Below are 576,716 nucleotides of genomic sequence, written 5' to 3'. Positions count from 1 at the left end.
TTAGTGGAAAAGAACTCATAGAATCCTTTAGTATTTCAACATAAAATTTCCTAAGCAGTTCTAACGGGAAAATTATAAGAGATTTCGGAAAATTTAATATCCATAAATCTAATCTTCTAGAGTGGTTTTCTAATAATTCCAATCTATGGTAAATAGCTTCTTGTCCCTTAATCTTAGCCACATCACATTTTCCCAAAGAATTATATTGCTTTTCTAAAGAAATGTTCTCAGTATTACTCTTAATTTGTTATTACCCACAATCGGATTTTGCACTTCACCAATAACTGACATAACATTATCGGTCCTAGATACCAAAGACCTTTACAACTCTTTAAAGCTGTCCATAGTGTTCCCAGTGTCATAAGCACGGGTCTCTCGAGGCTAGGAGCACTAGAAGCAATCTCTGTGCAAATTCTCATTGGTGTTCAGCACCATACCAATGCTCTTAATTGAAACAACTTCCCCTTCTTTGGAAGGGGAAAACCAAAACACTTTGGGGTTCAAGAGAACCCTCCTGAGAAGTTGCTGATGTGTCTAGGTTCAAATTGGGTGGGCAGCCAGTATCGGGACCGAGGGAGAAGGAGTTCCCTGAAGAAGCAGCATGAGTATTCATGTCAAGCTTACTAAGTCCTGATAGCATGGTTGTGCAAATTGGGTGGGATAAAGAAGAGGAGGTTGTAGGTTTTGACAGAAGACGACGCAAAGACACTTTCCACTTCTTCCCCATACGGCTGAAGGGAATATAATAAAAGAAGTAGCAGAGAGAGAGAGTGAGTACTTACGATCCAGCAGATCTTCAGCAGAGAGAAACATTTTCTCAAAGGGGCACGCCTCTTTAGCACATGGCTTCGGCAGTGGCTGCTGCATGCCACTGCTGGCTCAAATTTTTAGTCGTCTCCTGCCATCCTGGGTCAATGGTGTCAGACTCCTGGGTCTCGGGCAGGGCACAGGAACAGCCCGATGGAAGAAGAAACCACCGCAGGCAACTCAGGGGAAGCTCTCTGCAGCAGATGGGATGTGGTGTCGCCCTCTCTGCAGTCCCCAGTGTATGATAAATCTTAGCAATTTCTTTGATTGTAATAACAAAGAATTAGATTAAGTGTGTTTGGATATGATCTACTTGGATTTCAGTAAAGCTTTTAATATTGACCCACACAGGAGCCTAACTGTAGCCCAAGGTGGTAGACTGGATTATAAGATGATTGAGTGATAGATGACAGAGGGTAGCGGTGAAGGAATTTTTTTTTTTCTGAAGAGAGAAAGGTGATAAGTGATTTGTATTTGTTTGAAATGAAATAGGAACTGTCATTTTGTCTTCAATACAACATAAAATAAATGTCATTTTGAAAGGAAAAGTTGCTCAATTAAAAAAAAAAAAAAAAGTAAAAATCCACCTGTCCATAGCTCCTTGGGACCTTCCCCCCAAAAAGCTGCCAGGGCCTAAGGCATCTCTGGGACCCTCTTACCCACCCACCCTAACCATTGCTGGGACCAGGGACCCCAGCGCCCACATACCTCTTACTCACTTAAACGTTTTAAAATTTAAGCTCACGTTAATTCTGCGCTAAAACTGACACCAACTAACGCATTTTAGTGCATTGGCTTCTCGATGCCTAACTCTTTAATCTCAATGGATTCTCCCAGGGTGCTCTTATTTTTTTTCATTCTGGATTGGGGTGTGGGAGGTGCCAGGAGAAGGAATGTGTGCTGTCTTGACATAATCTAAAAAAAAAAAAAAATAACAGAATAGATCTTTTTCATAAGAAAATTAATCTCTAGATATTTGGGGGCACAAATTAGTTAATATAGATTTTAATGATCTCTAAACTTTATAACTACTTTACTTGTCATTGTTATTTATGTTAGAAGATGTAAATTTATTTGGATTAACTATAGGTTAATGTTAGTAATATACTCAATAGGGTTCCCAAGACCCCCCTTGTTAAATTATTTTATGAAAAGTAAACATTTCCAACTGAGAAAAGAAGAGCTGGTGAGAGTTGCTTGATAAACTAATATATTGTTGGTTAACAATGTACTGGGTTATATTAACTGTATCACATGTAACACATGAAATAATTTTTCTTTTTAAGTTTGGTAGGGCCTTCTTTCAAGAAGAATATGGAATTATTGAATAAATTCCAGAGGACAGCAGAAAAATGACTCGCGAGCAGAGCCAAGGCCAAGGGTGCAGTTGCCCCAGGTGTCGAACCCAAGGGGGCGTAATCAGCAAGGCTGCTTTTACCTACTTGAATGGCCATAAGCACACCAGGCTGTTCCCCGATGACTCTATTAGCCAGTGCCCAAAATCTCAGGCAGCAGAGATCAGCCCTCTGTTACCTGCTCAATCCTCTCCCCTCCCTAGCAGCATGCAAGGAACGGGATGGGGGATAGATGTGAGCTTGGAGTAGACAGAGCACATTGCAAAGCAAAGAGCCCTCCCTAATCCAGCCCCTTCTCCTCTCTTGTTTCCCCTCCCCCTCATCTGCAGGGAACAGAAAGGAAGGGGGGTGCGGGGACTGGAGAGGATAGCACAACAAAGAATTTGTTTTTTATCTGCATATTTATTTTTCTAATTTGTGACCCCTCTTCTGTATTTGGTGAGGATCTATGTTCTGTATGTGTGACAGGTGAAGAATTCTGCCAGCATGTACATTCTGTGTAGGGATCTGTAGTAATCCAGCTTGTTCTGTTTTACCACTGGAAGGTGTATTGGTGTTTTAGGCCCAATTTGCAGTGTTGCCTTTTCATGCAGGATTATTGCCGTTAATGCTGTTTTGATATAGCAGGTTTGCTATATAGTTTGAGTAACTTTTTGCAGGGTTTTGTGTTACTTCACAAAGTGCCTGGTAATGGAGCGACTTTGTGTCAATATCTGAAGTGATAGCATAATTTCAATGTTTTTCCAATGATGAGTAGGAAAAGCATTCAGAGATTACATTCAACCAATGTAATATGAATATCTTTTAAATGAAAAATGTAGGTATTTTTTGGGATCTTTTTTTTTTTTTTTTGTAGTATATTTCCAAAAATCACAGAACACATAGAGGCAGATTTTATAACCTGCGCATGTAGCCTACATTGTGCGCGCTACCTGGCGCACACAAATGTACACCAGATTTTATAACATGCGCGCACAGCCACGCGCATGTTATAAAATCCGGGGTCGGCGTACGCAAGGGGGTGCACACTTGTGCACCTTGCGCGCGCTGAGCCCTAGGGGAGCCCCAATGGCTTTCCCCATTCCCTCCGAGGCCGCTTCGAAATCAGAACTTTCCTTTTGCCCCCCCCCCCACCTTCCCCTCCTTTCCCCTATCTAACCCGCCCCCCAGCCCTACCTAAATCCCCCCCTACCTTTATTTCAGCTTCCAGCGCGCCATCCCCCAGCACGGCCGCTGTGCCGGATGATTTGGGACCGGCGCCCCGGCCCTACCCCCTTCCTGCCTCATTTTCAAAGCCCCGAGACATACGTACGTCCCGGGGCTTGTGTGCGTCGCCGAACCTATGCAAAATAGGCTCGGTGCGCGCAGGAGCAGGTTTTCGGGGTTACGCACGTAACCCTTTGAAAATCTGCCCCATATTCTTCAGACACTGATGGGATTTCTGAAACATATATTTTGCAAAACAAAGTTTAATATTTAAAAGTATGATGTCCAGTTATGTGATTTTTACAGGATTTGTTCCATGAAGGGTTGAGGAGGGGAAGTCATGATAGTTTAATTATAAAAACTCAGGGAGAGCCTACAAACCTGAAAATTAATTGAGGAGAGAGTGCAAGGCTGAAGGACCAAGGGAAGAGGTACCTTAATCTCTTCTATGGGATATCCAGCCACTCAAGTTTTCAGGATACTGCAATGAATAAGCTTGTGTAGGAGAAAGACAGAGGGGCCGATGCAATTTGTGTGTGCTGAAATTGGGCGCTGAACACTCAGTGCCCCCTTTCCTAAGGCACCCCCAGGCACCCCTCCTGGAGGTGCCATGCAATATTTAAATTAGCATCTGTTTCCTGAACCTGACCGCCAACACATTTTTTTTAACTTTTTTTTTTTTTTTAAGATTTTTAAAATTTTGTTTCTCCTACTTGATATCGCAATGTTTTTTTCTGCTTTTCTGTTCAACTTTTGGGATCACTCGGCAATTAACGCCTGCTCTGCATTCATTTCTGAGTGCAAAAATGTGTGTCTTAAATGCACATTTTATTTTTTTTTTGCATTCGGAGTGAATAGGTAATAGCCTCATTCACGCGCATTTGCATGTGATGAGCGCTATTGGTTTCGCCCCGCGTTGGATACGCGTCGTTGAGGCACTAATCCCCTTATTGCATAAGGGGATAAGGTAGCGCCTACACAATCCGTGTCCAACTGCAGGTTAAACAGTGAATGAGCGCACTGTATTGCATTGGTCCCTGAGGTTGCATCATAGCTCACTAGCCCTGGGTTTATTTAAAGTTTCTTCAGCTATTGTAGCTGCCACTGCAGAAAGATCTTTAGCATTGCAGACTGAAGAGCATAGGAAGGAGGAGAGACAGAAGGAGGGAGAGGGCAAGGGGGCTGCCGCTTGGCAGGGTTAAAGAGAGCCAAAGAAGGGATTGGTGCTGTGCAGTAGATTAGGGGTGCAAAAAGAGAAAGGGGACTGCTGCTGCCGGGCAGGGGTGGGTGGGGAGAGGGGAATCTCACTGTTGGGTTTGGGGTGGGGGAGAGTGAAATGAGGGATGTAAGACAAGTAATAGAGAGGTAGAGAACGAGGAAGACCTAGGTCGAGTGATAGGGCAAATGCAGGACAAGGTGTCAGGAAGAAATAGGAGGATTCAGGGCATGGAACATAAGAAAATGCCATACTGGGTCAGACCAAGGGTCCATCAAGCCCAGCATCCTGTTTCCAACAGTGGCCAATCCAGGCCATAAGAACCTGGCAAGTACCCAAAAACTAAGTCTATTCCATGTAACCATTGCTAATGGCAGTGGCTATTCTCTAAGTGAACTTAATAGCAGGTAATGGACTTCTCCTCCAAGAACTTATCCAATCCTTTTTTAAACACAGCTATACTAACTGCACGAACCACATTCTCTGGCAACAAATTCCAGAGTTTAATTGTGCGTTGAGTAAAAAAGAACTTTCTCCGATTAGTTTTAAATGTGCCCCATGCTAACTTCATGGAGTGCCCCCTAGTCTTTCTACTATCCGAAAGAGTAAATAACCGATTCACATCTACCCGTTCTAGACCTCTCATGATTTTAAACACCTCTATCATATCCCCCCTCAGTCGTCTCTTCTCCAAGCTGAAAAGTCCTAACCTCTTTAGTCTTTCCTCATAGGGGAGTTGTCCATTCCCCTTATCATTTTGGTAGCCCTTCTCTGTACCTTCTCCATTGCAATTATATCTTTTTTGAGATGCGGCGACCAGAATTGTACACAGTATTCAAGGTGCGGTCTCACCATGGAGCGATACAGAGGCATTATGACATTTTCCGTTTTATTCATCATTCCTTTTCTAATAATTCCCAACATTCTGTTTGCTTTTTTGACTGCCGCAGCACACTGAACCGACGATTTCAATGTGTTATCCACTATGACACCTGGATCTCTTTCTTGGGTTGTAGCACCTAATATGGAACCCAACATCGTGTAATTATAGCATGGGTTATTTTTCCCTATATGCATCACCTTGCACTTATCCACATTAAATTTCATCTGCCATTTGGATGCCCAATTTTCCAGTCTCACAAGGTCTTCCTGCAATTTATCACAATCTGCTTGTGATTTAACTACTCTGAACAATTTTGTGTCCTCTGCAAATTTGATTATCTCACTCGTCGTATTTCTTTCCAGATCATTTATAAATATATTGAACAGTAAGGGTCCCAATACAGATCCCTGAGGCACTCCACTGTCCACTCCCTTCCACTGAGAAAATTGCCCATTTAATCCTACTCTCTGTTTCCTGTCTTTTAGCCAGTTTGCAATCCACGAAAGGACATCGTGGGAGGAAAGGGGGGGGGGGGGTGTACAGGAGAAGGAGGGGCCGAGAAGAGAAAGTGATAGCTGGATATGGGATGGGGGAAGAGAGCGAGGGGGATGCTGAGTAGGAGAGGGGAGAGAGAGAAGGGTCTTTTGCTGAAGCTGCCACCACTGTAAGGGCAGCTAAGCCTCTGCTGCTACAGGAGAAAATGCTGCATCAGAGCAGACACTAGTAAGTGAGGGGGGGGGGGGGCATAATTCTGTATATCTGCTGACCCTGGCTCTGCTCACAAGGATACAACACACCGAAAGAGACTGAGGGGTGCTTTCATATCAGACCTCAAACACTTATATAGAGTTAAAATGAGGACAGCATTTGATTGTAATCATCTCCACTGAGGAAAGGACAGGAAACAGTACAGGGAAGAAGATGGAGGTTGAGTATTAGGAAGAGCTTCGTAGATATACAGGTAGTCAAACCCACTATAAAAAGTTATTTATGGACAAGGTGCAATCGCTATTATGGGAAGTTTTCAAGAAAAAAAAAAACACCATTTGTCTGGAATAAAAGCCAAATGTCTTCCAGCATGGCTAAATGCTGCTATGAACGAGGCTATTAAAGACAAAAAGACATCTTTTAAAAATGGAAAATAGGATCTAATGAGAAGAAAGCTTAAGAACCGGCACATTTGATATAAAATATTAATAAGGCAGATCAAGAATGAATTTGAGGAGATATTTTCCAAAAAAATAAAAAGTTTTTTCAAGTGCATCAGAAAAAAAAAAAAAAAGCCCACAAGGAAGTCAGCTGCAGCATTGGACAACAAAGGGTAAAAGGAGCATTCAGGGGAGGATAAGGCAGTCACAGAAAAACTAAATGCATTCTTTGCTTTGGTCTTCACTGCAGGAGGATATTTGGAAAATAACCACCCTAGTACAATACTTTGTGGGTGATATTTCAGGGGAATGTAAGCAAAACACTGTGGGGTAGATTTTAAAAAAGAGCGTGATCGCGTACTTTTGTTCGCGCAGCAGGCGCAAACAAAAGTACGCTGGATTTTATAAGATACGCGCATAGCCGCGCGTATCTTATAAAATCCTGAATCGGCGCGCGCAAGGCTGCCGATTTTGGGCAGCCTGCGCATGCTGAGCCGCGCAGCCTGCCTCTGTTCCCTCCCCTCACTTTCCCCTCCCTTCCCCGGCCCTATCTAAACCCCCCCCTTTACCTTTGTCCCTCGATTTACGCCTGCTAGAAGCAGATGTAAATCTACGCGCGCCAGCAGACTGCTGGCGCGCCGTCATCCAACCCGGGGGCTCGTCCGGAGGCCTCGACCACGCCGCCGGGCCGGCACCATGCCCCCGGTCCTGCCCCCGAAACGCGGCGTCATTCGGCCCCGCCCCCGACACGCCCCCTTAAAAAAACCCCGGGACTTACGCGCATCCCGGGGTTCTGTGTGCGCCGGCGGCCTATGCAAAATAGGCGCGCCGGCATGCAAGGGCTCTGTTCGCGTAAATCCGGGCGGATTTACGCGAGCAGGGCATTTAAAATCCGCCCGTGTGAATCTGGAAGAGTTGCTAGAGCAAATTGATAAATTAAATAGTATCAAATCACCAGGACTTGGTATTCATCACCACAGAATTCTTAAGGAATTCAAATATGAAATAACAGACTTGCTATAATTGTAATCTGTAGTAAAAATCTGCCACTGTATCTGTAGAATGAAGAGTAATCAATATTTTTAAAAGGGCTCCAGAAACTGAAAATAGCCTCCTACAAAAATACCCCAAAATGTTTGTATATTTTCATATTTGTTGCTTTTTTTAAAAAAAGATAGGCCTCCCCCAGTGCAAGGGCCTAGGCCAGAGCTGAGGCCTAGCTTTGGCTAGGTGCTGAGGCTTGGCCCCAGCACCAAGACCTGGCCCTAGGGTCGAGGCCAAGGCCCAGCCTCAGGGCCTGACCCTGAGGCCTGGATCCAGTGCGGAAGCCTAGGCCCTGTCCTAGCCCTGAGGCCTAGGTTGGTTCCAGGGTCCAATCCAAAAGCCTGAACCTGGTCCAGTGCCTAGGCCTGCTGCCAGAACCTGGCTCTGATGCCTGGTCTTGACACTGAGGCCTGGGACCCGACATTTAGACCTGGTCCCAGTGCCAAAGCCTAAGTGTGAGAATGGTTGGGGTTTTGAAAGGCTGAGCCTGGGGGTGGTGGGCTCAGGCCCAGTGCCCTCAAATGTGCAATTGCACAAGTGACCACACCCGGTGGGGCGGTGTCGGGAGCAGGGAAAGGCTCAACAGGCCGTCGGTGGACCTGATCTGACTGGCAGCAGAAGGAGGAGGCTAATGTGTGTCACTGGTGGACCCAATCCCACCAGCAGCAAAAGGAGGAGACCACAGCAGAGGAAGACCATCCTTCAACTCCTTCTCCAGTGCTGGCCCTGCAATATTGAACACTCGCAGTGCTAAAACTTTCTGAATTCTCGCGAGAGGAGAAAACTGTGCATTCCATTCCCACTATCCACAATAATCCCAGAGTGACTGGAAACCAAAAGTTCCCAGGTATGAAGAGCATGAATCTTTAAAATCCTTTTTAGTTTTATTTTTCAGGTGTTATTTGCTATGTCTGCTGTTTTGAAATATTTTGAGTGTTTGGGAAATATAAAATCCTTGTATATGGGTTTTTAATTATTTGATCTTTTATTTATCAGCTTTTTTTGAAATAACAACAGTATGTTTTCAGAATTATGATTATGTATTTATTAAATGTCTTGATTTTATTGTTTGAGGAATGGTGATGGTTCTATTTTTTCATTATTGCATTGCATAGAGAGTTTGGCTTCTTGTGGTTTCCAGTTCAATTTTTGTCTGCGCATTTGTAGTTCTATTTTATGGTTGCTCTATTCTCTATTTGGTGAGGGTCTGATTAAATTCCTCATAGGTGACTAAGGCAAGGCATTTTCCTAATAGGAAGTGTATTAGTGTATTCGGGCTTTCAGAGGATCAAGCCACACCCAACATACGTCACAATAAGCCTAATACCATATGAGTTCCAAATATCTTTTTTGCAGGGATTTCTGATTTGCATCACAGCAGTGCATGTAAATATAATGTAAGTGATATTTTTACCGCAGAATACTGTACTTTGATATTTTTCATGTAAAATATAAATGCATAATTCTTAACTGTGACAGTGGAATGGGGCGGGGGAGGGGCCTGAGGCACCTAATAACCTTGCACCAGCCATTGGTACCGGGAGGTGGGGGGGGGTCAGTTTTTAAAGTTTGTATCACTGAAGGGAGCTTGGCTTTTTTTTTTGGTGGGCCCGGGACAGAGAATGAATGAACGTGGGGGAGGGAGGGAGGGCAGCAAATAACCCAGCACCTGCCCTGGGTGGGCTGGAGTTCCCCAGAGAGCCATTCTGCCTATGGAGAATTGGGGAAGCAGTAGCCTTGTTTTCCCAGGTATTGTGAACTGAGTTATGCCCAGTCAGGATCTCATTGGGTATAAGGTAGACCCACCCTGTTTACCCAGCTGTTTTAAGTTCTATTCACAGAGGGTTCTCTATTGGTATAACATCTCTCAAGGGTTGCGTGACCCGTCCGCGGCTGGGCCCGCGACCGGGCCTACTCACTTCCGGCGCCCAGCTCCCGGTCCTGGCCCGTCCTCCTTCGCAGCTGTGGGCAGCCACCTGCGCTCCCGAGCCTCCTCGACTGTTCCTGGCTCTTCTGCAGACCCACCCCCCGAGCTCCCAGCGGGTCTCCCACGTGTTCCTCTGCTCTCTAGGCGCACCCACCTTGCTGTCCTTTAAAGGGGCCACGGCGGGAAACCATCCTGCGGTCCCGGATGATGACATCATCGGGCCCTGCAACTTAAGGTAGGGCCCATGACTAGTTCCTTGCCTTGGCAACAGGTCTCCACACTTGTTGTGTGCTTGTTGCTTGTCCTGCCTTCGTTCCTGGTTCCTGCTCCTGCCTCCGGTCCCTGTTCCTGACTTTGTTCCTGGTCTCTTCCTAGCTTTGTTTGGACTAATCTCTGGCTTTGACCCTTGCTACATTTGGACCACGCTCAGGACTGACCTCTGGTTTGACCCTTGCCACGCTTTGGGCCACGCTCAGGACTGACCTCTGGCTATGACCCTTGCCACATCTGGATCACGCTCAGGATTGACCTCTGGCTTTGACCCTTGCTACATTTGGACCACGCTCAGGACTGACCTCTGGCTTTGACCCTTGCCACGCTTTGGGCCACGCTCAGGACTGACGTCTGGCTATGACCCTTGCCACGTCTGGATCACGCTCAGGATTGACCTCTGGCTTTGACCCTTGCTATGCCTGGACCACGCTCAGGATTGACCTCTGGCTTTGACCCTTGCTATGCCTGGACCATGCTCAGGATTGACCTCCAGCTTTGACCTTTGCTACGCTTTGGACTGACTCCTGGCTTTGACCTTCGCTCCGTTGAACTCATACCTTGTCTAGCTCAGCCACCTGCCCTGACACCAGCCTGCTCATTACCTCGCTATTGGTATCGCCCTGGACTTGGCCCTCTCAGACTCTGGCCTACTATTACCCAGGCGTCTTCTGTTCTCGTTCCTGGCCCTCCTTGGCGCTCGGGTCTCTGGATCCCTGCCTCGGTCTTCCTGATACCTCTGCTGGCCCCTGGCTACCTACCACTTCACCTACTGGGAGTCATCTGAAGGAGGCCTGCCTAGGACCAGTCGGCCCCGGCACCCAAGGGCTCAACCTGCAGGGAACGTGGGCTGGTATTGACGAAGCTCCAGTCAGCCTCCGTCTCCCAGCCAGCTCCGCCTCCTGATGGTGGGGACCCGTAGGGCCTGCCCTGCGGGCTAAGAGTCCACCTCCAACGCAACATCAAGTGTAAGGCTAGGTCGGAGCAGGACCATACAACTATGTTGAATCTCTTCTCCGTTTATCCAGTAAAGGAAATCACATTTTTTTACTACTTTGGTTGTTCTCCTGCAGTTTGTTAGTCAGGGAACTTATGTTTTGACTTCTGTTTTCTTTTATGAAACATCAATGAAAAGTGTGACTGCTCTGTTACACTTTATTAGACCCTGACAGATTGTGCCAACCCACCTTATAGATCCAACAGTTTGAGTTTTGTTTTTTGTTTGTTTTTTTACACAGGCAGAAAGGGAATAATGTCATAAGTAAGAGCTTGACTGTGCTAGGGGGTTTTTTTTTCCTTGGTTTATTTTTGATTATGTAGCCAACTATAATACTGCTAGGGAGTGGACCACACCGTTAGTCAGCTGTTTCCAGAGTTTTTCTAGTGTTAAGAAAAAGATTTTAAAACCTTTGGGGAGTTACTGCAGTTAAAGGCTGTAGTCGTGTTTTTTTTTTCTTTTCCCTTCAGGATTTTGACAATAACTACATTAGAGAATCAAGAGCAGATTCGAAATCTGTTACAACAGGGGCAGATACTCCTAGCACAATCAGAAGAGCTTACTATACCGTGGCAATAGAAGTGACAACTACAGGCTATGAGAACAAGGAATTGTCCAGCTCCTAACCCGTTGCCCCAGAGTAATTTAATGGGAATAGGGGGTGTTACCGAGGGTTCCTGCATCAGTGTGACTTATATTTAAAGCTTTGCCAAGAATACTTTACTGATGAAGTAAAGAAACTATGCTGGGTAATAACTCGACTTACCAGATACCTTGAAATGGGCCTTACCAGATGCCTTTGATGGAGTGGGAACCAGGCACGATGTGAAATACTTCTCTTCAGCAGTTTACAAAGATGTTTTCCAATCCACACCAGAAACATATTTTGTAGAGGGGCTTAACACGACTATGACAAGGGTCAGGCTCTGTCCTATTTTCTGTTGCCCACTTCCTCCATTTACAAGCAGACGTGGTATGGAGTGAGGAACCCCTAGGGCATCAACTCCATCTGGGATTAAGACAAGAAATCAAGCATCACTTGGCCCAGTTTGAACCTCCCTGGAAGAGTTAATAAATACCTGCATCTGGATCGACACACATCTGGAGGAGCATCAAAAAGAAAAAAGAGGAATCCTCGAATGATCACATTCCCCACTATAGATTTCCTCGGTGGCCAAAGAACAAGACACCCAGAGGCAATGCAAATTTATACTGCCCCCTTTTGGGAACTAGTTTCAGGGGTGACACCCGACAATCACGACCCCATTTCCGCATCCTGTAGTGTGGGGGTTTGGGATACTTTATGGCCAAGTGACCCACTGGGAAGTTACCCCAAGGGCAGAGACCTCAAACAACTGGGGAAATGAAGAACCTGGTGTACTTTCAAAACAACAGGCAAGGGACAGAACAAAATGGATTGCTTGTGCGGTTCAATATCAGGTGGCAAAAGCCAGGCAAAAGAATTATGTCAAGACGACTAAATTAATGGATCAACCTCAGAAGGCTTGTATCAGTGAAATGGGGGAGGTGCTGGCCCTTCTCATCTCACAGTTAAATAAGTTAAACACCTTAGTTCTTCCCACCATAACCAATTTGGATGGGGCAGTCTGATATATCCAGAAAGATCTGTGGGCAGTGACTCAAGGTCTCCAAGAGGAGCCTCTAACAGTGCCTGAGGAGAATAGGGCAAAGGCCGGGGCACCTTCAGGCTATTCTTAAAACCCAGTATTTGCAGGAGGGGCTTTCATGATTAAAAAAAAAGAAAGACTACTGGCAAAGGGCTAGCCATGCTGGAGGGAAAGACATTGTCATGGAAAAGCAGACCCCCTAGTATGGAGACACTTTGGAATTCTTGTGACTAAAAAGTCAGTGAAGAAGAACTGAGGTACATCAATACTGGGTCAGAAGGTATCTTACAAGAGTCCATTCCGCTGTTTATTAACTGTGCCATACGAAAAGCAGGGCAGCCTTTGCACCCCTCTAGGATGATGGCTGCCAAAAAGTGACTCGTGACAAGAAAAGACTGACTGATTTTTCAGTCTTTCTTTTTTTCTTGTTTCAACCAATGTTTGCAAATAACGTGTGCCTCAAAGCCCATGAGAGTTATTTTGATTATGATTTTACCACCACAGAATCCCCACCCCCTCCCCCTCCCCCCAGTATAGCCCTGCAAGGCCCAGGAACACTCACTCTTTCCCCCCAGTATGTCCCAGTAACCACCCGAGTAGGGTCATAACGCCATAACACATTTTGATAAATGACCCTGTTAGCCAGATAAATGCTAATATTTGGACTTATCTGATTACATTAATTGGATAAGTTTAGACCTGCTGTAGAGTAAGTTTAACTTAGCCAGATATCTTATTTGGCTAAATAGTACCAAATAAGGGGATTTTCAGCAGCATAGTCGTGCTGCTGGATATCCCACATAAGTTAGCTGGATAAGTGTTATCAAATTCATTTACATAGACTGTTTCTTTTGAATATTGGCAATTAGTGAATGGTCAGTTTTCCAAATGAACAGATGAATACATTTATTTTGTTCTTACATTTGCTTGACTATCCCTCAGATGCAAAGTGATGTATAAGACCACCCAAATGATAACTTCATACAGTTTATGGATTTATTACCTTCCTTTTTGAATAAGAAATTCACCCAAGGCCAGGGTACAACAGTGAGATGGCTACATGAGAGCAGAGTGATATGTAGCTTGACTTTGAAAAGGTGCATAACAGTTTTATGTTTAAATTTCTTGTATTAAATCTTCAACAAGCCAACGTGCTCAGTAAAAGAAAAACAAAAGCATAGGATCAGGTCTCCTGGTTGACTCTTCCCAGGGACCTGTATGCATAACAATTAGCAATCCTGCCTCCTCTCCCTCCCTCTTTCTCTACCCCCTCCCCCATTGGGGTATCACCCGTTCCTGTTGGGGGGGGGGGGGTGCATGATGCATGAGATCAGCATGGAGGAAGTGCCAGTCGCACCAATTTTTAATATCGCAGGGCCAGCACAGAGGAGAAGGCAGCAGAACGAGCTTCAGTTCCAGAAGCAGTGACGAGCAATCAACTCCTCCCCAACAGCCACGCTGCGGTGGTGACAGCGGTAGCTGGAATGAGGCTCCGAGGTTGCCGACAAAACAAAGAGGGGGCCTGCCTTAAGTGTGTACACGTGTATGAATGGGAGCTTGTGTGTGTGTGTGTGTGTGTGTGTGAGAGAGAGAGCGTATGAGTGCCTGCCTGAAGGTCTATCTATGTATATGAGAGAGAATGAGTGCTTGCCTGTGTGTGCGTGTGAGAGAGAGAGAGAGCGTATGAGTGCCGGCCTGAAGGTCTATCTATGTATATGAGAGAGAATGAGTGCTTGCCTGTGTGTGTGTGAGAGAGAGAGAGCTTTTGAGTGCCGGCCTGAAGGTCTATCTATGTATATGAGAGAGAATGAGTGCTTGCCTGTGTGTGTGTGTGTGTGTGTGTGTGAAGGAATGGGTGACTGCCTGGGGGTTGGTCTGTGTGTGTGTGTGACAGAATGGGTGTCTGCCTGGGGGTTGGTCTGTGTGTGTGTGTGACAGAATGGGTGTCTGCCTGGGGGTTGGTCTGTGTGTGTGTATGAGAGAATGGATGCCTGCCTGGGGTCGGTCTGAGTGTGTGTGTATGTGTGCTTGCCTTGGGGTCTTTGGGGGAATTTGAGGGAGTAAGAGCTTTTGTGTGCATGGGGGGGGGGGGGGGGAGAGGAACTTAGAGTCTGTGTATGAGCGTATGTGGGTATGAATGAGAGCATATATATATGTGAATGTGTGAGAGAAAATGAATATGCAAGTGTGTGTTGAAGTGAGAGAGAATAGTGTTTAGGTGTCCCTCTAATCCCTAATCCTTGACAATCTCAGAGTGACTGGAAATCAAGTTCCCAGATATGGACAGCAGGGGCTTTTTTATCCGAATTAATTTTAATTATTGGGTGTATTTGATATATGTGCTGTTTTGAAATATTTTATTGGTGCTTGGGAAATTTTTAAAAAAAATGTATATCATTTTAATAGATGTTCTATTTGTCAGTAGTTTTGAAATATGTATTCTTTTCTTAGTATGATTCTGCTATTATAATTGATGTTCGTTTCTTGATTGTATTGTTTTATGAGGAATGGTGGCTCTGTCATTGTTAAACTATAGACAGAGTCTGGCGTCTTGGGGTTTCCATTTCAGTTTTTGTCTGCATAGTGCTGGTTCTAATTTATGATCCTTTATTCTGTATTTGATGAGGATCTGTCTCTGCTCTGTGCATGTGACCAAGGGGAGAGATTTTACTAGTGTGTAGTGTCTTTAAGCAACTGGGGTTGTTTTGTTTCCCCAGTAGGTGGTGTATTGGTATTCTGGGACTCTGTAATGTTTACAGTGCTGCTTTTTCACAGGTAGGTTTCTTGTTTGAGTTCTTGATGTTACTACTGTAAAGTTACAATAAAGTTTGCAGTATAGATTTTGAGTGTCTCTTTAACAATGTGTCTGGCAGTGGAAGGAGTTTGTGCTGTGTTACTGTGAGATGCCTGTCTGTATGTGGTGTTGTATCTGCCTCTCTTTGTGTTTGTGTGTATCTAATTGCTCCTATCAGCAACCTGAAGAGATTCAAACTGGAATTTTGAGCTTCTGGCTGGCAGCCTGATTATCTGCTATTTGGCAAATGGTTCAACAGCTGATTTGTTGATAAGCTTTGCCTTACATGCAGATATATATAGATAGAAAAATATATATTACAATGTAACCTACCTTTGGTGGTTGAGGGGCTCAACAAATTGTATGGATGAAAGGGGGGGGGGGGGGGCGAGGCTGAAAAGCTTTGCTCACCCCTGAACTAGACGACCTCCTGAGGTCCTGACTGGCCTTTTTCTCCTATGCCACTCTCATTCTGTTTTGAAGAGATGAATAGGTGCATTTTGCCTCCTTATAGAAGCATTCCTACTGGATGCCATGTCTCCAGGGCTCCACAATAAAGACATTTGGAAGAATTGAATAATATGACTGGTGGCTGACTGGCAAAGATATGATTTGCTTTTTTACTTGCCTAAAATATCTGAACTGAAGGAAATGAAAAGTGACTTACTGACACAACTGAACAGTATGAGTCTTGCCTCAGAGCCTGGCTTGACTAAATGGCATGCTTTCTACTGGCTTTATTTGACTTGAATAGTATGAATTTACTTCGTGCTCAAGAAAATTTCACAGCATGGTAGCACATCAGTTCAGGGGTCAATTGTGTATAATTAGGCTTCACATGTTGCCAGAATTAAATAATATGAATTTTAATATAATATGGTCACAGCCCTGTTTTCTGCTATAAGTCTTTCAAAATTCTGTAGCAATTGTGGCAGATGTTCACAAGTTTGCATAAAGTTTCACATCTCACTTTGCAATAGTCAACTTTTATAATGAAAACCTTTCAAATTTCTAAAATATTTAAATCACATATAAAATACAAATACAAAATTTACTGTGAACAAATATTAATTAAAGTAATATATCAACGTATCAAAAATCAGCTCATGTAAAGACATATAAAATGCAAACTTTCAACTGTGAAATATCCCTTTTGTTTTGGATTGAAATACAATCAGCCATGTTTTTTATATTTGTTTTTGAGAAAGTCCTTATATCTTTCTGATTATATGAGTTTATGTATGTCGCAGCTGCGTTCAGCAATTTGTCATACTATTAACTGAAATTAATGCCATCTCTGCCTACTGTGGGTCAGGAGCAGCTGCAGATTCCTGATATTGATCTTCGTCCTGTCGACGAGTTATTATCATCATTATTATTATTGTTTATGTAATATTCAAGTTGTATTTATATTTAAGTTAAGTTGTATTTATACTTATATTTAAGTTGTATTTATAGTTATATTTATATGTGATATGTTAAGAAAATATATGTTAAGAAACGCTGTTTAATGTAACGCCTTTATTGCGACAGTTATTGTTCTATGTAAATCGACCTGATTCGATACTTGTATTGAGAATGTCGGTATATAAAAATCCGAAATAAATAAATAAATAAAATACATCTGTCTTTGTCAACTGTCAAATATTCAGGTGTGGGAACCTTTGCAAAAAGATTAAATTCTTCTAAAGGGACATCGCTCCATTCAGAAATTACATCATAATCATCTTTGGTTTGAATATTTTTTTTTATAGAGATCTTCAAGGGATCAAACATTGACTTCTTGCTCTGTCCACTCCAGCTTCAGCCTCCCCCCCCCCCCCCCTACTACTGTTCTTTTAAGGACAGGAGGGGAGCAATGGATCAGGAAGCAGAGAGGCTTGGCTCTTGTCTGCACCAGCCTCAGCCTCACCCATTTCTCCTCCTGTTCCCTGCAAGCTCCCTGGGAGTGGAGTTTGCTGGATCAGGAAGCAGAGATGTCAGTTACAGACAGGAGCATGAGACAGGAGGCTGTTAAATCAACCCTGCACTGTAGCTTCATGGAGAAGCTTCAGATTTGTTGCTTGTGCATCAAGTTGTAAATTATGCTGCAACAGGCTAACTATTTATTTTTTCCTGAGGCTGAACCCATAGAATTGTGGGAGCCTGGGGGTACTGACTATGGTTCATAGACATTTAACTTTCTTACAAATAAGTTTAGACTACATTGTATGGGTAGAGATGTTTGAAAAGCAAGTAGAATGTAGTTTTAAATAATTTTATGAAACATTAAATGAAGCTTGTGCTATAGTAGGTAGGGATGTGCAGACCCAAAATATTCATTTCTTTTCATTTTTTTGTTTGGGATGTCTTTTTAAATTTGGGTTTAGGTTTGTTTAATGATTTTTGTTCAGTTCATTTGCCAAACCAAAATAAACATAAAAATACAAACCCCAAAACAAAAAATGAATTCTAATGGGGACTCTCCCATCACTGCCTCAGGACCTGAGGTCTCCTGGCATCTCTCAGGCCTTTCCCAACCCCTTTGCCCCTCCCTAACCTCTTTGCCCCTCCTTCACTTCCCACCAATAAGCTGAGGCAAAGGCCTACCCAGCCGGGCTGAGCCAAGTTCAGTCAGGGCCTCCTTCCACCCTAAACCCTGCAAATAAGCTGGGGCTAGTGACCTCCCTGGCCCCCACTTATCCCATCAAGTTCTGCAAGAAGGAAAGAGGCAGGAATGATCCCCAGTCACTCCTGGCCTATCGGTGTCCCTTTACAAATAGCACAGACAACCTTGAGACCAGCTCCAATGTTTAATGTCAAATAAAATGGTGCCAATCTCAGGGCTGGCTGGCACAATTTTGTTGTAAGACCATCAACAAAATGGCATGGTCCTCAGGGCTGGTCAACACCAATTTTTAAAGGGATGGCAGAAGCCCCTGGGGTTTGCTCTTGCTCCTTTCCTTGCTGTAGGCTCCTATGGAAGGGGTAAATGGCAGCATGAGAGGTCACTGGCCGCAGCTTATTTGTGGAGAGGGGTTGGAGGGGCTCATGGATGTCCCTGCTGGGCTTAGTTTAGCCCAGCTGGGTCAGCCCTGGCTTATTGGTGGAGGGATTGGGTAGAACCTGGGAGACCCCAGGACTTGAGGCAGCTATGGGGGAGGTCCATTTTATTCATGTATGTTTGGGATATTTTTGGGCGTCTATTTTCAGTTTATTCCATTTGGCTTGAACCAAAAACTGACTTAATCATTCCTTACAACTACTGGGCCTGATTTTCAAAATCATTTACATGTGTAAATGCACTTTACCTGTGTAAGTGGGCTTTTGAAAATTGCTACAATATATGCCATTGAATTGTCATTAGGTTTTACCAGCTTTAAGTGCACTTATTGAGAGGTAGATGGTTTTTGAAAATTGCTGCAATAGTAAGTTACATTTACATGTGTAACTCCTTTGAAAATTTACTTGGTTAGTTTTAAAACAAATGCACATCCCTATTAGTGGGCAGAAATTAAAAGTATAAATTATGATTCATGATGTCCTTTTGCATGGTTATCAGTTTTATTTGACCTTGTATTCTAGAAAATAAATAGTATGTGAGTGTGTGTCCAGCACTGTTCAAAGAGCTAAGCAATATTTTTTTTTTTTAAACAAAAGTAAATATGCCTAAATGGATAGTAAAAACCTAGTTGATAAAACTCAATGGAATATATTTGGCTAAATTAGATTATTAAATTGGGTTTATTGTTTGACATACTTAAATAGTATGGATTATTGTTCATTGCTTGGCCGAATATATTGGCACAGATTATAAGTGATGTCTTAAATCATATAACATTTTTAAAAATTTTAAATTACTCTGATTTCTTATTTTTGTCTCTAATGTATTTGTATCATTACAAAAAGAAAGAAAAAAAAAGGAAAGAATAGGAGAGAGTCTGATTCTCCCCATACTCAGAGGAGTAACTAGGGCAGTACAGCATATGTAGTGACACAGGGTAAATCTCTGAGGGGCAGAGTTTGGGGTGTCCAACGTGGAATGTGATGGCAGAGCTGTTGGTATGGAGAAGAGGGGCTGGTGCTGCTTGTTCTTCGAGCACAGGGTGCTCAGCTCTCCAGCTCCAGCACTGCCTATAATAGTAAAACAGTTCCAACTAAATTGCATGAGAGTTCCTGTTAATAATAATTAACAAAAAGAAGCATACTAAAGGACCTGAGGAGTTACTGGTACTTGCCAAGTCTCAGGCTGGTGAAATGTTTCCCAGGAATCGTGCCCAATCAAAGCAGATTTTGAATTATGGACAAAGTCATGATGCAATATCTTTATTTGTGTGTGTGTTGGTTTTTTTTTTGTTTTTTTTTTTTTTTTTTAAATATCCAAACTAGCATTGATAGTTCCCATGACAGTAGGGTAAACATCACATGCACAGAGGAATGTATGTACCTCAGAGTAAATAGTTATATTTATAAGATATAGCAAACATTTTATTAAACAATTTTTACAAAGTGCCACTACACATCTGTCATCATTAGAATGTTTTGGGGATTTTTTTTAACCTGGCAATTTCCTCCTGCTCTTATGGGCTTCATTCTCAATTCCCTAGGGATTATTTTTCCCCTGTTATATTACCCCAGCCCCCACCTAGTCTAGTTTCTGGACTAACTTTCACCAGGGCTCCTCCCAGAACCCTTCAGTCATGGATCCAAAGTGTCACCCTATAAGCAATCCTTCCCCCCACCTCCCATGGGACTGACTGCTGCCTCTGAAGCAATGGAAACTCAACTTAAGGATCAAACTGGGGGCTTTCCACATGGCAACCTATAACATCACTGCCACTGAGCCAACTGTTAGAATTTTTTTTCTTGCAATGAATCTTTTTTTTTTGGCCGTATGACATTTGCATGAGTTTGAGTAGTGTACAAAAGACTCAAATTGTTTTGACCAGGTAGTAGGAGGTCGAACCATGATAGGAAGAGTCACATGTTCTGCTGCTTGTTTCCTTACATTAGCTGGAGGTATTTTTTATTAGTTGTACACTGAAGATATTTTCTGCTTAACCACCAGATGGAGCCCTTACAATTCTCTATATATTATTATACCTTCAGAAAGTATTGACATATTTTTAGATAAATTCAGTTAATTTGGATAATGTTAACAAACAAAACAGTGTATTTGTTTTTATTCTGATTTGTAATGTATTATGGAAGAGAAAAAACGTGAATGTGTGAATTTACCTTTGAATTAGCAGATTTCAGTCAGCCACAGATCCAATATAAGTACAAGTTGTCATTGTACGGATTATCACAATTTGTAATCTGTGATATGCTATCCATGTATACAGGTAATACAAAACGTTCTGTAAAAACTTGTCTTATCGAGCATCATAGCTGTGACACAACTAAGGAACTTTCTGCTCCCCTTGTCATCTGCTATGTGCCTTGTCTTTGAAGATCCTCACTGGTTCAACATTGATCAAGTGCAACAGTTATGGTATGGTGGTGAGATTTTACAAATTTTATCTGAAATGGAATTGCATTGGATACACGGATTTAATACGTGTACTTTTGTTCATGCATCAGGCGCGAACAAAAGTACGCTGGATTTTATAAGATACACGCGTAGCCGCGCGTATCTTATAAAATCCGGGGTCGGCGCATGCAAGGGGGTGCACATTTGTGCAACTTGCGCGTGCCGAGCCCTGCGCCCGCTGCCCTTTCCCTCCACCCCCCCCCCCCCCCCCCCCCCGCACCTTCCCCTCCCTTCCCCTACCTAACCCACCCTCCCGGCCCTATCTAGAGCCCCCCCCCCACCTTTATCTGAAAAGTTACTACTGCCTCCGGACAGTAGTAACTTACACGCGCCGGCGCGGCAGGCCCCGACACAGGCCGCTGTGTCGGGGCACTCGGCCACGCCTCCGGACCGCCCACACACCCCCCCGAACACACCCCCAATCCTAAACCACGCACCCTTGCCACGCCCCCGACCGCCCCTTTTTGCAAACCCGGGACTTACGCGCGCCCCGGGGCTTGCTCGCGCCGCCGAGCCTATGCAAAATAGGCTCGGCGCGCGCAGGAGTTTTTTAAAAGGGTTACACGCGTACCTTATGCGCGTAACCCTTTTAAAATCCGGCCCTGAGACCTTATGGTGCTGAATTGGAGTGGATTTAAGTATTTGAGTATTACCCCTTTAATTCCTGAACACAAAATGGCGACATATGTTTGTGTGATTTTATTGGCTCTTGCGATTCGTGTGACTATGGCTGGACTTGCACAAAAACTCATGAAATGAATCTGCAAATGTGGTAGTGAACATTCAGGGCTGGTGTCTGAGTTTGAGACTGCACATCCTTAAAGTCCTTGAAGATATTGGAGGAAAACCAAAACCCAACCGTATCAGATGAAGAAGTTGGAAATGGCAAAGCTCATGGGGACACTTACTTGATATATGAACTAAGGGGGTCATTTATTAAATCGCGTTAAGGCGTTTTCGCATGCGTTAAGCGCCTTTAATGCCTATGATAGCACCATAATGCACGGTGCGATGCAAATCTGAAAAAGAGGAAGAGTTAAGGGTGGGAGTGGGGGAGAGAGAGAGAGCACCTAGCCATAATGCCCTCACACTAGATAGGTATTTATATCTCTATGGGAAGCAATGTTCTCTCAACCTAGCTTGATGTTACCTATGTGTCAGGCCGATACAGTACAGTGCGCTCCGACTGTTAGCCGGCATTTGGACGCTCGTTTTTGACACACTAGCTTTACCCCTTATTCAGTAAGGGGTAATAGTGCATTGAAAACGCGCGTCCAACCCCCCCCCCCCCCCCCCCCCCGAACATAATAGCGCCCGCACATGCAAATGCATGTTGATGGCCCTATTAAGTATTCTCGTGCGATTCAGTAAGTAAAATGTGCAGCCAAGCCGCACATTTTACTTTAAGAAATTAGCGCCTACCCAAAGATAGGCATTAATTTCTCCGGGCACCGGGAAAGTGCACAGAAAAGCAGTAAAAACTGCTTTTCTGTACACCATCCGACTTAATATCATGGCAATATTAAGTCAGAGGTCCCAAAAGTTTAAAAAAAAAAAAAAAAAGTAAAAAAAAAAAAATTTTGAAATAGGCCCGCGGCTCATGGGTTGGAAACCGGACGCTCAATTTTGCCAGTGTCCGGTTTCCAACCCGTGGCTGTCAGCGGGCTCAAGAACCGATGCCAGCAAAATTGAGCGTCGGCTGTCAAACCCGCTGACAGCCGCCGCTCCTGTCCGAAAAGAGGCGCTAGGGATGCGCTAGTGTCCCTAGCGCCTCTTTTTACTGCGGACCCTAATTTAAATTACTGTATCACGCGCACAGGAGAGTGTCCTGTGCGCGCTCTGGGAGAACGGGTGCTCGCCCACTCTCCCGCGTTTTGTACTGTAACGGCCCTTGTGTGTGGTGAACTCTCCCCAGGTTGGTGCCAAGGGGTATCAGGCCACCCTGGGTAAATCTTACAATCTTGTGCCCTTTCCCTCTTGTGTCCTAGCCCTCTTGGTCTAGAATGAACAATTATGCATTTATAACAGATTTCACATGAGAGAGGATATTTGTAGATTTCTGAGATAAAACTATCACAAGAACTTGTATATTATTTTTACATGTACTACTGTGGTGTCAAGCAGAAAACCCTGCAAAAAAAATAAAATAAAAAAAAGCTAAATGGTATTAAGCTCATTTTAAAGTGTATTTGATGTGGGCTTGACCCTAAGAAAGCCATGAGTAAAGTGAACTAGAACTGCAATATAGTAAACCTCCTAAAGTAGGGCTTCCCAAACTTTTATCCAGTGTGACTCCATTTTAGTACTCAAAAGTTATGTCTTCAGAGGATGGCAAAAACAAATTAGCAGGGTGAACTTTTCCAACAATCACTCCACTTTCACCCTCCCCACACTCCAGCTGATCCTCTCTCAATGTTCACCCTCTCCAGAGAACCTCCTCTTTCAACCTCTCCCCTTCCTGCCAATGCCCTGGTTCATCACCCATCCCACTCTCTTACCCTCCCAGCCCTCTTTGCATTCCTCCAGCTGATTATCTCTCATTTCAAGCCCTTCTTATGTACCCCAACTGATCCTCTGCATTCCCCTCCCATCTCCTATTCCCTCCTCACTGTCATCCCCATCCCCTGTCACTCAATTCCCAGCCTCATTGCCTCCCTTCCAAACCTTTTCTCACATCCACAACAGCTGATCCCCTCTCACCCTCAGCTCCTTTCTTACATCTCCCAGTTGTTTTTCTGTCATTCCCTGTCTCTCACCCTCCACAGCCAGTCCCTCTCCATCTGATTCAATCCTCAAACTCCTCCGGCATTTGATCCTTTTCTTCAAATAGCTTCTCCAAACATACCCTTAACCCATTCTTGTGTGCTTTCTAGACTTGACTATTGCAATGCTCTGCTACATGGTCTTTCCATCACTCAACTCCAATGATTTCAACTAGCCCACGATATTGTTGTTAAGGTCATTTTCAGGTATTCCTAATTTGACCATGTAACTCCTCTTTTGGTTGAGCTTCACTAGTTTCTGGTGTCACTTCATATTCAATTGAAAATAGGATGCCCTACCTTCAAAGCCTTGTGTTGAGGCTCTCCATCTTATCTTTCTTCTGTAGTTTCCCGTATCTACTTTCTCGTCCATTGCGGTCTTTACAGCAAGAGCTTTTAGTGTTGCCCTCTATTAGAAATATATGTTTCAAGAGTTCTAGAGAAATTTGTTTTTCTTATTTATTACCTTGCCTTTGGAAATCTTTATCACTTAATATTCACCTTGAGAAAGAGTCCTTGAAACTCCAGAAAAGCACTTAAGTGTCACCTGTTTTCATCTGAATTCTACTTGATTTTAGTTTATTTTTTAAATTAGATTCTTCTCCATATTATTGCACTTCATTGTTATATCCATTTTAATTTGGATTTTATTTATATTTCTCTTGATGTTTTATTATTTTATTTGTTTTGTTGTATAATGATTTACATATTCATTAATTTTATTTTGATTTGTTTTATGCTATATTTTTGCTAGCTTAACATGTTAGCTTGTTTGAATTTTATTTGTACATCACTTTGTTTTATCAATGTAATTAATTGTGATTAATCAAGTAATAATAAACATAAATAAACCCTTGGTCAGGGTCGCCAGCAAAAGTTTCTTTTGGGCCTCAGGCCAAAGGTAGATGAAAACTGGTGGGAAAAGGGGGCAGGTTGACAGGGAAACCTTTTCTTCATAGGTAGGTTCAGTGGATGAGGAGAGAGGAGCAGTGGCAAGTTCATGGCCCACGCACACTCAACCCTCCCCTCCCCTTATGGCTGGACTCAAGCCAGATGATGACTGTAAGTGGCAGCCACATTACTACTGAAAATCAGCATGGAGCCTGTGAGCTAATACAAGCTCGCTGGCCCTACAACAGATCCAATCTATCCTCATCTGTTACTACAGAAACTCATGAAAAGGCAGTGGCACTGCAAGGCCTGTGAGTATGTGCTGGCTCACATTTTTCATGCTGACTTGCACTACTAATGCTGCTGAAGAGCACTGCCATATATGAGGCACTTGAGACCCCAGTTGAAGATTTTGTGACCCCCGTTTGGGAAGCCTTGTCCTATACCAAAACAACAATAAGTGCCAACAAATGAACAGTAACAATCAAACAATCCAGTAGGAGCCCTGAGAGGAGAGGCTCACCTTGCTGCTGGTTGAAAAGAATCGGTAAGTTCCTCTTGGGGAAATTTTTAAAAAAACTTAAAAGTATTGGGGAAAAGTAAACTATTGGGGTATATAATTTAGTGTGTTTGTGTGTCTGTATTGACTAGCTAGTCAGAGGGCAGGCAAAAACCAGGAATTTGTGTGTTTTGTATTAAATAGGTAGTCAGAAAGACAGGCAAAAACAGAAGTTTGGTGTTTGTATTTCCAAACCCTCCCACCCTTCTCCCACTCACTTGTAGCTCATCCTTTAATTTATAGGTAGGTGACACTTTCACACTAAAAAAAAAAATTAATCGGCCTTTTAACTTAAATTCAGAAATTCTCCACACCTTATCAAGAGTTTAATCATCACTGGACTATTGTAACTCACTTCTTCTGGGTCTTCCACAAACCACATTGCGTCCTTTACAGGTCCTTCAAAACTCAGTGGCAAGAGTGCTAACAAACTGTAAAAAACGAGATCATATTACTCCTGTTCTGATTAATTTACACTGGTTACCGATCTTACAGAGAATACAGTATAAGGCATGTTGCATTGTACACAAAGCGATACATGGTCAAAAAACAGATTGGCTGAATTTTTTAATTCGGCTCCACACCCCACAAAGATCATTAAGATCAGCCAATAAGGGACTATTGCAAATCCCGTCAGTAAATTCAGCCCACCTCATACTAGTACAGGACAGATCCATCTCTATTGCTGGCCCCTGTATTTGGAATACAATGCCCATTGAACTACATCTGGAAACTGAGTTTAAGAAAGCACTGAAGACTTGGCTCTTCGAGCAGGCCTACTCATACCATTTAGAGGAAAGAAGTAGTTAGAACAAATAAGCGATTATTCTTAAGTTTTTTTTTACCCATCCTTTTATTAATAATTTTATTTTGTTTAAATATCTTATTGTATTTTAACTACCAGAATTTATTGTTGATTATATGATTTTATGATGTGAACTGTTGTGATGGTATACAAAATTTTTAAATAAATAAATAAATAATAAATAAATAATCATTCCCTTGTAGGTCACTACCAGATAAATAGTGAATATACGAATTCATTTAAAGGACCCTAATTGTACGCAGTCCTACTCCCATAGCAACCTAACACTTAACTAGGAACTGAACAAATTTAAGATTGACAGCAGTCCAGCAGAAGGAGGGGGGCCTCCCAGTCTTTTGCATCGAGTGTCACATGTATGATTTTTTTCAGCTACCGGTGAGAAGTTTTACTTATGTACCCAGTGCAAAGAGCTCTTGCTTTTAGAGAACGAGTCCAAGGCTACAGTGGCAGACCTGGAGGAGCTGAGGCAGACAGAGATATATAGATGAGATCTTCAGGGACATAGTAGCCAGGTCCCAACTTCAGTCTGGCAGCCCTGGTGCTACCTTGGAGGAGGAAGGTTTCATGATCTGAGAGCATCAACTTGGTGCAGCAGGAAATGATCCTGTAGCAAGGACCTGCTCTCCAAGTGGTGCATTGTCCTCTCGCACCGAGGATGTGTTTCCTAGGACTATTGCCCAGGAGGGAAGGGTTAGGTTGGCCGTCATAGTTGATGATTCAATTATTAGGGATGTAGAGACAGCTGGGTGGCTGGTGGGCGTGAGGATCGCCTGGTAACATGCCTACCTGGTGCAAAGATGGTGGACCTCATGCATCACCCAGATAGGATTTTAGACAGTGCTGGGGAGGAGCCGGCTGTAATGGTACATGTGGGCACCAACAACATAGGAAAATGTGGGAGGGAGTTTCTGGAAGCGAAATATAGACTCTTAGGTAGGAAGCTGAAATCCAGATCCTCCAGGGTAGAAATGCTCCCTGTTCCACGCGCAGGTCCCCAGAGGCAGGCAGAGCTCCAGAGTCTCAATGTGTGGATGAGATGATGGTGCAAGGAAGAGGGATTCAGTTTTGTAACAAACTGGGGAGCCTTTTGGGGAAGGGGGTGAATAAATATGTTGACAAAGGTGAACCGGTAGATGGACTTTTGGCAAGTCTTGTGGGGGTCAGGAGGCCCCCCCAAGCTGGCCAAAAGTCCCTGGGAGTCCGGGAGCGATCTCCTGCACTCGTGCCGTCGGGTGCCAGGAACCAAAATGGCGCCGATAGCCTTGCCCTTACTATGTCACAGGGGCTACCAGTGCCATTGGTCAGCCCCTGTCACATGGCAGGAGCACAAGATGGCGCCAGCCATCCAGTGCTCCTACCATGTGACAGGATCCAGCCAATGGCACGGATACCCTGTCACAAGGTAAGGGCAAAGGACGGCCCTGTAACCGGAGGATGGCCCGGAGCGGGAGATTGCTCCCGAGACCCCCACTGGACCACCAGGTACCAGTAAAAAGGTTTTGGGGGGGTCGGGAGGGTAGGGGAAGCTAAGGGGTTACTTTTAAAGGGTCGGGGTGGGTTTTTTGTTTATCGGCTGGGCAGCCGATAAACGCGAACGGGCCCGATGGGAAAAAACCCACATGTGAATCTGAACCGGAATCCGAACTGATTCCGGTTCCGATTCACATATCTACTGTTAACCAGCCCATGGGTCTCAGCCGCCACGGGAAGACTTTACATGGGCATCGCTCCACCCCAACTCCCAGCAAAGCACCGTGATGAAAGTGAAAGACAGAGCCCTGCTCCCTCCTCCCTCTCAAGGTGATGCATATAGGGAAAAATAACTCATGCTATAATTACACAATGTTGGGTTCCATATTAGGTGCTACAACCCAAGAAGGAGATCTAGGCGTCATGGTGGATAACACATTGAAGTCGTCGGTTCAGTGTGCTGCGGCAGTCAAAAAAGCAAACAGAATGTTGGGAATTATTAGAAAGGGAATGGTGAATAAAACGGAAAATATCATAATGCCTCTGTATCGCTCCAAGGTAAGACCACACCTTGAATACTGTGTACAATTCTGGTCGCCGCATCTCAAAAAAGATATAATTGCGATGGAGAAGGTACAGAGGAGGGCTATCAAAATGATAAGGGGAATGGAACAGCTCCCCTATGAGGAAAGATTAAAGAGGTTAGGACTTTTCAGCTTGGAGAAGAGACTGCTGAGGGGAGATATGATAGAGGCGTTTAAAATCATGAGAGGTCTAGAACGGGTAGATGTGAATCAGTTATTTACTCTTTTGGATAATAGAAAGTCTAGGGGGCACTCCATGAAGTTAGCATGTGGCACATTTAAAACTAATCGGAGAAAGTTCTTTTTTACTCAACGCACAATTAAACTCTGGAATTTGTTGCCAGAGGATGTGGTTAGTGCAGTTAGTATAGCTGTGTTTAAAAAAGGATTGGATAAGTTCTTGGAGGAGAAGTCCATTACCTGCTATTAAGTTCACTTAGAGAATAGCCACTGCCATTAGCAATGGTAACATGGAATAGACTTAGTTTTTGGGTACTTGCCAGGTTCTTATGGCCTGGATTGGCCACTGTTGGAAACAGGATGCTGGGCTTGATGGACCCTTGGTCTGACCCAATATGGCATTTTCTTATGTTCTTATGATCGGATTTCTTAAAGGCACAGGTCTCCCAGAAAGAGCAAAGTAAGCTAGGCAACGTGTCCCAAATCTGTTGCAGTGCCTGCCGCCTGCTCTTTGCGAGGGGGGGGACGGGGGACGGAGTGTTTTCCTCACTCTCCCAGACACAACTGGCGTGGGAACTTTGCAAGCTCTTGTGAGTGCAGAGCAAAGACTTAGGTGGGGAGGGGACAAAAATCCCACCCGTTTTAACTGTGTGAGAGAGAAGTGTGGTAATGTGCACTGAAGGCGAGTGTGAGTGCCAGAGAGAGAGAGGGAGACTACACGAGGGATTGTGTATGTGTGAGAGAGGGATTGGGCGTGCATGTGTGAGGGACAGAGGGAGAGTGTATGTGCAAGAGAGAGAGAGAGGAAGCCTATGTAGGGGGCTGTATGAGAGAGTCTCTCCCCCCCTCCCCCCCAGCTCTCCACTTATAGGTTACAGTGGAAGGGGTTCAGTGTAGAGGGGAATGGGAGAGCAAAGGAGTTGGGGCCTGTAAGGATAGAGAGAAAGGGGCCTGAGCCTGTCCCTCCGCCACCGGGGAAGGGAGTTGGGATGGCAGGACCATTACCCCTCGCGAGATCCCCCTCGGCCACCGCTGCAGCTCCTACCACCACGCCACCTCTGGCTCTTCATGGTGCTGGGGGGGGAGGAGCGGAGCAGAGCAAAGACGTAGGAGGAGAGGGGACAAAAATCTCACCCATTTTAATGGGCTTAACGGCTTGGATTACATATTTTACGATTCCATTTCAATGTTTCCGATTGCATTGTTAAAGTGAATTTTCACAGATTTCGATTTATTTTCATTTTGATTTAATTATTTCGTGTGACATTGCGTTGGAATTGAGCGGTGTCATTTACCATACCATTCATTTATTAAGTATAGTTTGTTTTTTCTTTTTTCATTCTTTTTCATTTCTAGAATTATGCGGTTTACATCTAGACACGGATTGCTTCTCACATGGACAATTATATGTTGCGTGTTCTAGAGTCGGCACACCAGACAATCTCTATATCTGCACAGACAATGGAACAACAAAAAATATTGTATACCCACAAGCATTGTGAAATTAAACATATTCGAAACGTGCACTTTCTCTTTTCTTTCTTTTCCATTTAACCAGACTGAACCACAGCAACGCGTGGCCGGGTACACCTAGTAAGAATATAAAATTCTTTGCTCTTTCCATACTTGGGATTTTTTGCTTTCCAGTCTCCCTGTGATTGTTAGATTGAGGGAGAGGGGTCACACAAACTTTATCCTTTTATGCAAACACTTACACACCCTTTTCATACACATACCTATGCTCTCACATACACTAAGGATCTCTCTCTCTCACACATACACATGTATACAGGCTTTCTCTCACACACATGTACACAGGAACTCATGCACACAGGTTCTCATACTCCGTCATATATACACACATATACACACACACTCACATGCATATAGGCTTTCTCACACTTGCACACATACATATACAAACTCTCCCACACATATCCTCTCACTCTCTCTTACACACACACACACACACACACACACACACACACACACACTAGCTCTCATTCTCTCTTACATGCAAACTCTCAAGGCCTTTCCCTTTCTTCTTCTTCAGCCACTGCAGGATGGGCTCTTCCACAGCCTCACTGGACCTCTTTTTGGACCATGGGAGTGGGAGAGCCCTAAGCGGTGGATTAAGTATAGGAATGTGCTTTTGTTTGAAACAAAATGGGAAATTTGATTGACATTCTGGGGCAGATTTTAAAAGGGTTACGCGCATAACCCTTAAAAACCCCACCTGCATACGCCGAGCCTATTTTGCATAGGCTCAGCGGCGCGCGCAAGCCCTGGGACACATGTAAGTCCCGGGGCTTTGCTAGGGGGTGTGTCGGGTGGGGCGGTGCGACATTCGGGGTGTTCCGGGGGGGGGGGGGGGGGCGCATGGTGCTGGCCCCGGGGCATGGCAGAGGCCTCCAGATCAGCCCCTGGGTCAGGTGAAGTCGCGTGCGAGATACGCCTGCCTCAAGCAGGCGTAACTTTTGCGATAGAGGTAGGGGGGTTAGATAGGGCTGGGGGGGGTGGGTTAGGGAGGGAAAGGTGGGGGGAGGCGGAAGGAAAGTTCCCTCCGAGGCCCCTCCGATTTCGGAGCGGTCTCAGAGGGAACGGGCAGCGCGCGCATGGCTCGGCGCGCCCCCCTTGCATGCGCCGACCCCAGATTTTAAAAGATACGTGCAGCTACGCGCGTATCTATTGAAATCCGGCGTACTTTTGTTTTCACCTGGTGCGCGAACAAAAGTACGCGCTCGCGCTTTTTTAAAAAATGTACCCCTTTATATTTAATTTTTAAAACAAAAACAAAAAAAACCAAACAAAATTGCATTTGCTTGTTTCCTTTTGTTTTCAAGCCCTGTAGCTAGCAGTCAGCCCCAGCTCCCCACCAGAAAACCATATGCCACTAAAAACCACAAATCAACTTCCCTTGGGCTTGTTCTGTTCCTTCCATCCCTACCATGCCCCTTGCCTGCATCTTAGCCCATCATCTGTGAAGTTTCTAAAGTCCAAATGGGGACAAAAGTGATCCTCCATTGGTCCTGTACAATATAGATATTGTCTCTGCTTTATTTGGAGAGACTATGGATGGGCTATGTGGTGGAAAGGGTGATTGGGGATGCTTAGAACACAGTTTGGGTGGAAGTGGGTCCCTGGATCTCACAAAATTTTCATTCTTTTTGTAGTTTAGTTCATTTCAAATAAATGAAACAAACCCCTCCCCCCCCCCCCCCAAAAAAAATAAATAAAAATTGAAGAACACCCCCCTAATGAGTATATGGCTATCTACTTTAAATGCAGCAAACAGTAAAGGCAAACCCACCTTGCTGAATGGATAGGGCGAGAAATCCTGCAAGCAATCCAGATTGCATGGCTGGTAATGGCCTTAGCTCGGGCAGTGTAAATAGAAACAGCTGAGCTAATCGGCCCTTAATTCCTATGTTACTATGCATTACTGCTTTAATGTCAGCAAAGCCACTTCCAAAGCTGGCTACGTTGAAAAACTTCAGTCTGTAGATGTAAAATACTTTGCCCCCGAGAGACAGAGAGTCAACAACACTTTCAAAATGAAGAGGGCACACCAGAGACTCTGTCCTCTTCTGTAGTTTCCATTCCTGGCTTTTGCCTGACCTTCCTCAATGTAGTTAAGAAAAAGCTCACACAAAATGAATTCACTGACTGAGCTTGGTGGAAATGTTATTGATTAGGGATGTGCTTTTGTTTTGAAAAACTTCATTTCAGAAAGGAAACAAATGGAAAACAAAATTGTTTTTGTATTTTGTTTCCAGTCCCGTTCCCCCCCCCCCCCCCCCCCCCCCCCCCCCCCCCCCCCCACAAGCTTACAAAATGTGCTGCCAAGCAAAAAGCATCCTGGGCTTTCTCCCATTTATAGAAACATGAAGACAGAAAATGACCATATGGCCTATCTAGTTTGCGCATCCACGCTTAAAGGTGAATTTTAAGAGAGATTTTCTTTTTGAAAACTTACTGACTTGCGCGTGTAAAAGTTGACAAGAGCTAAGGGTAATACATTTGTGAAATCTCCATGTATGTTTAAAATAAGGAGCACAAATTAATGCACATAGGAGAGATGCACTCCACTTATCCAGATAACTTTCAACTTCTCCCGCTGTCTTAAAAAGCGTTACTTATCCGGCTAAGTAGCATTTTATTTTACTTATCTGGCTATCTTACTTAGCCGGATAAGTCTTAAACAGCACCAGTTAGCTGGATAACTAACAGTTTTTTAGACTTATCTAAGTGGCAGCTTTGCACCACTTAGCCGGATAAGTTAACATGTATCCGGCTATGTGAAAATGCATGCCACGTATCTTTGATATACAAGCATGTTGTAAGGTAGATTTACACACATTTTAAAATTGTGTGTGCGCGCATTTGTGCACACGATATGAATACATGCACATGAGCACACACACCCCCTATATATATGTATATGGGTGAACATGTGCATGTTTTAAAGTTATCTTCTACTGTATTTAGTTTTACAATCCCTACCACTTCTTGTGTTTAATCCATGCTTTCTCAAATTCAGATATTGTCCTCGACTCCAGCACCTCCACAAGAAGCTGTTCATCCACTACTCTCTATAAAATAGATTAGTCTTGTCTACTCTTTCACCCTTATCTCATGACCTCTTCTTTCCTTAGAAAGAGGCACCTTGGAGGTAATTAAATGTCTCCACCTTTTCTCTAGGGTCTGCATGTTTAGATATGTCTGTCCACATATGTTTTAGAGCAAACACCACTAACCATTTTAGTAGTCCCCCCTCTGGACTTACTCCAATCGGTTTATATCCTTTTGAAGATGTGGTGTCCAGAACTGCATAATAAATAAACTATATACCAAATGAGGTCTTGCTAGGGACATATGAAGAGGTGAGATTGCCTCGTTTATCTGCTATTCCTCTCCTTATGCAGCCAAGCTTATGGCTTTTACCATCACCTTATCCTCCCTGACCCCTCCCGAAGCATAGTTGTGATGTTCAGGTTCCAAAAAGGTAGAAGCAATCCCCATGCCATGTCAGTAGGTAAACTGAGGTGGATGCTATTTTGGAGCATGGCAGTATTCCAAAATGATGCCAGCCTTAGAATGACCAGTGCCATTTTGGATTACTGTACCAGCAATACAGAATTAACTGTGGATAGCTCTTTCCCTATGAACACCCACAGAATAGGGTGAGACTTGGTGGAGAGATGGGAGAAAGCCTGGGAAGTTTTTGTTTTTTTATTTCATTTTAAATAAACAAAACCTAAAATTTAAAAAAGGCAAAATAAAGTTCTGTGCACACACCTACCATTTATATAATCAGATGCTTCAAGTAAAATCATGAGCATGTTTATTTTTTATTTGAAAATTACCTTGCATGCTGTAGAATTTAAAATCACATATGTAATCTTTCATATTAACAAATCCAAGGAAGACCTTGTGAGACTGGAAAATTGGGCATCCCAATGGCAGATGAAATTTAATGTGTATAAGTGCAAGGTGATGCATATAGGGAAAAATAACCTATGCTATAATTACACAATGTTGGGTTCCATATTAGGTACTACAACCCAAGAAAGAGATCTAAGCGTCATAGTGGATAACACATTGAAATCGTCGGTTCAGTGTGCTTCGGCAGTCAAAAAAGCAAACAATGTTGGGAATTATTAGAAAGGGAATGGTGAATAAAACGGAAAAGGTCATAATGCCTCTGTATTGCTCCATGGTAAGACTGCACCTTGAATACTGTGTACAATTCTGGTCGCCGAAGGTACAGAGAAGGGCTACCAAAATGATAAGGGAATGGAACAACTCCCCTATGAGGAAAGACTAAAGAGGTTAGGACTTTTCAGCTTGGAGAAGAGACGACTGAGGGGGAATATGATAGAGGTGTTTAAAATCATGAGAGGTCTAGAACGGGTAGATGTGAATCGGTTATTTACTCTTTCGGATAGTAGCAAGACTAGGGGGCACTCCATGAAGTTAGTATGGGGCACATTTAAAACTAATCGGAGAAAGTTCTTTTTCACTCAACGCATAATTAAACTCTGGAATTTGTTGCCAGAGGATGTGGTTAGTGCAGTTAGTATAGCTGTGTTTACAAAAGGATTGGATAAGTTCTTGGAGGAGAAGTCCATTACCTGCGATAGTGTACTTTTGTTCGCGCAGCAGGCACAAACAAAAGTACGCTGGATTTTATAAGATACGCGTGTAGCCGCGCATATCTTATAAAATCCTTGGTCTGCGCGCGCAAGGGGGTGCACATTTGTGCAAACTGCGCGCGCCGAGCCCAGCGCGCCTGCCTGTTCCCTCCAAGGCCGCTCCGATTTCGGAGCGGCCTCGGAGGGAACTTTCCTTCGCCCTCCCCCCACCTTACCTTTGTTCCACGATTTACGCCTGCTAAAAGCAGATGTAAATCTGCGCGCGCCATTACCCGACCCGGGGGCTGGAACGGAGGCCTCGACCACACCCCCGGGCTGGCACCATGCCCCCGGCCCCGCAATGCCACGTCATGCCCCCGAAACGCTGTGTCATTTTAGACGTGCCCCTGACACGCCCCTTTTAGAAAGCCCTGGGACTTACGCACATCCCGGGGCTCTGTGCGCGCGCCGGCGACCTATGCAAAATAGGTGCGCCTGCGCGGGAGGGCCCTGCCCGCGTAAATCCAGCTGGATTTACGCGCGCAGGGCATTTAAAATCCGCCCCTTAGAGAATAGCCACTGCCATTAGCAATGGGAACATGGAATACACTTAGTTTTTGGGTACTTTCCAGGTTTTTATGGCCTGGATTGGCCACTGTTGGAAACAGGATGCTGGGCTTGATGGACCCTTGGTCTGACCCAGTATGGCATTTTCTTATGTTCTTAATCATACTGAAGACAATTTAATACATTTATTTTATATTTGATGTACCTTTTTACTCAGCAGCATCTTCCTGCTCCATTGGACCTCTAGCATGTGTTGGTTTATGTTGCCCAGCCATGAGCCTGCCCTACAGATATTTATTTTAGTTTTGTAATGGAGTGAGAGTAAAGATATGCTCTTTCAACTCCATCAGCAAAAAGTGGTCCTGTTATGGATGGATTAACCTCACCAATTACTGCTGGCCTCATCTGAGGTTTTAGAAAGCTAATTTATTGTTGCTCACCTATTTAAGATGCTAAGGCAGTTTGCCATCCTTTTTAAACACAAGGCACACCTAGATTAACAAAAATGTTGTGTGGTGCGTGCTACTCGACAGGGCAGGCCAGATAGACATGGAGGGAACTTTTGATATGGTCAAAAGCAGAGCTAGGGAAGCACTGAAATCGCAACTAGCCTATTCCAATTTTATTTTATTTTTTTAAAGGATAGAGGGGGCAGAGACCTATATATACTTGCACAATAAGCCAGTTCTCTCTCAAAAAAGTGCAGAGGGGGAAGTCATGATGATGCAGGCAGCTGGCTTGGTTGCCTACCTTGGCTGTCAAAGCTACTTTACTGCTTGCTACTTCCAATGAGTCACATCTACTGCTTAGTACACATTCTCCCTGTGTCATTTAGTCTGGAAATAAGATGAAGGCAGGAAGCTCAAGAGGGGGGAAAATGAGGTGTGCCAAACAAAACAGAGCTCAGTTATCCAGTCCCTATGTACTGCTCATGAATTACCACATTCTGGGGCTTATGCTCTATCTAGGAAGACATGCATGATTACACATTTTCTCACAACGGCCTTCCTACATGTTCAAAACCACTATTGGTGACTCCTTGGTGCTGAGAGCAGAGTCCAGTTGCTGTTCTATGTGTGAGAATAAGAGAGGCATAACTTTTTTCCATGGCACACCTGATCTGGTCTGATGGTATACTAGTTGGGAAACACTGTGCTAAAGAAATGCTACATTCCCTGGCCATAGATATTGCTGTTGGTGTTTGTGCAGGTGCTGCAGTTCTTATTAGGATTCGTGCCTGCACGTGCACATTTATGAAACACACCTTAATGAACATAGCTTTCACCAATCTCATACCACCTCCTTTCAACATATTAGATAAACGAGGCAATTCAGGCATAAAATTGTGTATAAAACCTTCAATTCTTATCAAATTCCAATTGAAACTTCACTGGAAAAGTGTGTAATAAATAAACGATAATGATACCAAACACTGAAATTAAAAAAAAATAATTGTTTTCAAGTTGCACATCTGCAGTTCTTTTCTAATGAGGTACAGTCTTAGAAATTGGCTAAGAAATGTCTAGGGAGGGGGGGGGGGGAGTTGACTGGAAAGACTGAAAAACAAAATGAGGTTAGTAAATCCTCTGCTCATATTTGCAAATTTTGCTTAACACATTTTTTTCATACAAACTTCAAAATTCACACAGTGTTGACAGTATTTTTCCAGAATTTTCCACACTGTAGATACAAAATCTTTTCATCATGACACAAGTTTTGTTGATGATTTCAATGTATATTTGGAGTAGAGTTTTTCTCTTATAGTTTGAAGACTTGACAAAGAATTAAGAAAAATACAGATTACTGATTTGAAGTTCTGAATAGCACATGAAACTTTAAGAGGGTAAATTTCTAACTGCACGAATTGATGGAAAGTCCACAGGTATTTTTTTTGGTGGGGACGTTCCCTAATTTTCAAAGTGAAAGTACTAGCATAGTTTCATTTTGAAAATTCTAAGAAAATCTACCTACACATTTACACCTGCTATTTTGTGCAGGTAGTTTCCCTAGAAAAAAAAAGTATGCATATGCTTTTCAAAATTCAAAAGTTTACATGGAAGTGTAAACCCTTCCCCCACCATCCCTCTGGCACCGCCTATTCTCGCTGCTGGTAAATTTACGTATGGAATGGCACTACATGCATACTTTTACCCACACCTACAGGCAATTTCACAAACAAATGGCTTTTCAGACTTTGCTACCTTTAATGCCCAAGACAAATCTGTCTTTGCCTGTGGAGATAAAGGGCCCTGATTTCAGAAACTGACAGTACTTTATTAAGTAAAATAACATCTCATAATAAAAGTACACATGAAAATTTACCAAATTTCAAAAATGCACACAAAAGTAGATGTTTCTGCCTCATGTCAATATTTGGTTGTAGTTGTGGGGAGCAGAACTGATGCAATACCTGCCAAACTAACTTGCCATTTAGCAAACATACATCTTTTTGTCTTTTGAAAATAGACTCCTGGCTGAGATCAAATTTTCTAAACCTAGCTCCTGGATCAAATATTTTTTACTTTATTTTCAAAATGTTTTTCTATTGGCACAAAGTAGTTGTGTACCTTTTTTGGTAAATAGGGCCACATTGTATTTAAGGTAGAAGATCATTCTCATAGTTGCTTGTTCAAACATGTCTTTTAGTTGATAACACCACACTTTCTCAGTTCATGGTTCAGTTACGCGTTGACATTTGACACCAGTATCTTAATCACTGCTTATACTCTACTCACACATACAAATCTAGTCAGAGGCCCTTATGTGCACCATTGCTTTCCCTTCCAACATGGGCTCCAGTGCTCTCCCATTTGTTGATCGAGTTAGTCCAAACAGCTTGCCTGGAAGTTAAGACATCTAAAATTGTCCCTTCAAACATCTATGTTGCAATCTAAGCCTTCAGCGCAATAAATTAGATACCTAAGGAGTGTTAGATGGCTAAATGTAGATATCCACAAAAATGAGTAGCCTAGAGCTGTAGGCTTGCAGTAGAATGCACAGAGTTAATTTTCAGTATGTTAATTTGTAAATCACAAAACAAACAGTACAATGATTTGTGTATCTATAAAGACCTGTATAAATTCCATAACACTCAGAAGCAGGAGATATGTTCCCCTTTTCTTTTGCTGAAGATTGTAATCATTTGTCCCAAGTATTTTTTTTTTTTTTAATAAATATGCTCTTAAAATACGTGCAGCTTAACTTCAATAGAGAATTATTTTACTTCACCAGGTTTTTAGATGGAGTTCTACATATGTAGTATTGATTGAAAATCTGCATTTTTTAAATGCAGAAACTCCCACTCCTAAATTTCAACATAGAGACAGCTGCTAAAATGTGAAAATGTAGTCTTAAAAGATCCCATCTCAATTTTAACAAGTGTAGGGGATGCCAGTCTTGGTGTCAAGGCTAAATTCAAGCACAGGTTTGTACCATCTGGCCTGCTAGATAGCACACAGTAGAGGAAATGAGTTTAAAATAACTGTCTCAATTTCTAATTTGTATCCATTAAAAAACTGTAGTTCTTTTTATTAAAAACATGATATATTATGATATATGCACCAATAGTAACACTTCTTAAAACACCTACATGATGGAAAATAAGGTATTTTTATCTGTTATTCCATATGTAGTAATAATTATAATGGGGGGTTTTTTTTAGAAATGTGGAGAAGAAAATATTTTTGGAAATGTTAAATTCACCCACTTGGGGTTTAGAAAAATGTATTTATTATGATTTGTTGCCCTTTTTAAAAGAGATTCACCCAAAACAATGTACAGCATATTAAACTGGTAATAACAAAAAAAAAGGTATAACACTGAGATGAACCATGATAGCACACGCCTTGCAGATGTAGACAAAACTTATTCCCCATTGTGGAAAATAAATGTAGTTGTGAGGGTGCCTGAAAGATCCCATGAATCTCAGAAAGGCTGAAGGACCCTCTTACTTGGGGTTTCAGACTGACCCGTATCAGCTTCATTACAATGTATATGAGACACTTGCCCTTTTCAGATATCCAAAAGTTGTTCTGTTGACATAAGCAACAGCTCAAACTGAACTAAAAAGTAATGGCAAGCAAAAAAAAAAAAAAATGTTCACGTTTCAGTCGCCTCACTCAGCAGCTTATTTATTAAATGTTTTTCCTCATTTTGTGTCTATGGGAAAAATGCTTAGTAAATAATCCCCCCAGTCTCATTTAAATCTGCTTTCAAGCACATGCTAAACTGGTATGGCTTTTCAAAGTTAATTTTCCTATATTTGCCTTAAAATTAAGGTCAAAACATATTTTCCTCTGATCTCACCTACTCTAAAGGGAAGCTATGTGGCTGCAGCAGTGCCTCACTCTGAAGAAAGTCCAGCCTTATGCAGGAGGTTAGGGCTGAGCTCTCACAGAAGCAAATAAAACTGCACAATTGTATGTATGAAGGAGAGAAAAATCCATTGTGGGTGGCGGGTCGTGATGATAATGGGTCATCTAGGACAACTCCTCTTCCTGTATGCCTTGAATATATATATATTTTTTTTTCTGCAGACATGTTGAATGTCTTTTGAAACATAATTATCTTTCAACTATTCCCTTTTATGTCAGTTGCCACTTGGGAGAATCCAAAATAGTCTGAGACTCTTACTCAGTTCTAAAACAGGTGTGAACTGAGCATCTATCATTTATCATCATTCAAAATATATAATGATCTGTTGCTTCAGATTAAAATTCATGACTGCCTTCTGCAAGTATTAAGCCATAATAGATTTGTAAAAGGCTCAGGTTGTTACTACATTTTGGGAAAAGAAATGGCTAAGTTTCAATTCTTCATATTCTTGACTCTTGGAATGAATTGACTAATACAAGTCTTATATCACTTAAAAATAACATAGAGCTGGCTCCATACCTAGTGGCGACACCTCAGATTCAGGTCTACCTGGCAAGGTTAAAGTATGATGTAGGCATGATGAGCTTTGGCCCAACAGCTATCTTTGCAGGGGGAACCCCTTGCTTCCTGTCCAGCCCTCAGGCAACAGGGTATATGGGTGTTTAGTAAATGCAGCAAATGGGAAGGCAGGAGGAGAAACTGAAGATTCCTGCTATCCATTCCCCACAGAAAAATATAGATCCCAAATGCCTAGTCATTAAGTCAAGCACAGGTTTGTCTCGTGAAACAGCTTTCTATTTTGTTTCTGATTTATGACCAGAGATGAGACATGTTTATTCATATATTTAATAATTTAGGGATTTTCATACAATTGATTCACATTGCAATGTAATGAAATTATTTTTAAACAGCTATTTATCTGAATATCATTTCCACAGTTTCAGAGATCCTGCACAGTAAGAGCTAGTTCCGTTCTTCTCAGTTCTGCATTTTGAACACTCTTAGTGCAACTAGAGATTACTGGTTTTACCATGGTGCATGACATCCCTTGCTATCACGCATTGTTAGGAAGAACAGAAAGCACCAGAAACCCACCACCAAATGTTTTCACAGAGAGATTTTTCTTGCTTTTTAAAGGTATGGCAACATGAAAATTTAAAAAGGATGCTTTTCTACTCAAGAATCACACACAAAACTATTATATACATGTACTGACTGCACAAAATCTTAAACAGAAGCTAACACTCTTCAAACTGCTAAAACTGTTACTATAAAATATTGCTCATTGTTTTATTCAGATTTTTCATTACCATTTCATTTGTTAAATCATTTTCATTTGTCCAAAAAGACACAAATTGAAGGCCTTGTTGACATTAGCATTCCAGTTTTACAATAATATTTTCTTAATATGCTGTAAAGGACCTATTGCCAAATTTGGAAAACTAGTTATACTGCCTTTTACGTGTTTCCTGATGAAGTATTCTAGAGCTCTTCTTCACTAAACTGTATTCCCCTTGAAATGAGACAAGCTCCAGACGTGGGCAGATTTAAGTGCACAATTTAAAAAGCCTTTTTAATCAAAAACAGATCGATTAGGCTCTTGCTCCCCCCCCCCCCCCCCCCCCCCCATTTCTTGCACATGTTAGGCAGTGCTTCTAAGCATTAGAACAAAAGAATAAATTTTAAAAAAATCAACATTTTATCTTTCAGACAGTGAACAGTGATTATATTATCAAAAAGTGCTCAATGATTGCCAACTTTGGTGTACTTCTCATGCAAACTGAATTGGTCAATTAGACTGGGCAATTCAGGCTTTTTTGGAGAATAAAGTTCTGAAATACAGACACATAGTGATGACGTAAAACACTTTTGGGGATTCTGTGTCATCAAGACAATACTCACACAAAGTAGTCTTTGCAACCACATAGACCCAAGGGCATGGGTTCTACACAGTATCATCTGATTTACTAGGAAACTGTCAGATAAAGAGAGAGTTGCTTACCAGGACAGCAGGATGTAATCCACACATATGGGTGATGTCATCAGGCCCAGCATGCCATGAACCCTGTGTCCACAGGGGCCTCCCTTCAGTCTCATTTGTAGCAAAAAAGCGTGAATGAAAAAATAAAATAAACATAAGCGGACCCAATTCCATGGGGTGGCGGGTGGGTTTCGTGAGGACTGTATCCTGCTGTCCTGGGAGAACACCTGTTACAGGCTAATGTTGAGATTACTACCTGATAATCTCTTTTTCCTTAGTGTAGACAGATGCACTCAGAACGAATGGGATAGTATCCGCGTGCTAGCAGTTGGAGACGGATCTGACGTCAGCAAGGGGGTATATATATCCCCACAGGAAGCGTAGCAACTCAGTAATCTTCCTTGCAAACGCTGTTATGGATATGTGTACTGACGCTCAGTGAAAAGTGAAAACAGGATTCCCCTGACCGATTGATAGTAGCTGGAGACCGCCAGCCTTCACAACCGGAAGGCGTTGACACCAGGTAGAGTGCACGCTCTTATGGAACAGAAGACATGGCTTACCTTGAATCGGTGAAATCCATGTACACAGGCAGCTGGGCGGGATGCTGAGTCCATCTGTCTACACTAAGGAAAAGGAGATTATCAGGTAGTAATCTCAACATTTCCTGGCGTGTACATCCCATTCAGAACGAATGGGATGTACAAAAGCTTTACTCCCAGCCTGGGCGGGAGGCTGCTTGAGGACCATGTAGTACCGCCCTCGCAAATGCGGAGTCCTCCCTGGCCTGGACATCCAGACGGTAGAATCTGGAGAAGGTATGGAGGGAGGACCACGTCGCCGCTTTACAAACTTCTGCAGGTGACAGCATCCTGGATTCAGCCCAGGATGTCGCTTGTGCTCTAGTAGAATGAGCCTTGACTTGTAGAGGTGGAGACTTTCCGACTTCTACGTAAGCTGCTCTGATAACTTCTTTAATCCAGCGGGCGATGGTGGGCCGCGAGGCCGCTTCACCTTGCTTCTTCCCGCTGTGCAGGACGAACAGATGGTCCGTCTTTCGTAGGTGTTGTGTCACTTCCAAATATGTGGGCAGCTATCTGCCAATGTCGAGATGGCGTAATAAATGCCTTTCTTCAGATTTCTTCAGACCTGCCGTGGTCGGCAGGGATATGGTTTGGTTAAGATGAAACTGTGAAACCACTTTCGGTAGAAAGGAAGGAACCGTACGAAGATGGATAGCCTCTGGAGTGAGTCTGAGAAATGGATCACGGCAGGACAGTGCTTGCAGCTCTGAGATGCGGCGGGCTGAACATACAGCCAGCAAGAACACCATCTTCAAGGTTAGAGAACGGAGAGATAGGCCCCGAAGGGGTCTGAAGGTGGACCCCGCGAGGAAATCCAAAACAAGGTTGAGGTTCCACAAAGGCACAGGCCACTTCAGTGGCGGACGAATATGCTTGACTCCTTGCAGGAAGCGAGAAACATCTGGGTGCTTGGCGATGGTCTTGCCATCCCTCCTGAGACCATAGCAAGACAGCGCAGCCACCTGAACTTTGATGGAGCTGAGGGAGTGAGACCCTTCTGAAGTCCATCCTGCAGGAAATCCAACACAATAGGGATTGTGGTCGCATGGGGATTGGTGCCATGAGTGTCGCAACATGCTTCGAATACTCTCCAGATGCGAATGTAGGTGAGGGATGTGGAAAACTTGCGAGCTCGGAGGAGTGTATCAATCACGGGTTCCGAGTAACCTCGTTTCTTCAGTCTAGCCCTCTCAAGGGCCAGACTGTAAGAGAGAATTGAGCTGGATCCTCGTGGAGGATGGGACCTTGACGTAGAAGGTCCCGGAGAGGAGGCAGGGGGAGAGGCTCCCCTGCCAGTAGTCTTCTCATGTCTGCGTACCAGGGTCTTCTTGGCCAGTCTGGTGCCACTAGAAGAACTAGGCCCCGGTGTGTCTGAATCTTGTGGATGATGGCGCCTAGCAGAGGCCACGGAGGAAAGGCGTATAGCAGAGTCCCCGGAGGCCACGGCTGAACCAGGGCATCGATTCCGTGTGAGAACGGGTTGCGCTTGAGGCTGAAGTATCTGGGTACTTGAGCATTGGACTTGTCCGCCAGTAAATCCATGTCCGGAATCCCCCAGTGATCCACAATCATCTGGAAGGCTGTAGGTGACAGCTGCCACTCTCCCGGATTTAGGCTTTCTCTGCTGAGGAAGTCTGCTGTGGTATTGTCCTTCCCAGCAATGTGGACGGCGGAGATGTCCTGCAGATTTGCCTCTGCCCAAGCCATCAGTGGGGCGATCTCCAGAGATACTTGTCTGCTTCTGGTTCTGCCCTGACGGTTGATGTATGCCACCGTGATGGCGTTGTCTGACATCACTCTGACTGCTCTGTTCTTCAGTCTGTGAGCAAATCGAAGGCATGCCAATCGGACTGCCCGGGCCTCTAGACGGTTGATGTTCCACGCTGATTCCTCTCTGTTCCACCGCCCTTGTGCGGTGAGTTCTTCGCAGTGTGCTCCCCAGCCGCTCAGGCTGGCATCTGTGGTGAGCAAGGTCCACGAGGGTGAGGACATCTTCAACCCCCTGCTCATGTGGTTGGACCGCAACCACCACCGCAACTGGGTCCGCACCCTGACTGGCAGAGGAAGGTGCGTGGAATAGTTCCGTAGACGGGGGCTCCAGCGAGAGAGCAGGGAGTGTTGTAGAGGTCTCATATGGGCCCTCGCCCAAGGCACCACTTCCAGGGTGGATGCCATGAGACCAAGAACCTGCAGATAATCCCAGGCTACGGGCCGACTGGCTCCCATCAAATACTGGATACGCTGCTGAAGTTTCAACTTTCTCTTGGTAGTGAGACTGACTGTGTCCGCCCGGGTGTCGAACTGTACTCCCAGGTATTCCAGAAACTGGGAAGGCTGTAGGCAGCTCTTGCTGAGGTTGATTACCCAGCCCAAGCTTTCCAGAAGGGCGATCACTCTGTCAGTCGCCCGAAGGCTCTCCTCTCGAGATTTTGCCCGGATCAGCCAGTCGTCTAGGTAGGGATGGACTAGAATTCCTTCCCTCCTGAGTGCCGCTGCTACCACTACGACCACCTTGGTGAATGTCCGTGGTGACGTGGCCAAGCCAAAGGGCAGAGCCCGGAATTGGAAGTGGCGTCCCAGAACCTTGAAGCGTAGGTAGCGCTGATGATCCGGATGGATCGGAATATGCAGGTATGCCTCTGACAGGTCTAATGCCGTGAGGAATTCCCCTGGCTGTACTGCAGCCTTGACGGAGTGCAGAGTCTCCATGCGAAACCTCGGTACCCGCAAGTATCAATTGACTGACGTGAGGTCCAGCACAGGCTGAAAGGTGCCCCCTTTCTTGGGTACCATGAAATAAATGGAATAGTGTCCAGAATTCACTTCCCAGGCAGGTACTAGGATGATGGCTTTCAAGGACAGGAGCCTCGCCAGGGTAGCTTCCAATGCTGCCGCCTTGTGTATGGGACAGGACGATTCCACAAACTTGTCCGGGGGGAGATGATGAAAGTCCAGATGATATCCCTCCCGGATAATGGCGAGGACCCACTGGTCCGACGTAATTTCGACCCATCTGGGGTAGAAGAGGGTTAACCTGCCCCCTATGGCTCCGTCCCCCAGATGAATCGGCGGATTCTCATTGGGAGGCGTGGCCGGGACCCGTTCAGTAACCGGCGGTTAGCAATACACGCCCAGTGGAAATGCGCACAACAATAAGGCCATATACGCACAAGGAGGAATAAACCTGCGCCTATTACCGGCGCCCTACCTGAACGAGGCCCACAAAATAGCACCCTCCTTGGCGTGCCACGCCGCCAATCTTCTGCTCCTTCGGAGACACGAAATACGAGATGTACGCCTCACCTGAATCTCGGCGCTTCTCGGCTGGAACCCAGGCGGTCTCCGGCTGCGGGGAGAGTGGGCAACTACCTTCACCACCGGGTTTGAGGATATGCACCCGCTGCCTCGTCCACGCCGGGACCGAGGCGCCTCGTAAGCCTCACCCGAACCTCGCCCGGGGACTGTGTCCCTGCCGCGATTCGGCCGGACCGAGGACTTAACCTCCGGGGGGACCACGGAAATCACTCTGGGCAGCTCAACTGGGGGAGTGACCTTTGGGTATCACCGCAGGAGCGCGGGGCTCGAAAGTTTTACAGAAAGTAGAAAGTAGAATCTAGAATGATAAGAAAAGAGAAAAAATTAAAGTAGTCTTGGAAAGCACACTCAACTAGCGTGCAGGCACTCCAAACTGCTTTGGAGACGGAAATTACTGAGTTGCTACGCTTCCTGTGGGGATATATATACCCCCGTGCTGACGTCAGATCCGTCTCCAACTGCTAGCACGCGGATACTATCCCATTCGTTCTGAGTCCATCTGGCTACACGCCAGGAAACTCATATTACAACAGGCCAATAGCAGACAACTCGTCCAACAGGCACAATAATTGGGGGTGCAATTGGCAATGATGAGGCTGCCTGAAATCACAGCAGGTGCTTGTGGAAGGAGTTGGGGATTATACCCGAACAACATTTTTCAAGACAGATTTCCTTATCTAAGCAGTAGAGGGCTGCGAATGTGTGAAGAGAGCTCCATATCGCAGCCTAGCAGATGTCTGCAATTGGTACTGAACGATAGTGTGCTACTGATGTTGCCATGGCCCTTACAAAATGTGCCTGCACTCACCCCTGGAGAGGAAGGCCTGCTTCCTCATAGCAGAATTAGATACAGTCTGCTAGCCAGTTGGAGAGAGTTTGTTTGCCCATTGGAACTCGCAGCTTGTCTTTGTCAAAGAAGCAAAGAGTTGTGTGGATTTCCTATGGAGTGCAGTGCAGTCTAGATAGAATGCAATTGCTCGCTTACAGTCCAAGGTGCGCAAAACCCTCTCGCCCTGGTGAAAGTGAGGCTTTGGGAAAGAGTGGGCAGACTATAGACTGAGTAAAGTGAGAGGCTGTGCCCACTTTAAGAAGAAATTTAGGGTGAGTACGGAGGACCACTCTGTCACGGAGGAACCTCGTGTCAGGTGAGTATGCAACAAGGGCTTGTAACTCACGGACCCTTTTAGCAGAGATGAAGGCTACGAGGAAAATAATTTTCCATGTTAGAATTTTGATGTTATAGGAATGCAAAGGCTCGAACGGGGAACACATGAGCCTTGTAAGCACTACATTTAGGCCCCATTCCGTAACCGGTAATTGTAGAGGAGGCTTAAGTTGTAGAAAACCCATGATAAGCCGACTCATAAGGGGTTGAGCCGTTAACAGGGCATCCCCTACTCCCTGGTGGTACACTAATATGGAACTGAGGTGTACCCATGCGAAGGATGTCTGGGAACCAGAATCCGAAAAGGTATCCTAGATAGCCTAATAGAGATGGAGTGGGGCAGGAAAAAGGGGCCAATACCTTTTTGTGCATGCCCTTTGGTAAATCTTGCCCATTTCGAATGGTAAGATTTACGTGTGGAAGGTTTTCATGAAGCTACAAGTACCTGAGAATATCAGTGACTCTGTGTTATGAGGTTGACCTGTGGGCAGGCGAAGTGGTTCCTGGAGTGAAAGGTTGAGAAGTATGGGGAAGCATATTTGTCGAGGCCAGTACGGGGTTATGAGAATCATTGAAAACCTGTCCTGCTGTAGCTTCACGAGAGTTTTGGCTATGAGCGGTTTTGTAAGAGAGGCATATAGGAGGCCTTTGTTGCAGGGGCGAGCAAAGGCGTCCATGGCTAACGCATTTCGAAGCCTGTGTAGGGAGCAGAATCTGTCCACTCTGTGGTTCGATTCAGATGCAAGAGGTCAATGGTTGGTTGACTTCAGCGCTAGAAGATTTTGCTTGCTACACATGGATTCAGAGACTACTTGTGAGGATGGAGAATCGATTGAGATGGTCTGTTAGTATGTTAGGTATGCCTGTTAGATAAGTGGCCTGGAGATGCATGGAGTGTGCAAGGGCCCAGGCCCAGAGCTGCGTGGCTTCCTGGCAGAGCAGATAAGAGCCTGTGCGCTCCTGTTTGTTCGAGTACCACATTGCCACTATTTTGTCTGTCTGTATCCACAAAGTTTTGTGCGAGAGGCAGTGTTTGAAGGCATAAAGAGCATAATGCATGGGTCGAAGCTCCAGGAAGTTGATCTGAGACTTTTCATGGAGCGGAGTCGACAGATTTTGGGTTTGGAGGGTGTTGATATGAGCTCTCCAACCCAAGTTGGATGTGACCATGGCCAAGATTATCTGAGGATTTGGTTACTGGATCTGTGATATGGATCAGGGACGAAAGCGATTGAATGGCTTATAGCCACTGAAATTTTAAAGCCACTGAGTTTTTCTTATGGCTAGTCTGGCCATAGGAATGACATGGATCATGGAAACCATGTGGCCCAGCAATGGAAGAATTGATGGCTGAGGCTATGTTGCATGCGTTCAGAGATGTGGACAATTTGATAGGATGTCTGTGTGGTTGTTGGGCAGGAAGGCTGTTTCGAATGTAGTGCCCAGATCTGCTCCATATGGGATTTATGGTAGTTGATCAGAATTCCCAGCCAAATGTAGAGGATTTATAGTGAGTCTTAGAGAATTTAGAGCTCCTTGTTTGGATTGACTCCTTATTAGGCAGTGTTCCAGGTAAGGAAACATGTAAATACTGTTATTTGTAGATGAGCGGCAGTTACTGCTAGGCATTTGGTGAAATACACAAGTTGTTGAAGCTAGTTCGAATGGCAGAACTTGGTATTGAAAATGTTGACTCACTATGAAGCATATAGAAAGTCCAGAGAATAGAGGCAACCCCCTTGTTGTAGTAAGGGAAGAAAGGTGCCGAGAGACACCATTCTGAACTTTTCTTTAAGAAATTTAAGATTTGAGGTCCAGGATGGGTGGAGGTCGCCTGTTTTCTTTGAAAGTAGGAAATAGAGGGATTAAAATCCTCTGCCAGGGAACGGTATCCCGAGCCCTGATCCTCAATGGGATGGACTGTTCTGTTCTCTGGCAAGGTTGAAAAAATCCAGGAGCCTGCCCGACTGGCGGAGTTGGTGTGATCTGGATAACAGTTGGTCTCACGTGAGAGTGTAAACGGTAAAAGGTCCTTCTAGCATCCCTCTTTGCTGTGCAAGAAACGTAGAGAGCTGTCGCAGGGTCTCACTGTGGTCTTGCAATTGAGCCACTGTCTGCTGAAACTTGGGCATGAAGAGATTATCTGTAGTGCATGGCAGATCAGCTAAGAGTTGGGTGGATTTCCTATGGAGTGCAGTCTAGATAGAATGCTCTAGCTAATTTATCTTGGACTTTGGGCTGTAAATCAGGAGCCATAAGCCAGGTTACCATCTAGTTCGGATTCTTGTTGCTGGCAACCGGAGGATGTTTCGAAGCAATCACATGTTGATCGAATTTCATGTGGATGGCAGAGAGGTTCCCTTGGTGTTGTGTCAAATATAGCTGGTAAATAGCAGTATGTGACACCAATATGGTTCTTGGAAGAAATTACGACCTAGACCCTCCCGAAAACTTCTGGTCCTTTTTAGTGACCAGATTGAAAGGGATGGTTTCAGACATGTCCTTTACTTAGGTCTTGATGGGATCAGTGCCGAAGTGGGATTAGAGTGCTCATCGCCCTTCAAGGATCCCGGGATAGACTTAGGCTGTCGTTGGTAGGTGCCACAACGAGGCGAATATTGAATAGGGATGTGAATCGTTTTTTAACGATTTAAATTATCGTTCAATATTTTTAATATCGTCATTAATTGTTAAAGAGTGCGATACAATAGAAATTCCATCGATTTATCGTAAAAAAAAAATCGTTAATCGGGTCAGTTAGGAATGAATATGTATTCCTATTGGCTGCCCTCTTATTTATTGATGGTACCAAGGTTCCCACTGAGGTGATGGTTTAATATATGGGGGATGGGAAATGGAAACGGTTGGTAGCTTGACAAAGGGAAGGGAAAGGGGGAGATGAAGGGCCAAGCAGTCCCACTCCCTGGTCTCTGAAGGACAGATCTCTTCAGAAAATCAGAGCTGCTGAATGCAGGGGCTGACTCCCCCTTCACATCCCTCTCCCCCCCCCCCCATTCACTGTGCTCAAGTTTGCAGTTCCTGTGTTAAACTAAACTTCTTTATTTTCACTAGAGTAGAATAAAATAAAATGAAGTACTTTGTGTATTAAACTAAAGAAACATTACATAACATGAAATTAAGTACTTCTCTATATTCTACTTTAGTGAAACAAAACATTTAATAAAGAAACTTGCAACCTGAGCTTCAAAACATTAACATACTATAGAAAAACTAAACAAAAAACTTTATTATTAATTTATTATATTTACAGTGGTTAAATTTAAAGAGCAGGCTGAGGCTAGACTGGCTACTGCTGGCACTGTCACTGCTGCAGCCTGCTGGCACTTTTTTTCTCTTTCTGGCTAGTGCGTGCTATATCTGGTAGCAAAATGGCCACGGGGGACAGCACCAAGCATGCGTGGCTTAGTGTGCACCTCTAGCTAACGAACATTTCCTCAAATGTTACTTTTAAACCATTAAGTAACAATTTTTGATAGTGCGCACTAACTCGCGTTAGTGTGCACTATTCAGAAAAACAATTAAAAAAAAAAAATCATGCCGATCCGATTTTTTTCTCCCCCCAGCCGATCCAGATCGTTAAAACGATCGGGCACACGATTCACATCCCTAATATTGAAGGCTCCGGTGTTAGTAGATTCCAGAAGTCAGAGGACAGTCTGATGGATGAGGCCGTCCAGCTCCTTGCTGGAAGCTGGTATAGGTAGCGCAGCTACAGGGGGAGACCAGCTAGGCGTTACTGGCACTTCCACATGAATCTGTGGTGGCTCAGTACCCAGCACCGGTGTCTGTGGAGAATGCCTCGGAGCATGGAGTCTCTTGTACCCAGGCCCGCTTCGCAATTGGCTCAATGGTCATTGATGCAGGTGCGGTATCAGTGCCGGCGACGATGTTTCCCTTGGTGCTCGGCCTGGTCATTCTCCAGCACCGAGGAAGCTGCCACTGATGTCCAGAATGGCATCAGCGATGGACGGTTACCGTGCCGGTGACTGATTCCCACAGTGCTCGGCCCAATCATTCTCCAGCACCGAGGAAGATGTCCTCGCTGTCCCAGATGGCACTGGTGACAGACGGTCACTGTGCCTCTACTGCTCCTGGCATTGTTTCTCACCCAAGGATTGCACGAGCTCTGGTTGAGAACCCGAAGTATGGAGCATTTTCTTTAGTCGAGGGCATCGATGGTGGCTTCGACAGTATCGACGGCATCAATGTGGCATCGACGACGGCTGGAACAGTGGACATCCCAATCCCTCTAGCCCTGATGGACCCAGTGGAAGATTGCAGCAAGGACACTCACAGGCATTGTGGGGCGGACAGAGGGTGATTGACATAGGGAGAAAAGAGGGCTGCAATTCTGTTGGTAACCCGGAGGAATCGATAGTGAGGTGACAGGAACTGACCGGAGAACAGGGCATAGTACTCACAGAGTGTCGATGAAATGTACACGAAGGGAGACCCATGTAGGGAAATTATTTGTGAAGTAAAATTTCAAGTGTTTCCGTAAGGAAAAGTTGTGAGAAAAATCTCACAGAGCTCCAAAACCGAGGCAAACTGCAGCATGGAAAAAAAGAGACTGAAGGGAGACCCCTGAGGACACAGGGATCATGGCATGCTCAGTGTGCCAGTCAAAGTTTCTAGAAACTTTGACAAAAGGGTTCCGTAATAGGGCTCCGCCTGATGATGTCACCCATATGTGAGGACTACTTCCTGCTTGTCCTGGGAGAAAAGAAAAAACCTGCTGCATAATTGTGGGTAACAGATAATGATGGCAGCAATCTATCTTCTTTACTTCTCCTTACCGTGATTCCTCTAGATCCATTTTCCCAACCTCAGACTGTACAGGAAGTGGAGAGTTAATATAGCAGTAATGCCAAGATTACTTACAGCTATCATTTTGTTTAGTGTCAAAATTTCTTTAGCCACTGCTCCTTCAATAAACTGCTAATGTTTTAATGCCATAAATGCTTTAGAACAAAGATAGCAATATAAAAAGATATACTGTGCTACACGTATCTGACAGAAATGGGCTCATCAAGCTCACCAACCTCTCCTGCCTTCCCCAGATCAACTACTTTGTATGTAATGACATCTCAATTAGACTAACTCACCTAGATTTAGCTAGGACTTTTAACAGGCTTTACTGATTTGTTTACTTAATACAAACACTAACAACATTTTTGGTTCTCTTCTGATAAATTAATGTGCCTGACATTACTGCACAGCTAAGATTCAGTTGTTGATACTGATGGGGGTGATGTTTGAGCCTGCAAAGAATATGATTTGCTTGTCAAGTGAGAAACAACCTTATCATATTCTCTTTCTTAAAGTTGACTGGATGACAGGACCTGGGGTGATTAGGAAGGTCTGTGGCTCTTAAAGATGCAAGATAGTAATACTTTCAGGTAGAAAAGCTTACACTCTCCCCTTGCCAGGTCTCCAAATTTCTAGTACATAAGAAGATAGAAAGGAATTTAACATTGACCAGCGTAGAAAATATAGTATATTCTCCCTTTGTGTCAATGTTTGTTTTGTGCTCTTGAATCAAAAGCAGAATTGGCTTACAAGCAGTCAAAATTTAAGAAGCTTCCACTAATCAATATCTTGTGAACTCAACCTACTGCTGACCAGGGCCCAAAGATTTTTTCAGAGGTCTAAAACAAGATAAATATCTGTTATAATGCAGCACTAATTTTAGACAGAATGTTTCACATGCATGTAGCTTATGCTGTGAGTAAATCCAGATGCCTCATTTGTATCTTAGGCATGTGCATAGTGCACTGCATGAGCCAATATTTATTGATGGGCTTTGATAAAAAAGAGATTTAACTCTGATTATAATTAAAATGAATGTATTTATATATAAATGAAGAACTTAAATTTGAGAATTAAGATATTTTAAAATAAAAATCTTTAGTAGGTAGGGAGCCTGCTTTACTTTTTTAACAGCCACCACCCTGAAATGGTTACATTGCCTATAAGGCAAGTAGGAATACTGTTTTCTCTCTTTCCTGCAGTGCTTCACTATTACAGCAGGTGATGGATTCTGAAATGATGAACAGAATCTCTCCATTGATTAAAGTGCAAGGACCAACTTTTGGCATCTAAGAATTAATCTTTAGCTGTAAACACTATTAGGCGAGAGAGAAAATTTAAATAAGGAAGAAAATGTTAAAGGCCTACTTCTCACATTAAAACTTTAAAAAAAGGTATCTGTTTGACATTTGCCATCCTATTGTTTTGTATATTGAAAAATAAAGATACTGGTGGCTTTCAGAAGTTACACAATTGCTTAAAAAAATATGTAGCTAAGGCCATGTCTACTATCCCACAGTCAGCCCCTTCCCTCAAACTATTTGTTTTCTATTCCTCTTTTCCCATGCTGCATAGAGAGAAACAAGGTGGCTTAGACGAGTTCAGAAATTCTTGGATTTTATTCAAAATCCATTGTAGAAGACTGTTTCTTTAATGCCTAGACTGAGTACTGATCATTTTCAAAGAAAATTCACCAACAGGTTCTGTAGTTTGTCTCAGCTCTGAAATATGCCCCCAAAATTGATGGTGTTACCTTGATTTTAGTTAGTAATGAACTAATTACAGGACATTTACAGAGCAAACAAGCAGATCACGCAGCTGTCACAGCATCAGAAGCTTTGTTTTTTTTGACATGCCCACTTGTAGATTCATGCTGCTTTTGAAAGCTGGGTTTCAAAATAATTTCAAAAGGTGCCTGTTGAGGTTGTCAGACGTCTCCCAATATAAATCCTAGGTGGGAAAAGGATTGAAATAAGTGACCATCATAATAAAAGCAATTGATAAAGCTGTCTTAACTTCATTGGTTACAATAAAGCATGTCTCTCCCATTTCTTTTGTCTTAAAGAGAAACTATTGGACATGAAAGCAGGTCAGTGTTGACAGAGAGCTCTGTAATAAGTACTAGAACCCCTCATATGCCTCCTATCCCCTTGCTCCCTCTGGCCTGTCTTTTGATCCTTACCCTCCCTCCCTCTGACTACAGCAGTGCTGTTATCAGAAAGTGGTGACCGAGTCAGTCTGTGCCCCTGAGCTCAAAGACCCCATGGTGTCTGCTCCCCACATCCACAGGCTTCCCTAGACGAGGCAGGGTCTGTGACCATGGAACAGCAGGATGCCTCAGTCTATGTGCTTACTGCTGCAGCCAGAAGGAAGAAGCCCTGAGGGAGCAGAAGGGTAAGGATCAGAGGACAAGCTGGAGGGAGAGAGTGGGAGGAAATTAAGTCCACTGAAGAAGGGAGATGGGTAGAAGGTATGTATATATATATATATATATATATATATATGTGTGTATGTGTGTGGAGGGGGCACAAAGAAATGAGGACTGAGGTGGGCATAGAAGAGAAAAGGTAACTGGGTATTGAGCACACACACACTGAATACAATACTCCTAGAAATTTGTGTCCTCTGTACTGTAACCTTTCCAATCTTGTCTAATATGAAGTCTTACAGTTTTCATAACTGTCCTGTAACCTCTGCTACTCCTGATTTACTTACAAAGGATAGACACATGCGACATATCCTACTGGAGCGGGTAATTGGCTTAGCATCAGAAGGATAGAACTCCATAGCCATCTGCAGGGCCAATACAACAGGTTGGTGAGAGCAGAGTACCAATACAGAGCCTGACCAGAACAAGTTAATTTGGATATGCAGCCACTCTTTCATATTTTTGGCAAAGAAGGAAGCTATAAAGAGGAGAGGGGGAGGTCACTTACAAGTAGCACCAAAAAGGATGGGAATATATGGAATGAGAGGGGATCAATGAAAACCAACATTAATGCTTGAGAGGAGAACACCACCATGCTACATCTCATTATAATTCATCAAGGAAGCAAAGAGCTCATCCCTCTGTAAGGCAGTCAAACTCATAGTAAGAATTAGAGATGTGAATTGTGTGATCGATCGTCTTAACGATCGATTTCGGCTGGGGGGGGGGGGGAGGGAATCGGATCGTCAGAGTTTTGTTTTTTTAAATATCGTGTAAATCGTAAATCGGGGGAGGGCAGGAAAACTGGCACACTAAAACATCCCTAAAACCCACTCCGACCCTTTAAAATAAATCCCCCACCCTCCCAAACCCCCCCAAAATGTCTTAAATTACCTGGGGTCCAGTGGGGGAGTCCCGGTGTGATGTTCCACTCTCGGGCCACGGGTTGATAGAAATGGCGCCGGCGCTACCTTTGCCCTGTCATATGACAGGGCAAAGGTAGTGCCGGTGCCATTTTGGTTCCTGTCCCCCGACGTCATGAGCATAGGAGATCGCTCCCGGACCCCCAGGGACATTTGGCCAGCTTGGGGGGGCTTCCTGACCCCCACAAGACTTGCCAAAAGTCCAGCGGGGGTCCGGGAACGACCTGCTGCACTCGAATCGTGTTGCCGTAATGCAAAATGGCCATACGGCCGGTGCCATTTTGCATTACGGCAACACGATTCGAGTGCAGGAGGTCGTTCCCGGACCCCCGCTGGACTTTTGGCAAGTCTTGTGGGGGTCAGGAGGCCCCCCCAAGCTGGCCAAAAGTCCCTGGGGGTCCAGCGGGGGTCCGGGAGCGATCTCCTACGCTCGTGACATCGGGGGACAGGAACCAAAATGGTGCCGGCGCTACCTTTGCCCTGTCATATGACAGGGCAAAGGTAGCGCCGGCGCCATTTCTATCAACGCGTGGCCCGAGAATGGAACATCACACCGGGACCCCCCCCACTGGACCCCAGGTAATTTAAGACATTTGGGGGGGGGGGGGGTTCGGGAGGGTGGGGGATTTATTTTAAAGGGTCGGGGTGGGTTTTAGGGTTGTTTTAGTGTGCCGGTTTTCCCGCCCTCCCCCTTCCCCCGATTTACGATTTTTGACGATATATAATAGGAATTCCCCCGATTTATCGCCTTTAACGATTTTTGACGATTTAAAATATATCGGACGATATTTTAAATCGTCAAAAAACGATTCACATCCCTAGTAAGAATGGTAAGATTTAAGTAACAGCTTTATTCCCTCAAGCTAGGATTATCTGGTTGGATATCATCCTGCGGAGAGAAAAACAAAATGGGAATGGAAGTAAATTGGGAGGTATCTAAAACTGTTTAGGGAGAAGAGCATGGGATGCAACTACTACTACTAGTATTTACTATTTCTAAAGACATATTCAGTGCTGTACATATACACATACGAGGCTGTAAGTTTCATGGACAAAGGACTAATATCCATGACAAACGAGAGTCTTCAGGAAGTGTACAATTAGAGACTAAGTTCTATAGCTAGATCTAATTGTTGCAGCAAAATTTGTCAACCATTAGTCGGGTGAAGAAGGACTGTACCCCTACAGGACCTGGCAGAACCAGAGGGGCAAAGGACAGAAGTATCAGAATATGGTATCATTCAGGAAGGTTTCACCGGGAGAGATAGGAAAGAATTTGTTCTATGAATCTAAAGGCCAATTTGTCCTTTAGATTTCATTCCCTCTAAAGCAGTGGTTCTCTTCTTTTTTTCTATCAGGACCCACCTGAGAGATGATGCTCACAGCCATGACACACTGAACAGATGCCCATCATGGGTCTTAATAAAAGCATATGCTCTGTGTCCACAAGGGACCCCCTGCTTCCTAACAATGGGTGCAGAGCAGAACTAGGCCATTTCTCTGTACAACTCACCATACAGAAAAAATATTCTGATTCTGGTGTCATCTTAATAACAGCATCACAAACTCCCTCTACTACCAGGTGCATTATAGAATAATACAAACAAACCCCACTCTGTACATGTCTATTAAACCTGCCATACTAAAGCAGCACTAACGCCAAGAAATGAAACAGTAATAGCCTTACCCATGAAAAGGCAGCAGCTCACCACCAGTGCATTATCATAGTGAGAAAATACAGCAAATAAGGCTGATACAAAACTCTGGTAAAGTACCGCATCTCAGAACAAAGACAGACCTGCCTTCACCAAATATAGAATAAAAGACCACAAGTTACAAACATGGAAACAAAACTAGGAATGGAAATCCCAGGACCACCTTCTGCATGCAGTGCAAAACTGGAGTCTAGAAACAAAAATATATTTCCGTCTACACAAAGCAAAGTTCAGAGACAAGAAATGCATATTCTTAAAACTGGCATAATATGGCCCTTCTATCCAGTCACTCCCCCTCCATGCCCCTATCACCTCTCCCAACTACTCAATCATCCCTTCACATGTTCATAACCCTGTTCAACATTCCCGACACACCCCACCCCACATCCTCTTCCCTGTGCTCCCCTCTCTCCCCGTTCAACCTTTTGTCCTTCCCTCTCCCGTTCCCTACCTAGAATACTTCTGCCCACCTCTTTCCTACCCTTTCCTGCTCAGTATTCCCCCAACCTAGCAATCCCACACCTCCATCTTTCCATTTACATTTCCCTTCCCTGCCCAGCAACCCCAACCCCTCCCTCCTCCACCTCTCCCTACCCAGCAACCCAAACCTCCTTTCCCCATGCCTTCCTGTCCAGCAGACTCCTGCCTCCCTATTTCCACATGCTTTCCTGTCCAGCAGGCTCAAACTCCTACCTTCGCAAGCCTTCCTCGCCAGTACATTTCCCCCTCCTCCTGGTCCCCAGCCAACAGAAAAGACTTCACTCCAATCCAGAGTCTCCCTCCCTCTTTATCAGCAGCAGATGAGGGCAAGAAGCACCGAGGAAAGGAAGATGAGGAGGCAGCAGCAGAGGATCTACAACGCATGCATCTTTTTCCCTTATGCTCTTGCTTTCACATCCAGGCCCCATGGGGTGAAGAGAGCCTCAGCAGCATCATTACCAGGCCAGGCAGAGAAAGATAAAGTTGGTGTCCTGCCGGGCCCATATGAACAGGAGTTGGTGATATTGTGCTCTGATCTGGGTGAAGGAGGAGGGAACAACCTCCCATTGCCCAGGAAGAGGAGAAGGAAGCAAGAGCAGCTTCCTGTCATACCCAATAAAAGAGAAGTCAGCCAATTCCTGCCCAGACTGATGAGGAAAGATCAGTCTTCTGCTGGCTCTGCGACACACCTCCTGGGACTTCACGACACACTAGTGTGTCCCGACACACCTGTTGAGAACCAACTGCTCTAAAGTAGTGCAAGGAATGGGTGAGGAGATTGAACATTGGCCAACACTGAATGCAAATAAGAATTTATAGGAGGGAAGATTGCCTTCAATACCTAGGCAAGCCAATATTAGGCTGACCCTCAAGAAGGAGGTGGGCTGGACCCAGGAATACTAGAAAATTTTCAGCTGCTGTTTAATCTCCCTTTCTTGGGTAAGGATGTTGAAAAGGCAGTTTTCTGTCAGTTGAAGAGTTTCTTGGCCAATTCAGCAATACTTCATTCACAGCAGTGAGGATTTCAACAAGAACATAGTACAGAAGCAGTAATGCTCTCACTGGTCAATAACATAGGAATAATTCAGTGACTGCTTGTTAGGATCTGGCCTATAGAATACCATAAGCCTCTTTCTTCCACTTTGTGTCATGATAGGTGGTATATAAATAAATAAAATAATAAATCTTGTTCCCATTATTATTCATGTGGTCTTTTATTCTATATTCAATATGTATATAGAGAGGCCTTAGTTTCCTGCAGCAGATTTTTCAAGATTCTTTGACAATTATGTAATTTGCATAATATTGCTTATATTTGCAATTAAAATAATGTAGATTGTTTCTATTTATAAAACAATTTTTTATATTGCTGTGTTCACTTAATTTATGTGGCTCTTTATTAGAAGAAAAGGAATCTGTGTTTGGTGCTGGAGGGAAAAAGGAAGAGAGGGGATCTCAGGCAGGAGAGTTAGATGGAGAAGGATGGAAACACAGAAGGAGGAAAGGATGGGGGATTCAGAGAGGAGAGATCAGGGAGGGGGAGGAGAAAGAGGGGATCTAGAGTCAGAAGAGAAAGGAATGATCCACCAGACATCAATGCTCTCACTCACATCCCCTCCAGTCCTCTCACTCTCACTGCAAACCTCTCTCTCTAATCTCCTCATTCCCACAGCACAGCCCTGGATTCTTTCACTCGCACCCCACAGCTCCTCCGATCCCCTCACTCACTAACCCACCGCATCCCCTCTGATCCTCTTACTCACTCTCTCTCCCTCCCTCCATGTTCCCCTCATTCCCTCTTTGCATACCTTGCTCATGGCTCCCTCTCCCTGCCACCCCTTGGATCCTTCACTCTCTCTCTCTCCCTCCCTCCATGTTCCCCTCATTCCCTCTTTGCATACCTTGCTCATAGCTCCCTCTCCCTGCCACCCCTTGGATCCTTCACTCACTCTTGCCCCCCCCCCCCCCTAACACCTCACTCTCTTTCCCTCCCTCCCTCCATGTTCCCCTCATTCCCTCTTTGCATACCTTGCTCATGGCTCCCTCTCCCTGCCACCCCTTGGATCCTTCACTCACTCTTGCCCCCCCTGCACCTCACTCTCCTCTTTGCAATCCCTCAGATCCCCTCACTCACTCCGGCCACACTGCCCCCTCACTCCCTACCTCCCATCCAATTCCCTCTGCATCCCTCACTCACTCTCCCCACAACACCTGAGATCCCTTTGCTCTTACTCCATTTCCACCTACAGCCACACTCACTCACTCTTGCCCTCCACTCTCTCTACCCATCCCAAATGGCTTCTTTTATCCCCTGCATCCCAAGAGCAAATATACATCCAGACACCCACACCCACCCTCTTTCATTTAACAGACCCCCTCCCCCCCCCCCCCCCCCCCTTTTCCTCAGCCCGTTTCGCACTCCATCTCTTCTTCCACACGAACCTCCATGCCCTGGACACTTTCACAGTCACCCCTAGCCCCTCAGCTCGACTTTATAGCCCAAGTCCCTACTTTCACAAACTGTCAGCTCCTCTTTCACATTCCATCCCCTGGCTCCAGCTACTCTCTCACCCCTCCCTCCCCCAAAAAAAAAAACAACCCTCCATCTTCTATTTCTCTTTTACACCTGCCCCCCCCCAAAAAAAAAGCATCCACCAGATTCTCTTTTAGAAACTCCCCTCTACCCAAAAACAAATCATCCTCCACCCCCACTTTCCTCCAGGATTCTTGTGGAATGTTTTATTTCCTCCACCCTTTGTTTTCCCTCCCCCCACCCAGCAGATCAGGCAGCAGTAAGAGGAAAGCATCAGCATCAGCTCTGAAACTGCACGGAAACACAGCCTTGCGGTTCAAAGCAGCAGCTGGAGCCCAGGACCGAGAAAGATGATGTGGCCCAACCTGCTACCACTGCTCTCTGCTTCCTGATCTGTAAGGGAGGGGAGAGGGCATTAAACACACTACTCCTCTCTCTCCCCATCCAGCTCAGCCCCCCCCTCCCCCCTGGGTCTCCTGCAGCAATTCCACAGAAGGTATCTGCCGCCCTTCCTGCGGCCACAAATGCAAGAGATCGGGGACCCTATATATAGGGCACCAATGGTGATCATTCTAGGATACGGTGTGCAGTGTTATCTATTTATGGATGACATATGGCAAAAGATCAGACTGAAGTTATAGCTCATATAGATAAATATTTTCCTGAAGTTGTTGGCTGGCTAAAAAGAAGTATGCTGAAGCTGAAATCCAATAAATCAGTTGTTATGGAAAATAGGTGAAGTAGAAAATGAGTAAATCATATTCTTATTGCTGGCTCAGAATTGATTCCAGAGGAGGTGGTTAGAAATCTACCATGGAACCTTAGATTTCTGCAACAGTCTGGCTCCCTTTTAAATGCCTGCAGAAGATCAAGGTCAAACAGTTGTGGCCATATTTACCTCAGACAGAGTTGGCAACTGTGATTCATGCCCTGGTGACTTTTACAATGCTGTTCATCAGGGGTTATCACAGGGTTCAGTAGGATGCCTGCAGCTCCTTCAGAATAACACAGTCAAGATTCAGGTAGGTGTGAAGGCCAGGGATCGTGGGATGCCAATTCTAAAGGAGTTGCATTGGCTTCTGGTATTGTGGAGAATTACATTTCAGATCTTTCAGGTTGTTTATAAGTGTTTGAAGCAAACCCAGCCAGTTTATCTCTAAGGGCTGTTTCCTTTGTAATATCTCACACTTTGTGGTCATCACAGCAAGTCTGGCTTCAAGTTTTCTCACTTTTACAGATCAATTTGGAAACTACTCACTGCAGCCCATTTGTTTATACAGCCCTGGTGTTATAAAATAATGTCTCAAAGAATTCAGTTAGAACTTCGTTAGAGATTTGTCTTTGTGCCGATGAAACCAAACTACGAAACAGGGCAGACACTCAGGAAGGTGTGAAACCATAAGAAAGGATCAAGCAAAGAGTTTAACAGTTATGATTTAATGCTAACAAAATGCAGATTCATGCATTTGGGCTGCATAAACTCAATGGAGCTGTACAGTACAGGGGCTGAAAATTTTTTAAGCATGAAACAAGAGTGAGATCCGGGGGTGATTGCATCTGATGATCTTAAGATGGCAAAATAGGTGAATAGGACAATGGCAAAAGCCAGAAAATGCTTGGGTGCATAAGGAGAGAATAGTCGGCAGAAAATGAAGTGATACTGTCCCTATTGAGACCTCAATTCATATACTGTATACAACTCTGGAGACCACATCTTCAAAATGATGTAAGCTGCTTGGATTCAGTCCAGACAGCGGCTACTAAAATGGGCAGTGGTCTTTATTGTAAAGCATATGAGGACAGACTTAAATCTGCACATGTATACTCTAGAGGAAAGGCAGGATAGGGGATATTTAAATACCTCCAATTTATGAATGCATAGGAGGTAGGCCTCATTCAGTGGAAACAGAAACAATGGCAGAAAAGGACCAAATGGTCCATCCAGTCAGCTTATGATAGTATCTACTGTGCTGTTTCCTAGACCACAAAAGTCAGGGCCCTCTTTTGCTGTTTGAATCCAATTCCCCATTACTCCCGTACTTATCAGTTTCCTACACTAGCCATCATTGATTGTGGTTATGCCTTGCTGTTGAAGCAGAGAGCAATGGTTGAGTTGCATTAACAGTATCAAGGCTTACTGGTTAAGAGTAATAACCACTGCACCATACACTCTTTTTTTCATTTTCATCTTTTAGCCTTTAGGGATCCATATAGTTTTTATCCTATGCCCTTTTGAATTCTCTCACTGTTTTGGTTTTCACCACCTCCTCCAGAAGGGCATTCCAGGTATCCACTACCCTCTCTGTGAAGAAATATTTTCTGACATTGGTTCTGAGGCGTCCTCCTTGGAGTTTAATTTTGTGACCCCTAATTCTACTGATTTCTAAAAGGCTTGGACATTTGCACATCATTAAAACCTTTTAGGTATCTGAAGATCTGTATTATATCTCCCCTGCACCTCCTCTCTTCCAGGGTACACATAATCATATCCTTCAGTCTCTCCTCATAGGTTTTCTGATACTGAACCCGCACCATTGTGGTAGCCCTTCTCTCTGAACTGCCTCCATCCTGTCTCTATCCCTTTTGAGATAAGGGCCCAGAACTGAACACAGTACTCCAGATGAGGCCTCACCAAGGACCTGTACAAGGGCATTATCATCTCCTTTTTCTTACTGGTTATTCCTCTCTCTATGCGGCCTAGCATTCTTCTGGCTTTAGCTATCACCTTGTCACATTGCATCGCCATCTTCAGATCGCCAGGAACTATCACCCCAAAATCCTGCTCTTGGTCCGTGCACATCAGCCCCCCCCCCAATCTCATACAGCTCTTTTGGATAACCGAATCTGAGATGCACGACTCTGTACTTCTTGGCATTGAATGCCAGCTGACAAATCTTTGACCATTCTTCAAGCCTATGTAAGCTACTTTGCATTCTCTCTATTCCTTCAGGCATGTCCACTCTGTTGCAGATCTTGGTATCATCTGCTAATAGACAAACTTCTATCCTTTCTGCAATGTCGCTCACAAAGATATTGAACAGAACCATTACACACTGTCTTCTTTTTTTTTTTTTAATTTGCACTTTATTAGAATTTTCACAAAGTATACATGAAATATACTCTCAAGATAAAGAAAATAAAGAGATACATAAAAAAGTAAAAGGATAACATCTCAAGCAAAATTCAATCTTAACCAATATATGTTCTCCTAGGCAACATGGGTGAGTGAGACCAGTAATCCATAGGGGAGATAATAAAGAAATAATTTAAAGTAACTAGCTTAACGATTTTTGAATGTTACCAATTGGTTACTGATTACCAAACATTATTGTGGGGCTATGGTCACCATTCTTGCATTCAAAAAAGATTTCAGCTGCTCAATAACAGTAAATGCAAAGCTTTCACCTTTACCCTTAATAAGACATCTACACGGATATCTTAATAAGAAAGTGTAGCCAAGGGCTACTACCTGAGGTCTCAATTTTAAAAACTCCTGTCTTCTTAATTGGGTGGGTCTGGCAAAGTCAGGAAAAATCTTAACCAATTGGCCAAAAAAAGGTTTCAGAAGAATTTTGAAAGAATGCTTTCATCACATTGCTGACATCTCTTTCTATGACAAAAGATACTAATAACGTACCCCTGCCCAATATCTCTACAGCAGAACTTTCAATAAACTGAGTTAAATTCTCAAAAATTGCCAACTGGTCTCCTTCGGTTTTTCTTCCAATCTTAGTCAGGAAGTAGGCCTTATTTATGATGGGCAATTTAGATTCTTCAAATTTTAAAATTTCTAGGAAAGATTTTTTCAATGTGCTTTGAACATCCTCTCCTAAAGCACTAGGAAAATTTAAGAATCGTAAGTTCAAGTGTCTGTTGTAATTTTCCAATGCTTCCAATCTTTTGGACTGGTATGCCAAGTCTTTTAACATCGACCATTTGAACTTGTAAAGTTTTTTTTCTCCACCTCTTTCAGCCTACTTCCAAGATCTCTCATTTGATCCTCAGTCTTAAGTTTCAGGTTTTGCATATCGATATCCATTTTGCTATATCTAGCATCAGCTTCTTTCACAAATTGTCCAATACTGGCCATTAACTCCCACAATAGGTCCAATGTTACCGTGGCTGGTTTAGGGAGGATAGTGAACTCACCCCTTCCCTGTTCCCTCGGCAGCATAGGAACTCTCCCCGTTGCAATCTCCTTGACTCCTCATTCGGGTGAACTGGAGATATCGATATCTCCCGATCTTCCTGACCCGGCATAGCTGCTGTTTCCAGCAGACTCGAGGAGAACCTCGGGCTAGCCGCCTCTGCTCCCTCTCGGCGTCCCCCCTCCAACGAGGGGGTGATGTCATCAGAAGGCGTCTGCTGCCGGAGAGCCGCCTGTTGCCCAGGCGCCGGTGGAGGTCGGTAATCCGGGGGACTCAAGCTGACCTCCCCAGGCAGCGCTGAAGCTCCCTCTTCAATCGCTGCAGCAGGGACTTCATCCCCCGTTTTTACCATCAATACGGACGTGTACTCTGTAATCCGTTTCTGAAGTTCAGGCAGCGGCGGGTCGGTGGGGAAAATCCGCATTTTGCCCTTTCTTTTAGCAGGCATCTTTGTTAAGGTAACAATCTTTCAGGAGCGTCTTAATGAGCGACCGCTCTCGCCGCCATCTTGATCTCCTGAGCCTCCCCCTACACACTGTCTTCTATCAGTCAACCAGCTTGTAATCCTCTCCACCAGCTTGGTGCTTACTCTGAAGTTTCTCATTTTGTTCACAAGTCTCCTATGTGGAACGGTATTCAAAAAGCTTTGCTGAAATCCAAATAGATAGCATCGAGTGCTCTTCCTCGATCCAATTCTCTAATTACCCAATTAAAAAAAAAGCAATCATATTTGTCTGACAGTACCTTCCTCTGGTGAATATATGCTGCTTCGGGTCCAGCAACTTACCAGGTTGTAGATAGTGCAGCATCTCCATTAATTTTCCCACCACTGAAGTGAGGCTAATCTGCCTATAGTTTCCAGCCTCCTCTCTGCTACCACTCTTATGAAGCGAGACCACAACCGTTCTCCAATCTCACAGTACCACACCCATTTCCAGGAATCTACTGAATAGGTACTTTAGTGGACCCACCAGGACATCTGTTTTCTCATAGTATCCTGGGATGTACCTCAGCTGGCCCCATGGACTTGTCCACATTCAGTTTTCCTAGCTCTTTCCATACATACTCTTCTGTAAAAGGAATTGTGTCTAGTCCATTCACTTCTATGATCTTGTCAACCAACAACTGTCCTTCTCCAGGATCTTCTTTAGTGAACACAGAACTGAAGTATTTGTTTAATATTTCCACCATTTCCTTGTTTGTCTCGGCATATTGCTCCTTGCCACCTTTCAATTTCACTATACCACTTTGGGCTTTCCTTCTCTCTCTCTTATATATCTGAAAAATGTTTTGTTACCTCTCTTTCGGGCCGATACAGTACAGTGGTTTGCAATAGCTGTGGAATGCTGTGACATCGATTCAGGAATAGTATGCTAGATGGTTCATATATTCTTGTTAAAATGACTGGCTTTAAATGAAAGGAGGGATATTTACAGGGAAGGGCAGGAAAAATGAAGAAATATGTATGGAATAAATGAAATGGTGAAAATGGAAGTAAATGAGAGGAACAGAAAAAGAATGGGATTTTTATTTATTTATTTAGCATTTTTTATATACCGAGGTATAGCAGAGTTGCCTTCACTCCGGTTTACATTTATAACAACCTGTTAAAATTAAATTTTATATTTTTAAATGTAACAGTAAACTGAGAACTGGCATATAATAGTAGTATAAACAAAACAAGATATACAATGGATAGGTACACTGAAATATCTGAGTTCAAATCATAAAAGGAGACATCTGTAGCTTGAAAGCAGGAGAGTTTGTCAAAGGGGGGAGATTGAATGTTAGAAGGCTATGGGATTATATTTTAAGATCATTGTGTGTGCTGTCATTAAGTTTGGCTGAGTTTCCAGGGTTTTAGGTCTTTTAAAAAAGATTTTGTGTTTTCTTGAACGGTTAGGTGATGAGGTAACGAATTCCATAACTTTGGGCCAATAATGGAGATGGCTCTGTTTCTGGTGGAAAACAGTTTGGCATGTGGAAGTGGAGGAATCACTAGTTGAAGTTTACTAGTAGTTCTTGTTGTGCGTTGAGAACAATGTATATGTATGATTTTTCATTTTTCTGTGCAAATTTGATGCGCCTAATGGTCCTTTTCTGCCTTTCTAGTCTGTTTCTATGTTTAAGGATTACTTGCACTATACAGGACCTGATTCTTTGGGGTCTTTTCCCGTAGACACAGAAGGAGAGATGAGCCCTGATGAATCAGGTCCAAACTGCTACACTGCCACTTTTAAACCTATTGGGAGAATTAGATCTATCACAGGAAATGCAAGATGCTGGAAGAAAAGCTTGAATAGCTGACTCATTTTCCAGGTCTTCTGAATGCAACTCATGGGGCCAAATTTAGTTTCAGGATAATTTTATAGTTTGCTTTGAGAGGACTCACAAAAATTGAAAAAAAAAAAAAAAAAGGGTTCCTGTATGTTGGTCACAGATACTAAAATGATGTTGTATAGAGAAACTGTTGCATAATATGGTGGAGGTATCTTCCTAGACGAGCTAATGTTCGGTTATTACTGAAATAATATATGAAGAACCATTTTGTAATACAAAAGTTTTCACTTACACATTCTAGTGTGATCACTTCAAATCTCCTGTTGCTAAAGGGGCTTGCATTTCCCTGCTTAGCATCATGAAATCTCAGCTCCTTGAAACATTACATTAAACAAGTCTAGTGCCCCTAGCCCTTGTATTTGCATACATCTGACCTTTACTGGATGTATCAGCTTATGTAAATCAGACAATTAAAAAATGCATTTACAAGTCTAAATGGGACCTCTGAGAGCTACCACCTTTTTCCTATCCTCCTGGCTTTAAAACTGAACACACTACACTAATTCGGATGCAAGATGCTAGTATGAATATTTTTTACATGCTAAACAATTCAGAAAGATGATGTGTGATGATACAGCAGAGGATAAATTTCTATATAAAATAATTTTCTGTATGTTATGACACAGAACAGAATGTTTTAGAGTACAAGTCTCCAAGTGATTTTTCACTTGCTACATCTCCTTTCTAGCTATATCATGTATTTAATAGGAACCAATTTTCTGTCTGTTCATCTGTGCTACCATCTACTCTTCTTCCTTTGGTAAACCTTCATCTGGTTATTGGCCAAAACATGTGCCACACAAGATGAGTAAAGAGCCTGCTATTCGGGTACCTGTAACTTCTTAGCACGGTTTTCCTTTTACTTACCCCCAATCCAATAGCAAGCAGGTGAGAAAGAAGCAGAGACGGCAGGAAAACCTTTAAAAACTCTGCAGAGAATATGCCCCCTTTCTTCATGACACTCGTGTTTCGCATGCTGAGAGTGGCAGAGCGCTTTGGATGTTTAAAAAGAAATTCCCTGTTAAAAAACAAAACAAAAAAAAGGAAAGAAAGAAAGATTTTACATTAAACCCAGATCAAAAAATACTGTGAAAACTTTCAGCAGGGTTACTGGAAACCTCTGTAGACCTACTTTGGGGGTATGTTCTCAGCCGGCTAGACCAATCCCATATCCAGTCAGAATTTTTCTTTAAGATGTTTTCTAGCTCTTGTCTTCTTTCGATATAATCTCCTCAGACTAATACCAAAAACAAGTGCAATATTACTCCATACTGTTTTCACAAGCATGAAGTCATCTTCTGAAAGGCAGAGTACATCATATCTCTTTAGGAGTTTCTGGCTCGCCAAGAAAATTAGATGGCAACGTGCAAACACGAGGCTGACCAAGGCCAAGCTGGAAACTTGTGAGCAGTGCACCAGTCGTCAAGGCTTCACACTCTGAGCTACTGACCATTCGAGCATTTTTCATAGACATTCAGAATTCAGTCTGTTTTTTAATTATTCACCTCCTTCATGTTTACAGTTGGGCTTGGTTTCTGCATGCATGAGGAGAAAATACAGTAACTTAGTTTTTAAAAAGGTGAATGAATTATGAATGTTTATAAAAGCTATGCAAAACCTTGTCAATTAGCACTTGTGCTAATTCAATCTTTTGTTGGCACTTTGTTCTCCAACAGGGGCAACCTGTGATGATGAAGCCTTCCCGATAAAAATGCATGTCCAAAACATGTTCTGTTATTGCCTCAAGTTATACTGACAGCTTCTTTCTCTTTACTATGGAAGGCTATTTACCAGCTCTGGGCCACTTAAACTCAATAGAAAGATACAAGCATGGGAAGGACCACGCTTATTACACCAAAGTTCTAATCTACTTAGAACCACACAAGTCTTACTATTCTTTTCCAGCTGCAGTAAAAACAGGCACAGTCTTAGCTATCTATTAATTTTTTTGTATTTGGAAAAAAAAAAAAGACAAAAACAAAATTTGGTATTGTGGCCTAGGAAACAAGATAGTAAGCACGAGATGATTTGCCCCCAAAATGTCCTTTATGCCATTGGCAAAGTGTTGTTTTTGCAACTGGAAGAATCCAGTTACATAGCAATGAATTTCACTTTGATTTCTGATTGTGAAAAACAGTCCATTAGGTCTGAATGTTGTCCAAACTCATTAGGAAATCCTTGAATTTGCTTTTTAATGCTTTAGTAGAATACCTCTTAGAATGCTCCTATTTTTCAAGCAAAGAGAAATAATCACTGTGTTAAGTAAACCATTAATTGGCATCTGAACCAGGAGAAAAGAAGTATTACATATACATATTACAAGGCAAAAAAAATATATGTCGGAACATCAAAGTATCTATTTTTTTCATATATACAGATCTCTTGGGATTTTGTCACCAGGTACAATGCACACTTGTGTGTTTTGAGTCTCCAAGAAGGGCATTCTTATTCATATAATACAGGCCAATAATCAAATATTTAAAGACGTGCTTTTAAACTTGGAAATCATTACCCACTTTAATTTAGTTCATCTAATTGTATGGTTAGACAAACTGCATGAAACAGGCAGATATGAATATGCTACTGGTATATGTAACTATTTCAGAGGCCACTTGAAAGCTGACTGGCCAGACGTGATCAGGTTTTAAAAATCACACTTATTTCAAAAAGTGAAAAAGGTAATATTCAACAGCATTTGTAAAATATAAAACCTCTGTCTTTAAGGTCACCATTCTCATTTCTATACCACTCTGATCCTCAGTCATGTCATAGGCGTACCATCCCATCAAAACAACTAGATGCATGCAATGACTTCTGTTTCCCTCCCCGGTCTCCTCTGCACCGCGTTTCTCTGTGTATTTGCTGTGCACTGGGCAAAGCTGGCAGATTTTCTGTATTCTTGAAGGATATTACGAGAATGTGTAAATATTGCTGGGGCATCAGAGCAGGTCAGAGGCGGCAGTGGGGGAGGTAGGGAGTGGAAGCTCAGGTGGGGTCGGTTAGGTTAAGCAGCTACAGCAGTGGAAAGGCTGTCCCATATGGGGGAGAAGGGGGTGCAGAAATAGGTGGGGACAGTCTATTGCAATTCCATGGGAAAAGGCAGATCGTGGCAGTCAGTCTAGCAACAGAATTGCTACAAACTGAGAGACCTTCATATTGGTATGAAACCAGAACTTCAAAAAATCAATTTCTTACCTTTTTCCTCACTCTTTATTTTCTTCTTATGTCTTATTTACGGTCTCCCAGTTGTTTTAATATATTCAAAGGATTTTACACCTTTTTAAAAATAAATGATGTGCACCTTCTACTGAGCCTCTCTTAATGCTGGAAGTAGGTGAATTTGGGGCGCTTCCAAAAGCTTTCTCATCACAAATAAACAAGAGCAAACCATTTTGTTGGATTTTTTTTTTCCCTTCGTTATTACCCAGCTTCTTTTTTTGGCAAGCGATGTTGCATTAAATAACTGTTTTTCATTACAACATCCCCTCCTCCCACCCCCGTTTAAAATAAAATTACAAAAATATAGACAGTATCATATGGCTTCTACGGACACGTGACACCATTTCCACAATATACTGCAATACTTCATAGAATAGAATGCCACAGATTCTGAGAAGGCAAAAGTTGCTTGGAGGTTTATTGCATGATGGCACAGCATTTGTTATAATGCCTTTCCAATATCCTGGTGTACAAACTGAAAGAATCCTAAACTAGTCCAGCTGTTACAATGCATGTCTTACCTGCGAGCTGTCTTTTCTTTGCTGCATCGCTTCCAGTGGATCTCTGAATGCTCTGAGGCGGTCTGAGAGCGAGGAGGACTTGAAAAAAACCCAAAAAAACAAGAAAAAGTTGAAAGCAGCAGGATGACATTTCTTCCAGTGCAAATGCAGGTCTCGGGACCAAGACTAACCTGAAAAGTTGCAATGCGGATGTGCCACCTCTCATTTCTATCCTGTAGGTTGTAATGAGTTATCTCTGTGTTATCTGTACTAAAACTTGTTTTCAAATGATACAGCAAGAAATAACTTCAAGGTGCTATGACTTATTTGAAGGAAAATATGTAACGCATTTGATTGGTACATTAAAACCTGAAAATAATTTCTAGGTCACTATCCAAACAGGCTCTACTCTTGAATTTCAGAGTTGCTGGGCAGCATGTATCACGAATTGCCATATTAGTGACATCTGCACAACAGAGAAAAGAGCACAAAAGAAGCCTTGGAGGGTCCGCTCAGCCACAAGATATTCCTAGTGGGGCGGATTTTAAGAGCCCTGCTCGCGTAAATCCGCCCGGATTTACGCGAGCAGGGTCTTGCGCGCCGGCGCGCGCAGAGCCCCGGGACTCGCGTAAGTCCTGGGGTTTTCGAGGGGGGGGCGTGTCGGGGGCGGGGTCTGATCGGTGCGGCGTTTTGGGGGTGGGCCCGGGGGGCGTGGTTTTCGGCCTGGGGCGGTCCGGGGGCATGGCCGCGCCCTCCGGAACCGCCCCAGGTCGCGTCTCGGCGCGCTAGCGGCCCGCTGGCGCGCAGGGATTTACGTCTCCCTCCGGGAGCGTAAATCCCCGGACAAAGGTAGGGGGGGGGGGGGGGGTTTTAGATAGGGCCGGGGGGGTGGGTTAGATAGAGGAAGGGAGGGGAAGGGGAGGGGGAGGGGCGATAAGCGAGTTCCCTCCGAGACCACTCCGATTCAGAGCGGCCTTGGAGGGAACGGAGGCAGGCTTGCGCAGCTTTGGCGCGCGCCGGCTGCACAAAATCGGCAGCCTTGCGCGCGCCGATCCTGGATTTTAGCAGATACCGCGTATCTACTAAAATCCAGCGTACTTTTGTTTGCGGACTGGTGCGCCCAACAAAAGTACGCGAACGCGCATTTTTTGTAAATCTACCCCAGTGTGCCCAGCTGCTAGGAGTAGGAAGAGGAGAGAGATTCTAGGGAGGAAATGTTCTTAAAACAGAATGCTCTATAGCAGCGATTCTCAACCAGTGTGTCGCCAAGCACCGGCTGGTGTGTTGCGTTGCTCCCGGTCTCTCCCGCTGCTCTCTTTCTTCCCTGCTGCCGTTGCCGCCGGGCTATCAGCACGTTCAAGCCCAGTGGGAACGGCAGCGATGGTAGAAGAAGCAGTGGCACTTGTAGTTGGCCTTTTCTTCTTCCCGCCCCCCCCCCCCGTGACCCGGAACAGGAAGTGATACGTGGTGCGCGGGAAGGAGAAAGACCGTGCCGCGTGATAAAGTAGCAGCGGCGGCTGCAGCATCGGCCCCCGAGCAATTGAAGCAGCCGGTAATCGAGAAAGGAGACAGCAGCCTGAGCCTCCTGCGGCCAATGGGATTCTTCTTTCTTGGCCCAAGAGAAAAAAGGTTGAGAACCACTGCTCTATAGTGATGAGAGAAAAATGTCAAGGAGGTTAGGCCAGGATAGAAAAACTATGATCCCCACACTCGCCCAACCCATTAGCTGTATTTTTTTAATATACACTATTATGAGGCCTCAATCCTTGCAACTTTACTCAATTAAAATTGCCCTTCCTCAATTAACCCCACCTGATGTAGTTCTCTCCCAATCACGGTTCTGACTTATTTTGCCTGTGTTTTATCAGTCTGTCTTGACTAGACTGTGAGATCCATGGAGCAAGGAAACATGTTTGCTTACCGTAAATGGTGTTCTCTGTAGAGAACAGGATAACTTAGCCATGACATGAGGGTGATGTTATCTGGCACAATTGAACGCATTTTTCTCTTAGCTGGTAGAGCTTTTCCACGACTGAGCATGTGCGAGGATTTACACACGGGCATTGCCTTGTGAGCTCCCCAGTCAATATTAGAGCTAACTCTAGCTAGAAGTTGACTCTCCAGGGAGGCAAGTGGGTATTTAGCATAGCTAATTCATACTGCTGTTTATGAAAAACAACGTTTATGGTAAGCAAACTTGCTTTCTCCATTGATAAGCAGGGCTGAATTAGCTATGACATATAAGGAGTCCCAAGCTGAGGGTTGTAGTGGAGCTTTTACTAAATAAGCAACCCAGACCCCACCATGAAGAGTAGACCACTGGGTGAACAGGCTATGAAAAACTGCTTTTGTCCTTACGCAGATTAACGCAGAGTGCTTTTCTTAATTTGTTCAGAAATCTGGAATAGAAAAGGTCCTCCAGTGGAGGAGAGTGTTCTGGAGGATCCAGGAGGGGGGTCGGAAGGTATACCCATCAATCCCGCTTCAGAGCCTAGAAGTGAGAGGACACTAATTCAGAACCCTAATGATGAAGAATATTAACTGAGGAGGCATCCTTGGTCACCTCAGAGGAGTATACTCCTCGAGCACATCCTCTGACTGGAGGGCCTCTCCTGCAAGAGAATGTCATGAAATAGAACCACCTCATGGGAGGTCTAGTGGTGTGTCCATGAGAACTGGGGATATTGGGACTCCTTCTCAAGGAAGTAAATCTGATATCCTGGAAAGGAGAGGTTGGAAGGTACCAGTCTTATTCTTAGCCACTAAAACAGTAAAGAAATCCATTACAACTCTGCTACTTGGTCGAGAGAATGACATTCCCACTGTCTGGCGTGAGTGGGGAAAACTTTTTCTGATACATGAATAGAATCCTACACATCTTCTTGCTTTGCAAAATTTGAATAGGGAGCCAATTAGATGTGAAAGGTACAAGAGAGCAAATGGAATCTAGCGTTTCCAAATGTAGACGTTGTTCCATTCATTTGTTGGGTGTAACAGTTCTGGTAATTGGCAAGGGTGGGAGTATCATATTCCCTTCTACCCCTGACAAAATTCTCGATAGTGTAGCATACAATTGTGTTGGAAGAACTGCAGCACGATTCATGGATGAAGAAGGAACCTTCTCTGATGGCAAGGATGTTGAGGATTCATAACTTTCTCATTCCAGGGCTTGATGCATCAAGGATTTATGCGTTAATGGTCTGGGGCATTGTGCTTTGAAGGCACAGAGACCCGGGTTGTGTGACAGAGCTGGGGTTGTTGTATGACGGTTGCCATGGTCTTGTATGTCAACAGCTCCAGAGCTTTATGCATTGGCAGCATCAATACACCCATTTATCGACTGTGCTGATGCACCGTGCGTTGAGGTCAATGCATTGAGGTTTGCATCAACAGTGGCAAGACTCGTTTATTTGGCGCTGGCTTCTCCAGTGGCTCCGCAGAGTGGCAACTCTTTTTCTTTGACATACTCCACTTATGTTTACTTGACTGAGTATCTGGTCTGTTCTGCTGAAGGGGGAAACATTTTGGAGGAGTTCCTGCTCAACTCCATTCCCGGAGTGGCAGATGAGGCTGCACTTCAAGAAGAGGACAGATTGTAGCTTCTCTGAGATTTACACAGTTACTCCATTTTCCAGGATATTGACTTTTGGAAACAAGAGGACATCCAGCCAGAATCTTAACAGTTGGCTTGATTGTGATCTGGTTCCAGGCAGTGGTAGCACAGGTTATGTCCATCAATGAACATTTTCCTACATCAAACACAATTCTTAAAGCTATTCAAAATGGCTTTGTTCTTGGACATACTGAAGAAAATGTTCTTCTTTCTTCTCTTTTTATTTTTTTGAAAAGTAGCACTGAAAAGTACTGTTTGGGGGCTGCTGAGGCAGCGAGGAAACTTTTAAGAGAAAAAATATGAAGAATTTATAGAAAAATTGAAGAGAGACAGAGGAACACATCCATGCTGGTGCTTGACAACAAAAAAAAAAAAAAGACTGAAGGGGCTCACAAAACAATGCCTATGTGGTGATTCCCGCACATGCTCAGTTGAGCAAAAGCTGTACCAGCTAAGAGAAAGGAGTCAGTTTGGTGCTGCCTGATGACATTATCCACATGTCAAGGCTAATTCAGCCCTGCTTGTTAACAGAGAACTGTCTTTACAATGCTAATATGTTTGTGAATTAAAAAAGCGAAATGGGTTTATCAGGAACAGAGGAAATGGTAACAAAAAAACAAAACAAAACAGTTATTCATAAAGCAATATAGGATAACCTAGCACCAAACACCTTCTGTCCAAATTAAATATTTCTGACCAGTATATATTTTAGTTTGATTTTGAAACAGACTTAACACAGTGCTGGAAATATTTGGGCCTTCTTTCAAAAGTGTTTCTCCCATGTTGAGTTGAAGTCAAAACACTTGCAGATGCAGCCCTTCACATTTGCCTTCTGCTTTTCCCACCTGCTCCCTGACCCTGTCAGAATCCAAATGTGGCTCCTGCTCATGTAAGTCAAACTCTAGCTTATGATTAAATACTGCTGGTGCAAGACAAGAGTGCAGGCAGGACAAATGATGATATGACCCAAATCCAAAGAAACTATTTTAAATATATAAACTTTCTCAAAATGATGAATAGGCTTACTATTCTTACACATTATGTTTCAGCAGGGTTTAAGAAGGCTGAAAATCTTCCAAGGCTCTTTCCTGCTCCTCATGATTCAATTTTGTTTCTGATAAGACTGCATATGTAATTTTAAAAATGGTTGCTAGCGGTGCTGTAATACTGTGAAGGCTTGGTGCTGTTCATTTGAACCTTTTGGTTACTTGGAAATGTGACATTATTGCATTTAAGTAAGTAGAAGTTAAACATCACCTGGGCTAAAGATGAATCTAAACCTTACCAACTGAAAAGTCAGCTAAGCTGAAATGCCCTGCCTGAGTGTACGGTGCTAAAATCTAGTGGAATAACTTACCGACTCATCCCCTTCCCAAAATAATTAGAAAAACCACTCAATTATAATTTTGTATTCAAAGTGAAAGACTTGTTCTTGGTGTGTGGTCCCTGGGCACCCTCTAATCCCACATTGTCTATCAAACAATGAAACATACATGGGAACTCATTCAATTTGACCCTGAGACTCCAGGTCCAGAGACCCAATTCCAATTCTTTGGGAGAGCTTCCGGGGTTCTCCAGGTTTGCAACGAGTCATACGATACTACTGGCATATGCTTGCCTGCCACTGTGATGCTGGCATTACCATAAAACCTCAGATCCAGGATCAGGCAGGAAGCTCTTACATGCTGCTGTTCCCACTTCCTCTACAGCCTACTGGTTCTAGGCACTCATTCTCACTAACTGGCTGTAAGAGGGGGCAAGAGCAGCATGAAGGAGACATAAGCACTCCCTATCTTTCCTCTTTCACAATCCCTTGCACTGATCAAACACCATAGTATAGTGGTGGTTTGACTGCAGAGGGGCTGAGAGGATGCGTCAGACAGTACCACTGAGCAGAGGAGGGGGCTATGGCCCTGCACCAATACGGAGAGAAGGGCCGAGGGTTGTGAGCTGAAAAAGCCAAGACCCTGTACAGAGGCAGGAAGAAGAAAAGCAGAACCTGACCTGAGAGAGTGCAGAAAAACTGCAGAGAAGATGAAGGAAAAGATGAGGAGAGAAGGTGCAGGGTAGTGTCTTTCCTGCAGGCAGATGCCACCAACAAGGTGAATTTTTCTGGGATTTTTTGTATATCTTGTTGGGGCCACCTGCTTGGAAGAAAAGTGTGTCTGTAATGTTCTTCTTAGCCTTTGAGCTAAAATCAAAAGTGAGCCATAAACTGAGGATGGTCCTTCTTATCTAAGAGCCTGTACAATATAAGGAACTAGCATCCTGTCACCCAACAACTTTGAGAACATGAAAATGCTACGAACATGGAGAAAGTAGAAGGATTAAACCTCCTGCTACATACTAACCACCAAGGGCCATTTTAACTTACCCAACTATTGAGCCACTCTAGCTGAAAATGCCTGATCGTATTAAAACACAACATAGGCTTCATGTTGAATTCTTTCAAGTTAGGCAAAATGTTACTAAATTATTTGAAATGGCATTCTTCGCTTTTCTCTACCTGTCACAGTGTGAGCTCTCTCTTGAACTGCTTCTCCCAGATTCATGCTGGGCATCTAGAAGGATTTTTTCCATATCTCCATTGTAAATGGAAGCGGAAGCTGGCACCTGCTCCTGTCCCGTGGGCTGTGCACTGGTCCCATTGCCATTGGTGCTGAAATGCAGTTCCACCCATGAGCCTGCGAGGCATATTCAGACAAGAAAACACAGACATATGAACACGTTAAATGGCTTGCTTTCTCTTTAGTGTGTGTTGTGAAATTGGGAGTAGAGGAGTTCAAATTTGTTTTAAAGTATTGGCCCCCACAAAATGCATTTAAATGACTGTGAATAATCAATACAAAATCAAACATCCATCTTTTACATGGCTCCATGTAGGATTTTGCTATATTTTATTTTTAAATAAATGGAGCCATTAATTTAATTTGTATTATCATCCATAATTATATGGATAAAGCTTGACAATTTGCAGCAAAATTCCAGTATAACTTTTGTGTTATAAAAAAAGCAAAACATCTAACATTAGGTCCATCGAGCTAAATGCCCTGAAATATCTCAGCCAGGTTAAAATAACAGAAGTACAAACCATCTGCTCTGTTGGATAAAATCCCCATCTCCGTGAGGAGGAATAGATGACGTATGGACTCAGAAAAGAATTGAATAAACAAGAATGTGGTGCTGAATGCCATTATCTGATCTGAACTTCACCCTGAGTCATTCACACATGGCATGCCATCTGAGAACCAGACAGAAGTAAACAGTGAGCTGGGCAGATAAACATTTGCAGGTTTTTATGTGCTTACCACGGAGCAGGCTGGGTTAAAAATAGAGGTGTGCTACTCCCAAGTGAACCTCTGGTCAGCTGGCAGGGGAAAGGCTTAATGACATTTCTGTCTTGCTCAAGACAAGCATTTGATCACAGATGCAAATTTTACTTTCAAGTTCCAAACCGCATCAGATAATGGCACTGCCATGAGAAACGTTGGTTTGGCGAAGAAGAAATAATCTGAACCTTTTGTGTGCTCTGCTTCACCATAAATGACATATAAACACGCTAAGAGAAAAAAAAAATCAGAGCACTGACTGAAAATCTGTTCTAACAAAGTTTGACAAGTAGAAAATTGATGCTACTGTGCCAAGAAATATGATTTTATTTTCACAATAGTCTGAAAATACACTCCCAAGGAGGCCCAAGAGTTTGGCAGTTTCACTTCTATTTACAGCTAAAGTAATTTCATTGAAGATAAGGGATTAAAAAAAATAAATAAATACAAAATATCTACTCTTTGGGATTTGCTGTGTAGTTGCAACCCAGGCTGGCCACTGTTGGAGACAGGACGCTGGGCTCAATGGACCTTTTGGTATAACTCAACATGGCATATTTTATGTTCTTATGTTAAATTAATATGAGCACAATAGGGCTGACTAGAGCCAGAGGCAGCATAGCAAAGGCCAAGGCTTGTAAAAACTTTCCCCTTACAGCTTCACAACATGTTCTGTTTTTACCTTATTTCCTCTTTTTAAGATGACTCCTATTAAGATTGCCAAACAGGAAAACGTCATAGCCGCCTGGAGTGGAGAGTCAAGTCTCTGGTGGCAAGTGGGACGGCAAAGTGGTCCTCCTCTGTCAATAATTATTATGTTTCTATGGGACTTTTCCCCATTCTGTGCTTATCATTATGTTACATTTGTGGACCCGTGTAGTGGTGTGGTTGACTCAGACGCACAGGCGAATCCGTGTGGCCCATACCGATCGCAGGTAGAAGGGCTTGAATGGGACTAGTAGGAGCTTTATCTATACCAACCGTTGATCCCGCAGGTTGAGCCCTTGGTGCAGACAGCCGGCAGGACTTAGGCAGGTCCCAGGGGCAAGGCAAGGAAGAATGTCCAGGTCTAAGCAAAAGTCAAGGCAGGTGGCAAACAAGGAAGTTCAGGGAACAAAGCAAGGTCAGGGCTGGAAGCAGAAGGCAGAATCCAAGAGACGAGCCAGGCAAGCAGTAGTCAGGTCCCAAAGCGTCAATAAGAAGAAGCAGGGAAGGCAGGAGAAGAAATAAGAGTCAGAACACACAAGAAGACAAGAGATGGAGGAAGGGGCAGACACCAGACAAGCCAAAAGCTGGAATTCAGGAGCAGGAATAGGAAGCACAAGGCAGGGACACAAATTAGCAACACACACTGAGAAGAAGGCTACTTAGGAGACCTGTTGCCAAGGCACTGGTCAGTTGCAAAAGACGTCCTTATATACTCCAGGAAGATGTGACATCATCCAGCACAACAGGAAGTCCAAGCTAGGGGGCTTATAACAGCTGTCCAAGTTTATAGGAAGCTCTATCCCAGGTCCTTGGAACAGGATGCTGCCAGAGGCTATGCCCCAGTTGCTTCAGATCAGAGGTGAGGGGGGTTACATGGGGGAGATGGTTGGAACCTAACAGTACCTTCCCTCCAAAGTCCTCTCCCCAGTCTCTTGGGCCAGGGTCTTGTGGGGAACTGGTGGTGGAATTCTCCGATTAACTGAGGAGCCTGTAGGTTGGAGGCTGGTTCCCAGGAGTTCTCATCTGGTCCATAGCTCTTCCAGGCTATGCAGTCTTGAAGTTTGTTCCTTACTCTTCTCAAATCTGGGATCTCAGCTACCTCAGATTGAGTGTCATCCTCTACTGTGATATCCATGGGTAGTGGTGGGGGTCTTGAAGGCCAGGACAAGATAGATGGTTTCAGAAAGGAGACATGGAATATATCACAGATCTGAAGTGTAATTTTAGTTTATAAGCCATGCTTCCCACTTGACGTATCACTGGAAAGGGTCCTACAAAGCATGGAGCAAATATGAGCAAGGGCATCTGGAGCTTTAGATTTTGGGTTTAGCCAAACTAGGTCCCCAGGTTGTAGCTGGGGTGCTGGCGTTAGTCTTTTGTCTGCTTGGATTTTGGCCGGGTAGTGGCTTGCTCTAGAAGTTGGTGAGTGGTTTGTCACAAGTTGAGTAGTTGCTGACCTTTCACATTGGCCGTGGGACAGGCCAGAGAAGTGGACAAAGGAATAGGTATCTGGGGATGCCTGCTAAAGACTAAGTAGAAAGGTGAAGATCCAGTGGCTTGACTGACACAACTATGACAGGTCCAGTCGTCTTGTCATTGATTGATGTAGGAACGGAGAAATACCTTTGCCCGTTCAGTTTGTCCATTGGTCTGGAGCTGGTAGGCAGACAATATCAGCTTGATTCCAAATTTTTGCATAGGGACCGCTAGTACCGTGCAGAAAACTGTACCCAGAGGTCTGAAAAAATGTGATGAGGAAGCCTGTGTAGACAAAACTCATGTTGGATAACAATTCAGCCAGCTTGGGGGCTGAGGGTAATCCTGGTAGGGGAACAAAGTGGGCCATCTTAGAAATTGGTCCATTATGACCCAGATGGTAGTATTGTGGGCAGAAGGTGGGAGGTCAGTGATGAAGTCCATTGCCAGATGTGTTGAAGGTTCTTTATGTAAGGGAAGAGGGTGAAGTAAGACTGAGGGCTGGACTCGGGAGCTTTTATTTATGGTACAGACTGGATAAGACTCTACATAATTCTTGACATCCTTTCAAATTTGGGACCACCAGTAATAGTGGTTAATTAGTTCCAGTGTTTGGCTGGCTCCTTGGTGTCCTGCCTGTCATGAGTCAAGGGCCCATTTTAGAACACATTCCCAGAGTCGTTGAGAAACCATGGTTTTCCCTCAGGGTACCATTACTTGCCAGGTACTTGTAGCCTGGATTGGCCACTGTTGGAGACAGGATGCTGGGCTTGATGGACCCTTGGTCTGACCCAGTATTGCAATTTTTTTTGTTCTTATGAGCTATTTTCCCCAATGTGCCGCAAGAATCTTTCCGCCAAAGATTAATAAAAACTTCATAAAACCGCCTGGCAGACCAAATGTGTCTGCCAATGATTCAATTTTAGTACCACTGTCTGTTTATGTACATACTTTTTTTTTTTTTTTTTTTTTTTTTTTTTAACCATTTGTGGTACACATGCCTTCTTATATTCAGGACACAAAACATTTTTTAATTTATTGAATACAATTGATAGAACAAACATTGGGCCAGGATGTTAATGGTCACCTTAGATGTTAATTCGCTATACACAAGCATCCCGCAGGATGAGGCTTTGGAAATTATATCAATACATTTCAAGCACAGGGACCATCTGCACAATGTACCTTCTTTCAACTCCAGTCCTATTGCTCATTGCACTGAAAGAAAATTTGTTCTTGTTTCAACAGCAATTATATTTACAGGTAGGTGGTACAGGAATGGGCTCAACGATGGCACCATCATTAGCCAATTTATATATGGCCGAGTTTAAAAGAATTTAGATAGATCAATCTCCATTCAAACATAAAATCTTTATGTGGAAAAGAAAGACTGATGACATCTTTATGTTGTGGGATGGCTCAGTTCAAGTGATTAAATAGTTGCAATGAAGCGATACAATTTACAATGAGTCACAGTTACACAAGAATCAATTATTTTGGATGTTCTCAATGAATCATTTGAGATTGCTACTACTGTCCATCAAAAGATTACTGACCGCAACAAATTTTTACGTTTTTCAAGCACACATCCTTATGCTCTCCTTGCCAATTTACTGAATGCGCAATTTTTAAGGATCAAGAAGATTTGTTCCAATGTTAAGACACAATAAAAATGTTATCAAAAATGTTTTTGGGAGGGGTTACCCATTGTCTGTCAAATGGAAAGCATACAAACGGGCCTTATATTATCCTAGAGAGAGGAACTATTACATAGCACGAAAAGAATAAGGGGTAGATTGTAAAACATGTGCGCGTTTGTGTTTGCGGTTCCCGGCACGCGCACATGGATGAGACAATTTTATAACATGCGCGTGCTGCCGCACGCATGTTATTAAATGATACCTGCACACACATGCGCGCCCGATTTTAATATTGATGCGGTGAGTCGCGACTCGCTTACAGGAGGAGAATATTTTAAAAATATGTGCGGCGATGCAATCGGACCTTTGCCCAGTTCCCTCCCAGTCCGCTCCAATTAAGGAGCGGACTGGGAGGGAACTTCCCTAACCCCCTAACTACCTTTCCTCCCTTTTCCCCTCTCCACCCTGACCCCTAATCCCCACCTAACTACTCTATTTTTTTTTTTTTTAAACTTACTTCTGCTCAAAGAGCAGGTAAGTTGTGCATGTCGGCCGGCTGCTGGCGTGCACTTTACCAGGACAGGGTCTAATGGCTGCTGTCCCGGTCGGCCCCAGCCCACCCCTTTCAAGGAGCCTGGCACTTTGGCACCTATCGGGAGATACATGCATTGCCGGGCTGTTTTTAAAATGCGCTCGGCCATACACGTATTCCCCAGTTTTTGCACGCATCAGGTTTGAAAATGTTGGCTTTAATAAGCAAGAAGATATTTTCACGTGTACTAGAATATACGGCAGGTTCGAGACATGCAAGTCGGATCATCAGGAATAATTGGGATATTCTGAATTTAAATCATACATTTGAAGATAAGAAATTGTGTTTTAAGTACACCTGAGGTAAAAATTTGAAGAAGTCCTACGTTTCTTTCTGTGCCAAGGACTCCTGGAAGATCAACCAATCACAGGCTATTTCAAATGTGGCTCGTGTTTCTTTTGTGAAGTCAATTCTAATATTTAAAAATGTGTCCATCCTTATTCTAAAAAAGTATATTGGTTGAAACTTTTCACAAATTGCACATCCACTTATGTGGTATATGTGGCCATATGCCCCAGTAAAAAAATATATGTAGGGAAAACAAAAAGAAGTTTAAGGACACGTATTTCAGAGCATAAATGTTGCCTTAAGCATAAACATTTAGAAGCACCTTTGGTGGCACATTCAGCTGAGGCATCTTACAAGTTTAGGACTATAGGTGTTTTGTGATCGATACCATTTTTAAACATCCACATGACGGGGAAAGAGATAACATATAAATCAAAGAGAACAAAAATGGATCTAAGAGTTCAACAATTTACAACCTATTGGGCTGAATTTTAACATTGAATGGGGACATTTTTTCTGATTTTTCAAAAGGTCATGCTATAAAACTCAAGGAAAATTATTTTTCTAAGTGTGGATTAATCTAATTAGGTGACATGTATGATCAGCTAAGACATGTATCTCAGAGCATAATAGTCTTTTATATATATACACCCATTGAGAAGCTCCTTCTGTGGTGCATTTGGTAGATGCATCCACGAGTATTTTTTCACTTAAAGAATTATGTTGTGAGATCAATGCCATCCTCATACATGTAAGTGAAGGAGTTAGCAATCAGCATTTAAAATTCCATGGAAAATTAATTTGTGCCCAAAGAATGAGTTAAATTATTGGTTTGACTTTTATATCCAATGGTGGAATACTTTTTAGTTCAACATTTGAAACGGGTTTGTAAATCTCTCTCGGTGTGCACTGCTCAGGATGGGTCATATGTGTGATCAGTGATTGGTCAACGATTTTTTTTTTTTTTTTTAAATATCAGCAGAAAAAAAGGTATTGTCTAGCCACAGACTTCTTTGAAAACTCAAACAGAGCATGTGTGAAACAGAGAAAGAAATAGAGTGATTCTTTTAAGGCTGGTGAGTTTGTTTTTTGCCTTTTCTTTCTCAATTTAAATAATAAAGAAAACTCTCACAACCATTCTTTTATTTTTAATAGAATTACCAAAAGGTTTTGCTACATCATCCTTGACACAGCCATTGTGGGGTGAAACGCTGACAGTGTAGGACTGATGGATTCTTTGAATGCAGGCTGAACACTACATTTGAGATAAGCTGAGAGTAAGTTCCTCCTTTTAAAACAAGTTTTTGCAGCAATTTTAATGGTTTGGGGATTATCACAAATCTAATTCATAAGACAAAGACATTTTCCACAATATAAAATTTTACAAAAAAAAATATATAAATGTACATTTAATGGTTATCTTTAAGACCAGAAAGGAGATTTTTACTAATAATGGTGCTTTTGTTTTTCATATCAAAGGCATGCGCTGCCTGGAATGTACATCTGAAGTTTTTTTCCTCCAAACTAAACAAGTGATTTAAAATTTAAAGCTAAGTTCTGGGTGCAGTTGTTTCTATTGTTTGGCTGGATTGGCATGGAGGGCAGCAACATCTGCCAGGTCCATGGGCTCAGCAAACTTATGGTTTTGGACCCTTGTGCAGTGGTGTGGTTGACACAGCCACACGGGCAAACGCATGTGGCCCAGACTAACCACAGGTGAAAGAGCCTGGATGGGACTAGCAGGAGCTTCACCTATACCAATCGTCATTCCCAGAGGTTGAGCCCCTGCTGCAGACAGACAGCAGGACCTAGACAGGTCCCAGGGTCAAGACAAGAGAGAGAGTGTCCAGGTCCAAGCAAAGGTCAAGGTGGGTGGCAAACAAGGAGGTCCAGAGAACAAAGCAAGGTGGCAGCAGAAGGCAGAATCCAAGATAAACCAGGGTCAGGGCAGGCAGCAGGCAAGCAGTAGTCAGATCCAAAGCAGAGGTCAGGTTCAAGAAGTAAATCTGAAGAAGCAGGGTAGGCAGAAGAAACAGAGGCAGAACATACAAGACGACAAGAAAAAGGGGAATGGGCAGACACCAGGCAAGCCAAGAGCTGGAACACAGTAGGCAGGGCCACAAACTAGCACCACACACTGAGAAGCAGTCTACTCAGGAGACCTGTTGCCAAGGCACTGGCTGGTTGCAAGAGACAGCCTATAAACGCCATCCAACTTTACAGGAAGTTCTATCCTGCGTCCTTGGAATAGGATGCTGCCAGAGTCACTTTGGATCAGAGGTGAGGGGGTTACACAGGAGAGATGGCTGGAGCCTAACAGGTGGAAAAACATCTCTTTTGAAGAAGCTGGCTCTATGGTACTAGAGCATGATACTGGGGCAGAAGTATCTAACTACAATCCCCAGGGGTCTAGTTTTCAGAATATGCCTAATAAATCTGAATGAGATGTATTTCCAAATTTAAGAAACTGTTTCCCCGAAAATAAACCCTACCTTGAAAATAAGCCCTAGCTTCATTTTCAGGATTTTTTTGTTGTAGGGCTTGAAATATAAGCCCTACATCAAAAGGGACTGAAAGTCCCTGGGGGGGGGGCCTTAAAAAAAAAACAAACAAATAAACCCCAAACCCACCCCAACCCTTCAAATTTAATTAATTGCAACCCCCCCAAAAAACTTGCCAGAATTCCCCTGGTGGTCCAGCGGGGGTCCCGGGAGCGATCTCCCGCTCTTGGGCCATGGGCTGCCGGTAATCAACATGGCGCCAATGGCCCTTTGCCCATACCATGTGACAGGCTATCGGTGCCATTGGCCGGCCTCTGTCACATGGTAGGAGCGATGGCAAGTTTTGTTTTGTTTTTTTTTTTGGGGGGGGGGGGTTGCAATTAATTTTGAAGGATTGGGGTGGGTTTTGGGGTTTTTTTGTGTTTGTTTTTTTTAATTTTTACAACCCCTTGTCTGCCCCCCCCCCCAGGTTTCGGGCTTTGTTTCATGGAAAAAGCCTGAACTCCAAGTCACATGGGTTCCTAGCAATTGCAGTTAGACCTGGATGGGAGAGCTGCTGGGCCACAGAGAACACACGTGGTGGGAAGAGGAGAGCAAAAATGGTAAAACAGAGGCAAAACAAGTTAAAAAAATAAGGGTCCAAATTACACAAGGCAAATTTTGTTTTCTTTTTTTAATTATTACTTCTACCTGGTTTTGGGCAGAGACGAAATAGACTTTATAGTGCCACCTTTTAAAGAATGCCAACATTTTCCTATGTTATTGCTTACACAAGAAACCCCCCTGCCTCTATTTATGATAATCCATACAAAAGTGAAAATTCACAACCCAACTGTATTTAACCATAAGTCATATAAAAACAAAATTCCTTTGCAACACAAAATATAATTGGTTTAAGTTCCTGAATCACCGCTGTCTAATAGTCAAATACTGGGCTTCCCAAGCTTTTAGCTAATGTGGCCCTATTTTAGCACTTAAATTTATGACACCCAGACAGCAACCAAAATAAATAAGGAGGATAGTGGCCCCCTCGTACTATCACGCCACTCCTGCATGTTAGGTATCCCTCTCTCAACCTCCACCCGATTCTTTTTCAACATCCATCCTCTGCAGAGAGTTCCCTCTTAACCTCCTCCCCTCTTACAATCCTATCCACTGCCACGCCTTCCAGCCCTTTTTGCATTCCACTGTTCCCTCTCACACCAAGCCATTTTTATAAGCCCATCTGATCCTTTGTGATCCCCTCCCTCTCATCCCATCCAACATTTCTCTCACCCCAGATCCCCCTCACTCCCAAGCTCCTCTTTTACATTCCCCAGTTGATCTTCTGTCATTCCCCTTCTCTCTCCTTCCACAGTCAATCCACTCCCCACCCCCACCTCTCCAGCAGAACCCCCTTCTGAAACCTCCTGCCATTCAATCCAACCCTCAAACCCCTTCTGCATCTGATCCCTCCCTTCGAACATCCGCCTCCTCCGGATATCCCTTGGGCCATGGCCAACAATAACATTTTCCTTGGGCCCCAGGTCAACAGCGGATGACAACTGGTGGTTAGAGTGGGCAGGCCGATGACAGGGGTAACATTTTTTCTTGGATAGGTTCAGTGGTAGGCGAGGAGAGAAGTGCAGTGGCACTCTACCAGCCCGTAAACACTCATCCCTTCTCTCCTCTCCCCTCATGGCTGGTTCAGAGCAGACTGTGATCTACATTAGTAATGAAAGTCAGCAGGGAGTCTCTGAGCCAGTGGAAGATCATAGGTCCTGCGGTGGCCCATGATCCCTCCCAATGCAGAGCTATTACTACAGAAACGCATGCTACAGGGGGGCCACTGCAGGGCCTATAAACATGCGCTAGATCACAGGCCCCATGATGACGGTGCTTAAAAAGCGCTGCCAGTTAAGGTACTTGTGACCCCCATCCCTACCAATCCTTTTTCTTCGAAAAGCTTGTAAACTTTTTTTCTGAAAGTATTTACTATTGTCATCCAAAAACTTGCATTAGCAAGTATGGCCTCATAAAGTCTATTGTTCTTGCACTTAAAAATCCACTGAAGGGGAAAAACAACTTCTCTGGCCCAGGCTCAGCTCTGTTACCATGTCATATTTTTAAGTTATTACTGTTAATATGTCCAATATACAACAATAATAATCTGCTATTCTTCAGAATTGATGAGGCCAATGCAGAAAAATGTTTTAAATAAATACATACAATCATTACTTTTGTTAAACTGTTTATTCATTTTGTAACTGCTACATCAGAAGTATTCTGAAAAGCCAGACAAAGACATGACAAAGGAATAGGTTAATGCAAGCAAGGCATGTCAGGACATAGTTTCATAAAAACACTCATTCCCTGCCTCTCAAACATTCACTTCATATATACACATTTATTGAGCTATCAGAACTCACCCTGCTCTAAATGTGCCCAAGACTGGGTATAATAAGAGCGAGCATTCCAGAGAAAGGAATGCTCTAGAACAAAATGTTATATGCATTCCTTCCCCTGGAAAAAGGTTTGGTCCTTGGGCATTATTTATTCCTTTCAGAAATGTAAAGGTCTGTCATATCTCCCCTTTAGGGTATACATATTTAAGTTCTTAAAACTCATCACATAGGGCTTTTTGGTTCAGACCTGCACCATTTTGGTAGCCTTTTTCTGACCCGCTTCTTGTGGAGATATGGCCTCCACAAATAAATTCAATATTCTAGATGAGGTCTAACCAACGGCATTATTTGGTTAATGCCTTTCCCTTATGCTTCCTAACATCCCTCTGGCTTTAGACACCTGCCTTCTCATAGTTTTGCTACCTTAAGGTCATCCGAATGATCATTCCACGGCATCTCTCCAGATTATTGCACATCAGTACCTCACTCACCATTAAGTACTGTTCTCTCAGATTTCTGCACCCCAAATGCATGACTGCACTTTTTTGCACTGAATCTTAACTGGCAAGCACTTGGTCATGCCTCAAGCTTTCTTAGATCACTGCTGATTCTGTCTCTGTCTCAGGAATGTCCACTCTGCTGCAGATCTTGGTGTCATCTGCAAAAAAATATACTTTTTCTCTCCTCTGCATGCAATATTATTCAGCTACTGTACAGAACTGGCACCAAGACAGATCCCTGAAGCACTCCTCTAATCACTTCTTTCCTCAGAGTGAATTCCATTTACCATTTTCTACTGCCCTCATATCCTGGAAATTTGGTGTGGATCGGATACAAAACAAAAAAACTTATTCAGTGGTGTTAACTGTGCACACATCTCTGTGGAATATGTGGATCCCCCAAATAATTCCCTTGTCCTGATTCTCCTAGAACCCTCAAATCAGATAAGAATTTGGTGTGGAATGCATGTAAAATCCAAAAGTTATTAGGTGGCTATAATTATATGTAGTCGAGGAAAATGTGGATACTCCAAATATACCTGTCATGATCCTTGTGGTCCCACAGTATGTCCTGAAATTCGATGTGGATCAGATGCAAAACAAAAAAAACAAAAAAAAAAAAAACGATGTAAGGGGGTGTATGCAGAGCAAAAAAAAAAATCCTACCCCGTCCGAATGTTTATGCCCCCTGACATGTCCTGAAAACTTGCTGTGGATCAGATGAAAAACCCCAAAGTTATTTGGTGGTATAATTGTCTGCATGGACTCGTGGAATGCATGGATCCTCCCAAACAATATCCCTTCATGACCTGACATGTACAAACAATTTGCTGTGGATTGGATACAAAATAAACAAAGTTATTTGTTATAATTACACACACAAATTTGTGGAATACATGAATCCAAAGAAGAACCCCTGTCCTCATGTCCTCTCTGTCCTGAAAATCTGCTGTGGATCGATGGATAACAAAAATGTTGTTAGGTGGTAGAATTTGTTTTAGTTTGACTGTCTGTTTTATTTGTATTGATGGATGTTCTTTTTATTGTACGCTGCTTTGGGCGGCCTGCATTGGCCAGGTATGTGGTTTAAAAAATGATTTCAATAGATAGATAAAATGTATGGATTTGTGCAATATTCAGATTCCCCCTCCAAAAAAAACCACTACACCATGATCCCTGTGGACCACCTGACATGGTAACATAGTAATGATGGCAGAAAAAGACCAAATGCTCCATCAATCTGCCCAGCAATTTGCTTATGGTAGTATCTGCCGCTCCGTGCAGGTTATTATCCCCTTATGTTCTGTTAAGGGTAGTAACTACCATTCCGTGCAGGTTACCCTCATGCATTCTGTTAAGGGTAGTAACTACCATTCCGTGCAGGTTACCCTCATGCATTCTGTTAAGGGTAGTAACTGCCATTCCATGCAAGTTACCCCATGCATACATGTTATATCATCTCTTTCTTTAAGTCTTTAGGGATCCACAATGTTTGTCCCATGCCCTTTTGAAAAAACTGGATGCAAAACAATCAAGTTATTAGGGGGATGACAAGTGTTTGTCCAATTTTTCTTGCCCCCTCCCTTGCCTGATATACCCTGAAAATTTAGTGTCAGTAGGACATCAATTGTAAAAACTATTAGTAGAATGCACACAGTGATCACATAAACCTTCCTTCCTTGAATGTTGATTACAAATTATTTTTCTTAAGGACCACTCCTATTGAGGTAGAATTGGGAAAAGGCCATGATACACTAGCTGGCAGATCACTAGGACTTTATTGGAACCTCTCTGATTTCTTTATACTGGACTGTTGTCATGCAGGCAACAATAGGCCAGGGACCGACATATAGGAAAGAAGGAAAAGAAACATGAAAACAGCAGGAACAAAAATAACTTAAATCTGAAAACTACCACCTCTTTTCCTCTCAAGTTTCTTAACACCTTTCAACTCACTTAAAAAAATGTTCTCAACATTTCTAGCAAATCTGACATTATCTTTCACCTCTGCAGTGATAAAAACAAACAAACAAAACACAAGAAACAGTTGCCCAGATGGCACAAGATTCCCTTCCTCAAAGAGATAAACACAGCTCATAATTCAGTGAAAAATCAGACTACAATCTGAGCTGAATCAATCTTAGCTAAGTCAGAGCACAACCTATGATATAATGGAAGATAGAGTGAATTGCCCAAGGTCACATGGAGTATTAGTGGGAGAAATGGGATTTGAATGTTGGCTTCTCTGGCTCTTAGCCCATTGATCTAATCTTTAGGCCAGGCTTCTAGCTCCCTAACATGCCAGGTTCATACATTAATCAATTTTCTTACAAAATCAATTCAAGTCAATGCCAAGACAGCAAAGCACTTAGAACTCTTGGTAGGTATTCTGAGTATCTAGGTGCCATTCTGGGTGATCAGATTCCTGTTCCAAGGATGAGAAATAAAACGATGTTAAAACTATTTCTGAACATTTAAGCCTGGACTTGTAATGTAGTAAACAATATATTAAACAAGGAAGTGAAACATGCTTATGCATGGATTTTTTTTTTTTTAGTGCTTTTCAGCCTTGACTCTATTGTAAATCTCACCCTGATCTAACAAGGTCATTTTCAATAGGGTAAGCACCAGGCCCATGTTCCACTTATCCCCCAAGTTTGGATCTGATCAGTGAATTGTTACACAAGTCACTGAATGGAATAAACCAGAATATAAGCTTAAGAATGCTGAAAGAATATCTCCAAAGATGTATATGAACAGTAAGATGTCAAAGCATTAATGTACATAAACATTATCAATGCTCTACATTAGTTATTAAAACTTCTGTAATTTTATATCAGCTAATGTTCAACACTAAAGTTTGTCAGCATAATTTGCTGAAATTAAAAAAGTTATTTCTAATTCCTCAACATACTCAGTACTATTTATCATATATATAGATAATTGATAGCCTCTTCGACTGTCCGATATTTGTGTCAATGAAATCGCAGTGCAGCTATACCTACAGCAAAAACAAAACAACACCACAACACGGTTTACGTGGAAAGATCATTGCTAGTGAGACCAGGCATTCCAACACCTCTTGACGCAAGAAAACAAAACCCTCCACTACTTTTCAGATCCAGTAGTTGATAAAATTGCTATAATTGGCACACAAACGGTGAAATATTTTAAAGGTTATTTTTATGATTCTAGGTGCTGTGCTGTGCCCCCCGCCCCACTGTTAGCTCTTCAAGCTGCAGCTTATTAGCAGGTTTCCCACGCTATGACATTAACACATGAGAAACACCAGGAAAGGAACCTCCCGTGCCCCGCAGCTCTCGCTAGCAGCAGCGCCCGAGCCGAAAACTTTGGAGAACCTGGACGGCCGTTCCTGTCTGGGTTAGGTTTCGTTGCTTACCCTGTAAATTTTCCTCCTGCACATTTAGCCCTTCGCTGTGTGCCATGCTGCCCCTCTCTCCGTTTGGATCCAGGGCCCTTTATCCTCCAACCTTTCCTCCTTCCTTCGCGGACTCGCTCACAGTCGCTCCGGCCGGGGGATCCCACAAGGCAGCTCCGAGCCCTTCACACGACGATGCTGTTGATGTTATTGTTTTGGAACGGAGGAGAGGGGCAGACTTGCTGCAGCTAGCGGATCATGACGTATGAGCAGTGAGCGAGCTGATTGGCTCCCTGCGCGCTACGCCCGCTGTGCAGGGCCACACAAACACCATGCATTTCCTTTCTTTTATAGGACATGTCAAGTTTTGGCCCTTTTTTTTTTTTTTTTGCTACAGTCCCGATGTAAGCCGGCTCCTGATTGGTCTTACCTTGCTCCCTGTCTACATGACTTTACGTGAAGGTGATTGGTTATAAGTCGCCCGCTGCCTATGCACATGATCATATTTCTATTTCCTTCCTTTTAAGGTGGTCTAGCCGGTAAGGCCATGGGCTGCATTACTGGGCAGGAGAACTGGAGCCAGCCATGGGAAAGGAATCGGGGAGGAGAGATAACAACAATAATAATTAGGGATTTCAAAATTCCCTCACGGGGAGGGAAAACTTTAGGGCACCCAACCAGAGAAAGGCAGCAGCAGGAGTAATTAAAAAAGGTGGAGCTCGGTATGGGGCGGGGAGCAAGCAAACCCAAAACAGGCAGGGAGCCAGCAGAAAACTTTGATTTTCGGCTGTATAGCTGAGAATCTCGGTTTTATTTAGTATAAGGGCTACTCAGGCATTGTTTATAAGGAACGAGAAGTGTGGGACTCCCAGTCTGGTGCCACCAAAGGACAGTGTGCAAAACAGCGGAAACAGGAAAGGAGATTGGTTCACAGTGTAAAAGAAGCATAGCAGCTGGATATCCAGTACAGGGTGTGGCCTATAAAGTAATCCTCATTAAAAGCAAACTAACAGTATCTGGAAGAAGGTGCATTTTTATATGTAGCAAGAAAATTTATGGAACTAGAATATAGACCAGATAAAGTGTGTGGGTTTTTGTTTGTTTTTTTTTGCACCTGAAGCTCAGTTCCAGTATATGGCAGCAGTGGGGAAGAGTGAGATGGGAATAAAGATGAAACAGAAAGACAGGCACAGGACAGCGAGAGAGAGAGATCAGAAAGGATGACACAGGACAGAGAGGGACCAGATAAAGATACGGACAGAAAAGGAACAGTAGGGACCTGAGAGAAATTCAGACGAATGGCTGATCTGCGAGGGACCAGATAAGAGAGGCAGAATGACGAGGAGCGGCGATGGTCCAAAGAGAGGCAGAGACAGTGGAGATCAGAGATAGATAACAATATTCTGCATGAACGCAATGCAGAGATTGAAACCTGCTAGGTGGTGGTGGCGCCGCAGAGAGACCCCACAGGCTCGAAGATCATGTAGACTATAGGAACAGAGAAGGTCGTTATGGTTTGTGTATGCATATATAGGCACATAGGCTGGGGTGAGGGGAGTGAGAGAGGGTTACTTAAGATTGTTGCCATGTTTTTTTGAAAGAAAATGCAAGAGAACCCTGTTAATGCCAAGTCTTATAAACAAGATAATTATAGCAATTTGTTTAATGTATGAGCAAAGACTTGCAGGAATTAGTAGTGAATTGTGGAATGAACAATAACAACTAGCCAGAAGCAGTAAAGCAGATAATTTTAATTCAATAATAGTAATAATGCATTGTATAAGAAGCTATTATAGATAAGATGTGCAAAGTGGTGGACTCCCCAGAAATTAAGAAAAAAGGACTCTCTTTCTGTAAAAGAATCTGTCTAGTAGCAATTTCACCAGCCAGGGGTTGCTGGAAGATGCGGAAAACTCTAAGCAGCATATATGAGTGTGTACCGTCAGATATACAGCTATATAATGTTTTATGCTGCACACTAACCTTGCCTACAAATGGTGCTTTCAAGGACTTAACCTAAATGGCAAGAACATACAATACAAGAAAATAATAGTTCAATTTAGTTTGCTCAACTTGCAGAGAAGGTTAATTTGATATTAAATAATGACTTAAAGGGGAATGTAAGACAACAGATAGCTCTAAACTTTCTGAAAGATTGATTTAATTTATAATACCAATATTCTTTAAATGAGTTAATTCAAGGATGGTTTCCTGCAAGAAAACATTTGTGCCTCAGTTTTATAGATTGGGAGGCAGACATTTACAGAGCTAGCTACTGCCTTTCTGTAACAGACAAGCATAATATGGGCATCCAGGACCTCACTCATTCTCCGCCGCCCTTTCACATTCCAAGAACCACAAACACATCGCTTTGGGTAAATAAGGCCGCAGCTTTATTAACTTGAAGGCCCGAGCCCAGGCATAAACCATTAACAATACAGTTTCAGCTTCCAACCCCTCTGACCATCCGCCGCTCCCCCCGGCAGGATAGTCGCTACCAGCCACCCGGCTCGACGTTCCGGCACGCCCCCACCGGGTTCAGACTCCTGCCGCCTGCCTGCAAGGAGCCAACCTGGGTGGACTCCCGCCACCAACCTGCAAGGAGTCCGGCCGGCCATCTCCCGCCGCTTTCCAGCAAGGAGCTCCTCATCGACAACAGCCCCCCAGTTGTCACCACCATCCACTTTCGCTGAAACCCCGTTTAACAATTAACCAAATACATAACTATTATGGCTTGGGCCATCCGCCAAGACCCCAACCCCCCCCAATAGCTGCGACAACGAAACATATTGTACAATCAACCGAAACATAAGGGCGGGTGGGAGGGGATCCGAAGCCGATGCCTGCCGCCGCGCCACTGCCCGGAGTTCTCCCCCTTGTGCGCGTACGCTCCCCGGGTAGCCCTCCCTACCCCTGCTCGTGCCGGCCTGCCGACCAATCGGGGCCGTCGTTGCCCTAGCAACGCGCCCTATCCTATCCTTGTCTTCCTATTCCAATCCCTTTCCTCTCCGACCCCCTCCCTTCCCTTGGCCTCCCTGTGACCTGCACTCCACGCTCCTGCTCTTCCCCCCCCCCCCCCCCACCCCACCCCCCCCCCCCCCCCCCCCCCCCCCCCCCCCCCCCCGGGCCGCTAGATCCCCGAGTGGGCCTGGGCCCACATTATCCTGCCCGAACGGACACTGGGTCCGCTCGGGCTTCCAAGAAGTCAGGGCCTATGAAAACAAAAGATTGACATTAAACAATTCTCTGTTTTGTGTGAAGCAGGAATGTTAAAGTTAGGGACTAGCACATGAGGTTGGAAATGACTGCATACAACTGTGGGACCAGAGTAATGCAGTAGGCCAATATATGCACACTAGCAACTGTACCCATTCTACGCCCGGGCAGCGAGCCTTTTTATTGGCACATCTGCTCTTGTTTTGAGCAGAATTTCCCTAGAAATTCACTGTAAGAGTGTCCCTTCCACATACACACACCCTCATACAGGCTCCCTCACTCTCTGGCACACACACACATCCCCTCATATAGGCTCCTTCTCTGAAACCCACACTCAAGCATCCTGTGCACTCCCCCTCTTACCAACCAAGCTGTCTCTCACACTCCCCCACACCCTCTCTCCTCTCTCACACACATTCTCTCTCACCAGCATCCCCCTCCCCTCATATAGGCTCCCTCTCTCTGAAACCCACACTCAAGCATCCCCCCACCCACCCTCTCTTACCTCCCATGCTCTCTGTCATACCCTCTCACCAACCATGCCCTCTGTCACCCCCCTCTCTCACACACACATTCTCTCTCGCTGGCACCCCCCCCCCCCCCCCCATGTTTTTATTAGCACATGTATGTATGCTCTTGTATAAGCATCCCCCGCACTCCCCCTCTTACTAACCAAGCTGTCTCTTGCACTCCCCCACACCCCCTCTCCTCTCTCACACACACATTCTCTCTCACCGGCATCCCCCCCCCCATGTTTTTATTGGCACATGTATGTATGCTCTTGTATAAGCATCCCCCGCACTCCCCCTCTTACCAACCAAGCTGTCTCTCTCACTCTCCCACACCCCCTCTCCTCTCTCACACACATTCTCTCTCACCGGCATCCCCCTCCCCTCATATAGGCTCCCTCTCTCTGAAACCCACACTCAAGCATCCCCCCACCCACCCTCTCTTACCTCCCATGCTTTCTCTCACACTCTCCCCACCTCCTCTCACCAACCATGCTCTCTGTCACCCCCCCCCACACACACACACACACACACACATTCTCTCTCACCGGCATCCCCCCCCCCATGTTCTCTCTCACACCCTCCTGCTCTCTCTCACCCTCCCCTCCCCAACACACATTCTCTCTCACTGGCATGCCGCGGGACCCGCACCGTCCGCGGCGAAGATGCAGGCCTGGTGCGCCAATCGCGGCGAAGATGAAGGCCCGGTGCACTGTTCGCGGCACACGGGGACCTTCCATTTTTGCCTTGAGCAGAAAATAGCAGTGGAGACCCCGGCATGCCGCGAACAGAGCGCATCCTGTGGCACATGCTCCGCAGTGAAGATGAAGGCCCGGGCACGCCAATCGCGGCACACAGGGGCCTTCTCTTTTCACGGCGAACAGCACGCCGGGCCTTCATCCTCGCCACAAACGAAGTGTGTGCCGCAGGACGTGCTCCGTTCGTGGCAGCCAGGGTCTCCTCTGCTATTTTCTGCCTGTCCCGCGATGGCCGCTGTCCTTCGTACCTCTGGCGTGTTTGAGCCCCCAAGGCAGCCAGGGAGCTGCCTGCGCCATCTATCGGCGGGCTGGGGAACATGTGCGAGCCCTGATGGACACACTACCAAGCCCGATATATTATGGATTATTACTAGATTTTGCTAAGATGGCTTGAAAATTGCATTGGTGCTTGCTGAAAGGAACCAAGAATCAGAAACCAATGGCAGTGTAAAAAAAGTTTAAATGAAAATAAGATAATTTGGGCTGAACATGTTGGGGATATGAAAACAAGAGGATCCCTTGGAATTTATCTGCTGAATGGTTGGGGATCAGATAGTAGATCTGTAGAGCCCTTTTGAACTGAAAGGGTTCAAACAAAAGCAATTAACAGCTACTTGTGAGGTAACAAAACTGGAGCCAAGAGGATCACATTCTAGCAAAGTCCAGGGATGGTATGTGAATAGTTGGAGACACTGGAGGAGATAAGAATAGAATTTTAAGATTAGCAACTATTTATCATGTAATAGGGAAAGCCAATTGGCTTGGGAATTTTGGAAGAGATCAATCCATTCTGATTGGCTACTTTTTAGGACTCAATTCAGTCTTTTAGTCTTAAAGTAGGCAGGTAATCAAGTTGTGCTAATGGTTAATCAGTACTTTCTCAAAGAATTGGGACACACTTGGAATATAAGATCTAGAGTTCAGTAAGATTTACAGTGAGGGGGCACCACCCCTCCCACCTTTGGTGAACTTTACCGTGTGGAGCCTTCTCTCTTGCAAAAGGAAGCCTCACAAGATTGTCGGAAGAACTCCTGCTAGTGGACAATAGTATATTTTATACAAAATATATCAACATATCTATTGGTAGTAAATAAATTTGCAAACTTGTACAAAGAGTAGGGGTGGATTTGAGATTTTGGCACCCATACACAGTGCCATGACTGTGCCCCTTTGAATCTGTGCCAGCACATGGTCCTAATACAAGCAGAAACAGGTTCCACTATAGTTTGAATACTTGGCGCCTTCATAATTTGGCACCTTAGGCAGTTGTCTGTGTTGCCTAAACTCAATCCAGACCTGTCAAAGAGGGAGGTGAAGGCATTGTGTGTGCATGCATTCATATGTACAGTATATAATGCACGCATTCCTGCTTGGTTACCATAATCATTCTACAAGGGTTTAATCAATCTTTTTCAGAGGTGGGGTTGCAGGTTAGCTACAGTGGGAGAATGGGAAAATAACGCAGTCTTTTTCAGCCAGGCACAAACATAGGGGCTGGGCTCAAGTTGAAGGCCTTTTGTGGCAGTATACAGTCGTAAGCTGCATTCTACATGTGAGATAAAGAAAGGTACATAAATCTCCTTCCCCACATTCTGGCATGCTGCTCCAGTTGCTCTGAGAAATGGGCTTCTCATGCTTTAAAATAACTGCATTGTTTGCAGCAAAATGTTATATGCTGACATATTTCCAGTTGTGTTATTGCAGGTTACTGAAATCTGAGGCAGACGGGTAAGCCATGAGGATCCCAGCATGGTGATGGGGCTCTTGGAATACTAACACTGAGAATAGGAGAAAGTTTCTGGAAGAGCTACTGGGAAGTCTAACAGATAATTCAATTATTTGGCTATATACATGTAGAGCATTATATCTACCCAAGGGGTTCATTCTTTTTTTTTTTTAATTCTTTATTTATTCATTTTAATACATAAACAAAACAATTTTGCTTATAAAGAAATATTGCGGTTCCATTAATAAACACAAGCATAGTTATTTTTTGCCACCATCATTATTAAATAAAGTAAAACCCTCTATAGTCTAACTGTTTGAAAATTATATAAGCCCTGGTGTGCAAAATATTTTTATAATTCTTTTACATTATTCAATATATTAAGTCCCGCTCCTAGCAGAATACTATTTATAGATCCAGAAATCTTTTAAGGAACAAAATAGTAGGAATATATCATAATTAACAATCTGCTCGTAACAACACCTCCATTTTTTTCTATTAGGTTAAGATGTTAATTTTCCTGGCCTCGATATACTCCCTTAACTGCTCAGGGATAAAAAAAAACATAACGTTCATTTCCTTTCATGAGAAAGCATTTACAAGGAAACTGAATTTTAACAATATAGCCCAGCCCTATAGCCTCTTGTCTAAGGGTTATAAAACCCCGACGCCTGGCCTGAGTAGCTGGAGCTAAGTCAGGAAAAATTTTTACAACAGCCTCATGAAAGTTAAGCGGATATTTCCTAAAATACGGTTTCATAACTAGGCGGATATCTTTAACTGTTATAAATGACACCAAGAGTGTTCCCCTGCTTATAACATCTAGTGTAGAGTCCTCAAGGAACCCAGTTAAGTTCCCTGCGAAGGGAACACTAGTAGGGTTTCCTGAACGCGTCGATGTAGGAAGAAAAAAGCAGGAGTTAATGGATGGTAGGTTTGCTTCAGTTATTTCCAGATTTGCATGTAGAAATCTCTTCAGAGTTGTGTATGGGATTTCCCCCACAACTTTGGGAAAATTAATGAAACGTAAATTCAAATGTCTGGATTTATTCTCAATAAATTCCATACGTTTGGAAATGGCTTGACTATCTTTAATCGCTGCGGTCTTAACCTGTTGGAGTTGTTTATTTTCCTCTTCCAAACCATTCATTTTCTCTTTTAAACCGTCTAGTTGTGTTTGCATAACAACTGACTTGTGAACGCTCTGTAAATTAGAAGTTTCCATTTTTTCATTCATGGAGTTTATTGCCGAGGCCATGCCAGCCATAAACTCCCAGAGGGAGTCTAAAGTCACCTGTGCGGGTCTCACAGGGATAGCGATTAGATCTTTCTTTGTGCTATTTTCTGGAGACATACCTTCTCCCAGGGTTATACTGGTTACGGTTAGCCCCTCAGACCTCAGCTTTTCCACCGGGCTAGATGTAAAAGGGCCCGCGGCTATCCCGTCGGAAATCAGTGAGGTGACCTCTGGAATTAGGCCGGCTTGAATCGCTGCCGCGCCTCCACGCCTCGTCTCCTCAGCTAAGCTCTGCGTAGGTGGCTCCCTCTGTTCCGGGCTTAGAGAGACCTCCCCCGTCGGCAAGATCAGCTGTTCCACGCTCTCCTGCACATCGGCTTCCTCGGTTCTCTGTTGAGGTGTTGGACTCACAAAGCGAGTGATCTCTGTCTGAATCGTCGTGGAGGGGTTCGTTTCGGTCGGGTAGGTCCGAACTTTACCCTTCCTCTTAGCGGGCATTTTTCAGAAAAAGAAAGCAGCAAAGGCAGAGCGCTCCCGCTTAGGTCTCAATACGAGCAGCCATCCCAAGGGGTTCATTCTGATCAGTGTTTTAGCTGTTGGTCTATGTTGCTACACCCAGAAAAGCTGGGAGAAGTTTCCATTTACTTGCCCATACTTACTCTGGAAATATCAGAAAGCAAAGGTGCTTTGGGGGTCCAGAATATTTTTAATTCCCATTCTTCAAAACTTGGGTAGCATTATTAGCATGTTGGGGGGGAGGGGGAACGTTAGAAATGGGAGTGTTAGAGTTGTCTAAATCCAGCTGTCCATAAACAGCAAATACTGATACTGACTTTCACATTTATTCTTTTAAAACAGGAGCAGCAGAAGACATGAGCAGTAGAAGCACCGATCTTATCAGAGGGACCAAAGTTTTAACAATTGTTTACATAGGTTATGATGGAGTGGCCTGGGGAGATGGGGAAATATATAAGATAGATTACCCAGACGATGGTAGGAGTCATCTGGTTCTTTGGGGTATTTAAGGTTAGAGAGACAATGCCAGAAACCAGGAACACAACTCTTGACCCAGTGCTATCAGAAGGGGATGTGCTTGTGTTGAACAATCATACTGAGGTATGAATAAGACATCTCAAGTTTAGTTTAACACATTGTTATACCACCTTGCAAAATAAAATCAAGGCGTTTTACAATAAAATACATATTTAAAATCCAGTAAGATGCATGACTTCAATATAACATAAATACAATGATGAAATTCATACATAGGTGAGAATTTGAAAAAAGTAAAAGCCTAAAAAGAGGATTCCAGAAATGCAACCATAGTTGGTCAAAAACATTAGCAAATGCTGAATGGGACCATATTCAGTTCATGAGGTAAATTATATAAAGACTTATTTAAAAATCAAGTCTTAAGTGCTTTTCAAAGACACTTAGGAGAGGACGGGGGCAAAGTGGGGAGGAGTAACCTAGTGGTTAGAGCAGTGGGCTATCAACCAGCAAAAACCAGGGTTCAAATCCCACTGTTGCTCCTTGTGACCTTGGGCAAGTTACTTTACCCAAAAAGCAGAATATAAAAATCTAAATAAAATAAATATTCAGGGCATGAGACAAAAATTAATACCCCATTAAGCCAGGCCCTGGGACATAGCAGTGTAGTTACACAGTCAGCAAAGGCCACAGGGACAGGGCTCATTAAAACAATACGAGCAATGACTGTATATTCTTTTATTAGGGCAGGAAAAAGGACAGCGTGGGAATATCAACAAAGATGGTGTGAATTGTAATTCACTCCTTGGTTGGGCCAGGAAAAGAGTGGCAATGAGGTGGTAGTGAAGCATGGGTTATTTAATGGCTGCAGAAAGGAATGAAGAACAGAGATAACAAGTGGTACTTTTGTATGGAGTAACTTGCAGCCATGGACGGAGGGCCCGGTGGTAGCCTGCATGGAGTAGCAGTTACAACCATAAACACCTTACTGGGCAGACTGGATGGACCCCCACCCTTTTTTTTGGCTTTCACCTGCTGTCATTTACTCTGTTACCTTAGGACAGAGCTTTCCAAACTTTTCATGTTGGTGACACACTTTTTAGACAAACATAATTTCACGACACGGTAATTCAGTCTACTAGTAAACCAGAGGTTAAAGGTTAAACGAATGAAACATATTTTGACAATTTATGTATGTTTCCTTAAATATATACATAAATAAAATGTTTCATGACACAACCTATCTCATGAAAACCTTAAATTTATATTAAAAATATATATTCCAAGATTCATGTTATTGTTATAATTTATGAGAAACAATAATAAAACAAATTGTCTGTCCCCCACACACTCATCTCTCTCCTCCCCCCAGCACATGTCTGGCCCCCACACACTCATATCTCTCCCCCCTCAAGCACATGTCTGTCCCCCCAGCACGTTTGCCCCCCACTCACTCATCTCTCTCTCCCCAGCACATGTCTGGCCCCCACACTCATGTACCTCGTCTTTTTGATTGTTGCCAGTTAAGTGCTTCACTCCCTTCCATGATCACCAGACACTGCTGCTTGCAGTCAGTACTCCTCATGGCCAGGCCTCATCCGCAGCAGCAGCCAATGCAAGGATGGCTGGGCTCGTTCCACCCACCAAGCCCCCCAAAAAAATGCGATTGACAGCAAAAATCACCCAATAATAAGCAACCCATAAACTGAAAAAAAAAAGTGAATCTCTAGAAAAAAAAAAAGCCCAAACTCGCATCAGAGTTGACTGGGCTTGCGTGACACACCTGCACACTGCAGGCGACACACTAACGTGTCCCGACACACAGTTTGGAAAGCTCTGCCTTAGGAGGAAGCAGGTGTAGGGAAAGATAGGTGTGAAATAGGACCAGCAGATTTTCATATTTTTGGCATAATGCAGGACACAGGTGAGTATGCTGGGAGGTGCACAGATGCAAATACAGAAATATCAACCCAGTGCAAATGTTTGTTTATTTTGGAAGGGGGCTTGGGTCATTGTCAATTTAGAGCTACAATCAGCAAGTTAAGCAGATATAGAATCCTAGATGTGGTGGCGGGGTCAATCCCCCCCTACTGATCCCCTCTAGGGCAGCAGCCTAGCTAGAAAAGATGATTAAAATGGGGGTGCTCTGGTGGCATTAAATGGAGGGTACACCTGGGCTGGTGGGGGGCTTAAGTCAAAAAGCTGCCAAGTACCCAAACCACAATTAGGTGGCTGGGAAAGGTGTGAACACAATATGAAGATGAATAAAGGACTCGGGCCGATATCTAGCTGGCCTGGGGATGTAGTGAAATAATAATGGTAGGGATAGCACGGCGCATCTTGCACAGTGTGGCCTGATGAGAGGCAAAAGGTGGATATCAATAATAATGAAAACAAAATATAAAGATAACGAGGGAAGGCCTCGCTGTGGTGAGTGATGTATAAACATAACTTGGGGTTTACTTCAAATAAAACTGTTCCAAGGGGTACACTTGTCAGATGTAGGTAGGAACTTGTTTATCCTGTCTCTGAAAAACAGCCACAGACTTATTGGGGGTGAGTGAGGGGTAGGCATCAAGTAAGGAGTTACTGGTCCCTGCGAGGATGGATCCTCACTGGCACGAAGGGGGAAGATTTTCAGTAATGGGGGCCTGGGTGCCAGTGAAAAAGGGCATTTCTGGGTCTGTGCTGCCATTAGTTGGCAGATTTCATCAGCCTGTGGGAAAGGTGGGCTGGGTGAGGGAAGGCCATAAAAGGAGCCTGGCGTGGAGGCTTGGGTACCAGTGAAAAAGGGGTACCTGGGTCTGGTGGTGCCCATTGGTTGGCAGGTTTCATCATCACATAGAAAAGGTCGGGGGGCAGGTCATAAAAGGGGCCTGGCGTGAAAATAGGTCGTCCCCCAGACCATGGCAGTGATGGGCTAGGGAGGCCTAAAGAACTGAGATGTTACACAGTTGCCGCATGCCTGTCCCGACAGCAGAAAGCTGAAAGGCAGCTGCCTCACCTGCTATCATTAGTAGCTGGGTTTTGTATTTAAACTTTGGCTAGGTGGTTCTGGTGCAGGTGCGGGTTAACATTACTCTGTTATGCACTTGAGACACTTATGTTTTACAAATGGTATGTTTAAGTTGTTAAGGCGGTGACTGCTTTCATTAACTCAATAAAGGTGCATTTCTGGAGAAAGAAAAAGATATTTTCATTGGTAAATTCAGGAAAGATTGCGGGGGAGGGGGGGAGGGAGGCGGGAAAAGGGGAAGCGATGATAATGGCGAGAAGGTAAGGCATGCTTCAGTTATGTTGGTAGCTGTTAGAGCGGCTATTACTGCAAGTAGGATAGGTGGCATTAGCAAGGTGGGATTTGTTGCTTCTTTTTCATAAGAACATGCCATACTGGGTCAGACCAAGGGTCCATCAAGCCCAGCATCCTGTTTCCAACAGTGGCCAATCCAGGCCATAAGAACCTGGCAAGTACCTAAAAACTAAGTCTATTCCATGTTACCGTTATTAGTTATTAGTAATCCACATGTTTATTAACTCCTTCAAAAAAGTGAAGCAGATTTGTGAGGCAAGACTTGCCCTGGGTAAAGCCATGCTGATTTTGTTTCATTAAACCATGTCTTTCTATATGTTCTGTGATTTTGATGTTTAGTCCAGTATTTTTCCTGGCACTGAAGTCAGGCTAACTGGTCTGTAGTTTCCCGGATCGCCCCTGGAGCCCTTTTTAAATATTGGGGTTACATTAGCTATCCTCCAATCTTCAGGTACAATGGATGATTTTAATGATAGGTTACAAATTTTTACTAATAGGTCTGAAATTTCATTTTTTAGTTCCTTCAGAACTCTGGGGTGTATTCCATCCGGTCCAGGTAATTTACTACTCTTCAGTTTGTCAATCAGGTCTACCACATCTTCTAGGTTCAACGTGATTTGATTCAGTCCATCTGAATCATTACCCATGAAAACCTTCTCCATTACGGGTACCTCCCCAACATCCTCTTCAGTAAACACCGAAGCAAAGAAATCATTTAATCTTTCCGCGATGGCCTTATCGTCTCTAAGTGCCCCTTTAACCCCTCGATCATCTAACGGTCCAACTGACTCCCTCACAGACTTTCTGCTATGGATATATTTTAAAAAGTTTTTACTGTGAGTTTTTGCCTCTACAGCCAACTTCTTTTCAAATTCTTTCTTAGCCTGTCTTATCAATGGCTTACATTTAACTTGCCAACGTTTATGCATTATCCTATTTTCTTCTGTTGGATCTTTCTTCCAATTTTTGAATGAAGATCTTTTGGCTAAAATAGCTTCTTTCACCTCCCCTTTTAACCATGCCGGTAATCGTTTTGCCTTTTTCCACCTTTCTTAATGTATGGAATACATCTCGACTGTGCTTCTAGAATGGTATTTTTTAACAATGACCATGCCTCTTGTACATTTTTCACTTTTGTAGCTGCTCCTTTCAGTTTTTTTCTAACAATTTTTCTCATTTTATCAACGTTTCCCTTTTGAAAGTTTAGCACGAGAGCCGTGGATTTGCATACTGTTCCTCTTCCAGTCATTAATTCAAATTTGATCATATTATGATCACTATTGCCAAGCGGCGCCACCACCGTTACCTCTCTCACCAAGTCCTGTGCTCCACTGAGAATTAGATCTAAAATTGCTCCCTCTCTCGTCGGTTCCTGAACTAATTGCTCCATAAAGCTATCATTTATTCCATCCAGGAACATTATCTCTCTAGTGTGTCCCGATGATACATTTACCCAGTCAATATTGGGGTAATTGGAGTCTCCCATTATTACCACACTACCAATTTGGTCAGCTTCCCTAATTTCTCTTAGCATTTCACTGTCCGTCTCACCATCTTGACCAGGTGGACGGTAGTATACCCCTATCACTGTAGTCTTCCCTGACACACAAGGGATTTCTACCCATAAAGATTCAATTTTGCATTTAGTCTCATGCAGGATGTTTATCCTGTTGGACTCTATGCCATCCCGGACATAAAGCGACACACAGCCTCCCGGGTGCTCCTGTCTGTCATTGCGATATAATTTGTACCCCGGCATTGCACTGTCCCATTGGTTATCCTCCTTCCACCATGTCTCTGAGATGCCAATTAAGTCTATGTCATTATTCACTGCTATACATTCTAATTCTCCCATCTTACTTCTTAGACTTCTGGCATTAGCATACAAACATTTCAAAGTTTTTTTTGTGTTTGTATTTTCATTCTGCTTTTTAATTGATAGGGATAAGTTAGAATTTTTTAGCTCAGGTGAGTTTTTAGTTACAGGCACTTGGACTACTTTTCTTATTATTGGAACCTCACTGTCGGGATGCCCTAATTCTAATGCATCATTAGTATCCTTTGAAGATACCTCTCTCCGAACCATGCGCTGCTGAGTGACTGTCGGCGTTCCCCTTTGTTCTAGTTTAAAAGCTGCTCTATCTCCTTTTTAAGGTTAGCGCCAGCAGTCTGGTTCCACCCTGGTTAAGGTGGAGCCCATCCCTTCGGAAGAAACTCCCCCTTCCCCAAAAGGTTCCCCAGTTCCTAACAAAACTGAATCCCTCTTCCTTGCACCATCGTCTCATCCATGCATTGAGACTCCGGAGCTCTGCCTGCCTCTGGTGACCTGCGCGTGGAACAGGGAGCATTTCAGAGAATGCTACCTTGGAGGTTCTGGATTTCAGCTTTCTACCTAAAAGCCTAAATTTGGCTTCCAGAACCTCCCTCCCACATTTTCCTATGTCGGTGCCCTCATGTACCTCGACAGCCAGCTCCTCCCCAGCACTGTCTAAAATCCTATCTAGCTGACGCGTGAGGTCCACCACCTTGACACCAGGTAGGCATGTTACCAGGTGATCCTCACGCCCACCAGCCACCCAGCTATCTACATTTCTAATAATTGAATCACCAACTATGACGGCCGACCTAACCCTTCCCTCCTGGGCAGTAGGCCTTGGGGAGATATCCTCAGTGCGAAAGGACAATGCATCACCTGGAGAGCAGGTCCTTGCTATAGGATCCTTTCCTGCTGCACCCGGTTGATGCTCTCCAATCATGAGACCTTCTTCCTCCAAGGCAACACCAGGGCTGCCAGTCTGAAGTTGGGACTTGGCTACTATGTCCCTGAAGGTCTCATACAACATAAAATGTTTAGATAGCAGCTATTACTGCTACTGCAAACTTTTCCAATGTGTTAAAAGTTGCATTATAAAAACATTTGTGGTTACTACTTTATCTGCCACGGAATGTAATTAACTATAGTTGCAGGTGTTGAATTGTAAGAAACACGCAGTTTATTTTGGAACAAAGCACAACATTTTAAAATGGCTTTATCTTGAATATATTATAAATTAGTAGAGATGTGAATCATGTCCTCGATCGTCTTAACGATCGATTTCGGCTGGGAGGGGGAGGGAATCGTATTGTTGCCATTTGGGTTTTAAAAATATCGTGAAAAATCGTTAAAATCGTGAGCCAACCCCCTAAAACCCACCCCCGACCCTTTAAATTAAATCCCCCCCCCCCCCCCGAACCCCCCCCATGCTTTAAATTACCTGGGGATCCAGCGGTGGTCCAGAACGGCGGCGGTCTGGAACGGCCCCCTCAATTGAATCCTTTTGTCTTCAGCCGGCGCCATTTTGCAAAATGGCCACCGCAAAATGGCGGCGGCCATAGACAAAAACGATTCGACGCAGGAGGTCGTTCCGGACCCCTGCTGGACTTTTGGCAAGTCTTGTGGGGGTCAGGAGGCCCCCCCAAGCTGGCCAAAAGTTTCTGGGAGTCCAGCGGTGTTCAGGAAGCGATTTCTTGCCGCGAATCGTTTTCCGTACGGAAAATGGTGCCGGCAGGAGATCAACTGCAGGAGGTCGTTCAGCGGGGGTTCCGGACCGCCGCTGAACGACCTCCTGCAGTCGATCTCCTGCCGGCGCCATTTTCCGTATGGAAAACGATTCGCGGCAAGAAATCGCTTCCTGAACCCCGCTGGACTCCCAGAAACTTTTGGCCAGCTTGGGGGGGCCTCCTGACCCCCACAAGACTTGCCAAAAGTCCAGCGGGGGTCCGGAACGACCTCCTGCGTCGAATCGTTTTTGTCTATGGCCGCCGCCATTTTGCGGCGGCCATTTTGCAAAATGGCGCCGGCTGAAGACAAAAGGATTCAATTGAGGGGGCCGTTCCGGACCGCCGCCGTTCTGGACCACCGCTGGATCCCCAGGTAATTTAAAGCATTTGGGGGGGGGTTCGGGAGGGTGGGGGATTTAATTTAAAGGGTTGGGGGTGGGTTTTAGGGGGTTTTTAGTGTGCCGGTTTTCCTGCCCTCCCCCTTCCCCCGATTTACGATTTTTTAACGATAAATCGGGGGAATTGGTATTGTATCGTGGCCCTAACGATTTTTGACGATTTAAAATATATCGGACGATATTTTAAATCGTCAAAAAACGATTCACATCCCTATAAATTAGTAGCAAATGACAGGCAAAAAGAATAATAAAAGAAATTAGTAAATGGGCATACAAAGCCAGGACCAGTGCTAGCTTTTTTTGCTGCCCTATACAAACAATTGCAATGCTGCTCTTCCCCCTCCCCCGCTCCAAGTCATTCAGTCTCTTGTCCTGAGCCTGTCAAAAAAAAAAAAGAAAACCCAGCTCCCTCCAGCAGTCTATATTTTTAATAACTGATACTTGCTGCCGCCCCTCCAAGGAACTCATGGTCCCTAGAAGGGTATTAGGTACCCCAGGCAAACCTTACAGCCTTGCATGCCCCCCCCCCCCCCCCACACACACACACACTAAGACACAAATTGTGCATTTATAACATGAAAAGGAACATTCCAGTCTTCTGAGACAAAAATATTACACCATGCATATTTTATTTACTTGCCAACCAGAAAACTGCAAAAAAAAAAAAAGAAACTCTGAACTTCTATAGAATTAGATTTTTTGTAATGCATGTTGGGTGGGGTCTTAGCCCTCAGAAAGCCATGAATAAACGGAATTACCATTACAATATAGTAAGTCTCCCATACCAAAACAACCCTAACTGCCAACACTGAACACCAATATACCTCCTATTAGGAAAACAAAACAAATCAGACTACTATAAATCCTTATACAGAAACTACATGGCAGCAAAATGCCTCTGCTAGGTCGCATATGCAAAACGCAGACAGAACCTCAACAAATACAGAATAAAGAGACCAGAAAGCATAAACTTAAATGTGCTGAGAATAACTAACTGGAATCCACTCCTAGCCAGCCCCTATATACAGACCAACAATAGAAGAATAGAAACATTACCATTCTTAGTAAAATCTTAAACAATACAATCAAGAAATAAAACAGTCATAATAGTAAAATCATATTCATAAAAATATTTCAAACCAGTTAAATAGAATATCCAAAATTTCCTAAACACCAATTAGATAGATATTTCACCAAAGCAAGCACATCAAACACTAAGAAATAAGTAAAAGAAATGAGGATAAAAGTCCTTCTCTCCATACCTGGAGACTTTTCTGAAATTGTCATGGGTTAATGGGGGGAGAGGGGGAGAAGGCTCTCACACATGCGCGCTCACAGGCACCCATATATACACATATACGTACACAACCCAGGCAGGCACCCATATATACATGCGCATACACAAAACCCAGGCAGGCACTCAATATATTCATGCACGCAGGCACCCATATATACATGCGCACATACAAATACAGCAGCTGGTCAGCCTCTTCTCTTTGGCTACCATTGGGTTGGGCTGTGCTGGCGGCCACACAGTATCTCTTCTTTGACTGCTAGTGGGTTGGACTCTGCCAGCGGAGCAGCAGCCTCTACCGTCTCCCCAGGATTGGGCTCTGCCATTGGAGCAGCAACCTCTACCTTCTACCCAGTGGTGCCACAGCCTTTCCTCTTCTTCGCAAGCAGATTGAACTCCGCCAGAGAGTTGGACCCTGTGCCCTCTGCTGTTGCTGCCCTGTGCAAATGCACAGTATGCACTCCCAGGCATGCTGGGCCTGAATGAAGTATACAGCTGGTGTAAGGGGAATGAAAAAGAAGGGATTTCAAAATTGGCTCAAGGGATAGGAATGACAGCAGGGCACCCAATCAGTGAAAGGAAGCAGCTTCAGTATTAAGGATAATTGAAAAAAGGAAGGAAGAAGCAGGAAGAACTCAGTATTGGGCAACCCCTTTTTCACTGGCATCTAGGCCCCCATTGCTGCGACTTTTGTGCTGGTGAGGACCCACTATGGCTATGACAAACGCCCCCACCTCACCACTATCAAACTTTTATAAGGTCGGGCAGGCTTCATGCCTGCCTGGCCGCTGTAATATGGTGCCAGACTTGCTTATGCAAGCCTGGCATATCAAGTCTGAGGGATAGGGGAGGGTAGTTGTTGCAGGCCCGTGCGCGCAGTGGCAAGGCCGTGTCAGGCAGGAAGAGGGTAAGCTCTCCTGCTGCCTCTCTGCTCCCAGACACGCGGTCGTGCTCTGGCCCTCCCCCTCTGTCTCACGAAGCTCCTGTGCCTGCTTTGCACACGGAGCTGTCCGGTGCTGAAATTGGGAGACCTGCAGCCTCTGAAGCTATGTTTGTTCTCCCTGAGCCTAGGTCAAGTTCTGAGGCCGATCCTGCTGGTGTTGGACAAACGCCTGCCTATTACCCATGACATTCTGAGCCAATTGGGGGAGTCGTTGTCCAGTATTTGTGACAGCGATTATGAATGTTGTCTGTCTTGCCTTTGTTTGGGCTTTTTTCGGCGCTTTTTGCATTAGTGAGTTGGTTGCCTAGGCAACTAAGGGGTCCGAGGCTTCTGGCCTTTTATTTCAGCATGTGCGTATTATCACAGATTCGGTGGTTCTTTTCATTCACAGATCCAAGACGGATCAGATGAGTAGAGGGTCATCCGTGGTATTCCGTTCTGGGTTTGCCGACCTGCCCTGTGGCTAACGCTGTTGCCTTTGGGCGGATTCGCATGGCGGGGGGTTCTCACTTTCTTGTTCATCGAAACTTGAGGCCCTTGACGAAGTACCAGTTTGAGGTAGTTCTACGGTCCTGCTTGTCTGCCTTAGGACTGGATACCTCGAGGTTTGGGACTCACTCATTTCGAATTGAGGCAGCAACATCTGCGGTGACATCCGGCCTGTTGGGTAGAGTGATTCAAAGAATAGGGAGGTGGAAGTCGGATGCTTTTTCTGGGTATATGTGCACAGGTTCTCCTTAGTCACATATGATATTAATTGTTCTCTCCTTGCAGGTGCTGTCTGCCAAGAGATAATTGTATGGATCATGGGACACTCCTATGTGGCCTGGGCCCATTTGCACACTCAAGGGCGCCCTTATGGGACACACTTGGACTTGGGGGGGTTGGGGAGTGTCCGTTTGTTGGTTGGGCCGGAGGGGGATGTGTTGGGGGGAGTTGTTAGTGTCTGCGATGGGGGGCTTGATTGGCTCAGCCCCCCCCCCCCCCCCGCATATTTTAATCATTCATCTCGGTGGGAATGACTGGGGTAGGATGTCTTGCCACAGGTTCGTTAGTATGGTGCGCAGGGATTTAATGTGCATTTCTTTCCTGCTGCCTGCTACCGTTCTCTGTTGGTCCGACATAATTCCATGACCTGCAGTGATCAGGAATAAGATTTGGCGTCTCTGTCATGCCAAGTCCAATCAGCAGATTGGTTCTTGGCTGACCGCGATGGGGGGTTTTCATATTCGACATGATTGGTCCTGGGACCTGGAGGCTGATCTGTTCCGTGGGGATGGGGGTCCATTTATCCTTTATTGTTTTGGACCTATTCTTGAATTTGCTGCAGGATGCTGTGGAATGTATTCTTCGTGGGGGTCCTCGCCGCATCTTTGGGGGTCACAGGTAATTCTTACCTGCACCTGTGGTGGGTAGCTCGAGCCGATTGGGGGGTTATGCCTTGGTTAACAGTTGTCTGACTTGACAGGGGTCATGTCAGGGATTCCTAGCAGAACAACTGGGTGCAGTTTTTGCTGGTATGACTCCTTGCTGGGCAGTGGCGGTGGTCGATCTGATCGGCTCCTTGCTGGGTGGTGACGGGGGTCATGGGATACGATACAATATGGTCACTTCATACAGGCTGGGATAGCCTGGGTGTGCCCATCTTGCTCATCGGTGGTGGATGGGCGGTGATGGGGGATTTATTGTTATGGTTGCATGGCTCGGGCTCTGGGGGTGTTTGTAATAAAGCTGCAGCCTGTTTGACTCCCAATTTCATTGTGTGTGTATTTATTCTATTGTGAAGGGGCGGGCGCGGGCAGAAGTGTCAGTCCTGGCTACCCATATTATATTAGCTGTGGGTTCGCGGGAGGGGTGCTTGCTTGCTCTCTGCCCAATACTGAGCTTCCCTGCTTCCCCTTTCCTTTTTGAATTACCCTTAGTACCCATGCTGTTAACTTTCTCTGATTGAGTGCCCTGCTTTCCTTCCAGAGGCATAGCAACTGGATATCCGATACATGGTATGGCCTATAATGTAATCCTCATTATAAACAAACTAGCAGGACCTAGAAGAAGGTGAATTTTTATATGTAATACACAAATTTATGGAACTAGAGTATACAGCGGGCAGAGTATTTTTTTTGTTATCCCCTGAAGTTCCGTTCCAGTACATGGCAGCAGTGGGGAAAGTCTTTGATGGGAATGAAGATGAAGCATAGAAAGACAGGTATGGGACTGGAGGTGGGGAGAAAGATCAGAAAGGGTGACACAGGATGGCAAGGGACCAGATATAGATACAGACAGAAAAGGAACAGTGGGGGTCCTGAGAGAGATTAAAGCAGATGCTGAGTGGCAAGGGACCAGAGAGATGCAGATGGATGAGGAGTGGGAGGAACCAGAGAGAAATGCAGACCAATGCACAGCGGCGAGGGGCAAGAGAGATGCAGACAAATGAAGAGTGGAGAGGGACATGGAGCAGCGTTGGTCAAAAGAGAAAAGTAGACATGCAGAATGGTAGGGACCAGAAAAATGAGTAGGATGCAGCATGCATGAAATACAGTAATTGAAACCTGGTAGATGGTGGTGCAGAGGGGACCCCAGATGGCCCAGAGATCAGGTGGACTGCAGGAACAGAAAACATTACACATGCATTTTCTGGTGATTTTCAGCCTTAGCTCTATTGCAAACAAGGTTATTGTCAATAGTGTAAACACAAGGCCCATGTTTGGATCTGATCAGTGAATTTTCATGCAAGTCACTGAATGGAATAAACCAGACCCTGAGCTAAGAGTGCTACATACTAGAGAGGTATGGATCCAAGAATTGTGGTCCTTAGCGGCAAGTCATATACAAATCAACCATCTGGAGCTGCAAACCATATGTATCTTATGTGAGCCACTCAGAACTATTGTGGTGGTGGCATACAGGAATTTTAAATAAATAAATAAATAAATAAATAAATAAATAAATAAAAATATTTATTTTATTTATTTTTCCAAATTTTTCTATACCGGTATATGGACCAAGCCTTCAAATCGGTTTACAATCTCATAACATATACAATATCAGCAATAAAATAACAATGGATACATACTATCAGCATTCAAATAGCATAATAAATACAACGTTAAATAAACTCTAAAAACATATTACAACTAAAATACCTAAAAATTCCTTAAAACTATATACTGCCTTCATCATTTGCATTTGCATCATCCTGAGCCTTGCATAAATCAGATGTTATTCTCGTTCTCAGAGAAAGCCAGTTTGAAAAGCCATGTCTTCAAAAGTTTTTTAAATTCGTGCTGTCTTGTTTCTAGCCTTACTTCAACGGGCAAGGTATTCCAATGGCTTTCCCTCATCTTTTGGGAAAGAGAATCTTGATCCAGACAGACAATCAAGTGACTATGTTCTATACAAACAAGCTGGGATGTATAGACTGCTATACTCTTTGCTCAGAGGCCCTATGAATCATCATAATGTCTATCTGCAAGCAACCTACCATCTGGGAAACCAGAGCAATTGCTGGAATGCCTCAGCAGTTTTTTTTTTAAAGTGCATGAGTGATCCCTATCTCTATGGATCATGGACATAAGAACATAACATAAGAACATAAATGCCATACTGGGTCAGAGCAAGGGTCGATCAAGCCCAGTATCCTGTTTCCAAAAGTGGCCAATCCAAGTCATATGTACCTGGCAAGTACCCAAACATTAAATAGATCACAAGCTACTATTGCTTGTTAATTACCGTAATAGCAGTTTATGGATTTAATCATTAGGAACTTATCCAAACCTTTTTTAAACCCAGTAATACCAACTGCTGAAAGCACATTCCCTGGCAATGAATTCCAGAGTTTAACTATGTACTGAGTGAAAAAGAATTTTCTTTGATTTGTTTTAAATGAGCTACTTGCTAACTTCATGACAACTTGTTCAATTGCAGGGGAAAGCCAGTAATCGATCTGTTCACCTCAGTAGGCAACAAAAACTTGAGAAGCTCTGTATACATCCGAGCAGCTACAGTTCAGCTGCTGATTTTTTTTGTGCTAGTCTGGACTATCTGCCTATTCAATGTGTACGCACCAATTTATCTTATTGCCAGAACCATCCAAAAGGTCCTTTGGGATAAGGCAAGGAAAATCCTCAAAGCATCAGCGTAGCCATGGCAAGTATGGTGTTCATATCTCATCCATCAGTTCAATCTGGTTCTGTTGTGTACTTCTCCAACTCATCACACAGAAGGAAGGTGCTGCTTACTGTGGATCTGAATTGTTTAGATCAGATAAAATATGTGTCCATTTAAAAAGACCAGAATTATACACTATTTGAGGTAGATAATAGGATTTTTATTGTAGCAACAGCTTAAAAAATACAGTGATGAGATACGGTAGACAATATTTCATTCTCGTGGTTTAGAATAATTGGTTATTCTTGTTACAATGCTTTGAAATCCCATTTGCTTGCTTAATCTCAACTTGCACTTTAAAGACATGCTGCTTAGACCTGCTACTACGATCAAATATTTGCTACATATACCTATTTCTGGAATTAAATTGCCAGTATTTTCACTATATGTATAAACTAAATCAGTAAAATGTAATCAGCATTTGTTTTAGCACCTTTTAATACAAAAATGAAATGTGAAATTGATGCTACCTTAAAATTGTTTAAACTATCTATTGTAAAGCTGTAACTGGCCTTTACGCATCTGTTGCCATTACAATGTACTGAAAACCGCATTCAGTGAATTTTGTATTCAAAAAAGGTGGGTAATAAATCAAAATTAAGGGCCTGATTTTAAAAAGCATTTACTCGAGTAAAAACCAGGTTTACTGGAGTAAATTCACTTTACTTGAGTAAGTGGGTTTTTGAAAATTGCTACAATTTATGCCATTGACTTGTCTATAGGATTTATTCACATAAGTGCAATTTACTTGAGTAAATGGCTTTTGAAAATTGCTACAATAGTAGCTACATTTACGCATGTAACTCCTTTTGAAAATTACCCCCTAAATAAAGACACTCTAAATATCCAGTATAAGAGTAGTAACTAGCTAATATTAGGTATATCAGGAGTGCTGACAGTCTGTCTCATCCTCTGTTATAATCCTGGTCATCTATCTCAAGGATGTGGTCAGGATCCCATCCAGCATGAAGGGGCAGTCAGCTGTATCCCTAGCTACAAGCTCTCCCTAGCTACACTATCACAGTCCCAGGGCAGCAATCTAGAAGCACTTACAGATGGCTCTGCAAGTTGTAGGCAGACAGGAGGCAGGAATAAACATTAACGCTGCCAGGAAAGGCATATGCAAACATAACTATCAAGCAGGAAAAGAGAAAAGTCTCCATTCTTTGACTTCAGTTCCTTTATAAGACTTTCTTCTGAGCTTATCTACCCTTCATTTATTTATTTAATCTGATTTATATTCATGCACATGCATAGGATGCAGAAATAGATGTGTTGATTAGATAGATGTACCATAATTCATTGGGTGTAAGATTGATGGCATTCAGAAACAGTTATCTGTCCTAGCTGGAAAATTCCCACAGGTTTAATGTATTCTAGACAATGACATATGCTGGAAGACACCTGGTTAACCAAAAATGGGCCTCTTAATTAGAAATAAGGACTCAGAACTTCGGACCTCTGGCAGTACCAGCTAATTATAAAGGAATGTTCAGTTTATCCAGCACCTTGGCATCTGTTTCAGAAATGCAGGGGCTATCACATGTTACTTGCCTTCCATTTTAGTTTGGTTCATAGTTGCGCCCACTCCTTTTAGGGTGACTGGCTTGTCCCTAAAGAACGTTTCAACACTGGCCCTCATGGCATGAATGTTGAATGTGCAGTAATCTTGTTACTTCCCAAAGAGGTGGAGGATGTTTTGATTTCCACCAGGAAACCTTATAAGACTTCAAATGGGAGAGGTTTTTTTTATTTGGTGTAAGGCCAGCCAGCTGGTCCCCTTTTCATGTGGCCCAAGGAACTTGCTTCAATAACAGTTCTTCCTTTCGCCCTCAGGTCTTAGCATCTCTTCAGTTAAAGTTCATCTCAATGACCTTATGGTGTATCTCCAGCAGGTGGAAGGGGCTCTGATTTCTCCCTACCTCCTGGTATCAAGCTTCATGAAAGGTCCATGTTTATTTCAAGAGGTATATACCTGCACTTTTTTTCTCCACCTGCTTGATTTGTCCTGTGGTACCTAAAAAAAAAAAATCCTGCATAAGAAATTTTTTGCTAGAAAGACTGCGCTGGAAAGTACCTCCAGTACCTTGGGACCTCAGTCCTCGCCCAACTCATGTAACCTTTTGACCCTCTCGAGTCAGTGAAGTTGAAGTTGCTCACCTGGAAAGTGTTGTTTCTTGTGGCCATAACTTTAGTATGAAGAGTAAATGAACTACAGGTTCAGGTTTCATGTTCCCCATACCTGCAATTTTTTCACTACGAGCTCATCCTAAGTTCTTTCTGAAAGTGGTACCTGCATTTCACATCAAACCAGGGGCAGACTGGCCTATCGGGGGATCGGGCATCCCCCGGTGGGCCGATCGCTCCAGTCACGTGGTCTGCCGTGCATGGCCGTGACAGAGCCGCGCTCGGCAGACCACGTGACGTGTCCTGGGTGGTGAATACTCAGGCCGGTCCGACGTCATAAGTCTGCCGCTGCATCAAACCATTGTGCTATCTGCATTCTTGATCTATAAGAGAGCCCTGGCATATTACTTAAAGAGGAGTCAATTTCACTGTCAAGTTTCTCAACTGTTCATGTCCTTTGATCCCAATAAAATGGGAAGAGCAGTTGTGCCAAACGAACTAATCAATTGGCAAGTGGACTGTATAGAGCACTGTTATGTGCTGGCTGGCTTACCCGATTACAGACTCTGTCAAGACTTATCCAGGGAGAGCCATTGAAGACATCTGCAAAGCTACTACTTGGTCATCAGTTCACACCTTTGTCCCCCCCCCTGCTGTCTAGACAGCAGGTCCCAAGGTGACAGTAAATTTGGACAAGCACTTCTGCATAATCTGTTCTCCAAGTAGTCCACTCTACTTGGTGGGGGTCGTGTTGTCTATAAATAAGTGCTTCTGCTGTGCAATCCTCAGCTTCCTATGTGTAATGGCTAATTCATGCCTGCTTGTTGACAGAGAAAGCATGATACAGCATGCACGTACAGGAACTCCCATATATGCTGTCAGAAGATGTCACCCACGTGTTATGGCTAATTCATCTTGTTGTCTATGGAGATCTCCGTTTACAAGTGAGTAAACTTGCTTTTCTTTCTTGTTGTATTTCTGCTATTCCAGAAGAGATCAGTGAAAATATTTTGACAAGGTTAGAGACATAGTTAATGTCGGCAGATAAAGACCTAACTGGTCCATCCAGTCTGCCCAGCAAGTTGTTTAGGGTTGTAACTGCCGTTCTGTGCAGGTTTTATTTTATTTTTTATTTATTTCGGATTTTTATATACCGGCATTCGAGATAGCAATCACATCATGCTGGTTCACATAGAACATGGGTGCAAAGTAAAACATTAACTATAACAATGGTGCGGAAAAATGCAGTTACATTTAACAGGGAGACTAGAACTTGGCGAAGAAGGAAGAGAAAGGACAGATTATTAATTCAAAAAAGGCTAACGATAGTGGATGGAGTTGAGGGATGACGTTGAGTTGTTAAATCAATTGGAGTCCGGGAATGCTTGTAAGAATATTACCCTATGTAAAAATTTTACATCAAAAGTTACCACAGATTACTAGGTTTCCTCATGTCCTCTGTGTCTCTCCCATGCTCTTTTGAAGTCTGTCAGGTTTTGTCTTCACCACCTCTTCCAGAAGGGCATTTCATGCATCCACCACCCTTTCCATGAAGATATATTTCCTGACATTGTTCCTGAGTCTTCCTTCTTGGAGTTTCATATCATAGCCTCTAGTTCTACAGCTTCTTTTCCATCAGAAAAGATTTTATTTATTTTAATAATTTATAGACCACCTAGCACCATTTCTAGGCAGTTTACAATTTATATTCATAAAAAACATGGAACATAAAATAACAATAGTAAGCAAATTAAATCATAAATATTAAAACTTGTGAAAAATAAAATCAATAAAACAGTATAATAAAACCAAATAAATCAAATCACTATAGAACATAATTCATGTACATCATATACAATACAATTCAAGTATTTAAAAGACCGTATCATATATCCCCTGTCTCTTCTCTCCTCCAGAGTATACATATTTTGGTGATTCATGCTCATCTCATTTGGCTTTTGGTGAAGACCCCATATCATTTTGATTGTCTCTCTGGAACACTTCCACCCTTGGTCCATATTACAAGCAGGTCAGGTGGGTTTGGTAACCCATCACTATGGGCCTCCCCACCCGACGGCACAATGTGATCAAGGCCCACTGAGGACTGTCCTCCTTGATTGATGGTCACACCAGGAGTGGGGAGCCCCATCTCCCTTTCTCTCTGGCTCATCCTCTTTGCAAGGGAAGGAGAGGTTTTATAGGGTACAGTGGCGATCATGTCCTTTGGCCCCAGGGAAACAGTGATGCTGCTATGGGGAGGGGGGGGGGGCTATAATGTGCCACTGGAGTGGCAAGCCTTCTGTCCCCTAATCTGAATCTGCTCACTGATCCCTATCCATAGTATTAAAATTGAAGAGGAAAGAAACAAATGAATTGGTGTGTGAATTTAATGGTAATTTTATTGCACTATCCTTCAACTGAGAACTCATTATGTGTCTCATTATGCAAGAATAAAATTAACCTTAAATTACCATAGTTGCTGATAAAATGAGAAAATAATCATTTCTGTTATCTTTCTTTACTTAAATAGATTAGGAGTATGCAAAAAGAGTGAACATGAAATGCTGTGAAATTTTGGAAGAAACTATGCCTGCTTTCATGATTTATCAGTTTATGAGCATTCAATTATGTCTAGGGCAAGGGTGGTCAAGTCTGGTCCTCAAGAGCCACAAATAGGCCAGTTTTACAAGATTTCCACAATGAATATGCATGAGAGAGATTTGCATACGATGGAGGCATGCATGCAAATCTCTCTCATGCATATTCATTGTGGATATCCTGAAAACCTTGCCTGTTTGTAGCTCTTGAGGATTGGAGTTGGCCACCCTTGATCTAGGAGGCAATCTTCCGGCTGTCCATGTGAAGACAGTCCATGGGTACTTTTCACCTCTGGACTTTTCACCACTTTTTTTCTTTCATGGAAAACAATGCACCATAGATTTTTAAATACAATCTATGAATGGTCTCTTCCTCCCCACCCTAACTGCACCCCTGGAAATGCTGTCTCGAAATGTGGCTAAAAGCATGTGCATCATGGAACAACATGCAGACTTTTAGATGCATCCAGGCTGGGTAATTTTCAGACTGCTGTTTAACATGGGTGAAAAGCTATAGGAGTCACAGCATCTCCTACAACATGAATAAAAAATAATAACTGAATGTGCTCTTTGCACAGCTGACATGTAGCTCAAATGCAGATCCATGTTGGTTAGTCCAAGTGGAAAGGAAAGCACTACCTTTTATCATTCCAATGTTTCGAAGGAATAGTTGTGAGAAATTAACACAGCGTAAAGTTCATCTTTTACCATGGAAACCCAAGTGATGGGCGGGCCCACTGCAGTGCTTGTGAGCACCAGCTTGCAGGCCCTGCACTGAGTTTTCTTGGCTCTGCTTAAAAGAGAGCAGTATGGCAGCAGGGCCAGATGGTGGCATAATGGCAGCAGCCTGGCAGCTAAGAAAATGTGGCATCAGTCTATGTCACTTGTACCTAAATCTAGGCCTGATTCTATTACTTGAACTACAAGATAAGACAACAGACCTTTATGACAAGCACTTAGCTCAAGAACAGAAAAACAAGCTCTTTCAGCATATACTTCTTACTTTCATATATTCTTCTTGATTTTGGGACAGGCCTGGATTTAGGCAAAGGCGACACAGGCAACTGCCTAGGGCACCAGATTTTGAAGTTGCCAAATATCCCAGCCAAAGAGGAGTTTGCTTCTGCTTGCTTTAGGGCCATGTGCTTCAAAAGGATGCTGCCATGCAATGTTGCACCAAAATCTTGAATCCGGCCCTTCTTTGGAGGTGCCATTTGTAGGTAAAATAGATTTAAAAGAACTTTTAAATGCAAGAACTTGAATTTAGAGTCACATCAGCAATATCTGTCACTCAGATGGGATTAGTAAGATATATCACTAAAGGTAGTAATTCTGCTGTGTGTTAATGGAGAAACTTTATTGACCTCCATGATATTAATGACTATTCTTTTTCTTTCCATCCTTAACCACCACTATGATGATTGTCTGTTTTTGGTCATGATGACTCTGGCTTTTCCTCCTCCCAGTTCAAGTGCCCCTGTTTAATTGTAACTTTCATTCACTTTTTCTCTCTTCGCCTATTGTTCACGTTGATGTTAATGTTATTGCACAGATGTTTATTGTAAACCGATACGATATGATTGGTATCATGAGTGTCAGTATAAAAAAGCCCTAAATAAATAAATAACATTTCTGCTTTGTATTGGTATAAGTAACTGGAAGGACAAATTATGTTAAAATTGCACTGTGGGCACAGAAGTGAGAGTATAATATCTTAACTGCATGCTGCTTCATTGATTTAGTAATCTCAAGCTGCGTGAGAGTTGGCCACTGGTCAAGACAAAGGTCAGTAAAATAGTCATCTAGGCATGGGTCCTGTTAATAAAATGAATCAGCAGCACCTCTATCTATCCCACACTATTCAGAAATCAGAGCATGCTTTCATTTCATTTTGAAACAAAAGCAAAGTTTTGTTTGGTTTTGTTTCATATTCAAAATATGCGGCCTGTCAAACCACTTACCCCATCCATAGACCTAAGGGGCATGATCGAGCCCCAGTTGCTCCTGTCCTGAGGCCAGCACACTCTTGTTGCAGAGATAGATAGGGAGGTGCAGAGATATCTCCATATAACATAATGGTACCAGCTTCAGGGCTAGCCAGGGCCATTTTGAGATGGAGACCCAGTGGGGCAGGAGCGACTGCCCCTTAGACCCATGGATAGGGTAAGTGATTGAAGGGGGTGCAGGAGAGTCTGGGGAATTCTGGGGGGAGGGGGAGGGGGGGTTTGGTGGTGCTGGCGGCAGCAATGACAGAGGGAAGATAGGTGGGGCAGACCTGACATTTTTTTCTATTTGCTTTGTTTTATTTTTTTGGAGGGGGGTTTGTTTGTTTTGTTTTAAATAAATGAACCAAAAAATATTCAGTGCACATTCTAGTCACAAATAATCTGGAGATTCCTGTTTCTTCATGTAATACAGGAAATCTTCACACTTCAGTCACAATTCATTCCTGAAAACTATGTCTTAAGTCAAGACCAGTTTTCTCATAGAAATCAATGTTATACATAGGAGATTAGTTTGAATACCCTGGCTGTGACCCCACTTTCATCTAAAAAAAGAATGTATTACTGAACATAACATAAAGAACACAAGTTAAAAGCATGACATTTTATGGCATAACTTGCCTACCCCTACCCTTGTGATGGTGGTTGCAGGTTTTCCTTGAATGATTTCTTAAAGATGGTAACTGGTGAAGTTCGGAATGCTGTTTAATTTTTTTCATCTTAAAGTCCTCTCTAGCAACTGTAAATATGCTGGAGATGTCCCTATTTATTATTGCTCCGCATTTACCGATACTGGCATTTCACATTTCACAGGCGAGGTGGCTTGGAGAACCTCAGAAAATTTCACAGGACAGAGACTGACCATTGGCTTCCGACCTTTCCTAGCTTCCCCACCCCTCCCCAAAGAACTGGCTTTTTAAAGAGCCTAGGCTTGAAGGACTGATATCAGCGCCGTTTGCGGCGTTTGGTGCCTTCTGCACACCGAGCAGCAGGCATCATCTGAAGTCAGCACCCAGCACCATGCTCCACATTAGAAACTGAAACAGTTATAGGTCCAGAACAGGGTGCAAAATCTGGAAAGACACAAGTGAAGGGACATCACGAGTCAGGTGACATAAGAGTACGGACTTGCTGTATTGCATGTTTGCAAAATAGGAAGCCTAATCAGTTCACAAAAGCTGACTTCCGATTCGTTATCTTACAAAGGGAGGGAAGTCATTTGCCAATTTCAGCATCGGTTATCTTATAGTGCTCAAACTGGCAGGTGAATACCTTCCCTTTCCTGGAATTCACGATATTTTAGTCTCTGCATGACTGACATATTCAGTCAGTTAGGGAGCAGATTCAGCCAGTTGCTTAGGATACTATTACAAAACAACTTCCAGGTGAATGAGAGTTTGTGCGACAGTGTGTGTGCACCTCCAAAGAGAGAAAAACAACATGCCTATTTCTTAATAGCAAGGTAACATCTGATGCCAGGCCTATTTGTATAGTCTAATTTCAGAGCCTATGAAAGTTTCTCAAAGGTCTGTATTCAAAAGGGTTTATCTGGCTAAATTTGGGACTTAGCCGAACAAACCTTGAGATTTAAATACCCCCCCCCCCTCCTGACTGGATAATTTTTAGCTGGGTAAGTCATTATCCAGCTAAAATTTAACTTGCTAAAAAAAAGGGCAAGGCAGGGCTTAAATTTACCTAGCTAGAACAAATATTCAGTGCTAGCTCGGTAAAGTTATCGAGCTAACTCCGATCAAAAAATTTACAGACCTAAAGTTAGATGGATGATATTTAAAAAAAAAAAATAAAAACAAGTAGTAGCCATGCAGAGACCAAATGCCTCCCCTTGCCCCTGAAGAATAAAAAAACATTGTAACCTGCGGGACCGGCAGGAGCTCCCATCCTGCCCCATAGAAGCAGCAAAATTCTAACCCGCAGAGTTGTCTTGGATCCCCCACTTCCGCCCAGAAAGAAGAATACAAAATGGTAGCGGCAGAGCCTGAGCCTGAGTTCTCCACTCCCTTCCCATCCAATCTCCCAAATTGCTGAAAAGGTCCTGTGGGAGAAGTGGCGCATACCTTCTGCTGCACTGAATACTAAATGCCTGTGCAGGATTGGCTGATCGGGCATTTTACTATTCATTTATTCACCCCACGTAGCTGTACAGAGCTGTGATTGGTCTGTCTATCACTGACCAAACCAATCCCCATTCAGCATTCAGACCTCAATGGGGATTGGTCTGATCTAAAAAAAAACCTAAAAAAACCAACAACTTCTCTTCCTTACTCTTCTCTTGGTGGGCAGGAAGGATGAATACAAGCTTCTCAAACCAAACTCCACACAGAAAAATACAAAACTCATTCAAGATTATCACCAGCCACTAGGTTGTGAATTACTCTTTTACTCACTAAGACTCCACAACCAAGTCTTTGGACCTTTGAATAATTAAAAGAACTGAAACACCTTTCTCTTGAAATCCAAACTAAAACCCCCCAGACACTATTCATGGCTTGCTTTTCTGCAAGAAGGAACAAGCCAACACAGCAGCCTCTAGTAGGGGTGCTGAGAGATAGGTGGTACATTCCTCTGCTCTGCACTGCCCTGACCTAACTACTAGGCCATACTCCTTTAGAAGGGATCCCAGTGGGGCCTACATCATCCCTTTTTGAACCCGGTTATAGTATTTGCCTCTGCAACATCTTCTGAGAAGGAGTTCTGCAGCTTAGATGAGAGTTGGGCAAAGAAATGGCTCTTTTTTTTTCTTTAAAACCTATAGTCTGACAGTTTCATCTAGTTTTTGTATTATGAAACCACACACCTTTCAGAATTTTTTACCCCACTGTTATAGTTTCCCCTCAGCTTTCTCAAGATTCCTCAAACTTGTTGTTCACTATTTCTGGATTGTAAACTTCCAGGAAAGAGGAAGAATGCATATGAGAGTGAATGACTCATGCCCCACCCCTTTTTGTGGCAGGGAGAGGTCTGCAGCTTCCTCCACCTTTGTGCTTTCAGCTCAGTCAAAAACATAACTGGGATCTGATACCATGAACCTTCATTCACAACTACCTGGGAATTTTTTCCCCCCTATTTTATATACACTTCCCTACTTCTTATCCTTGTGTAGCAATTGTCCTGGGCTGAGGGTCATGTATCAGGGCTCCTTCAGGAACCTGCAATCATGGGCCCTACATCCAGCCACAAGCTATTGATGTTGCATAATGATTCCCTCTCCGCTGAGGGCTATGAATGCTGCCTGCATTCCATCCCTAGGCAGTCCAGACAGAGAGTGTGAATCAAACTCAGGTTCTCTGCATGGCAGAAAATGGAACTGCCTCTGAGCCTCCAGGCTGGCCCAGCCTATCTCCTTTTTTTTATAGATCAGAGCACAGAAAAACTGTCAGATGCAATCAGGCTATTGCATAGAAATGGCCCTTCTATCATGTTTTAGGAACTTTGTAGTTGAAAACAAGACAAAGGGAAAATTTAACGGAGTTATGAAGCAGAAAGTCAAGAGAAAAGTATTAGCAGTATATAAGAAGTGTCATGCTGGGTCAGACCCAAGATCCATTGAGCCCAGCATTATCTCCAACAGTGGCCAATACGGATCTCAAGTACCCATCAGATCCCTAATAGTTGATCTATTTCTTGTCTCTCACTCGCAGGTATAAAAAGTTCTGGCTTTTCCAGGTCTACCTGGCTAATAACTGTTTATAGACTTTTTCTTCAGAAACTTGTCCAATCTTCTTTTAGGCCCCACTATATTAGTTTCCATGACCACATCCTCTGGCAACAGATTCTATAGCTTGATTGTGCACTGAGTGAAAAAATGCTTCCTACCATTTGTTTTAAATCTGCCGGTCACTAGTGTCCCCTAGTCCTAGTGTTTGAAAGAGTAAATAACTGTTCCCTATTTTCCCGTTTCATCCCACTCATGATTTTATAAATATCAGTCATGTCCCCTCTCAATCATCTCTTTTCCAAACTAAAGAGCCCTAATCTGTTTAGCCTTTCTCCACAAATGAGCTTTTCCATCCCCTTTATCATTTTTGTTGCCCTTCTCTGAACCTTTACTTTGTCCGCTATGTCTTTTTTTCAGATGGGGCTACCAGAATTGCACACAATACTCAAGGTGCAGTCACGAGGGTTGCTAACTGGCTCCAGATTTTCAGGACAGGTTGATCCATCCCTGGTTTTACTCCCCTGCATGCAGTTACTTATAGTCTTGCTTTTCTTAAGGATTGCAAAAGGGAAATTAGAATAAGTCCCAGCATGCAATGGGGTAAAACCAGGGCTGGATCAACTTGTCCTGAAAATCTGGAGCCAGTTAGCAGCTCTAGCAGTCACACTATGGATTTATTCAAAGGCATTATGATATGCTCAGTTTTGTTCTCTATTTCTTTCCAAATAATTCCTAGCATTCTATTTGCCGTTATGACCGCTGCCGCAGACTAAGCTGAATATTTCAAGGTGTTGCACACAGGGACTCTAAGGTCCTTTCCTGGGTGGTGACTCCTAACATGAAACCCAACATCATGTATCTCTAGTTGGGATTATTTTTCACTACATGCATCATTTTGTACTTCTGTACATTAAATTGGATCTGCCATTTAGAAACCGTCTCCTAAGATCCTTCTGCAGTTTTTCACAATCCTCTGCTCTATTAATAGCTCGAAACAATATTGTATCATCTGCAAATCAGGTCACCTCACCTATCATTCCTTTCTCCAGATCATTGTTGAATATGCTAAATTCCCCAGGTCCCAATACAGACCCTTGGGATATTCCACCTTTCTCCATTTGGAAAACTTGACCATTTAGTCCTACCCACTGTTTCCTGATTTTATCCAGTTACCAGTCCACAATAGGACACTAACTATCTCCAGTCCTATAATCTTCCAATTTCCTGAGGAGTCTTTCATAAGGGACTTTGTCTAATGCCTTCTGAAAATCCAAATGTACTATATCAACTGGCTCCCCTTTGTACACATGTTTATTTATAGCCTCAAAAAACATCTGTTAAATTGGTAAGGAAACACTTCCCTTTGCAAAACCCATATTGACTCTCCTCCATTAAACCATGGCTATTTATGTGTCCAGTAATTTTGTTTATTAGAATAACTTCAACCATTTTGCTTGGCACCAGTGTCAGGCTCATCAGTCTATAGTTTTCCAGATTACACCTGGAGCCCTTTTTAAAAAATTGGTGTCACATTGACCACGCTCTAGTGTTCTGGAACCGTGGCTGCTTTAAATGATAGGTTGCAAATCACCAGAAAGAGATATGCAATATGCAACTGTCAGCATTTCCCCATGTTCGAGTTTGAAATCTGCTCTAGTTTGAGAACAAGGAGGAAAGAATAGAAGTCATTTTAAGGAATGGAAGAGGTAACATGCAGGATAGAGGTAAAGGGGAGCTTAGTATTTAATATTCATTGAAACAGTTTTGCCATCTGTTCTGCGGTACAGAGTTCTAGTAGCAGTATTAGTCCCAGAGAAAACTGGTTACACAGCCTTCAAAGAATCCAGCCATCTGTTCTGAAAGTTACTATTATCTCTATGTTTTGTGGCTCATTGAAAGGCATTAATTTATTAAATTATTTTAATTGTCAGGTTTTTACTGGCATGTACAACTAAAATCAATATAATTATTCCTGTGGGTACATGCACACTGAGACAGTATTTTCTCATTAACTGTCAAAATATTCCTTGGTTTCTCCTAGTTTGGTTATTTATTGCAGAATTAATCATGCATATGTATTATGCATTTTATCTGGTTAACAGCTTTGCATCATGCCCATATATTTGTCTACTTTACGTCTAATCTCTTTCTACACTTGTTTTATACCTGCAATTAAAAAGAGAGCAAAAAACCACTGGTATTTATATGCCTCTGTTTTACAAAATTCCTGAGCTGTATAAATGGCCAAATATCTAAAGATATTTAGCCCATGGCATTGTTTTTAACTCTTTAAAAATAATATTCAGACCTATTGGTGACTCTTCAATTCTGTGCCATGGAGATTTATTCTCGTGCATAATATTTTTGCATATCTCTGAAATTCACATTGGAAAAGCCATAATTCTTATGCTTGCTGAAAAGGTATATGCATTTACAGTTAATATAGCATTGCAGTAGTTCTGGCAAAACATTGTAAAACTCCATCTATCCTTAGATGGTAACTTTTAAACAGATGTGCCAGGGCACATATGCTCACGTTCGTCGGCCCATGCCCAGGGACACGGCCATTTTATAACACATGTGCTATAAAATGGCACATGTGGGACATGTTATAAAACAGGCTGACCCCGCATACTTGTGCGTGGAATTGTAAGAGGGCGTGCACCTGTGTGCACAAATGCCGCTTCCACTGTGTAAGTGGGTGGATTGTAATAGATGTGTGCCGACGCCATTACCAGTTTTCCCAGTTCGTTCCCTGTTTGCTCAGGTAAAGGATTGGGCTGCTTAACCTCCCTAGTTAAATAGCCTCCCTTCTCCCCTGTTAGCATTGACTTTTAAAACCCTGCTGATCTGTTTAGTATTTTTGATTTATGACTCACACGCCATCCATAGCAGAAGTAAAGTTATGCAGCAGGGGGGGACCCCAGCACGCGCTTATGTACATAAGTTATTTACACGCTGGTTTCAATGTGAACTCCATGAATGCCCGTGCTCCTGCCAAGACCACGGCCATGCCCTGTCCCTTTTTTGTAAAAAAAAACTTTTTGTCTGCACAGTGGGAGATATGCACGTATCTGGGGTGGCTTTTAAAATCCGCTCAGTATCATGCTGGCCTGACATATCTCCCGGTTTTGGCACTGTTATTGAGCAACGTTGACTGAGTAAGGTGTGGGAGATGGCAGTAGTACGAGTGCATCAGCATTAGGATAAATATATTACTACTTGGGTTACTTTCCTAGCGTCTACATAAAACAAAAATAAGAAGTTCCACCCAAGCAGAAGCAGCTTACTTACCAACATGCGTGGGTCTGAAAAAGCACATCCCTATCAGCGTTCTCCTGACAGGTTCTGAAATCTGGGTGTGGATAGGTCACCAAACAAAAAAGTTATTAAAAGCAGACACACCCACAGTTAGAGTGATCTCATAAACCTCCTTTTTCTTCAGAAAGTAGACTAATAATAACACAGGATGAAGGAGATTATATTATTCTGCATACTTTTATTGGCAGCGTTCAGCCCATAAAAGATGAGTGAAGGTTTATTTGAAAATATATAATTAAAGTAATGGGAAATGTCTTGTAAACAACAATAAACATTTCTATATGGTCCACTGACAATATTGATCCACAGATTCAACAGAATTTGATTTCCTATTTCTAAGAAATACTGAGAGAGTAGGTGGTATCCTCATTTCACAATGTATGTTAGCTATTCTGGCCCTCATTATTCCTTTTGCAGCATTTGCATTTTGTTTCTGTATTTGAAAAGATAAAAATTAGATGCCTAATCTGTTGCAAAAAATAAGGACTATTTTTCTGTCACTATAAAGTCTTGCATTTTGTATAATGAAGACATAATACATAAAACAATATTACACTACAGAATTACAAGCTAGCCATCTAAAAGTAGGCTAGGTTGAATTGCAAATCCATAAGTACAGAACATAATTATAGAGCTTTACTCACTTTGGTAGGGAACAAAAAGAAAGCTAGTTTTCTTCACATAGAGGGCCTGAATATTAAGGCTTTTTTATTCCATTTTTTGTGTATGGGGAAAAGCCTCACCCCAATTTTATATATGTTTCATAGTATCATGCTACAGCAGTGTAGTGCCTGGGGATGCAGAGCCGTCGAATCCTCAGTCCTCAGGTTATCCTGCACTTCGATTCTTGATCACCGGCGAAGTTCTCTGTGGTGCAATGAGGCCCTGTTCTGTAAAAGAGCAAGAGATATTCATTTAGCATGCCAACATAATTTTAGGATGATACACAGGCCAATCCCAAGATATGATATTGCTTTCATTCAAAATGCTGGGACCTGCTGTATATTGCTACGTGCCTGTGCAAGCCCTGTCCCAAAACTCAAGGGGTGTATTATGCAGGATGTGCTGAATGCAGTAATAATCAAAGGGGAATATGGTATCCTTGAATTGCCTGACCCCTAAGGTATCCAATAAGCACATTTCCACCAATTTAGCTGAATAGCACATGTCCCTAAAGGGCGAAAGTGAACTGCAGAAGACCTCAAAGTGAAACAGATAATGATGGGTCCCTCTCTGAGTGCAAGTTTTGCCAAAGGTGCAGGGGATGAGCTCTGATATCCTTGGCAGAGAACAGACATGCATGGTGGAAAGCCAAGTTCAGCGAAGAGGATGCCATAGCCCCATCTGAGATGCACTAGAACTCCTGTAAGGAGAAGCAATGGGAACATAAACAAAGTGGTTAAGAAGGTATGAAATACCCATACAAATTATGTAATTTGCAAGAATATACCTGCTGAATTGCATATTGGAGGGTCTGCAGACCTTGCAGTAAAGAAATAATAGCTATGATAAAGGCAACATTGGAAAAGCCATGGGGACTTGAAGTCATATGAGTTAGCTCAGGGAGATTATGTGCTCACCATATTACATGGTAGCTTTTAGGTGACCTCTACAGCATACCTATATTACAGACTGGAACAGGGGTGCCCACAATTCATACTTCTACATGCCTACTAGAACAAGGTGATTGTTGTGATGGCCAGCTGCAGGACCATGCGGCCAGCCACACTTACTCCCCCGAGCCAGCCCCATTCTCCTCGCGGCGTTCCGGAGCCGCCTCCATCGCTTCTTCCCCGCGCGGCAGGGAGGCAGGACTGCTGCCACCCTTCTACCTGCTCCGCTCCCTCTAGCACACACATGCGGCTTGCCACGGGACTTAAAGGGGTCGCGGCGGGAAAGCATCCCACTGCCCCGGATGCTCATGTCAGCAGCAAGCCCTTCTGAAGGCAGCCTCTGCTGCCCAAACCTTGCCTCAGCAACAGGTCATGCTACTTCAGCCTGTTAGTTGCTTCTCCATGTTCCTGCTTCTCCATGTTCCAGCGCCCCTGCCTTCCTCTGCCCGGCTCCCGGACCCGCTTTCCCTGTTCCTTGGATGGTTCTTCTGGCTTTGACCCTGGTACGTTCTTCTGGATTTTGTCTGTCTGCTGCCTGCCCGCCCCAACTTTGGCCTGTCTTCTGGATTCCGTCTGTTTGCTGCCTGCCCCAACTTCGGTCCATCTGGATTTCATCTGTCTGCTGCCTGCCCCGACCTTGGCCTGTCCTCTGGATTCATCTGTTTGCTGATTGCCCCTGACCTGGCCCATCTGATTCTGCTTTCGCCTGTCCTCCTGGATTCATCGCCCTGAGACTCGTGCCTAAGTCCAGCCGGCCCCTGTACCCAAGGGCTCAACCTGCGGGGAATGAGGGTTGGTAGTGTTGAAGGTCCAGTTGGGTCTCTGCACTGCTCTGCCTGTCAATGGCAGGGACCCACGGAGGGGATCCCCCTCTGCTGGTAGCATCAACCACGCCTCGGTTCAAGGGTCCACATCGCAACAATGATTACCCACAAGAGAGCACCAATGCTCCACCATCCATGTTTACTCCTGAATGAACACTTGAAGAAGTGCCATGTCTAGCACACAAGGTCATTATCTGTAGCACATGCTTGTGGGAAAGAAAATAAAATTGGTGTGAAAAGAGATACTACGATTAGAGGCTGTCCGAGAACATCTATAATGACACTTGACTACTTAGTGCTACGCTGACCTCATACTTAAGAATAGCTGCCTAATACCAGGGTGGGGGGAGGGGCAACTATATGCAGTTATCTTATTCTATGATAGGATTGATACCCTAGTCAATTCACTTGGGGGTAGATTTTACAAATTTGTGCACATGCGTACTTTTGTTCGCGCACCAGACGCAAACAAGAGTACGTGGGATTTTAATAGATACATGTGTAGCTGCACGTATCTGTTAAAATACGGGATCGGCGCGCACAAGGCTGTGCAAAAAATCGGCAGCCTGCCTCCGTTCCCTCCACCCCCCGCACCTTCCCCTCCCTTCCCCTACCTAACCTACTCCCCCAGCCCTCCCTACTCCCCCCTACCTTTGTTGCACAAGTTACACCTGCCCGAGGCTAGCATTCCCAGGCCCGGGAGCCATTTTGGAGGCCTTGGCCACGCCCCCGAAATGCCCCTGGGCTGGAACCATGCCCACGGCCCCTCCCCCAAATGATGCGCCACCACGACATGCCCCCAACACGCCCCCCCCCAGGAAAGCCCCGGGACTTACGAGCGTCCCACTGAGCCTACTCAAGATAGGCTCGGCGCACGCAGGGGGAACTTCGGGCAGGTTTTTGGGGGGTACGCGCGTATCTTACGCGCGTACCCCTTTGAAAATGTGGCCCTTGGGAAATAGCGACAGGAATAGTAGGTGCACAAGAAGATCGAATGCCCCAAATACAATGAATAATCTGCATACCAGAAGCTGACTGCGATTTTCATAATATTACCACTGTAAGACTGGACATGTGTGTGTGCTATCTGAAGACCATGGGACACCTGCCCTCCTGCCACAGGTGAATCACATCAACTGGACAGTCCCTGAATGTCAGCAATGATCTACTAAAGGAAAACAAGAACGACCTGCAGAAGATGCAGACATGTGAGTGTTGGAGGTGTATCCTCTGAATTATCCGACCCAGAAGTCCAATACTGATTGGACATTAGCTGAAGAAATCAAGACGAAAAGCAATAATTGTTCAAGGAAATGCAGATGGTTTGACCTGGGAAATATAGTTGCAGTGGAGTGGTATTTTGCAATCCTGTGAAGATAATTGCAATCGACACAGGAAACAAGGAGCCACCAAACGAGGCAAGCACTTCAATAGCTGCATGAAAATATTAAAGCTGTATTAGACAACTTTCAGGTTAGAGTGTGCTAACTCCTGATAGTGCGCACTAACCCGAAAAATGAATTTTTCTGAAATTTCAGAAAAACTTCATTCGTTTTTTGGTTCTCCCGAACCATACCGAATTAGGCAATTTTGTTGAAATTGCCTAATTTGGGAAAAACGAATGCACATCCCTATCAGTGATGTGGAAACAAAGACTTATCAGGTTATTTCTGGGTCTGTACTGATGAGCCACGAACCATAGTTGAACAAGTTGCCATCTGTCTGTGACCCAATGGACAAGAAAGAGTTGCTGACCTCCTCCACTACTGTACCACACAGCTCAAACAGATAAAGGACAAAAAGCCAAAGGATGATTTAGTATTTTACAAAATTGAGAGCATAACTACTTGCCTGCATCACTCCTAGTGCCAGATACAAGTTGCTGCATGTAATTACTGCCAGTAGGTCCGAAGGATGTGCAGGACGAAAACGAAGCTGTCAAGCAGGAAAATGTGAATGGAAAGAGAAAGGATGACAAAGAAATGCTGCCCTGCAAGTGCTTGCAGTGGGATCCTTGGTACTACCCGACCCAGATGTCTGATAAGGATCGGTCATTAGCTGGGCATATAGATCCAATTATCAAAGAATTTTTCTAGAAACTGCATGAGACCTTTTGTTGTCGAGTGGCAGGACTCATCTTTCGTCGGCTGCCATATGAAATGAAGAAAATTGCTTTTGCTGTTCTCTGCTGCCAAGAGACATGCTATTTAAATACTAAGCCAGCATATACATTAACTGAAGAACTTAAAATCCAAGATATGCAAACAAAATTGGCTCCAAACTGCCTATACTATCAGATAATAAGCAGGTCGTGGATTCAATTTAAAATAGGAAAAGAAATGAAATGTAAATGATTGCCAATGCTAAAATCTTGAAAATAAAACTGGGAGTCAGTTTTATTGCATGGCACTGTGTAGCCATGGATCTTACTGGTTAATGCTGTCGCTATGTTATTTCCCTTAATGGAAAGGTATGGGAGGTAATGTACACAAGGCAGCAGATGACATCAATGACAGCATGGGGTAACTAGCACAGAGTGGCAGCCATTTCCCCCAAGAAAAAGCATGGTGATAATCTGCAAAGAGTGGCAGCCATCGCCCCAATGGAAGACTTGGGGATAACCTGTATGGAGAGGCAGCTACTACCCTCAACAGAGGCTCGGGAGGGGGGGGGGGGGGGGGCAACCTGCACGCTTCTCCCTCAAAGAAAAGGCATGGTGATAAATTGCACAGAGCGGCAGCTACTACTCTTACCAGGAGGCATAGGGATAACCTGTACAGAGCAGCAGTTACTCTCATCCATAATAGAACTGGAGGCAGTCACCCTTTTAATAGAAGGCATGGGGGTGACATGCATGGAGCGGCAGTTATGCCCCTTACAGGAGGCATGCTTCTAAGGTTCATTGGGTATGAATACCCAGTGCAGCTGAAGGGACATTTTGTGTTTCACCTGGCACTTGTGCCATTTCTCTGAAGGATTTGCCTTCAGCCTTAATGCAATGGCTGCTGACATGCAAGCACAAGTGACCTCCCTCTTCCAGACAGTCATACAAGCAGCCTAGGACTGGACATGCAACGGAACTATTGCAGCTGTAAGACTTCCTGGAGAGTCATGGCTTCCCCTGGAAAGCAACCTTGCTGGAGTAGGCAAAGAAAGCTAAGAATTTGAACCCACATCCCTGCAATGCAAAAGCAAGCTCTTTTCTCACTGAGTCCCCACTCGGCTGGTAAAGAAATGAAATCTTGCCACTAGGAATATGAAGCAAGAGGCATAAAGCTGTAGCAACTGTGAGCGGCCACCATGAGGGCTCCCCCATGCTGCTGCATACATCAAAAGGCCACTAAAGGCCCTCCCCAACCCATGGTATGATCTTGTTCCCTGTCAAAGTTCAGGCCCCCCCTCCTGCCAGGCCAGCAGCGATCATGTCGATAGGGGAAGGAAGGCTCATGTGCCAGAGCCAGCAGCACAACCCTGGCTGCCCAAATGAAGGCCCTCTACTCACTGCCACACACATCAACACTGCGACCTGCACTGCAACCACTCGTCTGCCACCTGCACCACAACTAACACCAGGCAGCTGAGGAACATAGACCCCCCTTGGCTCCACCTGTGCCTTTGACCACCAGAAACGATGGGGTGGGGAGGCAATCATGGGTCTAGGTTGCAGTGTCGATCTGGGGGGAAACCTCACATCCTTCCTGGATGAGGGGTCGAAATCGGCACCAACTCTGATCTCACCCCACCAATTGGGCCACAGAAACCACCAGGCCTGCTTTCCTGCTGCTTCTGCCAGGGCCCGGAAACACTGCCAACCCTGCTAGCCTCCGGCGTCGGCCCCTCCTGACACAGCAGCAAGGACAGGCACCAGAAAAGCAGCCTGAATCAGGCACCAAAAATCCTCCCAGCCAGGACAATGCAGTCCCTACAGCATCCCCACTGCCACACTGTCCAAATACTTGGGAGCCTGCTCCACACCTCAAGCCATCAAGCCTCTTCCTACACCGGCCCCCGGAAAACATTGCAAAGAAGACCCAGCAGTCACGATTGTTTTTTTTAATACCATTGCCGACCACATTAGGCCAATTGCCAGCGACCTCCTTTCCAAGCAAGGGCTCCTCTCAGAGTGGGCCGCGTGCTCCCTTGCGCTCCTCCTTCCCCTGACGCACACCCGTTGTGCCAGAAAGTACAGCAAAGCTCACCTCTCCCCCCATTCCCAGTGTTGCACTGATGTGGGAGTCCACCCCTGCATGGCCCAAAATCAGGTCAGCTACAGGCTGCGATCGAGACGTGGGCCAGAAGCCAGGCAGAGACCAAGATAGTGCAGGCGTGTGCACCAACCGGACAGCGATTTCACCCAAAGGGAAGCACTGCAGGGCGCCTGGAGCTGCTGCGGGGGTGGGGGTGGGGGTGGAGGGTGGAGCATGCTGCCCACAGTAGCTCTGCTCAGTTAAAGGGACAGAAACCCTCCCAGTGGCCGCAGGATCCATAGGCAAAGCATGCTCAAGAGAAGAGGGGGACCGCCAGAGAATCTAAACAATTGCTCTGTTCACCACATGGTCCTCTGGAGCAAGGCCCTGTAGTCTGCGGATGGCCGTCCCGACAGAGAGTGATTGCCAGGTAGGGGGAGAATGGGTGTATGGAAAGAAAGACTGAATCCACAAGAAAAAACACCGAAAGAAGAGTCTGGGTGGGCCAACACTCCTTAAATCTTGCTTGCTAGCACGCCTCCTAGCCTCTGCCCCTTCCCTTGCTCCGGAGGCGATTGTGGCCTCTCCCCTCCCAAGCTGGGGGGGGGGGGGGGGTTGGCTCCTTTCTTTCTCTCTCACACTTCTGCCCTCTGCCCATTTCTTAGCTTTTCTTTCCCTCCCCCACCCAATTATTATTTCCCCTTCATCCTTTCCTCACACATACTATTCCCCATCTTAACCTGTCTCCTTCATTCCTCCCAAACCTAATATATACCACTTTTCTACTATATGTGTAATTTCTCCTTCTTTCACTCTTTCTCTCAGTCTTTTCCTTTCCATATCCCCCAGTCTCCTTATCCCAAAGTAGAGAACGAACAGCTTTCTTTAAAAGTGTAACTGTGTCTAAACATCTATGTTGTGAAGCTTAGTTTTCTAAGTTTGATTCAATGTGGATTCCCACAAATCTGGTTTATTATTTGATTGATTGGTTTTATATAATAAAATCAAGGTGGTTTACAAAAAAAAAAAGGTACATAAAACTCAGTACAATTTGTAAACTTAATGTAAAAAACAAAACAATGCAAAATATAAAGAAAAAAAAAACACAAAACAAATAATGCAGTAAAACAATCAGACAAAAGTATTATAAAAAAAAAACACTTGGTCAGGAAAAACTCTGGAGGAAGCAAAGCTCACAAGATTTAGGATAAACAAAAGAAGAACCTAGCATAGATGAGAAATAAAAATCCAAGTCTTCATACTTTTTCTAAATCTCAGATAGTTATTCTCCTAACTTCTAATGAAAGGACATTCCAAAGGAGAGGCAGTTGGCAGCTAAAGATGGTACGAGAGTAGTTTCCAGAATAATAGAAGGAGAAGGAATAGTGAGTAGATTCAATTGAGAAGACTGCAAAGCTTATTAGGCTTGTGGTCAAGCAGGCGGTCTGATAGATATTTAGGACTCTCCCTCTCTAAACATTTAGAAACCATAATCAGGATGTTAAACTTAACTTTTCTCACTAAAAGGTGAATTTTAAAAGCCTGATACATGCCCAAACTGGGAGATTCACAAATATGTCAGGCCGGTGCGCACCGAGTGGATTTTAAAAGCTGCCTGAGTACGTGCATATTTCCCATTGCATGAACAAATGAAAAGTTCCAGAAAAGGGGGCATGGCATGGGCATACCTGGTTTTCAACTTCAAATTAGCATGTAAATACTTACACGCACCAGTGCACATCGGGGTCCCCTGACGCATAACTTTTCTTTTGCTATGGAGGAGGGGTAAGGAATAAAATAAAGATAGATAGATAGATCAGCGGGGTTTCAAGGGTCAGACTAACTGGGGAGAAGGGAGACTATTAAACTAGGCGGGGGGGGGGGGGGGGGTTTGGAAGTCCTATCCCTTAACTGGGCGAACAGGAAGCAAACTGGGAAAATGGGCAATGGTGTAGACTCACTTGGCTTTTAAAATCTCCCCACCTACGTAGTAGAAGCAACATTTGCGCATATAGGCGCTCAGCCATTTAAAATTGCACGCACACGCGTGCATGCTCAGTCTATTTTATAACACGAGCACATATACATGCATATGCTATAAAATAGCCGCTTTCCTGGACGTGAGCTCGCAAAAATGCGCACATATGCGCCTTTTAACCTGTTTAGGTTATCGGCTCTGAGAGTCGATGCAGTTGAATCAGTATATGAGATACATGGTCGTACTTCTTTACTCCACAAATAACTTCAGTCGCAGTATTTTGAAGAAGTTGAATATGTTTAAATGACCTGACTGACAAACCTTGATAGAATGTGTTACAACCGTATACATGGCTTAGAATAAAAGAGTGGATAGTTGCTCCAAGATCTTTTTTCTCAAGGAATGGCTTAAGTCGGTTATACACAATGAAGATAAAAAATGAGGAGTGGGTCATGGAAAATATTTGGTCGTGCATGTAACATTTCAAGTCTAACTTAATCCCCAGGCTCAAGACCACATCTTTAGGATGAATATCTGCACCTGTGATTTGTGGAAGAATTTTAAGTGCTTCCGATTTTTGTGGGTTAAGCTTAAATTTATATTGTAAGAGCCAAGAGGAAATGGCATCCAATCATAAACTGAAGTTGTTACGAGCGCGCGCGGGCGCGGTCGTCTCGGGCGGGTGGTGAGCCCTTGGGCCACGGCAGGACTCAAGGAGGAGCCCCAAGCCACACCGTGGGAGGTGAGCTGAGCAGGCATGGTGAGCCAGGCAGGCAGGAACAGAAGCAGGGAGTCCGACCCTCAGCCGGACCTGCATGCCCATGGTAGCCAACACGGGGAAGTTGACTAATGAACGGTCCTCCGACTGTTCCCGGCCCTTTCGGACCCACCGCAGGGAACGGCAATGGGCAGCAGGCCGGACAGAGGCGAGGGCAGACAGAGTCCTTATACAGAAGACGTCAGACGGGGGCTGAAGCAGACATCCAAGACAGGCTGAAGCAAGACACTGAAGACATCAGGGCAAGGGCTGAAGCAAGAAGGAAAGGTCCAGGCGAGCAGGAACTCCGATGCTGGGATACTCACATCCGAAGCCCCTTCGGCTGGCAGAAGCTCAAGAGCCCGTGGGACGAATCCCTCCTGTTGGCCACTCCAGGGCCCAACAGGACAGAAGGCTCAGGATCCAGACGAGGACGAAGGTCAAGGCAGAGACACGAAGACATCAGGAACATCAGGCAGAGACAGGACAAGGCGCCATCAAGACATGGAGGACCTGGATCAGCTAGGTTACAGGCGACTGTAATGCTCAGATCCAAGGCCGAGACACGAAGACATCAGGAACATCAGGCAGAGAAAGGACAAGGCGCCATCAAGACATGGAGGACCTGGATCAGCTAGGTTACAGGCGACTGTAATGCTCAGATCCAAGGCCGAGACACGAAGACATCAGGAACATCAGGCAGAGACAGGACAAGGCGCCATCAAGACACGGAGGACCTGGATCAGCTAGGTTACAGGCGACTGTAATGCTCAGATCCAAGGCCCTTTGCAAGTGAACAGAAAGTCCGTAAATACTGGAAGTAGAGAGCTGCGGGCCAGCCCCTAGGGAAACGGGCGTGGCTGGAAACCAGGAAGTCCAAACGCAGAGGCATGTAAGCCACAGGCACAGCTAGGCCTCTCAGGCCCTGGAGCAAGTCCCGGATGGAATATAGGCGAGGCCCAGGCTTCAGAGCGGCCTCTGGAGGAAGGTAAGAGACCTCCTGTAGCACAGCAACAGGGGGGATCGCAACAGTACCCCCCCCTCAAAGAATCCCCCCCCTCTCAGAGGGACCAAAACAAAAGCCAAGCAAGAAAAGCGCACAACCACACACCACAGGCAAGCAAACAACAACCACACACCGCAAGCAAGCAAGCAAACAACAACCACACACCGCAAACAAGCAAGCAAACACACACCACAAACAAGCAGGCAAACACACACCACAAACAAGCAAGCAAACGACGAGAGACCAAGAGCAGGAGACCGGGAGCAAACAAAACCAAGGAAACACGAGACCGGGCGAACACGAGACCGAGGGAGCAGCGACCGAACGAATGGAGACCGCGCGAGCAGCGACCGAGCGAACGGAGACCGCGCAAGCAGCGACCGAGCGAACGGAGACCGCGCGACCGACACACACAAATACAAAAGAGGGAGCAAGGGAACGGGGAGCGAGGGAGCGGAGAGCAAGGGAACAGAGAGAGAGAGAGCAGCGAGCAAGGGAACAGAGAGAGAGAGAGCAGCGAGCAAGGGAGCAGAGAGGGAGAGAGCAGCGAGCAAGGGAACAGAGAGCGAAGAGCGAGAGACAGGAAGCGGGGAAGAAAACGCGGGAACGAGGAGGACGGGAGCCCACAAGCAGGAAACAACAAGCGGGAAAACAGCACAAACAAGCAACACAGGGCCAACAGTACAAACAAGCAACACAGGGCCAACAGCACAGACAAGCAACCACACAGCGCACACAGCACAAACAAGCACCCACGCAGCACACAGCACAAACGAGCACCCACAGCAGAAGCAAGAGCAAGAACAAGAGGGGGGGAGGGCGGGCAGAAACTACAGCAACATCAGGAGGAGCGCAGGCGCCTCCTGCCGGTCGTGGAACTCCATCCTGGGAACAAGTGAACGATGGTTTGGGCGCAGGCGCCTCCTGCAGGTCGTGGGAACCCAAACAGCTGGCGCCTCCAGCAGGTCGTAAGCAAAAGCAGAAGCTGGCGCCTCCAGCAGGTCGTGAAACAAAAGCAGACGAAGGAAAAAAATCCTGGAACCAGACAAGTCCATCACGAGCACAGCTCACTGAGCTCATGGCCTTGGATTCTGTTACGAGTGCGCGCGGGTGCGGTCGTCTCGGGCGGGTGGTGAGCCCTTGGGCCATGGCAGGACTCAAGGAGGAGCCCCAAGCCACACTGTGGGAGGTGAGCTGAGCAGGCATGGTGAGCCAGGCAGGCAGGAACAGAAGCAGGGAGTCCGACCCTCAGCCGGACCTGCATGCCCATGGTAGCCAACACGGGGAAGTTGACTAATGAACGGTCCTCCGACTGTTCCCGGCCCTTTCGGACCTGCCGCAGGGAACGGCAATGGGCAGCAGGCCGGACAGAGGCGAGGGCAGACAGAGTCCTTATACAGAAGACGTCAGACGGGGGCTGAAGCAGACATCCAAGACAGGCTGAAGCAAGACACTGAAGACATCAGGGCAAGGGCTGAAGCAAGAAGGAAAGGTCCAGGCGAGCAGGAACTCCGATGCTGGGATACTCACATCCGAAGCCCCTTCGGCTGGCAGAAGCTCAAGAGCCCGTGGGACGAATCCCTCCTGTTGGCCACTCCAGGGCCCAACAGGACAGAAGGCTCAGGAACCAGACGAGGACGAAGGTCAAGGCAGAGACACGAAGACATCAGGAACATCAGGCAGAGACAGGACAAGGCGCCATCAAGACATGGAGGACCTGGATCAGCTAGGTTACAGGCGACTGTAATGCTCAGATCCAAGGCGAGACACGAAGACATCAGGAACATCAGGCAGAGACAGGACAAGTCGCCATCAAGACATGGAGGACCTGGATCAGCTAGGTTACAGGCGACTGTAATGCTCAGATCCAAGGCCGAGACACGAAGACATCAGGAACATCAGGCAGAGACAGGACAAGGCGCCATCAAGACATGGAGGACCTGGATCAGCTAGGTTACAGGCGACTGTAATGCTCAGATCCAAGGCCCTTTGCAAGTGAACAGAAAGTCCTTAAATACTGGAGGTAGAGAGCTGCGGGCCAGCCCCTAGGGAAACGGGCGTGGCTGGAAACCAGGAAGTCCAAACGCAGAGGCATGTAAGCCACAGGCACAGCTAGGCCTCTCAGGCCCTGGAGCAAGTCCCGGATGGAACACAGGCGAGGCCCAGGCTTCAGAGCGGCCTCTGGAGGAAGGTAAGAGACCTCCTGTAGCGCAGCAACAGGGGGGATCGCAACAGAAGTTATTAATATCTTAAGTTTGTATTGTGTCAACAGAAGCTGCTAGTTGGATATTGTCTGCAGAATATTAACAACTAAATCCATAACTTTGAATCACAGTTACCAGGGATGCCCAAAGCATTAGTTGAGTTTTTCCAAAAATAACTAAGCAATTAAAAAAAATGGCTCCAACATATCTGTGGAAAGTTGGAAAATTCCTTCAAGTTTAAACCAAGGCTGGAGTATACCTGGTTCAAGTTTGACTGAATTTTCCCCATACTTCTACTGTTAAGCTACTAGCAGTTCAGGGCCCAAACATCATAATTTAAGCCTCCCACATGGAAGCCCAGAGGAATTAGGGAAACTGCAGTACATGTGAGTATAGTGCCATGGGCTGACTCAGTCTTTGTGCTTATTATCTTCTGATAGAAATAGCAAAGTAGCCAAAACCCTGAAGTCTTCTGGGGGATGGAGAAGGCAGTGATGGAAAGTAGTTAATTGAATGCCCAACTGGAGGGAGTAGGTGGGAATTGAATTAGATTGTAAGTCTGTGGAAGGAATGGAAATGAAGGCCTGTAATGGTGGGGTTGTAGTCTGAAGGTGTGGGGGAGACATGGGTAAATTGAAGGTCTGTGGGAATGGAAGTGGGGGAGGAATTCAGAGGTATGCATATTTTAATGCGTACACACTAATATCTTCTGAACCTGGTTTACGGTGCAGTTAGGCCTTTAGCGCATTGCAATCGATTTAGTTTGTACACTAAATGGCCTTAGTGTGCATGCTACATTTTAGTGTATAGACCCATTAGCTGTGACACAATGAGGTCTATATTCAGCCGCTATGCAGCTGTGCTAATTAGCCGGATACATTTATCCGGCTAACTAGCATTGTATATTCAGCAGTGCAGTTGTGCTGCTGAATATACCTGGTTATCAAAGTTAAACTGGTTAACTTTAGGATAGCCCTATGGCCCGACGAGAGTAGGCCGAATAATTCAGCTGGCTTACTCTGAATATCGAGGTTAGCTGGCTAACTTATCTGGCCAACTCGACTCCTCCTTGATCCATCCATTCCCCACCCCTGACTTAGCCAGCTAAAATCATAGCCGGATAAGTCACTTATCTGGCCAAGTGCTGCCTTCTGATTCTGCCAGCTATTCAGCTGCATCACTTCTGGGGATAAGTATTACTTATTCAAAAGGGCACTCAGCAGGAGATTAGACTGTTTGATTCATTCACTCTCCTAAGGCCAGCTTCCACAGCTCTTCACTCTGTCAGTTGTCCCATTAGAAGTTCTTGGAAACATTCTTTTGCTCCCTCGAGGCCTCTCTATATCCCTGGCTGGTGTATTCTATATTGCACACATACACAGAGGTCTATAAAATAAGGGCAATACCATTTCTGATTGCTGGAGATCACTTAGCGCTGGTCCCAAGAACCCATGACAAGCACAATGTGATAGGACTTGCAACAGAGGTTCCAGTCAGGAAAATCTTGGCACTGCCAATATTGCAGCTTTTCAGTAAAATTCATCCCCCTCCGAGGACACTGTCCTCGGTTTCACAAACTAAAAATACACGAAAAAGCTCTGTTTTTGCTATGGAAAGATGCTAGTGCCATTGTATTCACAACAAGGAGGTACAGGTGCTCACAGCGCCCTCCATTATTTGCCATGGTGCATCTTGTAAGTTGCCAGAAGCATCCGTACATTGTCAGAAAAGCCACATAGAAATCTGCAGCATTTTGACAGTCTGGACCATACTGCCTTAGTGCACGCTCGGCAGATGTTGCTACAATTCAGTGAATGATGCACTTCTCTGAGGAAAAGAAAATGAAGATCCTCGCTGCTCAGAGCTCTCAGTGCTGAAAAGCATTCAGCCTTAAGAGATATTCTACAGTTAATTCATGCAAGATATTTTAATATCCTCACTTTCTATTCAGTAGAAATGAAAACATGGGGATATATTCAGTCTCTGCAGTTGCAAACCACACAGGCAGTTTTAATGTGCATATTTTCTCATCTCTCTCTCTCTGAAAATTAGTAAGTACAAAGTATGTGTGTTAAAAGCATGTGCACCCTTTGTACCTGCGGAGGGGGAACAATATAGGATGTGTACATATAGAAGACAAAAATATGGGTGCTCATTTCCTTCCTCAGCCTCGGGAATGCCTCTTTTTCCATGGCTAAAAGCGGGCCCAGAATGACTGGGTGTGCACCCAGGGGGGCGGCAGGGCGGCAGCAGGAGAGGCTGCGGGGCCACCAGCGCAGTTCAACCCATCGGTGGCTGAAGAAGGAGAGAGGCCGCTGCTGCTTTGTAAGGGGTTAAAAATATTTTGACTACTTCTAGTTGAGCTCCGCCGGCGGCCTCCCTCGCTGCCGGCGGGGCGTAACCCATTGGCGGGCCGTAACCTCGGTGGTGAGGAAGGAGAGAGGCCACAGGCTGCCAGCGGCTAAAGAAGAAGAGAGGCCGCTGGCAGATCTCAACCCACTGATAGCTGGAAAAGGTCGCCGGCAACCCAAGAAAGAGATCTAGGTGTCATAGTGCATAACACATTGAAATCGTCGGTTCAGGGTGCTGCGGCAGTCAAAAAAGCAAACAGAATGTTGGGAATGATTAGAAAGGGAATGGTGAATAAAACGGAAAATGTCATAATGCCTTTGTATTGCTCCATGGTGAGAGCGCACCTTGAATACTGTGTACAATTCTGGTCGCCACATCTCAAAAAATATATAATTGCGATGGAGAAGGTACAGAGAAGGGCTACCAAAATGATAAGGGGAATGGAACAGCTCCCCTATGAGGAAAGACTAAAGAGGTTAGGACTTTTCAGCTTGGAGAAGAGACGGCTGAGGGGGGATATGATAGAGGTGTTTAAAATCATGAGAGGTCTAGAACGGGTAGATGTGAATCGTTTTTTTACTCTTTCAGATAATAGAAAGACTAGGGGGCACTCCATGAAGTTAGCATGGGGCACATTTAAAACTAATCAGAGAAAGTTCTTTTTTACTCAACGCACAATTAAACTCTGGAATTTGTTGCCAGAGGATGTGGTTAGTGCAGTTAGTATAGCTGTGTTTAAAAAGGATTGGATAAGTTCTTGGAGGAGAAATCCATTACCTGCTATTAAGTTCACTTAGAGAATAGCCACTGCCATTAGCAATGGTTACATGGAATAGACTTAGTTTTTGGGTACTTGCCAGGTTCTTATGGCCTGGATTGGCCACTGTTGGAAACAGGATGCTGGGCTTGATGGACCCTTGGTCTGACCCAGTATGGCATTTTCTTATGTTCTTAGAGGCTGTTGGCAGAGTTCAAACCTCCAGCGGCTGAAGAAGGAGCCGCCGGCGGCAGAAGGAGGAGAGAAGGCCATCGGCGGAGCTGAACCCGCCATTGGCAGAAGGAAGAGAGAGGACGCCAGCGGAGCTCAACCCGCTGGCGGCTGAAGAAGAAGAGAGGCCGCCGGCGACTGAAGGAGAGACTCGTGTTTTTGTGCATGTGCACGTTCCCGCGCACAACTTCCACTTCTTCCCAAGCAGGAAGCCCATTGGGCCCTGGTGAAGCTCATCCCACCCTGGCCCAATGACAATAAGAGGCAAGGTATGTATTTTTATGAGCTTATTATATGTGTGTGTGTGTGTGAGTGAGAGCCTATGTGTGTGTGTATGTGTGTGTGTCTATATGAGAGCCTGTGTGTGTGTGTGAGCACATATGTGTGTGTGAGAGCCTATGAGTGTGTGTGTGTGTGTCTGTGTGAGAGCCTATGTTCTATGGGGCAGATTTTTTAAAAATACGCGTGCGCGTACTTTTGTTCGCGCAACCGGCGCAAACAAAAGTACGCCGGATTTTAAAAGATAAGCGCGTAGCCATGCGTATCTTTTAAAATCCGGGGTCGACGCGCAGCCTGCCTCCATTCCCTCCGAGGCTACTCCGAAATTGGAGCGGCCTCGGAGGGAACTTTCTTTCCAGCGCCCCCCATCTTCCCTTTCCTTCCCCTAACTAACCCGCCCCCCGGCCCTAATTCCCCTCCTACCTTTATTTCAAAAGTTACGCCTGCCTCAACTTGCGCGCGCTGGCGCGTCATGTTCCGGTCTGGGTGCTGGTCCGGAGGCCGCAGACATACTCCAGAATGCCCTGGGCAGGAACCATGCCCGTGGCCCCGCCCCCAGAACATCCCCCGATGACGCGCCGACCACGACACACCCCCAACATGCCCCCTGACACGCCCCCAACACGCCTCCCAGGAAAGCCCCGGGACTTCGTGCGTCCCGGGGCTTGTGCAGGGGGTGGAAGGGGCAGCTTTTCAGGGGTTACGCACGTATCTTACGCGTGTACCTCTTTGAAAATCTGCCCCATGTGAGCACATATGTATGTGAGAGCCTATTTGTGTGTTTGTGTGTGTCTGTATGAGAGCCTATGTGTGTGTGTGAGCACATATGTGTGTTTGAGAGCCTATATGTGCGTGTGTCTGTGTGAGAGCCTATGTTCTATGTGAGCACATATGTGTGTGAGTGAGCCTATGTGTGTGTTTGTGTGTGTCTGTATGAGAGCCTATGTGTGTGTGTGAGCACATATGTGTGTGTGAGAGCCTATATGTGCGTGTGTCAGTATGAGAGCCTATGTGTCTGTGTGAGCACATATGTGTCTGAGAGCTTGTGTAGTTGTGTGTGAGTGTGTCACACATTGGCTCTCACAGGCACACACACACACACACACACACACACACATACATACATAATGTACATATGAAGGAGAAGGAGCCTGTGAATTTGTGGGAGAATGTGTGAGAATGACTGTGTTATTGTGCATGTGTGTGAGAGGGAAGATAAAATTTGTACAGCCTTAATTCCCCCAATCCATGATGATCTCAGGGTGACTAGAAATCAAAAGATACCAGATATGGAGAGCAGGAGATTTTTATAGCCTTATTAGTTTAATTATTGGGTGTAATTTGATGTTTATGCTCTTTTGAAATATTACATGTTTGGGGGGAAATAGGACATTTTTTAATTACCATCAGATGTTTTGAAATACTTTATTGGTGTTTGGGAGATTTGGGATACTCTTATTCATTAACAGGTTTGAAATATTTATTATTTTTATGAATATGATTTTACTATTATGATTGATGTTTTATATTGCTTGATTTTATTTAATGTTTTATGAAGAATGGTAATATTCCTGTTTTTCCATTGTTGCTCTGCATATAGAGGTTGGCTTGTTGTGGGTTCCAGATCAGTTCTTCTCAGCAGGTTTCTGTTTATACTTTCTGATCTCTTCATTCTGTATTTGGTGAGGGTTTGTCTGTGTTCTGCTTATGTGACTGAGGTGAGGGGGTGGGGGCGTATCAGTTTTTAAAAATACAGGGGTTACGCGCGTATCCGGGCCTTTCATGCGCCATGTGCATTTTAGAACAGGCCCGGCCACAGGCATAACCCCGTTATGCATAGAAGTTCCGGGCCCTGCTAAAAGGGCGGGCCGGGGAGGTGGTCTGGGTGGGGTAGGGGGCAGACTGAGACAGTGCCATTAATTTACTTCTGCTCCCGAGGAGCAGTAAGTATGAAAATTTAACAAAAAGGGGATAGGTAGGGTTAGTTTAGAGGTTGGGGAAGAGAGGGGAAAAGGGAGGAAGGGTAGGTAGGGCTAAAGGAAAGTTCCCTCCCAGTCCGCTCCTTAATTGTGTTATAAAATAGCTGCGTCCAATTGCGTGCGCCGGAAACCGTGCACGGGTCTTAAAATCGACCCTTTGGATAGCAGGAGGGAGCTGGGCTTTATTTGATGGGCTGGAACAGAGATTGAATGAATCGGGGGGGGGGGGGGGGGGGGGGGGGGCAGCAGAGTAATTGTTTGCACAGGGCAGCAAAAAAACTAGCAATGGCCCTGCCTAAAAGTGTGCACATCTGGCAGAAGGGCCGGTGCAAAGGGATTAGGCACCTTCTGCCTCGTGCCGCCCTCCCCGATTGGGCCACCTCCCCCTAATGGTCAGTGCCCTAGGCCCAGGCCTAGTTCGCCTAGTGGTTCCGCCGGCCCTGTCTGGCAGCCATGTGCACCTTTAGCTGTATTTGAGAAGAGCAATTTTCAGTCAGGCTATCCATGTAAATATCTTTGAAAATTGCTCTCTGTACAATTTATTCTCAAAGAAATTAATTTCTCAAACGTTATCAACCTTGTGAATAATATATTCTGCTTTGGAAGGGGGTTAAAAACATTTTGACTACCGCTAGTGAGTCACTCATCAAATAATACCCTACAGAGGCTGGAGAAAACACACAAGCATATTATATCAATTTTATATAATTACTGTACAGGGTGAAGAAATCCAGTAATTATATTCTTATCAAGGGTAGCCAAGCTTCGGTCTCTCATCACTATTGACAGGGCTTTTCAAATCAATGTATTTAGTGTATATTCCACCAGAATTGCCAGTCAGTACTGTAAGTATGTTTTAATGATCTCAGTGTTGCAAATGTGCTTAAACGCCTATTAAAATCTGATCACAGAACTGAAAATAAGCAGCAGCATAGCAACAGTTAAATTCCCACGCCTACAGTTTCCATTGCAAGAGGAAAATGAATGCTAAACTCTGGAGAGGGGGCGTTGGTCAGAGAGACGAGACTTCATTCCTTCAGGCATAAAATGGGAGGAAGCCTTTACTGTCCTTGGCCATGAGCGTGGGCACTGGCTCGCAGGTGCTCTGCTCCTGTCACTGGGTTTCTAAAAGGGAGGGTTTTCTCAGCTTTATAAGTGAGCTCCTCTGTGACGCGCTCGCACTCGGCTGCTAGCTGCAGTGACACTGCAATGGCTGAGGGGCGGCTGTTGGATGCTAGGAATGAGCTCATTCTCCCAGGAGGGAGCAGGACTCACAGTGCATCACTGGGAAACTGCAGCCTTGGTGTGAAATCCATCCTTAGCCTCTCCTCAGTTAGGCTGACCTGATTCTTCACTTTGTGGGTGTGTACATGGTGAGTACATTTTGCTGTTTGGTTGATTTTTTTTTTTTTTTTTTGTTAATGCTTCCCTGGATTGGTTTGATGAATCATTTCTCAGCATTTCCACCATGCAAAGGATAGGGTTAGAAGAAAAATAATTTGATGCAGCAAAGATGGATTGGATTATTTTGAGATTATTTTGCAGAGTGAATAGTAAAATCCTTTTAAGTCTGTTTGATAGAAAAAGCCTACAGGTTTTAGAATGAATTGCAGTGCAAAGAACAAATGGTACTGCTCTCAGGTAATGCAGACAGGCAGAGTGCATCCCGATGGATCCTTTCTGTAAGGTTAGTTTTTGGATATGTATAAATATATGTAGATTTATTGCTATATAGGTAACAGTTGCAAATGTGCTTTTTTTTTGCATGCTGTGTTATGTTTTATTTCCTAAATAACTATGTCTTTGGTGTGACTGGTTAATGTAAGTATGATTTTCTGCAGCATGCATTTAGAAAGCATGCAGGCCCTTCTGATATTCTTTCATTCCATTTCAGCAAATATACTGTTGCAACGCCCTACTGCAGCTATTTACTCTGTACAGATTTCTTGATAAAACTGTTATCTAGCTGGTCTATATGTCCCTTTATTAGAATACTTCTGACATAGAATGCTGTGGTTTTCATGCTTGTTTTGCACCTTCCAGGTACAACATAAGTTTCCACGGCAAAGCATTCAGGTGGCATTATAACACACAATTTGATATTTTGCAGAATCAAAACTGTTTATCTGATGCATGCATTCACCTTTGGGATAAATGACTGTTTTATGATTTTAACCTGTTAGATTTAAAGAGTGCATTATTACATCAGTCTGCTCCCTTGCTGGCTATATGTGTTGTGTATTGCATTAAGCTGATTTTGATGCTAATTAATGTAGGTGCCTTCGGTGTATGGACACTATTTGAAATGCAGACAGAGTTCAGAGATAGGGAGACGTTAAAGCTGCAGCCAGAATGTTTCTGACTGTCATTGCTCACATCAGAATACTTTCATGTAATATTAATAAAAGTACTGTGTACAATATGTTTTTTTCTGAAGGGTTGCTCTGTTCATCACTCATTCATCCACTGAAAATAGCTGTTTGCTGTTCAAATTTTTGATGCACTAGTCTTGGCCTGGGAAAGTCTTATATGCATCTTTCATAAATCCTTGCCTAGCACTTAGGCTAATGTGAAAGGAGTGTTGCATAATTGTTTGCAATCCAGAAAAATAATGAAAAAAAGGGATTTAAGGGCTATGGACATAACTGAAAATTACAAGAAATGCTATTTTATTCTGTTCTTTCTGGCTTGAACTAATAATGGCCAGTGTCTATGAATATGAAATGTGATTAATGCTTACAATTTCAAAATGACTGTGCTAGGAAGAGTTGTTTGGAACTATTTTCAATGTGCATTCTAATGGCGCTACCAAACGATGGGAAAGTGACTAGAAGAGGGAATAGAGTATGCTATGTATCTGTATTTCATAGTAAGAGAGGATACTAGGTGATGGCCGAGAAGGATGAATTGATCCACCCAGTCTGCTAAGTTGTCTTCCTTTCCGGTTTTCTACCACTTTGGACTGATGATAAGCACATAATTTCCCATACTCAGATCAACATTGGTTTCCCTCACCATGTCTTTTACTCAACTTTTCTACCCTGTTCTTGCCACTGCCTTCTATATCTGTCACAAGCACATGTATATTCTGTTGCAGTGCTGTGTGAATTCATGCTGGTTTGATTGTTTTTTGTTTTGTTTTTTTGTGAATGCGGATAAGTTATCTTTTTGTTCTCTTTTGCTATTGCATTTTTCTGTTAGTATTTCTTTTGTAATTTTGTTTTTAACTTATTGTATATTTCACCTTGAGCTTTCAGAAAGCGGTTGACAAATCTAATAAATTGAAATGAACTAATCTGGCCTCCACCACTTCTGCTGGTTAAGGCTGTTCTAGGCCTTGTCATCTTCCCCTTTGGCTCATGCAGTTCTTCATCTCGCACTCCAGCCTCCATTTCATGTTTTAACCACCACATTTTTCAATAATTCACAATGCCACTAAAACTAGAGACGTGGTTGTCCAACATTTCTTATCAAGTATTTATTTTGAAAATGGTTCCTGCATAAGAAACATTCAGTCTATGATACATGCAATGATCAGGTTTTATGAATGAGCATACAGTTCTCGGCTTATCATACCTGCAGTTTTAGATGAGTTAACTGAGTTGCAAACTTGCTGAATTTCAAATCTAGTAGTTTTGAATATAAATTTTAATGTTTTCAACTAAATTTTTCATACTAATACAAAATACTGTAGAAAATTTGCCCTTTTCATTCTAATATCCTATTTCAATTCAATAAAAATGATAAACTTAATAGAATACAAATCCTTTTCAGCACATTTGCCTGAATATCATATAAACCGACTTTTCAAAAGGTTTTCAAATTGTGGGATTATGGTTGATGCGACATATATTGCGCTATATAATAATTAAGAACCTCCAGTTTCCAAAGGGTGGTTGTGAGCAAAGGAGTGGAGGGGGTAAGCAAAGCTTGTTGGGGGTCGGTTGACTTGAATTTAATGAAAATACAAAACATGTTGCATAAATATCAAGTACGATGACAGTGCTTGCCTCCATTAATGGATGAAAAGCGTGAGGTCAATGATCAGTGGGCTGGTGAGTAGGAGAACGCTCCAGGTAATTTATCTGGATACTCAATGGAACATACCTGAAAATAAGCTTTTTCTCTGACTATACTTAGCTGACTAATTTTAGGCAGGTAGTACTCACCATCTAAGGTTTTTAGCCACGCGCTGGATGGCCTCCAGCACCACTTCTTTTTACCATGCTAACGTTTGTGTCGAGAATGAGTTCCCTGGACAAAATTTAGCCAGGGAGCAGGGGAAAATGGCAAAATCTTTGTATTGTTTGGGTAAGTCCAAAGTTTATCTGGGCAAAACCCTTGAATATCAACCTCTAAATATTTTGTTTCTTGTATTTTGTGAGAATACCATTTTTCACCTTTTTGAAAAAAACAAACAAACCCCTTTTCCCACAGGATATAATTGCAAACCTTTCGCACAAAGGGATATCATTTTGGGATATTTTTCACAAAGAAGGAGGTAGTGATTTGGGAAATGGAAAAATTTCACACTTTTTAAAAATAAAATAAAATTCTAAATCGGTGGATTATTAATCTTATGGCTCCAAGACTTTGAGACAAAAATATATTAAGACAAAAAGTGAGGTTTTTCGCAAATGATTCACAAGAATGAAAACTTCACATTTGCTTACATTTGGTGCAAAACATTTTCCTTGCCTCTAGCCACTTATATTTTTGAGAAAGTTGGGAGGCATATATCTTTCCTTAATGCTCGTTATAATTTCAGTAGTTTCAGATTAGGTAATGTATGCAGCATATTTTGGGCCAAATTAAAAGGTTTGTTACGCATAATTAGTTCCAAACGGTCTTGTGCTAAATGCAATATTGTACTAGAAAAAATGTAAACCTCTGTCATTGTGTAAGATTACACTGTACTTTGCTGAACAGCACTGAGACTCAGATACATTGCAAGGAAGTTGGGAGCTCTTTCCCAGCAAAAGAACGCTTTGTTATGGAGACCTTGTTAATGGAAAACAAGAGAGGATGTTGCAATCACGCTTATGCATAGATTTTCTATTGCTTTTCAAATTTAGGGCCTTATTTTCCAATATCGCATTGGTAACGCATTAGGGGGCGTTACCAATGCAAATGAGGCTTCTTTCGTGCAGTGGGGAAACATCGTGTGCGGCGATGTTTTCGCCATTCGCGAAAACATTAGCGCCACACGCGATGGTTTCCCACTGCACGATGATTCTTTCAGGGTTTTATCGCAGTGCACGATATCATGTATCGCGGTGCACGATATTTGGCACTTTTTGGAGATAGTCCCAGACAGCCTGTTGAGAGAGAGAGAGAGAGAGAGAGAGAGAGAGAGAGAGAGAGAGAGAGAGAGAGAGAGAGAGAGAGAGAGAGAGAGAGAGAGAGAGAGAGAGAGAGAGAGAGAGAGAGAGAGAGAGAGAGAGAGAGAGAGAGCGCCTTACTATAGTGCCTATGCCCTACATAGGTATTTGAATCCCTATGGGAGGGCTACCTACTAACTCGGGGTGGGGATTAGGTATGAGTGTCGGGGGTTGGGGCCACTTTTGCATTCCACATGAGACCTACTGACAGAACAGTGGTCTCTAGTGCAGATTTGCTGGCCGTCGGAGTGAGGACGCTCACTCCAAGCGGAGATTTGGCCAACATTTTCTCCACCTAGCATGTTGTTGCCCAGGTAGAGTGTCCATCAAGCTAGGTGGAGAGAACGTTGCCCAAACCACTTCTTGGTGTGAGCGTCCTCACTCCGACGGCCAGCAAATCTGCACTAGAGACCACTGTTCTGTCAGTAGGTCTCATGTGGAATGCAAAAGTGGCCCCCAACCCCCGACACTCATACCTAATCCCCACCCCGAGTTAGTAGGTAGCCCTCCCATAGGGATTCAAATACCTATGTAGGGCATAGGCACTATAGTAAGTCTCTCTCTCTCTCTCTCTCTCTCTCTCTCTCTCTCTCTCTCTCTCTCTCTCTCTCTCTCTCTCTCTCTCTCTCTCTCTCTGGAACTACCGTGGATGGCGATAATCCTTTTCTGGCCCGTAGCGCAGTCCATAACGCGAAGTTGGAGTTGTAGTTAAAATCCGCGATAGCAGCCGCGCTACCTCCTCATCCTTATCAGATCAAGGTAATTTTCAATACGATAGGCCTAGCTCCTATGTTCCACCTTTACCTCACGTTTGGACCCGAATGGTAGAATTTCACAGAAGTTATTGTGTCCTCAGAGTGATGGATTGAATCACTGCTATAGTGCTTTCAACTCTGGTTGAAAAGCACTAGGCGTTTTTTTAAGTTAAAGAGGATATTTTAATACTACTCGAAGTACCACGTTCTTGATCCTTGCATAGGCCAATATAATTATACAATCTAAATCCAAAAATGAGGTTGGGGGAATACTTCCATGTATAAAAATGTATCCTCAGCTATTTTGCTTACAGTGGTCATGCAAAATTGATAACATAAAATATATGCAATGATACAAACCCCTTTGTGCATGGTTAAGGTTTTGTGACCCTATATATTTAAAGGACACCTTTCATTGTAAAGCCCAGTCAAAGGGCAATGCAATGTATGGCATCATTGTATGTAATAGGTCATATACAGAGGTTGCTTTCTCTCATGTAATCTACAGTCACAATGAGCCCATGTGCATATTGTATGCTTAAGTGAAAATGAAGGGATATGCTGTGGAGACACATGTGGTCATGAGCACCACAGAAGCATAGTAGCAAGATAAACACAGCTTGAACTTACATAAATCCTCAGGGGGTAATTTTCAAAAGGAGTTACATGCGTAAATGTAGCTACTATTGTAGCAATTTTCAAAAGCCATTTACTCAAGTAAAGTGCACTTATGTGAGTAAATCCTATAGACAAGTCAATGGCATATATTGTAGCAATTTTCAAAAACCCACTTACTCAAGTAAAGTGAATTTACTCCAGTAAACCTGGTTTTTACTCGAGTAAATGCTTTTTAAAATCAGGCCCTCAGTGAATAAAGTATTAATAGGGGCATCCGGGAACTCTTCGCCAATCTCCAATTAACTTCTTTTGGACCAGCACCCATCCAGAAATGGATACCTCAAAAAGTTTTATTTATTTATTTAAGAACATTCATGAATCGCCTTACAGATTACAATAACCCTCTCAAAGCAATGTACATCTCAAACTTGTGGGTGTCTCGGAAATCTCCTGCACGCGTAAAATCCGGGGCTTATGTGAGCGGACAGGCCTTGCGGGCACTGTGTGCATTTTAGAAGGGGCCCAGCCACGTGTGTAACACCCGTTACTCACAGAAGTGCCGGGCCCAAGAAAAGGGGCGGTCCGGGGGATGGGGAGAGGCGGGGCTGGAGGTGGCCGGTACAGCGGCCATTTGCCGCTGTACCGGGGAAGGGACTGCCGGCACGTGCAAGTTGTTACTGCTCCATTGGAGCTCCAAGCAACAAAATAAAAAAAACTAAAAGTAGGAGAAAGGGTTTAGGGGGTGGGAAGGAGAGGGGAAGGGAAGGGAAGGGAAAGAGAGATTAGGTAGGGGGAAGGGAACTGGGAGAGGCCCAATCTCGTCGCCACGTGTATGTTTGTAATATTAGGCACCCCTGCACACGCCGCCCGCACATGAGCACGCGGACTATAAAATCCGGCGCGCATCTGCACGCGGCCCCTGGAGTTTATAAAATGTGCGTGCCGGTGCGTGTATGTTATAAAATCATCATCTATGTGTGCGCGCCGGGAACTGCATGCACATGGACGCGCGCTTCTTTTTGATTCTCTATTTATATACTTGGCCGCAGTTTTACTAGATGATTAACAATGAATCTAATATGGGTATACAGGTGCTGAGCCTCTTGACCTTAGTCCCTCTCTTCCCCCTCCCTTTATCTTTGGGGGAGGGATGCTAGCTGTTACTTCCAGAGCTGCTGAAGCTACATGCCCTACCTGGCAGCCTTAGCAGCACTGGACCCAGGTACTACATCAGGGCTGGCCTTTGTGTAGGGTGAGCTGGCAATCACCTGGGGCACATGAGATGAGAGGCATTTTGGGTGCTGACAGAATCACATGTTGGGCTGTTCAGCTGCTGGGCCAGGCAGCAGTGATGATCATACGTGCCCAGTACAAGACAAGACTTGAGGAAACAAAGCTTTCCCGAAGCTTGGTGGATTGAGTTAGAATGTTGGTTTTTTTTTAGAAATGTTTTATTTATTTTAAAAATTTTTATTTTGTTATTTTAATGTATGTTTGATTATTTTGTTATACACTGCTATGGGTAGGTATTATATCTGGGACTGTGGTTTATAAGTAATAAATGAAATACCACCCCTATCATCAACACAGCTGGCAGGAGGAATCGTGCTTAATAGTGTATTGGATTATGGGATCTTATAGAACAAACTGTGAGACTGGCCCTGTACAGCAGAAGAAGCACTAGTAAGTGTTCCTCCTACCGGCCATAGGAAACCCAAAAAAGCACTAGGGATACAGCCACGTAAAGCTGGGAGGAGGGGGAGATTGAAAGTATTGGAAATCAGGGCACAGAGCAGAAGACCTACAACATATAGGTTAATGGGGGGAGATGGGAGATTGTACATGGGGTGGGGGGGGGGGGGGGGCAAAGAGAGGAAGTCCGTACATGGCTGAGGGATTCTGTAAATGGGGTGGGGGCAGGAAGAAGAAGGAAGGAGGAGGACTTGAGACGGGGCCATGAATTGAGAGAGAGGATCCAGGATAAAGTGATAGGACCCAAGATGGGGAGGGAGGGAAGGAAAGCGAGAGTGAGGAACATAGCTAGAGGAAAAGAAGACCGTATTTGGGTACTGGGATGACTGAGAGTGTTGGGGCAGACCAAATCTGGGAAGGAAAAGGGGTCAGCTCCCGCCAAATCCATGTCTTTTCTCTCTGCCCCCTTTCCTTCCCAGATTTGGTCTGCCCCAGCCCCTGAATAGAGAAAGAATGTCTGGAGGGAGGGGAAGTGTGGGAAGGAGGAGAGAGTATCTGGAGGGAGGGGGAAGAAGGAGGGAATGCCTGGAGGAAGAGAGGAGAAATGGGAGAGAATGCTTGGAGGGGAGGGGGAAGAGGGGAAAGCGCACCTGGAAATTTTTGTAAGTGAGAACCAGTTATTAAATGCGAATCAATTCGGGTTCCTCAAGAATCATAACACAGAGCATTTACTTTTCATGGATAGTCTGTTGAGTAGTCTGGATCAGGGACATGCAGGTATTCTGATCCAATTAGGTCTGTCTGCAGTGTTTGACACAATACATCATGAATCATTTCCTGGGTATCTCTTTAAATATGGGTTGGGAGGTTCAGTGCTGAACTGGTTTCAATCCTCTCTAACTAATTGGATGCAGAGGGTTCAGATAGGTGGCTTACATTGTACATGGCACCATAACCGAAGGGTATACCACAGGGGTCAGCACTTTCCTCAGAACTGTTCAATATTTATCTTTCCCCCTTGGTCTCACTCGTATAGTCTTTAAATGTGAAGTTTTTTTATGTATGTGGATGACGTGCAGTTTTTTTTATCATGTGGCCCTGACGGGGAGCTTCCAGAGATTGAATTGCAAACTATAATTAGGGAAGTAAGGGCCTGGCTGACAAATCATGATCTGTTTTTAAATATCAAAAAAAATAACGATCCTTTGGGTAGAGAAAGGATTTGAAAGGAGGGATTCTGCAGGAAGTTAAAAGTATGCAAATCTTTGTAGACTCCCAGTTGACAATGAAACAGCAAATTTGTCACGTTTCAAAAGTGTTTTTTTACAAATTAAAAATGGTTAGGCCACTGAAGTTCATACTACCCATGATTTTTTTCGTTCGGTGATACAGGCCTTAGTGCTCTGCCTTCTGGATTATTGTGGTGTTCTGTACATCGGCCTAGCCGAGAAGCAAACTCGTATGCTACAACTGGTCCAGAATGCAGCCGCTCGAGTTCTTACTGGTCTCTCAGAGACAGAGCATGTCACCCCAGCAGTGCCTCCACTGGCTTCTGGTTAACTGGAGGATAAGATTCAGGTTGTTGAACATATTGTTTAAACTGTTGGTAATTAGTCACCCATGTATCATGAGAAGTCTCATTGACTGGTATATTCCAAAATAGTCCCTAAGATCAGAAGGTACCCACTTGCTGGCTATTCCTTCTGCCAACAAGAATAGATGGGTCCAGACAAGAGCACGAGATTTTTCTTTTGTATCCGTTGCCGAGTGGAATTGGTTACCAGTAGAGCTCCATCAGCAGCAGGATATAAAATTGTTCAGAAAAGGCTTGAAGACACTGTTTTTTGAACAGGCATTTGGATGGGGCTGAAATATATTAGTCTGTATTTAATGTTTTAGTTTGTTTATTTTGTGTTTTATAGATGACATGTTGTATTATGTTTTTTGAGTGTCTTTTGGTATTCATTTATTTATTTATTTTATTTATTTATGCTTTTTATATACCGTTGTTCTAACAGAAGATCAATATTATACAATGTAATCGAATGCAATTTATGTGAACAGTTCACATAAATTGCATTCGATTACATTGTATAATATTGTATTAACAGGTTCTTATTTAAAGTAATTGTATCTGTTTTAATACTATTGACTAATCAAAACATTCAAAGTTAACAATCTAATATTGATATTTACTGTTCAGTTTTGAATAGATTTTAGTCAAATTATTTGCTGTGCTGAGAAGAAATAATATTTCTGGAAAAATAATGTTCATTAAGTGGCTTGTTTGATATTTCTTTACATTAGTTTGTAGGCTTTTCTGAAGAGCCAGGTTTTAAGTTCTTGTTTGAATTTCTTTTTTTCCGTTAACTATCTTATTGATCCGGGTAGATCGTTCCATAGTTTGGGTCCTGCTCTTGTGAACATTCGTTCTCTTATTTGGGTTAGATGAGTGTTCAGATTTGAAGGAACTATAAGAAGATTTTTGTTTTGAGATCTGAGATCTCTTTGCAGGCTGTAGCTTTATATTGTTATTCCTGGAGGAGATGGATCATAGTTGCTTATAATATTAAAGATGAGGGTTAAATCTTTGTAATAGATTCTGAACTTTATTGGAAGCCAATGAATGTTGATTATAGAAGGGATAATATGATCAAATTTTCTAGTTCCTATAAGGAGTCTTGTTGAAGCATTTTGGAGAAGTTGTAGTAGTTTAATTGTGCTTGCGGGAAGGCCCAACAGAAGTGAATTGCAATTGTTCAGGTTCGAAAATATTAATGTTTGTAGGACTGTGTGGAAATCTTGGAAGGTAAGGAATGGTTTTAGACAGTGTAAGATTCTGAGTTTAGAATACCCAGATTTCATTATTTTACTTATATGTTTTTTCATGTTGATGTTTTTATCAATCTGTATTCCAAGGTCACGGACTTCATCTGAGGGTGTAATATTGGCTATTCCAAGGTTGAGGGTGGGTTGTTTGAGATTTTTGTTGTCTCTTCTTAGCCATATTATTTCAGTTTTATTGGTGTTAAGTGTAAGTTTTAGAAGAGAAAGTTCTTGTTGGATTGATCTCATGATTGTTGTTAAGGTTGCGGTAGGTGTTTCAAAAATTTTATCGAATGGAATGTAAAATTGAATATCATCGGCGTATATGAAAAATTTAATGTTCAAATTTTCTAAGAGAGTGCATATTGGTAGGAGGTAGATGTTGAATAGGGTTGCCGAGAGTGCTGAGCCTTGTGGAACTCCTGTGTCTATTGTAAATATGTCTGATAATTGGTTGTTTAATTTTACTTGAAAAGTTCTATTCTTAAGGAAGGAGGAAAACCATTTGTGAACTTTTCCGTCAATTCCAATTTTTTTTAGTTGTTGGAAGAGTAGATGATAGTCCACAGTGTCAAAAGCTACTTTTAAGTCTAGTAGAACCAGTAAATATGATTCATTATGATCAAATCTTTTTAGTATGTTGTTTGTTAGGGATATGAGTAAAGTTTCAGTTGAATGGAATTTTCTAAATCCAAATGGATTTGGGAATAGAATATTGTTGTCAACCAGGCGATCTTCTACTTGAAATAAAACTGCTCTTTCTAATGCTTTTGAGATGAAAGGTAAGTTTGAGATTGGTCTATAGTTATTTTTATTATTTATTTATTTTATTTGCGGGTTTTTCTATACCGACATTCATTTAGTGAAAAATATCACATCGGTTTACATTTAACAAGAAAGATGGCAACGGCACATTAAAAATACAATTATAGAGGATACAAGGAAATATTAAAACAGACTAGTAATTAAGGTAGTCAAGTATATTAAATAACTAATAATTGTAGCACTCTGAAGGGTATGATAGTTATGGTAATCAAGGTTATTAAACATACAAGTAATTAAAGGAATTTAAGCAAGTTAAACAAGTTAAAACAAAAAGTCAATTAGCTGAGAAAAATTCCAAAAAGTCAAAATTGGCTGAAAGAGATAGTTGAGCAGGGGAAAGGAAAGGGATCATGGCAAGAGATAATTATAAATGTAAAGAAAGGCATCCATAATGGTTGGCGATTGGTTGTCCCAGTCATCTAATTTTCCAGTTTTATTTTTCAAAGTTGGTTTCACAATAACTTGTTTTGCCATCTTAAGGATTATTCCTTGTGATAGAGAATGATTTATTTTTGTTGTGATTATTGGTGTGATTACAGTGTTTACTTTTTTTAAGGGTATTAGCTGGGATAGGATCTAGTGGGTGGGACGCGGGTTTCATTTTATTGATTATCTGATTCACTTCTAGTTTTGATATTGTGTTGAAAGAAGTCCATTTTGGTTTGGTAGGATGAGTTTCTGAGATATCTGCTTGATGGTTGTTGGAGAATTGTGACTTGAGAGTATTTATTTTATATAGAAGATGGTTTCCATAGTCATTGCAGGAGGTTTTTGTGAAGTCATAGTTGTTTGTTATCTGCACTGAACAGACAGGAACTTGCGGAATAAAATATTTTTTAAATAAAGAAAGAAAGAATGGAGAGAAGGAGGGGAAAAAAGGAGATAATGTCTGGAGGGAGAAGGGCAGAATGTATGGAGGATGGGGGACACCACTGTCAGTTTTCACCCAGAGTATCATTTGATGTAGATCCAGCCCTAAGAAGTTAACCAGCTAAGTAGTGGCCACTCACTACAAATGAATATTTAAACTGCAACACTTAGCTGGATAAGTTGGAAATTATTCAGCTAAATGGCACTGAATATCGGCATCTAAGTTTCTAAATGAGAAGGGTCAAGAAATGTATGCTTGTTCTCTTGATAATATAAGATACACTTGCATGGGAACTTAAAAAAGGAAGAACGCCCCAAAGCAGTGACCTCTCATATGAAGGAAAACGTTTCTCCTGAGTTGAGTCAAATGGACAACAGCTGGGAACACTTGCACTTTCTGATCAAAAAGAAAATCTCTTTTTTGTTGAAATGTCATTTAAGCACTAAAGGGTAGATTTTAAAAAAAATACATGTGCTGGTGTAAGTTGCGAGCACCTGCAGGTTGCCGGCGCCTGATCCCTCAACACAACGACAAATGGCCACTGTACCGGTGGCCTCCAGCTCCACCCCATCCCACCCCCTGGACCACCCCTCCTCGCCCCCGGGATCGCCCCTTGATAGAGACCTGGCTCTTGTGCACGTAACAGGGGTTACACATGCGGCCGGCCCTTTTCTAAAATGCGTGTAGCATGCCCAAGGCCCAGCCATGCGCATAACCCCCGTCTTGCCCATGCGCAGGGGATTTCAAATTTAGCTGTAAGTCTTTGTCCATTTCTGAACTAAAGGAGACCAACAATGTGGTTCTTGTTGGAATATCATCTTGAGATGTCTCCAAGCAGGCAGATTGGTATTCCAAGCTCCTTCCACTTTATTCACTCCTCTTTCATGATGGATTATAATACATTTTTGAAAGAGCAATTGGAGATTTTCAATACATCTCTAAGATATTTCTTGAATTGTTCCTTTGGAGACAAGAGCCTAGACTTTGGGAAATTAAGCCACTGCAGATTTTTTGCTCTGACTGCATTCTCCAATGATTCCATCTTGTTGTGCAAAACCAAATTGTCCTTAATATGAACCATACCAGATGCTTATAATGTAGAGATCTGAGTTTCCATAGAAATTACTAAACTCTCCACTTCACTTGGCCTCGTGTTGTGATCTCCTAACCAGTGTTGCCAGTTCAGCGGATTTCATGCCCAATTGGGCTAGTTTTGGAGATTGGCTGTGGGAAATCTGGTGTTCTTTTGTGCTACTTTTAAGGGTGTGTGTGGTTTTAATGGGCTATATATCATTGCATCGCTGCCCTTGCCACTTATTGAAAACTCCAGCGTCAGTTCAAAAAATTAACGGAGTTGGGAAAGGACTGACAGAATATATATTGGCTTTGTTTTTTACTTTCAGGCAGTTTTGATGCTTTTTTTTCCTATATTGTATTTTTGACTTTAGTGAATAAGACCTCCCAATTCTGCAGAAATTCCTGAGTATATCTGGAGAAATTGAGCCCACCTTTTTTTTAATGCTGCAAAAAAGATGTATTTGATCCAGGTTGAGCAAATCTTCCATATCTGATACTCTCCTGCACAGTTGCATACCTGTGCATTGTGTTCTTTGTTTTGTTTTTGTGGGGTAGGGTGGGTTAATGCCTGACTCTGAAATTCACAGCCCAGGAAAAAAGCAATAATCTAAAGCTGCCAGAAGATTCACACTACATGGAAATGCCTCTCAAAAGCCCTCTTTTCCTCCGGTGTGTGCTTTATCTCCATTGCACACTTTTAGAGGACTGTTTTCAAATTACAAAAATGTGCCCTCAGCAGAAAATCCTGTATGACTCTCTGTTTAAAATATACACAGTTTAATCAACTGTGTCAACCTTATTTCCAGATAACAGGCCATCAAGGTTAAAATTAGACAACATAAAGGCTACAGATATATCTTGCTACTATCAACAAAATTAATTAGTTTGAATTGCATTCTCTTCTATGAGACTTGGGATGGGCTAGCACAAGCACATATATTGGGAGACTTTGGACCCAATTTTAAAAATAATAATGTTTTCATAGACACAAAATGGGATACGCCCATTTGAAAATGGATCCCCGTTCGTGTAAACATGAGCAAGGCACTTTAGTCTTGTTGGCGAAAACAGCTCTAAGGAAGCGGGCCCTATCGGCAGCAGGTCCCCATCACTGGAATTCATTCCCCCCGGACCTACGACTTGAACCATGCCCCTCGGCTTTCAAAAAAACCCTAAAAACTTGACTTTTCATTCAAGCTTTCCCGGACACCTAACCTTGGCCTAGGTTTATTTTCAGTCCGGTGGCCTGGGTCTAATATCAGTCCTGTCCGGCCCACATTGTTCTCTCATTTATCATCGTCCTGGGTTTAACAAAAGTCTTATTAGCTCCTCATAATGTGCAAAACAAATGGAAACCAATGCATATAATTGCATCAGTGCATTATAATAGATGTTATTTTATAAACACAAAAGTTATGCAAAATTGCTGAGATGATGAATCATGCAAATCGGCTAATTAGCAATTTTCAGATCAGTTAAATTTCAGGTAGAAAATAGCACAAATGGGTGATTTTCCATGAATCTTAACTAAACCTCCAGGAGGTATAGTTAAGGTTTTGCACTATAGTTCAAATGGAATTAACCACCAAAAAATTGGTTTGAAACTCATTTGAATATTATGTAAAATGCCTGGTATTGTGATAAAAAAACTTTTTCATCATAGCTGGAGATATTCAGCCGTTGGCATTTTTCTGTCATGCTACAAAAATATATACTTTGGGTCAGAATGTGGGAGAGTATCTCTTTCCTGGGGGATTTACTCCTGCTCATATATTTTTGTATACTTTCAAAATTTAAGTTATGGCTATCATAGAAACTTGTAAAAATAACTCAGTAAATCAATCACAGAAAGCAAGTCTTTTTCACAGGAAATAATATTCTAAAACAAGGAGTCACAGTATGAAAATCTAGCAGGATAGATTTAGGAGTACTATCAGAAGATTTCCTCACAGACATGTCCCTCCCATGCCCCACCCAGACCCCACCTCTTGTCCACCCCTGCGGTGGATGCATGAAAAGCCTCCTCATTGAGGTAAAGGAATGAAAAAGGTAATGAAATTCAAGAATACATGGGATAAACACAGAGGATCCCTAGTTGCAAAGAAGTGAAGGGAAAGCTAAAAGTCAGCTGGGGTCCATGTCATTGTTTTTGTGTTTTGAAGAAGAGGGGTCTATATGTTAAACCAAAGGATTTTGTCAAAATATTGTGTAGTATGACCATGGGGTGAGATGCTTTCTCTGTGTTACTCGGCAGAAATAAGGCACATATATGGAGAGATACTTCTCTATGGATGGCGTGTAAGTAGTAAAACAAAAAAATCTAGGCTAGTCAACGGAGTTTTAAGAGTAGAGGCTAACAGGGGGAAGAGAGGCTATTAAACTGGGGGGGGGGGGGGGTTGGAAGTCCTATCCTTTAACTAGGGGAACTGGGAACAAACTGGGAAAACTTGTAAAATTCCCCTATTTACGTGGTAGAAACTGCATTTGCGCGCATATGCGTGCATCCATTTAAAATTGTGCGCACATGTACACGTGTACAGACTATTTTATAACATACATGCACAGACATGTGTATGTTATAAAATGACAACAAAACAAAGAACTGCGGCACTAGTCTTATAAATCAAACCCAAAACAAAAAAAGACCAAGTCAAATAGTATTGTAGAGCTGTGCCGACCACAGATACTTGTCAGAACGTGGTGTCCTTAAATAATTTAGATATTGTTCATTTGAAAAGATACCGCATCAGCAAGCCAGTCACAGCAGTGAGAAACACTTGCCGTCTGGACTTCTCGTCACTTGTGGTGTAGATGTTTGCAAGAATATTATAATGAAATTGTAATCCAAACAAACATCTACACCGCAAGTGACGAGAAGTCCAGACGGCAAGTGTTTCTCACTGCCATGACTGGCTTGCTGATGCTCTATGTTATAAAATGGCCATGCCTGTGGGTGTGGTTTGATGAATGAATGCACATGTGTACCCGCGCACCAGTTTAAAAGTTATTGTCTTTGTGAATAAACAATACTTTAAAAAAAAATTCCCTTCTTTCCAGGCAGCCACAGAGCTACAGTTGTTTTGTTATTTTACCTATTGTTTGGAGATTTGAAATACTATACTCATTTGTATGCAGCAGATTTTCTCTAAGGAGCCCAAGGTTTCTTCCCATTTTCTATCTATCCCACTAAATATACTACACATAGCTGGATAACTTTAACCCTAACTGGCCATTGGTTCAATATTGCTGGTTAGACTTACCTGGTTAGGCTACTTACCTGGATATTTTCAGTTATATCTGGGTAAGTAGTGCACCTTCAAAACAAAACAAAAAAAAACAAGTTGAAGGCCTCTTGGCCCAATGCCTGCCTCACCACCACCACCACCTCCATGTCTCTAACCTTCCCTCCTTTGCTGACTGATAAAAAGGTAGGCAAAACAACAACAACAAAAAAAACATTTTAAACTACCGTGACACCGATCGATGCTGACCCCGGCCTCCCCCCACCTAAAATCTTACAGTTTGCCTCCTCTGCTTCCCCCTACAGCCACTTTCCCTCCCCCTCCCCAGGATGACCATTACCTTTAAACAGCGGGCCCGGCTGCCTCTAGTCTTACATAGGTAATAATGCTGGAAGCATACTCTTGGTGTAAAAGTATACACCATTAATTCTGCATGGAACGTCTTCTTTTAATATAGAAGCCAGGATTACTTCCTCAAGGTAGTATTGCAGTGCTTTTTGTACATAATCTCATTTGCAATCTTTCATCCTTACTGTTGCAATAAAAAAACAACAACCCACAAGTAATTTAAAAATAGTTGACGATAACATTTTGGCATTCATTAAGGCTGTAAGCTAATACTCTGTTGTATAATATTATAGAAGTGCGGAATGTGAAAATGCTTAGCAAGAATAAGAATGACAGCTTGTGCAGTCATTGTAAATATGGTTGTTAATCCAGGATGGCTAGGGAAAGAGAAATTTAAAAAAGAGCTATTGCTGTAATTTCAATGCTGGGATAAAATAATGGATTCAGATATTCTATGTTTAAATATCCCAACTCTGAGAGCTCCTAAGAGGAGGATTTGGTGGTGGAAAGAGGAAGATATTTTAGTCTCCAGTTGACATTCATTGGAGTTTGTGAACTTTTAAGCATGAAAAAGTGAAAATTTCTTGACATTTTTTGACCAAATAAGAGCCTTTATCCTAAACATGCGCTATGCTTAGCAAATGCACTTGGGGATGGAGGGGTTAATGTATAAATTTACAAAGGCCCGATTGTAAGCCAGAACCAGCTTTTTGTAATGCATATGGGGGTGCTTTAAAAGTTAATGCAAATCCTGTGTAAAGCATGGGAATGACCTCCTTTGTTGTTACCCGTATTATAATGTACGCTAAGAGCCCCAGATCCAGGAGCTGAAATTTAACACCGTCTCTTACCATGCTAAATTTAGCTCCCGGTCTGGGGCTGTAGGAAGCTACTAGCATGCCATGTCTTGGACCTTTCCTCCAACAGCAAGGACCTCCCATGAAACAATCCCCTGAGCCCCATCCTGATTCCAATTCACCCTGCCCCTGCAGCATGCAACCCGCTAGGTCCTCCATATTCCAATCCCCCACTCCAAACCGCCTGTTGTTCCAATGCCCATCCAAGACCCTCTTCCAATTCCCCTTCCCTCACAGGAATTAAAAATACCTCGGGCTCCCCTTTATCCTCACTTTTCTGCCCGCAGGCTGAACCAGCAGCAGAAGAGTCTCTTTTATCTCCTACCGACTTGGCTTCCAGCAGCAATCTGACACTACGTAACAGCCAGGCTGCAAAATGTGAAACACATGCACATTCTGTCTCCTTCCAGCTCGCTCTTTGTATTTTCCTTCCAACTATTGCTGCTAACATTGTCCTCCACTGCAGTTTTCTAGTTTTTCTTTACATTCTTGCCTAGCCCTCTCTCTTCTTTCAGTCTCTCTGAAACAAAAATATCACATTTATACTTACAAAAGAGATTTTATTTAATTTAGTACACACTCTCTAAATATGTTAGGAAACTGAGAGAATTGATAGCTGTAGTGAAGTCACAGATTGTCATAGATTGAACATCGATTGTCATAGATTGCATAGGCTCGGGGGCGCGCGCAAACCCCGGGACGAGCGTATGTCCCGGGGCTTCGAAAAAGGGGCGGGGAGGGGGCGGGGCCATGGGCGTGGCACGGGTCTGGGGCGGGCCAGGGGCGGGACCGAGGCCTCCGGCACAGAGGCTGTGCCAGGGGATGGTGCACTGGCAGGTGCCCAGGCAGGTGTAACTCCTGAAACAAAGGTGGGGGGGGGGATTTAGGTAGGGCTGGAGGGTGGGTTAGATAGGGGAAGGAAGTGTGCACCCCCTTGCGTGCGCCGGCCCCGGATTTTATAACATGCCCGCAGCAGCGCGCATGTTATAAAATCGGGTGTAGATTTGTACGCGCCGTGTAGTGCGCACAAATGTACCCTGCGCGCGCTTCTTGAAAAATCTACCCCATAGTCTTTTATTTCTAGGTTCCACAGGTTCAGAAGCTTCTACTGTTACTAATTTCCAGTTCCTATTTCCTGTCTAATCTCTGAGAAATTATTCTATGCTGATTAAGAACACATCACATGCTGTATCATGTGATGATTTTTAAAAAATAAATATTATGTAGCCATACAGAAAGCACAAAGTTAAAAATGACTCACAGTACCATAGACTACACTGTTTTGTGTTAATTGTTTTCATTACGATTATATTTTATCAGGTTAGTTTTCAAAGGAGTTATGCATGTAAATATAACATACTATCGTAACAATTTTCAAAAGCCATTTATCTGCGTTGAGTGCACGTAACATAGCTAAAATCTATTGGCAATTCAATGGCATATATTGTAACTATTTTCAAAAGCCCACTTATGGGGTGAAGTGCATTTACACATATAAAATCCAGTTTTAAGCTTGTAAATGCGTTTGAAAATCAGGCCTAGTATTTGCAAAAATGTAAATTTTCTTGAAGAAACTGATCATTTAACTGAAAAAGGAAATATTGGAACAGTTATAAAGATGCCTAGATACTTTGTAAGTTTGTAAGTCACACATGCAACAACTATAAGTACTATGGGTATATTTACACTAAAGTATCACACTGCTAGTATTCAACAAAAATATTAGAAACGATAAAATATAATGCTTACTGAATGAAGCAATATAAAGTACTGCAATAAAAATGTAGCGAAAATGAGCATAACTCTAGGTCCAAATGGATTACATTTCAGGATATTGAACTGGTCATTCACATGATAAAGAGCTCTTGTCTCCTTTGCAGTCAATGATGATTACCAAGAAACTATGGAAGCATAGCACATTTTTTCTGAAAGAAGATAACTGTTTTTTGTAGGTTGTGATACCCTTAATTGGACCAATGTAAACTAATCCAAAGATGTGTACATGAAATTTTTTTATTGCAATTTTTATTAAAAATGGTACATTAAAAATTACAGGATTGACAGATTAGCTCATATTTACAATTCAACAATTACAAAATCATAAACAACATAGCAGAAGAACTCTTAACCTTTCTTCCACCATATTATAACCTTCACATTACTCTTTTTAAAGTCAAACTCATTGTCAAGTACACATTGACACAGAGCTAGCTGAAGGTACAAATCTAATAATAACCATAAATAAATGAAATATTAGCCGGAGTCCTTAACCACACACTACATTAAATTCTGCTGGTTCAGATATTAAGAAACTTATTCTATGCATATCTTTATGGAGCAAGTCTACCTTAAGCAAAAAGGGTTCCCAGATTTTGGGTTCATTTGAATAGAAATCTCATTATTGAAAAGTAATAGATTTCATAGTGAATAGACCAGTAGTGCCTAAAATGTTATACCAAGAAGTTAAAATAGGTCCAATAAAGAAGGTGGAACCCTCATGTTTGTGACCTTAGAAGCAATGATAGCTGTGAAGGGACTGTGGTCTTGTATAAGAACATATTGGAATCAACCTAGCATCACAACCTACAAAGAACAGTTTTCTCTAGGACTAAAATGTTTTCTAGGACTTTGTAGGGAGATAAGTGATACATAGGAAATTACAAGTCTGACACTACAATGCTGATAAAGTGCTGAAAGGTTAATGATACCCATCAGGGATATGATTATACACAACATGTTGTTAAACATACCTTCATAAATGGGATTCAGCATGGTTTTTCCAAGAGACAAAATTAATGCCATTTTGTGAGAAAATAATAGAATATGGATAGAGAGATTACTATGGATATTATAGAGCTGGACTTCAGAAAATGTATTGGTTCATTTCTGCCTCACTCATTCAAGAAAGGCTTTATTGCAAATAAGGCATACTGTTAGAAAAATTGCAGGCTAGATAATAAAATAGCTAGAAATTTAGATTGCAATAACAACAATTGAGCATTTAATGGAAAATATGTGATCTGTGGTTTACTGCCAATTTTATCTTCATACATAGTAACATGGTATTGATGGCAAAAAAAAGACCAAATGGTCCATCCAGTCTTCCCAGCAAGCTCCTTATGATAGTAACTGCTGCTCCGTGTAGGTTATCCCCAAGATTTATGTTAAGGGTAGCAATATTAATCATCAAAACCAAGAACTGTCAAACTCATATCAAAATTACTGCTAACAACATTTTTACAGGGTGAGTAATGACCTTGATTATTCAGACAATGCTGCTTAAATGTGCTAAGCTTTTGAACTTGGCTGTCCTGCACTTGTTCCCTAATGTCTGAGTATTTTTATGTGTTTGAGAATTCTCAGACCCATTTTCCCTCTATTCCCTCCACTAGGAGGCTGTTCCGGGCATTCACCACGTTTTCAGTGGAAGAAATGACTCCATTCAGTATTCCTGAGTCTACTCCCTCTGGCCCTTCTACGTACTTACAAAGGATGCTCTGTATATAGATACTGATATGCAAATTCCAACCAAGTTTTAGATCAGGGAGGAAGCTTAAACTTTGCACATTAAGGGGTAGATTTTAAAAGGAGCGTGCGGGTGTGCATGTGCACCCCCAACTGGCATGCACACATGTACGCCTGATTTTATAACTTGCGCGCGCAGGCGCGTGCAATTATAAAATCAGGGGTCAGCACACACAAGGGGGTGCACAATTGTGCACCTTGCGTGCGCCGCGCCGTGCTGCCCTCCCCCGTTCGCTCCCAGGCCGCTCTGAAATCGGAGCAACCTGGAAGGGAACTTCCCTTCCCCCTAACCTAACCTTCTTACCCCTTCCCCTAACCTTCCCCCCCCCCCCAGCACTACTCTAACCCCACCTGACCTTTGTCTTACCTTTTGCGCCTGCCTCTGGGCAAGTTGTGCACGCACCGGCATGTGATCCTCCGACACAACAGCAAATGGCCGCTGTGTCAGAGGCCTCTAGCCCCACCCCTCCCCCCCCCCCTTTAGTAAAGCCCCGGGACTTACACACGTTCTGGGGCTTTATGCGTGTCGTCGGGCCTTTTGAAAATAGTCCCGGCGCGCGTAAGACCGGTTACACGTGTAACCTTTTTAAAATCTGGCCCTAAGGATCCAGTTACCTAAGGCGCAAATCTCTGTGAGTAATTTTTCATTAGGCAATAATCAAAGCAAAACTACTAGCATGGTTTTGCTGTAATTAGTGGTACAAATCCTGTGGGTAAAAGAATCTGCAGAGTCTGCACTAACATGGATACTATTGATTATTGCTCCCAGAATGGGAAAAAATCCTTAGTAAATCAGGCCCTAAGGGTTAAAGTTTCAGAGGTGCACCTCACTGCCAAATTACACACAGGGAGCCTAACTTTCAAACTGATCCACTGTACAGCATTTGTGCATGTAAGTGGATGCACGAATATTAATGTTAGCATTTCATAAACTATGCAGCAGGAACTGCAAAGTTTATAAAATACCACCAGTCTGTGTGCATATTTCAGCTTGCAGGTATATTTCCAATGTAAGAAAATACATACTTTCTCTACCCATTTTATAAACACACACACATATTTTATGCATGAAATAATTCTGACACTGTGCCAGTAAACACCCAGAATTACACGCGGAGGCAGGTATTTTCTAAAATAAGACAGTAATTTTACGCATGTATGCCGGCTCGCCCCAAAGGACGCGGCCATATTATAAGATATGTACATATATGCACACATGGTGTATAAAATAGGCTATATGCATGTACATGTGCGCACAATTTTATATGGACGTGCGCATGTGCACGCAAGTTCCTCCTTTACCATGTAAGTGGGGGGATTTTAGTAGACATGCGCATCAATGCAATTATCAGTTTCCCCTGTTCATTCCCAGTCAGGGGCGGATTGGCCTATCGGGGCTTCGGGCACGCCCTGGTGGGCCAGTCCAGCAAATCACGTGGTTAGTGATGGTGGCGGCGGCCCCATGCCTGCGGGGCCACTGTGACCAACCCCGGGCCTCGGCCGCACTTCTCTCGTGCTGGAAGCCCCTTCCATCATTGAAGTGTGGTGGTGGTGGTGGTGCCTTCGCGCTCTTTTTCCTGCTGCTTTTTTGGACCCGCCCACCCCTCCCCCCCATTCACTGTGGAGGGAAGGAAACAGTGAAGCCGCTTCCTCTTACGGCTCATGTTCTCTCTCCCTTCGGGAGGCGGGTGGTAGGCTTCCCACTGCTGACTCACCCTGGGTCCATGTTGCATGCCTTAGGCTCCTCTGCCGTGGGTCCCCTAGTCCTTGGGCTGCGGCAAAAAAATAAAACGGTATCGAGGCTTACAGCCTTCCCCTTCCTAAGGCAAAGAATGCCTCCTTCCGCAGCAACAGGCAGCCAGCTCACTGGGACTCTGTTAACACGGGGCTTTGCCTGCATCCCCCTAACCACCAATGTGAGTAAAAAATATTAAAAAAAAAAATTGACTGCTGTTACTGCTCCTGCATTTTTTGGGTAGAGTGTGTGTGTGTGAGTGATCCGGTCAGAGTGTGCGCAACTATATGTGAGTACTCATGTGTGACTCTGCGTGTGACAAAATGTGTGTGAGACTGAGTATTTGTGTGTCAGCATGTGAGAAAGTGTATGTGAGTCTGAGCATTTGTGTCGGTGAGCATCTGAAAAAGTGAGACAACGTTTGTGTGTGTCAGTGAGTTTGAGAGTGTCAGTGAGCATGTATGACTGTTTTTGTGTCAGTGAGCATGTGTGTGTAACGGTGTGTGTGTGTCCATGATTGCTTGTGACTGTGTGAGAGTGTTGTGTGTGAATGAACATGGAAGTGTGTGTCAGTGAGTATGTGAGAGTGTATATGTGTTGTGTGTGTATGAGAGCAAGAGGAGAAAGTCTGTGCACATCCCTCAGATCCAACCATCTCAGGGTTTTTGGAGTCAAATGTTCTGACATATTGTATTTATTTATTTATTTTGATGTAAGAGTATGGGACCTTTTATCTTTATTGGTTTTAATTGTTTTGAAATATTTTATTGATGTTTTGGAAATTTTTTAAACATTTTATATACAATTGTAATTATTTGATATTTTATTCATTAACTGTTTTCAAATATGTATTCTTTTTATTAGCATGGGAGAGAAGGGGAGAAGAAAAAAGGATTCACACTCACAAAGCGGGGAGTAGCTGGCTTGTCACGGCGGTTACTACCCCAAACCAAATGTGCCTGATACTTCACTTTCGATGCATATCCAGCATAGCTCTCTGCTTCAACGGCAGGGGAGAAGAAAAAAACTGATACCTCACGCATATCCAGCATAGCTCCCTGCTTCAACGGCAGGGGAGAAGATAAACAACCAATAAGGGCTGTATAACATAATCTGGGTAAAAACAAATAAGCATGGGTGTAGCTTGCTTATTGCGGCGGTTACTACTCCTACTACCTCTAACTAATCAAGCTAGATATTTCACTTGGATGCAGCTCCTCCACCGCTCTCTACATTAATGGCGGGGGTGGAAGGGAATTAGAACCAAGAGCTAAGAGAAACAGATAAGTATGGGAGAAGAAATGAGGGAAGCTTGCTGGGCAGACTGGATGGGCCATTTGGTCTTCTTCTGCCGTCATTTCTATGTTTCTATGTTTCTATGATTGATGCTTTATGATTTTGTTTATTTTATGAAACATGATGATGTTTCTGTTTTTCCATTGTTGTACTGCATACAGACACTGGCTTGTTGTAGTTTCCGGTTCTGTTTTATCTGCATATTTCTATTTATACTTTATAGTTTCTTTATTCTATATTTGGTGAGGGTCTTTCTGTGTTCTGCACATATAACTGAGGTGAGGGATTCTGCTAGTGTGGGGATCAGTAGCATCCTCAATTCCTTTGTTTTCCTAATAGGAGGTATATCGGTGATTTAGGGCCTGGTGTAATATTCATAATGTTACATTTTCATAGGTGGGATTATTACTCTTTGAGTGCTGGCTGGTAGTTCTATTTTGGTATGGGAGGTTTACTATAATGTAATTCAGTTTTCACAAAACTTTCCAAGGGCCAAGTCCAAGCCTAACAATAGGCCTAACACCATATGGGTGCCAAATGTCTTTTGCAGGGTTTTGTGGTTGGCACCCCAGCAGTGCATGTAAATAAATAATGTTTTAGTTTAGAAGACTATACTTTGAATGTCCTTTTTCATGTACATTCATTATAAATGCATCATTTTTAATTGTGAGTGGGGAGGATAGGGGGTGCCTAATACCCATGCACTGGCCCTGATTGCACTGGTTCCATATGGGAAAGCAGGAATCCATCTCGAGCTTTGTGTCAGTGGCTGTCCCCAGTCTTGACTGCAGCAGTGATATGTGCAGTCTTGGCTATGGCTACATTTTCTTTTTTATAATCCATGAGAAATCCAGCAGCATGAATGATTTCTGGTCCTTCCTACCCTGGAGTAAGTAGGCAGCGCAGAACCTGAAAAACCATAACTATAAAATCAGCAGAATGTGCAGCACACAGTCAATGGGAAGGGACTGGAGTAGCAGGTGGAGGCAAGCTACAGTCACAGAAAGCAGGGGGGGGGGGGGGGGGGTGAGCCAGGAGGAAATGCCTGTGCATTGTTAGTGAGGCTTCTGTCTGAGATGGCTAGACTGAGCTCTGAGAGGGGCAGGTAGCTGTGGAGCCAATTAATTTCCTGGAGAGTGGGGCTGCTGAGAAGGGGTGGGAAAGGGAGGGGGTGCAGCAAGCTGGGATAGGGCTGGCAGCAAGAACTTTAAATAATGATGCAGGGGGCACTCACTGGGGGGGGGGGCTAATTTTCAAAAGGATTTCCATGCTTAAAACTGGGTTTTACACATGTAAATGCACTTTACGCATGTAAGTGGGCTTTTGAAAATTGCTAAAATATATGCCATTGAATTGCCAATAGGTCTGAGATGCATAAGTGTACTGTAAGTGAGTAAATGGGCTTTTAAAATTGATGATAGTATGTTACGTTTACATGTTAACTCCATTGAAAATTACCTCCTGAATGAGCACATGAGCAGCAGCACAATAGCAGAATATGTGTCTGAGCCACTGGTTGGCAGTGGGATTGCCTCATCACTTGGCAACTTTTCAAGAGCTGATTGGTTGGCAAGAGACTTTAACAGGTCAGGAATCCAGGATCTATATATACATGAGAGAGACCGTATCTCAAAAGAGACAGAGACAGGATGGAAGCAGCCCAGAGAAAGGCAGAGGGGTCTGCATCGAAAGTCATATGAAGTGAGACTGAAGGACCTGGATATGTATTCCCTGGAGGACTGGAGAGATATGATGCAGACTTTTAAATTCCTGAAAGGCATTAATGATGCACAAGAATAAAACCTTTTCCACTGGAAAGAAATCTGTAGAACTAGGGTCACAATATGAAACTTTGAGGGGATAGGAACAGTTAGGAAATATTTCTCCAAGGGGGGTGGATGCATGGAATGCCTTTCTGGAAGAGGTGATGAAGTTCAAAAGGGTGTGGGATAAACACAGAGGATCCATAGCAGCTAAAGGATGGAAATGAAGAAAAGCAGAGCAGCAGTTATTACCCTAAACGAAATAAAAAACTTGCTGGGCAGACTGGATGGACTACTTGGGTCTTTTTCTGCTGTTACTTAATGTGTTAATCAGACTTGAGGTGGGCACAGGGCCAGCCAGTTGACTGGATGGAAGGGGGACAGCATTTCAGTTTGATCATTCATGGTCTAGGGATCTTCTTAGTTACTTAGGAAAAATGTGGAATTCGGGTTTTTCGATATTTTGGCTGCAGGTCACATGGTACTCTCAAGGGTCAGCTTCCTGTGCTTTTGGGAGCTGTTGAAACATGTGCTGCACAGACAGCACACAAGGGTGTTGGGCATAATACCCTTGGGTCTATTTTGAAATAATGCCCCGGACTGATGTTTTCTTACAATCTGCCCCTGTTCTCAGTTCACCCAGGTAAAGGATAGGGCTTCCTAACTCTTAGTTAATTAGCCTCCGTTTTATCCTGTTAACCCCTACCCTTAAAATCCCATTGACTAGCCTAGTTTTTTTTTTTTTTTTGTTTGTTTCAGGTCTTACACGCCATCCATAGCAGAAGCAAAGTTACACCGTAGGGGACCCCTGTGTGTGCTTGTGCACTAATGGGCGAATTTTAAATCGCCCGCATGCGTAAAATACGGGGGTTATGTTCAGACTGCTAAGTTCGTAAACAAAGAAAAAAAAAAAGGTAGGAGCAGACTGGGAGGGATCTGGGGAAGGCCACGATGTGTCACTGCTCAAAAATTGCAATATTCCACCCCCCCCCCCCTTGCGCACACATGTTATAAAATTGTGCATCTGTTTAAAAATCTACCCCTAGGTATTTACGTGCTGGTTTCATTCATAAATCCTGGCGCGCCCATGCCCTGCCCAAACCACGCCAACACCCTGCCCCTTTTTGTGAAAATATTTTTGTGCACTTTACGGGAGATATGCGCATACGTGGGCGCCTTTTAAAATCCAGGCAGCATGCTCCCGTCCGACTTCTGCATGTCTCCCAGCTTTGGCGCATGCCAGCTTTGTAAAGTTCACCCCATGCACTTATACCGTTTTGGAAATACTTGCGCTCATACTTGGAGTCACCGGTTCACTGATAACTCTTCCAGTTCACTCACTCCTTCTCGAGTTCATCTAGATCTCTAGTACGTCATCCTGAAAGCCCACCAGTTCACCCAGACCTTTCATCCAAAAACTGTAGACCATGGACAAGTCCGATTGCACTTGCACGAGTCAGCAGGTGAAAAGGTGTAGGAATAAGTTGAGTTATGTTATATGCACGGTATATACCTCCTACAAAATAGCAGCTACTAGTGCACATACTTCCGAATCCCACCCCAGAACGCCCCTTCACCGCCACTTTTTCCCCAGTAAAACTGAAAATAAGCACATGCTCTTGACAATTATAAAATAGCACGTACATGCTACATGCTAGTTTTACACTCAGAACCCCTTGGTAAATTTACTCCACCATTTTAAACACGCACAAAACAACCTGATTCTTAAATACATGGTACCAGCATAAATTGAATTTGAATATCGAGTTCTTTTGCAGCTAGAAATAAGTGCATAAATTTACTTGATGCAAAATGACACAAAAAAGATTGCATGCACACCAGTAGTGTGCCTAATTTTAGAAAATTTTGTTGCATGGATAAATTCTCTGCATGCCCTCTGAAATACCGCATTTTTATGATTGACTTATGCATGTTAGGAACTTGCATGTTACATTTCAAAGTGACTGAAAATCCACTTGAGGGAAGAAAAGGCAACGTGGGGGTAATTTTATAACAACTCGTGGGATGTGGTCTGGGCAGGACATAGACATTTTAGGGGTTGGCAAATACTTACACACCTGGGTGTGTGCCCAGATCCCCTGCCACGCAAGTTTACTTCTGCTAGGGATGAGGTGTAAGTTAAAAAAAATAAAAAAGACTACCCATACCTGAGGGGATCTAAGTGTCTGGGGTAACTGGGAAGAGTGTAAGCTATTCAAGCAGGGGAGTTTGGAGGGCCTAGCTGTTAACTGGGCAAACTGCTGGATGAACTGGTGAAACTGGCAATGGCATGGACACGACCCTTTTAAAATCCCCCAGTTTACACAGCAGACATGGGATTTGTGTGCCTAGACGCACGCCTATTTACCTAATAACAAAACAAAAATAGTCTGTTGCGAATGACAGTCTGTATCCAGCAGTCTTTTGCATGCAAACTGCTCCCTCTAATGCAGAGGAGTGTTTTTTCCATGATCCAGGCAAACTATGGTGATAGTGGTTGGGGAAAATTTTCCCAGCTGCTTTTAGGGCTGAATAGTTAATTCTGTGTCCTTGATGGTACATAAAAACATAAGAAATTGCCATGCTGAGTCAGACCAAGGGTCCATCAAGCCCAGCATCCTGTTTCCAACAGAAGCCAATCCAGGCCACAAGAACCTGGCAATTACCGTAATAGCAGTGGCTATTTCCTAAGTAAACTTGATTAATAGCCATTAATGGACTTCTCCTCCAAGAACTTATCCAAACCTTTTTTGAACCCAGCTACACTAACTGCACTAACCACATCCTCTAGCAACAAATTCCAGAGCTTAATTATGCGTTGAGTGAAAAATAATTTTCTCCGATTAGTCTTAAATGTGCTACTTGCTAACTTCATGGAATGCTCCCTAGTCCTTCTGTTATCTGAAAATGTAAATAGCCGATTCACATCTACTCGTTCAAGACCTCTCATGATCTTAAAGACCTCTATCATATCCCCCCTCAGCCGTCTCTTCTCCAAGCTGAACAGCCCTAACCTCTTCAGCCTTTCCTCACAGGGGAGCTGTTCCATCCCCTTTATCATTTTGGTTGCCATTCTCTGAACCTTCTCCATCGCAACTATATCTTTTTTTGAGATGTGGTGACCAGAATTGTACACACCCAGAAACTGCTGGGACCACTTAATTTTCAGTCCTTCCTCATGAGGCACTGTTATCACCAACTCTACGATTTAGTCTTACTGAGCCCAAGCAAACCTATTTCTTACTGCAGAAAGTTATTGGACCAGGAGGGTAAACAGCAGGAGGAGATAGGGTCACTAAACTCCAATAATACTGAGCACATTTTGATCTTCTGTTACCTCCAAAATGCCACCACCTAAGTGAGAAAAACTAGGATCACTTAGTAAGTTCCCCAAAATATGCGATGAACACACTTCCCAGTTATTGAATAAATGTGCTGCTGAAAACTGTTATTTATAAACCATTCTAAAAGATATGAGGTAGTATAGGGTTCCTTAAAAGAAGTACCTCCAATCCAGTGCCATCCTCTCTTTCAGTTGCTTGGGCTGTAATGCCTTGACAGCAGGAACTTTTCTGCTAACCAGCAGGCAAGCAGATTGTGGTGCAGGGGATAAAAGCAATCTCAGTGCTTTATCTTTCATGCAGCAGACTGTCAAAAGATTCCTCCTGGCTGTAGCTCTGTGATGTCAAGCATGGCTTTTTCTCCATTCCTATGTGTCTCTCTCGTCCTCCTCTGTGACTCCTCCTGATGCAGTGATGCAGTCACTTACCAGCTCCACTACTACTGGCTTCTCATCTCCAGCTGCTTCTCCAGCAACTGCTACTGAATTCTGGTACCAAGAAACAGATTTATAGAGAATCCAAACAGTATAAGGAGCCTGTCTTGATTGGGTCCTCTCTCTCTCTCTCTCTTCTAGCTTGGGACAGGAGGAAAGAATGGCTTTCTGCACAAACTCCATCATTTTTCAGGAAACCCCGCTCTCACTGATTCTTCACTAGGCAAAATGGCTGACACTCTGACTAGCTGGAGGACCACATCTATGGTCCCATAAAGAAATATGCAGCTTGAGTTTCTGCATTCAGAAAGGGAGTTTTTTTTCCCTTTACTTTTTTTCTAATTGGTTAAGGGGCTGCTTTACAAGGCAGCCCACTTGTGCCTGGGAAAATCACTGTCCAACAGACATTTGTTCCCCATACTCTGTCCTTGCAGCCAGTGCAGAAGAACCATTGTAATGTATGCTCTTGGGAGGGGACTTCATGTTTTTCTTTCTGAAGGCTACTTACTTACACATATGCCTGCTGTAAAGCAACAGCAACCTTCTGAGCATGCTCTATGACCTTCTCTCTCAAGGCTTGTTAAAAAGAAACTCACTGTGAAAATACAGTACTTGGAGCTTACATGTGCACATACCTGGAAAATCTGATCCCCTCCCGTCTGCTCTGGAGCAGTGGCATGTCTAGGCAGAAGTATTTGGGGGTAACAGGGAGGCTTGCCAAAATGGAGGGAGCAAGCCAAAGTGACATTTATACACATTGGGGTAGATTTTCAAATGTGTACGCACGCATGGATGCGCCAATTTTATAACATGCACGCGCGAGTCAATGGCGCTGTCACCTCAGTCAGACCAGTATATGCACCTTCCACTGCCAGAAACTAAAAGCCCGACACGTGCATCAATTAGGGGATGTGCGAATATATCGGACTGGCGTGCACTGAGTGGATTTTAAATGTCACCTGGCTACACGTGTAGATGTCGCTGCACGCCCAAATGAAGTTTCCAAAAAGGGGTGGGGAATGAGTGTTCTGGGTGGGTCATGGGTGTTCCTGGGATTTCAACCTGAACTTTGCATGTAAACAGTTACAGGATCCGATGTGCATCAAGGTCCCTGCCATGTAATTTTACTTCTGATATGGATGATGTGAAAGTTATAAAACAAAAAAATCTAGGCAGATCAGCGGAGTTTTAAAGGTCGGGGCTAACAGGAGGGAAGGAAGGCTATTAAACCAGGAGGGGTTGGAAGTCTTATCCCTTAACTGGGCAAACTGGAATGAACTGGGAACATGATAATGGTGTCAGCACAAATGCCTTTCAAAATCCTCCTTATGCAGTAGAAGCGGCACTTGCATGCACAGGCCCGTGCCCACTTAAAATTCAGTGCATATATGCGCGTATATATGCACATATGTTATAAAAAAGCCGCGTCCCTGGACACAGGCTGATGAATGTGCGCACGTGTGCACCTGCATGCCACTTTGAAAGTTACTATCTTTGTAAAGTAACAAAATACTCTTAGAACCTATATAGCAAACTTGTCATACCGTAACAGCACTACATCCAAGGACTCAAAACAATAGCAACCCTATCTATGAAGAGGCAGCACTGGAAATATTACACCAGGCTCTAACACACCAATACATCTATTATTAAAACAGAAGAAGTCAGGCTGCTATAGATTCCTCCACATAAACTACATGCTAGCAGAATATCTCACCTTAATTACACTTGCATAATACAGATAGATCCTCACCAAATAGAACTAACAGACCATAAGTTATAAATAGAAACATAAAGACAAAAACTCAACAGGAAATTGCAAGAAGCCAGACTCTGTATGCAGTGCAACAGTGGAAAAACAGAAACATCACAGAAACATCACGGTGCAAGGTTCTGTACGGTGCAAGGTTCTGTAGACTCTTGTAATCCCCCCCCCCCCAAAAAAAAAAACCCATCCTGTGTTGAAAGTGCTTCTCTTACACAGTGAGAGATATATAGAGTATCCATCTGTCTGTCGCTCTCTCTTCCTCATTCAGGATCTCTCTGGCTCAGAATCTCCAGATGCAAAATTCAGGGATTACATGCATATGTCTTGGCCCCACCCTGGAATGACCATGCCCTGCCCCTTTTCTGCCTCCTTGCTCTTGATGCATGCACACGTATGTACGTGCGTACTTCCTGGCTTCTTAACATTTATGTTGCCCGTGCGTGGCTCACATATGTGTGAAGGGGGCTATTTTTGCACGAGCAACACTTATAAAATCTACCTATTAGGCCATCTCCTCCTCTGAGACTTTGATAATTAAACCCCACCAGCACGTCTCCCAGAGAGATCCTGTAAAAGCACATAATTGGACATAGGGAGGATATGTTTCACAAGCCTGTACATGGGCAAATTCTGAGTTACTTAGGTAAAAGGGCTTTTTGAAAATTGCCCACTGTAAAAGCGCTTAAAGGCATGCAGAGTTCAACTTTGAACCAAATTGCTTAAGTTTGCCATTTATACTTTTAAATATTGACTTTTGTTTTGTATAAGGATTTTATTCAGGGGGTATACTTTCTGGTATTGAGTTCCAGCATTTTTTCCCTTCACCTGCTTGATTTGCCCTATTGTCCCTCAACCCCCCAGTCCCCCCAAAAAAATCCATGTGTCTTGCACATGAGGTCTGGCATCTTTTAACTCAGAGAGAAAACATTGATTTTGTATATATGCATAATACAAACATGTTTCAGAAATCATGTCATAGTGCCTCATGTATGTGTCATATGTGATTTTTCGGAATGGATTACAAAAGATATCAAGAACATAAGAAATTGCCATGCTGGATCAGACCAAGGGTCCATCAAGCCCAGCATCCTATTTCCAAGCGTGGCCAAACCTATGATTAGTGAGGTTATCAAGTTTGCGGATGATATAAAATTATTCAGAGTAGTTAAATCACAAGCGGATTGTGACACATTACAGGAGGACCTTGCAAGACTGGAAGATTGGGCATCCAAATGGCAGATGAGGTTTAATGTGGACAAGTGCAAGGTGTTGAATATAGGGAAAGATTACCCTTGCTCTAGTTACACGATGTTAGGTTCCATATTAGAAGCTACCAACCAGGAAAGGGTTCTAGGCATCATAGTGGATAATACTTTAGAATTGTCGGCTCAGTGTGCTGCAGCAGTCAGAAAAGCAAACAGAATGTTAGGAATTATTAGGAAGGGAATGGTTAATAAAATGGAAAATATCAAAATGCTTCTGTATCACTCCATGGTGAGACCGCACCTTGAATACTGTGTACAGCTCTAGCCACTGCATCTCAAAAAATATATAGTTGCGATGGAGAAGGTGTGGAGAAGAGCAACCAGAATGATAGGGGGGATGGAACAAGTCCCCTGTGGGGAAAGGCTGAAGAGTTTGGGGCTGTTCAGTTTGAAGAAGGGACAACTGAGGAGGGATATGATAAGATCATGAGAGGTCTTGAACGAGTAGATGTGAATTGGTTATTTATACTTTTGGATAATAGAAGGACTAGTTATCACTCTATGCAGTTAGTAGCTAGCACATTTAAGACTAATCGGAGAAAATGTTTTTTCACTCAATGCGCAATTAAGCTCTGGAATTTGTTGCCAGAGGATGTGGTTAGTGCAGTTAGTGTTGCTGGGTTCAAAAAAAGGTTTGGTTAAGTTCTTGGAGGAGAAGTTCATTAGCTGCTATTAATCAAAATGACTTAGGGATTGGCCTCTGCTATTACTGGCATCAGAAGCATGGGATCTTTTTGGTGTTTGTGTACTTGCCAGGTTCTTGTTGCCTGGTTTGGCCTTTGTTGGAAACAGGATGCTGGGCTTGATGGACCCTTGGTCTGACCCAGCATGGCAATTTCTTATGTTCTTATTTTCTTATGTTCTTTACCTTAACACTTCAGTTAGCCTGAGTGACTCACTACTCTCTTGATTAACAAATGTTGGTACCTAATCAAATCACACTATCTTAACACCTTTCCAAGGTTAGTAACTGAACTTTTGAACCGCTTTACTTAGGTATACACTGCTCCTAGCTTATTTCTAGCTTCTGGCTATCTTTTTTTTTTTTCTCTAATATACAAACATACTTACTACTGCTCATTAGCTGCCTTACTGACTGACTATTTAAAAATAAAGCACTCTAACTTCTGTTTATTCGCTGCCTTACTAGCAAAAGCACAAACACCCTAAATAATATACCCCAATAGTTTACTTCGCCCCAATTAAAAAAAAAAAAATTCCCAAGCAAAATTTACTGATTCCTTTTAGCCACCAACAAGTTGATCCTCTCCTCTCAGTGCTCCCACTGGACCTTGTTATAGAGAAGCCTCACTTTTCTTGAAAGCAGCAAAAGGGTTTGCTCCAACATGTATCTTTCTTTTGAGGCAGCAAGTTACAATCTCTGTCAAGGTTATTGGGTTCTTACTGAGCTGTGGGTGATCAGAAACAATAGTGGACCAGCTGAAGTGAAACTTTCACTGAATAGGGCTGACTAGAACTCTCTGTGGTGAAACAGCTCCTTCTTTTTTAGATTGTTATGCAGGATTAACCATCGAAGTTTGGTTGTTCAATCTGAGAACAGAGTTGGTTCCAAAAGTGTCTGTGTTTACTCACAGAAGTAGAAGTATTTATAACGTCCATATTCACAGGTAATGCACAGTGAAGACAGTACATTCAGGAGTACTATAAGACAGCAGCAAGATTTTCCTTCTCATACTATACTTAGAGGACAATATGCCAAAGAGGAGAATAGCTCCCAACAATAGTTAAAAGATTTCACAATTCAAGGGTAGATGTCCCTACCACCCTCAACACAAGAAACAATCTCTTCTCCTAAATTCTTTACTCCACTTCTCTACATCTAATTATAATAAGAAGTTTCAACTTACTCAGTCTTGCTTGTGGTGTTTCTGGTGAAACCTCCGAAAAGACCAAGAAAATGTCTCTGATGGTGTTCTGCATTATCCTCCAAGTGGCTTTTGGTCGTAGTGCAGAACCTAGGAGCTGGAATGTAGACTGAAACTATCCGTGCTGGAAATGCCAGGAGCACAGCAAAACAGGTGCTGACTCTTCAGCTTCCTCCAGCAGAGCTCTTCCACTAATACAATGTGGTTCGGATGCCTGTTCTTTCTGGGTTCTTTGAGGCCTTAAGCATATATTTTTAGAAGGTGTTACCAAACTTATTAATAAATCTGTCCAGGAAGGCATTATGCCTTGTGCTTTGGTTTGACCTATATTTAAAAAAAATGTACAACTAATTATGGTCCTATTTCAGTTTTTCCAATCTTGGGCAAATTGTTGGAAAAAGTTGTGATGTCCCAGGTAAATTAATTTTTAGAGGATTGTCAGGTATTAAAGCCCTAGCAATGTGGGTTTAGATGTCTCAGCCACTTATGATTCAGCAAATCATTTTACTTTGACTGAACGATTGTATTCATTTAGGTTGAGAGAAAAGGTTTTGGCCTGGTTTACATCTTTTCTTATGAATAGACAATAACAATTTAAGTTGGGGGATCAAAACTTTTCTTGGCAGCCCATAAAGGCTGGAGTACCCCATGGTTCATCATTGTGACCTGTTCTGTTTCATATTTATTGCAGCCATTGAGTAATGATATTTCTGTGATTCTGTAGAATATAAAATCTACCCAATGACATTCAATTGCTGTGCCCAGTTCAGAAGGACTTCACATCTGTGACTGAGTCCCTATCATACTTCCATAGAGATATTAAGTCATGGTTTAAGCAAAACAAATTGATGTTGAATGCTGCTAAAACAGAAGAACTATGGATGAGTTTGGCCCCTTTTGCTGATAGGCCAAGTAATTTGCAAATTATGGCACCCTGCTCCCTGTGTCTACCACTGTGCATGATTTCATAGTTCTTTTTGACTCTCATTTATCCTTAAATCCTGTTGTAAACTGTGAGGTTTGGGTGGAAACTTGGACACTGTGGCAGCTGACCACACCCACTGGGGGAAGTCCCGTGAGGGGCCACAGGTCAGGCTCAGCTTAGGACACACAAACACAGAGTTTGATCTTTTATTAGACTGTGTAAGGAAACCACCAGAGGTGACAGTAGTGAGTAGCTGGAATAGCCCGGCAGGGCTGGTTTCCCTCAGGCGCTGGAACAGCGACTCCTCCGGTAGCAGTGCTGTAGTGGAAAGAACTGAGAGAATGAGTACAGTGCAGAAAATACAAGACCCCAGTAAGGAGATCCCCAGGGTAGGGAGAGCAGACCCTCGAGAAGCGAGTATCTGAACCCTGAGAGCTGTGAGGCTTGCAGATGATGTACTCATGCAGCGGTTCCATGGAGATGGCACTGGGGCTGGAACGGAGGCAGGCCCTTGAGGAGCGAGTGCCTAGTTCCAGGGAATAGCTCTGAGGTGAAGATGGTAGTACTCACTGTTGTTGAAGATTAGCGAATCCTTCCAGGCAGAAGAGAAGGTAGGAGTAGGCAGCGAGTCAGGGAACATGGGCCCTCGAGGAGCGAGTACCGGTTTCCTGATAGCGACCTGGAAAGCAAGTGAGGCCCCCGAGGAGCGGGTACCCTGTTAGCGTTAGAGAGTCCAATAGAGATTGGAGAGGCAGAGTAGCTGGGTATGGAGAGCGAATCCCATCCGTAGGATTCCCGTAGGATAACCCCCTTGCTAACTCAAAGGCTAGCAAACATTGTAGGCCTTAAATATCCGGGCATCATGACGTCATCACGGGGGGACGCCCCGGAGGTTTGCGCCAAGTAGGAAATAAGAAGAAGGGCTGCGTGGCATGCACGCGCGCACCCTATGGTACAAGCGGAGCATGGTGGGAGACAGCGCCCAAGCCGGACCGGAGACACCGGAGAGGACGGCAGGCAGACGCCGCGGTAGCCAGGCGTCCATCCGCAGCATGAGGAGGAGCAAACAAAGAGAGGTAGGCAGAGTGAAGCCGTCAGAAAGGGACGATTGCAACAAATCCTCAATCGAAGGCAGTGTGGCAGTGTTAAAAGAATATTTTTTAAGCTATGAATGGCATGATATCTGAGGTACTTCTTACCAATGGACAATTTCGTGCCGTCGTCCATGCTTATATATTAACCTCAGTTGGTTATTGTAACTCTATGTTTGCTGGGCTCCTTAAGTGACATCTATGGGTTCTTCAGATGTTGCAAAATGCAGCTCCTTAACAATGATATTGTGCCAATTGTACTGGTGGCCAGTGGTTCAGTTAATTCAATTCAAAATTCTTATTTTGATTTTCAAACTTCTGAAGGGTGATGCTCCACAGTACTTGAGAGCTTTGTTTTCTTTCTATGAACTGAGTCACTTTTTAAGCTGTAATTAGCTCCTGCTGGCTGTGCCTTCCTTTAGAGAGAGATATTTGCAGAGAACATGCTGACGAACATTTTCTGCTGTGGGGCCCACCTCATGGAATGCTAATCCAGCGGAACTACCTAGTATTGGTGATGTCAAATGTTTCTGCAAGATCTTAAACGCGTATTTATTTCAGCAAACCTTTGGCTAGCTGTGTTATTTGAGTTTCCTGCTGATTTTATTAAGGTTGTTTTAAGATCATCAATGTTTTATGTTTGTAATCTGCTTAATATGGTTTTGATTTGGAATAAGCGGAATATAAAAGAATTTTAAATAAATAAAAATATATAATAAATGCATAAGTCCAAATTTAGCTGGACAAATGACACTGAATACGGACTCTAATATTTCTAGGAAGCGGACACCCGTGCCATGCTCTTGGGAATCCTACCATCTGCCTTCTACCCTTTCCTCAAATTCTTCAAACAACCCACACATAAGAATAATTGTATTTTTTAATTTTAATTTTAAATGTATTTTTTGTTTATTTCTATTTATTTCACCTTAGTGTCCCACTTTTACCCAATGTTATGTCCAAGCTCTTCAAAACCTGTATGTTAAAAATATTTAATGAGTGCAAAGTGATGCTTCATACAATGCAAGGACACCAGACCTTGGTGTCTCGCTCAGTTTCTGTTGTGTAATCATGAGAACCACCATCCACCACATAACCCTTTAATCAATGGATAGATAGTGGATTGTGGATAGATAGTGTTAGGTTCTACCCTTTCCTAGCATCTGCCCTCTGGGGGAGTGGGAGATGGGTGAATGGTGTGAGTGTGTGTGTGGGGGGGCATACTCCCACTCACACCACCCCATACAATCTCGTTCTCTCTCTATTTCCCTCCCCTTTCCCTATTCCTCTCTTTTCCTCTCCCTCTTCTCTCCCACCCCACTCACACCTTCCTTCCTCTTTTCTTCCCTCTCTCTCTTCTCATACCCTCTTCCCATTTCCTTCCCTCCTTTTTCACGCATAACCCTCTGCTCTTCCCCTTTTATTTCCTCCACCCCCTCTCATTTATACCTCCCCCTTAACCTTCTCCTTTCCTCCCCTCCCCTATTCTCACATCACTTACCCTTCAGTCTCTTCTTACCTGAATGAATCTTCATCCTGCCAGCAGGGGGTGGGGAACTGGCTGACTCTTCAGTCACTGTGCCGCCATGCAGGTCCTTCTTCCTGCCAGCAGGAGGTGGAAACCCCCACATGTCACTCACCATGCCACACCAGCGGGGGATGGGAACTCCTCTGGCTTATTATTCACTGTGCCAATGCACATGCCTTCTTCTTGCTGGAACCCTATCAGCATATTACTCTCCTCACCACCGGTTATGTATTCTTCCTGTTGACAGGAGGTGAGAATCCTGCTGGCATATCGCTCACCTCGCCACCTCAGGTCTTATCCCTGTTGGCGTGTCACTCGCCATGCAGGTCTTCTTCTTCATCCGTCACTGTGCCACCATGCTGAAATGGTTCTTTGCTTCTGCCCCAAAAATGTGCCACCTCAGGTGATCGCCTCACCTTGCCCCTTCATCCCTTTAAATAATTTTTGGTGAAGGAAAGGAGCCATTTGCCTGTCTGGAATCACAGGTACAAAAATGATACACAATATACACCGCAGCAAGTTAAACATAGATATTGCTAATGTCCTTCAGAGACCTGAGATTTGAATAATAAATAGATGTGTATCTGAAAACAGCTGTGTAGTCTTTCTGTTCTAGTTCATGATAGTCAAATTTTGTGCTGTTGTCCCTTGAGCCCCAGAAAGCTTTGTTAGGAAAAATGTGTGAAGTAAAACCAGATTGTCTAACAACCATAGAAGCTGGGTAGCTGCCAGGATAATAAGAAAACTCTCAACTGGCTGCTATTAAAAAAACAACAGAACTGGAAAGAAATAAATTCCTTTATGTGAAAAAAATATGATCTGCCTACATCTATCTATCCACCTATATTTATCCATATAACCGTACTGTATATGTTCCTGACAATTCTTTGAAACATACTGGGGCTCATTTATCATACTGCCACATCACAATGCTGGTCAATTGCTAAACTGTATTACACCAGGCTGGGAAAAAATCTTTACTGTCAAAGACATTTATGTACTAGCTGTAAGATGCTGCTGCTATTTAAAGTCATTATCACGCCCATAGTACCGGCTGTACCAGTGCTAGGGAGTCTGCAGCCACCGCATCAGAGAGAGGGAAATTTTCGCAGACTGCCCAACAGAAGTTCAGGCCTCAGAGGTAAAGATCCCAGAAAATCAGAAGGCCTCAAGGAAGACTGTGTGAGGAAGAAAAAGCAGAAGTTAAAGTAAGCAGGTGCTCTAGATTTTGGTATAGAACATGCCCGGTCATGAAGTTAAAGCAGTGTGGAGGTGGAAAAGCAGGCTGTGGTAGAAAGTTGACCTGTGAAAGAATCAATGGTGTAGGTATCAGTAAATGTAGCATCTTTGGTCTTTGCAAGTGCTACAGGGGTAACCCAAGAACGAAAGACATCCCTGGCAACAGATACGGGACAGTTGAATCAAGAGGAACCAGCCCACAAGAAGGAGCAGGTTTGGACAGCATTTATTTCAGAACAGAAGCATGGAGCTGAGGCCCATGATACTCCCGAGGAGGATATTTCATCATAAATGAGTAAGTACATGGGAAGTTCATTTTCAAAGCAATTTACCTAGATAAAACATGTTTTACCCACATTAATCTGCTGTCTGAAAATGCAGCTAAAACCCTGTGCATTGTTCCACAGCCGCACCGTGAGGAGGCATTCCTGGGTTAAGGTTGAGAGAGGAAAAGTACACACATAGGGCCTAATTTTCAAAAGCATTTACGTGCTTACAGATGAATTTTCATAAGAACATAAGAACATAAGAAAATGCCATACTGGGTCAGACCAAGGGTCCATCAAGCCCAGCATCCTGTTTCCAACAGTGGCCAATCCAGGCCATAAGAACCTGGCAAGTACCCAAAAACTAAGTCTATTCCATGTAACCATTGCTAATGGCAGTGGCTATTCTCTACGTGAACTTAATAGCAGGTAATGGACTTCTCCTCCAAGAACTTATCCAATCCTTTTTTAAACACAGCTATACTAACTGCACGAACCACATTCTCTGGCAACAAATTCCAGAGTTTAATTGCGCATGTAAATGTAACAGCAATTTTCAAAATCCATTTACACACATAAAGAGCACTTACACAGATAAATCCTATGGACAATTCAATGGCATGTATTGTAGCAATTTTCAAAATCCCACTTACATGGGTAAAGTGCATTTACACATGTAAAACCCAATTTTAAGAACATAAATGCTTTTGGAAATCAGGACCTAAACTGGGTTTTACCCATGTAAGTGGAATTTTGAAAATTGCTGCAATAGGTTTTAGCAGTATTAAGTGCACTTCACAGGGGTAAATGGCTTTTGAAATTTGCTACGACAGTGTGTTACATTTACACGCATAAGACTGCATTTCAAATCTCCACATGTGCTTTTCCAGCAAAATTCTACCCATAGGAAAAGTAGGTACCAGTGGTGGTGAGTACTTTGTGCCCACAGCAGTTTTTAAAGGGCATACTTTTGTTTTGAGAAGTGGGGCAAAGCCCATGAAAGGTCTTTGTTCCAATGTGAACAGTTTTAAAATTGCCCTTCTATGGGGTAATTTTGTAACATTGCATGTAGGTTAGCTGGCAGATATGTGCAAAATGCGCACCGGTTTTCAAGGAGGAATTGTGTACATCAGTACGCTTTAAAAAATTATCCCAGCAAATCGACGCCCACATATTTATACCTGCTGTTTGGTGCATGAGGTTTTGCTGACTAAATTTAAAACAAAATAGTATAAGCCAAATTTTTAAATGGCTGCGCATGTAAAAATTAGCACTTATGGGCCTGATTTTAAAAAGCATTTATTCGAGCAAAACTGGCTTTTGCTCGAGTAAATACACTTTACTCAAGTAAGTGGGCTTTTCAAAATTGCTACAATATATGCCATTGAATTGTCCATAGGATTTACTCAAGTAAGTGCACTTTACTCGAGTAAATAGCTTTTGAAAATTGCTACGATAGTATGTCACATTTACATGCGTAACTCCTTTGAAAATGACCCCCATTGCGCGTGGCCGGGCCCTGCGCGCTCCACGTGCAATTTCAAAAGGGCCCGGCCACATGCGTAAGTGCCAATACACGCACAAGTGCCAGCCCCTGAAAAAGGGGTGGGCCGGGGGGCATGGTCTGGGCAGGGAGGGGCGGGGTGGGGTGTGATGGAGGCCATCCGGGACAGCAGCCATTAGCCGCTGTCCCAGGGAAGCGCGCGCTGGCTCCAGCTGAAGGGTTTAGGGGGTGGGGAGGAGAGGGGAAGAGGGAGGGAGTTTAGGTAGGGGGGTAGGGAAGTTCCCTCCCGGTCCGCTCCTTAATTGGAGAGGACCGGGAGGGAACTGGGGAAGACCCGATTGTGCCGCTGCGTGTAATTTACTAAATTTCCCCCCTGTGCGCGCGGCCCGCACACGCGCGTGTGGATTTTAAAATCCGGCACACGTGCGCGCGGCCCAAGGATTATTTGACATGCATGGGCCGGGAGATCATTCAAGGAGGAGTTTCAGCTAAAGGATTCCGGGAGGCTTCTTGTCCTGAAATTCACCGGGAAAAGTGTTTTGCTGGGAGAACGCAGTGCACCACCAGATAATTTTTTTTACCGTTTCCATTGGGAAGAGGACTCCCTGAATCCTGAAGGATTTTTGAGGCAGGGGAGACCTTTGGAAGTTAAGGAAAGATTCATTTTCTTGACACTGTAATTTCTCATGGTAGATGAGAAATTTGTATTTTAAGACTGCGAGCTGGAAAAGGAATATGTCTGCAGTTTTCTAAGAGCTCATTTATGTGCTTAACACTGGCTTTTATGCACGTAATTGCTTTTGAAAATCATGTCCAAAAAGTGCACATCAATGAATTTTAGTGAGCGGAAAGAAAGAAATCACTCGTAAGTAATATGAGAAAATGCATGTCTTAGCAATTAGAATGTAAGAGAAGCATGACTGATTCAGGGGACATTAGAGGGTCTGTTGCTAAGCTCATAAGTAATTGCTAGAGGAAGACTTGTAATAATTAATTCCAAGTAATAATTAACAACCAGTGTGTCAGGTGGTCAGAAATGAAAATATCAGAATCACATACTATTTTTAAAATGTAAACATGCTTGCCAGTTTGAGTTTTTTTTACCTCCTCACTATACTTGTTATTTTTTTCTATTTCTCATTTTGCACTGCTAAATAATAATAAGAGCCAATAAAAATTAACTGGAAAACAAAATCTCTCATCTCCTTGTATAGTCCTGGTGTTACAGATGAAGACAACTGATGTTTCCTCAGGAACGTAGGACAATATAGCAAGGGAAGGGAAGAATGAGGAAAGGTAAAGGTAGGAGACATTCAGAAGGCAAGGACCCTCCTCAGAACCCCCCCATACTTTTGAAGACTCATTGGTGGTGCAATAGTGGCCCAGAGCGCCCCCTAGCTCCGGCCTGGTTGACCCCATTTTCTATAATGGCATTGACTGGCCATTTTCCCTATCTCATCGACTAGCCCAGAGCTAGGGGGCGCTCTGGATCACCATTGCACCACCAATATGTCTTCAAAAAGTATGGGAGATCCACTAGGTCACCAGGGTTTATTTTGGATGTAAGGGGGTGGGCCCAGTAGACCCCAGGGATGATGTATTTTGGGGAGAGAGCCAGGGGTATCTGCTGCTGGAGGGCATTGATAGGGGGCCTATGGGGGTATTTTATAGAAAAGGGAGAGCTTGGAAATGGGTAGGGCATCGCCATGCACCACTGATTTATTTTTTTAAAACCTTTTGTGCTCATGTCGCCTCTATAGGCGACGGGGGGGGGGGGGGGGGGAGGAGAGGGTAGGCAGGAATCTACCAACACAATTTGGAGGGGCTTTTTCAGGTCACATGGCCCTTTAAGTTCAGTGTTGGAGCATCAAGAGACACGTTACCATCCCAATACTCCTGCCAAAAAATTTGCTCAAATTTTAAAAACCCTGCATGCATAAAATTCAGGGTCACGCGCATGGCCGCATTTTCAAAAGCGAATTTTTTGGGAAATAAAAAGGTTCTGGCAAGGCACATTATTTTATTAGCTTAGAATTATCTATGTATTAGCTGCTTTGCGTGCATTAATACATTTTATGCATGCAAATACATTGTAAAGCAGCTAATTTGAATAGGGGCATATTTTAGGGCAGAAAAAGACCAAATAGTCCATCCTGACTGCCCAACAAGTTTCTTATGGTAGTGACTGCTTCTCTGTGCATCTTTAAAACCTTTCAGATATCTGAAAGTTTGCATCATTGTTTTAGGTTATCACAGCTTAGTAAATGACCCCCTTTGTTTGCAAATACTTTTAAAGAAAATAATTTTGCTTATAAAGATCTAATCTATTGTATAGAGAGAGACCAGCAACTGGGCTATATGCTTTAGAGTGGTAGTGCCCCATCAGGTGTAGCCCACCTTCTACTATTTCCTGAAGCCAGCTTAGCTAAGAACTGCTTTTGTATTCATTGTAGCTCACCTCTCCACCAGCTGCTTTGTCTACATATTGCACTAGGAAATTGGGGATAATGGGAACGGATTGCAGTAAATGTACTACTCAATGTAGAGGTCCAGGCATGTTCTGACATCCATGGAAAGAGGGTCTACACCTGTGCTCAACCATATAGGTAGGTCAAGTATCAGAGAAGCAGAGGTAGGGCATGAGAAGATTCAGATAAGCAGACTTTTACAGTATGTAATGTTATAATTTATCATTAATAACACTATCAAGTTGCTAGAGCTGCAGCTACTACGGATTCTGGTCACAAGCAAGGACACAGTTCAAATTATTTGAATACAATGAGTTCATTTATTATGGACACTATCTTCTTTGTTTAGTCTTAAATCAATTAGCAAAGCAAATAATGTTGCTTTGTTTTTCTTTTGGGGATAACAGTTAAATCAAAATGCTAATCAATAATGTGTACATCATATATTCATCATATATTCATCACCATATAATCTAGTAGTTTGTGATGTTCAAATTGTCAGCAGAAATGAAACAGTTGTGATAAAAATACAATGTATATGGAAATACCAAAAACTGATTAATATCAAATAAATAAAATAAATATATTAAAAATCATAAATGCAAAACATACCTTTGAAGAAAATATCATAACTTTAAAAATTAACTCTACATTTAGGAAAGATCTGAAACATGGTTATTCCAGCGAGCATTTGATGCGGAATAAATGGCAGGGTTCCCACGAAAGCAAGTAGAATCTCTTGAAGGGCAGCACCTTTATTTTATTTTATTCTACTTTTGATTTTACTTTTAATTATCTTAACCATATCTGTAAGTTATAATTTTAGACTCCTAGGTTTTATAATTCATATTTAGATGGCATTTTAGAAGTTTTAATTAATTTACTGTCTTTTAGTGAATTTTATATTTATGAGAAATTGTAATTTTTCCTTTCTCTCTATGTTAATGTAATGTAGAAATTGTGAACCGTAGAGATGGACTCTGTCTAATCAACGGTATATAAAATAAATAAATAACGGTATATAAAATAAATAAATAAATAAATAAATACATGGCCATGATTCAACCAATTGCCTGCTTCAGGGGATTTCCTACTAAAAATGTTTTACAAATATAGGGGCAGATTTTCAAAGGTTTACGCGCATAACCCCCGAAAAGCTGCCCCTTCCACCCCCTGCGTGCGCTGAGCCTATCTTGCATAGGCTAAGCGGCGCGCGCAAGCCCGGGACGTGCGTAAGTCCCGGGGCTTTCCTGCGGGGGCATGTCGAGGGGCCTGTCATGGCCAGTGCATCATCGGGGAGTGTTCCGGGGGCGGGGGCCGTGGGCGTGTTTCCGGCCCAGGGGCGTTCTGGGGGCATGGCCGTGGCCTCCAGACTAGCCCCCGGACCGGAACATGGCGCCGGCAGCCAGCTGGTGCGTGCAAGTTACGCCTGCCTTGGGCAGGCGTAACTTGTAAAATAAAGGTTGGAGGGTAATTAGTTAGGGTTGGGGGGTTGGTTAGATAGGAAGGGAGGGGAAGGTGGGGGGGGCCGGAGGGAACAGAGGATGGCTGCTCAGCTCGGTGCGCAGGCTGCCGATTTTGCACAGCCTTGCGCGCACCGACCTTGTATTTTATAACATGCGCGTGGCAGCGCACGCATGTTATAAAATCGGGAGTAGATTTGTTCGTGCCGGGTTGCGTGAACAAATCTACTCCCGCGCGCACCTTTTAAAATCTACCCCATACTGTATTTTGTTTTTAAATATAAGGTCCGAAGTATTTTAACTGTACTTGCAAAATAATGTCTCTACACATGGCTTCCAACATTTTCTGTCACCAGATAAAATGCTCCAAACATTCTGCTTGAACTAGAGACCAACTTTCGGGCCGATACAGTACAGTGCGTTCCGGTGGAGCACATTGTTAGCCCGCGTTTGGACATGTGTTTTTGACGCGCTAGCTTTACCCCTTATACAGTAAGGGGTGATAGCGCGTCGAAAACGCGCGTCCAATCCCCGCGAAACTAATAGCACCCGCAACATGCAAATGCATGTTGATGGGCCTATTAGGTATTCCTGCGCGATCCAGAAAGCAAAATGTGCAGCAAAGCCGCACATTATACTTTCAGAAATTAACGCCTGCCAAAGGCTGGCGTTAATTTCTGCCGGCGCCAGGAAGTGTACAGAAAAGCAGAAAAAACTGCTTTTCTGTACACCCTCCGACTTAATATCATAGCGATATTAAGTCGGAGGCCCCAAAAATAAAAAAAATAAAAAAATAAAATTTAAAATTGGCCTGCCTCTCTTGGGGGAGAGGGATTAGGCATTTTGCCTTTTGTCCCCCTGGGCCTCCCTTTTGGCATAGTAATGGCTTTTTGTCTTTCTGCTCCAGAAAATGAAAAAGCAGAATAAAGGGGAGAGACAAAAAGATAAGAAAGGGGGTTGGCGGGGGTTGCAGGTTCTGCCTTCCTTCAGCTGCTAAGCCCCCACCCTCACCTCCCAGCGCCCCGGACAGTGCAAGCGCAGAAGGAAAGCACAATATCCTTAGGTCTTTGAGCAGTGGTGTTGGGAGTGAGAGAGTAAGGTACTCTGACACAATATCTATGACATCATTTATTAATGTGACATCATGGTAATATACGTTATTTACAGAAAGTTATTTACATACCACATGATTGTGTAACCCCTGAAGTTCAAATCTCTTTATGACTCCTTGTATCTGAAACCTGCACTTTGATTCCCAGCCCAGTATCAGAAATGAGTCCACACGCTCTTTAGTGGGTAACAGTTTTATCTTTACTGGGATGAATGAGTGAAATAAATCTGTTCACTTCCTAACCATCTGCATTTTTCATATAAACACATATATATAGTACAAGAGAAAACTTAACTTTATCATAAACTCATGTTAAGTATTTCAACCAGAATCAGCATGTGATAATAGCACCCAACCTTAAGCAGTCTCTAAACAAGCAAAGTTCCAGATTGTACCCTACTATGTGTCCATTTGAATTTAGAGCTGAAGATGATGTCAGTACTGCTCTTTGCTTCAACCGTCAAATCCACAATACAGCAGCCTCTGTCCGAAAGAAAAGCTTCAAATCCTGACAGGGCACAGTTCAATTGCTCTCAAATCCTATTAACCACAGGATCCTCTATAAAGTGCTCACAAATCCTATTAACCACAGGATCTTCTATAAAGTGCTCACAATTATTCACAAAGCAACATATAATCTTGCTCCGATCATGTTAAGCACCCAACTCCAACCTCATACTTCATCCAGACCAATTAGAAGCGCATACAAAGGCACATTGCAAGCCCCACAGGTAAAATCATCACTGAGCAAAAGAGCACTATCTTCAGGAGGCCCCCACCAATGGAATGTGCTCCCCCCAGATCTAAGACTAGAACCAAGTCATCAGGAGTTCAAAAAAAAGCTAAAAACATGGCTTTTCCGTCAAGCCTTCCCAGACATCTAATGCTACCTAATCAAGTCTTTTAACCCAAATCATGGGTTATCTCACTGTTTTTCCTATTACGATTTTTTTCAACTGTACCTTAATTTTTGAGCTCTTTCATCTTTTGTATTTATACTGTACTCACACTCCATTTACTCTATCTCTTTTATATTTATTTTCTATATAATATTTATTACTATATTACTATGTTTAATTGGTTATCTATTCTATTTGTTCCATCATTATTGTTCTATTGTTACCTGTTTTATTGTTCAACTGTTCTATGTAAAGCCCACTACTCTTTTTGGGCATTTAAAAGTTGTATGTAAACTGGATTGATTTGTAGTTCCTACAAGAACTTCGGTCTATAAAAATTAAAAAATAAAATAAATAAATCGTCCACAGCAGGGTTCCAGAAAAGAAAACCTTAATCAGCAACAGACAGCATTTATTAGTTCAGAGCAGGGCAGGAAAACTCTGTTCAGGCTGTAGCAGTGATCTGCTGCACATGCCCAATACAATCCAATCTTTTTTTTTAGGTAAAGTAAAAAACAACTTCAATACATCTCAAAACAATGTTAACTAACATAAATACATTATACATGAATACAATTATAGAGGGCTGCTCACCTTAATCAGCAACAGACAGCATTTATTAGTTCACAGGTGGGCAGGAAAACTCTGTTCAGCCTGTAGCAGTGATCTGCTGCACATGCCCAATACAATCCAATTTTGAATCTCTTTCCCCCCCCCCCCCCCGCTCTTAAAGAGACAGCACTCTATTGTCAGTCTTCTAATGTCACAATGATAATTCAACATTTCTCTGCCCTAGTTCCTAGAGGTATGTTACAATTGCATATGCCATCCAGCACCCTTTATGTCATCAGCCTTGTATCGAGGAGTCGTCAGGTCAGCAAAGGCGAGAAGGGGGTTTTCAGTGTCCAGCACTCTATACGTCTATAGAGGCAATATCTCCTACTCCCGCCGGACACTGGAAAGTCCTGCTCTTTTATACCGTGCCGAAAACAAGTGTGCATGCGAGAGAGAAATGATTGATCACTAACCCCCCATGTTATGTATCAACAGTTGCTACTGCCCACTTGGACTCATCCTGTCCCTGGCATGTAGGCGGTTGATCAGATCGCCATATTCCTGACAGGGAGCCAGAAAGCTGAGCTGCACAACCTGTTAACAAGAACATGTTTACCCTACAAGTGGTGAGGCAGCTTCTGAAGGGGGAGCAGGGGCACTGGTGGTAGCACCTGCAAGGATTGAGAAAGGGAGCTGGGGAAAATCTGGTACTGGCTGGCACCAGAGGAGGAGAGCGACTGAGCAGTCATCTCTGGGCTAGAGAACTCTCTGAAAAGAAAAAACCCTCCCAGCTGCTTCTCTCCCCTAATGAGCCGGGAAGAGAAGAGAGCCTCTGACCAATTAGGGAGAAGAGAGCCTGAAAATGTGGAACTTTTAGCTGGTTTTTATTTATTTATTTATTTTTAGTGCTGAGAGGAGTAGTAGGGCTGGGTCCTGCATTGCCTGGAAAGAGAGAAACGGCTTAGCAGGAAGGGAGAAGCAGATGTGCCTGAGAGCCTGCAAGAGTCCAGCAGATAGTACACTCTTTCTCCAACTGGACTCAGAGAAGTGAACTGATTTTCCTAAAAGTGTTTGTGGCAGGGACAGTAGACGCTTCCAATAACTGTAGTGCTCTTCCACTTGCAGCATGGGAACATGGACTCTTACAGCTTGGAGCACCCAGCTGCAGAGTGTAAATCTCTGCCCAGGAAGCACAGTAATTTAATCAAAGAAAGACTAAAGCACATCTGTGTGTGCTGCCTGCTTGGGTGCTGGAGGGATGCAGAGGGGAGCTGATGGAGAGCTGGCAGACCAGAGGGAAGGAAAAGGGTTTGAGAGTGAGAACAGGATTTCTCTTCAGCTGTGGACAAGTTAAGTGATAAAAATATTCAAGGAGTTTGCTCTGTTAGAGAACCTTGCAGACAATATCCTCTTTGCAGGCAGACAAGATTCTCTCAGCAAGGCTGAAGGATCATAGTAATCTGGGGCCTGCAACTCAGAACTGCTGCTCTTTAGAGTGTACATAAGAGGGGAGAGACACATTCAATAAAGGAAACACACACAGAGAGAGAAAAGAAATTTATCTGTGGGACTGTGTAGTTTTTCTTGAACTATAGAGGTTACCAGTTATTTTTCCTACCATCTCGGTGCCACAAGTGTTTTTTTGTTCTCGTAGGGGTGCTAGTGTACATATTGACCAAAGGACAAACCCCTAATAATAAATATTGAACAGATTTTTTTTTTCTGGGTCCAATATTTAAACTTAAGTTTAGAATCTATAAATTAAGTTTTTTTCTTTGTTGCAACTTTTATTTATTGCATGACTACCTGAAATTACATGGTTCATAGTAATTTTGCTCTAATGCTGAATACACTGTTTATTTCTGTCAACCTGTGCTGTAATTTGTGGCCTATTATTAAAATCATCCATTGTACCTGAAGACTGGAAGATGGACAATGTAACTCCGATATATAAAAAAGGCTCCAGAGATAATCTGGGAAACTATAGACTGGTGAGCCTGACTACAGTGCCGAGAAAAATCGTGGAAACTATTACAAGAATAAAACCACAGAACATATAGATAGACATGATTTAATGGGACACAGCCAGCATGGATTTACACAAGAGATGTTGTGCCCCACAAATCTGCTACAAATTGGAGCGGCCTTGGAGGGAACTTTTTTTTCAGCCCCCCCCCCCCACCTTCTCCTCCCTTCCCCTATCTAACCCACCCCCCCAGCCTTAATTAAATCCCCCCCTACCTTTGTTCCAAAAGTTCCGCCTGCCCAAGGCAGGCGTAACTTGCGCGCACCAGCCAGCTGCCGGCGCACCATGCCCTGGCACAGGCCGCTGTGCCGGAGCACTCGGCCCTGCCCCTGGACCACCCCCGGACCGCCATCACGCCCCGGCCCTGCCCCCGGCCCACCGTCCTGGCCCCACCCCCGGACCGCCCATTTTGGAAAGCCCCGGGACATACGCACATCCTGGGGCTTGCGCACACCGCTGAGCCTATGCAAAATAGGCTCGGCGCGCACAGGGGTAGGTTTTCGGGGCTTACGCGCATATCTTTGAAAATCTACCTCTAAGTCTTTGGGTATTGTGTTAGACTCACATTTGAAGTTAGACAGTCACATCTGTCAAATAGGTCAAAATATCTATTTGAAGGTAAAATTGGTGCGACAACTTTGATTGTATCTGGATTTGTGTATGTTGAAATCAGGGGCTTGTGTATGTTGAAATCAGTGGCTTGTACTATCTCACATCAAGTATTATAATGTGTTGTTTATGGGTCAACTAATTTTGGTCTGCTGGGTGAATTGTTTTATGATATATTATTTTAATGTATTCAATTGTTGCTTATGATATATTGTTTTCATTTTTGTTGTAAATCACTTTCTGAGATTGTAATCAGGGAGGTGATTAAGAAGTATTTTTAAATAAATATAGAAAGAATAAAAAGAATGAAAATGCATGTCAGTATAGCAAGTCCTAAAATAAGTGATGCAATCAAGATAAAATATAGAGGCGACAAGAAATATGTTAATTTATAGGGATGTGCATTAGTTTCAAATGAATGGGGAAAATAAATGAATAGGGTCCAAATTGTTTCTTTCTGGGAACCCCAAAATGAATTGAGAGATACCTCTAAATTAAATGAATCATATTAGTTTCATTCATTTTGAATAGAATAATTTCTATAAGCCATTAAAGTCAATGGATTCATATAAATCAATAGGAGAGCGACAGGTGTATAGTTAGAAATTGATACAAAGTATTGAGCAGTCAGCTAGTAGTGAATGGGTATAATGGAAATGTTATCAAGGAGACAACAGGGATGATGCATTGCAGTGAAACATTTTTCCTATTCAACCTATCGCTGTGCACCGGCTACATTGACGCTGATCTTGAAGACCGAGCATGCCAGGGAATTGCTGTGCATTCCTTCTGAAGGCATTGTCTTTGAGCTTTCTCTGAGTTCCTAGTTAATTTTTCCCAAACAACATTTTGGCTGCTGCCCATTTTAAACCGTCATGCAATAGATGAAAGCATCCAGGCACAGGCAGCATTGCATCAGTGAAGCTCTATAACAGAGTAGCCAGCATTCAGGCTCAGAATATGGACATTTTCTTTTTCTATAAAAAGCAACCCTCACAACTTTCTCTAGATCCCCCATCACTGTGAAACCTTTTCCTCGCACTGAAAGTGAAATCAGACTCTTTGGAAAGCCCATTTCACAAGAAAATCCACATTCCACCCTGCACCTTTGCCACTCAACCTTGTCTCCATGCTTAGACCTTAAACCTTGCCGTTCTCTTTGCCACTGTGCTTTGCTGTCAAACTTTTCAGTGTCTGGACTTGATTTACATGTGGACAGCAATTGATCCAGGTATTTGGGTTCAAAAAACATATGCTATGTTGCTCTTAATAGAATAATGCTAAGAAAAAGAAGCACACAAATATGATATCCGAATGCTTTGCCAGAAATGCTTTCTTTCTGATTTATGTCACCCAAGCCACATTTGGAATTATTTGAATATGAAGAGTGAAATATTGTCTGTTTCAGTGTGAAAAATATAACTGAGAGGCTTATTTTTATCCTCCCCTCCCCCCCATAGCTTGCACACCTGTAGGTAGTTTGTACCTGAGGGCCTATAAGCCAATTTTCAAAGGAAAACTTGTTGTGGTGTTCCTCTTTGAAAATCCTGTGGCATCCAGTGCCACTGGGATATCTTTATCCCGCTGACTTCGCGTGTGCCAGGTATAGCAAGTAAACAATGTGCAGGGTTTCAACATGAATTTCCCACATGTACTTCAGCCACACCAGCAGGGTTAGCTTTTGGCTCCAACTCTTCACCCTGAGGAGAAAAGTATGCACACTGAAAACCAATCATATTGCTATTCCCCCATGTAGAAGAAGGGGGATGGATTTTCAAAGATTTTCCTCAGTTAATCACCTGTTTACTTTCAGATATCCCTTGAAAATTGCCCATGTGGAGGGCAATTTTCAGAGCAATTTCTGTGGGTAATAGTGTTTTGCCCATGTATATTGGTGGCCTGAAAACTGCCTACCCTGTATCCCCCCTCTACTTCGCTGATTCCCATCATTAAAATCTTTAACAATTTGAGCCAACTTCTTGGGTCTACTCGCATTCACTTCTAATGTTTAGTAATAAAATCCTGCTTAGCCTCCTTAATGGTTTGCTTATAGATCTTAGCATGTAGCTTTATCTTTGTCAATTTTTTGCATTTTTTCTCCTTTTTCTAAATTGACTTCAAATGGCAGACTTGTTCTTTCAACAACCACATCCCTAGGTAATACCATCCTGCCTTCTTAGTTGGTTTTATAACTAGTGTTCATTCAGGTACCACCTTATTCAATCCCTCCTGCAATTTACTGTTCCTTACTTTAGTCTGTTCATGTAAAGTTTTTAACTGAAGGTCTTCTACAGTGAAATTATTAATACAATCTTCCTCAGTAAGGGCTGCCCAGTTTCTACATGTAACTGAAATAACTTGATCTCGCTCTTCCCCCATAGTATCCCCAATTGAACTCAGCTGTTGCGCTCGGGGTGGACCCTTGTCCTGGGGCAGAGATGGAATGCATCCTGAAAGGGAACAGGAGGTAACTGCCCCCAGGGGGCGGAGCACTGGAGGAGACAGAGGCTAGGAAGAGCTTCACCACTGGAAGTCCGAGGTCCCCCCGGGAGGAGCTCGTAGGGACCCAGGCCGCTTGGACTTAGGTGGGTCTCACAGGGTCTCCTGGGAGAGTGGAAGTCCATTGTGCCCAGAGACAGGGGGAGCGCGATTGGGTTCAAAGGTGTCTGCTGGTTGGAACAAGGAGAACCAGAACAGAGTTGGTGATGACAAGGTGAGGAACAGAGCCAGAATCTGGAGACGAGGTCAAACAGGCAAAGGTCAAGATCCAGAAGCCAGCCCACTTGGCCAGAAATCCCACCTCAATCTCCTCCCCTTTTTCTAATTTGCATCACACCATGTGTTATGGTGCTTTTGCATGCAAAAACACCTGTTACTACGCAATAGTTTGGCAGTGAATCCTTGAGTAGAACAACAGTCTTACCTTAGGCCATGACTGCCGCTGGAGGGATGCAGCTGAACCCACAACAAGCAGGTGAACCCAAGACACAGTTCAGGGTTAGGACTGGTGATGGGTAGAAGAGGAGACAAATTCAATCCGGGTCGTGGGTAGGCAGGAAACAGGCAGATCCAAGGCACAGTCCAGAGTCAGGGCAGGCAGCAAGCAGAAGAAGGGTCAAATCCAATCCGGGTACAGCAAAGCACGAACAACTACACGAATCCAACCAGAGCACCAGCACAAGCAAGTCTGTAGCCGAGGCAGTGCTGTGCTGGGCTATGGGCTTTAAATATCAAAAGTTCCCGCGCAATGCGGGCAGTTTCGGGAAGGGCAATGACGCGTGCTAGTGGGCGAAGCCTGGGTGCGAGTCATGTTGGGCCGTGCTACCGCCGGAAGACGTCACTGAACAGCGATCCTCCCGAAAGTTCTCTGTCTCGTGGGTTGCTGAACGGTAACAACGCCATAAAGCACTTTGATAAATGACCCCCTTAGCTACATTAAAATCATTAAAATAAGTATATCCTGCCAGATAACATTAGATCTATGTAACTAAATCCTCTTCCCCCACCCATGTTTCTGTCAAACACAGAATTTTACATTTGTAATCCTCAATCAAATCCCTGATTAAATGAGTTTTAGGCACATCACATCTCACATTCAGTAATCCTACCTAACTCAGTCTAGAATATTAATCCTAATAGGGATTTAATATTTTTATTATTGTATGATTACAATGATCTACTTTACATCTGCCCCAAATCCCTTCAGTCATTTTATGTAATCAATTGGATGACTACTGTAATGCGATCTACTGTGGACTTCCTGAGACTTCCTTAAGGTGTTTGAAGTCATTCAAAATATGGCCACAAGGGTAGTGTTGGGACACACGAGGCGAGATTCAGCAGCACCTCTTTTGAAAAAATTACATTGACTCTCAATAAGATCTCATTGTAAATGTAAAGTGCTATCATTAGCCTTTAAAACTTTGAAGGGAAGGGGTCCACTACAGTTAAAAATAGTCTGTTTTTGAAAAACTCAAGCAGGTTACAGAGATTGCAACACCAATTTCAATTGCAGTTACCACCAATCAAGGCATTTCACTGTATCAGACTTCAGAATAGAGCATTCTCAGAAATAGTTCCAAAATTATGAAATGATTTGCCCCTAATGATCGGGGATGAACAAGAACTAATGAAATTCTGTAAGAAATTAAAGACATGGTTGATCATCAATGATCCAATATGAGGAATGTGTTATATATGTATCTATGACTGTACAACTCTTTGAGCGATTTGTTTAAATCAGGAAAGTGGTCTATAAATTTTATTAAATAATAATACATTTTCCCATAATTATTATCATAGCAAAAAATGTCCTAGTTTAGATAACAAAAGCCACATCCCACTTACAGCATTAACTGCCAGTCCCACCCAGTCCCGCAAATGGGCTCACTAAAGGGACGTGCACCTTACGCTCAAGCCATTAGCGAGCTGCTTCTGGAGCCTGCCTCACTTATCATGGAACTGAAGTCACTGTGCGGGGGTGGAACTTCCCAAACTGACTGCATTTTTAGGCTCAGATGCTCTCACATTAACAAACTAGGGCAGGTGCTGCAGGAGAAAAGTAAGAGACAGTCCCAATGAGCTCTCCCATAAGAACAGAAAGCAGGGGATCAGGGGGTTTTCAATCTGCCTCCAGAGCCCGCTGCTGTTATCACTGTGCTTGAAGCTGATGTCACTGTGGGAGCAGGGCTTTTACCCCAATGGCAATGCTGGAGTCAGTTGTCACCATAACAAACCCAGGCTGGCAATGCAGGAGAAAATTAAGAGACAATCCAAATGAGAGCAGTAAGCACTGAGCAGGGAGTTAAAAGTAGTAGTGGGAGAAACATCTGCCATAACCATGGATTGAGCTTTATCCTCCAAATTCCTCACACCTGATGTTCTTTAAAAATGGTTGGTTATGAGCTTTTTGATTTTTTAACACTTCAATCATGCATCTATGAAATAATTCTCATGGCTCAACAATCTGTTTTAAAGGAAAATTAATGTCTAACATTACTGTTTTAATAAAGTTTTCTACATTTTGTGGTGTAGCCATGGGTGGGCTAGGGCCCACCTACTTTGCACTCAGGCCCACCCACTCAGAGTTACCCAGTGCCTGAGAAGAGAGGCCCGATACAGGGCCATCACGAAACTCATCCCGCACGGCCTGAGGCCTGACCTGACTGTCGCAGGACTGTCATGGAGCTCATCCCGTGCAGCCTGAGAAGAGAGGCCCGACCGTCGAAGGGCTTTCGCGGAGCTCATCCCATGTGGTCCAATGCCTGAGAAGAGGCCCACCCGTCACAGGTCCATCATGGAGCTCATCCTGTGCAGCCCAAGAAGAGAGGTCTGTGCATCTCAGTGCCATCATGGAGCTCAACATGCAAGGCCAGAGAAGAGGCCTTGCAACAAGGAGGCCCAGAAGAGAGGGAGAGGCCCTGATAGTGTATGTGTGTGTGTGTGTTTTTGTATGTATGAGAGAGAGAGAGACAGAATGAGACTGAAGCATCTGTGTGTGCATATGTGTGAAAGAGCATGTGAGTGAGAAGCCAGGGTATGTGTGTGTGTATGTGATGAGAGAGAACATGAGAGTGAGAAGCCTGTATGTGTATGAAAGAGAGCAAGGGAGTGAGAAGCCAGGATGTGTGGGTATATAACAGAGAGCATGGGAGTGAGAAGCCTGTCTGTGTATATATGAGTGAGAAGTCTGTGTGTGTGTGTGTGTGTATGAGTGAGTGCCTGGGAGTGAGAAACCTATCTGTGTATGTATGAGAGCATGGGAGTGTAATGAAAGAAAGCATGTGGGTGTAAAAGACAGTTGGTGTAAGAGAGAACATTTGGGAATGGGAGCTTGCATGTGGGAGAAAGCATGTAAGAGAGCCTGTGTGTGTGTGGGAGTAGAAACCTGCAGTGAGAGTGGGAACCTGTGTGTGCGAGTGGGAGCATGGGTAAAAGAGAATGTGTGGGAGTGGGAACCTGCAAGTGAGAGCCTGCATGTGAGAGTGAGAGCCTGCATATGAGAGAGAGCATATGAGAGTGGGAGCATGAGTGGGAGCTTGTGTGTATGTGTGAGAGAAAGCATATGTTTAAGAGAGTGCATGTGAGAGAGAATATGTGTGTGAGTGTATGAAGGAGGAAGGAAAGAAGACAAGAGGAGAGAGAAGAAACAGAAAGAATAAAGGAGACCCTGAAAAAGAATTTAGGAAAAGACAGACAAGAGGAACAAAGAGACTGGGACCAACCGATTAGAAAAGTAAGATCATACAACAAAGGTAAAAAAAATTATTTTGACTTTCAGCAATTGGAATATGCCATCTTTGGGAATGTGCATTTCTTATATATTTTTATTTTGCAGTTTCTTCAGTATTCCACTGTTCACAGAGGCTGAAGCTAGTTTCTCAGGTTTCCCATTTCAGTTTTGTCTGCATATTTGTTTCTAATTTGTAGTCCCTTATTCTGTATTAGGTAAGGCTCTATCTGTGTTGCACATGTATAACAGATGTGCAGTATTTTGGCTAATGTGTAATTTCTCTGTAAGGATTTGTAGCAGTTTGCTTGTTCTGTTTGCCCACTATGTAGTGAATTAGTGTTCTAGGACTTGGTGTAATGTTTGCCTTTGCTGCCTTTTTATTAGATAAGAGATTGTTGCTGTTTGAGTCCTGAGAGTTACTGCTGTTATGGTATGGCATGGGAAGGTTTTAGGTGTTTTGGTTTTTTTTTGTAGGGATTTGTTTTATTTCACAAAGTGTTTAGCATTGGAGGGAGTTTGTTTTACCGTCACTGAGGTGGCACCATCATTTGAATATATTTTGTTTTGCATGTCCTAGTTCTGTTATGTACCTGTTGCAAATCTTAAGTTTTTATGATGATTATTATGATTATTGCTGTTTTATTGTAGTTATTATATTCTCCTCATTTTTGGAAAGAGGATTCATAAATAATACATTTATATTTGCTTTTTTACATAATTAGATCTTATGTTTCTGTTAAACTTGTTACTTTTTACATGCTAAATATTTATAAACTGCAATAAATATAAAATAAATTCATATAGATTAATAAAGTATTTTTAATGCTGGTAAGTGCTTAAAATAATAGAATTCAAATATTTTAAAGCATCACTCATGTTGAAACTACTTAGAAATCCATTGTCAAATGCACTCAAAGGCATTATTTATTGATAAGAGTACAAATAGTAGGACCTAGACTTGTATGTCAACTGCCCACCCATGTTAACCTTGGGTCTCTGACGTGATACATTATGGGGCGGATTTTCAGAGCCCTGCTCGCGTAAATCCGCCCAAAACCGGGCGGATTTACGCGAGCAGGGCCCTGCGCGCCGGGAAGCCTATTTTACATAGGCCTCCCGGCGCGCGCAGAGCCCCGGGACTCGCGTAAGTCCCGGGGTTCTCCGAGGGGGGCGTGTCGGGGGCGGGCCCGGTCGTCGCGGCATTTCGGGGGCGTGTCGGCAGCGTTTTGGGGGCGGGTACGGGGGCGTGGCTACGGCCCGGGGCGGTCCGGGGGCATGGCCGCGCCCTCCGTACCCGCCCCCAGGTCATGGCCCGGCACGCAGGAGGCCCGCTGGCGCGCGGGGATTTACGCCTCCCTCCGGGAGGCGTAAATCCCCCAACAAAGGTAAGGGGGGGTATAGACAGGGCCGGGCGGGTGGGTTAGGTAGAGGAAGGGAGGGGAAGGTGAGGGGAGGGTGTTAGAGGATTCCCTCCGAGGCCGCTCCGATTTCGGAGCGGCCTCGGAGGGAACGGGGGTAGGCTGCGCAGCTCGGCGCGCGCCGGCTATACAAAATCGATAGCCTTGCGCGCGCCGATCCAGGTTTTTTAGTAGATACGCGTGGCTCCGCGCGTATCTACTAAAATCCAGCGTACTTTTGTTTGCGCCTGAGCGCAAACAAAAGTAGGCCTATTCGCGCTCCTTTTAAAATCCGCCCCTATCTTTTCTAGATGTGTAATTGCAAACCATGAAGTTTGTAGAGGATTTTTTTTTAGGAGTTTGCCTTCCCCATCAGATGTCTTAGCCAATGAAGAACACACATAATCTCCAACTAAAGAAACAGTATGTAAAGAGAAATCATGGGGACAAGATGGCCGCAAGCCATTAGATGCCATGCTGCTGAGCCCTTCTCCATTTTCCCCAGATTTCTGTTCTCCTTCATTACTATGCCACCGAAGAGGAAATGAAAAGTGTGGGTCTTCCCCACTGACCCACCCTTACCCTCTGGCCAGCAGACTATTCTCACCTTTGTGTCTACCGTGGACCCTCAGATTGGCTCCGGAGGTGTGTTCCCTGATGAGGCACTTGGCAAGGAAGTGTTGCATTCTGATGATGCTGCCGATGCAACAGTCGATGTTTCGTCACTTGAATTAGTGCAGGTGGGAGCCAAAGACACCGCTCTGTCTGCTTCAACATCTTCAATGGTACCTGAGAGTGCTGCAGTTTTTGGAGCCTAATTTTCTCTGCCCTCTTCAGACCAAGTTGGCTCATCTGGAGACCAGGCTTTTTTTTCCCATCTGTACCTGCTGCTTCGGTTGCTCCTTTTCTGCAGAATTCTCTTCATTTACCAGTTACGCCTGTGGTAATAACTTTGGATTTGTTATGTAGGGGCCTCGAAAGGCCTTGCATTCTGTTAGAAACGGGGGGTGTTTAGTGTGCCCTTGGGCCACAGCCCGACCCCAGATGGATCCAGGGCTGAACTGAGGGTTGACGGTGTGTCCTAGCATGACAGAACACGGTCTTACCCTCTGCCAGGTCTGCAAGCTCCCAGAGCCAACAACAGATGATGTTGGTAGGGGAACGGTCCTCCGACTGTTCCGAGCCCTTTCGGACCTGCCGCTTGAATCGACATGGAGCCGCAGGCCGGCCTGAGGATGAGGGCAGAGAGAGGCCTTGACACGAAGAGATGACACCAAGGTTGATGCGACGGCATCACAGACAAGGGTTGAAGCAAAGACATGACACCAGGGCGGATGCAACGGAATCAGAGATGAGGAACTTGACGAAGTCCAGACGAGACGAGAAACTGGGAAGAAAGACATTGGCACTGTCTCTCAGGGCGCCCTACACAACCCACCTTCACGGGCGGACCCATTGGGCTGGTCGCGGACCACCCTGTCCCACTGCGCGCCCTACACAGCCTAAGGAGACTGGTCACGGACCACGCGGAGAGCGGGACAAGCGCAGGGAAGAATCCAGCCGAGGCAGAACTTAGACAACGGAGCCAGAAGTCATCCAGAGCTCCACAAGGGCTGGCAGGACAAGACGGCTCAGGAGCACAGGACAGCAGTCCACTGCCGGCATCACCCGGAGATCCACGGCCGGCAGAACAGAAGGCTCCGGAGCAAGCACGAACACCAAGGAGGGCTAGGACATCAGGAAGCGAGACATCAAGAGCTGAAACACCAGGACACCTGGATGGGGACCTCAGGCAATGAAGACATGATTCAAGACATACATGAGACAAGGAGCTCCACGAAGAAGACAAAGGTCTGTCGGAGCGCTGGACAGCAGGAGCTTCCAGAGATGAAGTAACCCTGATGCAAGGCAAGGCTGACTGGAAGTTGAAGTCCTTTTATAGGGCTGCAGACCGGCGACTCCCTGGGAGGAGTTTGGATGGCCCACACCTAGCTGGCCCTATAACTAAGGAGGAGTGCTGCTGGCCGGCCCCTAGGGAGAAGGGCATGGCTCAAACTAGGAAGTCCATGCAGACACAAGCAAGCCTCAGGCAGGCCCCAAGAACATTGAGGCCGCCCAGGCCCTGGAGAAAATCCTGGATAGTTTGTAGGCGAGACCCCGGCTTCGGAGCGGCCTCCAGGAAGAAGTAAGGAGCCTCCCGTAGCACCGCTACAGGAGGGTTCATAACAGGATTCATTATGGGAATTAATGGAGAATTTACTAAAATGTAATTTTCTGTTTCCAAAGTTGATTCAGTTATCTCTAAATTGGATCCTCTGGTTGTGCAGCATGAAAGTATAATTCAAGATCATTCCAGGCAACTTGCTGATATTCAACAAGATATTGGTAAAATTCAGGCAGTTCAATCCACTATAATTTGAGATATGGGGGTTCTATCTCGTCGGCTTGAACTGATGGAAAATTCTTCCTCCTGTATGAATCTTAGAATTTTTGAACTTTCTGGGGGAACTTGCATTGATTACTGATACTTTACTTCAGTTCTGGGTATTCCAGAAGAACTATCCCCTATAAATAAGTTAACTTTTTTACCATCACCCATCTCTGCGAATCCTCTGTCTGGGAATAAATTTCCTCCTTTGTATCTTACTGATTTGAGTCATCTGATTAGGAAATATGAGACTGAGCCAGTATGTTTCTTTTGTATCTGAATCTGATCTTTCCAAAGTTATGTCTTTATATTTTAGAAAGTATAAACTGCCGCCCCTGCAGGGTTGAAGATTGCTGTCGTGACCGAGGTTGATGGTATCAGTAATGTAGTCGTGAAATATGTACTAGGCAGCAAGCTCTCAGGTGTTGCCCTACAGGGGTGCTGTTTAAGGCCTTCCTCCCTACTGGGTCTCTTTTCAGAAGGGGGTTCAGTAGGGATTCTAATTGCTACTACCCACCCAGTGCAGTCTCTTGCCGGTTAAGAGGGGAGGCAAGGATAAATAAGATATTGTATATATTTTTTTAAATAATTTTATTTAAAAATACTCTTTTAATGAAATTGTACTATTTCTTAATACTACTGTGAATATTAAATAACAATTCTCTTAACAAACCTTAAAATATATTTCTTTTTCTTTTCCCTATCACAGATTAATAGCTGTAAACAAACAAGCAATAATAAAATAATATATTCCAGCTACTTTCAACTCATCTATTTCTCAGATAAATATTTCAGTCCTTATTCTTTCTTGAATATTAACTTTAATATTTCTTATATCATTTCGTTTAAATAAAAGAAAATTGATTCTTTGTATTCTCTTTTCTTTCTCTTATTTAAGTCCAGAATATCTTCTCCTTGTTGTATTCAGATAAGTAAACTTTATTTTTTTTTCTTATAGTCTTTTACTTTCCTTTTGTATTTAATGTCTTTTCTTACTTATTGTTTGTAATTGTTCTCAAGTGCACATGTAAAACAATATGCTCAGGCCTGGCAATAGAAGTTTTAAGTTCTATTATTAAACTTATCTGTTTTTTTCTTCTTCTTTTCGTTGCTGGCCAGATGATAATCTTGTCCTTTTCTCGTCCTTTAGTCTTCTTTTTCTCCGTATGCTGTTTCTTCTTTCTTGTACCTACTAACTTATACTTTAAATAAACTAATAACAAATACTAACTCCCTGATACTGCTCCGGGATCTTCCGTAAATAAATATATATATATGTATATGTCAACCTGTGTATTCTGTCTTTGACATAGCTACTTGTTACTGTTTATCTATCTAAATTAAATCAAAAGATAATTGGTATTCCCTATCTTTTCTTCTTCTTCTTCTTTCTCTTTTATAATTAAAAGAACAATTCCACTATAAATACTTTCATACAACTCTGTTTTTTATATTCTTCCACACTTATGAGTTCCTTCTTAAATTATTCATTGAATATAGATACATCTTCTTTGGATACAATTTTACTTCGCCATACAATATTTCCATATGTAATTTGTATCCTCTGTTTAATAGCATGTATGGAATTGAGCTATTATAGTGATATCTTCTTTATAGTGACTGTTGCTACAGTTTTTGTCACTAAAATGTTATACACTTTATAATGCTCAATTTTATTGCCATTCCATCTCTTAAAAAAAAATAAAAAAATTCTATTCACTCAAACAGTATATTTAACCTATTAAATGCTGTTTTAGAACGCGATACAGCAATTTTTAATTACTTAATAATAGTTTATTTTGCCTACCTTATCTTAACAGGAACCCTCATACAAACACATACATACTTTCATTCATTCTATTTATCGTGCATGTTCTTTCATTATTTCACAATGTTTTATACTGAAAACTAGGCCTAAAGTACAGAGAATCATGACAGCACCTCTGTACTATTACACTTCTACCTCTCAACTAACTGTTTCTCTAACTGTCTCTTTCTTTTCTTAGATCCTAAGATTCATTCTCCTGCTGATGTCATTGCTCTAAATAGTGCACAGCACTGCTCACTATATATGTTCTGTCTTTCCCCTCATGTTCATTTCTACTTGGGTTTATTAATTTCAATATCAGAAACATTTTAATAGATTGTTTATTAATAAAATCCCTTCTTATTTGCTACTTTAATTCAGTGCTAAGGCTCAAACTAGTGTGCACACCTTGTTACTTGTAACCAAGGAAGCTACTGACATCACTACTTAGTTACCCCCTTATTTTTCAAAGTTGTTTTAGATGATACTATCCTACATAGGGGTGTTCAGACTATTCCAATTAGACTATTAATTTATTCATTTTACTTTATCAGACTATTATGACTTTCCTAACTGTAATAAAAATATTTTACATATTTTCTCTTTACCTCCCTAGTATTTTAATTCCTTCTTACACTTTCACTCTTCACCCAAACATTATAAGTATACATATTTCTTTTATCCATGTTTCTGTTATCCTGGACTTATCTCTTTCAAGTGGCTTAAACCTCTATTTCAGGCTACCAGTATCATTTATTTTAATAAATTCTTAATTTTCTTTCTTTTACTTAAAATTAATATGCTCTCCCCACTTAAGATCGGGTCCCTGATGACATCATTAATGACATCACGTAAACTGTCTTTTCTTCGGCCTTCATCAGAACTTCAGCCCACCTAAGCTGGACAGAATTCCTCCCTTCATTAAAAAAAAACCCCACTCACCTAAGAGCTCCCTGATCCTCCTGACTCCAGAAGCTGGTCTTTCCTGTCATCTCTGATGCTTCTCACACAGAAGGGAAAGGCCATGGGCAGAGACAGTGACCCTGCTCAGCCGATCCCTCCTGTGCCGGTCTCTGTCAACTTTCTTTTGCTCCTGAGCTATCTTGAAGGCTGTCAGCAGCAGCAGCCTCCCTGAATTGCCCACAATCTCTCTCTCTTCACTCCTCCTATTTTCTGTCCTGGCAGCCTGCTCTGGGCTTGACTATGCTCCCTGCCCCCACTCTCATCAGGCCTGAGGCAGTGACAAACGTAAACAAACCAGAAAAGAAAATCTCTGTTGTCTGCACTAATGCAGATGCCACCCTGCTGAAAAAAACAAACAAACAATCCAAACATGTCTCAGTTTAAACTGAGACCAGCACTGCTCTCCTGTTTTGTTTAGTTTTGTTTCTTTTTTTTTTTTTATTAACAAGTGCAACAGCCACTGTAAGCAAGACACAGCTCTATTCTTTTCCCTAAAAGAAAACTTAACACCTCTGAAGTTCTGCTCCATTTTCAGACACAGGTAAACTTTTGTATTTAATTTATTTATATATGCTATTTTAGATCTTATCTACAAAAGTTAAACTTCTCTTTTCATGGACAAACTTTATGTATTTTTTCCCAATATTTCCAGGTCCACTCAGCATAGGAGGAAAGGCTTTATAGCTCTTAGGAAAGATAGTTTGGATTCCGGAGCTTCCTTTATATTACGATATCCCTGTAAATGCATTGTTAAGTTTCATTCTGATACTTTTGTTTTCTTTGCTCCTGAACAGTTACAGTCTTTCCTTAATGCTAGGAAAATGATTACTGTTGCACTCAGGGGTGGACCCTTGTCCTGTGGCAGTGGAGACAAGCCTCCTGGTAGGGACCAGGAGGCAACTGCCCCCAGGGGGCAGAGCACGGAAGGAGACAGAGGCTAGGAAGAGCTTCACCACTGGAAGCCCGAGGTCCCCCCGGGAGGAGCCCGTAGGGACCAGGGACTCTTGGACTTAGGTGGGCCTCGCAGGGTCTCCTGGGAGAGTGGAAGTCCGGTGTGCCCACAGACAGAAGGGGAGCACGGTCAGGTTCGAGACTGGAGGTCGGGTGGAACAAGGAGGACCAGAAGAGTGTAGGTGACAAGGCTAGCAACAGAGCCAGAATCTGAAGACGAAGTCAAGCAGGCGGAGGTCAGAGTCCAGGAGTCAGTCCGAGGGATGGTCAACAAAGCAGAGGTCAGGACCCGGAGGTCAGACGAGGTCACAGGCAAGCTGAGGTCAGAAGGCAGGCAGCAGACAGACAAGTCAAGTAGCAGGCTAGAGTCAGGAGGCAGGTAGCAGGCAGGCAGGTTGAGTAACAGACGGGAGGCAGGCGGCAGGCAGGCAAGTCGAGGAACAGGCCAGGTTCAGAAGGCAGGCAGATGAACAGGCAGGTCAAGTAGCAAACCGAGGTCAGTACCAGAGAGACAGTCCGGAGGTAGTACCTGGGAGACGAACAGACAAACAGGAACAGGAGGACGCTGGAACAAGAAAGCAGGAACAAGGCAGGAACAGAACTGGAACAGAAGGATCCTGGAACGAGACTTGGAACAAGACAGGAACAAGTACAAGCGCGGAGACAATCTAGCATAAGCCGACATGATTGCCAAAGCAAGGAAGTGCTGGCAGGGACTTCCTTATAACAGAGACTCAATCAGGACGCGCCGCAGAGCTAAGACCCACCCTTGGCCCTACAAGAGGCCGGGCGGTCCGCGTGCACATGCGTAGGGGAGTGGCCAACAGCACCGAAGACGCCGTGCTCCAGCATGAGGCCTTGTGCGCAGTAGAAGGCCCGGCGACTGCCGCCGCAGGACTCTGGGGCCTGGAAGTGCTAACAGCTGCTGCTAGGTAGGCTGACCCAGGACCTGCCGTGGAACCATGAAAGTGAGCAGGCCCATGAACAGGTCGGGCGCGGACGGGGCGCGTAACTACCCCACCTTCTAGGCCTCCCCTTACGCGGCCGTGGCTTGTCAGGATGAGCCCTATGAAAGGCTTTCAAGAGCTCCTTATCAAGGATATTATGGGAAGGTTCCCACGAATTCTCCTCAGCCCCATAACCCTCCCATGCTAAAAGGTATTCCCATTTTCCTCAACGCCGCTGAACGTCAAGGACCTCTCTTACCTGGAGGGAGGAGTCAGGTTCAGCAGAGACCTGTGGAGGAGTGGGGACTCTGCTTGAGGGCCAGGAGAGGACCAATGGCTTCAACAAGGACACATGAAACATGTTATAGATACCCATGGCACAAAGTAGCTGAAGTTGGTATGATACCACTCCCACTCTTTGGATTACAGGAAATGGCCCTATATACTTCGGAGCCAAGGGATGAGAGGGAAGTCTCAGTCGTATGTGTCGAGCACTTAGCCGCACCTTTTGGCTGGGTCGGAAGAGTGAAGCAGGACATCTCTGGATATCAGAGTTTCGCTTGGAGCGTTCAGCGGCTTGAGAAAGATGCTCTTTTACTCGGTTCCATACCTGACGAATGGTGTGAGCCATGGATTGTGCAGCTGGAGATGGAACTGTCAAGGGAACAGGTAGAGGCAGGCGGGGCTGCCGTCCGAATACCACAGAAAACGGGAAACGTCGGTGGCTGCAGCAACATGCGTGTTGTGCGACAGCTTGGCCCAAGGAAGAAGATCAGACCAATTATCTTGCTGATCATTTACATAGGAGCGGAGGAACGTCTTCAGGGTCCTTTCCACTTGGCCATTGGCCTGTGGATGATAGGCCGATGTATAGCTTAAAGAGACGTTGAACTTCTTATATACAGAACGCCAATATTTGGCGGCAAACTGTGGTCCCTGATCAGAGATGATCTCCTTGGAGAGTCCATGAAGATGGACGATGTTCTTTAAGTACAGTTTCGTGAGTTCCAGGGCTGAATGGAGGCCCAGCAGGGGAATAAAGTGACCCATTTTCGAAAAACGGTTGATGATGACCCAAATCACCGTGTTGTTCTGGGAAGGAGGTAGGTCCGTAATAAAGTCCGTCGAGATGCTCGACCATGGTTTGGTAGGTGCAGGGAGTGGTTGCAGTAAGCCCCAGGGTTTTCCAGTAGGTGGCTTCTGCTGAGCATAGACGGGACACAAGTCCACATAATTTTGGGAGTCTTGCACCATATTGGGCCACCAATAGTGTCTTCGTAACATCTCTAAGGTTCTGGCATGGCCTGGATGGCCTGCCAACTTGGAGTCGTGAGCCCATTTCAGAACTCATTCACTTAGTCTCTTAGGAATTACAGTTTTTCCAGTAGGAACTGTAGTAGTCACGGCAAGGGAAATGCAAGCAGGATCATTAATGAAACTGGGAACTTCAGGGACGTCTTCAGGCTCGAATGATCTGGATAGCGCATCAATGCGAAGGTTCTTAGAATCAGGACGGAAACACAGGGTGAAGTTGAATTGTTCGAAGAAAAGTGCCCATCGGGCTTGACAAGGGTAAAGGAGTTGAGCCTCTTTCAGACGCTCAAGGTTCTTATGGTCAGTGAGGATGGTAAACTTGTGTTGCCCCCCTTCCAACCAGGGGTGCCACTCTTGGACTACCAATTTGACTGCGAGGAGTTCACAGTCACCAACGGTGTAACGCTGTTCCATGGGGAAAACTTGTATGAATAGAAGGAGCAGGGAATCAGTTTGCCCTAAGGGGAAAACTGGCTTAAGATGGCTCCTGCGCCAATTGCTGAGGCGTCGACCTCCACAACGAAGGGACGTGTGGGGTCCGGGTGGTGCAAGCAGGGGCCGGAGCAGTATGCTTCCTTGATGGTCTGGAAGGCGGCAAGTGCTTTAGTTGTCCATACCCGGGTGTTGGCCCCTTTCCTAGTCATAGCAGTAAGTGGGGCAACTGGGGAGCAGTAATTAGCAATGAAACTCCGGTAATAATTGGTAAAACTAAGAAAACGTTGCAAGGCTCGGAGGCCTACTGGCTGTGGTCAGTCATGGATCCCCTGGACTTTCTCTGGGTCCATGGAGAATCCTCAGTCAGAAATAATGTACTCTAAGAAGGGTAAGCGATAACGCTCAAACAGGCATTTTTCCAGCTTGGCGTACAAGTGGTTCTCTCGTAGACGTTGCAGCACGATTCTGACATTCTCTCTATAAGAGTCAAGGTCTTTAGAGAAGATCAAGATGTCGTCAAGGTATACGACTATGAAGGAGTACAGAAAGTCTCGGAAGACTTCGTTCATAAGACGTTGAAAGACCGCTGGGGCATTACATAGCCCAAAGGGCATCACAGTGTATTCATAGTGACCATCCCTCATGTTAAATGCGGTTTTCCATATATCATCAGGTTGGATGCATACCAAATTGTAGGCATCCCTCAGGTCCAGTTTGGAGAAGATTCGTGCCCCTTCAAAGCGATCGAACAGTTCACTAATGAGGGGCACCGGGTATCGGTCTTTGTGGGTTATGGCGTTGAGCCCCCTGTAATCAATACAGGGGCATAGACTGCCATCCTTCTTCTTGGCGAAGAAGAAATCCGCACCAGCAGGGGAGTCAGATGGACGGATGAAACCTTTCTCTAGGTTCTCCTTAATATACTCAGACATAGCCCGGGTCTCAGGTTGAGACAATGGATAAGTTATGCCTTTGGGAGGCGTAGTGCCCGGCAAGAGTTCAATAGGACAGTTCAACTTGCTTAGCAGAGGCAAGGTGTCCACTTTCTGCTTCGAGAAAACATCATTGAAGTCAGAATACTGTGGAGGCAAACCATGTAAAGTGACAGACTTCAGGACAGGAAGTACTGAAGATAAGGAACACAAACAAGTCTTCTGGCATTTGGAGCCCCATTGTACCAACTGCAGAGTTTGCCAGTCGAAATGGGTTTTGTGAGCCTGGAGCCAGGACAGGAGCCAGGATAATCGGGTGTGTTGATCGCTTAAATACGTAGAAAGACATCTCTTCCTCGTGGAGGGTACCCATAGTAAGATGGACAGCAACTGTCCAGTGAGTAATAAGTCCTGGAAGATGATCCCCCTGAATGGAGGCAATGCGGAGACTCACCTCCAATGGCTGAAGAGGGATGTTCAAGAGCTTAACGATATCGTCCATAATGAAGCTGCCACCAGCTCCGGTATCAACAAGAGTGGTGGTAGAAAGGTGTGGGCCTTGATGCCCAGGGAGACCGGAAGCAAAAGTTGAGGGCCAATAACAGTTGCGTTCAAGCTCGGGACCCCTTCTGGGCTCAGGCATTGCAGTTTCCCGGTTGCACCGGGCAGAACTGCAAACGATGTCCAGAAGTGCCACAGCAAAGGCAAAGACCCTCCTTCCACCGACGTAGCTGTTTGGTCAGAGACAAACGCCCACGATTCACCTCCATAGGTTCCACCACAAAGGAAGGTGGTGGTGCAGAATTCTTCACCAGAGAATTGGAGGCACTTGTGGGGCATGCTATAGGAGAGCATGGAGCCTTTACTTCTAGGCGTCTTTGCCGGAGACGATGATCAATCCTCCCGGCCAGGGAAATCAGGTCCTCTAGAGACGTGGGAGTCTTACGGACAGAGAGCTCATCTTTGAGAGCACAGGAGACTCCATGTAGGAAGAAGACTTGCAAACAATCTTCTTGCCACCCAAGCTCTGTGGCCAGAGTTCGAAACTCCACCGTATACTCGGAGAGGGTCCTTGCCCTTTGATGGAGGTGGAGCAAATTATGGCTGGCAGCCTGGGTCTCCGAAGGTCTGCTTGAAAAGAGCAATGAAGTCAGTTAATTTAGAAAGAATGGGATCAGAACGTTCCCATAAGGGAGAGGCCCATGCAAGGGCCTTCCCTTCCAAATGAGACAGAATGAAGGTCATTTTAGTGATTTCCTTCAAAAACAGCGAGGGTTGCAGTGCAAACTGCATAAAGCGCTAATTAAGGAAACCCCGACAGGAGCGTGGGTCCCCATTATATCGAGGAGGTACAGGAAGTGCCAAAGATGCTTTGGGAAGCATGGTGGCCGAGAGGCCCACAGGATTGGCCAAAGCTGTATCTTGTAGCTGGGAACGAAGTTCTTCCACCAAAGAGGCCAGCATTTCCAATACTTGATAATGTTGTTTAACTGTGGCGGCCAAACCCAGTAGGGCCCTGGAGGCGGGAGACTCCGTCGAGTCCATAGCCTTCGCAACCTGTTGCACTCGGGGGTGGACTCTTGTCCTGTGGCAGTGGAGAAGCACCTCCTGGTAGGGACCAGGAGGCAACTGCCTCCAGGGGGCGGAGCACAGAAGGAGACAGAGGCTAGGAAGAGCTTCACCACTGGAAACCCGAGGTCCCCCCAGGAGGAGCCCGTAGGGACCTGGGCCGCTTGGACTTAGGTGGGCCTCACAGGGTCTCCTGGGAGAGTGAAAGTCCAGCATGCCCACAGACAGAAGGGGACCGTGGTCAGGTTCAAGACTGGAGGTCAGGTGGAACAAGGAGGACCAGAAGAGTGTAGGTGACAACAAGGCTAGGAACAGAGCCAGAATCCGAAGATGAGGTCAAGCAGGCGGAGGTCAGAGTCCAGGAGTCAGTTCGAGGGATGTTCAACAAAGCAGAGGTCAGGTACCGGAGGTCAGATGAGGTCAAAGGTGAGCTGAGGTCAGAAGGCAGGCAGCAGATAGACGAATCGAATAGCAGGCTGGAGTCAGGAGGCAGGCAGCAGGCAGGCAAGTCAAGGAACAGGCCGGGTTCAGAAGGCAGGCAGACGAACAGGCAGGTCAAGTAGCAAACCGAGGTCAGTACCAGAGAGACAGCCCAGAGGTACTACCTGGGTGACGAACAGATGAACAGGAGGACACTGGAACTAGGAAGCAGGAACTAGGTAGGAACAGAACTGGAACAGAAGGATCCTGGAACGAGACTTGGAACAAGACAGGAACAAGCAAATAGAATGTTAGGAATTATTAGGAAGAGAATGGTTAATAGAACGGAAAATGTCATAATGCCTCTGTATCGCTCCATGGTGAGACCGCACCTTGAATACTGTGTACAATTCTGGTCGCCGCATCTCAAAAAAGATATAGTTGCGATGGAGAAGGTACAGAGAAGGGATGGAACAGCTCCCCTATGAGGAAAGGCTGAAGAGGTTAGGGCTGTTCAGCTTGGAGAAGAGACGGCTGAGGGGGATATGATAGAGGTCTTTAAGATCATGAGAGCTCTTGAACGAGTAGATGTGACTCGGTTATTTACACTTTCGAATAATAGAAGGACTAGGGGGCATTCTATGAAGTTAGCAAGTAACACATTTAAGACTAATCGGAGAAAATTATTTTTCACTCAACGCACAATAAAGCTCTGGAATTTGTTGCCAGAGAAGGTAGTTAGTGCAGTTAGTGTAGCTGGGTTCAAAAAAGGTTTGGATAAGTTCTTGGAGGAGAAGTCCATTAATGGCTATTAATCAATTATACTTAGGGAATAGCCACTGCTATTAATTGCATCAGTAGCATGGGTTCTTCTTAGTGTTTGGGTAATTGCCAGGTTCTTGTGGCCTGGTTTTTGGCCTCTGTTGGAAACAGGATGCTGGGCTTGATGGACCCTTGGTCTGTCCCAGCATGGCAATTTCTTATGTTCTTATGTTCTTAAGTACAAGCGCGGAGACAATCTAGCATAAGCCGACCCGATTGCCAAGGCAAGGAAGTGCTGGCAGGGACTTCCTTATAACAGAGTCTCAATCAGGATGCGGCACAGAGCTAAGACCCACCCTTGGCCCTTCAAGAGGCCAGGCGGTCTGCGCTTGCGTAGGGGCGTGGCCAACATTGCCGAAGACGCTGAGCTCCAGCGTGAGGCCTGGTGTGCAGTAGAAGGCCCGGCGACCGCCAGTTCGGGACGCCGGGGCCTGGAAGTGCTAGCAGCTGCCGCTAGGGAGGCCGACCCGGGAACTGCCGTGGAACCATGAAGGTGAGCAGGCCCGTGCGCAGGACGGTCGCGGATGGGGCGTGTAACAATTACTTCTTCTCCCACCCCACTTGATCCTTAGTTAGTTATTTGAGCCTTTAGTTATTTATATGGGGTTTTTTTACTCACTAGAAGCCTTTCCTCATTTTTCTTTTATTATTGATACAATTGCTACTTTGTTTGCTTTGTTTGCCTTGAATGATTTAAGGACTTTAAAGTATTCGTCATATTGCCATTTATGATAATTTTTCTCTCTAATGAAATTGTCTTCCCTAATTCTGATTGTACAAAGATAGCTGATGCTTTGTGTATTTAAACTTGCATAAATAAAAAGTTAAAAAAAAAAAAAGAGAAATCATCAAACTTGTCAGCATCCTGATAGGGAAGGGAAGAGTCACCATCATGCTCACTTCTAAAGAAGCTCATCAATGACACCACTTGTTGCCTGCAATTGCCTCCATCATTGTCCCTCTGAGATTCAACAGAAGCCCAGGTCTTCTCTCCAAATTCTCCTCAGTCATGGTTTGATGACTGACAGTGCAGGTGGCACTCCTGTCTTAACTGCAGCACTTCCAAGTACCCAATCGGCCAACGCTGCTGCCATCAGAGGTCCAGGACAACATCTACCACAGCGGAGCAAAGGATCATTGTTGGGGGTACTTGGGATGGACTCTGGTTCAGAGACATCTTTTGCTCAGATCAAGGCAGCTGTCAGGCCTACTCTACTACCACTATAGATGACAAAACTATCCATTGGTCTGGCAGCAGGGGAAAGCACCTGTAGGTAGAGTGCATTCTCATTCTTTTGCTTTACCCAATTCCCACAGGTAAATTCCTCAAGAAAAAAGGAGACAGGATAGTTAACTACCCTGCCAGCATTTAGCATGCTCCTGCCAAATATATATTCTGTTTGTTGGTGCCTACTTCAAGAAGAATTATTGGAGCAATTTATCCAGTGTCACTTAGCACATACTGAAAGCCATATGTTGGTTCTCAGGAGGCTGTTACACAGTTGACAAGTTCTTACATTTATGAGGACTCTGCAATACACCCCAGGGATATTATTTTGCAAGTACAGGTAAAATTTTCTTCTAACCTTCAAGGGCTTACTTACCTTTAAACAACAAAATATTTAATTTAAACATTTTCATTAAGAAATTTCCCCAAAGTAGAGAATTTTCAGAAACATGGACATGTAAGGTTCTTTGTAAAATTGTATTTTTCAAGAGTTCCTTATTGTTTATTATTAGTTTTATATATATATATATATATATATATATATATATATATATATATATATACTTTTAATAAAATGTTTGTACTTGATTTTTATTGACAATAATCGATTCTTAGTGTTTCCACATATATTATATTGTGTATTTTTTATCACCACTCTGTATTATGCTTCTGCTTGCCTTGTGGTGTGTTGCCTCTTTGTTTTATTATATTCATATTGTCAACAATTTTCATAAAAATTAATCAGACAATCCAAATGAATCCAAATGTATTATATTCAGACCTAAGAAATAGCTGTCCTAAACAGGGTCCTCATCAGTTTGTACTTTCATACATGAGAGCCAGCCGCTTCAGGTCAGATGTTCTGATACAGGACAATTTTGGAGCCCAGACTGGATAAAAGCTTACAGAAAGACGAGGAGAGGAGGAACAATGATATTGATATGGCAGGCTATTTTCAATTAGGCAGAGTAAAATTATTTAAAGGGACTGATTCACTAAATTAGTCTACCATGCACACAGAATGGGAAAAAAGCCATATAGATGAATTTTCAAAGGAGCTACACATGTAATTGTAACATAATGTTATAGGAAAAACCATTTGCCTGGATTATGTGCACTTATGGCAGGCAAAACCAATGGACAATTCAATACCATATATGGTAGCAATTTTCAAAAGCCACAATGCAGGTAAAGTGCATTTACATAAGTAAAATCCAGTTTTAAGCATGTAAATGCTTTTGAAATCATGCCCTAATGAATGAATTTCCAAATGAGTTATACATATAAAATTAGCATATACATGCATAATTAGCTTGTAGACATGTACATGCTATTTTATAATCATAAAAATATGCAAGTATTTTCAGTTTCATGCACACATTTACCTGCACAAAAATGGGGCAGTCTAGAGTCGTTCTAGGGTGGGGGCCAATACACGGTAAGTTGTTATTTTAGAATAAATTTACACAAATACATTAGGTAATTTTACACCTGCTAATTATTGAGTGCAATTGATACCAGACTTGTCTATTGACTGCTATTGATTGGGTGGGAGGTTTGAGTGAACTGGAGGAGTTCAGGGTGAAAAACTAGGAGGGTCTTGATGATTTGGAGAAAGATTGGATAAACTGATGGAGTTTTCAGCAAACTGGCGATATCAGTTACACATATACTTTTCTGCTTTTTTGCTTCCTCTAATTATAAAAAGTTGTTCCTTTTTATATTTATCTACCCCCTGTTCGATGTAAACCGACCTGATATGGTATTCAACCTTGAAGGTCGGTATAGAAAAATGTTAAATAAATAAATATTTTAAAATATACCTATTTCCGTGTATAATCAGGGTTTTATGCACTTTCAATACATTATGGGTATTCATGCACAACCAAACATAAGTGCATATGTTGGGGGTTGAAATACGCATATTTTATAATGTGCATGCACCTGATGTGAGTAGGCTATAAAATACTGTACTAGATCTCCACACAGCTATATACGCGCATATATGGGGTCACGATGAGTTTCTGAAAGTTATCCGCTCATTGAATAAGGCCACTAGTGATATCCCAGGTTTACAGAGTCACTGTGTTACAGTCAAAACTTGAATTTACATCTAGAACCTATAGAAAATTAGACACAATGAAAATAAAAAATCCTTATTTTTCAGATTTCTCAGGATGTTTGTTTGTTATGGACTCGATATAGACCATGCATCCTCAATAACGCTGAATAGACAAATGAGGATACATGTGCCACTGGTATGAGAAGGATGGGAAGAGGGCTTTTTCTATTAATCTCTCAGAATATCCCAGTTTAAGGCTTTAACCAATAGACCATATCTCCCTCCAACATTTAGCTAGCTCAGAGATGCTAAGCAGCTCTTCTGCATGCTACTTAGATGTAAGTCTCATCTGCAAAGGCACTGTATCATGTTAGCATGGTATGAGAATGAAAGCTTAACTGCAGCAGTGTCTAAGAGTATAAGAAGACCTTTGAAATTCATTACTGTGAGTAAGATTTTGTCAGGAAAATGTTGTTGGACTAACAATACATTTCTTGACTAGCTTTCCAGACTCCGTTCATCAGGTCACCTTATAATTTTTTTTGTTGACGTTTATTTCCGAGCATCCTATTACACAGTTAACACAATAGAGTTTAAGAAAGTCCTTCAATATGGATGTTTTGTTCTTTTCATTCCAAGCATTGTGTAAATGATCTAATGGAGACAGAAAAAAGCAGAGGCCCCTCTTTGACCAGCACACATGTAGATTAGTAACTTGACAATATTTTTTCTTTGTGAAAGCCTAAATGGGAGCAGCGTGATAGCAACCTCAGATTGTTTAGAATGGCATATGCTAACCCAACTACAAATCTGCTTTTCACAATTTGCAGTCTGTTTATGTCCAAAGAATAAAAACTTATATCTGTAGATTGTGATTTTTCAATTTCTGTTTCTCATGCTGCCATGCTTCCGATTTTGATTTTTCAATTTCTGTTTCTCATGCTGCCATGCTTCCCATAGCAAAAAAAGAGAAGGCAAGACTGAAGCTACCTTGTCTCTTCCCTTCTACTCCCATCCCCCTCAGGCAGATTATACAGAATATGAGGTATAACAACAATAGTCTCATATCAGTGTGTTGCTGGTTTTGCAGCTTTAAGTTCTTGTCAAGAAATCTTCCTTGGACATAAAAAGAATATATGATATAATTTGAACTTTCTTGGGAAACCACATCTCCTTTTCCTATAAGTCTCGTTCTTCTAAAAGGTCACAATGTAGAAAATATTTCAGTATCTTATCCTCTCTTACTTTGCTGTCTAACTAATCCAGAATGCTGCAGCTGTCTATCGCTTCCTACTTGGCTCATATTCCTCCTCAGCTCAAAAACGCCTCTCTCCTCTCTTAAAGCCCATTCTAAATGCGCATTCCCAATGATGCTTCCATCTTCCAAACCTTTGTGTCTCAAACTTTCTTTTTCACCATTGCACGACCACTCCAGTCCTCCTCCAGACTGTGATTCTGTTTCTTTTATTTGTAGCACTTATTTTCATAAGAACATAAGATCATAAGACATGCAGACTGGGTCAGCCCAAGGGTCCATCGAGCCCAGTATCCTATCTCCAACAGTGGCCAGTCTAAGTCACAAGTACCTGCATATACCCAAACATTAAATAAATCCTATTCTACTAGTGCTATTTCCTATTGATTAATAGCAGTTTATGGACTTCTTCTCCAGGAACTTATCCAAATCTTTTTTTAAACCCGGCTACACTAGCTGTTTTAACCACATTCTCTGGCAAAGAATTCCAGAGCTTAATTGTACGTTGAATGAAAAAGAATATTCTCCGATTTGTTTTAAATGTGCCACTTGCTAAATTCATGGAGTGCCTCCTAGTCCTTGTATTTTCCAAAAGAGTAAATAACCATTTCACATTCACCCTTTCAAGTCCTTTTATGATTTAGTAGACCTCTATCATATCCCCATTCTAGCCATCTCTTCTTCAAGTTGAACAGCCCTAACCTCTTTATCCTTTCTTCATAGGGGAGCCATTCCATGCCCTATATTATTTTGGTTGCCCCTCTCTGTACTTTCTCGGGTGCAATTATATCTTTTTTGAGATGCGGTGATCAGAATTGCACACAGTATTCAAGGTGTGGTCTAACCATGGAGCAAGCCAGAGGCATTATGACATTCTCTGTTTTATTTACCAGTCCCTTTCTAATAATTCCTAACATTCTGTTTGTTTTTTTGACCGCCACAGCACACTAAGCTGATGATTTCAATTTAATATCAACTATGATGGCCAGATCTTTTCCGGGTTGGTAACTCCAAATATGGAACCTAACATTATGTAACTATAGCATGGATTATTTTTCCCTCATGCATTATCCTTGCACTTGTCCATATTATATTTCATCTGCCATATAGACACCCAATCCTCCAGTTTCACAAGTTCCTCCTGTTGCGCTGGAGGTGGACCCTTGGCCTGGTACAGGATTGGTAGGGCCCTCTGGTTGGACCCAGAGTGCGCCTGCCACCAGAAGGCGGAGCACACAAGGAGACAGAGACTAACTGGAGCTTCACCAATAACAGTCCGGGGTTTCTGCAGGTTAAGCCCTAGGGTACCCAGATTGCCTGGACTTAGGTGGGCCTCTGGTGGTCTCCCAGAGAGGTAGCGAAGGGATGTGCCTACCACGAGTAAGGGTGTGTGGCTGATGCAGAGAGGATGGACTAGACCCGAGCTGAAAGCTCCGGAGACCTCAAGGAGGCAACAGTTCAGGAAGGTTCTTCGGGCGAGACAGGCAGTGCCTGTGGGTCTAGCCAAGTGGAGGCCGTGGTTGGTTTCCAAGCAGGTAGGTCCAATGGTCACAGTAGGCTGGAAGAGAGTGAGTGAAGCGCAAGGGTCAGAGCCAGAGTATCAGTCCAAGAGAGGTCAACCAAAGCAGGGGTCGGTTCCAGGCAGCAGACAAGAGAATGGTCAGGCAGGCAGTGGTCAGTTCCAGGCAGCAGACAAGAGAATGGTCAGGCAGGCAGAGGTCAATACAAAGGTCAGTCAGGAGAGGTACTACCTGAAGGACATGGGAACACAGAGACACTGGAACAGGAGATGCTGGAACAGGAGACACTGGAATGCAAGGCAAACTAAATACACCAACGATGTCGACCCGATTGCCAAGGCGAGGTCCTGGGGACAGGGCTTTGCCTTAAGTAAGGAAACTAAGTGACGTCATCGGGAGGTGCCCCAATGGGTTTTCCCACCTTTGGCCCTTTAAAGGGCTGCACATCAGCCGTGCACGCACCTAGGGATATGGCCGAGGACGTGGAGCCCCAACGGGAGCTCCGCTGTGAGGCCTGTGAGGAAGATGGTGAGAGGGGAGCCCGAGGATGCCATGAATTGGCTGAGGTCATAAGTGAGGGGTGCCCGGAGCTGGTTGAAGAAAGCGTGAGGTGAGCAGGGCTGGCTGCGGTGCCAACGTGGCCGGGAAGCACAACACCTCCTGCAATTTATTACAATCCGCTTGTGCCTTAACTATTCTGAATAATTTTTTGTCATCTGCAATTTTGATCATCTCACTCGTCTTTCCCTTTTCCATATCATTTATAAATACATTAAAAAGCACCAGTCCAAGTTCAGATCCCTGAGTCATTCCACTGTGAAAACAGACCATTTAATCCTACTCTCTGTTTTCTGTCTTTTCTGTCTTTTAACCAGTTTGTAGTTCAAGGAAGAACATCTTCTCCTATCTCATGAGTTTTTAGTTTTCTTAGAAACCTTTCATGAGGAACTTTGTCAAATGACTTCTGAAAATCCAGATACACCACATCTACCAGGTCACCCTTATCCACATGCTTATTCACCCCTTCAAAAAGATTTAGCAGATTTGTGAGGTAAGACTTCCCTTGTGTAAATCCAAGCTATGTCCCATTGAACCATGTATATCTATATGTTCTGTGATTTTATTCTTTATAATAGTTTCCATGGTTTTTCCTGGCACTGAAGTTAGGCTTACCAGTCTATAGTTTCCTGGATCACCTCTGGAGCACTTTTTATATATCGCGGTATATCGCGATAAGATTTGCCACCTTCCAGTCTTCAGGTACAAAGGATGATTTTAATGATAGATTACAAATTACTTGAAATAGGTCATTTTTGAGTTCTTTCAGAACCCTGGGATGTAAACCATCCAGTCCAGGTGATTTGCTACTCTTCAGTTTGTCAATTTGGACTAGTACATCTTCCAGGTTCACCGTGATCTGGATCAGTTCATCTGAATCGTCACCCTTGAAAACTGACTCTAGAAAGGTATCTCCCCAACATCCTCCTCAGTAAACACTGAAGCAAATAATTCAGTTAGTCATTCTGCGGTGGCCTTACCTAACTAAGTGCTCTTTTAATCTTTCCTACTTGCTTTCTTTACCATTGGCTTTTCCCTTTGACTAAACCAATTTATTCATCTCTGTTTGTGCTTTTCCTTTACTTCAAAAACATTCAAAAACACTTCTTTCTTGTTCTTCCCTTCTCTGACTTTGCTTTTCATCATGCATCTCTGTACTTGGACCGGTGTTTTTCAATTTATTTATAAATGATCTGGAAAGGAATATGACGAGTAAGGTTATCAAATTAGCGGATGATACAAAATTATTCAGAGTAGTTAAATCACAAGCGGATTGTGATACATTACAAGAGGACCTTGCAAGACTGGAAGATTGGGCATCCAAATGGCAGATGAAATTTAATGTGGACAAGTGCAAGGTGTTGCATATAGCAAATGTTGCTTACCTGATGTAACAGGTGTTCTCACAGGACAGCAGGATGTTAGTCCTCACAAATGGGTGACATCGAGGATGGAGCCCTGTACGGAAAACTTTTCTGTCAAAGTTTCAACAAGCTTTGACTGACACTGGCACACTGGGTGCACTGAGCATGCCCAGCCTGCAATTATCCCTGTGAGCCACAGGTGTCTCCCTCAGTCTCGTCTTATAGCTAAAAAGCGCAAGCGAAACTAAAATAAAAGTATACAGACCCAACTCCGCGGGGTGGCGGGCGGGTTTCGTGAGGACTAACATCCTGCTGTCCTGTGAGAACACCTGTTACATCAGGTAAGCAACATTTGCTTTCTCACAGGACAAGCAGGATGGTAGTCCTCACAAATGGGTGAGTACCGAGCTGAGGATGCCCGGGAATGCACCAGATACACCGCAGATGCGCAAAGGCGTAACGACTGAGGTGGAAATGGGAACGGAGGGCATCCGCAACACCATAATGGGTTCGTGGAAGGATGTTGGGTAGTGAATTGAAAAAGGTAAGAGTAGTCGGACTGGCCAAACATGGAGCATGCCGGCTAGTCAAATGTAAGCAATAATAGGCTGCGAAGGTATGGAGAGGACTCCAGGCTGCAACCTGATAAAAAAGTACAAGCAGCAGTAACCAAAGGGAAGCTGTTAAGGCTAAGACGGACACAACAGTATGTGGATACCCACAGTGTTGTAGTGAAATGTCTGCTTGTTGGTAGGAAAGGAAATATAGACCACTTAATCAGAAGGATTAGGTCTGTGTGGCCACTGGAAGTAGCAGCTTGACCCTTGCATGAAGGAAAGAGTCAAGTGGAATTCACATGGAATGCAGTGCAATGTAGATAGAATGTAAGCGCAGCATTACTGTCCAGGAATGTGGAAAACCCAGTCTCTCCCTAGGGCGAGAGAGAGAGGTTAGGAAAAATTAATAGAGTATTTCCTGAGGAAAGGAGATACAACATCTACCTGAAAAGGATAGAAAGTTGAATGCGTAGAACTACTCAGTGGCAGAGGAACGGAGTCAGGTGAGTATGGAAAGAGTGCATAACTCACGGACCCTGCTGGCAGGAATGACATTAAGAGGGAAAGAAGTTCCCTTGCCAAACTGTGGAAGAGAGGAATGGAAAGGCTCAAACGTAGAATGTATGAGACTTATAAGGAGAATATATATGTTCATTCCGTGATTAGAGAAATAGAGGCGGCTTGATCAGTGGATAATCCATGGTAAGCCGACTCAGAGAGGATTACCGAAAACGGGAACCCAACTCCCAAAACGATACACCTCCTAAGAGAAAGGTGTATCTATGTGGAGGATGTCTGGAGAACAGAATCCGAGGGAGTAAGAAAAAATGGTGGAAAAGTAAAAGGGGTAATACCTCTTTTTTTTTTTTTTTTTAGCGTCAGGAGGTAAAGCCTGCCATATTAAACGGCAAGATTTATGTTTAGAAGGTTTTGTGACGCTACCAGAACCTAAGAACATCAGTAAGTCTATGATTTGGGACTGACTGGTGAGGGAATAAAAGGTTACTGATATGATGGATTGAGAAGTATGGGAAGCATACTGATCTCAGTCAGGGAGTGGGGAAAAGAATACTGAACCCCATCCCAGTTCAACATTAGAAGAATGCTGGCTACGAGAGGCCGCAGAAGAGATATATTGAAGAGGCCTTTGATGGAAGAAAAGGCATCTAAGGGAACGCATAGGAAACATGTGTAGGGAGCAGAACCTGTGCATCGTATGGAATGATGCAGACGCAGAGGAAAGTTTAGTTAAACTCAGCGTTAAAAGATTTGCCCTGTACACATGTAATTGAGACCATTCGAGAGGATAGAACCTACGTGGAGAAGGTCAGATAGAGCGTTCATTAAATCTCTTAGATATGTGGCCCAAGGACGCATGAAGTGAACAAGGGCCAAGGGTAGAGCTGCGCAGCTGTCTAGCAGAGCAGCTAAGAGGTTGTGCGTGCTTATGAGTTGGAAAGCACATTGTCCCTATGCTGTCTGTCTGTATGCACAAAGAATTGTTGCAAAAGCAGTATTGGAAGGCATAAGGGCATAACTCATGGGTGCAACGTCCAGGAAGTTTATGAGAAACTATGCTGGAGTGCAATAGATGCATAATGGGTTGACAGCTTTCAGGAGAAACTTTATAACCCTAAGGAATTGCGAGCATGAGTCGAAGGAGACTAGGTCCTAGTTCGAACTGGGATAAGAATCAGGGACGAAAGCAATGAAACCACTTAGGTCCATTGAGTATAGAATGTCACTGAATATAACCCATAGCAGTTTTGAATTATGAGAAAAATGCATAGTGGGAAGAAACCCCATAACCCAACCATGAAAAGTTGAAAGGTTGAGGTTATGGAAAATATGCGCAGGGACATATAACAATGTATCAGAATGTCTGTGCGCATGCTGGACAAGAGGGTCTTAAGACTGTGGTGTCCAGAAGTGTTACAGAAGGGATTTATGGCAGTGACAGTAATCCCAGTTAGTAAATGTATAGTGAGTCCTGAAAAAAGTGAGAGCTCCTTGCATGTACTGAAAGGAAAGTGAATGATGTTACACTCCGCAGAGAAAACAGCATTCACCAACAGTGATGCAAGAGACAGTTCACTTACCGAAGCTGGTGCCGGCGGCAGAGCTTGGGGTTGTAATGTTGACTCACCATAAAGCACATAGAAACATTAAAATAATGTACTTACTGCAGTATGGAGTGATGGTAACCAAAGATACCATTGTACCTGTGACGTCTAAAGAAAGTTGGATTTTCTTAGGTCCAGGATGTGCGGAGAGTAACTATTTTCTGTTAAAAGAAAGAATAGTGCAATTAAAACTCCCCAACCCCCCTCCCTTCTCCCCTCTGCACTTCGTAGCGCCTGGGGGAGTGTACCGGGACTTTGGTACAAGGTGGGGTGGCCCGCTCTGATATCTGACCAGATGGGAGACCAGGAGGTGTCCCAATGGAGGATATCATGTAGGCTCCTGCAGGTGTGTGAGCGGTAAGTGGTACCCGCATTTCTGTATGCTGTACAAGGAGACACTGAGACCTGTGGCCAGGCCTCAAGGTGGACTTGTACATGGGCAATGGTTGCTGAATCTCATGTTTAGCAGATCAGCCAATGCAGCTGGACCTTGGTTGGGAGGGAACCAAGAGTCAGAGCATTGGTCGGCACAGGGACTTGTTACTGACAAGAGAAGAAGCCCTGCTGCAATCCCAAGAAGATAGAGGGGTTCTCCTGATATTGTGGCTAACATAGCTAACATAGCGATATGTGACACTAATACAGTTCTAAAATGCACATGACCCAGAACTTTTCGAACCACGGTCCGAATGGGAGAACACAACTCTATGGGAATGCATCCGACGTGGATCGCCGCAAGACGAGCCGGTGAAGATTGTTGACTCCGACGGTCTCCGGAGTCCTCGAGGGTAAGGCCGGGGACGTAAACGTCCATCTCGCTCTGAAACCCGGTATGGTGGCACAGGTACAGAGGAGACAGGCCAGGCGTGAGTGGCGTTTAGACTGCTAAGTGTAACAGATGGCCATAGTCCCACACCACTTGACGGTGGGGCACGCCAGGAACAGAGGAGCCCTAACGGAACTCATGTTCCCTTCCCTCGTCCCAGCGGCTCGATGTGTCGTGACGCCAATGCAGAAGCTGTCGGACCTGGATCCGGAAGTTCTGGATCACCAAGGACTGCCAAAACTGTAGGAACAGTGCTGATGGCAGTGGTGATGTCGCTCTGCCCGAGCGTTGTCCAGCCTGGAGAAGGATGGCACCGATGTGCTGGATGGCGTCAGCGGCGGACGATCACGATGTCGGCGATGATGGGTGCCACGGTGCTCAGCCCGGTCTTTCCCCAGCGCCGAGATGGAAGCCCTCGTCGTCCTGGAAGGCGATCGATGACGAACTGTCAGCACGCCTGCTCTGCTCCTGACACAATGGAGTGTCTTAAGCTAATACGGGGCTTAAAAAAGAACCCAAAGCGTGGAGCAATGTGAGGAGGCGAGGGTATTATGTGGCGGTGCTATGTCAGTATTGACGATATTGAAGGCAACCTAAGGGGCTTCGAGGATATCATCAAAATGGGTATGAAAAATCGTCGATGACTGGCCAGGAGAATGATGACAGTGACGGGCACTGACAGCAGTGGCATAGGTATCTTTGAAACGATGTGGAATCGAATAATCGAAAAACATTGCCGTTATTGAAAAAGATACCGGCATCGACTGAGTCGAAGTCGAATCAATAGGGCGTCAAGGACACCGAAGGAAAACGGAGGTGTCGAGGGCATCGATGCATGGAGGCGGGCATTTATGCCGTTTGTGGCATGGCCACGGGCATCAACTATAGGGCCACAGACGTTGACGGTATCGATTTGGACAGACTCAGATTTCCAAGTGTACATGGCATCGGTGCCCCAGACACGTGTGTCGGTGGCATCGATATGGACACGTATGGAATCGATGGCATGGATCTCCCAGTCGATGAATTCCATCCCGGCATCAACGCCAGTCCTGGAATCGGCATGGGCATCGATGCCAGCCATAAGGCTGGCATTGGCATCAACGCCCATCCACGGAATCGAGCCGGCATGGATACCCACCGATGGGACCCACCTGGGCATCGAATTTCACCGATGGGAGCAGCCTGGCATCGACTGCCCTCGATGGATGCATTCTAACATAGATGCCCATGGATGAAACACCTGGGCATCGGTGTCCATCGATGCAAAAGGACCTGGCACCAATGCCATCGACGGACGGCCATCCGGCACCAATGCCATCGACGGACAAGCCATCCGGCACCGATGTCCATCGATGGGGACCATCCGGTACCAATGTCCACTGATGGGGACCATCCGGCATCGATGCCCACCGACGAATCGATGTGGCACCGATGCCCACCGATGGAAAAGGGCTGGACATCGGTGGGGAGGATGGGGCATCGATGGCATCCCCAAAAGGGGGGGTGGCATCGATGAAGTGACCCTGGGATCGTTAAAAAGTGTCTCGGGCAGCGGTGGCGGCGACCCGAGTATGCATGGCAGTGACTAACAGCGTGTGCGTCAATGGCATGCATCCGGGTAGGGCCGGCACCGAGGAAGCCCAAGGAAAAAAACAGTGCGTAGGAGGAAAAAGCCTGGTAGCACTGAAAAGCAAAAAACATGGATAAAGGCATCAGGGCACCGTGGGGGGAGGGGCGCTGATGACATATAAAAGCCCAGGGCGGTTTAGGAGGGTCCCGGTGTAGCGATAGGGTATCGACTGCGTGAGGGTACCAGGGAACGAAGGACTTGAAGCTACAGAAGTCCTAAAGTTAAGGAAAAAATCCCTACCCCACTAGCATAAGCAAGCAGAGTGTCACAGAGATACTCGCAAGCTGTTTAAAGCTAACTGAAAAATGGGGGAAGGGAAGGCTTCAGTCAGTTAACAGCCTTAAGATAGTGACAGAAACCGACCGAAAAATAAGAATTAGTACTCACCGAGCGTCGTAAAAACGTACGCGGAGGGAGACCTGTGCAGGGAAAAGTGTTTTTTGAAGTGAAAAGTTAAGTGTTTCCATGAGGTAATTAGTTAAAAAATCCTCACAGAGCTCCAACCGCTATGCTTACTGCAGAGCGGAAAAAAGAAGACTGAGGGAGACACCTGTGGCTCACAGGGATAATTGCAGGCTGGGCATGCTCAGTGCACCCAGTGTGCCAGTGTCAGTCAAAGCTTGTTGAAACTTTGACAGAAAAGTTTTCCGTACAGGGCTCCATCCTCGATGTCACCCATTTGTGAGGACTACCATCCTGCTTGTCCTGTGAGAAAGGGAAAAATAACCCTTGCTGTAGTTACACAATGTTAGGTTCCATCCGCTAGATTAAACCGAGCTTAATCTAGCGGATTTTGCATCGCTGTCTTTTGTTTTCATGGTTTTCAATGACTATTTTAGTACTCTTCAGTTATTATTGTTTTTAAAATATCTTTCCTGTCCTCCAGCTCCCATGTTTTTCGCTCCCTGTTTGATGTAACTTTTTTACCTTCTATATAGTTGTTAATTGGTTTCCCCTGTTCTATTGTAAACCGGTACGATAAGACCGCGTCTTGAGTATCGGTATAGTAAAAGAATTTAAATAAATAAATAAATATTAGGAGCTACCACCCGGAAAAAGATCTAGGCATCGTAGTAGATAATACCTTGAAATCATCAGCTCACTGTGCTGCAGCAGTCAAAAAAGCAAACAGAATGTTAGGAATTATTAGGAAGGGAATGGTTAATAAAATAGAAAAAGTCATAATGCCTCTGTATTGCTCCTTGAATACAGTGTACAATTCTGGTCGCCGCATCTCAAAAAATATATAGTTCCGATGGAGAAGGTACAGAGAAGGGCAGCCAAAATGATAAAGGGGATGGAACAGCTCCCATATTAGAAAAGGCTAAAGAGATTAGGGCTGTTCAGCTTGGAGAAGAGATGGCTGAGGGGGGGATATTATAGAGGTCTTTAAGATCATGCAAGGTCTTGAACGAGTAGATGTGAATTGGTTATTTACACTTTCGGATAATAGTAGGTCTAGGGGTCATTCCATGAAGTTAGCAAGTAGCACATTTAAGACTAATTGGAGAAAATTATTTTTCACTCAACGCACAATTAAGCTCTGGAATTTGTTGCCAGAGGATGTGGTTAGTGAAGTTAGTGTAGCTGGGTTCAAAAAAGGTTTGGATAAGTTCTTGGAGGAGAAGTTCATTAACTTCTATTAATCAAGTTTACTTAGGGAATAGCCACTGCTATTAATTGCACCAGTAGGATGGGATCTTCTTAGTGTTTGGGTAATTGCCAGGTTCTTGTGGATGGGTTTGGCCTCTGTTGGAAACAGGATGCTGGGCTTGATGGATTCTTGGTCTGACCCAGCATGGCAATTTCTTATGTTCTTAGGCCTTAATTATTACACCTGAACACCCTGCTGTACTTCATCTGCCTAGTAGGTTGGTTTCATTTTGGAACCAAGTGCTTTGGGTAAACATGTCTTACCAATGAAATAGTAATCATCACAACAGAAAAATAAAAGGCATCATCTTATTTATTTTTTTTGTTGACCTTTATTTCTGCACATTCAGGTGGATCAATAGGGCAGTGCTTCTTAGCCCATTCCTCAGGGCATTTCTAACCAATCAGGTTTTTAGGATATTCACGATGAATATGCATGGGATAGAATTTTTAGGGTTGTAACTGCTTGTCTATGTAAGCTACTCCCAAGGCTTCTTTTAAGGAATATATCTGCTGCGCTGTGCAGAAATGTTACACTTAAAGTTGCCACAGGTTACCCTGTTTCTTCATGTTCATCCTTCAAGTACTAGGAATCCTCCATGTTTATCTTATGCCCTTTTGAATTCCATTACTGTACCTCTTCTGAGAGGGCATTCCATGCATCCACCACCGTTTCCATGAAGTAATATTGTCTGATGTTTGTCCTAAGCCTACTTCCGTGGCGTTTCATATCATGACCCCTAGTTCTACAGCTTCCTTTTCAGTGGGAAAGATTGGATGCTTGAGAGCTGCTGGGGGAGGGCTGTAGAGGTTGATGGCAGTGCTGAATTCAATGCGTTGCTATGCTGAATTCTAGGCTAATTATCTGCCTTTCGGGCCACAGTAGGAAGAGCCCTGCTTATTTAGTGACTCATTGTAGTCCAACATAATACTTCATCAGCCAGACTGACAAGAATAGCCACTGTACTGAAAATCAAAGAGAAAAGAAAGCTCATATTTAACAAGCCATCAAGTTCCCGCAGCTCATTTGTGATACTATGCTATAGTTCAGTCTATCATTTTGCTCCCTCATATTGTTAGCACTGACACTGTTAAAAAAAAAGAAAGAAAGAAAAACCTAACTCTTAAATATTTTGATTATAAACAAGAGGTCCTTGAATTTAGGTACAGTAAATGCCACATTTGCTTAATAATTAAGCTTGCTTGTGGGATTACAACATTAAATTCTAGGATGTGTGAATAGACCATTGTAAAAGAAGCTGAAACAAGAAAAAAAAAAATGGATCCTTTATTTTGATGATTTGGAATTAACATTGAAATAATGACTTCAAGCTGTTCAGTCCAATTTAGAACAAGAACAGCAAAAAGGTCTTGCTCGTTATTAACCTTTATACTTTTGTTCTTTTTTGAAAGTTCATGTACAGTTAAGTTATTTGATGTTAATAAAGATCATCGTTGTGATACATATCCTATTTGTTTAGGTCAGAAGCCATTATGCAGTTCCTTCAAATGTACTGTATAAAACAGGAGCCAAGAAACATTAGTACATACACATTGGCTCCTCTACTATAAAAATCAATCAGGATGCCAAGAATTTTGACTAGATTAAAAGCATTTGTTAGGAGCAGGGTCCACTGTGCTGCAGTTTAATTTAACAGTGAGGTAGCCAGTCCTGAAACTGAAAGAAAAATTAAAACTAAGTGAGATGTTGATTGAGCATAAGAGCTTAAGAAGTTGCCATACTGGGTCAAACAGAGGGTCCATCAAACCCAGCATCCTGTTTCCAACAGTGGCCAATCCAGGATCCAAGTACCTGACAAGTAGCCAAACATTAAATAGATCCCATTTTACTAATGCCAGTAATAAGCAGTGGTTATTCCCTAAGTCAACTTGTCCAAACCTTTTTTAAACCCAGCTAAGCTAATTGCCCTAACCACATCCTCTGGCAATGAATTCCAGAATTTAATTGTGCATTGAGTGAAAAAGAATTTCCTCCAATTTATTTTAAATGTGCTACTTGCTAACTTTGTAGCAACAGGACTCCACTTGGGGTTAATGGGGTCCACTTTGGTGAAGAGAAAGTGATCAGTGGAGCATCACAAGGATCAGTGCAAGGCTCTGTATCGCTCCATGGTGAGACCGCACCTTGAATACTGTGTACAATTCTGGTCGCCGCATCTCAAAAAAGATATAATTGCGATGGAGAAGGTACAGAGAAGGGCTACCAAAATGACAAGGGGTATGGAACAGCTCCCCTATGAGGAAAGACTAAAGAGGTTAGGACTTTTCAGCTTGGAGAAGAGACGGCTGAGGGGGGATATGATAGAGGGGTTTAAAATCATGAGAGGTCTAGAATGGGTAGATGTGAATTGGTTATTTACTCTTTCAGATAATAGAAAGACTAGGAGGCACTCCATGAAGTTAGCATGTGGCACATTTAAAACTAATCGGAGAAAGTTCTTTTTCACTCAACGCACAATTAAACTCTGGAATTTGTTGCCAGAGGATGTGATTAGTGCAGTTAGTATAGCTGTGTTTAAAAAAGGATTGGATAAGTTCTTGGAGGAGAAGTCCATTACCTGCTATTAATTGAGTTGACTTAGAAAATAGCCACTGCTATTACTAGCATCGGTAACATGGAATAGACTTAGTTTTTGGGTACTTTCCAGGTTCTTATGGCCTGGATTGGCCACTGTTGGAAACAGGATGCTGGGCTTGATGGACCCTTGGTCTGACCCAGTATGGCATGTTCTTATGTTCTCATAGGAAGCACTGGAGAAGGGTTAAAAAGGAAAGTGTGTCTGAAGATAATATGAAAATGTGCAATAGGAGGTCCACTGAAATGGTATATGACCTGCACTATAAGTCATATAGAGAGAGATAATGAAGGCATTAAGCATGTACTCTCTAGATCAGGGGTCCCGAAACTCAGTTATTGAAGTCTGTCTCCCAGTCAGGTTTGCAGGATTTCCACAATGAATATGCAATGCCTACATTGTGTGCAGAATGATCTCTTGCATATTCACTGTGGAAATCCTGAAAATCCAGTTGGGTTTCAGCACTCAAGGACTGTGTTTCGGGTCCCTGTTCTAGAATAAAGAAGGGAAAGGAAAGATCTGATACAAACATTTAAATATTTAGCAGGCTTCAATAAAATACCAGAAGCTATCATTTTCCTTAAACTGATAACCTCAAAAATAAGGGGGTCCTCATACGAAGCTGAAAAGACAAAATCTCAAAAGGAATATAAGAAAATAATTTTCACTGAGATAATGATGGTCATCTGGAACAGACTTCCAAAAGAGATTGAGGGATCCAAAGCAGTAGCAGAATTCAAGCATGGATGTGATAGTCAGACACAAAGGGACCAGAGTGGCAGAGGTTAGAAGACCAAAGATCAAGTAAGGCCTGTGACAGCACAGCAGGCACATCCAAAAAGATAGACTGGGAGATTCAACCTTTTCTGCTCACATCCATGTTTCTCTTTCAGTGACTGCAAATTTGATCAGACGATATTTTCTGAGAGCTGGCCAAGTGGCTTAGTTGCAGTCCTTTGCACTGCCGCGTGTAGGATCTGGGTTCAGTTCTTGGGTCAGGTCTTCTGCTCCCTGGGCCAGTCAAAGCTGGAGGTGCAAGTCTTGCACAGTCCCTAGCAAGACTTAATTACTGGACATAGGATTCACATTAGTTAGGTTCATTTGCCCCAGCTGAGGACAATCGCTGCAATAGCTGGATTGAGTTGGGGAGAAATATAAAAGAGGACAAAAAACCCTGGGTAGTTGCCAAAGAAGACTCATGGTACTATAGCACAAAAGAGGCTAGTTCCAATTGAACTGGAAGCTCAAAGGAGCAGGAGGAAACTGACCTGACACTCCCTAAAAAGAAAGTAGCTGTTAATGGAGGATTTGCATATTACTCTTTTCTAACTTCCAGGACCACGCCAGAGCACCTCCAAAGCCTTTCCTCCCCTCCATAACCACCTCAGGGCAAATCCAGGCCCAAATAAACATTCTTAGCTGGAACTCCAAATTCTCTAATTCATACATGCTCTTGCAACTAAAGTACTCAGTGGGCAACCACACCTCTGCTGGCAGTTAGTTGCATAACTGGGCAGCACTGCAACTTAAAGCCAGTTGTCAAATACTAAATGGAACTCCTTCCGTGTTGGTTCCCTTAACAAGGCCTGGGGTATACCAATTTAGTCTTTCCTGCAAGTAGCTTGCCCCAGTGATTTGTCCGACAGGCAGAAGATCTTAAAGTAAATTTGATGTTCCTCTGGTAACCAATTCGTGACTTCCAGCACCAGCGTCATCCCTTCTTCCATCTTATAATTCATAATTCTTTGGGCCCCTAAATTTTGCTCTAGCAGGAGAGTATATGCATATTTCTTCAGAACACCCACCAGCAAAGCTTTATAGTTAGAGAGAAATTGGTTTGGGAACTTGCACAAAGAACATTTACAAAGTATAGTAACACTGAAAAATAGACTTCCATTAGGAGGCACATTAAGTAAAGAAAAAAAATCTTTTCCTCAGAAATCATGTAGCATCCTGGATCTTACTGCCCTTAGTCATTCTTTTTTTTCTGGGTCAGTAGTTTCTAACATACATATACTGCTTGGTTGTAGTCTGGGGAGCCATGTTTCATGGACAGGATGGTCAGGTGAAAACACATTTTTTTGAACTGGGACAATACCGGTCCCCCCATCCCCCGCAGTAGCATCCTTTTCACCCTAAAAGAAGCAGAAATGGGCAGCATCTAGGGCCACAGGGCACCCTGAGATTATATTTGGTGCTCGCTCTCACAGAAGGCTGCATCATAGTGACACTGAAGGATTCAGAGTCATATCATGAGTGTAAAAGACGAAAACATGCCAAAAATATAATTAGGCAGAACAGGGGCAGACTGACCATTTGCACAATAGTAGGGCAATGCCCAAGGGCCCACAGCACTCTCCTTTAGCCTTGGATGGGTGGTTAGAGGCCAATGACCCTTATTGCCCGGGGGCCCAGATCACTGTCAGTCCGCTCAGACGCAGAATCTGGCTAATATCAACATTTGCTTGTCTTTCATTTAGCAAAACACTTGTACTATATAAGGTAAGCTACTGTGTTCCCTAATCCATCCCTTCCCTTCCTATTATTCTACCCAACTGAATGTGCTGTTCTTTTGTCCCCCAGGAAACATGGGAGGGGATGGAAGGGATCTCAGCAACAAGATAAAGAGACCAGGTCCAATGTGATTAGAAAACTGCCCCCCTCCCCATTCCCAAACAACAAAGGTAGAGAAAAGCAATTTACTGATTGGAATAATTCAGTGAATTGGTAGCTTTATGGCTCCTGGAGTAAACTAGATTATCTGCAGGTTGTGATAACTTTATTGGATCAAAATAAAAAAATATATTGTATATGAGCAATCCAGACCACAGAGGTCCCTTCTTCAGATGTGAATAATGTTTCTGATGTGACATCTAACTAATAAGTGATCTCTTTTCTTTGAAAAGCTCATATACACTATTTTTAGAAACCTCTTTTTTTATGTTTTATTTTTTATACATTTTTAAAGTTACATAATAAATACCTCATGCATTGGAAATCCATCACCATAGACAAAAGGAAATACAAAAGGTAAATAAATAAATCACAAAAAGAATTCAAAATTATTTACATATGTGAATCCATTACACGGAAGGTCCAAGATGAAAAAGAAAAGTACAACTCAAAAAGAAAAAGATTCAACATTAATATTAAATGCAGGCAGACAACATTCAGTGCACAGTTAACATCTAGATCTTAACTCTTAATTGGAAGGAGCTGAAGCACTCTTTCTAGGTTTACTTCTAAGAATGGAAATAAGATGGTAAGGATCTACAATTGTTGATTTCGTGGACCCTTAGGCCGAGGTGGAATTGACGTAACCTGCAGGAAGGAGGTCTGCAGGTCCCCACTGTCGGAAGGCGGATTCGGATAAAGCAGTTGCTCAATTGGAGCTTTGCCTTTAACAAGCCATATTTCCCTCGGGTTGAGTCTTTGTGTGCCAGGGCTGGCAGGTCTTAGGTGGGGGCCCTCTGCTGATGGGATAGAAATTCGTCGAGGTTGCTGTTGGAGTAGAGGTTGCAGAGGTGAATCCAGAAGCAGGCCAGGGTCAGAAGAAGAAAGCGTTTTCAGAAGAGTATCCTGGAGTTAGGCTGTGGTCAATATTGGGTATCTGTCCAAAAGTTAGGGGTGTGCATTCGTTTTGAACTTAAATGTAAAACGCTACTTTTTTTTTTTTTTTAACTTAAAAAAGTGATGAGGCGAAAACGATCGGATTTCCAACTTATTCAACATAGCTATGTTGAATACATTGGAAATCGCGATTGTTGATCCAAAATAAAAATTTAAACCCCTCACCTTCCTTAATCCCCCCCCAAAGACTTACCACAACTCCCTGGTGGTCCAGCGAGGAGTCAGGACGCCATTTCTGAACTCCTTTGTGAGGAGCACGTGATGTCGGCGCCACGTCGGAGTGACGCGGCGTCACGTGATTCCCCACGGGTTCGCTCCGGGACCCTCGTTCGACCCAAAAGGAACTTTTGGCCAGCTTGGGGGTGTCAGGAGGCCCCCCCAAGCTGGCCAAACCCTAACCCTAACCCTGGCGCCGACGTCACGTGATTCCCCGCGGGTTCGCTCTGGTACCCTCGTTCGACCCAAAAGGAACTTTTGGCCAGCTTGGGGGGGCCTCCTGACACCCCCAAGCTGGCCAAAAGTTCCTTTTGGGTCGAACGAGGGTCCCGGAGCGAACCCGCGGGGAATCACGTGACGCCGCGTCACTCCGACGTGACACCGACGTCACGTGCTCCTTGCAAAGGAGTTCAGAAATGGCGTCCTGACCCCGCTGGACCACCAGGGAGTTTTGGTAAGTCTTGGGGGGGGGATTAAGGAGGGTGAGGGGTTTAAATTTTTATTTGCACATATGGACATAGACTCAACTTATGGAATTCTCCATTTGTCCATATTGACCGCAAATGACCCCCCCTTTCGACTTATGGACTTATGAACATAAACTTTTGGTCTGCACATCCCTACCAAAAGTAGAGGCGAGATGGATTGGCAGGTCAGGGAGGCAAGAAGCAGAACAAGCAAGTAGACAAGAAGATGAGGATGAATTGAAGAACTGAAGGACTGAACATAGGAACTGGTGATGATGACGAGGATCACTGGAACTGAAGCTGAAGATGAGAACGACTGAAATTGCAGACATGGAAAGCAGACACTGGAAACAAAGTCAAGGAATGCTGAAGCAACTCACACTACAAGTTTGTAGGAAGACTTGTTGCCGAGGCACTGCAGGGGCCTTATATAGGCCAGGAAGAGTGATGTCATCAAGAGGTGGCCCCTGGTCATCAGCCACAGGCCCTTTAAATCTGATCATGTCAGGCGCGCACGCGCCCTAGGAGGAGTGAGGCCCGGCGGTGTCAGCAGTGTCTTGCTGTGGGAGTTCTTGATGGCGTCCTGCCACTTTGGGGCACAGTGTCCTTGCTTGCTGGGAAGGATGTGCTATTAATTAGTGAGGTTTGGGTGGACCCTTGGACACTGTGGCAGCTGACCACGCTTATGGGGGAAAGTTCCGTGAGGGGCCATAGGTCAGGCTCAGCTTAGGACATACAAACACAGAGATTGATCTTTTAATAGACAATGTGATGAAGCCACCAGAGGTGGCAGTTGAGAGCAGTTGAAGTAGCCCGGCTGGGCTAGTATCCCTCAGGCGTTGGAACAGCGACTCCTCCGGTAGCAGTGCTGTAGTGGAAAGAACTGAGAATAATGAATACAGTGGAATATGCACAAGCCCCAGTATGGAGAACCCTAGGATAGGGAGAGCAGGCCCTCGAAAAGCGAGTACCTGGTTCCAGGGAACAGCTCTGAGGTAAAGATGGTAGTACTCACTGGTGTTGAAGATAGCGAATCCTTCCAGGCAGAAGAGAAGGTAGGAGCAGGCAGCGAGTCAGGGAACGTGGGCCCTCGAGGAGCGAGTTCCGGTTTCCTGATAGCAACCTGAAAAGCAAGTGAGGCCCCCGAGAAGTGGGTACCCCGTTAGCATTAAGAGTCCAATGGAATTGGAAGCAGAGTAGCTGTGTATGGAGAGTGAATCCCATCCGTAAGAAATTCCCCTTGCTAACTCAAAGGCTAGAAAACATTGTAGGCTTTAAATATCAGGGCAGCGTGACGTCATCAAAGGGGGACGCCCCTGAGGTTCGCGCCAATTAGGAAATAAGAGAGAGGGCCGCGCGGTGCGCGTGCCCTAAGGTACTAATGGAGCATGGTGGGAGGCAGCGCCCAAGCCGGTCCGGGGACGCCGGAGAGAGCAGCAAGCAGACACCGCGGCAGCCAGGCATTCATCCACAGCAAGAGGAAGAGTAAAGAAAGAAAGGTAGGCGGAGTGAAGCCGTCGGGAAGGGACGGTTGCAACAGGATTTTAGTCCGGCGGTGTCTGGGAGCGATGGGAGAGGGCCCGCCTGAGGGGTAATTGTGGCGGTTTGTGGGAGGGGGCCCCTCAGACCGCCAATCACAACAACAACAACAACAATATATCTATACCCAAATTCTCCACATTACATTTGCAGGGAAATTTAAGGAAATACTTCCAACATCCAGAACCTGTTGATTCAGAGCAATAAATCTTTTCCTAGTGATTTGTGTATCTTTAAATAAAATATCCTACCCAGTTGTCCCAAAAAAAGCACAATCCAAATCTATAGCGAGAGAGAAAACAAGAGTTGTTCTAGTTTTCACCTCATCCATTGAAATCTCAAAGTTTGAAGTAATAGCAGTCAGGGCATCAACATCCTCCTCCCCTTCCTGTGACACTATCTTTTTGAACACAGGAACATAAAACACATGAGAAACAGGTGGTATTAAATCAGGGGGAAACTTCAAAATCTCAAGAAAATATTTCTTCAGCAGCTCATATGGAGGCATCAACTTAAATTAAGGAAAATTAATTATATTTTTGAGAAGCAAGGTGGACTCTTCTAAAGAGTCTACCTTGCTTCTCAAAAATCCAACATCTTTCGTCAAATTAACTTTAATATTTTGCAATAAGAAAATATGGTTTTGTGAATCTTCAATAACAGACTCGCATTCTACCAAGGTACTGTCAATCGCAGCAAACTTACACTCCACATCCACTGTAAACTGGCAGAGCTGAGTTCCTACTAGGACATTATTTTTCAGTCCTGATCATCATACTCCACAAATCTTGCAAAGAGAATTTCTCAGGGGGTTGAGAGTTAACTTGAAGAGGGGAGAATCTATTGAGGGGGAGTTACAGCTTTCAGGATCCTTGGAGAAGAGGAAACCCTATTAGCTCCATCAGGGTTCCATACTCTGCTCAACTCACTGGCCAACCTCCATAAGTAAACTCACTGCACTCCCAGACTCTCGTTCAAACTGCTCCCCTTCAAGGAATGAATAGTTCTGCTGCAAATCTTCAACAGAGGATCCCTTCCAAGTGCACCCATCTTGTCACACTTCTATTCCAGCACTGTTTAACAGGATCACTGAGAGGAAGCCAGAGATACTTCTCTTGAAGTGATGGCTGCTCAGAATCACCAGGGCTAAGGGAAATCAAATACACCAATCTCTCATCCTCCTGTAGCGCTTCTCCAGTCCACATGGCAGAATCAACAGCTGCTCAGGAGACAACATAACTGTCAATTGATCCAGTAAGAGGGGACGGGGACTTGGAGAGATGAGTACCTACCTTGCTTTTTCTCTTCCTTACTATTGTACCCCCAAAAAGAGCAACCAGGCCAAACAAAATTAAGAAAATGTGGAGCTCCTCTCAGCCAATGCAGCCAGCTAAATCACCATCCTGTCAACCTTTAGAAAATTCTTATGCTGGTCCAATAAAATGTTTCAACATGCCAAGAATCCTGTGATTGGAATATAATTTTCAGTATTAAGTTAATGTATGTTATGTATTTTTTGTTATATGGAGCTAGGTAGTGAGAACAAGGAATAGCTCATCAAGTGGAACAGAGCTTGTGAGTCCCTTGATAAGAAACCGGCAACTGACCGTTTATTATGCGTTTGCCTGCATGATTAGTGCACACAGGTAGGGTAATTTTATCAGCTATTTCTGCTGGTAAAATAGTGCTTTACCTATTCAAATATATTTTTTTTTAAATTGCCTGCCCTATATGCAGAACAAGAGGCATTCCTGAAGACGGAGAGGAGGAGGACTATGTAATTATACACATACTTTTGCATTTTCAAAAGTATGCATCTAGCTTTTCTCCACAAAACTACCCACATAACTTAGCAGGTGGAAATGTGTGCAGCTAGTTTTCCTGGGATAATTTTAAAAGTGAAAGTGCAGGCCGAGGTGGAGTTGACGTAACCTGCAGGTAGGAGGTCTGCAGGTCCCTACCGCTGGAAGGCGGATTCGGATAAAGCAGATACTCAATTGGAGCTTTGCCTTTAACAAGCCATGTTCCCCTCGGGTTGAAGACAACCACATGCAGTTATTATTAAGTGGCCTAACTCTGCAATCAATTAATGTATCCTGGAGAAAAGAAGGGAAAGGGAAGACATGATAGAAACATGTGTATCCTTAGCAAGGGTCACTAACCGGCTCAAAAGGTTCTAATACTTTCCGCAAGGTTCCTGCTGTCCAGGGTTCACCCAAAGTTCAGAGAGTTCTGTGTAAGTGCAGAACTATTGCCCTCTGTAAGCATCTTCTGTAAGGAGGTGTACCAAGGGGCATGAGGTAATACTTGTTTGAAAAGTGAGAGATGCATGGAGAACATTAGGATGATGTCAAGGGGAGATAGTATTGGGGAAAAAGTATTTAAGATCAGGGGTGTGCAGGAATGAAAATGTGTTTTTTATTTTCGTTTTGTTTTCAGGAGGGTTTTTCCCCATGACTTTCGGTTCATGAAATGTTTGATTCCTTTCATTTGTGTGAAAAACACAAATCAAACATAAAAAACCCAAACAACCCCAAAAATGAACAAAAAAAAGAAAATGGGGCCTCCCATGGCCTCTTATCCCCACCGCCCATCCCTCCCACCCAGAAGAATGTCGGGGCCAGGATCCCACAACCCCCACTTATCCGATCCAATGGGGATCCACCAGCAAGGCCTAGGTCCAGGACAAAGCCTCGGCAGTGCATGGGCCAAGGCTGTGGTAGGTCACCATGACATTGGCCTCAGCCTATGCAAGGCCGACGTCTCTAGCCTCAGCCTAGGCTGGAGCTTGGACCCAGGCCTACGCCACAGCCTGGCCTGGAGGCCCAGGTTCTGACATTGGGGCCTCAACCCTGACCCATGCCCAATTACCAGAAGCTGGGTCCCGATGCCAAGGCCGTTCCTGGACCCAGGCCAAATACTGAGGCCTGGCCTCAGCCTAGACCACCATTATGATGCTATACATCGAAATTACACTATCTGCTTGGGTGAATGCACCAGAGTTAATAAAGTCTGGCAGAATCCCAGCAGACAGTGTCAGTCAGTTTATGAAGAAAGAAGACACCGTCATTGCTGCTCCAAGACCTGGGCCCAGGTGTCGGGACCAGGTCTTGGACCTGGGCCCAGGTGTCGGGACCAGGGCCCAGGTGTCGGGACCTGGGCCCAGGTGTTGGGACCAGATCTGGCAGCTTCTTCGGATATCCAATGGATCAGGTAAGTGAAATGTTTTGGAGGTCTTGTGTCTTGGCTGAGGTCCCGGCATTGCCCCAGGCCTAGGCTGAGACTCCAGCGTTGCACTCAGGCCTAGGCCATGGCCCCTGCTTTGGGTCTCGGCCTATGCTCTAGGCGAGGCCTCGACCTTGGGCCTAAGCCTAGGCCCAATGCATTCTTTTTAAATTAATGCAGTGAATAAGGGTCATTTCAATTGGGGGTCCTCATTTCGTTTCAAAGCCCCCCAAATGAAATATTGGCCTTATTTATTGCATTTTGCACATTAGTTTAAAATGAATGCACATCCCTATTTAAGATGCTGTAAAAGGCATCTTAGAGAGAGAGGCGTAAAGGAGTACTCACTAACTCTCTAATTCTCACTAACCTTAAGCTAAGACATTACCTATACGCGGATGATATTCAAATCCTCATCCCTATAGAAGATTCCATATACAAAGCCATATCATTCTGGAATAAATGTCTGTCAGCTATCAACAATCTACTCACCAGCCTCAACTTGGTTCTAAATAAAAACAAAACTGAAATCCTCATTATAACTCCGGAAAACTATACCCCTTCCTCACATTCTAACACTAATCAACATCCAGTCACCACAGGGCTCTCCACCACACAACAAGTTAGAGATCTGGGAGTCATCATAGACAACAGACTCAGTCTCAACAAATTCGTCAACAACACAACAAAAGAATGTTTCTTTAAACTTCAAACATTAAAGAAACTCAAACCTCTCCTCCTATACAGAGACTTCCGCATGGTTTTACAAGCCATCATACTCCCAAAGCTGGATTATTGTAACTCTCTCCTCCTAGGCCTTCCAGCATGCACCATCAAACCACTTCAGATGGTCCTGAACGCCTCTGCAAGAATTCTATCAAATGCCAAAAAGAGAGATCATATCACCCCAATTCTCCACCATCTCCACTGGCTTCCAATTAAATACAGGATCCAGTTCAAGTCTTTAATGATGATACATAAGGCCTTACACAACATCGCACCTCTCAACCTAACATTCCAAATTCAATTACACACATCTGTGAAACCAACCAGAAGCGCCTATCAGAACAGACTAATCACACAACCTGTGAAATCCGTTCTGAGGAAACGTGCATTATCCACAGCAGGCCCTTCACTTTGGAACTCGCTCCCTCCAGACCTTCGTTTAGAACCATGCCACTCTACATTTAAAGGGAAACTTAAGACTTGGCTTTTCAAACAAGCTTTCCCCTAGAGCCAAGAACACGAAGAAAAGTCTTTTCAAGCCCACAACGAGTTATTCAGATCTATTTTTTTCTTCCTTTGTTAATCAGAAATTTACACATGCTGACTTCAATGTAAAACTTATTACTTTGTTTTTGTTCAATGTAAAACTTCTTTTATTCTGTTCTATGTAAACCGCTATTTGTAGCGATAGTTACTGTTCTTTGTGAACCGGGGTGATATGTATATTATACAGGAACCTCCGGTATATAAATTAATTTAAATAAATAAATAAATACTCTGGAGTGTAAGGGCTCCTGAGCTGTTCGAATTCTGAAATCTGAAGCTATTAAATATTCCTCTTAGCCATTCAAAGAGAGGTAACCCTAGGAGAAAGGATGGAATTACTGCCGGAGAAGCTCCAGGAAAGAAAAGATTTTTATTGATTTTGATCTTGAAAGAGTGTTGCCCTGAAGGCCTTTGGACTGAAGTCTGAACTGGAGCCTCATCTTCAAAGAAATATTTGAAGACAGGGGAGTAATTTATTTGAGTTACTAATCTGTAACCTAACACTACAAATTTAAGAAGCCTTTTTTTCTGAAGGAATTATCTGCTTTGATTTGGATTTACAAAACAAAATCTTACCGAGATCATCAGGCACCTCCATTACTAATAATAGGAACAGTTGCATATACAATGTACTATATGTGCCTATATGTGAACCGTTGTGACGGTATTCTACTAAACGACGGTATAGAAAAGATTTTAAATAAATAAAATAAATTCTATTTTGGAATCAACTAGAAATGTGGAATTGGACTTTTTTGTTTTGGTAAGCCAGAGGCAGTTTGGTCCCCAATTGGCAATCCCTGCTGGACTTTTACTGTTCCTGGGGCTGCAGGAGTGTAACTGATCACCTCTGCAACTCCCAAAAGTGACCCCCCCCCCCCAGGAAAAGGGGGCTTATTTATTTATTTATTTATTTATTTATTTATTTAGTTTTATATACCGTCATTCGGTGTAGCCATCATAACGGTTTACAAGATTCAAACAGAATACTGATAATTAAACATAGTTGATCATTGCAAAAATAACAGTGGGAGGGATGGAGGGAAGGGGGAGAGGTCAGGGGGGAAAAGGAAGAGATGGAAAGAAAGGGAAAGGAGGATGAACATATACATATACATGTGTACCCTAGAGGGAAGGCGGAAAAGAGGCGATATGATAGAATACCTCCAAGGAATAAGTTCATAGGAATTGGGCCTCTTTCAATAGAAAGTAAGCTCTAGAACAAGGGGTCACGGGGATGAGAATGAAAGAGGGTAAACTCAATCTAAGGGGTACATGGGGACTTCCAGTTATGCCTTGAAGGAGATGGTGGTGCTCTGACTCTGCTCCCGCTAAGACAGCAATTTCATCCTGCTTAAACATTATAAAAAGGACCTGAGAGACTTTAAAATCTCATTCAAAGGAGGCAAGTAAAGGTAAAATCTCTTCTATGTGGGCAGTTCGGTCGTCTAAAGGTAGAAAAGATGAATAAAAAAGCTGCAACTGCCATCAAGGCCAGGATAGACAACTCTGCCTCTGATTATGAGGCAGATGATGAGTCCTGTGACGTGCCTGAAAATCTGACATATATATAAACACACCGATGGAAATGTTTCCACTAAAATTTCAGATAGATTGGACTCCAGATTGGGGACTATAGTGGACAAAGTGCCAGGTCTGGTCAAATATGTGCAGGAAAACTCCAGCCAAATTGAGGAGCAAGAGACTAAAATGACGGAACTAGAAATGACCATTGCTACCGCTAGCACCAAAATCGAGAAGCTTGGTTGCAAATATGGATTGCTACTTGATAAGGTGGATGAGCTTGAAAACAGGAAGCAAAGATGTAATATTCAGGAACCTGGTGCTCTGGAGCAAGTGGAAGGCAGTGACACTGTACAATTCATCTCAAAATGGCTGTCCGACCTGCAGCTAGAATGCAATAAAAGCACCATTAAGATTGATCAAGCATATCACGCCTTAGTGCCTGCTCTTGCTCAAGGAGGACAACCACATGCAGTTATTATTAAGCGGCATAACTTTGCAGACAAGCAGAAAATACTTGATGTGGTTTGAGAACTAAAAGCCCTTGATTTTAAAGGGCAACGTGTTGTGATTTTTTAGGACTTCTTGAAGCTGCAGAGAAAGAGCTACAAAACTTGAATGTGCATTATGCCATGATGTATCCTGCAAAATTAAAAGTAATATACAATGGCACAACCACCATGTTAAACACTGTTATTGAAGCCAAGGAATGGGTACCTGGAGTTGCTGCCTCTAAAGATTAGTGAGTTTTCTCCTGCAACCTACATACATTGTATAACCCCCATCCTGGTGTGCCTATCTTGCATGGAAGGGGCCATAGAATATTTAATTTTTTTGGGGGGTGGAACCACTCGCTGGCTAGCTCTTTGACAAATCCAGGGCCAGATACTTTATAGACGGGGAAAAGATTTTACTTTCGGGGCCCAATGTTTACATATTTCCTTTTCCTTTGTGTTCCCTTGGGAGAGGGTACTTATCCTCATGGTGGGTGCAGTGAACGCAAAAGAAATACTCTGCAGTCAATGACTTAGTGTCCAAAATTGTAGTATTTACTGTTCACTGATGATGAATGGAACAAATACTCAAACTGCAACACCACAGAACTCTCTAGTTTTCTTCTCTTACAGTCTCTTTCCCTCTGTCTGTGCAGGACTCACATACCAGGGCCAGGGAAAAATCCACTCTCCAGGGCTTGATTAAGTGGAGTTCCCAGGTGGGCAGCGTCTCTTTAGCTTGGTCAAAATTCCCTTCCAATCTGGTAAAAATGGTAAAGAGTCTATGACACAGACAATAAATTTTCTCTCTTACCCCAGGGTGGTGATAACACCAGAGAGGTGTCCCCAGTGATTTGTGATTTCCCTTACAGTTATCAGATCTTCTGGATCTCTTTGGTTCTTATACAGTCTCTTTATTTCTTCTTTCTGGATCCCTGATGGGAGGAAGCCTTTTGAAGCAAGCAGCTCTCTTTGCGTCAAACAGGAAGGAAGGGCAACCAAAACTTCCTCCTGGATCTTGAAATCAAAGTCTTTTCCATCAACAGAATTTAACACTGTAGTTCCTCCTCACAGCAGGTTGCTGACACCTCCTTCCTCATGGAGGGTATGGAGGGCAGGTCTTCCCTAACCTGCAAAGCCCCAGACACAGGGTTCCCCGTGCCCTGAGCCCAGGTGGTATGCAGGATCTCACAAGGCTCCTACCATTTAAAAGCTTAAACCCGAAAAATATACCCAAAGGGAAAATCCTAAACAGCCAGGGAGTGGACTGGATAAGGAAACCCCTCCCGATCCTGGTCAAGACCACCAGGCAGGGTTTGCTCGGCTCCTCTGACTGGGCCTGAAAAAAAAACTCAAGCAAAACTCCTCTTTACCTTCTAACTCTCAACAAACCTAAAGGGACTGCCTCCCGAGCTCTCTATAGGGAGCTGCTATATAGACTCACCAGGGGGGTGGCCATTTCAGACCCCTCAAAAGTAACCTCCCCCTTACATTAACCTGCATTCTTACTAACTGAACTAAACTAGAGGTTCACCCAGGTCTTAATGGTGATGTAACCGAAGGTCCGTCACACTTGTACTGCTTTCCTTGGGTCTAAAATACATGGCGGGAATTCGAGTCAGGGTGAAGCTTCTTTTTTTTTCTTTTCTCTTGGAGTTGGAAGCGGGACAATTTTGCTCTTATCAGTTAACAACTGATTTATTAAGCCTGTGGCAGTTTACACTGAGCTCATGGTCGATCTTCAGTTTTTTTACTTTTAGCAACATCTTTGTGCTCTGCTATTGCGGATATATTGTGTACTGCTTGGCCATTGTTTTTACTGGCACATATTAGCCAAATGCTTCATGGTGCTGATGCTTCTTTGTTTGGCTTGCACATTCAAAGTGATAAGGCATGCACACATAATGACTATGCTTACCTCTTCGCCTGTGGGTGGTTTATTGAATCTGGGGCTGAACCTGGAGGACTCGATATATTCTACAGCTTGAATCAATGACTGCTTTTTTACAGCTTGCAATGGACATGTAGTACTTTTATTCTTAGTTCCTTATTCATTTTTATCTTGGGTTTCCTCCTTGGCCTTCTTGGTATCTTTCTTTCTTCTTTTGGTTTTTTCTCCTGGAACTGTCTATAGGGATGTGAATCGTTTTTCAACGATTAAAATTATCGTCCGATAATTTTAATATCGTCTTAAATCGTTATAGAACACAATACAATAGAAATTCTAACGATTTATCGTTAAAAATTGTTAAATCGTGTTAGTGCGCACTAACTCCCGTTAGTGCGCACTAACAGAAAATGATACAAATTGACACTTTCCAGGTCAGTGAAGGTCAGTTAGGAATGAATATGTATTCCTATTGGCTGGCTGCCCTCTTATCTATTGATGTTACCAAGGTTCCCACTGAGGTGATGGTTGGGGGGGATGGGAAATGGAACTGGAAACTCACGAACACCAACAGAAAATGATACAAATTGTTGACACTTCCCAGGTCAGTAAAGGTCACTTAGGAATGAATATGTATTCCTATTGGCTGGCTGTGCTCTTATCTAGTGATGTTACCAAGGTTCCCACTGAGGTAATGGTTGGGGGGATGTGAAATGGAAACAGTTGGAAGCTTGACAAAAAAAAGCAATGTGATGATCATCACTCATGTGACTAGAACTTGTTTGTTTATTATTTTTGTTAGCAGGCACGTGAAATGCTAGTGCATGTTGAATTTGCCAATCACTGTGCATTTTAGAAAGGTGGTCCTGGCTGGAACTATTATACACAGTTCAAATATATGTGGTAATTGATTGTTGGTAAGTGTATTTTTTAAGTAGCCACACTGGCCACCAGTATGTTTACTTTTCCTCCTACTTAACTCACTAGCTCAACTTTATAAGAAGGGCTTCTCTGCTTGTGTGTTGCTTTTGTTTGGTGTGAGGAGAGCAGAAACATCAGATCTTTATTCAATCTACTACAGTCATCTATTATATTAACCTACTCAATTTTTTTAAAATGATTTATTATATCACTGAATTAATAATTAATTATTACTAGGTGGTGGTGAATGACTGACTAGGCTACTAGCCTAGTGTTACTGGTGAGGCTAGTGGCATTTTAGCAGAATTATAATTTATTTTTATTAGTACTGCAGCATTAATATATTCAAGCCTAGGTAGGTAGCTGTCTGTGAAGCCAGCCTCTCACTAGTAATGCAGGGAAGGAGCTGTTTCAGCCTCACCATCCTCCCCCACCCCTCACCCACACACCATTCACTGGCTGGGACATGGGGGGAGGGGAGGAGTGAGGGTCAGGAAGCTCCCCCCTGTCTGTGAAGCCAGCCTCTCACTAGTAATGCAGGCGGGATAGGGCACTGCATGCAGGAAGATCACAACACCCCTGGTGTCAGGGTTAGGGCACTGTGTGCAGGAAGATCACAACACTCCTGGTGTCAGGGTTAGGGCACTGTGTGCAGGAAGATCACAACACTCCTGGTATTAATAGGGATAGGGCACTGTGTGCAGGAAGATCACAACACCCTTGGTGCCAGGGTTAGGGCACTGTGTGCAAGAAGATCACAACACCCCTGGTATCAGGGTTAGGGCACTGTGTGCAGGAAGATCACAACACTCCTGGTATTAATAGGGATAGGGCACTGTGTGCATGAAGATCACAACACCCCTGGTGCCAGGGTTAGGGCACTGTGTGCAGGAAGATCACAACACTCCTGGTATTAATAGGGATAGGGCACTGTGTGCATGAAGATCACAACACCCCTGGTGCCAGGGTTAGGGCACTGTGTGCAGGAAGATCACAACACTCCTGGTATTAATAGGGATAGGGCACTGTGTGCAAGAAGATCACAACACCCCTGGTATCAGGGTTAGGGCACTGTGTGCAGGAAGATCACAACACTCCTGGTATTAATAGGGATAGGGCACTGTGTGCAGGAAGATCACAACACCCCTGGTGCCAGGGTTAGGGCAATGTGTGCAAGAAGATCACAACACCCCTGGTATCAGGGTTAGGGCACTGTGTGCAGGAAGATCGCAACACTCCTGGTATTAATAGGGATAGGGCACTGTGTGCATGAAGATCACAACACCCCTGGTATCAGGGTTAGGGCAGTGTGTGCAGGAAGATCACAACACTCCTGGTATTAATAGGGATAGGGCACTGTGTGCAGGAAGATCACAACACCCCTGGTGCCAGGGTTAGGGCACTGTGTGCAAGAAGATCACAACACCCCTGGTATCAGGGTTAGGGCACTGTGTGCAGGAAGATCACAACACTCCTGGTATTAATAGGGATAGGGCACTGTGTGCAAGAAGATCACAACACCCCTGGTATCAGGGTTAGGGCACTATGTGCAGGAAGATCACAACACTCCTGGTATTAATAGGGATAGGGCACTGTGTGCAGGAAGATCACAACACCCCTGGTGCCAGGGTTAGGGCACTGTGTGCAAGAAGATCACAACACCCCTGGTATCAGGGTTAGGGCACTGTGTGCAGGAAGATCACAACACTCCTGGTATTAATAGGGATAGGGCACTGTGTGCATGAAGATCACAACACTCCTGGTGCCAGGGTTAGGGCACTGTGTGCAGGAAGATCACAACACTCCTGGTATTAATAGGGATAGGGCACTGTGTGCAAGAAGATCACAACACCCCTGGTATCAGGGTTAGGGCACTGTGTGCAGGAAGATCACAACACTCCTGGTATTAATAGGGATAGGGCACTGTGTACATGAAGATCACAACACCCCTGGCGCCAGGGTTAGGGCACTGTGTGCAGGAAGATCACAACACCCCTGGTATCAGGGTTAGGGCACAAGTTCTAGTCACATTGACTGATCACATTACTTTTTTTGTCAAGCTACCAACTGTTTCCATTTCCCATCCCCCATATACTGTCAGTGGGAACCTTGGTAACATGAATAAATAAGAGAGCAGCCAATAGGAATACATATTCATTCCTAAACTGACCTTAACTGACCTGAAAAGTGTCAAATTGTATCATTTTCTGTTAGTGCGCACTAACGGGAGTTAGTGCGCACTAATCGGAAAAAACGATTTTTAACGATTTTTTAACTAAAAAATCGTTCCAAACACGATTTTCTTCTCCTGCCAGACGATTTCGATTGTTAAGACGATATGGCACACGATTCACATCCCTACTGTCTAAGTGAATTTTTCTGATCTGAGCAGAGGAGCAGGATTGGGCCTTTTTTGTTATTTTTGCTTTATGGTTGCTTTAGACTGACAATTTTTTACTTTAGCCAAATGACTTTATTTGAACTTCATGATATAGTTTGCTTACCACGTGGTTATGGGGGATGGAGAAATACTCGGGAGGGGTGGTGGTGGGGGAGTTGGGAGGCAAAGAGAAGGGCAGGGAAGTAGTTTTTCTGGGTTTGGTTTAGTGAGTGACCCGTCCTTTAGGTCCCGAGAATGTTCCTACCAAAGGCTTCTCGGGTTGTTTTAGGTATTGGTAAGATTTTGGATGTGGATAGAGGAGAGGATTGTTTTGTAGTTTAATGCACTTTTTTTGAAGTTAAAGTTTCAGTTTCTAACTTTAATAGGGCCCATGTTGGGGTTGTGGCCTGAAATAGCAAATGTTGCTTACCCGATGTAACAGGTGTTCTCACAGGACAGCAGGATGTTAGTCCTCACAAATGGGTGACATCGAGGATGGAGCCCTGTACGGAAAACTTTTCTGTCAAAGTTTCAACAAGCTTTGACTGACACTGGCACACTGGGTGCACTGAGCATGCCCAGCCTGCAATTATCCCTGTGAGCCACAGGTGTCTCCCTCAGTCTCGTCTTATAGCTAAAAAGCGCAAGCGAAACTAAAATAAAAGTATACAGACCCAACTCCGCGGGGTGGCGGGCGGGTTTCGTGAGGACTAACATCCTGCTGTCCTGTGAGAACACCTGTTACATCAGGTAAGCAACATTTGCTTTCTCACAGGACAAGCAGGATGGTAGTCCTCACAAATGGGTGAGTACCGAGCTGAGGATGCCCGGGAATGCACCAGATACACCGCAGATGCGCAAAGGCGTAACAACTGAGGTGGAAATGGGAACGGAGGGCATCCGCAACACCATAATGGGTTCGTGGAAGGATGTTGGGTAGTGAATTGAAAAAAGTAAGAGTAGGCGGACTGGCCAAACATGGAGCATGCCGGCTAGTCAAATGTAAGCAATAATAGGCTGCGAAGGTATGGAGAGGACTCCAGGCTGCAACCTGATAAAAAAGTACAAGCAGCAGTAACCAAAGGGAAGCTGTTAAGGCTAAGACGGACACAACAGTATGTGGATACCCACAGTGTTGTAGTGAAATGTCTGCTTGTTGGTAGGAAAGGAAATATAGACCACTTAATCAGAAGGATTAGGTCTGTGTGGCCACTGGAAGTAGCAGCTTGACCCTTGCATGAAGGAAAGAGTCAAGTGGAATTCACATGGAATGCAGTGCAATGTAGATAGAATGTAAGCGCAGCATTACTGTCCATGAATGTGGAAAACCCAGTCTCTCCCTAGGGCGAGAGAGAGAGGTTAGGAAAAATTAATAGAGTATTTCCTGAGGAACGGAGATACAACATCTACCTGAAAAGGATAGAAAGTTGAATGCGTAGAACTACTCAGTGGCAGAGGAACGGAGTCAGGTGAGTATGGAAAGAGTGCATAACTCACGGACCCTGCTGGCAGGAATGACATTAAGAGGGAAAGAAGTTCCCTTGCCAAACTGTGGAAGAGAGGAATGGAAAGGCTCAAACGTAGAATGTATGAGACTTATAAGGAGAATATATATGTTCATTCCGTGATTAGAGAAATAGAGGCGGCTTGATCAGTGGATAATCCATGGTAAGCCGACTCAGAGAGGATTACCGAAAACGGGAACCCAACTCCCAAAACGATACACCTCCTAAGAGAAAGGTGTATCTATGTGGAGGATGTCTGGAGAACAGAATCCGAGGGAGTAAGAAAAAATGGTGGAAAAGTAAAAGGGGTAATACCTCTTTTTTTTTTTTTTTTTTTAGCGTCAGGAGGTAAAGCCTGCCATATTAAACGGCAAGATTTATGTTTAGAAGGTTTTGTGACGCTACCAGAACCTAAGAACATCAGTAAGTCTATGATTTGGGACTGACTGGTGAGGGAATAAAAGGTTACTGATATGATGGATTGAGAAGTATGGGAAGCATACTGATCTCAGTCAGGGAGTGGGGAAAAGAATACTGAACCCCATCCCAGTTCAACATTAGAAGAATGCTGGCTACGAGAGGCAGCAGAAGAGATATATTGAAGAGGCCTTTGATGGAAGAAAAGGCATCTAAGGGAACGCATAGGAAACATGTGTAGGGAGCAGAACCTGTGCATCGTATGGAATGATGCAGACGCAGAGGAAAGTTTAGTTAAACTCAGCGTTAAAAGATTTGCCCTGTACACATGTAATTGAGACCATTCGAGAGGATAGAACCTACGTGGAGAAGGTCAGATAGAGCGTTCATTAAATCTCTTAGATATGCGGCCCAAAGACGCATGAAGTGAACAAGGGCCAAGGGTAGAGCTGCGCAGCTGTCTAGCAGAGCAGCTAAGAGGTTGTGCGTGCTTATGAGTTGGAAAGCACATTGTCCCTATGCTGTCTGTCTGTATGCACAAAGAATTGTTGCAAAAGCAGTATTGGAAGGCATAAGGGCATAACTCATGGGTGCAACGTCCAGGAAGTTTATGAGAAACTATGCTGGAGTGCAATAGATGCATAATGGGTTGACAGCTTTCAGGAGAAACTTTATAACCCTAAGGAATTGCGAGCATGAGTCGAAGGAGACTAGGTCCTAGTTCGAACTGGGATAAGAATCAGGGACGAAAGCAATGAAACCACTTAGGTCCATTGAGTATAGAATGTCACTGAATATAACCCATAGCAGTTTTGAATTATGAGAAAAAATGCATAGTGGGAAGAAACCCCATAGCCCAACCATGAAAAGTTGAAAGGTTGAGGTTATGGAAAATATGCGCAGGGACATATAACAATGTATCAGAATGTCTGTGCGCATGCTGGACAAGAGGGTCTTAAGACTGTGGTGTCCAGAAGTGTTACAGAAGGGATTTATGGCAGGACAGTAATCCCAGTTAGTAAATGTATAGTGAGTCCTGAAAAAAGTGAGAGCTCTTTGCATGTACTGAAAGGAAAGTGAATGATGTTACACTCCGCAGAGAAAACAGCATTCACCAACAGTGATGCAAGAGACAGTTCACTTACCGAAGCTGGTGCCGGCGGCAGAGCTTGGGGTTGTAATGTTGACTCACCATAAAGCACATAGAAACATTAAAATAATGTACTTACTGCAGTATGGAGTGATGGTAACCAAAGATACCATTGTACCTGTGACGTCTAAAGAAAGTTGGATTTTCTTAGGTCCAGGATGTGCGGAGAGTAACTATTTTCTGTTAAAAGAAAGAATAGTGCAATTAAAACTCCCCAACCCCCCTCCCTTCTCCCCTCTGCACTTCGTAGCGCCTGGGGGAGTGTACCGGGACTTTGGTACAAGGTGGGGTGGCCGCTCTGATATCTGACCAGATGGGAGACCAAGAGGTGTCCCAATGGAGGATATCATGTAGGCTCCTGCAGGTGTGTGAGCGGTAAGTGGTACCCGCATTTCTGTATGCTGTACAAGGAGACACTGAGACCTGTGGCCAGGCCTCAAGGTGGACTTGTACATGGGGCAATGGTTGCTGAATCTCATGTTTAGCAGATCAGCCAATGCAGCTGGACCTTGGTTGGGAGGGAACCAAGAGTCAGAGCATTGGTCGGCACAGGGACTTGTTACTGACAAGAGAAGAAGCCCTGCTGCAATCCCAAGAAGATAGAGGGGTTCTCCTGATATTGTGGCTAACATAGCTAACATAGTGATATGTGACACTAATACAGTTCTAAAAGGCACATGACCCAGAACTTTTCGAACCACGGTCTGAATGGGAGAACACAACTCTATGGGAATGCCGCCGCAGCGGGTACTTACCATCCGACGTGGATCGCCGCAAGACGAGCCGGTGAAGATTGTTGACCCCGACGGTCTCCGGAGTCCTCGAGGGTAAGGCCGGGGACGTAAACGTCCATCTCGCTCTGAAACCCGGTATGGTGGCACAGGTACAGAGGAGACAGGCCAGGCGTGAGTGGCGTTTAGACTGCTAAGTGTAACAGATGGCCATAGTCCCACACCACTTGACGGTGGGGGCACGCCAGGAACAGAGGAGCCCTAACGGAACTCATGTTCCCTCCCTCGTCACAGCGGCTCGATGTGTCGTGACGCCAATGCAGAAGCTGTCGGACCTGGATCCGGAAGTTCTGGATCACCAAGGACTGCCAAAACTGTAGGAACAGTGCTGATGGCAGTGGTGATGTCGCTCTGCCCGAGCGTTGTCCAGCCTGGAGAAGGATGGCACCGATGTGCTGGATGGCGTCAGCGGCGGACGATCACGATGTCGGCGATGATGGGTGCCACGGTGCTCGGCCCGGTCTTTCCCCAGCGCCGAGATGGAAGCCCTCGTCGTCCTGGAAGGCGATCGATGACGAACTGTCAGCACGCCTGCTCTGCTCCTGACACAATGGAGTGTCTTAAGCTAATACGGGGCTTAAAAAAGAACCCAAAGCGTGGAGCAATGTGAGGAGGCGAGGGTATTATGTGGCGGTGCTATGTCGGTATTGACGATATTGAAGGCAACCTAAGGGGCTTCGAGGATATCATCAAAATGGGTATGAAAAATCGTCGATGACTGGCCAGGAGAATGATGACAGTGACGGGCACTGACAGCAGTGGCATAGGTATCTTTGAAACGATGTGGAATCGAATAATCGAAAAACATTGCCGTTATTGAAAAAGATACCGGCATCGACTGAGTCGAATCAATAGGGCGTCAAGGACACCGAAGGAAAACGGAGGTGTCGAGGGCATCGATGCATGGAGGCGGGCATTTATGCCGTTTGTGGCATGGCCACGGGCATCAACTATAGGGCCACAGACGTTGACGGTATCGATTTGGACAGACTCAGATTTCCAAGTGTACATGGCATCGGTGCCCCAGACACGTGTGTCGGTGGCATCGATATGGACACGTATGGAATCGATGGCATGGATCTCCCAGTCGATGAATTCCATCCCGGCATCAACGCCAGTCCTGGAATCGGCATGGGCATCGATGCCAGCCATAAGGCTGGCATTGGCATCAACGCCCATCCACGGAATCGAGCCGGCATGGATACCCACCGATGGGACCCACCTGGGCATCGAATTTCACCGATGGGAGCAGCCTGGCATCGACTGCCCTCGATGGATGCATTCTAACATAGATGCCCATGGATGAAACACCTGGGCATCGGTGTCCATCGATGCAAAAGGACCCGGCACCGATGCCATCGACGGACGGCCATCCGGCACCAATGCCATCGACGGACAAGCCATCCGGCACCGATGTCCATCGATGGGGACCATCCGGCACCGATGTCCACCGATGGGGACCATCCGGCATCGATGCCCACCGACGAATCGATGTGGCACCGATGCCCCCCGATGGAAAGGGCTGGACATCGGTGGGGAGGATGGGGCATCGATGGCATCCCCAAAAGGGGGGGGTGGCATCGATGAAGTGACCCTGGGATCGTTAAAAAGTGTCTCGGGCAGCGGTGGCGGCGACCCGAGTATGCATGGCAGTGACTAACAGCGTGTGCGTCAATGGCATGCATCCGGGTAGGGACGGCACCGAGGAAGCCCAAGGAAAAAAACAGTGCGTAGGAGGAAAAAGCCTGGTAGCACTGAAAAGCAAAAAACATGGATAAAGGCATCAGGGCACCGTGGGGGGAGGGGCGCTGATGACATATAAAAGCCCAGGGCGGTTTAGGCGGGTCCCGGTGTAGCGATAGGGTATCGACTGCGTGAGGGTACCAGGGAACGAAGGACTTGAAGCTACAGAGGTCCTAAGTTAAGGAAAAAATCCCTACCCCACTAGCATAAGCAAGCAGAGTGTCACAGAGATACTCGCAAGCTGTTTAAAGCTAACTGAAAAATGGGGGAAGGGAAGGCTTCAGTCAGTTAACAGCCTTAAGATAGTGACAGGAACCGACCGAAAAATAAGAATTAGTACTCACCGAGCGTCGTAAAAACGTACGCGGAGGGAGACCTGTGCAGGGAAAAGTGTTTTTTGAAGTGAAAAGTTAAGTGTTTCCATGAGGTAATTAGTTAAAAAATCCTCACAGAGCTCCAACCGCTATGCTGACTGCAGAGCGGAAAAAAGAAGACTGAGGGAGACACCTGTGGCTCACAGGGATAATTGCAGGCTGGGCATGCTCAGTGCACCCAGTGTGCCAGTGTCAGTCAAAGCTTGTTGAAACTTTGACAGAAAAGTTTTCCGTACAGGGCTCCATCCTCGATGTCACCCATTTGTGAGGACTACCATCCTGCTTGTCCTGTGAGAAAAATGGAAAACCCAGTGGCTGGTTTCTATTTTTCAGAGTGGTACATGCATAATTGGGTTTTTTTTTCCAGACCCTTATTATATTCTCCACATTACCATGGTTGGTATGGATTGAATTATATATTGGTTGGTCTTTATAAATACTAAACTGTATTTGTGTGATTGATCTTTCATGGTGCCTTGCTATTTGCCTTACAGTTAAATGTATGTAAGGAGCCTTGAATGGCTTCTAACTGCTTATAAATGTATGTCCCTGAACTTAAGGGGCATTTCTACTCCTATTAAGCGTAAAAGTACATTGCAGTTGGTCTGCAGGCACCATGTGCAGATTCTGATGCATGAAACACATTTCACTGGTAGAGCACAAAAAGTTAAAGTGGGCTGTGTTGGGCAACTTTATTCTTCTTCTAGTAACGCTGAAAGCAGAGGTGTGAGTATCCTGATAGATGAGAACTTACCTCTTTGAGTGGTGCATAATTCTGTGACCAATAAGGATGGTAGATATGTTATGCTTGAATATTCTTTACATTCCCTCAAGTTCGCCCTTGTTAATATCTATGGTCCTAATACAGAACAAAAACATTTATACAAAGGATTTACTGAACAGTTGGTTCAACTTACTTCCAATACTCTTTGTATTGAAGGTGATTGAAATGTCTGTTTAGACCCCAGATCCCTGTGGTCACTAACAAACATAGGACAGAGGTAGTATTAACAGATGATTAAGGCATTAAATCTATCAGATGTCTAACATACCCTGGAGAAAAAGACTATATCTTTTATTTGCCTAGACATAAAATATATAGTAGAATAGATTATTTTCTGTTCTCCAGGGCTGGTTTCTAAAGTTGGTGTTATGATTTCACCTGCTATGCAGCCTCATTGTATCCTTACTGTGACGTCTTCCTGCCAGCAGATGGCTCCTCAGAGCTCCATTCCATGCTAACCACATCAGCTCCTCACAGCTCATCATACTCAGCCTGTGATGCAGCATACTAGCCACCAGGAGTCCTCAGTGAATCCATTCTCCAGCCTTGCCAAGCTCCTCCTCCTTGCCTGCACCATACCCAAGCCACAGCTCTACATAATCCACTCTTGCCAAATACTTCTTGCATTCGCATTGAGTTGTCCTTGGCTCCTTGCCCCAGTCACTGTTGCCGTGAAGCCTCCCAAGCCTATCTTTGCCTTGTCTTGTAGCCTCTGGGCCTTCTTGTTTCTTGCCTTGCCTTGAGGCCTAAAGCCTTCTCGCTTCTTGCCTTTCCTTATGGCCTCAAGGTCTTCTTGCTCCTTTCCATGCCTTGTGACCTATCTGGCATTTCCTTGACCTCTAGCCTATCTAGACCTTGCCTTGTTCTGTGGCCTATCTAGGCCTCTACTTGCCTTTCCCCTCGGGGCCTTATCTTGCCTAGCACCTACTGTCTTCAGGCCAATATGTTCCTTGTTCCATGTTGTCCTTCTCTCACCCTGTCCTGTCTTGTATCAGTTCCAGTCCTTGCCTGCACTCAAGCCTCAGTTCCAGTCCTTGCTTGCATTCAAAATCCATTTCCATTCCTTGCCTGCACTCAAGCCTCAGTTCCAGTCCTTGCCTGCATTCAAGATCTAGATCCAGGCTTTGCCTACATTCAAACCCAGTTTCCGTCTTTACCTGCACTCTGTTCCAGTATGAACTCCTTCTCTTGCCAGCACTCACCAAGATGTACCGGTACTGCAGCAAAGCCATACTGGCCCCCAGATTCCAAGGACTCAACCCATGGGGGAAGGGGCTTAATAGGCAGAAGACCGGCCCTAGTCCTGACCTGCCATCTTGTAGCACTCCTCGGATGGTGTTCTCTCAATCCAGACCAGCCAAGTGTAATAGTTGGGAGCTGTGTTATTTTGATCTCCTCAATATTGGATCAATACCCAGTAATTATCACTTTGGATTGTGGGACCAAGTCATTAGCAAGTGGTACCTGGAAATTAAACACATCATTGTTGGGGGATATGAATTTAATTGAATTAATACAAACGTCTATAAGAGATTTTAATTTAGATAATCCAGAGCAAAATTACACACTGATATTGCACTGGGAGATATTTAAAGTTTACCTCAAAGGGAAAATAATTTCTTATGTGAGTCTTAAGAAAAAGGGGAGAAGTAAAAAATGTAAAAGGTTTCTAACTGATCTAAAAATCCTGGAAACACATCATAAGCGAACTTGCTCCAGTAGGGTTTTAAGGTGTTGGAGTCTGCTAGGGGGAATTGGGTTCCCTTGACGTGGAGGGGATTGAGAAGGCTTTAAAATACATGAAACAAATTCTATGAGCACAGTAATAAGGTTGGAGTGCTTTTAGCTAGAATGGTTAAAACGAAAAGGGCTAGAGACCATATTGTGCAAATACAATTGAATGCTGGTTGGAATCTTATGTCTCCTAAGCATATTCAGGAAAGGTTTTTGCAACACTTTACCAGCTTATATGAAGAAAGGTAATCAGTGAGTTTGGGGAAGATACAAGCATATTTGGGATCCTTACATTTGCCTAAACATACTGAGCAGCAACAAGAGATACTCTTGGTGCCTATGGAGTCGAATGAGAGTTACTCTTCCATAACGGCTTTGGCAAATGGAAAGTGTCTGGGTCCTGATGGGTACCAGTTGGATTTATTTATAAAGCATCCCTTTCTGCTAGCCTCTTATCTTCTGGCTGTTTTTAATGGAACAGGGTTTTCATTGGCTTCAATGGGTGATTTGGCTGATGTTTACATCTCATTAATACCTAAATCTGGCAAAGATGTGTTGGAATGTAGTACTTTTCACTCATTTCACTGTTGAACTCTGACATCAAAATTTATGCTAAGATACTGCAAAGGTGGTTAGAGAATGTTCTGCCTTCTTTGTTGCATGCTGACCAAACTGGCTTTGTTAAGGGGAGAGTTTCCACTTGTAATACTAGTAAGCTTCTTAATATTATACATCTTGCAAGGATGCAGGGTATACCTGGTGTGGTCCTTTCTTTCGACACAGACAAAGCCTTTGAGCGGATATCATGGAAATTTTTGTTTGAAGTGGTGTCCGAGTTTGGAATCCCTATTAGGTTCCTACAAATTGTTCAGGCCATGTATGGAAGGCCTTGAGCTAATTTGCTGATTAATAGATCTCATACCCCTTTCTTTCCTATTGCTAAAGGTACAAGGCATGGTTGTCCTTTATCCCCACTTATATTTGATCTTGTGATTGAGCCCCTTGCTTTGGCTATATGGTTTGGAATGATGTATCTTTGAACAAAACAGGGAATTTAGGGCATCCTGATAGAGAAGTTACAATAAATGCTAAAATAGCCCAGCTGCCATTAAGTAAAGAGCAAACAAAGCAGAAAGATTCCAAATTACCCTTATCAACTGATAAGTAGGTCGTTAATGCAAACAAAATATATACTTGGAAATGTCTGTATACAAATGCTAGAAGTCTAAAAAAATTAGAATGTATAACACTGCATGAACTGGCATCTCAGACACCTGGTGGAAGGAGGGTAACCAATGGAACACTGTGATAATGGGATACAAATTATATTGCAATGATAGGATGGATCAAATTGGTGGAGGGGTGGTGCTATATGTTAAAGAAGGCATAGAGTCAAGCAGGATAAAAGTTCTGCAAGAAACAAAATGCACTGTAGAATCTATGGATAGCAATTCCATGTGAGAAGGGGCATAGAAGAGCAGTGGATGTGTGTACCATCCACCTGGCCAAAATGAACAGACAGATGATGAAATGCTAACTGAAATTAGGAAGCTAAAATAATTAGCAGTACAGTAATAATTACCCCAATGTTGTTTGGGTAAATGTCACATCAAGACATGGTAGAGAGGTAAAGTTCCTAGATGAAATAAAAGCCTCCTACAAGGCTATTGGGTTAAGTCATCCAACCTGCTTAAATTCAGGAAGAGAAGGGAGTAGGTGTGGCAATTTTGTTTTGGATTCTAGAGTAGAAGGAGTGTGTGACAGTAGCTCTCAATTTCAGGCCTCACAACTTGATACCAGAGAGGCAGAGGCAAAGAGACAGATTCCTGGCCTTGTATTCTCTAGTTCAGGCAGTTTTGGGAGAGTTTTCTTTTACTGGTTGTAGAGGCATCCTGTTTATGCCTTCGTGAGGACTTTACTCCCTGCCTGGAGAAGGGCAGGAGAAGGAGAATTAGTGATGCAAATCCTCCTACAGAGGATTTTCCAGAGAGTTTTGTGAAGCTTTGGGTTCTTATTTTGTTTTGGGAGGAAGTTTGTGTCATGTAGAGAGGTTGAAGTGAACATTGTTTTCTTTGTGTTGGAACTATCTACCTGAGAGGTCCCAGGGAACATCAGAAGAGCACAGGAACACCCACCCAGTACCAATCACTAGAGGCCCATCTTCCACCACCTGGAAGGAAGGATTATTCCCTGGTGCCTGCCCTCTAAAGAGTATTTATTCAGAGGAGCAGGCCTAAGACAAAAAGGACATTTGGATTTTTGGGAAGATCAATTGGAAATTATCTGCTGATTTGAAGACTTTTTGTTACAGTAAATTTTTATGTTGAAACAGCCCATTAGAGTGTTCAGTGTGTTAATATGTGCTGAACGTGATCTTGAAGTCAGGTCATCTGACCAAGATCAGTGAGAGAAGAAGAATGAAAAGTACTTTTTCCCTGTGTGTTTTGGGTCTTGGAGTTTTATCCTCCCCCCCTGCCAGAAGGAACCCAGCACCCTGAGGCTTGTGGGCTGAGAGAGAGTTTATGGCCCTGGAGCACCATGAACCTCTGCATTCCAGGCACTCACCTAAGAGGTTCTCTGGCTACACCTGCTAATTTTTTTAGTTTCTGCAATCTGAATATTCCTTACCTTATAGGTAAGAGCAAGGATAAAGCCAAGTTATTTCTTCTTATGCATGGTGCTTCAGCTATTCCAAGGACCATGGACAATTTTGTGCTAACGTGCCAACAAGTGGAGAATTTTCCCCAGTAGAATACTTAGGATTTCTATCAGACTAGTTTAGGTCAAATTTAACTCTGGATGACACATCCCTTATTCTCAGGATTCATGATCCATGCATTCTCATGGCATCTTTGTGACTGCAGATGTCATTGATAACCACATGTTATTGTTTGTAAGGTTTTGGGTGGACCCTTGGACACTGTGGCAGATGACCACACCCACAGGGGGAAGTCCAATGAGGGGCCACAGGTCAGGCTCAACTTAGGACACACAACACAGAATTGTCTTTTATTAAACAGAGTTGTGAAGCCACCAGAGGTGGCAGTAGTGAGTAGAGGTGAAGCCCGGCTGGGCTTGTAGTCCCTCAGGACACTGGAACAGTGATCCCTCAATGGCTGTGCTGTAGAGGAGAGAAACTGAGATAGTGAGTACAGTGGAGCATACACAGGATTCTGGTATAGAGCCTTGTAGGTTGATTACTCACACAGCGGTTTCTCCCGGAAGGTATCACAGAAGCTGGAATAGAGGCAGGCCCTCGAGGAGTGAGTACCTGGTTCCAGAGAACAGCTCTGAGAGAGTCGAGATGATAACTCACTGATGGTGTAGGCAGCGGGTTCTTCCAAGCAGAAGTGAGCTCAGGCAGCGAGTCTGGGAACATGGGCCCTCGAAGAGCAAGTACTGGTTCCAGACAGCGACCTGAAAGAAAAGAGAGAGGCCCCCAAGGAGTGGGTACCCCAATAGAGTAAGTCCAATAAGGAGAGGCAGAGTAGCTAGGTACAGAGAGCAAATCCCATCCGTAAGGAGTTCCCTTGCTAACTCGATTAGCTAGCAAATAGACAGGCCGATACAGTAAGGAGCTGAACTTGAAACCACAACAATGTAAAAACAAATATCATTTCTCACTAAACATCAAGCAATAACATCAAGAAATATAAAGCATCAATCATAATAGTAAAACTAAACTCATAAACAGAATAAATGTTTCAAAACAGCTGATGAAAAGATCATCCAATGATTACAAACATATAACATAATGGTGTGATTTGTATTCTATACAGGAACGTTGGTATAGAAAAGTTTAAAATAAATAAATAAACATTGTTTTTTTAAATTTCCCAAACATTGATAAAATGTTTCAAAATGGCAGACACAGCAAACATCCCCAATAATTAAAATAAAGCCAAAATAAATCCCCTGCTCTCCGTATCTGGGAACTTTAGATTCCAGTCACCCTGAGATTGTCATGGATTAGTAAGGGGTGGGAGATATGCACAACTTTCTTCTCTCTCTAACACATGTTCATTCTCACACAAACTCCTTTATATTCTCTCTCACACGTGCTTACTAGATCACACGCTGTCTCTCGTACATGCTCACTGGCTCACATGCTCTCTCTCACAGACATGCTCACTGTGTCACATACTCATGCTCTTGTTCACACACATGCTCACTGGTTCATTTGCTCTCTCATATACATACTCACACACACATGTTCACTGACTCGTTCTTACTCACACATATGTTCACTGGCTCACTCGCTCTATTTTATACTCACACACAGGCCCACTGGCTTAAATAGTCCTCTTGCTCAAACATATGCTCGTTGGCTCACTCGTTCTCTCTCTCGCTCACAAACATGCTCTGTTAACCACAACAAGCCCGACTGTATTATGTAGTGCAACAATGGAAAAACAGAAACATAATCACAACTCACAAAACATCAAGCAATAAAATCAAGAGATGTAAGACATTATTCATAATATTAAAACCATGAAAAAACTGAATATATGAAAGCAGCCGACAAACATAGGGGTCCCAATATTCAAAGGGGTAGATTTTTAAACTTGCACAAGTGCATCCATATGCGCACGCTACCTCGCATGCACATATGGACACGCAATTTTATAACATGCGCCTGCAGGCGCTCGCATGTTATAAAACCCTGGGTCGGCGCGCGCAAGGGGGTGCACAATTGTGCACCTTGCGTGCACTGAGCCGCTCTGCCTTCCCCCGTTCCCTACCCCCACCCCACCTTCCCTTCCCTTCCCCTACCTCCCACGCCCTTTCCCCCCTACCTTTTTCTTGTTTTCTTTTGTGTTTTAAAACTTACTTCAGCCCTGGGGAGGAGTGTGAAGGGGGATGTAATGGGAGAATAAGGAAGGGGGAAGGTAATGAGAGAAGAAAAGAGAAAGGGGCAAGAGCAGTGGGAGAGGGGGAGGGGAGAGGGAGGGGGAGAAGGTTGGGGACAGAGTTAGGGGAGGAGGCGGGGATGTGGGAAGATGAAGGAAGGAGAGGGGGACTGGGGTCAGGGAGGAAGGAGTGGAAGGCCAGGAGCACTGGGGAGAAAGGAGAAGAAGGACAGGGAAAAGTGATGGGGAAGAAGAGGTCACATCCCCCTATAACATCTCAACTGTCCCCCATGCATACACCCCCTACTCTCTTGCATCCCTCCACCCCTCCACCTCTCCCCCACACTCCTCACACACACACAAGCACCCATATCCTCATTTGCATGTGCACCCACATACATACATGCTACTCCATACATGCGTGCGCTTTCACCCCACAACACACATGCACACCTACATATGCATGCCTCCTTCACACACGCATACCCCCACCAAATATACATGCATACCACACCACACAAACATACATACTTGCACCCCATATACCATTACATGCGACGGGTTGCGCGAACAAATCTACGCCCGCCCATAACTTTAAAAATCTACCCCATACTGTCCACTCTCCTCCCAATACTGCTGACACATCCACCACTCTCAATCACAAGACATATATATACCATTCCAGATAGGTAAGGAGGAGGAGAATAGGGGGAGTACGTGGAGAGTGCAAGGAGGAAAAATGCCCATGCACCACACACCACTAACATCCTCAAACCAATTCAACAATATATACATGCACCCCAGCCATCATTATATATCCCACACCCTCTGCAAGCCTTCTGATCTGCACTCGTCCCCACTGAACTCTCCCCCCCCCCACACACAGGCACCCTCCCCCATTCCTCCACCCCCTACTGAGCAAGTGCAAGACAATGATAAAATACACATCCCGTTAATAATCTACAATCAATAAAACTTGATTTTTGAAATTGCCATTCAATTATTGCTCTCTCTTTTTTGTAGGTTCCCTTAACATCCAAGTACACTCAGTCAAGGGAGGTGGGGGGCAGGAGAGGCAATGGAGAATTCTACAGCCCTCTTCCTGCCCTTCCTTTCATTAAAGTCACTTGCCCTACCCAGCTTGCATTTTCCATCTAGACACAAACATGGAATCTAGAGGAGAAAACCTGTTGGCAAAGCTGGTGAGCAAAGTGAGCAGGGGCGCGGCCTCTAGTTTATTACATTATATGTGAACATAAGAACATAAGAAATGCCATGCCGAGCCAGACTGAAGTCCATCAAGTTCAGCATCCTGTCTCTGACAGTGGCAACTCTAGGCTGCAAGTACCCAGCAAATCTCATGAAGAAGAATTATTATTTCCATTTACTCTCTCCTGGGGATAGCAACAGCGTTCTTTAGTCTACCTGGCTGATAACGTTTTATGGACTTTTCCTCCAGGAACTTGTACAAACATCTTTACAATCCCGCTAGGCTGCTCTCCTGCTCACATCTTCTGGTAACAGATTCCACAATTTGTTTGTGCACTGAGTTAAAAACTACTTTCTCTGATTTTTCGTAAATCTGCGGGTTATTATTTTCATGGCATGTCCCCTTGTTTTAGTATTATTTGAAAGAGTAAATAACTGTCCTTTATTTACTCATTCCACCCCACTCATGATTTTATAAACTTCTATCATGTCCCCTCTCAGCCTTCCCTTTACCAAGTGGAAGGGATCTAACCTGCATCGCCTCGCCTCATTTATCATTTTTGTTGTCCATCCTGATACAAAGCTTCTTCAAAGGTTTGCAAATAAGGATGCAACAGGCTCCAATATAATGTTTTAGTTATTTAAAAGTATTTATTACCTGCCTCTTCTAAAGGTTTGGGACGGGGTACAATAAAACATACATAATTGTTAAAACACAATCACATGGAACATATAAAATCTAATGTCTATATGAGGTGGTCTTGGAGCCCGATAAGTTGATTTGAAGTACAGCGTCCAGGCCTCCTCAGGTTTTGATGTAGTCCCATTCCACCCGACTCATGTGTTGCGTCAGCCGGCCACGATACCCGTAACCGGCCTTCCTTACACTTCGCCGCCTTCCCGGGAACAAGTCCTGGCCCCTGTGACTGTTTCAAATGATAGGTTACAGATTACTAGTAATTTCTTGTTTCAGTTCTTTCAAAACTCTGTGTCATGTGGTTTGGGAGGGAGTATACATTTTGATAATTTGCTTTCAGTTTTTAATGAAGTCTGTACCAGCTAGTTAGAGAGGGGTTAGAGCCAACTTGTAGTAGGGAATCATATTCATGTATTCTGTATTTAAATTCTGGGAGGAAGTAAAATTTGGATATTATTATTTTAGTCTGTAATGCAGACTGTTCCAGCTCCCTACAAAGATTGGAGGAGGATCAGGCTATATTAGCAATTTATATTGTATTTTAATTTATGATACTGCTGTATGCAATGATTTGTATAATTATTTTTTGTGAGTAATATTAGGCCTACAGTAGTGTGTTTTGGGTGTGGGTTTGCTTTTGAGGAAGGCGAGAATAAGCTGAATTACAATTCTGAATTACACTAACACTGTATGTGGAAGGCTTCTGATCTTTGCCAGGGGTGGGGTGGGAAGGGTCAGATAACTGTGCATGGAGATTCTGATCTTTGCCAGAGCTGGTGGTGGAAAACAGATAACTGTATGCTGGGAACAATCATGGGGTCTGGGAGAATGTGATGGAAGGGGGAGAAGGGAGGAATGCTGGGAGCTAGCCTACTAATGCAATTTGTGTGCTTGGGGCTGAATTTAGCCAGCTACCCCTGAATTTTAGAGAATGCACAATAATGTTACATGTATACAGTATATACATTGAACAGTATGAAGTAAATAAAATAAGCCAACAGTTATAAATGCAGCATTCAGTGATATTTCTTAAGGTAATTATAACCTTTCATGTCCTAGAGTTGCCTCATTTACCAAATATTTAACTACTGGTGGTTCAATAAACTGATGGGAGGAGAATTTATACTCCAGATATTGAAGATTTTTTTTTATTACAGTCTGTATATTGCAGTATTGATTTCCAAGATCTTCAGGTAGCAAACACATTTTCCAATTAGGACTCGTCTTGAATTACAAGCTAAAAGGTAGGTAGATTGCATGATGAGTCCAAGAACTGTCATCTAAGGATGGTTTATGATGTAATTAATTACCAACTTGCTAACACAGGACATGCCAGGCATAATTTCAATCCTTCTGTTCCAAGGTTAACCTTAATCTTATGAAGTTAGAATCTTTTATTTCTGTTCTCATTAACATCATGGAACATAATTATTTAATATCAGCTTTTTTGTCTATTTAGATGAAATATAAGGTAAACTAAGTTTCTTATTAACAAAATTTATTGTGGAACTCTACAACTATGTGAGGACTCATTTGAAATGAAGAAAACAACATAGTCTGTTGTGGAGCGCTAGGAGAGCGATCCCACTCCTGGGAGATGTGTGTCCATGGGCCACGGCTCGACCCCAGAGGAACACTGAAGAGGTGCCGCGAGAGGCGTGGCATGCCCGAGCATGGGCTGGACGGGAGCCAGGCTGGAGTGATGACGGGAGACAGGCCCTCCTCCGGACCTGCACGCTTTGGAAGACCCAGCAACGCAATGTTGGTCTTGTGAACAGTCCTCCGACCGTTCCCAGCCCTTTCGGACCTGCCGCAGGGTACGGCACGAAGCGGCAGGCCGGATGGAGGCCAGGGCAGCGAAGACTGGAACATGGATTCAGACGAGACTCAGGAACAACGTAGACTCAGGCTTAGACGTGGACTCAGGAACGAGGTGCAGGATGCATAGACGTGGACTTAGGCACAGACGTGGACTCAGGACGAGGTACTGGATGCACAGACGTAGATTCAGAAGCAAGGTACTGTAGATGCAGAGGTAGATTCAGAAGCAAGGTACTGAAGGTGTAGATGTAGACTCAGGAATAAGGGCTGAAGGAAGACATGGGCATTGTCCCTCAGGGCGCCCTACTCAGACCACCCGCGGGACTGAGTCGCAGACCACCCTGTCTCATGAGCGCCCTACTCAGCCCAGGAAGGCCTGTCGCGGACCACTCTGAGAACGGGAGAATGCAGGAGAGATCCAGGCGAAGCGAACTCCGATGCTGGGATACTGACATCCGAAGCGCCGTCGGCTGGCAGGAACGGAAGCTCCAGAGCACAGGGACGAATCCCACCTGTTGGCCACTCCAGGGCCCAACAGGCCAGAAGGCTCAGGAGCCAGACAAGACGAAGGGCAGAACATATGGACTGGATCAGGAACTGGATCTGGCACCGACATCTAGGTAACAGGGAAGAAGCTGGTTGCTGCACACCGGCAGCCAAAGCAGGATTGCTGCACACCGGCAGCCAAAGCAGGATTGCTGCACTCCTGGCAGCTCAAGGCAGGTTAAAGCATCAGGATCAGGAACAAGGATAAGACAGACCTCAGGGCTGGAACAAGGACATCTGGAACAGAAGGAACAGAAGGAACATCAGGACTGGAACACGGATACTGGAACAGGAGACACACCTCAGGGCAGGAACATGGACAACAGGAACAGCTGATAACATCAGGACTGGAACACAGGTACTGGATCAAGAGACAGACCTTGGGACTGGAACGGCAGACAGACATCAGGACTGGACGAGGAGCTCCAACAGGTAACAAGAAACACAGGACCTTGCAGAAGGCTGGAACACGGGCAACTTCCTGGAGCGAAGGTTCTCAGGAGTGACCAACTCCTTGCGAAGGCAAAGATAGACTGAACGCTGAGCCCTTTAGTAGAGCTGAGGTGGACAACGCCCAGGGAGGGGTCAGCAGGGGGCCACACCTGGCTGGCCCTTGAAGAGGAGCAGAGAGGCACGCGCCCTAGGGAGCTGGAGAGAAGAGCTGGAAGCTGGTGGCGTCCTCAGCCACGTGGAAGGCCCAGGGAAGCCGTGGAGCAGCCCTGGACTGGAGCTGGGTGAAGGCAGGTCACTGGAGCAGCTCCCAGCCGCAAGAACTGAAGCAGGAAGAAGCAGAGAGAGGTAAGGCTGGCTGCAGGCACCGGCAGAGAGAACAGAGAGCTGCAAGGACTGAAGCAGGAGAAGGGCTGACTGCAGGAACGGCTCCATGCCGTGAAGACAGCCCCAGGAGGAGAGGTAAGACTGCAGGCAGAGTAGAGAGCTGTAGCAGGCTGCAGGCACAGTAGAGCGCTGCAGGCACCGGCAGGGACGGCTCCCTACTGGTCGAGGACCCGGGCTGAAGGTCCCGGGATTGCAGCAGCATGTCGGGGGAAGGCAGAAACAGGAGCAGAGGAGCCGACCGCATGGCAACAGCTGTGGGGACGGCCCCAGCTGATTCAGGGAGAAAGAAGCAGCAGCGTCAGCAGTCCGACTGGCTGCGAGAAGGTAAGAACCTGCCCATGCTCCTCACGGGCAGGATCGCAACATAGTCAAATGCCTTGGACCCTGAAGCATAGGCTTACTTTCCTACTATCAGAAAAACTCTGGGGTTTAGTGAGTGTGTGAGTCATTAGATACCTCAAAGAGAACTACTCTAGTCAAGAAAAAAGTCAGAAGAAGGACGAATCTATTCAATTTCTTTGATTGGGTAACCAGAGAGTTGAATTAAGGGAGAGTGCTAGAAGTAGTGGATTTCAGTAAGGACACAGTTCCACACAGAAGTCTTATATATAAATTAAGTGCCCTTGATATGAAACCTATAGTGGCAGACTGGATTAAAAACTGGCTGAGTGGGAGGTAATACAGGGTAGTGGTAAATGGCGTTTATTGAGAGGATGGGGTGTTACTAATGGTGTGCTTCAGGGATCAGTCCTGGGACTGATTCTTTTCAACAATTTTGTGAGCAACATAGCGGAAGGATTGTCAGGAAAGGTTTGCCATTTTGCTGATGATACCAAAATCTGCAACAGGTTAGTCAGCCAGGAAGGTATAGAACATGATCTAGAGAAGCTTGAGGAATGGTCTAGAGACTGGCAGCAAAGATTTAATGCCAGGATTAGAGGTGAAATTTTTCTAAGCCCAAAAGAACTGGTAGTGCTTGTATCTGATGATCTTAAGGTGACCAAACAGATGGATAAAGTAACAGCAAAAGCAGGAAAGATGCTTGGTGCCGCAGAGAGAAGAATGGTCAGCTGAAAAAGGGAGGTAATATTGTCCCTGTATAGGTCCCTGGTGAGACCTCATTTGGAATACTGTGTATAAATCTAGAGGCCACACCTTCAAAAGGATATTAACTGGTTGGAGTCAGTTCAGAAAGTGGCTATTAAAATGATTAGTGGTCTTTGTTCTAAAGCATATGGTGATAGACTTAAAGGTCTAAACATGTATACCCTAGAAGAAAGGCAAGACAGGGGAGATGTTATAGAGACATTTAAATATCTTAAAGGTTTCCATGCAAAGGAAGACGGCCTCTTTCAATATAAAGAATGCTCTGAATGAGGGGTCATGGGATAAGAGTGAAAGGGAGCAGACTCAGGAGTAATCCTAGGAAATATTTCTTTACAGAGAGGGTAGTAGATGCATGGAATGGCTTCCCAATGGAGGTGTTGGAGACAAAAACAGCATCTGAATTCAAGAAACCATGGGATAAATATAAGGGATTTCTGAGGAAGTGATAGGAATTGTAAGGCTAGATTACATGGACAGATGGGAAGACTAAATGAGTCATATGGGCTTTTTCTGATGTCATATTTCTATGGACTCTCAGAAGACAGAGAATTTACTCTGTTGGTTGTTATCCTCTAAAGCTTGTTAATTGTAATCCACGTCTCTTATTTGATTGTTTGTCTTGACTAGTTTGTAAGCTCCATTAATTAGGGGCTGTCTATGGATGAAAGACCCCTTTCATAGCTCTTATATGTATAACCCCTCTGATACTGGAACCCAGACAACAGTTCCAGAGGCCATATCTCACACTTATATTTACATGGATACTATTGTTCTGTCATGAAATACATTTCCAAGGTTTCCTGTGTGGTGGGGATGCGGGGGGGGGGGGGGGGGTAGGGTAGGGGGAAGTTTCCTTTCAAGGTCCTCACATTACTTTTCCTATAATTAAGTCTCTTGAAGGCTAAAGAAGTTAGGGCTGTTCAGCTTGGAGAAGAGACGACTGAGGGGGGATATGATAGAGGTCTAGAATGGGTAAATATAAATTGGTTATTTACTCTTTCGGATAATAGAAAGACTAGGGGGCACTCTATGAAGTTAACAAGAAGTATATTTAAAACTAATTGAAGAAAATTATTTTTCACTCAACGCACAATTAAGTTCTGGAATTTGTTGCCAGAGGATGTGGTTAGTGCAGTTAGTGTAGCTGGGTTTAAAAAAGGTTTGGATAAGCTCATGGAGGTCCATTAACTGGTATTAATCAAGTTGTCTTAGAGAATATCCACTGCTATTACTGGCATCAGTAGCATGGGATCTGCTTAGTGTTTGGGTACTTGCCAGGTACTTGTAGCTTGGATTGGCCACTGTTGGAAACAGGATGCTGGGCTTGATGGACCCTTGGTCTGGTTCAGTATGGCAATTTCTTATGTTCTTATGCTCTAATGACACTATCATTGCCAGCTACCACATGGGGGAGCTGCAGGTGCAAAAGGTAAGACAGAGGCCGGGGGGGGGGGGGGGGTTAGAGTAGGGCTAGGGGGGAAAAGGTTAGGGGAAGGGGTGGGAAGGTTAGTTTAGATGGAATGGAAGTTCTTTCACAGACGGCTCCGATTTCGGAGTGACCTGGGAGGGAATGGGGGAAGGCCGTGGGTGTTGGTGCACAAGATGCACTAGTATTCACCCCCTTGTGCGCATCAACCCCTGATTTTCAAGTCTTTTCAAGCCCACGAGTTATTCAGATCTATTTTTTTTTTTCTTCCTTTGTTAATCAGAAATTTACACATGCTGACTTCAATGTAAAAACTTGTTACTTAGTTTTTGTTCAATGTAAAACTTCTTTTATTCTGTTCTATGTAAACCGCTATTTGTAGCGATAGTTACTGTTCTTTGTGAACCGGGGTGATATGTATATTATACAGGAACCTCCGGTATATAAATTATTTTAAATAAATAAATAAATAAATTTTATAACATGCGCACACCTACCATTAGCCACAACATTCTAATTGAACGGCTATCTGAACTAGGCATCTCTGGAATTCCATTGCTCTAGTTTAAATCCTTCCTACGCAACAGGAACTACAAAGTCAAAATAGGCACCAGTGAATCCAAGGCAATTAACATAACTCGAGGTGTACCTCAAGGTTCCTCCCTCTCCTCTACTCTCTTCAATATTTACCTTCTGCCCCTCTGCCACCTCCTCTCAGAGCTCTCTCTCCCACATTTCATATATGCTGATGATGTGCAAATAATCATCCCCATCAAAGATTCCTTACATAAAGCCCTCGAGACTTGGGATTCCACCGTCGGCCATCATCAACCTCCTTACTAAACTTCATCTTGCCCTCAACACTAACAAGACAGATATTATGATCATTGCCTCCCAACACAAATTTTATAATACCACCCCCACTAACACTCACCTGCCCACTGTCAACTTCTCCCCTCACTTGCATGACCTATTTGTAACCCTGAACACCCATCTCAACCTGAAAAAAGTATCAATTGCACTCTAAAAGAATGTTATTTCAAGCTGAACACTCTAAAAAAGATAAAACCCCTTCTGCACCCAAATGACTTCCACTCTGTACTTCAATCCATCATTCTATCCAAAATCGACTACTCCAACAGCATCCTCCTAGGCCTCCCTAAATGCACTCTATCCCCTCTACAAATGCTCCAAAACACTGCCGCATGCATCCTGATCGGTATACACAAAAAAGAACATATCACCCTTATCCTCAAACAACTCCACTGGCTCCCGATTTCCGCCAGAATTAAATACCAGACACTCTCCCTCATTCACAAAGTGCTTCACAACCCCAACATACACTGGTTTAATGACTCACTCCTATTCCGCCCCTCCACTAGACCCACTAGATCGCAACACTTAGCAACATTACAGACGCAATCACCCAAACTCACCCACCTTAACACTAAAAAGAACGCTCCATATTTATTGCTGGACCCATTCTGTGGAATACCATGCCCCCTGATCTACAACAAGAAGCATGCCCCAAAAAATTCAAACAAAGACTCAAAACATGGCTGCTCATACAAGCCTACAGAAACAACATGTAACCCACTTCCTCCCTCCCTCTTCGATCATAATCTTAAGTAGACTCTTCCCCTTGCTTTCAGTGACCTCCTGACCCTATGGAAGATATTTACCCTACCCTCCTTATCCCAAATCTAACTTTTTACCTTCCACTATACTGTAATTTGTGATCCTCCATAATGTAAATTCTCTCAGCACCTGCAATCAATGATTTTATTATATTACTGCAACCTTTATGATCTTTGAAATTTGTTACAACTTGCTAATCCCTTTATCTTCACATGATTGATTGGTGAGACCGTCCCGAATCGACTTTTATTACCAATTTACTATAATTTGCTATCTTTCTTCCATAATCCCCTCCCATATAGTTTCAACAACTTGTTGTTCGCCTGTTATAATTCCCATGTCATAGTTTAAATACCTCTCCCCTCCCCCCGTTCCAAATGTGTTCATTGTAAAGCTCTGTTACGCTGCATTACTAACGAATGTTGGAATATAAAAATGTTAAATAAAATAAATAAATAAATAAATAAATGTTATAAAATTGGGCATACATGTGTGCACGCTGGGTGGCTCTCGCACATGTATGCCTGCACATAAGTATGAAAATTTATCCCAATCTGTCTTTCCCCATTCCTAAATGGTATAATCCTTATCTAGTCTTTGGAACTAACAGGATCCCTACATATGTTTAGTATTTTTTTCAAGGTTGGTACTACTGTCCATTCTTCTTCTTCTGACTAGAATTGTTAGGCTGCTTCATCTATTGGTCTCTAACTATATCTTACTATTCTAATATGCCGTACCCCATCTTGGGTTAATTTCTTATTCAAAAAGCCAAGACAAAATTCCAAATTAATAAATAATTTGTATATGTGTCTGTGTATATACATACATCTTATAGCAGTATATAACTGTTTTATAATATTATTAATAGTCTATTTCTTTCAACCTCACATCTCAAAATGCATGTTTTAGTTAACGAGAAATCCTTCTATGAGGAACATTTATTGTTAGTACCCTGTCTAGTGAAGCTCCAAGCCTAAAGCGAGACCTTTAATCTGGCCATTATCCTAGACTAGACTAGGAATTCAGTGGTGTTTCTTTAAAGTCAGGAGAGTTCTGGAGGACTGGAGTGAGTCAGATGTGGCTCATCTTCACAAAAATGGAAGGAAGGAAGATGCTGGGAACTACAGGCCAGTTAGTCTCACCCAATGATAAGCAACTCTGGTCCTAGAGTGTCACAAGCTGGTCAGGTTTTCAGGATAGCCGCAATGAATTTGCATGCAATGGAGGTAGTACATTCAAATGCATCTTCTGAATATTTAGTGTGGCTATCTTGAATATTTATTTATTTACAATCACTTATACACTACAGTATCATAGTACAGCAATCAGAAATATCTGATTGGCCTGCAGAACTGAAGGACTGGAGTTGCCTGTTCCTGGTCTGACCTCTTTGGTGAGCAAATTTAATAAAATTGCTTCTAAAACAAAGGATAGTGTAGTTTCTGAAATCCAGTAGATTACAAGATCTGAGGCAGCACGGTTTCACTAGAGATAGGTCTTAGATGAATCTGATCAATTTGTTGACTGGATGACCAAAGAGTTGATCAAGAAAGAGCATTAGGTGTAATTACTTGGATTTCAGTAAGGTCTTTGACACTATTTCACATATATGACTGATAAATAAACTGAGTTCCCTTGGTATGGGCTCTAAAGTGAATGACTGAATGGGTTAGAAGCTGGTTGAGTTAGAGGTGATTAATGGTAATGGTAAATGGAATACATTCCAAGCAGAGGACCACGTTACTAATGATGTGCTGCAGGGATTGGTCTTTTTTTGTTTTAATGCAACATTTTTGTTAGCAAGAATGCTGATGGACTATCAGGAAAGGTTTGTTTGTGGAAGATTTAAAAATCTGCAACAAAGTAGGTAGGATAGTATAGAAAACATAAGGAGGTGTATAGAAAAACTTGAGGAATGATCTAGAGTTTGGCAGCTAAGAGCTAATTTCTAAAAAATTCGGGGTCATATATTTGAGCTGCAAAAACTCAAGGGAATGGTACAGAATAGGGACTGAAATTTTTCTAAGCATGAAACAAGAGCAGGATCTGGGAATGGTCATATCTGATGATCTCATGGTAACCAAACAGGTGGATAAGGCAATGGCAAAAACCATAAAAATCCTTGGGTGTATAGGGAGAGGAATGGTCAAAAAAAAGAAGGAAATGATATTGCCCCTGTATAAGTCCTTGGTGAGACCTCATTTGGAATGCTGTGTATAATTCTGGAGACTTCACCTTCAAAAGGATATAAACTGGTTGGATTTGGTCCTGGAAGTGGCTACTAAAATGGTCGATGGTCTTCATTATAAAGCAAATATGGACAGATTTAAAGATTTAAACATGTATACCCTAGAGGCAAGGTAGGATTGGGGAGATATGATAGAGGCATTTAAATAATTCCAAGGTATCAAACAGGAGATAGCTCTCTTTCAACATGGGGCTCTGGATGAGGTGTCATGGGATGTGGATGAAAGGGAATAGTCTTGGGAGTAATCTAATAAATATTTCTTTATAGGAAGGATGGTGGATGCATGGAACAGCCTTTCAGTGGAGGTGGTGGAGGCAAGATTGGAATCTAAATTCAAGAAAGCATGATCCGAGCACAGAATGGGGTAGATTTTAATAAAGTACGCCCACACATACTTTTGTTCGCACACCAGGCGTGAACAAGAGTACGCCGGATTTTAATAGATACGCGCGTAGCCACACGTATCCTTTAAAATCCAGGGTCAGCGCGCGCAAGACTGTGCAAAATCAGCAGCCTGTGTGCGTCGAGCCGCGCAGCCTGCCTCCGTTCCCTCCGAGGCCGATCCGAAATTGGACAGGCCTCGGAGGGAACTTTCCTTCCACCCCCCCCCGCACCTTCCCCTCCCTTCCCCTCCCTTCCCCTACCTAACCCACTCCCCCAGCCCTATTTAAACCCCTTTACCTTTGTTTGAAGAGTTACGCCTGCCTTGGGCAGGCGTAACTTGCGCGCGCCGGCTGCGTGATTCCCCGGCCCGGGAGCAGTTTCGGAGGCCTCGACCACGACCCCGAAATGCACCCAGGCCGGAACCACGCCTGCGGCCCCGCCCCCGGATGACGCACCGCCGCAACATGCCCCCCCGACATGCCCCCGACACGCATCTCCAGGAAAGCCCCGGGACTTACGTGCGTCCCGGGGCTTGTGCGCGCCGCCGAGCCTATTCAACATAGGCTCGGCGCACGCAGGGAAAACTTGGGGCAGGTTTTTGGGGGGTACACGTGTATCTTTTGCTCGTACCCCTTTGAAAATCTGCCCCAATATCTCTAAAGGAGTGATAGGCATTGCAGATCTGAGCAGTTGGTGTGGATAGGCAGAGAAGTTTGGCTGTCTGGTCTTTGATAGTTCAGGAGAGAATTACTGCCATTAAAAGATAGAAAGGGTTTATTTTAGAGTTTCTCCTCCTGTACGGCTCCAAGATATTAAAACATTGCAGATCTAACTCTTCTTTTATGCACCAGATCAGCATAAAGGAAGTGCTAGCTCCACGAGTTTTGAATAACAAGGGCTAGCACAGGAGGAGGAGAAGCAGCTGAACGGGCTCCATCCTGCTCCCGCTTCTTTTCTTTTCCGCTGTTGGGATTGGGTCCACCGGCTGCCACCTGGGCCACTTCTTTTCTTCTTGTATATTCATTGAGGAGGCACTGGCAACAGTGGAAGAGTAAGACAGGCACCGGTGAGGCTGCTGATGTGAGTGTGTGCATGTGAGTGTGTGTGCGTGTAAGAGAGCATGGGAGCCTGCCTGAGTTTTGTGTGTGTGTGAGCAAGAAAGTCTACCTGGGTTTTGTGTGTGTGTGTGTGTGAGAAAGAGAAAGAGAGAGAAAAAGAGGGCATAGGAGCCTGCCTGGGTTGTGTATGTGTGTGTGTGTGTGTGTGTGTGTGAGAGAGAGAGAGAGAGATTGGAAGCCTGCCTAGGTTGTGTGTTTGTTTATTAGAAAGCATTGGAGTCTGCCTGGGTTAAGTATGAGAGAGCATAGGAACCTGCCTGGGGGGTGTATGAGGGAGAGAGAATGGGAGCCTGCTTAGGTTGTGTATGTATGTGTGTCAGAGAGCATTGGAGCCTGACTGGGTTATGTGGGGGTGCGAGCATGGGAGCTTGCTTGGGTTATGTGTGCATGTGAGTGTAACTCCACCCCAGTGTACTTGTCCTGCATGGGTGGGGCAATAAAAGTATTTATAAGTTCTTTGAGGCAGGAACCCTGATTAGCTCTTTTCTTTTTCCGTTTCCCCAGAGTGTGGGTCCTTTGGCTCGGGGGGAAAGAGTGCCTTTCATGTCCCAGTGCAGGGAAGACTAATTTCCTCTTGGTTATCACTGGGAGAGGGGTCATTTCTCTTCCTGTGTGTTGCGTGTCCAAATAAAGATGCTAGACACACTGGATTAGAGTCCAAATTTAAATTTACTGAATAAGATAGTTGCAGGTGGCACAATAAATATGGTTCCAGCACCACAGTCTTTTCTCTTCTCAATTAAAACTTTTTTCTGCTCTGTGCAGGAATGTTTCACAGGGCAAGGGATCCTATCACCCTCCTGAGTTGGGTGAGATGAAAGTCTAGATGGGCAGGGCATCCTTTAAGCTGGGCAGGAAAATCCTTTCCATGGATGTCCAAAAATCCTGGCCTTGCACAGAGAGTACTGTCTTGTCTCTCCCCAGCTGCTGAAGATTCTGAATTGGTGTCCTCTGACTTCTTTACATTTCTTGTACTTATGGTTAGCAGGTTCTTTCACTTCTTTAGATTTATCTCAGACTCTCACTTTCTTCTGGGTTCCTTATGGGAGGGATCCCTGGAAACAGGTTATCTTGCCCTGTACTACTGCAGGAAGGAAGAGGCAGCCAAACAATCTACCTTCCTGGATGTCTAATTTAATATTCTCTTCCCTTAAACAAGGATAACACCTGAGTCACCCCCTTGCAGTGGGTCACCACCTCAGATGGGCAGGTCTTCCCTAACCCTGGGCATCCCCAACACAGGGTTTCCCATTCCCTGAGTCCAGGAAAGGTCCAGGTGTCCAGCAGCGCTCCTACCAAGAAAATCTCAAATCCCAAAAACATCCTGGTGGAGTATCCAAACCAGCTAGAGAGTAGACTGGCAGGAACGCCCTCTTGATCCTAGTCAGGAATCCCAGGCTGGGTTAGCCTGCTCCCTCCAACTGGGCCTGAAAGTAGAAGAAAAAAGTAAGTGCCTACCACTTCCTAACTTCAAAAAATTATACATGACTGTTTCCAGACCCTCAGGAGAGAGCTTCTATAAATCCTCCTAGGGGGATGGCCATTCTCAGGTCCTTAAAGGGAGGGATTGGATTTGAATGGGTCCTCCCCCCATCCACAAACCTATTCTATCTAGTGCTTCCCTCGGCATACTGGTAACCAAAGAATAGCTCTTCAGTACATGTGTGAGAGAGTTTTGGAGCCTGCCTGGGTTATGTGTGTGAGAGCATAGGAGTTTGCTTGGGTTATGTATGTATGTGTGTGAGAGAGCATGGGAACCTGCCTGTGTGTGTGTGAGAAAGAGAGAGAGAGAGAATGGAAGCCTGCCTAGGTTGTGCATATATGTGTGAGAGCATTACAGCCTGCCTGGGTTATGTGTGTGAGAGCGTGGGAGCTTGCCTGGGTTGTGTGTGCATGTGTGATAGAGGGCAGGAGCGCCTGCCTGAGTGTGTGTTTGTGTGTGTGAGAATAAGAATGCATCTACTAGTGGATCCCAACCTGCCAGCAGTCAAAGTGAAGAGGAAAACCCAGGCTACTGGTGGATCCCAACCACAGAAAAACTGGAGATGCCCAGGTATGTGTGAGAGAGGAAGCATATGTGTGAACATATAGCATACATTTGTGTGTGTGTGTAGATATATACGAAAGACAGGAGAAAGTTTGTGCATCCCAATCCCACTAATCCAGGACAATCTTAGGGGGACTAGAAATCAAAAGTTCCCAGGTATGGAAAGCAGAGATTTTTTTTATCCTTATTAGTTTTAATTATTGGGTGTTATTTGATGTCTGCTATTTTGATTTATTATTGATGTTTGGGAAATAATATAATTTTTATGAATTTTTAATTATTGGCTGTTATGCTAGTCATCCACTGTTTTGAAATATTCTTTTTATTAGTATGTTTTTACTATTATGATTGATTGTTTTGTATTCTTTGATTTTATTGTTTGAGGAATGGCGTTTCTATTTTTCCACTATTACTCTGCATACAGTCTGGTTTGTTGAGGTTTCTAGTTCATTTCTGTTTATACTTTATGGTCTTTATATTTGGTGAGAGTCTGTGTTCTGCATATGAGACTCAGGTTAGATATTCTGCTGCCATGTAGTTTATTTTTAAGGATGTCTAGAAGGCTGGCTTGTTCTGTTTTCCTAATAGCAGGTGTCTTGGTGCTTAGGGCCTGGAGTAATATTTGCAATATTGCCTTATCATAGTTAGGGATTTACTATTTCTGGCTGGCAGTTAGTACTCTTTTAGTATGGGAGGTTTACAAATATTGTAATTGTAATTCAGTTTATTCTTGGCTTTCTGAGGGCAGAGCCCATAGCCAACATGCATTACTATAGACCTAATACCATATGCATTCCAAGTGTGGTTTTTTTCAAGGTTGTGATAGTTGATGATATTTTTACCTCAGAGAACTGCACTCTTAATGACCTTTTTCATGTAAAATATTTTATTTTAAATGCATGATTTTTAATTTTGTATGAGGAGTGCAGGGGTGCACAGGCATGAGGTCGTAAAGTTTGCCCAGGGTGTCTAAATCCCTTGCACCGCTCTGGAGAGAGTTTGTCAAAGACCCCCACCATTCATTCATCTCCCACTTCTCCAAAGGAAAATGTTGGGGGGAAAGCTGGGAGGCAGGTCTTGGGGTTCTTGGGAGTGTGGCAGGTTTGCCAGCTTCCTCGCACCATTATCACTGGCTCTGTCTGCCACCCCTCTGGGAACGCTTTCCCTCTTCCGCAGCATTTGAAATCACCAGGGCCAGGGTACAAAGAGACCCCATCCTTGCCCTTCTTGATGATTTGACCTGTACTGTACCTTGAGGGGGAGGGGAAGGGGGGCACACTCTCATCCCTCACCTCAGGCAGCAGATTGCCTCGAGCTGCCCCTGTTTCAGAGGATACTGGCATGACAGGAAAGTTAGAATATCCTGATAGAAAGGCTGCAGTAAAGGTTGAAATAGCCCAGGCCCAGCTAGATTTAAATAAAGACAAAACAGGTATGAATGCTTTAAAGCTGTCTGTTTCAGCTGCTAATAATTAGGCTGTGAATACAAACAAAAATAGAAATGCAAATAAAAAAATGTTATTTAAAATGCCTGTATGCTAATGCCAGAAATCTGAAAAATAAGATTGGGAGTTAGAATGCATAGACATAATAGGCTTCTCAGAGACCTGGTAGAAGAAGGATAACCAATGGGACATGGTGATACCAGAGAACAAATAAAATCAACATGGCAGAGCAGATGAAATTGGTGGATGGCTGGCACTATATGATAAGAATGGCATATAGTCAAGCAGGATAAAAGGTCTTGTGGATAAAATTCCAAGGATGAGGACATGGACTGCTAACAGATTAGACAAGCTAATAAAATTGGCAACACAATTATAACGAGAGACTTCAATTACCCCACTATTAGAGATGTGTACATCTAAATTTTTTTTTGTTTCATTTTTTTTGGGAGGAAGGGTAGTTTCTTGTTTTTTTTTAATGTTTTTTTCAGTTTGGTTTGCTTCACAGACTAAAAAATAAACTAAATATCAAAAAAAGCCAAAACAATAAAAAAAAGTCTCTCCGAAATCTACAACCGTCCTCCTGTCCCTCCAAATCAATCGATTCCCCATCTTACCCCTCAATACACCTCAGGTCAAGCCAGAAGAAGGTACAGGTCGAGGATTATCATTCTCCCAGTTTGATGCCTGGTCCTTAGTTAGCTGACTAGATCCCTTTGAATATTTTCCTCATTCTTATTAAGCATCTTTCTGTCACTTTCATGTTTTTTTATTACATTTTATATAGTAAGATAGTTGATCTGCCCTATCTTTGATAGGGAGTAATATATGCACAGTTACTAGATTGTTAATTGCTTACTACATAGTCATGATATTAATGTACAATATGTTACTTTTCCTTCTTTCTTTCTTTTTTTTTAAACACAGGTAAAGCCAGCATCTTCATGTTGCTGTAGAGAATTAATGGAGGCTCTTTCCCTCTCCATTATAGGAAGAGCTACTGAAGGATAGCAGGGTTCTTCTTCATTGCCTGTATGAGTGATCAGGATATCACAAGGTGGATAAATGTGCCATGTCCTCTACACCCTCCCTGTGAGTAATGTTTGTATTGTCGATAGTTTGCATGGCTGTATGTGTTCGGATGTTACTTTATTTTCATGTTGTATTTCTTTTCTAAGGTAAGCGTCCATGAGTGTGTGAACAGTTTCTATGCATGATTCAGTTTGACTTTTATGGTGAGAACCATAATTTTGAGTTGTTGTTTGTGAAAGGTCTTTCTTGCACTTGAATTTGGTGTGGTGATGATGAGGTCCAAATTTAGCACATTATTTCCCAGCTAAGTTTGCCATGTAGCTGAAGAAACACAGGACCTGAATATCCTACTTATGTGACTACCCCTGACATAACCAGATAAGTTTTTAGTGTCCACACTACTGAATATCCCAACTAAGGGGGTCATTTTCTATCCCTATCACGCACGAAAAGGGACTTTTCGCGTGCGATAGCTAGATAGGGGTGGAGTCGAAGCGGCGTCGGGACTGGAAGAGGAGGAGTCGGGGCTTCGGAACTGGAAGAGAAGGAGTCGGTGGCACTATTGGGTGAGAAAGCCAGCAGCGATAACACCGCAGTGGTGCGATCGCTGCTGACTTTCCCAGGCCCGCCACCCCTGCTTCGCCCCCCCCCCCCCCCCCCCCCGGTCCCTCTTACCGCGTGATTCAGAAAGCCCTGAGATTTTAGAAAATCCAGGCCTAAGTTAGCCAAATACTATGGGGTACATATTCAAAAGCTATATAAACAGATAACGGGAAAGTTATCCGTCTAAATAGCTTAGCCGCATATATAAAAGGTTTATCTGGCTAGAATTTAGCTGGGTAAGCTGGGGGCGTTCCTGGTGCAGGAAGTAGGCATTCCGAGGAGGAGCAGAGTTAGCCGGTTAACTTAATATGTGAGTGATATCATCCGATGGCACCAACACAGACCCAGTTCTCAGAGCTCAGTAAGTCTTCCTGAGTGTGATTGTGAGTTGCCAGATGTGGTTGCTGCCTTGTGAGCCCCTCAGTCTTTCTTTGTCCAATCGACTAAATGAATGTGTTTCTCTCTCTCTAACAATTTTGACAATTTTGAACTTGTTATTTTTGGCCTTGTTTTTTCCTCAAATTTGAGATTGCAATACTGTTTTGCTTATCACTGCTTCATGAGCCCCTCAGTCTTTCTATAACATTTGTAGTCTGTGGGTTGCCCCAGAAGTGAGCAGCCTAGTCAGAGGCGGATTGTGGGAAAATAGTGGCCCGGGGGATTTTTCTCCATACTGGCCCATGGGTACCCATTTACACATACAATTTGCTGAGTCACCAAATACAGAATAAAGGGACCATAAAATATACACAGAAATGCACAGACAAACTGAATTGGAAATCACAACAAGTTACACTGTATGTAATGCAGCAATGGAAAAACAGAAAATACCATCATTCCTCATAAAACATCAAACAATAAAATCAAGAACTATAAAACATCACAATAGGAAAATCATACTAAAAATATATATTCAAAACTGCTGATGAATAGAACCTCCAGTAATTTAACTCACGGAAATTTTCAAAAATTTGTATATAACACCAATAAAATATTTCAAAAAGAACAGACATCAAATAAAGATTTTATTACATTTTATACAGTTAGATAGTTGATCTGTCCTATCTTTGATAGGGAGTAACGTATGCACAGTTTCTAGATTGTTCATTGTTCATTGTCCCCTTCTGTGGGAGCTCTTGATTTCCAGTCACCCTGATATTGTCGAGGATTGGGAGGTTATCCTCTCTCTCTCACACATACTCACATATCCATTCTCTCTCACACATACACTGTCACATACATACACATTCATGCTCTTATATCCACCATAACCTCTCACTCTCACTGACATTGACACAGTCTCAGGCTCTAAGACATTCTCTCCCCCTCCACACACAAACTCTTACTCCCTTGGATTTTCTCATACACACTCATGCTCTCACACTCACTGGCTCCCTCACATACACACAAATACACACACCCAGGCAAGCTCCCAGTCATTCTCACACGCACACATTGACCCCCAGGCAGGCTCCCATTCATTTTCACACCACTCCCTCCCCATTCCCCAGGCATGCACACATTCATTCTCACACACACAGACCCCCAGGCAGGCACCCATGCATTCACACACATACACCCCCTGTCAGAGTCCCATTCATACACATGCACACACTAAAGGCAGACCCCCCTCTCTTTTGCCAGCAACCTCGGAACCTCTCTCATTCCTCTGCTGCCACTGTCACTGCTGCCGCATGGCTATTGGGGATGCGCCGATTGCTGCTACTGACACTGAAACCCATCCTGCTGCCTCCTCTGTGCAGGCCCGGTGGGCTTCCACTTTCTCCATGCTGATCTCGTACATTGTGTGATCCGCATAGAGAAAGTGCTGTTCTTGCACATTCCCAAAGATTACATGTGCCAATCACTAAAAAGTATTTTTTTTTTTTTTACCTTTGCTGTCTGATCTTAGTTTTCTAATTGGTTGGTCACAGGCTTTTTTTTCCCACCTTCCCTTTCTTATTTATTTTGCCAATTCCTTTTATATTGTCTTTTTTTCTGTTTCTTTTCTCTCCATCTTCTTCCCTCAAACACACAGTCAGGTTCTCATTCTCACATGCATTTCTCTCTCTCACACACACACAGGCTCTCACTGTCACATGCTCTCTCATCTAAAATCATTCATACACACAGTCTCTCACTGGCACATGCTGCCTGACTCTCACACACACAGGCTCTCTCTCACTCCCACATGCTGTCTTGCTCAAGCACAGGCTCTTACTGTCACATGCTGTCTATCTCATACACACAGAGGCTCTCACATGCTGTCTCTGCAAACATTCAGGTCCTCACTCTCACACACAATCTCTCAACTCATCTCATACATGCACACATACACACACACACACACACACACACTCTACAGACCCTCAGCCTCTCTTTCACCTCTGGGCCTCATCTTCGCGGGTCGCCGCAGGATGGGCTCTGCAGCGGCCCTGATCTTCTCGGGCCGCAGCGGCCCTGATACTGGGCCTCTTCCTTTTCTCGGGCTGCTGCGACTTGGGATTTGCGGCGGCCCATAAGTGTTGCTCCTCTTCTGCACGCACTGATGCTCCTCCTCCTTCCTGCCCACGTGGCTCCGGCAACGTTTACTTCCGGGGCCGCACAGGCAGGAAGGAGGAGGAGCATCAGTGCGTTTAAACACGATCTTTTTCTTCGGGCCGTGGTGACGTGAGCCTCACCACGGCCCTGCCGATCTGCCTGTCGCAGCCCCGCATGAGCCTCTCTGCGCCCGGGGGCATTGGCTCCCCTCGGGATACCACTGCTCACGGCGCCCCAGGCTCAGGCCTAGTGCTTCCACCGGCCCTGCCAGCAGGTTTCTCTTCGGGCCACAGCGCCAGCAGACCCTCTTCTTGTCTTTGGCCAGGAAGTTTTAAAAAAAAAAATCACGTGATGGGAGCGACCGGCCCACCGGGGGAAGCCCGATCCCCCGATAGGCCAATCCGCCCCTGAGCCTAGTCCCAAGAGAGTCGAATCCCTACAGCTGTCAGTAGATAGACTTCAGCCTAGGCCAGCCACCTCCCCTTCAGGTTGAACCCTCCGGTGCTGGTGCCCAGCGAAGCACAAAAATTGGAGTAGCCCCGAAATGAGCAAGAAGTGAGAGGCTTATCACAGGATAAAGAACAGAAGGGGGAGGAGTCAAGATGGTGGCGCACTAGCTGCAAGGCTCGGAATGCTGTCCGAGTTTTCTTCTGATATTTTTCACCTTTTGTAAGAAATGGCTCCGAAGCAAAAAGGCAGGGTCAGGGTGTACCCCGCGATCTCCCCTTACCTCCAGGACAGCGGATCATCACTGAACTTGCAGCAGGCTATCCAAAAGTGGAGGAGCGTTGCCCCGCTGAGTCGTCCGCAGCAGGAGCAGTGGCCTATTCTAGGGAGACCACCTTAAGCCCTCCAGATTCGCAAACACCCCCAGCGCCGATACCCAAGAAGTTCTCGAGTCCAGTGAGTGCTGAATTAGACCTGATGAGTTCAATTCAAGCATGTGCGGGAGTCGCCGTAGGAACCAGGAGTGGAGAGCAAGGCCTGGATGGAGGAGGAGTGGCTGAAAGGCAAACTGTTGGCGAACCTGTAGGAGAGATTGTTTCCCCTAATGTCTTGTTGGGTACTATGTCTGAGCAGAATTCACTAGAGCCAGGAACCTTGAGTGCCATCTTCATTAAACCAACAACAGTGACATTGGACTCACTGTGGGATTTGGTAGCCAAACTGGGCATGGTACTGCAAAATTATTCCCAGCAACAAAATGTAATTTCCACTAAGATTGATACTACAACCCAGGATTTAAACTCCAAGTTTATGGAACAGCAACAGAGAATTCAAGCACTTGAGGATAAAGACAAGAAGATACAAGAAATGCAGTCAGCTTTGATACAAGAGAGACAAATAATGAGCAGGAAAATGGAACAAATAGAGAATAAGCTGAGACACCTAAATTTAAGTTTCCTAAATTTTCCTAAGGTGTTAGAAGAGCAGCCAAGATTAACACTCCGCAAGTACTTAACTGATGTGCTGCACATTGCCCCAGAAAATATTCCTGTGTTTAATTGAGTGTATTTCTTACCTTATGCAAGAACCAGAGAAAATGCTGCTTCTCAATCTATTGATATGGAAAATCTAACCATATTTTTAGAAACCTCAACACCTGAAATAATAGAAAGATCATCTTTTCTTGTCTCCTTTATATATGAGCAGGATGTAACTCTGATAATGAGAAATTATTTTCAGAATATGGGAGTAGAATTCCTGGGGAAAGCAGTTCAGATTTTCCCAGATTTGGCAAAAGTGACCCAGGAGAGGAGGAGAGGGTTCCTAGCATTGAGACAGGAAGCCTGCTCTTTGGGCACTAATTTAATGCTTAGATATCCCTGTAGATGTTTTTTCAGATTGGAAAATATTACCTATGTGTTTTTTGTTCCAGAACAGTTGAAATTATTGCTAGAAAATAGGAAGAGATTACTGCCCATTCCCTCTGTCCAAGATAGTCCTATTAGCGAGTAAAGACGTGGGATAGCTTAGAGGTACACTATGGCTTTCCTCTGATTTTATTTCTTCTTTTTGTTCTCCTCTAATTTGTGTACTCCTCCCTTCAAATTTTGGGGACTAATTATAAATATTGTTTCCTGTTAAACAGAAGCTATTAAAGCAGAAATGTTACTAATTTAAATTTCTTGTTTATGTACAAAGTGTATCTCCTTTGTAATTTCTATTAAAGTCAATAAAGAGGAAAACAAAAAAAGAACAGAAATAACCAGAAATCCAGGAAGCCAGGAAGGTGCACAACTGGAGTGCTGGATATAGAAGCTGAATGTAGATGCTGATGAAATTGAAGTCTTCTGGAATCAGAAGTGGAGCCAGAGTACGAAGACCAAAAGGTAGGACCAAGCTCTGGCAACTGACTGTTGAGAGTGCCTCAGTATAAGCACAGGCCTATACAGGAAATAAGATGGCTGCCATGAGGAAGTGAGGAGCACAGAGCTGGGAGGACTAGACAGACAGTTCCAGTGGCTTACAGCACCATCTTTAGGCCAGAGAAGCACTTGGCAATGGATCCTCATACTTTCTTTGTCCGTGCTACTGAATGAACATGTTTCTCATTCTCTCTCTCTAAAAATTTGGACCTTGTTATTTTTGGCCTTATTTTTGCCTCAAATTTGAGATTGCAATTATTTTTTCTTTATCATTGCCTCTGCAGCCCCTCAACATAACTTGTCAGTTCTACAAAAAATTTATAAAGCGATTCGTGAAAAAATAAAATAAAGAAACTAGCTGCAGTTAAAGGGTTTAAGGCCTGCAGGTGTGGGTGTCATATGTCCATAACAGACACTCGTTCTGTCTGCTATCACTGCCTGGGCCCAGATCATGATGTCACAGTTATGACTGGATGTCCCCATGGGGGCATCAGTACCATACCTTGAACATGAAGGCCCTAAAGTAGATGCCGTCAGGTAAGATCTGAAGCCTCAGCGCAAGGGCAGACAGTGGAGATGTTCCTCCTCCTGGAGTAGGCATCTTCAGACTCTTGGCTGCAGAAGAAACATCAGTTGAGTTTGGATTTGACTTCTTCTTTCTCTCACAAGTCAGGAAAGGCTTTCCCCAACCTGTGACACCAGTTCTCGGATCCTCCACAGTTCCAAGGCATGGAAGTAAATGGCACTGGATGTGGTGCTGAGAAGAGCACCTAAACAGCATGATGGATCCCTCCAGGGTTGCCTCCCTTAGTACTGAAGAAGCCAGTACCATCAGTAGAGCTGGGGCAGAGCTCTCCTTGACATTGAGATGATAAATAGATTCCTTGGTGCAAGTATCCTCATCTTTTCTGGCATGGAAGATCCCTGTCATGCAAGCCATTTTTTTTAACTGAACCTGGTGCTGTCCAGGGCACAATCCATCTCATCAGTATACAGCATACTGGCACACCCCAGACGTAATTAGCCCACCTTGGTATATGATGCCATGGTGCCTTCAATCTACTTGGAGTGGAGTGCCTTGTTGAGAAGGGACAGGCATTTTTTGAATTTGAAAGGTAGGGCCTTGGTGCAGAGAATGGCCTTACCAATGCTGATGGTTAATCGTGATGCCGGTCAACTGGAGACATCAGTGCTACTGGCGTGGAGTATATAAGAATCCACTGTTTCTGCAGTTGCAACCCACGCATCCCCAAGTTCCTATTCAGTGCTACCTGTGGCAACAGCCCCTCAGTGAAGATACAATGATATGGGTATCTGAAGATGTCTTTCCTCCATCTCCAGTGCAAATGGTTCCTCAGTCAGTTGGAGCCAACTCATCAGAGCTGGTGAAAACATTTTGCCTCCTTAAGTCTTGAAGTCTAGCGAGGGAAGTTGGAGCCTCTCCTATCCAGGATGGAGGAAGTTTTACTGCTCAGTGAAGCCCCACAGAATCTGCAGGAGGTTCAGTCCTTGCCTCAGTGACTGCTGGTTGTAGGAATGAATCCCTATACTCAGGTGGTAGATTCTTTTCCTCCATAGTAGTCTCTTCATGGATTGAGAGGGAAAGAAATGGGTTCATATCAATCTGAGCTCCTACTGGTTCTTTCTTGCTTGGATCAGCAGAGGTCTTCTCTTTGATCCCTCTCCTCCGGGTCCTGGTTGAGCGTCTCTCCATAGTCAAGTGAGGAGCATTCTACGGGGATTCCTTTAGGTCCCCTGCTGAATTTGCCTCAGAATATATCTCCTCAATAAGATCTCAGTTGTTCTAATTTTCTGGACTAGTTAGTGTAGACATTGTCCATCAATGTGGGGAAGGTACAAGAATCAAGAATAGGTATTATCAACTTGTTGCATTTTCTGCATCTTCTGGCAAACTCCACACATATCCCAATACATAGCTTCCTCAAAGATCAGTAAGTAGGGATGTGGCAGACTCTGATAATTTCTGGGAACCCCAAAAATTAATTTAAAGTACTGAGTTCAGGCCTCTTCCATTTTTTATGTAGTCCAGCTATCCCACCATTCTATTGTAGTGGAGTAGGCCTTGAAGTTTACTCTAACACACCTCCTGGAAAGGATCCAAAAGCATTGGATAAGACCATAAACACCTTGTTGGAATAGACCAAAGTTCATTTAGCCCAGCATTGTTACTATCTGAAGAGCCCTAACCTACATAGCCTCTCATTATAGGAGAGATATTCATCCCCTTTATCATTTTTGTCACCTCCCCTGCACCTTTTTTCATTCTACTATGTTTTTATTTTAGATGGGTGACCAGAACTGACTATGCACAATACTCAAGATGCGGTCCCACAATTGTTTGATATAACAACAATATAATATGTTTTATTCTCCATTTCTTTTCGGATCATTCCTATTTGGTTTTAGACATACTGAGCTGAGGATATCAATGTATTGTCCAAAATGACTCAAGGTCCTGTTCCTGAGTGGTGACCCTTAATATAGAACTCAGCATTGTGTACCTATGTGTATTCCTTTGCACTTTTTCACATTAAATTTAATCTGCCATTCAGATACCCAATCTCCTACTCTCACAAGATCCTTCTGCATTTATTTACAATCTGCTGCTATTTTAACAACTTTGAACAATTTCATGTCATCTGCAAATTTGATCACCTTGCTTGTTCCCTTTTTCAGATCATTTATGAATCTGTTAAACAGCACAGGTCTCAGTACCAATCCCTGTGGTGCTCTACTAATGACTTTTTTCTATTAGGAACACTGACCCATTTAGTCTTGCTCTCCTGCTCTCTGTTTCCTGTCTTAACCAGTTTGCAATCCACAGTAAGACTCTGCCTCCTATCCCATGTCTTTTCAATTTCCTGAAGAGTCTCCAATGGGGAACTTTGTCAAATGTCTTCTGAAAATCCAAATACACTATATAAACTGGCTCATCTTTATCTACATGTTATTTACACCTTCAAAAAAATCTAAAAGATTCCCCTTAGCTAAAACCATGTTGGCTCTTTCCCATTTAGCCATGTCTATCTATATGGCCCAGTGATTTTGTTTTTAAGATAAATACTTCTGTTTTGTCCAGCACTGACATTAAGCTCACCAGGCTATAATTTCCCAGATCACCCCTGGAATCCTTTATAAAAATTGGCACCACATTGCCCAGTCTCCAGTCTTAGGGTATTGTGGCTATTTTCAACGATAAGTCACAGATTACTAGCAACAGGTTTATAATTTCATGTTTGAGTTCTTTCAGGACTCTGTGGTGGATGCCATCTGATCTTAGTGATTTGTTACTCTTTAGTTTGTCAATGTGATCTATTACATCCTTCATTATTACTAGGGATGTGAATCGTTTTTTGACGATTTAAAATATCGTCCAGTATATTTTAAATCATCAAAAATCGTTAGAGGCGCGATACAATAGGAATTCCCCCGATTTATCGTCAAAAATCGTAAATCAGGGGAGGGGGGAGGGGAAGGGGGAGGGCGGGAAAACCGGCACACTAAAACAACCCTAAAACCCACCCCGACCCTTTAAAATAAATCCCCCACCCTCCCGAACCCCCCCAAAATGTTTTAAATTACCTGGGTCCAGTGGGGGGGGTCCCGGTGTGATCTTCCACTCTCGGGCCACGGCTGCGTTAATAGAAATGGCGCCGGCGCCATTTTGGTTCCTGTCCCCCAACGTCACGAGCGCAGGAGATCGCTCCCGGACCCCCACTGGACCCCCAGGGACATTTGGCCAGCTTGGGGGGGCCTCCTGACCCCCACAAGACTTGCCAAAAGTCCAGCGGGGGTCCGGGAGCGACCTCATGCACTAGGGCCGTATTGCAAAATGGCGCCGGTCGTATGACCGTATTGCCGTATTGCAAAATGGCGCCGGCCATACGGAATTTGTTGCCAGAGGATGTGGTTAGTGCAGTTAGTATAGCGGTGTTTACAAAGGATTGGATAAGTTCTTGGAGGAGAAGTTCATTACCTGCTATTTAATTCACTTAGAGAATAGCCACTGCCATTAGCAATGGTAACATGGAATAGACTTAGTTTTTGGGTACTTGCCAGGTTCTTATGGCCTGGATTGGCCACTGTTGGAAACAGGATGCTGGGCTTGATGGACCCTTGGTCTGACCCAGTATGGCATTTTCTTATGTTCTTATGTTCTTATTGTACCTAATCAAACCAAATCACACTACCTCAACACCTTTCCAAGGTGAGTAACTGAACTGAACTTTTCAACCTTTTTACTTAGGTATACACTGCTCCTAGCTTCTGGCTACTTTTTCTTTTTTTTTTTTTTTTTTAATATACAAACACTCTAACTTCTGCTTACTAGCTGCTTTACAGACTGACTATTTAAAAAATACAAAAAGTCTAATTTCTGTCTATTCGCTGCCTTACTGACTATTAAAAGCACAAACACACTAAATAATATTCCCAAATAGTTAACTTTTCCCCAATACTTTTAAAAAAGATAATGTCCCAAGCAAAAACGTACTGATTCCTTTCAGCCACCAGCAAGATGATCCTCTCCTCTCAGTGCTCTGCACTTTGATATTATAGTGTTTTTAGTTAGTAAATTTTGTTTTTCAATTTCTTATAATGCTACACTGTTTTTACATGTCATTTTCTGCCCCTCATTCTGTCCTTTTCTGTTTGCAATAGAAGACTTCATATAGCCAGTGTCCATACTGTCACTACTATAGGTTGTTGTGTGAAGGTTTAATTTTCTTCTTTAGTATCTAATTTTTTTTTCTCCCCTACAGAATGACATCCTTGTGCTCTGTGCTCTGGATGGAGTAAGCAAAAGAAGAGCAGAAGTCCCCCACACAAGATATAATTGGCTGGGTGCCCTCCCGATTTTCCCATCAGAGTCACTGGAATTAAAAGAAAACAACATTTAGCTATTTTTGTCAGGTGTTTTCTGTTTAGTTCTATAGAATAATAGATAGTGATAGCAGTGAGCGGAATGAGTGATTATTTATATGTTTTGCCTTTCAGCCTCTTCAAAGCAGATTACATTCTGATACTGTAGATATTTCCTTGTCCCCAGAGACTTCACAATCAGAGGCAATGGAGGGTGGGGAGACTCGCCCAAGGTCACATGAAGTAGCAGTGGGATTTGAACTCTGGTATCCATGGCTCATAGCCCACTAGGCTACTCCTCCACAGTAGCAAATGCATCATTAGGCAAAGGCACATGGGCCTGGACCCCTATTGTATTTGAAAATGCCTCAAAATAGCAAGCCTTCGAGTCAGACATTGGTCATTGAAGCAGTCCATGCTCACTGTCCCCATAATGATCCCGGCACCTCTTCTACTTGCATCACTGGCTTCTGAAAGCTGGCATAGGAATTGCAAGTGGAGGAGGCAGGGATGGCAGTTCACCTGAAGGGTCAGTTGAGTGTGCATAGAACTGCTTCAGTGGCTTTGCATTACACATTGCATCTCACTGTAGATGGTGAACACTGGTAGAGGATTTTTGGGGCTGGGGAAAATGACTAGAAGATTATTGAGGCTGGGAGGAGCAGACAGCAGGGAAGAATTATTGAGGATGGTATCGGAGCACTGGGGAAGGGTTTTTGAGGCTAGGGAGCACTGGAGGATAATTATTGACAGTGAGAGGAGAACTGGGAGAGGACTGATGCTAGGGAAACCTGTGGGAAGATTATTGCATGTGGGATGGTGGAACACAGGGAAAAAATGAGTGAGATAGGGGGGACTATGGAAGGAGCTGGGTGAGCACTAGGGAGAATGAGAGAAGCTGATGAAGGGAGTGATTGGGAAGATGAGTGAGGCTGGGAGATGACATTGATGGGGAGATGAAGAAAGCCTGAGAAGGGGGAAACAGAGATGGGGAAGATGGAGAGAGAATGAAAGGAGAAGATGGTTTATTGAGAGGGAGAGACAGACTTTAGACTTGAGAGACAGAGAGATAAGAAAGACAAGCAAGAGGTTGAGAATGAAAGAAAGTGAAAGAGAAGAGAAGGTGCAAGCAAGGTGGAGGTTAGAGACTAGAAGATAGGTGGAAGAATATGAGATGAAGGTTAGAGACTGGAAGATAGGTGGAAGAATATGAGATGAAGATGCAAAATGGGTGAAGTGGGGAGAGGAGAAAAAGCATTGGACATCAGAAGATCAGAAGAAAAGAGCAGAATGAGGAGATGAAAGATGTGGATGGGAAGGGAGCGATGGAGAAAGGAGACACGAAAGTACAATGGAAAGAAAACCAAGAAAAGGCTTCAGAAGTTAGAGAAGAGGAAAGATTGCCAAACCTTATGGAAAAAAAAATCCTTGGACAACAAAGGCAAAAAATAGTTTGCATTTTTGGTACTTATTGGAATATGTAACATTTCATATTAAACTATTTCATTTTCTGTAAAATATTTACTTGTTTAAAATTTTTGGGCAAATGCTGAAACTGCCCAGCGAGTATGCAAAGTACCCATGCACCTCTCTATGTGGTTTCCCTTGGAAAATGTGATGATGGCAGGGGCTAGTTCCAATGCACTTTGCACCTGCTTTACAGAAGCATCAAAGTATGCTCATTAAAGGAATCCCTGCTTGTGCTTTACTTTTCCCATCCTAACCCTTCCTCCAGTCCTACTCCTTTTCACCATGGGCAAAAATATGGGCATTTTGAAACAACATGCACTCATTAAAGAGGCAACTTTCAAATGGAGCAATGTAACCATGTCAGTCATTATTAACATAGCTGGATTGCTTTAAGACTTTTTCTCTGTGGGAGTAATTTTCAGCCGGTGCAGACTCCACACTAATTTTCATAGCAAAAGCATGTGCATACTTTCACTTTGAAAATTGCCTCATGAAAACTGCCTGTCCACATTTACACCTGCTAATGTGTGTGCCTGTAGATTGTCTGGTAGAATTTACTTACATCCTTTTAAAAATTCTAGGAAAAGTAAAAAGTCATGGGATAGGTGGTGCTGTCCTTTCGTGGATTGCAAACTGGCTAAAAGACAGGAAACATAGAGTAGGATTAAATGGACAATTTTCTCAGTGGAAAGGAGTGTACAGTGGAGTGCCTCAGGGATCTGTATTGGGACCCTTACTTTTCAATATATTTATAAATGATCTGGAAAGAAATACGACAAGTGAGATAATCAAATTTGCAGATGACACAAAATTGTTCAGAGTAGTTAAATCACAAGCAGATTGTGATAAATTGCAGGAAGACCTTGTGAGACTGGAAAATTGGGCATCTAAATGGCAGATGAAATTTAATGTGGATAAGTGCAAGGTGATGCATATAGGGAAAAATAACCCATGCTATAATTACACAATTTTGGGTTCCATATTAGGTGCTACTACCCAAGAAATAGATCTAGGTGTCATAGTGGATAACTCATTTAAATTGTCGGTTCAGTGTGCTGCGGCAGTCAAAAAAGCAAACAGAATGTTTTATAAGATACGCGTAGCCGTATCTGGGATGTAAACGTGTATCCTGGGATGCATTCAGCCAGTCCGTCTTTCTCATTGTTGAGTGTTTTGTGGATGAGAGTTAGGGCTTTGTATTGGATTCTGAAAGAGATGGGTAGCCAGTGTAGGTCTTTGAGGATTGGTGTGATATGGTCAGATCTTTTGCTGTTTGTGAGTGATCTTGCTGCTGCGTTCTGTAACAGCTGCATTGGTCTGAGATTGGCAGCAGGGAAGCCGAGGAGGAGGGTGTTGCAGTAGTCGAGTTTTGAGAAGAGTAGTGTTTGAAGAACTGTTCGATCGTCTTGGGTATAGAGAAGCAGTTTGAGTTTTTTTAGGACCTGGAGTTTGAAGTATTTATGTCTGTAAAACACTGCTTTACCCATGGAAATGTCTTTTAAAATAGCCCTCCCTCTAGATCATAACTGACACATCTCTTGCTCTTCTCCTTAAATGAGGCAGTCTTGGATACCTTGTTTTGGCTGCTGCCCAGATAATCTTGCTGGCTACCAATATTTTTTTTTAACATTTTTGAGCCTTTCTTGAACACTATGCAGCAGTGCTAGGCTAACACAATAATAGTGAGGAAGACACTACTAAAATTATTATTTGTAGAGAGTATGAAGCCAGCACAGGGTGTTTCTAGGCCAGAAATGTGTTGCCTCCCACATTCTTGTGCATGCACTGCCGCCGGGCTGCCCCAGTGGTGAGAAGACAGAGAAGTTCATGCACAGAGAGGTACAAGCATACAAGCTTCCTGTTAACCTAAGGAGCTGCAGTCCCCCTCCCCCCACCCCCCACAAAAGGCATCCTGGATAGTAGAGTTAATAGAAAATAAATGGCTATGGTATTATGGATTTGTATTTGTATGTATAAAGTGTATAAAGTGCAGGTGTAAGTGTGTGAAGTGTGACAGAATGAGTGGGTATGAAAGAAAGGATGTAAAGATATTAATATAAGGAGAATTATATGCATACTCTGTACAAGAGATTCTAAAGGACATAAGGGGGAGAGAATAATTATTAGATGGGGGTCAGGCCTGGAGGATCCCATCCCACCATAACTGAAGAGAAGCCTGGTGGCCATGGCAGACACCATCTTGCCGTGGCCAAAGAGAAACCCAGTGGCCACGGAGGACGCCATAGCACTGTGGCTGGAGAGAGGTCTGGGAGGGGGGAGCACCATTGGATGTGGGAGGGGGTGCTTTTTGCTCAGGGTGCATTTGCCAAAAATATGGCCCTATATGGGGAAAATGTTTCTCAGCAAGTCTTGCTGAGTACTTGTGGTGACTTCAGTATGTCACATCTAGACCAGATCTCAGTCAGGTGACTACTACTACCGAAATATAAATGGAAGAACAAAAGAAAAAGTTATACTGGACACATGTCACCCGGATAAAAAGGTGCCCATCCTTAGCCTAAGCACTATGAATAATGATAGTAATAGTGATAGTGCTGAATAAGAACATCAGAACATAAGAATTGCCATCAAGCCCAGTATCCTGTTTCCAATAGTGGTCAATCCAGGTCACAAATACCTGGCAGGAATAGCAGTAGATAAATTGTATACTGCTAACACCCAGAGATAAATAATGGCACTCCCACACACACATCTCATACACGCCCACATACACATTCTACAGACCCTCAGCCTCTCTCTCACCTCTGGGCCGCCTCTTCGCGGGTTGCCGCAGGATGGGCTCTGCAGCGGCCCTGCTACCGGGCCTCTTCCTCTTCTCGGGCCGCAGCGGCCCTGCTACCGGGCCTCTTCCTCTTCTCGGGCCTCAGCGGCCCTGCTACCGGGCCTCTTCCTCTTCTCGGGCCGCGGCGGCCCTGCTTCCGGGCCTCTTCCTCTTCTCGCGCCGCGGCGGCCCTGCTACCGGGCCTCTTCTTCTTCTCGGCCCGTAAGCGCTGCTCGTCTTCTGCACGCGCTGATGCTCCTCCTCCTTCCTGCCCACGCGGCTCCAGCAACGTTTACTTCCGGAGCCGCGCAGGCAGAAAGGAGGAGGAGCATCAGCGCGTTTAAATGCGATCTTTTTCTTCGGGCCATGGTGACGTGAGCTCCACCACGGCCCTGCTGATCTGCCTGCTACATGCGTGTCACTGGCGGCTGCATGAGCCTCCCTGCGCCCGGGGGCATTGGCTCTCCTCGGGATACCACTGCTCGCGGCGCCCCCTAATACTTTGGCTGGAAACTTTATAATTTAAAAAAAAAAAAATCACATGACAGGAGTGACTGGCCCACCGGGGGAAGCCCGATCCCCAGATAGGTCAATCCGCCCCTGCGCACACATGACGCGCAGCGACAGAGGAGCGGGAACCCAGCCGTTGGAGAGAGGGGGAGGGGAATTCGAGCTCCCTTCTCTCCCAGGCTCAATATTCTCCATTGAGTCCTGCAGAGAGGACCCCACCGCTTAATCCAGCTGCCACAAGAACAACATTACAACCGGGGGAGGAACTCCGAGACCGAAGAGTGAAGGAGCTCAGCCCCGCGGGGTCGGGAGGAGTATTGGTGGCAACTTCAAGCCCAAGAAAAACGCTAGGGCAAAGCGGCAGCAAAAGAGGAGAATCAAGGAAAGAAGCCTTGGGAGTGGTTGGGGGAATCCCTGCAACAGAAATACCATCAATGGTAAGACCACAAGTTTTCTCATTTGAGATGCTGTGGGAAGCCATAAATGAGATGAGACTGCCTATTTTGCAACAGTTGAATCCAGTAATGGATCAAGTAAGGCAACAAGATGAAAAAATAGAAATCATTTCGAATACAAATTTGGAATTGGAACAACAGGTTTCATCTATCAGGACTGAGATAAAAACAATCCAATAGATTCAATTAACTTTGATGAAAGATAAAAATAATACCGCTTTAAAAATAGAAAACCTTGAGAATATGTCTAAAAGTAGAAACCTAAGGTTTATAAATTTCCCCCCGTTACCTTTAAGATCTCCAAGAGAGGTCTTTAAGAAGTACCTGTCTACCTGATTGAAATACTAAAGGTTTCAGAGACAATGATACCACTGACAATAAAGATATTTTATCTACCTAAGTCCAGAAGAGTGCCTGCTGACCAAGAAGGTGAAATAGAACCCTTAAGATCAATTCGTGACCAATCTCTTGATTTGTTAGCAATTCTGGAATCATCAGATTCGGAGTTAGCAGTACCTGCAACATTAATAGTGACTTTGGCACTAGAGACTGACAGGGATTGGTTATTGAAATTATGTTTAAGACACAGGAATGAGAGATTTATGGGAAGTATTTTAAGAACTCTCCCAGATGTCTCTCGTGAGACCCAGAAGAGGAGAAAAGCATTCCTCTTGCTGAGACCTCAGGTCTTGTTAATTGGGGGGAGATATTTCCTCAAATTTCCATGCAAATGCATGGTTAAGTATCTACAGAATACCTATGTTTTTTTCGATCCTCCCCAGTTAACCCAATTCTTAGTGGGGAAAACCCCCATAACTCCTCAGGTACCCCAATTGGATCCACCTGGTCCCCCATAGAATGAAAAAGGTCGCTGTTATGTATCTGTCTATTTCCTAAACGATAAATGAGAAAAATTTCTTAAGGTTGTGAAGGATCTATCCCTCCTTATTGAGGACTTTAAATAGAGAGATTGAAATTATTATGATTTCCTAGACTAATAATATAATTTTATTTCTATTGTATAAGTTAAATCTCTTTTTTTTCCCGATCAAGAATTGTTCTTGTAATCATTGTAAATTGGCATAAAAAAAAAAAAAGCACATACAATATAAAAAAAAAAATATAAAAAATCTCACTTTGCATATACACTATTCAATTTCCACAGCGTCTGTATTACAGAGATCTTAATCTCACAGCCAACATCAAATGTAAATGATCAACAAGAGTTGGCTGTGGCATTAAGATCTCTGTAAGACAGATGCTGTAGAAATTGATTTGATGTAACATAGACCCCTTGATGAAGCCTCATCGGGTGAAACAAAAAGGCCTTTGTCGGGGAATTTTTTGAACAATTGCATTTCAACACTCAACAGTGCACTTTTGGGTTCAACACTGTGCTGATGTCAGAGGATCTTCCTCTGGTTTGAACTGGACATTCAGTTGTGCTTGCAGTGGCTATCACTTGCAATACAAATTAGCATTACCTATGTAAATGGTAGAGGATTTTTTTCCTCATTTTGTATATGACATTTAATAGTGGTTGTTGTAGCTAGTGTCATGATAACTGTTATTTAAGTATAGCACCTGCAGTCAATTTTTTGAATAGTGTATATGCAAAGTAAGATTTTTGATATATATATTTTTGATATTGTGTGACTGTGTGCTTTTGTTGTAAAAAATTATTTTAAATTTTGTTCTAATAATTTTAATTAAGTGGGATATAAAATGATGCATTAGTGTTCATTTTTTGTAATTAGATATTGTTTAATTTATTGAACACTTTATATGGTTTTACATTGCCTTTTCTTCTTTTTTCACTATATATATATTCCTAGACAAGAACAAGATGCCACCACCAGGAAGTGTGAGTCGTAGATTTGGAAGGACTGGACAGACAGTCTAAGGGGCTCATAAAGGCCTTCTGCTAGCTGGAGACAAAAACTGCCTGTCAGGTGTCTCACAAAATTAACCAGACAAATCTTTTAAATATCAATCTCTGTGGCTCCTAGGGTTGTGTAAGGTTGCCAACTAGCTCCAGATTATCAAGACAGGCTGATCCAGTCCTGATTTTATCCCATTGCATGCAGGGACTTGTAGGCTTGATCTTCTAAGGACATGTATTAGGGAAGTCAGAAGTCTTGACCTTCTAAGGACAAGCAATAGGGAAGTCAGAACTTTAAGGCCCTTCATGCAATGGGATAAAACCAGGACTGGTTCAATCCATCCTGAAAATCTAGAATCTGTTGGCAATCCTAGGGATGTGCCTTTGTTTTATAATGAATGGCAATCCCAACCAAATCAGGCATTTTTCTTTCAATTTATTTTATCCTAAAACAAATGCACCATTTACCCCCCAATCCCCCAAATTTTAGGGTTTATTTATTTTGAAAAATAGTACACACTGTTCACAAATATGGCTGGATTTTCTATCTTCGCAAAGTTTTCTGAATTGCCTGGTAATGGGGGGTGGGATGGGGCGAAGCAGGGGGCAGGCCTGCGAAAGCCAGCAGCGATCGCACCACTGTGGTATCGCTGCCGGCTTTTGCACCTAATAGCACCACCGTGAAAGGTGGCGCTATTGAGCATGCTACTGGCGGCGATATGAGGTCTTACCTTTTCGCCGCCAGTGATGTTTCCTTGGCGTCTACCCTGATGCCGCCCCAACTCCTCCTCTTCCAGTCCCGATGCCGCCCTGACTCTTCCCCTATCTAGCTATCTCACGCGAAAAGGGATAGAATAGGGATAGAAAATGACCCCCATAGGTTGCTATTTACTAATAGCAAGCATTATTTTCTGAAATTAATAAAAATGAAAACCAAAGAAAAAAAGCCCACAGAACCAAAACAATGAATAAAATATGATCTAAAAATGATTAAAATAAACCAAATTAAAAAAAATTTCCCTGCACATCCCAAATGGTTCCTAAATTCAGATTTGCATGCAATTCATCTGCCTAGTTCCCAAAGTTAGGCACCTAAGTCTTTTGAAAATTGACTCCCATGTACTTAGCTGTAAATGTTATTAGAAAAGTATTCTGTTTTAATATAATCTTAATCTGTATTTAGCATAGTAACATAGTAACATAGTAATGATGGCAGAAAAAGACCAAAATGGTCCATCTAGTCTGCCCAGCACGCTTCCCAAGGTAGTAATTGCCGCTCCGTGCCAGTTAAGCTAATCTACACTACATCAGAGTCAAGGAAGTTAACTGCAGCAATCAGCTATATAGTGCATTGTACTTATTTCAAGAAAATTAAACTATCCAGCTCCTTCAGAATTAAGTCAATGTACTTATTTCCTAACATATTTTCTAAAATGTGTCTGCTACTGCATGGAGAAGAGGTGTTTTGAATCAATGAAAGGATGTATTAGATGCCTGAACATTCTTATTTGGAAGTTTAATGAGTCTATAGAGGTTTGTTATAAAAGACCTAATTCAATGTGCATTCTCGTAGTGTACTCTGTCTTGATGGTATTTGATTTGGTAGATGAGTTTTTGCAGGCAGGTTTTGGGTCAGGTTTCCCACAGTAAGCTCCTATTTTGCTATAATGATATCATACAGCACAACTATTAGTTTTTCAAGATCAAAGTAGTTTGATAAGGTTGATATAAATTTGTAAAAGGGCACGCTAGCTGGAGGCCAAAGTTATGCATTAAATAGTAAGTTTTTCAAATCATGAAATCATTTGTATTCATGAACCATGATTGGATTGAAGTTAATATGCTGAATAGCCTTGCCTTATGTTTCTGTAAAATGAAAGTCTCTCAAGCTGTTGAAAAATGCAACTGTGATTAACTTCACGGGAAGAAATCATGTCAGTGGAATACATTAAAATGTTTTGTTCATTTTTTTTAAATACCAAGGTCAAAAAGTCAAGTTTTTTTCACCCTACATATTGCTTCAGATTATATTGTCATTGGAAACTATCAGTTACTTAAAATAGTGTTGAACAAAATGTGAATATATAGTATAGTACATCTTGATTTCCATTCTGCATATGAGGCATATAACAGAATCATATTTCTAAATAGTTTTGTATCATTTTTTCCATGTATTAGGAATAATGAATTACTCTAATGGCTAGTGCATCTAGCATTCATATCTGAGTTCATGCATATTTCCCAGGGTTTCATGAATAATGAATTTAGTTCTTAGAAGATTACCTAATTAATACAAGTTGAAAACCAAAATTGTCCTAACATGAAGTGTGTATCAGAGCTGGGACTGGATCAAAATAGCAGGGCTTGACAGGGACAGGTTATTTCCTGTTAGGTTCCATATTAGGAGCTACTACCCAGGAAAAAGATCTAGGCATCATAGTGGATAATACTTTAAAATTGTCGGCTCAGTGTGCTGCAGTAGTCAAAAAAGCAAATAGAATGTTAGGAATTATTAGGAAGGGAATGGTTAATAAAATGGAAAATGTCATAATGCCTCTGTATCGCTCCATGGTGAGACCGCACCTTGAATACTGTGTATAATTCTGGTCGCCGCATCTCAAAATGTTGTGATGGAGAAGGTACAGAGAAGGGCAACCAAAATGATAAAGGGGATGGAACAGCTCCCCTATGAGGAAAGGCTGAAGAGGTTAGGACTGTTCAGCTTGGAGAAGAGACGGCTGAGGGGGGATATGATAGAGGTCTTTAAAATCATGAGAGGCCTTGAAAGAGTAGATGTGAATCAGTTATTTACACTTTCGAATAATAGAAGGACTAGGGGGCATTCCATGAAGTTAGCAAGTAGCACATTTAAGACTAATCAGAGAAAATTCTTTTTCACTCAATGCACAATAAAGCTCTGGAATTTGTTGCCAGAGGATGTGGTTAGTGTAGTTAGTGTAGCTGGGTTCAAAAAAGGTTTGGATAAGTTCTTGGAGGAGAAGTCCATTAATGGCTATTAATCAATTATACTTAGGGAATAGCCACTGCTATTAATTGCATCAGTAGCATGGGTTCTTCTTAGTGTTTGGGTAATTGCCAGGTTCTTGTGGCCTGGTTTTGGCCTCTGTTGGAAACAGGATGCTGGGCTTGATGGACCCTTGGTCTGACCCAGCATGGCAATTTCTTATGTTCTTATATGTTCTTAGATTGGTTCCTATTTGCAGGTAATAATCCATGGTTAGAATTTTACAATCCAGGTACAAAATTGTGATTGGAGATCACAGTCTAGTAATAGGAGCCTGCCTGAAAATACTCTGATCAAGACTGGCACTCCTTAATAGTACAGACACCATGACTCTTGCTAAAATCATGATGTTGTATTTAGTAACCAAGTATAACCAAAAAATGGATATTGCTTGTGTTGTTGAAAGGATTGAAAACCATGCATCTTTTGTACTGGGCACTGAGCAGACTCTGCCATAACGTCTCTACAAAGTTTGGCTTTCTTCATACCTGCAATGAAAGAATATGGAAAACTAGCCCAGCTTTCTGACAACAATCAGCACAAATTGCATTCATGCAGCTACTTCTGTGATGGAAACTGTGTCGTATTTTTGTATGGAAGAACATTACATAGTCCCATTCAGAAAAGAAGAGGAAAGAAGGAATAAACTGTCATAAGAGGAATTTCTGAGTTTGCACAGAACCCTATTTCACAAATGATGCCCAATAAGAACTTTTTGTCCTAATACACATGAAAAATTAATTTCAAAAGTGCACAAAAATCTTAGGAAAAGTAGAGGTCCCTTTGGGAAAATGGATGGATTTTGTCACATTTAAAGGTTAAATATACATAATGGAGGCAATTCTGAATTTTCGAATGGCTTACATTGGGCCTGGCTTACTAAAACGTTCTTCTGTAGATACAGAATGGGAGAAAAGCCTTAATAAATCAGGCACTTTTTGCTGTTTACATTGCAGCCAGTTTTCAAAGGGAAACCAGCCACATTGTTTTCCTGTGAAAATTAGCAAGGGTACCTATTTGTTTTGGGCAGACAAGTGGGGCCAAAATATCTGGGAACAACTTGATGGAACAAAAGTAAGAAAGATTATGCATAGTTGTGAAAGTCAAATCTCATAACAGTGTTTTTATCAACATCTAAGACAAAGATAATTGAAGGAGTTCCCTTCTTGGCCCAGTTCGGACTTTGATTGTTCCAGCTTCTGTTTTAGAGGAAGTACATCCTGAGAGAGAAAGGATGATCTAGAAATATAGATAGCCTTCAATGTGGGCTATCTATATTTAATAAATCACAATCAATCATACTTTTTTTTTTTTTTTTTTTAGAAGTTCCACATCAGAAAAAGAATAATTTTGAAGAAAGCTAATAGCTACAGGATCCCAGGTGGCTAGAGGGGTGGCAGAGTCTGAGAATGTTAATTTGGCAATGGTATGGCAAGCTGTTGCTGAGTTATACAGAGACATGGTACCAGAGTCATAAATGCTTAAATTTAAGCTGGAGTAGTTGGAGAATAAAATGGACTCTTAGCAATCTGTGGTACCAACTTTAATGCAATCTATACAATCAGATGGAACAGAAAATGGACTGTCTGGAGGGTTTTAACATTTCTGTGTTCAAAGATAGCTTGATTGTTGGTAGGAAGACTGAAATAGGACAGAATTATGTTGATCAGAAAAATGTTCATTCTATAACTTATTGTAAACCATTTGATTCATGGCAGCTGCTGCTCCTTGTGACCTTGGAGAAGTCACTTTATCCTTCATTGCCTCAGGTATAAACAGATTAGAAATGTTCTGAGGACAAGAACATATCTGTAGTACCTGAAAGTAATCCTTTTTGAATTGGCTGAGAAGTCATGAAAGGTAGAATATAAATACAAATAAATAAACTATGTAGAAATAATTGTGGTTCAGTCTTGTGGTGTGGTACAATTCTATGACAGATTTCTTATCATTTGCTTGCTAGTTTTGGAACTCTGCGGAGCATTAAAATGAACTCCTGGTAGTTCTTTTTTGTTATAAAGTAAACATCTGGATAAGGACAAAGTCAGCAGGATGTTAATGAGTACCAGTGCTGATCTCTCACTAGGAGAGCCTCATCAGCCTGATAACAAGGTCACTAGGCAAAGATGCCCATCATTTCTGGACAAAGACTGCGGGCAAAACTAATTAATAAGGATGTTCACAGCTATTAATGATTAACTTGTGGGCAATCTTGTTTTTTATTAGTATTTTTCTGCCACAATAAATAACTGCAATATGCAAACAATTCAAGGTTGAGCTCAAATCAGGTAAATTTCAGCCTGGCTCAAAATCATCAGGAAAATCATAATTTTACCCCAGAGCTGCTGGGAAATATAATTTTATGTTTTTAATCTTGAAGTTACTCAGAGTTTTCCAGAAGTTAGGGAACAGATAAAATAAAATATAAAATAAACTGTCATATTTTGAGTGTGTATGTGATGGTGCCTGGGGAAGATGCAAAGTGTAGCAGCAAAAAAACCCAAAAAACTGAAGCAGATCTGAAATATCAGATGAAATCCACTTCAGATTTTCCAGCAATCCTAAACATATTTCCAAAGATTAGACATAAAATCCGAAAACTCATTGAAATTTACCATTTCTTAACTTAGTGCTTCCTATTTTGTCTTCTCCTTAGACCTCATCTTGTTTTTGTCCTATTGGTATCATCAGCAGAAAGTCAAACCTTTCCTGAAAGAATGGGTCCAAGGACCGATCCCTAAGGCACACCACTAGTAATACACCCCCACCTCCTGGAGTGAACTCCATTTACCACTACCCTTTCTCACCTCCCACTCAACCAGTTTCGAACCCAGTCAGTCACTCTAGCGCCGCTACCAAAAAAGTCTCAAACCATTACTTATCCAGATAAGTGATATTGCCGGATAAGTGTTAAAATGCTACTTATCCAGCTATGTTGAAAATACATGCTGTGTATATTTTTGATACGTGAGCATCTTGTTGGGTAGAATGAAGTGTATTGTATATAGTATGCACACATTTGTACATACAATATAAAATACATGAGCATGACCACGTGTGCTCCTATACATGCACATACTGGCATGCAAGTGCATGTTTTAAAGTTATCTTTCCTGTTAGCACCTCATGAAAATACATCACTGAAAACTTACTTGAGGTTTACCTTACTTTCAATTTTATTTAAGTTCGTTTTATGTGGTCCTGTTCCTGGTCCTTCCACAGTGACTGGACCGCAGACTATTGTCCATAAGAGTGTGTTTTATTTTATTTTTTCTTGTGTTGTTTTCATTTTGGGTCATTATCTGTTTGATTTTATTTTTAAAATAGTTTGGGGGTGTTTATTTCAGGTTTCCCTAATTTTGGAGTTAGTGCGTACTAACGGGACTTAGTGCTCAGTAACCAGATGTTAGCACCTACTACCTGAAAATGTTGCTGATATGTTAAAAAATGTCAATTGGGGGAGAGGTTCGTTAGCTAGAGTTATGGTTCTGCACTCCCATTGGCTTTTTCCTTAGTTACTTGGTTGTGTTGCCAAGGTTGCAAGGTGGTGTGTATGGTGATGTCGGGGCCTGGTAACAAGTGTAAACAAACAAGTGATGTATTAATAGCATTGAGTTCTCCAAAAGCATATAAAGCAAGTGCATATTTTGAAATTGTGAATCCCTTTGTATTTTAGGAAAAGTGCCCTGGCATTTTGGGATATGCAAACTTTTTATTCCCCTGGTATTTGTGTGTGCATTTGGTGGGGGTGGGGGGATGGGAAGGGTGTGACTGGTGAGAGGGATAGTGACTGGTGTGACTGTATGGGGTAACAGGTAGGAGAGATACTGGTTGGGATGGTGACTGGTGAAAGAGAGGCAGCCTTTTCTGTATGTGTGGGGGGGAGGTGACTGGCAAAGGGGAAGTGAATGGGTGACTATATGGGGTGACAGATGGGGAGAGAGACTGGCTGGGGTGGTAACTGGTGAGAGAGAGGCAGCCTGCTGTGTGTGTAGTCACCTCAGTCACCCACATAGACACTAGGCTGCCTCTCTCTTCCACCTGTCACCCCAGTCACATCCCCTCTCACCAGCCACCCCCCCCCCCCCACACACACACACACCAGGCTGCTTCTCTCTCACCAGTCATCACTCCAACCAGTTAATCTCCTACCTGTCACCCCATACAGTCACCTCAGTCACTTTCCCTCTCAACAGTCATCTCCCCTCACACACCAGGCTGCCTCTCTTTCACCAGTTACCACCCCAACCAGTCTCTCTCCCCATCTGTCACCCCATATAGTCACCCATTCACTTCCCCTTTGCCAGTTACCTCCCCCCCCCCCCCCCCAAACAACAGGCTGCCTCTTTTGGTACATGGTTAAGTCTCCTGCCGATGTTGACAATGACAGGCTGAACACAAGAAATGGGCTATCTTACATTTGCTTTTACACAAGGCATTGAACAAACTGGAATGTATTAAGAATCATGCTTATTTGCCAGCTTGAGAATTCGAATAAATAACTTAACACATGCGGGATTGACTTACTAACAACACTGAGATTGATATTGGCAATCGGTGATGACTTTCCACTGAATTTTTCAAAATCAACAGGATAGAAATAGCCCCTGAGGCAACTCCTGCGAGAGCGAAACTCGGCCAGAGTCGGGCAACTCTTTAATAAAGGCATTTTTTACACCGATCTTCTTTTTCTCCCTTCCTTCCTACACGGTCCTTCCTAAATAGATTGTAGCTCAGTATAATTATATCCTAGTCATGGTTTTCTGTGTACCATGTCTCTTTGATAACCACTATATCCAAGTTAGCTTCTTCCATGGCGCTTTATTTCCCATACTACGTGCATTTGTGTACATAGCTTTCCAGATGTTGCCCTTTTTCCCTTTTCTACACAAGTACTTGTTTTACTTACCTTTGTGTTTTGTTCACTCATCCTCTACAATCATAGTTAAAGATTTCCTCAGCAGATTTGCCAGTCTGTGTTGGAAGATAATATGCCCCCTTCTTTGACAGGTGTCTCCCATCTTTGCTCAACAGTCCTTGAAACATCATCCCATGTCTAGGAAGCCGAAACACTTTTGTCAATATGGCTATTGCTCAGTATAACTCCTTTATGTTCTCCCAACCACGAATTTCAGCTCTCAGTGACTCACCATAGGGCAGAAGGATCTGAACTCTGCCCTGTTAGAGGCCCTGTTGGAGGACCACATCTATGATCCTACAGGGAGGCGCTAACTAGATAAAACAATGGGCCAGATGGGATATATCCAAAGGTACTAAGGGAACTTAGAGATGTTCTGGCAGCTCCGCAGGATGACCATTTCAATGCTTTTTTAGAGTATGGAGTATTCTGGGGAACTGGAGATGGGCAGATGTAGTTCCTTTTCTTAAAACTGGAAGTAAGAAGGATGCTGGGAACTACAGGCTGGTTAGTCTGATCTCTGTGATAAGCAAATGAATAGACTCGCTTCTAAAACAGAAGATAGTACAGTTTCTGGAATCCAATGGATTGCAAGATCTGAAGCAGCATGGTTTTACCAGAGGCAAATAAAGTAAGAAGAATCTAATCAATTTATTTGATTGTGTGACAGAAAGTTGGATCAAGGGAGAACACCAGATATAGTATACTTGGATTTCAGTAAGACCTTTGACTTGGTTCCACATAGGCGACATAAAAAAATTGAGTATCTTTGGTATGGGCCCTAGAGTGAATGCCTGGGTTAAAAAGTGGTTGAGCGGAAGGTGACAAAAGATAGAGGTAAATTGAGCTCACTCTGGGGAGGGGGGCATTTCTAGTGGTGTGCCTCAGGGATCTGTTCTTTTCGACATTTTCTTCAGCAGCATTGTGGAAGGATATTTGGGAAAGATTTGTCTTTTGCTGATGATATCAAAATCTGCAACAGGGAAGATAGCCAGGAAGGTGCAGAAAATATGAGGCAGAATCTAGCAAAGCTCGAAGAAAGGTCTAGGGTCTGGCTGCTAAGATTTAATGCTAAAAAATGCAGTTATACATTTAGGATGCAAACGCTCAAGGGAGAATTACAGTATTAGGGATGAAAGATTGGGATCTGGGGTGATTGTTTCTGATGATCTTTAGATGGCCAAATAGGTGGAGAAAGCAATGGCAAAAGCCAGAAAGATGCTGATTGCATAGGGAGAGGAATGGTCAGCAGAAAAAGGGAGGTGATATTTCCCCTTTTTAGGTCCCTAGTGAGACCTCATTTGGAATATAGCGTACAATTTTGGAGACTGCAACTTCAAAAGGATATAAATGGGTTGGAGTCAGTCCAAAGGGTAGTTATTAAAATGATCAGTGGTCTTCATTCTAAAATATGTGGAGACAGTCATATATATTGACATGTATACCCTAGATGAAAGGTGAGATAGGGAAGATATGATAGAGGGATTTAAATACCTTCAAGATTCACATGCATAGGAGGCAGGCCTCTTTCAAAAGAAAGGAGGCTCTTGAATGAAGGGTCATGGGATGAGTCTGAAAGGGATACACTCAGGAGTAATCTTAGGCAATATTTCTTTACAGAGAGGGTGCTGGATGCATGGAACAGCCTCCCCGTGGAGGCTGTGGAGACAAAAACAGTAGCTGAATTCAAGAATGCATGGGATAAACATAGGGGATCTCTGAAGGCATGATAGAACCTATAAAGCTAAAATAGTTGGGTGGATGGGCAGAATAGACAGGTTATATGGTCTTTTTCTGCCATTACATTGTTATGTTTCAATGAATAAATTCAGCCAAAATCCATAGAATGCAGAAAGGTTAGAGTTCCTCCCCTCTTGTTTGAAATTGGTAAAGAGACTGTTTTATAAAACAATCCAGTAGTACCTGAAGAAATCACTGTCTAGCAGGCACTTATGCCCTTTAAGCTCATGCAGGAAGAGAGGTCCAATGCTTCCTTCCAGTAGATTTCTCATGTTCCTGTTAGGGAGAATGGGCATTTCCTTCGAGGGATGGATAATGCTATTTTCAAGAGGTGGGCTGAGTCAGTTCCATAGCGCAGTTAATACAGTGATAGGAAGGTAAAATCTTATCAAGAGTTGCAAAGATAAATTATTTCAAGACAGTGTATAACTTTATTCAGGTGAAACATATTTTAATGCTTAAGAAGAATAATTTGAAAGCATCAGTAACTGAAACTATGGAGAATTCTTTGGCCCTGGATGAATATAATAGACTATTCATCTCTGAATTTAGGGAAATTTTGGAGCAAGGAGAAGTGAATTCAGAATTAATAGAGAAAATAAGGAAATGGAAACAGGAATTGTTGCGTGATATAAAGATTGCCAAATAGGGATACCACCATATGTACCAATTAAAAACATCAAATTATATTCAGTACTGATATTTTAAACAGTTTGTTCCTATTTGAAATGCACACTAAGTCGAATAGCTATGTTACTTGTTCCAAATTATATTTTTACAAGTTTTTTTTTTGCAATTTTTTTTATAATATTAAAAATGGAGGAAAAAGACATGTGAATTCACAGGCAGATGATGCCTTGTGAATTGGTTGCAGGGGGCAAAATCATTAATCATAAAAAAGCCTCCAAAATTAATAGTAACATTGATTTAATGCATATCCATACATTTTTAATTTTTTTAATTTTTTCTTTTAGACAGCTGCTTCAATGACACTAAAATAGTGGTAACACAAATACTGCACAGCAAATGGACTTTCAAAACCTAAGTGGAATTTTTGAGATAGTACACTTAGCTTAATATGTGAAGTACAGTCTTGGAAAGACTGATATTCTGATGCTTAGCATTTCACCCAAACGAGCTGTCTCAGGGAATAGTCTTCACTGCTTGTGTGCTCAAATTTTATGAGAGATTACAGTGACTAATAAATTTCTAAGCAAATTGGCTATATTATCTCATAAATATTATCACAAATTTGCAAAATAACTTGTAAAAATGTTTTGAATATACAATTTGGAACATATAACTACAGTATTCACCTTGGTGTGCATTTCAGATAGGAGCAAATTAATATAAAGACTGGACGCTTTATTAGTAGTTTTAAACAAATAATTATAACAAAGTTAATAGCATTGTGGGAAACCTTCTAAAATTCTGGAAGAGGATTTATTATTCTCATAGAAGGGCATTTCTTGCAAAACATAAACAGTCAGACAAATGTAACAAGTGTCAGGCTGTGGACATGGAAAGTCACTTGTTTTGGGATTGTAACAGAATTCAGAAACATTGGAAAGAAATGACTAGATTCCTATGCTTAGCTGTGGGAACGAGGATTCCTCTGCACCCTGAGTTGGTTCTTTTTGATGTTTTAACTTCAGATTTTGATGGAAATAAAAATATAAGTTTATTTTTTGAGAATAGCACTTTTTATAGTGAAGAAATGCATTTTGACTAAATAGTGTATTCAGATAAGCCTTCATACGAATAGTGGAGAAATGCTCTGCACTTGTTAATGGAACTGGAAAAAATGTCTGTAAGGGACAGTATATTTCAGAGTAAAAAAGTATTTCTACAGAAATGGGAAACTTATTATCAATCGTTTTCTTCTAGGGCTTTTTGTAGCCTTATTATAAATTAGTTCTTATCATGTGAAAGGACGGCACTGGATTTATGAAGAGGAGTTTAACCTGCTTTGAAGACATCTGAGGGTGCAGAGGAATGGTGGGAGGGAGGGGTAATAATAAAAATCCAAAAATGTTTACTAGAAAAGTAACTTTTGCTTCTTCATCATCCTCTAGTGACTCAGATGATGATAACGGTGCTGCAGCTAACAGCACCGAATTGTGATTTACGTGTAATAAAATGTCTGATATGAGCTGGTATGTAACAGAGATAATTGCACACGTAGCTTTTTGTGTTATTGTTCATTGCCAATAACAAGATTTACAAATAAATTGAAAGACATTTTTGAAGAAACAAAAATCTATATGCGTAATCTTGATTTGAAGGTGCCCTTCCTGGCACCACGCTGCCCTCATAACAGAAGGGAAAACAAAATGTCAGCACTCCTAGCCATCACAGCTTCATGGGACAGCTACGTACTAATAAGATAAGTCAAGACAAAAAGGCTCTGCTTTAACTCTCTTCAGGCTTTGTTATTTAAAATGTTGTCATTGTTTGTTAGGTAGAAGAACAAGGAGCTCAATGCAGAGTAAGCTCCTTCTGCTCATATTCCTGTTTCCTCACAATGATACTACTATTTGTTTGGGAAAGAAACTCTTCTGTTTGGGGGGGGGGGGGGGGTCTGGTATCTTCTTCTTCTTGCTTCTTGAGGTACCAGCTCAGTCATGACAGGGCTGGGATCTTGTGCCATAAACCTTCATTCATACCTACCCAGGGATTTTTCCCCCTGTTTTATAGCAGCTCCCAATCACTTAGCCCAGTCATCGCGGTGACAGTCCTTGGCCGTGCATCTGAGTTTCTTCCAGAACCCTACAATCATAGGCCTTCAATTCGACCACTAGGTGCCATTGTTGCACAATGACTGGGACTCCCTCCTACCTACTCCCCAAGGGCTAGGAATGCTGCCTCCATGATATCCCCATTCCCTGCTAGCCCTGGGAGCAGAAGACCTGATGCAGGAATCAAAATACAGGTTTTCTGCACAGCTACTCAGCCACTGGACCAGCCCTGCTGGGAGATCTCCTGCTCTTCTTCCTCTCCTGTGAGCCCCAAAATTAACAGAGAAAATGGAGGGGAAAACAGGGTGGATTAACAGAAGAATAACTATTCCCCCGCCAAAACAAAATCAACGTGAGCCCAGAACATAGCGAAGTCTACTGAAAAGAATTCTTTAGTTAACCCTCCCCTCCACCTACCTTCCTACAGATGTAATGCTCTGCTTCTATGCTATCAATTTTATTCTATGAGAAAGAAGCAAAATAATTATTGTCTACTTTAGGTTTAATGACTTTCCTTCTGATTTGCTTTTGAGAGCAATCTGGTTGATTTTGTAGGTAATAAAATTAAGCACAGACAGAGTGTGTCATTGAGCTGTTATTGTCACCCAGTTGGTAAATGGTGGAGGTGGGGAGCAGAATGGTTCACTCAGTTTCAGCACAGGATACTAAATTCTCTGCTTATGCCACTGGCTGTTGAGCACAAAATATTTTGAATTGCATTCTGGAATTGTATTTAGACCTTGCCAGTTTCCCAGCTGAATAAATAATGACTGTGGGTTTTTAAACCTTGACGTACTGTTTACAAAGAAAATACAATATCCTTCATGGGTTGTGTTTTGTTTTTTTTTCCCCCTTTTTAGGTGAGTAAGAAAATGTAGTGCAAAGGAACCTGGAACGAGGAGCCCCAAGCCTAGGACTGGGAGGTTCTCTCTGCTTGGGACTTCATCCTCCCAGTCGCACCATCTCACAATGTCAAAGAAGAGTACCAGCAACCGAGCTAAGGGAGAAAAGCCTGATGCCTTAGCTATTTTGCAAGCTGCCAATGAAGAGCTCAGGGCCAAACTGACAGATATTCAAATAGAGCTCCAGCAAGAAAAGAGTAAGGTGTGCATCTTGTTTCCAGTTTATTTCACTCATTTTAAAATAGTTACTTGTGCTGTTTTTCCATGTTGCCATGACTTGCTGGGAAGAACAGAAGAGAATTGAGCCAAATAAACCTTGTCGTTTTTATCTGAATTTTGGTTTGCTGGGGATGTACTGTATATTTATTTTTATTTAACATTTTTATATACCGACCTTCATGAAAGAAATTCATATCAGATCGGTTTACAAATAACATGAGGGGAATAACAAAGTCAACCATATAACAAGAAATGAAAGTTACATATAACAAGGGGTATTAACCTGGAGGGCTAGGATAGCCGGAGCGATAGAAGGCATAACTGAACAAATTAGATAATACAATAATATGATGAGAAGAGGCATAAGTGTATAGGCTACACTTGTCAGAGAGTTTAGGTAGGAGTCAGTGTCTGAATTAGTGAGGAATTGCTGGAACTGTAGGTTAAGTGAAGGCCTGGATGAAGAGCCATGTCTTAAGTTTTTTGCGGAAGGTAGACGGGCATGGTTCTAATCTGAGTTCTGTGGGCATCTTGTTCCAGATGGCTGGGCCAGCTGTAGAGAAGGTTCGTTCTTTGGTAGATGATAGGCGGGTAGATTTCGTTGTAGGGGGTTGCAGGGTGCCTTTATATGCTTCTCGAATCGGTCTGTCTGATGAGTATAATTTGAGGGGAATCTGGAGGTCTAGTTGTTGTTGGTTGTGAATGACTTTGTGGATTATAGTGAGAGCCTTGTGTAATATTCTATATTTGATTGGCAGCCATTGCAGGTTCTGTAGTATGGGGGTGATGTGTGTTCCTCTGTTGGTATTAGTCAGGATTCTTGCCGCAGCATTTATATATGCAGGTTTCCATAAAGGACAGTCAAAAGCATAAGCCGGCAGCCATTAATATAAGCATACGCTACTATTTAAGAGTGGCCCTGAATATTCTGTATATTCCTCATGTTTTTTTCCTGTGTTGTAATACAGACTGTTTTGGCATTTTGTCATTTTGAAGTCTACTGAAACAGCAAATATTGTAAATCAAATTCTGCACACAGCTGAGATTAAAAAGGACACCCTCAAGGTTAGTAAAATGGGAATGGCTGGCATTCCTTTAGAACTCTGATGCAGCATCAAAGCTATAGCAGAACAAAGCAAGCAAGGCTTATTAGGAATTGGCTCAGCAGGATATGCCAAGCCTGTCACCTCAATTTGCATATCACTGCTGTTGCACCACAGGGAAAAGAAAAATAAGATTCAAGCATAGGCATACAATGGCTTTTTTTATTTTTCCAGTGTGCAAAGAAATTGCACTGAAACTTCATTACATTTAATTTGCAATTCAGAGCATCTTTAATGGTTAGATCACTATTGTGAGCTTTTAAATTTTACAATTATTTAGACATGGATATAGGAAAAGATGCTAGAAAACCAATTTCTACCATCTGTGTTGTTATAGGATTTCAGACTTATACACCCTAAGTATTATTGATTGTTGCACTCACTCATCCCTTCTACTCCTTATTCAGAAACCTGGACGTCAGTGGTTATTCATCTCATCTGAACTGGAACACCACATGATGAAAGACACCTAATAACAAAGTCTATAATTTTCAATAAGTGATCCCAGGTGCAGCAATCCATTGCACTTAGAAGTTCCATTACACATTTTTTCATGGCTACAGAAAGATGTTAATTTTTCAATATATTATAGTATATTATGTTTGCATTCATGCCGGTGGGATTTCTGCAGATAGGAAATGGTTAAAATATTGATCTGATTGAATGAAGAGGTACTCTGATTATTATTGTTACCAGTCTCTCGTTATTAGAATTTCAAAAAGGAAGGAAGCTTGCTATGGTTGGATCAACAAGGGCTGGACCTTTGATCCCTCCTTGTCTGCGGACACTGTGGTCATTTGCTGGATGGTGGGTCAGTATGTGCTTCCTTTCTGATGCACCAGCTGGAGCGGGTGGATGGAAGTAGGGAGAGATTATTAAAGAATTTGTATTTCTTGATCTCCTGTGTGTCCTGCATGATGAGGACTGTGGGGGAAGCCTGCCTACCTGAGCAGTGTGAAGAGCCATCTGATAACTTGAGCATCTTGAGATGTGGCATCTTGGGAAGGGTTACTTGCATTTCTTGTTCTGTATGGGAAAACAGAACGTGAGAAGGAAATATCTTGTCTGGGAGAAGAGGTGGTGAAGCTCCTTGACTGTAATCTTTGTATTTGCTTGTCTGAGAAAGGAGAAGAAAAGCTGCAGAAGAGTTCTTCCTTTCCCCCAGACAAGAAATATGTAAAATTAAAGAGAGAAAAGCAGTTCAGAGTATTGTTTTATGTTTTTCGTCAACTGAGAATATAACTATGTTTGCTGAACACTGGACAGAATGATGATCTTGGAGGGGATAAGGTAACAGCTAACACAATTGCTAGAGTCAAGCTTTGGTGAATGCGCTTGGAGCCTTTACCTATTGGTAAATGCCGTTTTATAAAGATCTGTCCAGGAAAACAATGTGCACCCCTGGTGCCCTGTCCTCTGTTTCGCTGGTGGCCAGAATAGGATCTTCTGTCTTCCAATAAAATAAATTTTAGTCAAGGGAAAATTAGGGTGTCTCGTTCAGTTTGCCTTGCTGTGATTATCATAGAAACATAGAAATGACGGCAGAAAAAGACCAGACCGCCCATCCAGTCTGACCAGCAAGCTCCCACACTTATTTTCCCATACTTATCTGTCTCACCGATCACCAAGTTCAGGGCCCTTGTTGGCAACTGTCTGACTCGAACTTCCCACCACCCCCTGCTGCCGATGCAGAGAGCAATGTTGGAGCTGCATCAAAGGTGAATCATAAGGCTTAATGGTTAAGGGTAGTAACTGTCCATTCAAGCAAGTTACCCTGATGCTTGTTTACTCAGCCTGCACAGATCAATGCCTTGTTGGATGTTGTCTGAATGTAAATCCTCTTTTCCACATTTCCCCCTGCCATTGAATCAGAGAGCAATGCTGTATATGCATTCAAAGTGAAGTATCAGGCTTAATTGGTTTAGGGTAGTAACTGCTGTAATAAGCAAACTACTCCCACGCTTATCTTTCTACCCAGACTGTGTAATTCAGTCCTTGTTGGTTGTTGTCTGAATGCAAATCCTCATTTCCACATTTCCCCTTGCTGTTGAAACAGAGAGCAATGTTGGAGTTGCATTAACCGTGTGAAGGCTTAGGGGTAGATTTTCAAAGAAGCGCGTGCGACCTATATGTGCACGCACTGCCCGGCGCGTGCACATGTACGCCCGATTTTATAATATGTGCGCACAGGCGCACGCATGTTATAAAATCGGGGGTCGGTGCACGCAAGGGGGTGCACAATTATGCACCTTGCGCATGCTGCCTTTCCCCGTTCCCCCGTTCCCTCCCCCCTAACTTCCCACCCCTTCTCCTAACCTTTCCTCCCCCTAGCCTTACTCTAACCCCCCCAAAATTTTAAATTTACCTTTTGCGCGCTGGCAGTCGGCAAATGGCCGTTGTGCCTGGAGCCTCTGACCCTGCCCATGCCCTGCCTCCACCATGTCCCGCCCCTTCCTGCCCCTTTAGTAAAACCCTGGGACTTACACGCTTCCCAGGGCTTTACGCATGTCGCCGGGCCTTTTGAAAATAGGCCTGGCGCATGTAACCTTTTTAAAATCCGGCCCTTATTGAGTAAGGGTAGTAATCATCAGATAGTAGCCACCATTCCAGCAAGCCACCCCAATGGCTCTTCTCTTCATTCCCATCCTCTAGCCTTTATAGATCCACAGTGTTTATCCCATGCCCCTTTGAAATCCTTCACAGTTTTAGTCTTCACCACTTCCTCCAGAAGGGCATTCCAGGCATCCACCACCCTTCCATGAAGAAATACTTCCTGACATTGGTTCTGAGTCTTCCTCCCTGGAGTTTCAAATCATGACCCCTAGTTTTACTGATTTTTTTCCAACGGAAAAGGTTTGTTGTTGACCATGGATCAAGTGCAATATATTTCATAATATCAGCATACTCTTGAATAGGATTCAATCATTTACTTTTATTGTGGCAACAAAACATTTATGAAAATTACAGTCAAACCTGGAGCAATTGCATGATGTTCAACATGGATAATTCTTCTGTGTTATGTTTATGTATGGATGTGAACCCTTGGCTGAGATGAGAGGTGTCTCCGCCCACAGGGAGGAGCCCTGTGAGCCTCACCATTGGGAGGTGCGGTCTCGGTGGCGTAGGACACAGCTAAATGATAGAGACTATATTATGAAGGAAGGAAAATCAGAGCCTGCAGTGTGGGCGATGCAAATAAGTACAGTTGAGAGCAGTGGGGTATACCCAGGATGGCACTACTGATGTGAAGATCCGGTAGTGGCCCGCAGAGCGGGGTATGCCTGAAGTCCCTTCAGACGAGTATGGATTACGTCAGAAGTCCAGATCTGGTAGTGGCCCACAGAGCGGGGTATGCTGAGGATGTCTGTACAGTAGATGATGTAGAGATGGTCTGAGGTGCAAGAACCCAGAAGTGGATCCTGTAGCTGATGCGGCAATACCCTGCAGCACAGGGTATACTGGAACAACTTCCACTGAAGAGGAACAGTAGTGGCCCAAGGCACGAGATACACTGCAGAGATCCTTCAGTGAAGCAAGTATCGTTAATGTCTGTGGAAAGTAATCACAAGCAGAAGTTCCAGGAAACTGGCCCTATAAGCGGGTCAGGTAGAATTCCAAGGCAGGAAGGCCCTCCAAGGAGCAAATAGTCAGAAACGTGGAAAGGCCCCTGAGGAGCAGGTACCCAGTGTCCACGTCCTGAGAGAGGAATCTGGAACAGAAGTCCAAGTATGGATCGGATTCAGCAATGAGGGAACTCCTTGCTAACTCGTTAAAGTAAAGGGCTGGTCAGCTTAAGTACAGCAGTGAGTTGACGTCATCCGGAGGGGACGCCCCCTTGTGCATGTTGCTTGCAGGCTCCCAACTATTCTCCTCGGGACAAAATCCTTCCCAGGATATGAGGTACTCCCAGCATCTTCCATGTTTCCTTACATCAGGAATATTTATTTTTATTTATTTATTTCGGGTTTTTATATACCGGCATTCGAGAACGCAGTCCCATCATGCTGGTTCACATAAAACAAGGGTGTATCGTAAACATAAACTAAAACAATGGTGCAGAAAAAGGCAGTTACATATAACAGGGTGATTAGAACTTGGCAGAGGAAGAAGAGAAAGGACAGGTCATTAATTCAAACATATAAACGATAGCGGATATCAAACATATAAACGATAGCGGATATCTTCCACCTGATAAGTGATGTCCTCTTCTTAGAAGGGAGATATGGAAGGCGTTGTGGATTTTAAGAGAAGATGGTGACTGCAAGCTGTTCGTGACTGGACCCAGGCAGCGGAGTATTGCAAAAGGCCCTATGTATCTGGGCGCAAATCGAGCAGAAGGCAGCTTTAGGTGGATGAAGTGGGTACTGAGCCATACCTTGTCTCTGGGTTGTAACTGCAGAGCTGCTCTGTGATGGACATCATAGAACTTCTTAGCCTGTTGCCCTGCTTTCTGGAGAAGCTCTTTAGTGTGTTCCCAAAGTTGATGCAGTTCTTGCGCTGATGCCTGGGCTGCAGGAGATGGTACTGACAATGGCATTGGTAGAGGAGGTAGAGGTTAACACCCATAGACGAGTTGAAAAGGCGACGATCCTGTTGAAGCTGATTGGTGTGAAATCAGCATGAATTTGGCCCAGGGAAGCAACTCGGACCAGTCGCTTTGTCTGGAATTAACATAGGCCCGGAGAAATAGTTTTAGCATACGGTTCATCCTCTCTGTCTGTCTGTTGGCTTGCGGATGGTAAGCTGGTGTAAGATCCAGGGATATGTCAAACTTTTTGCATAGGGATCTCCAGAATTTTGCTGTAAATTGAACCCCTCAGTCAGAGAGGATGTGCTTTGGCATGCCATGCAGACGGAAAACGTGACGGATGAATAACTTCACTAGTTCTGGAGCTGATGGTAATCCGGGTAATGCCACAAAATGAGCCATTTTAGAAAAGCGGTCAACAGTGACCCAGATGGTGTTGGTGCCATTGGACACAGGTAAATCGACAATAAAGTCCGTGGCTATATGTGTCCACGCTTCGCTAGGAGCGGGTAGTGGCTGAAAAAGTCCCCAGGGATGACCGGACGGAGGTTTCTGTCTTACGTAGGTAGGACATGACTCCACGTAGGCCTGTTCGTCTTCTTTCATGGAGGGCCACCAGTAGTATCTTTGCAAGGTGGTCAGCATTCTAGATTGTCCAGGATGACCAGCAAGCATATAGTCATTGGCCCATCTGAGGATCTTCTTCCTGAGTGTCTGGGGAACCACTGTCTTCCCGGCTGGAACCGTGTGGGTAGCTGAGAGAAGTACCCTAGTAGGGTTAATGATATGACACGGGGTATCAGGGACGTCCTCCGGTGAAAAGGAATGGGAGAGAGCGTCTGTGCGGGTATTCTTGTCCGCTGGGCAATACCTCAAGAGGAAATCAAATTGGTTAAAAAATAGGGACCAGCAGGCTTGCCTGTGGTTCAAGCATTGCGCATGACGAAAGTATTCAAGGTTTTTGTGATCGGTGTAAACCGTTATCTGATGTTGTGCACGCTCGAGCCATGGGTGCCATTCCTCAAATGCCAATTTGATTGCTAGTAGCTTCTTGTCTCCTATCCTGTAGTTTCGCTCAGCAGGTGAGAAGTGCCAAGAGAAAAAGGAGTCGGGATGTAAGGTGTGGGTGTCACTATGTTGACTAAGGACAGCACCAACTCCGACGTCCAAAGCATCCACCTCGACGATGAAAGGTCGTCAGGGATCAGGGTGGCGTAGACATGGCTCTTGAAGCAACACCTTCTTGAGTTCCTGGAAGGCGATCACAGCTTCTGGCAACCACTGAGAGGGGTTGGCTCCCTTTTGTGTCATGGCGGTGAGAGGCGTGGTCAAGGTAGAATAGTGATGACTGAATGATCTGTAGTAGTTAGTGAATCTGAGGAATCTTTGCAAGGCTTTAAGACCAGTAGGTTGGGGCCAGTCCTGAATATTCTTGGTTTTTTGCGGAACCTCTGGCTGGATACCACATAGCCTAAGAAGGGAATGGATTCCTGGTGAAAAGAGCATTTCTCTAATTTGGCATACAGGTGGTTATCTCTCAGTCACTGTAGAACATGAGCAACGTCCAATTGATGGCTCTGGAGGTTTTGAGAAAAAAACAGTATGTCGTCTAGATACACTACTACACAGGTGTACAACATGTCCCTGAAGATTTCATTCATCATGTTTTGAAATACGGCCGGGGCGTTGCATAGGCCAAAGGGCTTGACTAAATATTCAAAATGGCCATCGCGGGTATTAACTGCTGTCTTCCATTCATCGCCCTGGCGTATTCTGACCAAATTATATGCCCCTCTGAGGTCCAGCTTCATGAATATTTTGGCTCCTTGGAGCCTATCAAAGAGTCCAGAGATCAATGGCAATGGGTAGCGGTCCTTCATGGTGATCTCATTTAAGCCGCGGTAGTCTATACATGGGCGAAAGGATCCGTCCTTCTTACCCACAAAAAAGAATCCAACACCGGCAGGAGACTTAGAAGGCCAAATGAAGCCCTTCGCCAAGTTCTCTTGAATATAGGCTGACATAGCCTTGGTCTCTGACAGAGAAAGTGGATACACTCTTCCTCTGGGTGGCTTGGAATTGGGTAATAGGTTTATGGCACAGTCAAAGGATCGGTGAGGTGGTAGGGTGTCTGCCGCTTTCTTAGAGAATACATCTTGATAGGAAGAGTACTACTGATGTAGGCCCAGAAGGAAGGTGGTAGTGGTCAGGCATGGCATCGGAGTTACCACCTCTAAGCATTTCCCATGGCAAGCTTTTCCCCATTGGGACAGTTCTAGGATGCTCCAATCGAATTGGGGTGAGTGCATTTGTAACCATGGTATTCCGAGTACCACCGGATGTATTGCCTTATCTAGGACTAGGAAAGAAATGGTCTCCGAATGTAGAGACCCGGTGTGGAGATGAATAGGTTGAGTAGTATATGAGACCTCACCAGGTAATGGCTTGCCATGTATAGATAACAATAGCAGTGGTGTAGGTGTTTAAGAACATAAGAACATAAGAAAATGCCATACTGGGTCAGACCAAGGGTCCATCAAGCCCAGCATCCTGTTTCCAACAGTGGCCAATCCAGGCCATAAGAACCTGGCAAGTACCCAAAAACTAAGTCTATTCCATGTAACCATTGCTAATGGCAGTGGCTATTCTCTAAGTGAACTTAATAGCAGGTAATGGACTTCTCCTCCAAGAACTTATCCAATCCTTTTTTAAACACAGCTATACTAACTGCATGAACCACATTCTCTGGCAACAAATTCCAGAGTGTAATTGTGCGTTGAGTAAAAAAGAACTTTCTCCGATTAGTTTTAAATGTGCCCCATGCTAACTTCATGGAGTGTCCCCTAGTCTTTCTACTATCCGAAAGAGTAAATAACCGATTCACATCTACCCGTTCTAGACCTCTCATGATTTTAAACATCTCTATCATATCCCCCCTCAGTCGTCTCTTCTCCAAGCTGAAAAGTCCTAACCTCTTTAGTCTTTCCTCATAGGGGAGTTGTTCCATTCCCCTTATCATTTTGGTAGCCCTTCTCTGTACCTTCTCCATCGCAATTATATCTTTTTTGAGATGCGGCGACCAGAATTGTACACAGTATTCAAGGTGCGGTCTCACCATGGAGCGATACAGAGGCATTATGACATTTTCCGTTTTATTCATCATTCCTTTTCTAATAATTCCCAACATTCTGTTTGCTTTTTTGACTGCCGCAGCACACTGAACCGACGATTTCAATGTGTTATCCACTATGACACCTAGATCTCTTTCTTGGGTTGTAGCACCTAATATGGAACCCAACATCGTGTAATTATAGCATGGGTTATTTTTCCCTATATGCATCACCTTGCACTTATCCACATTAAATTTCATCTGTCATTTGGATGCCCAATTTTCCAGTCTCACAAGGTCTTCCTGCAATTTATCACAATCTGCTTGTGATTTAACTACTCTGAACAATTTTGTGTCATCTGCAAATTTGATTATCTCACTCGTCGTATTTCTTTCCAGATCATTTATAAATATATTGAACAGTAAGGGTCCCAATACAGATCCCTGAGGCACTCCACTGTCCACTCCCTTCCACTGAGAAAATTGCCCATTTAATCCTACTCTCTGTTTCCTGTCTTTTAGCCAGTTTGCAATCCACGAAAGGACATCGCCACCTATCCCATGACTTTTTACTTTTCCTAGAAGCCTCTCATGAGGAACTTTGTCAAACGCCTTCTGAAAATCCAAGTATACTATATCTACCGGTTCACCTTTATCCACATGTTTATTAACTCCTTCAAAAAAGTGAAGCAGATTTGTGAGGCAAGACTTGCCCTGGGTAAAGCCATGCTGACTTTGTTCCATTAAACCATGTCTTTCTATATGTTCTGTGATTTTGATGTTTAGAACACTTTCCACTATTTTTCCTGGCACTGAACAGTGGGGATTCATAGGTGCTCTATGAGTTGTCTGAGTATGAAGTTCCCACCGGCACCGGAGTCCACTAGAGCTAGTGAAATTCGAGGGCATGATAATGGAAACTGGAAGAGTCAATGGAGGACATGGAGAAGTTAGACCTAGGTGGAGTCCTCTGGCGGATCCTAAGTCTGCAAGTTTCCCGGACAGATAGGACAGGAGGGAACAGCGTGGCCAGGCTGTCCGCAGTACATGCAGAGGCCTAATCTCTTTCGGTAACGCCTCTCCATAGCTGAAAGGTGGCTGCGACCTAGTTGCATGGGTTCTTCCTCCTCGATACTGGGTGCTGGAGTAGTCTGGGTAACAGGCGCTGGACGAGAGCGTGGAACCCCTGGTGGCATCCTTTTAGGTCCCTTTACCTCCAGTGATCGCTCACGTAGATGATAATCAATTCATCCCGCAAGGTCAATGAGAGAGTCCAGAGTATCAGGGAGCTCACATGCTGCTAATTCATCTTTGATGCGGGAGTTAAGGCCTTCCAGGAAAATAGCCCGCAGGCAACCCAGGTTCCAAAGTAGCTCCAAAGACAAGGTTTTAAACTTGATAACATAATCAGACAAAGGTTTGATACCTTGTTGTAGATGCAGGAATGCAGATCCAGCGACAGTCTTGCGAGCGGGGTCGTCAAATACAGAACAAAAGAGAACAAGTAAGCCTGTCAAATCATTTAGAATTGGATCATTACGCTCCTAGAGAGGTGAGGCCCAGGCCAGGGCCTTCCCGTCTAAAAGAGACAGTATGTACGTAGTTTTCGACACTATGTCTGGAAAATAGGTAGGTTGTAGTGAAAAGTGTACACAGCACTGATTCAGAAAGCCCCTACATAAGAGGGGATCACCTGTAAAACAAGTGAGTGCTGGCAAGGGCATGGAGTGTCGTACAGGCAACACATGTGGAGAAGGAGTGGCCTTGTCAGGCGTCGATGTAGAATTCAGCCGAGAGTTTAGCTGATTGAAGGCATTAGCCAAAGTCTCTAATGTCCTTTGTTGTTTGGCAAGCTGTTGGGCCAGGCCAGGGATGGCTTGAATGGCTGAGACCTGAGCCGGGTCCATGGAGTTACGAATCTGTTATGTTTTTGTATGGATGTGAACCCTTGGCTGAGATGAGAGGTGTCTCCGCCCACAGGGAGGAGCCCTGTGAGCCTTATCGTCGGTAGGCGTGGTCTCGGTGGCGTAGGACACAGCTAAATTATAGAGACTTTATTATGAAGGAAGGAAAAGCAGAGCCCGCAGTGCGGGAGATGCAAATAAGTACAGTTGAGAGCAGTGGGGTATACCCAGGGTGATACTACTGATGTGAAGATCTGGTAGTGGCCCACAGAGCGGGGATGCCAGGAAGACCCTTCAGATGAGTATGGATTACCTCAGAAGTGCAGATCTGGTAGTGGCCCGTAGAGCGGTCTACGCCGAGGATGTCTGTACAGTAGATGATGAAGAGATGGTCTGAGGTGCAGGAACCCGGAAGTGGATTCTGTAGCTGATGCGGCAATACCCTGCAGCTGATGCGGCAATACCCTGCAGCACAGGATATACTGGAACAACTTCCATTGAAGAGGAACAGTAGTGACCCAAGGCATGCGGTAAACCGCAGAGATCCTTCAGTGAAGCAAGTATTGTTGAAGTCTGTGGAAAGTACTCAAAAGCGGAAGTTCTAGGAGAGTGGCCCGAGAAGGGGGTCAGGTAGAATTCCAAGGCAGGAAGGCCCTCCGAGGAGCAGATAGTCAGGAACGCGGAAAAGCCCCCAAGGAGTGGGTACTCAGAGCGTCCACACGCTGAGAGAGGAATCTGGAACAGAAGTCCAAATATGGAGCGGATTCAGCAATGAGGGAACTCCTTGCTAACTTGTTGAAGCAAAGAGCCGGTCAGCTTAAGTACAGCAGTGAGTTGATGTCACCCAGAGGATGCCCCCGAGGTTCCCGCCATGACGTGTACAAACGAGGCCCTTGTGAGCGCGTCGTGCCTTAGGTGATTCCGGAGACAAGATGGCGGTCGGCAGCGCCCAAGCCATCCCGGGAACGCCGGGGAGGCCGGTGGTGGTTTGCAGATGCTGCCATTCTTCCTAGGATTGATGGTGCAGGGAAAGAAGAGGTGAGCATGAGAAGTCGCAGTCGTCTGCAACCGACGGGCTTAACATTCTGAATCAGTCAGCATGAGTTAATATAGTTATGTTTCATTTCCTTAGCATCTGATCTCCCCAAGCAGTAATCTTAGTCTCATTTATCATATCAGCTGTGATAAATTCCATAATACTCACAACTAGTTTTAGAACTGGTCCTTTCAATGCAGCAAGAAGTTTGCAAGCATCAGCAAAATCCTCCCTAGGAACTGTCAGAGCTCAACTAATTTGTGGTGCAGGCTGAAGGATTAACAGTATCTTGATTTAATTGAGCAAAATCTCTTCAAAAACTGTTGAAACTTGGCAAAAACTTATCCAGTCAGGCCTCAACCTCTTTTCTGCTGCAGCAGTAACTCAACACAGGAGAATGCTCTGATCACCTAGGCCCTACCAAATACAACTGAGAGCAGGTTGACCAGAACATACCACTTCAGTAACCATTGGTTACAAATGTATTGCTAAACTTTTTATTTTAAATAGTTTAGTTTATAAGTACTGCTCATTACTGGCTATTGCGCAAATGTATTGGTTATACCATCTGTTAGACAGGTCCGCTCAAAAAATCGAGGAAGAGATGTGTGGATGGACCTTGCCTTTTGAATGGTTTACATGATGAGCTCAAGGTTAAGGAGTCAGCTATTAGGTTTTGAAAAATGCTTAAAACACACTTATTTGAATAGGTCTTTGAGGACCTGATTTCAGTTTGTGTACATTTAAAATGGCAATCTTCAGCTGAGGCATGGTTGACACTTTTATGTATAGGTGTTAGTCACTATGAGGTTGATGTTGAAAAGCCTTTTAGATGGATAACTGAAAAGTTATCCGTCTAAGGGGGTCATTTATCAAAGTGCTATATGGCGTTTTCGCATGCGTTAAGGCGTTTTCGCATGCAAAAAACACCATTAACGCGTGTGATGCAAATGAGAAAAAGGAGAGAATACTGGGGCAGGAATTTTGGCCAAGTGGGCTGGGCTCACAGTTTTGCAAAGCCATATTGCATGGCTTGAACACTAATTTTAACTACACCTTTTCCATTTGCGTAAAGCTGTGTGATAGAGTTTTATCACAGTTGTGATGTTTTGTGCACATGCCATTTTGAGTGGTTTTAAGCTCCTGGAGAGCCAGCCAAGCTATCAGGGCCCTCCTGGGGGGGGAGAGGGAGAGAGAGAGAGTACCTAGCCATAATGCCCTCAAACTAGATTTGTGCAATGTTCTCTCAACCTAGCTTGATGAACTCTCTACCTGGGTAACATCAAGCTAGGTTGAGAGAACATTGCACAAATGTCATCTTTGGGTGAGTTTCCGCACTCCGAAGGTCATCAAATCTTTACAAGAGAGCACTGTTCTGTCCGTACGACTCACCTTGAATGTCAAAGTGGCTCCTAACCCCTACACTAATACCTAAACCTAACCTCAAGTGACTAGGTGGGCCTCCCATAGAGAGATAAATACCAATCTAGTGTGAGGGCATTATGGTTAGTCTCTCTCTCTCTCTCTCTCACTCTCACACTCTCTCCCCCCCCCCCCCCCCCCCCCCAGTGGTTGCATGTAGGCAATACATCACTTCTGGCACTTATTGCAATTTGTGCTAAGATAGTGTTTCACATAGGTATTAGCACAAATTGCAATAAACTGCCTATTACCATAAAATACACCCCTTTTCCTATTACATGCAATATTTAGTGCATTTTGATAAATCCAGGCCTAAATGACTACCCAGCAATATTCATTGCCAAATGTGGCTAAATGTAGCCGCATAAGTCGGGGGGATTCCAGGGGTGGGCATTTCTGGGCAGAGCAGAGTTATCCACATAAACTATGTGCCTATATCTGGTCTGCCAAGAAATGCCCGCCCCTGGAATCCCCCCAACTTATGCGGCTACATTTAGCCACATTCGGCAATGAATATTGCTGAGTAGTCATTTAGGCCTGGATTTATCAAAATGCATAGTTTGTGAATGACATCTGGATGACATAAGTGTAGTAACATAACAAAAAGAACAAATTATACATATAGGAGTCCATTTCAGCTGCTGTGCCATACGCCGTATGCGGCTAAATTTAACTGCATAAGTAGGGGATATTCCAGGGCAGGCAGGCGGCATTTCTGGGCAGACCAGGTATAGGCACATAGTTTATGTGGATAACTCTGCTCTGCCCAGAAATGCCGCCTGCCTGCCCTGGAACATCCCCTACTTATGCAGTTAAATTTAGCCGCATACGGCGTACGGCACAGCAGCTGAAAATGGACTCCTGTATGTTTAATTTGTTCTTTTTGTTATGTTACTGCACTTATGTCATCCAGTTGTCATTCACAAACTACGTCTACTCCATCACATTAAACCTCTTCTCGAACACTCTGACTTTCGCTCTGTTCTCCAATCAATTTTATTTTCTTACACAGATTACTGTAATTCCCTTTTAACAGGCCTCCCAATGTATGTTACTCTTTATTTACAGATTATATAGAACTCCGCAGCAAGACTCCTAACCAGTACTCCCATTCATGATCATCTTACCCCTATTCTTGAATCATTACATTGGCTCCCACTATCATACTGCAGACAATATAAACTTGCCATGATTATACATTCAACCATTCATTCTATAGATTTCCCCTGGATCTCCTCTGTACTGAAAATCCACACCCTGTCCCGGACTCATAGGTTGGCAAGCCAAATGTTGCTCAGTGTTCCTTCCCCAAAATTAACCTACCTAGATGAAACTAGAGATTGTGCTTTCTTCTCAGGAGGTCCTCATCTATGGAATAGCCTACCAAAAAAGGTAAGATGCCTTCGTGATAGAAATTTTGGGAAAAAAAAGCATTAAAGACCCACCTTTGTAAGAAAGCTTTCCCAAACTTCTCCAACAATTTATAGTCCCCTGTCGTCCCTATCCTCTAATGATATTCTCACAGTCCCCCTCGATTCCTCCATGGGTCCTCCTTGTGGCAGAGGTATTAGTGATGTCTTTATTTGTTTTGATTCATTTTGTTTTCCAATGTGTCTAAATCTGTTATTTTAACTTTTTGATTTTGTTATGTATTTTTCTCAATTTATTATGTGTATTTTATTGTACCCCGCCCTGAACGTAGGAAGGGCAGGTAACAAATGTTTTAAAATAAATAAATAGTCTAGAATACTTCTGCCTGGTTATTGTGTACTGTGTGCCCATGGATCTATATTTCTCCATTGTTGTAGTCTTTACCTTTCTACTGGCTTTCTAGAGTTTAGAAGCAAATTAAGAATTATCCCATTTTTTTTTCAAGATACTAAACATCCAAGCACCTAATGCTATTAATATTACGTGCCCTTTACTGTTTTCCAATTGGTCCCTCCACTGTCAGCTGTCAGTAAAAGGACCAGTCCCCTTTCTGAAGGGGGATTGGTCCTTTCACTGACATGTGACAGTGGAGGGACCTGTCAGCTGCCAGAAAGGGAACACCTCAGCTGAAGGAGGTAAAGTCTTCTCTGAGAGGGATTTCCTGGGTGGGGGGGGCGTTCTAGAGATGGGATTGAGAGAGAAGGAGGGACCCTGTAACTCTTTGGTTAAGGTAAGAGAGAGGTTTCTGCATGCTTGGGAGGGGAGGGAGGGAGGGAGGGCGGGAGAGAGCATTTGCTGGCTTTGCCGGCCATGCTATAATCCATTCGCTTTGATGCTCTCCAGTTTATCATGGGGTTTAAATCTTGCCTCTGACCAGGAGTTAAATTTTTGGTTCAGGCTTCGTTTTCGGCCTGCCGTGGGAAATTTCATATTTCCCGCAGTTCGGGCCTCTGAAATTCGGGGGGACCCGAATTTCGGGTTAGCGCGCACTAACCATTCTCCTAATTTGTCCTGAACGAATGCATATCCCTAATCTCCAGTCCTTTTTTGGATCATTCCTAGTGTTCTATTTGCTTTTTAGAATGCCGCGCACCCTGAGCTAGGAATTTCAGTTTCTTGTCCAGAAGAAGTTAAGGTCCTTTTGTTGGGTGATGACTCCTAATACAGAGCCCAGCATTGTGTACCTGTAGTTGGGATTATTTTTCCCAGTGTGCATTATTTTGCACTTTTCCACATTCATTTTTTTCTGTCATTCAGATATTCAGACTAGAAACACAGAGCCATGATGACAACAAAAAACTATATAGCCTATATAGTCTGCCATTTATTTATTTTATTTTTTTCTATACCGACATTCCTGTAAAAAAAAAATAAATTTGTTGAGTGCCATCCACTCAACTAATTCAGCTTTACAAATGCCATTACTCCCTGAGAGATTGCCTGTGTTTATCCAATGCTTATTTTGCTTGTCTCTATTTATAGCAAAGTTTTATAGCCCACATCTTCTAATTTTCCAGTGCAGGTAACAAAGATTCACATACATATTATTACAAAAAAGACACTATGCCATCCTTTGCATATAGTGCTACCTCTCTTCCAAAATGATGTGCTCGCTTGTGTTGATATAATTTTTAATTGTGATGTCACAGTGTCCCATTGGTTATCTTCCTTCCATCATATCACTGAGATGTCTATTATGCCACACATTCTAGCTCTCCAATCTTATTTCTCAGATATTTATTTTTATTTTATTTATTTAACTTCTTTTACTATACCGATACTCAAGACCAGGTCTTATCGTACCGGTTTACAATAGAACTGAGGGGAAACCAATTAACATTTAGGTAGAAAGTAAAGTTACATTAAACAGGGAGCGTAAAACATGGGAAATGGAAGACAGGACAGATTTTAAACTATAACAACTGGAGAGTGATAAATATAATCAACAAAAACAATATGTTAGTGATACATAAACAGAGATTTATCCTAGGCGATTATTAACATGGTAAGTCCAGTGGGAGAAGGAGAGGAGGGGAGGTGAGTGGGGGGGGGGGGGGGGGGGGGGGGGGGAGAGGGAAATGATGGGGGGGGAGGGATTAGGGAGGGGTGGAAGGGTGAGAGTCAGTGATGGTTGAGGTGTTCCTTCAACGGTAGGCTTCTGCGAACAGCCAGGTTTTCAGTTTCTTTCTGAATGTTAGATGGCATTGTTCCTGGCGTAAGTCTTGGGGAAGCGAATTCCAATGTAGCGGACCTGCTGTCGAAAGTGCTCGCTTGTGAATAGAGTTGTGGACCGAGGATTTGTTGGGGGGAGCCTTGAGCGAACCTTTGTAGGCAGTTCTGATCGGCCTTGCGGAGGTATGTAATTCGAGTGGGAAGGTGAGTTGGAGTGTGGATTGCTGGTAGACGGATTTGTGGATGATAGTGAGAGCCTTGAAAAGTATTCTATATTGGATGGGAAGCCAGTGTAGGATTTTTAGGATTGGTGTGATATGGTCCTTGCGACGTGTGTTTGTAAGGATCCTGGCCGCTGCGTTTTGCAGCATCTGTAGAGGTTTGGTAGAAGAAGCGGGGAGACCGAGTAGTAGAGCGTTACAATAGTCGATCTTTGAAAACGATATGGCTTGAAGCACTGAACGGAAATCCTTGAAGTGTAAGAGCGGTCTTAGTTGCTTCAGGACCTGTAGCTTGAAGAAGCATTCTTTGGTTGTAGCGTTAATGAATTTTTTGAAATTCATTCTAGAATCAAGGGTGGCCCCAAGGTCTCTGACCTGGTTTGCTAATGGGATGAATGCATTATTGGCGAAGGGGTTGTTATCACTAGGGGAGATAACCAGGAGTTCCGTTTTGGACATATTTAGGACCAGGTTGAGACTCGAGAGAAGAAGGTTGATGGCGTGTAAGCAGTTGTTCCAAAAATTTAGAGTAGAGGAGATGGGGTCCGAGATGGGAATTATGATTTGCACATCGTCCGCGTATATAAAATGGGTGAGGTTGAGGCTATGGGGTGGGATTCTTTGTCATTTATTTTAACTTTGTAGTGCCTGTTGTTCAGAAGGATATGAACCAGAGCAGTGCAGAACCAGATATGCCTATTTCCATTAGACGGTTGATGAGGATAGAATGGTTTACCGTGTCGAACGCCGCAGAAATGTCGAGTAGGGCTAGAAGGTATGATTGTCCCTTGTCAAGGCCCATCAGGATGTTGTCCGTTAGAGAAAGAAGGAGGGATTCTGTGTTTAGGCGTTTCCTGAATCCGAATTGAGAAGGGTAGAGAATATTGTGGGAGTCAAGGTAGTCTGTGAGTCAGATGTTGACAAGCTTTTCCATTAGCTTGGCTATAAAAGGTAGGTTTGCAATGGGGCGGAAATTTACAGGGTTGGCTGGATCCAGGTTGGGTTTTTTTAGTAAGGGTTTCAGTGAAGCAATTTTTAAGGAGTCAGGGACAGATCCTTGATTGAGGGAGCAATTTATGATGTCTGCCAGCGGTTTAGCAATGGTGTTAGGGATGGTGAGAAGGAGTTTGGTCGGTATTTGGTCCAATGGATGTGAAGAAGGTTTCATTTTCTTGATTATTGATTCTATTTCCAGGGAAGATGTCGGTTCAAGAGATTCTAGCGTCTGTTTGTGGATAGTTGGAGGAGGGTTAGTGGTTGCGAGGCTTAGTGGTTGCGAGGGATTTGGAGAAGTGTTAGATGATGCCAGGGGGGCAAGTAGGTTTTTGATTTTGTTATCAAAGAAGATAGCCAACTCTGTGGATTTGTTCTGGGCTTCTTCTTCTGGGATGGTAAGGGGCATAGGTGTGGTAAGGGCAGCAACATATGAGAACAGAGTTTTTGGGTCATATAAGAAGCCGTGTATTTTTTTGGCATAGAAATCTCGTTTGGTGCGGGTAATGGATGTCCTATAGTAGCTCATTGCTGTTTTGTAAGAAGCCAGTGAGGAAGGGGAGGGATCTTTCTGCCAGCGTTGTTCTTTGTGTTGTAGATCTTGTTTGAGTTTTCTTAATTCAGTTGAGAACCAGGGTTTTTTTTTTCGTGCGGGCCGGGTTGATAACTTTTGAAGATACGGGGCAGATTCTGTTTGCTACTGAGTGTGTAATAGTTTGCCAGGAGTTAATAGCGGTATCAGCATCGGAGAGGTCCAGTTTAATTAGGTCTTTGGCCAGGCTGTTGTTGAGTGTCCATGGAACAAGGTTTCCTGAACTGGATAGAGGATTTAGTAGCAATAGGGGTCAGTTTTTGTTTTATAGATAATTTTGTAGTTATTATCGAGTGATCTGACCAGGGGATGGGGGTGCAAGAAGGTGGGGAGATGGGCGAGATGGTTTCGTTCGTGAATATCAGGTCAAGCGTGTGGCCTGCCTTGTGTGTGGGATTGTTTATAATTTGTTTGAATCCCATAGCCTGGAGGGATGAGAGAAGGGCTTCGCAATTAGATGATAGGGTGGGGGAGTCAACATGGAGGTTGAAATCTCCTAAAATGATAGCAGGTGAGTTAGTGTTGATGTGTTTGGCTATGATTTCGATGAGGGGAGAAGGGTCGGATTCTAGGAGCCCCGGGGGGGCGTAAATAAGGCAGAATTGAAGCTGGGGGGATTTGAATAGTCCGATTTCTAATTTGGTCGTCGATTTGAAGGCTTGCTGGGATAGTCTCAGTTCTTTTTTTGCTATTAACATTATTCCACCCCCTCTTTTTTTAGGTCTGGGGATAGAGAAGATGTCATATTGTTGTGTTGGCAGTTGGTTAATTATGGCGGTGTCTGTGTTTTTCAGCCATGTTTCGGTAATGGCACAAATGTCCGGTTGGGTGTCCAGGAGATGGTCGTTGAGCATGTGGGATTTTTTCGAGAGCGACTGCGAGTTGAAAAGGGTTAAGGTGATTAAAGATAAGCCTAGGAATTGTGTTAGGGGAGAGATCATGATTGGAATCAGGGATCTCTTTCAGCATAGATTGAGCAAGGGTGTATTAGCTCTGTTGGGGAGTAAGCAAGGGATAATCGGTATGGGGAAAGTTTGTAGCATGTTGTCTTTTTGGAAGAAGTTGCTGGCAGAGATGATTGTTGGATGACTACTGGGTGTTGGAGTGGCTTGATGAGTGCTGGAAACTGGAGTGACTGGACGATTGCTGGAAGGATGCTGGATGCTGGAGTGACTGGACGATTGCTGGAAGAATCCCCAGAGTGTGGGGATTGGCTGGACGATTGCTGGAAGAATGCTGAATGTGGGAGTGGCTGGACGATTGCTGGAAGGATGCTGGATGCTGGAGTGACTGGACGATTGCTGGAAGAATGCTGAATGTGGGAGTGGCTGGACGATTGCTGGAAGAATGCTGAATGTGGGAGTGGCTGGACGATTGCTGGAAGAATGCTGGATGCTGGAGTGGCTGGACGATTGCTGGAAGAATGCTGAATGTGGGAGTGGCTGGACGATTGCTGGAAAAATGCTGGATGTGGGAGTGACTGGACGAATGCTTGAGGAGAGCTGAGGTAGAGCGCTTGGGTAAAAGAACGGGTGGAGTAATAGAAGGAGATAGCGAGGGTGTCTTCTAGTACAGTGTGCTGGAGCGCACGAAGGAGTGCACAAAGGGGCAGGCCCCTTTGTCGCGCTCCTTAGGCTGCGCGACGCCTAGAGCAGTTTCAGCCCTTTAAAGGGCTCTGGGGAGGCGTTGTGGCTTCCGGGGAGGGCTTACCGGTTCCTGCTTCCTTCTGCCATCCGCTTTGAAGCCGCTGGTTTTTTTTTATTTTTTTCTTTAAATTTGTGGTTGCCTCGGAGGCCTCGCGAGAGGCTTGTCACCGGTCCACCTCCCCTGGCCCCGATGGGCCGACGCAGACCGCGCGGGGAGGGCCGACCGAGCCGAGGGGGAAGAGCAGGGCGGCGAAGCAGGAGGTTTGGAGAAGTGTTAGATGATGCCAGGGGGGCAAGTAGGTTTTTGATTTTGTTATCAAAGAAGATAGCCAACTCTGTGGATTTGTTCTGGGCTTTTTCTTCTGGGATGGTAAGGGGCATAGGTGTGGTAAGGGCAGCAACATATGAGAACAGAGTTTTTGGGTCATATAAGAAGCCGTGTATTTTTTAATTTTTTTCTTTAAATTTGGAGGTAAAAATCAGGAGGTAAAAAAAATCAGGAGGTAAAAATCAGGAGGTATAAAAGGATATCTGGCATTCACATGCAGACATTTTAAAGTATTTTTTTGTTTTGATTTCTAATTTGATTTATAACCAAATCCTGCATATTAGCAGACAACACAGGCACTTTGGAGAAATTCATATCTGTGTGCTCTTTCTTTAAATCCATCTGGGCTACTTCAGCCTTTACCACAGCCTCTCTATTTGAATATTCTAACTTCCCTACTTTTGAAGAAACCTCCCTCTGAACCAGATGCTTCTGTGTGACTATCGGAGGTCCCCAATGGTCTGCGTTAAAAGCTGCTCTCTTTCTTAAGTATTAGCACCAGTAAGAAGGTTCCACTCTAATTAAGGTGGAGCCCATCCCATGAAAACAGGCTCCCTTCTGGTGGGCCTGCAGCTTTTCCCGATCCACATAGGTGTGGGTAGCAGATGTGTGCACAGGGCTCCTTTAGTTCTGAGGGGAATGTTTTCCTCTCTCTTTCTCTGCTCTCTTGACATCTGCTTTGTTTTTTTTAATTCTAATTTCCTTTTTCCTTTTATTTCTTTTTTTATTTACCCTTTGTCACTTCCTGTTGCTCTCTCTTCTAGCATTTACATTTCATTTCCTCTTATCTTTACCTATAATTTTGATTTCCCATGTTTCTTTTTCTAATTCTAATCTCTGATAGCCTGTCTGCCCTCTCCACTCTTCTTTCCTTCCGCTGCCTCCTCTCTGCACTTTCTTGCCCTTCCCCTTGTTCTTCTATAACTTCCTTTACTCTCCCCCTTCCCTAACTTTCTTTATCTCTTTTCCCTTCTTATCCTGTTAATTCATTTTATTTTGTTTTTATTGTTCTTTAGTACCCTTAAGCTTAGCTTATGCTTCCTGAAAAGGTTCTTCTTCTGACCCCCTCCCCCTGCATGGTTATGATCGTCCCTCCCTCTTCCTCCTTTTCTCAGTGTCTTCCTCATTGTTCAGTGCCCTAGGACTCCACGTGCCACCAATCAATGATTTTTACCTCAAAGCATGCTGGAGGCTCCATTTACTCTTAGTCAGAGACTGAGGACTTTGAAGAGGCCTCTAGAGTGACAATAGAGGCAGAGCTCCTGTGAGCTCACGTCCACCTGCAAACGTATCTCTAAGCATACCAAGTACATCCATGGGTACAGAATGGGTTAAGCTACAGAACAAGAGTTTTGCTGTCATTATCCATCTACTGGAAAAAATTCTCAGTGCATCCAGACTCAAGATTATGCATTTCTTGTTATTACAGTCTGACATATTGTAAATAGTTGAGCTGTACAGAATATAACTTAGTTTTCCATGAAACTTTTTAAGTACCAATTGTCTCTGCTCAATTAAAAATTCTGTGAACCAATTCTGTGACCAGAAAGATTGCATATCCCTATTTGTGAGATTTGTTGTTCTTTTCTAACATTGCAAATGAATATGATTGTTTCCCTTAAATGAGTATTGAATTTAAAGCACCAACTATTAACTAATGTTTCATATATCATTGCATGTCTAATAGAGTCAGTAAGTAGCCAGTAAATGTCAGACAACATGTATTTATACATGTAATGGATCGCTAGAGTCTGCGTCTAAGTACTGCTGGTGATTGCATTTTAACTTTACAGCACTAGAATACCTGATGAAGTGACTCTGCAAATAGTCTACAGAACTTTAGCAGAATGTGTAAAAAGGTTTGCCAGAGAATTTAAAATAATAATAATTGCATTCCATCTTGAGCTTCTAAATGTCTAACACTGTATTGTATTCCCATGCACTATATTGCAAAGCCTTTCTCCGTTACTCAAGAAAGAAGCATTGTGCAAACATACTATATGAAATGATGTATTAAAATAGTCCACTTGGCAGTCAGTTTGCAGCTGCATATACATGTGTATATGGCTGAGTTGAGATCTATGACTGTATTTTATTACTCGCACTTATCAGATACATACATATTATAAAGTACATGTATTTCTACCCCACAACATATGTACATATGTGTGCTTACACATGAATATTTATTTTTTTTAACTGTTTTAGATACCATCATTCCATGTGAGAATCACTAGTTCATAACGGTTTACAGGTAAAACATTCATAAATATAATGAGTGTTACAAGGTGGATAAACATTCATAATAAACGGAACTAATACAATGGTAGACTTCCATCAAAGAAACAGAGCTAGATTAAAGGGGTTTGCGAGGGGAGCTGTTATTGTTCAAGAATTATTCATGTTATCTGAGTCATGGGGAACTGGGTGTTTTTGTCAAGTAGAAGGCATTTTTGAATAGCCAAGTTTTTAAGTCACTTTTGAATTTCTTTAAATCTGTTAATGTTCGAAGTTCTTCTGCCATAGAATTCCAAAGTTTTGGGCGAGCAATTGAGATCACTCTATCTCTAGTTAGAGTTAGATGCGAACCTCTTAAGTTTGGAATTTCTAGGAGGCCTTTGTTCTGTGATCTGAGAGTTCGTGGGGAAGATGTGAGGTTCCTAGCAGATTGTTGTTGTTCTTCAGGTTAATGTTGTTGTATATTATAGTTAAAACTTTATAAAGTATTCTTGACTGTACAGGAAGCCAATGTAGAGCCATCAGAATTGGAGTGATGTGGTCAACATTTCTTGCTCCAGATAATAGTCGAGCAGCAGTGTTTTGCAGTAGTGGCAGGGGTTTTAAGTGACTAGTCGGAAGACCTAGAAGTAATGAATTACAGTAATCGAGGTTTGAGAAATGAAAGATTATAAAACTGTTTTGAAATCTGTTGTGCTTTGTAGAGGTTTCAATTGGCTCAAAATCTGCAGCTTGTGGAAACCAATCTAGTCAGTTGGCTTATGTGGACTTCCATTGTTAAATTTTCATCGATTTGGACCCCTAGATCTCTCACTTGGGTTGCAGGGGTTACTTGGCAACTTCCGAGATCTATCCCTGGGGGTATAGTTTTTTATGAATACATGCAATGTCTTGAAAGCTAGTATTTTAATGCACTGAATGCATGTATTTTTCCTACGAATTTAAAAAAATATATGCACATATATTTTATATGTGAAAAATAAACCAGATTTATGTGCGGAAGTTGGTATTACCAATTTTCCAATTCTTCCACCACTTTGCCCAGTCCTTTTCCAAGTCATTAAGACCATCCTGGTTCTTCAGCCTGAACCTCCAGTTCACCCGGACCTCCTTCTTAGATGAAAGTGTACAATAATTAAGTCTGATATCAATTACACAAGATAATTATCAGGTGTAAAATTATGCAAGTAAATTGCCAAATGTACGTGCGAGTCTTTTAAAATAGCAACGTACACGTGTAACAGTTGGCCCCACCTTGGAATGCCCTTGGACTGCTTCTCTTTTTCCTACACATATATATGTGTGCATGAAATGTAAAGTACACGTGTACTTTCGTTGTTTATAAAATAACCATTATAGGGTAGATTTTAAACAAATACACGTGTGCCTCTATGTGCGCACACTACCCGGCGCGTGCACATGGACTCGCGATTTTATAACATGCACGCGCCGGTGCACACATGTTTTAAAATTGGCGGGCCGCACGCACATGCGTGCCGGATTTTGTAATCCATGCGCACGTGCAAGGGGGGGGGGGTACATTTTATTTATTTAAAAACTTTTCTATACCGTCGTTTAGTGATGCACCATCACAACGGTTTACAAATAGGCATGTAAATAAGTTTGGTTAGTTTATAAATTATCTAGTAGGTGCCAGTAAATGTTTTGGTTACATGATTTAAATAATATAAGCTATATGGAATGTGGAATGGAAATTCCATTTATATGATTAATAGAATATACATACTTGTTCTTATGTTCTTATGAGATATACTGTACTTTTTTAAATTAATACTTAGTTATGAGAACAAAAAATAAAGTAAGCATATATGTTAATTGGTGACTTTTTACTGTGTATAAGTTCTTTTTCTTGTTCATTAGTAATTCTTACTTACCGTTCTCGCTGTGGAAAGCTTTTTTGAAGAGCAGTGTTTTTAGACTTTTTTTGAAGAGTTTTAGATCTCTCATTAATCTTATTTCGAGTGGCATTGTGTTCCATAATATTGGACCGGCTAAGGATAGTGCTCTCTCTCTAACTTGGGTCAGTTTAGCTGTTTTTACAGAGGGTATGGTTAGTAGAGCTTTATTGGCAGATCTGAGATTTCTCTGGGGGATATGTGGTCGTAGTGCAGTATTTAGCCAATCAGCATTTTCATCATTGATTAGTTTGTGAATTGTGCATAGCGTTTTAAATTGTACTTTTTGTTCTATTGGTAGCCAGTGTAATTCGGCGAGTGTTTGAGTGATGTGGTCCCTTCTGCTTTTTCCAGTTAGTATTCTGGCTGCGGACTTCTGTAAGATTTGTAGTGGTCTTAGTGATGTATATGGTAATCCAAGGAAGAGTGTGTTACAATAGTCTGTGCTAGCGAATATAAGCGCTTGCAGAACAGTTCAAAAGTGTGCTTGGGTTAATAAGGGTTTTAGCCTCCTAAGGACCATTAGTTTGGTGTAGCCTTCTCTAACTTTCAATGATATGTGTTGCTTGAGGTTGAGTTCCAAGTCAATTATAAATCCTAGGTTTCGAGCTTTTTCAGTTAGTTCCACTATCTGATCGTTTTTAAGTTTGATGGGATTCTGGATTAATTCAATGTTTTTTCATTCAAGGTGTATAAATTCTGTTTTTTCAATATTAATTACTAGTTCCCCACTGCTTTCCCCACTTCCCTCCCAGTCCGCTCCAATTAAGAAACGGACTGGGAGGGTACTTTCCTACCCCCTACCCTAACCTCCCTTCCCCTTCCCCTTCCCCTTCCCCTCTCCTCCCCACTCTCTAAATCCCTTTTTCTTTAGTTTACCTGTTTTCCATCGAGTTACTTCAGGGCCCGACCTGAAGTAATATGCGCACACCAGCAGGCTGCCAGCATACGTTCCCCTGGCAGAATGGCAAATGGCTGCTGTACCGGCGGCCTCCTGCTCCGCCCCGCTCCTTGGACCACCCCTCCCCGCCCCTCCCCACCCCCAGGACTGCTCCTTGATAGAGGCCTGGCTCTTGTGCGCATAGCGGGGGTTACCCACGCAGCTGGGCCTCTTCTAAAATGCACGCAGTGTGCACAAGACCCGGCCACGCGCGTAACCCCCCTTTTTTACACATGGGATTTTTTTTAATCAGCCTGTATATGAGTACAAGCTACTTACATGCGCATATGCTAATTTTTACATGTGTAACTCTTTTGAAAATTCACTACTAGGTTTTTACTGTGGCAAGTCTGTAGAAAAGTGCAGGATTTCAGTTTCCACTGGTTAGTCCAGAACTATTTTAAGTAAGGATAATTTTTTTCAAAGTCATTTCCATGGGTTAAACAGTACTTTACCCTCCTAAATGGGCTTTTGCAAAATTGTCTGCCCGATATGCAGGTAAAAGTATACGCATAGGGCCTGTATGCACAGCCGTCTATCTGCCGTTTGAAGAGGCCATCTTTTGGGCGGACTTGTGGTGGTGGAGTTTGCAATTACACAAATACTTTTGCACTTTCAAAAGTGTGTGTATATTTTTTCCCCTCATAAAAATTTGCATATAAATTAGCAGGGGTAATTGGGTGTGGGTAGTTTTGATTAGATAATTTTCAAAAGGAATCAATGCACTTTCTTTCCCTTTGAAAACTGGTGTCATGTCTTGAACTAACCCCCACCACCCTTGTAGATTTTTCACAAATGTGGACACTTACACTTACAAAATTACCTTTTAAATTTACTTTAAAAATAAAAACAGGGAACTATCTACAGTACCTGAATGTAATCTGCTATGAAGTGCCTGAAAGGCAGAATGTAAATTAGATTAATAATAATGATAGTAATGTGTTTGCTCAGTTCAGCATAAGGATATATCTGCCAGTATACTGTAGAAGTGCAATACATTACAAGCCTAATCCCAACATCAATCTTTGGCCAAAGAAGGCGGCACATGTGACCACCAGTCCCAAATCGAATAAATAATTCATCCTAGTACAGCCTAAGATTTATGCTTGGACTGATCCCATAATCATTTGTTGAAGTTAAAAGTTTCCTTCTCTTCTGAAAAGTTCCCTCCTCTTCTAAACTCTTTTAAAGAACATTTGAAAAGATGGTCTAATGTTGTAACTGATACTAAATATATAGGAAGAAATGCTTTAGCTGAATTACGGGAAGTAAGTAACACGTCTCGTTGATCATTTTTGATAAAAATGCAAATTCTGTATTAGTTTTGACCATAGCTCTCACCTTATCTTGGGTATGTATACTGCTTTCTTATTTGTGGTCTTCTCATACCATTTCAGTGGTTTAGTTTCCTACTTATAGAATACATTTTGTCAACTTTTAATTCAAAATGATTGTATATCTGTCTTTCAGCTCTGTGCATCTTCACAGCTGTCGCAGCAATGCATTTCTAACTCTCAGTAATAATTCTTGCTGTAATTTATATGGTATTTTGCATGTGCTGGATATTTCTTAAGCTTTGTATGGCAGTATGAGTCAGAGAAACATAAACCACTTTTACAGTTTTTTTCATTGTAAGAAGGCACTGGAAATATTTTACACGACAAACACTAATGATGCTGCAAAATAACATACGCATTTCTTCAAGGTATAAATAATCCCTGCAAATAATCCATCTACTATTTATGAGACAATTACAGTAATTACAAGAGTTGCTGAATAAGTTGCCTCTTTATAACTCATTTGTAATTGAGTTAAAAACCATTATCTGTTTTCCGCCTTTAACCTAAAACTTCCTTCTAAATTAGGAATTAAAGAACTGGCTCAGCATATTTCTGTACTTGGTTTTGTTATATGCTATACTAGGGATGTGAATCGTGTCCTCGATCGTCTTAACGATCGATTTCGGCTGGGAGGGGGAGGGAATCGTATTGTTGCCGTTTGGGGGGGTAAAATATCGTGAAAAATCATTAAAAATCGTTAAAAATCGAAAAATCGAAAAACCGGCACATTAAAACCCCCTAAAACCCACCCCCGACCCTTTAAATTAAATCCCCCACCCTCCCGAACCCCCCCCCCCAAATAACTTAAATAACCTGCGGGTCCAGCGGCGGTCCGGAACGGCAGCGGTCCGGAACGGGCTCCTGCTCTGAATCTTGTCGTCTTCAGCCGGCGCCATTTTCCAAAATGGCGCCGAAAAATGGCGGCGGCCATAGACGAAAAAGATTGGACGGCAGGAGGTCCTTCCGGACCCCCGCTGGACTTTTGGCTGCCTGAACTCGGTTTACAGTTTAAACATCTTAATACATAAAACATATACATATAACACATATTAAACCGTGTACAAACAACTAGTTACATTTAGGCATAGAGCAATATTGTATAAACAGGTATAATAGAGTACGACCTAAAAACCGGCCTTACTGTGTGTGAACAGAGTTAAAAAAAACATATAAAGCTAAGCATATAATGTCATAACCTAAGTGTATATCGAGCAGTTGGTGTGTAAATGATACTCTTTCATAGGTGAGATGGGGTTGAGGGAAGGAAGGGTTCTCAGGAATCAGAGGGGGACAAAATAAATTACAGGATACAAATTAAAGGAAGAGGGTTAATGAGAAATGTCTCATTAATTTAGATATTTATTAATTTATTTATTAATTTATTAATATTTATTAATTTAGATATTTAGAAATTTAGATAGACATGGTTTGAAAGGACACAACCAACATGGATTTACCCAAGGGAAGTTTTGCCTCACAAATCTCCTACATTTTTTTGAAGGGGTGAATAAACCTGTGGACAAAGGTGAACCGGTAGATGTGGTGTATTTGGATTTCCAGAAGGCGTTCAACAAAGTCCCACATGAGAGGCTTCTAAGAAAACTAAAAAGTCATGGGATAGGAGGTGATGTTCTTTTGTGGATTGCAAGTTGGTTAAAAGACAGGAAACAGAGAGTAGGATTAAATTGTCTGTATTCACAGTGGAAAAAGATAAACAGTGGAGTGCTTCAGGGATATGTACTTGGACTGGTGCTTTTTAATATATTAATATATGATCTGGAAAGGGGTACAACGAGTGAGGTGATCAAATTTGCAGACGGCACAAAATTATGCAGAGTAATTAAATCTCAAGCAGATAGTGATGAATTTCAGGAGGACCTTGTGAGACTGGGAGATTGAGCTTCCAAATGGCAGATGAAGTTTAATGTGGACAAGTGCAAAGTGATGCATATAGGGAAAAATAACCATTGCTGTAGTTACACATAGGTTCTGTCTTAGGAGTTACCACCCAGGAAAGAATCTAGGCGTCATAGTGAATAATACATTGAAATCATCAGCCCAATGTGCTGTGGCGATCAAAAAAGCTAACAGAATGTTAGGTATTATTCGGAAGGAAATGGAAAATAAAATGAAGGATGTCATAATGCCTTTGTATCACTCCATGATGAGACCGCATCTTGAATACTGTGCGCAATTCTGGTCACCATATCTCAAAAAGGACATAGCTGCACTGGAGAAAGTGCAGAGAAGGGCGACCAAAATGATATGGAGCATGGAACCTCTGCCCTATGAGGAAAGGCTAAAGAAGTTAGGGCTGTTCAGTTTGGAGAAGAGACGACTGAGGGGGATATGATAGAATCTACAAAATCATGAAAGGACTTGAAAGAGTATGTAAATCAGTTATTTACTCTCTCAGATAATAGAAAGAGCAGGGGGCACTCCATGAAGTTAGCAAGTAGCTCATTTAAAACTAATTGAAGAAAATTCTTTTTCACTCAGTTCATAGCTAAACTCTGAAATTCATTACCAGGGGATGTGGTTTCAGCAGTTAGTGTTACTGAGTTTAAAAAAGGTTTGGATAAGTTCCTAGAGGTTATTATGGTAATTAATAAGCAATAGAAGCTTGTAATCTTTCTAATGTTTAGGTACTTGTCAGGTACATGTGACTTGGATTGGCCATTGTTGGAAACAGGATACTGGGCTTGATAGACCCTTGGTGTGACCCGGTATGGCATTTCTTATGTTCTTATGATCTTTAAGTCTCCCCATATGCTTTAGGATGAAGGCTGTTGACCATTTTAGGTGCCTCCTTCTGAACCAATTCCATCTGGTTTATATACTTATGAATTCAGTTTCCAAAATTGTACAGAGTAGTCAAAATTAGGGATATGCATTTGTTGATAAACAAAATGAAAAATGTGAGGAAACAGCCTTGTTTTGTTTAAAAACAAAACTCCCACTATCCTGAAATGTGATTTTTTTTCAGTGACTTTTGTTTAGTAAAGTAAAAAAAAAAAAAAAAAGATCTAGTAAAACATTTAAATTAACCCCATCTCCCTAGAGGTATTTTACCCCTTCTTGGGATCTACATAAACCAAGCAAATATAAAGTATCAGGAGCAATCCTCAGGCATTCCTGCCCCACTGAGTTCCAGTTCCAAAATGTGCCAGTCAACCCTGAGGCCAATGCCATTTTGTTGTACATCCATACAGCTATGCAATCATACAACAAAATGGTGCTGGCCTCACGGCTGGCCAATGCCATTTTAGAACCAGGAATCAGTGGAGCAGGAACAACTGTGGAGCATAGGGATGTGAATCGTGTCCTCGATCGTCTTAACGATCGATTTCGGCTGGGAGGGGGAGGGAATCGTATTGTTGCCGTTTGGGGGGGTAAAATATCGTGAAAAATCGTGAAAAATCGTTAAAAAATCGAAAAATCGAAAAACCGGCACATTAAAACCCCCTAAAACCCACCCCCGACCCTTTAAATTAAATCCCCCACCCCCAAATAACTTAAATAACCTGCGGGTCCAGCGGCGGTCCGGAACGGCAGCGGTCCGGAACGGGCTCCTGCTCCTGCATCTTGTCGTCTTCGGCCGGCGCCATTTTCCAAAATGGCGCCGAAAAATGGCGGCGGCCATAGACGAAAAAGATTGGACGGCAGGAGGTCCTTCCGGACCCCCGCTGGACTTTTGGCAAGTCTCGTGGGGGTCAGGAGGCCCCCCACAAGCTGGCCAAAAGTTCCTGGAGGTCCAGCGGGGGTCAGGGAGCGATTTCCCGCCGCGAATCGTTTTCGTACGGAAAATGGCGCCGGCAGGAGATCGACTGCAGGAGGTCGTTCAGCGAGGCGCCGGAACCCTCGCTGAACGACCTCCTGCAGTCGATCTCCTGCCGGCGCCATTTTCCGTACGAAAACGATTCGCGGCGGGAAATCGCTCCCTGACCCCCGCTGGACCTCCAGGAACTTTTGGCCAGCTTGTGGGGGGCCTCCTGACCCCCACGAGACTTGCCAAAAGTCCAGCGGGGGTCCGGAAGGACCTCCTGCCGTCCAATCTTTTTCGTCTATGGCCGCCGCCATTTTTCAGCGCCATTTTGGAAAATGGCGCCGGCTGAAGACGACAAGTTTCAGAGCAGGAGCCCGTTCCGGACCGCTGCCGTTCCGGACCGCCGCTGGACCCGCAGGTTATTTAAGTTATTTGGGGGGGGGTTCGGGAGGGTGGGGGATTTAATTTAAAGGGTCGGGGGTGGGTTTTAGGGGGTTTTAGTGTGCCGGCTCACGATTCTAACGATTTATAACGATAAATCGTTAGAATCTGTATTGTATTGTGTTCCATAACGGTTTAAGACGATATTAAAATTATCGGACGATAATTTTAATCGTCCTAAAACGATTCACATCCCTATGCTATACAATTCTTCCTTATTGCTATTCTGAACCACCAGCCATGGTTGCATTTTTAAGAAATATTTACAGTGTGGATGCCAAATTAATTGTGCCTTTTTTTTTTTTCAACCCAGAGGGGGCAAGAAACATTTTTATTGTTTGTATATTTCTGTTTTGTCTTAGAAACATTTTTTAAAAATGAGGTAGATAATTAGAATGGGTTTTAGGTGAAATATCTCAGAGAAATGCACATGTAGATTGAAAAGGTGACATCTCAACTCTCTATCTAGCTGTTTTAAGAAGTTTCGATCTCAGTAAGCCTCTGTAGAAAGAAACAGATCAAGTCATGCTGGAAGTAGAGCAAACTCCAAAACTCTTTGGAGCTGGGGGAGAAATAAATATGCAGGCAGATTGGAAGTCATTTTGTTTTACTTTTCTAAATATTCCAGGCCCCGTTTGAAAAATGCATCAAGAAAAGAAATATTTATTGCCAGATGTTTTACTTCTGAGACTATTGCAATCCGGAATTCAGTGTTATTTAATGCCCTTGCCGTCTTGAGCTAACCATTTAGTAAGCCTAAGAAGACTATCCCATGCATAGGAAAATGTGAAAGAACAATGAATAATGACTGCCATTGATTTTCCTAGATGAAACGGATAAGATCAATATTTCATTTGCTTCTAATCTAAAAAAAAATAGAAAGTGTTCATGGGCACACTGGAAAGCAGCAGGGCAACCAGGCAATATTTCTCAGCAAATGAAAATATTTAAACTTCTGAATGATTCTTGAATTGATTGTATTCCTTCTCCCTTTGGTTTGCTTTATTGTTTATCTCTTTGCTTATCTTTTTAAGTACATTAATTAATGATTATATAAATTTGGGTGGTCATTTACGAAGTTGTGGCATTTTCCTAGAGAGGAGATTACTACAGGGGTTTTCTATGCTAAGGAAACCGTGCAGTATTTCACCCATGGAAAAGTACCATGTGAAATGAATATCACGGGTTAAAAGGCCCCAAAAACTGCACTTTACCTGGGGCCAATCTTGTTAAAGGGCCATAGCAGCCCAATCAACACCCCCCTCCATGTGCAAACCTCTCCAGGGTCTTGTGAGACCTCTCCTGCCTCTAGAGGTGGCTTAATGTAAATAACCCCCCCCCAAAAAAAAATGTAATGCCACATAGTAAATGGCTCTCCCACCTTTCCAACCTCCCCCATTTTCAATAAAATACTCCCTTGGCTCCAATTTCCTCTGACCCCAGCCTCAGGTGTACATTTAAGACCTAGTGGCTTAGTGCGGCCTGGAATTATGCAGCTCCTGTGCATCTGTTGCAGATGGCTGGTGCCATTTTGCTTTGAGAAGGTGCTGGGCCTGAAGCCTAGAAGGCACTCAGGAGCCCATTGGGCCACTAGGTCTTGGAGATATGCCAGGGGGTGGGGTGGGATTTAGAGGGGTATTTTATTGAAACTCTTTGGTTTTGTTTTTTTACATTACAGCCATCTTTAGAGGCAGTGAGAGGTTATACAGAGGGGGTAACAAATCAGACCACTATGGCCCTTTGAGAAACTTCCTGGGAGCATCGGGATACATGTTAGCATCCCAGTGCTCCCACTAAAAGTTAGCTACCACTCCTGAATTGTAGCTAACTTTCAGAAATATAATGCAGCTTGCGATTTATCAGGCAAGCTGAGTTTTTATGTCTACAAATTTACTAGTAAGTTGTTGCTTTGCATGCGTTAGCAAAGCATTTGCATACAAAGCATCTTATTACCATTTTTGCAATATTTAAGGTAAAATAATGTGTGTTATCACTCTTGCAATGTATTTACTATGTAGTAAATGCTGATTACCACATGGTAACTGCCTAAAGTAGCTTAGTAGATATACCCCTTAATTTTAGCAAAGGAAAAAGAATATTAGTCTGGTCTGTCCATCTTGACTAGACTGTAAACTCTGTAAAACTGGTGCTGTCTCAAATGTGTATCAGAAGAACAGCACTGGGTACACCTTATAGTGCTATTTGAAAGTTTTGTCATATAAAAAGCAAAAGTGATCGTAATATGCTGGAGAGAGTAGAATGAGTTAATCATTACTGCTGCTTCTGGTGTTCATAAAGGAGTAGATTTTAAAAGAAGCTCACGCAGGCCTACCTGTGCGTGTGCTACCCGGCACGCGCACATGTATGCCCGATTTTATAACATGCAGGCGCGTGCATATTATAAAATCTGCGGTCGGCGCGCGCAAGGGGGTACACAATTGTGCACCTTGCTCGCGCCGAGCCCGCTCCGAGCCACGCTGCCTTCCCCTGTTCCCTACCCCCCACCCCACCTTCCCTTCCCCTACCTCCCCCGCCCTTTCCCCCTCCCTTTGATGACTTCTTTTTTTTTATTTCAAAACTTACTTCAGCCCTGGGCCCGCCCCTGCCCCCACCCCAGAGCGGCCTGGGAGGGAACGGGGGAAGGCAGCACGGCCTGGCGCGGGCTCGGCGCGCGCAATGTGCACAATTGTGCACCCCCTTGCGCATGCGCTCGCATGTTATAAAATCGCGTGTCCATGTGTGCGCGCCGGGTAGCCCGCGTACATGGACGCGCTCACTCAGGATTAAAAATCTACCCCATTAGCTCCATTAATGAAATGACATCTTTAAATAATTCATATTATGTGACTGAATCAGTGATGTAAAGTTATTCTCATTCTTTCACAGTGGGGAGAGCCCTAGGGCCAGATTTTAACATACAAGAATTGCTTAAAACTGCTCCTTTTGTTGTGGGCCCCTATCATTAATACATTTCCTGGTTTATGTGACTCAGGGGACCTTACAACACTATTTATTTGATTGTAAATTATGGGGACAGTTTAAAAACTTTGCAGGTCTGTGGGTGAGCTGCGAGGGAACTTTTAAAGAGAAACTCCCTGCAGGGTTTCCCCTTGAAAATTGAACCCAGTGGGAACCACATGAACTTCGCACCTGCTTCATAGTAGTAAGTGTGTTGTGTTCCATGCCTGTGGATAGCCACGGGCGCGGCCCCCTACCTCACCCGCAGTGGCGACTCGCCGCAGCAGCTCCTAGTAATACCCCTGGGCCGGTGCCCATCGCTGCGGCGCAGGTCCCCTGTCTGGCCGCCGGGTGGGGAGCCATCCCTGCTCCTCCCTGCAGTCTTTCCTCCGTGGAGGAAATCCAAGATGGCCGCCGCCATCTTTAAGTGCAAGGCCACGCCTCCTCCATAGATTTAAAGGGTCCAGGCCCCTTAACTACTCACAGCTGTCTCTAATGGGCCTGAGTAGAGGAAGTATAAAGGGAAGCTTCCTCTGCCCATTCCTTGACTTGGCAAGTCCCACGTAGTCAGGTCTGCTTGCTTCAGTGAGTTCTTGTACACTGGATTCTTGTTCCTGTCTTGTTTTGGTGTTCCTGGTTCCTGACTTCGGATCGGCTAGCGGTGATTCCTGGTGTGTGACTTTGGATCGGCTAGTGGTGATTCCTGGTGTGTGACTTCGGACTGGCAAGTGGCAATCCCTTGATATACGACCTCGGACTGGTAAGCGACGACCTTCTGGCCTGTGACCTTGGACTTCTTCTGGACCATCGTCTTCAAGGGCCCACCTAAGTTCCAGTGGCCCGGGTCCCTACGGGCTCCTCCCAGGGGGACCGCGGGCTTCCAGGGGTGAAGCTCCAGTTAGCCCTTGCACCGGTCTCGACTCCTTGACCTCTCAAAGGTCCACCTAAGTCCCAGTGGTCCGAGTCCCTAAGGGCTCCTCCTGGGGGGACCGTGGACTTCTACTGGCGAAGACTCCGTTCTTCTCCTTGTCGTCACGACTCTTCATCTGCTTCCACAGTCTCCAGTACCGAGGGTCAGCTGGTCGCATCTTCAGTTCTGCCTCGCCACCCAATGAGAGAACCTACGGATCTTCCTCCTAAGGTACACCATCCTCCCATCAGCTCAAGGGTTCACAAGCCTGAGCATAACAAAGTGCAAAGTATCTACAGTAACGTACACACAGAGATTTGAAAATGAAATCCCTATGCATGCTTTGACTCTCCTAATTTCTTCCTGATCCAGCCCTTTTTCTCATGGTTAAATTTCGCCTATTTATGGAATTCAGTGACTAAATTTAGCAGCTGAGGGGAGGGCAACGATCAGCCTTGGAAATTTACTTAGATAATTACTGAGTTACCTGTGCAAATTCCTTTAAAACTGTCCTCCCCATGACTATCATCAAATAAAATGATTAATCCCTTTCGAAAGTTGCAGCAATATATGTAATTGAATTGTCAGTAGGTATTCCCTGCATTAAGTGCACTTAATGCGAGTAAATGGACTTTTCAAAATTGCTACAATAATATGTTACATTTACATTTTCCTTTGAAAATTACTCTGGTAGTAAATTTGTTTTAAAAATAGTTAATTGTAGGGTGTGGCTGAATGAATAGAAAACAGCTGACATTAAAAGTTAATTCAATGTATTAATGGAACATTATATAGCACAAGGTTGGACAAACTATAGTCTGTAGGTCAGAGGTGGCCCATCTGCGGCCCATCTGAGGCTCAGTTAATTGCCGGTTGAAAGCGCTTTGACCATATCACTCCGGTGCTGATGGACTTGCACTGGCTCTCTATCAATGAAAGAGTTAAATATAAAATTGGCATGACAATCTTCAAACTAACTAATGATCAGTCCTGTCCTTGGTCTAATGCTATCTTAAAGTTCTACCAACCCTCCATAAATTTGCGATCTTCCCAGATCTTCTAGTCATTTCATTTCCTAAACTGGCTCGACTACTTATTACTGGGGAGTGCACCTTTTCTGTTGCTGGTCCAATCCTCTGGAACTCCTTTCCCTAAGAACTCCAGCTTTCAGAGTCAGGAAAGGGGGCTTCTTGAAGTGCCTTCAATAAAAACAGCTAGATTAGCTTCCACAAGAGACTGTGCTTGCTCTGGTGCTTCTCCTATTTTATGGAATTCAATACCTGCATCCTTTAGACTTCAAAATCTCCGAAAAAATTTAAAACAGTTTTAAAGGTATTCTTGCTGAATCAAGCATACAATTAAGTAGAACCTATATACATTCAATAGCATCTCCTGCATTATGAAGTCCCATTCCTTTTCTATGTAGCTGCAGAGAGTACTCAGGCACAGTCTAACAGTCCTATAGGCTTTTATGATCTGCCAAGCAATTTGTTTGCTCAGGATTGTCAATTTGTGATTCTGATTGTTGTTTTATGTTTATATTTTTATGTTAATTTTATTTGTTAATTATTATGTATGTTATTATGTAAATCGCTTAGAGCTCATGCTCAAAGCGATTAGGAAATTTTAATAAACAAACAAACAAAACATTCAGAGATTTGTTAAAGACCATTCTTTTTAAATTGGCTTACATGTAATGTCATACAGCTGTTTTTATTATTTTAATATGTATTATTTTATTTTACTGTAATGTTTTACACTTTGTTGTATTGTTTTAATTTTAAGCATGTTTGATTGTAAATCACCTAGACCTATTTATAGTGTTAGGCGATTAACAAATTTTAATAAATGTAAATGTAAATGTAAATATATCTCTTTCATCTTCTGGCCTGCCTACCTGCAACTCACTTGCTATATGATCTGCCTCAATGCCATCTTCCAGCAGCGTGCCCGAGCAGCCTAACATAACCGTCAGTGGCCTGCAATGATATGCAGATGAACATGAGAGGTCTTGAACGAGTAGATGTGAATCGGTTATTTACACTTTTGAATAATAGAAGGACCAGGGGGCATTCCATGAAGTTAGCAAGTAGCACATTTAAGACTAATCATAGAAAATTCTTTTTCACTCAACACACAATAAAGTTCTGGAATTTGTTGTCAGAGGATGTGGTTAGTGCAGTTAGTATAGCTGGGTTCAAAAAAGGTTTGGATAAGTTCTTGAAGGAGAAGTCCATTAACTGCTATTAATCAAGTTTACTTAGGGAATAGCCACTGCTATTAATTGCATCAGTAGATTGGGTTCTTCTTAGTGTTTGGGCACTTGCCAGGTTCTTGTGGCTGGTTTGGCCTCTGTTGGAAACAGGATGCTGGGCTTGATGGACCCTTGGTCTGACCCAGCATGGCAATTTCTTATGTTCTTGTGTTCTTAACACGATGTGGGCCATCTCTGATGGTGTCAGGCTGCATCTCAGGCACTCTGCACAGTAGAAAATGATATAATTTAGATGTACCAACTCCTCTTCTTTCTCCATGCCTGTCAGCATTTGGGGTATGGCATGACTGATAGATTGCTATTCGTGCAAGTCAGGTAAATCCTGCCAGCAGAAAATGGGTAATGGTTTGGATGCATCCAGCACCCATGACTGAAAAGACAATTTATTCAATAAACCCATCCGATCTTTAAATATAAAAACTGTCCCAGATAGCCATCTCATGGATAAATCTGTGATACTCCCTACTTTCCTGAAATTGTACCGTCTGCTCAAGGAGCCACAAGGAGGATTCTCCCTCTCCCACTCGAGGAGCTCCAAGGAGTACTCCCCTCCCCCCACCCCCCGCACCTGTTACAAATGGGAGCCATTAATGTGGCCCCTGTTTAAAAAACGATTGCCCACCTCTGATATAGCAGTTCATTTCAGTTCATTTATTAGATAAACACCAGCAAAACAGCAGTTCCCCTAGAACTCTTTTACCCTTCCTTTCCTATTCTGGATCCTCCGCTTTGTTTTTGTTACCTTTTCCATGCTAATGACGCCCGAGCCACACAAATGTATGTATTTGATTCACCGGAAAAAGTACCCAAAAATAGTACCCGTGCCATGAAAATATGGATAAACATCAATTTCTGGTACACCCAAAGAACCCCCAATTAGTTGTAAAATAAATGCATGCATTTACAGTTTATAAATATCTAAAATCAGATGCCCTAATTATAGCATCCTTGTAAGTAAGTCTTTGTGCAATGCAGGACATCTACAGTTCGATTAGTAGATTCCTTAATTTATTTCAGTTGTCTGATTGCAGAATACCTACAGCATCTACAGCAATTAACACTGGAGTCATTATAATACATTGCACAAGAAGGCCCCATACTGAGTGTGTGCATGCATGAGTTTGCTTTAATGATCAGTTTCTGTATTGCTGTACATATCAGTAAACAATTTAATTGGCAGTTGATTACATACTACAAATTCAAACCCTATTCTTAATAAATGCCAGCAAATATTGTACACAGAAGACTATTTTATATGTCCACTATTTCCTATATTTACTTATTAGGGGGTAAATTTGCAGCTCGATTTTCCTCATTGGTATAGACAATCAGATTATTGCAAATAAAGTTGAGATGCATGATCAGCTGCACAGATAACCTGAGTCAGACTGTGCATACATGCTGCTGTACAACTATTTAATTTCACTGTAAATTCAAGCATATTTTTTTACAGATGACTTTTCTTCAACAAAAACGCTGTTTACAGCAATTATTGATCAAAATGCAGTTTAGACCAGTTAGATAAAATAAATTGAAAGATTTATCACTGAAGCAACAAATTTAGAATATTTTGTGAAACAAATTTTGGGAGTTTTACAGCACTGTACAATCAATCAGCAATTAGAATAGCAATATCTGTAAGCAGCAATGCCAAAGAAAACCAAGCTTCTAGTGCCCTGCTGGACAGATGGAATACTTCCTTGGGGCTTAGGGGCCAATGCAATTAAAATGCACCGAAAGCGGACGCTGAGTTTTCAGCACCCGCTTTCCTAAAGTGCCCCCAGGCACTCCTCAAGGGGACGCCACGCAATATTTAAATTAGGGGTTGTGTTGTCAAGGAGGCACTAGAGTCGCTTGCATGCCCCTAGCACATCCTTGACTGCGGGAGCCAGTTAGCTGACCACCGGTTTAGAACACGGATGCCAAATTTATCGGCGTCCGTTTTCCTAATCAGCACACAGCCAGGGGTTTGGGAAACAAACGCTTGTTAGCTGAGCATCCATTTCCCGAACCTGACCGCCGGCCCATTTTTTTAAACTTTTTTAAAATTTTGTTTCTGCTTTTCTGTACAACCTTTGGGAGTGCTCAGCAATTAATGCCTGCTCGGCTGAGCACACTGTATTGCATTGGCCCCTTAGTGTGGAAGAGTTCTGTCCTCCTCCCTGAGAGGAAAGTTGTTGCTATGTTATTTTACTAATCTACCCACCCTGAGCATCAGCATACTGGAATAAATGTTGCAGTTGGGTTTTGCCCATTTTACATGGCAAGATCTTAATCTTGGGTAAAACTAGAAGAAATGTTTTTACCATAGCAGACAAATTGTTCAAAATGTAATGGTGATATAAGTGTTAGAAAATACATTTTCATTGCAAGCCTGGCTACATGCCAGCACAATTGGCATTTGGGGAAGTCAGAAAGGATTCTGCATGAACTATGAACATCTATCAGTTGTGAGCACCAGGAAACTGCAGGTTCCTGTGATGTAATATAAAAACCCTTTACCTTATAGTTAACTAAATCTATTCCAGTCTAAACCATAGAAATGGTATGATCTAGTCTTTAGGGAGTGTTGACAGCAGAAGCTGCATCTATTGGTGGATAAAATGTTTAAATCCTTCAAAGGAATTTGTTGGAGGGTTGAACTACTTACTGTGTGCGTATATTTGTGTGCTGGGAAGTAGTATGTAAGAACATAAGAACATGCCATACTGGTCAGACCAAGGGCCCTTCAAGCCCAGCATCCTGTCTCCAACAGTGGCCAATTCAGGCTATAAGTACCTGGCAAGTACCCAAAAACTAAGTCTATCCCACACTGAGCCGACAATTTCAATGTATTATCCACTATGATGCCTAGATCTCTTTCCTGGGAGGTAGCTCCTAATATGGAACCTAACATTGTGTAACTATGGTATGGGGTTTTTTTCCCCTATATGTATCACCTTGCACTTATCCACATTAAATTTCATCTGCCATTTGGATGTCAAATTTTTCCTGTCTCACAAGATCCTCCTGCAATTTATTACAATCCGCTTGTGATTTAACTACTCCGAATAATTTTGTATCATCTGCAAATTTGATTACCTCACTCGTCATATTCATTTCTAGATCATTTATAAATATATTGAAAAGCACGGATCCCAGTACAGATCCCTGAGGCACTGCACTGCTCATCCCCATCCACTGAGAAAATTGTCCATTTAATCCTACTCTCTGTTTCCTGTCCTTTAACCAATTTGTAATCCATGAAAGGACATCGCCACCTATCCCATGACTTTTTACTTTTCTTAAAAACCTCATGAGGATCTTTGTTAAATGTCTTCTGAAAATCCAAATACACTATATCTACCTGTTCACCTTTAGCCACATGATTACTAACCCCTTCAAAAAAAATGAAGCATATTTGTGAGGCAAGACTTGCCTTGGGTAAAGCCATGCTGACTTTGTTCCATTAAATCATGCCTTTCTATATGTTCTGTGATTTTGAACTTTAAAACACTTTTCACTATTTTTCCTGGCATTGAAGTCAGGCTAACAGGTCTGTAGTTTCCGGATTGCCCCTGGAGCCCTTTGTAAATATTGGGGTTACATTAGCCACCCTCCAGTCTTCAGGTACAATGGATGATTTTAATAATAGGTTACAAAGTTTTACTAATAGATATGAAATTTCATTTTTTAGTTCCTTCAGAGCCCTAGGGTGTATACCATCCAGTCCAGGTGATTTACTACTCTTCAGTTTTTCAGTCAGGCCTGCCACATCTTCTAGGTTTCCCGTAATTTGGTTCAGTCCATCTGAATCATATTTATTTATTTACATTTATATTCCACGTTTCACAATTTTTTCAGCACTTCAAAGTGGATTACATTCAGGTAGGTATTTCCCTATCCCCAGAGGGCTTGCAGACCCTTCTGCAGTAGCACCCACTGGTAGCTTATTTTTTTCACCACCTGGACAGTCTGCAGTGTGACTGGCAGCTGTTTGTCATCGACACAAGAGGGATCACCCATAGCCACTTTTTGCAGCTACTGGTCTTCTACTAGGATGTTTTGAAGGGCTGGAGAATCCTGGGCATAACCAAGGGACTGGCTAACTTGGACTGGGACTTCCTGGGTAAACGCCTCTTCCATAACCCCACTCTGGGTTTAGAGGGGCAAGAAGAACTTTCTGTGAGATGCCAGCTAGTCGCAGTCTGGGTGACTATGGTCACTGACCTACTAGAGATGTCAATTGCCACTGTGGAATGCTTCATTGACTGGGTTCCAAGTGAAATAAGGAAAATCATGTCTGTTTTGCTGGATGGAGTTGCACGGGCCAAGGGTCGCTGTCCATCGGTCCCCTCAGGCCCACCAGACTTGCTTATAGGTCTAGGATGCTGCATGGTGGACCCTCAGGCCCAGTTATCCCAGGCCCTGCAATCTTAGTTGACTGCGGGACATGCCTCTGATGTTCTTCTGCACCATATCCTGGAAGAGCCTCCAACTGCTGGTGGACCACACAGTGCACCACTTACCCTTGCCTTCTGTACTAACATGCCCTGGAGAGACGAATTGGGTCATGGAGACTGGGGAGGTCCCTGCTGGGAATTATTCTATACAGGATTGACTCCAAGGGACCATAGCTGTATGCTGGTACATGGAGCTGTGATCTCTAGCAGGCTTTTAGCCCATTTTACCTGGGCAGAATTCTCCTGTCTCTTTAATGGACAGCAGGAGGATCTATCCCTCCTGGGACTGAAATTCTGGACTTTTTTGTGTTGGCTATTTTGGTGTTTTTTGTTATGTTTCACTCCCACCTCCTTTTGTATGGGTGCACAACAGAAAGTGCCCCCACAGGAAAGAGATATCCTGCTCAACTTTCTTCTGTCCACCACAATATAAGTGGTATTGCAGACAAGGTAGGAGAAGCTGGCTAGAAACAAACCTCTAGAGTGCAGGGCTCTGTTAAGATAATGTATTACCATATGGAATTGTTTGTTTTTTTTAAGTTATTAGTATAACTCAGTCCTGACATTCTATTTATAATTTATTTGTTGTAACTATGTGAAATGATAAATAAAGAATTAAAAAAAAAAAGAACCTTGATGTGCAGCACTTTTGTGCAGTGTTCTCCAGCTGGATGGAGGAATTCACCTGCTGGCAGGCAGGGGGCAGAGTACTCTACTTCCCTTCCTCTCCTCCTGATTTCACTTTGGCTCTTCATATTTTAGTTTCATATTTTAGGGTGGCCCCACCTGTTTATTTTCCCTTCTCTGCCCTTTTTCATTAATTCTCGCCCTCTCCCTTTTCTCTTTTTCTTTGGTTGGGTTTCATTTGGTTGGGCAGCGGGCAGGTCCCACCTATCTGACCATGAGTCTTGGGATCACGCCTTGGTCAAGTGAAAGCAACCCCGAAGCCTCCCTTGCCAGGGATATGCCCTCCCCCACACACATGTTGGGGGTACTCCTTTTCAACATGCATTGAAGATCTTTGTCTCCTCCCCTCTCCATGCTCTGGAAATCTCTTCCATTTCTCCCTCCTATTTATTCCCTCCCCCCACTTTGTTGCAGCATTACCAATAGCCACCCTAGGAAAAGGAGGAAGCAATAACAGTCTCAGCAGTGGTTAGGTTCTATTTTATGTCTTTGGTTTCACGTTTAAGAGCTGTGCATGTTAGATGCTCAGCTTAGTTCAGACTAATTCGAGTGGCTCAAACAGGGCCTAGGTATTGTTTTTATTTTTTGCTAGTCTCTGGTGCCTCCAACAGGGGGTGCTGGAGAAATGTTAAAGAGTTATTCGAGGGGCGGGCTCCACCCCTAAGCTTATTACTAGAAATAGCTTAGGGGTGGATCCCCCTAATAATTATTTGCTTGTTATTTACAGAGGAGTCTGGTTGTTTTAGAGTCCCCATGGCTCTACCACTAGATCCCCTGGTCCTGAACACCTGAGACCATGGGTTTAAATTCCACTGTCTCAAACACTCTGTGTGGCACTGTCAAAAAAGCAAATAGAATGTTAGGAATGATGTGGAAAGAAATGAAGAATAAAACAAAGAATATCATATTACCTTTGTATTGATCTATTGTGCAAATACAACATTGAGAATTGTGTACAATTCTGGTCACCCCCATCTCAAGAAAAGATAAAGTGGAACTGGAAAAGATGAAGAGAAAGGCAATAAAGAGGATGAATCAGCTCCTCTTTGAAGAAACTGTGCAGGTTAGGGTTCTTGTGCTGTAAAAGAGAAGACTGAGAGGGAATATGATAGAAGTTTATAAACTCATGAGCGGGGTAAAATGGGTAACAAAGGTTACTTATTTACCCTTATTTACCTTTTCAAATAATGCTAGGGGACACTCTATAAAATGTAACCAGCAGATTTCAACATACAATCAAGCTGTGAAATCTGTTGCATAATGGTGGTTTGCATAAAGGAGTTTAAAAGAGGTTTGGACACGTTCCTGGAGGAAAAGTCCATAAACTATTATTAGCCAGTAGGCTAAGGAAAGCCATTGCTATTCCAGGGAGTGAATGACAAGAAATAGATGCACTTGTCGGGATCTGCTGGGTATTTGTGATCCAGACTGGCCACTGTCACTGTCACTGTCTTGGTCTGACTTAGTGCGGCATTTCTTATGTTGTTAGGTTTTCAACCCTGTCTCGGAAGAAGTGAATTTGTCCAGTAGGGAGCGCTTATTAGGATCCCTGAGAGAATTTGAGAGACTTCATCAGGGGAGGGGGAGTAAGAGCTGCTGCTAGTGGCTCTGTGGAGAGTCTGAGGGCCTTGGGGGAGTAAGGGTTATTCACCACAAACCCGTAGCCCCCTTTTTATGCAGGACCCTCTTGCTACCAGTAGCCCTGAGCAACAGGACTGACACTGGAAAAGGCTGCCTGTAATCCAATGGATCTTTCTTACTAGTACCTAGGACCACATGTCTTGGGATTTATAAGTAGGCTAGATCGGGGGAATGACATCCCTTGGCCAACCTTTAATCATGCTGCAGTGGAAGAGGAGTGAGAAACCCCCATCTTTTGGCATGATGGCAGACTTGTAGCACACTGTGATGGAATATTTTCTGACCACAAGAAAAATATATCCCCTGGACCCTGCTGTCCAAAACTAGAATGAAATTCATTGGGAAGAAGTACATCTAGCACAGAGTGGCAGAGGAAGTGTCCAAAAGGGAATCACTGGAAGAAGTCCTCTCTCCTATTGAGTTTTTATAAAAAGGGGTCTTGGGGAGAGAAAAGGTGTGCAGCTGCTGCCGTGGCCTGACGCCGCTTCTCTTTCCTTTGCAGCTCTGCCATGCTTGTTGTGAACTGTATCACTGGAGAGGTGGACCCTTGGGCCGGCCGTGAAGATGAAGGAATGGCAGTGGGCGGACCACCGCCATGAGGACTGGCCATGAGGCGGTTCAGGGCCGGGAGACCGGGCAAGAGTTTCACCCTGGGAAGCCCGTGGTCCCCCCAGGAGGAGCCTGGGAGGACCCGGGCCTCTGGGGCTTAGGAGAGGTCTCCCGGAGAAGAAGTCCGTAGAATGGTCCAAGGTCGAGGCAGGCAGCAGAACAGCAGAATGAGGACGTACCAAAGACGAGGCCAGGAAGACAGTCCGAAAATCAGGAACCAGGTACTGAAGCTGAAGAACCGACCCAGAAGCAGGAACTCAGGAACTGAAGCAAGGAAACAGGAACGGAAGCAGGAACACTGGAACTGAAGCTGGAACACAGGAATCAAGGCAGGAACTAAAGCAGGAACACAGGAACTGAAGCTGGAACACAGGAATCAAGGCAGGAACACAGGAACTAAAGCAGGAACACAGGAACTGAAGCTGGAACACAAGAATCAGGCAGGAACACAGGAACGCGAGGCAACTAGTGACTCCAAGGCAATTTCCCTAGTTGCAAGGCAATTTCCCTAGTCAGACGCCGGGTTTAAATACCCTGCTGGCGTCTGACGTCATCTAGGGGGCTGGCCGGGACTCTGTGCAGCTGGGTCTTTAAAAGTCTTCCTCTTGCACGCGCGTGCGCGTGCCTAGGGGGGGGCGGAGTCAGGATTGGAGCTCGGCGGCATCTCCCTTGTGGAGACGCCGCCGCAGAGAGGCCTGGCAGGCCCAAAGAATGCTGGACCCTGTCGCAGCCTCAGCGCGGGTAAAAGGTAAGGACCCGGTCGCGAGTCTAGCAACCGGGACCGCAACAATGCTGCTGCAGCCCATCTGTCACTGTTGGCGACAGCCTCTCACTTGCCTCCCCTACCGTCTTTTTCGTGATCAGGCCTTTCCTCTCTCAGTCACCAGCGCTCACCGCAGTGGTCTCTCCAGGTTCCCTCCTCCTGTCGACTCAGCTGGAATCCAGTTAATACATTTTTGGGGTACCCTATGTACAAGGGTAAAGAGTAAATGTTTCCCCTCCCCACCCTAGATCTGGTTCTGCATCTTTATGGCCTGTTATGGAAATAAAGATATAGGGTATCACCAATATTTATCGGACTAACGTAATATATTGCTTGACCAGCTTTCAGACGCTGATATTCCCTCCCTCAGGTAATGTCGTCTTTTACTCATTCTGGTTTGACCTGATGGGAGTATTAGCTTCTAAGAGCTAGTCAAGAAGAGATAATTATTCAAAAGCATTTAGCTGGATAATTTAAAAGTTACCCAGTTAAATGAAGATTTGGTAATTTATCCAACTAAATTCTAGCTGGCTAATTAGTTATCCGACTAAAATTTTACCAGATAAATTAGGAGCATTCTGGGGGCATAACTGGAAGGAGTTGAGTTAGTTGGATATATTATCCTACTAAGTATGGTTGGTCCAAAGAGGTGTCCTAATGTTAGCCAGATAAAGTAATCTGGCTAACTTAAGATAACCGGCTATGCACTATTGAATAATAAATATACTACCTCCAAAGTTAGTCGGATAAGTTTATCTGTCTAACTTTGCTATCCAGATAGTGACTGAATATGGACCTCGAAGTGTATTAAGCTAATCCAATTAAAAGGATCACCTTATATAGATTTTTTTGTTTTTGCTTTTGTACTTTTCTTTCCATGGATTCAAGTGGACTAACACAACAACAACAACATTACCTGTTATGTAAGAAGTTCATGTACCTGTGTTCACGCTAATTACTGAAAGCCGGTTACAATCAGAACATTTTGTTATTGTAGCTATAGTGGAGCCCAATTCTTCTCTATAAAAACTGCTTTCTTTTTTTCTTGCTCTCTCTTTTTTTTTTTTTGCTTGTACACAGCACAGCTTGCATGTGTCATCTTTGGAGGGTGAGAATGTCACCTCTGTGAAGATTTTAATGTTGGCTGCCCAGTGTGCTAGTTATGAGGATAGCTTGCAAACCAGATTTTCCATCTGTTGCACTGTGATTACCATGCAGTGAAAGCCTTAGTCCATTTAAATAATTATTTCCCCTGTTTTTCATGCTTATCTGTCTCCGCTTGCTTCCTTCTTCCAAGCCTGGTCATGTACAAAAAAGTAAGTTCTCAGTCTCTGTGAGCACACTATGATAAATGATAGAATTCAAAGGTAGAAATCAAAATACAGTTTATAGTTTATTAAAATGTATATACCACAATATCATAAAATTTCAAAGTGGTTTACAAAATAGCACAAACATATATCATCAAAAGTAATCACTTGAAAAAATAAAATCAGATAACAATTAGAAGTCAACATCTACTCAATCAAAAAAGGCTTTCTTGAAAATAAATGTATTCAGAGCCCCTTTGAAAGTTTTAAAAAATGCTCAGTCTTGATCTCATCAGGGAGAGAATTTTACAATAATGGACACAAATAAAAAAACATCTTTCTCCTGAATAATGTTAAAATGAGCTAACTTCATGGTTGGAACCTAAAGTAGAAACTTATGACCAGATCTCAGATAACGTGGTGGCCTGTAAACGTTTAGCATGGAGCTCACCCAATTCAGATGGTCAGCATGCAAGAGCTTAAAGATACAATGGTAGCAAGTTTATACATTATCCTCCACTTAATTGGAAGCCAATGTAGTTCTACCGATACAGGGGTGAGGTGATGACAGACTTTGACCCCCAGATAAAACACAAGCCGTCAAACTTTGAGCCAGATAGGGTGGACGTAGGGCAGAGTCAGAAGTCCAGCATACAAAGCATTGCAATAAATTGCTGAGAACAAGTACCTGGAGAATAATTCCAAAATCATTGGGATTAAGCAGTGGATGCAATTTTTTTAACCAAATTTAGTTCAAATAAATAACTCTTGGCCATGGACTTACTATGACAGCACCCCAAGGTTGTGCATATGTCTGCAAATTGGAATGTTATAATTCAAATGCCAAATATGAAGGAAGATTCGCTAAAGAAAATTTGCTCAAAACCAGAATTTGTCTTCTCAGTATTAAGTAATAGTTTATTATGAAATAGCCATTTATTTATATACTGCAAACAGAGGGAAACATGTTTAAAGGTATCTGACCAAGAAAGGGAATATGGTACAAAAAATTGACCATCATCAGTGTAAATCTATTAATTTATGCCCAACTTACTGAAAAGCTTACAGATAAGAGCAATCAGTGGCATGCAGTCAGGGCCTTCAAGGGATTCAGTGAATCTCCAGCCCATAGGAGTCGCTACAGGGTGGCAAGTGCCACCCCAAATTTATACATCATATCGGGCAGGGATAGACTAAAACTCTGCTTGATCTGATCAATGGCATCACACTTTTCTACACCTGCCCCTCCCCGGGCAGCAGGAGCTGTGTTCATCTGAATGTCATCTCCTGCTGCCGCGGGGCCAGGCTCTCAGCTCTTATCGTGAGCCTAGCCCTGTGGCAGCAGAACATGATGTTTGAATAAACGCGACTCCTGCTGCTGCCCACCATACAACTCAGTAGACCACCATGCACCATGTCCTGTGACACCTGAAGAGAGAGATTGGATATGGTGGTCCCCAGCAGACTTCATCCCGCTGGTGGCAAAAGAGAAAAGAAGGATGCACTGGCAGCCAGTGGATCCCATCCCTCTGGCAGTTAAAGAGAGAGATTAGATGCAGTGGCTGCTTGTGGACCCCATCCCTCTGGTAGCTAAAGAGAGCAGAAGGATGCAGTGGCCACCAACAGATTTCATCCCCTGGCAGCCAAGGAGAAAAGGAGGACATAATGGCCAATGGTCCCCATCTCGCTGGTGGCTGAAGAAGAAGCCCAGGCCCTGTGTGTGTATGTGTGGCTGGCTGGGTGACTGATTGTGTGTGTGTGTAGATGATTAATTGTGTGTGTGTAGAGGGGTGACAGCTTGTATGGGTGGATGCAGGTGGGTGGGTTAGTGTGGCTGGGTGAGAGCCTGTGTGTGGGGGTGGGAATGGAGTGTATGTGTATGTGTATATCTTGCTGTCTGTATCTGTGTAGATGGCTTCCTATGGGTATGTGTTTGTGGGTGGATAAGATCTGTGTATGTGTGGGTGAGAGGCTGTGTGGTTGTGTGTGTGAGAGAGGCTCTGTGTGGGGGAATGACTGCTTGTGTGGGTGACTGCCTGTGCGTGTGTGTGTGTGTGTGAGACTGCTTTCGAGTGGGTGGGGGTTGAGAGCCTGGGTAGGTGAGAGGCTGTGTGTGTTTGTGTGTGTCTGGGTGAATCCTGTGTATGTGTGACTGTGTGGTTATGGGTGCGTGACTACCTGGGTGTGTATAGATGAATAACTGGGTGGGTGGGTATGAGCCTGGGTGCATGGTTTTATGAGGTTTTAATTATTGGATGATCTATTTATCAGTTTTAAAATATGTATTCTTTTTATTAGTATGGTTTTACTTTTATGATTAATGTTTTATATTTCTTTATTTTAGTGTTTGTTATTTTCTTATTTTGCCTTTGGTAAGGATCTATTTGTGCTCTGTATGTTTGAGTGAAATGAGGGATTCACTAGTTTATAATTTCTAGAGGTTGATAGCAGTCCATCTTGTTCTATTTTCAGTAGGAGGTGTATTGGTCTTCTAGGGCCTGATATAATATTTGTAATGCGCTCTTTTCTGGGTAGAGTTGTTGCTATTGAGTCCTGGGAGTTAGTGTCATGTTGAAATGGCAGATTTGTCTCTTGGGATAAACTGTATTCTTAGCAGGTTGTAATAGCTTTTATTGGAGCTATGTAAGTATTATCCAGAAATACATGTATTTTTTTATTTTACAGGTATTTTAGGTAGCCTGTGTTGTGTTGTTTTCTAAATAAGAGGTATATTGGTGTTTTAGAGTCTGATATAATATCTGCAGTGTTACCTTCATAGGTTAGGTTGTAGTTTGAATGCTGGCAGTTAGTGCAGTTTTGGTATGGGAGGTTTACTATATTGTAGTTGTTTATTCATGTCTTTCTAAAGGCCAAGCCCACACCCATTACATATTACAACAGGCCTAATGCCATATGGTTCCATGGATCTTTTTAATCTAGGGGAGAGGGGGTTGAGGGAGTGAGACTGCTGTAGTCTGGGGGGGCTGGGAGGGTGGATGGGCAGCACATATGGGAGGGGAAAGGGAACTGAAGGAACAAGACTGACTCCCCTGCTATAAATGTCACTGCATACCACTGGAGTAATGTATATATTGAATTGAGTTGCAGACAGTGTGGAACCTTGAGGTACTCCTTTTGAGACTGATTTCACTGAGTAATACGCTTTACCCAAGAATATGTAATGTGATCTGTCCTGAAGGAAGGAAATGAACCGCTTAAGAACGACACCGGCAATATGTGATTTTAACCTTGAAATAAGAATGTTGTGGTTTATAGTATCAAAGGCAGTGGAGATGTCAAGAAAAATCATGACATACTCCGCTGTGCCACTATCAAAACCTCTGATGATGGTATCAGTACTGGATAATAACAGGGTTACCATGCTATGTTGCTTTCTAAATTCAAATTGCAATGTGTTCTTGAATGCATGTTCCTCAATGAAATCAGAAAGTTGAGGGCGTACAATGGATTCAGTGAGTTTAAATGAAAAAGTTAAAGATGAGTTTGATCTGTAATTTGCAAGAACACTGGAATCTAGGCCAGGCTTCTTTAGAATTTGTCTTACTGTGGCTTTTTTTTAGAGACATAGGAAGGAAGTGATCCTATCACGAAAAACAAATTAATAGTATCGGTTAATACTTCACTGGAGTCCTTTGTGAGCACTTTCAGTAATGCAGTAGAACAAGGACTTAAAGGAATTGTTGAGGAATTCATTTTAGCTATTTTATAGACAATCTTATCTTTAGAAACTAATGTAAATTGGTCCCATTGAGCATCAGCCTTTATATCAATTGTGGGAGCAACAGCCGAACCTGGCCTGAAGTTCTTACAAATATTTGATATTTTATCAGAAAAGAATTTAATGAAATTATCGCAGTGAGATTGTAACTCTTCTGTTTGGAAGCCTTGGATGTTACATTTTTTAACTATATAAAACAGTTCAGCAGACTTATTACCAGCAGCTTGAATTTTCATAGAGAAATACTGGTTTTTATCCTCATTGATCTTATTCCTGTAAAAAGCCAAATGCTTAAAATAGAACAATTTGGATGTCTGAGACGGGTGTTTCCGCCAGGCTCGCTCAAGGCACCTTAGCTGTTGCTTCAGCCTTTGTACAACTGGAGAAAACCATGGAGCAGATTTTGCTCTCTTAATAATACTTTAAGAGGCTCATTTTTATTCATGTTTTGTACACTACAGTATAATTTAAATCGGATCGCATTGCAGCTGAACATAAGCTGTTTCATTTACAATGATATTACATGCCCCTCCTTAGTCTTTTTTTGCAAGTTAGCATTAATGCATTATTCAAACAAAGGGCAACCCTTTGAATTAGGGGATAATCTCTATTGATTCCAGTCCTTAGAAACTTATTATATTAACTTCTGCAACGAATCTTCTTATGTACTGTAGAAATCAACAAGCAGCATGAATATAGCTACTTGCAACATTTGTGTTCATAGGCCACCTAGCTTACTAGAATTGTTTTAAGCTGCATTGAACTTTTTTTTTTTTTAACAATTACATTTATAATTTGTTTCTGAATAGCATTTTTTCTCAGAACTTTCACCCTGCATTACTTTCTTCTTACATAGAAACAAAATTTGACAGCAGATAAAGCCCATGAGGTTCATATTCAGGACTATTTCTCGGGCTAAGTTTGGACTTAGTGGAAAATATTCTTTCTTCAATTTTTTTTAAATCCCATCTAAAAAAATTTTTGGAGTAGGTAGAAGGTTTCATACATATGTGTAGGCGTCCCTACTCAAAAAAATCTTTAGATGGGATTTAAAAAAAATTGAAGAAAGAATATTTTCCACTAATTGTGTAGGCATTGAAAACAAACGTGAAATGCACAAAATATTAAGCATGGTTAAAAAATAGCCTTAAATTACAGTGATAGAACAGTACATCTGTTCTCTAGATGATTATATAATTAGTAGATCACTGTTTAGGTGGTGTTGATATATACATAAGTTCGGACTTAGCCAGAGAAATGGCGGGATTTGAAAATCCCACCAGGCTGATCTGCCCCATGATACCCAGATAGCTGTTTATCTGGCTAGCTTGGGGGCAGAGCCTGCTATCTGGCTAAATTAGCCAGATAAACACCGATAAATTGACCCAGCTAACTTTGCTAACCAGCCAGCAGCTGAATACGGGCCCCCATATGGCCCATCCATTCTGCCTTTCCATACCTCCTGCTTCCCTTTCTTTCCCTCAAAAGATCCTCTGTACTTGTCCCATGCTTTCTTGAATTCTGATCCTCACCAAGCCTTCGCTATCTTCAATCAAAGGCCATTCCAAATGTCCACCACCCATCCTATAAAGAAATATTTCCTTATATTATTTCTTTCCCCCTTATGCCCTCATCCCATGACTCCTCATTCTAGAGCTTCCTTTCTTTTGAAAGAGAGCTCCCTTCGGTCCATTTAATCATTGGAGATATTTGAATATCTCTATTATATCTCTCCTTTCCTCCATGATATACATGGTTATATTTAAAAATGGGTCCAGGAGTGATCCGGGAAACTATAGACTGGTAAGCCTGACTTCAGTGCAAGAAAAATCATGGAAACTATTATAAAGAATAAGATCACAAAACATTTATTTATTTATTTATTTATTTAGTTGGGCTCTTTTATATACCGAAGTATAACAGGCTGCCTGCACTCGGTTTACAGTTTAAACATCTTAATACATAAAACATATACATATAACACATATTAAACCGTGTACAAACAACTAGTTACATTTAGGCATAGAGCAATATTGTATAAACAGGTATAATAGAGTACGACCTAAAAATCGGCCTTACTGTGTGTGAACAGAGTTAAAAAAAACATATAAAGCTAAGCATATAATGTCATAACCTAAGTGTATATCGAGCAGTTGGTGTGTAAATGATACTCTTTCATAGGTGAGATGGGGTTGAGGGAAGGAAGGGTTCTCAGGAATCAGAGGGGGACAAAATAAATTACAGGATACAAATTAAAGGAAGAGGGTTAATGAGAAATGTCTCATTAATTTAGATATTTATTAATTTATTTATTAATTTATTAATATTTATTAATTTAGATATTTAGAAATTTAGATAGACATGGTTTGAAAGGACACAACCAACATGGATTTACCCAAGGGAAGTTTTGCCTCACAAATCTCCTACATTTTTTTGAAGGGGTGAATAAACCTGTGGACAAAGGTGAACCGGTAGATGTGGTGTATTTGGATTTCCAGAAGGCGTTCAACAAAGTCCCACATGAGAGGCTTCTAAGAAAACTAAAAAGTCATGGGATAGGAGGTGATGTTCTTTTGTGGATTGCAAGTTGTTTAAAAGACAGGAAACAGAGAGTAGGATTAAATTGTCTGTATTCACAGTGGAAAAAGGTAAACAGTGGAGTGCCTCAGGGATCTGTACTTGGACTGGTGCTTTTTAATATATTAATATATGATCTGGAAAGGGGTACAACGAGTGAGGTGATCAAATTTGCAGACGGCACAAAATTATGCAGAGTAATTAAATCTCAAGCAGATAGTGATGAATTTCAGGAGGACCTTGTGAGACTGGGAGATTGAGCTTCCAAATGGCAGATGAAGTTTAATGTGGACAAGTGCAAAGTGATGCATATAGGGAAAAATAACCATTGCTGTAGTTACACATAGGTTCTGTCTTAGGAGTTACCACCCAGGAAAGAATCTAGGCGTCATAGTGAATAATACATTGAAATCATCAGCCCAATGTGCTGTGGCGATCAAAAAAGCTAACAGAATGTTAGGTATTATTCGGAAGGAAATGGAAAATAAAATGAAGGATGTCATAATGCCTTTGTATCACTCCATGATGAGACCGCACCTTGAATACTGTGCGCAATTCTGGTCACCATATCTCAAAAAGGACATAGCTGCACTGGAGAAAGTGCAGAGAAGGGCGACCAAAATGATATGGAGCATGGAACCTCTGCCCTATGAGGAAAGGCTAAAGAAGTTAGGGCTGTTCAGTTTGGAGAAGAGACGACTGAGGGGGATATGATAGAATCTACAAAATCATGAAAGGACTTGAAAGAGTATGTAAATCAGTTATTTACTCTCTCAGATAATAGAAAGAGCAGGGGGCACTCCATGAAGTTAGCAAGTAGCTCATTTAAAACTAATTGAAGAAAATTCTTTTTCACTCAGTTCATAGCTAAACTCTGAAATTCATTACCAGGGGATGTGGTTTCAGCAGTTAGTGTTACTGAGTTTAAAAAAGGTTTGGATAAGTTCCTAGAGGTTATTATGGTAATTAATAAGCAATAGAAGCTTGTAATCTTTCTAATGTTTAGGTACTTGTCAGGTACATGTGACTTGGATTGGCCATTGTTGGAAACAGGATACTGGGCTTGATAGACCCTTGGTGTGACCCGGTATGGCATTTCTTATGTTCTTATGATCTTTAAGTCTCCCCATATGCTTTAGGATGAAGGCTGTTGACCATTTTAGGTGCCTCCTTCTGAACCAATTCCATCTGGTTTATATACTTATGAATTCAGTTTCCAAAATTGTACAGAGTAGTCAAAATTAGGGATATGCATTTGTTGATAAACAAAATGAAAAATGTGAGGAAACAGCCTTGTTTTGTTTAAAAACAAAACTCCCACTATCCTGAAATGTGATTTTTTTTCAGTGACTTTTGTTTAGTAAAGTAAAAAAAAAAAAAAAAGATCTAGTAAAACATTTAAATTAACCCCATCTCCCTAGAGGTATTTTACCCCTTCTTGTGATCTTCATAAACCAAGCAAATATAAAGTATCAGGAGCAATCCTCAGGCATTCCTGCCCCACTGAGTTCCAGTTCCAAAATGTGCCAGTCAACCCTGAGGCCAATGCCATTTTGTTGTACATCCATACAGCTATGCAATCATACAACAAAATGGTGCTGGCCTCACGGCTGGCCAATGCCATTTTAGAACCAGGAATCAGTGGAGCAGGAACAACTGTGGAGCACCCCTGCCTGTTCTTCTTGGCAAGTTTGGGCAGAACCCATGACGGGATAAAATATCTCCGGGAGGATGGGGATTAGTGTAATGTTTTGGCACCAAGTAGAGGTGGGGGATCATTTTCTTTGTGTTTTTTTGTTTCAGGGTTTTTAAACATGTAATGTTTGTTTTAGCTCAGAAGATAAAGTAAACTGAAATGCAAACTCCCCTCTCCTGAAACAAAAAATTGAATTGAAATACATTTTTTTCCCTGCACGCTCTATTGACCAGAAACTTATACAAAGGCATCATCTCCTTTTCCTTTCTCTATGAACCCAAGCATCCTTCTGGCTTTTGCTGTTACCTTGTCTGTTTGGCCACTTCAAGATCATCAAATATGATATCTCCAAGTCCACGGAAGATCTTCTTATCCTATTCTGACCCTGCATTTTTTGGCATTAAATCTTATCTTACAAACTCTAGAATATTCCTCAAGCTTCACTAGATCCATTCAAATGTTTTCCAATACATTCCAGGGAGTCTACTCTTTTGCAGATTTTGGTATCATCCACAAAAAAGGCAGACCTTCTCAATAGCCATTCCTCAGTATAACTTACGAAAATGTTGAACACAACCAGACTGAGGACCAATCCCTGAGGCACAACAGTGGTGACCCTCTTTTCCTCAGATTGAACTCTATTTACCACTACGCTTTCTAATCTCCCACTCAGTTTCTAACCTAGTTTGTCACTTTAGAGCCCATACCTACATCACTCAGTTTATTTACAAGTTGCCTCTGCAAAACTGCCAAAGACCTTGATGAAATCCAAGTACATTTCTCCTAGTACTTTCCCTTGATCTAGTTCTCTGGTCACCAAGTCAAAGAAAATTGATTAGCTTCATCTGATAAGACCTACTCCTGGTAAAACCATGCTGCCTTGGATCCTGTACTGCAAAAGTGGCCAACTCCGCTCCTCAAGAGCCAAAAACAAGCCAGGTTTTCAGGATATCCACAATACATATACATGAGATAGGTTTGCATATGTAAGCCTGGTAAATGTACTTCTGTTAGAAGACTACTGTGGTCGAGTAGTGTAGTCGTGTGGCAGCAAGGTAGTCAGATGTTAAATACAGAAATACTATTTACCGCTTAAAAATAATTGGAATAACCAATTCAAAACAATTCAAACTCTCAATTTTATTTATATTTCTCATAAAAAAATAAATTATTAGTTTTATATATGATTAATATATATTATTTCCTTATAAGATTAGAATTTCATGAACTATTAAAATACAATCACAAATAAGAATTGTTTTATTATTACTCCATATATATATTTATCACTTTACTTATATATTTCTTTTAATTAACCCAAGTATGAAATTACTATTAAATGTGAGAGTTCATCAGAGTTCATCAATGCAACAGTCACTTATCTGTTTTTCTTCCTTCTTTTCTTTTATCTTTATTGTTGCTTTTTTTCGTTGCTGGCCAGTTCTTCTTTCTTTTCTTTTATCTTGAAATCTTCCTCCTAAACTTAATCTTAAACAACTTAAAGGGAAGCAAAACTGACTCCCTTCACTGTTCCAGGATCTTCTGCATACTACAAGTATGTTACTTGTTGTTTTATTTCAACTTTATATTCTAACTAATAATAAAAAAATATATAATTCATAACCCTAGCACTACTGTTTCAGAACAGACAATATATATCATACACACCTTTACACTTAATATCAATCATACATTCACTATAACTGTACTGTAACTGCACTTATTTGCATTAGTTAGGCCTTGATTTGAGAGGACTGGCTTAACAGATCCTTCTCCATCAATGATCAGGCACTAACTGCTCTGATTCTGTAACTGTCTTTTTTTTTTTTCTGCTTGGTCTCAATACTTGATGACATCATAGCGCCAAATAATCCTCAGAGCTGATTATTTTTGTCTTTATACTATGCTTATTCTTTCTCTTTTTATTTTTCCCTGCAGTATCTGATTTCAGTTGATTTTTGTGTAATCTGAATGTGTTTTAAATCTCTGTGAAATTTAAATTCCTACACTGTGCTTTGTCTAACTTCTGTACACTTTTGCCAGCCTACTCACTGGTAACCAGGGAAGCCAGTGATGCGTCTCCTAGGATACGCTATCTCTGCCTAACCTGATTATCCAGTGCGCATGCAACCTTGTTGATGATGGGCTGGGTGATTCCAATCAACTTTCTAATGTTTTAAAATAGTGTAGTTTAATGAGGAACCTAAAATTCCTTCCTGAGAAGTTTCATTGTTTTTAATTATATAGGTATCCTTTTTTTTATCCTGAATATTATTTCCTGTTTGTGCTTATTAGCTTCTATTTTTCTTCTTTTTACTTAAACTTGTTAACCTTCCCCCCAACAGTACTTGCAGTACATGTTTCAGTGATGATGTCACTGAAGTTCCTGCACTCTCCTTTCTAACATGCCTTCCCCTGTCCAGCAGCTCCACGCCAGTTTCCAGAACAAACTAAAAGATACAAAATACCAAAATCAGCCTTAAGACACCCTCAGCAATGACAGCAGCAGGAGGTCAGCAACTTCTTCTCTTTTTATTTTTATATACAGCTCTCATCTCAAGAGAAGATCTCTGTCAGCAGTGTCAGTCTCTCTCTTTCTCAATCATTTAAGCTGACCATTGATAGTGTAACCGTCTCTTTTTAGTCAGTAAGGAGGTCCAGACAACTGATCCGTAAAGATAGACTTTTATTGCCAGCAAGATGCAGCTAAGACAAAGGCTCAATACAACTGCATGCCACGCCCCCTTAGGAGCAAACTTTTATGCACTTTACAACTCTTATCTTTCACACATGCGTTCTGGTTTTTGCTGAACAAACATTTCACAAACTGCTGAACAAGCATTAGCTAGCGTGGTCCTCTAGTAGGTGTAGCTTACGATCAGACTATCGTTTCGTCATTTAATTGACGTGTTAGACATTTTACAGCGGCGTTCGTATTAATACAATACAAATTATTATTCCAAAATGGAGTTACGTTACGCTAAAGGTTAGTGCGCAACTGCGTCACTACGCATTACGTGTCATTTGCGTTGCAAACATTAGTACGTTCAAAATGGCTGTGCGTTTCACTGCTGGCATGGTTAGTCGGAAGACGTTCAGGTGTTTCATTCTTCAGGGGGTCACGAAATTGAACCCCTTCATTCCCCCCTTTGATACTTCAACTTCGGGTAGAAGGCAGAAGTATCACTCTTTATCTGTGAAGTAACTGAAACGACAAACAAGAATTAAAAGCTGTGTCATTTAACATGAGCCCTAAGGTGTTGCTAGGTCGTTGGTTGCTTCACGGGTTTGAGACGGGTGTACCCTATTGGTGTCACCCCCCTTTGTAGCCCGACTTACCCTAGCTAACAAGTGGCTCTGTGAAGTTAGTTGCATAGAATCCATGAGAAATTACAAGTTAGTGGTTAGGTACTCATTATCAGAATCAGCATCAGAATCATCGGTAGTGTCGTAGTCAGATGAATCAGAGGAAGGGAAAGTGGAGACAGACACATACTTATTTATCATCATGACGTGAGCTGCTGCTCGTCGATCAGCAATCTTTTCAATCATGGAATGGAGATTTCTGAAAATAAGAGGTAGACACAAAGGAAATAGAGTACAGGTCAAAAGAAGAAATATCAAAGGAAGGAAAAGCTCTTTAAGCCCCGGTATGGAGGTCAGCCAGTTGGGCAAGGAGGCTGTCCAATCAAGTATTCCAGTCCACGTCTGTACGGGAACATGTGCAAGTCATATCATTCGATCAGTGATCTCCTCAATGACCTTACTCTTGTCATCGACCTGTAAACAGCAATTAGAAAGATTAAATTTCCCACACACACCCCCTTCCTGTGCCAGGAGGTAGTCCAAAGCCAATCGATTTTGGTAAACAGCTGTTATGATTTTGGTGTTCTGCTTGGCTAGGATGTTGAGAGCCAAGGCAGAATCATTTGTCAGGAGTTCTAGTACTGCTTGTAGTCGGATAATACGATTTAGCATATAAATAGGGGTTCTATACCCATAAGAACCATCCTCAGCCCATGTGGCAGGGCCGTAATATTGTACAATTCTTTCAGGAGGCCACTCCTGATCTTTCCAGTCTCCAATGGATACTTTAGAATTTCTGCGACGTTTGTTGGATCTCATGGGACTGTACACTGGGACTCCCAAGGTTTCTCCAGCAGTAATGGGGAGTAGGAAGAAACTGGGTCGTATTGTAGCCAAGAAGCAAGTACCATACCAGTGTGTGGGCAATTGTTCATAGGCTCGTCGTCCGCATACAAAATAGTAGCCGTCTGGGGCGTTGAAGATGGTAGTGGACACGCCCGCTGCAGTCCATGTCTTGTTTAAAGTTGGTTCAGTCCAGATGGGTGTTGGCATGGTAGAATTTTCAGTTTGCCACCATGTATGGTTAGTTAGATTGGCAGTAAGAACCCCTGTACATGGAGAATTTCCAACAGGTATAGTATAGATACGGGAATGTTGCCGAGATATACTTTGTCTGCCAATCACATCAGTCTGGAGTGCCCACTCATATGGATGAGTTTTTCGGTTGCAGGTTACAGTTGTATTTAACGTATTAAGATCAGATTGGAATGTCTCTTTGGCTTCCCAAGGCCATTGCTCTCCTGTATTTGTACCTCCACATACAAAACAGTTTTTAACTTCGAGAGAGAGAGCTATATTCTCAGCCAAATTAATGAACATGTTCTTTGCTTGCTGGGAAATTGTATGTTTCTTCAATTCCTCAGTCACATGAGATATTTCATCGAAGAAAGACTGATAGCCCACTACAGTGGTCTGGTGAATAATTGGACGAGGTTTGTCTCTCCGCTGTGTGATAGTAATGTAAGTCATGGGGTCTTTTCCAGTTCCGTCGATACCAAATCCCCAAGTCTCTTGCCAGGGGGATCCTTCACTTCTTATAGGCCATTGTATAGAGACAGTGTTACCAGTTATTTCAGTTAGCCGGCCTATTCCGTGGCAGCCATGGTAACCTCCTCCAGTATAGTCGCAGACTAGAGCCCAGCCTGACAGCGTCAGGTCCCCTCCACATGGTATCCAACTGGATGGATTAGCGGCTCGGTTGTATGGACAGAGGTATTTGTGGTTGTAGACATAGGAATTTTTCCAGGCTTGAGACCCACAATGGAGTGCATTTGGGTGTTTATCAATGGCCTCACAGGCATCGAAGGTTATTGTGACGGTAGTCTCTCCTCCCATAAGAACTTTAGTGGAGTTGATGTAGTACAAGATGCCCTTTCCTTCTGGGATAATGCTTGATGTATAGCTCTTTGGTAGACCTGCTGTGAGGGTAATATTGTAGTAGTTAGGAGTGGTTGGGGTATGACAAATGACTTTACTACCCTCTAGACATCGATGGAAAGATTGATAGCCTTGAGTGGTATTTAAGGCACAAGCAGGTAGTGTGGCACAGGAAGCAGGAGGCTGAGATTGGTGGATGATCGTTGATACAACTTGAAATCCATCTTGAGTTGTAGTACGGATCTGCTTGATACATTCTGTACAATTCTTGCTCAGGGGCAGGAAAATAGAGGTAGTTGGCGTGCAGAAGAGTAGTAATGAAATCTGTAGAATGCTTGACAACTGAAGGTAGAAGGCAGATGCTGCGTAGACCTTTGAAGTCAGTATCTGTGACATTGCTTTATGATGTAGAGAGTTGCATTCGTAAGTTATGGAGTCTGAAAGGAAGGAAAGAAATGGACACGTTAATATTCTTTAGTATTTACTGAAGTCTTTTACTCAGGACTAGCATTCTCCCTGCCTTGGGTGAATCTTAACTTGTGGTCCCCAATCCTGGAGACTTGCCAGTTGGATGCAGCTGGTTTAAGTCGGGTCCAATGAATCCATGAAGGGCATCCAAAGACTTTAACTGCCGTTGGAGTGGTTAGTAACACAGTGTACGGCCCTTTCCATCGTGGTTGGAGGAAATCGGACTCATCCCAGTCTTTTACCCACACTGAATTCCCGACCTGGAATGGGTGGATCAGGGTTAGCAGGACTAATGGCTCAGTATCACAGGTGTAATTTTGAATTGCAATGACTGTCTTATGTAGTCCTTTGAGTTGGTTACTGAGAGACATTTCCCCTTGTATCTGCAACGATTCAGGAAAAGATGGAAGGGGTGGAGGTCTTGCATACATCATTTCATAAGGTGTTAGACCAGACTTTCTTGGAGTACATCGGACATGTAGTAAAGCTAATGGCAGGATATCTGGCCATTTGGTTTTCGTTTCTTGACACAATTTAGCTAGTTGATTTTTTAGAGTCCTGTTAGCTCATTCAACTGCTCCGCTGCTCTGAGGTCTCCAAGCGCAGTGCAGGTGCCATCGGACACCCAAAATTTGACTCAGTCGTCGTGTGACTTCACTGGTGAAAGCTGGTCTATTGTCGGAATTTATTTGCCGTGGTAATCCGTATCGTGGTAAGATTTTATGGAGAAGCAGAGACACTACCTCCTTGGCAGTCTCAGTTCGTGTGGGTATGGCTTCGATCCATCCAATATAAGTACAGACAGCTACCAGCATTGCTTTGTATCCTTTTGAAGGAGTCATGTGGGTGAAGTCGATTTGGCAAACTTGGAACGGAGTAGTCCCTCGTAGTATGTGTCCAGGTGCTGGACCAGGTCCATTTCTTGGATTGTTTCTTGCACAGGTGACACATTGATTGACAGCATATTTGGTTAGCTGAATGAGTCTGTTAATGTAGTAAGTTTTTGCCAATAGGGTTGCTAATGCATCTCGACCAAGATGAGTTTTGCTGTGGGCTTCCTTGACAATGGTCCAAGCCAATGCGTCGGGTATCCACACCCTATCTCCTTGCACTATCCACCAACCATTCTGCTGGTGGAATTGTTCAGTTTGTGCCCAGTCATTTTCTTCCACTGAATAAACAGGGACTTCAACCGGAAATTGTAGAAGTGGGCAAGTTTTAGTTGGGGTGCGTGATTGATGTGCACGTGCTGCTTCTTTTGCTGTCTTATCTGCCCATTGGTTTCCTTTTGCGATGGGATCTGATTTCCCTGTGTGGGCTTTACAATGCATGACAGCTACCTTCTTTGGTGCCCACACGGCTTCTAGCAATTGATATATTTCAGATGCATTAGCTAGTTGTTTCCCTTCAGCTGTTAGGAATCCTCGTTCTTTGTATAAAGCTCCATGTACTTGGATAGTAAGGAAAGCGTACTTTGAGTCAGTATAGATGTTAACAGTTCTGCCCTCTGCCAACTGTAGAGCCCTGGTGAGCGCAATTAGTTCTGCTTTTTGCGCCGATGTCCCTGGGGGTAGGGGCTCGGCTTCGATGATGTCATCTTCGGAGACCACAGCATACCCAGCAACCCGGACTCCATTAATAACCTGGCTGCTTCCATCAGTGAACAAAGTCCAAGCTCCCTGCCAGGGTTGATCGCGTAGATCGGGTCGGCTGGAATGTACGGTGGCCATGATTTCCTCACACTTATGAGTAACTGAAGTAGGAGTTGGGAGTAAAGTTGCAGGATTCAGATTTTTACTGTCTTGTATTTGAATTTCTGGAGTTTCACATAACAAAGCTTGATACTTTACGAGACGTGAATTAGTCATCCATTTTGGCCCATGAGTCTCTAGCAGTCCTTGGATAGTGTGGGGAGTTGTTACGTTCAGAGTTTGACCAAAAGTTAATTTGACTGCTTCTGGAATGAGTAAGCATGCAGCCGCGATGCTTCGAAGACACCCAGGCCATCCTTTTGCAACATTGTCCATTCCTTTTGACAGATATGCAACAGGTCGCTCCCATGAGCCTAAGGTTTGAGTCAATACCCCGATGGCCATTCCCTTCTTCTCATCGACGAATAAATGGAATGGTTTCATTACATCTGGCAATCCTGGAGCAGGTGGTTCAATTAAAGCTTCTTTTAATTGACGTAAGCTTGCCAGCTCGGTTCCTTCCCATTGAAAAGGTTGGGACTCGGGTTCTTTACCCCGCAATTTGTCGTACAGGGGTTGAGCAATGACTGCATAGTTAGCAATCCACAGTCTACAGTATCCTGCAGCTCCAAGGAACGCTCGGAGTTCTTTCTTGCAAGTGGGTACAGGTTGACCTCTTATCGAACTGGTGCGAGAAATTCCCAGACAACGGGTTCCTCCACGGATCTGGAAGCCTAAATATTCTACTTCCAATTCACAGATTTGCGCTTTCTTTTTACTTGCACGATATCCTTTTGAGTACAACGTCTTTAGCAGCTGAAGAGTGGATACTGCACATTCGAGATACGTCTCTCGAAACAACAGAAGATCATCCACGTATTGTATTACTGGCCCATACTTCACTTGATACATCTTCAAGTCTTTTGCCAGTTGCTCACCGAACAGCGTAGGTGAGTGCCTAAACCCTTGAGGCAAACGAGTCCATGTGTACTGCTGCTTTATTCCAGTATGTGCATTTTCCCATGTGAAAGCAAAAATCTTTTGACATTCCTCCGCCACTGGGACGGAGAAGAAGGCATCTTTGAGATCAATGACACTGTACCACTTTGATGCAGGGGAGACTTGGGCTAGGATTGAATATGGATTTGGCACGAGGGCTACTAGATCTGCTACTTGACTGTTCACCTTCCTTAGGTCTTGTACTGGTCGATAATCATCAGATCCAGGTTTCTTTACGGGCAACAAAGGGGTGTTCCAAGCAGATCGGATTCGCCGGAGAATGCCCAAATTATACAGTCTCTGCAAGTGTATCTCGATTCCTTGCCTGGCCATATATGGAATGGGGTATTGAGGTTGATTGATCACCTGTGCATTCTGTTTCATCTCGATCCAAATAGGGGTAGCATTGATGGCTATTCCTCCTGGGTTTTGTTCGGCCCACACTTTAGGTACACTATCCATCAGCTGTCTGTGCTTTTCGTTGAGGATGGTGTTTTCTCCATATCGGTGCGTAGTGACGTGTTCAACTATGGGGAGATGCAATCTCCATTCTTCTTGGAGTGGGCAGATGAGAGAGACTGGGTTATCAGTGAAGGATGCTTTGATTTCTCCAGTAGATTCGAATTGTAAAGTGGCTCTTAATTTGCAAAGGAGGTCTCTCCCTATAAGTGGGACTGGGCATCCCGGGACATAGAGGAACTGATGCGATACTAATTGTCCCCCTACACGGACCTGTCGTTTTTGGAGAAAAGGAGCGATGAGTGGCTTTCCAGAGGCTCCGACGATGGAAATATTTTTTTTTTGAAGTGGGCGTGGTGATAGCGGTAGTCATGACTGATCTTTGTGCCCCGGTGTCTAACAGTCCTTTAAACGTCTCAGTCCCTACTTTAATTTCCACTAAGGGATCCAGGGGAAGATTTCCCCTGTCTAGTCATGTTTCACTGTCTTCGCCAGAAGTTTCTCCTACGGCCATCTGCCATTCAGCTTCTTTTGGTTTGGACGGAGTATATCCTTCCTGCTTTACTTGCAGGGATTCCGGGCACTCAGACTTCCAGTGTCCTTCTTGTCTACAGAATGCACATTGATTGGCTCCCAACGGCATCCTTCCCCCTCTAAACGATCCTCCTCTACTTGCTCGTCCTCTGGCCGGCCCCCTCAAGGGCGACCTGCCCCTTCCTCTCGGTCCAGGATATCCTTGATAGTGCCTGGACGAGTTCCCGAAATTAGTTTCTTCCAACGCTGCGGCTAACAGACTAACACTTTCTCTTAACTTTCTACTTTCTTTCTTTTCCTTCTTATCTCCGTCCGGCTCTCGGTTTACATAAACTTTGTCGGCCATAGCTTTTAATTGGCTAATAGTCATTCCCTCAAATCCTTCTGACTTCTGTAACTTCCGGCGGATATCGGGACAGGATTGTCCGACGAAACTCATCACTATCACGGACTGACTTTTGGGGTCCTCTGGATCAAACGGACTGTATTGCCGATATGCGTCCATCAATCGCTCCAGAAAGATTCCGGGGGTCTCGTCTCTCCTTTGCACCACGTCTTGGATCTTTCCCATGTTCACAACTTTCTTCTTTCCTTTCTTTAATGCTTCAAGAAATGCTTTTTGATATGCAGCAATGCGCTCGCGCCCTGCCGTGGTCTGGAAATCCCAGTGGGGATCGGCGACTGGGGCTTGTTCTTTCACTGCTTCATCTGGATTACCATCTGACCCAGCTCCCAGCCGAACTGCTTCTTCCAGATTTAATTGTATTTGTCGGCGCTCTTCGGTGGTGAAAAGGATGGAGGCGAGATGCCGAATGTCAGCCCAGTTGGGGTTATGGGCTGCAAAAATTCCCCGTAAAAAATCTATCATCTGATCTGGTTTGTCAGCGTAAGAGGGGCCAAGCTGTTTCCAGTTAAAAAGATCACTGGAAGTGAAAGGTATGTAAGTAAATAACTTTATTGTTTGCGTAGTATGATATTCGTTTTCTTCAGTCGGGACCACGGGAACTACGGTGGTCGTTTCCCTAATTGGTAGTTGCAAACTTGCGGCTTGGGTTTTACTGCGAGTGCCACCGGCTACGGACGACTCGCTGCCGTCTTCAACTTTTGCCGCTGCTGCTTCAAGCCGTGCTTCGGGAATCGGCACTAGCTCAGAATCGGCTTGGGCATTGGCGGGGGCTGAGGGAACTGGTGGCGCATTATACGGTTGAGGGTAGCTGGGGGCATACGGTGGCGGCAGAAGATGTTCTGCGTCGGACGGTACTGCAGGCGGCAGGGGTTTAATTTTTTTTTCTTGAGTCCGTGCATTCCCTTGCACTACAAACATGGCCGCCGCAGATGACGCATGATCTTTTATTCCCAAGATGGCCGCCCTTCCCTTTCTCTTCCGGTTTGGGGACTTCCGGTCTCCCATCTTGTTCACTTGCGCCACCATTACGAGGGCGGCTCCCTCCACTAACTTCTTCGCCCATGACGGAGGATTCTCAATAACTGCAATCCAAGCAGTTATGTACGGCTTATCCTCAGGGCAACCTGGATTCCCTTCTTGCGTAACTATATTCAGGACCCTCGTGGCTGTTTGGAAATTGAAAGTTCCTGCCGGAGGCCAATTTACACACAAACTGGGCCACCTGTGGGTGCATCGCTGAATCATTCCAGGTTTCGTACATTTACGTTTATCGAACACTTCACTATAGTGTTCCGTCATAGCTTTTAGTGGAGTTGAGTAGCCCCCTCCCATTAGGATAGAATCACAGACAGAGAAGGGAAGGGAAGACGGATAGGTAAGGGGTCCGTATCCGCCAGACACAAAAGGGTCACAATCGCCCCGACTAGGACGCGGTCAGCCCGGCCTAGAACTGCGAGGCCATTCACTCTCTTTCACACAACAAGAAACCTATTCCCGCTATCATATACTTTACTTATAAATTTCTTTTTATGCGCGTGGCTTTCGGAATACAATTCCTACCAAACCACGGCGTGGGGTGTGATCAAAGCCCCCTTGGTCCGCTTGGGGATGGACCGGTTATTTGCTACTCTTTTAGCTATTCTTCACTTCTCCCACCATTCCCATAATACTCGCCTGCAGGGTTCTTCCGATCGTCACGAAAGCCTTCTTCCCGGATCACCAGCCCAGAGGTCTCAGGAGAATTTCTGTGGAATGGTCCCCTCAGAAACCTGATCGCTGAACTCAGCGGTGGCCACTCACCAGGTGCGTCTGGGGGATCGCTCCGCCACCAAACTACCGGACCCACTGGGGGGCTAAAATAGCGTCCCCGGTACCTCCTGGCTGGCTCGCCAAATGTAACCGTCTCTTTTTAGTCAGTAAGGAGGTCCAGACAACTGATCCGTAAAGATAGACTTTTATTGCCAGCAAGATGCAGCTAAGACAAAGGCTCAGTACAACTGCATGCCACGCCCCCTTAGGAGCAAACTTTTATGCACTTTACAACTCTTATCTTTCACACATGCGTTCTGGTTTTTGCTGAACAAACATTTCACAAACTGCTGAACAAGCATTAGCTAGCGTGGTCCTCTAGTAGGTGTAGCTTACGATCAGACTATCGTTTCGTCATTTAATTGACGTGTTAGACATTTTACAGCGGCGTTCGTATTAATACAATACAAATTATTATTCCAAAATGGAGTTACGTTACGCTAAAGGTTAGTGCGCAACTGCGTCACTACGCATTACGTGTCATTTGCGTTGCAAACATTAGTACGTTCAAAATGGCTGTGTGTTTCACTGCTGGCATGGTTAGTCGGAAGACGTTCAGGTGTTTCATTCTTCAGGGGGTCACGAAATTGAACCCCTTCAATAGTAGCTCAATCCTCCCAGTTTATTTCTTCATCTGTTTATTCCTTTCCTGCCATCCTCTGCCTTTCTCTCCAGTGCTTGTTGTCACTTCCTGAAATGTTTTCCATCATTAGCTGTGACCCATCTTGGTCCGGAGTCCTTTGCATTCTGAGTGTAGTTTCTACTCATTGCCAGAAGCACTAACAGTAGCTGATCACCGGCAACACAACGCTGCTTCTGGGTAGCTGCAGTCCTCATCTTCTTTCACGGTTCTTTTTCTTTCTTCAGTTCTGTCGGCCTTTGCCTCTGGCAGTCCCTCATAGCAAGACTGGGTGCTGTCTTCAATCTCTGTCCTGCTATTGTCACTGCCTCTGGCACAACTCTGGCCACTAGAAAATCTGAACCTTCTGGACTCTACTTGTGGAACTACAGGATAGGTAAGTCTTCTATTATTTCATTTTATATTTTTATTTACTTTACTCTGTTTATCCCTTTATATATACAATGGAGGCTGCATATGCAAATCTATCTCATGCATATTCATTATGGATGTCTTGAAAATCAGGTCTGTTTGTGGATCTCGAGGAGCAGAGTTGGTCACCCTTGCTGTAGCGCATAGAATCATTTTTCTCTGTTGTAGCAGAAATTCCATTTACTTATAGCTGAGGTCAGACTAACCAGCCTGCAGTTCTCAGCCTCCTCATTCCACTTCCGTCTGTCACCAATCCTTTGGAGCAACTGTAGACACTAAAGAAGCATTCATTAGAGCTGCCAGAACTTCCCTAAGTTCCCTTAATACCCTCAGATGTATCCTGTCAGGACTCATTGCTTTCATTTCTAAGTCTCTCACATGCCCTCTTCACAGTCAGATCCCTGCTTGTTTTCTTTCCACTTTTCTTCATCTTGACTCCCTGTAACCTGTGTTTTGGCCCAATAAATATGAAAATGACTCTTATCTCCTTACAACTTACCAATTTCTGACAAAAATCACTACCTTCTTTTCTGATCTTCTTGAACCGTAACAACATTTTTGATCTTGTGAGCTTTTAGGTGCAGCATAATTTTCATCCTTTGTCTCTACCTTTTATAGGGTATTCTTTTGATAGAGGTCAATTTTCAAAGGGTTTAGCGACCAAACTTTGGGAATCAGGCTCATAAATTGGCCCTTCTGAAAATGTACTAGGGCAGAATTCTTAAATTTTGTCTTCTACTTTCATTACGTTCCTAAATTTAGGACACTAAAAAGTAGATGACTATGGGGGCAAAGTTAAGGTGGGGAAAAAAGTTAAGTGCTTAGCACTGATTTTCAGAACTAGGTACCTAACTTACCAGGTCATTTATCATTTCGTGATAGGGCCTTAACATGCGCAATAACAGCCTAACACGTGCAATAAAACCTTAATGCATGCAATAAATACTGCAATGCAATTGTGTATGCAAATATACAATTGAGTATGCAAGTGGGAGGAGAGTGGGAGGAGTAAATGCAAAAGAGAGTATTCTACCGCATGCAGTTACCCGTTCGGGAACAGCTGACACAGAATGCGCAAGTCTTATACTGTTCATATACTGTCAACAAATAAACTGTCACACTGGCCTCTATACAGGAGTTGTTGGGAGTGCTGGTGCTGGAGGCATGTTTTCATGTTGGCAGATGATGGTTTGGCCTCCAGAAGGAGCATGAGGGTCTGGTCTGCCTCAGTGCCTGCTAGGGATGTGCAGATAAAAACTTTTCGTTGCGTTTGTGATATGTTGTCGTTGAGGGTCGATTCCGTTGAATATGGAAGTATGGAGAATTCCATAAGTTGTCGATCTGTCCATACGTTTCCCGGTTCCCTAAATAAAAATTTAAACCCCCCACCCTGGGGGGTTTAAAGTCTTGGGGGGGGATTAAGATCCCCCCCCCCAAGACTTACCAAAACTCCCTGGTGGTCCAGCGGGGAGTCAGGAAGCCATCCCTGCACTCGTTTGCGATTTCCTCACGGCGCCGATAGCCTGTGTCACAGGGGCTGCCGATGCCATTGGTCAGCCCCTGTCACATGGTCACCGGCGCCATCTTGTGCTCCTACCACGTGACAGGTAGGTCATGTGGCAGGAGGTCACTGCGGGACACCCGTTGGACCCAACCGGAACTTTTGGCCAGCTTGGGGGGGCCTCCTGACCCCCCCAAGCTGGCCAAAAGTTCCGGTTGGGTCCAACGGGGGTCCTGGAGCGGAGGAGCACGTGACGCCAGAGCGGAGGAGCATGTGACGCCGACGTCATGCCGGCGTGACGTCGGCGTCACGTGCTCCTCCGCTCCGGGACCCCCGTTGGACCCAACCGGAACTTTTGGCCAGCTTGGGGGGGCCTCCTGACCCCCCCAAGCTGGCCAAAAGTTTAGCAGGCTTGCTGATCCCAGGAGTGGGCTATGATGCTGCTCCTGCAGCTGCTCCTTCTCCTCCTCCTCCTCACTGAACTGGGTCTCTGCATCTATAAGCAAGGGTGCAGTTAAAATTCCAGCTGTGCCGCTGGTCCCTGGGGCTTGACGGCTGGGACTGGCAGAGGCCTGGGCAAGAGCTTTGGAAACAAAGAAGAAAACATAATTACCAAAGGTAAGAATTACACACATGGAACATTTGGCATGGCAGGTGCACTTAGCATCTCAAACTGGATGTCCATGATTCCAGGGGGGTCCGTTAGGGGCCTTTGCCGGACCGCCTGAGCTGTGAGCACCCAGAAAAGTAGTGGAGCCACCAAGCATGGAGGCTCCCGCTTCTTTCCTGGATGTCCATGACTCCGGCTGTCCATTTCAGGCCTTTGCTGGACCGCTGGAGTCAAATGGTGGCCCAGGGAAAGAAGCGTCCATGACTGCGTCTCTTACCTGTTGAAATTTAAGGGATGACGATGTTGATCTTCCTATTCCTGTAATATGAAAGGTACCAGTTCAGACCAGTCTGTATATAATACTGACTGAATTTGAACTGAATAGAAAAGGACACTTACTCCAAGCAGCAATTTATATATCTCCCAGGCAGGATTATGATGCACCACTTGACGTCACGGTGGGGCAGCTATGAGAGATAGCTATGATAAATGAAAATGTAAATTGATAAATTGGAAACTCTTTTTTGTTATTATTCTATCTGACATGTATGCCCTTTTGATAAAAGTTTAACACATTGCAAGCGCATGCGAGATACTGTATGGATGTCCTATCTAGTAAAATCAGTAGCGTTATGGATACTCTTTTTTTGACCTCTGCATGCTCTTTTGGTGCCGTTGTGATTTGTGTCTTTTTTGAATACTGTATCACGCGTCTAAGAAAGCGGGTTGTGCGTGCGTTAAAAGAGCAGGCGCCTGAAACAGATGCACATTTTTAGCGTATCGGTATTGTATCGGCCTGAATGTGATCACGGTACTTGCCAGGTTCTTGTGGCCTGGTTTGGCCTCTGTTGGAAACAGGATGCTGGGCTTGATGGACCCTTGATCTGACCCAGCAGGGCAATTTCTTATGTTCTTATGTTTTTATGATGTGCACCAATGTAGCAGTCTTGCCATTAACAGTTCAGGTGAACTTACCAGCTCTGGCTCGTGTGGTATCTAGCTGCTCAGCCATGCACTCAAGCATGTCTGATCCCAGCCACTGGATGAGGCGCTTCTCCATGGGCCTGAGCAATATTGGGTACGGGGCTCCTCCGCCGGGCTGCTGGAAGTACCTGTTGCGGCTGCTGACCTTCATCTTTAACTGTGCCTTTATGTCCCGGAACCTGTGGGCCACCTGCTCAGCACTGCACTGGACACAGCTCCACCTGGATATTGCCTGCCAATGGTACACCGGATCTGGCCCTCCGATGCCTTGATGTTTCCAGAAAGGAAGGGGTAATGCTCAAAGACCCTAACAATAATTATCTCATTGTCCTTGATGCTGAGCTTGAGAGCTCTTAGCCGAGGGCGTTCTGCTGCCTGGCTGCCAGAATGGAGTGCCACTTCCCCTTCTGGAGAGGTGTCCTCCCTTTCCTTGCTCTCATTCCCACTCCCATCTCCCCTCCCTCCCCCCCCCCCCCTATCCATGGCCTGCAAACTCCCTTCGCCTCTGCCCTCTCTTTCTATCCCTAGCCTGCTGTCCTCCTCCCGCCGTCCTCGCCTGACTATCCCTTTCTCCCTCCTGCCTCCTTCTTTCCTTTCCTTCATACCTATCTCTACTCTTAGCCCTGTCCCTACTCCTACTCCTATTCCTCCTTCTCCTAGCACTCCTGCCCTCATCCACCATCCTCCTCTCATCCCTCCTCCCCCTCCTCTCCTCATGCCTTTCCTCTCCTCTCTCCCCATGCCTCTCACACTCCAGCCTCTCCACAACCACCACTGCTTCACACTCTTCCACACTCCTCACTTCTCCTCCACTCACCTCTTCACTCTTCTCCACACACTTCATTCCTCAACTCCTCCTCCACACTCTTCCTCGCTCCTCCACTCCTCCTCCACATGTCTCCTCACTCCTCCACAGAAAAATACCAACAGACAAAAGTGAAAAAGAAAACTTTGATATAAAGATGGACAAAAGACAAAGGTAAAGATAAACACAAGGAAAAAACAATAAAGAACAGGACAATGCATTCAGAAATCGCTATAAGAACTCCTAATCCACTAAACTACAACTCACCTCCTTCCCTCTAACCCACACCTTGACACACCCTCAAAGAGACAGCTGCAGGAAGTGGGTGTATATATACCAAAGATTTGCGCAATGTGCATAAAACAATGTGAGACGCTGCTAATAGCCAGTGCTGTGGCTAATGATGGGCGATGCGCTGACACATTGTGGGACGTGCTGACAATAACATTGCTCGCGATGTGAAAAATACCTACATGATAAGGGAGCTGGGAAATTACCCTAACCACACCCCCTTTTTTTTTTCTTGTGGGCGCTATTTCTGCTATAAATATAGCATTTTGATAAATCAAGGGGTTAGGCACCTAAATCTAGGCAAATGAATAGAAGTCCTAAATTTCGGAACCTCTTTCATTCTTTTCTTTTCCTGATCCTCAAACCAGATATCTCTAATAAAATTAAGAGGTTCCTTAACAATATTTTCCATTGGCTGAATAACTATTAGCCTAGCCCTTGGTTAGCTGGGATTCCATTGCTGTGGAATGAGGCTGTAAAAGCCCAGCATGGGCTGACCCAACTATCTGCTCCCCAACCCAACAGATCTCCTCTTTCCCCTCTCCCCCTTTCCCTACAAACCCTTCCTCTTGCCACTGTCATGGATCTCCTGTCTTCCCTGCCACCCCAACCCCCTGTCATCTCTCTCGAAGTACAGTAAGGGTACTGGGGTCAATCTCTAGTGCAGCAGTGGTAGCAGCACACTGTAATCATGGAGACTGGATGACAAGTGTGTGTGTGTGTGTGTGTGGGGGGGGGGGGGGCAATCGTTGCTAACCCCAGCTCCAAGTTGAAGCAGCCAAAATACAACATAGGCCAGATCAAGAATTCTCTCTTGCCATCTAATTTTCTTTTTCAGTTTTGCTGTTTTTATGGGCTCTTTCAGCAAAGCAATATAAATCTTCTCTTTATTTATTCTGATTCTTCACATTCGTGATATACAGTTGCTCTTGTTGCTTTTAGCTGCTCTGAGGGTAAATAATTTCCCTGTTGAATCATTCAGGAGCACTATTTACTGCCAAAGCAATTGAAAGAACAAGAGTTTGATCTCTGAGATTACAGAAATGTAAGTTTCCTCTCCAGAGGAAAATGTCTTTTACTGTGAGAGTGATGTGAAATGTGCTTCAGAAGAAGTTGCCCTGGTTATATCTATGACTATGTGTGAGAGGACAGATAAGTTCCTGGCTTGGCTACATAACAACGGATATGATTAAGTGCTTAGCTTTGTGAGCTAATCCAGAGAGATACTATGGTTGGGGTTATAAAGACAATTCTTCCATTAGCAGATAAAACTGGTTTACAGTTACTCTTTTACTTTCTCATGGATCACCTCTAGAGAACTGCTGAAGAAGGGAGAAAAATATGGACTTTTGGTCTCTTTTCAACCTGACTTCCCATGATATTCAAAAGGAAACCCTTGAATATTGTGGGCCCAATATTCAGCCAGCAGATAGCCGGATAAGTAGGACTTATCCAGCTATCTAACGGCCACTGAATATCCACTTAAGTTCAGTGGCCACTAGATAGTGGGATAGGTCACTTATCTGGCTTTCTTTTAGCCAGAGAACTTTGTGGGCAGACAGTGGGTGGATCATGGCGATGCTACTTAGCCAGATAACTTATCCGGCAAAGTAGCAACATTTAGACTTAGCTGGATAAGTTGTCCGTCTAAGAGAGAGCTGCTCTAACTCAATAGCAGGCCTAAACTTAGATGGATACAACTTATCCGACTTAGTAGTGACTTCTATGTGGATATTCAATGGAATAGCCATACTGCTAAATATCCATGTAACTTAGCCGGATATGGAGATGAAGAATATATTCTGACTGGAAAGAATGAACCAAAATGTATTGGGAAGAATAAGCACCATACTGGTGCTGATAAAAGAGTAGCTCACTGCTCCCTGTAGAGATTATAAAGTCTGGCTGCAGATGGCAATATTTCATAGATAATTTTCAAAGCCTTTACCTGGGAAATAGTGTGGGGAGCACAAAAGGGTTCTTTCTGACTCCAAGGAATTTGGTTGACAACAAATAGTCTATTTTAGATCAATGTCCTGGAGTTATAAGCAATCAGAAACATGCATTGAGAATTTTTTCACATCTCTTATGGAGAAAGCGAATTCTGATCCAAACCGACATAAACAAGCAAGGATGCATGGGGTCATGGACCCTCTGCCAAGTATCTCTAAGAATTTGGAAGTGGGCTTGCAGTCACAGAACCTTCCTATAAGCAACCTATCTTCCCGGGATCTCCAACACACTGGTGGATTGCTTCAGCAGAGTGTTTCATCCTCATGAGAGATCTCTAAATCAAAATGTAGCAGACAGATTAACTTCTGGGCTCACCCATTGAATGCTTGTTTGCATTAGTGACAACAGGACATTTTGGTCCATCCTTCATAGCAAGTTCAGAATCACTTCAGATGTTTTTCTACTCAAGTGGGATGCAGATCTGCCACTTCCGTTGGTGGTGACAACAATGCAGAAGGTGTGCCTAATCTTCATTGCTCCTGGATGACCAAGACAAGTGTGATTGTCTTACCTCATCATGTTTTCAGTCAGCCTTCTGATCCCCCTGTGGTCTGATCTGACTTTACTAAGAAGAGGAGGGATCATTTATGTCAACTGAACACTTTTCTTCTCAACTTGGCAGCATGGATGTTAAATGCTCGGTAGTCTCATTGCTGTTGCTGTCCAAGGAAGTTGAGGATATAGTAATTTCGGCTAGAAAGCCCTCAACTAGAAGAGCTTACAGTTTTATGGAAAAGATTTTCATTTGTGCCTAGCAAATTCCCTAGACCCATATGTTTGTGCTCTAAAGGATTTGTTCCAGTATTTATTCTCTCTCTCCTTGTCAGGTCTCAGTACATCATTGGTCAAAGTGCATCTCAATGCCATTGTGGCTTACCACATTCAAATGGATGGGCAATCCAGTATCCTTGCATCCTTTAGTGTTGTAGTTCATGAAAGACTTGTGGTGTACAAGACCTCTGATTCCTAAGCCAATGGTGCCATGGGATCTCAATGTCATATTGGCACAACTAATAAAACCTTCATATGAACTGTTAGCCAGCTCCATGAAGTTCCTCACCTGGAAAATAATGTTCCTAGTCATCATCACATCAGCTAGAAGAGCAGGTGAGATTACCTGAATTCAGTGAGAGTCAGTGAGATTATCTGAATTTTTTTTGTAAGAGTGGTGCTCTGCACTTATCCCAAGTTTCTGCCAAAAATAGTTTCAGCTTTTCATCTCAACCATGCCATTGTTTTGTCCACATTCTTCCCAAGATCTCATGCACATAAAGGGGAAAAAGCCCTTGATTCTCTGGACTTCAAAAGGGCCTTAGCATATTATCTGAAGAGAGCTCAACCACATCATCAGGCTTCTCATCTTTTTGTCTTTTATGATTCTAACAGACTGAGAATAGCTGTTGCCAAGAGCACATTGTCCAACTGGCTGGCAGATTGTATTGCACATTGCTAATCTCTGGCTGGTCTCTAGATACTGGACTCTGCCAGAACTCATCATGGCTACACCATGGCTACTTCAATGTCTCATCTAAGAGCTGGGCCTATCATTTGCAAAGCTGCAATTTGTTTATCAGTTCACACCTTCATGTCTAATTATAGTCTAGACAATCTATCAAGAAGTGACAGTAACTTTGGGCTAGCAGGTTTTTTTTAGCCTCGTTACCCACTCTCCATGGGGGATGGGGGGAGTGCTCTGGATTGCTTTTTCAGTAAGTGTTCTACCCCACATGTGGGAAGTCCCAACCCTCAGCTTGGGACTTCCCACATGTCATAGCTAATTCAGCCCAGCTTGGTGATAGAGAAAACAAATTTGCTTACTATAAACAGTGTTCTCCATAGACATACATAACAGTAGCTCACCTCTCTGGAGAGTTAACTGTCTACTGAAAACTAAGCTTTGCAATCAACTGAGAGGCTCACAAGGCAGCATGTGCAGATGAACTCCTGAGCATGCTCAATAGAGGAAAAGCTTTATGACTAAGAGAGAAGGATCCATTCAGCATCATCAGATGACATTACCCATGTGTCATGGCTAATTCATCCTGCTGTCTATGGAGAACACTGTTTATGGTAAGCAAACTTACCATAAACTACTATTAAGAAAGTAACTAATTTATTGTTTACAGCAGTTTTAATACATGACAATGGAAATGATTTACATACACTAAGGGGTTAATTATAAAACCCGTGCACGCACATCGATGTGCGCACGGTTCCTGGCGCACACACATGGGTGCGCCGATTTTATAACATGTGCATGTTGCTGCACACATGTTATAAAATATGATTCCATCACGCACATGCGCAGCTGATTTTAATATCGGTGTGCGCATGTGCGAGTGTCCTCTAATGCATGCACGGGGGAATTTTCTAAAGAAATGCGCGGCGACACAGCAGAGCCTTCCCCAGTTCCCTCCCAGCCCACTCCAATTAAGGATTTCTTGTCCAATTAAGGAGTAGACTGGGAGGGAAATTTCCTATCCCCCTAACTACCCTTCCTCCCTTTTCCCCTCTCCTCCCTGACCCCTAAACCCACCCTAACTATGTGAAAACTTTTTGTTTTTTAACTTACTTCATCCTGGTAGTTGCATTAAGTTGCATATGCTGGCCTGCTGCTGGCATGCGAGTCACCGGGACAGTGCAAAATGGCACCGTGCTGGCTGGCCCCGGCCTGCCCCTTTCTGCTCTGCCGGCACTTCTGCATATACCGGCAGATACGCGCATGGCCGGGCCGATTTTAAAATGCATTTGGCACAGGTTCGACACAGTCGTGTCATATCTGCCAGATTTTACGTGCTCCGGCGTTTGAAAATTTGGGCATAAGATTATGCAGCGCTCCCCCCCCCAACAAAAAAAAAAATAAAATTTAGAGTCAAGATTTTGTTTTGGTTTACAATATTTCTTACCACTGGATCTGAACCAATATTTCTTATGATTGTTCTACTGATTCATTGCAAAGACAATATTGATAGGAACTGCATTATGGGAAACCCTAGTAAGGCATATTATAGACTTAAACATAACAAGAGATCTCTATTGGGGGAGATTTCAATGACAGCAAAGGCCTTTGTCCTCTGGTAACCCATGGCTTAGAAACATACTTGCCCTGTGTAAAGAAAGTTAGATTTATTTTTTAAATGCTCATGTGATGCTTCTGCAACCTTTTGCTCTCTGTCATTCTGTCCCTTTTCTCCATACCTGCCCTGCCTTTCTGAAATGCTGTGAAAAATGTTTTAATGGAGAAGGGAGAGCGACTGGGGGCAGGACCTACTGGCTAATCATGTGCATCTGAGGGGAGACACCTTGCCTCTGAGACTAGCCAGGGAAGTGGGAATGGACACTCCAAAACCACTGCTGTTCAGTCATTGAATGCCTTAGCGCTAAGGACAAAAAGAGCTCTGGCTGGCTTTGAACTGGCCTGGAACTCTGCCTCTGAGCTACTGAGTGGCTCCCTTAATCCAGAGGCTGAGCAACCCAGAAGGGGGGATCAGCCTGCAGCCTCAAGCAAACAGCTCCAGCCCCACCCAGAGGATCCAGATTGGTAATCAAAGAATCAAAATGCATTGCTGGGAATACCAGTATTCTGGCAAATTGAGGGCTAGAGAATAGAGATGTGCTGCGCTGTTGGATTTGGTGAGCCCCGTGAATGCTCATACCTATAAATCTGTATACTTGTTCCTTTACGTAGAAGAGTATCTGGAGGTCTTGTTTGTCAAATATATAAAGATTGATATATTTGGATTAACTGACCTGGTCTGGATCTTGGACTGTGTTTGCGTTATCCCTATGCTACATAGTAACATAGTAACACAGTAAAAGATTGCAGTAATTCCCCATGCCTTCTGTTAAGGTTACTTACTACTGTTCCATGAAGGTTACCCCGTGCAGTCTTTTCTTCAATATCATCCATAAGCCTTTAAAGATCCACAGTGTTTAACCCATGCCCTTTTGAATTAGTTTACAGTTTTTGTCCTCACTGTCTAATCCGGAATAGACATCCACCACCCTCTCCGTGAAAAAAATATTTCCTTATATTGTTTTTGAGTCTTCTCCCTTGGAGTTTCATTAAGTGACTCCTAGTTGTCTGTCAGTCAACCAATTTGTATTCCATTCTACTACCATGAGACCCATTAACAGTCTTCTCATTTTGTTCATGAGCCTCCTATGTGGGATAGTGTCAAAAGTTTTGCTGAAATCCAAATAAATCACAAGCATTCATCCTTGATCTAATTCTCTAGTCACCCAATCAAAAAAGTCAATAAGGTTCACTTGACATGACTTTTCTCTGGTAAAACCATGTTGCCTCGGATCCATTCATTTTCCTACTACTGATGTAAAGCTAACCTGTCTGTAGTCTGCTCCCATTTTTGTGAACTGGGACCGCTGTTGCCCTTTTCCAGGCTTGCAACACCATGCCCATTTCACCAGACCTGCCAGCACCTCTCTGATCTCCTTTAGTATTCTGGGATGTATCTCTTCAGGCCCTATGGCCTTGTCTACTTTCAATTTTGCTAGTTTCATCTAAACACTCTTTTCTGTAAATGGGGTGGTATCTACCCCACTGTCATCTGCACACTTGCCAACGAGTAATGGCCCTCCTCCATGGTCTTCTTTAGTGAACACCAAAATGAAGTATTTGTTTGATATTTCTGTCTTTTCCTCATCTTTCTCCACACAATGACCCTTGTCTCCTTTTAATCTTACAATACCATCTCTGACCTTCCTCCTTGTGACCATGGGCAAGTCATGCCTCAGGTATAAAATTTAGATTGTGAGCCCTCCAGGGACAGGGAAATACCTACAATACATGAATGTAATCTGCTTTGAAGTGGCTGAAAGGTAGAATATAAATAAATTCTAAATCTAAATCCTTTCCCTGAGACATCTGAAAAATGTTTTGTTACCTCGCTTTATCTTTGGTGATCCTTTCTTCCACTTTGCTATCTTGATTTCTTTCATCATCTCTTCCAATTTCACCAGACATCAGCACATCACATCCAGCAATGAGATATGTAACCTTTTCCAGTTCTGTTCCATAAAGTCGACATTCATCCATTTTCTTAGTCTTTTTTATGCTGGCTGTAAACTATCTTGTGTGTAGACCACTAGTATCCTATGCTGCAATTATCAAGCTCTCATCTATAAATCTGAGTTCGCCCCTCCTTAATTACTGCTGTGTCCAGTCTGGATCCACATGGGATCTCTGGAGTAACTCTCTGGATTTCCCACTATATTTGTGCTTCTGCCAATTATCTTTCCTTTTTTGCTGCTCTGATTCTTTAAAGACTCTTCAGTTGTTTTGCTAATTCTGTAACTTCTTTCCCTTTGTATGCTGGTGAATTTTCAGTCATTCCCTTTATTCGCTGGAATGATTGTGCAAGCTTAAGGGCTGAGACTGACGATGCTTGCTTTCATACTTCAGCACTATCAGGTAGATTTTAAAAGGGCCGCGCGTGCGCCCATAAATTCACGTAAAGATACGCATTATTTTATAAAGTATATGCGTAGGTTTTTAAAATACTCTTCACGCACATCTGCAGCCTTTTTCACACATATCTTACAGAGAAAATGAGAGAGAGAGAGAGAGAGACTTTTTATAGGGCTCAGCCTGACACTCAATATATGCACCATTGTAAGGGGGCACTTTGATTCACGGTGAGTTTTTGGGAGGTGGGTTGGGGTTTGGGGGAGTGGTGTTACAGAAACATTCTGAGGAATTCATTGTAAAATTGACATCATTAAAGAATTTTAGCCCTTATAAGTGAGGAAAATTCCTACAAGAGTAGTTGATTTGTACACTGTAGTCTCTGCAAGTGGCAAGAACACTCGAAGATATAGAGTCTGGAGTATAGCAGAAAGACAGAGTGGCATAAAGACCGCCAACATGTAAACTCCCTATAAGACAACAATTTGGAAGGGGGTGTATACTTTCTACAGTCACTGTATATGCAGGTTTTGAAAAGGTCTTACTTACTCCAAATGGGATGATGGTCACCTGTGCTTTGAAATGCATCATGAGTTAGTAAAATCATTCATTGTCATTTCTTCAGTTGTTGTCAGGTAGGACAATATGCTTTTTAAAGCAGATGTAGTATATAGTCAAATTGTTCTGCAGATATTAATCAGAAAGTCCTTCAAAGTGTGATGTGCACATTTTGAAATCCAAGTTCTATGAATCACCAGGTGAAACCATAAATGCTAAGGCGTCACTAGTTGGGAGGTTTGCAATTCATGGGGGTCACAGATTTTACTCTGCATTTCTTGAATGGCCAAACTACCATTCAAAGCAAGTCTGAGTGAGCAATGTTTCAATCCTCTACTAGTTGTTGTGTACATATTTACTTAAAATCTGTCCAACAGTATAAAAATCCTGTAACTCAGTAAATTAATCATATAGAAACCTCTAAAAATTACTTATGAATCACACAATACATTGTGTACATCACATGACGGAATCACAATAGGTTTTTGGAACCAGAGATGCCTAGGTAGGTTGGAGATTTGTAAATCATAAAATTTACATTGGGCCATCTATATATTAAGCAGCTGTATGTATGTCTACAATGGAGCACACCTAACCAGTCAGGCTTTCAGGATATCCATAATGAATATGCATGAGATGCATGCATACTTTTCCTTTGAAAATTGCCTAGGGAAATAGTACCCACAGAGATTTGCATCTTCTTTTTACTCTGCATTCTTTAAAAAAACAACATGCTTGGTTTTGAAAATGCAAAATTGCACCCATTTTTGTGGCCTATCCCCCTTCTGATCCCACCTACTAGAAGATTCTACTAGATCAAATATGCTTTTCCCTGTTTTGTATTTACAAAAAAGATTTTATAAACATGTAATTATAATTATTTACAGGTTTTACATCCACCTTTCAAACAAAATTTTTAGTTTAAAATGTTAATTTCTACCAATCATATTTTATTGCTTTACTGTTTGTTGTTCCTGATTTGAAAGCGAATATTATTTATCTTTTATGATTATTTCCCTATTAATAAAGGAGTGCAAGAGTGGCCTAGGTAGTGGGGCAGCAGGCAGCAAACCAGGGAAGCCAGGATTCAAACCTTGCTTCTCTCTCTGACGCCCCTTGCGACCTTGAGCAAGTCACATAGACCCATGCACCAATTTAGACTGAAAGCCCTTTCTAGGAGTCAGGACTCACTCTAAGCACAGCCTGGGAAAAGCAAGCAATTCAATTCAAATCCACAGTAAGGCTGCTTTACTTCACATCATGAAACTTTCCTATGGTTTGAAATGAGAAAGCACAAAATTCTCTCAGTTTAAACAGTCCTATTTTCCTTATTTAGTTGTTGCATTTCTACTGAATTTAATAGATAAATATAGTGCATATTGCATTAGGTAAAGTAGCAATTTAAGGGCCTTATTCAAAAATAACTTTTTCCTAGTCTTTGTGAATGGAAAAATCTTTATTGAACAGAGCTTTAAATCATTAATGCTCTCTCTCTTAGGCCAGGATTTATCAAAATGCGATAAGTATCACATGCGATAGCAAAAGGGGTGTGTTATATGCTAATATACAGTTTATTGCAATTTGCACTAATTACCTATGCGAAGAGCTAAGTTAGCGCAAATTGCAATAACATTTTCAGACTTTGCAATAAGTGCCAGACCTGTTGTATTTCCTGCATTCAACCACAGGGGGACCATTGTTGAGAGAGAGAGAGAGAGAGAGAGAGAGACCTAGCTTGATGGACTCTCTACCTGGGTAACATCAAGCTAGGTGAAGAGAACATTGCCCAAATCTCATCTTTGGGCGAGTTTTCTCACTCCGAAGGCCATAAAATCTTCACAAGAGACCACTGTTCTGTTCGTACGTCTCACGTTGAATGTCAAAGTGGCCCCTAACCCCCTACACTAATACCTAAACCTCGCCTCGAGTTACTAGGTGGGCCTACCATAGGGATACAAATACCTATCTAGGGGAGTGACATTACGGCATCTCTCTCTCCCCCTCTTCTCTCACTCTTTCCAGGAGCTCAAATCTACTAAAAAAGGCCTTTTAGGAGACAATGCAATAAAACCATAACACACACTACTTTTCACAAGCAATAAGCTCTTAATGCATGCAAAAATGCCTTAGTGCATTTTGATAAATGACCCCCTTAGATTGATATAATCTTTCATATTACAACATATGCCTCTTTTATATAGTATCTCTTTGGAAAATGAGCATAAAGGGCCAGATTTAATAGCTACGTGCTAGCATAGATTTTTGCATGTAACCCAGCACGCACAAATCTACGCCCGATTTTATAATATGCGCGCGCAGCTGCACACGTTATAAAATCCAGGGTCGGCGCGTGCAAGGGGGTGCACACTTGTGCACCTTGCATGCGCCGAGCCCTGGGGGAGCCCCGATGGCTTTCCCCATTCCCTCTGAGACTGCTCCGAAATCAGAAGAAACTTTCCTTCCGCTCTCCCCACCTTCCCCTCCCTTCCCCTATCTAACCCATCCCCCAGCCCTACCTAAATCCCCCCCTACCTTTATTTTGTTATTTCCCGCCCCCGGACTGCCCCTGGATCGGCGCCCCGTCCCCGTCCCCGTCCCCGCCCCCTTCCCACCCCTTTTTCAAAGCCCCGGGACATACACGCGTCCCAGGGCTTGCACGTATCGCTGGGCCTATGCAAAATATGCTTGGTGCGCGTAACTCCAGCTGGATTTCTGAGAGCAGGGCTTTTAAAATCTGCCCCAAAGTGTTCACTAACTATCATTTTAATTTTGATGCTAGGATACTCTGCTGTAATTAACTTATCATGACTCCTACCAGCTTTTGCAAAAGTACAGAGGTCTAGGTCTTAACTACTTCAGTCAAATGAAACAATTTTAATTTATTCTTTTATTTTTTGCAGGTAATCAAGTTGGAGAGAGAAAAAAATCAGGAAATAAAACAGATCAAAGAGCACGAACAGCATAAAAATACAGTTTTGGTAACAGAACTGAAAGCCAAACTTCACGAAGAAAAAATGAAGGAGCTGCAGGCAGTTCGAGAATCTCTGTTGAGACAGCATGAAGCTGAGCTGCTCAGAGTCATAAAAATTAAAGATAATGAAAATCAGAGACTGCAAACTGTTGTCAGTGCTCTACGGGATGCTGCTCCTGACAAAGTTAAAACAGTACTTTACACTGAAGCTAAAGAAGAGGCCAAGAAGATATATGAATTTGAAAAAATAAGAATGCAGCAAGAAATTTATGAGCTTAAAGGAGCTAGGAGACAAGCAGAAGAAGCTTTAAATGTGGTTATTCAAGCGGATAAAATTAAGGCTGCAGAGATAAGGAGTGTGTATCATCTACACCAAGAAGAAATCACTAGGATCAAAAGAGAGTGTGAAAGAGAGATCCGTAGACTGGTATGTGTTGAGATTGATATCTGTATTCAGTAGCTGAAAAATCATAATAAGTGATGTCAATTTATTGAAAGAAAATAGGCATGGTGGTGCATGTAAGAGCAGTACATTATCAATATCTTTCTAGCACTTTCAATAACTAGCATACATCTAACAAGTTTATTCAGTCTCTGAAATTACTTTTTTCCCATTCAAAACAACTAATAATGTATTTTTGTTTCAGGTGAAATGTATAAAGCAAACTGTTATGTGCTTTCATCAGGTATCTTAAACATGAATTGTGCTAAAGGATTTGCCTGAATTGCAGTTCTTCTCTGCCACTCTATTGCAGAGCTGATGCTGAAGGCTTAACGAATGACAAGCTAAAAGAGCCAGTACAATCTAAGGCCATTCAGCTTCAGGGAATACTGCAAGATTGTTTCCTTTTCCCCAAGGATAGCAAGAAGCTCGTTTAGAGCTGTCCACGTTTTGATTGTAGAGTTTCAGAAAATGATAGATTCACAAGGAGCCAGAAGGTAAAAAAAGTGTTGGAAGCAGAAATGTGCTAGGATGCGGATACAGTACCGTACCTTTTATTTCCTTGCAGATTTAGCTGTTCGTTAATAGCAGGGGGCTTGGATCATCATGAAAACCTGAAGCTAATACAGTGGCAGAACTTGAAAAGAAATGCAAAACAGAAGTGACATAACTCAGAAAGAATCAAGCAGTTATTGAACAGTATATACAGAATAATTGCCGTTCAAGAACGGCAATTATTACTGTGATTCATGGCACACAATTATTATAGTCCTCTGAGCACTGTTACATAGCACTTTAAGACTTAGAATATTTGTGAGGATGAACTAAGGCACAAATATTAATATTCAGGTTCTAGGAACAGAAAATAGACTGAAAAGTGATCAAAACAAATGCTTAAATTATTGGCAGAAATGTGTGCTAATATTTGCTGTTTTTGCCTTTATGCAATTACTAAATTAGGACAGGTACATACACTAATGAAACTGCAGGCTTAGCAAAAATAAGCAAGCGGCTTTGAGGAGGGCACTTTTCAGGGCTTTTTACATAAGGGATATTGATTTGGAGTTTGACAAGAGGTAGGGATTGAGACTGAGAGAACTAAAGGGTTGGAGAAGGTTTATTGGAGTGTTTATCATTCTCCCACTTGCAGATGTCTTTTAATTTTTGGATTTTAGTTGTTTACTATTATAAATTGTTTCATGTATTGTAATTGATGTTTACATTGTATGCTGCTTTGAGCATCCACTTTGTGATTGGGGAAGCGGTCTAATAAAATTGATAAATAAAATGAAATAAATAGTTATTTGCCTGACTAAAAAGGGCTATGGAGAATTAGCCCCTCCGTCATCTTCACTGCAGGTAAAAGTGCACAAACCGTTCAGAACATGGCTAGTTTTACCCACAGCAAAAAGGGGTGTGGGGAGCTCAGAAAAGAGAAAGTACATATGGGGCTTTCATTTTGAAATACCGTTGTCTACTTTCTGTGTATATATTTGTACCCGCTGTATGCTACCAGCCTGAAAATTAGCTTTCAGGCACCAGGCACCCATATATGTAGGGTGCTGGGGGATGTTCTCTTCCCTGCTGGATCATTGGAGGTGCAGGGGACGTGGACCTCTCCTGCCCAGAACCTTCCCTCACCTCAGATTTCTGGCACCGACCCATAGCAGCAGCTGTAGTGCAGGGCCTGGGAACCCTTATGGGCTGAGTGACAGGCCCTGCATCACTCCACCTCTCCTGCTGCAGGGGTTTCCTGTTACTATGAAAACCAGTGTGAGAAGCAGGGCACCACCAGGCCTGTCAGTGTGCTCCTGGGCCCTGTGCTGAATTCTTTTCAAGTAGCCGCTGCTCTAGGTCAGCGCCTCAGTGGGAGCAGGCCAGTATAAAGGCAAGGCAGTCTCTCAAGGCTCCAGAGAAAATTTGGCCCTATGACGATTTGGCACTAGTGGTAGTTGCCTATGTTGTCTAGTCCTAAACCTTGGCTTGGCAGACCTTTGTAGACAGTATAAGCAAGCATTGCTCCATCTATTCTATTGCAGGAGAATACCTACATTTCTATTTTCTTTTTCATGCATACCCTTCAGTTAGTGTGTCCTTTTCCATTCCTAATATATTTCAGTTTAGAATTTTAGGTACCCCTGAAATGTTTATTTAGGATGTAATTGGGTTCTATAATATAAGCTATATTTCAGCATCCTCTTCTTTCCTCAAAGTGTTTTGAGCAGAACCACAAGATTTAAAGGCTTAATATGTAGTAATGTAGAAAGGGTTACCTTCAGATATGCTTTGAAAAGAGGAGGAGTTTAAGTAGTCAGACCAGGAGGAAGCTCCTGCTGCTACCCCAGATTGGGAACGTTCCCTAAAGTGATAAGGTTTTATGTCAGCCATTTTATGCCAGCTTGTGTTTTATAGAGCTTTAAATGCCAGGCCAAGGGATTTCTCCATACAATGATTCTAAGTTGATTCCCCGGTTTATTTCTGGGGGTTCTGCCTTTCTCTGTTCATAACTGTCTCTTTCTTCCCCATCCATCGTGCTGGTGAAGTGGGTATGGAGGTGGAGGCTTTGTTCTATCTTGTTTCTTTTTTTTTTTTTCATAATTTTTTCCTTGGAACACTACTTCCCCTTTTGTCATGCTCGCCCTATCCTCAACCCCTTCACCATGCATGCAAGTATCTGAAGACTCTGTGAAGTAGAATGGACATCGCTACCATCGCCCATGTGAATCCTATGCAGAAGAGAGGTAAGATTCTTCCCTTTTATTGGTTCTTCAACTCCCTGAATTAATCCTATCTCTTTCTCTTTCACCTCAGTTTGTCACGTAGGTTTGCTTTATTTGGGAGGGGGGGGTGGGGGATGATGGATGGTGGAGCCTTAGGAAGAGGCTTTCTTTCTGGACTCTGTCCTTGTGTTAGAATCCTCTCATGTAGCTGAAGAATCAGAAACCAGAGCCATAGGATCTTTGTTGGGGAAAAATGTGTTCATTTTTGTGTCATTTTTAACAATACTTTATGTTGGGTGAATTTTCAATAAGCAGCCGCGCAGCAAATTCATGCCTAGATTTTCATTCCACCATAAATACAGAGGAATGAAGAGCCGTGGCCAGAAAAGGGGCGGGCAGGGGGCGATAGTGTGCACCCAGCCACATTGTGGTGGTGCATTTTCATCTGCCGCAGTTGTGGCCACAGTGCACACTATTGTCCCCAGAGCGCCCCTGCAAAAGGTGTAGCTATTTCCGGCGCCACTGCAGGTGATAATGTGTAAAACATTATTGGCCACAGTGCAACCATCCCCAAAATGTTTAAAACGCCACCCAAACCCCTCCCCTCATTTAATTATCATCGCAATGTGGTTGCTACTGCATGCCTTACGGCGTTATCACACGTAATAAGGCCCTAATACACGCAATGACAGCCCATCACGTTTTGAAAAATGACCCCGTTAATCAGGTAATTTTATTTGGTTATCTTTAGCCCAATTTTAAGCCACACCTAACCAGTTAGCTTAGCAGCTGAAAATTTGCCTAGATCTAGCCGTACAAAATTTGTCTGGCTAGATTTAGACCAGCTGTTTGTGCGACCAGAGATATCCAGCTAAATCACAAACTTTCCCCAAAAACATCTACAGAGCTGATATTTTGCTGATTGGCTAAATTTGAGAGCCTGGTAAATTTGGAGAGATAAATTTAGCTGGTTAATAGGAGACATTTTTCAAAGTTAGTCAGGTTAACCTTTAGAAAAATGAAACTAATAAGTGACTAAACTTCAAGACAATAATTCACATATTTTTTAAATTGCCTTTTCCTGTTAGATTAGAGATAAAACATTGTGCCTGAGAGTTTCCTACGTGGTATGTAGTCTCTTAGATCTTTATAATGGCAGTGTACTGGAAAGGCTGCAAAACATAGGAAACATTTTTAGTGGACATTAATTGGATGAGTACTTAAATATTTTCTCGTATTTAAATCTATAGATGGCTATTATAAACAGATCCTTCAGCAGTGATTTCCATCTACTTAACATTTACAGAAATTATGAATAATTAAAATTGTAGTTATTGTCATTTTGTTTGGTTCTTCTAATTCATTTCTGCTTTATAATTACATACATAATCTGGGAATTGCAAAGGTTTTATGATTAAAACATAAAGAGCTTTAGGAATTTTTAGATGACTAAAACATATATCTCACTCATCCTAATAAGTTTTCTATTGAACAAAGAGTAACAGGTTCAGTAAAAGCTGTACTGTATTTTTTGCAAACTAGAGTTGGCTTACTGGTTCTGAATTAAATCCAAGCCAGGGAGTTCAGGTAATTGGCCCCAAATTAAAAAGAAAACAATCTGAGTAATAAAATATGGTTGCCATTTTGTTTCACTTAGACACACTGAAATAAAGGTCAGCAAACAAGTTCTAAGTGATATATATTATATTGTTCCAATATAAATACATTTTTAGATGGCCCTAGTCTAGATCATGGGGTTGGGAGTACCCCCCTGTGAGACACTCAGGCAGGCAGAGTGGGACATCAGTGTGGCATTTTGAGATAGCAGACTAAATAGGGGGAGTGTGTGTGTGTGGGCAAGTTATTTGGTCTAATTTTTTGCAGGCTAGGCCTCACAGGCTAGTGTTCCCAGGATAGAAGTAGGTGGTATATCCTTTCAGTCCACAACCTGCCTGGAGAGGTCACCTCAGTGTTTTGCAATTTGTTGAGATTTTTGGATTTTACTTTTCAATGTTTTTCCTGGAATACCTGGTCTTATCTTGAGGAGGGAAAAGCCCTCTGCCCCTGGGAAGAATCAGAATGAGACAAGCTCTCTTGTTCCATTTCAAACTCAATGGATGGAAAGGGATGACTCTGGTGTGAGTGACTATTTTTTTTGAGAATGTTATCTATTGTTTTGGGAGGAAATTTACTATCATCCATCCTGTCCATGAGTGGGGGAAAAAAGAGTTTTATTTCCTGGCTGCACTGGACCTTTCATCTGAAAGATTTCCTGTTTACCATCTGGAGAGAAGAACCTTGAATAAAAATTGTTTGCTCATCCCCAGTGGAGTCTCTGATCCTGGAGTAGAGAGAGGATTTGGAAGTTTGGAGAATCTGAAATACATCTGGACTTAGGTATCGCCTGGGAAGGATACTTGCTTTCAATCAATTAATTTATACTGGGGTTTTCTATACCACATCAAAATTTCTAAGTGGAATACAGATTTAACATCCATAAATAACATATAATAATGAATAAATGTACATAAGGTAAAAAAAAAAAAATATTAAAACCTGAAATAAATAACAAACACCTTAAAACAACACCTTAAGATCATAGTATTAAAATAATAAAAAGATAAATACATAGCTAATAACAAACAACACAGTATATTAAAAGGAAATAAAACTAAATAAAAAAACACCTACAGACACTTAAAATGTCACACAAAACTGTAAATGTAACTTATTGGATTTAATTGTTAAAAATGCTTGCTGAAATAAAAGCATTTTTAATGGCTCCCTAAATTTAATAATGAGGATTCTTCCTTAAGCTTTTTGGGCAAAAGGTTCCAAAGCTAAATGATCCTGTACTAACACAATTTTTCCTGAAATTCATCTAAATGGATTTGCTTGAAAAATGGTATATACAATAAATTTTGATAGGACAATCTAGGGGTCCTTACTGCAGGTAAATTTTAGGAGCAGCATTGATTGTTGCTGGGGCCATGCCTCCTTTAACACCTTTGTAAATTAATAGCAAAATCTTGAATTTAATTCTCCACACTATAGAGAGAAAGTACAAACTGGCCAGGATTAGAGAAATGTGTCGGTATACTGGTGTTCCGGTAATTATTCTCATGGCAGCATTTTGAATCAATTGCAATGGACATGGAGTGAGGCAACCCAAGATATAAGGTGTTGCAGTAGTCAATAGACGAGATCCCCAATTAATGAACCACTGTCTTTAGATCATTTAAGATAGATATGGTTTAAATTGCCAAAGCATATTCAGCTTGTAAAAAGCCGACTTTACTACTTTGTTTACTTGTGGGTAAAGAGTCAATTTTGTGTCCATTGTAAAACCCAGATTACGTATTTCCCTTGAAATTTCGATCACAGTATCTTCTAGAGTCCATGGGCTAGGAAGATCTGTTACAGGACACCTTGCAAGATAAAGAATTTCAGTCTTTTCAAAGTTATAAATAAACTTTTGATTACTAAACCAAGAATTAACTATTAACAAGCAATTAGAAATGCGATTAGGAGTTTCAGAGATTGTTTTAAATAGGCACAAAAAAATGAACGTCATTTGCATAAAGTCGATAGCCTTCATCTAGGTCAACTAAAAGGTGGCAAATTGGAGAAATGTAAACATTTAAAAGTGTGGCAAAAAGAATAGATTGAAAGAAGAAGATTTAGTTCCATCAAAAACAATTGACTGAGTTTAATTAGACAAGAAAGAGACAAACCATTTGAGAACTACATCTCCTATTCCAGTCTAACATGTTTTAAAAGAAGAATTTTATCAACTGTGTCAAAAGCTGCTGTTAAGTCTATCAAAAAGATCCCATGGCCATTATCAAACACACTTCTAAATATTTCAAATATGGATAGCAGCAAGGTCTCGATATTGTGTAAGGCTCTAAAGCCATATTGACAAGGATCAAAATATTTTAATCATTTAAAAAAGATTGAAACTAAGTACAATTTTTTTCCTAGATAAAAAAACAGGCAAATTTGAAATTGGTCTAAAATTACTTGGCTCATTAATGTTTATTTATTTATTTATTTAAAATGTTTTCTAAGCCGTTGTTCAGTAATATACCATCACAACAGTTTACATGGAGGCACATATAGTAAATTGAAAATGTATCTGTTCCTATTATTGGTAATTTGAGATGCCTTTTAAGCTCGGTAACATAGTTTCATAATAATGGCTAATTGTTCAATGTTGTCTAATCTGTCCTTTAACTACAATTAAAACTCTGTTAGATTATACATTCAAGTTACAATGTGCAATAAACAAACCGAAACATACATGTGCTGTGTGCTGTATGTATGTTCACATTTGATTTTTTTTAAAGATTGGCTGGACAATTGCCGCTTTTAGTAAATCCGATATATAATCCTCCACAAGACAGCAATTTACAAATTGGTCACAAATTGCACTAAATCCTTACTTAAACATTTTAAGAAAGCATTTGAGTAATTATTTAATAAACTAAGGTTAGTATTTAGGGCTTGCATGACACTCTCAACCTCAGTTCTAGAGACCTCCACAAATAAATCCCACAACACCTGGTCCTTTGAAGAAGGATCATAGAGAGTGAGGGTACCATAGAGGATGAGACCATTTCAGGAATCTAGTGCCAAAGGACACATTCGCAGATAGAGGAGCCAGTTGACATTAACTTTGGGGCATGGTTGTAACTAGATTCAACTGGACATGGTGCTAATCAATTACTTCCAAAGATCTGCAGTAAACTTTAATTTTGACCACTCAACCAAAATGTCCTGTCTGTTTGTTCTAGTATCTAATCTATATCCAATCAGCAGCATACACTGAGTGGAGGGTTTCCCCCCTCTACAGATTGGGCCCTGGAGGTCTATCCTCCCCCTTTCAGAGAATCCACACCCTGGGACTATTGGACTGTACATGGACTTAGCCCCAGAACTGAGTGTAACCCCTACTTTCAAGAATAATTTCAGAAATAGTGGCTACACTTGCTTTTGAAACTTAAATTTCCTTTATTTGGTCTACAAACATCACTTACTTTTTCATTTTGCATTGTATACCTACAGTAAAATATTCAACCCAATAGACTTTCGAAATATATAAATGAAGGGCTCATTCTAAAAATTATTTAGTGAGTTACTACTATTTTAATCTCACTAATCAAGTGATTACCCAAAGATGATTTCTCAGATGGCAAATATTATGGATTATGCTCAGAACTGGCACCCAATAGCTTCCTACTTTTGAGAAATGGGATGTGCTGACTTTTCAGCTAGCTTATTCAAAGAAAAAACTTTTATATATATATATATATATATATATATATATATATATATAAGTTCCAGGTATATGCACAACACCAATACATTTTTTATTACTTTCAAACAAATTTTTCAAATGAAAATGCTTTTATTAAATTCCTTATAAATATGTGGTCTGATTTTAAAAGGGCCACATGTGTAAAAAACGGGGGTTACATGTGTGGCTGAGACTTGTGTGCGCCGAGCGCATTTTAGAATGGGCCTGGTCACTTGCATAACCTCCGTTATGCACCGAAGTGCCAGGCCCTGCAAAAGGGGTTGGCTGGGGGGCATGGTCTGGGCAGGGAAGGGCGAGGCGGGGGGAGTGAGCCAGGACAATGCTATTAGCCACTGTGCTGAGGAAGTGTGCACCGGTAGCCGGCTGGCACGCAGACATTACTTCTGCTCCCAGGGAGCAGTAAGTATTAAAATAAAAAAATTAGGGATAGGTAGAGTTAGGTTAGGGGTAAGGGAGGAGAGGGGAAGAGGTAGCAAGGGTAGGGATAGGGATAGGAAAGTTCCCTCCCAGTTCTCTCCTTAATTGGAGTGGACTGGGAGGGAACTGGGGGAGGTTCGATTGCGTCTCCACACGTAATTTTCTAATATCTCCCCCCCCCCGCGCGTGCAGAGCATGTGCACGCGGGACCCATATTTTATAACATGCGTGTGCCAACACACGCATGTTATAAAATCGGCGCTTCCATGTGCGTGTTCCAGGAACAGTGCACACATGGACATGCATGTGTTCCTTTTAAAATCAACCCCATATTGCACATGCTATTAGACCATCACCTCTATTAAAAACCATTCATGCTTTAGTCATACCAATCATACTACATCCCAATTAAAAAATCAGCACTCATGCATCAGAAGAGGCTGGAAACTACAGGCCGATTAGAGTCACCTCGGTGGTGGGAAAATTAATGGAGACTCTGCTGAAGGAAAGGATACTGAACTATCTACAATCCGGTGGGTTGCTCAATCAGAAGCAGTCTTAGGCATGGACAGATGCAGGCACAAGGGAACTCCATAGACCGGGACCAAGATACTCAGGAACAAGGCTTTAAAAACAGAAGTCTCCCGGAGGCTTGCGCTGCAACGAGAAGAAGGCCTTGTACCACGAGGTGCCCTACACAGCCATCCCATGGACTGGTCACGGGCCACGACATGGCACGCCAAGAGAGATGGACAGACGAGGGACCTGGGAATTGGATGAAGAGCTGAAGATGAGATGGACGGAGTCAAGACATTAACATCGGACATCAGGGACATGGAACATGGCACCTCAGGACTTGGGACATCAGGACATCTGGACACGGAACATCTGGAACAGAAGGCAGGTGACGAGGGAGCTCCGACGAGGGACGAGACCAGGGACATCAAGGAGATGAAGGTCAGGAACACGAAGAACATGGAATGAAGATCCATCAAGGCACAGGAGACCACGGAAGACCTGGATCGGAAGGAAGATCACAGATGATGTGCAAACCCGATCTGAAGGCACTGAAGGAAGGCAAGCAGAGCCCTTTTATAGGGTTGAAGCAGGAAGTGGTGGATGACATCATCTGAGAGGGCCATGGGGCTTTTCCCGCCGCTGATCCTTTAAAGGTTGGGTTGAGGCATGCGCCCACGCCTAAGGAGAGGCAGGAGAGAAGCCAGGCATGTTGGCGGCATCCCTGCCACGTGGGAGGCCCGAAGAATGGTGGAATTGGCGGCGGCAGCCCTGCCGTGAAGAATGGAGCAAGGCAGGCTGCAGGAGCGGCTCTGTGCTGCGAAGAGGAGACTCCTGCCGGTGGCTCCTGGACCGTGGGGGAGTCCGGAGTGTCGCGGCTCGGCCTGCTGAGGGATGGCATTGGCAGCAGCCTGGTTGGCCTCGCTAGGAGCAGCAGGAGAGGTAGGGGGTCTGCCCACACCTGTCGCGGGTAGGACTACAACAGTATCCATGCAAAATTATAGCATTTTGATGAATCTAGGGGTAAGTTAGCCAGATAAGTTATAACTTAGATAACCAGATATCTTCGAATATTGGGCCCTTAATTTTTATTTTCAAATAGGATATTGACTTGAAGGGTAAGATAAAATGCAAAAAAATCTTTAGAGCAAATGGATTTTTTTTTCAGTGTGTAAGCCACCTTAGGAGAAGTCCCTCGTGCTTTGGTGTCCTGGGCTGAGGGAGTGAAGGTAAGTAGGGACTCACAATGTTTCCTTGAGGGGGCACACCCGAAAAATCCACTTTCCCGCTGGACTTTGTATGGTCAAGTATAACCCACCCAGTCAGTCTCCTGGGATTAGGGAAGGAAAACAAGGATAAAATTACGAAAAGAATTCAGAACTGGCTGGAAACAATATATCAAATACTTAATACCTTTCAAAAAGTATTTTTAAAACAATAGTTCAAGAAAAGGATTTTTACATGCTATGATGATAAATTTTAAACTGGGGCTTGGGCGCACATGTGAGCACGTTCACTGGCTCACGCCCAGGGACATAGCTATTTTATAACATGCATGTGTATGTGCATGCATGTTATAAAGTAGGCTGACCGCATGCACATGTGCACTCAATTTTAAGAGGGTGCCTGCCTATGTGTGCAAATGCCGCTTCTCCACTCTAAGTGGAGGGATTTTAATAGACATAGGCACCATCATTGCCCATTTTCTCAGTTTGTTCCCAGTTCACCTAGTTAAGGGTTAGGACTTCCAAATCCCGCTGTTAGCCCCAACCCTTAAAACCCCGCTGATCTGTTTAGGATTTTTGTTTTATGACTTAGACGCCATCCATAGCAGAAGTAAAGTTATGCAGCAGGGGACCCATAAGTATTTATGCGCTAATTTCAATGTGAAATCCAGGAGGGTCCAAGGCCTGCCCATACCATGCCCACGCCCTACCCCCTTTTTTTAAATCTATTCAGCGTGTGCCAGTCCAACATAATCACCTTTCTGGGCTTTTAAAATTCACTTGTTAGACAATAATCTGAAATTTCAGCATATTCAAACTTTTTTTTCTTGTAGCATGGAAATACTTTGAAACACTATCAACAATTATGGATTTTTTTTATCGTAGAACTTTAAACCAAAAGAATTATAAGTCAGATAAGTATTTTGTTTTTATATTCCTCTTTACTCAGACTATGATTACACTTCAAATTTGTATTTTTCAGAAATTGATTCTTTGTGTTGTTTTTCTTTTTAGGGTCTACTGGTACAGCGTCCTTTCCGGTAAGTATTTTTGGTTTTTCCAGGTGTTTATTTTCCTCTGATAGTTTTTCTCTTTTTTTGTGTGTTGCTTTGCTATTTAGTTCATAAAATACTGTTAGTCTGGCCTGACTTAGTGTCTGTGTCTGATGTGGTGGTGCACTTATCTCTGATTTTCTGTTTTGGTCCAAGATCTGGTGCAATGGTCTCCTTTGCAGCGAGTATCTCCTGGATGACAGATGGCAGTGAGCGTCTCTGATGTGACGGATGCACAAGTGTCGGTCTTTACTTTGGTGGCGTTCTCTCTTCCAGGGATACCTATTGCCTGACTTCACAAAATTAATAACAAAGCCTAACTTCCTGACATTGAGAATCTTCCAGCAGCTAGTTCTCTAGTGAGGTATCCATTGGCTTTGAGCTGATTTTCTAACTATGAAAAATAAAAGGATAATCAAAAAATCCCCTGTCTTAAATTTTACTTTAGGACTTTTTCACAGTCTTCCCACTTTCCTTTAGAAAGAAAAGGTGAAATCATGCTCCTGTTCAATTCTTTTACAATTAACTATTTTGTCCCCTTACCTGAAAACTGGGTACAGGAGCAACTTTGAACCAAAATCACTTTTTTTTCCCTTTTTCAATCATCTCAGTCACACAGTAACACAGGTGTTACTAGTCCTTGTGACTGTCCCAGTTTGGTGAAGGATGGCTTCTCCAAGAATTCTCTGGAGCTGGTGTACAGCATTTCCACCTTTTATCCAGCACCACCTGTCTTCTGTCCCAAGTTTCCCACGTGAGACTCACTTTTTTCCCCCAGAGCAGATCCTTATTCAACTGAAATCACACAAAAATAGCGCCATTTTAAAAGTTCTCATGTACTTTAATCTTGCAGCTCTCAGCCTTCTCCATACCGTGTCACAGATGATAGAAACAAGTAAACAAATCACACAGATACCATTCACCTCTATTTAATTTCTACCATTTTTTAAGTGGCTGTGCAGACTTCTCAGGAACTGGCTATTTTACTTGCCTGATGTGCTTTCACTGGCCATTTCACTTGCCTAAGCTACAAGGCTATTCCTAATGCTTCTTTGGTTGCCAGGTAACCCTCCCTTCATTTCAGAGAGCTGAAGGAGGTAAAACAGTGAGCTACAGGTAAAACCCAGACTGGACTCCTGTATAAATTGGATCCCTGTCACAGGGACATTCCCTGGCCAAATAACTATGCCCAATCACCTTTGCACAGGTAGTGGGGTTTGTACACAGGGCACTCTGTCACTCAAATGGCCACAGTTATTTAATTTAAAATAGAGTCCCCAAGTTGGCATTGCTGTGTGCCTCCATATTTTCCTTCTAACTGTCAATAGGGCACCAAGGGCTTCCCCAGGGCCTCTTGCTGCTGGTCATGTTCCTTTTGGTCCTGCAGTGCACTCCGGGGGTTTGTTCATGAGGCAGGGACCCCCTTCAACTCACAGTGTGCTCTGCTTTCCTTCTTTTCTTTAATATTCTATATTTTTCCTCTCCCCACCCCCTTTCTTTCTGCCTGTACCCACAGCGTAGTTGTGATCCCACCCCTTTAAGGGCCCACGTCATGACGATGTCACCACTGCAACAGCCTCGGGCCTGGCCATAGTCTATTCTAGTGGCAGGAGCTTTCCCAAGACTCCTTACTGCTTTGCCTCCCTTCCCTGCAGCAAAACGAGCCACGGCAGGAACGGCAGAAATCTCCTTCCTTTGCTGTTGAACATCCGCGGCAGTGGCATGACTCACTCCATTCCTCTGCTGCCGTGCTCCTTGCTGCAAGAGGCAGGGTAAACCCTTTTGCGATAGCTGGCTGCTTTTTCTCCGGCTTCAGCCACGGGCCCCTTGATACCCAGGCCATGGCAAGGGAAAAAAAAAAAAAGAAAAAAGGCACAGCCCTGCAAAGGACCATGACAACCCCAGTGGAGCCAGGACCAGGGCAGCCACCATACAGTACTTGGTTCCTATGGCGCATCAGCCTGCTCATCCAAGCTGCAGTCCACTGCTGCCAGTACTAACAGCCAGTGCCAGTCCACCTCAGCCAGCCTGTTCCAGGGGCTTCATTAGGGGCATAGGCAACCTACCAGCACAAAGGTAAAAAAAAAATTAAAAAAATTATGTTTTCTTTTCATCACACATGAGTTGAGAAAAAAGCCTGCTATTTGTTACATTTAACAGTCATCAGTTTGTAACCTAACATTAAAATCATCTATTGCAACTGAAGACTGGATAGTGGCCAATGTAATCCCAATATTTAAAAAGGGCTCCAGGGGTGATCCTGGAAACCAGAGACCAATGAGCCTGACTTCAGTGCTGGGAAAAATCATGGAAACTATTCTAAAGATCAAAAGCACAGAGCATATAGATAGACATGGTTTAATGGGACACAGCCAGCATGGATTTATTCAAGGGAAGTCTTGCCTCACAAATCTGTTACATTTTTTTTGAAGGAATTAATAAACATATGGGTAAAGGTGGGCCAATAGATGTGGTGTATTTGGATTTTCAGAAGGTGTGTGACAATATCCCCCATGAGAAGCTTCTAAGAAAATTAAAAAGTCAAGGGATAGGAGAAAATGTAGTTTTGTGGATTGCAAACTGGTTAAAAGACAGGAAACAGAGTAGGATTAAATGGTTGGTTTTCTCAGTGGAGAGAGATAAACAGGGGAGTACCTCAGGGATCTGTACTTGGACTGGTGCTTTATAATATATTTATAAATGATATGGAAAGTGGAACAATGAGTGAAGTGATTAAATTTGCAGATGACACAAAATTATTCAGAGTAGTCAAACCACAGGCAGATAGTGATAAATTGCAGGAAGACCTTGTGAAACTGGAAGATTGAGCATCCAAATAGCAGAGGAAATTTAAGGTGGACAAGTGCAAGGTGGTGCATGTAGGGAAAATAGCCCATGCTGTAGTTACACAATGTTATATTTCATATTAGAAGTTACTACCCAGGAAAAAGATCTGTTATATTTGACGGGAAGCGGGACGGCCTCACTCACCCTTGATGCCGACAGCAAATTAACATCACCAAACGCAGCTCAGGACGCCACCATACCGTCACTACCCTGGCTTCCTCTAAGTGTGTGCATGCCCAGCACTCACCCTTTTAAAGGGCCTGTGGTGGAAAAACAGCGCCAGCGCCTCCTGATGACATCACTGGGCAGCCTCCTTAAAAGGCTCCTTTGGAGGAGCATCAGACGCCTTAGCAGCAGGCCTCCCGACGTGCTTTGAGCCTTCAGTGCGTGTTGCTTTCGTTCCTGTGTTCCTGCATTCCTGTCTTGTTCCAGTATTCCTGTGTTCTGCTGCTCCTGCCTTGTTTCTGTGCCCTTGCCTTGCCCAGCCTTGCCCTTCTCTTGCCTCACCTTGCCCAGTCTCTGCATCTGTCTTTCTTGTCTCTCCTTTTCTCCCCTAGGCTTGTTCTTCTGCTACTGACTCTTGCTTTGGACCTTGACCTTCCCTGATTGCCACCTGGATCTGACCTTTTGCCTTGATTCTGATCACGCCTTGAATGCTGCCTGCCCCATCTCTAGCCTGCTTTCAGTATCTCCTGTCTGCTGTCTGCCATGACCTCTGGCCTGTCTCTGGCATCTCCTATCTTCCGCCAGCCCTGACTTTGGATTCTCGACTGCCCAACTTGTGCAAATTTAAAGGGTCCGCAGTGGGAATTCCCCTTCGGTGCCCTCTGATGATATCACAAAGCCACCAGTATTTAAAGCCTGCCCAAACGCCTCTTCAGTGCCTTGGCAATAGGTTGACTCCTTCTGGAGATGTGCTTTGCCTCCACGGTCCTGGTTCCTGCTTCCTGGTTTTTGCTATGTGTCTTTCCTTTTCTCCTGGGTCCTGTTCCTTGGTATCTGGTTTGTCTCCTGATTTCTTGTCTTCATGGTCAGGCTTTCCTTTGTCTGTCTTCAGCGTTTCATCTTGCTCCTGAGGTCCCTCATCCTCCTTTCTCCTCTCCATTTCTCATCCCCACACAGAATCAACCCCACACAGAAGTTATCTGCCTCTGCCTATATTAGGCTATGTATATTGTATTTCTTTGTTTAACCCCATATATTCATTTCCAAGTTATTCTTCCTGTTCTCTGTAAGACATTTGCTTGTCACTGTTATTGTTCAAAATGTAAACCGAATTGATCAATAATTCTGTTATTGGAAAGTCGGTATAGAAAAAACTTTAAATAAATAAATAAATCTCTTTGGAATGGACTTCTGGCTTTGACCTCGGATCAGACTTCTGGCATCGACTTGGATTGGACTCCTGGTTTGACCTTGAATTGGACCTCAATGCTGCTTGACCTCTGCCTGCCCCTGACCATTGCCTGCTTCCACTTCTGACTGAACTCTGCCTGCCCAGACCACTGCCTGAACCACGACACTGCGAGAACGCTGCCTGCCTCTGACCACGGTCTGAACCTGGCCCTGTTGACTGCTGCCTGTCCTGACTGCTGCTTGTCCTGACTCCACTTCCTTCTCAGTGCTTCCCTGCAATGACTTCATTGTGACAGATCTTCTCCACAGATGCCAGCACCGAAGACCAGCCAGCCCCGGCACTTGAGGGCTCAATCTAAGGGGAATGTGGGCTGGTATTGGAGAAGCTCCAGCTGGGCCTCTGCTGCTGCCAGCTCTGCCTGCTGACAGTGGGGACCTGCAGGGCCCCTCCCTGCTTGTTCCACCAATTCCCCCTCAGTCTAAGGGACCACATCCGTAACACTCACCTTAAGTATTTGTGTTCATTTCTGGTCGCTGCACCTCAAAAAAAGATATTGATGCACTGAAGAAGATACAGACCAAAATGATAAAGGGGATGGAATGTCTCCCCCATGAAGAAAGGCTAAGGAGGTTAGGGCTGTTCAGCTTGGAGAAGAGATGGGTGAGGAGGGTTATGATGAAGGTCTACAAAATCATGAGAAGACTAGAATGGATTAATGTAAATCGATTGTTTACTCTTTCAGATAATACAAGAACTAAGGGGCAAGCTATGAAATTAGCAAGTAGCACATTTAAAACAAATGAAAGAAATTTCTTTGTCACTCAATGCATAATTAATCTCTAGAATTCATTGCCAAAGGATGTGGTTAAGGTAGTTAGCTGATCTGCGTTTAAGAAAGGTTTGGACAAGTTCCTGGAGAAGTCCATAAACTGCTATTAGTCAAGTTGACTTAGAAAATAGCCACTGCTTATTACTGGCGTCAATACCATGAGATCTATTTAATGTTTGGGTACTTTCCAGGTACTTGTATCCTGGATTGGCCACTGTTGGAAACAGGATGTTGGGCTTGATGGATCCTTGGTCTGACCTTGTATGGCAATTTCTTGTGTTCTTATCTTATGTAAGAGTTAGGGGCCTATTCACTAAAGTGGGTTAAAATATACATAAAGTCACTAGCAACAGTGCCATTGGTCGGCCCCTGTGACATAGTAAGGGCAAAGGGCCGTTGGCGCCATTTTGATTACTGGCAGCCGATGGCCCAAGTGCAGGAGATCGCTCCCGGATGCCCGCTGGACCACCAGGGACTTTTGGCAGGTCTTGGGGGGGGGGTCAGGAGGGTGGGGGGTTGTAGTTAGTTAAATTTAAAGGGTTGGGATGGGTTTTTTTTGGGGGGTTCCCATAGAAAGAGAATGATAAAAGTTTTCTGATCTGGGGAATGGACCAAAATGGCCCTCCCCAGACCCAAAAATGAAATGGGGACAAAAAAAATGTTATGCACTCCCTTAATTTGCTCCATAAGATGCACAGACGCCCCTCTGAATCCTAGGTGCGTCTTATGGTAAGGTGTGTCTTATGGAGCGAAAAATACGGTACATGACAGTCTTTAAGTAATTACAGTTTAAATTATTAAAGGAAAAAGTTATTACTTAAAGTTGCAGATTTTTAAATATTTTGAGCAGAATTTCCCTAGAAATTCACTGTAAGAGTGTCCCTTCCACATACACACACCCTCATACAGGCTCCCTCACTGTCTCGCAAACACACACATCCCCTCATATAAGCTCCCTCTCTGAAACCCACACTCAAGCATCACCCGCACTCCCCCTCTTACCAACCAAGCTGTCTCTTGCACTTCCCCACACCCCCTCTCCGCTCTCACACACACATTCTCTTGCACCGGCATCCCCCTCCCCTCATATAGGCTCCCTCGCTCTGAAACCCACACTCAAGCATCCCCCCACCCACCCTTTCTTACCTCCCATGCTCTCTGTCACCCCCCCCCTCTCACACACACATTTTCTCTCACCGGAATCCCCCCCCATGCTCGCTCTCCCACCCTCCCCTCCCCAACACACATTCTCTCTGACCGGCATGCCTCGGGACCTGTGCTGTTTGCGGCGAAGATGAAGGCCCGGAACGCCATTTGCGGCACACAGGGGCCTTCCATTTTCGGAGTGAGCATAAAATAGCAGTGGAGACCCCGGCATGCCATGAACAGAGCGCGTACTGCGGCACATGCTCCGTTCGCGGCGAAGATGAAGGCCCGGGCGCGCCGATCGCAGCACACGGGGGCTTTCCCTTTTCGCCATGAATGGCGCACCAGGCCTTCATCTTTGCCGCGAACGGAGCATGTGCCGCGGGATGCGCTCCGTTCGCGGCATGCCAGGGTCTCCTCTGCTATTTTCTGCCTGTCCCGCGAAGGCCGCTGTCCTTCCGGTTTTGAATTGTCTTCCGGCGAGGGAGGAAATCAGCGAGGTGAGGGAGGAAATCTGCGGGAAGGAGGAATTCTGCACAAATTCTGCATTCCACAGTAGCGCAGAATTCCCCCAGGAGTACCTCTTGTAGCTGGTGTTGTGACATTGCTGCTGTACGGCGTGTTTGAGCCTCCAAGGCGTCCAGGGAGCAAGCCCGATATATTATAGTGCCATCTATCGGCAGGCTGGGGAACATGCGCGATCACTGATGGACACACTACCAAGCCCGATATATTATAGATTTTCAATGCATATTATTACATATATTTGCATGCCATTAATCTCATTAACTTGTTTAACCTGTTAATGCTTGTCATTAACTTACTTTAGTAAATAGGGCTCTTAATTGGCATTTACCAGTTGTAATGATATAAGGTAACTGTAACACATCTCCTAAATTATGTTTATTATTGTTAATTTTGGTAATGTGTAAGTGGCAGTTTGACATAAAAATGTATTTTTTTCTAATTTTCCATTGGAGTCAAGGTGTGAAGGTTGTCATCTTACTTATAGTAACAGAAGAGAGAGATGCAAAAATAGACACTCAGTTCTTGGATAGGAAGAATTAAGAGTTGTTATATTAAATTGTAAGAGCAAAGAATAATATCACAAAGATTGTGGAGACAAAAGGTGAAGACAAAAAGGACCAATTTTCTGTTTTCATGAGTTGTAAACTTGCAGAGAACTCTGCGGAAAAAAACACTGGTGAGACAAATAGCTAAGATGTGTGATTAAAAAGCATAGGCCATGCATAAGGCTTGACAAAAGTCAATAGCCATTAAACCAGTAACTACATGAAGTGGGGCATTTCCTGCCATTTCAGTTTCCCTAAGCACCAATTAATGCCATCTGGCACAACAACAAAGACATTACCCTCAGTATGGAGGTAGCTTTATTAACACCGACATGCAGAGTATAAGCAGCTTACAATGGACCATAAAATACATCACAAGAATTCTCTTGCATTTTTTTTGCCAAAAAACTGTCAATTTTGTATAAGAGGAATGACATACAAGATTACAGGGTTAAAATTTGTTTCTTTGTTCTTATATAGTGATGCCAAATATCGAGTGAAAATATATAATAAATACAATTAAAAAAAAGGAAGCCATGTGAATAAATGGCTCACTCACCCATGCACACACTCATTCTGACAGAGATCAACAAAAAGAAATGGATAAATCTCCATTTCTGAAAGAGAAAGAGAAGAAAAGATCTTGCAAAGCACAGTAGAAATAGATGTCTTGGCAGATAATTCATTTTCAATCGCTTCTCTGGATTGTACCTTTTCGTTTTATAAAATGTACATAATATCTAACATGTATGATGGAGACATCACAGAGGAAACCCCAAGGGCAGCAGAGCAAATGCTAGAAGTATCTGATGAAGAACCCCCCCCCCCCCCCCCGAACAAAGCAAAGGAAGAGTCTGGAGAACTGTAAAACCTAATATGGACAGGGATTGGGTGTCAGAAGGGAGTTCTCTAAGGTGGGACTTTAGAGAGTTGGGTGGGCGAAGGTCCCTCCCACCTTAGTGCAGGTGGAGTAGATAGACAGGAAGGAAGTGTGGTTCTCCCCTTTAGAGCGACCACAAAGAAGCAGCAGCAGGAAGGAAGCTCAGAAGCAGAGACGCCAGAGTGACCAGCCTAAGCAGAGCTGCAAAGGAGGTAGGAGGCATGAAGCGGTGGGAGAAGGAATGCCAACAACTAGTTAGCCGAAGTTATCAAGCATCATTTTTCCTTAACTGCAGTGTGGGGGAGGGACACTGCAGGGTTGCTAGGCCGGGAGAAATAACCACAACAGTTAGGCAACTTTGGTGTTTGGGTCTGTGTAGAGCTGCCGCATGGGAGGTTGGCAGCACACCCTATGCCGGGCCGAAGGCTTCCAAGGGCCTTGAACTTGTTTTCCTGCTGGGGTGGTCGCGGTGTGGACAAGCAAAGTATTGTTTGAACATTGAATGCCAGGCCTAGGCCTTTAGTGGCAGCTTGGGGCAGCTGGCTTTCACACATACCTGGGTGGGGACGGGACTCTCAGAGCCAGATAAATTCAGCTCACACTGACAGACTCATGACTTGTCCCAGGAATGATTTGGACATTATTGCACATGAACTGCAATGGGCATAAGGCAAGTATGAACAACCGGTGATAAGTTATCCTCCCATCCCTCATGGGATTGTGGAGTGAGAAAATTGACAGGGGAAAGGAGAGAGAATTGTTGGACAGCGAGGGGTAGTGCTGTGGATGAGATACTGGAGCATCCCAAGGGAAGTGTGCTAATTATTTAAGAGTTTCGCAGGACTCATGAATCAGGATACTGCAGCGGGGAACTACCAGCTGAGCGCAAGCTGTGTACTGAGGCATAAGATATCACACATGTTTACAATCTGATCATTATTCAAAAGATTAATGGGGCCAATTTTCAAGGGATTTAGGCTCCTAAATTGGTCTGTGAATGAGTACATAGGAAAGAGCCTCAGAACACCTTAAGAGAACAGCTCCAGTTATTTAGCCTGGTCCACTTTAAGCAACAGCCTAGAAGGGAATAGTGGTTACAGGGCATTTTACTAAGCAGGAGACTAAGAGAGCAGGCCCAAGAGGGAACAGAAAAGCCCTGGAGAGAAGGACCAGAGAATATGCTAAAACTATCTATGTTTGACTGCTGCCATTTAATTTAAAAAGCTGCTGAAACAAGCAGGTCTTTTTCTACTTTTGTTTTGCGTAAATAATAAAAGACTTTTGTGAAGAAAAGGCTAGAGTCCTGACTGCTTTGTCCTCTGGCACCCTACCTAAGCCCAGGGCCTCTCCCCGCGATATAACACGAGTTCAAAAAAAGACTGAAGACCTGGCTTTTCCAACAAGCCTTCCCAGATTCTCAATGATACTTAGACAGGAGGACCTCCTAAATACTAGGTATCCCTAAATTATCGACACCTCACCAATTCCTACTATCAGGACTCCACAACTGCTCAATCAATTTTTGAATCCATAAGTTCACTATATTATTCTTATTGTATCTATATGGTAGATTTGACAGGTCATCTCTACTATGTTAAATAGTTAAATTGTATATACATATTATATTATATTATATTTATTATTACCATGTTAAATTGACATCCGGTTTTATTGTTCCTTATGTTCTACAGTTCTATGTAAAGCCCCCATCCGCTGTTGGGCAGTTCATCGTTTTATGTAAACCGGAGTGATTTGTAATTCCCACAAGAACTTCGGTATATAAAAATTAAAAATAAATAAAATAAAATAACACATGGTGATATCAGTGGGATGTCTGGTCTAAGCACCAGCACAGATCAGAGACCCGTGTCAAAAAACCCACAAACAAATATTTTTTTGTGGGCAGCCCGGAAAAGTCCAGTGGGCTAAAGGGGCTATCCCTTCCTGAAGAGGCCAGCGTTCCTCTAGGAAGAGAGAAGCCTCTGCTTCACCAAAGCATATTAAGCCAACATGGAGAGATTACTGCAGACCCTCATAGAGGGACATCAGCAGCGATAGACCCAGTATGCCCAGTAGCAGGCACTACAAGAGTAGTTCAATCAGCAGCAACTTCACTGACTCAAATAGCACAAGCTGTGGAAGCTTCTACAGTCCGGCCACCCCCATTGTCTCCACTAATCCTTAAAATGGCTTCAGAAGAAGACCAAGACTGTTTCTTGATGAACTTTGAAAGAACTGCCTGGCTGGCAGACTGGCCATAATCCATACCTAGGCAATCTGCTGACCACGTATCTAGGCAATCTGCTCACCGGCAGTTGTCAGGCTACCTTCAAAGCTGCAAATCCATATGGAAGAAGTAGCTATACAGAGATTAAAGCTGCCATTCTTGAAAGGGCAGAGTGCACCCCCAGAAGCAACGGCTCTGACAAGGAGTTCTCCAGCCTGGGGAGAGTCCACAAAGCCTTTTCTACTGGCTAAAAAATTCAATCTGGAAATGGCTATAGCCTGAAGGGGAAGATGGGAGCTGAAGTAGCTGAAATAGTCCTCCTAAAGCAGTTTTTGATGAGTTGGACTGACTTTTGCAACAATGGATACGCTGACACCCAAAACTCTCCCTAGAGACTGCCCTGGAAGTGGCTGATACCTTCTACTAGGATCAGTTGATGCCAGAGCAACCACAGCTTTCAGAGAGACAGCTTCCATAAGACTCTGGATGCCATAATGCGAAATCTAAATGTCTGCTGCGGGCCCCGAGCAGTATCAGTCCATATCTTACACCGGTCACTGCTTCAGCTGTGGAATCGGAGTCCACTTCACTCGTGACTCTCATCAGACAGGAGGCAAAGCTATGGATGTCAATCTGATGACTCCACATTTCTGAAAATTTGTGGACATTTTGCTTAAGGTTCTCAACTTTTATGGTTCCAATGAAACTGGATGACTCCCCTATGCAAACCCTGATAGACTCAGGAAGGAAAACAACTCTCATTCAGAGAGAACTGGTCCAAAAATACAGATTGACCATGAGAAGAATGTGACTCTCACCTATATTCTTGGAGGTCAGTGACATTACCTGACCAGCCAGGTCTTGCTGAAGATCCCATTTTGACAAGCTAGAATAGAAGTGGGGGTTCTTCCAACGTTCCCATATCCTGACCTGGGATATGATTATCCAGACTTTGGGACTCTCTCGAGCCATCTTTTGATTGGTCTGGCCAGCTCAGACAATGATGAGGCATTGTTCCCTGAAGTCTTCCCGTTAGAAGACCTGGACTTATATGTTAGGGATCCTAAGATACCCAAATCCTGTTGAGAACACCAATGAGAGAAACTCACTCATTCTCTGAACCCAGAGGCTACTGTAGATAGAGAAGGACCCCCCAAGCACTTCAGGATCCTGTAGTTGTTCCCCCAGAATGGGACAGTGAGGGTATACAGGTAAATTTAGGCATGCCCACTGAGAAAATGAGTCACTTAAGTTTGCATAAGGACATATACAGTTGGTGGATGGGAAGCCAATTCCTGGGTCTGGGGCTCCCCCTCCCCCCCCCCACACCTCATAATTAGGAGGGATTTAGTGTACCAAATTGTAAAAGGTAATCTGAAGGACAAAACCTTTGAGCAACATTTGGCACCCTGGCCCTACTTCCAAGAAGTGTTGCATCTAGCCCACAGCCATCTCCTAGGGGGCCGCTAAAGGGAAGAAAAAAATAGGGAGAAAATCTTGGCCCTGTTTTATTGGTCTAAATTATATTGGCAAGTCCAGGACTACTGTCAGTCCTGCCTTACAAGCTAGCTAACCAAACCCACTGGGATTCGAGTAGCTCCTTTGGAGCCAATGCCCATCATAGAAATGCCCTTTGAAAGATTTGCTATGGACCTGGTAGGACTCCTGGCAAGATCCAGTTGTAGAAATAAATATATTTTACTCATCCTAGACTATGCCACCTTGTATCTAGAGGCTGTATCCTGAGGAATATGAAGACTCAAATGGTAGTGACTGCCTTGATAGAGATCTTCTCCTGGGTTGGATTACTCAAGGAGATACTGACAACTAAGGGACCCCATTCATGTCTACAGTGATGAAGCAGGTTTACGCCTTATTGGGAGTGAAAACCCTTTTGAACCTACCTCAACAAACTAATGGGCTAGTGGAAACTTCAACAAAACCCTCAAACAGATGTTGAGGAAGTGTATTGCAGAAGATGGCAAGAACTAGGACTTGTTGTCTTATATATATTGTTTGCAGTCTGAAAAGTTCCCTAAAGCTTCACTGTTTTTCCACATTTAAACCACTATATGGGAGAGGACAAAAGATGATCCTAGATGTATCCCAGGAGCTTGGAAAGAAGAACCAACCTCAGGACAGAACCTGGTCGACTATATAATCCATATGCAGGAATGGTAAAGCAGGTTGGGAGAAGCTATGTCTGGAGAAGGACTGAGTAACTCAAACCTGGGAATATAATCAGTTCAGAGACTATGTCCTGGTACTGTTCCCATCTTTAGAAAGTAAATTAATATCCCATTGCCAAGGTTCTTATGACACAGTAGAGAAGATATGTTCCATGGACTGGTCCAACCAGATAAAAGAAAGAAGGCCCAGATTGTCCATGTGAACCATCTAAAGAAGTGAATTACATCAACTTGTAGCCTTGTCCAGGGAGATAACTTTCACCCAGAAACTTCAGCAAGTCCTGTACCATTAAAAATTGATTTTGGGATCAACTCTCCCCACCACAGAAAGTGAATCTTGACCAGTTGGTAAACCAGAATAAAGATGTATTTTCTAATGTTCTAGGGTCTCACCTTGTTTTCCACAATATTATTACACCTCCAGGTGTGATAGTTCAGCAATGGCCATACTAGATTCTGGAGGCCAGATGTTATGTTGTAGAGGCTGAGGTGAACGAGATGATCCAACTCAGCATAATAGAAGGGTCTAACAGCATTTGGTCCTTGCCTTTTGTACTTGTTCCCAAACCAGATGGCAGCATCCGCTTCTGCATAGAATTCAGTAAAGTCAATGAGGTCTTGAAGCTGGATGGATATTCAATGCCCCGCATAAATGAATGAATTTAGCTACAGGTGAAAGCCTAGTTTATATCCATGCTGTACTTAACAAAGGGATACTGGCAGGTGCACCTCACTCAGGCAGCAAAAAAAAAGAAAATAGCTTTCTCTACAGCAGGAGGTACAGAGAAGGGTGACCAAAATGATAAAGGGAATGGAATAGCTCCCCTATGAGGAAAGACTAAAGAGGTTAGGACTTTTCAGCTTGGAGAAGAGACGGCTGAGGGGGGAGATGATAGAGGTGTTTAAAATCATGAGAGGTTTAGAACGGGTAAATGTGAACCGGTTATTTACTCTTTTGGATAATAGAAAAACTAGGGGGCACTCCATGAAGTTAGCATGTGGCACATTTAAAACTAATTGGAGTAAGTTCTTTTTCACTCAACGCACAATTAAACTCTGGAATTTGTTGCCAGAGGATGTGGTTAGTGCAGTTAGTGTAGTTGTGTTTAAAAAAGGATTGGATAAGTTCTTGGAGGAGAAGTCCATTACCTACTATTAATTAAGTTGACTTAGAAAATAGCCACTGATATTATTAGCAACAGTAACATGGAACAGACTTAGTTTTTGGGTACTTGCCAGGTTCTTATGGCCTGGATTGGCCACTGTTGGAAACAGGATGCTGGGCTTGATGGACCCTTGGTCTGACCCAGTATGGCATGTTCTTACGTTCTTCCAATTTACAGTCTTGTGCTTAGGACTTCATAGTTGTCCAACTACTATGCCTACATTAGGGCTACATTGCCACCTACCTTAATGATATTGTCATCTACAGTAGTGGGAAACACACGTAATCCAATTGTAGGCAGTGCTTACAAGACTGCAGAAGACCAAGCTGTTGGGCAACCCCAAGAAATACCTGGGATACTCCTTTAGGAAAGGGCATGTCCATCCCACAGAAAATAAAAGCTATCATTGGTTCACCAGATGAAGAGCAAGGTGAGAACCTTTTTAGGTGTCATAGGATACTATAGGAGGTTGATACCAAATTTTGTGGATAAGGCCGAACCCCTCACATATCTGCTACAGAAGAAGGCACCAGAGAAGGTCGGCAGGTCTGCGGAGGCAGAAGAGACTTCCTAGAGTCTAAAGAAGGCCCTGTGCTTAGGACCAGTTCTAATGAACCCAGACTTAACCAAGCCCTTCACTGTCCAGACTGACACTTCAGAGGTGGGCTTAGCAGTAGTCCTGGCACAAGAGAAAGAAGGCCAGGAACACACATGAACTTTATTATCTGAAAGCTAATGCCTAGGGAGAAACAATATTCAACAACTGAAAAAGAAACTTTAGCAGTCAAGTGAGTCTTAGAGTAGGGATACTCAAACCAGTCCTCTAGCTCCCCCCCTCACCCCAGCTGGGTTTTCAAGATACCATAAGCAATATGCATGAGATTTATTTGCATGAACTACTTTTTATGTAGTCAAATATTTCTCATGCATATTCATTAGGGATATCTTGAAAATGCAACAAGCTGGGAGGGGCTTGAGGACTGGTTTAAGTACCCCTACCTTAGATACCTTCTGGTACTACCTGCTGGACTGCCAAATCACACTTGTGACAGATCATTAACCCTTCGTGTGGACTGCATGAAACAAGGAATCCAATGGTAGAATCATGAGGTGGTTCTTGGCCCTCCAGCTCTTCAACTAGGTGAGACACAGAGCCAGGAAGAAAAATACCAATGCCAACTTCCTATCTACTGAGATGTCCTTGGCATAGGCAGGCAGTCAACCTAGGAAGGTTGAGCTGAAGGGAAGAGTATGTGAAGAAGTATATAGGAAAAAGCTTCAGAACACCTTGAAGAATCAGCTCCAGATATCTGACCTGATCCATCTTAAGTCACAGCCCAAACAGAAATCCTGGTCACAGTGCATTTCCCTAAGTAGGTAAGTAGGTCTGTAGGTCCAGGAGGAAACAGAAAATCCCTAGAGAGGATGTAGCAGAGATTATGCAAAGACTGTCTATGTTTGACTGCTGCTATTTGATTTAAAAAGCTGCTATTGTTAACGTGATTATATAATAATAAAAATTGTCAATTATAAAAAAAAAAAAGCTGCTGAAGTAAGCAGGTCTTTTTCTGCTTTTATTTTGTGTATATAATAAAATAGTTTTGTGAAGAAAAGGTTGGAGTCCAGACTGCTCTGTACTTCAGCACCCTACGTAAGCCCACTGCCTCTCCTTTCAGAATCACATGGGCCTTTTGAAAATGTACTGGGAATGAATGCTTAAATTTAGGATTGTTCCATTAGGTCCCTAAATTTAGAACCATAAAAAATCAGTAGCTACAGGGGAGGAGTTAGGATGGAGAAACAAAGTTATTATGCACAGTCCACTTTATCTTCTCAGCTAAAGCCTGCCTGGAGAAGGACTAAGTTTACACACTGCTATTGGCTCATCGAAGCTGGTTACTTCATCCCCCTACAGCACCAGCAATACTGACAGCATCCTGCGGGACCATTTAAAAAGAACGGGCCCAGAGGCGGGCCTGCCGGTGGCGGGCTGCTAGCGAAGGGTCTCGGCAAAAGGCCGTGCCCCTTTGCTGGTCCCTTTGCCGGCACCTTCGCCAGCAATTATGTTTGGTATTATATTTCTAGTTTTCTTGCTTGTTAATAACCTTGCTGTGTAGGCTTTTCACATATTCCTGTAATAACAGGAAGGGGCCAGTATGAACCTTTTAAGATGATGAATGGATACAGTCAGAAGCCACAAATATGGAATCTGATTGAAGTTATAAGGAATACGCGTCCTTTTAATTCAGGCCTTCAGGAATCTGTTATCTTGTCTATGCTCTATATTATATTCATTCTGTTCACCAGAAATTAGATATAGTTCTAATTTATGGTGGATGATAGAACTGATTTGTTGCTTTTTCAGAGAGTTGGTTAGCAGATTCAGACTGACCTTTGTTAAATTTGAATTGTCCGGAGGGTTTTTTGTACCTTCTAGATAACAGGGAGGGGTAAAAAAGGAGGCTGGTATTTTATAGAAATTTTTATAATCTTAAAGTATTAACATATAAGTTAGGTCATGGGAGTGAGAACATAGTTTTAAAATTGTTACATACTATTTTTTTATTGATCTACTGTTCCCCCCTGAAGTTCTTGCTAAGGATCTGGCAATCATTATGAGTCTTTTAAACTCATTATCGGTTCAATATTCAAGGATAATTTTATTGAGTGATTTAAACTTTCACCAAGGTAGTAAACCAAATAGGGTATATAGTGAATTTATTGATATTTTAACCTCCCTTGATTTAATATTGATTGTTTCATCACCAACACATTGTAATGGAAATACCTTAGATCTAATAATATGTTCCGAGGAGTTTGTTTCATCTAAATTGATTGATGTTTCGTCTATTTCACTAGTTTTATGGACTGATGATTATTTGATTCGGTTCCATTTGTCATTAGTATTTAAAAAATATAGAAGGTTTAATTCTACAACAAAGCGGCTGGTACAGTCATCAGTAGATTTAGAAAGTTTTAAAACTAGATGGGTATCTGTTAATGATTACCTTCCCAATTCTACATTGGACAATATGGCTGATACTATTGTGGAGTGTTTGACAACTGTTTATTATAGCTGTGCTCCAGGAGTTCAGTAGAGACGTCAAAACTCGAGGTGTAGAGTTCCATGGTTTGATAGTACTTTGATTCAGTTGAAACAGGTAATGAGGTGTTATGAAAGGGCCTGGAGGAAGTTGAAGACCGAAGAGAGGTATCAATTGTTTCTTTCAAGTCGGAAGGAATACAGAAATACCTAAAACAAAGCCAGAAAGGGATATTATACAATTATGTTGAACACCTCTCTTAACCGTTCATCGGAGTTATTTAATACTGTTAAGTGATTGAATGCCCCATTTGAGTTTAAATCCTTTATAGATTCTCCCCAGAAGAATTTACAAATTATTTAAAATCTAAGCTAGAAGTCACTGGGAAGCAAATTAGTTCCCAGGTTGATAAGACTTCTAACTTGGAATTGGCATCTGGGAATGTGGAAGCTTTGAGTATTTGGGATTAATTTGAAGAAATTGGGAGAACTGGATTTGTGAAGGTTCTCAGTTCAGTGTGAAACTCTTATTGTATCCTGGATCCATGTCCTCTTCCCTTATTGTATATTCTATGTGAGGAGGTTAGTGAAAGTATGGTTTCTCTTATTAATATTTCTTTAAAGGAGGGGATTTTTCCTAGGAGGTTTAAACAGACTATTATACATCCTGTTTTAAAAAGAGGTAATTTACCTCATGATCAATTATCAAGTTATTGTCCGATTTCTAATTATTTTCCATGGGTAAATTGGTGGAAAAGATTGTCTTTTCTCAATTGTCAGAGTTCCTTTCTACAAATCAGATTCAGCACCCTTTCCAATGTGGTTTCAGATTGCAACATGGCACTGAAACATTGTTGAGATCAGTGACTGACTTTCTACTTCAGACTTTGGATAGTGGAGGGGCAGTTGTACGGCTGTTCCTTGACATTGTCTCCACGTTTCATACCGCTTCTCACTCTATTTTGCTTCAGAGGTTGGAATTGATTGGGATTTCTGGGACTGTTTTTTGATGGTTATGCTCCATAACAGCAGGTAATTATGGGAGGGGATGTGTCTGATTGGTTTACAGTTTCAAGTGGGGTGCCTCAAGGTTCTGTTTTGGTGGCTACGTTTTTTAAATATCTATATGCGGCCACTTTGCCTTCTTCTTGACAACCTGCAGATACCATTTAGGATGTATGCTAATGATCTACAATTTTATTTTACTGTTAATGGAGATCTTGATATGATTCTGAATAAAATTGCTACTTGTGTACAGTTAATCAGTAAGTGGATAGGACAGAATCACTTGGTCCTGAATCTTCAGAAGACAGAATTGATTTGTTTTGCTAGGCAAATGGACTTCCTGGCTTTGTATAAATTGAGTTCCTTAGTCTTGTTAGATATGACTGTTCCTTTTAAGGATTCAATTCGTAATCTGGGTATTATATTTGATAACAGATTATCTTTTTGACAGCATTTTCAAAATATTTTGAAGTTTGGCTACTATAAGCTACGTCTTTTAAGGCATTTGAAATATATTTTGAATCAAACAGATTTCAGATCAATTGACCACGCATTTCTTCTTAGTATATTGGATTATTGTAGCTCATTATTTAGAGGGTTTCCTAGCTGTTGATTGCAAGCTTTGCAGGTTTTGCAGAATTCTGCCGCTCACTTAATAAGTAGGTGTCAACGTCGGGATCTTGTATCCCCTATTTTAAAGGAACACCACTAGTTGCTGATTGAATATCAGATTTAATTTAAGGTTCTTATGATAGTTTATAAGTCTGTGAAGCCCATTACACCTAGTTATTTGTCAATTTGTTTTACAGACCTATGTCCCAAAAGGGACATTGAGGTCTACTGATAAACATTTTCTCTCCATTCCAACTGTAAAATTGGTGTGGCTGAGTGAAATGCATCAGAGATCATTTTGTGTTTTGGGGCCTACTTTGTGAAATGCGTTGCCATCTTATTTGTGCTCACTTGATGATCTAAAGCAGTTGAGGAAATTGCTGAAGTCAGAACTTTATAGGCAGGCCTATGGTATGTCATGATATGCAGTGATGTGAATTACTGATTGTTTTTATGTTTTGTTTTATTTGTCTTATTTTTATTGCTTTACTGCTATTAATTGTATGGTTATGTTATAAATATTAGTATATGTTTGTAATCCATTTAGTACATATTTTGATACAAGTGAAATATAACAAATTTTTAAATAAATAAATAAATAAAATACAATAAATTCATAGGTATTTAGCACTGATTTTAAGAACAAGAAACCTAATTTAGTGGACATAGTCTACGCAAATGAATAGCAAATCTAAATTTGGGACCCTAAGTTTTAGGGTGCTAAATTTATGTGAATTTTTAGATGAAAACTTAAAAGTGAATTTTCAAGAAATTATACACATAAAAATTAGCATATATAAATAGTAACATATTAATGACGCAAAAAAGGAACAGATGGCCCATTCAGCCTACCCAGCAAGCTTCTTATGGTAGTATCTGTCGCTTCGTGCAGGATATTCCCATGTTTCTCTCAAGCAGGCCGATACAGTATAGTGCGCTCTGGAGGAGCGCACTGTTAACCCGTGATTGGATGCGCGCTTTCGACGTGCTAGCTTTACCCCTTATTCAGTAAGGGGTAATAGCGCATCGAAAATGGCGACCAAGCCCCCCGAACCTAATAGCACCCGCAACATGCAAATGCATGTTGATGGCCCTATTAGGTATTCCTGCGCGATTCAGTAAGTAAAATGTGTAGCCAAGCCGCACATTTTACTTTAAAAAATTAGCGCCTACCCAAAGGTAGGTGTTAATTTCTGCCGGCGCTGGGGAAGTGCACAGAAAAGCAGTAAAAACTGCTTTTCTGTGCCCCCTCCGACTTAATATCACGGCGATATTAAGTCAGAGGTCCCAAAAGTTAAAAAAAGTAAAAAAAAAAAAATTTTTAAATTTGAAATAGGCCCGCGGCTCGCGGGTTGAAAACCGAACGCTCAATTTTGCCGACGTCCAGTTTCCGAACCCATGGCTGTCAGCAGGCTCGAGAACCAAAGCCAGCAAAATTGAGCGTCGGCTGACAAACCCGCTGACAGCCGCCGCTCCTGTCCGAAAAGAGGCGCTAAGGACGCACTAGTGTCCCTAGCACCTCTTTTTACCGCCGGCCCTAATTTAAATAAATTAAATTACTGTATCGCGCGCACAGGAGAGTGGGCGCTTGCCCGCTCTCCCGTGAGTTTTACTGTATCGGCCCAAAGGATAGTAACTGCCATACTGTGCAGTCACCCTAAGCCTTATGACACGGGTAATAAGCATATAAGAAGCCTGTTCTTGTGTAATTGGTATTTTATAACAGTTGAATTTTGCATGCATGTGTAATAAAGAAGCAGTCTGGGATTTTCTAGGCTGGGGCCAACAGTTATGCATATAAGTTGATATTTTGAAAGACACGTGCATACATTTGTCAACTTACTTAATATTATACCTGCTATTTATCTGGCATAATTGATATTAGATATTTATTGTGTATTACTGGCTGGTATGAGGTGTGGTGAACTGGAGGGTGTTCAGGATGAAGAACCATGGGACTCTTGGTGATCTACAGAAAAATTGGGTGAACTGGTGGAGTAATTGGTAAACTGGTTAATTTAAAATATGTTGACTTACATGTGCAAATTGGGTTTTACACAAGTAAGCCCTACTTTATTTTCACACTTAAAATATACGCATAAATATATTTAAAATAAGTAGGAAAATGACACAGTTCAATGCATTGAAATGCTTTCAATGCATTCATGCATTCACGCATAAGCATACATAGGTGCATTTGCTCTGGGTTAAAGATATAAGTATTTAATAATACGTGTGTATATAATATGTGTGTTATAAAATACTATAGTATTATCTACACGCGCCATATAACGCATATATGCATTGGGGTAGATATTCAAAAACCATTTAGACAGATAACTGAAAAGTTATCTGTCTAAATGGCTTAGCCTCAATATTGGGTGACGTATCTGACTAAATTCTAGAATTTTGCTGGATATGTTGGGGGTGTTGCTGGGGCAGGCAGTAGGCATTCTGAGGAGGAGCGGAGCTAGCCAATTCGGTTAAACAACTAACTCTGGCCATGTTGTAGGCAGGTCTAAAGTTATCCGGCCTCATGTGGCCACATAACTTTAGACTTAACCGGTTATATTCAAAAAAGAAAATATCCAGTTAAGTTATGTTCCCTGAAAAAAAACAAACATCGAGACCTATCCCCTGCCTTCCTCCCCCCCCTCCCCAGTTACAAAGACCCTATGGGGCCGAACTAGCCACTCCCCCAAAATGGACATTTAATGTGAAAAAAAATGTATTGGGGGCGGGAGATCCCCTTCTCCACCCCCTGCTCCAACTTCCCCTTATACCTCCAAAATTTAATTTGTGTGGCCTCCGGTTTCCTCCTGCAATGTCCACCCCAACCCTTTCCCTTCTCCTCCCCACCCCATACCTTTATTTCAAATTGGTCTCCAGAATTGCAGTAGCCTCCTACTGCGTTCCGGGACCGGTGCTTCTGGGGATGCTTCTGCCATTGCTAGGCTACTATGATGGAAGCATTCACCTCCAACCTAGTAGCCTAGTAATGGCAGACACCTTATTAACGCCGTCATATGGGGCCAATATTCAGTAGGCCGTTTAATGGACACGATATCTAGCTAATCCACTAAACGGCCTGCTGAATATTGGCCCCATATGACGGTAACTTTTAAACAGCGACACGGGCATGCATGTACGTGCGTATGATGGTTCATGTGAATGGATGCAACCATTTTATCGTTTATATGCGAGTATGATATAAAATCAGCTGTACGCATGTACATATGCGCAATTTTATAGGGACGAGCGCTTGTGCACTCAAATGCTGCCTGTACCGAGTAAGTGGGGGATTTTATTCTATACACACGCTGATGCAATTACCAGTTTCCCCAGTCAATTCCCAGTTCACCCAGGTAAAGGCTCCTGACTTCCTAACCCCTCCAATTAACCTTCCTCCCTTTTACCCTGTTAGCCTCAACCCTTCAAATCCTGCTATCTAGCCTAGATTGTTTTATTTTAACACTTATATGACATCCATAGCAGAAGTAAAATTACGCAGTAGGGGACCCAGGTGCGCGCTTGTGCGCCGTAAATACTTATGTGCATATTTCAAGTTACCTTCTCAGAATGCCCATGTTCTGCCCATGCTCCACCCCTTTTTAACATTTTGATTTGTGTGTGTACCAGGAGTTATGTGCGTATTTGGGTGCTTCTTAAAATCCGCAAGGTGCGCAGGACCAAGACGTGCGTATCTCCCAGCTGTAGTGTGTAGGGCTTTTAAAATTCAGCTTTCCTTCCTGATCCTGTTTGGCTGTAAATAGGTTCCTAACTTAGAGTCCTAAATTTATGAGCATTGAATTTTTTTGAATCTCAGCCTCTGTGTGGCTAAAACTGACTTTTGATGACATGGATCTAACTGGTTAAAACTTCTTCTCCCCTCACCTATTGTGCAATATATTTAACCAGAGGAAAAACCAAGGGGCCAGGTTGGGGTTTGCTGTGATAGGGTTTTCAGATTCAGATGGTTAGCACCACTAACTAGCTGTGGGGGTCATTTATCAAAGTACTATATGGCGTTTTCACATGCGAAAACACCTTTAACGCATGCGAAAGCACCATAACATTTGGTGTGATACAAATGAGAGGATATTGGGGTGGGAATTTTGGCCAAGTGGGCTCACAGTTTTGTGAAGCCATATCGCACGGCTTTAACTACACCTTTTTCATTTGCATAAAGCTTGCTGTTTTGAGAAAGCGAGAGAGAGAGTGTTCTGTCCCCAGCAGCGGGTACATGTTTGTATCTGTATATACTGTAGTTTAACTGTGTTTAGTGCAGTCCTTCCTTCTGAGGATTCTTGATACTGAAATACTTTTTGTAACCCATGATAAAAGTCTGTGAGCATTTGCGAAGAGCCTTTGCCCTTAAGAGAAGCTCCCTCCCCCTCCACTTTCTCTCACTATCGGAAGAGCTTGAATGCCCCTCAATCTAACCTGAGTCTTCCTAGGTGCCTTATAGGCTCAAGGGACTGCCCTTCATGCTCCCCCTGTGTCACATGGTTCTTAGGCTTGCTGCCATTGGACCTTGCTCCTCTGCCCCCAGCTTGTGGAGGCGTTTCCTTTAGCAGCTCTCGACAAGAGCTCAGTCTTGCCCATGCGGGCTTCTGAGCCAGCAGCACTCTGTAAAACCCTGTGAAACGATCAAGTTTTTACCTTCTTTTTTACTGCCTTCTTCTGAAGACTAAATCAGCCTCATATCCCTCAAGCTCCCTACCTCTACCATAAACTAACTCCTGCAACACAAGAGACTTCCTTCTCCCTCCTGCTACCCTGTCTCCAGTTGCCAAAGATTTTTGCTTTGGGGCTTACGTTTGAGATGCAACAATTGTAAGTAGAATCTACCTGTACAATAAATAATTTCAAACTTAAAGAATCTTTGTCTTGAGGACTGATTGTAAAGAAAGTTTAGCTGTCTGGATGGCAAACTCGAATGTCTGCCTGACCCAGAACAGAGAGACAGAGACTAGCCATAATGCCCTCACACTAGTTAGGTATTTATATCTCAATGGGAGGCCCACCTAGTCACTCGAGGTGAGGTTTAGGTATTAGTGTAGGGGTTAGGGGCCACTTTGACATTCAAAGTGAGACGTACAAACAGAACAGTGCTCTCTTGTGAAGATTTGATGACCTTCAGAGTGAGGAAACTCACCCACATTGCACAAATCTCATCTTTGGGTGAGCTTCCTCACTCCTAAACCTCGAGTGACTAGGTGGGCCTCCTTTAGAGATATAAATACCTATCTAGTGTGAGGGAATTATAGCTAGTCTCTCTCTCGCTCTCACTCTTGCTCGCTCTCCAGGAGGGCCCTGAGAGCTTGGCTAGTGTTGCATTCGTGCCTGTTCTCACCCTTGCTCCACCCTCTTTACCTTAGTGGCAACTCCCTTCGGGTCTGACGGACAGATGCTGCCGTGGCTTCTCCTCGACGTACTTACTGGAATCCCCGGGCTGGCCTGATGCTGCAGATCCGCCTGATGACGTAAAGGCGCGTATGCGTGCTCCAGAATTTGTACCGGCAAGGGCGCAAACCTCGGGGCAACCCCACGAATGTGACGTCATCCGCTTCCACTTTAAAAGGTCTTTGCTTGCAACTATGAATCGAGCTAGCAAGGGGAATTCTTTCTCCGCTGCTCTGCCTCCACCACCTTATCAGGGGTACCCGCTCCTCGGGGGCCCCGCTCTCTCTCTTCTTGAGTTCAGATTGCTAAGATGGGATCCGGTACTCGCTCCTCGAGGGCTTACATCCCTGAATGATCAGAAGACTCCTGACTACTTGGAAGTGATCGCAGACATGAACACAGTGAGTTCTACTACAGATAGGAACCGGTACTTGCTCCACGAGGGCCTATGTTCCTAATCTCCCAGACTCCCTTCTGTCTAAGACGTTATCACAGGTACGGAGATCGTGAGTCATTATTGTGGATTACAGATAGGAACTGGTACTCGCTCCACGAGGGCCCATGTTCCTAAATCCCTTCTCAACTCTTTTCTATTTCAGAAGCTACTACTATATACCTATATCTTGTGCATTACTAAAACCAACTACTGGGTCTCACCCTATTCTCCTTAACCGTTTTGAATGCCCAATCACTCTAAAAAAAAACACACCTCTTATATGACTACCTCACTGATGAGCAGCCAGATCTGTGCGCCATCACAGAAACTTGGCTAAAACCAGAGGATACGGCTCTCCTCAATCAACTCCCCCATCAATCCTTCGACTTCTTCTCCATCCCTAGAGTGAAGAAAAGAGGAGGAGGACTGCTTCTTGCAGCTAAAAAGGTTTTTCGATTGTCGCTCCATGTGGCGACCTCACAACAGGCTCTTGAATTCTCAGTCTTCAAATCTCCCCATCTACAAATTGGACTTACTTACGCCCCCCCAGGACTCCTTGATTCTGACCCATCTCCTTTAATTGAAATGATAGCTAAACATATCAACACCGATTCGCCAGCCATTCTTCTAGGAGACTTTAACCTTCATGTAGATGCCAACCCTCGGTCCCCTAACTGCGAATCCTTCCTTAACACCCTCCTCTGCATGGGCTTCAATCAACTCATTCATGAACCCACTCATAAAACAGGACATACCCTGGATCTTATTTTCATCAACCAAGGCTTAACCCAATCTTCATACATTGTCTGCCAACCAATCCCTTGGTCGGACCACAAGCTAATCTCCACCACCTTACTATACCAACATCCAAACCACTCAGCAACACAGAAAACCACAGTCCAATTCAGAAAACTCTGTAACCAGGAAACACTAATCTCCCAACTCCCACCGGAATTAAACCAACTTGACCTTACAGACACTAACTCAGCTTTAGCCTCTTAGATCAAAATCTCAAACATAGTGGCGGACAAGACCTGCCCTCTCACAACCAAAATTATCAACTCCAACAAAGCCAACAATAAACCTTGGTTCACTCCTGAATTAAAAACCAAGAAGCTCGATCTTAGAAAAATGGAACAGACCTGGCGCAAAAATCCTTCGCCTTCAAACCTGCAAACCTTTAAATCTCTCATGCAACAATACAGAATTGTCATCCTGCAAGCTAAAAGAGACTTCTATTCTCAGAAAATTCACCATTTCATCTTTGACCCTAAAGCCCTTTTCTCCTTGGTATCATCCCTTACCAAACCACCGACATCAGAAATTCCAGATGACAAAGCATCTTACAAAGCCACGGAGCTGGCTACTTTTTTCATGAACAAAATACCTAATTTACTTGCCTCCCGCATAGATAACAATGTTACAAGCCAACCACATCCGGTCTCCACCTCTCAGCCTCCCAACCCCAACCACACACAACTACCCGGTGTTCTACCTCCACGGGCAGACATCTTAGAGAATTTTGAATCCACATCAGCCTTAGAAATCGAATCCATATTAAAAAAACTAAAGCCATCCGCTCACCCACTGGACTTGATTCCAGTCAACCTACTGATAGCTTCTGCCAAAAACTTCGCTAAGCCCTTCGCCCAGATCATTAATGCCTCCTTATCCCAGGATCACGTCCCTGACCCTCTCAAACTTGCCATCTTGAAACCTCTACTAAAAAAAACCCAACCTCTCCAGAGACAACCCAGCTAATTTTCGCCCCATTGCAAATCTCCCTATCATTGCGAAGATCCTCGAAAGAATAGTCAACAAACAGCTCTCAGAATTCCTTGAAATCAACAACATCCTCTCCCCAGCACAACTTGGTTTCCGTAAATCCCGAAACACAGAATCTCTGCTATTATCACTGTCAGACAACATACTCATGAACCTTGAAAAAAAACAGCCCTGCCTGCTCATCCTTCTGGACTTAACCGCCGCATTCGACACAGTTAACCACGTCTGTCTCATTGACAGATTAACCGACATCGGCATCAAAAACACAGCCTTAAACTGGTTTAAATCCTTCCTCCAGAACAGATATTACAGAGTCAAGATCAACAGCAAAGAATCTTTTCCATTCAGTTCCACCCTCAGAGTCCCTCAAGGCTCGTCGTTATCACCAACATTATTTAACATCTATGTACTCCCGCTTTGTAAACTCCTCTCCGAGCTCAAATTAACACATTACGTGTATGCAGACGATGTCCAAATCCTCCTACCGATAATAGATTCTCTGGACAGTACTTTAAGTCATTGGAACACCTATCTATGCTCCATTAATAACCTCCTTTCAAATCTTAACCTGATTCTCAACACAAACAAGACCGAATTCCTCTTAATCACTCAAGATGGTAACTTTTCTCTAAACAACCTACCCCCTACAATGCTCCCAACCATCTCTCCCAAAGTCAGAAACCTAGGGGTAGTCATGGACACTCAATTGAGCTTCACAGGCTTCATTAACAACACAATAAAGGAGTGCTACTTCAAACTTCAAGTATTAAAAAGACTAAGACCCCTCCTTCATTTTCAAGATTTCAGGTCTGTCTTACAAGCGATCATTTTTTAAAAAATCGATTATTGCAATGCTCTTCTTCAAGGCCTTCCAGACAACTCCATTAAACCTCTCCAGTTGCTTCAGAATGCAACTGCAAGGATACTCACAAAGTCTAACAAAAGGGACCACATAACACCGATCCTCAAGAAGCTCCATTGGCTCCCAGTCAAATTCAGAATCCTCTACAAGCTTTTAGTAATCACCCACAAAGCCATTCTTAACATCTCTCCACTGGACCTATCGACCCCCTTGCAACTTCATACTTCAACCCGTCCTCTGAGATTAGCGCAAAGAGGGACTCTTAGAACACCTACATTCAAAACCTCCTTTAGTAAAAGAGCCTTTTCCACCGCAGGCCCCAAACAGTGGAACCTGCTCCCACCGGACCTTAGGCTGGAACAATGCCCAATTACATTCAAGAAGAGACTTAAGACACTACTATTCAGACAAGCCTTCCCATAACACTCGTCCTTGCCTCATCCTCCACAGACCTTCTCTTCCTAAGCTCAGATGCCTAAGCACTTTTTCTTCCGCTGCCTAAGCTATTTAATATATGTATATTAGTTTCATTAAATCTATGGTAACCCTCCGCTACCCTCCCACCCCCACCTTCCAACCCCCCTTCCAACCCCCTTCCAATCCCTCATTCCTACCCCCTCCCTCGGAATACCTTGTTACCCCAAAAAGCCAACTCTTATCAGTTCTTACCAGTTTTGACACGTTACTCCCCATGCTTAAGCTGTATCCAAGTTTTTCTCTTCCCCTGTTCTATGTAAGACAACTTTGTCACTGTTTTTTATGGTTGCAATGTAAACCGGAGTGATAATTAACTCTGTTATTTGAACTTCGGTATAGAAAAGTTATAAATAAATAAATAAATAAATAAATAAATAAATAAAATATAGATTGCAGATAGGAACCAGTACTCGCTCCACGAGGGCCTAAGTTCCTAAAACCCTCCAAAGACTCTCTTCTCTTCCATAAGCCATCTCACACACAGATATTGTGAGTTCTCATTTCAGACTGCTTATAGGAATCAGCACTCGCCTATGCCTCTTGTTCCTGAATATACTGAAGAATCTGTTGCAGAGAAGCCATTACCAATCTCTACAATTGTGAGTGTACCATCTACTACTGGCTGTGTATCCAGCATACCCTGTCTACTCACTACCTATAATCTCTCCCTACAGCTCACCAACCCAGAGACAGCAATTCCAGTATCTGAGGTACTTCAACCCTGCCGGGCACATCAGCTCACTACTGCCACCTCTGGTGGTTCTACTTCCTGTCTAAATAAAGAACTATCTGTGTTTGTTTGTCTCCATACTCCAGCCTAACTGGTGGTCCCTCTCAGGATATCCTCCTGGGGGCGCTGTCATCTGCCATCGGCCTAGGGATTCACCGATTTACCTCAAGTGTTCATTCCTTACACTACTAGAGCGGTATTATACGACTGCCACTCTGTGGGAAGCCAACCCACTACAGATTATTAACTCCGCCTACGGAGTATTACAGTTGTTAACTCTTCCCCTTGGCAGGGTGATCCATAATCGATTGCTAACTCCCTGGAGGACTTATAACAGATTGCTATCCATAGCAGCAGGGACTGATAACAGATTATTAACTCCTCTCTCTCCAGGAGGAGATCCATATCTCCTAAACTACTACTACTCCTAAACTAAACTACTCCCCCTACAGGAGGAGCTCTATAATAGATAGCTAACTCCGAGTAGCAGAATTATAATAGATTGCTAACTCCTCCTCTCTGGAGGAGCAGATCTACAACAGATTGCTAACTCTGCAGTCTAGTCCACAACAGAGTGCTAACTCCTCCTTTCTTGAGGATTCAATTATAACAGATTGCTAACTCCTCCTCTCTTGAGGAGCCAAGCCTAACAGCTGGCTCTCCAGGAGCTTAAACATGGTCCCCCCGGTGGTTGTATGTAGGAAATACATCAATTCTGGCACATCTGAAAGTGTGAAAAAGTTATTGCAATTTGTGCTAAGATAGCGCTTCACATAGGTATTAGCACAAATTGTGATAAACTGCCTATTACCATAAAACTCATCCCTTTTCCTATCGCATGCAATATTTAGTGCATTTTTATAAATCCAGGCCTAAATTTGTCCACATAAGTGTGACTGCACAAATAGCTTCCATAAATCATACCACTCAAGTTTTGTACAGTTAGATTTTGTTGCGTCCTTCGGTCTTAGACGTCTTCCACCTCTGTGCCTCACCTTTCTTCGTTCTCTCTCCTCAAGCCTTGGGAAGATGGCTGCTGCCGTGTCTTCATGCCGCTCTCTCTGGCGTCCCTGGAACGGTGACGGAGTTCGCCATGATTTTCCTGAGGGCCTCCTAGGGTGTGTGCGCGCACGCCACCCATGTTTTATCCACATCATGGCGGGAACCTTGGGGGCATACCCTCCAAGTGACGTCTCGACATCCTGGTATTTAGCCTGCCCTTCATTTGCTAACAAACTGAGTTTGTTAGCAAATGAAGGATTGGATTGGAATGCCTCCGGATTAAGCTGCTTTGCCGCTTCCTTGCTGCCACAGGAAGAACTCTCTCTGCTCTTTGGAGTAATTCATCACTAACCAGGGTATCTGCTCCTCGGGGGCCCTTATGCTCTCTTTCAGGTATCTATCTGGGATATCGGGTACTCACTCCTTGAGGGCCTGCTCTCCCTACTCTGGTGCCTACAACTCACTACTTCTGCCTGCCAGGACCTTCATCAATACAGCTTCTACTTCAGTGAGTACTAACCTTTTCAGTCTGTTTCACTTTCACCTTCAGCACTCAGAGTCTACATCCGGGACCTGCCTCTGCTACCCTGCTCTGTCTACATCTAATTGAGTGTGAGACTGGTCTCCTCTGCCGAGGACCCCTGGTTACCTACTGAGTTACCTTCACTGCTGCCCGCTCCCTGGGCAATACCACCGAGCTGTATAATAAATACAGTTCTCTTTGTCTGCGTGTATAGAGTCTAGCCTAGTAGTGTGGTTCCTCATGGGGCTCCTCCCCGTGGGAGTGGTCATCACCGCAGTACCCAAGAATCCACTCCAATACCTCAAAACCATAACAGATTTAACTGAATATTCAACTGCGGCTGAATACCTGAACAAAGTTTACTGGTTAATTTCACTACTAAGTTGGTCTTTGAAAATCTAGCCCAATGTCACCAGATTACTTCATAATTTAAAATGTTTTTTTTGTTGTTGCTGGGTTAATAGTCCCAGATGTCTCTTGCTTCACTAGACAATTTCATTGTCTTGAATTGTATTTGTTTTTCAGCCTCCATCTGCTGAATGTCAATATATAATAATATGATTCAAGTTTCAAGAGTTTGTCTAGGGACAGAATAGGGAGAAATCTTTGAGAACAGAACCTTTTATATTTCCAAAGCATAATCTCTTGCTAGAATTGAGTTAGCAGTTTGAAAGACAAGGTTGTTAGCCTACTTTCCAAAGGGGAAAAAAGCTTATGAGATCTCTGTGTGGGTGTTTTCCTATTAACCTTTGTGTTTGGTGTCCTATCCACTCCAGATTTTCACGGCAAGTCACGAGGGTCATGAGGCCTCTGAGAGAGTTTTCTTTTTTCAGATGCATGCATATTCACAAAACACACACGTGGCATTCTGGAAAACAGGATCCTTCAGTTCTGATTAGAATGTCCTGGTTTTTGTTCATAGATCGTTCAAATATTATTTAATCACTGAATCATTGAACTGTCATTTATTAGGCATTTTTCTTACTGAAGTAATTCTACATTAAAATGAATAGTCAATGAAAACAGATTTCACATATATACTAGGGCTGTAAACGTATTTTTTAAGTTGGAGCTACTTTCTTTATCCTACCCCTTTTCTCTGCAAATCGCAGGGAGAGAGTTCTTGCTGTTGGGGGGAGGCAATCCTTGGCCCAGGTTTTGGAGGGTTTCTACTTAAGTGTGTGTATTTCTTTGATAATTTATTCTCCTCAGGGACAGACAGGCTGGGCATAGTCTGGGTATTCAAATAAAATGTATTGATTATTTCCAAAACTGTCCTACATACTTTCCACAAATAAAACTGTACCTTTGAACTATTTACATAAGTCTCTCTGCTAGGGTACTTGTGTCCATCTCTCTCGCTCCTGGGAGGGCGCTTGCCAGTCAAACAGCCCAGTCAGATGGGGAATCCTGTGGGAGAGCCCCAAATCATGAAAAGATCCTACCTGTCCAAAGTTCTGTCTCTTGCCTGCAGCCGGTGTCCTGGTCCCTTTGGGGTAGAGATCCAGTTGGGAAGCTCCAGATCGTGATGTTTCATTCCGCTCTGTCTTTTAGAAACATAGAAAGTAACATAGAAATGACGGCAGAAGAAGACCAAACGTCCCATCCACTCTTCCCAGCAAGCTTTCACACTTATTTTTTTTTTCTCATACTTATCTGTTACTCTTGGCCCTTATTAGTAACTTTTTGGTTCTAGTTACTTTCCACCCCCGCCATTGATGTAGAGAGCAGTGCTGGAGCTGCATCCAAGTGAAGTATCAGGCTTAATTGATTCGGGGTAGTAACCGCCGTAATAAGCAAGCTACTCCCACGCTTATTTGTTTACCCAGACTATGTAATTCAGTCCTTGTTGGTTGTTGCCTGAATATAAATCCTCTTTTCCTCTTTCCCCCCTGCCATTGAAACAGAGAGCTATGCTGGGTATGCATTGAAAGTGAAGTATCAGTCTTATTTGGTTTGGGGTAGTAACCGCCGCGACAAGCAAGCTACTCCCCCGCTTTTCTGTGAATGCAAATCCTTTTTTCCACATTTCCTCTTTTTTCCACATTTCCTTTTAAATCTGTCTGAAATCTCTGAAGGGGAAAGTCTGATGTTTCTAGTCTTCAACAAAGTTTTCACCCTCCTGACTCCAAGCTGTGAAGGGGGTGGGGACAAAAACCCCTTCACATAAACAAAAAAAAGAGAAAAATCCAAATTGCTGTAAGTCCAAAAATCCCACTCTCGGTAATGCTGTCACTGGTTTTGCTTCTTCTAATCCCTTCTCTTTGGATTGGGGGTTACCCTCTCCAAAGGGTACAGGGTGTTCCCCAGAATGAGAACAATTTATCAAAAACCTGAACAAAATCCCCTCCAAATCTCTTTTTCTTCCAAAAATGAGGCAGACCTTCGCAAACAGGGAATATACTGATGAGGAATCTCCTCTAAATGTAGGAAAACATCAAGTTGGATTAGAAACCCCAAACAGCAGAGTAAAGGAAAAATAGATCCTTATTCTTCAAGAGCCAAAAAGAGCACCCTCTCTATACCTTTAACTCCACTTTAAGCCCTTGGGATAGCCAATCACAGTCAGCTCATTAGAGAGACCCCCTTAGATTGTTAACTTTGACTATTTTGATTAATCAATAGTATTTCAATAGATACCATTACTCTAATTAAGAACCTGTTAATACAATATTTTAAAATGTTATCAAATTTAATTTATGTAAACTGTTGTGATCTTCTTTTGGAATGATGGTATATAAAAAGCATAGATAGATAAATAAATAAATAAATCTAGCTATATATCAGAAATTTTAGTTTATGATGTCCCAAATTCTCCGGAAGCTATGTTATATTAACAATTTTCCCCTATTGTTTTTCAAGGGGAGATGGACTATTGGTCTGGAAAGCTTGTATCATAGGCAAGAGAACTATCTTTTCGACTTGATGGGGTGAAAGTATGCGCTCCTTTTGGCAATGGAGAAACTCATTGCCTGACATGATGCAAATGGAACATATGGCCTCCAAATACACCTTTTGTTGTTGAAATTTGTTTATGGCTCCTAGCGTGCAAAGTTTAATTATTAATAGTGGACCCTGACTTAACATAGGAAATAAATGTTTACATCTCCAAAATGGACACTGCAAGAACAGTTATGGAATAGAAGGAATTAAGGATCCTGGGACTTTGGTAAATAAAAGAGGACAGGAAAGGGAGGATAAGCAATGTCTAGGGGGATCCATTGATATTATGATAGTAGGGAGAAGGTGTGTGTGTGGCTGGGGTGGGGGGTGGGGGGGGAGGAATTAGCCGGGAGAAGGGAGGAGAGAAAATGTTGGAAAATTGAAATGTATGTTTTCAATTACCTTCAAGGTACGCAAGAAACATCATACGTGAAGGATATGTTTGTTAATGTTTTTTTGCAACATTGGATGGTAACTTTCAAATAGCCGCATGGGTGTAAATGAATATGCGTATGCCGGCTCGCACCAGTGGACGTGGCCATTTTATAACATACGTGCTTATATGCGCGCATGGTATTAAATTGACTGTAGTCGCACATATGTATTTATAATTTTATATGGATGCACACGTGTGTGCAAATGCCGGCTTTACCACATAAATGGGGGGGGATTTTTAAAACAACACGTGCCGACGCAATAGCCCTTTTTCCCAGTTCACTGCCAGTTTGTCCAGTTAACAGATTGCATTTCCTAACCCCCGTTATTTAGCCTCCCTTTTACCCTTTTAACCCTGACTCGCCTAGTTTTTTAAAATTTAAATATTTACACACTGTTCATAGCAAAAGCAAAGTTAGGCGTTAGGGGACCCCGGTGCGTGCGTGTGTGCATAAATACTTACGCACACTTTTCAAGGTTACTTCCTGGAATGCCCATGTCCCACTCATGCTCCACCTAGACCATGCCCATGCCCCACCCCTTTATAAAATGTTTTTATTTCTGCACGTTCCGGGAGATATGTGCGTCCTCACACGCTTTTTAAAATCCGTGTGGCGCGCGCCAGCCCGAGACATGTGTGTATCTCCTGGCTTTGGCGCTCGTAGGGCTTTCAAAATAGACCATTAAGTGCATGAAGGATGCTTCCAGCTGTTGGCTGAGACTGGGTTTTGTTGGCTGGCAGAGCAATATTGGGGGTCTGTGATGGAAGCAGTAGATAGACAAATAATGTTGACATTCCTTAATGGGCTTTTAGGCAACTTATCTCCTGCATCTCCTGTCTGTCACACTGCTGCTCCAACCACTAACCATCCAGGCGGTTCAGCTCCCGGCCTTCTTCTGGCGATCCTTACTCTATATATAGGAGAAGTTAGAATAAAAGGCTTTTAGTTGAATGCTGCTGGTTCAGTGACATCCTCAATGGTATGTTTCCGTTCATGCCAGCTAACCCTTCTGCCATCAATATGTGCAGTTCTGCTTTTGTGCCTACCTACCCACCCAATCCCCCCTCCCAAATCTTACCACAGCTAATGACGCTGTAATCCTAAGAGATGAAGCCTTGATTGCACTCTGGCCAGTGCCACCACCTCTGGAGTTTTCCAAGTAAGCTCTCTGCAGGAATGAGCAGTTCCTATATCTGAGGTTATGGGACTGCACACAGCCCAGTGTGCCCATATGTGAGGATGCACCTTAACATGTGGAACTTTTTCCCAGGCTTCTATGCAAAACTGCATTTAGGGTGCAAAAGCCTGCACCAACTTAATTTTGTTTTGCACATCCACCCAGGTTGCCCAGGTTTTTGGGGTTTTCTTAAGGCAATTACATAATAGGGAAGAAGCTCCATGATTGAACTCTCTCCTCAGGCCCTGCCAGGCTGGCTTCATGATGCGGGTGTTTCTTCTGAGCCCCTCCCTCACCCCTGGATGGGAAATAGGATGTCCTCATTTGCCACTATCAGGGAGGCCAGCCTGGCCACATCCCTGATGGTAAAAGTAGGTCGTTTTACCTGGTGGGGGGAGGGGGCATTTTAGAATACGCTCATCTCAGCAAAACCAGAATTGTACATGCATGCATGAAAGAGTAGACATGTACTAAAGTTCCTGACTATTGGGGGGATTTTAAAAGGTTGGCGCATGCAAATCCCGGGAGATATGCTCGTAGCCGGGCTGCTCATGCGCCGAGCACATTTTCAGAGTGGTCCGGCCACACACGTATCTCCCAGTATGCGTGGAAGTGCCAGGCCTTTAAAAAGGGGAAAGCCAGTGGTGGGGTTTGGGCGGGGTGGGGGCCAGCTGGGACAGCGCCATTTTGTGCTGTCCTGGTGAAGCACGCACCTGCAGTTGACCAGCGCGCGGAACTTACTCCTCCGTGGAGCGGGTAAGTTCCAAAACAAAAACACTTAGGGGTAGATTTTCAAAGGGTTACGCGCATAACCCCCGAAAACCTACCCCAAACCCCCCCTGCGCGCGCCGAGCCTATCTTGCATAAATCGATCTACAACCAAGATATGCAATGGTTCTCTGATCATTTTATCTTCCGCACATCAAAAAGACCAATAAGGAAAATGCACCAAGCCAAACTCGCCTCCACTTCACTTAAACACATCAAACACGTTGCCACTAGAGACCGCTCATTTACGATTGCCAGAACTAACATCTGGAACAAAATGCCCACAGACCTGCGTCTAGAACCCTGCCATAAGAAATTCAAGCAGAACCTCAAAACCTGGCTGTTTGAACAAGCGTTTACCCAATAAGCATCTGTTTCTGAAACGCCAATTACTTATTCTCTGATCCATTATCACTCGGCTATTTATTTTATCACTCGACTATTTATTTTATCCCGCTGCTAAACTTTACTTTACGACTTCTTACCTCCCATCTACTACTAAAATGACATTGAACATTGGAATATTATTATCATTAGTTTTATCGTTCTCTGTTACTATGATTGTTCTTAATTGATATATAATACGTTCGCACTATTTCATATTGTCTGTAAAGCATGTTGCTAATGTTATTGTTTATTGTAAACCGAGGTGATGTTATTAACGTGCCGCGGTATATAAAAAATCACTAAATAAATAAATAATCACATATATCAGGCCACAGGGATATGTTTGGTAGTTGAGCTCCCTGTGGGCAATACTAGTGCGCATATATTCGAGTAGCTAATTTTTAAAGCCAAAGAATGGGATGGTTTCACTTAGAAATTTGACAGCAATGTGCATGAACAAAAAGTGCTCACCAATATTGCAAATAATGGAGATAAGAAATGCCTTACTGGATCAGACCATAGGTCCAGCAAGCCCAACATTTAGTCTCCGACAGTGGTCAATACAATTCATAAATATCTGAAAGAATCCCATAAAATAGCTGCAAACTTTCTTGCTCACAGCTAGGAATAAACAGTAGCTTTCTCAAGTTTACTTGGCTATAGCCATGGCATTGGCGTCTAGCAGTATATAACATGTTGCTTCCATTTTTTGGGATCTGATGCGTGACATTCTATTGCTGGTGTGCCTCTGTTTACTTGGGTATTATTGCAGAGTATTATTTAGGTCTGGTTACTTGGGTGTACGATTCTTCTGCAAATTTATGTATGTTTTTATATTGTACACAGCATCAAATGATCAAAACAGTGTACAGTACAATTATAATGGTTTACGGACTTTTCATTCAGGAATTTGTGCAAACCCTTTTTAATCCCAGCTAGGCTAACTGCTTTCACCACAGTCTCTGACAACAAATTCCAGAGTTTAACTGTGTACTGAATGGAAAAATACGTTCCCCAATTTGTTTTAAATGTGCTATGTATTATCTTTAGAGGGTCCTCTAGTCCTTGTCCTATTGGAAAGAGTACATAACTGTTCCCAATTTACTTATTTTGAAAAATATATCGCCATATTTTATGAGTAGTCAGCAGTCAACTCACAGCCATAAATTGTCAACCAGACTGTCTGGTAAAACTTTCATGTTAATGAGGAATTAAGCCTTGACCCCTTTGTGCCCCTGTGGTGGAATGGCTTTGGGTCCATCTTCCACATGAGCTATGAACATTTTCTTTATAACATTCCTGACCCCAGCCAGTCCTAGGAATATCCACTGAAATTTTGGGATAATATTAGCATTATCTATTTTCTGTATTTGTAAGTAAATCAGATTGTCCACTGCCTCACTTTCCCTCATAACAGATTATCTATCTATCTATCTATGGAAATTATTTCCATATGAAAGAGCAGCCATTTACATTTTTCAATATACACACTACAGCCTATTTGAAACCAGCTCTCTCTTACACTTGACTGACCATTTCAAAATTTGTTCAACTTTAGTTAAAGTGGTTACCCCACACATTCAAATTTAGGGAGTCTTAAAAAAAGCTGTTATCCTTCTGCAGTTTTTAGCATTCAGAAAGTTGCTTGGAATAAAAGAAAATAAGCAATCTCTTTCCTTTGGTATACAGAGGGCAATTTTCAAAGCCATTTCTGTGGGTAAAAAAGGACTTTATCCATGGAAATGGGTGTTTAGAAATTTGGCCTCCCTGTGGAGTTAATTTTCAAAGGGGTTTTGTACATAAAAGTCACATATACATGTGGAGATTTTACGAGGGCTAGTGGCGTTGCAGGTCAGGATTCAGAAGTATGCGTGGTAGTTGCCATTTTGTACGAGATATAAACATCTATATTAGCGAACTTATTCATATACTTGTACATCTAATTGAATTGCGCAGGTGAAATCAAACTTGTTTGTTGTCTGGAGCTTTTGGATGAGGTGAACTGGTGGGAGTTCAGGATGAAGTGTTAGAGGGACTAGATAAATTGGCAGAAGTATAAGTGAACATATGATTTCATGAACACAAGCAAGTATTTTCAAAATAGTATGCATGCATACCTGATAAAATAGGTATTTGCAATTAGAACCTAGGTTATACTGATCTGTTGATTAATCAGGACCTAAAAGCTATGGTATCTGAATAAAATGCATATATGAGTAGAGTAGAGAAGTATGCATTTTCTTGCATTGGAAATAAGAACATCAGAACATAAGATTGCCATATAGCGTCAGACCATAGGTCCATCAAGCCCAGTAACCTGTTTCCAAAAGTATTCAATCCAGGTCACAAGAATCTGACAGGATCCTAAAAGGTTGATAGATTCCATGCTGCTTATCCCAGGGATAAGCAGTGGATTTCCCCAAGTCCACCTTAATAATTGATTATGGACATTTCTTCCAGGAACTTGACTAAACCTTCTTTAAACCCAGCAACACTAACAAATTTCACCACATCCTTCGGCAACGAATTCCAGAGTTTAATTATACATAGAGTAAAATATATTTTCTCCCATTTGTCTTAAATTTATTATCTAGTAATTTCACTGAATGTCCCCTAGTTGTTGTACTTTTTAAAAAAGTAAACAACCAATTCATGTTTACCCATTTCACTCCACTCGTTATTTTATAGACCTCTATCATTTCTCTCCTCAGCTGTCTCTTCTCCAAGCTGAAGAGTCCTAACCTCTTTAGCCATCCCCTTTATCATTTTGGTTGCCTTTCTCTGTAGCTTTTCTAATTCTGCTATGTCTTGAGATGCGGTGACTAGGACTGAACACAAAAATCAAGGTTTGGTCGCAGCATGGAGTGATACAAAGGCATTATGATATTCTCTGTTTTGTTCTCCATTCCTTTCTTAATAATCCCTAGCATTCTATTTGTTTTCTTGGCTGCCAACACATGTTGAACAGAGGATTTCATCATAAGAACATAAAAACATAAGAACATGCCATACTGGGTCAGACCAAGGGTCCATCAAGCTCAGCATCCTGTTTCCAACAGTGGCCAATCCAGGCCATAAGAACCTGGCAAGTACCCCAAAACTAAGTCTATTCCATGTTACTGTTGCTGTCAACTTAATTAATAGCAGGTAATGGACTTCTCCTCCAAGAACTTATCCAATCCTTTTTTAAACACAGCTATACTAACTGCACTAACCACATCCTCTGGCAACAAATTCCAGAATTTAATTGTGCGTTGAGTGAAAAAGAACTTTCTCCGATTAGTTTTAAATGTGCCACATGCTAACTTCATGGAGTGCCCCCTAGTCTTTCTATTATCTGAAAGAGTATTTAACTGATTCACATCTACCCGTTCTAGACCTCTCATGATTTTAAATACCTCTATCATATCCTCCCTGAGCCGTCTCTTCTCCAAGCTGAAAAGTCCTAACCTCTTTAGTCTTTCCTCATAGGGGAGCTGTTCCATTCCCCTTATTATTTTGGTCACCCTTCTCTGCACCTTCTCCATCGCAATTATATCTTTTTTGAGATGCGGCGACCAGAAATGTACACAGTATTCAAGGTGCGGTCTCACCATGGAGCGATACAGAGGCATTATGACATTTTCCGTTTTATTCACGATTCCCTTTCTAATAATTCCCAACATTCTGTTTGCTTTTTTGACTGCTGCAGCACACTGAACCAACGATTTCAATGTGTTATCCACTATGACGCCTAGATCTCTTTCTTGGGTGGTAGTTCCTAATATGGAACCTAACATTGTGTAAATATAGCATGGGTTATTTTTCCCTATATGCATCACCTTGCACTTATCCACATTAAATTTCATCTGCCATTTCGATGCCCAATTTTCCAGTCTCACAAGGTCTTCCTGCAATTTATCACAATCTGCTTGTGATTTAACTACTCTGAACAATTTTGTGTCATCTGCAAATTTGATTACCTCACTCGTCATATTTCTTTCCAGATCATTTATAAATATCCATGTACTGAAATATATGAGCAAAGTTTTGGAGCAGAAACGCTGTATTTTATAAACTGCACTTATCCTGCCTCACAGTTTATAAAATACTAGCATTAATCTCTGTGCTTCCGCGTATGCATTTAAATGTTATACCACAGATAGATTTAAGAGTTGTGCTCTGTTTGCAGTAAATTTATGTGTGTAATGCTAATAGCAGACAGCAAAACTTTACCTGCAGAGAGTTGAGGCATTCTTGGCAGTGGGTTGGAGAGGGACCTTCATTTACATACTTATTTTTTAATTTTCAAATGTACCCATATATTGTTTTCTTGGTAAGACCACCCGCACAAATTAGCAGGCGTAAATGTATATGGGTAGTTTTCCCTGGATAATTTTCAAAGTGAAAATTTGCATATACACACACTTTAAAAAATGTATACCAATGCAGGCAGTCAGATTATTACCCCCATAATGTTTTTCACTTCTTTAGATCATCTTGCTATGATAATATTCAAAATGTTTTTTCTAGCTAAAAGAGAATTATTATGAATTCAGTTTTCTGTCTGTCCATCTGTCCCCATGTCATCATCTGTCTTATCACTTTAGCACCAGAAGATTTATAACCAGCTTGTATTTTATCTGTAATCCTGGAGTTCTCTTTTGCTCTCTCTCTGTACTGTGTTGCTTTACTGTGTATTTTTAATTTTGAGTCTTAGCCCATCTAAATGTTATGCATGCCAGTCAGTCACACATGGTGCATTACACATTCAGTAATTAATTAGGTTGCTGAAATAGGATTTCTAGACATGTAAAAAAAAACCCTCTCATGAGACTATGTGAGCTGAATATGATTTTTTTGAAAATGCACAAAATGGGATAAACCCCCTAATTAAACATTACCCAGAGTTATTAGTTCCTAAAAAGATAAATAGAATTCTGATTAATTTTTAGGCTTTGGATGGCTTGAGTTTCTTTAGTTTTTACATCATGCTAAATTAATGCATGCTTAGACTCCATGAGGTCAATATTATAAACAAAACATATAAAGGATAACTAATCCAGCTGACTGGGTCATTTATCATTTTACATTAGGGCCTTAATGCATATGTTAAATAGCACAACATGCGCTAATATGCAAATGTCACATTAGTTATGCAAGTGGGAGGAGTTTCGTCAGAGTTAATGGTAATGAGTAGCTCCTAACATCAAATGTGATAGAGTAACACATTGATTGAAGCTAGGTAGAGAGTGCATCAAGCTAGGTATAGAGTGCATTGTACAAATTAATTCCTCTTTTCCCTTTCATCGCTCGAAATGACAGAAAATCTTCAGAGAATGTCAACTTTGTGGTTTGTACCTCTTTGTATGTAAAACTGTCCTCCCAAACCTACCCCACCCACCCCCAAACCTCACCCTGAGTTAAAAGTGCCCCCTCTTACAGTGGTATAAATAGTATATTTACATATTGGCCTCTTCAGAGCTTCTCTCTCTCTCTTTCTCTCTCTCAAACCAGCATGTGCAATAAAAATAAGTAATGCAGCTGTGGTGGATTAATCAGCATATGATGCAAAAAATAGTGCAGGTGCGATAAATGTATCATGCATTGCAGTTATTACCTATGTTATATGGGAGCAGTGAAATTAGCCTAACCACACCCCCTTTTTTTATTGCAGACACTATGTTTATAGCATTTTGGTGAATCTAGATCTAAATTAGATGAATAAATTATTTGGAATATTTAGGGAGATAACCATCCCACTGAATATACCCAGTTAAAAATATCTGGTTAACCATAGCCAGATAATTTTAAACTTAACCAGATATATTTTAAATATCACTGGTTAGGTTTAATTTAATTTAAATATTTCTAGGCCGCACCATCCCTATTCTGTGCGGCTTATAAAGGTTACATGCATAAATAATTATAAAATAAAATTGATACATAAAATTAAAATATATATAAACATAAAAGGAACTTAAAACACAACCAGCATATCATAGACATCATAATAGTAAACGTAATACTAATACTATTCAGCTCATGTGTCCAGATAATTTTAGCCTTAACCAGCTTTATTCAAAAGAATAGAGCTGGTTAAGTGCTGAGCTGCAAGTAAAAAAAAAAAAAGGTTGCAGGACTAGTTGCCCATTTACGTCCCCCTACCCCATCCAGCTGAGCTAGAAATATGTAGCCCTGCAGCACCCGACCCCCTTATCCCATGCCTTTCTAAGTTACCATTTTTATGGAAGCTCCTTAGTGCTACACTGGAAGTGTATGCTCCCAGAGTAGCTCTCTAGCAACTATTAAAACACCAGTCTGGAGGCTGATGACATCAGCGGAGTGAGCAGCTGCCTAAACCGGGGCTCCTAACCGAACTGGTTAGAATCTTGCACGATCGTAGCCATCCAGGGCGCATTCTGAGCAGAAAAAAGCACCCCCAGCTTGCTGAACATTTCTAGATGTCGTATCGTAAAAAAGCGATCGACTTTCACAAGTTTTCATACCAAAAAGTTGATCGAGATGTGAAGGCCGAAAAATCCAAAATGGTGGACGCGTTTGGAGCGGAGTTGACCGCGGTCACCGAGGACTCGCTATTACCTTCTGATTCCGACATACTCTCCAGGGGTGAGTTTAAAGCCTGGTTTAGTGAACTCAGACACAACATCAAAACATATAAGTCTGAGGTAATGGAATTGTTGGGGGAGATGCAGGAAGAAGTGAACAATATGGGGCATTGCAGTTTTGAATACTAGACGCTTACAGAGGCCCAGGCAGAAAATTTGATTGCGGTACAAAAAGAAAACAAAGCTATGTCACTTGAATTACAGCAATTATCTTTGAAACTGGAAGACCTTGAGAATAGCATCGCAGAATAAACTTACAGTTTCGTGGAATTCCAGAAACGCCAGAATATACTGATTGTGCGCAGGTGATATCTCAACTTTGCACTGATATACTACGCAAGGGGAGTGGAGAGACAGCGGCCTGCCCTGAACCAACGCAGCAGGTGAAGATAGAAAGGGCACACTGGGTGCTGGGGCCTAGATTAGCAATCAAACCAAAAGATATCATCGCATGTTTCCACGAATTTGCTGTGAAGGAAAGGGTATATGTGCTGGCACGTAGGCAGGTGAAAATCCAGCTGGAGGGACATGAAGTCCAGATTTATGCTGATATCTCCCCCACTACTCTTAAAAAAAACGACAAGAAATGTAACCAATAACTTCATTGATGGGTAAAGAGGAAATTTGGTACCGCTGGTTATACCCATTTGGGATTGGATTCACCATACATCAGGCACAGACAGTGCAGGAGGTGGCGGGAATACTTAAGGAAGCGGGATAATACACACGGACCTATTGTTATATATGGTCCCAAAATGGGGGGGGGGGGGAAGGGAGAAGCAGAGGATTTTTTTTCCTATAATTTCAATGGAAACTTATACATCAGGACAGGGACAATTGACTTATGAGTATGGAGAACTGAGCGGGAGATTATTCACGACAAGGATCTACGTCTTGCTGTTTAATTTTCAAACAAGGAACCTCTTTTCCTTTTTCGGATAGATGGCGACTTTCAAATTAATGTCCTTGAATGTTAAAGGTCTGAATTCACCCCGCAAGCGCAAACTATTATTTAAAGATCTTCATAGAGCTAATATTGCAATTGCCTTTGTGCAGGAGACACATTGAAAGAGACGCTTTGAACATCTAATTTGATCGGATTTATACCTGACCCAGTATTGGTCCATTAGCATACAGACAGCTCGATATGCTGGTGTAGGGATTTTATTTCAGAAGGATTTTGCCTTTGAGTTAATTGGCTGTTTTCCAGATCGATTGGGGAGGTACATCCTGCTCATTATTAACGTAGCTGGAGAAAAATATACGTTACTAAATGTCTATGCTCCGAATGTGTTACAATCCCAATTTTTTAATAACTTAATAAATGTTGTCCAGTTAAGAATGGAGGGACATTTGCTAATGGCGGGCGTCTGTAATATACCAATCAACCCCACACAGGATACCTCGGGAGGTAGAGGTTGTGTCTCCAAAAAAGATCATAACAGTCTGGTTAAATTCTTGGCCCATTTCCAGCTAATAGATGCCTGGCGATTATACTTTTTACTCTAAACCACATAACACTTATTCCAGGATCGACTATATTTTTGTTGATAAGGGAATTTTCCATAGAATGCTTAAAGCCTCTGTAGACACACTCACATGGTCAGATCATGCCCCAATTTGGGGAGAACTATCCTTCCCTAAATATAACAAGGGACAGCGTTTCTGGAGGCTTAATGATAATCTATTGGAGGATGAGCATTTTCTCACACAGTGTAGGCTAGTCCTTACAGAATATCTTAATTTAAATACAACCCCAGAGATGTCACCAATTATTGTATGGGATTGCCTGAAAGCAGTCATTAAGGTGACATTTATTGCTAGAGCTTCATACGTTAAAAAAAGGGACTGGCAGGAACGGAAGACGCTAGTAACTCATTTACTTGATCTTGAAAGGCGACATAAACGAGACCCCTCTAAGGATATGGACTTAGAATTAGATCACTGTAGATCCCATATAGCAGTGCTAGATGCTGCTAAAATAGCTTATGAGGTGGAACAAGCAGAACAGGCCAATTTTGAGGGAGGAAACAAGGTGGGGAAATTATTAGCAAATAAACTGAGAGTGAAACGCTTGCAAAACATTATTACGAAAGTAAAAGAGGAGCAGGGTAATATGCTTACATCGAATAAAGACATTCAACAACAAATTTTTGCGCTTTTATTCAGATTTATATAAAAATAGCTCAGCTATTAATCTTGCCGATATCAATGTCTTTTTGCAGGATATACCCTTAAGTTTATTGGATTGGATTTCCGTTTTATTAACCATTCCCTTCCTAATAATTCCTAACATTCTGTTTGCTTTTTTGACTGCTGCAGCACACTGAGCCGACGATTTTCAAGTATTATCCCTTTTTCAAGTTTCCCTTTTGAAAGTTTAGTGTTAGAGCTGTAGATTTACTTATTGTCCCTCTTCCAGTTATTAGTTTAAATTTGATCATGTTATGATCACTATTGACAAGTGGCCCCACCACCATTACCTCTCTCACCAAATCCTGCATTCCACTAAGAATTAAATCTAAAATAGATCCCTCTCTTGTTGGTTCCTGAACCAATTGCTCCATGAAGCAGTCATTTATTACATCCAGGAACTTTATGTCTCTTGCAAGTCCTGATATTACATTTACCCAGTTAATATTGGGGTAATTGAAATCTCCCATTATTATTGCACTGCCAAATTAGTTAGCTTCCCTGATTTCTCTTAGCATTTCATCATCTGTCTGACCATTTTGTCCAGGTGGATGGTAGTATACTCCTATCACTATACTCTTACCCAACACACATGGGATTTCTATCCATATAGATTATACTGAGCATTTAGTCTCTTGTAGGATCTTTATCCTGTTGGACTCTATACTAGGGATGTGAATCGTTTTTCAACGATTAAAATTATCGTCCGATAATGTTTATATCGTCTTAAATCGTTATAGAACACGATACAATAGAAATTCTAACGATTTATCGTTAAAAATCGTTAAATCGTGTTAGTGCGCACTAACTCGGGTTAGTGCGCACTAACTCCCCGTTAGTGCGCACTAACTCGATTTAGTGCGCACTAACTGAAAATGATACAAATAAACACTTTCCAGGTCACTGAAGGTCAGTTAGGAATGAATATGTGTTCCTATTGGCTGGCTGCCCTCTTATCTATTGATGTTACCAAGGTTACCACTGAGGTGATGGTTGGGGGGATGGGAAATGGAACTGGAAACTAACGAACACCAACAGAAAATGAAACAAAGTGTTCACACTTCCCAGGTCAGTAAAGGTCACTTAGGAATGAATATGTATGTATGTATTCCTATTGGCTGGCTGTGCTCTTATCTATTGATGTTACCAATATGGTTGGGGGGATGTGAAATGGAAACAGTTGGAAGCTTGACAAAAAAAGTAATGTAATGATCAGCACTCACGTGACTAGAACTTGTTTGTTTATTATTTTTGTTAGCAGGCACCTGAAATGCTAGTGCATGTTGAATTTGCCAATCACTGTGCATTTTAGAAAGGTGGTCCTGGCTGGAACTGTACACAGTTCAAATATATGTAATTGATTGTTGGTAAGTGTATTTTTTAAGTAGCCACACTGGCACCAGTATGTTTACTTTTCCTCCTACTTAACTCACTAGCTCAGCTGTGTAAGAAGGGCTTCTCTGCTTGTGTGTTGTTTTTGTTTGGTGTGAGGAGAGCAGAAACATCAGATCTTTATTCAATCTACTACAGTCATCTCTTACAGTGCCCTATCCCTATTAATACCAGGAGTGTTGTGATCTTCCTGCACACAGTGCCCTAACCCTGATACCAGTCTGAGACAGCTCCCTCCCTGCATTACTAGTGAGAGGCTGGCTTCACAGACAGGGGGGAGCTGCCTGACCCTCACTCCTGACTTCCCCCATGTCCCAGCTAGTGAATGGTGTGTGGGTGAGGGGGGGGGGAGGATGGTGAAGTCTGAGACAGCTCCCTCCCTGCATTACTAGTGAGAGGCTGGCTTCACAGACAGGGGGGAGCTGCCTGACCCTCACTCCTGACTTCCCCCATGTCCCAGCTAGTGAATGGTGTGTGGGTGAGGGGGGGGGGGAGGATGGTGAAGTCTGAGACAGCTCCCTCCCTGCATTACTAGTGAGAGGCTGGCTTCACAGACAGGGGGGAGCTGCCTGACCCTCACTCCTGACTTCCCCCATGTCCCAGCTAGTGAATGGTGTGTGGGTGAGGGGGGGGGGAGGATGGTGAAGTCTGAGACAGCTCCCTCCCTGCATTACTAGTGAGAGGCTGGCTTCACAGACAGGGGGGAGCTGCCTGACCCTCACTCCTGACTTCCCCCATGTCCCAGCTAGTGAATGGTGTGTGGTAGGGATGTGAATCGTGTCCTCGATCGTCTTAACGATCGATTTCGGCTGGGAGGGGGAGGGAATCGTATTGTTGCCGTTTGGGGGGGTAAAATATCGTGAAAAATCGTGAAAAATCGTTAAAAAATCGAAAAATCGAAAAATCGAAAAACCGGCACATTAAAACCCCCTAAAACCCACCCCCGACCCTTTAAATTAAATCCCCCACCCCCAAATAACTTAAATAACCTGCGGGTCCAGCAGCGGTCCGGAACGGCAGCGGTCCGGAACGGGCTCCTGCTCCTGCATCTTGTCGTCTTCGGCCGGCGCCATTTTCCAAAATGGCGCCGAAAAATGGCGGCGGCCATAGACGAAAAAGATTGGACGGCAGGAGGTCCTTCCGGACCCCCGCTGGACTTTTGGCAAGTCTCGTGGGGGTCAGGAGGCCCCCCACAAGCTGGCCAAAAGTTCCTGGAGGTCCAGCGGGGGTCAGGGAGCGATTTCCCGCCGCGAATCGTTTCCGTACGGAAAATGGCGCCGGCAGGAGATCGACTGCAGGAGGTCGTTCAGCGAGGGTTCCGGCGCCTCGCTGAACGACCTCCTGCAGTCGAAGACGACAAGATGCAGGAGCAGGAGCCCGTTCCGGACCGCTGCCGTTCCGGACTGCCGCTGGACCCGCAGGTTATTTAAGTTATTTGGGGGGGGTTCGGGAGGGTGGGGGATTTAATTTAAAGGGTCGGGGGTGGGTTTTAGGGGGTTTTAGTGTGCCGGCTCACGATTCTAACGATTTATAACGATAAATCGTTAGAATCTGTATTGTATTGTGTTCCATAACGGTTTAAGACGATATTAAAATTATCGGACGATAATTTTAATCGTCCTAAAACGATTCACATCCCTAGTGTGTGGGTGAGGGGGGGGGGGGAGGATGGTGAAGTCTGAGACAGCCCCCTCCCTGCATTACTAGTGAGAGGCTGGCTTCGCAGACAGGGGGGAGCTGCCTGACCCTCACTCCTGACTTCCCCCATGTCCCAGCTAGTGAATGGTGTGTGGGTGAGGGGGGGGGGGGGAGGATGGTGAAGTCTGAGACAGCTCCCTCCCTGCATTACTAGTGAGAGGCTGGCTTCACAGACAGGGGGGAGCTGCCTGACCCTCACTCCTGACTTCCCCCATGTCCCAGCTAGTGAATGGTGTGTGGGTGAGGGGGGGGGGGGGTGGATGGTGAAGTCTGAGACAGCTCCCTCCCTGCATTACTAGTGAGAGGCTGGCTTCACAGACAGGGGGGAGCTGCCTGACCCTCACTCCTGACTTCCCCCATGTCCCAGCTAGTGAATGGTGTGTGGGTGGGGGAGGATGGTGAAGTCTGAGACAGGTCCCTCCCTGCATTAGTAGTGAGAGGCTGGCTTCACAGACAGGGGGGAGCTGCCTGACCCTCACTCCTGACTTCCCCCATGTCCCAGCTAGTGAATGGTGTGTGGGTGAGGGGGGGGGGGGGGGAGGATGGTGAAGTCTGAGACAGCTCCCTCCCTGCATTACTAGTGAGAGGCTGGCTTCGCAGACAGGGGGGAGCTGCCTGACCCTCACTCCTGACTTCCCCCATGTCCCAGCTAGTGAATGGTGTGTGGGTGAGGGGGGGGGGGAGGATGGTGAAGTCTGAGACAGCTCCCTCCCTGCATTACTAGTGAGAGGCTGGCTTCACAGACAGGGGGGAGCTGCCTGACCCTCACTCCTCCGGTGTATTGTGATCTTCCTGCACACAGTGCCCTATCCCTGATACCAGGGGTGTTGTGATCTTCCTGCATGCAGTGCCCTATCCCTATTAATACCAGGAGTGTTGTGATCTTCCTGCATGCAGTGCCCTATTCCTATTAATACCAGGAGTGTTGTGATCTTCCTGCATGCAGTGCCCTATCCCTGATATCGGGATGTGTGCAAGAAGATCACAACACCCCTGTATCAGGAATAGGGCACTGTGTGCAGGAAGATCACAACACTCCCAGTATCAGGAATAGGGCACTGTGTGCAGGAAGATCACAACACCCCTGGTATTAGGGATAGGGCACTGTGTGCAGGAAGATCACAACACTCCTGGTATTAATAGGGATAGGGCACTGTGTGCAGGAAGATCACAATACCCCTGGTATCAGGGTTAGGGCACAAGTTCTAGTCACATTGACTGATCACATTACTTGTTTTGTCAAGCTACCAACTGTTTCCATTTCCCATCCCCCATATACTGTCAGTAGGAAACTTGGTAACATGAATAAATAAGAGGGCAGCCAATAGGAATACATATTCATTCCTAAACTGACCTTAACTGACCTGAAAAGTGTCAAATTGTATCATTTTCAGTTAGTGCGCACTAACTCCCAGTTAGTGCGCACTAACTCCCGTTAGTGCGCACTAACTCGAGTTAGTGCGCACTAATCGGAAAAAACGATTTTTAACGATTTTTTAACTAAAAAATCGTGCCTAAGACGATTTTCTTGCCCTGCCACACGATTTCTATCGTTAAGACGATATGGAAAACGATTCACATCCCTACTCTATACCCTCCCGGACATAAAGTGCCACACCCCCACCAAGTTGATCTTGGAAATATATGCAAATTTGCAAATATTTGTATCCAAACTGGCATAAAATATATAAAATACCCCATGTACATGAAAGGATTAAGACAGGGGTATATGTGGGAATTTGGATATTGGGTATGATCCCAGTGAGATTTATGTATTGTGCATTGTCTGTGGTCTATAACTGATACAATGTTTCAATGCATGTTCTGATCCATGGAGATAAATGTGATACAATGTACCAATGAAGTTTATGTATCTTTGATATCTAAGATGTGATTGTTTAGGATATATGTTGTATTCTATATTTGTGCATGAATACTTTTTTAATATTTGTCATAAATACTTTAATGATTTACACAGGTATTTTATCTGTTACTTGCTTATGTAATACCTGTTTTACCCTCTTTTTATATATAAGATATATAAATCTAAGTAGTGGTAGGTCATGTATAAGTTCAGTGACATAATCAAACCACCAAAATTATTTAAAATGACAAGAAGAGCAAATCTGATGTTTTCCGGCCACAGCCAATAGAGCTCTCACTCCTGCAGTGTGCTGCCTATGAGTACTTATAGCCCTACTCCTCCTGTGTTGTGGGGTGAGAGGAAAGGAGAAGTGTGAATGGACCTCATTGGTCTACTGACCAATAGAGCTGTCCCTAATAGAGAAACTTAGGAACAACCTCCTTGTTTGCTGCAAAATGTATCCTGGGCTGAGGCTTTGGAGCCTACCCAGGCTGGTGTCGCTCCTTTCTGTAATGGAGACGCCCATGCCAGAACTTGGCCAAAGAGGATCAAGATAATAAAGGCCACTTTTGCTCATTCAGACACAAAGCTGTCAGACTGGAGCACAAACTGAATCAGGCATTAATTGAGAAAGCCTCTGCAGGCCTTATGGTTACCATCAAAATGAGGGTGCATAGGTAGATGAAATGCAGGAGTGGTCAGAGGTGAGGTGGGGTACACTGCAGGTTGTGGCGAAGGAGGATAAAGTAGTAACACACTACTGTGGATAAAGTAGTGACACAATACCATTGCTGGAAATGACTGCACTTTATTCAATCGAAGAGACAGATCTTGCAGACCTCCCCCCCACCCCCCTCCCAATGTGCTCTTGTTTTTTTTGCTGTTGTTGGATTGTCTGGGAAAGATACAACAGAAGGCCTAACAGTGGAGCGGCAGCCAAGTCTGTGGCCTGAGCAAACTGTCACTGATTTAGAGTGGATTCTGAAGCATCTGACTGTTGAGGCCAAGACACCAGAACAGAATCAAGAAGCAGAAACATGATCAAACACGCAGAGACAGGTCATAAGAGCATAAGATTTTGCCATACTGAGACTGACTGAGGATCCATCAAGCGCAGTAACCTGTTTCCAACTGTGGCCAATTCAGGTCACAAGTATCTGGCAAGGTCTCAAATAGTAAATATATCCTATGCTGCTATCGCACAATGATAAGTAATAGCTATTTCTTAAGTCCTCTTGGTTAATAACAGTTTATTGACTTCTCCTCCATGAACTTCTCCAAATCATTTTTATACCCAGCTATGCTAACTCCTTAACCACATCCTCCAACAAATAATTCCAAAGTTTAATTGTGCATAGAGTGAAAAAGAATTTTCTCTGATTTGTTTTGAATGTGCTACTTACTAACTTCATGGAGTGTCCCTAGGTGAACCTTATACCCTTGCACCCCCACCCTACTCTCTCCATGTACACAGTTAAGAATTATACATTTATAATAGATTTTACATGAAAAATAATATTCAAAGTACAGTTTCTGAGGTAAAAAAAAATCACAACGTGTATATTATATTTACATGCACTGATGTGATGATAACCAGAAAACCCTGCAAAAAAAAGACACTTGGAACCCATACTGCACAGCACAATCCCCCTTCTCCCCTCCTCAGCACTCCCCCACTTATCAAACACCCTAATGTCCCCTTCTATCCACCCTACTCTCCCAGCTCTGCCCCCTCCCCAGTATCGCGACACTAGTCACCTCGATCGCCGTGCCAGAAAAACTGTATCAGTTTTATCCCTTTGTTATTCCGTCATTTCCTGTTAAGTTATTATCTCTTGTCACAGTTACCCCCGGATTCTAATATTCTCAGTTACCACACTCCTCACATAATTGTTATATATTATATTCCTGAGTTCTTACGTATAATACTGTTCTTGAGTTCTCATGTATAACATTCTTGAGTTCTTATGTATAATGTTCTTGAATTCCTATGTACAATACTGTTCTTGAGTTCTCATATATAATATTATTGAGTTCTTATGTATATTGTTCCTGAGTTCTCATGTATAATGTTGTTCAAATGTGAACCGGAGTGAAGGCCAACACTAATACTTCGGTATATAAAAACAAACAAACAAACAAATAAATAAATAAATATGGCATTAGGGCTACTGTAGTATGTGTTGGATGTGGGCTTGACTCTCAGAAAGCCATGAATTAAATTACAAAAAATGTAATAAACCTCCCACACCAAAATAGCATTAACTGCCAGCACTTAAAAAGTAACAACCCTACCTATGTAAAGGCAACACTGCAAATATTACACCAGGCACTAAAACACCAATACATCTCCTATTGAGGAAACAGAACAAACCAAGCTGCTATAGATTCCTACACACTATCAGAATACCTCTCCACCATCACACATGCAGAAGAACACAGGCAAACCCTCACCAAATACAGAAAAAGCAGAAACAGGCAAAACACTGAATTGGAAATCACAAGTCAGACTCTGTATGCAGTGCAACAATGGAAAAACAGAAGCATTCCCAATCTTCAGACATTAAACAATAAAATCAAGAAATATAATAAATACATTAATCATAATAGTATAAACATACTAATAAAAAGACTATTTCAAAACAGCTGATGAATGGAAGATCCAATAATTAAAAACTCTGATATAATTTGTTTTAAGTTTCCCAAAACACCAATAAAATATTTCAAAATATTAGATACAACATATAATGCCCAAAAATTTAAACTAATAAGGATTAAATAATTCACACTCTGCATATTTGGGAACTTTTGATTTCCAATCACTCAGATTGTTCTGCATTCTTGGGAGAAGGATACACAAACTTTCTTATCCCTCTCTCACAGATATAAATATATATCTATACCTACATACATACATACAGCAACATTTTCTTCATTTCAATTGCTGGCCCCGCAGCCTTCTCTTGACTGGACCCTAGGCCGCCACCCCTCCAAGCTACTACCCTGTGCAAATACACAGTTTGCTCAGTGGGTTGCACAAGCCCTGACTGCAGAAGAACCCAGTAGCTGAGCCAGCACACCCTGTTCCACTGCAGAGCCGGTTATGCAACAACACTAGAGAGTTTTTCTTTCTTTTGCTGGCAGTTAGGGGCCGGTGGGAGATACCGTGATTGATAAACTAATCTGCTGCATCTGGTCTCCAGAGCTAATGCAAGAGTATTAGGCACCCTAGGCAAACCTTACAGGCTGGTAATCTGCCTTCCCCTCCCTCCTTCCCTCCACTCCCCTACAGCCATCTCCACACATAGTTAAAAATTATGCATTTATAATAGATTTTACATGGAAAAGGACATTCAAAGTACAGTCTGCTGAAGTAAAATTATCATTTTCAGCAACATGTATACTATATTCACATGCACTGATGTGGTTCCAACCAGAAAATCCTGTCAAAATACAAAAATTGACACTTGGAGCCCATATTGTATTAGGCCTATTGAAATGCATGTTGGGTGTGGACTTGGCCACCCGAAAGCCACGAGTAAACTGAATCACAATGACAAACTAAGCAGTGCCTCCCTGTGGCAGAGACCTTTTCCCACTGTTGTGATAGAGGTAGGTAATGTTCAAAGTGTTTCTGTTTTGTATGGTCTCTAGATGAAACCTCACCAACTTTCCAAAGAGGTCTAGAACCCACCCAGCAAAGTCTACCTGGGGCAGGGAAGGGAAGCAGGGATGCATTTAGAAACAACATCCTGAGGACCTCTGAAATGAATAACTCCTAAAGTAAAAGGTGTAACAAATGTGATTTTTCTATAAAGAAAAGAATTAGGAGTTATCTTGCAATAAACAATATAGCAAGTATTCAAGTTCTTTCAACCTGTATTTTTGAATATTTCAAAAAAGTTTTTTTTTCCTCTTTTTTATATATACATTAAACAACATTTGAAATGTAAATGCTTTCAAAGTTTTCTTTTCATATATAGCAATACTAAAACAATATTAACAATTCTACTCTGCTTCTTGAAGGACCTTATGCTGAATTCAACTAACAGTCAGATAAGTATTATTTTGTGTTTGTATTTATTTTACTATGGCTGCATTCAGACTTCAAACTTGTACCTTAAGAAATTTAGTCTTTGTATTTTTTTCTCTTCCAGGTTCTTACCTTTTAGGTAAGTATCCTTGTCTTTTCTTCTCTATATGTGTTTGTTGTGTTTTCAGGTTTGTCTGTCTCTTTTATTGCTTTTCTATTGAGCTCAATAAATTTTCCTAGACTACTAGTCTAGCCAGACCTAGAGTGTGTTTCGTAGATGTCTGTACATACTTATCTGGAATCTCTGGGTCTTGGTCCAAGTTCAGTCTGTCGCTGTACAACTGCGGAAGTGACAGTCTCTGCAAGGACAATGTCTCCTGGAGTTGGGTCCTGATGTCACAAACATTGCCTTCCTCCATCTGTGTCCACCTCCAGGGGTACTTATTATCTGGCTATAATAAATCAACAACTGAGACTGCCTCCCTAGCACCGAGTTTCTTCATACAGCTAAGAGTTCCCTGGTGAAGGTGTCTGTCAGTTTTATGCAACTGGCTATCTACCTAAAGAAAACAATAGATAATCAAAATTTCCTGTCTTTAATTTCTCAGGGGAAGAACATTTACTCTCTCAATCTTCCCACTCCGCTTTAACTAGAACAGGTTTAATTAGATCATGTTCCTATTCAGCTCTTTACTGTTAACTATTCTATCCCCTTTTTTACCTTCAACCAGGGCACAGGCATCTTTTTTAATTTAAACTCACAATTTTCTTTTCTTCCTTCTTCCAAATTTCTGTGGCTGTTCCCATTTGGTGCAGGCTGGCTCCACTACACTTTCTTTGGCGTAAGACAGAGTTGGTGATCAGTGCTGGATCCTCCTCCAAAACCCCCAGGCTTCTTTATGCTATTTGCCATGTGCAAACAAAGAGCAGATCTTTGCTTTGCTGATGTAATCATAAAGAAGTGCTACTTTTAAAACCTCTAGCTCTCCTGGCACTGCCACTTTCAGTCTTCTTAGTGACATGGCACAGATGCCAGCATTTCTATTTAATTAATACAATCTTTTAAAGTAAATGCACTATTCCAAACACGGTCCTCAGGGGCCAGCCACCTCACTTCTTGAGTGTTCTTATGCTGGCATTTTACCTCCAAAACCAATTGCTAGCCCTCATGCTTTTGGATTTGTTTCAGAAGGATATTTAGTGAACTACAGAAAAATCTGGACTGGATTCCTGCCTAGACTGGAGTCCCAGCACAGGTCTGGCCACATTAAAGTAACCAAACCCCCTTGCACAGGACTAGTATTAGCCACCCCATCACTCGTCCTGGCCCATTCATTTATTTTTAAATGTTTTCCCCTGGGGGCTTCATTGATTTGTCTACTGGGTTTTATATGTTTCCCAGGCTTGTACTCCCATGTCAGTAGCAGCAGGATGCGCTCTGCCATGACTACTTGCTGCTGCTCATATCACCTTTGTGCCCCCAGTGTATATCTGGGGCACTAGGAGTCCTACTTTATGCAGTGAGGCTTCTCCAGTGCCCTCTGCTACTTGCAGCCTCCCCTATCCAAACTTTTATTTAGCCTTTTATTCCTACTCTCCTCTCCTCTTTTTTCATTTTATTTTCAGGCCACCCCTGCAGCACTGAGGTGACCCAGCCCCTTTAAGAAGGTTGCCCGGTAATGATATCATTAGGCCTGCAGGCCTAGCAGAAGCCTCTTCCATTGTAGTGGGAGCTTTCAAATTGTTCCCCGCTGTTTCTCCTGCCTTCTCCCTGCTGGACTTATGCCTCTACTGAGCACTGGCAGGAGCTTTTTTTCAATGCTGCAGTGGAGTAGAAGAGCCGCGGGCTCCCACACCCCCAAGAAATCAAGGGAGGCAGAGAAAAGCCTCCCCTTGGCTCTCAGAGCTGCTGTTCATCCCGCAGGTGTCAGAGACATGTGCCCGCAGCTGCTGGCTGCCTATGAGTCTGGTCTCTACTTGTGCAGCTTTCATTTCTCTTTTGGGGACTGGGCCAGAGAGCACCTCCAGGGGCCCCACCCAAAAAAATTAAAACTTTCTTTTTAATTATTTTCAAACTGTCCACAACAATGCAATAAATCTCCCATACCGAAACAGAACTAGCTGCCAGTATTCAAACAACCTTATCTATGATAGGGCTTCTAAATAGCAGATGAAGCTTAATGTGGACAAATACAAAGTGATGCATATAGGGAAAAATAACCCTTGCTGTAGTTACACAATGTTGGGTTCTATCTTAGGAGTTACCACATAGGAAAGTGATCTAGCCGTCATAGTGGAGAATACATTGAAATCGTCGGCCCAGTGTGCTGTGGCGATCAAAAAAGCAAACAGAATGTTAGGAATTATTAGGAAGGGGATAGAAAATAAAAAGGAGGATGTCATAATGCCTCTGTATCACTCCATGGTGAGACCACACCTTGAATACTATGTGCAGTTCTGGTCACCACATTTCAAAAAGGATATAGTTGCAGTGGAGAAAGTGCAGAGAAGGGCGACCAAAATGATATGGGGCATGGAACGGCTGCCCTATGAGGAAAGGCTAAAGAAGTTAGGGCTGTTCAGTTTGGAAAAGAGACAACTGAGGAGGGATATGATAGAAGTCTACAAAATCATGAAAGGACTTGAACAAGTTAATGTAAATCAGTTATTTACTCTCTCAGATAATAGAAGGGCTAGGGGGCACTCCATGAAGTTAGCAAGTAGCTCATTTAAAACAAATTGAAGAAAATTCTTTTTCATTCAGCGCATAGTTAAACTCTGGAATTCATTGCCAGGGGATGTCATTTCAGCAGTTAATGTTACTTGGTTTAAAAAAGGTTTGGATAAGATCCTAGGGGTTAGATTCATAAACTGCTATTACGGTAATTAATAAGCAATAGTAGCTTGTGATCTATCTAATGTTTGGGTACTTGCCAGATACATGTGACTTGGATTGGCCACTGTTGGAAACAAGATACTGGGCTTAATGGATCCTTGGTCTGATCCAGTATGGCATTTCTTATGTTCTTATGAAAGGCAACATTGCAAATATTACAGTAGGCACTAAAATTCTAATATATTCCTATTAGGAAAACAGAACAAGCCAAGCTGCTGTAGATTTCTATACAGAAACAGTATGCTAGTAGAATACCTCAGCTCAGACACACATATAGAACATAGAGACAGACCCTCACCAAATACAGAATAAAGAGACCATAATGTATTAATAAAAATGTGAAGACAAAAACTGAAATTGGAACCACAGCAAGCCATACTCTGTATGCAGTGCAACAGTGGAAAAAACAGAAAGATCACAAATCCTCATAAAACCTCAAACAATTAAATCAAGAATTATAAAACATTAATTATCATAGTAAAATAATACTAATATAAAGAATAAACATTTTAAAACAGCATATGAATAGACCATCCAATATTTAAAACTCATAGAAACATTTTTTTAAAATTGACCAAATACCAATATAATATTTCAAACAGCAGACAAATCAAATAACACTAGATAAAAATCTCCTGTGTCCAAATCTGGGAAAATACATGTTCATTCTCTTTCTCACATATTCCCTCTCACATACCACATATGTGTGTGTGAGCACACATGTGCTCACTCTCTTATTCACATGCACATACACACACACTCCCTTTCTCTCTCTCTCTCTCTTACTCACTCTCTCTCACACTCATATACTCTAACACTTACTCTCTTTTTCACTCACTCTATCTCACACACACACTCCCTTTCATTCATGCACACATATGTTTACTTTCTCATGTACACTTTCTCACTGTCACCACACAATTCCTCACACACTCTCTCTCTCTCATGCCTGACCTCTTTTTCTCCTTTCTTCAACTGCTGGTGGGTGAGCCCTGCTGGAAGGGCCAAGGCAAAGGTATTAGGCACCCTAGGCAAACCTTCTGCCTTGTGCCCACCCCCCCCGCCCCTGGTCATGGGTCCCCTCATCACACCACACCCTACCGACTTTAGTCAAACTAGTTTGTCGAGCTGGCAGTTGGGTCAGGTGAGGACAAATGGGTCGCTCGTCAGTCAGCGGTGAAATATCCTGCCCGCAGCTGCTGAGCTGCCACTACTGCCACCGTGGCAGTGGCTTGTCTCTTCTCTCTTGCTGCCACGGCTGCGTCCCCTGGGACCCTGGTGCCCTAGGCCCCCGCCTTGTTTACCTAGTGCTTCCACCAGCCCTGCCTCCTGGACCTTTCTTTCTTGTTTCTTTAGTCACAGGTAGGATAGGCTCCGCTGGCAGCCCCACCAAACCTCTCTGTCTCCTTTCTTTGGCCACTGGATGGACAGGCTCCACTGGCAACCTTTCCTAGACTATTTCTTTCTTTTCTTTGGCTGCTGGTGAGATGGTCTCCACAGAGAGCTCACAGGCCCCTCTCTTTTCTCTCTTCAGCCATCTCCCTTCTCTCTAGCATGGAGCAGGACTCAATGCCAGGCTATATATATGTACCGTAAGCTGCTTACTTACACAGCCTGGCTTTGAGTCCATTTCTCTGTCTTAACCAAGAAAGAGAGAGGCAGTAGTCAAAGAAGATGGGAAGGTGGGACTGCAGAGCCTTGCCACCACAGGTAGGGTTTCCAACTGCTCCAGATTTTCAGGACAGGTTGATCCAGTCCTGCTTTTGCTCACTTGCGTGCAGGTACCTATTGTCTTGCTTTTCTTAGGGAATGCAATAGGGAAATCCAGCAGGATCTACATAATGAGAGGAGATAATTAGGTCTTAAAATGGTCCCAGTATTGCTTGTGTGACTTACCTTTCTTTTAATGGTGGTCTCCTTAGATCATTAAAGCATAATTGATATAACAAAGTGTTAAAGACTGTGCTGGCTCATTTTGGTGAAAAATCTTGCCATTTCATACATCAGCCTCCTGTTTTGAAGTAAATGTCTCAAAAGGGATTTTCAACAGTCCCCTACTATCACAATTGTTCCAGTACCTCTATTTTATATCAGTGAGCCTTCACTGAAAGCTCAGTTAAAGCACAGTCAGATGTCATTTTTCATTATGACAAATATTTCATTCATAAACAGATACAGGCATATAAAGCTTTTGATACGTCCTTCTACTTGGCGATGCCCACAATTTTGAACCTAAATCCTTCGCAATGCTTCTGTGCTGATTTTTATTGGAACCCTATGCAAGCATTATTCCAATGCATCAGAGGATGAACAGCTGAAGAAGGGACTCTGTGACTTTTAAAAACCGAGGGCATGGCCATAACTGAAGGGGCGTGCTTTACAGTCCAAAAAATGTTATTTAAGAAAGCCATCAAATAAGGAACAAAAAACAGGCCAATTGATGTTTTGAGAACTCTAGTTAGTACTGCTGCTTTACATATTAAAAACTGAAATATAAATACATAAACAAATGGCAATATTTATGTATTTAAATTGTATTTTTCAATGCTTAAAAGCAGCAGTCCTAGCTAGATTATGTGTTTTGTGTGTGTGTGTGTATATTTATATAAGACTATAGCATATACTGTACTTCAATAAGTGCATTTTGTATCATGTCAGCGCTCACTATATTGTTAGAACTCTGCAACATCACTAAATATAAGCCTTTCTGTATGTTCTGGTATTTTTAATTATTAAGCTCTTGAAGTCTCATTTGCCTACTTGTAATGCACCCTGTTAGACCACGTATTTTGCATTGATTCTAACACATCCTAATTGCTTGCTCTGACATGTGCCTATGGGAAATGTTCATGTCATATAACAGTCACTGACTAGCACAGATTTTTCTCATTTGTGATTCAAATGTGTCTGGGGATGGTTTTTTTTTTTAAACATTAATTTAATTTGCCTTAAACCTAGTCTTTTAGTGGGGAAGTGGGCCAGTTTTGTTGTTTCACCAGCCTTATGAGCTACACTTCTAAAAGTTGTCCAAATGTGAATAATTACTCTGTCATTGTGTCAGAAAAATATAGCAAGAGCAGCCTTGAAAACTACATGTTTATATTTATAAATCACCTTTGATACATGGTGCATAACTCACAGAGTTCAAAGCTAGGTGGCTGAAAAAACAAAGAAACGTTAATTATGTTTTATGGTAGAAAGGAAAATGTAACTTTCTTATGTGAATGCCTTGTTTTATAATTGGTAGTTGCTACTGCAGACTCCTTGTTAATTAGCACATGAGCAAAAAATTGCCTTCTAGGAGAGGCACAGAATGAAAAATAAAGTGCGAACAACTACACCACCAAGCAAGACATTTTGCTGATAATGATTGGATGCTGGGCTCATGCATATTCAGTGTCAAGGCTTAACTAGTAGATCTATTGTAGCATGGTGAAGACATAAGGTACAGTGCTATATTTAACAGTGATCTGAAGAATTTCAGGGGGTTCTAAACATGAAGCTGTTATCTGAAATTTAATAACTCTTTGGGATTCAAACACAGATCCTGTGCAGATTTTTAAGTGAGTTCATTTTGTAACATGTCAAATGTCTCTTTAATATTACATCAATGCAGTGCTAAGGTATGATTGATCAATGTAAAGCTCCTTGGATTCCTAGAATTTGTCATTGCAAAATGATACTGTATGTCATTTATTTTGAGCTCATATTTGCTGTTTATATTTATTACTGAGATAAATGTTGATATGTATGCATGTATGAAGTAAATGTTGATACTTTTTTTGGTTTGTCATAGGACAAGATAAGAATTCAACCTTTGAAATGTACCCAGGCAAATTTCCATAAGCACTCTGATTTTGATACTTTTACCCTTCCATTAGAAGATACTGGTTTTGAAAGCATTATTGTTCATTCAGTCTATATAAGAGAATGTAGTACAGAGTTGAATTTTGCCTCCTTTGTAATATATCACTCATGTTCATGTAAACTGTATGAGTTGCAGTAGTCCAAACAAGTATTACTCAAAGTAGAAATATGAGTAGAAGAATAACGTCACTAGGTGATAACATCAGTGCTCTGTCATTGCTCACAACTTGCAAAAGAAATACCTAGGGATGCAAAATACTTTGAATACTATGGGAAATGATGTATTCCATGGGGACTTTAGATGTCAAATACCCAGTAACCCTTGTGTGGCCTTGGTCTCGTTGCATAATAGTGCTAAGATGAGAAGTACAAGCAAACTTGGTATTATTATTATTTTTTTTTAAATCAATCTGTGAAGAAAAATATAACTTTAAAATGATTCTTGTTTTTGTTTTCTTCTCACCATTCTGTGTTGCACTTTGAAATAATTTTTTTCTGATTTGGGGATTAAGTTCATGCTTTCAATTTACCTTTTCATGACATTGCTAACAACCTGGACTTGCCGGTTATCTTATTAACATATTTATTGGTGCAGAGTGTATTTTGTTTTTCCAGTCCTATCATGTTTTTACTGTTTCTAGACATACTTAAGTCTAAAGCCTAACACTGTACGGTTGGTAACTTCATTTTGTGAATTCTGTATAAAGATGTATGTGTTTAAAAGTTTGACTGGCAGGGTCAAAATAGCACCGGCCATGTGATGTCCAGTATTTCAAGAGACCATATAATTACACCCATTTTATATCTTGAAAAACTTTGCTTTTAAGTCATTATGTTTCAAACTCTGCGCTGTTCCATTACAATTCCCCTAAATGCCTCAGTGAAACCATGTTTAAATTGGTGTCATAAATTATATCACATGCATGGGAGCTGATTGATCAGGTCCATGCTTAAATTGGCTCTTAGGATGTACCACGACAGACAAAGATTTTTACCTTTTTGATTTTTTTTTTTTTTTGCCAAAGGCTAGAATGGGAAACATTTTTTTTAATGCAACTGAAAACTGGCAAAAATCAGTTTTTACTGATTCTTGCTCCTCTCCATCCTCTTAAAATCTAACAGCAAACAAAATTGTTAAAATGGTGAATTTCATCAATTTTCTTCTTTGTGCAATTACACCAAAAAAAGTGCATATATTGGACACATGGTAACAGACACCAAAAAGTGGTTGAATTAGCACAAGTTTGAATCTTGTAATCTGTAGTACCAGTCATCAAGGCTTCAACCTTGGCTACTGTCCATTTGCACATCTTTGGCATACATTCATAATTCAATCATCTTTTGTTTATAAATCTATCTAAAGTGGAGAGTACAGCAAAGCACGCTTACTTACCTCTTGCCTGGATAACAACTGGCTTGCCAGGATGCAGGCTGAAACTCTTAAGGAGTTGCCTTGGGAAATTTAAATATCAATAGGTGTAAACACTTTCATTAAATTTATGGCAAATATTTTTAACAAATATACAAATTGTTTTCTGATATTAGTGAAAATATTTGCCAAAAAGAAAGAAAATTCAGTTTTTGCACACCCTTATTTCTGATGTCATGAGCAATATCATATGTCCTGAATTCAACAATCATGTATCTGCCATATTTTTGTTTTCAGCAGAACAGAGAAATAGTAAGGAGATTAATTAAAGTATTTTTTTTTAAAAGCCTTTAATTATACTGTAGATACCTATCAAGTAGAAGTTAAAAATATCATCATTACAGTATATGATGTCTGCTGAATGTCTCCAGATGTGGTTGAAAGCACAGTCTATGAAAGATAAGGCAGCTGGGGTGAATTGTACTGACACTGACAAACATTCATTGATAGACTGTTGCTGCCACAAGGGATTTTTTTTCCCCTACTGCTAAAAAGGTGTCAAATCCTCACAAGTGTTTGTGAATTGGTAGCCTGGGGTCCATGTAGCTTTGGCACAGTAGTATATAATGCTGCTTGTTTCTATGGCAACCAGAGCTCTGTGTTAAAATGCATGCGTGTGTGATTGTGTTCTGTTCTCCTTGTAGATGGATGAGATAAAATTAAAAGACAGAGCAGTCTACGTGCTGGAAAGAGAGTTAGGGGTTCAAGCCGGGCATGCTCAGAAACTTCAGCTCCAAAAGGAGGCTTTAGATGAACAGCTTTCCCAGGTCAAAGAGTCTGATCGGCATCTGTGTAGCCCCAAACGTGAACTTCCTTATGCAAGTGGTGCAGGAGACGCTTCAGATCATTCAGGAAGCCCTGTAAGCACTTTCACCTGATCTTCGCCTAAGAAAAAAAGAAAATAACATTAGGCAAAATCTTGATGAGCACACAACCAAGCGAGCAAGAGCTTTCCCTCAGCAGAGATGAGGAAACTAAGGAGCTATCTTTTATGATTCGAAGAAATCATATTAATTTCTTTTATTTTTGTTCATCTAAATCAGATGTTCTCAGCCCGATCCCGAAACCAGTCAGGTTTTTCAGGAGTTCCACAATGACAGTGCATGAGATTGATTTGAAAATCTAGTTCCTGCATATTCATTGTGGATATCCTGGAAATCTGACTGGCTGGGTGTGCCCTTTGGACTGGGTTGAGAACCACTGAGATGATGGGAGAGATTTTACTTTTGTTTGGGGTTCTTTTCATTAACGGTGGTGAGGTCTTAGAATAAAGAAAAATATATTTTAAATATGTTATCCTCCAATCTATCTCTTTGGCAAAGTCTCTGCTGGCAAATATTTTATAATGATTTATTTAATGAATGGCACATATGTTTTTCCGGCATAATTTAGCATGCTTCTGATCATTATTAAAATACTAATAATTTCTAAGGGATTTAAAATGAACCAGAGAATAAGCTAGAACAGGGATTCTCAGCCCAGTCCTCGGGACGCACCCAGCCAGTCAGGTTTTCAGGATATCTCCAATGAATATGTATGAGATAGATTTTCGTATAGCGGAGACAGTGAATGCAAATCTATCTCATGCATTTCCATTGGGGATATCCAGGAAACCTGACTGGCTAAGTGTGTTCCAAGGACTGGGTTGAGAAGCACTGAGCAAGAATACACAGAATTAACAGATATAGTGCAATATTACTCTACTACTATGTCTGCTTGTGTTGCCTCATACTATACATGCAGAGTGCAATCAGTCAACACTCTAAATACATAAAACATGCCTCATTGATCTGTGCTTTTGTATCATAGTCTTCAATGCTCTATTAAATGTTAAGTCCTAAACCATCTCTGATACAATATTAGCTTTCTATGTAACTATTTCTCTTGTCTGCTTACGATTTAATTTGCTAATGTCAACACCAAAATTTTAGTTAAAGGGACAACATCAAGTTTGGTATAATGGGAGAGAGATATTTTGGAAAAGGGGATATTTAAGTGTTATTTTCTAATGGTCTTGGATATTTTTTTAGAACCTTTGCTGGTTTAAGGATCATTATCTCAATATATAAATGTGAAGTTCTTGGAGCTTTGAAGCACACATCAGCCATTGCAAAGGCTGATGTGTGTTTCAAAATATTAGCAGTAGTCATCGAGGCTGCTTGATCTAGTTCTCCCAGTTCCATAACTTTGCACTGCATCTTGAGAGAAGAAGAATGTAAACAAAGCCTTGCAGAATTGATTCAATCACTGCAAAAGCTTTGAGTGGTACATTGAAATTATGCAAAAAATAAATGCAATTACATTTTTGTGAACATTCTAAGAAAAAAGTGACATTCTATGCCGATGCTTGAAACTCTGGTTTTATACTCATTTTCCTCTGTGGTGCAGTAGCAAAGATAAGCAGATTGAAGCCACAGGATTGGCCCATCCAGTTCATTACATTCCTGATGAACTGCACTTGAGTCTCTGTTGCTTCATTTTGTATTTCGTTGATGTTATACTCATTCTCATTTGCCAAATCCGACACTGTCCCTTTAACAGATTTCGTATGTCTTTGACATATGATACTTTTTTTCCTCATTGTTGATTCTCATCAAGATTTATTTTGGAACAGTGCTTGGCTGATTTTCTTAGTAAAGTTACCAGACCCTTTTGAGCATAAACAGGTTTAGCCTTTGTTCAAAATTCCTAAGCCTCTCCTGCACCTATTGAATGAGGAATCTTAGTGCTTTTTGGTTGGTATCATTTGGATCCTGGACATTCATTTTCTTATTTAAGTGGCAGGGAAATTCCAATTGACAAACTTGATTTAAATTTCAATTTAACCTTTTATTCTGTTGCAAACGTAATATTCTAACCTTTGTGTTCCTTATTTCTGTTTACATTTTACATCATTTTTCAGGTTTTTGCCATCTGATCTTTAGAATATTGCACTAGCATGAGTTAAAGTAAATACATGCCCCCTCTATGTGCTTGAGTCACTTTCCAAGGAACTTTAGCCGCTGAGTTTGATCCTTTTTAAAGCCATTCTTGCTCCCTTTCCCTCTATACCACTGAACTCAGTGAGATTACATGGGGCAATTGAAATCAAACTATGGGGTGAATGAAACGTAAAATTCCCATTTCAAGAATAGACAATTGAATATTGCTTAGAATTTGCAAAACCATTCGCCATTGACTTTATTGTCAACATTTAGCCTGGTTTTTTTTTTAAAGGAGGGGGTTATCAAATGCAGGAAAAAGTGTAAATTTCAACATTTATTTTAGCCTGTTTCATCATGTTTCATTAATTTTTATGATGAAAAATTTTGAAGTAGTGATTTTTTTTTTCCTAAAAGCTCACTTATTGTGTCCTTGTCACAAATCAGTGATGAAGTGTACAATACAATTCACAGAAATCTAATAGGAGCCATGATGTGAACACTTCTGCTACAGAAACTGGACTGAGACCACCATCTTATTTCATGTAGGCCACTTTAGCTGGGATCTGAACCAATGGCCTAGAAATGGAAAGCTCTATAATGTTTTAACCATTCCCCTGAGCTATCCATAGTGGGATTGTCACTTAATAAAGGACAACAAACAAAAATAAATATAAGGTGCTAAGTTTTTATTTATTGCTTAAGTCCAATAAAAAGTTAGCATCTTATACTTTTTTGATTGTCGATCTTTATTTCCTAAAGGCTGAAAATCTAGTTTTTTGCTGTGTGTCACCTTCACTGTGATTATTTTTTAATGTCTCTAATGAGGAGTCAGAGGGAGCAAGAAACCATTCAGTAGGATCAGGACTTGGCCAATAGAGGCCTTACAATTGCAGTTGAAATAAAGATGGAAAGACTTATTTAAGCTACGCATATTCTTTATTTCATGGGTTCCTATTCTAGCTCTAGAAGATGTCTAAACAGGTTTGCTTTTCAGGATATCTACAATGAATTAGCATGCAGTGGATTTATAACCCAAACTAGTTTGCATAATTTGGTTACTCCTATAAACCAAACCTGTTGGAGGAGACCTCTAGGTCAGGGTTGAGAATTATTGCTTTACTGATATTGGTTAGGAGAGCTGCATAATCATTCTAAAGACAGAGCTAACCTGAAAAAATGGTAAGGATGGTTAGAACATTGATATGCATATCAGAATAAGAACCACCCTATAAAGAGTTATGTTATTACAGTACTAAAATAATGTCCTGACATGGATAACTGAGGAAAAGGCATAGTTTCCTCTAGTGTAAATGCTACTAAGACTCAACTGAGTGCAAAATATTTTACTTCTAGTCACAAAGAATTTAAATACATTTAAATCCAAATAGATTTTCCATATTAAAGCATTTACTGTGGGACCTGCACATCCAAAACCCTCATCTCACTCAGTAGTTGTGTAGATGAAAGCATTGTGCTTCTTTCTCATATTTTCTTTTGTGTCTCTCCACAATTGGCATTTTCATCTGTACGCACATGCACCATACATAAGTTCCTCTGTTTCCATGCTGCTTTACATTTCCGCTCTTTCTCAGTTTTGATTTTGCGGTTTTGATTGGTCAGCCAAGTTAAAGCACGGACTTCATTCTTCTGTGATCGCTAGTTTTTCTCGCTAGATTTTTATGAATCAGAGAAAGCAGTCTGTTGTTCATGTAGGAGTGAGTTGCTGGATGGTGTGATGTGCAGTTATTTGCAGTTAATCTTTGTTTTAGGAACAGCAGTTGGATGAAAAAGATGCCCGTCGTTTTCAACTTAAAATTGCAGAACTGAGCGCAATCATCAGGAAGCTGGAAGATCGCAATGCATTGCTGTCTGAGGAACGAAACGAGCTGGTAAGTAAAAACCTCAATCAACATTTTTTTTATCTGGACTTTACCACATTAAGGCCGATATATACTACAGTGGCAGGCATTAAAATGCATGTAAACTTGTGAGAGTTTTATCTAAAAAACCAATGCTAATGAGTGAATGAGATGTAAAACAATGCAAAATAGCTCATTACTGATTAGCACATAGAAAAATAGCACACATTAAAACTCACAAAAGTGAACATATACCTGTTAACGTAAAACCACAAGTACTTCTTGGTAAGTTCTTAAGTTTCTGCGATAACATTTGCATTAATGAGCTAACTTTACCATTGGTAAATTAATAGAGAACTAATTTGTATGTCATTAACATGGGCCATTAATGCAAGCTAATTAACACAAACTAACAGCCAGTGTTAATGCACTTTAATACATCGGCCTCTATTTATTTAACTTCTATATCACCTTCACATCTATTATTTTAAGTGGAGAAGAAACATCAGATTAGCTAAGCTTATACTTGTTTTGTAGGTCAGAAATAATGCAGCTCTGGAAAAAAAAAGATTTCTGAGCAAGAGCAGTAACTTTAGACTGAATATTTAAGCATACACATTTTAAAGACTTAAATACTAGCCGCTGGTTTAAAAACTGTGAGTGAGTAATTTGTATTTCAGGTCAAATCACATGACTATCATCAGACTTATTCCATGATAAAAGGCACGCATACTGGTAGAATTCATTCGGTTCCCACAATTTAGGAATGCTTTGGTCTCAGTCTCAATCTCTTTTTTTTCTTTGTTTTTTCTCCTTCCCTCCCTCCCTTCTTCCTTGAAATTGTTTCCTGGTACGAGAACTGACATTAAACAACTGGTAAAATGTGTTGGATTTTAACAGAGAAAAGGGATCAGAAATACTCAGAACATGGAAGACGCACACATTTAAAATAACTTTTTGAGCTGTAACTAATTTCATTGACAATAATTTATATACATTTTGCACCCATATATTTCTGTTAAACACATTTTAATTTCACTTTTATTCTAATTTCTATTTGCAAATTTGCTTTTAAAATGTTTCTATTCCAAAATAGTGATTTAGGCCTGGATTTTCTAAGGTCACAGACCTCAGAGAATCCTGTGCTAGCGGGGGGCAAGGGGGGGGTGTGAAGCAGGGGGCGGGCCTGCGAAAGCGCCACCGTGAAAGGTGGTGCTATTGGGTGCGCTACTGGCAGCGATAAGGTGTCCTACCTTTTCACCGTCAGCGAAGTCGTTGCGTGGTCCACCCCGACTCCTCTCCTTCCAGAGCGGACTCTGCCCTGACTCCGCCCCGATTTAGCTATCGCATGCGATCCCTTTAGAAAATGACCCCCTTAATATCTATACAGCTACACTTAAAATACATTGCACTTTATGAGGATGCAATACACTTGAACCATAGTTGCCTTATTTGCATCTGCTGAGTAAGACTTTGTTTCAATACATTTATTTCCTTTTAAGTAGGAATAGATTAAGGAATTCTATGTTTCTCTTACTCTTAGTGCTTCAGAAAAAAGGTTTACACTGACATGGATCTATATCATTTGTTAAGACCCCAAATACCCATAATATTAATAATTATTTTATTTTTATTGTAGTCACTATCAACTAAAAACACCTATGGTTTCTGTATGTTGAAGACTTATAAATGCATAATATTTCATTAGAAGTCTAGATCTATGATAAATACACTTTAACACATTTAGCTCCAAAATTACACATATTTTTTTAGCCTGCCTGCTTTCTGAAGGGATGTTTTCTAAGTTTGCCATATCTGTGTGTATATGTCTGTGTCTCCCTCTAATAACTTCTGTGCTTAGTGTCTTATCCATACCAGACCTTCCATAATCTCTGGGAGTCCTAACAGGGGTATTTTCTTTTGGGTCCATGTTTACAGTGCGCACGTGCATTCTGGAAAGAAGGCTCCATTAGTTCTGTGTGGAACTTCTTGTTATGTAATGGAAATGTCAATCCAATCAATGACTGTTAAAAAGAAAACACTAATGCCCTTTCTATCCAAAATACTTACTCATTAGCTAAGTTAGACATTTCTAGAATACCTCTAAACAGTTTGGACAGTATAGAAAATTTTTCAGCAGAAAGGTTTTTATAAACTTCATGAATAATAAATTTCAGACAAACAGGATGTTAACACCCACAGCTCAGAGATCCTGCATGTCTAGAGAACACCACATAAACCCCCTTCCCGGCCCTTTTTTGCATTGCTTGAGACATTATCAGATTTATTTCAATATGCATTATCCTCTTTTAGCCCTTTTCCCATAGGTAAAGTCACTCTCCTCACATCACTGATATCTGAAATTGGATGGAACAAGTGCTCTGAGCATACTCCAGCTGTGGTGTAGATAGAACTTAGGGCAAGATGTTAAAACTGCTTGCAAACACTTCAGTGAACACACAGCCTCATATAAGTATGCTTAAAAACATTGATCCAGAGCCCTTCCAGGATTCAAGGGAGAAACTTGGATAAATGCAGAATATTAAAAATATAAATGTCCTGTTTGTTTTGCAAAAGAAAAAAGCTTTTGTATTAACAAAGAATGTTATACAAGAATTAAGGGCGACCTAGCCAGTTAGAAGGGACCGGCTGCATAACCTAGCCACCATCCCAAGGTCAGAGGTCGTTGGCTTTTAAAGAAACAGCTAGAGGCTTATGTTTACTGGCAATTAGGTGTAGGTAGGGAAATGTGGAAGGGCGGAAAGGGTAAACAGCAGTCTAATATCAGGTCTGTTCAGCATAGCAAAGGGGGACATGGGGGAGGAAGGTAAAGAGTCAATAAATAGGTGAAATAGGCAGAACGGGGTTAGATTCGTTACAGCACAGCAGAACAGAATGAGCAAGCTAATTCATACATGCTACAATCACCCTGGGCCTGATTCTGCCTCTCCCTCTGGTCAAAGAACTGCTTGGCAGTGCAGACTAGGTTCGAGAGGGAGACCACTAGCATACCACAGAAACTGAAAGCCCTCGTGCAGGACATCAGGTAGTCTTGCAACCATTACGTTTTCCTTCCTCACCCCCACCAGCGGGCCTAGCAGAGGGATCGGCGCAGATGGTTCTGTACGTTGTTTGAGCTATGTCAGACAGGATCTATGTCAGCTTTGCCACTACTGGACATTAGGCCATTACCAGCTCTGGCAGGAATAACATGGTGATAGAAGACTGAGTGAACAGTGCTGGCTGGAGAATGATTGGAGGGTCAGTTTCTTCTGTGAACATCAGTGGCTAATCTCCCTTTTTCTCAGGAAAAATCTAGAGGTCAATGGTGCCATTCTTATGTTTCAAGGAATGCTAATTCACCCCCCCCCCCTTTCCCACCACATCCATTGCTACATAACCACCAGGAACCCTCTTCCAGCAAATCACAAGTCCTGGTATTGATTGATTGCTGCTGCTCTCTGATTTAAAATAGCTGCAGCCAACACTGAAGGGGGAAAGCAGTGAAGAAACTATGGTGGCACCAAGCAGCCACAAAACCTTGGGAAGAATAAAGAAGGGAAGTAGAGCCAGAACAGCAGGCTAGCAACAGAGAGAGAGAGAGAGAGAGAGAGAGTGAAGACAAGACTACATGAATCAGGGAAATGGTAAACCAGTGAGGACAGCAGTGATGGTCTATGGGGTAAATCAATTGAAAAACCGTCTCAGTAAACTCCAGCAACCAGTTCACGAGAGGAGAAGGAGCAGAGGAGATGAAAGAAATCACCTTGAGGGATGAGGATGAATTTTCAGCAGGTACAGTACAAGTGATCATTGGGAGGAGTTCAACCCAAAGGGGAAAAATCATAACTGGGCAGGCTTGATCGGCCACTTGGGTCTTTTTCTGCCATCATTACTATATTAGTAGGTAATCTTTTCAATGAGACCTGCACACAGGACACTAAACTAGAGATGTGAATCGTGTCCTCGATCGTCTTAACGATCGATTTCGGCTGGGAGGGGGAGGGAATCGTATCATCGCCGTTTGGGTTTTTAAAATATCGTTAAAATCATTAAAATCGTGAGCCGGCACAGTAAAACTTCCCTAAAACCCACCCCGACCCTTTAAAATAAATCCCCCACCCTCCTGAACCCCCCCCAAAATGCCTTAAATTACCCAGGTAATTTAAGGCATTTAAGGCATTTTGCAAAATGGCGGCGCACAATGGCGCCGGCCGTAGACAACACGATTCGACTGCAGGAGGTCGTTCCGGACCCCCGCTGGACTTTTGGCAAGTCTTGTGGGGGTCAGGAGGCCCCCCCAAGCTGGCCAAAAGTCCCTGGGGGTCCAGCGGGGGTCCGGGAGCGATCTCCTGCCGCGAATCGTTTTTCCGTACGGAAAAACGGTTTTCCCGCCCTCCCCCTTCCCCGATTTACGATTTTTTTGACGATAAATTGGGGGAATTGTTATTGTATCGTGGCTCTAACTATTTTTGACGATTTAAAATATATCGGACGATATTTTAAATCGTCAAAAAACGATTCACATCCCTACACTAAACAGGGGACTTTCCCAGGGGACACTGGGACAAGCAAGAGGCAGGAAACATAAGTTGCCAAAGTGTGTGATCCAATCGTAGAGGTGCTGGATCAAAGGGTCCCAAATGTGGATCGCATAAAGAAGGGGGCAAAATGAAATGGTGACAGTGTTGCTAAGTCACCAAATGAAGATGACAAGAGAAATCAGCAGAGGTATTGGCGATGCTTAATAACATATTAATAGGGGAGATTACTGACTTAAAGGAAACAAATGAAGAGGCACAGTGAGGGGAGCAGTAAAAGATAAGATTGGACAAAAGGAATACCTTGCTCACAAGAGACAGCAGAAAAGGTGAGTAGAAAGGTAAGAATAAGTGTAAACATGCAGAAAAAAAGGGAGAAGCAGTACCAAAAAAATATAAAAAGATGATCTGCTGCATTGGAATATTAACGAGCGTAATTGGTGAGAAGGCTCCCAAGAAATGTGCAAATACCAGGATGCTATATGTAGGGCATTCACCTTGGTTCAGTTGATGAATTGTAAAGGGATGGAGGCGCAGGGCTTGGTTAGCAAAAGTGGGCATAGAATCAACTTTCATGCTGCTGCTGATGTATCCTAATGGTTTTCATTTGCTAGGTTTCAAAATCAAGGGGGGCTAAAAGCCTCCCCATAGGATGCTTAGTGTCGTACGCCTATTTCAAGAAATTTAGCATGCTCTTGCAGTCGACGGTGGAGCAACTGTTAGGAAAGGGGAAGATCATCCACTATCTAGATGATTTCCCCACTCTGGGGCCAGATGAATCTGAATAATGGGACCAGGTTATGCCAGCTTTGAAACCTATCCTGGATGTGCTCCAGCTGCTTCTGGACAGTAACAACTTAGTGGACACCAAAATCATTGATCTGATCTTCAAAATTAAAAAGTATTTGGCTCTGTTGAAGCCATGTGGACACAACCCGGTTCCAGATAATTCCCAGGTTGGCGTGGAAAGAAATCAGAAATGTAAAAAGAATTAAAAAGAACAGGGGAAGACTTGATTACATCCCTTGAAGGATGGATAATGAGATGCAAGGGTATAAGAACAGATTGTAAATCATTGTACAGACCTGATATATTTATTTTCATGCCAGTTCAGGGAATATTTGTCTGTAGCCTGTCAGAGGTTTACTCTTGTGCATAATATTTGTCCATTTTTATTTTTTTTTCTTTGACCTGGCAGTTTCCTTCTGCTTGTTTGGGCCTCCCATTCTATCAGAACCAGGGCTGGGATCCAGGTGCCTTGGATCATTCATTCCCAACCACCCAAAAATTCGCCCCACCGCCGCCCTCAACAACATACAGTATCTGGCCCAGTCACTGCGGTGCCAGTCCTTCAGCTGGGGACCATGCACCGGGTTTTCCTCCGGAGCCTTGTAATCATGGGCTCTGCAGCATCCCCAGCCCTGGCCGAGCAAGGAGGCGGAAGACCCAACTCTGAGACTGAGTCAGGGACCTTCTGCTCAGCAGTGCACCAGCACTACGAATGTGCCATCTTTCTGCTTTTTGTTCATTATTTTTTCTTTTTGACAATTTACAATGAAGCTCAGTATTGAAAAGTAATAGGATGCACATTATATCAACAGTTTCAAAACTGAAAATAAGGATTAGGAAACATCACCAAAGTTGTCCCTTACATGTTGTGTAACAAGGAGGATCCCAAGAAGAAAACCAGAGAAAGAGGAAATAAGAAAATTACACAGGGGAAAACTAGCATCAAAGCAGGATGAATATACACATCGAGGACCTAACAGCTCTTATAGCACACTGTTTACAGGCACAGGTTCACTCACTTTCTTTGAATCTATAAAAAGTCTCAAATGACAGAAGGTACATATATATTTATAGATATATCACCTTATAAAAATTAACCATACATAAAAAGCGCAGCAAAAGATCATTTCAAATTTTACATTAACTTCTGGCTGTTTGTATATAGCTGCTTTTGTTCCTAAAAGGTCATTAGGACTAAGGTTAGAATTTACATTTTGTACAGACTGAGAGGAGAGCAGAAAACTGATAACTCCATACAGAAAGCTCAGTCATCCCGGTGAGCTTCACCAAAGTGAGGAAAGCTAAAGTAGGTCACCGGTAAAAATAAAAATGCAAATGCTAAAGAGTGCAAAGCTCCAGGTGATTCTTTCAGGAACTGACCCTGAGCAGCTTAATAGGATGGCATTGGGCCTGATTTACCGAGATTATTTTCCCCATAGACACAGAATGGGGAAAAAGCCCTAGTAAATCAGGCTCATTGTCTCGCAATGGCAGCTCCTGAAGGAATCATCCTATGATCTAATTCATTATGACTGTGAAGTAAATGAATATAAAAATATAGTGATTTTTGTCCATTAACGTGAGTGAAGATAATCTGAAAATCCTAGCACTGTCTCACATAGGCAACACATTGGTCTCATTTTTTTTTTCATAGTTGCTCTTATCTCTGGAGGCCCCCTTAGGTCCTGTTAGAAAAATGGCATGTCACACTTACTAACTGGTGTGATCTCTGAGTAAGGGAACTGTGGCAGAAGTTCTCTCTAGTGAATTCAAATTATAAATGAGTGATTTCTCCCCAGTGCCTATAAATTGCAGTAAGCATTTTGGAGGGATGTTTTTGCAGTGTCCTTTTGACTTAAAGGATCATTTTCAAACAGCCTGCCTAGTGGTAAAGTGTGTGGGTATATTGTACACAGACTTTAGTATGCAATTTTGCTTTGAAAATTCTTGGGTTATTGGCTGAGTATCCACACGCATGCTTCAGAGGGTGTAACTTATGCATGTACACGTAATGAGGTACATTTTAAAAAACAGAGCACGTGTGTACTTTTGAAAAGTACGCCGGATTTTAAAAGATACACGCGTAGCCGTGCGTATTTTTTAAAATCTGGGGTCGGCGCGTGCAAGGCTGCGCAAAATCGGCAGCCTGCGCTCACCCTGCAGTTCCCTTTCCTTCTTAGCTTGCCCTTACCCTTTGGGGTTCTTTTCTCTTCTTTGGGGCAAGCTCAAGCAAGTATTGGATTTATTTCAATTTATAGTAAAAAAAAGTTTTGCTGAACTCGCTGTTTTTCAGGAGACAGCTCTGTTTCCTTCGCTCTTGGGGGGCCTAGGGGGGCTTGCCCCTTGATTTCACTCAGCCTAGGCTTCCTTCCCAGTGACCTATATGTTGGGGCGATACTGGTGGTCCAGTCACTCCCCCTGTATAGCTGCCTTGGCCCCGGGATGTGTTAATTCCCCGGGTGCGCTGTCAGGGACGCTCATTCCCCTGCCTTTAAAAAAAAAAAAAAAAGAAATACAAGAGGCTAGTTTGGAGTCAAATTAAATATTTGTCAAAAGGCAGCAGTGAAGGGAACGTGCAGGGTTCGATCACCTGTACTCGCTTCCCGGGGAAAAACAGCTCAGCTAGCCTCTGCTTCTCGGCATCTCTTCCTGCTACACTATGCCCTGTTGCTATCTATCTTCAGCCGGCGAGGAGCCTGTCACACTGTCCCTCCGCGATGGTTTTTTCCCCTTGTGTGCTTGCCGGTTGGGGAGGGCTCCTGCACGGCAGCGTTCAGGTCGGAGATCTGGGGGCGGACTTTTTGTCGCATGGCCTGCGGGAACGGCGGCCATTTTGAGAAATGGTGCAGCTCCCATTTCGGGGCTGCAGAAGGAAGAGGAGCCGGTCTTTCTGCTTAAAATAAAATAAAATTAAAATATACATATCAGCTAGCTGATTTCTCCCAGCAGGGATGATTCATTCCCTTGCAAGGGCTCAAGCGGAGAGTAAGAGAAGGACTAGCGGCCATTACGCTGACCCAGGCTCTGAAAATACCCAGGCTCTGAAAAAACCAGCCATTTTATTTTTCTGACCCTGAGCAATCTCGGCTCCCTCAGCAGGGAAGACTAATCCCCCTGTAACTGTTTAAAAAAAAAAAAAAAAAAAGGCAACATTTACTTGCCCACCAAAGCGGGTATTTCTTCCCTGTTTTTTTCTTTGGGGTCACGTACGGGGTCCTTCCCCTGCTTGCGCTCCCTTCTGCAGGCAGGCCCAGCTGCCCATCCGCGGCGGCTCCCCTTGATCTGCCGTGACATTCTCTGGCTGCCTAGCCCGTGGGAGTCTGTTTGTGGCTCTCCCATCAGGGGCTCTGCTTCGGTCCACTGCCGCTTGGGATGGCTCCCTCCTCGGTACTGCCGAGTCATATGTCCTGGGGTCAGTCTCTTTCCAGCACGTGGTTAGGCCGTGCCCTGCCCAAAAGACCACGGGAGTGGCATCCATTTTTGGGGGTGGTTTTCTCTCTTCACATTCAGGGCAGGACGCATACAGTGAGTCTGTTTTTTTCTTACAGTCTTTCCGCTGACTCTCAGCCATTCTTTCTCCGGAGGGGTGCTCTAACCTTCCCCCTCTCCCTCTCCCCTCCTCCCTCCCTCCTCTGGACGTCAGCAAAATGTGGGACTTTACTGCACTTCTTATTTAGCTCGCCTGCAGAATGAGGATGCGCTCTCTCCTGTTAACCCCCCCCCCCCCCCCCAACTTCTCTCCCTCGGGTATCTGCTACATAGCTCCCTGTTGTTCTGGGTGGCCAGGTTTCAGTTGGAGTCAGGGTGGTACCGGGAACCCAGACCCCCCCACCCTCCCTCCACCATCTGGCGATGCCCTCATCCAGACTCTCTCTTTGCTACCAGGGTCTCCCCAAAAAGGGGGAAGGCCTGTGCGTTCTCCATTGTTACAAAGGGAAGGGCTAATTCAGCTCATTTTTTTTCTGTTGGGCTGGACATTGGAGAGTCACCAGAGGATGACATTGGAGAGTCTTCAGAGGATGACATTAGAGAGTCTTCAGAGGATGACATGGACCCAGTCCTGGAGGGACTTGGGGCTTTTACAATTATGTGCCTTTCCCACGCTATGCACAGTCAGCTGCCCCTCTGAGACTGTCAGTCTCCCGAGATGGAACTCTGCATGGATGAGGCAATGGGCACACCCTATCCTCTCCCTGGGCGTGGCCCAGAGATGCGTTAAATTTAAATGGGGTTGTTTCTATTTTACGTGGTCTCCAAGCTCTCCACCATTCCAATGACAGGAACAATGACCCAGTAAGCGATACCTATGACGCTTTTGAAGTCCTGGCATTCGGGGTCCAGGTTACTATCTGCGACAGTCTCTTGCAGCGGGCAAGCCCTAGGTGGGTACTTGCTCAGCACCCAGGACCTCCCGTCTGCAGAAGCGGAGCAGGCTGGTCGCCGGGAGGCAGTAGTAACATGGAAACCCTGAAGGCTGTGTTAGCGGTGGCTCATTTAGACAATTTTCTGGCCTCACCCGACACGATGTGATCATCGGAAGTATCACCTCTTCAGCATCCCGGGAAAACTCTCTCAGTTCCGAGCGCTTCAGTTCGGCTCGCCACTGCGCTGTACACCCTTACCAAGGTCATGGTGGTTGTGGCGGCCGCTTTTCACCGGGAAGGAATCCTAGTCCATCCTTCTTGGATGATTGACTCGTTCATGCCAATTCAAAAACTCTCTACAGGACAATGGTCGACAGGGTCCTGACTCTCCTTTCCTACTTGAGATAGATAGTCATTCTGTTCCAAGTACAATCTTTAGCCCTCCCAGGTTTTGCAACTCTGGGAGCAAGCTTCGACACCCGAGTCGGCGAGGTGTTCCTACCAGACGCTCGCGCGCTCAAATTCGTGGGAGCAAGTGCACAACTTTCTCTCGCTTCTGCTCCACAAGGCATTGGACTACCTTCAGGTCATGGGTTTCATGGCGTCCATGACAAACATGGTCCCTTGGATTTTTTGCCCATATACGACCATTACCGAGGGCTTTGCTATCCCACTGATTCCGGTGTCCGAATAGTTCCAGACTGTTCTTCCGTTATCCAACTCTTCCATCGCTGACATACAGTGGTAGCTATCACTACCACACCTTTGGAGGAGAATATTCTTGCAGTCTCCTCAAGGGATTGTATTCACGTCGGATGCCAGACTCCCCAGTTAGGGAGAAGTGTGTCGGTCCCAAGCTACGCAAGGCTACTGGTCTCCAGATTGATCCCGCTGGCACCAAAGGTGTGTCTTCCAGGGCTACTGCCTAGGATGGAAGGGTTAGGGCGGCCATCATAGTTGGTGATTCAATTATTAGGAATGTAGACAGCTGGGTGGCTGGTGGGCGTGAGGATCGCCTGATAACATGCCTACCTGGTGCGAAGGTAGCAGACCTCATGAGTCACCTAGATAGGATTTTAGACAATGCTGGGGAGGAGCCGGCTGTCATGGTACATGTGGGCATCGACATTGGAAAATGAGGGAGGGAGGTTCTGGAATCCAAATTTAGGCTCTTAAGTAGAAAGCTGAAAAACAGAACCTCCAGGGTAGCATTCTCTGAAATGCTCCCTGTTCAATGCAGAGGTCCCCAGAGGCAGGCAGAGCTCCAGAGTCTCAATGCATGGATGAGATGATGGTGCAAGGAAGAGGGATTCATTTTTGTAAGGAACTGGGGAACCTTTTGGGGAAGGGGAGTCTTTTCTGAAGGATGGCTCCACCTTAAGCAGGGTGGACCCAGGCTGCTGGTGCTAACCTTTAAAAAGGAGATAGAGCAACCTTTAAACTACAATAAAGGGGAAAGCTGATAGTCGCTCAGCTGTACATGGTTCAGAAGGAGGTTTCTTCAAAGGATAATAATGAAACATTATAATTAGGGCATCCCGACAGAGAGGTTCCAATAATAAGAAAAGTAGTCCATATGCCTATATATAAAGAATCACCTGAGCTAACTGATTCCAAATTATCCCTGACAACTGAAAAGCAGAATGTTAATTCAAACAAAAAACACACTTTGAAATGTTTGTATGCTAGTGCCAGAAGTCTAAGAGATAAGATGGGAGAGATAGAGTGTATAGCAGTGAATAATGTCATAGACTTGTAATATCAGGACATGCTAGAGAGATAAAGTTCCTGGATGGAATAAATTACAGTTTTATGGAGCAATTGTTTCAGGAACTGACAAGAGAGGGAACAATTTTAGATCTAATTCTCAGTGGAGACCAGGATCTGATGAGAGAGGTAACAGTGGTGGGGCCACTTGAATTAATGACAGGAAGGGAGACAGTAAGTAAATCTATGACTCTAGCACAAAACCTTCAAAAGGGAAACTGACAAAATGAGGAAAATAGTTTTAAAAAAACCCTGAAAGGTACAGCTACAAAGGTAAAGAGTGTGCAAGAGGCATGGCCATTATTTAAAAATACCATCTTAGAAGCGCAGTCCTTAGACCACGCATTGAGAAAAGTGGAAGGAAGGCCAAACGATTACCAGCATGATTTAAAAGTGAGCTGAAAGTGGCTATTTTAGCCAAATATTGAAAGAAGTATCTATCACAGAAAAAGAGGATAAAGCATAAGCATTGGCAAGTTAAATTAAGACATTGATAAGACAGGCTAAGAGAGCATTTGAATAGCAGTTGGCCGTAGAGGCAAAAAGGATTGGATAGGTTCTTGGAGGAGAAGTCCATTACCTGCTATTAAGTTGACTTAGAAAATAGCTACTGCTATTATTAGCAACAGTAACATGGAATAGACTTAGTTTTTGGGTACTTGCCAGGTTCTTATGGCCTGGATTGGCCACTGTTGGAAACAGGATGCTGGGCTTGATGGACCCTTGGTCTGACCCAGTATGGCATGTTCTTATGTTCTTAACTCATAATAAAAACTTTTCAAAATATATGCAAAGCAGAAAGCCTGTGAGAGAGTTGGTTCGACCGTTAGATAATCAAAGGGTTAAAGGGACACTTAGGGAAGATAAGGCCATTGCGGAAAAACTAAACAAATTATTTGCTTCTGTGTTTACTAAAGAGGATGTTGGGGAGATACCCATTCCAGAGATGGTTTTCAAGGATGATGATTCAGATGAATTGAACCAAATTATGATGAACCTCGAAGATGTAGAAGGCCAGATTGACAAACTGAAGAGTAGTAAATCACCTGGAACAGATGGTATACACCCCAGGGTTCTGAAAGAACTAAAAAATTAAATTTCAGAGCTATTAGTAAAAATTTGAAACCTATCATTGTACCTGAAGACTGGAGGGTGGCCAATATAACCCTGATATTTGAAAAGAGCTCCAGAGAAGAATCGGGAAACTATAGACCAGTGAGCCTGTGCTGTGGCAGTCAAAAAAGCAAATAGACTGTTAGGAATTATTAGGAAGGAAATGGTAAATAAAATGGTGGATGTCATAATCCTTCTGTATCGCTCCATGGTGAGACCGCACCTTGAATACTGTGTGCAGTTCTGGTCGCCACATCTAAAAATTCTAAAGTATGCATGGAGATTGAAGCCTCTCTCTATCCTTGCCCTGGGAATGCCTCTTCATAATATGAACATAAGATATGCAATACTGGGTCAGACCAAGGGTCCATTAAGCCCAGTATCCTGTATCCAACAGTGGCCAACTAAGGCACAAGTACCTGGCAAGTGCCCAAACATTAAATGAATAGATCCCAACTACTAATCCTTATTGCATAATAGCAGTTTACAGACTTTTCCTACAGGAACTTATCCAAACCTTTTTTAAACCCAGCTACATTAACTGCCCTGACCACATTCTCTGCCAACAAATTCCAGAGCTTAATTGTGCATTGAGTGAAAAAGAATTTTCTCCGATTTGTTTTAAATATGCTACTTGCTAACTCCATGGAGTGCCCCCTAGTCCTTCTATTTTCAGAAAGAGTAAATAATCAATTTACATTTATCCATTTTTTTTTACCTCTCATGATTTTATAGATCTCTTTCATATCCCCTCCCCTAAGCCGTCTCTTCTCCAAGCTGAACAGCCCTAACCTCTTTAGCCTTTCCTCATAGGAAAGCCATTCCATCCCTTTTACCATTTTGGTCGCCCTTCTCTGTACTTTCTCCAGTGCAACTATATTTTGTTTTGAGATGCGGAGACCAGATTCCTACACAGTATTCAAGGTGCGGTCTCACGAGAGAGTGATATAGAGGTATTATGACATTCACCGCTTTATTCTCCATTCTTTCCTAATAATTCCTAGCATTGTTTGATTTTTGACCACTGCTACACAATGACTATGACATTGCCTATCTTGTTTCATTTAATTAATTTAGTTGGAACCAGGAAACATAACAAAAACATACAAAATTTCGGGTTTTTTAAATTTCATATTCATTTTAGTTTCATATTCGTGAATTTTAAACCAGGCGCATGGGTGCACATGTGTACGCATTCTTCGGCCCGCACCCAAGGGTGTGGTCCTTTTATAACATATGTGCATGTATACTTAAGTGGGGGGATTTTAATAGACATGCACGCCGACGCCATTACCAGTTTTACTAGTTCATTCCCAGTTTGCCCAGGAAAGGAATAGGAATTTCAAACTCCCCTAGTTAAAAAGTCTTCCTTCTCCCCTATTTTTTCCCAACCCTTAAAACCCTGCTGATCTATCTATTTATCTTTAGTTTATTGCTTACACGTCCTCCATAGCAGAAGTAAAGTTATGTGGCAGGGGAACCCCAGTACGCACCTGTGCACATAAATATTTATGTGCAAATTTGAAGTTGAAATCCAGGAATGCCTATGCCCTGCTCAGATCATGCCCACGCCCTGCCCATATTTTGGAACTTTTCATTTGTGCGCACAGCGAGAGACACGTGCATACTCGGACACGCTGGGCCAATATATTTGGATATCTCCTGGTTTTGGCATGCACCGGCCTTTTAATATTCACCTGTAAGTTCTGTTAGTGCACTAACTGGACTATGTGCACACTAAACACGAAATCAGGGAAAAATGAAAAAAAAACCCCCAAAAAACAATGGTTGTTTAATATATTGAAGTATATAGCGCTATGAAGATCACCGCAAATGAGTCGTTTGTGTTGATATAGTAGATCAGACCAATTGCTAGTTTCCATAGGAAGATCTAAATAATCAGATAAAGAGGTGTCCTTAAGCATATCCGCCATTTGTTGTTCAGTGTAGCTAAATACTTGCAATCCTGGCGTGGTGGTGTTACTGCCTGCAGCCATGCTGTTACTCAGTGCAGAAATAAAAAGACATTGAAGTAGTTGTAAGTACAATAGAATTAAATGTATCAAGATCGAGGGGGAAAAGTGCAAAGATATAAAAAGAAAATCCCTCCTCACAGTTCAAATCAAATGTACTATTAGCCAGTCATAACAGGCACTCCCGGCAAGACAATGCCTTCTTTGTTTTACATATAATCATCTGCTATGGTACAATTGTTTGAAAGATCACATTTTTATATTTTCTTATAGAAATAAAATTTGACATTAAAGTCCATCTGAGAAGGCAATAGGTATTAGATAAAACATTTTGCTGGACTTGTGGGAGGGATGTCCTTGAGGCTTCACCCCTAACATAGGGTCCCCAGCAAACATGCAGGCCCACTGAGGATCTCTCTCCCACCCCCCAAAAAGAATTGCGATCCTCCAGTGCCTGGCAATCCTTCCAACTCTCCACTGTGACAAGAAAGCCCTCCTGATGACCATGACCCTCATCCTCTTCCTCCCACCGAGACCTAAAATGCCCCCTGTGGGAGCATCTAATCCCTCTCCCCCTACTCTCCCTATCCAACTGGAGGTCTCATCCATAGGCTAGGTGATCCTTCTCCTACAACCTTTTGATAACAAATTCCCCTTGGGGGTCCAATCAAACCCGCACCTCCATTCTATCCCTCCTGTTCCCCCCATCCTTTAGCAGAATGAAGAGCCCTTCTGACAACACCTCTGCAACTGCACTCCAAATAATGCCTTTGAGCACCATTTCATATGAAGCCATATGGAGGCCCCAGGATGGGCTTCTTTTGTGTCAGTAGTGAGCAGAGGGATGGAAGGGATCCCCTATTCCAGGGATTCTCAACCCAGTCCTCAGGACACAACTAGCCAGTCAGATTTTCAAGATATCCACAATGAAATTGCTTGAGGTAGAGATGCAAACAATGGAGGTAGTGCATACAAATCTATCTCATGCATCTCCATTGCATGCATTTTCAGGTGTATCCCGAGGACTGGGTTGAGGACCTCTAACACTTTGGGTTATTTAGCACAGGGAAATTTGACATGCATAGCATCCACACTCTAATTTTGTAATACTGTGCATACATTTATCAGAAAATATGGGGCGGATTTTAAAAGCCCTGCACGCATAAATCCTTCCGGATTTACGCGCGCAGGGCCCTCGTGCACCGGCTGGCCTATTTTGCATAGGCCGCCGGCGCACGTAAAGCCCCGGGATGCGCGTAAGTCCCGGGGCTTTCAAAAAGGGGCGGGAGGGGGCGTGTCCGGGGGCGTTCCCGAAACGACGCAGCGTTTCGGGGGCGTGGTGCCGGCCTGGGGGCATGGTCGAGGCCTCCGGACCAGCCCCCGGGACCGGAGGATGGAGCGGGGCTGCCGGCTGGCGCGCGCAAAGTTACGCCTGCTGAAAGCAGGCGTAACTTTGCCGACAAAGGTAGGGGGGGGTTTAGATAGGGCCGGGGGGGTGTGTTAGGTAGGGGAAGGGAGGGGAAGGTGGGGGGAAGGTGGGGGGAGGGCGAAGGAAAGTTCCCTCCGAGGCTGCTCCGAAATCGGAGCGGCCTCTTAGGGAACAGGCAGCGCGCGCTGGGCTCGGCGCGCGCTGGGCTCGGCGCGCGCAGGTTGCACAAATGTGCACCCCTTTGCGCGCGCCGACCCCGGATTTTATAAGATACGCGCGGCTACGCGCGTATCTTATAAAATCCAGCGTACTTTTGTTTGTGCCTGGTGCGCGAACAAAAGTACGCGATCGCGTATTTTTTAAAGATCTACCCTTATGTGCATAAGTAAACACCAGTTTTCAAAGTGAACTTATGTACATAAATCTGCTTTGGAAATTATGCTAGAAAAATCTGTGCAAACAATTATACCTGCTACTAGATGCACATAGTTTTGCTGAAAAAACTTATGCATATATTTTTTTTTAATGAAAACGAATGTGCATAAGTCCTAACCTTGACCAGACTCCTCTTCCTGGAATGTCTCTCCCCTCTGCAGGCAGTGAATGTGTATGTAATTTTATGTCCGTATCGGTCATGCAATTTTTCTAAAGGGCCATTTCTCAGTGCGGGTCAAGCAATACTTTATCCACAGAAGGGCCTTTCAAAAATACCCTTTATGATGCCTTCAGCATGGACCTTTTATTGCGTGCATGCTATGCATATCACTGTTACTGAATTGGCCACAAATGCCATTTTTAGCTTCCACACTAACTTGATTGTGTGACATTTAGGGTTGGATTTTTAAACATACGCACGCGGGAAACATTTGTGCGGGCTACCCGGCGCGCACAAATGTACGCCCGATTTTATAACATACGCGCACAGCTGTGTGCACATTATAAAATTCGGGGTCGGTGTGCGCAAGGGGGTGCATTTGTAGATTTGTACATTGTACTCTCAACCTAGCTTGACAGCAGCTAGGTAGAGAGTGCATCAAGCTTGCATGCAATGTTAAGTACCCCTCGTTTTCATAAGCTCCTCCCATTTGACTAAATTTTTAAAAATTTGCATACACATCTCATCATGCATTATTTATCGCATGCATTATGGATCTAACGCCCGCAATATGGCCCTAACGCGATTTGATGAATGACCCCCTTGGAGAGGAGTCACTTAGGGAGCCCTGATGGCTTTCCCCGTTCCTTCTGAGGCCGCTCCGAAATCAGAGCGGCCTCGGAGGGAACTTTCCTTCAGCCCCCCCACCTTCCCTTCCCTTCCCCTACCTGTCCCGCTCCCAGCCCGAAAAAAAATACCCCTGTACCTTTATCCCAGAAGTTACTGCGCGCACCGGCTGAGTGCCGGCGTGCGATCCCCAGGCCCAGTGGCTGTGGAGTGGCCTCTGGCCACGCCCCCTCCCCACCCCCAGACTGCCCCGCCCTGCCCACGTCCCACCCCCGGACTGCCCATTTGTTCAAGCCCCGGGACTTACACGCGTCCTGGGCCTTAATGCGTGCCGCTGGGCCTTTTGAAAACAGGCCCGGTGCGCGTAACCCCCCCCTATTCACGTAAATCCACCTGGATTTACGCGAGTAGGCTTTTAAAATCTGTCCCTAAGTGACTCCTCTCCAAGGGGGTCATTCATCAAATCGCGTTAGGGCCATATTGCGGGCGTTAGATCCATAATGCATGCGATAAATAATGCATGATGAGATGTGTATGCAAATTTTTAAAAATTTAGTCAAATGGGAGGAGCTTATGAAAACGAGGGGTACTTAACATTGCATGCAAGCTTGATGCGCTCTCTACCTAGCTGCTGTCAAGCTAGGTTGAGAGTACAATGTACAAATCTCATCTTTGTGTTCCTTGCATCACTACTGTCTACTGTGCTGTTTGTACCTCTGACTGTGCATGTAAAATTGCCCCCCAAAACCTAGGCCACTACCAAAATCTCACCCAGAGTTATTAGTTGCCCATCTTACAGTGGTATAGTTTACTTATATGAGAGCCTTACAAAGAGGTTCTCTCTCTTTTTCTCTCTCTCTCATATGAGTCACTCCAGATTTAGAAGGATTACATCTGCCAATTGTAGAAATTATTTTTGAGAGGAGCCAAGATGGCATCCTGAGCAGATGTTTAGTGTGGAGCTCTGGGTCAGCTGCAAGTTTTCCTTTTGACTAACAAGGTTTTCCCTGTGGTCTAATGGTTAAGTGGCGTGGGAAGCTGAAAGGGAGTTCCTGTCCTCATCCTCAGCCATCTCACCTGCAACAGATGGCTGTGTCAGAGTTCTTGCAGCCTTCTCCATTGATGTTGGTGGTGGCTCCCATTGCTGGCAATATCAAGGGAGCAATTCGCCAGCTAGGACAGGATGCCAAGGTATCTTTGAGCCCCAACTGCAGATCTCTTGCTGCCCCTCCTTTAGCCATGTTGACATCAGCATGGCGTTACCCGGGTTTAGTTGTAACTAACCCAGATAGACTCATGGGGAGCCGCAGACGCCAAATATAGTGGTGGAAGGTACATGGAATGTTGCAGCGATTTCAGCAGTGACCTCTGTGGAGATTCGCCCAGCGGGAGAGAGCTTCTCTATATGTTCTGTCATCGTGCCTGCATTTCAGATTTCACCGACAATGCTTGCTCCAGTAATGCCTAGTGTCAAAACTTCCCCCATTAAGTTGGACAGCATATGATCACTTCTCTCATCTTTGGAACAGTCTTTAGCTTATTTAAATATTTCCACTAATAATATTTTATCTCATAATTTAAATGCAAGATGTTACTGTTTCTTCTCTTGCAAAAGATATCTAGGAGTTAAGACTGCTACTGAGAATTTCTCCAAAGTTCAATCTTCTTTACTTCAGAATAAGATGACTGATTCCTAGAGGACTGAGAACTAGGTAAACTCTGTGAGGGCATTGAATCTCTGTGTAGTTAAATTTTCTATTGTTTCTGTAATTTCTCCTTCAGGGGTGGTGGTAGGGGGGGGGGGGGGCACTCCATGAAGTTAGCATGTGGCACATTTAAAACTATTTGGAGAAAATCCTTTTTCACTCAACGCACAATTAAACTCTGGAATTTGTTGCCAGGGGATGGGGTTAGTGCAGTTAGTGTAGCTGGGTTTAAAAAAGGTTTGGATAAGTTCTTGGAAAAGTCCATTACCTGCTATTAATCAAGTTGACTTAGAAAATAGCCACTGCTATTACTAGCATCAGAAGCATGGGATATACTTAGTTTTTGGGTACTTGCCAAGAACTTGTAGCCTGGATTGGCCACTGTTAGAAACAGGATACTGGGCTTGGTCTGATCCAGTATGGCAATTTCTTATATTCTTATGTTCTCATACATGCGAGAGGTTCTAGGAATTTCAAATGAAATCTCTCCTACTATTCTCAAGGCATATTACCTTCCCACAAGAGCCGCTCCTGTTAATCATGACTGAAATCGGTTGGATGTATTAGGCCCTGTGGACTTGAATATCTCGGCTCTCTTTGAATCATCATTATTGAGCGTGATTTGGTACTTAAATTATGTTTTCATGCTGCCCAAATACCTTTTATGGGACTTAAAGTTTGGGTATTCCCTGATTTTTCGAGAGTGACTCAAGAGAGAAGAAAACAATTTCTGGCTATGCATAATGAAGTGATTGGCTTTGTTGCAAGATTTGTTTTATGATTTCCTTGCAAATGTTTAATTTTCCTTGCTTCAGAAAAATATGTATTCTTTGAGCCGACTCAGCTTCGGTCTTTCTTTAGGTTCACGGATGGGAGGAGCTTATGAAAATGAGGGGTACTTAACATTGCATGCAAGCTTGATGCTGTTTCTTGAATAGGGGGGTTAGGACAGGGTTGGGTTCTGCTTGTAATATATGATGGGGTGGTCTTCAGGGAAGAGTTTTCCTTTCTTTCATGTTTCCTTTTTTATAGACTCCTTTGTTTTTGGCTTTCTCTCCCTTTTATTTTGGGACTGCCTTCGCCTGTATTGCAAATATTAATATTTCTTTTGTTCTCTGTATTATTTGACTTGCTTTTCATCATGTATATGGCTCAATTTGCTTTACAAGCAATGCTTGTATGTTATTTTGAAAATATAAATAAAGAATTAAAAATAATTATTTTTAACCGTTTTTTCTTTTAATATACATGCAAATATATCTGCTGGTTGGACGTGATCCTTTAAAACTAAAGTCTACCTTCCTCATACACAGCACAATGCTATTTAAAAAAATTCTTTCCAATTCTTTCATCTTAACCTGCACTGTAATGAAGAAATTTAATTAGGATTCATTCATTTATATAAGAAAGCCTATCATGTTCTGTAGAATTTAATATAATTATTGTTAAAATATTATTTTTACAATGCAAAAAAATATATGTAAGTACTTATAGGTCTAAAGATAGATGAAGTTAAAAAAACATCCCACAAAGAAAAAATAAGACATTTTCTAATACAAACTATATATTCGTAAAGTGAGAATGTTTAAGGTTTGAAATGTAATTACACTCACTTGTTAAAATGTGACATAAATTTCAAGGACCTGGAATAGTAAAATATAAACATGTGCAAAAATCAGCTTTATGGAGGACATTAGGGCAGAAATTTAACTGCATATAGTTATATAGTATGAAACATGCATATTGTATTAGATTTGGAAACTGCTAACAGCGTTTGCCTCTGAATCTGGCTAGCCTCTAGGCTCCTTTCAAACTGCACAGTTTTCAAGATTAGAACCCCAGCCTTGTCTAGAATACCCTTTGATTGTTTAAGAAAGTGGACCATTGTTTGGTGGAACAGACTCTTATTAGGATATTATACTCTTATGTAGGATATATATATATATATATATATATATATATATATATACTTATATAGGATATAAATATATATTATAGATATATATATATATATATAGATATAGATATAGAGATATATATCTATATATATATATATATATATATATATATATATATATATATTTATTTATATCCTATATAAGTGTGTGTGTATATATATATATATATATATATATATCCTATATATATATGTGAAGGTATATATATATTTATATATATATATATATATATATATATATACCTTCACATTGGTCCGCCAGGAACACCAGAGATATTATACTCTTATATAGGATATAAAACCTGGCTATTCAGCCAAGCTTTCCCTTAATCTATTCAATTTCAGAACTCCACATCTCAAGCCTACTGGACAACTTACTTAGTGATACCCTTTTATCACAATGGTTATCCCTCTGTCCTTCTCTTTCTTCTTTTCCCAAGTTCGATCTCCTTGTTATATGTAACTTTATTACCTCCTCTGATTATTTTACTGTTAAATGTTTGATAAGAATGTTTACCCCCTTGTTACATGTAAACCGATTTGATATGATACCTGTCATGAAGGTCGGTATATAAAAGAATTAAATAAATAAATAAATACATAAATAAAATCAAACCTACATTTTTTTCTCAGGCCTTTGCCACATACTTTGATTTGTATTTAAAAGATAAGAAAATCCTTTCCCAGAGTAGAACAGAAAGAGAAAATAAGTGAATTACGGCAGATTATTTGTTAAATTGTATATAATGCCCATGTAAGTACTGGATGAAGTATGCCATTAAATATCCAATAATTGTTCAGATGGGCAACAATGAAGTAAAAGTTATTGATATCAGATGTTTCTAAACTGTCATACTAAAATAAAGTTGCCTTACAGAATTTGTGTTTTGGTTATTGCACTGTACCAGTGATCTGAAATGTCTCAGCCATATTAAGCATACTTTCATATTGATGAATGTTTCTTTTATTGCAGCTAAAACGGCTAAGAGAAGCTGAAAGTCAATATAAACCGCTCCTTGACAAAAATAAACGCCTCAGCAGGAAGAATGAAGATTTGTCTCATGCCTTACGTCGTATAGAAAACAAGTTAAAATTTGTAACGCAAGAGAACATAGAAATGGTAGGATTCCCTGACTGGTTCCTGATATTTTCCTGAGGCCCAAAAAGAAAATAACCTACCCGTTGGTTTTGCTGGTTTGAGAAAATACAAGCATCTCTGGAGAAAAATTGACCTAAATATATTGGGCCCGATAATCAGCCATATCCAGTTAAGTTACAAGGGCTATTCAGCGGTACGGCACAAATTGCGTGGATAAGCTCTATGGGTGGTCTAACTCATCTGTTGAAATTAACTGGATAAGAAGCACTGCCCTGATCCGCCCACTACCTGCCCACTTTTTATGTGGATACCCAGAAATTCAGTAGCCTGCTAGATAGCTAGATAAGCCCTAACTTTCCGGCTATCAAGTGCTGAATGTGTTTTGAATATGCCACCCATTGGAGGATAAATGTTAAAGCAATTTCCATGGGTAAAATAGTGCTTTACTCACCAAATACATTTTTATGAAATTTCCCACCTGATATGTAGGTAAAAATATGAGCACATGGCCTGTATGCACTTATGCTTTTCTAAATTGACCAGAAGCATTTCCAGGGTGGAATTGGGGGGGAGGGGGAGATGCACTTACACACACATGTTTTACATTTTCAAAATGATGTACTTAATTTTCCAGGAAAAACATCAATGCGCCTGATTTTCAAAAGCATTTACAGGCTTAAAACTGAATTCCCTGTACGAACTTGGATCAGTCCAGACAGTGGGTTGATCCTCCTGTCCAGCAGAGGGAGACAGAGAAAAACTGAAAAGGTATCCTGTATCAAGACAGTGCTCACCCTGCGTCCCTTCAGTATTTCTCTGACTCCCTGCAGAGGCATGCAGTTGAACCTGTGGTTCCCTAGCTTTCTCTGTTTTCCACACTGTGGTGATTTCTTTCTTTCTTCTTCTGATTGTTTCCAGGATCAAGCAAGTATTGATTAATTTCTATATGTAAAAAAAAGAATTTGAAGGAAATCAAACTTCTTGTCTATGTAAGACAGCTCTGTCTCACGGGGTCCCAGGGGGGATTTTCCCCTTCAGTACTCAGCCTGGGACCCCTTTTCCCGGTGACCACTTGCCTGGCTTAGAGAGATGATACTGGTGGTCCAGTCATTCCTCCTTTTCGCATCTGCCTCAGGTCTTTTAGCAGAGAGGCTCCCATTCCTCTGCTCGTTTCTTTGAAAAAAAAAAAAAAAAAGACCATCTGTGGCACAACTTACCCACGCTTTTCATTGCAGGCTTCAGCAAGGTAAGCAGCCGGGGAAGTGATTACTGGTGGTCCAGTCCCTCTCTTCACCCGTGTGTGTCTAAGCACTGTGTAAAAAAAAACAAAAAACAATTTTTATTTTTTGGTCAGCTGCAATCCAGGACCCCTGCCCACCTGAATCGCCGCATTTTTGGCCGATTTCGTGTTTTGTGAGCCGTTTTTCCCCCCCCCCACCGTGCCGCAGCCATCCTGGTGTATAGCATGTGAGGAATCGGCCATGTGGTTTTCTAGGACTGGGATTTGCTCGAGGTGCCTTCCAGGGGGGGTGGGCAGCTCTTTTTCAGGGTCTGCAGCAACAGCCAAGCCTCGTGGGGCTCAAAAACGTCAGGCTCCGCAGGAGCTCAGACCTGGTCTTTTCTCCCTCAGTGCAGGGATGGCAGCCATCTTAAGCAAGCACATGTCTTAAGCACATGTCATGCAGCTCAGGCAAGGGCTGTGGGGGAGGGGGAGCTTCCTCCAGCATTGTATCCAGTCCCTGCAACTCCTGATGAGAATGCAGCTCAGGATCAGGTTTTTTTTACAGGAGGACACTGCTTTTCCAGATCAGGATGTTGATTCTGTTTCCTTTTCTTTAGATTTTGTCCTCCTTATGCATAAAGCCTTTTTGGCTTCCAGGTCTCTGCAAGGTGGTGCCTTGCCAGTCAGACCTACGCAGGGACCGCCCCCCAAGGTAGCCAAGCGTGCCAATGTTCCCGCATCTCTAAGGGTCGCGAAATTAAAAGGCACGGTGGTTTCAGAAGGGTCTGCCACTCCGGAGGTGCCGGGCAGTGCGGCTGCGGGTGCAGGAGCCTCTCCTCCCCCTCCTGGGGGGGGGGGGGGCATGGATGAGGAGCAAAGGAAACAGGCAACAGGCTTCTTTGGAGGGTGATGACCCTCAGGTGGTACGCTGTTCCAGAGGGAGGAGTTGGAACCCCTCATTCCTGCAGTCCTGGTGGAGCTCGGGGTTCGGTCTCCACAGTCTGTAGCAGTCTCGTGCAGCGGGCAAGCCTCAGGTGGGTTCAACAATTACTCAGCACCCAGGACCTCCCGTCTGCAGAGGCAGAACAGGCAGAAAGGCTGGAAGGCGCGATTGCGTATGGGGCTGATGCTCTCTATGATCTCCTCTGGGTGCAAGCCAGAGCTATGGTCTCAGTGGTGTCAGCCAGGCGATTGGGCTGCAGACTCCTCTTCTACATCGCAGTTGGGCACTCTACCCTTCAAGGGTAAGTTACTTTTTGGCGAAGACCTGGACCAGCTTATCAAATCCTTGGGTGACAACAAGGTTCATAAGCTACTGGAGGACCGCCCCAAGCAGTCCAGATCCTTTTTTTCCGTCACGCTCTCGTTTCCGGGGGCAGCGCAGGTACAACAAGCCGCGTGGAGCTTTTCAACGAAACACCTCCACTAGGTCTCTATCATGGTCTCACTCCTTTCGGGGCAGACGGCCCTTCTGAGACGGTACCCATCAAGGCACCACCGCAAAGTCCTCACAATGAGATACGGTCTGCCCATTCCTCCGTTCCAGACTTAGGTGGGCGGCTGCCCCTATTTCTTGAGGAATGAGCCAAAATTACTTTGTATCAGTGGGATCTCCTCGACCTGTACTTGATCTCTCCCTGCGGAACTCGGAAGCGCTCAGCGGTGTGCCAGACTCTCGACAGGCTTCAAGCGCTCGGCGCCATAGTCCCGGTCCCCCTCCAGGAACAGGGATCCGGCCAGTATTCCATCTACTTCGTTGTCCCCAAAAAGGACGGCTCATTTCAACCGATCCTGGACCTCAAGAGAGTCAACAAGGCCCTAAAGGTTACCCATTTTCGGATGGAGACCCTGAGGGCGGTCATAGCGACGGTTCATACAGGGGCATTCCTTGCTTCTCTCGACCCGACGGAGGCCTACCTTCACATTGGTCCGCCAGGAACACCAGAGATTTCTTCGTCTCTGTTGCGAACGTCGCTGCTCGACGTCCTCACTCCGCCCTCTTTACCTCTGTGGCGACTCCCTCCGGGTCTGATGGAAGGCTGGCTGCTGCGGCATCTCCATGCTGTCTCCCTCCGGCGTCCCAGACTGGCTCGACGTTGCAGTTCCGCCATGTTGCCTGAAGACCTAGGGTGCGTGCGCGCGCTCTGATTGAAATACCAGCAAGAGCGCAAACCTCAGGGGCATCCCCCTGAGATGACGTCATCCGCTTCCAATATTTAAAGGTCTTTAGTTCACTATCTAACTGAGTTAGCAAGGGGATTTCTTATGGCTACACCTCCCAAGGTACTCTGCCTTCTCGGACTTACCAGAGGTACCCGCTCCTCCGGGGCCTCGCTCTTTTTCTTTACTTTCAGATTACAGATAGGAACCTGTACTCACTCCTTGAGGGCCCATGTTCCTAGACACTCTGAAGATTCTCTACTGCTTGGAAGCTATCGCTGCTACAAACAATTGTGAGTTACCATCGCTCTCTCAGAGCTTTCCCTGGAACCAGGTACTCGCTCCTCAAGGGCTTAAACCTTTCCAGCTTCTGAGCTTTCTTGAGACCTTATGTGAGTTTTGTCATCTAGATCTGTTCATGAACTCTGCCTACTCTCTTTCTACAGTTTCTCAACAGCTCAGCCATCCTGGATCGCTGTTCCAGTACCTGAGGAACTATAGCCCTGCCGGGCATATCAGCTCACTACTGCTACCTCTGCTGGTTTCAAAAACCTGTTTAATAAAAGAACTAATGTGTGTCTGTCTCCATACTCAAGCCAAGCCGGTGGTCCCTCTCGGGATATCTTCCTGGGGGAGTGGTCATCTGCCACTGGCCCAGGGATCCAGCCACAATTATATCAGATTCATTACAGATTGCTACTCCTTAGCAAGACGATATCTGAGACACTACAAGATTGCTGACTCCTCCTTCTTTAGGAGCCATTAATAACAGATTGCTACTCCACAGTCTAACTGTCAGCTGATTTATTACAGATTGCTAACTCCTATCTTGTCAACTAAGCTCAATAATAACAGATTGCTAACTCCAGTGGATCTGGCTTAAAAATATGGGATGTTGTTAACTCCAGTGGATCCGGCTTAAACTATGGGATGTTGTTAACTCCAGTGGATCTGGCTTAAACTATGGGATGTTGTTCACTCTATGGATCCGGCACATCTCTCTGCTTTGCAGGCTATACCGGGCCTGGCCCAACGCATCTCAGAGCAGCAAGAAACTTTGGAGAAACTTACTGCAGCATTTCATCAGCTACACACACAGAAGATACAAGGCACAGCTTCTAACCAAGAAGGTCAGTTACAGGAGATAACTTTAAAGGCTGCTGTACCACTGGCAGCTCCTATCTGCTTTTCCGGAGAAATCCTGAAGACCCGGGACTTTCTGAACCAGTGCTGAATGCACTTCACCTTACAGCCAACTTTATTTCGAAGACCACCTACATCCTGTCATACTTGGATGGAAGAGCCCTGTCATGGGCATCTACCTTGTGGGAATACAAGGACCCTATTTTGCAGGACATAGAAGGATTTATGGATTTGTTTAAATCCTTCTTTTATGACCCTGCTTATTTCTATTGCCGGTTTTGCTTTGGTGGACTTGTAGCAAGGCAACAGATCACTGGCTGAATTCGCCATAGAATTCAAGACTCTTGCAGCAGAACTTCGCTAGGACCCCAAATGTCTCAAGACTCTCTTCTGTAGAGGCCTGAATACCCGCTTAAAGGACGAGCTGGCCACTCGCCAGACACCTGACTCGCTGGACGAATTAATAGGCTTGGCCATTCGGATTGATCACCGGCTCCGAGTCAAGGTTAAGGAACTCCGGCCTAAGGTGTTACTTGGGTTGAAACAGGCTAAGAACATAAGAACATAAGAAAATGCCATACTGGGTCAGACCAAGGGTCCATCAAGCCCAGCATCCTGTTTCCAACAGTGGCCAATCCAGGCCATAAGAACCTGGCAAGTACCCAAAAACTAAGTCTATTCCATGTAACCATTGCTAATGGCAGTGGCTATTCTCTAAGTGAACTTAATAGCAGGTAATGGACTTCTCCTCCAAGAACTTATCCAATCCTTTTTTAAACACAGCTATACTAACTGCACGAACCACATTCTCTGGCAACAAATTCCAGAGTTTAATTGTGCGTTGAGTAAAAAAGAACTTTCTCCGATTAGTTTTAAATGTGCCCCATGCTAACTTCATGGAGTGTCCCCTAGTCCTTCTACTATCCGAAAGAGTAAATAACCGATTCACATCTACCCGTTCTAGACCTCTCATGATTTTAAACACCTCTATCATATCCCCCCTCAGTCGTCTCTTCTCCAAGCTGAAAAGTCCTAACCTCTTTAGTCTTTCCTCATAGGGGAGTTGTTCCATTCCCCTTATCATTTTGGTAGCCCTTCTCTGTACCTTCTCCATCGCAATTATATCTTTTTTGAGATGCGGCGACCAGAATTGTACACAGTATTCAAGGTGCGGTCTCACCATGGAGCGATACAGAGGCATTATGACATTTTCCGTTTTATTCATCATTCCTTTTCTAATAATTCCCAACATTCTGTTTGCTTTTTTGACTGCCGCAGCACACTGAACCGACGATTTCAATGTGTTATCCACTATGACACCTAGATCTCTTTCTTGGGTTGTAGCACCTAATATGGAACCCAACATTGTGTAATTATAGCATGGGTTATTTTTCCCTATATGCATCACCTTGCACTTATCCACATTAAATTCCATCTGCCATTTGGATGCCCAATTTTCCAGTCTCACAAGGTCTTCCTGCAATTTATCACAATCTGCTTGTGATTTAACTACTCTGCACAATTTTGTGTCATCTGCAAATTTGATTATCTCACTCGTCATATTTCTTTCCAGATCATTTATAAATATATTGAACAGTAAGGGTCCCAATACAGATCCCTGAGGCACTCCACTGTCCACTCCCTTCCACTGAGAAAATTGCCCATTTAATCCTACTCTCTGTTTCCTGTCTTTTAGCCAGTTTGCAATCCACGAAAGGACATCGCCACCTATCCCATGACTTTTACTTTTCCTAGAAGCCTCTCATGAGGAACTTTGTCAAACGCCTTCTGAAAATCCAAGTATACTATATCTACCAGTTCACCTTTATCCATATGTTTATTAACTCCTTCAAAAAAGTGAAGCAGATTTGTGAGGCAAGACTTGCCCTGGGTAAAGCCATGCTGACTTTGTTCCATTAAACCATGTCTTTCTATATGTTCTGTGATTTTGATGTTTAGAACACTTTCCACTATTTTTCCTGGCACTGAAGTCAGGCTAACCGGTCTGTAGTTTCCCGGATCGCCCCTGGAGCCCTTTTTAAATATTGGGGTTACATTTGCTATCCTCCAGTCTTCAGGTACAATGGATGATTTTAATGATAAGTTACAAATTTTTACTAATAGGTCTGAAATTTCATTTTTTAGTTCCTTCAGAACTCTGGGGTGTATACCATCCGGTCCAGTGATTTACTACTCTTCAGTTTGTCAATCAGGCCTACCACATCTTCTAGGTTCACTGTGATTTGATTCAGTCCATCTGAATCATTACCCATGAAAACCTTCTCCATTACGGGTACCATCCCAACATCCTCTTCAGTAAACACCGAAGCAAAGAAATCATTTAATCTTTCCGCGATGGCCTTATCTTCTCTAAGTGCCCCTTTAACCCCTCGATCATCTAACGGTCCAACTGACTCCCTCACAGGCTTTCTGCTTCGGATATATTTAAAAAAGTTTTTACTGTGAGTTTTTGCCTCTACAGCCAACTTCTTTTCAAATTCTCTCTTAGCCTGTCTTATCAATGTCTAGTACTTATCAATGTCTAGTACTACCACTGCACCTCGGATGGTTCCAGTAACTTCTGCTGCTGATAAAGATGAACCGATGCAACTTGGTCATGGACACCTGACCTCCAAGGAGAGAAGATTTCAGAAGAAATGCGGCTTGTACATCTACTGTGGTCAGCCTGACCATGATGTCTCTACATGCCATTTTGTCCGGGAAACGGACGGGCCTGAGTCCCATGGGAGGACTGTTCTTGGGCCATACTGCGTTTTCTCCTCCGCCCTCTCTTCCAGTCTCCGTGAACCGGCTACTGTTCAGACTCCTGCCCTGATGGACTCAGGGGCAGGAGGCAACCTTATTCTCAGACGTCTAGTGGAAGACCTGAGGAGTCCCTTCGACAAATTAGAAGATCCATTATTGCATCACAACTTGGAAGTGGGCTTTGGATGTTCCTTTACATTGCCACTTCTCCTGAAGATCTCATTGACATCCACAGCAGTTCAACTCATGGCTGCTGATATTCATAGAGCCTTCTACGTTCACCTTGGCTCAAAGGCGTTCAACATCTATCCGCATTTACGGATTATAAACTTAGAGATATCTGTCACGTTCCATCCATTCGGAGGATGTGTCTGATGAGCCACAGCACATAATAGATCCAAAGAAGATATCTCTGGCAACCAGCTAGTCTGTTTCCGCTGGTAATGCCACCATCTCTAGAAGTGGATCTTGGACGTACCCCAACATCGCCACTTCCGCTGAAGCCTCAGTGACGTCCATAGCAGCTACTTATTACTGCTGAATTCTACTTCATCTCTCATCCAGCAACTTCTACTGGAGAGTCATCTTTAGAAGTGGGTCTTGGACATACCCTAACATCACCACTTCCACTGAAACCTTCAGTGACGTCCACAGCAGCTCAAACCATTGCTGAAGATATCATCAATTACACTCTGCAAGATTCTTCCGAATCTCAAGATCCACCTGTCATCAGTGCAGAAGACGACTTAGAAATTAAGATCAAAGAGATTCTGGATGTTTGTAACAGAGGCAAGACTTTAGAATACCTTCTGATTTGGGAAGGCTTCGGCCCCAATTTAATCTCTTGGGAGCCTCAGACCAATATCTTGGACAAAGAGATGCTTCATCAGTTCCACTTCGCGCATCCTTCCAAACCTAAGCCCGGTACCCGAAGAGGAGGTCGCCCTTTGAAGGGAGGTACTGTTGCAACCGTCACTGCTCGACATCCTCACTCCACCCTCGTTACCTTTGTGGTGACTCCCTCCGGGTCTGATGGACGGCTGGCTGCCGCGGCGTCTCCATGCTGTCTCTCTCTGGCGTTGCCGGACCGGCTCGACTTTGCAGTTCCACCATGTTGCCTGAAGACCTAGGGCACGCGCGCTCTCTGATTGAAGTACCAGCAAGTGCGCGAACCTCAGGGACATCCCCCTGAGATGACGTCATCCGCTTCCAATATTTAAAGGTCTCTATTTCACTATCTAACTGAGTTAGCAAGGGGATTGCTTATGGCTACACCTCTCAAGCTACTCTGCCTCTTCGGACTTACCAGAGGTACAAACTCCTCGGGGGCCTCGCTCTTTTTCTTTACTTTCAGATTACAGATAGGAACGGGTACTCGCTCCTCGAGGGCCCATGTTCCTAGACACTCTGAAGATTCTCTACTGCTTGGAAGCTATCGCTGCTACAAACAATTGTGAGTTACCATCGCTCTCTCAGAGCTTTCCCTGGAACCAGGTACTCACTCCTCGAGGGCCTAAACCTTTCCAGCTCTTGAGCTTCCTTGAAACCTTATATGAGTTTTGTCATCTAGTTCTGTTCATGAACTCTGCCTATTCTGCCTACTCCCTTTCTACAGTTTCTCAACAGCTCAGCCATCCTGGATCGCTGTTCCAGTACCTGAAGGACTACAGCCCTGCTGGACATATCAGCTCACTACTGCCACCTCTGGTGGTTTCAAAAACCTGTTTAATAAAAGAACTAATATGTGTCTGTCTCCATACTCAAGCCTAGCCGGTGGTCCCTCTTGGGATATCCTCCCGGGGGCGTGGTCATCTGCCACCGGCCCAGGGATCCACCCACAACTATATCAGATTCATTACAGATTACTACTCCTTAGCAAGACAATATCTGAGACACTACAAGATTGCTGACTCCTCCTTCTTTAGGAGCCATTAATAACAGATTGCTACTCCGCAGTCTAACTAACAGCAGATTTATTATAGATTGCTAACTTCTAGCTTGTCAATTAAGTTCAATAATAACAGTCTCAACATCCTGGGATGACATTTTCAGTTTTGAGCATTCCCATTCGGTCTTGCCACCGCGCCACGCACTTTTGCCAAGATCATGGTAGTAGTGGCGGCCTTCCTCCGGTGGGAGGGAGTCCTAATCCACCTGTACCTGGACACTGGCTCATTCGGGCAAAGTCGGAGGACCTGTGCGTGATAGCGGTCAACCGGGTCTTGTCGGTTCTCACCTCCATCGGGTGGATAGTCAATTTCTCAAAGAGCAACCTCAAGCCCTCTCAGGTCCTTGAATTCTTAGGAGCACGCTTCGACATGCGTGTGGACAAAGTTCTGTTACCCGAGGCCCATGCACTCAAGCTCATGGGTCAAGTCCAACATCTATTATCTCTCATGGTCCCTACGGCCTGTGATTATCTCCAGGTTCTGGGCACTATGGCTTTAACTATAGATTTGGTTTCCTGGGCCTTTGCGCATATGCGTCCTTTGCAGAAAGCTTTGCTATCCCGCTGGAAGCCGGTCTCTGAGGAGTTTCAGATACCCTTACCACTTTCCGATATTACCATCGACAGCATGCAATGGTGGCGCTCTATTGCCCACCTGTTGAAGGGGATGCCCTTGCTGACACCTCAGTAGATTGTTGTGACAACGGATGCCAGCCTCTCCGGCTGGGGAGTGGTGTGTCAGAATCTGTCTACCCAGGAACGATGGACCCCAATCCAGTCTCAGTGGCACATCAATCGTCTGGAGCCCCGAGGGGTCCATCTGGCTCTCAAGACTTTTCTGCCCTTGATCCATTGCAAAGCTGTGCGAGTCCTCTCCGACAATTCCACCACGGTAGCTTATATCAATCACCAGGGAGGCACCAGGAGTCGTCCGGTTGCCCTGGAAGCCAGCAAGCTGCTAGCCTGGGCGGAGCGCCATCTGGAATGGCTAGCAGCCTCCCACATTGCGGGGAAGGAGAACACTCAAGCCGACTTCCTGAGTCATCAGTATCTAGACCCCGGAGAGTGGGAGTGGTCCGGAGAGGTGATAGATTTGATCATGCACAAGTGGGGGGGGGGGGGGAAGATCCCTCACTTAGACCTGATGACTACTCTGAGCAATGCAACAGCCCCCAGATTCTTCAGCCACAGAAGGGAGCACCACTCAGAAGGAGTGGATGCACTGGTCCTACCCTAGCCTCACAATGTCCTTCTTTACGTGTTCCCACCTTGGCCTCTGGTGGGAAAGGTACTCAGAAGAATATAACTCCACAGAGGGCCGGTCGTCCTCGTGGCACCGGAGTGGCCTCTGAGACCATGGTTTGCAGATCTGGTGAACTTCACTTCGGACGGTCCTCTCCACCTTGGCCATCTGCCAAACCTGCTCTGTCAGGGTCCAGTATTTTTCGATCAGGCAGATCGCTTTGCTCTAGCGGCCCGGCTTTTGAGCAGCGTCGTCTAAGGAAGAAGGGTTATAAGGAGGAGGTTATCTCCACTCTGTTGCGGGCCCGTAAGACTTCTACTTCTCTGGCTTATATTTAGGTATGGAGAGTGTTTGAGACTGTGCGCTGAGCCGGAGTTCCGGCGTGTAAGGATTCGGTGTCCCAGGTTCTCTCCTTCCTGCAGAATGGTCTCTCCAAAGGTTTGTCTTTCAATTCCTTGCGGGTACAGGTTTTGGCGCTCTGTTCCCTCCTTGGGCGGGTTGATGGAAACGCGTTGGCGACCCATCTAGATGTCATTCGGTTCCTCAGGGGGGCTAAGCACTTGAACCCGCCTGCCCGGGCTACTTGTCTGTCATGGAGCCTTAACTTGGTTCTCTGCGTTCTTTGCGAGGCGCCCTTCGAATCTCTTCGGCAAGCCATACTTAAGGATCTGACCCTTAAGACTGTCTTTCTGGTCTCTATTTCCTCAGCCAGGAGAGTGTCCAAGCTCCAAGCCCTGTCTTGTAGGGAGCCTTTCCTTCGCTTTTCTGATTTAGGTGTTTCCCTCCAAACAGTCCCATCTTCCCTGCCAAACGTGTCCTCCTCTCATGTAAATCAGTCAGTGGAGCTCTCTGCTTTTTCTCAAGAGGACATTGCAAACACGCCTGGCGCGGATCTATGGCGCCTTGATAGAAAGAGGGTCCTACTGCAATATTTGCAGATGACAAATGATTTTCGAGTCTCTGATCATCTCTTTGTCTTATGGAGCAGGCCGAATAAGGGGAATAAGGCTTCTAAAGCTACTATCGTTCACTGGCTAAAAGAGGCGATTGCGTCGGTGTATATTTGTCGGGGCCGGTCGGTTCCGGAGGACTTAAAGGCTCACTCTTTACGTTCTCAGGCTACCACTTGGGCAGAGAGTCAGTCAGTCTCACCGCAAGAAATCTGCAGAGCAGCTACTTGGAAATCCCTACATACCTTTGCGCGTCATTATTGCCTCGATGTTCTGGCGCCAGTCTTTGGCTCTTTCGGCAGACAAGTACTTCAAGCGGGACTGTCTCGATCCCACCCTGTTTAGGGAAGCTTTGGTATATCCCACTGTCTGGACTGATCCGGGTACATACAGGGAACGGAAAATTGGTTCTTACATGCTAATTTTCGTTCCTGTAGTACCACGGATCAGTCCAGAATCCCGCCCTGAATACATCTACATTGCTATGTCCGCTCGGAGCTTTTCTTTCACAGGTTCTTTTTGGGATTCTCTACTTCCTATTTGAGCTTTAAGACACTGGAAGTTCATCCGAATTGTAAGGCACCGGAGGTATCTGCTATATATATATATAATGATAGCTGTGTAAAAGCATTTTTCATACATGTTTGAATTTCTTGTTTCATTTTGATAGTTACAGTTTACTTGCGTGATCATTTCCTGGTTCTCTATGCTATTTTGGCTGCTTTGATATCGATTAAACTGAAGGGATGCAGGGTGAGCACTGTCCTGATATAGGATACCTTTTCAGTTTTTTTCTGTCTCCCTCTGCTGGACAGGAGGCTCAACCCACTGTCTGGACTGATCCATGGTACTACAGGAATGAAAATTAGCAGGTAAGAACCAATTTTCCTGTTTACATGTGTAAATGTACTTTACCCATGTAAGTCATCTCTTACTACAATATATGCCATTGAATTTTCAAAAGCCATTATGTTGCATTTACATGGGTAACTCCTTAATGACTAAATTTTCAAATGACAGTGCTCGGGAGATATGGGCGTGGCCTGGCCACTTGTGTGCCACAGGGATTTTTAAAGGGCCATGACCATGCACATATATCCGTGTACACGCCGAAGACTGGCTGGAAGCAAAAGGGGCAGACCAGGGATAGGATCTGGGCGGGGTGGGGGCAGGGCGGGGGCCGGCCAGGACAGTGCCAATAGGCCCTGTCCCGGTGAAGCACAAGCTGGCTGCCGAACTTACTGCTACTCCTGGGTACATGTAAGTTCCAAAATTTAAAAAAATGAGGGTATATAGGATAGGTTTATGGGTTGGGGGGAGAGGGGAGAGGGGAAAAAGGAGGAAGAGTAGGTAGGGGGTTAGGGAAGCTCCTTCCCAGTATGCTCTTTAATTGGAGTGGACTGAGAGGAAAATAGGAATGGCTTGATTGCATCACCGTACGGATTTTTTAAAAATCACCCCCACTTGTGTGCACAAGTTGCGACCTGCCCACACACGTGTATGCCAATATCATATTTTATAACATGCGGGCGTTGACTCGCGCATGTTATAAAATTGGCCCGTCTTTTAAAATCTACCCCCTAAGTATACACATGAGCAGGTGTAAATGTGTACAGGTAGTTTTGGTGGGATAATTTGCAAAGGGAAAGTAGACATGTACTATAATATTACACACAAAAAAAATTTGTTTTGTTTTTGTTTTTAATAATTAAAGTTATATAGATATTTCAAAAGCTATGACTTTAGTTTTAGTCCAACTAATGTTTGACATTTTTCTAGAAATTTAGTATTAATTAACCTTATTTGTTTAGTTGGATCCCATTGTGGCATATTTGTCTTCTCGTTAACATCATTGCAAGAGAGAGAAGATTAAGGGAGCATGTCATTTTCAGTTTTGCTTTTATTTTGCTAATTCTCTTCACTTAGTTTTTTTTTTTTTAATTGAATTCACTACAGTCAGGATTTTCACTGTTTTAAAATCAAGGAATATGGAGAGTTTTCTCAAAAGCCGATGGCAACATCTTTCCTTGATAGATAACTAGATAGTGCCCACTGTTGAAGCAGACTGCCTCATCTCATCTGGGGATGGCTCTTTATCTGTCCTCTCCATGATTTGGGGGAACAAGAATTCCAACAAGCCTGCAAGACCTGACTTTATTCCTTTTGTAGCATTCATAATTATATGCATGTGTGCCTGCCACCTGCTTTCTGTGATAAAAAGAAGAACAGTAAGGAAATGTGCTGTGCTTATAGGAAAGTTCTTAGTCCATCATGACATGATCTTCTTTGGTTTGTTTAGAGACAAAGAGCTGGGACCATAAGGAGACCAAGTTCTTTAAATGACCTGGACCAGAGCCAAGAAGAAAGAGAAGTAGAGTTTTTGAGGCTACAAGTTATTGAACAGCAAAATATCATAGATGAACTTTATAAGGTATTTAATCAAAATGAGCTGCCACCCATTCTGAAGCCCAGCCGTGTTTATGAACCAAACATGGCGGATGGTTTTGAGAAGAGCCCCCACCTTTATAATCACAGTAAAACGAGAATCCAGAAAACATTTGTATGGAATGGTTTTTGCAGAAGGCTGTGATATTGTTAAAGATACGTATTCAAAACTGGGGGCTAATTTAGCAACAGAATGGTGAATAAATAACTTTTGCTAAATCAGGTCCAGTGGGGTTGATTCACCCCAAATAATTTTAGCATCTTGGGGTGGGAGGGAGGGGGGAATCCTCAAATAAAATTTGCCCCAGTGTAGATGTTGGACAAAAGAAGTAATTATTTAACATGGTCTGAAAAAAAAGATAAATGGCCTGCATAGAAGGAAGAAGCTCCATGTATGCTCCAACAGTCTGGCATTCTGTTTAAAACCTGCCACAAACCCCCTAGTCACCCAAACACATGCAACTTGCAATTGTTGCAAACAGCCCTTGTACTTGAACTGAACATATTTCCCCGGATCGAGGATGCCCACATTCTGGCCAGGGTACTGCCACCACTGTGTAGCTCCCCTTGCTTCCTGCTGAAGTGATTTTTGTAGTTTATTTTATTTGGCAGGCACATGTCATTTTAAACAGGTACGCGGGCGCACATGTGCACGCATTCCTCGGCCCGCGCCCAGGGAGGCGGCCATTTTATAACATGCGCACATATATGCGCACATGTTCTAAAACAGCCTGACCGTATGCCCGAGTGCGTGCAATCTTAAGTGGGCACGTGCCTATGCAAGGAAGTACCACTTCTACCGTGCGAGTAGGGGGAATTTAAAACACACGGGCGCCAATGCCATTACCAGTTTTTCCCAGTTCATTCCCAGTTCACCCAGGTAAGAGCTAGAACTTTCAAAAACCCCTAGTTTAATAGCCTGACTTCTTCCTCATTAGCCCCGACCCTTAAAACCCCGCAGATGTGTCTGTTTATCTTTATTTTATAACTTGCAAGTTATCCGTAGGAGAAGCAAAGTGATGCAGCAGGGGGACCCCAGTGCATGCCTGTGCGTGTACGTATTTACACGCTAATTTCAAGTTAAAATCCAGGAATGCCCATGCCCCACCCCGACCATAGCTCTGCTCCGCCTCCTTTTTGGAACTTTTCATTTGTGTGCGTGGCAGCTAGCACGCTCGTATCCAGGCGGCTTTTACAATCTGCTTGGCGCACGCCAGCCTGACTTGGGTGAGTGTCTCCTGCTTTTGACACTCACCAGGCTTTTAAAATTTACCTTTTATTGTTTTGAATGTATTTGTTTTGTTTTCCGCTTTGGGTGCATTGTCTGAAAGGTAAAATACAAACATAAATGAATTCATATAAATAAATAAAGCAGTGTTAATCTTGCAGAAAAAATTAAGAAGAGGATGTGGAAGATAATGTCTTCTTTTCCTCTCGTTGTAACCTCCCTGATATCATTTTACCATCCTTCCCAGGGAAGCTTCCTGACATCCTTGGCTTAATCAGTCACTTGTCGCATGGCTTTAGTTTGCTGTGTGGACAGACTTGGCACTCTGAGCCCTGCTTGGCAAAGTTAAAAAGGTCCCAATAGGAAAGGAGGATGGTCAAAGATTCATAGAGTCCACTATGTACTCACTAATAATAAAGTGTATAATTTATTGAAACTTAAGGATGTCAATAGTGCATTTTTAATCCAGTTTCCACGCTCCCCCCACAGGGAACTGTTCTTCGAATAACTGCGTCGGGAGGGACATTGAACTGAACACAAGTAGTTTCAGCACAGACTTAGAATGGCACAAGGTGCAAAAGGTGCCATCATTTTTAGGCCTCAGCTCTCCATCATGTTAATTGTGACTTACATCTCAATAAAACCCAATTATATTGTTATTATTTCTTTTATATCAGTTTTAAAATTTGAAAATGTATTTTTTTGGAAATGCAGAAGAGTTCTAAATCAGTACTTAACCCCAGAAATGGTCTTTTACTAACTTGCCCTCCCGATACATGAGTAAACTTAAGCACATATATCATTATGCAAATAAGTTTACCTATATTGAGAAGAGGCATTCCTGGAGGTGGGGATGAGGAAGAGTTTGCATTTATACTCATATGTTTGCATTTTCAAAAGTATGCAGGAAATTTTTCTCAAAAAAATCTGTGCACAAATTATAGCAGTTGTAATTGTATGAGGGTAGATTTAATGAGATAATTTTTAAGGCAAACTTCTGCATTTAAATTTGCTCTGAAAATTGATGTAACTTGTGTATCTAATGATTTCAAATGTAGGTGTGCTATTTCAAAATTAACTCCCAATTATGTGTGTCCTGCCAAATAGGTGTCCCTCCCAACATAACTAGGACTCTGAGCTTCTGACCTCTCGCTCCCACCCATGCTCCGCCGCCCAAGATTGGGCATCTTGGCCCACAATCTCCCTCCTCAACCATAATCAGGCTTCTGGGCCTCCTAGCCTCACACCTGGACCCCCTGATGCAATCAGTCATCTGTGTATGATTCTTCCTATCCCCCCACATCTTCAATGTGAATATACCGCTGGGCCTTTATCCTTAACCATGGAGCTAACATGCATATCAAGGTACTTAAGATCTCTTGATGCCCCCTCCTAAAATGGCCCTATCACTGACTCACTTTCCAACTCCAGAGCTTACCGTTAGCCCATTCATGGTTCCCTCACACTGCCAATTGACCCCCACATTGCAGCTTAGACTCACAGACAGGTCAAAACTCCTGTGTATCCCTGAGTCTAGAAAGTCATGGCTCACCGTGGCAGCCTTCTTTGGCCTCCTTGAGCTTTCGCCAACTTGCAGCTACTCCTACTCCTTAATACTCCCTCTGCTTACACAGATCACCAAACGTTCTCCAGTCCATCTAATCCCCTCCAAATCATACCACTCTCCAAGTCATACCACTCTTCCTGAAATTCACCTAGGCTGCAGTTCTGGAAAGGGGAGTCTGGAGCCTAGGATTTTACATCCAGTAGGGGGTTCAGCTGGGTACTATGGGGATGCCGGAGCCGGGGGGGGGGGGGTGTTGGTTATTGTGGGCCCTAGGTCACAATTTCTGAGGGTAGCATGGGAGAGACCAGGGAACTACTGGGACATAGAATGTGACAGGGATATTGAGGAGATCCCAGCTTCTGCTGGGACTAGACTGTATATCTATGATGGCTTGGGGACCACTTTTCTGTTCAGCATATCCATGTATATTAAACTGATCTGTGTGTTCTAATCTTTCTCTTTATTAGACACTTGAAACTGCTGGCTATGTGAAGAGTGTAATAGTAAGTAATTTACATTTGCATTTTTTAAAATTATATTTTAATGTCTGCAAATAAATTGGACGAACAAGGGGTGGGGATGGGAAGGGGGAGACTGGATAGCTCAAGTTATTTGCTCAGGGTTAGAGAATCCTAAACAATATACAAATACTTATCATTTTTATAATGTTACTAGATGCATGCTATGCTATGGTGATAAATATCCAGGTATGATAAGTCCCTCCACAAAGAGTTTACAATCTAAGTGGGTGACTAATATAATGGGAGATAAAGTGATCACAAGGAGCGTTGGTGGGTGAAGTGGGATTTGAGTCCTGGCTTTGCTATTTCTCAGCCCATTCCTCCTCCCCTTCATGTTTAGGTTCCTGACTCAGATCTTGACTTAGGTTGGTGGTGACCAAAAGTAATTTAAGGACCTATATGAAGTAAATGGCTAGTCTAGGTCCAGTTGCCAGTGATCAGGCATCCATCACCATCACTCCACCATCACAATTTGGCAGTAATTTGCAATATTACTGGTAGTAACAATAGAGATGCCAAACATTTTTATAGGCGTCATGGCTGAATTATCTTCTCACCTGCCCCTCCCTCCTCAGAGTAGTTATGCAGCTGTTCTCTGGTTAAATGGATGAATTTGCTTTAAAATGTCAGCATGTTACACATTTTATGTATTCTAAATGCATACAATCAATACAATTTAGGCAGACTGTCTACAATTTAATTATCAAGAAGATGGAATTTACCTGTAAATAAAGTGTTACTAAAAGTTTAATCTCCTTTTAATTGTATTTTTTAAATTATCATTTGTGCTATGCAATAGGGTTGTGCAGACCAAAAGTTTAAGTTCATAAGTCCATAAGTCGAAAGGGGGTCCCATTTGCGGTCAATATGGACATATGGAGAATTCCATAAGTTGAGTCTATGTCCATATGTGCAAATAAAAATTTAAACCCCTCACCCGCCTTAATCCCCCCCCCCCCCCAAGACTTACCAAAACTCCCTGGTGGTCCAGCGGGGTCAGGACGCCATTCCTGAACTCCTTTGCAAGGAGCACGTGACGTCGGCGTCACGTCGGAGTGACGCAGCGTCACGTCGGAGTGACGTGGCGTCACGTGATTCCCCTCGGGTTCGCTCCCGGACCCCTCGTTGGGCTCAAAAGGAACTTTTGGCCAGCTTGGGGGGGCCTCCTGACCCCCCCAAGCTGGCCAAAAGTGCCTTTTGGGCCCAACGAGGGTTCTGGGAGTGAACCCGAGGGGAATCACGTGACGTCGGCGCCACGTCAGAGTGACGCGGCGTCACGTGATTCCCCTCGGGTTCGCTCCCGGACCCCTCGTTGGGCTCAAAAGGAACTTTTGGCCAGCTTGGGGGGGCCTCCTGACCCCCCCAAGCTGGCCAAAAGTGCCTTTTGGGCCCAACGAGGCCCAAAAGGCTATGTTGAATAAGTTGGAAATCCGATCGTTTAAGCCTCATCTTTTTTTTAAGTTAAAAAAAAAAAAAAGTTGCGTTTTCCATTTAAGTTCAAAACGAATGCACACCCCTACTATGCAATTTGAAAAAGAATAAACTAGATTTTGTATATAGAAACATAGGAACAGGATGGCATATAAAGGCCATATAGCCATCCTCATCCACTGCTCAGCTCTGTGATCCCTATTATTCCATCAGAGATCTTCTGTGCTTGTCACATGTTTTCTTCAATTCAGATAGTCATTGTTTCCACCACTTCCACTGGAAGGCTGTTCATGCATCTACCACCATTTTAGAAAAGAAATATTTTCTTAGATTAGCCCTGAAACTACCCTCTTTCATCCTCATTCATGACCTTCCAGAGCCTCCTTTATGCTGAAATGTTTATTACACCTTAGAAATGGCAGGTGCATTTTATGAACTTGGATTTTTGTAGAAAGTTCTAAACTTTGCTCTTAATACCATTAAGTGGACTGTGCTACAGTTTTACTGTTGACAATTTTTTAGATTAAAGCATGAATGGATTTTCACATCTCCCACTGCTGTATTTTCTAGCAGCAGCTTTCCTTATGAGAGCAATTTTCAAAGCTGATTACCCATGTAAATGGTCTTTTCACTTTGGGCTGGTTAAAATAGGAAAAATGTAGCTGCCCAACACAGCTGCATTATTATGGTTGTACTGTATTAAATGCAGTCATGGTAATGCTGCCTCAATATGCATCTTATTATTTTAGTACCTGAGGTACTAAAGCTGGCAGGTTACGCGTGTTACCATCACAATTTTGAAATAGGCTGAAAATGGCCTTCGGCTGGAGCAGGGTGTGTGTGTGTCTCAACAGCATGTTTAGTTTTAGCAGTGGGAAACAGAGGCATTCCTGTGTGCCTGTTTAGGTCAGTGATGGAAAACAACATGCATAGGTTTGATTGTCAATTGTATATGCACTATTATGCCCTCCTTCTCCCCTGCCTCCGTCACCCACACAGATAGGAAGTGCAAAGTATACAGGCTCTTTTAGAGCACTTACTTTGCACTCACAAATTTTTAAAGAGACCATGCAAGTAGGTTCTCTTTGAAAATGTGCTGAAATTGTGCGCATGAAAAGCTCTCACAAAGATGACAACTACATGGGCTGTTTGAAAACCATCCACTTCAAGGACAGTTGAATATTATTATTTATATTTAAGCAGTAGTGCAGACATAGCTGTGTATTCTCATTGGAGAATTATCCATTGCAATAGATAGAGAGATGCCCCAAGTCAAAAGTGAGAACACCTAATGATAAGTTAAAGTTGATGATTTGAGAATGGTTGTTTCTAAGGATACCTATGTTAATGCAACATAGAGTGGCAAAAAATTAGTTTTCATAAACGCTTAATTGTAGTTGATAAGTGGTTGCATGATTTCCAAGATTCAACAGTGCTCTACTTGTGTAAATTGGCCATCTGAAAATGACCCTTCCTCATTGATGGCTAAACGGAGGTGTGGTATTGAACAACATGCATTCCTTTATTTGTATTTAGGGGAAGGCATTCCTGAGGGTATGCTAGGGGAAGGACTGGAAAATAATGCACACAGATTGTATTTTTGTGTCTGCCTGCACAAAAAGCAGGAGCAAAAGTCTATGAGTACTGTGTATCCGTGCCGAGTTTCAAGGGGAACGTATATGTCTACTTTCTCTGTGAGGACTGAGTTACATAGTCTGGGTAAACAAAGGCATGGGTGTAGCTTGCTTATTGCGGCGGTTACTACCCCGAATTATGGTAGATATTCACTTGGATGCAGTTCCAACACTGCTCTTTACATTAATGGTGCGGGTGGAAGGGAAATAGAACCAAAAGGTTACTAAGAGCCAAGAGTAACAGAAGTATGAGAGAAATTAAAAAAAAAAAAAACAAGTGCATAGCTTGCTGGGCAGACTGGATGGGCCGTTTGGTCTTCTTCTGCCGTCATTTCTATGTTTCTATATGTTTCTATGAATATTCTTCCAGTGAGGACAGTCTGCAAATTGCCCCCAGGGTGAGTAATTGGTGTGAATGGGACCTAAGTCTGCATATAACTTTATGTGTGGACTTTGCCCAAGCATTTCCAAGCCAAACTTATGCACATAATTTTCCTTTGGATTTGCTCAGGAAATTGGCCCAGTACGTACAGATTAGTTAGTACAAAGTTGCACCTCCTCTTTGGAGGATGTAACTTGTGGGGGATTACTTATGCACATACTTTTAAAAATCAAAATGTATGCATGGAAGTTCCAGTTCTTCCCACTTGGAATGCCTCTCTCTAGTGTGCCTAAAAGCACGCACGTAACCGGGTTAGCATGCACTTTTACGTGCCAATTTTATAACAGCCATTTACACACATTAAATCATGTTTATGCACATGGGGTAGATTTTCAAAGGGTTACGCGTGTAAGATACGCGCGTAACCCCCGAAAACCTACCCCTGCTCACGCCGAGTCTATTTTGCATAGGCTCGGCGGCGCGTGCAAGCCCCGTGACGTGCGTGTGTCCAAGGGCTTTCAAAAATGGGCGGTCCGGGGCCAGGGGCATGGCAGCAGTCCGGGGGCGTGGCGGCGGTTCGGGGGTGGTCGGGGGTGGCCCTGAATCTGTGCCGGCAGTTCCCCGGCGTGCGCAAGTTACGCCTGCCTCAGGCAGGCGTAATTTCGGAAACAAAGGTAGGGGGGATTTAGTTAGGGCTGGGAGGTGGGCTAGATAGGGGAAGGAAAGGGAAGGTGGGGGGGATCGAAAAAGAAGTTCCCTCCAAGGCCGCTTCGATTTCGGTGCAGTAAGCGCATGTTTTCGGTGCAGTGCGCGCATGTTATAAAATTGGGTGTACATTAGGGATGTGAATCGTTTTAGGACGATTAAAATTATCGTCCGATAATTTTAATATCGTCTTAAACCGTTATGGAACACAATACAATACAGATTCTAACGATTTATCGTTATAAATCGTTAGAATCGTGAGCCGGCACACTAAAACCCCCTAAAACCCACCCCCGACCCTTTAAATTAAATCCCCCACCCTCCCGAACCCCCCCCCAAATAACTTAAATAACCTGCGGGTCCAGCGGCGGTCCGGAACGGCAGCGGTCCGGAACGGGCTCCTGCTCCTGAATCTTGTTGTCTTCAGCCGGCGCCATTTTCCAAAATGGCGCCGAAAAATGGCGGCAGCCATAGACAAAAACGATTGGACGGCAGGAGGTCCTTCCGGACCCCCGCTGGACTTTTGGCAAGTCTCGTGGGGGTCAGGAGGCCCCCCACAAGCTGGCCAAAAGTTCCTGGAGGTCCAGCGGGGGTCAGGGAGTGATTTCCCGCCGCAAATCGTTTTCGTACGGAAAATGGCGCCGGCAGGAGATCGACTGCAGGAGGTCGTTCAGCGAGGGTTCCGGCGCCTCGCTGAACGACCTCCTGCAGTCGATCTCCTGCCGGCGCCATTTTCCGTACGAAAACGATTCGCGGCGGGAAATCGCTCCCTGACCCCCGCTGGACCTCCAGGAACTTTTGGCCAGCTTGTGGGGGGCCTCCTGACCCCCACGAGACTTGCCAAAAGTCCAGCGGGGGTCCGGAAGGACCTCCTGCCGTCCAATCTTTTTCGTCTATGGCCGCCGCCATTTTTCGGCGCCATTTTGGAAAATGGCGCAGGCTGAAGACGACAAGATTCAGGAGCAGGAGCCCGTTCCGGACCGCTGCCGTTCCGGACCGCCGCTGGACCCGCAGGTTATTTAAGTTATTTGGGGGGGGGTTCGGGAGGGTGGGGGATTTAATTTAAAGGGTCGGGGGTGGGTTTTAGGGGGTTTTAATGTGCCGGTTTTTCGATTTTTCGATTTTTAACGATTTTTAACGATTTTTCACGATATTTTACCCCCCCCAAACGGCAACAATACGATTCCCTCCCCCTCCCAGCCGAAATCGATCGTTAAGACGATCGAGGACACGATTCACATCCCTAGTGTACATTTGTGCACATCGGGTAGCGCGCACAAATGTACCCCCGCGCGCGCTCCTTTAAAAATCTGGCCCACAATACTTTGAAATTTCAGCCCTTAATGCTTCAAAAGTTGGCTTTTGATTTGCTGAAGACAATGTTCCATGTTTTATATTAAATCATCATGGCTGTTTCTTATATTAATATCTCACAATAAATGTCTGTACTACCACATATTAAATGCCATAATAATTGATCACCTCAAGTGAGAAAAAATTACTTTTCCAGATACCAGACCTCATAAAAACGGCATGGTTAGTAATGCTAATTTAGCATATATTGAGTCTGCCGACATTTATAATCATAGGTCTCTGATAACCAAATTTTTCTTTTTGTTTTCTTTGCTTCCGTGAGAAAAATGTTCTAAATCATGTGAATAAAATAGTCTCTTAAATAAACACAACTATTTTCTGTGCATTTCTTTTCATTTTGCCATATTTGACCAGCACTTAACTTAATTCTAGTGGTGAAGAAACGCCATATTTCTTCATAGGAGGCTAGTGTGGAAAAAGCCCGACACTGGATCCGTGTTTCGGCGCGTGCCTTCGTCGGGGGCCGAAATAGCTGTTAATATAGAAATATATATCAGTGAAGTCATTATACCAGAAAATATGAATACTTATCACTTATAGTGGGAATTCAGCACACAAACATGATATTGGAGCGGCTGGAGATGGCAGCGTCTGCCGATGTTGCGTTTCTTCCACCCAAAGTAAATGAAAACGCGCCCTTTTTTTTAAGCAATACGTAACAAATCATCTTGTACCACATCAATGATGACGTCAATGGATTTGTATGGGCATTTAAACCAAAGAAAACCATTCGACCGAAAGATTGAGACCTAGTGGTTGTATCGTATTTAATTTAAAGATCCATTGCTGTTCTCTGATATTTAATAATTTTTGTGGATCACCTCCCCTCCCTGATAGTTGAATTGTATCTATCACCCTCCATCTCAGATCCACGAACTGATGTTGTTTTGAAAGGCAGTGTGCTACAATTGGAGCCTGTAATTTCCCAGTTTGTAAACAGCTTTTATGTTCAATGAGTCTCGTACGTATTAAACGTTTCGTCCTGCCAACATAAAGTAAATCCATTGACATCATCATTGACGTGGTACAAGATGATTGGTTACGTATTGCTTAAAAAAAAGGGTGCGTTTTCATTTACTTTGGGTGGAAGAAACGCAACATCGGCAGACGCCGCCATCTCCAGCCGCTCCAATATTATGTTTGTGTGCTGAATTCCCACTATAAGTGATAAGTATTCATATTTTCTGGTATAATGACTTCACTGATATATATTTCTATATTAACAGCTATTTCGGCCCCCGACGAAGGCACGCGCCGAAACACGGATCCAGTGTCGGGCTTTTTCCACACTAGCCTCCTATGAAGAAATATGGCGTTTCTTCACCACTAGAATTAAGTTAAGTGCTGGTCAAATATGGCAAAATGAAAAGAAATGCACAGAAAATAGTTGTGTTTATTTAAGAGACTATTTTATTCACATGATTTAGAACATTTTTCTCACGGAAGCAAAGAAAACAAAAAGAAAAATTTGGTTATCAGAGACCTATGATTATAAACGTCGGCAGACTCAATATATGCTAAATTAGCATTACTAACCATGCCGTTTTTATGAGGTCTGGTATCTGGAAAAGTAATTTTTTCTCACTTGAGGTGATCAATTATTATGGCATTTAATATGTGGTAGTACAGACATTTATTGTGAGATTGATATTTCACTGTCTCCACACTATAGAAATTTTGAAGAGAGTCTTATTGACACACACTCTTATATTAATATAGCAGTTCCGGTAAGCTGAATATAATGTTGATGTAGATGCTCTATATTTTTCTAGCACCCTTTGTCTAAAGCATACTAACCTATTTCAAAATTGGCATGGAAACAGGCGTAACCTGCCAGCTTTAGTACCTCAGGTATTAAAATAATGAAATGCCTATTGAGGCAGCATTACCATGAGTGCATTCAATACAGTACGATCATGGTAATGCAGCTGTGTTGGGCAGTTGCATTTGTCCTATTTTAACCAACCCAAAGTGAAAAGACCATTTAATGTGGGAAACCTCCCCCCCTCAAAAGACAAATTGGACTCTCCTGGCCCTAGTATCCCTGCCTGACAATTGCAGGGTCCTCTGCGCCTGAAACCAGATCCCCCATCACCACCCACCCTAAGCTGAAAATTGGCCCTTGTACCCATCACTCCAGAAACTCACACACCCCCGAAATATGCATCCTGAATCTTCCCTGGTGGGAAGGAGCTGATTTGTCTTCTGCCAGCAAGAGCGTCAAAACCGAAATAGCATTGCCGACACTCTGACCTGCATGCCAAAGCATGTAGGAAGTTTAGTTCAGGAGGCTAAATCTATGCTGATATACTCACAATATGGGCCTTTTAACTACATTTCCTGAGTATTAGGAAGGTTGTGTTAGCCTCTGAGGTTTTCCCATTCTATGACTTTGCAGCATTCTTCTAAAAATACAACCTAGTGTCGCCAAACTGTATGACTCCAAACAACTTACAGAGAAGAGCAGTATGGTTCAAGAAATCAAACTAGAATCTTTGCAGATAATGGTACCTTTTATTGAACAAAACATGAAGATGAAGGAAGTAGGGACAAGTGTGGACTCAAAAGCTTGTTGGTCCAATAAAAGGTATCACCACTAATCCCAATAATTTACAGAGAGGGATTGGACGTACATTATTACATTACTTTGATGTGCATTATACTACAACAGTTCATACAACCTAGTTAAAAGATAAAGCTGTAGAACTAATTGTATTCCTATTTCTGCAGGAGCGTGATAAACTTCTAAGGTACAGAAAACAAAGAAAGAAAATGACAAAACTCCCCAAGGTAAAAAAATTGAATTAGGAATAATATAACATGAACATTTTGAATTAATTGACATATTTAATATCTGAACTGGTGATGCAATTCTAGGAGATCTTGTAAATATCAATAGTTTTGGAATAGCATTAATGCATAAACTCATATCAGGGTAAATATGTCTCAAAATTGATTTTTCTTTAACATTTTTAAGGTTAACTAGTTTGCATCGACTATAACCTGGAGGAAAAGATATGAGATTCAAGATGGGCCATAACAGGCCCACCTATCTGTAAATCAGAAGTTTGCAAACTAAAGGCAATCTCAGTCTTTAACAATGACTAGGAATGGGACAACATATCCTCTAAGTAGGTGACTAGATTAAGTAGTAGGACTGTTGAAACACTTTACAAGGGGATCACCCTTCTCTCTTTACAAAGTCTTGATTCACTCATTGCTGGGATGAAGGCACAGTTTTTGTGATGGGAACAGAATAAACCTGTAGGGCCCTAAATGGGATTATGACCAAGAAATAAAACAGTCCACAATTCAAGTTATTGTGTTCCAAAAATATAGTATTTAGTGAGGAAACATCAAAAGCTTCATCATGTATAAAATAGAAACAGTCCAGAATATAATAAACAAAGTAGGAAAAACAGTTCTTTACGTTCCAAATCTCACCATAAGGCAGATCAATTTCTTATGCAGCTTAAGTATTACTCAAGAACCCTGAAATTTCTTGATATTTCCCCAAAAATCTCTGACTTGTCAGACCCCAAGAGAGTAGTTGACACTCCTCCTTTTGTTCCCCAAAGTTGCATGACAGATGGCAGGCTTGCCCATAACAAATTATCTCCCTATTGTCTAAGAGTTGGATCCTCCCAGGTTAGCCCTTTTTCACTTACAGGAGAGAACACTTCTCTCCTGTAGAACTAACAGAGCCCAAACAAAGCACAACCCCTTAGCTGTTCTCCCTAGCTCCCTCCAAGACATTGCCTCAAACCTTTCTCAACAACAAATCACCTAGAACTCCGCCGGGCCTATTTTTAAAAGGCCCGGCGGCGCACATAAAGCCCCGGGACGCGTGTAAGTCCCCGAGCTTTACTGAATGGGTGGGTCGCAAGCGGTGTTGAGGCCTCCGGCACAGCGGCCTTTGCTGCTGTGCCGGTGGATTGCGTGCCGGCAATTGGCCGGCGCACACAACCTACGCCTGCCCAGAGGCAGGCGCAACTTATAAAATAAAGGTTAGGGGGGCGGGTTAGGTAGGGGAAGGGAGGGGAAGATGGAAGGGGCGGAGGGGCGGAGGGAACGGGGAAAGCCAGCAGGGCTCCCCAAGGGCTTGGCACGCGCAAGGTGCACTATTGTGCACCCCCTTGCGCGTGCCGATCCCGGATTTTATAATATGCGCGCGGCAGCTCACGCATGTTATAAAATCAGGCGTACATTTGTGCACGCCAGGTTGCGTGCACAAATATACGCCCGCGCTTAGGTATTAAAATCCAGCCCTATATTAGTTAAATGTTATCAGAATTATATATTTCCTACTTTCTATCTACCGGACTTTTCTTTTTCCACAAATATGTCACATAATTTGTTGCCTGGTACATTCCGGTAAGCTGGTTAATTTTCTTGATCAACCATGTTAGCATCTTTAAGGCTTCTTACTGCGCCTATGTAGGAAGAAAAATATGCTGACAAAGTGCTCAGAATGTGAAATTTCTTTTTAGGTAGAGGTCTGATGTTGTCACTGACAGGCATCAATCTCACGCCTTCCGTGAAGTCTCTAATGTTTGTGAAAAGAATAGCCTTACCCATCGGCAAGAATGCTTCATGTGACTGAGCTGTAAAACTTCCTTAATCATAGCAACTGTTTGGGCTATTCTTTGCAGGCTACAACAAAAATGTTATTTTGATATGAAAAAAGCTAAACACACACACAATAGATGGAATATCTTGCCTGGTCCCTGTATAGCAGTGTAGTATATTATGTATAATAAGACAGATAACTGATTGTTTTATATAAAAAATAAAAAAAAGCATGATTTAATGTGAAAAAACAGCAGCAATATTCCTGGACAAATTTTAAATTTGGAAGTTGCAGAATATAAGTATTTTTAAATAAATAAATATACATGATTTAACTATAAATCATCTTCACAGCCTGAGAAAAACTTACCACAATCAAACATTCACATTGACTTGATGCAATCCTTAAGGCATCCTTTAGGCAGTGGTTTACAAGTTAAATGAATGAAAAATAAGTGTTTGGTGCTCATGTCTCTGTAGGGAATTAGAGTGCATTAACAAATGTACAAATAGCATTGTCCTAGTACAGGACTCAAGTCACCCAAATTATTTTGGGCTTCTGTACAGCAAATAGTGGAAGAAAACCCAAATATCAACTGTTAAAAAACAAATACTAGGCAAAGAAAAAAAACCCAAAACTATTCATCATAGGCTCAAGTCCCAGCCACAAGGCTGTCACAATTGTCTTGCTTCCTATGGAAGTTATTTTGATCCATGTAAAAAATGTTATGCTTTGGGAAAACATTGGAAACCTATTGACAATGAACACACTGCTTTTACTTCATTACATAACACATCTAAATATATTAATAAACTTTCCCAATTTTAATATTCAGGTTTAAAAAAAACTGTGGTGACAGGCCCAGTGCCTGTTTTCCCATGGGGGAAAACCATTTTGCCTTCAGCACATTCTCCCAGGATAAACAGGATGACCTGTCACATAAATAGGTGATGTCATCTGACAGTTCTGATGCAGAGCATCTCCCAGAGTCTTCAGGAAACTTTTCTAGGCATGTGTGGAATTTTCTCTGCAGCTGACACCTCACAGAGCACACTCAATTTGTTTTCGTCGAAGGTAGTGTTTGGATGGAGCTTCCAATGTGAGTGCTTTATTCACTGCAAAACTCTTCTATTTATGTGATTGAGCTACTCAATCCCATTTTTCTCTTTTCTGTCCTGTAGTTTCTTATGCAAAGTTTGCCACTTGAATGATTTCTTATATTTTCGATACAGCTGCTTAGCCCCAAATGTCTCTGGTTGCCGTGGTCAAATCTTTCCCACAAAACTTTCATCCATTAATGTCATGAAGAAATCCAGCAGCTACAAATATCGCCCCACTGCCATCACAAGATGTCCATCATGGACCATCATGAGCTATGCATGCGATGTATGGGGATAAATATCCCTGGTTATGACATTTGCTCAAAGATATCATGCAGGATAATCAAGTTTTAGAGAATGAAGTTACTTGACATTATCTCCACAAAGAAGACTGCTACTTCCTCAATAGCAGCAAAGTCATTGGTTCTGAAGGACCCAGGAGCCATACCAAAGCTGATTAACATTTTGTCCCAAAGGAGGACCCTACATCCTCAAAGCTAAGGTTGAAGCATAGACTCAGGAGTAAGGAATACTTCCACTCTTCCCATTCATCTTAACAGAAAAATTCCTTTTGGTCAAGCTCTGACTCAAGGAGAGTTGGTGCTGAACACTGAATGAAGGCATTGAAGCCTTAGCATTGTTGTTCATTGGCACTGGAGTCCAAGAGAAGGGAGATTGTGGTAGTGGTGGGCACCCTCCAAAACAGCTTCATCTGGAGGTGAGCCTGCCCTCCCAAGTTGAGACTCAGTCATTACCACAACCACTGATTCTTCCCCTTTGCCCTCCCAGGAGAATCTTTCCTCTCATGCTGGGACACCTCTCCAGATTTGGTCTCACACTCTGCAGCCTTCAAGAGGAAGCTGTATTGAAGAATCCTCAAGGCTATCAATCATCTCTTCAAGTAGACTGAGTTTTTTACACCAATGGAAACAGTTATCGATTTCTTTTCAATAGCTCTATGGATTTTGTCACTAGAATCTGTCCTTTCATTCTGAGACTTGGCATGGGTACTTTCCATGGAGATTCAAAGACAAACTGCCTTTCCAGCCCTAATGCCCAGGAAGTCATCTCATACCTTCTGAGACTATGGCTCAAGGGTCAGTGTCAGCCCAGACTACAGCTTCAGCAATTATCTTTGAGTCTGATGTATCCTGGTGTCTGGCTTATACTTTTTAAGAATCTTATTCTGCATATTCTCTTGTTCTCTCCTCAAATCCTTTCCCTCAATAGGTGAGGAAGAGGTTTCCTTCTGAGGAAATGCCTTTTCCAGTTTTAGTACAGAGACCATTCCCATTAATTTAGAAGCTGAGGATGAGCTCAGAAAGCCATTGATAAGCCTCTTCAAATACCTCACTGCCTCTAGGACACTGGTGGTAGTGCCCATCTATCAACTGAAGAGGGATGTATATAGGAGAATGTGGGAGATGCCACCCTTTATATTTCTTGAAAAAGCAGGCAGACACCAAGAGGTCTAAATTCAGCCAAATTCACTGTCTGACTAGCAAAGTTAGCCAGATAAATGCTGCTTTTCAGCATTATCTGACAAACCCAGCCAGATAACTTTAACACATCTGTGCTGCTGAATATCTCACGCTCCTATTACGAATACTGCAAAATGCAGCAGCGTGCATACTCACCAACACTAAAAAATCCGAGCATATTACCCCCATACTCAGGGATCTACTTTGGCTCCCCGTTGCACAAAGAATCATGTTCAAAACCTTATCATTAATACACAAAACCCTGCACAATGAAAAATATGACATGGCTCTAGAATAACCATTCTAGACCATCCAGAACGCAACATGCTGCCACCCTACACATTCCCCCTCATAAAGTGACGCAACTTGAATCAACTAGAAAATGTGCAATAACTATAGCTGGCCCACTCTGTTGGATCAATATGACTCCTGAATTACGTCTTGAAACATGCCCAATAAAATTTAAGCAAAAACTTAAAACATGGCTATTCTCTCAAGCCTATACTTAATATACATGCTTTCTTCCTGCAATCATCCCCACAACTTCTCTCAATAGAATATTCCTAAAATCTCTACTGCAATTTCATGCAGTCTACCTTCCTCTTCTGTTTTTACAATAGATCTTACAGTTATTCATCTGAATAACACTTTATACCAATCTTATCTGCCTCCCTCCCACTTATTATATCCCACAATGAAATATCTAAGTTCCACTTGTTAATAACTCGCCTTGTATTTCCACGCTCTTATTATATCTTAAGTTTATTTAACTACGTCACACTGTTTGGCATGTTGCTTTGTATCTCTGTTCTCTTAATGTTTCCTTTTTGCACTATTGTTCCCCTCCCTTTATTTCCTTGGTTGAATCATTATTTAATCATTATTATTACTTGGTTAAACTTTTCATTTGTAATGCGCTGTTGCTAACCTCCTGTTCACTTTAGCGCTGCTGCAAGTTTCTGTTGTCTGTAAACCGATGTGAAGTTACTAAACAAATGTCGGTATATAAAAATTGCAAATAAATAAATAAATCTCTGGCTAACTTTAGGACAGTTTTTTGCCTGTCTTAAAGTTATCTGGCTGTGTTAACCAAATAATGCTGAAAATCAGCATTTATCCTGCTAACTTAGCTGTATAGCCAACTCCGCCCTGGAATGCCCCTCCCGGCCCCCAAGTTAGCCGGATAATTTTTTAGCTATATAAACATTTATCTGGCTATTTTGGAACTGGTCATTGTGGCAGGATTTTTGTCTGGCTAAGTATGAACTTATATTAAGTCATTCAAAAACATGCATAATACATTAAATCACATTTAATCACATTTAGTCACATATTTAATGAATAAATACACTTAAGTATGTTAAACATTAAGACTACTAAACCATTTCATAAAGTATCCACAAAACCATACAAAAGTTATCTGTAAAAAAGATAATGCACACATTTGTCGCTGTTTCAGTTCATGAATTCAACATGAAGACATCTGACCAAGTGTTTCTTGTACAATCCAAGCTCAGTACTGAATTGTGCAAATAGCTTATCTCTTAGGGATGTGCATTCATTTCCAGCCCTAGATTTGTCAATAGGCACTCATTATGCCTGTGCCTAGTGTGGGAAACATTTAGGGGCAGCAGACTGGCCAAGACTTGCTGTTTTCCAGCTCTGTTGAATCTCATTCAGCAGAGAACAAGCCTTTTGCTACCTGCTTATAACAGAGGGATAAAAGCACCAAAAGTACCCAGGGGTGGCAAAATCCTAAATCCGTCCCTGGTCGTTTCTTGTCAGTTTCAAAATGAAACAATAGAAAAAACACAAAATTGTTTTGCTATTGTCAGTACTATTTCTGAAAACTGCGCGCTATTTGCAATTAGTGCGTACTCTTTCCAAAGGTAAAAGACGAAATAAAATTGGAAAGCATCAACCAAAATGAAAATCGACCCCCCCCCCCCTCCACCCACAATGAACCAACATGACAAGAAAAGACATTTTTTGGCCTACATACCTCTATTACCGTATATAGGCTATAGTCCCAAATGACTTTTGTGTATTAAAGTAATGCTGCTTGTACACGTGCAGAAAGCAGTCCAAGATTCAAAAAGCAGTAACTATATTTAGAAAACAGTCCCGACATGTGCCGTGTTTTGCTGAATCAGCAACTTCTTCACTGAAATTCTAATAAACAGCAAATTATCTTACAGCAACTTAAAGACAAAAAACAGACAGCCAACATAAAACATAATAGATTAAAACAAAAACAAAAAGATCAAAGACCTACAGGAAAAGTGCAACAATGCCAAACATCACAAGCAGCCACAGAAATTGAAAACACAGGACCTCACATGAGACCCAGCTACTGATAAATAGGTTTGTATTGTGTTCAACTGTTTACTTTTGTGGAAATAAAAATCATTTTGGAAAAAAAAAACAAAACAGCCAACACGTCATCATACATAGATTGAAAGCGCTCTGGGGATAGAGAAATACCTATAGCACCTGAATGTAATCTGCTTTGAAATGCCAAAAATGGAATATAAATCAAATCAAATAAAATACATAAATACATAAATACAATTTTTAAGCATGCAAAAACCCAAACCCACAGAAGCATTATAAAAAAAAATATCCCTTTCAGTGTTAGAATTAAGGCCATTTGGAGCAGTAGTCTTCAAACGATAAATCCACTTCAAACTGCTGCAGAGCAAAAAATTGCAGTAGTTTACTAGAATGCCCTGCAGCAATCCATGCTCTGTTTGTGAACTTTTTAATGCTATTTGTATTCTCATCCTCAGACAGCTCTGCAGCAGTTTGAAGTGGATTTATCATTTGAATACTACTGTTCTGACTGGCCTTAATTCTAAAATTGTATGGGGTGTTGTTTTTTATGATGATCCCATGGGTTTGGGTTGCTGCGTGCTTAAAAATTGTATGAGAACAGGAAGGCTACCCCAACTTTTTTGTGTAAACATTTCTCTTTTGCAGTGAAGCTCTAGCCTTGTCTCTAGTTTACCCAACCTTGTTTTTAGTCTACCTTGCCTTGTCTTGCTCCTGTTGGTATGCCTTATTTGTTTAGTCTACCTTGTCTTAGCATTGCCCCAAACTTCAGCTGCAGTCCATGCCAAGTTTCCAGTTTGCCTTGTCTTTTATCCAGTTTGCCCAGCTGCAGATCCCTGTTCCAGTCATTTATGTGTTCCAGTCCTGCTGAGTTTCCAGCCTGCCTAAACTCCGAGCTGCAGCTCCCTGTTCCAGTTTTTGCTGTGTTCTCATCTGCCAAGTTTCAAGTTCCAGCCTGCAAATCCAGTCCTTGCTCTAATCTATAGATCCAGCACTTGTTCCATTCCTAACTCCAAGCTACGATTCCAGTGCTAGCTCATTTCAGCTCCGAGCTTCAGCTCCACTCTCTGCTTCCAAATTCAGCTCAGATTCTAGTTTCTGATCTGAGTTCCAGTTCCAAGTCCCAGCCTCCAGTTCACGTTCCAGCACACCAGGATCCCTTTTCCTGCCTCAAACCTAAACTCCTAGAAGCCAATACTGGCATGGCTGGGGGAACCTGACACCCACACACTTTCATGCTCAGAGAGAAGACACGGGGAGAGGCTTGCAGACATACCTTGCAGTGGAGACAAGGTATAGGAAGCAGTGTATTTTATCATACACCACTCTTCTGTGCTTCACTCTCTCTCTGCTGCCAACTCTGAATCACTCTCCACATCAAGAATGTATCAGTGAGACTAGCTGTGTTCTCTGGATATCTCAGATTTGTTAAATGGAAACACTCATCCCAAGTTCCTGCCTAAGGTGGTGTTACACTTCCACATTAATGAGTCAATCATTCTACTAACATTTTTCTCTAGACCTCATATTCATAGAGATGAGCAAGCAGAGCATAGTTTGGATCGCATAAAAGCTATTGCCTACTCCCTGAAGCAAACTAAAGCTATTAGAAGGCTCATTGAATGTTTTGTTTCTATTGTCTTGAACAGGCCTGGGATTGCAGTAGCCAAACTATTTCTAATTGAAATGCAAATTGCATCTACTCCTTTTATGCCCAGCCAGATCTGATTCTAGATGGGGTATGTCATAGCTCATAATGTCATCAGTGGCCATGGTGTCATCAGTGTCCCATCTAAGATTGGCCTTCATGGAGGAGAGTTGTTAATCATGTGATGTAGAATTTAGGTTATTTACAGTATTTAATTCCATTACTGTTTGAACACTCTCCCAATACAACAGTAATCTGTCCTCCAGGGTCTGTTCGAGGGATAGAATTCAATTCTAACTCTTCAGTACCACATTTAATATTTTAGATTGCCTTCTTTGTAATTGATGTAAATATAGAGGTCCATATTCAAAAGCCATTTAGACGGATAACATAATAGTTATCCATCTAAATGGCTTATCTGGCTATATTTAGTCCTCATCTGGCTAAATTCTAGCAGGGCAACTAATTTTTACCCAGCTAAATTCTAGCCGGGCAACTATAATTTAGCCAGATAAGATGGGGCATTCCTTGAGTGGGTAGTAGATATTCCAGGGAGGAGCAGAGTTAGCCGGATAAGTTAACCAGCTAACTTTGATATTTGGAGTTAATTGTATAACTTAACCAGCTAACTCTGGTCAGGCTGAAGGGCTGTTCTAAAGTCTATAAACAAAGCAGTCCTCACCACTTTCCAGGAAAACCATACCACAATCATCAGGGAAACCATTGCCGTGTATGGAATGTGAAAGTCCATGCTACAAGAAAATCTAAATTCTACTCATATTAAAAAATGGCACAGGCCATCTATTGCTCCTACCATGTGACAGGGGCTGACCAATGGCACCGAAAGCCCCTGTCACACGGTAAGGGCAAAGGGCCATTGGCGCCATTTTGATTAGTGGCAGCCGACGGCCCGGGAGCAGAGATCGCTCCCGGGACCCCCACTGGACCACCAGGTACCTGTAAAAAGTTTTTGGGGGGGTCGGGAGGGTGGGGGAAGCTAAGGGATTAGTTTGAAAGGGTCGGGGTGGGTTTAGGGGTTATTTTTATGTGCCGTTTTTCCCGCCCTCCCCCAAAACGATAAGAGAACCCCCACGAACAATATCGTGGGAGTTTCCTATCGTTTTGGGGGAGCCCTCGATTTCTGACGATTTTGAAAATATCGATGATATTTTCAATCATCCGAAGCCCGATTCACATCCCTACTGCTTTTCCTTTCCTCCAGGGTATTCATATTTTCCTCCCACTCCACCTCTTTCTGGCTTTTTGTTTTGTTGTTTCCTCCACAATGCCAGCCTATTTCTCCCATCCTGTTTCTTTGTTGGTTATACTGGAGTGTTTTGCCCCCAGAAAAAAAAAAAATTGAAAAAAACCCCCAAGTTTATCCTCACCTTCCCTCTTTTCTGGTGCTCTACCTTACTGCTTTGTTGTACATCTGTTGGATCCTAGCCTAGTTCTCCCACCCTTCTTTCTTAGTTATACTGGATTTTGTTGTCCCCAAAAAACCCTCAGTCAGGAGGAAAAAATGCTGACATAACTGAAAAGGTGCACGGTAGAGACCTTTTACATGTTCTGAATGTAGCAAAGATTTTAGTAAGATGAGAGAACTAATGCAACACCAGAAAATCAACAAAGGGAAGAGACTGTGTTCAGATAAAGAATGTGGGAGAAGTTTTTTTTAATAAATCAAACCTTATAATTTACCAGGAAAGCCACACTGATGAGATACCATTGTCATGATCTGATATCAACATTTTCAATCAGAAAGCAAATTTCACAAGAAACCCAAAATTCCGCCCATTAGCAAGATCAATTTCAAGTAGGAAATACAATAACAGCTTATGTCACAAAGTGATACTGATGACAGATCATTCTCTCGTACTAAATCTGACAAGTGGAAATTGTTTCAACAGGAAGACAGACATCTCCCATGCCACTCTGCCTTGCTGCTATACACCTTATCCTAGACCTTAGGGACCTTTCTTCCTCTCAGCATTGCTGCTAAACCCAGACTTTGCACCTTGAAGCTTATGCTGCCACTCTGCCTTGCTCCCATACCTTTGGGTATTCTTGCCACTGTGGGGGGCTGATTTGCATCTCTCATGGTGCCTTGGGCTGTTGATGCCTCTCTGTGTGCCACTTTGCCTCTCATGCTGCCTTCAAGGATTCATGCTATTGTTGGTGCCCTTTTTTGGAGCCTTGGGATGTTCTTCCCATTCTTGATGCTTCTTTGCTCCTCTGATGGTGCCTTGGAGAACTTTTGCCACTGCTAGTACCCCTGTGCCCCTGTACGGTGCCTTAGGCTATTCATGTCACTTTTAGTGCCACTTTGCCACAGTCTCAGTACCTTGGAATTCTTGATGTCTTATTCTTAGGTCAAGTTGACATCATGGCAAAAGCATGCTTATTTTGTTTCCTCTATTCAATTCTGTATATTAGTGATGCCAGGAGAGGAACTCTGCTTACCATCCCTTTCTTTATATGTAATGCTCCCCAAAGCTGCACAGATGTTTGCTGCCTGCATTCTAACCAGTAGATGTTTTGCAGCTTCATTGCAGTGTGCAGTTCGGAGTGTGACATGGTTGCAAGATACAGGGGCAGACTTTCACACAATGTAGGGAGAACAGTGATGGTGAGATTCATGTACCAATTTATAATGAGCCAACCTCACAGATCTCCCTTCATTGTTGCGTACTCAAGGATCTGCCTCTGAAGAGCAGGGGTAGCTCTCTATACTGATTCCTCCCACAAATGCTATTGTAGGATCAACAATATTCCTCTCCAGACTGCTTTTAGATATATTGTAGACATTAATCTTTGCCTGTAACCTGTCCATACATTAATTGCTGCCCATAAATTAGCTATAATGACTACATTAATTGTAGATTGCAAGTTAATTGTAATTTGACTGTAATATTTAATATAGCTGCATGCCCCCCCCCAAAAAAAAAAACCCCAAAACCATCAGGATTCTTATGTTAACTATCTTGAACAGGTTTCATCCCTTAGGAAGGTGGGCTATAAATCTTAAATTAAATTAAACACTTTAAATAGTTTACTGCATGTGATGTGTTGATAGCATGAATATTTACTTTAAATGTTATTTTGTTATGGTATTATGAAAACTCAATCAGTAAAAATGATAGTGAAAGCTTTGTACTCATATTGTATAGTTTCTTATCAGCTCTTATTGCCAGATGCATTTATATTCCTAAATGCCACTTACACAATGCCTTTTGGTCAGAAGCCAGTGGTGGAGACGTTTTTTGGATATGATGAAGAAGCTTCCCTGGATTCTGATGGCTCTTCTATTTCATATCAAACTGACAGAACAGATCGAACGCCCTGCACGCCTGATGATGACTTAGATGAGGTACTTTTTTTCCATAGCAATATAAAGTGCATGGAACCAGTCCAGTAGCCCAATGCTTAGCACGACTCATTCTCATTAATAAATCTTGCATTTCTGCTGTTCATGCCATTTGGGTCAGATGAATGAAGCATCGTGAATGGGAAGCTTTCAGTCTCAGTGGGAGGGAAGAGACTGCCCTGCTTTGAGAGTGCCGCTTGGTGGGCTTTAAGATTACAATACAGCATTAGGGAAGGCTGGCTATCCTCTCAGCACCGGATATCATAGTCTGGTACTGATACAGCAGTGGGACAAATGGAGGCGAGCAATGCATAATGTCAGTTTTTCAAAAATTGTGCCTCCATGCCTCTTCTCATCTCCTGCATACAACATTTTTTTTTTACTTAGGTCTCAAGACACTATTCCCTGTACGTACCCGGATCAGTCCAGACTCCTGGGTTAATTCATCCCTGCCAGCAGATGGAGACAGATAAAGCCTCGCTGACACTGCTTGAAAACCCTGGTGCCACCTGCAGTAGCTCAGTATTTATCTGTCTCCAGCAGATGGCTGGTGCATTAACCTGCAGGGCTTTTTCTTTTACCCTTGCTGCTTTTTTTCTTTTTGGGTGAGCCTGAGATTGGTTCCTTTAGGTTGAGGTGGACCGGTTGAGGTCCAAGTTGTTCCGTGGGGTGTAAATCTGGTGGTCCAGATCCCTCCCCTCACGAGGCCGGCCGTGCGGCTTGCAGCCCTTCTCTTTTGGGGACAGAGGTTTCTCCCTGGTTACTTCAGCAGCTGCTTCCAGCTGGACAGCTCCTTGCAGCTCTGGGAGAGAAGCGCTGTCTGTTTTGTTAACTTTTAAAGTTTAAAAAAAAAACACAGGAAGGAAGTAGGCTGAAGGTAAGGTTCCGGGGTGACTTTCCCCTCCCCCCCCCCCCCCCCCCCCCCCCCCCCCCCCCCCCCCCCCCCCCCCCCGGGGTTTTCTAATAATAATCCCCACTACAGAGGTTTTCACAGGGCTTCCACATATTCCACATGATGGAAAGGCCAGGTGACAGTGTGTAGGTTTCAAATAAAGGCAAACAGTGAAAATTACATGTGAACACTTTCTGCTTAAAATTGTAAAAAAAAAAGAAAATTATTCATTTGAAGTCCTCTTTATTACATTTGTTTTGTATGCGCAAAAATGCAGACACTGGCTTTTTAGATCAAGAAGAGAGAGAATTTCCCAGAAAATTGACCTTGTTTTCCAGTTTGTACAAAAATGTCTGCATTATAGCCTTATGGCATGATGGTAAACATGTGCTTACTTTCAAAATGTAACATTTTCTACATTGTTTCTGAAGATGAATTGTACTGTAGACTAATTACATCACATAACACTTTATTTAATTCCACGCTTTTCCAGCACTTGAAAACTGATAGTGGATATAGTGCTTCTAATGTAAATCATATTAAAATATACATGTATTTATTTATAACTTTTTATCTTTATACACAAAATATATATATATATGTGTCCTTTTTTTTTTGGTCTGCTGGTTTTCTTCTGCTCCTGAGGGCTTCAAACTTAACCAGACCTGGCAGGGACGGATTTAGGATTTTTGTCGCCCCTAGGCATTTTTGTTGCTTTCACCTGTAAGGGTCTGTTAAAGAGCGGCAGTGGGCCATAGAGCTGGAAGGCAGCAAATCTTAGCCAGCCTCCTGTCCCTAAATGTTTTCCACTCTAGGTACAGGCATAATGTGTGCCAATTGATAAGCCAGGGCTGAGAACTGGCATTTACTGGGCTATGGCTCAAGGGGGTCTTCATTGGATTCTCCCCCCCCCTTTTTTTTAAATCATCTTTACTTCCTATGACCTGATGGGAACGTGTCTTGAATCAGGTCACTAGATGTTACCATTGTAGAAAAGCTGGAACTCTCTTAATCCACCCCCATTCCCATTGCAGGGAACTGTGATTGCTGCCTCCCCAACATGTCCACTATAGATATTCCAATAACATATATTTTAAATGGTATTTTTCTGGCCATTATCTATTATTTTTATTCCTAGAAAAAAAGTTCATTATTACTAGCCTTGATATAATATCCTGAAGAAAGGTGAAATTTCAATATTTCACTGAGTTGATGAAAAGTATTTGTTTCTAAGCAAAGTAAACATTTTGATCAAGGTATTTACTTTTAGAAGAACACAGAAGCTACACTAACATTTTTAGGCCTGGATTTACCATTCTAACGCAGAATGGTGAATCCAGAGAAAACAGGGGGCGGGGGCGAAGGGGGGGAGCGGGCCTGCGAAAGCCAGCAGCCTTCGCATCACTGCGGTGTTTTCGCTGCTGGCTTTCGAGCCCAAAAGCGCCATCGTGAAAGGTGGTGCTATTGGGCGCGCTACTGGTGATGATAACGGTGCTTACCTTATCGCCGCCAGTGAAGACGTCGCAGTGTTCGCCACCCCAACTCCGCCCCTGGCAAGCTTTTGAATGCAAAAAGGGACTTTTCGCATATGATAGCCACTTATCGCATGCGATAAGTGATAGAAAATGACCCCCTTAGTGAGGCATAAGCCTGTAAAGACCAGAATCACAGTTATTTTCTCTGGACCTCAGATGAATGTTAAAAAAGAATGACTCTGTTAGGACATAAGAAGTGTCATGCTGGATCAGACCATGATCCATCAAGCCCAGCATCCTGTCTCTAATGGTGGCCAGGTCAGGGCCACAAGTACCTGCCAGATTGCAAATATTTGATCTATTTCACTCTCAGAGCTAAGCAATGGCTTTCCCAAGTCTACTTGGCTAATAACTGTTTATGAATTTTTCCTTCAGAAATTTGCCAAACCCTCTTTTAAACCCTGCTATGTTAGTTGCCCTGACCATGACATTCTGAAACAGATTCATAAGACCATAAGAAATTGCCATGCTGGGTCAGACCAAGGGTCCATCAAGCCCAGCATCCTGTTTCCAACAGAGGCCAAACCAAGCCACAAGAACCTGGCAAGTACCCAAACACTAAGAAGATCCCATGCTACTGATGCAATTAATAGCAGTGGCTATTCCCTTAGGGGCGGATTTTAAGAGCCCTGCTCGCGTAAATCCGCCCGGATTTACGCGAGCAGGGCCCTGCGCGCCGGTAAGCCTATTTTACATAGGCCTACCGGCGCGCGCAGACCCCGGGACTCGCGTACGTCCCGGGGTTTTCGGAGGGGGGCGTGTCGGGGGCGGGCCCGGTCGTCGCGGCGTTTCGGGGGCGTGTCGGGAGCGTTTTGGGGGCGGGTACGGGGGCGTGGCTACGGCCCGGGGCGGTCCGGGGGCGTGGCCGCGCCCTCCGTACCCGCCCCCAGGTCGCGGCCCGGCGCGCAGGAGGCCCGCTGGCGCGCGGGGATTTACGTCTCCCTCCGGGAGGCGTAAATCCCCGACAAAGGTAAGGGGATGGTTTAGACAGGGCCGGGCGGGTGGGTTAGGTAGGGGAAGGGAGGGGAAGGTGAGGGGAGGGCAAAGGAAAGTTCCCTCCGAGGCCGCTCCGATTTCGGAGCGGCCTTGGAGGGAACGGGTTAGGCAGCGCGGCTCGGCGCGCGCCGGCTATACAAAATCAATAGCCTTGCGCGCGCCGATCCAGGGATTTTAGTGGATATGCGCGGCTCCGCGCGTATCTACTAAAATCCAGCGTACTTTTGCTTGAGTCTGATGCGCAAGCAAAAGTAGGCTGATCGCGCTTCTTTTAAAATCTACCCCTAAGTAAACTTGATTAATAGCCGTTAATGGACTTCTCCTCCAAGAACTTATCCAAACCTTTTTTGAACCCAACTACACTAACTGCACTAACCACATCCTCTGGCAACAAATTCCAGAGCTTTATTGTGTGCTGGGTAAAAAAAGCTTCCTAGGATTTGTTTTAAATCTGCCAGTTGCTAGTTTTATGGAGTGTCCCCTAGTCCTAGAGTTGTTTGAAAGGATAAATAGCCGTTCCCTCTTGTTGCATTCACTGACCGTGGAACCCCGAAGCCGCCTCCTCCTGCTTGGAGACGCCTCCCTGCCGTGCCGCCAAACCCTGGGCCCTTGGCTTCAGCGGCCTGTCTCCCCTGTCCGGCTCTGCTCACACTCTCTGACGCCGGGGCCTCCCCAGCCTCGCTGGCGCATGGAGCGCCGCCAGCTTCTGGCCCTGCCTGTGGTTCTCCTGCGCGCGGCTCCGGCCACAATTTAAAGGGTCAACAGCGGGAAGCCTGCGCCCGCCCCAAAGGATGACGTCATTTAAGGCTCCTCCGGGCTGAACCCAGATGCCTTGGCATCGAGTCTCCTGCGTTGCTTCCTCTTGGGGTCCTGCACTGCTTCCTCGAAGTACTTCTGTTCCAGTTCCTGCCTCCTGTTCCAGTTCCTTTCTCCTCGTGCCTTCACCCCTCGGACAGATCTCTGTGGCTTCTGGACCTCGGACTGGACTTCACCTTGCTGACCATACTCTAGAGCATCTCCACAGGGGCCCACCTACGACCAGCCAGCTCCGGTACCCAAGGGCTCAACCTGTGGAGAACGTGGGCAGGTAGTGGTGAAGCTCCAGCTGGCCCCTGTCTTCCTCCGGGCTTGCCTCCTGACGTTGGTGACCTGCGGGGGGTTCCCCCCTCAGGTAGCATCAACACCAACTCAGGCCAAGGGTCCACAGTCTACATTGTGGTGTCAACACCTCTTTACCTGTTCTTCCCCACGCATGATTTTATAAATCTCAATCGTATCCCTTCTCAGTCATTTCTTCTCCAAACTAAAGAGCCCTAATCTGTTTAGCAGTTCTCCACAAGGGAGCTTTTCCATCCCCTTTATCATTTTTGTCACCTTTCTCTGCACAGTGCTCAAAGTACAGTCACACCATGGAATTAATCAAAGGGATTATGATATACTCAGTTTTGTTCTCTATTTCTTTCCAAATAATTCTGAATATTCTATTTGCCTTTTTGACTCTTGACACAAACTGAGCCAAAGATTTTAAGGTATTGTCCACAAAGACTCTGAGGACTTTGTCCTGGGTGGGGACTCCTAACATGGAACCCAACATCATGTATCTGTAGCTGGGATTATTTTCCAATGTGCATTAGGGGTGTGCATTCGTTTCCAACGTATTGGTAATCCGCAACGTATAGAGCCATATTCGTTGTATTCATGGGGAAGCGAAATGTATCGCGATTCCCTACGAATACAATGAATCTTCACCAAATTATTCGGCCATCTAAAGGAGTGAATTTAAACAAACTCCCCACCCTCCTGACCCCCCCAAGACTTACCAAAACTCCCTGGTGGTCAGCGGGAGATCCAGGAGCCATCTCCTGCACTCACGCCATCGGCTGCCGGTATTCAAAATGGCGCCGATAGCCTTTGCCCCTGTGACATAGTAAGGTCAAAGGCTATCAGCGCCATTTTGAATACCGGCAGCTGACAGTGTGAGTGCAGTAGATGGCTCCTGGACTGGACCACCAGGGAGTTTTGGTAAGTCTTTGGGGGGGGGGGGTCAGGAGGGTGGGGGGTTATAGTTAATTCAATTTTAGCCGGGAAACAAATAAGAATGAATGCATGAGCGTACCGGGGGCCCCCCTTGCTGAATGCAACTTATCTGCCCCCCCATGAATACGAATTACGAATGCAACGTATGCCGTCCCTCTGCACATCCCTAATGTGCATTGCTTTGCACTTGTCCACTTTAAATTGCATCTGCCATTTAGTTGCCGAGTTTCCAAGTCTGCCAACGTCCTTCTTTAGCTCCTCACAATACGTTGCTGTTCAAAACAATTTTGTGTCATCTACACATTTGGTCACTTCACTCACTGCTCCCTTTTCCAGATCATTTATGAATACATTAAATATCACAGGTCCCAGTACAGACCCCTGGGCACTTCCCTGACAACCCTTCCAGTATCTTTTGTACTAAAGAGACCAATTTAAAGAATTCAGTTAATTCCTGCACTCCAATCTTATCAAACCCAAAGGCACCCTTCTACACCTCACTCATCATGGAGGATTCTCTTTCCAGTTGGGTTCTCTTCCTTCTGCCCACCTCCCCTCTCATATTGTACTCTCTGTACTTCTGTGCACATTCTTTTGCAAATAGACCATTGTTTCCCAGCCTTTTGTTGATAACAGATGTACAGGTACAGCAATCCAGCTTTTAAAAATAAAGCAAACATTTCAGAAGAGATTGGTTCTGGGAGATGAAGGGAGCAGCATACATAAGCTTCCCAGATCCTGTTGTTCTGTACATTATCTGCATCACCTACTCATGCACACGATATCACAGTGAGAGCAATCAGCCTTGACAAATCCGTTCTTTAGGAAATCTAAAACAAATCTAATCTGCAAGCAGTCTTAAACCCCACCTGAGACAGATGTCTCGTGGCAAGATTTGTAAGAAGTACAAAGCATGACAAGAGCACATCCGTCTTCTTCATTGATCTGGCTTGAACAGGGCTGATACTATTGTGTCTGACCTTTAAAGCAAAGGATCATATTCGGAGGATTTGCAGAGGGTCTGACAGCTAACTATAGTACTCAGCATGTTCTCCTGCTCTCCACCTATGATTTGATTGCTGGTATACGCCACAATTTGAATAAAGTCATTTTAGCTGAGTGGTGAAGAATGCTATTTGGATTTTCTTTATAGACTGAATATACCATTGTCTCATATTTATTTTCCTGTGTGATGCTAGTGACTATTTTGTACAAAAATGAAAGCAAAGCAACCTAAAAGAGAGCTCCGGCTGACCATCTGTATGAAAGCTTAACTATCAAAATATGTGTCAGCTGAAAAATATTGCAAAAGTGTGAAAAAAAATGCTGCCTGTTCTAAGCCATGTCCTAAGAGGGAAATATTCCAAAGATTTTACTTGGATAAACCCATGTGTACCTGCTTAAAAATTGCCCCCCATCAGCACCCATTGTATGCGAGTAAGTGTACGATTGCTGTTGCACCACATTACTTGCTTTTATCTGCATAAAAAAGTGAAGCAGCGGGACAGATAGTTCAGGAGCACGAAAGTACACATGGCATTTGCATTTAAAAATCACTGTGAATAATTTCAGGTGTGTACTTTGCATCTGCTTCAATGCAGGCGCAAGTTACATGCATACAAAAAAAAGCAACAGAGTACGTGCCTTCGTGAAGGCTTCCCATGCAAAAAGAGTTTGCAGGTCCATAGGTATAAAGGGGCTGTGAGTACTGCTGGCAGTATCCAACTTGTCCTCTGTGAATCTGTATAAAATGTTGGGGGTGTTGGGAATGAATTTAGTTTAGGGAGAATCAAATCCTGAATATAACCTTCTTGATATTTCAGAGCATGGTCAAAGAAGAAACAGAACTGAGATTTCGCCAGCTGACAATGGAGTATCAGGCACTGCAACGGGCATATGCTCTGTTACAGGAGCAGGTCGGAGGGACCCTAGATGCAGAGCGAGAAGTTAAGGTCTAAATGGCTTATATTACATGAAACAAAGGCTTGCTGTTCTTTGCTTTTTAACATTTTATTTTATAGGCAGAAGAAAAAAATACGGTAGTTAAAGATATCATACAGTGAAATCATCCAAGACATCAAACATATTGCTTACAGATTTATGTGATTTTTTTTTTTAACAATAGGAAGACAGCCGTAGATACATAAATGAGATCTCATTCAAAAAGGCATTGCAACTTGACTGACTTGAAAGTTGCAATGGGTTGAAATGATCTTTTCCCCATAGGTAACTAGCACTATGCATCCTCATAGTAAGAAAATAACATTAACATATTAAAAAGTTATTCTTTCTGTATTTTTAGTTGTTCTTCTGGATACATAGAATGTGGCTTTCCTGCAGATCCCACTATGGCTATCAAAGAGCTATTTTAGGAACATGCAGCTCTCTGATAGGCTCACAGGCTATTGCTATTTTGTTTTTCCCTTCTGTCTCTGCAGTCTATGCTAATGCTAGGAGGCTGAAGAAAACAAAATGTATCATTTTGAGGAAATTTTACATGCAATTATGCTGCAGGTGCTAATGAGATCAAAGCTCATTAGCAAATATAGGAAAATAAGGGAAAACATTTTTCACATGTTACCAAAGCAAGGCACTTTGTGTATTCCTGGCTGTGTCAACATGCAAACTGGGCCTGAGAAGTGGTGATTTGCATGAACCATCACAAGGATTTAAAGGTGCTCATGGCCCGTGTGAGCAATCTCTCCTTCACCCTCCTCCTCCTCAAGTGCCAACCAAATTGCCTGGTAGTCTTAGTGACCCCCCACACCCTGACCCCTGAGCTCCTTGTGGGCCCTAATTGTAAAACCCAAGCCCTGTTAAGAAGTTACAGTCCACCATCTTGTCCCCAAAAAACATCTAAATCCCTATTAGAAGTCCAGCCTCCTGCCCTTAAAAGTTTACTCCACTGAGGGGGTGCTTTTCCAGGAACAGAAGTGATCTCCATGTGCTCCTACCCTGCTGCCACCGAGTTTCAAAATGGTGCCAGCCAACTGAAGGAGCTCCTTTGCACATGTCCAGAGAGCTCCTGCAATCAACTGGCACCATTTTGAAACATGGTGGCAGCAAGGCAGGAGTTCATGGGGATCCGTCCTGCTCTCAGAAGATCACCCCTTCGATGGGGGAGGCTTTTCAAGAAACGGACAGGGCGGAGTGGGGGGATCCACCCATAATGGAGATTTAAATGGTTTGGGGGGCATGGGGTGGGAAGGGGGCAGAGCTTATCCTATGATTTCTCTTGCAATGCCTTGCCAAAATGGCCTTGCACACAAAATTGTGCCCAAGACAGAATGCAGAGAGTCAATATTGCATGTATGGTCATGGTGGCACAGTATCAGTGTGTACTGTTCAGCTATGAGTGCCCAGAAACTTTGGATGAAATATTGTGCCCAAAGTTGGCATGTGCGGTGCCAATCTCTCATGCAAGCCATTGTGGGAAAGGATGGCAAGTAAACCTGAAGTGTAAGCTCTCTGGGGAAAACACTTACATCTGAACAGTACCCGCTGTAGTGCTGTGCATGCTGGCTTGGGCACAGTCTTGCATCCAAGACCATTTTGGCGAAGGAAGGAAAGGAATGGGAAGGGAAGAGGGAATGTGACTGAAAGGGGAGGGAAGGGAAAGGGAGAGTTAAAGGGAGGGGAGGGAAGAAAAAAAGGAAGGAAAGGGGAAGGGGAGGGAAGTAGAGAAGGGAGCAAGACTGTATGGGAGATGGTGAGAGTGCATCACACGCAGACCACCACCAATTCACTCATCTCCTATTTCCCCAGGTGACAGATGCTAGGGAAGAGTGGGAGGCAAGTGGTAGGGTTCCCGGGAGTGTGAAAGTGTTGCCAGCTTCCTAGAAATATGATCACTGACATCTATCTGCCATGCCTCCGGGATCCCTGCTTTCCCTCTTCTCCTTCCAGACTTCTGCTCAAGGGACTCCCACTCAGCATAACTGCAAAAAGGGGGACCCCTCTTTGGCCCTCTCCACTCTATTGCTCTCCTCCTCCCCAACTCTGTATGTGTGTGTGTGTGTGTATTGAGAGGGTTAATGTTGTAGGTGGGATGTGTTGGAGAGTGGGAGAGTGAGTGGTGTTGGGGGATGAGTTTCAGGGTGTGTGTGTGTGTGTTTTGAGAGGGTTAATGTTATAGGTGGGATGTGTTGGGGATGAGTTTCAGGGTGTGTGTGTGTGTGTGTGTGTATTGAGAGGGTTAATGTTGTAGGTGGGATGTGTTGGAGAGTGAGAGAGTGAGTGGTGTTGGGGGATGAGTTTCAGGGTATGCGTGTGTGTGTGTGTGTGTGTGTGTGTGTGTGTGTGTGTGTGTATTGAGAGGGTTAATGTTGTAGGTGGGATGTGTTGGAGAGTGGCAGAGTGAGTGGTGTTGGGGGATGAGTTTCAGGGTGTGTGTGTGTGTGTGTGTGTGTGTGGCTTGGATTAATGGTTATTGCTTTGGCTGGCCCAATGCTGGAAATCTAACTCTTGAGCTGAAGTGGAGTACGAGTTATCTAACATTTCTGGTGGCCATGTTATTCTATTGCTGTGCCCAATGTGATAGAAACTGCTAGATACTACTACATGGGCACAGTAATAGAATAACATGGCCACCAGAAATGTTAGATAATTCGCACTGCACCTTAGACCCAGGAATTAAATTTCCAGCACTAAGAAAATGAGCCTTAAGTAGTCTACCCTTTAATGTGCCTCGCTGCTGTGCTGGGGAATAGCTGTGTTTTCATGAACATGGGGATTTTCATGCACCCATGCTAATCTTAGTGCTGGTATTTACTCCTGTTTAGCACAGACTTTTTCCTTAAAAAAAAACCAAACAAACAAACAAAACTCTATTAAACACCAGGCTTAGTTACTTCAGCACACTGAAACAGTACTAAGGTCAGTCCACCTTATTACATTGTCCCCTTTGAACATCTGATTCACTAGGGAGTATGTGCAGATACATTCTAACTACAGAACATGCGGCCTACGTAGTCTGTCCCACTTTACTGCTGGTGCAATGCCATAGACCCCAGTTGATCTCTGGTTTTTCCCTTCACTTCTTTGCTACTTGGGATTCTTTCCACGTGCTTATCTCATGTGAATGCTGTAATCATTTTTGCTATCTCCACCTCCACTGGGAGGCCATTCCATACATCCACCACCATCTCGTTTTTTGTTTTTCTCTTTAAGAACACATATTTTTATTTATTTTGCAATGCAATCTATGGACCTTTTTTTTCCCTCATTTTAAATAGCCTGGATTAGCATTTATTTATTGAAAAGATTTGTGTAAAACCTATACCTATAAAAATAGGTCAACATATATTATTACTGCAATAGGATAACCATGTTAGTCTGATATTGCAAAAATGACCAGGAGTCGGGAGGCACTTTATAGACTAACTTATGTATTAAGGCATACAAACCAGGGAACTATTACATAATGAAAATAAAATAATATATCAATTCCTGATTAAAAAAAAAATATTTAGTTTTGTTATCATCTTGTATTAACAACTGGCTTTTAAACTGAGTTTGATATATTTTCTTTCTCATATCCTACAGACTCGTGAGCAGCTACAAGCAGAAATCGTCAGATATCAAACTCAAATCGAAGATCTAGAGAAAGCACTTGCAGAGCAAGGACAGGTAAAGCTCTCTTATTAAAATAATTTTCTTTTAATCAATAGCCTTTAGCTGCACTACAGCCTACTAGCAGTAAAATATATTATACTGTTTGATCTCCTCTACTTGATATGGAGCCTGATTTGGTGCCAATGGATGATGCCACTACAGTTCAGCCTGGCTCTAGTACTGTTTTGCATTGTACTGCCTTGGGCTGAATATTTTAATACCCAATACATGTGTCATCTGGCATTAAAATAGTGAGGTTCCATGCTCATGAAATACGCTCACCAGATTAGCCTTATATTTACATCCCTGAAACCTCTCCTTGGCTTCTTAAGTAAAGAGAGCACATGTTTTATTTAACATGTTAAGGTTCCAAACTTCCTACTCTGATTGTTTTCTTTCCAGAAATAGTGCTGAAAAGAGAGGCTAGATAGGATACAAGAAGTGAACCAGGGGGTTCACAGCCTGCATGCATGCATGAACCATTGTCATGCTCCCAAGAAGCTGCCTCATGTCTTGCTGACGGGTGACTGAGAGAAAATACTACTACTAATAATAATATTTATCATTTGTAAAGCACTTCTAGACATACACAGCGCTGAGCAGACACACGTAGAGACAGTCCCTGCTCCCAGGAGCTTACAATCCAGTCAAGACAAACATACATAACAAACAATCTGGAAGATGTGTAATATAGAGAAGAGCTTAGATTTTAAAAGTTCCAGGTCTTCGTTGGAAAGACAAATACATCTAAGAAAGATTACAGTAGCTAAGCACTATCGATGCTGATTGATTGAATAGATTTTCATTACAAAATTATAGAAACTGGATGGAAAAACAAAACTGTCCATTAGTTTTAAAGTCAGCACCATGAAGTCTACTCTTGGGTCCCAATGGTTTTAAATTATTGCACGTGAAAACACCAAAGAATCAACCCTATCACAACAAGCAATCCATCAAATGGATAACTGGAGTGATTTATTTAAATGCTCTCAACAATCAAAAAATATTTTAAAAATTTCAGTTGAAGTGTTGGCATCAAAAGTGGAACTTTGGGCTCAAGCTATGCCCACTGATCATCATCACCTCCCAAACCACCACAGTGAAGTGTTTTTAAGTTCACCCTTACTTTTTTTGGAAGCCTGATACAGCTGTAGTACAGCTGTTGGGGTTGAAACCATGGCCGCTCTGTGCAGCCTGTCCCAGTCTTCTTGGAACTGATGCTGTTGTACCACCATTCTCTGCCCACTGACATATATTTCTCTCTTTGGTCTTAGGGATACATTTTCAAAAGCATAGTTAGAATCCTCACATGTAAAATAAAGCATAATGCATGTAGATTTGCTAAATGTGTTTACGTTTAATTTCAGTCACCTAAAACTATATGCTAGTTCATAACATGCACAAATTTGATCGCATAAAAAAATGCTGTTCTGGAGTGAAGCAGTGTGTTTTGGGTCAGGGTTATGATATTTAAAAAGTACGCATGTAATCAGCATGTTGACAAAGTGTGTAACTTACATAATTGTTTTGAAACAGGTAAAGCAATATACTTACATTTAGCTGCATAACAACAAAATATTCAAACAGAACTTATATGGGAATGTGTTTGGCAATTGGATTGTTTTGTTCATGCATAAAAGTATACAAGTAACTTTACAACTAGGAGCACTACTGAAAATTTACCCATTAACATTTAGGGCAAGATTATCATATGTTATTTGAGAATACAGACAACAGTATCAATCATTCTTTTCAAGGATATGAAGTGGATTGAAGAAAAACAGGCACTTTATCGAAGGAATCAAGAACTTGTAGAAAAGGTAGTATTCCAAGAATTATAAATGTTTTTGTATTAAATTTTGAGTTAAATTTGCTACTGCAAATTACTGTTTTGGCAATTGTGCAGATAGCAGTGCTATTCATACTCTGACTAAATATGTGTTGCACTGATTGTGTACTTACAGCCACAGAACTTGGTCTAAATTATTCAAATAGGTGGTATTAGCAATGTACTCAAAGTAGAGTGCTCCAGTCATAGAGCAATAGTTTTTTTTTTCTCTGTGTATTATAATGATATAATATTACTATGTACAGCAGCAAGACAAGAAGACACCTATGTTAATCTGTGTTCTTAATTGTCAGGATATCTGGCAAATAGTCCATTAGGAAGAGGTATATTGGAATAGGTTGAATGGTTAGAAGGTTAGAGACTGAGCTGGGAGTCTGCCCAGATAAGACTGGATCCAATGATGATCCCTGAAGAGTGGCCAAGGCTGGCAAAATCAGGCCTAGCTTGGAAGTTGTCCAGGCAAATAGCTGTAGTACTAGAGCAGGCTCAAGATCAGTAAGCCAGAAGAGAGGCATAGACCAGGAACCCTGGAGAAGGGAAGACATGTAGCAGGAACATTGAAGCAAGGATTGCAGAGCTGAACATGAAGCAGAAACACTGGAACAAAGAATGCAGGGCTGGATACCAAACAGGAATGCCTGGGCAAAGAGAAAAGCCAGATGAGCAGAGCTTCTGTCAGATATATTTCAGAAGACTGTTGTACCAGGAAAGGTGTTTCTGTTGCTTTCCTTGTATACTAGTATCAATCAGGATATGCCCTATGCTGAACTGATGGTATCTTCCAAGGGTTTGTCTATTTGGCAACTGGAGGGTAATATTCCTTAGCCTTTCCCTGCCACTGTATCTCCTGTGATTCCTCTGCTGCCTTCTGGCCTCTGCCCTCTAGAGACACTAGTTCAAGCCACATTGACCCTGCCACTATTCTCCCTCCCCCTGGTGACATCCAAGTACAACAGTGTCCACCAGAATCTAGGATTAACCATTAGATAGCACTATCTACTATAGACAATATCCTCGGTGCCTCATGATGATCAATATATTTTATTTTATTTACGTTCTTTTAATATACCGATGCTCAAGACTAGGTCTTATCGTACCGGTTTACAATAAACAAGGGGGAAACCAGTTAACATAGGAAGCGAAAAAGTTACATTAAAACAGGGGGATCGAACATGGCTGTTGGAAGAAAGGATAGGTTAACAATTTCTATTCTAAACGTATAGAAGAGTCTATCGGCAAGGAGCGGTAGCTTCGCTGTTAAACTTAAATACATATTTACATAATGGAGATTCTATTGCAATTTTAGTATACAAGAGCGGTTCTAGAATAGCAGATACTTGATGCAGCTGTGAGAGGACATCCACCGGGGGTGGAGGTCCTTGTGGGTACCATGGGTTTCTTCAGCGATATGCTTGGGCGAAGAGCCAAGTTTTCAGTTTTTTTCTGAATGTAAGATGACAATGTTCCTGGCGTATGTCTGGTGGGAGAGAGTTCCAGTGATGTGGTCCAGCAGTGGAGAGCGCTCGGTTTTTGATGGAGTTATACTGCAATATCAAAAGCAGGGAACCTAGATTGGCACCTGGAACAAGATCTGATTCTATGAAAAGTGGGACCAGCTGGCATGGATTCAGATAGATTACCTGGGTTCATGGACAAAGGAACTAGTCACTGGGACTGGATTTACTTGAATAAGAACTGGTCGTTTGGCTGGGAACAGATGCAAGATAGCGCCCTCCCTGGGTGCAAGTTCATTTGGGAGATCTATGGTTATAGTAACAGGAACTACGATGACTGGAGATTGACATAGGGTCACAAGATCAAGAACTGGCTCATCAACTCTGGCCAGGTGCAAGCAAATAGGTAAGCAGTTAGGCATCAGCAGAACTATACCCAGCAGGCTTGGATCTGAAGTTGCAGGAACTGGATCCAAGCAGGATCCTTCTAGAGATTCTAGCAGGTCTCTGGGTACTGAAGAGGTTACTTTTGTTGTAGGTTCCAACATTTATTTAGATAGATTGACTGAAGAACTCTCCTCAGAAGGTTATACAGCTGTAGGCAAGGACCATGAGATAGTTTCTCTAAGAAACAATGCAAGTAAAGGTTCAGAATCCATCACAATAAGAGATGTACCATCATCCTGAAGTAGGAGAGGTGAGGCATCCCCTTTAGGCATACATATTTTATTTATTTATTTATTTATTTATTTATTTATTTATTTGTAAGTTTTTTATATACCGAAGTATTGGTGTTGGCCTTCACTCCGGTTTACATTTGTAACAACATTTTACATTCAAATCAGAAGACATCATGATAACAGTATACATTAAAATCAACAGATAACTGTAACAAGAGTTTACATTCGAAAAAATATCAGGTTAATGAAAGAAAACAGTTATTATGAAAGAGAACATTTATTCAAATGTGGCGAAGGGGGTGACTTGAGTCGTGTTACTAGGGTAACACGTAATACATATGTCCAAGGGTTTGTGCTTACAAGAACCACAGGTGACTCATCGCCTGGGAACAGAAGTGGTAAGACATCTTCCATGGGTGCAGACTCATGTATTAACTCAAAAGCCACAGATGAAGGAGTCAGTTTCCTTTCTAATACAGGACCTGGCTCTTCCCCCAAAGACAGGAATGGAAAATGCTCTTTAAGAATACTGATCCTGAAGTCTTTTCTGAGAGCTGAATCTGGATTTTATCCTAAAGAGGAAAACTGGAGAGTATCCCTCACAGGCATAGGTTCTGTTGTGCTCTCCGGGCTCATGAGACCAAAAGCTGATTCTTTTATGGGAGACAGATCTAGATACCTGCTCTTTATAGGACTATGTCCAGAAATGTCATTTTGAGGAAGAAGACTGGAAGTTGGCCCTTTATCTGGGGCCAGACACAGATGAGTGTATCATCTAGGTACAAGTTCAGGCAAGAAAAAAACAAGGCTGGGTTTGACACTGGTTGCCAGTCAGGAATCCCTCCAGGTCATGCCCCCAAAGGCTCAAGCTAAGGTTCTGATAAATCCTCAGCAGTCATTAAGAAGGGGGGCTATTCATTGTATCAAGAGGAAAGCCCAGTATAAAGCATCTCCGGACAGAAGGCTCTTCAGTAGGGCGACATTGAGCTCATTACCAGAGTAGTCATGTGGAAATTTCTGAAACAAGAGACAACACTGCTCTATGGCTTGGGGAAGCCCCCTTATTAAATCATTCTGGGAATGACATTCAAAGCTGTGTGAGTGGGTGGATGACCATGGACAACCTTTCAGTTTGGACTGGGTTAGGCCCTTGCAGATTATTAACTTTCTGCTGGAGGTTGTGAAGCTGGTTCTGCATAGTTTGAATGGCATTTAATACATCCTTCAGAATGTCAGGCATCCTAGTTGCCTGTTCCATTCTAGCCTAGCCTCTAGTTTTGAGTTGATACAAGCTACCAGGGTATGTCAGATCGCTGGCGAATGGTATGTTAGCAAGAGGCATACCTTACGAAGCTGAGTGGCTGGATGAAGGCTTTAGATCAAACAGAAAGTGTGCCCAGGCAAAGTGAGAAATCAATAGCCGATAAAACCAGGCCTTGAAGCAGGCTCAGCAGGCTCAGGATCAGGACACAGAAGAAGGATGTAGGGCTGGAACACTGAAGCAGGAAAGTCATGGAGCAGGAATGCAGAGCTGGATGCAGGGCCGGAACCATGGAGCAAGGATTGCAGAGCTGGATGTGGAACAGAAATATTGAGCAAGGACTGCAGGGCTGGATACAGAACAGGAACACTAGCGCAAGGAACAAGGCCAGATGAGTAGAGATTCCAAAGGATGTATCCTAGAAGTCTGTTTTACCAGCAAAGGGGTATATGTGTTGCTCTTGTTGGGTACTATCACCATTCAGAGCATGCCCTGTGTTGAATCAATGGAATCTTCTGTGTGTATATCTAAGTAGCTGGCAACCGGAGGTGAATGTCCCCTGACTTTTCCCTGCCCTGTGACTTCTTTGCAGCATTCTGGCTTTACCCTCTGAGTTTTCCAGTTCAAGTCCCATTAACCCTTACATTAAAAAAAACTACTACTAGTTAGGAATTGCCAGCAATGTGATTAGAGAAAGAGTAGGAGTTTAAATCACATGAAATAATCCTTCTGGATGTTTTACTCTAATTATCTTGTGAGTAAATAAGAAAAGTGAACTGAAATTGCAGCCGGTGCAGAGGCAAGCAGGTAGGCAGCCATTGACACTCTGTAATAATGACTTACATTTTATTATACAGATCTGTAAGAATATGCTAGTCTATTATGCCAAAATGAGAAACAACATAAGCATTAACAAAAGAAACATCATTTTAGGGGAAAACATTTGTGGGCAATGAGAGAGTGAGATAATAAGCTCCTTAACATAGTCCTACAGGTATACACAAAAATATGCATGCAGCCCGACTGCACAAATTCTTTTATGCACACTCAAGGTAGGCATTCCGAGGCTCAGAGCTGGGGTAGGCTTAGAGCTTATGTGCAGACTTTCGGATTTTCAAATCTCTGCATGCAAGTTTACACACAGAAGATATGCACTGCTAGAAGCAGCTATAACTTCCTGGATGTGACTTGTGTACTTTCTAGGAGACATTGCACAGCATTTTCAAAGAGAATTAATGCACATAAATACATGAATAAGTACAAGGCTACAGGGTAGAATCACATTTGCTGACAGAGCAGTATGCGATTTCTTAACACAAAATGCTATTCCCAATGTCATCATAATCATCATCGTCGTCATCATGGAAAGAACAAGAATGTGAGCCTAATGCAGGCAGCAAATCGGTCCCTGTGGACAAAATCAGAAACCCCATAAATGAAAAAGAAGAAGAAAATTAAACTATCTATTGAAGTCATTTTAGGCGAAAAATCATTCTAAAAATAGTACCAGTAGAAAAAGTTTGAAAGTTAAGTTATCTGAAATCAAATTTAGGAAACAGGAGACTGATTAGCACATGATCTGTTTTTTAAATTTATAGATAAAGCAAATGGAAGTTGAAGAAGCCAAACTGAAGCACGACATCCAGGATGTCAAAGACCAAAATGAGCTCTTAGAATTCAGAATCCTGGAGCTTGAGGTAATAATTTGTCAAAATCAAATAGTTGCTCCCCTACAACTTTATGGATTGTCTTTTACTCATGATATATTCCAGATGTTTGGCTTGGATAATTCAAATTATTTTTTTTATGTTAAACACCAGAATTTTATAAACTGCAGTTGTATGATATAGGGTTGTACAGAGTAGGAAAATTCATTTCAGTTCATTCATTCATTTCTTAGGTCACAGTCATTTGTCAGGTTCATCTCAAATGAAAAAAAAATTGTCTTTGTTCATGTCATTCATTTTGTCATTTTACACTGAAGTCAATGGAGGAAGCAATACATAGTCCCCACTGACTTTGCTGTGAAATAAAAAATGGGCCAGGGTAGGATCCCATTGCTGAGGTCTTGGCCTAGACCCAGGTCTGATGCTAGGACCTGTCCCATCATGGAGGCTTGGGTACAACGGTGGATCCCATCATTGAGTCCCGGCTTGAGGCCGGGTCCTGTCACCATGGCCTAGGCCCAATACTTGGGCCCAACCCAAGGCTGCGTTCTTTAGCCGAAGCCTGGGCCCAAAGCTAGATCCCATCACTGAGGCCCAGGTCTGGGCCTAGGCCTAGATTTGACATTAGGTCCTACCCCAAGGATGGGTATCATTTCTGAGGCCCAGGACTATGCCTGAAGCTGGGTCCCAGCTCAAGGCCCAAGTCCCATAGTCTAGGTGCAGGTCAGACAATGGGCCTCAGCCAGATGCTTGGTGTTGTTGCTAAGGCCCAGGCCGTTTTCTGGGGCCAAGCCTGTGGATGAGTGCCATTGCCAAGAACAGCCTGAGGCTAGGCCTAGGCCAAGTCACATTGACTATGCCAAGGTCTTCCGCCATCTTTTTTTCTTCTGCCTTTGAAAAAAATGACAATGTGTGCTCGAAGAACATGCTGCAGTGCTATACATTTCAAAGGCTGAACATCAAAATGCTGCCATCCACTCAGGAAGAAGGTGCCACAGTGGAAACACTACATCACATCTTTTGGGCAGACGGCATCATTTTTACTTGATGAAAGAAAGAAGATTATAGAAGGCCTAATCCTGCACCTTCGGCCATGGGCCTTGGTGACAGGACCTAGCTTCAGTCTGGGACTTGGTGTTGGGCCTGGGCCTAGGCTTGAGCTTTGGTGATGAGGCCCAGCCTCGGGCCCAGGCCTTAATAATGGGATCCAGGCTTGGGATGGTCCCTGGCTTTGGATATGAACCTAGGCCTGGGCTTGGGTCCAGGCCTTGGCAATGGTCCCTGGCATTGGGCCTAGGTCCAGTTCCAGGCCTTGGTTTTGGGCGATGACATTGGGCCTGGCCCCAGTATCTAGCCTGGATCTAGGCCCAAGTCTCTGCAATGGAACCCAGACCCCAGAGTCAGGTCTGGGCCTAAACCCAAGTCTCGGGAATGGGACCCTGCCTCAGTTACACTACCGGCTTTCGACCAGGCCAGTGTCAAGCCTAGGCCTAGGCTTGGGTCTCAGCAATGGGACCCAGCTGAAGCCAGGCCCTGCTGGAGGCCCTCTTTTTTAAATTTCCCAAATACAAAAATACCCACAAATTATCAGGTATTTTCATCAGAGGTATTTTTGGTTTGTTTCATTCATAACAAACGAAAAGTGGCCTCATTTGTCATGTTTTATTTATTTGTTTAAAATAAATTCCTAGTATGCTAGGTGCATGCATAATGTTACTAGATTAATGAGAGCCATGCTACTCTGTTTTTTGCTGCTTCATTTCCAAATTATTTGCAGTAGCCACAAAGAGGTAGAAAACTACCACAGGATTTAGGAAGCATTTTATGGATAACACCATGTTGATGTGTTAGATACTTCCAGTGTAGATTTTCGTGTCAACCTGGCAATAGAATATATAACTTTTGATAAATCCTTAGTGAAGCTGGATTATACTATAGTCACCTTTGAAATACAGTAGCCATAACTAGCATTATATTGGTTCCAGGAAAGGGAAAGAAGATCACCTGCTATCAACTTTCATCACATTCCTTTCTCAGAGGGGAAGAGCCCCCTCCAGGTTTACTGTGAGGCAGAGGGTGTAACAGTAAGTGCTGAATGCTAGTTTTTAAATTATTATAACGTGAGCAGGCCATATCCTTCTCCCTCTTGAACCTTGTTTACCTCGTCCCTTTCCTCCCCAACACTTACCCCAACTACCATAAATGACACACTTAAGTTATGTGGATGTAGAAAACACAGCTTTATTCACCAAAAAAACTTAATGTAATGTAGATTTACTCGTGTCTTTTCGCAGCACAACCCCACTTCCAAAACATGTTACAATTGGCCTAACACAAAAAAATAACAATATATTAATTGCAACATCATTATAAAATACAAAATAAATATCCTGACCCTCCCCCCACTGGAACAGTCTTCATTATAGGCTAAAACAATAATATCAAAGTTACATTCCACCCTAAATCCAAACATAATAAACATCCTGATAAAATAAATATAAAGGCTCAAGCCCCATAGTTTAAGTGCAGGCCTATTACAGTCAAACAGTCAAATCTTCCTTCCACTCTTATTAAGGAGCTGGGGCAGACTGCATTACAATCTAAAACAATAATTTCAAAAGTAAACTCCCTTCCATTTGTGTGTAAAAAAATAAAAAAATCACACCAGCATCTAGAAATTCACACAGTCACCATTGACCAAATCTCCTGTCTTGGGCTGTCTGCATTACATGACAGATTTCTTCTTTGGGATCACTACTTAATTTATGATAATACATTGACCTACACGTCTACTTTTCTCTAATTCTAATGTCAGCTTGTCTAGCACCACCCTTTCAAAGCACACAGTTGATCTGGAATTCACATCCAGATCGGGGCATGTCCGGGGGCGTGTGGGCAGTCTGGGGGCGTGGCCGAGTGCCCCGACACAGTGTCGGGGCCTGGCGCGCTTAAGTTACTACTGCCCGGAGGCAGGTGGTTGGAGCAGTAGCTATGATTCTGGGAAACCAGGGATCAAATGCCCCTCCACTCGTTATGACCTTGGGCAAGTCACTTTATCCTCTGTTGCCTCAGGTACAAAAGTCCAGGCTAATTTTAAAATGAGCACGCGTGCGCCCATACATCCGCATATCGGCACGAGTGGAGACGCTGCAATTTTAAATCGTACGTGCACTTGCATGCATATATTTTAAAAAACGTCTCCCGCGCATAAATATGTGCTCAGTTTTAAGAGATTGCTCGAGAAAATGCGCCTCACATATCTTTCCTAGGACTCTGTCAGTTTTTACTCGTCTAGTAGGCAAATTTTTTAAAACATGCGCACATGTGAAACAACCCAGTTTTTCCAATTATTCCACTACTTTGCCCAGTTAATATTGAGGTCTTCCAGACCCCGCTGGTTCTTCATCCTGCATGGTCCCCCCCCCCATCCCATTGACACAGACCCCTCACCCTGTCCCTTAAGCCCTAAAACTCGAGATCTACAGACTTGTTCCTCATCTGGAGCAGCAGTAAAGTTACGAGGATAACAAGTTGACGTGCACCACGGGTCTCCGGTTTTACGCAAATAACGGTTGGCCCGTGCTCCACTCATACCCTGCCTCTTATTTTCGATGCGCACACCGGTATACACACGTGCACTTCGCGGCATTTTAAAATCCACGTTGCTAGCTCGTTGCCCACCTACACACGTATGTGGGCATTTTTGCACGAGCAGCACTTTTTTAAAATCAGCTTCTCAAATTGTAAACCCTCTGGGGATAGGAAATTACCTCCAGTAGCAGAATGTAATCTGCTTTGAAGTGCCAAAAAGCAGAATATAAATAAATATGTCATTTCATTCCCATTTCAGCGCACACTGAAGTGATTTAATGTGCACTAAATCATTTTAGCACACATAAAAATAATATAGTGCACACTAGAGGTCCTGAACATGTCTCTCCAAGGAAACCCCACTCCTGGTTCTACTGCTCCACCCCCCACTTATCTTCATGTGTCCCCAGGTCCTAATGGGCCTGGAACGATCCCCAGTCACTCCTACTGCACTGATGCGGTAATCCAAAAATAGTGCAGAATGACATAGCCAGTGCCACTTTGGATTATGGACTGTTGGGACAGGAGCAACTGAGGTTCAATCCTGCACAATTAGGGGTAGATTTAAAAAAAATGCGCGTTCGCGTACTTTTGTTGGCGCACCAGTCGCAAACAAAAGTACGCTGGATTTTAGTAGATACGCGCCTAGCTGCGCGTATCTGCTAAAATCCAGGCTTGGCGCGCGCAAGGCTGCCGATTTTGGGCAGCCAGTTCGCGCCGAGCCGCGCAGACTGCCTCCGTTCCCTCCGAGGCCGCTTCGAAATCGGAGCGGCCTCGGAGGGAACTCTCTTTCGCCCTCCCCTCACCTTCCCCTCCCTTCCTCTACCTAACCCACCCCCCCCCGGCCCTATCTAAACCCCCCCTACCTTTGTCCGGGGATTTACGCCTCCCGGAGGGAGAAGTAAATCCCCGCGCGCCAGCGGGCCGATGGCGCACCAAGACGCAACCCGGGGGCGGTTCCGGAGGGCGCGGCCACGCCCCCGGACCGCCCCGGGCAGAAACCACGCCCCCGTGCCCGCCACCGAAACGCCGCGTTGATCGGCCCCGCCCCCGACAAAAAACCCCGGGACTTACGCAAGTCCCGGGGCTCTGCGCGCGCCGGCAGGCCTATGGAAAATAGGCGCGCCGGCGCGCAAGGCCCTGCTCGCATAAATCCGGGCGGATTTACGTGAGCAGGGCTTTTAAAATCCGCCCCATAGGATAGGACCTTGAGTGCATAAGGGTAAGTGGGGAGGGGGGCTGGAAGCTTGCACAGGGGATGTAGATATATTGTAAGAGAGTGGAGTTATCAGTCAGGGCTTCCTCGGGGAGGAGGGGGGGGGGGGAAGGAGAAGAGTTATGTTGCTGTTCCAGAGGAAAAGAAGATTTCAAAGACCTCTATCCTATCCAACTTCAGCCGTTTCTTCTCCAAGCTGAACAGCCCTAACCTCTTTAGTCTTTTCTCATAGGGGAGCTGCTCCATTCCCTTTATCATTTTGGTTGCCCTTCTCTGTACCCTCTCCATCGCAACTGTATCTTTTTTGAGATGCAGCGACCAGAATTATACTCAGTATTCAAGGTGCGGTCTCACCATGGAGCGATACAGAGGCATTATGACATTTTCCGTTTTATTCACTATTCCCTTCCTAATAATTTCTAACATTCTGTTTGCTTTTTTGACTGCCGCAGCACACTGAGCCGACGATTTCATGTGTTATCCACTATGGCGCCTAGATCTCTTTCCTGGGCGGTAGCTCCTAATATGGAACCCAACATCGTGTAACTACAGCAAGGATTATTTTTCCCTATATGCAACACCTTGCACTTGTCCACATTAAATTTCATCTGCCATTTGGATGCCCAATCTTCCAGTCTTGCAAGGTCCTCCTGTAATGTATCACAATCCGCTTGTGATTTAACCATTCTGAATAATTTTGTATCATCTGCAAATGTGATTACCTCACTTGTCATATCCCTTTCCAGATCATTTATAAATATATTGAAAAGCATGGGTCCTAGTACAGATCCTTGAGGCACTCCATTGTTTACCCTTTTCCACTGAAAAAATTGTCCATTTAATCCTACTCTCTGTTTCCCACTCTCACATCTCCATTCATGAGTAGCACGGGCAAAATCCGGAAAACACGAACTATCTGACTGTAAAAGGAAACAGATATTCTTAAAATATCTTTTCATTACTTCACTCAATTCCTGTTCAGAGATGAAAGAGATGAGAAGAGTTGAATGCTCATAAATATTTACCATGGAATCCTCTAGGAATTGAATTAAATTTGCAATAGCGTGAGGGCGTTGATCTTGAGAAAGTCTCTCTTTACTTGAAATCAGAAGAAAAAACTTTTTATTAATACAAGGAATTTTCCCCACTTCAAATTTCAAAATTTCAAGGAAATACTTCTTCAGGGTGTGGTAGGAATCTTCCCTCACCGCCTTGGGAAAATTGAAAAAGCAGAGGTTTAAATGCCTTGTATAGTTCTCCAGAAACTCCAACCTATGGGAGAAATTGCCCAAATCTTTAATCATTTTTACATTGCAAGATTGAATCTTGAAAATGGTCACCTCCGATGTCGCCATTTGAGATTTATATTTACTAATTTGACCATTAAATGTTACCTCTATTGAGTCTACTTTAGTAGTAAGATTCTCAATCTTAGTTTGGTGATCTTTCATGGAACAGCCAAATCCCACTATTAGGTCCCATAAGGCATCAAGCGTGACAAATGCTGGCTTGGGTGGAAGATGAAAAAGCTCAACCGAATATCCAAGAGAGTCTGCCCCTGGAACACTTCTCGCTGACACTGCCACAATCTTCTCACGCTCCCCTGGGTCTCAGCTAGAGTAGAAGCAACAGCCCAAGCCGCAAAATCAGGGAATCCCAAAACCTCTGACAAGCACGGCGAGAGCAGAGGCAATGTCGGCAGGACTCCACTCCGGCCCTCCCCTGCAGCTGCTAGAGTAACATCATCGCTCTGCGCTGAAGTCGAGAGTGGAGAGTTGGCAATTACCAGAGCTAGCGGGAGCCGAAGATCCGGGGGACTCAAGGTGAATTCCCCAAGCAATTCTGATGCTCCCACAGTGGGGCCAGGTACCCCCTCTGTTGTTGCTGGTCCAGATGCGAACGATGTTATTAAACACTGTCCAGTAGGGAGGGAGGTGTCTGGATGGTAGACACAGGCCTTCCCTTTTTGTTTAGGTGGCATTCTTTAGAAGTAAAAAGGAAAGATGTGGAGAGCGATTAAACGCATCTGGCTCACACTGCCATCTTGCCCCCGATCAGTAAAACGTTTAATTAGATTCACTAATTGCAGCAATGCTAGATTTTACAGCTCTGGTGTTGGAGGGATTGGAAATCTAACTGGCCAGAAAGACATACAGTAACTTATCATTGTTCTATTATCTATGTGATTTTATTTGTTTTCATTTGTGAATATATTCTTTGGAAGGCACTTAGACTATTGAGTAATGTGGCATTGAAACGTTTCTAAATAAATTAAATAAATAAATAAGTACATTTTGCAATCAAAGCACCAGGGCTGCAAATTAAATGACTAAAAATTAAAACACAAAAACATTTTGGACACAAAATGAAAGAAGAAATTTTGTTGCTTTTTCCCTGTCGTTTTAAAATGACTGCACACCTCTAATAATCATGTTTCTTCATCTCTAACTCTTTGAATAACTGACTACACTTCTCTACCCTGCCTCCTTTGTCATCGCTGTTTTGAGTTTTGCTGGTCCTAACCCCCACCTCTCTGCACTTTCCACAGTATCCTCTCCTGCATTAGTCTTGGTTTGCCTAACCTTGGCCTCCTTCCTGGAGCTCATCTCATGCTCTCTTGCCCACTTTGCCAGCTTCCATCTTTCTTCCATGTGATAGCTGTTGCAGTTTGATGCTGCTGGAGAAGATAGTGGACACTTGGGCCGACCTACCTAGGGAGACAGAGTAGGCCTGGAAGCAGAGCCACAAGCTGGAAGGGTTCACCCAGGAACCAGAGGCCCCCCGGGAGGAGCCCGTAGGGTCCCGGGTCCCTGGGACTGGGAGCTGTTTTCAGAATGTCCAGAAGGCTGTGGTGGGACGTAGGCCGGGACCGGAGTAGGCAGAGTGAATAGGAAGTCCAAGGTACCCGGAAGGCTGGGGGCTGGCTGCGCAGAGCTGAGGGCCGGCTGAAGGCAGGGCAGCGGGCGGCTGCGGAGTCTGTAGCAAACCGGAGTCTGAAGCAGGCTGCAGGCTGAAGCGGGGTCAGAAGCAAACCGGAGTCGGAGGCAGGCTGCAGGCTGAAGTGGAGTCAGAAGCAAACCGGAGTCAGAGGCAGGCAGCAGGCTGAAGCCGAGTCAGAAGCAGACCGGAGTCGGAAGCAGGCAACGTAGAGATCAACAGGAACGCAACTGGAAGCAACTAAGAAGTTGTGAACCTCGTTGCAAGGCATTGAGAGAGAGTCTGAACGCCGGTTATATCGGGAATCGGGCGTGACGTCAGCCGCGCGGGCGGGGCCGGGCTTCCGGGAGCTGGGCGCTCAAGACGAGAGGGAAGCAGGCCCGTAATGGCGGCCGCCACGTGAAGTGAGAGAAGCCCCCGGGGTCCGGAGCGGGCGGAATGCGGCGACTACTGAGTCGGAGGTAGGCAGGCCTGAGCCCTCACAGAAGGGAAGCGGTCGGGACCGCAACAATAGCCTTGTATTTATGCTCCACTTTGCTAAATATTCTTTCTAGAGCAATGCTCAATTTCTTGCCATGGCGTTTTCCTTACATCCTTAATATTTGCTGTTTTTCTCGCCCTTTCACTAACCTCCATTTGCTGTTTTATTATCTGCCAACCTAATATTTACTGAGCTTTGTCCTCTGCCACTTTGCAAGTACATTTTGTAGGTGTTACACCCCGCAGATGGCATCTGGTAGATTAGATCTTTTTCCTCAGACTGGCTCTGCTGCTCTCCACCGAGAACCTGATCTTGATTTGAAACGATGCTTGAATTAGCTTTAAAGCACCTTGAATCAGAGGTTTTCTTATGTCCTTGTGTACTGATAAATCTGCTAATTACTCGTTTCTTTGCTATGTCCCCCATAGGGCACACTGAACTTCTATCTCAGGACAGATAATAACCTATGCACCAAGTCCCTTGGGTTCATCCCATCTCTTCCATAGTTTATTCTTTATTTTCTTTTTTTCATTGATAGCATTCTGTTACATGCAGCCAGCTTCTGCTCTCAGCATCTTGCCGGAGGTGCCTGTGTGTTACCCTTTTCTTACCATCCTTTGCACTTCGATTACTTCAGCCGTTGTTTCTGCTTTGTGTGACCTCCTTTAGGTAGATGCACTTGGGGAGCACCAGGCCATTACTCAGGGGATACAAAATTACTGTAGTGGACCTCCAGTTTGCTTTTTCAGAAAGGACTTGCTGAATCTCTGTACCTCTGAGATTTCTACCTCTATCACTGCCATCATCCTCCCCACATTGGCTGTACATCTGGGTTTTCAACTGCACAGTCATGGAGCCATTATAACTCAATTGCTGTGCCTGTCAGAAAGAATGCCATCAAATGAGCAATTGTGAAGCTCCCAAAATACTGATCTGTCTTAAGCTTCTTCGATGCTGCATCCTGCCACGTGAAAAGACCAGTGCATTTTTCTGAAAGGAGTGGCTAAGCCACTACAGCTACTCTACCACTCCCCTTTGCTACTGAGACCTTCTGCCCTCACTGCTTCTGGAGATTCTGCTTTCTTCTCTCATTGAGAGCTGTTTGCTTCTGCTGGTGCTGCTACTGTAACTTCTTCAGGATGCCCATGGTCTTAAGCCCGCCCATTGTTTTCAACTTGTCTTCAAGCCCCCATCATTTTAAATTTGCCAACTGTTAGCCACTTTGAATTTGACTCTCCAGTTCTACCTCACCTCATCCACTGTGTTGCATCAGGGATGACAGCCGTGTTATATGGGTCTCTACCCTAATCAGAGCTAGGCTGCCTTTGTTATTGTTGCTACATTTGCAAAGTGTTCCTAATATAAAGCTTCATTCACTCTTTTTTTTTTCTCTTTTCTTAGGATGTAATAGTAGCAGATCTCATGAAAAAGTTGGACATATTAGGGGATAACGCCGTAAGTGTATGTTCCTTTTCTAAATTGTGTATGTTTTTTGTTATTATTTGTCTGTTTGTTAATTTTCTAAAGTAGAGCAAGTTATAGGAAGGATCTCAGGAGATTTCTTTTCTTCCACGCTACATGGGGGGGGGGGGGGGGGGGGGGGGGCAACTTTCAAACAGCCCGCATAGGCAGCAGTCTGCGGGTACTTATACCAGTAGCATTTAGCCAGAATTTTCAAAGTGACCTACATACACCAGGCTACATCTGCTCAAGAGTAGGTGTAGCTTCCTGCATATATATATATATATATATATACACACTATGGGCCTGATTTTCAAAAGGTTACATGCGCCGGGCCTATTTTCAAAAGGCCTGGCAGCGCGCGTAAAGCCCCGGGACATGCAAAAAGGGGTGGGGCGTAGGCGGTCCGGGGTGGGGGCGGGGTCAGCGGCTCCTGGCACAGCAGCCATTTGCCGCTGTGTCAGAGATCGCGTGCCGGCAATTGGAGGCAGGAGCAAAAGGTAAAACAAAACTTTTGCGGGGATTAGAGTAGGGCTTGGGGGGTAAAGGTTAGGGGAAGGGGTGGGAAGGTCACCTTAGGGGGAAAGGAACGGGGGAAGGCTGCGCAGCTCGACGCACAAATATTGATATCAGTCAAGTTTAGGTAATATGCAATTCATTTATTATTTTTGAAGGCTAAAATGTCATGTGTCCACTCCAGGAGAAATAGAAAACACATTAACTTGTATGCAAAATTGATACAGGTACAAGGTTTTCTGGAATGAATATCTAACTACAGCATTTAGGGGTAGATTTTATAACATGCACGGGTGTTGTACATGTGCGCGAGCTACCCAATGTGCACACATGTACACCCGATTTTATAACTTGCGCGCACAGGCATGCGCAAGTTATAAAATTGGGGGTCGGCGCGCGCAAGGGGGTGCACAATTGTGTAACTTGCACGCGCCGAGCCGCACTGCCTTCCCCAGTCCCTCCCCCCTAACCTAACCTTCCCACCCCTTCCCCTAACCTTTCCCCCTTCCCGTAACCTTTCCCCCCCCCAGCCCTACTCTAACCCCCCCTAGCCGTACTCTAACCCCCCTGACTTTTATTTTATCTTTTGCGTGCGTCGGCAGCTTGCCGGCACGCAATCCTCCGACACAGCAGTATGGCCGCTGTATCGGAGGCCTCTGGCCCCGCCCCCGCCCAGTCCCTCTTTGCAAGCCCCAGGATTTACGCACGTCTCGGGTCTTTACGCGTGTCACTGGGCCCTTTTAAAATAGGCCCGGCGTGCATAACCCCCCTACGCGCGTAAATCCTCTGAAAATCTGCCCCTAAGTGTTTTGGGGAAAATGGGAGTGGCTGGAAGATAATGCCAGGCAGCTTTTAATTGCAGTTTTAAGAAGTCAAACAAGTAATGATAGTATTGATACTAAAATAAGGTGGAATTGAACATGGTTCCATGTGGTGGAAATACAAATAGATTTATGTTGCTTTTCCCTTGACAAACAACGTTATATTTTTGATAGCAGCAAGAACACCAGCCCACTGATATGCACAGTGGAGATTCAAAAAAATTCCAAAGCTATTAATATTTTATTTACTTCCATCACAATCCACAAACCTGACCAGTTGAAAGATTTCTAGGCACATGTATTTGCTACACTTACAGGTTGAAATGAAATCTATATTTGATTCAGAGTTTACCTAGTTCCCAAGTTGTGATCTTCATAAATATCAAGCGTGTGTCATATTCTTGTTTGTCCTATAATTAATATTTATGTTTAACATCAGCAAGATTTTATTATAACTCTATATTCCAATATTCCATTGATTTCTAAAGGAGAAATATTGAGGCCGATTTTCAGCTGAATGCCAACTAGCAAAGTTCCAGGATCATTTAACAAAATGCGATGTGGCCTTATCGCATGCGATAACGCCCTACCGCATGTGGTAACGGCCGCATCGTTGCAGTATTATTTAAATGAGGGGAAGGGGAGGAATGTGAGCGGGGTTTGGGCATGGTTATGGCGCGGCAGCGCTGCGGGCGATAATGTTTTCCACATTATCGCCAGCAGCACCGCGGGAAATAACTACACCTTTTCCCGTGGCGCTTTGGGTGCAAAAGTGTGCAGCCCGCCCGCAACCTCGGCAGATGAAAATGCACCGCTGCGATGTGGTCGGCTGCACAATTTTGCCCCCTCCCCCCGCCCCTTTTTTTAGCCTGGCTCGTCGTTCTGCTATAAATATAGCAGGATGATGACTCTAGCTATTAGTCTGATAAACTTATGGAGCTAACTTGACCAACTTATTCAGTGGCTCAGCTGTGCCACTAAATAATACTTGGCTGTCTTATAGTTAGTGGATCAGTTTATCTGATTAACGACAGGACAGCCAAATAGCTGTCCTAGACTTAAATAGCTAACTAACAGGGTCATTCTTTATTTCGCAATGTGCCGGTATCGCATGCGATAATGGCCGCATCGTTGGCAGTATTATTCTAATTAGGGGAAGAGGAGGAGGGTGGGTGGGGTTTGGGCGGAACTATCTCCCGGCAGCGCTGCGGGTGATATTGTCTTTCACATTATCGCCGGCAGCACCGTGGGAAATAGCTACACCTTATCCCATGGCGCTATAGGGGCAATATAACTATAACAGAATGATGAATCTAGGGGTAAGCTAATAAGGCTGAAAAGTGGCACTTAGCTGACTCACAGGGGGATTCATCCTTCCGCGATGAGTACAGCGGAATGATGACATGTGAAATCAAAAGGGGTGGTGGGGGCGCACTGCGCACTATCACCCCATAGCACTATGGCAAAAGGTGCTATTATTACCCCACACTACTGCCAGTGATAATGTCCTAAACATTATCGCCCGCAGCAGTGCCGCCACCTCATGTGCCTTAACCCCGCCCAAACTCCTTCCTAACTCCACCCCTTCCCCTAATTTAAATTTTACCACCATGATACAGCAGTTATCGCATGCAGTAGGCGGTTATCACATTCGATGACGTTCTAATGCACGCGATAACACCACATCGCGTTTTGATAAATGACTCTATAAGTTAGCCGGATAAGTATCTCTGCCCTGCAATAGCCCCTACTTATCCGGCTATTTGCTTTAGCCAATTAAACAGTTATCAAGCTAAGTGGCGGCCGCGCAGCATGGCTGAATATTCATTCAGCACCAATTAGCTAGCTAAATTGGAACTATTCTGGCTAAGTGTTGCCGAATAGCGACCTTGTTATGTTTAAATATTTGTTATATACACTATATTCACAGTTTTTAGCAGCAGGATAATGTTATCCAGTACAGTAGTATTTAATGCTCTGTCCTGTTTATTTTGCTTTCAATACAGAACTTGACCAATGAAGAACAAGTAGTTGTTATACAAGCAAGGACAGTTTTGACATTGGCTGAAAAGGTAAAAAGCAAATACCACATTAAAAAGAAGTCATACGTTCAGAGGGACTCATCTACAAATGCTGATGCTAGCGTTGCTGCGGGCAGTTCAGAATAGCGCTGGTACCCGCTAAGGCACAGAATTTAGCATTCCAGAAATACTATATATGCACATCAATGACATGTAGTGCTATTAAGGATTTATTAAAAGAGAGCCAGGTCTGTTGCCGGCAAGGTCTGTTGCCATTCTCCGTTTCAGCCCTGCAGATTAGAGATCGGTGAGGAAGCAATTTTTTACCATGCATCTGTAATCAAATAGGAAGCCTATAAAGCTTGCCTAATGTGAAAGTTTTGTATGGCAGCCCTCAAACTGTGGCCATAACTATATTTTTAAGTTAGACATTTTTTTAAAACAAATGTGAATGTGGGTGCAAAGCTGCCTATGTAGGGATTTTCTTTCTTTCTTATTAAAAATCTCATTGAATTGCATGGGGACATTTGCCTTCTCTTTGCAATTCATTTTCTTGCATTGGAAAAAATGTGCACTTTTATTGTTCTAAGGCAGATGTTACATTTTAGGCCTTAGCAATCATTCACAAAATGTAGTATGGAGGACAGCATGCAGGTTCTTTTGCATGTGCCAGCTAAAACCTAATTTGCATGTGAGGTTCCTTAATTTATCTGTAGGAGCAAGGTACTTGTAGCAGGCACCTTCTGTGGTGTCAGGTGAGAGGGGTAGTGTGCATGTTAAGGCCTTACTGCATAACATGCTATTCCTGTGCATGTTGTACATACTTGGTATGCATGCTAAGCTTTAGTGCATAGGTCCTAAGGAGGACAATTTTCAAAAGCCGCCATTTAAAATTGCCCACCTTGTACGCAAGTAAAAAGCATACACAGGGGTCAACAATGCGTGTGCTTTTACCCATGGAAAAAGTAGGTCGGCTCATAGCCGGAGCAGAGAGGTTGGGGAGGCAATAATGCATGTAGCTTTGAATTTTCAAAACTATGCGCATTGTCGCAGGGAAAATATATCTGCAGAAAAAGCAGGGATAAATCTCTGGGGGGGGGGGGGGGTGTGTGCATTTTCCCTATGTTATTTCTGAAGGTAAAGTACATGTGCACTTTCCCTTTGAGACTTGGTGCAAAATCTGCAATAAAAGCACCAATGTATTTTGCAGCTACCTGTATAGTTGTGAAAACTGCCCCCTATCAATGTGTGAGCTGCTTACAGCTGGCAAGGTTAGCTATGTGACCACAAAGCATTGAAAAACCTGTTTGCAGTAGGGTTTACCATAGAAGTTGACCATGGGGCTTCGGCTTGTTCAGTTGTTTCCTATAGGGTTTCTAGATGATTTTTTTGCGAGATTTGAGAACATCACAGAAATCACAAAAGGCCCTACAATATTTTAAGTAATTGTCAGAGGAATGTTTTATTTTTCCAGTGTCAAATTTGTCTTGCACAAAAATTGCATAACATTTATACCCAGTCCTTAAATCTGAATCTTTGTCTTCTATACATGACAAATACTTTTTTGTGTTGGTTGTTCCTATGGCCATGCTATTTGCATTCAAATTACACAGATAACTTATTTTTCAATTTATAATCTAGCAAAAGCTAGTCTGGAAAGTCCTGATATTACTTATGTAAACACCTGGGATGTGCAAAATTGGTCAAAATATGTGTAATTCCCTTTTGAAAGGATGAGAAAATCATGCTGTGTTTGGTCTTAGGAGTAAAAGGCAGTATAAAAATAACTGTAAATAAATAAATAAATAAATAAATAAATAAATAAATAAATGCATTAATTTTCCAGCACTTTTCAACATGATCCCATCAAGCTGAGAACATTTTCCATAAAATAAATTCTGGGCCGATGACTGCCCTTCACGCCATACTTGGCCCTGATAGGTCCACTTGAAGGAATGTTAGCATGCCTCCAGAGAGAGGTGGACAGATGTATAGTTGAATCATCACATAAGCTCTTTCCACGTGTGCTGAAAAAAGTTAAAATGACAGATATTATTACTTTTGGATCACAGTAGAACAGTAAATGTTGACAGAAAAAGACCAAGTGGCCCACCCAGTATGCCCAGTTATTCCTATGTACACAACTAAGCGTATATCCCCTACTAGCTATAGTAGTAATAAGATCTATTGTAGGCTGTCATTTTTTATCCGAGATTTTTTCTTTCTTTTTGGTTCTCTACCATACTGGGTAGATGAGCCTACAAGTTCCCATACTTAATCCAATACCTGTTTCCCTTCCCCCAATGTCTTACCATTAAAATTTTGTAATAATATCAACTATAGAGGCTAGAGCCTTCTCTTGAAGCTGTGCTTTGTCACAGCATAAATGCAATATAGTGTTAACATACTGGATAGAGTCACTAAATGCACTAAGATTAAGTGACCGAGGTTAAAAGATTTAAGACTTAATACCGCATTGTTTTCTTATGTCTAGTGGCTGCAACAAATTGAGGTGACAGAATCTGCACTGCAACAAAAGATGGTAGACCTTGAAAATGAAAAGGTAGGAGTAGCTGCACACCAAATTGCTTACTCAGCCAACTTCTAAAGTAGCAGGATTACAGAATGATAAATTCCACTGTCTCTTTAGGATTCATTCAGTAAACAGAAGGGTTATCTGGATGATGAACTTGATTACAGGAGGCAGTCTTTGGACCAAGCTCACAAGGTAAAAAAAAATTGTTTCCTAGTTAAATAATATTAATGAGACCTATAAAAACAATTCTACACCATCAATGGGTTTTACAAACTGCCTAATACAGAGAGCAGTTTTCAGAGTTATTTCCCTGGCTAAAACAACGTTTTAGCTGAGAGATGGGTTGTTTGAAAATTGCCCAGCCTCAATGTGAGTAAAATCACATGCAGCATTCTACAATGAATCCTCAGGAGATGCTCTCGAGGGTGTGCATAGGTCAGCGGAGGGAAATAATGCACATAGATGACATTTTCAAGTCTATGCATCTTATTTCCAAGGGAAAAAGTACCCACAGAAAAAAGCAGAGCAAATCCCTAGGAGTACTTTCTCCCTGGGCGAAAATCAAAGCAAACTACACACTTAGATGGCTTTGATTATTGGTAAACATACAAAGAATAAGTTTGTGACAAGAAAAAAAAAGGCATTCAATTTATCCCAAAATAGAAATATTTCTAAAAGCAATTCCCTTTAATAAATATATTATTTATTATATATATTTATTAAAGGGAATATATTATATATTTATTTATTATATATAATATATATATATATTTATTATTATATATAATATATTATTATATTATATATATATATATTTATTATATTTATTAATATATTTAATAAATATATTATTTATTAAATAATCCTCATTATTCCAATAATATAAACCTACTTAACAATTAAAAATTAAAAGCTCTGACATCCACCCAGCAAACTCAGACCGATCACAAACAAAATTTAAAAACATGAAGTAAAGAACATCACTTTTTGTTTTAATGAACGCATGAAAAATGTTTTAGCTACTTATGCAAATAAAGAAAACAGCAACACAGCCTTTTTACATGAGAGCATGGAAGACTCCTAAGCCACTTAGGCCTGGATTTATCAAAATGCGCATGCGAGAGCAAAAGGGTTTGTAATGGGGGGCGGGGGGGGGGAGAGAGGGAGAGAGACTGGTCATAATGCCCTCTCCCTAGATAGGTTTTTATATCCCTATGGGAGGCCCACCTAGTAACTCAAGGTGAGGTTTAGGTATTAGTGTAGGGAGTTAGGGGCCACTTTGACATATTACAGCATATCCTAGAAGACCAGTACACCTCCAATAGTCAGAGTTTTATGTGCAGATAACATGACTTGTATACATAAAATATGAGTTATGTGAATAAATCATGTTTTGCTCTGTGCTAAGCTTTTCCCTTACGCATATTGGGCCGGATTTTATAAGGGTTACGTGCATAACTTATGCACGTAACCCTTTTAAAACCCCCCTGCGCGTGCCGAGCCTATTTTGCATAGGCTCGACAGCGCGCAGGGACACGCATAAGTCCCGGGGCTTCGCTAGGGGAGCGTGTCAGGGCCGACGCGACATTCGGGGCGTGTCGGGGGGCATGGTAAGGGAAGGGAGGCATGGTGGTAGGTAGGTAAGGAAAGGTAGGCATGGAGGTAGGTAAGGGAAGGGAGGCATGGTGCCGGCCCGGGGGTGTTTCGGGGGCGTGACCGAGGCCTCCAAAACGGGTCTCTGGCCGGGGAATCGTGCGCCAGCAACCTGCTAGCGTGCGCGAGTTACGCCTGCTTCTGGCAGGCGTAACTTTTAAAACACAGGTAGGGGGTTGGGTTTAGATAGGGCCGGGGGTGGGTGGGTTAGGTAAGGGAAGGGAGGGCAAGGTGCGGGGGGGTGGAAGGAAAGTTCCCTCCGAGGCCGCTCCGATTTTGGAGCGGCCTCGGAAGGAACGGGCAGCGCACGCAGGGCTCGGCACGTGCAAGGTGCACAAATGTGCACCCCCTTGCGCGCACCGACCCCGGATTTTATAAGATATGCGCAGCTACACGCGTATCTTATAAAATCCCGCGTACTTTTGTTCGTGCCTGGTGCGCGAACAAAAGTATGCGCGGGCGTAGATTTATAAAATCTACCCCATTTTGTAACGCCCGATGCATTAGCATAATATTAGCTTACTGCATCGAGAGCTAAAAATAAATCAGCTAGTGCATTGAGAAACTGGGTGCTGAATTTCAGCAGAGTTTTAAGCTTTTTATATCAGCTTCACGATAAGCCTTATAGTGCTAATTTGATTTCCAACATATTCTCTTTCATAGTATAACTTACATGCAAATTATGCGACTTTTGTATTTTGTACACTAGAAATAAATATAGCAGAATATAAAAGTCTTTATTGATGGGAATTAAGAAACATATATATGGCTCATGATGTCATTTTAGATAAGGTAAAGAAAGAAACTAAACAATGCAGGAACAAATCATTGGCCAAAATGCCATTATATAATGAAATCATTTTCAGTATGTACTCATAGAAGATATAATGCCAAATAGCTTTTACTCGTGCATTCTTTGTACCATCTTTCTGAATAAAAAGATACACAAGTTGAAATAATACAAAAACACTTTTGCACAGATATTGCAAAGAGCACAAATCTGTCTCAAGCTAACGAAGTATTTGCATCTCACAGCACATTCTGGAACTAGAAGCCATGCTGTATGACGCCCTACAGCAGGAAGCCGGAGCCAAAATGTGTGAAATTCTATCAGAGGATGAGAAAGAGAAGTTGAAGTGTGCTGTGGAGCAGTGGAAACGTCAGGTTATGAGTGAATTACGAGAGAGGGATGCCCAGATCCTGAGAGAGAGGATGGAGCTGATTCAACATGCACAGCAGGTAAAACATGGAACATAAACAGAGAGTAATCTTTGAATGTGATCTGGAAATTTGTCATTTGCTGCTGTTAGATTCTTGTTGTTACATTTTGTGATCATGAGCCAATTCCAAATGAATCCCAGATTTTCAGGCCCAGCGGAACTGGGTGTGCGTACTGCATGGGGAGGCACACCTGGGGGAGGGGGGGGGGCGCGCCAGGCTGATGGCAGCGGGAGATGTTGCAGGGCCACTGGTGGAGCTTAACCCACCAGCGGCTGAAGAAGGAGAGAGGCCGCAGGCTGCTGGCAGAGCTCAACCCGCTGGTGGCTGAGGAAGGAGCGGCCCGTGTTTTTATTTGCGTGCACATGCAGCCGCTCGCCCGTGCACATCTTCCACTCCCCCTCCAAGCAGGAAGGCCGGTGGCCTGTGGTGAAGCTCATCCCACCATGGCCCAAAGACATCAGGAGGCACATGGGCCTATGGTGGAGCTCATCCCACCATGGCTCAATGTTTTATGAATAATGGTAATGTTCCTTTATTTCCATTGTTGCTCTACATATAGAGGTTGGCTTGTTGTGGGTTCCAGTTCAGTTCTTCTCAGCACGTTTATGTTTATACTTTCTGATCTCTTCATTCTGGATTTGTTCAGGGTCTCTCTGTGTTCTGCATAAATGATGGAGGTGATGGGGGGTGAAGTGTCAGTTTTTTAAAATATAGATTGCAGGAGGGAGCTTGGCTTTATTTGATAGACCGGAACAGAGACTGAATGAATTGTAGTGTGGTGAGGTGGGGACAGCACAGTAATTGTTTGCACAGGGCAGCAAAAAACCTAGCCCCAGCGCTGTAGATTTTGGGCATAGTTTGCAATCATGATCACAGATCATGACATTTCATCCTATCTCTAATAAATTGACAAATGTGCGTGACGTACCTTAGGTTATGATAAATTGACTTAACCAGAGTTCTGCCATGTGGAAAATCCGCAGTTCTATCCCCAAGTTGGGTCTTCTGCTCCCTGAGTTGGCTGAGGCTCGGGATGCTGTGGTGGTTCATGATCATTGTTTAAGGATCCGACACAATCATTGTTGAACACATTGCAAGACATTGTGGAACTAGCCCAAGGCTTCACAAAAAAAGAAAATAAATTTTTAGTATCAGAACATCCGCGTATCCCGGTGATTTACTTGGTCCCCAAAATACATAAAGACATAAAGAAACCTCCCATTCGACCTATTGTATCTCTTAATGATTCTACTCTGGAGGCCCCTGCAATATTTATAGATAAGATCTTACAATTTATGTATTAAAAACGAAATCTTATACCAAAGACATGATTCATTTCTTGCAGAAACTCCAGATCTTGACTTTGGAGAATAACAGTCATTATTGGTTAGTCACATTAGATGTATCTGCCCTATATACCAACATTCCCCAAAATCAAGCATTCAAAGTAATCCAACAATGCTTGACATCAGAATGGAGCATCAACAGATTTCCACTAATGTCATCTTACAATTACTGCAAACAGTGTTATACAATAATTATTTCATGTTTGAAACAGAGATTTATTCACAAATTCATGGAATTCCAATGGGGTCTCCGTTAGCCCTTACCATAGCTAATATTTATATGGCGCAATTTGAAGAGGACATCGTTTACAAATCAGAATGGTGGCAAGACATCGCTTTGTGGTGCCGGTATATAGACGACATCTTCTTAGTATGGAAAAGCACAAAGGAGCGCCTTACATTATTTTGCAACTGGATCAATACAAGAAATGAACATTTACAGTTCACGGTGCAATGGTTGGACCATCAAATATCGTTCTTGGATGTGTGATACAACTAGAAAAAGGAGTATTTAACACCACGGTATATCACAAGCCGACAGATAAAAATAATCTCTTGAAATTCCATAGCCACCATCCATATTCTTTCAAATGTGGACTGCCCACTAGTCAATTCTTTCGAATTTACCGAGGTAGAACAAATAAGTTTGACTTTGAGACACAGGCATCTATACTACGTGACAGATTCTTAGAAAGGGGATATCCTAAATCAGTGATCAAACGTGCCTACAAGTGGGCTAAATATTCTGACAGACAGGCGCTCTTACAATACAAGCCTGCAAAGCAAGATCCTCAATTGGTATGTGTTCTTAAGCAGTCTGTAGCTACCGCCACAATAGCATCATAAATCCGTCAACATTGGTAATTACCACTTCAAATAAATAGACACAAGTACAATCCATATTGGGAGGTATAACAGTTCTAATTTTAATTATAAAAGAGCTTTTGAAATATTTTTAGATTAAGAGGTGATATTTTCTTCATTATTTTTGGTGTCATTGTTTAAGGATGACACTTGGTGGCCGGATTCAGGGCCCATAATTAAGTTTCTGGTAGCAGCCCTGGTGCATGGATTCTGGCCAAAGAACATCACTGCAAACATTGGGGGTAATTTACAAAAGGATTTACGCACTTAAAACTGGATTTTACATGTGCAAATGCACTTTTTGCATGTAATTGGGCTTTTAAATATTGCTATAGTATATGTCATTGAATTGTCAATAGGTTTTACACACATAAGTGCACTTTAAGCACTTAAATGGGCTTTTGAAAATTGCTACAATAGTATGTTATATTTACACACGTAACTCCTTTGAAAATTACCTCCATGCTGTACTATTCTACAGAAGCCATGGAATACACAATGTCAGAAGGTGTCATTCTCCATACACTTACATTTATTTATTTATTTATTTAAGAATTTTTTATATACCGGGGCACGTCAAAAACATCACCTCGGTTCACATTGTAACGTAACGTAGCAACAGGCTTTACAATAATTTAGAGTAGATAAGTATAGATAAACATTATTTAGCTTTACAATAAATTAGAGTATATAAACATTATGACAACTAATTCAGTTTAGGATAGGTGGATTATGAGGAGGATACATGATAAACTGTTGAGGAGAGTAGGAGAGATAAGGTTATTTAACTATTCACAAGTTGATAGGTATCAAGGGCGGGTAAGGAGAGGTAGTTCTTAAGGAGGGTTGAAGAGAGAATAGGTTCTTTAATTATTTATAATGTGGTAGGTGAGTAGGCGGAGATGGAGGGGTAGGAGGAGGATGGGGTTGTTGGGTTGGGAGGAGGAGGAGTAGGGAAAGGGGAGTGGGAGGTGGTGGGGTAGAGGGGTGATGGAAGTAAGGGGAAAGGGTGGGGTAGGGGGGTCATGTATGTAAGGTTCATTAGGGGTGTATGTGTCGGGGAGGGGCGTGAAGGTAGGGTATGTAAAATTTGGGCGTGGTTGGTTAATCGGGGTATGCTAGTTTGAAGAGCCAGGTTTTGAGATTCTGTTTGAATTTTCTATGGCAAGGTTCCTGGCGTAGGTGGGTTGGCATTTTGTTCCAGTGGGACGTGCCTGCTATAATGAATGATCTTTCTCTGATCGTGGTATGTTTGATGATTTTGGGGGAGGGTGTCAGGAGTTTGGCTTGGTGCTGTTTTCTAGTTGGTCTGGCTGAGCTGTGGATGTGGAGATGTTCAGGGAACCAGTGCATGTTTTGGTTGTGAACGGCTTTGTGTATGAGTGTGAGGGATTTATAGATTATCCTGGAGGTGACTGGGAGCCAGTGTAGGGATTGAAGAACTGGGGTGATGTGGTCGTGACGGTGAGTGTTAGTGAGGATTCGGGCGGCAGCATTCTGTAGGAGCTGTAATGGTTGGAGGGTGCTTTTTGGTAGGCCTAGTAGAATAGCATTGCAGTAGTCCAATTTGGATAGGATCATAGCCTGCAGTACTGTTCGGAAGTCAGAAGTGTGTAAGAGTGGTTTGATTCTCTTCAAGGTATGGAGTTTGAAGAAACCGCTCTTTATGGTGTTAGAAATGAATTTTTTTGAGGTTAAAGTGGTTGTCTATCCATATGCCTAGGCTGCGGACGAATTGGGTGGGAGGGCAGCCTGGGGCAGAAAGGCTGAGTGTGGGAATGCTGGGGGGAGAGAGGATGAGAAGTTCAGTTTTGTTAGTGTTGAGTGCCAGAAAGTTATCAGTCAGAAGTTTGTTTATGTCAGATAAAGCAGAATTCCAAGTCTTCATGGCATTAGTGATAGAGTCTGTTACAGGTATGAGTATCTGAACGTCGTCTGCATATATGAAGTGCTGGAAACCCAGTTTGGAGAGCAGTATGCAGAGGGGTATGAGGTAGATATTGAAAAGGGTTGATGATAGGGATGAGCCTTGTGGAACTCCTTGAGATAGCTTGACCTGTTTGGATTCATTGCGGCCGATTTTTACCTTATAGCTCCTGTCATGTAGGTAAGACTGTAACCAGAGAAGGGCGTTGTCTGTGATGCCAATTTCCTTGAGGCGTTTAATGAGTATGTTGTGATTGACTGTGTCGAATGCCGCAGATATGTCTAGAAGTGCGAGTATGTGGGGCTGTCCTTTGTCCAGGGCTTTGAGTATGGTTTCCGAGAGTGTAATACTTTACACACGCATTTAACATGATGTTAAATGCGTGTGTAAAGTATTTATATTAATAGCATGCCTCTCTACAAGCATTCATTTTTTAAACTTAAATGTACATGTGCAGTTTCCAACCATACCTTCAAAACACCCCCACTCACCAACCCCCCCCCCCCCCACACACACACACACACAACCCAGAACACTTCTTTTTTATGTGGCCAAAAGCACACATGTTATGAAAAGTACATGTGTACTTTCTGTCAACTGAAAGGTGCCTAAGCCTTTGGGAATTTTCCCCATTCAGGACAGTGTTTGTAACAGGGTTGGGGGCTTGCAATATTGCAAACAGCCCACTCTTCATTGTCAAAAGCAGAGGCAAGGGAAGAGGTGATAACAACAAAACAAGGAACAGATTAAGGAAGCATAACTTAGGGCCTCATTTTCCAATATCGCATTGGTAACGCAGTAGGGGGCGTTACCAATGCAAATGAGGCTTCTTTCGTGCAGTGGGGAAATATCGCGTGCGGCGATGTTTTCGCCATTCGCGAAAACATTAGCACCGCACGCGATGTTTCTTTCGGTGTTTCATCACAGTGCACGATATTTGCACTTCAATCATCACGGGCCACGATAGTCTTGGACAGCCTGTTTCAGGAGAGAGAGAGAGAGAGAGAGAGGTGGAATGCGAAAGTGGCCCCCAACCCCCAACGCTCATACCTAATCCCCACCCCGAGTTAGTAGGTGGCCCTCCCATAGGGGTTAAAATACCTGTCTAGGGCATAGGCACTATAGTAAGTCTCTCTCTCTCTCTCTCTCTCTCTCTCTCTCTCTCTCTCTCCTCCCCCCCCCCCCCCCCCCCCCCGGGAGCCTGAAACAGGCTGTCCGGGACTATCGTGGACCGCGATAACCCTTTAGTGGCCCCGTAACGCAAATCTCAGGGTTGTAGCCATTATCCGCAATAGCAGCCGTTATCGCGCCCGGTAAACTCCTTTGAAAATGAGGCCCTTAGTGACAGCACAGGTCACAGTTTTCCGATATGGAACTAGCAGGCCACAACTCCTGATAAACCAATTGGATCTATGCTGGCAGACTGATGGTGACCAGGTATCTTCTAGCAAAGTGACAAGAAGAAAACAAGGGGTAGATGAAGGAAACACAACCTGATGACACTGCAGGCCATGGGGTAGAAACAAACCAGGTGGATGCCAGTAGGTTGGTGGTTCCTGGGTACTCTCTGGCAAAGCCACAGGAGCATACGTGGTCAAATGTTACATACCTTGGTAGTAAGACATAGGGTGGGCCTCGATGTTTTATTTCATATAGGATCTTGTATGCTCATCCACCCAGGATGGCAGGGAACCAAAAAAGAAAACAAAAACTGAATTGGAGAAGGAGTGATAGCCTGCAAGGGAAAGCTGGGATATATCCCTAGCAGTGTAGAGTGGAATAACTAGGTAGACTGGACTGGAGGGTCAATTGGTCTTATCTGCTGTTATTTAATTTGTTATTTTAAGAGCTATTTTCAGCTCCTTCGTGTAGTTTGCAGGCCTGTGGGTACTAAAAGCTGATTTTCAAAGGGAAAATCCCTTCCCTCAAGGGACCCGAGAGGATTTAAGTACCTGCAGAGTACTTCCACTGGGAAGTAAACATGGGAAGTTAAAAATAAACGACCCACGTATAATTTGCAAGGACCCCCCGGGAAACACCCTGGCCTCTCCTGCAGCACCGCCACTTTTCCTGCACTGAATGACAATTGTCAAAGGGCCTTTTTTTTTTCCTTAGGTAAACACATTTACTGGTGGAAATCCCTTTGAAAATTGCTCTCCCATATTATTATCTTGCTTGAGTCTCCATTTAGTGAGACCCTACAATGTAACATATGTTTGCTCTTATATTCATTTTTTTTCTCTGTAGCCCAGAACCTTTTCATTTACCTCCAACTTACAGTGGGCAGTTGTCAAGGGGCAATGCCTAGGGAACAAAGGAATTCCCTGGGTAAATCCCCATTGATGGAGACTACCCTCTCGGCAGAGGGTAAAACTATGCATGCCGTGTCACAGCTCATATGCTTTGAGCCATGAGTGAAAGGGAAGGACCTGGGGGGCAGGGTTAGGGTGAAGAAGGGAGCAATCACCCACGGATTTCATTCTGCATGCTCAGCGAGTCTATGGATACATTCATGTTGACCCCAGATTTTCAAAAGGAAACTCCATAGGGATCTTTCAGTTCCAGGGCTAGAAGGTTTCAAAATTGCCCCTCACAATGGTTCCAGTGATAACATTATTTATTTATTTATTTATTTATTTGTTTGTTTGTTTATTTATTTATATTTTTTATATACTGACATTAAACATGAGTATCACATCAGTTTACATGTTAACTTTGTGATAATGTGACGGTGGTCATATTATCTCTACATTGTAACGTTATGAATAACACAACTATGTATTGATTTAACATTAGCACTTTGTATGTTCTCACTGGGCTTCCGAGTTCTTTTACTACAAATCACTAACCGTGTCTGTAATAATATTCCACATGCTCAACTTATAGAGGAAGAAGAATACGCTTCATGCCCTTTCTTGAAGAACAAAAGCAAGAAGTCTTTGCATTAACATATATTTTTATATCCATCAGAGAATAAAGGAGCTAGAAGAAAGAATTGAAGATCAGAAAAGACAAATAAAAGAATTGGAAGAAAAGGTAATTAATGAACATTTTATAATTGGTTTGTCTTAAATTAAGGGCTCCCTCAAAGAATTGTTTCGTACTGTTACAAAACGAAAAAGGATCCTTATTGATCTTGCTGTTAAGGTTGCATCTAAAGATGTGCAAATCTGTTCACATCAGGTTGAAATCTACCTGGTTTGAGCTGGACAGGCTATGTGGATTTTCCTTGGATATACTGGAGCAATCTAGCATTTCTGGGAAAATGTGAAATAGATATGAAAAATCCAAAGCAGGTCTGCTGATCCAATGAAATCCACTTTGAGTTTTCTGAATATCAAAAAACGATTTCTGAGAATCTGTTGTTGATTTTGCTAGAAATGTGGCTTTCGCTTTAATAAAACCTTGCCAGATAGCTCATTGAACCCTCAGAGTTTAAGTTGCTTTGCCAATACAGTTGCTGAGTCCCTTTTGTAAATAGATTCAGACAGCCGTAATGGAGTGGGGAAGTCTAGTGTTTAGAGGAGCAGGCTGCAAACCCGGGTTCAGATCCTGCTGGTGTTCCTTGTGACCTTGGGCAAGACACTGTTGCCTCAAGTACAACTCAGATTATAAGCACCCTGGGGAAGGGAAATGCCTACTGTAGATTCAGATAATTTTATTGGCATGACAATTTTACATGCGCTGATTAACTTGAAAGGGTAGGAAAAGAAGGGGAAAATTACTAATAAGTCGAGTAAAGGTAGATTTATAGAAAGTACAGCATCAGGGACAGGCCTCAGGTTTTGGTGCTGGTCCGTACTGGCCTCTGGTCACGTTTCACTTCTGGCCTGGGGATGCCACATATTTTGCTGCTATAATTACTGTTCCTCCTCTTTCCTAGGATTCTAACGAGTTTTTCTTGCTTATTCTTTTATGAGAAGATTTGATTACTTACGTCATCTTTGGGAATTGTGCATCTCTGATCTCTTTATATTTTGCACAGCACAGGAGAAAATGCATTTCTGTTTTAAATGAAGATTTTCCATACTCCAGTGTTGCATTGCTTACAGAGTCTGTCTTGGGGCTTCCAGCTTAGTTTTTGTCTGCATCTTTCTATTTCTAGTCTGTAATCACATATCCTGTTGTTGATGAGGGCCTGCTTGTAATGTTTTTATAGCCAATTTAAAACACCCAGATGCACTTAGTCTCAAGCCAAGTTATGTATAGTGTAGGGTATGCTCCACTTCTTGTTTATTTAGAAAGAAGTTGAATTTTTGCTGTTCTTTTCTGGAAAATAATAACGTTTGCTTTCTCCATGTTTACTTGTAGGGCCCATGACTTGCAGTAGGTCTCCAGCTTATTTAGATTCTCTTATAGATCTTTTGTGGTAGGGAATAGAATGACCAAATCATCTGCATATAGCAGGCATTTGACTTTTGAGTCATTTAGTTTTAGAGGGAGCTCGCTAGTACTGTGAGAAGATCATTGATACAGATGTTGAGGTGGGTGTAGCTCACGCTTCACTCCTCTTTCTGATGCTGCTTGTCTGCATGGTATTTACTTTTACCTTACAGCTGATGAATGAATTCATGAAATAAATGATATCATGGGTTTCCCCTCACAGTTCCAGTTTGTGTTAGTTTAAAGATGAGGCCTGGTTGCCAGACAGAGTCAAAGGCTTTTGTAAAGTCACTAAAACATGCAC

General features: G+C 43.2%; 2 protein-coding genes and 1 long non-coding RNA gene across 3 annotated transcripts; 2 read left to right on the top strand and 1 right to left on the bottom strand.

Moving 5' to 3' along the window:
• Positions 1-50,809: 50,809 nt before the first annotated feature.
• Positions 50,810-90,020, bottom strand: BNIP3 (BCL2 interacting protein 3). The gene is given in 8 exon segments (XM_029610723.1): positions 50,810-52,958; positions 66,444-66,594; positions 66,709-66,727; positions 66,730-66,804; positions 68,323-68,474; positions 69,317-69,394; positions 75,415-75,592; positions 89,727-90,020. Coding segments are annotated over 8 exon segments (744 nt in total). The 5' UTR covers positions 89,773-90,020; the 3' UTR covers positions 50,810-52,913.
• Positions 90,021-207,887: 117,867 nt separating this feature from the next.
• On the top strand, positions 207,888-292,939 carry LOC115096274. Its single transcript, XR_003858013.1, has 3 exons — positions 207,888-208,241; positions 280,824-280,988; positions 291,223-292,939. It is a non-coding gene; the product is annotated as an uncharacterized LOC115096274 (long non-coding RNA).
• Positions 292,940-311,708: 18,769 nt separating this feature from the next.
• On the top strand, positions 311,709-575,948 carry JAKMIP3 (Janus kinase and microtubule interacting protein 3). The gene is made up of 21 exons (XM_029610721.1): positions 311,709-311,946; positions 394,445-394,942; positions 468,140-468,355; positions 472,189-472,308; positions 494,113-494,259; positions 507,970-508,101; positions 511,378-511,413; positions 519,688-519,747; positions 531,329-531,457; positions 538,738-538,866; positions 542,459-542,542; positions 544,285-544,347; positions 549,370-549,468; positions 551,424-551,522; positions 559,065-559,118; positions 562,468-562,533; positions 564,977-565,045; positions 565,133-565,210; positions 567,707-567,910; positions 575,000-575,065; positions 575,913-575,948. Exons 1-21 carry the CDS (start codon positions 311,812-311,814, stop codon positions 575,946-575,948), a joined length of 2,520 nt encoding a protein of 839 aa, XP_029466581.1. The 5' UTR covers positions 311,709-311,811.
• Positions 575,949-576,716: the final 768 nt, after the last annotated feature.

Source organism: Rhinatrema bivittatum, chromosome 7, assembly GCF_901001135.1.
Source record: "Rhinatrema bivittatum chromosome 7, aRhiBiv1.1, whole genome shotgun sequence".
Lineage (NCBI taxonomy): Eukaryota > Metazoa > Chordata > Amphibia > Gymnophiona > Rhinatrematidae > Rhinatrema > Rhinatrema bivittatum.
The sequence above is the reverse complement of the archived record's forward strand: the minus strand, read 5'-3'. Positions and strand labels throughout refer to the sequence as shown.

What these genes read in the sequence shown, in the direction of transcription:
- JAKMIP3 (XM_029610721.1), top strand. Translation starts at nt 311,812, where the DNA reads ATGTCAAAGAAGAGTACCAGCAACCGAGCTAAGGGAGAAAAGCCTGAT. An exon ending in CTGATGATGACTTAGATGAG is followed by an intron (nt 531,458 to 538,737) that starts GTACTTTTTTTC and finishes TTGATATTTCAG; the next exon opens with AGCATGGTCAAAGAAGAAAC. An exon ending in TAGACCTTGAAAATGAAAAG is followed by an intron (nt 565,046 to 565,132) that starts GTAGGAGTAGCT and finishes CTGTCTCTTTAG; the next exon opens with GATTCATTCAGTAAACAGAA.